At 43.6% G+C, this 576,716-nt stretch overlaps 17 protein-coding genes and 3 long non-coding RNA genes across 54 annotated transcripts; 16 read left to right on the top strand and 4 right to left on the bottom strand.

Annotated features, from left to right (window-relative positions):
- Positions 1 to 8,846: 8,846 nt before the first annotated feature.
- grid2 (glutamate receptor, ionotropic, delta 2) lies at positions 8,847 to 316,064 on the top strand. Of its 6 annotated transcripts, none has more exons than XR_003751238.1 (17): positions 8,847 to 9,153; positions 49,433 to 49,588; positions 177,701 to 177,985; positions 188,193 to 188,398; positions 207,495 to 207,548; positions 211,109 to 211,282; positions 220,878 to 221,039; positions 222,867 to 222,986; positions 245,893 to 245,994; positions 252,809 to 253,006; positions 259,603 to 259,915; positions 282,301 to 282,439; positions 287,802 to 287,997; positions 299,293 to 299,459; positions 308,677 to 308,917; positions 312,297 to 312,523; positions 313,922 to 314,055. XR_003751238.1 is itself a non-coding variant. In XM_028996105.1 (16 exons), the coding sequence occupies exons 1-16, from the start codon at positions 9,066 to 9,068 to the stop codon at positions 314,351 to 314,353; spliced, it is 3,045 nt and encodes a 1,014-aa protein (XP_028851938.1). In that variant the 5' UTR covers positions 8,853 to 9,065; the 3' UTR covers positions 314,354 to 316,064. The 6 variants fall into 6 exon arrangements, 2 of the variants coding, with proteins under 2 accessions (XP_028851938.1, XP_028851939.1); XR_003751237.1 differs by having other exon boundaries at positions 312,297 to 313,125; positions 313,922 to 314,034; XR_003751240.1 differs by lacking the exon at positions 312,297 to 312,523 and adding an exon at positions 311,990 to 312,067 and having other exon boundaries at positions 8,848 to 9,153; positions 313,922 to 313,998.
- Positions 316,065 to 318,358: 2,294 nt separating this feature from the next.
- atoh1a (atonal bHLH transcription factor 1a) lies at positions 318,359 to 319,472 on the top strand. The gene has a single exon (XM_028996815.1). It carries the CDS (start codon positions 318,360 to 318,362, stop codon positions 318,945 to 318,947), a length of 588 nt encoding a protein of 195 aa, XP_028852648.1. The 5' UTR covers position 318,359; the 3' UTR covers positions 318,948 to 319,472.
- A 26,047-nt stretch (positions 319,473 to 345,519) lies between these two features.
- smarcad1a (SNF2 related chromatin remodeling ATPase with DExD box 1a) lies at positions 345,520 to 356,150 on the top strand. Its single transcript, XM_028996302.1, has 23 exons — positions 345,520 to 345,725; positions 345,882 to 345,951; positions 346,510 to 346,603; positions 346,706 to 346,772; positions 346,881 to 346,987; positions 348,079 to 348,195; positions 348,282 to 348,354; positions 348,448 to 348,896; positions 350,000 to 350,196; positions 350,310 to 350,400; positions 351,007 to 351,106; positions 351,191 to 351,250; positions 351,338 to 351,413; positions 351,929 to 352,064; positions 352,659 to 352,790; positions 352,878 to 352,973; positions 353,083 to 353,200; positions 353,277 to 353,392; positions 353,944 to 354,132; positions 354,212 to 354,330; positions 355,328 to 355,510; positions 355,621 to 355,730; positions 355,864 to 356,150. Exons 1-23 carry the CDS (start codon positions 345,629 to 345,631, stop codon positions 355,923 to 355,925), a joined length of 2,859 nt encoding a protein of 952 aa, XP_028852135.1. The 5' UTR covers positions 345,520 to 345,628; the 3' UTR covers positions 355,926 to 356,150.
- An 893-nt stretch (positions 356,151 to 357,043) lies between these two features.
- Positions 357,044 to 358,807, top strand: LOC114799874 (eukaryotic translation initiation factor 4 gamma 3-like). Of its 2 annotated transcripts, XM_028996786.1 has the most exons (3): positions 357,044 to 358,233; positions 358,302 to 358,455; positions 358,544 to 358,807. In XM_028996786.1, the coding sequence occupies exon 1, from the start codon at positions 357,289 to 357,291 to the stop codon at positions 358,114 to 358,116; it is 828 nt and encodes a 275-aa protein (XP_028852619.1). In that variant the 5' UTR covers positions 357,044 to 357,288; the 3' UTR covers positions 358,117 to 358,233; positions 358,302 to 358,455; positions 358,544 to 358,807. The 2 variants fall into 2 exon arrangements, with proteins under 2 accessions (XP_028852619.1, XP_028852618.1); XM_028996785.1 differs by having other exon boundaries at positions 357,044 to 358,455.
- Positions 358,808 to 361,522: 2,715 nt separating this feature from the next.
- Positions 361,523 to 362,323, top strand: LOC114800184 (uncharacterized). Its single transcript, XR_003751345.1, has 3 exons — positions 361,523 to 361,673; positions 361,784 to 361,893; positions 362,027 to 362,323. It is a non-coding gene; the product is annotated as an uncharacterized LOC114800184 (long non-coding RNA).
- A 718-nt stretch (positions 362,324 to 363,041) lies between these two features.
- LOC114799798 (uncharacterized) lies at positions 363,042 to 369,228 on the top strand. Of its 4 annotated transcripts, none has more exons than XR_003751270.1 (8): positions 363,042 to 363,163; positions 363,877 to 364,098; positions 364,278 to 364,443; positions 365,327 to 365,498; positions 366,079 to 366,546; positions 366,639 to 366,709; positions 366,876 to 367,044; positions 368,133 to 369,228. It is a non-coding gene; the product is annotated as an uncharacterized LOC114799798 (long non-coding RNA). The 4 variants fall into 4 exon arrangements; XR_003751271.1 differs by lacking the exon at positions 363,042 to 363,163 and having other exon boundaries at positions 364,013 to 364,098; positions 364,348 to 364,443; positions 368,133 to 368,281; positions 368,437 to 369,228; XR_003751272.1 differs by lacking the exon at positions 363,042 to 363,163 and having other exon boundaries at positions 364,013 to 364,098; positions 364,348 to 364,443; positions 366,079 to 366,105; positions 366,202 to 366,546.
- A 1,575-nt stretch (positions 369,229 to 370,803) lies between these two features.
- On the top strand, positions 370,804 to 372,510 carry LOC114799878 (eukaryotic translation initiation factor 4 gamma 3-like). 2 transcript variants are annotated; one of them, XM_028996797.1, is made up of 3 exons: positions 370,804 to 371,993; positions 372,062 to 372,215; positions 372,304 to 372,510. In XM_028996797.1, the coding sequence occupies exon 1, from the start codon at positions 371,049 to 371,051 to the stop codon at positions 371,874 to 371,876; it is 828 nt and encodes a 275-aa protein (XP_028852630.1). In that variant the 5' UTR covers positions 370,804 to 371,048; the 3' UTR covers positions 371,877 to 371,993; positions 372,062 to 372,215; positions 372,304 to 372,510. The 2 variants fall into 2 exon arrangements, with proteins under 2 accessions (XP_028852630.1, XP_028852629.1); XM_028996796.1 differs by having other exon boundaries at positions 370,804 to 372,215.
- Positions 372,511 to 374,788: 2,278 nt separating this feature from the next.
- LOC114800183 (uncharacterized) lies at positions 374,789 to 375,581 on the top strand. Its single transcript, XR_003751344.1, has 3 exons — positions 374,789 to 374,939; positions 375,050 to 375,159; positions 375,295 to 375,581. It is a non-coding gene; the product is annotated as an uncharacterized LOC114800183 (long non-coding RNA).
- An 896-nt stretch (positions 375,582 to 376,477) lies between these two features.
- LOC114799877 (eukaryotic translation initiation factor 4 gamma 3-like) lies at positions 376,478 to 378,184 on the top strand. 2 transcript variants are annotated; one of them, XM_028996795.1, is made up of 3 exons: positions 376,478 to 377,667; positions 377,736 to 377,889; positions 377,978 to 378,184. In XM_028996795.1, exon 1 carries the CDS (start codon positions 376,723 to 376,725, stop codon positions 377,548 to 377,550), a length of 828 nt encoding a protein of 275 aa, XP_028852628.1. In that variant the 5' UTR covers positions 376,478 to 376,722; the 3' UTR covers positions 377,551 to 377,667; positions 377,736 to 377,889; positions 377,978 to 378,184. The 2 variants fall into 2 exon arrangements, with proteins under 2 accessions (XP_028852628.1, XP_028852627.1); XM_028996794.1 differs by having other exon boundaries at positions 376,478 to 377,889.
- Positions 378,185 to 392,392: 14,208 nt separating this feature from the next.
- LOC114799302 (endoplasmic reticulum aminopeptidase 1-like) lies at positions 392,393 to 398,876 on the bottom strand. Of its 3 annotated transcripts, XM_028995818.1 has the most exons (20): positions 398,836 to 398,876; positions 398,231 to 398,374; positions 397,357 to 397,811; positions 397,131 to 397,269; positions 396,925 to 397,059; positions 396,732 to 396,852; positions 396,427 to 396,581; positions 396,233 to 396,346; positions 396,005 to 396,136; positions 395,785 to 395,916; positions 395,574 to 395,657; positions 395,241 to 395,398; positions 394,906 to 394,985; positions 394,571 to 394,754; positions 394,319 to 394,475; positions 393,989 to 394,173; positions 393,761 to 393,922; positions 393,335 to 393,475; positions 393,180 to 393,261; positions 392,393 to 393,099 (listed from the first exon to the last, which is right to left on the bottom strand). In XM_028995818.1, exons 2-20 carry the CDS (start codon positions 398,270 to 398,272, stop codon positions 392,932 to 392,934), a joined length of 2,826 nt encoding a protein of 941 aa, XP_028851651.1. In that variant the 5' UTR covers positions 398,273 to 398,374; positions 398,836 to 398,876; the 3' UTR covers positions 392,393 to 392,931. The 3 variants fall into 3 exon arrangements, with proteins under 3 accessions (XP_028851651.1, XP_028851650.1, XP_028851653.1); XM_028995817.1 differs by lacking the exon at positions 398,836 to 398,876 and having other exon boundaries at positions 397,357 to 397,913; positions 398,231 to 398,370; XM_028995820.1 differs by lacking the exons at positions 392,393 to 393,099; positions 393,180 to 393,261; positions 393,335 to 393,475; positions 398,836 to 398,876 and having other exon boundaries at positions 393,834 to 393,922; positions 394,066 to 394,173; positions 397,357 to 397,913; positions 398,231 to 398,370.
- Positions 398,877 to 399,431: 555 nt separating this feature from the next.
- On the top strand, positions 399,432 to 405,223 carry naaladl1 (N-acetylated alpha-linked acidic dipeptidase like 1). Its single transcript, XM_028996809.1, has 19 exons — positions 399,432 to 399,631; positions 399,771 to 399,943; positions 400,268 to 400,386; positions 400,754 to 400,873; positions 401,085 to 401,277; positions 401,428 to 401,521; positions 401,592 to 401,696; positions 401,844 to 401,929; positions 402,014 to 402,133; positions 402,243 to 402,328; positions 402,418 to 402,481; positions 402,597 to 402,664; positions 402,744 to 402,835; positions 403,061 to 403,154; positions 403,269 to 403,350; positions 403,446 to 403,619; positions 403,870 to 403,957; positions 404,800 to 404,892; positions 405,046 to 405,223. Exons 1-19 carry the CDS (start codon positions 399,432 to 399,434, stop codon positions 405,221 to 405,223), a joined length of 2,229 nt encoding a protein of 742 aa, XP_028852642.1.
- A 2,050-nt stretch (positions 405,224 to 407,273) lies between these two features.
- On the bottom strand, positions 407,274 to 423,707 carry atosb (atos homolog b). 2 transcript variants are annotated; one of them, XM_028997287.1, is made up of 11 exons: positions 423,337 to 423,707; positions 417,672 to 417,868; positions 413,830 to 414,010; positions 413,589 to 413,728; positions 412,010 to 413,306; positions 409,741 to 409,799; positions 409,504 to 409,603; positions 409,101 to 409,259; positions 408,631 to 408,699; positions 408,345 to 408,544; positions 407,274 to 408,255 (listed from the first exon to the last, which is right to left on the bottom strand). In XM_028997287.1, exons 5-11 carry the CDS (start codon positions 413,105 to 413,107, stop codon positions 408,102 to 408,104), a joined length of 1,839 nt encoding a protein of 612 aa, XP_028853120.1. In that variant the 5' UTR covers positions 413,108 to 413,306; positions 413,589 to 413,728; positions 413,830 to 414,010; positions 417,672 to 417,868; positions 423,337 to 423,707; the 3' UTR covers positions 407,274 to 408,101. The 2 variants fall into 2 exon arrangements, with proteins under 2 accessions (XP_028853120.1, XP_028853121.1); XM_028997288.1 differs by lacking the exon at positions 423,337 to 423,707 and adding an exon at positions 417,970 to 418,062.
- Positions 423,708 to 425,907: 2,200 nt separating this feature from the next.
- On the top strand, positions 425,908 to 446,101 carry LOC114799599 (protein unc-13 homolog B-like). The gene is made up of 11 exons (XM_028996382.1): positions 425,908 to 426,132; positions 428,656 to 428,685; positions 437,152 to 437,251; positions 440,599 to 440,716; positions 441,565 to 441,688; positions 442,441 to 442,514; positions 443,010 to 443,067; positions 443,652 to 443,687; positions 444,147 to 444,366; positions 445,256 to 445,987; positions 446,089 to 446,101. The coding sequence occupies exons 1-11, from the start codon at positions 426,111 to 426,113 to the stop codon at positions 446,099 to 446,101; spliced, it is 1,527 nt and encodes a 508-aa protein (XP_028852215.1). The 5' UTR covers positions 425,908 to 426,110.
- Positions 446,102 to 446,122: 21 nt separating this feature from the next.
- Positions 446,123 to 498,893, top strand: LOC114799965 (protein unc-13 homolog B-like). 12 transcript variants are annotated; one of them, XM_028996977.1, is made up of 47 exons: positions 446,125 to 460,273; positions 460,555 to 460,818; positions 461,570 to 461,657; positions 471,667 to 471,710; positions 471,810 to 471,885; positions 472,082 to 472,087; positions 472,888 to 472,962; positions 473,769 to 473,988; positions 474,232 to 474,459; positions 474,732 to 474,873; positions 475,105 to 475,274; positions 476,715 to 476,830; positions 476,906 to 477,069; positions 477,342 to 477,492; positions 479,277 to 479,345; positions 479,692 to 479,781; positions 479,874 to 480,014; positions 480,831 to 481,039; positions 481,861 to 481,946; positions 482,131 to 482,166; positions 482,718 to 482,759; positions 483,694 to 483,820; positions 484,017 to 484,113; positions 486,182 to 486,325; positions 488,244 to 488,321; positions 488,429 to 488,506; positions 488,857 to 488,877; positions 489,362 to 489,400; positions 489,656 to 489,688; positions 489,843 to 489,863; positions 490,069 to 490,098; positions 490,712 to 490,738; positions 493,006 to 493,023; positions 493,244 to 493,270; positions 493,535 to 493,555; positions 494,184 to 494,204; positions 494,338 to 494,364; positions 495,131 to 495,219; positions 495,349 to 495,495; positions 495,901 to 496,024; positions 496,283 to 496,327; positions 496,404 to 496,475; positions 496,581 to 496,728; positions 496,823 to 496,879; positions 496,999 to 497,091; positions 497,220 to 497,379; positions 497,521 to 498,893. In XM_028996977.1, the coding sequence occupies exons 1-47, from the start codon at positions 446,253 to 446,255 to the stop codon at positions 497,804 to 497,806; spliced, it is 18,468 nt and encodes a 6,155-aa protein (XP_028852810.1). In that variant the 5' UTR covers positions 446,125 to 446,252; the 3' UTR covers positions 497,807 to 498,893. The 12 variants fall into 12 exon arrangements, 9 of the variants coding, with proteins under 9 accessions (XP_028852810.1, XP_028852813.1, XP_028852811.1 ...); XM_028996984.1 differs by lacking the exons at positions 446,125 to 460,273; positions 460,555 to 460,818; positions 461,570 to 461,657 and adding exons at positions 463,957 to 464,384; positions 468,103 to 470,717; positions 471,218 to 471,240; XM_028996980.1 differs by lacking the exon at positions 482,131 to 482,166.
- Positions 498,894 to 501,209: 2,316 nt separating this feature from the next.
- Positions 501,210 to 523,611, top strand: atp8b5a (ATPase phospholipid transporting 8B5a). 5 transcript variants are annotated; one of them, XM_028996788.1, is made up of 29 exons: positions 501,210 to 501,637; positions 501,827 to 502,023; positions 509,394 to 509,476; positions 509,560 to 509,618; positions 510,130 to 510,243; positions 510,934 to 511,032; positions 511,395 to 511,456; positions 512,106 to 512,178; positions 512,889 to 512,959; positions 513,700 to 513,782; positions 513,863 to 514,021; positions 514,720 to 514,808; positions 515,280 to 515,473; positions 515,574 to 515,782; positions 516,973 to 517,016; positions 517,092 to 517,257; positions 517,398 to 517,586; positions 518,033 to 518,148; positions 518,352 to 518,516; positions 518,710 to 518,821; positions 518,959 to 519,064; positions 519,149 to 519,287; positions 519,446 to 519,629; positions 520,491 to 520,714; positions 520,803 to 520,886; positions 521,366 to 521,611; positions 521,768 to 521,906; positions 522,065 to 522,195; positions 522,293 to 523,611. In XM_028996788.1, the coding sequence occupies exons 3-29, from the start codon at positions 509,434 to 509,436 to the stop codon at positions 522,611 to 522,613; spliced, it is 3,621 nt and encodes a 1,206-aa protein (XP_028852621.1). In that variant the 5' UTR covers positions 501,210 to 501,637; positions 501,827 to 502,023; positions 509,394 to 509,433; the 3' UTR covers positions 522,614 to 523,611. The 5 variants fall into 5 exon arrangements, with proteins under 5 accessions (XP_028852621.1, XP_028852623.1, XP_028852622.1 ...); XM_028996790.1 differs by lacking the exon at positions 501,827 to 502,023; XM_028996789.1 differs by lacking the exon at positions 501,210 to 501,637 and having other exon boundaries at positions 501,755 to 502,023.
- A 2,020-nt stretch (positions 523,612 to 525,631) lies between these two features.
- Positions 525,632 to 543,888, top strand: rusc2 (RUN and SH3 domain containing 2). Of its 5 annotated transcripts, none has more exons than XM_028995409.1 (13): positions 525,632 to 525,721; positions 533,824 to 535,517; positions 535,816 to 536,362; positions 537,341 to 538,006; positions 538,275 to 538,469; positions 538,623 to 538,769; positions 539,459 to 539,535; positions 539,688 to 539,862; positions 540,383 to 540,488; positions 541,394 to 541,440; positions 541,530 to 542,610; positions 542,881 to 543,039; positions 543,142 to 543,888. In XM_028995409.1, the coding sequence occupies exons 2-13, from the start codon at positions 533,958 to 533,960 to the stop codon at positions 543,335 to 543,337; spliced, it is 4,956 nt and encodes a 1,651-aa protein (XP_028851242.1). In that variant the 5' UTR covers positions 525,632 to 525,721; positions 533,824 to 533,957; the 3' UTR covers positions 543,338 to 543,888. The 5 variants fall into 5 exon arrangements, with proteins under 5 accessions (XP_028851242.1, XP_028851241.1, XP_028851244.1 ...); XM_028995408.1 differs by having other exon boundaries at positions 525,653 to 525,789; XM_028995411.1 differs by having other exon boundaries at positions 525,653 to 525,789; positions 535,819 to 536,362.
- A 3,626-nt stretch (positions 543,889 to 547,514) lies between these two features.
- Positions 547,515 to 550,832, bottom strand: LOC114799137 (C-C motif chemokine 20-like). Its single transcript, XM_028995413.1, has 4 exons — positions 550,637 to 550,832; positions 549,614 to 549,728; positions 548,894 to 549,008; positions 547,515 to 548,780 (listed from the first exon to the last, which is right to left on the bottom strand). Exons 1-4 carry the CDS (start codon positions 550,704 to 550,706, stop codon positions 548,748 to 548,750), a joined length of 333 nt encoding a protein of 110 aa, XP_028851246.1. The 5' UTR covers positions 550,707 to 550,832; the 3' UTR covers positions 547,515 to 548,747.
- A 10,660-nt stretch (positions 550,833 to 561,492) lies between these two features.
- Positions 561,493 to 565,596, top strand: ube2l3b (ubiquitin-conjugating enzyme E2L 3b). Its single transcript, XM_028996843.1, has 4 exons — positions 561,493 to 561,557; positions 562,475 to 562,570; positions 562,964 to 563,150; positions 564,462 to 565,596. Exons 1-4 carry the CDS (start codon positions 561,531 to 561,533, stop codon positions 564,614 to 564,616), a joined length of 465 nt encoding a protein of 154 aa, XP_028852676.1. The 5' UTR covers positions 561,493 to 561,530; the 3' UTR covers positions 564,617 to 565,596.
- A 614-nt stretch (positions 565,597 to 566,210) lies between these two features.
- On the bottom strand, positions 566,211 to 568,420 carry ydjc (YdjC chitooligosaccharide deacetylase homolog). Of its 2 annotated transcripts, XM_028996841.1 has the most exons (6): positions 568,340 to 568,420; positions 568,059 to 568,246; positions 567,818 to 567,974; positions 567,500 to 567,599; positions 566,879 to 567,056; positions 566,211 to 566,799 (listed from the first exon to the last, which is right to left on the bottom strand). In XM_028996841.1, exons 2-6 carry the CDS (start codon positions 568,220 to 568,222, stop codon positions 566,439 to 566,441), a joined length of 960 nt encoding a protein of 319 aa, XP_028852674.1. In that variant the 5' UTR covers positions 568,223 to 568,246; positions 568,340 to 568,420; the 3' UTR covers positions 566,211 to 566,438. The 2 variants fall into 2 exon arrangements, with proteins under 2 accessions (XP_028852674.1, XP_028852675.1); XM_028996842.1 differs by lacking the exon at positions 568,340 to 568,420 and having other exon boundaries at positions 568,059 to 568,333.
- A 4,361-nt stretch (positions 568,421 to 572,781) lies between these two features.
- On the top strand, positions 572,782 to 575,212 carry sdf2l1 (stromal cell-derived factor 2-like 1). Its single transcript, XM_028996408.1, has 3 exons — positions 572,782 to 573,073; positions 573,313 to 573,509; positions 574,532 to 575,212. Exons 1-3 carry the CDS (start codon positions 572,884 to 572,886, stop codon positions 574,808 to 574,810), a joined length of 666 nt encoding a protein of 221 aa, XP_028852241.1. The 5' UTR covers positions 572,782 to 572,883; the 3' UTR covers positions 574,811 to 575,212.
- The last annotated feature ends 1,504 nt before the right edge of the window (positions 575,213 to 576,716 follow it).

Consider the following 576,716-nt stretch of genomic DNA (forward strand, 5'->3'; position numbering starts at 1 on the left):
CTACAGGCAGGGACGCGTCTCTCTTTTCTTCTGATTTTCAGATGCGGTGCTTAGGTAAAATACACCAGGATTTAAATGAGCAGGTGATTGTTAAGTACTGCTTTGAAATACTATTAATATATTTCCAGCGATAGCGTTTTATTTAATCGTAACTGATGCAGTGAATGCCATGTCAGAAAAATGGACCTGGCATGAGTGGTTCATTTTCACCCGGTTTGGACCTTAACCCCATTCAGAATCTTTAGGATGTGCTGGAGAAGATTTTACAAAGATCAACCCTCCAATCCTCAACACCAAAGGTTGGTGCGAAATTAAAATAAGAAATGTATATTGAAACAATGGCATAACTGCATGAACTCCATTATTTTAGTACACTGCTCTTTGTTTTAATGGAGGCTTGATCAAGGCAGGCCTCTGGTTTCCAGGGACTCTTCCAGTCCTCGTCCCTTGTCCATCAGTTGTGCATTTTGCTGTGCAGGGTGTGACCAGACACAGCAGAATGAAGTCACTGGCCCTGCTGTGCAGACACCGTTGAGAGCAGAGAGGAAGGATTCTGCTCTGTGCTCCCCAGATTTATTGAAGTAAAAAGAAGCTAAGCTCCATGCGCCGTTACAGCGTCCCTTTTGCGGCGGGAAAGCACTTGTCTGGCCATTTAAACGGCATGTCAATTTATTGCATCAAGCTCATGCCTAAGCGCTTCCAACGAGCTGCAGAGGCTTTCGCACTCGGAGTCTGCTCCCCCCGTCCTGCCATTTTGGACCATGGCTCCCTGGCCCAATTCAGCTATCCTGGTTTCCGCCGCTTAGATCTCGATTCATCCCTTATCAAGTTTCCAGCCGGAAAGGAGGCCGGGGCCGAGCCTGAAAGAGGTCCGCAGGGGCGATCGCGAGAATTACGTCCCAGGATGAAGAGGGCACTTTGCTTTGACGCTCGGGTTGATGCCCATCCTTGTGTTTCTGTGAAATTGCATCTGTTATGTGAGACACCTTCATGAAAAATAAAAAAAAATACCTCTGTGTTCCGTTCGGCAGTGGCTGGGAACGATTTGCCACGGTCCCCATCTTTTTTAGAAAAAGGAATTTTTCATTCCATTTTTTAGTGTAGCTCTCGCTCTCTTTTTTTTTTCTTCTTTGACAAAACTGGTCATCCCGTCTCTATCTTTCTTCTCCGAGATGAATTGATTCTGCCCAGTGGGGTAGCACACACAGTGCGAACACAAACAGAGGATTTAATGGAACTCGGCTGCTTTCAAAGGAAAAGCTGGAGTACAGAAATGGGCGCCATAAATTTGGCGGGGGTGGGGTTTATGCCATGGTATTGAATGTTAGCAATATTTATCCTACCACGAGCTGAGAGTTATTTTCTTCTCTCATAAGAGAGACATGGGCAAGAAAGAAAGAAAAAAAACTGGACGATAGATGCCTCACCAATTCATCAGGTTTCTGAAATTCGTATAATGATGCAGATGGCCTATTAATAACTCTGCTGAGGAGTTATGGTGCCGCCGGGCCCATCGCTGGACCTTTCCTGCTGAGCCGCTGCCCCTCAAACTTGTGGGAAGGTCGGCGTTTGGCCCTCAACTCCTCCCGCCACCCGCGGCACCCCGCTGAGGTGGCCGTCTCCCGGTGAGGGGCTCAGCGGTGCCCTCTGACCTCCCCTCGGAGAGACACGCTGGCGTACAGAGTGGCTCTGGGATGCCAGGAGGACGTGAGCGTGCCAGTTTTCTCTCATCCCGCGGGGGTGGTCCACCGCCGGCCGCACTGATACTCCGACTCACGCCTCGCCGCCATCGTGACGATCTGTAGCCGCTGCCGTTTTCATGTCAGGTTTTTTCCGCGTTCCGTGGACATCCGGCGCGGCCGCGAGGCATCAGGCTGATGAAGATCTTATTCTCTCCAGGCAATATCCAAGAGATATGAGGCTTGGGCCCCGGCACAGCGGCCCTACCGTAATATCCTTGTTTCCCAGGCCCACAATCGAGCAGCAGCTAAACAGAGCCACGCTGTCTGTAATGGCAAATAAATTCGGTTATTATCTGCGGCGCGAAAGTGTGGGAGAGTTGCCTCCATTACCAAAACAGATTCTCTCGGCGACGCGGGATCGCTCCAATGTGTGTTCCTCAAATTGGAAATGAAATCCAGCGACGGCGAGGATAATCTCGGCCGCCCGTCCGCATCTGCCGCAGCCTCCGTCACGGCCGGGACGTTCGCACGTCCCCCAGCCGCGCTTCATTTCATGCCGCGGGCGCGGGGATTGATTACAAGCGCGAGTCGAACGGGAATCTCCGTCCTCGGTGACGCTGCATTGATGTCGGTGTTCGACGATGGTTGTATGGCGATACAACCGGCTGTAAACCTTCTGAACGCGTCCCCGGCCTGGGAACATTCCGGCCTCGGGACTATCTCTCCACGCCACCATCAGTCCAATATAACGCTCCCTGTAGGTCTCAAGGTCTCCTGTTCTCCAGCGTACGTCCTCGGGTGGTGAGACCAAACGGTTGCTGTTGCTATGCAGGATACCGTGATCCGGAGACTCTTTATCTGTCCTTGTGGGGTTATAGCACCTGAGATGGGTCCCCGGCGGGGAACAGTCGCGTCGTTGCATTAAATCTGCATCGCACCGCCGCCACGCTGGTGTCCCTCGCGGTCCCTACCTGCTGCTATTCATTTCTGCCCAAGTGGCTTTCTTAACATCTCCTAACACTTGTTTTGTCTGCGCCGCAGACGCCACTGGCCTCAGCGGTGGGGACAGCGAGGTAAAGAAAGGAACCCTGGGAGCTGAGGGACAGCTGCATGATTGAACACATTCGTTCCTGTGGCCTTCCCGCTACATGTGACCTTAGATTTTTATCCCACGTGTCATTCAACATTTATATCTGTGCATTCAGGGTCAGCTGGCTGCAAGATCAATAAAGGTCTCTGATCTGAAAGTAAGTGAAGTCGTGCGGTCAGCCGAAATGTGGCAACGCAAAATCTTCTATAAAAAAAAAAAAAAAAAAAGGCAACAATGCCCCCGCCCTTATCACAGGAGGCAAAATAAACACGCATGAGCGGTGCGGAGTGAAGGGGGGACTACACTATACGTTACCTTGCGGGGAAATGGAGCCGATTCCTTACTTGACTCTTTACTTTCAGAGACCTGCTGCGCTCAGCTAATATTTCAGCGCCCGTAGCGGCTGGTAAGAAAAATAAAAGACCTTGCAGTGTTACTTTGGCCTGCTCCGGCCGCCATCGCGAGACGCTGATTAGGCTCCCCGGCACTCCAGGCACCGCCGAAGATGGGAAGTCACCCCCACAGAAGGTGAGATATTAATCATGCAGAGGCGCTGCAGACAGGAAGGGCATTTCCCAGGAAGTGAACGGCGCCCGCTGCCCCCGACGTGGCGTGCCCGGGAGCCCCCCAGGGAGTCTGCGATGTCACCGAGGGTCGGGCGATGCCCAGTCTCAGCACTTACATCACCGCACGTCCTTCACCAGGCCGAAAAACTTCAACATGGAAATAAGAGTGGGGAACATCAAGCACTAAATCCCAACAGTACATTCAGCAGAATACTTAAAAAAGCCCAGAAATCCCATCTATTATTCATCCATTTAGCTTATCCAGAGCAAATTCCATTCAATAAATGCACATGCAATTTAAAGTGTGTTTGTTACAGATATTAAAAACTGGTTTGCTTCTGTTCCATTCCAGGGCTCCGAAGCCACGTATCCAATTGATATCTGGTAAGAATGAAATAAAAGAACGGTTTATAACATTATTTTAAAAATGATTTCCCCCCACATGGAGCCCACCAGGGGGGAAGCGGACGGGTTATACATGTAGGGATGGGGGATCTGCTGGCACGGAATACAAATTGGAGCACTGAGAGATTAAATAAATCACTTCCAGGTTGGTTTTTAAATTATCATCAACATCATCAAACATTTAAGTTAATTAAAGAGAGTTATGTAGTAATCATTTCATTTGAATTTGTTTATGATCATTTGTTCTTTTCCAGTTTGAAAGATTTTTATTCTTGGGTTGGCTAGCTCGAGGTAGTAGGAGTTTGAAAATGCCGGTCACTAGTAGCACTTATACCACAGTCTGGATGAATACTTGAGTCTGATTGGCCAGGAGGAAATCCCTGAAACTGTGAGATGTACAGGTAGTCCCTTAACATCCAGTAACAATGGTGTTCTCCATTTAAAGGACTAGTCTTAAATAAAGTAAAACGAATGATAAAGGATTCGTGGATTAAGTCTAATCCTAGGCAGAAAGCTTTTTTTTCATTTGAACGTCATTGAACTTTTCTTTTAGTCTAGACTTACACTGGGAAACTGAACCTCGCTGTCCTTTCATTCTTCTTCGTCTCTCTGTGTCTTTTCTGATAACGCTTCCTAGAGCACTGTGAAAGCGTGGCCTGTCTCTTGTGGGTCTTTTTGATTGCGTGACCACTACTCCTCGCCATACATATTATGAAATCATTAGAAGTTCAGTCGTGCTCTGACTGGGGCGGGGTGAACAAAATCTCTTCCCCTGGGGCTCGATTGCACCTGATTAGAAAAGCATTAGGGTTTGGTGGCAAGGAACCGGTACTGCCGATCAGCACTGGAGTCACATCCATGACCCTCCGACATTGCTGATGTGAGTCCTGTTGTGACAGCGGACAGTGGGACACGCCTTCCTGTACTGGACTGATGGATGCCGCGTCGGCGCTGTCACAGGCGCTTCCTCCACCGCTGCCCTCCTCGCAGGATCGAAGTGGCGTCTGATTCCCAGAGTAGAAGCTGTAAATAAGCTGCGGCTCATCTTTATTCAGTCTGCTCCACGGGCTTATTGACCCGAGGAAAAAAAAACACTTCATGAACCCAGGCTTCTCTGGGTTCGAGAGCAGAGACCGGTCACTGTATATCGGCAATAGCCCAATAGATCAGTGACATTTAAAAGTGAAGCCTGTTGTATTTGAGAAACGCTTACTCATGATCTGACGTTGTATATTTTGGCTGTACAGCAGCTTTCAGAGGCCAACACGCCGTAACTGAAATGTCAGTTGTTTTATCATGAAGACCGAAATCATAAAAAATCGTTCGGCCTGCGGTCAATTTTGCAAAAAAAAAATAATGATCATGGAATATCAGCATTTTTCATAAAAGGGATAAAACTAAGTTTATTAACCCTTAACTGAAGTGAATATGAGACATTGCAGCACAGCGCACGGTGACAAAATATGTCCTCTGCTTTTAACCATCACCCTTGGTGGGCAGCCATGACAGGCACCTGGGGAGCTGTGTGTGGGGACGGTGCTTCGCTCAGTGGCACCTTGGGGGTGCCTTCTGATTCCGGGGCCGCTTTCTTAACCGCTAGGCCACCCACTGCCCCTAACCCTCAGGGCCACATTTTAACTGTTGCCAATCACTGTGACATGTTTCAATAAGAAATGGCTTCCTCAGTACCTTTTCATGGCAATTTTGCCCAACAATTTCCTATTCCAAAGTGCTTGGTCTGTCAACATTGTCATTAATAATGTATACGCACAAATCCTAAACTGACTGATATTTCATTCTAATTCCACTAAAGTTACCTCTACAGAGAACAGTAGGTGACATAAATGAACTTCTGAAACTTCTGAGCTCTATGTGTCATGGGCCGCGGTGCAGGGAAAGACGCATACGCACGACTTCAGGGAACAGACAAGGGTTTAATAAAAAAAACATAACTTGACATGGATCGGGGACACATACATTTTTATCCAAATTATATTTCATCAGGGAACATGAAATACAGGGAAAATAGCAGGAAAAGTTTGGGTTATGTCTACATTTTAGCCCGGCTCATCATGCATCATGCATCTGATATATAGTCATGTATCGGTGTTTTTTTTAAATGACAAAACCATCACTAAACAATTCCACTTGACCTTCCAGAAAGGAACTTCTTACACTGTCAAGTCTCCTACCTGCTGATCAGTGGCCACTCCCTGGATTCACACTACCGTCCTACATAAAATGTCCCACTTCTCCTTAAATTCCTGTCTAGCGTACTGGTGCATGACGTCAATGTCCAGTCCTTCACACAAGATGAAAATTACATGGATGGAGTTCCTCCATCTCTGCACACGTATAATCCGACCTTTACCTCACCTGTCACCTGGTCACCTCCATCGACATCTCTTCTGTCCCCGGGACAGAAAGGGGGATGTGGAGAACAAGCCAGCCTTCCTTGTTCTTGTTGGAACCTTCCTTTCTTCACATTCCACCAAAACAAAATCTATTAAAATATATTCATTAGAAAGCGTTGTTTCTATTTTTGAATTTGATGGAACATGTCGTTCAAGAGAAACTGTTTGCTGCAATCACAGCTTTCGAGGGTGCACTTTCAGTTTATTTAGTTAGAATAAAATGATTACTGTATGATTTCTGACATGGGGAGTCCGACAGGCTGAAATACATTTATTTTCATTATTTCTTTGGCCATGCACCCGGGAAAAGGCCGGCTTTCTCCTGAGCTTTATGTCCACCCCAGAAAGGAAAGCGTGTTTTGCTTCATGTCATTTTATTTCCATTTCATCATTCTCGACCAGATGAAACAGCATAATAACCCCCACCAGTGTATGGGCAACAGTGGCTCAGTGCTTTTTAAACCAGGCCGGTCTGGGAAAGAGCTTTTTAAAAAAAGTCTGAAGCTTCAGTCAGACTTCTTGCAAAGTCCATGTATGTCAATACGGAAAATCAATACGAAGTAATAATGGTATTTAATGCTTTTTGGCAAAAAGCAGTGGTGCTGCTGAAACAAAAGAGTTAAGCAGATAAAAATGAAGGGAGACCTCTACCGTTTGACTCGAGGTACTGCAGTCACTGTTTTCCCATCTTTTTCATAAAAGTAACTCTGCCAGTCATGCACAAGCATTTCACCACAGACAGAGCAGGTTTTTTCCCCTGTTACCCGTGGTGAGTAAACAGTCTGTCACTTTTTTCCATTTCTTTTTCCGCCAGCTCTCCATGTCTGTAATAATTACATGCCTAGACGGTACACGGGCTGCGGGCCGCTCCGTCACTATCAATGCAATCTAGCAGCAGTGTCGGCGCAGCGATGACTACAGATGAATTTCCAGGCAGCAGGCACGCGCCAGACAGGCTCCCAGTGTCTCCCAGGGGCGAGAATGGAAGGGGGAGGCGAGATGTTTATGAAGCCCTGATCTGTATTTAGTCTCCGGTGGCTCTGCGTAAGACCACCGTCCTGTCATTTACCAGGATGGGGGGGGTTCCGCTCCCACTTCATTTGTCCTCCTTAGTAGCTCTGCTTTCAGGACCAGAACTGAAGCAAATAGTCAATTGAACGAAGCCGTGATTTGGATTAATTTCATCTAAAAACTCTCCTGGTTCGTGTATGTCAGTTTGTCTGATTTGAAAATGATAATATGACAGCTTTATTTTTGTAAAATACACACTACAGAATGACATGTCAACAGAACACAGTGAATCTGGTATCTTGACTGATTTGATATAATGTCTGAATTGGTTTTATACCCAGAGTGGATAATTTAACTCTCTGGGTGCATAATCGTGAACATAAACGGCTAAAATATGTATAAAAAAAGAGAGGTAACATTACAAAACGTAAAGAAAAGCCCGCCCCACAGCTCCGATATCACACGCCGGCCTCCAGGAACTTCACCCTGGCTGCGGCTGGACAGAAGAGAACGGTGGCAAAACTCCAGCAGGGATCTGCAGGCTGGACGCCCGGCCTCATTTCATTAGAGCTCCACTTAACTGGAAAACGAGCTCGTACCCGCCGTAAAGACGACGGACATTTTTATTTCAACGTTGAATATGATACACTGGCTGTCACTCGCCTTGCCCAGGGTGACGGCGGAAGGTGGGGGTGTCACTGCGCCCCACATCATGCACGGATGCAGACGTCTGGACCTTCCTGAGGGAGCGGTCCAGCACCCCGGACAGCTCCGCCTTCCTGGAGTGGGCCTCCGGAGCCCCACTGAGATGAAAACGGTGATTCTGGTGATTCGGGTTTGTTTCTGATGCCCCAGTGAAGCGTTCAGCTAAACCCGCAGCACAAGATGAGCTGAGATGGAGCAGCTTTCACATTTTAAAAGGACCTTCTGGTCCATCGTTGAAGCTGTAGATGGTGGGACAACTCCATTTCAAAGCCTGTGGTTAACAATGGGACGTCATGTTCGAAGTTCATCCTCGATCCAGTCCGAAAATCACCATTTTCAAATGTGTGAAGCCAATAAAAAAGCGTCTTTTCCCGAGGGACGCATGGTGACGCTTTGGACAATGTTCTCTCGGGGACTACTTTGGCCTGAGCCACCTCCCCAAATATGGCTGCTGTCCGAGCACAGTACTGCCCATCACAGGACAACGTACCCTGCCACAGTGCGAAAGCGCTTCAAGAAGGGTTCGAGGAGAGCGTCTGTGGGACCAGATACCCCAGCAGATACCTTCAGAGGTCCTAGTGAAGTCCACATTCCTCTTAACATTATGGCCGGTGGTGAGTATTGAAAAAAGAAGAAAAAAAAGCCCCATCACCTGGTCCTCCACAGCCCGACCGGAGACGTGACGTGACGCAAGACGCGCCGCGCCGCACGGGGGGAGGAGCTACCGGCTCACATTTCCATTTTCGATGATGCCGAGCCCCCTCCCCTCCTCCTCTCCCTCCATCTTCCTCCGAGGCGCCTCAGTCCGGCCGCGGCTGCGTCTCCGCTCGGGGTCTCCTCCCGGTCCGCAGCGGCTCCAGCGCGCGTCCGCAGCCGCGGGTTCGACGGCGAGCGAGAGAGAGAGAGAGAGAGAGAGAGAGAAAAGTAGATCCCGCCGGGCCGGCGGAGGAATTTATTAGTATAATTTTTTTTTTTTTTTTTTGCCGCACTAGTTGCCCGCGGCTGCGGTCGCGTCTCCCGAACCGGACCCGGACCCGGACCCGGCGCCACTCCGCTTCATGCCTCCGACCGAGAGGGAACCGGGAATCAGGATAATATAACGCAAAACCGGATTTTTTTTGCTATATAAATATATTTTCTTTTTTTTTGTTGTTGCGTGGACATCGGCGCTCGGGGATTTACCGCGGGAGAGATGAAAGTTTTCCCGGCAGCCACGCTGCTGCTCGCGGTGTGGAGTACGGCGTGGAGAGCCGCGCTGCCCGATTCCATCATACACATCGGTGAGTGTCTCTCTCCCTCCCTCTCTCTCTCTCTCTCTCTCTCTCCCCACGCAACTTTCTCCCGCCGGGAATAAAGCACAGAGCCCACTTTCGGCTGCTTTGGATGCAGGGAGACGTCGAGACTGTGTGTGTGTGTGTGTGTGTGTTTAGGATGCAACGCTGCATGCAGATGCTGGTGCCCATGTGGGTAGAACAGGTGGTCAGAGTCGGGGTGCTTCCTGCACCCCAAACTCCCCGAATCGGGCTGGAACCTGCAGCTGGAGAAGACCACGCTGTTCGTGTCTACAAATATATATTTATATCAAATATGAGAGAGAGAGAGAGAGAGAGAGAGAGACGGAGGGGACTCTGTTTTTATGACGGTGCACGGCCGGATGGGCGGAGGGGGCCGCAGGTATTAAAATGTGTCGCCCACGCACGCACCCACGCACCCACCCAGCTACAGCCAGAGGAGCAAGTGGGTGGCGCAGCTGGCAGACTGTCGCCGCCGTTTCCGCAGCTGGCGTGTCCCTTGCAGCAGGACGGTCGCCTCGATCTCTCGGGGTTTCGCGAAGCGACGTCCACGCGTCGCGCAGGCAGCAGAAAACGTGAAATGCTGCACGACGACGAAACTTTGCGCGTTATGGCGCTTCAGGGACAGGAAACGGGATGAAATAAACCCGGGTGGGGTATTAAAAAGTGTTCACCTCAGTACTGGACTCCACTCACGTGACGCGGCTTCCACGCAGGAAGCTGCAGCGACTGGTGATGGAGATGCTGATATTGCCGATGTTTGCTGCCACAGATGAACACTCGTGTCGTGCATTTTTTTTTTGGGTGGGGGGGGGTGAACGCGCGTGACCCGCTGATGGAAGCGCGCTCGCGTCTGCATGCCGGAGGAGGCGCGCGTCGGCGGCGCGCTTTAGAACAGAATATAACAGAACAGCTTAGAACAGAAGAGAATAGAATATAACAGAATAGAATATAACAGAACAGCTTAGAACAGAAGAGAATAGAATATAACAGAACAGAATATAACAGAACAGCTTAGAACAGAAGAGAATAGAATATAACAGAATAGAATATAACAGAACAGCCTAGAACAGAAGAGAATAGAATATAACAGAACAGCTTAGAACAGAAGAGAATAGAATATAACAGAACAGCCTAGAACAGAAGAGAATAGAATATAACAGAACAGCTTAGAACAGAAGAGAATAGAATATAACAGAAGAGAATAGAATATAACAGAACAGCCTAGAACAGAAGAGAATAGAATATAACAGAACAGCTTAGAACAGAAGAGAATAGAATATAACAGAAGAGAATAGAATATAACAGAACAGAATATAACAGAACAGCTTAGAACAGAATATAACAGAACAGCTTAGAACAGAAGAGAATAGAATATAACAGAACATCTTAGAACAGAAGAGAATAGAATATAACAGAACAGAATAACAGAACAGCTTAGAACAGAACAGAATATAACAGAACAGAACAGCTTAGAACAGAATATAACAGAACAGCTTAGAACATAACAGAATAGAACAGAACAAAATAGAACAGAACAGCTTAGAACACAATGTAATAGAACAGAACAACATAGAACGTAACAGAAAAGAATAGAATAGAACAAAACAGAACAGACCACAACAGCATAGAACATAACAGAACAGCACAGAACAGCATAGAACAGAACAGAAAAGAAAAAGAAATGAACAGAACAGAAGAGCATAGAACAGACAATAATCTATAATTATTTTATTGTGACTATCTGCATGTACACTGAGATTAAAAGCTGCTCCTTCGCTGCAGATATGAATGTAGAAAACACTCGCAACGTTGCCACATGACCCTCCGGATCAAGTAAAAAATTTTTTTTTTTACACCAAATACACAAACGTAAAAGCGTACAGGCACAATCAATAAATATCATCTGCATCAGATTTAGATGAGCAGACCAAAAAATAATAAACTTTATTCTGTGCTACCCCCCCAATCTCAGGTACATAAATGATGTCGTGTATGACAGATTCTGTAAAAAAACTGCTGTCAGTTTCATAACCTTCACCGTGTGTGGCGTCTAAATCCTCTCAAAATGAAATATTGCTCCGGACACGACTTCTGTCAATACTCACATGGTGCATAGTTACAATACGTGCGAGTATCGACATCCTGGGCCTGCTCTATAGTAGCTCAGGACCGGCCTAACGCTTTATTCCTCTCCGCCGGGTCCATTTTTTTCCCTTTTCATCTTTTTAAGAATATTGTACGGTGTCTGCCGTGACACCGGAGGTCTCCCATGTGCCACGAAGCCACGCCCTAAAAGCGTCAGGATGGGACATGCGGAGTGGAAGGAAAGTGCTGCGATTGGCTGAGCCCTTGGGGCTGGTGCGGGGTCAGTAACCTGACCAGCGGCGGCTGTGTGTTTGAACGTTGACGGTACTTGTGGCGCTGTTTCTTGCTGGAAGGTTCTGTTTTATGTGTGTGTGTGTGTGTGTGTGTGTGTGAGACGGCACAGATTCGAGGATTGGCCTCATTCCACTCAGATCCTTGACACAATGAGAACGCCGTCTTTCTTACCGGCCGTTAGTTTTCCGAAAAGATAAAAGATTTCGCTGTGCCCGTTTCCTGTGGCCCGCCAGCGGGTTTCTGAAGAGAGGTGCACCGTGGTCACCGCGCAGCGTCACAACGTCACCACCCCGTCCTTCTTTTCTTTTTTTTCTCTGTTTAGAGACTGCATGAGAAGTAAATTCCATTGTACGTAATCCGCAGGAAAGCTTGGCAGGTGGGCCAGATGGGAAATGCTATTTCAATATTCTATTTCTGGAAAACAGCAAGGGCCTCGATCCCGAGAACGTATGCGGCGGCGATGAAGCGCTGGCTTTATGAAACTCTTCGTCTGCTGGCCTTCAGGATCTGTGGGAAATTCTGATAAGACATTTTATTACGCCGCAAACGTTCGCTCCCTCAACACCCTGACACTGCGTAGGGCATGAAATGAATTTTTACATATTTACATGCATGTTATTGTACATGTATAACAGATGTATAGCCTGTTATAAATGGTGTACGTGCTCCACCGCTACTAAACTTGTGAAATCTTGTGTTCGGAAATGCTTGTCCTGATTGTTAACTGTCAGCCAGTAAGATTTTATTAAAAAAATAAAGCCTTTTCCCCCTCAAGCTAATGCGAATATGTATTTGCATATCTGTAGGTGTAGGACAAGGCGTATATTTTTAGATCAAGCGTTTGCGTTTCGGGACACGTTTATATTGCTTTTGTGCAGTGGAATAAATGTTATTTGCACTTATTTTGTTTCCTTGCCTGGGAGCGTCTTTTCTTGTGTGTGTGTGTGTGTGTGTGTGTGTGTGTGTGTGTGTCGTTGCTAAATAGCTCCGTTGTAATTACATTTACAACGCACACTCAGGCTTGGTTCTTACAGATCGACTTTCTAGATCATTTTTTTTAATCAGCCTGTTTTTTGCGCCGTGGTACTAGTTCATGGAACAGTTCGTGTTATTGAAGAACGGTAAAAAACAGGCGCTTCTCAACCCGTTACCGCATGTAACACCACACCATTGTCTTTCCAAGATTTGTTGTGTTCCACCCCTCCTCCAACACACACGCACTCTGATAGGCCTTTCGTTTCGGCGAGTTGGGGTGGCGGCGTATGTTCACGCAGATACGGAAGCCTGCGAGATCGCTGACTGATTCCTCTGCGCCCGAGGCGCTAAACTGTTCCTCTGAATGGACTCCAGAGCCCTTCGCGGGAAACTGGCCGCGTGTTTGATTTGGGCTTGTTAGCGCGACGTGTCCGAGTCGGGGCGGTAATGAGCGCGGTGCGGAGGCCAGCAAACCGAACAGCAGTGGATCTTTCAGTATTGATTCTCCGGCGTAATGAACAGACCTGTATGGATGTCTGCTGAATATGGATTATTGGCCGTGCAGGTGTTTGTGGGTCTGCACGGGCCGGGAGGTTCATTCTTCTCTGTGCACCACGGTAAATGAACCAGGTTACAGCAGGTTTGATTGGTTTATTTAGTTTATATCAATGCTAAAATATTAGGCGTGACAGATGAAATCTATTTTTTTGTGTGTGAAACAGGCTGCCCTGTTACGAGTATGCAGCGGGATCGGCCCATTGTCAGGTTATTAAGGGCTCTGGCTGCCTGTGTGAAGATGTTGTTGTGGTGTGGAGCTTCTGATGTTGGTTGGATCCACTGGTTGATTCACTGGTAACTAGAGGTATGAAAAGGTTGCCGGTTCGAATCCCGGTCCAGCAAGGTGCCAGTAAGGTGCCACTGAGCAAAGCAGCGTCCCCACACACTGCTCCCCGGGCGCCTGTCATGGCTGCCCACTGGCCACAGGGTGATGGTTAAATGCAGAGGACACATTTCAATGTGTCACCGTTTGCTGCGCTGATGTGTATCACAATGACAATCACTTCACTTTATTAAGATTATTAAGGAACATCCAGCTAGCGTTTCATTTCACAAAACTGGCTTACCAGGTGTCATCACTGCAGTTTAATATCGTCCTACACGCGGAACATGTCTGGATTTGGCCCTGGAAGGAACGATAATTAAAAAGAATCACGGTTACCTGTGTGCAGGTACAGTCGAAGTGACGCACCTATTAAATAACATTGGATGACCGCCGGAATTGCCTTTAGTCTTTTCTAGTCCTTTATGGGCATTATAAAACACACACAGAGGCCACAGACATTTAATCGGCAAAGTAATAAACATATAACATAATATGACCCTGCTATGGTCAGGGTTATTATGGCGAGTTGATCAGGCTGTAACCTGCTCCGCCCGCATGCAGCCACCTTCCTTTTCTATTCCCATCCCGCCGAAGTTCATCGTAGTTAAAAGTCGCCCGTCTGAGAATTCTCCTGGCTGGTTAATGTAAATATGGAGGATGCTGTTCACCTTACGCTTGTGAACGAGCCACATGATTAGTGCATAGCGCTGCGCTTTACTGCCAGTACAAAATGAGTGTCCACAGTCTGATTTCCCCGTGCTGAGCACACACACACACACACACACACACACACACACACACAGGGAAACAATATTTCTCAAGTAATGAAGGTTGCCTTAAAGGCATTGTGCTCCTGTGGGACGGCCTGTCTGAGAAGATTAGTCTTGGCGCTCATCTTGGTCCGTGGAGGGCTGCGCTGTTTAGGAATCGGTCCCTGCACTGGAACACCTGATTCCACTAACGAGGTTCCCCTTATTTACGTGGGCGTGGTTTATGAAGTCATGTGATCAGGGCCTACAGGGCTGGGAATAGTCTCTTCATACCTACTGAGCGCAGAACGCATCCCTTTGGGGTGCCTTCATTGAAGCCCGTTTTTTAATAAAGTGATAAAGTAAAGTGAAGTGATTGTCATTGTGATACACTGCAGCACAGCACACAGTGCACACAGTGAAATGTGTCCTCTGCATTTAACCATCACCCTGAGAGAGCAGTGGGCAGCCATGACAGGCGCCCGGGGAGCGGTGTGTGGGGACGGTGCTTTGCTCAGTGGCACCTCAGTGGTACCTTGGCAGATCGGGATTCGAACCTTCAACCTTCTGATTATGAGTCCATTTCCTTAACCGCTAGGCCATCACTTCCCCAGAAATTTATTCATTTATTCTTTTTTTTTTTCTTCCAGCAATGTTTTAAACTTGCTTAAACTTTTTTTTTTATTTATCTCGGCTTTGTTCTTGACATTGGCTCCTATCAGGACGGTCCTGCTCGGCACTTTCTTAGCTCGATATGCCGCCTGTGTCAACATTAGCCCTGATTTTGCATTCAAGGCCCTCAGTTAAGATAACACGCTGTGTATGGAATTTATTCATTTCTTTTTCTCCACTTCCAAAATGTTGCAATGTATCTCATCAATACAAACATTCTTACTAGGACCTTTAAATCCTTACTTTCACCCACACATCTTTGAAAAGGCCGCATCAAATGGTTATTGATTTTCTGAATTGCTTAAGTGGGGCATTTACATATCAGAGCATCAAAAAAGTGCTTTGTGCTTTAAAGATTTTCAGAGAATTTAGCAAAAACAAACACAGCAGGTGGCATAGACCCTATTTGTGCATAATGCGCATATTCAAATTGTGCAATTAAAATTTGACATGCATTAGAAGAGGTTTAATCTCTTACATGCATGAAATGTCATTCAGCGAGATACAAATGTTTTTTTTTCCAATATCGATCACATCAAAAATGTTTGACCCTCCAAGCCATCAGTGTTTGCAGAGAATCATGTTTTGCTAAGACTGCCAAATTAATCTACATATTCTAGATGACAATAATCTATAATTAATGAAAACCCGAAATTAGCCCGAAATCAGAATATTGCTGAATGACTGATGTCATGGTTTGGGGATGGTTTTTATTCATTTTAAAATAAGAAAGATAGACTGCAGTTCCATAGACAATACAGTTCATCCAAAAAGCAATCCAAAATGGCCACTTAATATTAATACATTTTAACAAAGAGCTCTCATTACTTTTGTTGACATCTGATCTGGATTCAACCTGATTTTTACCTGAAATAATGTGTTTGAAATATGTGCTTTTCAACATATTCATGTAAAGTACAATCTAGAACTAACTGTATGTATATTTTTATAGCATAAAGACATACTATTATTTATAATTTTTTTATTTTATGGTAATTTCTGGAAACTAAGCCATGCTTAAGTAAGTAATCTAAAACCCTTAATATTGTCCATTGACTGGAGTATTAAAGGTGATAATATTATTCCAGTGTCTTGGACTGGGCAGTGCACGCATTATCCATTTCCCACTTCTTCTACTGCAATGTTGCGGGTTATATTGAACACAATGCGCCTTTCATTAGAAATACATTTTTATATTAAATCAAATGAATTATAACTTGCACAGTAATCCTTATGCAAATACCTTATTCCATTACTGTCTGTCCTAAGCATAAGTCTTGTAAATCTTAAAAAGTTAATCTCTAAATCCTCTTTAGAAGAAGCCTTCTCTAATCGTGTGGATATTGTTGTTTTTGCCCCGCTAATTCCTTTGATTTCCTCTGACCCTGAAACGGGGCGGGGTATTGTGTTCCCAGGAAAAGTTCAAAAACTGATTTATGTCACTGTATGGTGCCGTTCTAAATTACAGATGGCATTTGTGACCAGAGGAAGGAGGTTGAAACACCTTTAGTTTGCCAGTAGGGCCTTAGGGTTAGAAATTATCGAGGTGATGGCAACGTTTCAGGGTAGGGCTGGATGATACAGCCTTACAGCAATGTAGTATTTTTCAGGAATTTTTCCCTTATATATTACCTTATTTATGAATAAAATTATAAATTAATAACGGCAAATATATCAGCAAAAAAGGCAAATGAATTATATCTTATAATTGATATAATTTAGATGAATGATGAGATATATTAATAGGATTATTGTCAAAATAATCAGATATTGAATAGATATAAAAAATGTAATGATGGGTATTGTATGATACAGATTCTTTACCCAATAATTTATTCCTGAGCTCATGCAACTTCTGTACAAGTAAAATCAGCCTCAAGACCTCCCTGAATAGTACATCCTACTACAGAAGTCATAGTAAAGTGAAGTTGAGTACAGTTCTTGTGTCTAGGTCTAGTACACTTCTTGTTTACTCAGGGTCAACAGGAAGTCAGAGGAAAGGTCACAGCCGCACTGGCTTATAGAAGCATACATATCTGTCTCTGAGCGAGGCCGCTGAATATGCTGGACTTTATTATGCATAGGTCACGACTGTGATAATGAAGACTGTCTGAGCTGTAAATTTTCGGTTGTTCGTGTAAATATGGCCATAAATCCGAAATGAACGGAGCATCAGCATGGGCCAAAAATAAACAGCAGATTGTGGATCCATCCCTGATTGAGCTTGATCTGACCTTCCTGATCTTCAGAAAGTTGTTGGATTCTGGGGAGTTGGTTAAGTGCGACGGTGTCAGGGCCGGGTGTGCATGCTGCGCAGGACTTGCGGCTAATCGATAGCTCCCTCTCGGCGGAGTGCACCGCTGACCTCCATCTCCCTCCCCTGTTCCTCGGAGAGCCCCAACGGTGGTCTGCATTCAGGACCGCAAACATCACCTTTCTCCCGCCTCAACATGCCTGGATGACCACTCTCATTTACACAGCCTAATGCAGCATGAAGATGCTGCCGTCCCAGCACGCCTCTTATAGTCCACCCATACTTCCCCGTGGGGGGGGGCGCGTCTCCGCCTGCTACTTTCATCGTCATAAATCGCAAAATCCATTTTAATGCCCCGGATGGTCTCTCGGGCTCTTCAGATGAAGATCAAAAATACAGAGAGAAGCTTTTTAAAGGCATCCGTGTGACTGGTGACATTATCAAGCGCCTCTTTTAAACAGGAATATTGGCTCCGAGGTTTAGTGTGTGGAATTTGTTCAGTATAATCTGCAGTCGTGGGGGAGGATGGAATACACAGGGCCAGAGTAATACCGCTTACCTGGAACCACTTGCACTCCATGTACAGCATGTATGTAGGAGTAAGCAGGGCAGGGAGATATGGCCTAAAACTAATATATATAATATGTATAGAAATAATTAAATAATGGCTATATCACAATTCGATTTCTTCTGTATACGTGCATAAAATGTACATGCACAGCGCTGAACGTTTTTTCTTAGGAACCAAGTCGTCGACCTAAACTTAAATCTTAATGTCTTTTAATTGCGTAAGCTTTCACTTCTTGGTGTTGATTCGCTTCTCTCAGCATACGCCAGGTGAGTTTTATGGAGGGGTGGGGGAGTGGAGCTGTCGGCATTGGTGGGTCGGAGAAGCGAACCTCAAAGTTCGTGCTGTCTGTCCAGCAATAACGAGGATCTATACTCGATGTACATGTTATAGTGATTTACTGCATCACACATGGGACAAGCTCAGATACACCACGAGGTGCAGGGAGTCTAACTGCATGGTTTAGGGTGGTAGTGGGGTGGTAGTAGCCTAGTGGGTAACACACTGGCCTATGAAGCAGAAGACCCAGGTTCAAATCCCACTTACTACCATTGTGCTCCTGAGCAAGACACTTAACCCTGAGTGTCTCCAGGGGGGGACTGTCCATGTCTTTCTGGATAAGGGCGGCTGATAAATACGTAAATATAAATGTAAATGAAATGGACCACGAGAGCAGGTGTGCCCACAGCACTGCTGATAATATGTATAATATAGCTCAGCGGTTAGGAGACAAAGAAAAAGTATGAAGGATTTTACCCATGAGCAAATGTTCAAATGTACTGTTATTACAGGGGTGGATGCTGGAAGCTCATAGGAAAAGTAACGGTTTGGTGTTGTTAAAAATAAAATGCTGCAGCTGCAAGCATGTGGGATTTCACCCAAAAGGGGTGTGTTGAATGGCTTTGGGTGGCTATATTATATTTATTCAAAATGTCATTCTCAGAAAACAAGGCTAGGCACATAAATCAATATAGATGCAATTATGGACGCTCACACACTCAGGCAGATTAAGGCTGCAGTGGACTAAGTCTGCAAAAAAAGGCAAAGTGAATAAACTTGGGATAAAAATCACAGAACACCAAGACAAAGGAAGGTCTAAAGCCTGGTGAGGAGCATCAACAACGGTGGAGCATGAGGAGTGAGCAGGATCCTCACGTTTGGCTTCTCTGCCCCTAACGCTGCAGGAGCGAGGGCATGGCGCCGTTCTTCGCCATCCTTTTGTCTGCTCCCTCCTTGGTGCCGTAATGCGGCTCAGGGCCGGTCAGCGGTCAGCCTTCGATGAGATGGGGTCGAACGGGGAGGCTTCGGAGGGGGCGGGCGGAGGGAGTAGGCTGGAAGGCACCCAGCATTAGCCGTGTTTTGCCATGTGTTTGATCTGCCAGCGCTGGCCTGTCAATCTGTCACCCAGCCAATCCGCTGTGGAATTCCGGCAGCCGCCTGGCCGCACAGCTCATTTAGGCCGTTTCAGGCGTACCTTCTGAATAGCGGCAGCAGCGCCATGCCATGAGAGGGGAAATTGCCTTTTCTTGTTATCGGATGTCGCTTTTTACGCCGAGCCAGCCATATATATATATATATATAAAAGTGGCCCTTTCATTTCATTCCAGCTTGTTTATCATGGTTGGCGTCCAGATCACAGAAGGTTTATTAGACCTGTTTGCTATAATTATAAAAAAACGGAGCAACTCGTTCTGTTCTGCCGAGAACAGACAAATTGTGGTCCTGCTTGCATGTCCATTCGAGGCAGATTCACATCAGCGATGACGAGGACATGCTGCGAGGACGATAGCGTTGTTGTTCACGGCGCCCTTATTTTTGACGCTGCAGGTGAGCAAAAGGCGATATGCGCAATGCTTGACAATTAAACGGTATGCACCGCTTTCAAGCCCACCGTCACGCTACCCTCTGGGGCGTCAATTGGCTTTTTGCTCAGAATTTGCATGAGGGCCCGGAATAGATAAAAAACAACAACAACAACAACAACAACACCACAAACTGCAGCAGTGCTGTCCCCGTCCCCCCGGGCTTCAGCTGCCCTTTACAAATCTGTGGCATTTAAACGGTCAGTTGTGGCCCGTGTTCGTCTGGCCAGTTGTTGGGTTTTTTTTTTCTGTTTATCTGTCCCGCTGCGTTTCTCTGATCTGCGTCGAGCTCCTCGGGGACGGCTTTTCGATTGCGGCCCTTGACGTTAACACGCAGGAATCAATACTTTAAAAAATCTGTGACCCTCGAGACTTTTCATTAGCCAATTGGTGGAGTGTTTGGTTGAAAAGGTTCGACTCAGATCCAGGCCGGATTGAAGTTTCCCTCTTATAAAAAGTGGTCCATAATAGTTTTGATGATATCCTTTGGTTATATTGCTTTGGTTTAAGCAAGATTTTGAGGTCGTTGATGGACTCTAAACGGAATCAACCGATGAAAAACGCTTATTGCCAATTGCTATTTGTGAATGTGGTCTTGAACTCATCGCCAACGGCGACCAGATATCGCCAACAAGCTACAGCCAATGAGAGCGATGGACATGGAATGAGGGAAAGGGGCGGGGACAAGCCATACTTCCCACATGTGCCACTACATATTATTCTTTGAATCAAACTTTTTCTCGGAGGTAATCAATTGAAGGACTTTGAAAGGCAAAGACCAAAGACCCAATAAACCACAGCAGTAGTCTCCTGTAGGACTATTGGGCTCAGAGGTGATTTTGATGTGTGGTGAGGGATGCTGCATCCCCATGAGGGATGCTGCATTGTATTTAGTTACGCTGCCCTGGATTATTTTGGATGGACATGCAAATATGAAAATGCCGCTTTCAGGTATGGGGAAACTTTATATAAAACAATAACCTTAGAAACTGTCCATTTTGTCTGTTGTTTTCTGGAAAGTCCGGTCTAGTGCCATATCCAATGATGTATTTGATGACCGTCCTAGTCAATGATGGTGTGCTTGGCTGATATTAATGTACCTATATGTATGATGTACTCTCTCTCTCTCTCTCTCTCTATATATATATATATATATATGCTATTCATTTTAAATGGATGTGGAAATTGATGCCGTTCTTAATTGGGGTTGAAGTGACAGGAGAATCATGATATACATTCAGCTAATGGTGCAGGCCTACTGTACAGCATGAGTAAGCGATGTGGAGCTCAGTCCGCTTGACTGAGCCATCGCTGATTATCACTTCCCATTCCGCCATCCTCTCTGTTTTACGTCTGTTTATGGAGCGGGCGCGCCCATGTCTACCCTCCCGCTGGTAATTGGCTCCTGGAAGGGCTCCAGTGAGATTCTGTCATGACGTCGTTTTCTGCATGTAGTGATGGGACTCCAGCCCTCTTCAATATTGCAGTGCCATGGTCTGCAAGTAAATGAAATATTCATAATGGAAAATGCTGTAATATGGGAACTTTATAGAAGTAAAGAGAAACCCAAATCGCTCTATAGCCTGGCTTCAAGTAGTCCGTGTCTGGGTGGGAATGTAGGCATAGAGGACATTCTTTAAAAAAAAAGTGAAGTGATTGTCACATGTGATACACAGCAGCACAGCACACGGTGCACACAGTGAAATTTGTCCTCTGCATTTATCCCATCACCCTGAGTGAGCAGTGGGCAGCCATGACCGGCGCCCGGGGAGCAGTGTGTGGGGACGGTGCTTTGCTCAGTGGCACCTCAGTGGTACCTTGGCGGGTCGGGATTCGAACCGGCAACCTTCTGATTACGGGGCCACTTCCTTAACCGCTAGGCCACCACTGCCCCACCACATTCCTGAATCCTGGGAGCACTGCCGCACCGCGACTCTGCAATTAATAAAGTGATCTGAAGGAGCGACAAGATCCCTTAGTCGACAGAATGGGCCCTCGCTGCCTAGTCGCTCGCTCACAGATCAAAAGACGGAATTGAGTTGCCCTTCGAGGTTCGGGTTCTCCACGCTGAATGCCAACAGAAGCCAGGCTTTTGCACAGAAAACTTTTATGTCCTCTGACTAAAGCGCACCTATGTCCAATCGCTGCTGAAACGCTCCCCTAGCCCCGCGCCGGGGGGAGCGTGCGCATCGCACTTCAAAGTCCACTTTAATTAAGCCCGCCAACCACCTCGCCCGGTGGCTTTTTTCCTGGATGCCACCCCCACCACTCTCCGTCTGCCCTTTCACTGTAGGAGCTGTGAGGCGCGAGAAGGAGCCCCTGTAAACACGGGATGTAATTAGGATGCCGCCTTCGCTCGGGTCTTGTAGTATCAAAGTCATAACAGGCATTAGAAAATGTGCCAGGGAGAAGGAGGGGAGGGATGAGCCGCCGTTCTTCACCACGTGCTGAACCCATTTATTCTCGGGCCACACCCCTTCACCAGCTTGTGGTGAAAGATGAAGGTTTTAAATATACATGCTTACACCTAATTTGCAAAATATGCAAAAAGTTGACCTTAAAAAATCATTTTGCCTGTAAACTATGGAGGATGCCTGCCGGTTCTACCATCTTTCTGGTAGATGCATGGGCTGATCTGATGGGGGTCATGAGTCAAACCAAAAATTTCTGGCCTCCATCGCTGGTGTCGAGAGACTGGCTCCATTTATCCCTTTCGTAGCTGCCAATTATTTTTATTCGCAGAATTATGGGAAATGAATTTATATTTTATTTTTCACTCACGTCTGCTTGGCGGTCCAACCTTTCTGGACTACATTACCCAGGACACCATACATAGTCATTAGAAATGTGAGAGGATGAAAGAGCATTGCTTGTAGTGGCTTTTGTAGTTATGAGGTTCTGCAGCTGCTGCGGCACAACCACAAACATGTTATCCTCCATTGTTGTATGGCGCGTTCGGGGTTGTAGGTCAGGTTGGAGGTTGGGCTGTACATTTTACGTCCAACGTACGCATGATCCGATTAGTCAACGATTCGCACAAACAACCGCTGACTAGTCGACTATCCAAAAAATCGCTTGTGGCAGCCATAGTTGTGGGAAGTTGCCTTCCCGGGCAGTCCCTCGATGAGTTAAGTGACACTAATATGTCAAGAAAATAACCCTTGAAATGCCATCTCCATGTGGTTTGCAGGACCAGATTGGATAGAAATGTTATCGTTTTAGAGAAAAACCAAAGGTGCCAACATTCTTTTGGGGTACAGGTAATATAGGTTGATACGGGCAAAGTTTTTTTCTTTATGACAAGCAATAACCACAACTGTCCCGGCAAAGTAAAGAGAGACACCCTCTATCATAAAAAGACAATGAGCTGCACAACATGATAAATGGAGAGAGAGAAATGTAACCCCCCCCCCCCCCCCCTCACCCCCAACACCACCACACCTCCCAAAATTCAATTTGAGAAACGTGGAAAGGCCAGCGTTGGAGCGCTTTGGGCTCCGGTAAGTGTTGGGTTGCTGCACAAATACAGCGTATTCTGAACGAGCGCGGGCGAGAAAACAAACAGGCTGATTTAATTAAGACGTTGCCTCTGGTGCACGGGCTGCAAATGGAGCGCCGCCGCGCTGATGTGCTTTTTCTTGTTCTTTTTTTTTTATTCTGCTCAGATGGACGTGTGATGGACGGATGTAAAGTGAGGCGTCCGTGCTCTCATTATTGCTTCTATAAATGTGCCGTGGATGATCTTGATGATGATTGTCGTTGTTTTGATGTCATTTTTCGCTTGAATGAATAGCCTTTCACTCGGCAACGCAGGGAGACCATCCTTCAGAGTTGACTCTTCCTTACTGGGCTTCACTTACCTTTTGTTGAAAAGGTTGATGAAACTACTCAGAAGTAAAACTGCTGAATCAATATTGGTATTTATTGCTCAATTCTGGATGATTAATAGGAGCAGGACATTTGACATTTGTTGGCAATATTTGGAGTAAATTGCATCATTTTACTCCAATTCCAAGGGTGTGTGTGTCCAATGTTGGCTTGTATCATGTATACTTTTTATTTAGATTCAGAAATAAAGAGATTTCTGTCACTCAGTCAAAGAAAATGAGTTAACGGCCTTAGGAAATGTGATTTTACATCTCAACGTGTACTTATCACTACTTTTGTCACATTTCCTTTTTTGGAGGCCAAAGTGTGTCGGATTGCTCAGCGTAGGCTGGTTGGTCCAGTTGCAGCACGCTATAATAAAGTACATCTTTGGCGAGTCAAGAAGAAGATGTCAAGAAACCCACACCAACTGGTGAAAAGAGATCAGTCATTTCATGGCAAGAACCACAAAACTGCTCACACTCAGTCTTTCATCTGTAATGGTCTGTTCCACTGATCACCGTCTTCTGTGCACTTTATTTGGCACCCGTGCCAGTCGTGCCAGAGTGATTATGAGGCTCCTCGCCTTGCCGTTTAGTTTGATGACAGCCGACTGGCCGGTGTTACGGGGCTGCGACGCAGTTTTCGGGGCGGAGGGAGAGTCTGTGCTGTGGAGGAGATTGCACATTAAAATAAATCCAGCCAAGCTGGGTGGCAATCACTGGTCTGGAATTGTGAAATTGCTGTATTTTCCCCCTTATCGCACCAGGCAATTGGAGGAAAGGCGACGAAAATGCGACCCCAGTGACAGACAGGGGGCCGTATGTTATGGGCAAGCGGACGGATGTGGCGCTCTTTCCCTTCATGCTTTATTGTTACACAGCCAGGCCCCGGAGTATCGTAAAGGCCTGTTGCTCGGATGGGATGGGCCTCTGTGAAGGCGCGGTGATGAAAGGATATTTTTTTTATTGATATTTTATATAAAGCAGCACAGGCCACTTTGGTACACGGACAGAGATGGAATTATTCTGCGCTCTGGGGACGGCACGGGAGTTGGGCTCGAGCAAATAAAGCGGAGCTGACTCGGGGACAGAGTAGCATGGGCCCGTGGTGAGAGAGGACCGGCTGCGCGCTAGGAGGGCGATCGAACACATCCGTGCTGCATTAGGCCCAACACGGCGCCACCGAGGAACAAACCAAACTCACTGGGCACACCTGACAGAGAGAGAAAGAGAGCGAGAGGTGACCCACCTGCTCGCTCAACCCTGGCAGACCTTGTGCTGCATCACCCACACACACACACACACAGACGGTCACTATACTGGCCTTTATTTGATTAGAGTCTTGGCAGCGAAATGTATTGATTATAGTGGATTTTAGATATGCACACACAGTTCAATGTACACAGAATTCTATTTTTTTCATAATTCCCTATCAGCTGTTTGTAGTGTTAATATAGAGAACAGTTTTTATTTACAGTTAAGTCACTATTACAATTTACATTTCTGTTCTTTAATGCCTGTAATAATTTTTTATGATAATCATTTTTATCTTTCATTTAGAAGTGTTTCATATTTTATGCATTCATATTAAACATCTGACTGCATATACTCACGGTTGATTGAGTACTTTTTTTATGATATAATTTACAATGTAAAAAGATGGCTGGCTTTATATAGAAACTATGAATTCACTGAATTCACAGAAAAATACTATAATGTTATATAAGTTGTTATTGGGGTATGAGACGATTTGTATAGTGATATGAGGTTTAGTGTTGGGGACTTGCTTGGTTTTGATGCTGTGCGCGTAGTTTTCTACCGTATGTGTGTGTGTGTGTGTGTGTGTTGCATGCTAAATAGAGATTTTCTGTGAACTTGCCGTGTGAAGGTGAGGCCGCTGTTTGCTCGTGAGAGCGCTGCATGGCCCTGGTGTCAGAGTCGTCGCTCGATTATCGAACGCCGCGCCGCACGTGTTCCTGACCGCACCCGCCCGGGGAGAGACGGCGGTTCGAAACAAACAGAGCCCACACTATCCAACCTTTGTCATGCAAATGGTCATAAGGAAGGCCTTCTTTTGTCTGGAGTGTATGCGCCGTTAAAACGCCTCTCAGGCTTTTCTCTTGCCACGGAACAATTTAGATCCATTTTGAGTGAATTACTGTACAGCGTGACCTTGATATGGATGATGCTCACAGTTCCTTAAATGCCACCGTCTTTCATCCATTCAGAAAGCAGACGCTGTTGTTCTCGGTGCTAAAAACGGATCTTCCTGAGATCTGTTGTGATGCAAGTCGTCCTGCACGTGTCATCTAAAGTGCGGATTCTGGCTTTCTGGTGACCAGCGTTTGGAGTTCCTCTCGAATGGCGGGATTTTAAGGACATTTCAGCGTGTAGTTTTTTCTCCACTATGCACAGCCGCTATAAACCTTTGATAATTTCCCCTGGTGAAATAAATCTAATGACATAAACGGTTGACTGTACAACAGCGTGGCCCACGTTGGTTCGACGGCGAGGCACTTTAATTTGCAAGGTGCGGTCCCTAGTCACCTACCCAACATTTCAGCGTAATTGCTTTACCCGCCATGTCAAGGGGCATAAAGAATAAAGAAATTATCTTGACAGGCTCAGTGTCAGCGACCGTGATTATGATTATGTGCGGTTATGCAGTTAACACCGCGTCCTGGACTATTTTATACTGCTTATTTTAACAAGACGGCCGTATTTGCCTACAATTGGCCATCTTTTATTCAGCGTGCAGCCAGACAACCTGTCATTTTTACTTACAGTGATTTGAGGTTCAATGGTGCTCTGATTATTGGTAAAAATCTCTTTTGGTTAGTGTGGGACTAGATTAGTTGGTGTGGTTCAGTTTCCAATAATGGCAACTAATGCACGGGCCTGAAAATGGTGGGGGGTTGAGAGCGAGATAGAGGGAGGGCTGGACAGGGAAACAGGCGAATGGAATATTGATGGGCCAAACTAAATAGCTTAATTAAACGGCGGTCACTTCCTGTCGGTTTATGGATTTAGGGTTTACACCGCGGCCCCTATCGCTACATGCAGATCAATTGGCTTCCCGGGCGGACCATAGGGAAGCTACCTGGGGTAACGTGCGGCGAGCAGTTGTGTAATTGCTGTACGCCCTCCTTGTTAAACTGAAGGCCGGCGTACGTTAGCCCGGAGCGAGATCGCAGTAAGTACAGGAAAGAATGGAAATAAAGGATGCCGGTGCCGGCTGTAAATCACGAACCCAATTCAGCAACCCAATTCGGCCGATGATGCCAGGGGTTCTCCAAGCCGTGGAAGAGGAAAAAAAACAGCGCCCTTGCTGCCTTCGTTTTATTCCTGTCGGTTCTTGGCGTGACTTGCTGTTTACGAGACGAAAATAGCAATGCTAGCAGCAAGGGGCGTTAACAATTTATTCAGCCGATTAACAGCAATTAAGCACATTCACATTAAATTAAGCTTTTAATTTCTTAAACAAGTCTTTTTCATGACTTTGAAACATAATTGTTATAATGTACTGTTCGTGTGAGTTGAGGGAAATACATCAGACCGCATCAGAATAATAACTTTAGGGCTACACAGTTACATGCACGTTAATTAAATATGCAATTGCTGTGGGATTCCAACGTCTACAAGGATTGCAATAGCTGTTTTTTCAGCATTATGTCAAAAAAGTGTGAGAAACGTATATCATGAAATCACAATTACAGTCTGAACAATCACAGTCATGATCGGACATGATCTAATGGACATCATCGCTGGCAGCGATCATCAGACAGACATTCGCCTGGATGAGTGGTGAAAAACATTCCTGATCCGAGGAAATTCAGCTGAGATGTTGGTTCCTTTTGGATATTTTACAAGATGCCATGTTCAGTAATTCTTTGTTTATCTAATTCATCTCTTCTGTCAGGTAATATTTTATTAATGCTGGCATTGGCTACATTGGAACGTCTGCATAGCAACGGCCAAATGCTGTAAATGTACGTGTAAATCAATAAAAAAAAACATGATGTGAAGAGTGTGCACATACATGAGGTGATGATGATGAAGTGGTTGTTTGCCGTAAGTCCTTAATGCAGTTGACACTCTTAGAATTCTGACTAAGGAATAATTATCATCATCACTGCAAGGACACTTCTGGCCAGTCTCATTTATTTAAAAAAAACCCTTATCATTTAAGCAAAGCAACCGTCCACAAATGGTTTGCTCCTTTTTCTTTTTATCTCCAGACTGGTAAAGATAACATTTATTCTTGTAAATCTGTCTTGAGAAGGATTCTGCATATTCTGTGCTGTGCTAATGAATTGATTTCTGAATTTGACTGTAAACTGGCCCTCTGGATATTACATTTAAAAAAAAATTTAAATAGAGAAAATAAAAGATGCAAAAATAGTAAGTGTATATACTGTGTACTGAGACATTTGTTCAATTTGGCATCAAATGGGTTTGGCTTTTTCTGATTTTCTTTCTCCTCTTTGTGGTGGACAGTTGTACATCTGCATTTTAATTCCCCTGTTGGTTCATTCACAGTCTGTCCACTCTTCCTTCACATACCAATGTGGGCCGTGCTCAATGAGGTCACTGGTCACAGTGAATAAGGGGAGCGGGAGTCTGAATGGACATTATGAAAAAATCTGAATTATTAATTTTCCAATGAGAAACACCACACCTGCTCTCACATCCAGGAAGTCAGACCAAATTTAGGATGAACTTCACATTCCGCCTCTAGCAGCACCTGCCCTCCCATGTAAATCCACCAGTAAAATGACATCGCTGCTTTTTCTGCGCTCTCTCTGTGTTTCAGTTTCCATGTAATATTTTTACATCTGATTGTTATGTAAATGACATGGGGCGCCTGAGAAAAAGTGCATATCCATAAATATATATTTATTCAGAGAAGCTGGTTACACTCAAGATGTCCTGCAGAGCTGCCGCTACACATTTCCCCCCCTCCATTATTTATTAACACTCAGTACACTTTTATTCATTTCATGAACTTTGACCTAACTAATATTTATTACCAACGATAATTATTCCGTCCTAAGAAGATTAAATTCATTAAGGTATATTATACATTGTAAAGATGCTTGAATTAAAGTTGGGGACAGTAAAAATGTCTGGATAAGGGACATAGCAGGTATGTATGTAATCAATATGGTGCGTGACAGCTGTCAGTCATCGCTTTATATACTTTGTTTGTCTTGTCTTCTGGGTTTCTGTAACTACTGGTTGTAAGTCGCTCTGGATAAGGGGTGTCTGAAAAATGCTTGTATGAATAACATACAAGCAAAACAGGGCAGGTTGGGCCATTAACAATCCAGAACTTTCTTCTTTATCTCTTTTCTTCTGGTTATCCAGACGTCACATGACTCCATTGTCAAAGTGGAGTTTAAAATGGGAGGAGCCCGATGACTGCATCGCTCACACTCATTTTTCTGTATGATTTAAACCCGCACCCATCAATGTGTTACAAAATGCAAAATTAATCAAAGATGGTCTTTCTGTCTAGTTTTACAATGTCGAGGAACCCACTGACCTTTCTCTAGCAAACAAGCCGTAAAATAATTCCGAACCGAATCACAGAACCAGGGCGTCAGCACCGACATGAACCAAACGGGGCAGAATCGGGCTTCTCGTGCTACATGTGGGTTTACTGGAGGACTGTGATTAAAATGTATGTGCATAGGAGCATCTTTGTTTACACCTTGCTTGTCTGATGCCTTTGCATGCGGTGGAACTAATTACTTATCACACCAAGACGGCGGAAGGCAGCTAATCGTTCTAAAGGTTCAAATGAACCCCGGTGAAACAACACTTGCTTACCTGTAATTATCAGTGGTGTGACAGATTGTAACTATATGGCCTGTGCATGCAGCCTGTGCATTAACAACATTTTTTGCTGCTGCACACTGACTGACAGCCCTAGACATCTTAGCAAAATGGATTTCGTACTTTATTATTTTATTTTTTATAACATTGTATTACTTTTATAGTCTTTTGATATTATTTTATTTTATTATTGCTTTACTTACTTTCATATTCATATTTGTTTCTTTTATTCATTGGCCTGTGTGTCATCATGTTTTATGTCTGCTTGTATTGCACACCACTTTGGTCAGCCTCGTAGTTTTTTTAGAAGTGCTTTATGAATAAAAATGGTATGTACGGTATGGAGAAGAAAAGTAAAAGAAAGTAAAGTTGAAAAGGAGAAGATCTAGGTGCACATGTAATTTTATTAAAACCGAGACTGAGATCACAGGCCGTGAAATCATCCATCAGCATTAATGATGCGCCTCTTAGATGATCGACCTTCTATAATTAGACAGGTAATACAAATGAACATCTGATAGGTTTGTGTGAGCATCAGAATTACGGTAGGAAGATTTGGCTTCTTAAGGACCCGATGGAATCTATGTGAGGATCGCTGGAGAAGGGGCTCAGTACAGAAGGAATAGATTTTAAAAACAATGTAACATTTACATTAGATTGGTTTGGATATTTAACACCGTATCCGTAAGAAATTATAATGCCATCAGCACAGACCAAAAAAAAAAAGAGGAGACGTTGTGATCCGTTTACAGATCTTTTTGCATGTAGCCTGAATTCTCAACAAGCGTTGAAATGAACATGAAACCATTCCGTTCTGATAACTTCAAGACCGTGAGAGAGAGATACGGGTCTAGAAATCTGTAGTAATAAATGTCCGCTGTCGTTATAGATCTGATAGCCTTGGCTCATTACTGATACACGTTAATTAGCCGTCAGGTTGCCATCTCCCTCTTTAATGACATCTCTGCTGTAAATCAGCTGTGTGCAAAGGACCATGGTCACGAGTAGGAGGGGCTTCGGAAGCATATTTCAAAACTATGATTATATTGTTCTGTTTGCCTTAATTTGCACTTTTTTGCATAGTTCCACTTGGGGTGTTGCAAAGATGCATAATTTTTTCATGCATCTTATGAGTTATGGAGCAGGTGGGAAAATACCAGTTACTTCCACTTCATTCATTACAGCAACTGTGTGCGTGTGTGTGTGTGTTTGTCAGAAGACAACGAATTTACCAGCATTGTGCAGGTTGGCCTGTGACGCATTAAAGATATCAATACTCATTTCACATCAAACGGCAGCAGTAATAATTGCGGTGAAGGTCCCAGAGTGGAGGTATGGATGGATCCAGTTACTGGGCTGCTAGTAATGAAAAACGTTAGGTCAGGCAGCCGACGGGTTCCCATTTGCGCTCTTTGTGAAAGGCCAAAGGATTCCAAAGCCTCCACGCCTTGTCCTACATAATGCATAACGTGCAATTTTTCACGTAAACGCTTGGTGAATTTTTCATCAGTGCCAGCTGACCAGCTTCCGCCGTGTTGGCAAACCAAAACCCGGTCAAGTGGACGTCCCAGCGAAAGAGTATGTTGCATGGCAGGACCAAAGCTTTCCGAGTGAGATACATAATTCACGCCATGCGCCATTCCTCGCTGTCTTGGGCGGGTTACAGTAAGTCAAAGCAAATTTAATTACATGCCAAGGAGGGAGACGTAAAGCTTGCAGCCTGTTGCAGAGCCGAATACGACAGCAAATATGTCTTCTTTTTTTTTTTTAAGAGACGCTGGAGTAGTAAAAGTGTCTCCTTTCATCTGAAAGATTGATTTTAGACGTGTTCTAGGTGATTGTGAGCTGGGAGGGGAACACACAGTGCTGGCACCCGCCTTGGCTCGTACACCTGTCATATTTGGCCAGTGTTTCGTGGAAGGAGAAAGATGCTGATGAGAAGATCTGCTCCCCTGTTCTGCTTTCTGGAAAATACCTATGGAAATGATCTTCTGGAATGCCGTTAGGGCAAAAACAAAAAATAAAATGTCTCCACATGTCATCATTCACCCTCTCTACAAGGTAAGAATGAAAACAGACGCAATCTTTAATGATGTCTGCGCATGTGACAAACTGACAGGCGCGGGTTCAATTCATCCAGAAGGAGGAAGTAGCATGTGTAAGAGCAGACAATCCTTCTGTTTTAAACTCTTTATAAAGATCATGTTCTGAGTCCCAGTAATAAGATACAGATAACTACCAAGCTCTTCTTTTATCTATTTGTGTACACTACTAACAATAAGTTAGGGATATTGTGAGAGACTTAGTGGATGTCATACATACGGTGTTTGTTTCACTTCAGACATATCTGGGATAGGGAGGTAATTGTATTGGGGTGATAGACACACCTCATTTATTGTTTTCCATGTAATGGTCTAATTGTGTACAGTTGTGCCTTATATTGGGGTCAATACCAAGGGACAACCTTCCTCAATGTGGCATCAATTTCAACATTCTCTGGGTATAAAAAGCTGGTTTTGTCAGAAAGTCATTCCAAGTTTATCATTTAAACAGCCATGAACACACGACGTCACTTAACGGATGAGCAGGGTCACCTGGACATACCGCGCCTTTGGGTTGGTGGCAGGCAGTCAGATGTTGCTTGTGAACTTAATGTGTCTCAAAGTGTCATCCACAGACTTGCATCAAGACACAGAACTACTGGCAGAGTTCATGACAGACCCAGGAGTGGAACCCCACGAGTGACAGACCGCAACGATGAGCAGTACATAAGGACCGATGTGCTCAGACGTCGTTATGCAACTGCCACACAGCTGCAGACCCGTGAAAAAAGTGAAGTTATTGTCATACACTGCAGCACAGCACACGGTGACACAACAAAATATGTCCTCTGTATTCAACCATCACCCTTGGTGAGCAGTGGGCAGCCATGACAGGCGCCAGGGGAGCAGCGTGTGGGGACGGTGCTTTGCTCAGTGGCACCTCAGTTGCTCTGGATTCGAACCGGCAACCTTCTGATTATGGTGTAACTTTCTTACCCACTAGGCCACCACAATTAGCAGAGGATGGTTTTGTTCCATTGACCTCTGGGTTATGATGGAGGAGGTGCAACAGTCAGCGCAAAACAGATTTGGTTATTGTACATGGCTCAGTCACTGCACGTTCTTACCTCAGAGACATCATAGAACCCATTATCACCCCCCAATTCCACCAGCACACCCCCAACTTTCTGTTCATGGATGGATGATAATGCTCCACCACAATGGCAGCTCGTCACAGCTCGACTTCAGGAAGTTGGAGTGCCTCATATGGTATGATCATCAATGTCCCCTGACCTGAACCCCATAGAGCATATCATGGACCAGTTGAAGCAGAGACTGAATGATCGTACCCCACCCCCACATGACCTGGCAGAACTTGTGGAAGAGTTACCTCAGAACACCATCATGACGATAGTGAGGAGCATGAGACGTCGCTGTCAAGCTGTCATTGCGGCAAATGGTGGAAATATTATTGTCTAAATTTTCGACAAATCATCACGACATTCATCACCCCACACTGGAAGTGGACAAAAATCTGCCTTGTTAATGGTGAACTGCAGGAGTGGGGTGGTGGTAACCTGCCCGCGTGTCATTCCACACGATCTTCTTCTCCTGAAACCGTAAACGAGGATGAGATTAAACCGCTGGTAACTTATCACGCCGCCAGCATCGCCGCGGAGGAGCTGCTGCTGCTCGCCTTTAAGCGAATTCCACTCGATTCCTCGCTACACCTGTCACCTGACGACGGGGGAGTTAAATACAAAGTGTCACCGCTCCCTAAAATATGTAGAGAACTTCAGTTCACGTCTGCCACCCCGTATTCTCTCTTTCAGTCCCCTGTCACTTCTGCCTTCCGCACGTCTCCCACTTCATTTCAGTGGAGACTGAGGCCTTTTATAGTGCGTATTATTTTGGAAGCGCAGGTCCCGTCTTGGTGTGTGAAAGCCACATTCAGGATGTTGTGATGAATGAATCGCGGGGAAAACACTCCGCTTGACCGGTACGGAAACAAGCCAACCTCGGCTCCGAACAGAGTGTGTGTTTGTGTGCGTAGCCGGCCGTCGGGTCTGGATTGGCATGACCTTCGCTCGCACGGCAGGAGCCGCTTGCAAATGAGAGGAATTCGAGGAGAAACGGAGACGTGGGTGAGAAAGCGAGGGCGCCGTGGGTGGGGGCTGGGATGGAGAGGTGGGCGGCAGCGTGGGGTCGTTGGGCCTGAAGTCTGGAATAAAGCATTAGGATAAATCAGCGCCTTTCGGTGCGAGAGGAGGACGGGTCTCTTAGGAAATGCCAAAAAAAAAAACCCCTCCGAAGATCTGGCCGGGATTTTTTCCATTTCGTAAAAAGTTTACATTTCGCCAACGACCCGCCGTAAAGGACTCCATCGCTGTGGGTTTATGATGGCTGTTGCTTTAATGCGCTCCCCCATATGGCTCTGCGGTAGGAAGCCAAGGGTAGGTGATAAAAGCCCAAGGACACCCAGTCACACGAGACAATAAGTAATGCCATTTAGTCGCGGTGCTCCTGCGTGTCCCTTCGGCCGCGGTTTCACTGGGGCGGAGTCGGTAACTGGTGCAACTGGTGCAACGCGAGGGAAATTTATGGCGCTGCCACTCCGTCCTGATGGGCGGGAGTTCATAACTCATCCCCGAGCGAAGGATCAGGGTCATGAGGCAAGCAGGGTACGAAAAAAAACGAAATTCTGTGATTTGTACCAAAATACTTCGTAATAACGGGACATTTTTTACATAAACATGCCACCCCCGCCATCACGGCTTTTAAAACCCAGGTAAACGTAGCGGTGTCATGAGTACTTTACATCACTGTGGGCAGGAGCGTTTTTATCCCCACGTTGTTGGTGCCACCGCTAGGCGCTGAATAGTTTGATGTGCTGGAAGGGTTGTGGGGTGTGGCTGTCGTTTTGACCAGCAGAACACCGCTTGCTCGTACAGTAGTTCGGGAACGGGACGTGGTGCGGTGTCAGGAATGCACACCTGCCCTGTGGCCCGGTTGTACGTATAGAAACCAGCACGGCGTGCGGGAGTCAGGGGTCGCCGTGAGGCCGGAGGGGCATTAAAGATGCAAGGCGCCTTAATGAAATGCGTCCTGCGGCTTGTAAACACGCGAGCGCGGCTCCCTCGCGCTCCGTACCGTGAACATATTTTTCGAGGGCGAACTTATTAACGTCTGCTACGCTCTGATTGAAGTAATTGGCCTTAAAAGAAAGACTGGTCAACAGTTGCCCATTAACACTAGCCTAACACAATTTTGCTCCGGATTTACATAATGTTCTGTCATAACAAAATGTGCGAAATTTTCCTCCGGAGTGTGAGACATGTTAGGAATTATCTGTTGTATAAAAAAAAAAAGAAGAAGGCAATATAACACAAGGTGATGGCATCGATTAGAGCGGCCGTGTGAAAACAGCACAGCTTTACGCAACATGAAGTTTGCTGACACGTTCTCTATGATTAGCTTTTAAAAATCCAGATCATTTTTATTAAAAACGTTTCACACAAAGTGTTATTGTTTTTGAGAGGGTAATATTGGAATATTATGCAAGCTGGGGTTTTGGAAATGGACTTTGTAACCTGTAGAATTGATCTAATGGGCTACACTTCATTCGTGTCATTCCTGTGAAAATTGTCTTCACAATTCATACCATTGGTGAGAATTTGACAGTTGCAGCAGATGTGTGAGTAGACTCAAGATTCAATTAATTTTTTCTTTAAAAAACCATAAAGTCGACCACACCTGTTCTTTTGAACAGGATATTTAGAGCTGCTTTTTTTTACTCACTCTCAGCTGGAGTTCGTCCCGGAGCGCAGGGCGGGGCACTGTCTTATTTTGGCCACATGAGAGGTGCTTGCTAACATGATTTCTCAGTGAATCTTTGCATTGTCTAAAACGAAAGCTGGTGAGAAATGTCTACTCCATTGGAACTCAGAAGTCGGAATGTCAAATTTCCCAGTATCCCAGGAATTTCCAAATTTGGGTTTACATTATAATATAATGATTTTATTAATGTTAAAATATTGTAATCTTAAAATTTCAAGCAATGAATCTTATATGTAAGTGCTTGACATTACAGAACAAGAATAATTGTTGACTTGGTACATGGGTTTGGTCGTCTAATTACACCTCCCCACAAGTTGCAGTCATACAGAAATGAATATCTCAAAATATATTTTGGTGAAATTATTTTTTTTATACACACTAAACATTGTATACATACACACTAAACTAAACTATACTAACTAAAACTAGTACTTAAATACTGTACAGATCTCTTTTCTGTACAATGAACAGGTCAAACAGGACAACATCATGTAGGATGCTTGTAAGTGGATTTTGTACTGTAGATTCCCATGTGACAACATTTTTTGTGCCACGGTGAATTAGGAGAAGTCGGCTTCACCGATTGGTCCGGAGCCACGCTGATTTTTGTAGGATTAATGGTGCAGGTCTATCTGGACATGCATAAAGCATAATCATACTTTCATCAGTGTCAGCATACTCTTACTGGACCCTGATTGAGACCACAGTTGATGCATGTGTAGAGAAGGGCAGACATGAGGGATAAATTTAGCTCATGTAACCACACTGTGAGAGATGTTAATATTTGAGAAGGCATCTGCTCCAATTAATATGCCCCTTCATATCAAGTCCCTATTTAAATTTCTTAACTGGGTCACAGTCTCTGCGGTGCAGTAGGATAAAGTGAATTGGCTTCTTTAACTCATTAAGTTTTTAGCAAGTGGGCTACAACACAGGAGAATCTGCAGAAAAAAACCATACTGCGTGCCTCTGGGAATGTGGCGGACAAATTGAGACCTTGGGAATATTTGGTGTTTCGCACTCCCGCTGTAGCCAAACTTTAGCAAGGACCATAGATTTTTTTGCAAATGTTGAGTGTTACAGAAGCAACCAACTGCAAACCCGACATTGAAGGGACATGCAGAATTTCACCCCAGTTTACTTTATGCATAACCCTAAAATCTAAAAACTTTCAGCCCGTTGATGAAATAAATACTTCTTGCAAACGTTATAAAATTCTACTTTCATAGCCCATCTGTTCAGAGTGAAAAAGCAAAGTGAGCGTCCCTGAATCATCTCGACCTCCAGTCTGTTTTTTAAAGGCTCGTAATGTCTTGGAACGTCTCCTTTTCTGAGGAGCTGTCAGTGATATGTCTGTTCTTGGATGCCCGGCTTGCATTTGACAGCCCCTCACCATCAGATATGCTTCCCTGTTGAGCGGTTTAATATGTAAAATGAGCATAAAAGAGATTATAAAAGTTACATTTGTAATTTGGTGTGACAAGTAAAAGTTATATTGATGAATAATTAAGTTTTAAATGGAAACTTCAGCATCCAGGGTATCTTAAACTTGAGTTACAATGGAAAAGACAGGAGAGCGTGTTACTATAGGTCATTTCACACAGAAGAACATAATAACAGGATGGAAAAAGATGGAGCCAACTATCAGCTGGGAGTGTCTACTACAGGGACGGCACTGTTTTAAATGCAGGACATAGCTGCTGCATTTCCATACATAACTGAGTACATAAACTGTCAGAGTGGAGAGCAGAAAATTGGCTGATGTCGTTAGAAGCTGGTGAGATACATTATGCCGCCCTAATGCTCTCCTAACCAGCCTACAACACACCCCTGCTGTTGTGCAGCATATGTATTTTTTTTTTTTTTCGGCCTACAGGTACATTCCCTCACATTACTAACTCAATTAGGCTGCCGCAGTCTGGCACTGGGAGTAAGGCGGTTGTTCTTTTTTTCTTGGTTATTTACACTCCTACACGCTCTCTCAGATCGGCAAACGAAAGGAGACTAAAAATTCCTTCTTCACGGGGTCTCCGATTCCAATCATGTCTGTTCTCCGTTGTTGTCCCTGGCTGGTGGAACAACCTACCCTCCTCCACACGACTAGCCGAGACTATCACCACTTTTAAGAAGAAGGTGAAAACCCTCTTATTCCAAAAATATTACAGACAAATTTAACACATACACATGCGTACACATTTAACAAACAAATACAAAATGTATAAATACATTATAATTTTTCTTAGTCTAGCACCCAACACTCTCCGAGCATGCTCTTCAATGACAAGTCTAAGCCTTATCAGGGCTCTTAGTTTGTATACTTGATATTCTATAGAAATCGAACGAGAATTGCTGGTGTCTTCCCATTGTAAGTCGCTTTGGCGTCTGCCAAATAAAGTAAAGCTTTATTGCAAATATTCATTTGAAATAAAAAATGACTGGTTGTTGTACAATTTTATTTTATGCCCCAATTTACACGACTGGTATAGTTACGTGGGAACAGATCTGGTTTCTTGGTTAAACGTGGCATCATAATAACAATCCACCATAGATCTTATAGCCTTGCTTTTTAAAGGTGACGTGAGGTGCCATTCTGATTGGTTTATTGGCTGATATATGACATAAAACAACAAAAAATGATATGCCCAGAAAAATCTTTTTAAGGGCGGATTTTAATGGTGGATTTTAAAATGAAAAGTGTGAGAATATACATTATATATGTACATATAAAGAATGGATGTAATGGTTCTGGTGGATATATTATACTTGTGTACTGTTTGGGTGGTAGTAGCCTAGTGGGTAACACACTTGCCTATGAACCAGAAGACCCGGGTTCGAATCCCACTTACTACCATTGTGTCCCTGAGCAAGACACTTAACCCTAAGTTGCTCCAGGGAGAGACTGTCCCTGTAAATACTGATTGTAAGTCGCTCTGGATAAGGGCGTCTGATATATGCTGTAAATGTAAATGTAAATGTTTGATTACCAGATCAAGCCCACCAATTTGCTCTTGCTTTATATTTTCAATGTGTTAAGTCAACTTTGTACGTTGACAAGTATAGACAAGTACATTGTCTGAGAACTTGATGAAGAGAAATATGAACTATGTACACAATGGGAAAACATTTTCAGGTCATCAGTGGGAGGGATCTGGAGGAACGTACAGCGGTTGCATTAGTCCGTATATTTCGAGGTACATTTATATCCTGAAGATGTATTTTCATAACCAGCCAGGTTATGTATGTTTTATGTAGGTTTTCACTGCCTGTGTAGGCTGTAAAACAAGGCCTTCTGTAGCTCTAGTAGTTCTTTTCTACCAAACTGGAGAGGAAAGACAGCAGGCTGACACTTTTTTTGGATGGGAGATATTTAACGGTGCTCTATTGGCGCTGCCAAGGGGGCAGATAAGCTTTTCATAACCCTGGCGGATCTTTCCCACCGTTGCTGAACTGGCACCTTCTGCTGTGATGATGATGAACTCAGAACATGATTTTATATCGCCTCGATTTTCTACGTTTGTGCTAGATTTATGACAACACATCAGTCTGCTGTTCAAGGAAACTTGTCATTTAGGCGACGTGACATTTTCTTCAACATGTTCAACATTATTTTGAAGGTCATCAAGCGTGGTTTCCTTTATAATTTGATATGCAAATATCCTTATCGTATCTTTATCCGAGAACCAAGTGGAATATTGACCTGACATTTATTAAATGAATTGAGTATTGACAGGTAGACACTGTGCACTGGTTCCAACTACACCGCAGTGCGAGCTGGCTGCAGGCTGTACTGAAGGGGGTGGGGGAGTCATGGGTGAGGTGAAAGGTGCAGTTTGGCTCTATCGGAGGGCCAAGCAGCAAGAACAACTCAGCATCCTCAGGACAGGCCTCCGTGGTGATGGACCTAATTCTGACTGACATGCCAATGAACAAATACACAACACCCAGGGGCGACTGACATGAACTAAAGGTGGAAACGGGAGAATCGGCAAAGCACAAGAAATGTCAAAGACCAGGCCAAGAGCCGTTGTTTGGTCTCAACGACACAGATTCACTTTACTTTGAAAGCCTCTCTCTCAGTTCTGCTACTGGCTCTTAATTAATGCTTCATTTGAAGTATGAAGGTGTGCATGTTGAAGAAAAAGCAATCGTTCCAAACAGATGGTGGTGTATAGAGTGGAAAAAAACCCACGACAGACACTTCAGAAGGAGGGTAGTCCTGCCCAGTGTCTTCAGAAGGCAGAACAATAGTAGAACTCTCAGCCTGGATGAGTACTCATCCCTGCATATTCACGTCTTTGTTATTGGATACTCTGGGTGGCGTTTTAATCGCTGACGGATTACATGTTCTTCTTCTAAGCAGCGCCATGTATACATTGGCGCGGAGAGACCCGCTCAGGAAGAGTCTCTGGAGATCCAGCTTTCTGTTGACAAATCTCTCCGCTTTGAAACTCACAGGAAGATGGAGGATCTAACCACGGCCATACCTGTTCTGCCAGGAGGGGTCCTGACAAACATCTGGGAGCAGCAGCTATTGCCGCTGCTCTTCAGAGCTGAGTTATTGACCCGATGATGTGAATGTCACAGAATATAGAAGTGAAAAGATAAAGAGATTCTTTATGTGAATGTTGCAGAGGACACATTTTGTGACATCACCTTCACAAATACTTTTTTTTAGTAAATGTGTCTAGAGCTTCTTGTATCTCTTTGGTTATCATCTTTCTAAATCTTATTGTGTAACATTCTCTTCTGATAAAAGTGCTTGCACAGAAGTCGTCTCAGAGCACAATCCACGATCCTTTTTCAATGAGATTGTTCCATCTTGTATAAGATTAAAAGCTTCATATTATTAAAACCACCAGACTACTGCAGTAATTAGGATGGACAAATCAATTTTGTAATAAAGGTGTAAAGATTTAAAATCTTTACTGGGATTAGTGCATGTGACATATTGACAGCCGTGGTTTTAAATTATCCAGAATGACAAAGGCCCTGCCCATTTAAACTATTTTGATAAAAAAAAATATTAATGATCATGTTCAATGAGTGATTCATATTCATCTTCATGGTTGAGACTGTGTGTTTAATTAATTCGTTTAATTTGTTAAATAATACATATTTATGTAAATATATGAACTGAGCTGAATTGGTTAATTGTATTAAACCAAATCAAATAAACCAAGGCAAAAACCAAATCTAAATACTGTAGCTAAATGCAAATGAAAATGGAACCCGCCGACTCTACCTCATCCTGCGTCTGTTCATTGATGCTACTGTTTGCATATAAAGCCGAGAATGTATTGTATCTGGCTACACAGCGCCCTGTCCTCCAGGCCACCCGATTTGCTGCAGTGATGAATAAAACAGCAGGCTTGGTTTGTTAACGTTGTGCTGACTCTATGTGTTTCAAATGAGCTGGCAGACATCTGGGCTGCGTTTCTAGACGCCAGAGTTCAGCAGCTTCGAAACGCTCACCGGGGTCTGGTTTATGGAAGGTCAGGCCCCTCTTGCACAGTGGGCTTATAGTGGGGGGACTCCAAAAGGCTAATAGGGCCCTCTGTAGAATTAATGTGTGTGATGAAACGCGTAACCTCCCTGTACCGCCAGTCCCACTGTGTCTGTGAAACCTATGGCTTAATTTTGGTTTTAAACTCTGATTCACCTTTTTTTTTTATTACTCTGTTTCTGTGGTGTTTGTTTCAAATACGTGGAGACTACAATCATCAGCGCCTCTATTTCATAAAAGCACCCCGCATTTTCCCATCTGGCCGCTTCTGACAGCCCCAAGTGATAAGGCTGAAATTCCCCCCGTACATGCGGCAGGTTAGTTTGGTTCAAATTGCATTAGTGTCAAACAGCCTAGCACTCAAGGCTAATTTGCGCGCCGAGATTGATGTCTGTAATAAATATAGTTACGTCAGCATATAAACAGTCATTAACAGGCTGACCTTGGTGTTGGGGAATATGCAAATTGCCATTACATAATCACATGTGATCATTTTAGTCTGTAATACTTCTCTGCCTTTCACTTTCAACTGCTTCGTTTCGGTCCTGAAATGACCTTAAATGTCAGTAAATACAGTAAAGTATAAGAATATACATTTAAACTATAAAGGATGGTCTAGTATAAGTTTAATAACACTATAAACAGTATAAAAACATAATACTGACTGTAATAGTCCAGACGAGTTAAGAGTGGGGTTTGTTCGCGCGTTTAAGAACAAAAGCTTTATAAAGATTTACATAAATGTGGCATATTGATGGGTGTGGGGTTTAATCGTAAGTTTATTTAAATCATAATCCTCCTGGAAATTTCAAAAGCGTAGCATGAGACGGTGCAAAAAATACTACAGTACCCTGTCAGCGGGCTGCCCAGCACTGAAGATGGCATGACGAGGCAGGTGAACAGAGAGGAGGACACAGAGGTGACGAGATGACGAGGAAGGAGGACGCAATCACACAACGTCACGATACAGGGCTTTAATGGTGCAGAACAGGACAGGGGAGACATCCGAGACGTTGGTGAACATGTAACATATCACAGACCCGACGGCGAACAGACACTAACGGGGCAGCTTTATACATTCTACACAGGTGAACACGATTAGGGAACATTACACAGGACGAACGTGAAACTCCGGTCCGGATCCCGGAGCGGAGTAACTCCTTTTGGACCGGATCATGACAGAAGGAGTATGTAATATCAATGTTCACACCATTCACAGAAAAAAAAACTCAGGCATGAAAGCTCTATCGAAACAACACACGGGTAATTACTGTACGTGCCGAAATGGAGAGGCAGCCAGAGCATTACCGATCCCATAACCTGTAATTACGGCACGCACGTGAACAAAAATTTTTAATTTACGACTCCACGCAGTGGAAAACTGGACACTCTTTTTATCTGTAATGGTCCCCCAGAGCTCTTCGCTGCGCCCTTTAAAGCTCCAGAGCTCCTCCAGCTCCTCCAGATCCGTGCGGCGTGTGACGGGCGGGAGGAAAAGAGATTACGTTACGGGGCCGTGGAAAGGTGAAAATAACCATCGCCCGCAACCCTCTGCTATCTGGACATCCTGATTCATGCCAGGAGCGCCTGTCTCTTAATGATGTCAGGAGGGTCCTCTCTAATGGGAAACGTGCCTCGGAAGGCCCATCCGTCTGCGCTTCCAGCGTCGCTATTTAAGCCACTTTTGATTAAATGTCAGAAGTAAGGCGCCTTTTGGAGGAAGGTGAAGGGCGTCGACACGTGCTGCAGATCTGGCTCCGAAACACAGGAGCCTTGCTGCATAAACCATGAGGGCGAAAATGTGGAAATAGCGCGCAGGGTTCTTTTCACCGTACGAAAGACGTCTTCTGGGAGCTCTTAAGTCATTTTGGCCAGGGCCGGTGCCAAGGTGTGATTCGCTCCTGCTCCTCCACCAATGATTATTGCAGGCCACATTACACCCCTTTACACCATCCTTTGCGTTGCCTAAACGTGCGGAATTCCCCCGCAGGCCTCGGCCACTTCCGGTCCGTGGTAGACACCGTACACCGCGCCTTTGTTTGCGTGCTGGCAGTGACGAGGCGCGACGTGGCACAGGCAGAGTTGAGAGTTATTAATGGGCGACAGCGTCTGATAAACACTCCGGCGCGCTTTTATATCGCGTGTTATATCGGCGCATTCCGCCGCTCGCCACGCCGCGGAGCTCATTAATCGGCCCTTGTCTTCGAGGTGTCGCCGCACACGTCCTTCCGAGTGATGCAGCGCGGCTGTAAATCTGGGGGCCGGCCTCTCGGGACCCCCGCAGGAGAGCGGGCTAATACATCATCATCATCATCATCATCGGACGCGGCTTTCATCATCATGCCGGGCCGGCCCGCGCTCCCCGTCGTCTCCGTGTCCGCTGTCACTCCACGGAACGCGCCGTGATGGCTGCCAGCTTTCTCCAAGGCCCCAGCAGTCCTTGCTCTTCCTGTCGTGGTCTTCGCCACCGAGCGCCATCAGCACCCGCGGCAGCTGGTATCTTATTGTCACCGGCGCCCGAGCAGGATTTCCTCCAATGGGAGGCCCAGGAGAGAAGGTCTGAGAGTGATCTACTGCCCGAAGGGTAACGAGTTTTCTTGGCTGCCTGCTTAATATCCATACAAATCCGCTCTCTCCCCGGGCACCGGTGCAGAGGTGACTTACCCAGCTGCAGCCTCTCAAATGGCACAGCCCACGGACAACCGGCCGGGGGGAAATATACACTGTGTGCTGCCCTGTGGAAAGTAGTGGGGCCGGAATAAAGAGCAGACAAGTGAATCGAGGCGGGGCGGGAATGCGAAGCTAAATGATGTTGTACATACAGGGATTACAGGCTGAGAACATATTGCTGAAATATTAGCGTTTATACTAGATAAGAATATAACCGTATCGGAGACAAAAATGCATATTACATATTACAAATGACAAATCACAAACGAAACGGCAAAAGGGAATTCACAGACTTTGTTCACATCTTCGGATCAAAGCATTTAAGGAATGATAGACGTGAATGTGAGTGACATTCACTCTCAAGCTGTGTTATGCTGTCAGTACCTGATCCATGCCTGTTGTCTGATCTGTTCCGCACATTCACACACTCGACACATATCTATAATGGATCAGCCAGGGCAGCATAAAAATGGACTCTGCGCCTGCAGTGAACTGTGGGCATGTTCAGTGTGTATCGGACAGCTGGCATGGACTGTGGCCGGTGGCGGTACATACGCTTCTTCTGAAGTCAGTTTGTTTGAGCATTGCAATGAGTTGCATGAACACAAGACTTATGGAATTCTGTGTTTGTTAACCCAAGTGTTACACTTTAAAAGCTTTGCTAATTAGCTTAAAGTTGTAGGCATTAAAGAATCAATAAAACTGGCCTTCTTCACACTAATGCATCTAGTGCATCAGCAGATGTGGGTTTCGAACTTTCATTAGTTTCATTATATAAGCTTTCTCAAGGTTTGTGTGTTCATGTTTACCATTTTCATTTCTTTCTCATGGAAAAAAGGACATTTATAATTGATATATAGTTTTTTTTAGATGTACACAGTTAAAAATATATGTAGGTATAATATGCTTATATGTATTATTGCACACACACATACACATATATAGTATAGTATAGTATAGTATAGTATAGTATAGTTTCTTTTTCCATTACTCAGGGTACAAGAAGCACTGTGAAAATACTTCATCAATATTCAGCCTTGGTTCCTGCTGTCCCTGGTAGTTAAATGAACAATTTGAGCCATTGATTAACCGAAGTGTCCACACACATGACTCACATGCCAAGAGACGGCGAAAAAACCCAGCAATATTCAGCCTTGTGTAGATTGTGATTTGAACAACCACGTCTCTTTACCAAAGAGTGAAACCATGTTTAGAGTCATTTGCCTTATAAGTGGGTGCTATTTGACCCTAAATGCTCTCAGGAGTGCACCCGTACTTTCTAGGATAGTGTTCACTGCCTTTTTTGCAGTTGCATGCTGTCATATCCAAGTTGGGTGAGTTTCAACTTGGATGCCATATTGTGTTTAAATCCACCCACTCTGTAACAAAAGCATAGTCTCTGTAGACAAGATCAGGAAGAATCCTCATTTTGAAATTCAGCACACATTTTTGTCAGTTTTGGCAGTCTGTTCAGGCTGTTTACTGGAGTGTGGTGTGAATGAGCTAAATAAGGACTAAATCAGTACCTTGGTGGACTGTGTTGTTAAAAACAGAAACAGCAGCAGTCATATATGTTCATCATGTCATATTTTTCAATCTCCTTTGTTACGTCTGTCATTGAACTAGGCTCAAAATGACAAAAACATGTTTTTAATCCTTGCAGATGTTACAAATTGTGGATTTCTCCATCAATACAGCACAATTATACAGTCTTTCTTATTATTTTTTAAATAAGGTCTACACTGTCTGCCATATTAATCTCCTGGTTATCCTCATAATGGGTATTTTTTTTAAGTTGGGGTCATATTGTGACCCACAATACATGTAATATCTAAGAAAACTGCAGAGATTGGTGGCTTTACAGTTTATGTGCATCGCGCTGACATGTATTGCTAGCGCTGCTAACTGGGTTTCTGTTTTCTGAAACCTTCAGCCTTCATATGCTAGTATTTATGGGTTAGGGGTTAATTATCCATTTTGAGTCTGTCATTATGCTTCTCTGTGAGCTGTCAACATGTTAATGAAGCTTTGAATTAATTTCATGTCACGATGCTAAGCTGGCCCTTTCCAGAAGATATATTTTTCTGACATTAACAAATGTGTGCTAGTCAAGTGTCATCCCTGCTCAAACAATACATAAATGAATAAAAACTGCTTGTTTGAGCAGTTTAGGACATGTTTTCGAGCTAGCCATGCTAGCTATGAACAGCTAAAACCAGCTACCAATGCTAAGTTGTTGTTGTTTTTTTCCTGCAAGGATATGTCAGCATTAAATATAATCTAAAATCTTTTAATGCATCGATCTAAGCCACAATCAGTAAACAACTAAAGCTCAAAGAGTGTCAGAGTTTAGGAATTTATCTCTCGGTGGTATTTGTAGCACTGATAACCTTGCTAAAATGGTGGAAGTGGAAAATCGCGTGTGACAGAATATTTTTTTTAAGCTGGAATCAAAGGGCTGCATCGTGATTGATGTTTGGAAGGACAGACATGGGGCATCTATAATGCAGGAGTCAACCTGACACTCTTTTACCTGACGGGATCGGTAATGATGAGAAATGTCTATTATTAGCGGCGACGCCCGTCTGCGGCCGCCTCTGGCTATGTCCTTGGAAGTGACCCGGCGTTCGTAAGGCACACCGCTGCCCCCGCTGCCCCGCGCCACTCCCGAGTGGAGCGACTGTCTCTGTGCCGTTATTCCCTGTGCTGATTTATGTTGTGGCGCTGGCCTTTTCCTCGCAGTCCAATTGGCGAAGAGGCCGGGCCGCGGTGGCGTTCGGGGCTAAAACGAGTCCGCCTGTAAATCAGCATTCAGGGCTGGACATCCGCCCTCGGGGAAGCAGAGTGGAATGATTAAGACGGAAAAAGAAATATAATTCTCACTTTTGTTTCCGTCGGAGGGCCCTCCTCGGGGATATTAGTCAGTGTTGGGTGCTGATGTGTGCTGCGGCGTCTTGCCGGCTCATTTATGCGTTACGAGAGTCTGGTGACAGCTTGTGTGTGGTTTTTTTTTTTCTCATTGTGCCATCGGTTGCAGCGATTACACAAAATAAGGTCCAAAGAGGCTCCGTGTCACTTGGGACATAGGACTTTAACATTAATGAACAGGGTAGACGGGCCTGTTTTCACACAGGCCAGTTGAACGTGAAGGCTGAAATGAGTTTAAGATTCGCAAAATGTCTTCCACGTCACAGGGCTTTCACAAGTTGAAAATAATTTGACGTAATATGAGTGTACAATTTTTGGACTGGTTGTGGTTGCTTCTCATCCAGTTGAATTAATTTGAAGATTCCATTCAGTCAGCCAGCTAAGTAAATCATGGCAAAAACAGTTGCGTGAGTTATTTGATACCTTATGAAACATTTAGGTTTGCGGTTGATTATTTTTTTGATTTACAGTAGTAGCAGTAGTAGGGGTGGTAGTAGCCTAATAAGTTAGACACTCACCTATGAACCAGAAGACCACAAAGTGACAGGTTCAAACCCAACTTACTGCATTTGTGTCCCTGAGTAAGACACTTAACCCCGAGTGTCTCCATGGGTACTGTCCCTGTAAGGCGCTCTGGATAAGGGTGTCCGTTAAATGCTATTAGTGTGACTATAGTATTAGTGCATTTTGAATGTCTGTGTTGATATACAAATCATATCACGGTCGCTCTGTCTCGTTTCTAGTTTCTGCAAATTTTCTCATGCAGAAAATTCTAAATGTTTCTTTGATTCCGAGTTACATTTGTAAACAACGCTAAGGCAATGAAGTTCAGAGCGAGAGGAGAAATAATTTCACCTTCACAACATTTCACACTGCCAAGGGTGCAATATGCAGCTTTAAAGTATGTTTGGAGGCCTCCACCTTGAGTTTGGTTTCTATGGCAACTCAATTTCAGCCCAAGATAAAAGACCTATTATGATGCTTCATTTTTTTTTCTCCTTCCCCTCAGAGGATTCCAGACAGAGTGAGCGTCTTTCTGGAGCTTTGGAGGGAGATTTGTCTTGTTAAATAACTCATAGTTTTCATGGGGCTTTAAAAGTATTGTTTTATCGCAGCCAATACAGCCACATAGTCCAGTACATTATAGTGCCCTGCATTAATAAAAATAAATAAATGATAAATGGTTAACATACGTGTTCAAACAAGTCTTGCTATCCTCTCAAATTTCCATAGGTTTTCCTGATACACTTTCCGGTGGACTGAAATAATAATATAAAAGGTAGCTGCTGCTCTACAGTTTCAGTGTTGTAAGCAAAAATTATACAAGGGCCTGTTAAAAAAAAATCACCCTTGTAAGAGTGATTGTATCTGATACCAAAAATAATTCCTGATGTTACACCTCTCTGAGAGTCAGCACTTCAGTGGCCCAGTCCAGCAAGAGCACAGACACTAAATAGACCACTATATATGGTAGAATTAGCTTGTATTTTGGCTGATTCCATATATACCGAATGAGTGGATGTCTCAGACGCAGGATGTCATATTGTTTATTTATGAAAACTAGTTGTTTTGAACCAGTTTTGTTCCTTGGTTTAACCCTATAGATAGCATGCATGTATCTACATAGCATGCATATTTACATTATCCTGCATATATCTATATATACAGTGAGGCAAGCCACCGATTGTGCAAGTTGTAATTTTCATCATAGGTACACAGCAAATTCATATTGTATTTATTTTATTTCTATAATGGTGCAGAAATGGTTCACCTCAATACTTTGTAATGTAACCTTGGTCGGAATTGACAAATACATCTTGTAGGTTTTCACCAGGTTTGTACCCACTGTAGCTGATATTTTGTCCCAATTGTTCCATGCAGATCTTCTCGAGAGCTGTGATGTTTTGGGGCTGTTGCTGGACACAGATTCTCTATTAGATTAACTCCAGAACTCCAGCCTCTCCTTTGTTGCCCTGGCAGTGTGTTTGAGATCATGGTCATGCTGGAAGATCCAGCCATGTTTCATCTTCAATGCTCTCACTGAAGGAAGGAGGTTTTACATGGCCCCATTTATCCTTTCCTTAATACAGATCAGTCGTCCTGTCCCCTTTGTAGAAAATGTTTCCAGCCCCATGCTTCACGGTGAGTATGGTGTTCTTGGGATGCAGCTCTTTCTGCATTCTTCCCCCTCCAAAGACAAGTTCTATTTTGGTCTCATCTGACCACATGACATTCTCTCAATCCTCCTCTAGATCATCCAGAGGGTCTCTAGCAAACTTTAGATTGGCATGGAGATGTGCTGGCTTAAGCAGGGTGGAACTTTCAAGGGCAATCCATGATGACGTAGAGTGTTACTAATAGTAACCTTTGTTACTGTGGTCACAACTCTCTTTAGGTCATTGACCAGTTCCCCCCATGTAGTTCTGGGCTGTTTCCTCACCGTTCAAGATTATTTGTACCACACAAGGGGAGATCTTGCATGATCCCCAGGTCCAGAAAGATTGTCAGTGATTTCTTTTTCTGAAAATAGCTCCAATAGTTGATCTCTTCTCACCAAGCTACTTGTCTGTTGTAGGGACAGTCAATCTTGTCTCTGGTGTCCTTAGACAGCTCTTGGCCATGGTGTCACATGGTCTGACTGTTGTGGTGAAGGCGTCTTTTACACAGACAACCAGTTCAAACAGGCTCCATTAATACAGGTAACGAGTGAAGGATAGAAGAGGGACAGAATCCTTGCCTTTTATAGGTGCTTTCTAATAAACTATTTAAAAAGTATCTATTCATCTTTTAAAGTCGGACAACTTGCATAATCGGTTGCTACCAATTTTTTTTTCCGCCCCACTGTGTGTGTGTGTGTGTGTGTGTGTGTGTGTGTGTATGTGTGTATATATAAAATTCAGCAGGTTTTAAATCAATAGTTGGCCAGATATATTTGCTAGAATGTCAAATGTGCTGTACATCCATTTCAGCTATTCAATTTTTATAGGATTTTGTAAATGTTAACTGTATTTATTTTTATGTCTGAGAAAAGAAATGATTTTCCTGTGAGGATACAGATATGTGTATGTACTATTCTGCGAAAGATTGTTTGCATAGATTTTTGGTAGAACATTATGATTCTACACTTGCAGATTATAGCATGCCTCATGTTTCTGCAGCACATTTTGTCCCTGGTTCATTTCACGCATCCCACTTTTTCTGTGTTACCTATCTAAACTATCATCCCTCTCCTCAGGGGCCATCTTTGATGAATCTGCCAAAAAGGATGACGAAGTGTTCCGCTTGGCGGTGGCGGACCTCAACCTCAACAATGAGATACTGGAGACAGAGAAGATTACCATTTCTGTGGAGTTTGTGGATGGGAACAACCCATTCCAGGCCGTCCAGGAAGGTAAGCTTGGACATCCCAGACCTGCTGATTGACTTACAATCTTTCATTCCTAGACATTACTTCCTAGGAATCACTTTCACTCTATGAATTTCATAGGAGTCAAAACTTGTGCATTTTGCAAAATTCTGTGCATTAAACAAGCCTATTAGAGTGGCTGGAAGTCCATTTTTGCTAAATTAGCACATTTAGTTTTTCTCATGTTTTCCATGGTTTGACGAACTGGTTAACTAATTTAGCATTAGATTAGTATTAGTATTTGCACTCATCTACATTACTTTTAATGGTGTATATTTTCCAATAGAATAATAGTATCCAGTTATTTCTTAAATATACCTTTCAACTCATCACTTGTGTTCATGCCAGATTATGGTCAGATCTGGACTCCTGGCTGAGTTATGATTGGATAAAAGTCCAATTAAAAGAAATGATTTTGTGTTTATACCTTTGACCTTAAGCCTGTTCGGCTGCTGTGAGGCTGATAAAAGCTACTCATGCAAACATTAACATAAAACCATTGCCTGAGTGGCCTTACAGATGTTCTGCAGAATCCCAAGCACAAGTGCATGCAGGTACATACACGGGTGGGTTACATAAGAAATAAATGAGAAGGCGTTAAACAACACAGTGGCAATAAAGGCATGAAAGGAGGTGTCAGTCAGGCCTGGGACAGCTATGGCCTTCAATTTATTAAGGTCTGCCTCTGTGCTGATCTTACTGCTTTGCCCGCAGACACGAGAGCTCCAATTCGGCCTCATCAAACCATATAATCTATTTCTGCTTGGTCTCTGAGTCTCCCGTACACCTTCTGGCAAACTCCAACAAGCATCTGGCTTATGATTTTGGCCTTATTTTGGCATTCTTCTTTTTTTTAACCATAAATTTGTCATTGTTGAGTAGAAACACACAGAATGCTGGGTGCTCATTTAGAGATGCCAGAATGTTCTTTGATCTTGCTGGAGAAAATATAACAGAACAGAGCTGGAGGACACCATTGCGAGGTGAGTACACAGACTCTATTTAAGCAAAGAAGTGAACAGAACAATGGGACAATGACCAAAAATGAAAACAAAACACAGAATGTGTGCCAGTAGCAGTGTGTGAGGAACCATGAAGGAATATTGAAGTGTGTGTGTTTCTAGTTTGTGTACCTCAGGAAGTCCAGCAAAGAAAAGGAAGTAACAGTTTGTTTTTTTTTTAAACAATTGACTTAGAAGAAATCAGACTTAATATTAATGACAGTTAATTGAATTCCAATAAACCACAAACATCACCTTCTTTCCTTCTTTTCGGCCCCGTACTGAATGTGAATGAACAGCGCGCTGTACATCACTCTTTTGTTCTTCCATTCTCGTCCCCTGATAAACCATAAAATGTCTTTTTTTGTCCGGTTTGGAGTCTCTAATTACAGATACATATGTTACGGTTGAGCTTGAGCGCCCATGGTGTGGCTTTGCACACTGATTCGGTTGCGGACCGCCGTATTTACACCCCTTCCTTTATCTACACATCTGCTTTTGTTTCCTTTCTTGTTAAAAACCAGCCAGCCAACCAAAAAAGAAAGGAATTTGTTGATGTCAGTTCATTATGCCTCTGCAGCTATGCGAGAATTTATTAAAATGTTTACTTTTTCTTTGATTTTTATTGAGTCTTGTAGTGTATAATGTATATTTAATATGAGATCAGAGCAATCCAAATCAATATAATGCAGATCTATGTCCACAGAACTTGAATTATCTTTGCGTTTGTGAATTGCTGACTTCGTAATTGCAAAAATAAGAAACGTAAACAATATTTTTGGTCTTGCAGAAATAACACAGCTTTGTCATTACCAATGCATTTGCTCATTTTACATACATTTTTACCACCGCTGTGAGAAATATTGCTGAACAGCTTGCTGAAGGTTACATAAGTAAGCATTTTTAAATATATATAATATTTAAAAATGCTTACTTATCACATACAAAGACATTAAGATCTTAACAAACTTAGCTCTGGAACTGGAACAACCAAAACAATTTCTCCTGAATGAAAGTGGTAACGCATGACCTTCCGGTTGACACCACTGCCCATAAAGATGCACCAGCATGGTGGAGGGCCAAAAAAAGGCAGTCCATGGAGATGTGTAGTCAGTGTCTCTTTTACACATTGACGTTGGCAGCTCTGCCTGACCTGACTGGCTTGGGTATTTTGAGACTCAGTTCTGTGGCTGTATTCAGCTGACAGGTCTTTGTTGTCTGAGTTTAAAGAGTTCAGCCTCTTCCTCTCACCTACTACCTGCTTTACAATGCTGGAGTAATTATGTCCCTTTGAAGGTACATCAGTGCTCTCCTTGTGGTTTACTTCTCTCCTTGAAAGTGTCCTCTCTCTGGATAATACACCGATGCCGACAGCAGAATCTTGACCAAAAGCTTTTTATGATGTATATACTGTAAGACATATAATTGTAGCACAACCAGTACAGATATGAGTATCTACTCAGCTATGTTTTGTGATTCTGGCATCCTGTCCAATACTGTGAAATAGTGAAAGTGAAATGACACTACAGCATAGCACATGGTGACACAAGAAAATTGGCATTTTGGGATTCGGGCTGGTAACCAACCAATTGAAATTACATTTGTGTTGGAAGAAAATATACAAATGCAGCCTTCTATGTCACAGGTCCTCTGACCCAGTATTGAAAAGGAATGAATTAGCGGGTGTCATCTGAACAGACACTTTCAAAATACCACAAATTCTTAATAGAATCTGAACAGGGGAATTGAAGAAAATCTTTAGAAGTGATGCGGTCACGTCTTAGGGTCATATGGGGAAGGAGGCGCAGAAGCAGGACATTTTCAAAAGAAGAATATTTAATGGGCAAAAATCAAACTTGGACAAAGGAAAGGAAATAAACATGAATGAACCCAAAGGCGTGTCATAAAGACAAGAACTGAAACACAAACACAAAGGTACGTTCTCAGAGTCCACATTTTTTAACAGGACCTGGTCACTCTTAATTGGTGTCAGTTTGGCGTGATCGGGACCCGTAAATCGGGTGCATGGGCGCCTGCTGTCTGAGCCCAGTGGCCTCTGGGTGTCACACGTTCCCTAATAACAAGATGCCATGATACTGTAAATAGGTAGATATGTTTGTCTGTCAAGATTAAAATATTAACATCAAGAAAATAGAATTACGCTATGCTTAAATTGTCATTCCGGCTCTCCTGTCCTCTACTGATGTCTGGTGTTATCTCAAAGATGCACAGATTCCCACTCAAATGCACAACGGCGATTCCCAAAGCTGACACTGTTTGGGTGCAGAGTTATGACTGAAGGCAGAGATAAAAAGAACAAGGACTGACTGCTGAGGCAAAGTGAAATGAAGGAGCTTGTGTTGACACGCCCGTATCTAACCAGTCAGGGGTCTCAGTCTTCTTATAATCCAGGATTTTCTCTGGATCTCTGTCTGATGGTGGGTTTTTGGGATAAACGTGCTCGGAGTGATACACAGCTATTGAAACACAATATAAAACTAACGAATTAGACTTTAAAAAGTGCCATTAGTCTGCAGTTTAAGATATTTTTTCCCCAATATCCATAAATGAAGTGCATCAGTTTTTATTGTTTTTATGTTTTATAACACTCAAAAGCAATGCACTTCATTATTCTCACCATTATTCTTATTTCCTCTTTGTGGGGGGCTGAGCTTTGGTTGACCTCTGGAGGATGTCGTTTAAAAAGAGATGATTTGCATGGTTTAGAGAAGATCTCAAGGTAAGTGTGCCTGTTGAGCGAACAGTTAATGTTCTTAAGATCCCCACCTGCTGTTCTGACTTTATTGCCGTCCTAGCCCCTCCTGCTCTGTTCCACGTGCGCGTCTTCACGTTCTCCCCATGCCGAGTCCGTCCTCATCTCCCACCACAGCGGCAGAATTCCTGAGGAATGGCCACAATCCAATTTTCTCAACTCCAATCAACGGGGGGGAGTAGTCTCCTGCCGAGAGGCTGACATTTGTAATAAAGCGTGGGTAGGATGGTATTTTCCCACTGACACTTGTGTAAAGCCCTTCTGCGGAGGCTTGATGGCTCCTCGACGAAACTTGGCTTTGCGACACGTCAGCTTGGCAACCCTTCAATGTGGAGCTGGCCCTTTCAAAAGTTTTCCCATGATGGATGAAAATTTCTTTGGTTATGCGTGTCCGGGAGCGGCCGACCCCCGAATATCTCTATTGGACGTCGCTGGAGGATGTTTGCTTCCTGCTCATGCAGCGCGGTACTGTACGCCTGAATCGCCTTTTGTCAGCTGGGCTCTTCCATTCAAAGAAACTTAAGCATTCATCTGTTTTTCAAAAAGCTTCAGCGCCCTGTGTGATTTAATGAAGACGTTTTCAATAGATGCAGGCAAACCGTGTGTTCGGGGCAGGGCGTGGGGAGACTTTCATTAGCCCTTAATACGAGGCCACTGTGGTTTTAGGAGCCTTGCTGGCTGTGTTGGGCTCTAACCAGAGCTTCTCATTCATTAGGGGTTTAAACAGCGCAAAGTTTTCCCAACCGACTCGTATTGTCAGGAGGAGAAAAAATACCAATCTGTCAGGCGTATGGCAGTCAATATAGAAATAAAATACATGGAAACAATATGGCCGAGGCCCCACCGAAATGGGCACACTTTCATGACTCTGTTTTATAGTGTCCATAAAATGCAGCGCTTCAATTGGCCAAAAAAGCTCTTTCTGTTTTAGTGTCCTCAACAGCAGAAAGTGCCTTGGTGGTCCGTATAGCACAGTAAGCTAATCGGGTTGCCAAAAACTGTATGAAGAATTATACAAATATTACCCAGTCTTCAAAATTCTGAAAAAAATCGTGCTGTTTGATATTACATATATGAAATAAGAACTACTTTAAAACTTTGAAACGTGCCCTTTCTCCCTGATAAGAATGATGAACTTTTAAGATATGCATTATTATGAAGATATGTTCTTACTACGCGATGCAATATTTTACATATGTATCATATAAAGCTTGCTATAATGAATCTTTTAAAACTATGACAGTGACAGGTATAGGAAATAGGCACAGACAGTGCCCATGAAGACCCTGAGAGGAAATAAAATGGGAAGTGAAACGAATTCACTGCATATTTCATTAGTTCATCACTTTTTTGCTGTGAGCTCCTCTGCAGTCCGGTCTCCGTTGGAAAATAATGTAAATGCACACGCAAAATGAATGTAAAAAGAAAGCAGCTGTGTTAATTTTGACAGCCCTGTAATGTATACACCACCAGCCAAAAGTTTGGAAGCACCTACTCTGTGGTTGTTATGGAGACTAAGATGGAGCCGTTTTTGAAGAATCCAAGGCAAGAAACATGTTTAGTACTTGTTGTATGAGGAGAAAGTGAAGTATGTTTGATGAATCTGTTTTTTACCTTCATGGCTGCTTTGTTCACACATCATCAGAAGCCGCTTCATGAGACGCTCATTAACGTGAGTGAACGATAAGAAGGCGTTCAGCATGAACCTTCAGGACTGTCTCCAGGTGGTGGAGAGAAGCCAAGAGTGTGAAATGCTGCCATCACAGTAAAAAAAAAAACAACCTTTTTTTTAGAGAAGCAAGACCCTTAAAAGAGTAGGAGCGGCCAAACTTTTGACTGGTAGTGTCTGTGTGTGCCCTGTCTGTCTCTAGCACAATATTTCTTTGTTTGAGTGATTTTTACCTCCCCTGTGGATATTGTCTACAGCACAGTCTTCTTTCATTGAATGGAGCGGTGCAATCACCGTGTGCCTCGCATTCTGCCTCCTGGTCTCCTTCTAGCACTTTCCCCCTCTCAATGCACAGCTAGACTGCAAATAAGAACTTTCATTTATTTTACAGATTTTCCTTCTTAACCTCAGTCTCAGTCTTAAAAAGAAAATCACGGCCAATGCATCCTGTCACAATAATGACACTTTTTTGCTCCAGCTCTCCTCTAACAGCCGCGAGGAGGAGAATGGCTCGCTCCCTCTGAGCCTGAGTTTATCTCCGGCAGGAATGAGATTGTGCAAACAGCCGCTGGCCTCCACCCCGGCACAGAAATTGAATACAAAGCAGGCAGCAGTATCATCATATTGATTCGAGTTGGTGTCAAGAATCATAATAATTCAAAAAAGAAAGTGGCTGCATGAAGAATCAAGGCCCGACTGTGTTCCTGCTGGCGTCTGAGTTGGTGACCTGCTGCGATGGCTCTGATTGGCAGGTGAGGATGTTAAGGTGAGGTGTTGAATTGGTGAGAATGTGACTCCACACTTTTAAGGAGATCTTGGCGAAAAAACCTGTCATGGTGTTGTGAATGGTTTGTCCTTTTCCCAGACCAGAAGCAATGACATAATGCGGTGAAGCGTGAACCGCAGAAGGTTGTAGCTGCTTTAATGATTAATTGATCATGCCGGTCTTTACTCAAATGTTAGACAAAGGACACTAAAGACTGGGATATGTAAGCCTTATAAGTAAGGCTGGGCGATTATATGATGCCGATCGATGAGCGTGATAAAATTCAGCTCAATCTTGGTTATTAACTTTTCACAATCACAATAAAATGGTCAGAATTTGCATATTTTGTGTGTATTTAACGATTGAGAGGATGCACAAGTTCTGGGTGGCAAGTTCCACAGAAGTTCTGGGAGGCGCCTGCATATTGGTAGCAGCTCTCTGATGCCCGTAAATTGAATAATTTTGTAACGTAATTTTTTTTTACTGAATAAAACGTAATTTTTTTTCAACTGAAAAAGCCAATTGGAGAGTATATTATGATTAAACAAATCATAATATACTCAATAATTTACAGCATTTATCAGACGCCCTTATCCAGAGTGACTTACTATCAGTAGTTACTGGGACAGTCCCCCCCTGGAGCAACTTAGGGTTAAGTGTCTTGCTCAGGGACACAATGGTAATAAGTGGGGTTTGAACCTGGGTCTTCTGGTTCATAGGCAAGTGTGTTACCCACTAGGCTACTACCACCTTAATTAGGCTCAGGTGGTACTTTTAATGGCCTAATAATGAGTGGGGCAGATTCTGAAGATGTGTAGTATGCTGCAGTGGATAAATGATTAAAGACAGCACGGCACATAAATTGTAAGAAGTCATTTAGTTTTTGAACACATCATATCAACATATCTCCCTTGTCTTTGTTTTCTTGGACTTGGCCCACAACTACCTTTTAGAGTTGTGTCTAAAATCAGGGTACGATATACCCTACTCCATGGTGTAGGTGGTGAATATGGAATATTGGAGGCAGAATCATTCATTCGCTTTTCAACTCTGTGGCTCCAGGGAGAAATTAACCTGCGATAAGTGAATGGAGATTCATGTAAACGTGGGTATGATTCTGACAAAAAACTCATGCAACACAACGGGCCCATGTTCACATTACAAAAATCTGGAAATACAAGAAAAAATACAATCAGTAGTTTAATGGTATGTCAACTCTAACACGATGCGCCAGTAAGTCATGTCAAATACATAAATAATTATACAGAAAAGAAATGGGGTAGTTGGTTGGTTCAAGATACAGATAACTACTAAGCGGTTCTTTTCTGTTTTACCCAATTGTGTAAATTCTGAGGACACCTTATCTTACACTAGAGAGCAAGCTTAGCGATTAATATTGAACATATCATGAACATTTCAGTCTTATCATGAACCCAGAGGATATTCATTTTACATGTTCTGTCATTTATTTTTGCATTTTCATGGTTTCTCATCCCTCCGTCACCATCATGGTGTCATTCATCACCCTGGCAGTGGCTACATTCCCCAGCTGTTGACTTCTGGGACAGGCTGTCAGTCAACCCATGATGCTGTTAAGATGATCTCGATGACACTGAATTAATGATCAAAGGTTCTTCCTTGCAACTTCTGCCGCCGTTGTCTTTACGCTGTGTATACTGTATTCATTCCCCTCGGCCCTCTTTCTGCATCCTGTTACTGTGTTGCTGCATAGAGCGTACAGGGTGGGTTTCAGTGGGACTTATTGTCACTGAGCAGAAATATTCTGTCAACAATGACAAAAATTGACAGAGCATGATTTATTCACAACACCTCCCCCGCCCCTGTCCAAATTATATTTATAGCTCTGTTTGTGTTTTGTCAATATTTATCATCATTGACACAATGGTTAATTGCGCATAAAGCAGAATGCAAATAGCGCTGGAGCATCTCATTAATGCAGGAAAAAAAAAAACTGATCATGGCTGAAGCATCATCAGCTGTGCAAATTACCCCAAATCATAGGAAATGGCGGCTGAACTGAAGCTAAATTGTAGGTTCAGTGTTTATTGTATTTATTCATTTATTTCTGTGTGCTGCACCCCTCCAGGACCTTTAGATTACATCCATAGCTGATCATTTTGAGTTGCAGTGACCAGATTGCTGGTGTTGTGTGGCTCTTCAAACTATTTAATGGTGTATCTTCACCCTGTCAATTGTTTTTTTATATCTAGGAGCTCGCAGCTCCCCCAAACCAGCAAAACATCCCTGAATATTATGCTGTCACCCCACTTGACAGTAGACACAGTGTTTTCAGGATGAGGCTGGTGCCAAACTCTGCAGCTTGGCCAAAAATGCTCAGTATAGGTCTCTTCAGGCCATATAATCTTCTCACACTGTTTCTGGCAAACTCGAGCTGAGATTCTTTCTTCTTTTCCAGCACCGTAAAGCCCAGATTTGTGATGCATTCAGCGTCATTGTTGTCCTGTATGCACAGCTTCTCCCATCTCAGCCATGAGAAGCTGAAATCTCCTGCCTCTTCCCCACCGAGGGCTCTTGTCGGTGGGATTGTTTGAAGACCCTCTTTTTGAGGTAGACTGACAGACAAAAAAAATCTAGTGAGTTCTCTGGTTCTTTCAGAGATATTGGGACACGCTGTCCCACCCCAGATTTCTCACTTGGAAATTTTTTGTTGAATACTTTCTTCCATTTTAAAAGTGAAAAAGAACATTACTGAGTTTTATATCCACACCATATCTGCCTTTTTATAACTTCTTAACCCTTCTTTACTAATTGTATTATATTCAGGTGTTTTTTTTTTTATAGAAAGTTAGAGCAATAATTTCAAACACAATAATTTGGTCGGTCACAATAATCATCTACCATTCCTTCTAAAATGTCAATAGTGTTAGACATTTAGATGCCCCTAATATGTAATAACATTCCAAACCATCCAAAATTTGGTCTCACCAAATCCCCTTTCCAAACCATCCAAAAATCTAACTTGTCTCTGTCCTTGGCAAATTACTTTTTTCAGTGCTTTAGAGCGCCTTTACTAAACTGGTGACTGTTCTTCTAATTTATTAGATTTTCCAGTGTAAATGAAATTTTCTCAAGACATTTTCAAGAAAGTCCTCCAATAAATTCTATTCCACACCTCTGCTATAAAGAGCATGGAAGTTTTTATCTTGAGCCTTTTAATTTTATGGCCTCTCAGTTGTTTCATAGACAATAAACTGTGCTAAGTGTTGTCATATTTCACATACAATATAAAAAAAATCCTATTATGTCATTAATTTCGATTCTTCAGAGTCTCATCATTCTCTTCCTTCCTGTACTGATTACTATTTCTAACGAAAGCAGGGAGTCATAAATTTTATAAAATACCATGACTCAAAAAATTCAGGCTGTTCTCAAGCCGACTCATTTCTGCAAGTTTCCTGCACTGTAGTAAGCAGTAATTGCACTTTTAAGATGCTGTGTCAAGTTCAAGTTATGTGACACAGAGCTTTTAGGTCACCTTTGCCATGAAATGATGCCTTCTGAGGGGGGGGAATCAAGCCATAAGCTTTTAACCTTGACTTACATCTTAAATTCCCATCAACCCTTTGTTTACGACTGCTGTACTTCCCATTGAAGCTTTCAGCGCAGGCGGTGGAGAGAAGTGCGGGGTCGGTGATGTGGAGGGGTCGGGGAGGAAGGTCGGGGCCTGATAAGGAAACGCTTCCTTGGGTAAACGCTTCCTTGGGGAAATGGCTAACTGCTCCGGGCAACACTTTTTTTTTATTTTTATCATTGATATCTACCTGACCCCCATTTGTTTAGTTGGCAGCCCCGCTCGTGCTTGGCCCATGGACCAGTTCTTTCCCTTAAACTCGCTCGAGTGAATTTCTCACCTGAACAACACAGATTTATTCTTGCATATTCAGCACCCCACCCATCAAAAAAAAAAAAAAAAAAAAAAAACACTCAATCTGTGCTGCCTGAATCCCTCCCAACCAAAACCCTCCATCTCCCCTCAATTGATTTGGTCATGAATGTGTTTCCAATCTGTCTTCTTGCCACATAGACTGCTTGCTCTGAAATTAATGAGGTGGCTTTTTAAAGGAGCGAATACCCACCGCCTTGGTTTATTTAATTAAAATCCCCAGCATTTTTCAAGCTGCCGCCACATAATGCTTTAAGTGCCAGTGTGCCAGAGACGTGAGGGAAGCCTCCCTGGAGAGGTATGATTGCTTTGTGAGTTTAATGTCAGGATGCTTTTTTTTATGTGGCGCTCTCGGTTCAAAACGCTTCTTTCAGCTCTCGCTGAGATGAGATGAGATGAACGATTTCATGGCAAGACAATAAAGACTGTCACCTTCACCTCTCTTAATTGAATTAACTCCCCCCCCCCCGTACTGCAAGGGAGGACCATGCTGTAGCCACCGGCTGGGAGTCCCAAATTTCCTTTCATGGCAGGGACCAGTCCAGCCGTTTGTGTCCCTTTGGCGCCGCGTCCTCCGGGGAGTTTTAATATAATCCGTCTTTTGTGGCGTCCACAATGCGCGGTTTCGATGCCCGGCATTACCTGCACCCTCCAGTTGACTTGGCAAACAGGGCCTGATGGCGGCGGTGAGCGTTAAGCTCTCGATCAGTGGGGGTTTAATCACAGGATCCGCCGTAATCAGCGCTTTAGCTGGAGTCCCGTCACCATGGCAATGTCATCGTTATTGTGCCGGTGTCACTGAGCATCGGCTTTGTCGTGCTCATCGGGGGGATGGATTTCCATGACCCAGTGGGCTTTTATCTGGGTCCGTTGCGGGCGTGTGTTGGTGAGAGTGTGTGTTTATTGATGTGGCCTTTTTGAAACCAAGGACTGAAAAACCGCTAATGACGTTCCTACCTCGACGCTCTCTTCCTGTCTGAAGTCACAGAGCCATGATGGGGTCTCCATCTTTGCATTTTTCGGCTGTTCCGCGCCTCCATTTTGTCGCCTGCACCTCCCGGCCTCGCTCCGTCCACCATCGACTGGCACTATATTTATTTTTGTTGTTGTGTTTGGGGACCCTGGGTGTGTGCGTCGGATATAAATATTACATTGTCCCGCCGCTCGGAGGGAGCCGTCCCCTCAGACCAAGTAATAAAGGTCCCAAATCAAATCAGAGAAGGAGTTTGATGAAATGTAAGTGAGGAGCTGTTATAAAAGGGGACTGTTTCTGATAACATTACACAGCGATGCCACACTCACCTCTTCTCTCCGCTCGCCACCTCTCCGTCTCCATTCCCCCACCCTGATGGAGTCCCCTCTTCCCTGCCCTTTCCCAAAATATAAGCCAGTTGTCCTCATGGGTCCACGAACGGCGACCATTAAACCGCATTTAAGTCCAGTCAGGTGTCGGTATGATGGGAGCTGGCTGGTGGGGTTTCTTTTCACCTCACCCCGTGTAAGAAATACACAGCCTGGCCTACTTACTCACTTTTTTTGTCTTTAAAACCCCTTTTGGGGTTCTGTACACTGTGCTGGCTCACGGCGCAGCCACTCTGACCTGAATTAGTGGCTTGAATGGGAAAATGGATGAATGCACATCATCCATCCAAAAAGAGAAACAATGTCCCATGCTGTAAGGTTCCTCGGTCGGGTTTTACAAAGCACTGATTTTGAGGTCACCGACCGCAAACCCTGATCTGATACAAATCGGCGTAGAACAGAATGAAGCAAAAAGTAAGCCTGTAACAGTAGAAAAGAAGAAGAAGACCCCCAGCAACTTTTGTCAATAAGCTGCTTTTAATTTGGAAGCTTTGATGCAGACTGACACGGTGTTAAAAAGTTATGCTAATTAAATAAACTGTACATTTAGTGGACTGTGTTAGGATGGGGCAAAATGGCTCCCCTTCTCCTCGGCTCCCACAATGCCCGGTGTAAACATTCCTGGAGGGTAATTTATTGCCCCATAGTGGAGAACCTTTCATGTCCTTCCTGCACATTTCTTTTGAGCGAACCCCTGCACATTTCCTTTCATGTGGTCCTTTGCTGCGGCTCCAGGTTCCCTTGCGGCCTGATGCCCTTGGGGGGGATGGCGCTGCTTTTATGGTCCTTCTGAGTCCCGATGGCAATAAGGCCAGGAGGTGTGAGCGATGTTCCAATAAGGAGGCCGTTTATTTCCGCTCCTGGCCATACTAGCAGGGGATGGGCTGGTCGCAGGTGGTCCCTTGCTGGTCCAGCCCAGGGTGCAGGTGATGGGGCGGAGAAAGCAAACTCTTGACCTTCCTCCCGACAGGGAGCGCCCTGGAAATGTGGAGCTGGAACTAGAGTGTCGCAGTGGGTGACGGTTTTGCCATTTAAATAATCACTGTGACCTTTTGAGGACATTAGTTACTCAAATTTTCTTCGTGTGAGAGAGCGAGAGACAGAGAGAGAGAAGCTGGAAGACATCTGCCTTCACTTGTGTGTCTGTTTCAGCCGTGCTTCACCACATTTTCCAGTCACAGCCGGCAAAGTGCTGGTCAAAGAAAGCTGCTTAGGATGGAAAAAGAAGGTGGATTTTTGTGAAAATAGCCCTGCAGGGCAACTTCCTGTAGGCGGGGCTCACTCCTCTTCTTGGAAAAGAGCGATGATGAGAACTGACTTGGAGCACATCACTCTCGCACCTTTGGGTCCTGACGCATTGATCACAATGGCTGTTGAATGAGTATTGATGACATTTATCTCAACCTGGTCTCACATGGCACCTAAGATCAACATGATGTGTGCCTTCCCACTTCAAATGAGCCTGATGGACCAGGTGAGCTTTCATTGTGGTGGAAGAAGGGACTCAACGTGGGAGGCTGAGAAAGAGGTGATGGGAGGAGTGGTCGAGTGGGACCTTGACTAGGGGTTTTGAAATTAATCTCATAATCGATGCACTGCAATGCAGATGTGGACAATTCTTCATCAGTGCAGTGCAGAACATTACTGACTATATCATAATGAAAATTATAAAGGCATAACAATTTTAGGTAGTGCCAGTAGTGACTATGGCAGAATAATGCCTGGTTCAGACTCTCATCTCACTGAAGCGTTTGAAAACAAAATGTGAAGGAATTAAAAAAAAAAAAAAAAAATTGCTACATTGATAATCACATTGTAATTTGCAATCAAATCGCGAAACCTCACTTGTCTTGATGTCACTAGACACTGGAGGGGAAGAGTGCTGTGTAGCATGTGTTCACATCTATTATGGAAGGTGCACTGAACCTGTGAACTTTGATTTGCATGGCCGAGGCTTTCTGTGCACAAGACCGTACCTGATATTGTCGTGCACATCTGAAGACTGGATTCGCGGCTTCGCTTTGTTGCTTCTGTTGAAGGACTCGCCCAGTACGCTACAGCTCATTAAAACCCTTCTTTTCATACCAGATGGCTGGGAATATGAAAAACCTCCTGTGTGATTGTACTTTGCAGAAGATCTCGCCATTAGTGACAGATTTCGATTTGCTTTGATTTGTCCAACTCCGCATTTCTGCTTTCATTAATTGAAGGCTTACAATTAGCAGGGTCTCTTGAAAAAAGGAGCAAAGTCAGCTCTGCATCACTGGGATTTTGAACTTGTTAATGAACTTTTTGCTGAGTTTTAATGCCATGGCAACACGCTGAGTGACAGCTGGAGCCGAGGCGGAAATCAGCATGGAACGTTCCGAGCTCCTTTTCCCAAAGATGGGAAAAGGTGTCTTCTGATGGACAGAACCCAACTTTACCTGCTCATAGCTAATAGCAATTAAAAAAGAACAGTGATAACTGGAGATGAAAGGAAAAGCAAAAAGAGAGACAGGTTGAAAGCAGCCAGCCAGAGTGCTCTGGGTTCTGCTGCTGTGCATTTTTGGGATTTCACAGCCCTCTGGGGACAGCACTGTGCCGGAACAGCACGCGCTCGCAGCTGCACTAGGCCTACCAAACGCCTGGGTTCCTTCGCCGGTGTTAAAACCGCGGCCGTTCTAGGTCAGCACGTTTGCGTCTTCAGGCGACATCAGCAGTCATTTACATGTGTGGCAGGAGCCGGCGCACAACAGCCAGCCACAGATCTCCGGCGAAATGTGTTCCGCGCTGCTGATTGATGATTTTTTGTTCAGCCGTGAAACAGACAGCACAATATCCAGACACCTGCAGAAAAAAAATGAAAGCTGTGCATAGCCCAGGGCACTTTTTATGAGCAGTGTTCAATTACTTTTGGGGGAGGAAGGGGAAAATAAATAAAAAAAATATGGTGGCACGACACTGATGTTGTCTGGGATGGGCGGGCGTGTGTATCTGACTGCTCATACGCACAAAATGTGGCAGGGATTCATTGTTTTGTTAGATTTCTCCTCAGACGTAAATCCATAAGTATGTAAACAGGTGTCACAAACACTTCAAATGTTATGTAAGATCTTCAGGCAGCTTCAGCTATAAATTCGCCTCATTAAGTCTCTCATTGACATATAGTGAAATTCTTGCTGTGGTCACGTGACTGAATTTTCCTATGAAAAATGTGGAAAAAAAAAATCAACATTTAAAGAAATTAATTAGTACAGCTGTGCTTCGTCTAGTTTCTCTGTGTGTATCAGACCTAAAAAAAACACCACATCATTGCCCTAAAAGCAGATTTTAGCACAGGCACGTATGGGTTAAAAATAAGCTCCCCCCCATTTTCTTAACTTACAGGCATAGAGATTTTGTCTCATGCTCACCCGGGTGGCAGTTCCAGCAGCGGCTCACCATAACACCTTCTACTTCATTAAGTTTGGTGTAACACTGCAGTGACATTGCCTATAGAAAAAAAAGAATGCTTTTCCTGCTGCTGGAATACATTACCGTTATACCGTAATTCTGCCAGCTCAAAAAGCATTGTCACAGCGCTCATTATATCATGCCTCTCCTGCGTGTTTTATTGATTTTTTTATTACTTTTTTAAAAAACGAGTTCTGTTATGACTATAAATATCCCAATTTGTGCATTAAGGTATTAAACAGAATCTTCACAACGCAGCTGTTTCCATGGGACGTAATTGTATTTGTGGCAGGAGAGTCGTTGTAAAAAGAATTTTTGTAAATTTGTCTCTTCAGAGGGAACCATCTGTCCAAAGTGTTTATTGGATAGAAGCAAACCACGACCACAAGCCTGTTCGGCCTGCAGGCTTTCCCGCCGCCTCTCTCTTACTCACAAAGGGGAAGGACTTGAACAGGGGGTGAGGTTTGTCGGAATACGCTGTGTTTCTTTTCCATTATGACTTGCAATTGGATCACTCCATGGCCTGGAGCGAGAGAGGGGAAGAAGCTGAACGGAGAATACAAAGTGTGTCTCCCTGGACCCTTGTGTCTTATTAGAACACTTGAAGAAAGCAAGAAAAAAAACTCTTTACTTCAACCTCTGCTACATCAGAGATGAGCGAGGGGAAACCAACTGGAAAACAAACATACGTTCCTGAGCAGTGTTTCTTCTTCTGTGTGTCACAGACACTGCTGAAAAAAACAGTGGCTGAGTCATTGAGGAGGTGGCCATTATATCTCAATTGTGGCAAAATGGTGGTTGCAGGGGGTGTAAGGAGTCACTGGTACGTGTTGCACATTGGTTGGACAGTGGTACATTTTGGACATTGGTTAGACATTGGTACGTTTGTCTCGTTGGTCTAGGGGTATGATTCTTGCTAAGAGTGCAAGAGGTCCCGGGTTCAAATGCCAGACAAGCCCATTACAAACAAGAGTGTGGCATGCTTTATTTTTATAATTTTTTTGGGGGGGGCAGTGGTGACCTAGTGGTTAAGGAAGCGCCCCCGTAATCAGAAGGTTGCCAGTTTAAATCAATCACGATCCGCCATGGTGCCACTGAGCAAAGCATCGTCCCCACAAACTGCTCCCTGGGCACCTGTCATGGCTGCCCACTGCTCACTAAGGGTGATGGTTAAAAGCAGAGGACACATTTTGTTGTGTGCATTGGTTGGACACTGATACATGCTGCACATTGGTTTGGACGCTGGTGTGTGTTGGAAATTGTTTGGACACTGGTATGTGTTGGTTGCATTTACATTTACAGCATTTACCAGACGCCCTTATCCAGAGCAACTTACAATCAGTAGTTACAGGGACAGTCCCCCCCTGGAGCAAGTTGCTCAGGGACACAATTGTAGTAAGTGGGATTTGAACCTGGGTCTTCTGGTTCATAGGCGAGTGTGTTACCCACTAGGCTACTACCGCCCCAATGGTTGGACACTGGTATGTGTTGGAAATTGTTTAAACACTGGTACCTGTTGGACATTGCTTGGACACTGGTATGTGTTGGACATTGCAATTCAATTAGCAACTCTTGGTAGACCTTTTAGGAACTGAAAATGTATCTAGACAGGAAAATGTGCACAACTACTGTGCAGACATCGTTGTGGATGTCCACAGAGTGAAGCCTTGGAATTAGTCTGGCAATCAAAATGTGTCCAGGATTCACCTTAGGCCATTCTTGTCATATCTGCAGTTGGCGTGTCTTAATTTGAGCTGTGCATGAGCGAGGGGAAAGGTTACGGAGGAGAAGAATTCGTGATGAGCACTTAATGAGGACTGTCCACCAAAAAAACCCTGACCACTTTCACTCGGAACTCAATATTGTCTTGACGCTCCAAGTAAAAAGTAATGGAGCTATCAATTTTATCCAGCCCACTGAGATATAAAAGGCTGAGCTTTTCACATTTAATGAGTTGAAAATGATTATTTTGTTCTTCCTTTTCTGTATGCCAGGTATTTTTGACCCTACTAGGCCCCTGCCTCCTGTATCCACCACCCTATCCGCCGGCGCTTCCTTTTTAATTGTCTTCTTGTCTAAGTTTAGTATTGTTTTCCTCACCCATGCCCTACTTCCCTTACCCTAACCTGCCTTTATCCTCCTCAACTCTGTGAGTCATGATAACCTCTCAGGCTTGTCCTCCTGCACCTCATCCTCATGGTATTATGCTGCCAGATTAAGGATCTGCACGGTTTCTATTATTTGGGAATTCACATTTTTTCTTTGGTACAATTAAGACCATGATTCTTCACCTCAATACTAATCTAAAATATGTAAAGCCTATTGACACCTCAATGATACCTCAATATAATTGCATTCATATTTATTTTCTGTTGGTGTCTACTTCCTTTGTTAAATACTTGTGTTATTGTGTAATGGAATTCATTTGCCAGATTGTGCACAATGTTCATGGTTCACGGGTGAAAAAGGGTAATGGGGCATTACTGAGGTGTTGGTTGTGTGTCAGTGCTTCAGAATATAGATTCAAATGTGAGTTATAATGTTGACTGAGACCTGCTTAGTCCTGTCAAGGTTACTCGGCAGCTGGAGCCCATTGCATGACAGATGGGCACAGGGCCACCCATATACACACACACCACTCATTCACACAGTCTCACCTACAGTCAGCCCACCTTGAGTTGCCTAGTGTACATGCCTTTGGACGGTGTGAGGAAACTGGAGAACCCAGAGGAAACCCACACCAACACGGGGAGAGAATGTACAAGGTTCGAGTCGGGATTCAAACTCACAACCTTGGAGTTGTTAGGTCACATAACTGTCACATCTCTTATAGTTGATTTATGAAAATTGTATTTGAAATGTGTATGGAACTAAAGTGAAGTCCTTATGAAATATCGAAAACAATTCAGAATAATTAGCCATTTGAATGTGTGCGGTTTTATTTGGGCACAACCAAATTATATGATTCATCCATGTGAAAATGTTGGTTAGACTAATTATGAAAACCATCTAAAGAACAAATATTTGGGGCAACAAAATTAATAATTCTCTCATAGAAAATACAATAAATCAATAAATAAACACATATTTATCTAAAACATGAATTGAATAAATAAAATTACACAAGTTCATTTATCAAAACAAACATATCTGTGTTTTTTTGTCAGTGTTTTATTAAGGTATTACATTATGAAGTGACAGCATGTTAGCTAATGCACATCACACAACAGCGGTTGCGCCGTCCGGTCAAGCTCCACCACTGCAACCCCACTTCTCTCCCCTTCTCTGATTGATTGATATTTCTGCTAGACAGCAGCCTTAGCTCCCCGATGGATTCTTGCAAACCCATGAGCTAATCCTGTGATCAATATCAATGAGACCACGCTGATTCCCACATTTCCCGTTATCAGACCTCCTTTGGTGTGTTGAGGAGATGCTGATTTAGCGGGAATATTGATCCTGCCATAGACCAGAATGTATGATGTGAAGGAATGCCCATGGGTTCATTTGTAAATGCCCTCCCTGAGCCGCTTGTGTGTTCGCCTCTGTTTAAAACCAGTTTGGAGGAAAGGGGCACATTAATGAACTTGGTGGATGCTGGAGCATGCAGGCTTTCAGCTTGTTCGGGACAAGAACATTACATTTTTTTCCCATCCTTGCAGCTTAAAAAAGTTTAGCCTTTCTGACCATTAGCTACCCATTGAACCAAAGTACCCCCATTTCAGCAAACACTTCATGAGGGAATGGCCTACTTTATATAATGGGAAACGAAACACATTATGGCTTGCAATAATTAAGCTCTAAGGTTCAAAAAGTGAATGTTGTGTTGCTGTAATCCCTGTAGCTGTCTGGTAGGAGAGGAAATGCACATATTTTATATAATATTAAAATCTATCAATGTAAACTGGCCCCATGCTGTCTTCACGCCTCCAAGGTCATGGGTTTGAATCCCATCTCTGAATTTGCATGCTCTTCCTATGATGGCATCTAAAATGCATACAGACTAGACTAGATGCACTGGCATTTCAGAATTGTCCATAGATATGTGTGTGTGTGTGTGTGTGTGTGTGTATGTGTGTGTGTGTGTGTGGGTTAATCACCAATCGTAAGATGCCACCTGTCTGTTTAGGAATGAGAAGTGAGTGAGGGAGAGAGGGAGTAAACTGCCATCCACATACTTAATGATGACTTGGGCACCCGTGGATGTTCCAAAGTCTTGTTTCCGAGCTAAATGATTGGCGGAGCTCACCTGTCTGTGAATGGTGTGCAGTCTTCGTATTGGTAGATACCGTAACTATACTGCCAGGTGTTAGGCGGAAATAAAAAATAGATATAAATAAGTTACCTACCAAAGTATTTCATAAATTTGATCTTGTAAACAGTGTTTAAAGTTACTAGATTATATGCCCATTGATCCTGAATTGTTATTAATTCAGAGCAAAATGTGCAATTAATTAGCTCAATTAAAAGCTCAAATGTAAATGCATTTTCACGGAGTATTTTGTGAGTGTATTTGGAGACTTCATACCGAAAGGAAATCTGTAAGGTCAGAATCTGTCTTCATGATTGTGGTTAAAAATTCAGCTGCAGTTAGATTATTTACATCATTCAGGTATAAATTGATTTCATTCTACATTATTTATTTAATTTGATCACCTTAACATTGTTTTGTTCTCTGAACACAGAATAAAAATGGACTTTTATGGTCTTTTTTTTTATTTTCTGAAAATTTGGTTTATGATTTGATTGACTTAATTCTAAGAATTGATATTTGGATACATTTAAATGTATCAGTGAATTTAATGGCAGTCGTAGTGCCGTAATGTAGAAGTTATGGCCTTTATGTCCACATGCTCATCATTGGCCTGGCGATGGACTCCCACTGGGTTTGATTAGGAAAGAGATGAAATGCAGCAGAACAGGTAATAATACAGCTTCCAGGCCAAATCAGGACAGGAAGTACCCATTTAATGAACATACATACAGACAGCGCGGCCATCATTAGAAGTGTTCTCTAATGCGTTAATTTCATTAATGCAGCCAATTATCTTGGGCTAGTTTACCGGCAGATTCCATTAGAACAGAGCGGCGCGTAGCTGCTAATTATCCTGATTGAATCGAGGCTGGTGTCTTTGTTGCTTTGACCGTTGGAGCAGGGGATTCCGTGCTGAGTACTGTAGTACTGCTGAAGGGATTAGCCAACACACACACACACACACACGTCACACACAGAGGGACCCAGGCAAACAGGTAGCATATTGGCTGGTGGCAGCTGACATCTCTGAGAGTGACAGGGCAGCAGTGTGACTCGTCGCTGTGAGACCTGGCAGTCTTGACGCAGCTCGGCCAGCTTTACAGGGACGCCGTGTGCTAGAGACTGCGGCTGAGCTCTGAAAAGCCCCTCCCTCCGCCTGGAGCCACCAAGTCATCCTGGCAGGCGGGGACATCGCCTCTGTCACCTGGATCCCCTCTCAGCTGGTGTCCCTTTAAAACCCTGGCAGTTCCCGCTCCTGGACAAGCCCGGAGCTGAGGGACGGGAGCCAAAGACGATGAGGTTCCTTCCCCATGACTCAGCCGGCTCCTGTTTTCTTCTCTCTCTCTCCATTCATTCTCCATTCATTTTCAAATATGTCAAAGCAATGATGAATATAAAGAATGAAGAGAAGGAGTCGATGGGTGGGGAGTTAAGGGAGAGTTAAGTTTATTCTTAATGTGCTTTTTCATGAAAATGTCCAGTCTCCAGCAGGAAATAACAAGCAGTGTCAATCTTTAATTAAAGACACACAAAGGAGCAGTGGTGGCTTGGTGGTTAAGGAAGCGGCCCCGTAATCAGAAGAATCCCGATCTGCCAGGGTGCCACTGAGCAAAGCACCGTCCCCCCACACACTGCTCCCTGGGCGCCTGTCATGGCTGCCCACTACTCACTCAGAGTGATTGTTAAAAGCAGAGGACACATTTCACTGTGTGCACCGTGTGCTGTGCTGCTGTGTATCACAATGACAGTCACTTCACTTCACTTAAAAATGCTTAATAATTAACGTTGTTGTTCTACCCCTGAAAAAAGAGCCCAAGGAGAAACTCCCATATCAGAAATGAGAGCTACTGTAGGTGTCCGACCTGCCGTGTTGACTGGTGACAATCTACATTGACGCGTTCATGGTCACAATACCACACGTCACAATAATACACTCTGCTTTGTGCTGTACTGAGATGTATTGTGATATTGTTTGATTTTAATATTGCATATAATGACACCAACATAATCATCATCATCATTATAAAATCATCAGTACTGAAGTAATTTGCAATTATAATTTGTAATTTGTACTCTAATACAATTTGGTTATGAGGGTGTTTTTTAAAACTTGCTGGGCTATGAATGATGAACAATATGTCAGCTGTTAATGGCTTTCCACTAATTGTAAAGTGCACCATATTTTTACGACACCCACACCCACACACTCATTCTCATACAAGGAGCATGTCTTTCCATATATCATTTAATGGCGGACTTATGTTTGCGAAGTGTCAAAATGATGAAGAGCCCGTGCTGTTCCCCTATTCTGGAGTAAACGAATGTGCACGTGGCCGAGGATCGGCAGAGCTTATGTAGCCTATTAAGCGGAGCAGTCATGCATTTCGGTAGAAAATGGTGGATGCGAAAAAAGATGACTCTCTGGGTGGTCTGGGCCACTTCGGGAATGTGCAGATTGATTACTTGGTGGTGTTTGGTGGTTGGCTGTCTATCTGACGTTGCCGGATGGGGGACTCGTGGCCGTGGGGTCCCACAGCCTGGGCTATAACAGAACTGAACGCAGTGTGGATTACACAGACGTCCTCCTCCTCCATCTCACATGGGTCCTTGGTGAAAGGGACTAATATTTAATGATCGTTTGTTGTGTGATGAGAAGCAGGCGCGTCTCCATTGTACCTCGCAAATGATCTGTCATCAGATCCTGATACAGTGTCATTTTCTGTTGCTGAGGATCTTTCCTGCAAGATAATTCTATAAGTCACAACATCCATAACACATTGTTGTTATTATTCTCCATTCAACCTCGGCTCAACGCGACATATGTCTACAGATTTTCCAAAAAGAGTGCAGGATTCAAATGAAAGGACTGAAGGAAAAGAGATTCCGCAGAAACGTTGAAGCTGGACCTCTGAACCGTGGCATATCAACATTACCGAACACCACAGGACCGTCCATCTCCACAATACTAAACAGTGATGGAGCAGTTCATCTGAGATTTCATGAGGATTTGACTTGAGTCCTTCTGAAGGAAGTGTCTCAAAACCAAACCCAGACAGCCAGGGGCTACTGAGAGGATTTACACACTGTTCGTGGTAGTGGAATGCAGGGATCAGAGAGTGAAAAAACCTCTGGTTTTTCAGGGAAAGTGGATTGTTCAGGGAAATAAGTTAAGAGCTTTATTGTCATCCCAACAATACATATACAGTGAGATGAAATATAATTTCAAAATAAAAAAAAAAATCACAATGAGGGTTAGAGGGGTAATAATTTACATTATATGAATGTGCATGTATTGAAAAAATAGCAGCTAAAATAGTGTTTTTGGAGTGATTTAAGTAGTAAATCATTGTAAAACAGCCTGAATAGACCTAGTACAATGAAATGGTACATACGTTCAGTATAAAATATGTGTGAATGTGCAGATGCACAGAATAAGTAGAAAGTGATCAAGTTATATTGTGCAAATTAAGGCAAGTTGTGTGCGAAAGTCCAAGTGTGCAAACAGGTTGACACTAATAGAATTGGAATGAATAAGTATAAAGCGTTACTGCGTGCAGAGAGGATGGCGGCTGCGTGCTGGCTGTTCGCGATCCGGGGGGATTGGGGTAAGAAGATCCTGCTCCTGATGCGGCAGAATCCACTTCCGGATGGAAGAGGGGAAAACAGGTTGTGGGTGGGACGGTACCGGCCAATCACAATGCTGCTGGCTTTACGGATGCAGGCTGGGGAGGGAACTGCACTGTCCTCGGTTGGAGGCGTGGCAGTTCCCACACAAGAATGTAATAGAGCTGGATGGAATGCTGTCATTGGTGCCTCTATGGAAGGTGGTGAGGATGGGTTTGGGCAGGTGCACCTTTTCCAGACTCCTCGGACAGGTCAGGTGAGGGAACCGGTGTTGCTGGTCCAGGAGAGGACATCTGGTGCTCTTCACTCGCTCCACTTTTGAGCAATCTAATAAGAATACATCTGAAGTGACTTCTAAAGTATGCAAATAATGAGCTTCAGAAGAGAGATACTTCAGTGCTTCCTCATGGTTCACAATGCAACCACGAGGACCAAAGCAAGAACGGCTCCCTTGATTAATCTGAAGTAATTGTCTATTTTACGGTTGGCTTCACTCGTTAACCGTTTGTGAATATTGCCCAAATGTATTACAAAGTGTAAGCATCCTAATTAAGGTTATTATTCAAATATGAGCTCGCGTCAACCTTTCAACCCCTGAAGTTTACAGCCTCATTGCTCTTTATTATTTTGTAAGGCTGTTGCTCAGAAAAGACATAATGAGATGCAAGATGTCCGTGCGGAGGTGGGCGGAGGGCTGCACTTTATTGCTTGGCCTTTTCTCATAGTGCAGGACGTGTTTGAACAATATCTAAATGGCAGCAGCACGACTATAGCACTCAGAGGAGACAGACAACTCTATAGCTATATTTTTTATTTTAAAGGGCAGGTTTGGGATGTGAGGAGGAGGAGGAGGAGTGGTCGTCAGCGTCCACCGAACTGGACCCAGAGCTCAATAAAGAAGTTCGCAGAAGTCCCTCCAAGAAAATGAGAAGTGAACAGAAAACTCATTTTATAGGCACTTCGTATTCAAGATGACCTTCTTTCCTTGGGAGAAATATCAGGCCTTGGTGCATTGTGGGACTTTTCAGCCTTCTGATGGAATCTGTCATGTCTTGTAATGGTTTAGAATGAGAACAAAATAATGCCTACAGGAAGGGGAGGGAGATGGGAAAGTGTCAAGTATATGCTGCCAGAAACAGTTACTTGTTTTCATTATCTATCTGTCCGTCTAGCTCTATTTCTGTCTGTCTAGATCTATCTGTCTAGAGTTTCACAATATAGTGGCTATCATGATCTGTCTACATTGTAATGTACAGTACACATACCACCGAGGCCACTGTGTTCCTGCAGACCGTCATCCAGTCTGCCGCCATGGCATCAGCTGGGTTTCAACATGTGAAATATGTGCAGTTTCCACTCAGCAGAGGGATATCTTATGGTTCAAAATGCCACTCCCCTGATGCAGCTAATGGAATTTCGGAGTAATTGTCTTTTTTAATGGTTGGCGTGGCTGTCGTTTGGCTTATGTTCTTAACACTGAGGAACATGGTTCAGTATTACATTTCAGCTACTGCTGACTCTCTTGATCTTGAGACGAGAACTAAAGCAACCTATACTTGATTACAAGATGATTACAAGATAGTTGTTGTTCTCACAATGTGATACCTGGATTAAAGTAAAAAGTATACGGTAAATGGATCTTCACAACTCGGCGTCTGATATGGTGACAAAAAAAAAATGACAGGTAGAGCGTGTGGTTCTGCAGCACAGCGTGGACAAAGCAGCTGCCATCCTGTCAATTTGTTGTGAAATCCAGGTGCTTCGCAGTTCGTGGGCGGGAATCGGTGAGGGTGTCCAATACGATTTGCCGCCACGTGTGATATTTCAACACCCTCAAAGCGCAGTATGAATTTGTCAAGAGCACGAGCCACTGCCTGTGACGCGTTGGAGCAGCGCTTTGCGTTTTTTGGTACCCGAGCAAGTCCTGTGTGTCTGCTGACAAGATGAGAAAATGTGACAAGATTAATTATATGGCTGCAGAGGCACCTCCCTGCCGTCCCGTCCCTTTCTGTCACACTGAGATGCGCTCGCGGGTTTACAAAAACGTTGGCAGTGTACTTTCCATAGGACACTTCACTTTTCATTCAAGGGATTGGATTCTCTTCCAGGGTTCACATGCATGGGCTACTAGTTTAGCTGGAGTAAACTGTTGATTTTATCTGATCCTAGTGGGTTAGTGAAAACCCTTGTTGGATGTATTGGCATAGCAACAAATCCTAAAACCTCCAACCTGCTCAGGGGGTTCTCTGTTAACAAGGCTTAAAATCTTTTCAGCCGTGGCTGCACCATTTATAGATGAGGAACACTCCCATAGCATGATTTTAAGTAATAAGTAATAATTAATGATGTCACGTTATATTAAAGAACATCACTTTTCTGCTTTTGCTGTTTCCTTTGGTACAAAGTTAGTACAGACTACTTCAGCTTTGTACACGTCTAGTTGAAGTTCTTATTGAAAATGTGCGCTCTTTCTTTTCTACCACCATCTTTTGTTAGTCTAAACCTCATGCACGTTTGATGAACCAACTTCCTGGATTAGTTTAATTAATTAAAACATTTTTTCCCCTTTTTTTTTCGTATAGCACAGATAGTTGCAGCATCATTCTGTCACCAACATGACCATGTCTGTGACCTACATATAGAAGGGAACTTTGCTGTATTTTTGTCTATATTTGGCATTGTACATGCTAGAAATGAACAACATAAGCAGATTCCTTAGTCTGCTTTAATCGTAACTCAATCATGATCAGCATTTTTAAAATGTCTTTCAGTCTGACATCGTTCTGTCTGACAGACAATGTGGATGGAGATCACATAATGTGATGTGACAATCTTTCAGGACTGTCGCCTTAGCACAGTGTATAAGGACAAACATCTTCTGCTTCTGAATGCTGACTGACGTTGCTTAGCAACAATGACAACAGCTGGATAGGTGGATGTGCTATTCAGCACTGAAGCTAAATCAAACATGCACTAATATGAACAGTGACAGCAGTAACAATGTATTTACAGTAATTAACTCTAATTGACCTTTGACCTCATGAAATCAACTACTGTATCTATCATCGCCTTGTAATATCCTTTAATTAAACTGCAATGATTTAGTTTAATGCTGTAGTTAAGCAGACGTACAGCAGCAGAGGGTTATATGGGCCTACATGGCTCTGCTGAGAATTCAATGTTTCAAACACCACAATCATCCCTTGACTATCTGTCTTGACCAACAAAGCTATATAGTTGCCTTGACAACGTGAATATGCTAGAGAACTGACTGATAACCAGTGGCTGTCCCCTCTCTCTATTGCATCCCACTGCACATGACGTAAATTGCCCAGCACGCTATGATGTAGAGACGCTGCTGGATATATGGCGTTTTTATAACAGTATATTTTGCCCGTAGCATCCACCGAACCATAATATTCTGCCAAAAAGTCCTCAGGGGATCACAAAGATCTTGTACGCTTATTCCGAACATATTTTTTCCCCAAGCTGGTCGTTTCATTAATACTGAGCGTTTTTTGATTCGATTTCTGACCGCACACCATTGTAATAGAACACTGCATTCCTGCCGGCACTAGCCTGTTCTTGTGCCAGATTTCATCAGGTTCCAGCAAGGCCAGTGGCTGCGAACCTCCTGCAGTTTTCTGAGTGAAGTGGACCCCGCCCTCCAGAGATCCCATTGCCAATTTTTCAGTGAGCGGCATATGGAAGTCTGTGATTTTAATGCTGTTTACATATTTTTTATGTTCTTTGGGGGCTGGAGTGAACTTGGGGATGATTCATTCTTGTAAGCTTTCTAGTGTTATAAAGTCGGCTGGTTTATCCATATACAATGTGTACAGTGGGGTGAAATAATGTTTCTCCCATGGACACGATGCTGTATGTACAAATAACATTGTATTCATGCCCCATGTTCTCCAGCACGTGATAGAAATGGGTACAATGGAGCCATATATATTGGGGAGAAAGACTGTATTAGTATCATTCATAATTTTGTATGACTAATGTGAAAAACATCATATATTAATATCACTTTTTGTTGGGAATATTTTCATACCATTTCCAGGAATACATGTGCCTTTGGTGCTGCAACAATTCATCATAATACCGCTCACTTGGTCTGTATTTTTGCCATTTAGCAATTTTTCATTTTGTTCAGATATGAGATCTGTAGAACCTTAGAACATTTTGAATGTCTACTGATGCGTTGCATAATATAATGGGTATTGTGATGAATATCAATATCAATATCATGATAAATCACGATTTCTCTCATACTGTAGGACATCCAGATTGCTGTATACCTGCAGTTTGTCCTGTTTGGATTGAAGAGGCTATGAAAGAAATATTGCCTCCGAACCTCCATCGCAGCACACAGGGACTGCAGGCCACTGAAAACACTTATCATGTCAACAGCCCTATAACTCAGGCTGACAACGGACGTTGGCCTGGATCGGTTGTTGTGTTGGACTCCTGTTATGAATGCTTTTGTGGATAGTAGCAATTTAAAAGATTAAAGCGAATATTACATTAGATAAAGGATCGAATGACGTGTGGGGTTCACTGAGAAATAAAGACAGTCGTGGAAAGCGTTTTGTGGTGGGAGAAATGATTTTGGCACCTGCTACACTCATTATTTTGCCACATTTTCCTTCCTCCTTCTGCCGGAGGGATGCAATACTCAAAAAAAAAAAAAAAACTGAGTGCAGGTGGGGAACACTTGTCAGCACAGTATAGGTTTTTTTCTCACAATGGAAGAAATGTGGCTATTGAACACTGGCGCCATTATTGATAGACTAGTAATGCTGTCGTGTAGCACAATCACATAGTCTATTCAACTGTGCAGATGCTAACAACTGAGAATTATTTAGGAGCGGGCCCTCTCCTTCATGCCTAGAGGGGAGGCACGATCCCACCATTCTGCTGGAAATATCGATTTGTTTCAAGTGACCGATCCATTTGGAGTCCAACAGCTCATTAGGCCCAAGAGCAACAATATAAGCTAATGAAGGCTTTTCGGCCTGTTTGCTGAAGTGTTGGAGGGAGAGGTCTGGCACAGACGTTTGGACCAAGATCTTGGACTGAGTCTGAAAATCCTCGTGGCTATATTACAAAATTAGAAGTAGTACAGTTTTGGGCACTATTTTCAAACTGTGGCAAAGCACAGCTTTTCGCGGCAAGCATGGTGCTGGTTTATATATATATATAAAAAAAAAGTGTTCTCATGATTGTACATAAATAAATAGATAAGTAATGATCTTTAAAGAGTTGAGAGTCAAGGTAAAGTGTTAGAAGTAGTTTTAGTGGAGCAACTCACAGGTAAGGAAGTGCAGTCTGCACTTCAGATTCACAGGCAAGTTTGTTTTGACGATTGAAGCTGAATGGCTGCTTGGTGTTTGCTAGTTTGATAATCAATTTGTTACCAAAGTTTTGTCATTTGAGTCATCTGGTTTTTCAACTCTAGACCTTGAAGCCAAATCCAGGCCTTGCTTTCAGTTTTCCCATTTAGTTACTGCTTCTGATTGGATCACAGGTAGAGGAAGAATGGAAAATCTGTGGTACCCAGACCATTATGCTATAGAAGCCAAACGGGGCTCACAAGGGGTCTACAATGACCTTCCTTCTTGGTGATTAGTGACTGGATTGCTATCCCTGTTTTAGGTGGTATTTAGTATCATAGATGGCAGATAAAAACAAAAACACGAAAATTCAAGATTCGCAAGTAGGAACATGAATTGGCTGGTTGCAATTAGGTGAAGGGGAATAGAAAAACTGAACAAGCCTTTTTTGATCTGATGAGGGATTCCCCTCTTTAGGCAGCTCCAGCATAGAGCCCTGCCAGAAGCAGCAGAGTTCACTCAGACTCTGCTGAATAAAAGATGACTTTTTTCCACCAGGGTAGATGATATAATGTCTTCCCCACCTCCCTATCTCTGGAAGTTCAGGTGTCTGTGCTTCTGCAAAATCTTCAAAATCAATGCTTCAAAACTTCAACTTTGAATATAATAGAAATATTGGTTTTTATTATGAACCACCAAGTATTCTGGGCATACACAAACATGAAAATAATAATACATTAATTAGAAACCGTCAAATAAAAGATAGATAAATAAAGTTGAAGTAAATGAAAGGGATTAATGTATTAAAGGGAAATCCTTGAAATGATCACCAGACCTTATAGATACCTCTGGGCGGAGCCTCAGGTTTTAGATGAGACACAACCTCCTCCAACCCATACCTATGAACTCACTTTCAGTAAAAATGTATTGTAGAGAATGCTATAGCCTTAACAACTATTGTTTTCAGTGGAATTACACTGAACAGTTGGGTTAGGCTCAATAACCACCATACAGTTATAAGAAAAGGTGTTAAATACAAGGGTGGTGGTTGTAACCTCAACTATTTTCCTTAATTAACCCAAATCAATATCTCTAACTTCATCCATCCTATAGAATCTTAACCACTTGTCCCCTGTGGCCTTCGTCATGAATAGTGAGACCAATTTATTTGTTTGTTTCCACCAAACAAATAAATTATTTCTCGTATTGTTCTATAACTATCTGGAAAAAAAAAAGAACTGTGAATGTATTGAGGCTTTTATTTTCTTTTGAGACTTCAGAACAGGAAACTCTCTGACCCAGGTTCCCACTGAGTTTCCAACCGGGCTCTGACACACGCTGCCGCCAGCCCGTCTATTAAGTCTGAGGTCAGTTCATTGAATTGGTGGAGCTAAAAACAGGGAATTGTCCTCATTGTTCAATGCAATGCAGGCTAATGCATGTGACCGGGGGAGGACTCTACTTCAGCATGCAGAGAAGACAGATGTGCCTGGTTGGCCAGTGACTGCAAGGTGTTGCATTAATCCAAAGAATTGACCGAAGCAGATGGCACAGCATGAAGGCTTTGTGCCTTTATTGGGACATTATTAGAGGTGCTTTTGCCGCTGTTGCCCGCCTTTGACCGGAGTCTGTCCCTGTGGTAATTTCTTCATTAGGAACCTCTGAGTCAGATTGTCTCTCCACCACGGTTAGAGGGAGGTTCATTGCCCCTAATTCGCTCTATACCCGGGACTCGGATCAGCACAATACGGACCAGCCAAGAAAATGGAGCCCAGAGGCTTTGCAAACAGCGGTGTGCGTACTTTAGCCCCATTCTGCTAGTTCTCCTTGATTACGGCCCCCATCAGGGACTGGAGTTTTGGTTATTGGGCAGACTTTTTAACGGGTGTGAAATAGGAGCAAGAGTCCAATCGCGTGCATGGGTAAGCTCCCGGGGAATCGATGTTCTGGAACCCTGCTGCTCCAAATCCACAGTTAAAAGCGATATTCCCTCTTGAGCTAAAAGCAGGGTGAGATGGGGTGAGGACTCGACAGCCCGTGGGCCATTTTGATTTGCTGGTGTCGGCATTAAAGAGGGGAGATATTTTTGGAAGTGGTTTTCCTCCTCCCTTTTGGCCTGGGTCCTTCAAGGATCAAATCTCTGCTGCTTTGAGAAGGTAAAGGGAGGGGGGGGGGGGGGGTGTAAAAATGTATATATGGTTTAAACTACTTCCAGTGAATCACTAGCACGTCAGCCTGACAACGCTAAATTAACAGCGACGAGCATGTGTGTCGAGTCTGCACCGTCACCATGGGCCACCACTGGAGATGAGCGAGAGGGACAAGAGGGCTGAACCTCACTGTCACCTGCTTCTGCAGCAGCCCTTAATTATTATTCTATTTTGGACGTGGTCATCTGCATGCTGACTCATGCGTGCGGCCGTTACTTAATGTTCGTTCGCCTTCTCGGGGACGTAATTGCGCATGCATTATTCAGGGCGGCTGGTTTGGGTTTGTGCTGGGAGAGTAATGCAGATGAATGGTTTTTGCCTTTCTGAATGTACACTCATAAATCAAAAGCAAACGACAGACACCGACTCAGACTGTTCGTCATCTCCGTGATTCCCTGAATGGCACGTATTAATGAGTGTTTAAGCTTCATTTAAGGCATTAAAGAAAATAAGTACAGAGCATTAGCCTCCTGATCCTCTTTTGCATTACTTCTCTTTTTCTACTGGCTACACACAATCAAATGAAATATTACATTGTCCACTTCTACAGGGATTATTTACAGCCTATACGTTATTTTGTCTTTTTTTTTTTTTTGTCCTTAGGGTATACGCTCCAATCAATCAGTCAGTAAAAACCTGGAGATTCACACAATTAATCAGAGTGCAGTCCGCTCCCGTTTAAAACGAACACCAAATGCAATCTGACTGTATTTGCATTGCTTCCTGTTGTTCAATCCATCAAAATAAGACAGTGAGCATTGGCCAGACTTGTCGATTGTGATTAATTTGCCCAAAGTGCTTTCATTTGAATCAGGGATTGCAGACAGGACGGATGCTTTGACCTCAGGCTGACAAATGTGTTTTGCTGAGGAGCCTGTCGCTGTGTTGGGAGGAAATTGAATCAGAGGTGGAAGAAGAGAAATGGCCAACCGCGAGCCCTCATAGTGCGCTCGGGAGCGTAACTACATTTGGTGTTTGGTGTCTGAAGAGCAAGACGTCAAACGGCTCTTAATCAAACATTCAAATTTGCAATCAGTCCGGACGTGTGATGCGCCTGTGGTGGATCTCTGTTCCACAAATTCTCCCGCACTGACGCTTTAGAATGCATTAGACATGCACATTGAAGAAACCATAAGCCACAATTTGTCTCCAGTGGGGCCTAAGTGATGGTGTGAGGTACTAAGGGTGTTCAGGGACAGGTTAGCAGTAAGTACTCTGGCACCTTTGCCCTTTGATTCCTTTTTGGTGAAATGAAAAGTATTTTTTAATCCCAAGAGAGAGCTGGAGACCTGTCTCTGAAGTTCTCCTTGGCTTATTGAAGACACTCACAGGTAGAGGGTTTGGTGACAGTCTTTATAGCCTCATATGGGATAGTTTTATAGCTCGAGAATGCATGGGTGGGTTTATAGCCATGTTTGATGTAGGACTGTAAAAGATGCCATTTTTATTCATTTATTAGTTAACGCTATTTGTGAAAACCGGCAGATTCGAAACTCGGGTTTTCCCAGATGGACGCTCAAGCTCGGTCTCGACAGTCAGACAGACGATGGGATGCTTCCAATCGCATCCCATTAACTGTATTGTTCAAGGCTATTTAATGCTGCATGATGGCAGGAACAAGTGGGTCTCAACTTCGGAGTGTATGTTAATATCCTAATACGCTTGATGCCGACAATGACTATCATTAATGTGAAATGTGCAGCTACACCGCCGACCCTCAGAGTTCCCCTGTCTTCCTTCAAATGAACGCTAATCGTCATTGTGTTTCACAGCGGGCTGCAGTCTGACAGACTCTCCCACTGCTGCGTTCAACCCTACTAACTCCACCAGCACTTAAGTGCTGCTCATCCGTGCTTCTGTACATATGCGGAGACAGAGCGGGGAGAGGGTTATTAGCAGCTAAACGCACCATGAGAACTGAGCTGGGCAAACTGACAGTAGCAGATTCAATATAAAAAAAAAGAATAGAAGGAATTTTCCAGAATCCGTTGGGTGTGTGCATTTTTTTATGTTTTTATTTTTAATCAAAACTTGTTCATGGGAAGAAATGTTGAGCTGCAAAACTTGATATTGTTTTAAAAATGCAAGAAATCTACAGTCACTGCGTATCTGTTGGAAGTTATTAACCCTTCGAACTAGCCAGGAATGATTCCATCTGTTATGTCCCCAGATGACTTGTGGGAAGTCATGCCAAGCACAATGACAGGAGCAATTGTCACCAATTCTGAGCCATTTTCAAGACAATTAATTCTGGGTGATCATCTCCAATCAACACTTTGGCTTTCTAGCCTGCACATTGTGACTGTCCATTGACATCACCCAGTTGGTGAAGTGAAGTGATTGTCATTGTGAAACACTGCAGTGCACACAACAAAATGTGTCCTCTGCATTTAATAATCACCCTTGGTGAGTGCCTGGGGCACCTCAGTGGCACCTTCGTACCAGCAACCTTGTCCTTGTCCGGCATACACTCCCCCCTCGGTCCCAGTCAGCTGGTTAAAATATTTATTGTGCTAGTTCCCAGCAGGCCAGGGCTCAATAGCTTTTGGTTACAGTACCAGAAGAAGAAGTTTTCAGAATAAGAACACAACAACAACAACAAAAAAATGGACCGGCTAGGTGGCCATGGGCACTGGAAATCCCCGCTGTACCAGAATAACTAGAGCTTGTAAAATACTCATTAACAAGGGTTAAGTACATACATCTTTGTTAGTTTTAGGCAGTTTACATGCATTGCATGGTTAAAAGGATTTTCGCTAGAACATATTTTTGTCCTACCCAGTTATGGAAGATACTGGGAAAGGAAGGCTGGGGAACAAAATGCATCAGCAGCAAACAAGACAAAAGAATAGATGGACACATAAACACGTGCTACACAATTGCAATGTGTTTGTTAAGGAAGACACTGAATGCCAAACTGTGCAATTTAGTTAGAAATGGATTGCACTAATTTGTTATAAAATACATGTTGTAATAATGCAGTAAATTGTGAAATGAATGCAGCAGTGTTTTGTTTACTTGGGCTCTGACCCTTGAGACACATTCATCCTAGACAATCGCTACATAAAGATGGAAACAGACAGTGAAGGAGCTTAACGGTCAATTCAAAAGATTAGAAAACACTGTGACATCACTGGACAAAAGGTGACAAATGCTATGATGATAATTTTAGGTTTTATATTGCCCACCCCATAGCATACAAGCACTATAGTATAAGCAAAAAAAGTTGTGTAGTTGTGAAATATGTAGCGTAATAGGGTCATTTAAAACGTTCAGCTGGAATTTGTATCAGGGTGCGACATCCTTTGACATCCACAGGATTGTGTCCGTTTGCCTCCCATTCGCTGCACTCTGCACTTTAATTAGTGTAATCTATCTGTCTTTGTGTTTAAAAACAACAATTAATTCTCCGACTCGTTTGACCCGAGAGCACCGACTGCTCGGGTTGGATCGATGGCCGCCTCTCTCGCGAGCCCGGCCAACAGCGTGGCATGGACTCCCTATCTGCGCTTTCTTTGCAACCGCTTGAAAAAAAGGTTGAGAAAGAAACATGCCAGTTCGATGAAGTGTCTGTAGAGGCCATCTGGCTTCGAGTTTATTGCAACACAGACAGGCAGACATGCAATTACGTGAACACATGCATGAATACACGGGCGAGTGGCGCTTGCATCATGGAAATACTTGTGTCCTTGTATGGGGGGGTGTGTGAGTGCATTTTCAGGGTCACATTGACTGAAGACTGTGGCAGGTCTGTACATCAGCTACTGCAGAGACAGATTAATTAAAACCCATTGTGGGAAGTAATAAAATGTCAGGTGGAGGCGTAGGCAAAGAGTTGCACTGTATAATGTGCTCGCTCTACCTAACTTATATCCACAGGATATCTGGACAAGGCCATGCCACATAATGCTGATGTAAACAGTCTCAGGCTGCACTCACTTACAAATACTAGCAAACTAGACCGAAATGTGTCGGGAGGCGGTCCACTGTGTCACTCGTTACTTAGGGCCCTATGAAATCTGTTTCGTTTTTTCTGTTTTAATTCTCCTCAATACCATGATTTCCGTTAAAAACATTTATTCACCTATGTGATTATTGAGTGGGTGGCGAAAATTAACCTGCAAAATGACAAATCACATTTAATCACTGTTCAACAAAGTGCTTGGGCATTTACTGTTTGCTTTTGTAAACCATTTCCATGTAAATAATATGCGTTAATTATGTGGAAATAATATGTGCATTTCACGGAAAGAACTATTTCACAATATTACACGTTCTTCCTTTCGTAAAATAAAAGTGCTTCTCGTTTGACCTCAACATAAAAAAATGTAGCAAATAAATAAACATGGCTGACCGAACATTTATATTGCGTTGGTGTGTGTCTGAAAGTCCCGCCTCGACCGGAAACACTAATTATACAGAATTCCACGTTTTATAGCGGATGCCATTTTAATTGTTGGATTCCGGGATTCTGTCCGTGTGTCCTTCATTGCGGAAATCATAATTACTGTGTGTTTCTCTGTTGAGCCAGTTATCTCATACAGTACAATCCAGGCACTTGCCACATGAATACCAGGTATAAATGGGGTCAGGGTTACTGTCACATCTTGGAGTTGGTGTTCACCCCTGTCACTCCATTGCTCCTGTGCTGTGAACCGAATATTCGGTTTATTCTACCTTGTCTATTCCTCTTCTTGTTACCTTAAGTGTGTACATGAGCTTCCCTCTGCAGGGAAGTCTTCCTAGTTTTCTATTTGCGCTATTCCCTTTGACTCGACCCTTGTGCCGTGTATTGTCTTTGTGTAAATAAATGATGTCAGGCACGAGATATCAAGCAGTAGTGGCTCAGCGCTTCATCCGACCAGTCACTATCAATCGGTGTGAGGCATGAACAACCTCTGGACAAGAGGTGCCAGTCTGTCACACAGTGAAGGATACACAGGCATGTCAGATACTTCAGACCTGATGATATGGATTAGACCATTGAATTTTAACAGTGAGGGCGGCAGGTTATAATCTGTCCACTTATACCATCCACAATGGTGTCTTGTCAAAAACAACAGTGTATTGAATACAGTACAATGCAAGATAGACCCCAAATCTAACATAATTTTGAAAATATGAATTACATTTATATTGAATTAATAAAAATTTCTTTAATACATGGAATTCTAATTGTTGAATTGAGGTTTTGGTCAGACCCATTGGCACTGTATAAAGTCAAGCGCTAAACCATGAACAGGTCACCATTTACAGACATTTGTGAATCATAATTTGTGAATCAAGTATGGCACTGTGATGGGAAGCTTTTACGAACAACAAGTATGGCCAAGCCTGGGTTTATCTGATTCTGGGAGAACGTTACCTGCCATCGTGACAACTGTGAGGTTTGGTGAAAGAGGGATAATGGTGTGCGTCTGGGTTTTGGAATCGTCCCTTAATTCCAGGAATGGGAATCTGTCATGATCCGGACTGGCAGGGGTTACTCCGGATCTGGACCGGAGTTTCATGTTCGTCTTGTGCAATGTTCCCTGATCGTGTTCACCTGGTGTCTATTTATATAATTGTATAAAACTATCCTGTTCGTGTCTGTTCGCCGTCAGGTCATTGTGCGTGTTCATGTTCCCTTGTCTCGTGAAGTTTGTATTAAACCCCTGTCCTGTGATCGTGCGAATGCGTCCTCCTTCATGCCGTGTCCAGCCCACCCGTGACAGAATCTTATGATGAACCATTGGTAGAACTTTGCATCGCTCAGGAAGAGCTGGAGTTATTTGATGGTTGATGGCTCTGAATTTGGCTAGGTCCATAAAAACTATGAGTTTGTTGTGAAAGTCCTGACCTGTGCCTTTGGGATGAAGTGGAATGAAGAATGTAAGCTCATCTAAAGTCTATGTATTTTGTCATGTAAAGTGCATGATAGTGTAATATTTTTGTTTCTGGATTTTATCTGCATGTGCTGGCAGAAAGAGGGGCAGAATAGGTCTTTATTTCTTTTCCCTAAGGTTCAATCTAAAAAGAATGTACTCTTGGGGCTTATTATAGGACCTCAAGGTACCCAAGTGTATCCTTGTTAAGGGCCAAAAGTACATAATTAGCTTTAATAGAGCAATATACTGTACATGCCCTTAGAAAATACTACTGAAAATGTGAAACATATCACTTTTATCTCATTTGGGAATACTATTTTCTGGTGGTGCGTGTTTTTATATCCCAGCAATTTATGAGACATTTCAGAATTTGGTAAGGTGTCTGTGGCAACACTAGTATTAAGGTGTTCTTCTCACAGTTCTAACTAAAGGACCTGTTTCTGCTGGTTTCTTCCACTTTCCCAGCAGAAATTACCCCACACATTGTCCAGGTGTCAAATGGTAAAAAGCCACCAATAATGAAATCAAATATTACTGGATTTATGGGCTGCTCACATCTGCTTGTATCTGTTCAGATTGTGTCTGATATAAAGCCTGTATCTTATAAAACATTGTAGCTTTAACATCCAGCTAGTTACACATGCAGCTCAGTTCTGCATGTTCCCTCAGTTTTAGGGAACATATAAACACTAAATTGTTATTGAGATGTGAATTATTTTGTGCTTCTTGTCTAGTTTTTATAGTTTCCTGATGCGTTGCATTTAAACAGTACACAATGCACAATGTTTGCATTGCGCTCAGTTTTGTGTGGGTGAGGAGCCATATTTGTGGTGTTCAGTAGCACAAGTATTTGTTTTAAATGATGTATTTTTTAGCTCACTGTTGTCAAATGACTCCGTGTTGAAAGGATGTACAGTGAGTCATTATGACTGATTCGTGGCGATTTAAATATGGCATAGATACAGTAACGCAGTTGTTCTCCGTGCTGTTCCTGGAGGCCCGGCTGCCAGAATGTTTTGGTTCCAGCCCTGGCTTAATGAGGATCAGGTGATCATTACCGGCCTAATGATGCATGCGGCAGATTCACGGTACAGACGGTTTGGAAGGGAAGGGATGTTGAATGGAACACCTCCAGGTCTCTCTAGTTACCACTGAACCTTGTTGTAGAGCACTGAACTACACCAGAGAGCACAGTTGCTCAGATGTTCCTCTTAAATATCTGCAAATTATTCATTCTTTTATTAATTGTATTAACAGTACAGTGATGGGTGTAATTTATGGTAATTTATGAGAACAAAAACAATATTCATTACTTATTTAGCCCCAAATCACACACAGTATGTCTCAATGAGCTGTAAGGTAAATAGTCCAACATGATGAATTTTTTTAAAAGACTGGACAATCCAGAGTAGGTTTTAACTAGTCCAGTGCCATGATCTTCAGTGTATGACTTTTTAGTATGACTGAAGATCCCTTTAGCTTTAGCAGTTATAGTGTTGGTGGTAAATTTCATGCTTTCATTAAGAGAGAGACAGAGGAAGACAGATTAGACTCAGATTAGATTTAGGTGGCTGGGACTGAGTGGTTATGGTAGATACTTGAGTACATGTCGAGGTCAACAATGGTCCAGTGTCTATTAGAGGTGTGAGCCTTTACAGGTCTCACGATTCGATTTGATTGTGATTAATCAAATGCCTCGACGTCACGATGCATCCCAAACATTTTCTACATGGTCACATGATGTTTTCAAATCCAAGAGTTAAGGTCTTGTGTGGACGCTTTGATTTGCTACAATGAGAAGAAAAATGATCTCTGTTCAGTGCGTGCTCACCTGATGCCTCAAACGGCAGAAAAATCCCTAGTTCAGACATCCGTGGCGTCAGGTGAGTGCGGACTAAACACAGACTGTTTTTCTGCTCAGAGAAAAACTAAAGCTGCTTTCAGATGAAAACTCGCCTGCCTGAATTCATGGTGCGCAGCGGTCAAAGTTCAACAAATTTCAATGTTGACCGCAGTGCGAGAACAAGGCTGCCAGGTGCACCACATAGCATGAAACTCTGACCCGGAGCGGCACTGTACTCAGATCAGGCCGCCACAGTCACTACCGGCACTACTTTTTAAAGAGAAATTTTATACCGCTGCCAGAAAATCCCCAAGCAATGTCATTATGATGAAATCGATTATGTTCTTCACTGCACTGATGCAATATCGTCCACGACCGCATCGCGATGCAGCGATTATACGATACATTTCAACACCCCTACTGTCTATCTAGGACAGCCAGGGTGTAATGATCTTCATACTGGATGTGTATTTAACTGCTGTGGAATGCCTGGCTAAAAAGATGTGTCTTTAGCCTGGAATTAAATATTGACACAGTTCTGAACATTAGCACGAACAAAGCATGGGAGCTCTGTAGCAGAAGTTCATGCATTTGCTGAGAAATTGTTGATTCTTTATTCCAGTGAGAACCCGGAGTCTTATGAGTGTAACTCAGTCAGAATGCAATCCAGTCAGAATATTATAGTTGCGAAAATTTACAGGTAGCTAGTGTAGTGAAGACAGAATCGGTTTGATGTGTTCAACTTTTCTTGTTCCAGTTAGGATTCTTGCAGGAGCATTTTGAACTTGAGGGGATGCCTGACATCCAATAAGTACAGCATTACATGACTTGGTGTTCGTACATATGGGGGTAAGAGCACCCTCAACCCGATCAACCATCAATTTTGATCAGAACACACACAGAATACAGAAGGAATATACCTTCCCAGTCAACACCGATGGTCTTAGAACATTTTTCACTTTATGCAGTGAATGTTTGAGTTTATAAAGAAGAATGCAGACATTGTTAAAAAAATAGCAGTCTAATAATCACCTTTAAAGGAATAACAACATTTGATATTCTATTTCAAATCAAAACATGAAAATATTATGTGTAGCGTTCCCAATGCATTTGTGTGTGTGGAAATAAAAACTATAATGAGGATTTTCAGCTTTTTTAAACACAACTGTATATAGAGAACAATATAGGTCCTAGAATGGAACCCTGGAGTGAGATCAAGTAGGATGAGTATTGAATTACCGTCATTGTCAGATGGCATAAGAAGATTATTTGTCACTCTGACATGGGCGGTTTCCGTGCTGTGGTGAGGTCTAAAACCTGACTGGAATGCATTTAAAATGCTGAGTGGTTATTGCTTTTTCTATGATTTTCCCAGTATATGGTAGATTAAAGATTGGGCTGTGATTCGAAATTGCAGATTTATAGTTGTTTGTTCAAGAAATGGAGGGACGTAGCCAGTGCTTGTGCATCCATTGATCAGAACACTGTTCATTGAAATTTTCCCACTACTTTTTTGATTTTTGAAATTGGTACTTTCATTTCAACTGCATATTGTGCTCAACAAAATACTAGACCACATTTTGCGTAAACAATGTTTCTCAAACAACCATTTGGTAGAGGTCTTTTTAGATGGAGAGTTTTTTTTTTTTTAGATGTTATGAGTTATTAACCTATTTTTGTGAGTTTAACTGGTGCTCATGTTGTATTGGGACTGTCATAATTGGAACGTGGATTGTTGATTGGTCAGTATCAGAATCTTGTTTGTTGGCCAATGTTAACACACACGATTATTTTGGTCCCTGCCGCCAGTGTCTCTCAAGCAAAGCAATACATACAATAAACAGTTATGATTGCATTTTACAGACATACATAATATATTGCTTATAAACAAGACCACATAATACACATAGAGTGCAATATATGATAAGGTGCAAGTATGACATTGGGCTGAGTTGTACTGGATATGGAACAGGGTGTATTAAGTTAGGTGTATTTGGGCTACTGGTTCTACAAGGCTTTTACACACTAGGCCACATATCGCTTCCTTTGAAGGTATAATTGTTCTTCTGTGTTTTTTGCCTAGACGTGTTCATCCAGTGATCTCATCTGCTCATTTAAAACAGTATGATTACTAACACAGATTTCCTACACACCCCTCCTCTGGGCAATATCATCACCTCCATCGCTCCATGCTTCAAAGCATGCACTGAAAATGTGGAGAGTTTTGCATGCGGCGTGTAAAACACGACGACACATTATGAGGTTAAAAAGCCTCCAAACCTTGCAGCCTTTTCCGAGAGGATGTCTGCACTCACTGTCCTTCCAGCTGAGCACCAAAATAGACTTGAAATGATACAGAAAATAGCCCTGGAAACGTTTACATCTGCAGCCTGACTGTGACATCTCATCCCCACCTCCCTTTGGCATTTCTTCCCCTCAGTCCGGCTCTCTCGCTCTATTTTTTTCCATTCCTTCCGCTTTGCCCTCCCACGTCTCGCTCGCTGTCTTTCTCTGCGTCTGTCACCATTAGCAATCCTACCAGCTCCAGTGTTGCCACACTCCCGTTTCGCTGGGTTCTTTCGCAGACTCAACATTGCTGAACACTCCATTAGCATCTCAAAGCCCGGATCCTCCCTCAACAGTGACCTGACCATTTTAGAGCTATCACAGCTGAACAGGAGCACAACAATGCCCTCAGGTCTGCATTAATATTGATGACACGGAAACATGGACGCTGCTCAGAACTGTAAAATAACCCAGTCAACAAGCTGAGTGAAGGAAGGAAAAGCAGGCCAATGCTGCCTGAGTTGGGCACATCTTGAAGGGATACGGTTATTTTTGGTTAATGTCAAACTGGCATTTAAACTGGCTTGAATCTGAACTGAATCCTTGAAACTTATGATGCGATGGCGGTTGGGTATTAGTTCCACTGCGCAGCTGGATTCAAGGTGCCACTGTTTTGGGCTTCTGGGGTAAGATTCCATGGCATATTGCACTGGTACAAGTGATTATACACTAATGAACCCATTTCTCATAATCTGACTAGTCTCACATGGTGCTCCCGCGTCTGAATTACTTTTAGGAAATGTTGTTTGTCTGCTTATGCAAATAGTATTGCATAAGTATTGGTCTGATAGATGTGGATTCTCCTGGCTACTGAAAATGTTTGATGAGAGAGAAAAAAATAGGTGATTAGTCATGTTTCTAATTTCCCCAGATAAGGCTCAAAAAACCATTTGGTGTAAAATGACATTTGTATTTCTTCCAACCTTTAAAATGCCTACAGAGCACTGCATTCCTTTTGTAGCCTCATCAAAACAATCTATTGGAAACAAAATTTTGTTCTTCAGTAAATCTCATGCATGAAGAGGTTCAAGACAGATTGCCAGATTGCACATTTTATATATATTCTCCCTAAAAGCTGACAATTGCACTGGCTGAGGGAGAGTCTTGTGCCGAACTGGGCAAATTCTCGGCATTCTGCAAAGTGCTTTCAACCTAATTTTTTAAAAAATGCCATGCTGCGTGGGTGAGTGACGAGGTGCTGAAGACCAGCATGTCAATAGAAATGATATTTAATAAGCAGAAAAGCAAAACAGCATGATAGCCAAACAATAAACACAAAGAAAGAATAAACACAAAATCCCAGGCAACTTGTGACTTGTTAAGGTTCACAGTAATGCGGGACCACTTGTGTGTCCTGCATGCACATTTATGTGTCATGATCCGGTCTGGAAGGGGTTACTCCGGTTCGGCATCCGGAGGGCTAGTTTCATGTTGGTCCTGTGTAGTGTTTCCTAATCGTGTTCAGCTGTGTCTGATGTATAAAGCTGCCCCGTTTGTGTCTGTTCACCATCGGGTCTTTGTTATGTTCCATGTTACCGGATGTCTCCCATGTCCTGTTCATAACAAATTAAACCCCTAAATTGTGACTTTATGCGAATGCGTCCTTCATCTTCGTCAAGTCTTGTCATCATATCCGATCATCTGCCTCGCCATGCCATGCGGCCGTGACACTATGTAGGGTTCCCATCACTCAAACCTAATAAGCAGGAGCTGAGAGTGATCAGGACCAATTATCAGGTTAATCGTTCCGGCCGGGTGCCCAGCGGCGCCTGGCTGTGACAAAAAGAAAGAAAGACAGTAAGAAACGAGCAGCCAGGCCATTGTCCCGTCTCCGAGCCTCTCCTGCTAGAGGAGGCTTGATGGAAGAGGTGGGTCAAGCAGCCACTTGAGCCGAGCGAACGGGCAAACCTGGATCAGTGATCTTTTAATAAAGACTCTGCGGCGGTGGATCTCTGCCTCCCTTGCCCTCCACTGTCCGTGTACTTCCCTCACTCCCCTTTCCACTCACTGCTAACACACACACACACACACACACACTCACACCGAGCGACCTTTAAACAGCTTGTTAGTTGTAGCTGTGATAATCTGTGTGACAATAATTAATACGCAGATGACTGGTGGTTTGGGGGAGAGTGAGCTCTGGCAGCGGGTGGGAGGGTGGTGGACGGCGGAGACACTCGCCAGGGTGGGTGGATAAATAAAAGCCACAGCACCGCTGTAAGACAACAGCTGCGAGTTCACAGATTCCTCTCATTAGCGTTTCGGCTGGAACTCACCTCCTGGTAGAGGTCGGGAGAGTTACAGTTCACGCTCAGCCAAAAGGTCCCTGTCTGTCTAGCACAGAGAAGCTGCCCGCGTCACCATGCAGGGTAAATGGGCCGTGTGTTCTGCGATCGTGACCAACAGACTGCCTCTGCATGACTCGGCATGTGAGTATTTGGGGCCTGAAGATAATTAAATGCTCTTTGCTACATCTTTTGTAATCCCGGAGATTTGCTGGGGGCGGCTCTTAGCGCTCATGCAGCCCAATCCTGGAAATTCTCATCAGCATGGTCGCATGATCTGCCGCCGGGCTGGGCTGAGACTGGGACAGCTGGTCTCGGATGCTCTCTGTGAGGTGTGCTGTAACATCTGCTCGGTACTGTATTAAACTATACCCATTCAAATAGAACAATATTGCTCTGTTCAGTTGCACATTTCCATATGGTCTACATCAAAATGCAACATTATTATATATAATATATATTAAATTACTTAAAAATATATATTACATATATTGTCACAGGGGGAATTCGATGACGCACTTGCAGACATACTTTGGGCGTGGGGATAAGCCGTCGTACCGGTAGAGGACGCTGGGCGAGCGGGGCAGGAGGACCGGGGGCGCCTGGCCAGCGAGGAATGAGGAAGTAATGGACGCGCTGCAACGCAGCGGGGAGTCAGTTCGGGATCTTTGGGAAGGACCGGGGCAGAGGAGAACCGGAAGACGGCGGGTTTCAGGATGGTTCGGTATCTTTGGGAGGACGGGAGTAGGTCTTGGGCGGCAGAAAGGTAGGGGAGCATGGAATCCCGTCCTAGCCGAGGGGTCAGGTAGGTTCAAGGTCAGGGGCAGGAAGAGGTTGGAGTCAGGAAGTTCCGGTCGGGGTTCCTTTCGTGGTTTCCAGGGGATCAGGCAATTCTCGAAGTCGTGGGCAGGCGAAGGTCGTATTACGGGAATCTCAATTATCGTAGGTCGTGGGTAAGAGAGCTAGCGTCTCTGGCGAGTAAACTCATACAACTCATTTAACTCATACAACTCATTTAACTCATACAAAGAGCGGGCGTGTCTCCTTGGTGTTACCTCCCTTTTATACTTGCCACCGCCCGCTTCCATTTCCTCTTCCGGGTTGCCATCTCCCAGGCTGGTGAGGTGCCCTCTAGCGGGCTGGAGGCGCGTTGGCCATGACATATATATTACTTTATTTTTAGCTGTTCATAACCTTGAGTATTGCACCTTAATGTAGTCTAAAATAATATTTGCACACGTAGATTGACATGTTCCCCCTGCTCAATATATTTCATGTTTGTCGGTTTTGATTTGGAATTTTATTATTTTCATGATACCTGTCAATCTACATGTGTAAATCTTATTTTATCTGCATTTAGGTTACTATTTCATGTGTATTCTACTGTACTCTAGATATAAATGTGTAAATTTTATTTAGCTCCATGCTCTGATTATGCCCACGAGATCGTGTAAATATAAAGTAGCTTATATCTGGTAAATGCAGCATGCAATCAGGAAGTGTAATCAGCGATACTACTCACGGTAATAGTAGAATAGGGGATAGAGCACTGCCTGTGTGTGCTCAGTCCACCGCATCTGCGGGAGCGTTGCAGAAGACAGGTCTCTTGGGGAACAAATTATTTACATGATTTATGCAAAAGTATTGACTTTTGCCTGATTAAATGAACACTTAGTCATTAAACATACATTTTGGATTAGACATTCATCTTTCACCTACAAATTCTCTGTGTATATATGAACAATTGGCACCGTGGCATCTAATTACGGCACCAGGTTGCGAAGCAGTCGCAAACCTTTCAATTTAGTATTCAAATTGCGTCAGAAGTTCACTTATCGGCACTCCGAGGTCCTCGCCAGCCAGCGCCAAGACTCACATGAAATGGAAATTACTGTTCAGCCTGTGCTCTGTAAAGGATCTGTGAAGAAGTTGGAAAAATCGCAACTTTGTGATTGAAGGACGGGGTGGATTTTTTTTCCGTCTTCTGGGTTGAAGAGTGTAAACAAATCTAAGTTCCCACTTTTGGAAAAACTCCACTGGGTATCTTTAGGGCTTTTAGATTAGAATTGGTCTTTACTGACATCAGCGCAAACAGCGCCAACAAACATTCTGACTAGCCTGCCTTCACACAACATTAGGCTTGTTTATTCTGGCCAGATACTTAGCTTGGCTGGTGGGAGGATGAAATGCGCTTCTGAAGGTTGATAACTTACTTTCTCAAGTTGCAGATGCCGTAATTTTCTCCACTGCGACGCTCGCGCCTTGCTAAATTGCTTTGATGTTGCGGCAACTTTGACTTTGGGCTGATTTTTATCTATTTTTGAAGCTGCTCTGGGGTTAGACCGTGCTCCATGAACAAATCTCCGCATTTTGGCATGCTTGAAATACAATTTGCTGTATGCTTGGTGCTATATGAATGGCTCACTGCCATATTAATTGGCAGCAGGCGTCCGTGTTTTGCCTAATCAGGACGTGTAAATATTGTTCAGCGTCTTCTACGCATCGGCCTCAGCATTAGATGATATTTCTGTTTAATCTCGCGTTTGAACCTGATGCACAGCTACTTGCATGATGAGCCCGGTAATAGCCCTTGTAATTAGCCTAATGCGTATGTGTTTATTTGTTTATGCAAATCGCCCAAGAGCAGACCGCCACACGCGGGGATAGGATGCTACGTGGGCCGCGGATCAGGAATGAATCAATCGGAGGTACAGCAGGGTTCAGCACGTAGCGGGGGTACGACCGCAGGCCTCGGGCGTCCTTCTAAATAGGAATGTATATATATATATACACATGCTGTGCAGGATAGCGATCCTGTTTTGCGTCCGCTGCCCTCGTTGGCTCATTTCATGCGTGCATGTGCTGGGAGGTGGCAGGTGGGGGTGTTGTGACATGGTGGAGTCAGTGCCAGCGGTGTAGCTCTTTATTCTTTCTGCTCCAGAGAAAAGCCTTTCTGTACAGCCGGAGGCTCCCTGTTGGTTAGACACCCTTTAGCCTGGGCAGGGGTTCTTTATGAAGACGCCCCCACCCACCCGAACGTCTTTTCCGGAGCTATGAAAATGTGTCAAAACCTGGCTGGTGCAGGAAAATCCTGGAACAGAGCAGAATTCTGCCAAAAAGCCGCTTGTTCTCTGAAACTGTGTGTGAATGAAGAAACCCCTTTAAACCCCTAATACCTCACAGATGCCGAGATCTTAAAAGCTTAAATGAACATAACCAGTCTTTAGTGAACTAATAGTCACTGTGTAACTTGAACTCATTAGGAGTCTGCAGTTCAATGTGCTGTCATAATTAATGTGCTAATCGTGGTGGTGAATTTAGAAATGGGTAACATGTTATCAGTCATTTGCACTTAATTGTATTTTCATTGCAGAAAGGACCATATAATTTTCTTCATCACTCCATTTCTGAGCCCCTGTCCCACACATCATAGTTGTATAAATGCAATTATAGCATTTTTTTTAAACGGTTGTCAGCTGCAACTAATATACTACTTATACTACTGCCACAAATAATGACAATAAATAAGCAACAATGAAAGAGAACAAATAAAAAAAACAATAGGAACGCTTGTTTGCAGCCATTAATTTTCTCGGCGCTTTTTCAGCCACTAGAGCTTGGCACCCGGTAAATTTACTGCGTATGACGGCATGTGGGCTGATGTGCCCCTGTTCCTGGAGCTGGGGGCTCTGCGCCAGCGTAAATGAATGGCACTGGCTACTTGTAACCCACCGGGCCTGGAAGGTTAAGCTTTTTACACAATCAGGAGTGCGAGAGCTTAGAGCGGGGCGCTGATGCCGTCTCAGGCCAAACAAGCGAGGGGCGGAGCAGCGGAGATTTATTTATTTATTTATTTATTTTTCTGTCCGCGTGTAACGTAGTCCGTTTGGCTAAACACGTCCAGGGATCTAAACCAATCAGCTATGCAGCTCTCCCTTGAAGAGGACGTGTGGCTGCGGTGACAGGAAGTAGGTCACGAGTCCATTAGATTTCATTATGAATGTTTTGATTATAAAAATTCATCTGCAAGGAGCGGCTGCCGTCAGACGTAAGCCCTTGTACATGTTTTTGCCCCCCAAACTAAGATGAACAGAACAAAAATCAGATGTTATGGATGACTGTGGATACAGTTCATGGTGTGACTGCTGAGTTTGCACTGTGACAGTTTCTAAAAATTAATACATCTGGTGCAATCCTCTCTTTACAATTAAAAATTAATCATTTATACTAGGAAATAAAAATGTTAATCGTAGAGCATTAGATCATATTACATCATATTACAGTGACTTAGGTTTGAACTCATCTGTTTCATATTAGGCTACTAACTATTGACCTGAACGGATTTTTTCTTGTACCCAATAAGCAAAGGACAACTGATTAGGCAAGTGAAGTGAAGTGAAGTGATCGTCATTGTGATACACAGCAGCACAGCACACGGTGCACACAGGGAAATTTTTCCTCTGGGCAGCCATGACAGGTGTCCGGGGAGCAGTGTGTGGGCATGGTGCTTTGCTCAGTAGCACCAAAGTGGCACCTTGGGATTGGGATTCAAACCGTCAACCTTCTGATTACGGGGCCTCTTCCTTATCTGTGGCAGTGGTGGCGTAGTGGTTAAGTAAGCGGCCCTGTAATCATGGTTAAATACAGAGGACACATCTTGTTGTGTTCACCGTGTGCTGTGCTGCAGTGTTTCACAATGACAATCACTTTCGCGCTTAACCAGGCATCATTTAGTTGGTGAAATTGAAGGCTGAAGCTGGACTATGACTTCTTGGTATTTCACTAACATCAGTATGATTATGGACCAGGTTTAAGTGCGGATGAGTACAGATCACCAATAAATAAATGTAAATGTTCTCTGCGTTCGTATTAAATGTTGAGAGACCTTCAGTAACATGCCATAAATCAGCAGATCAAGTAGGCACAAACGCTGCCTCTGAGTTGCTTCTGATTTACCGATTGGGTTGCTCCAAAGGTCAATGCTGAACCATATCTCATTCTAATTAGTGGCAATTAGTGGTAATTAGAGAAAAGCCAATGCAAAAAGGAGTCAGCTAAACGAATAAATGTGTTTAAAACATTTTATTCATCTCATTGTTACAGCTGTGAGTTGGTTGAGCATTGTTGAGTATTCACTGCTCAAAAAATAAAGGAAACACTTAAACAACACAATGTAACTCCAAGTCAATCTAAAACCAAACTGTCCAATAAGGCGTGGCCCTGCAGGTGGTGACCACAGAACACTTCTCACGTCTTTTTGGCTGATATTTTGGTCATGTTTGAATGCTGGGGGCACTTTCACTCTAGTGGTAGGGTGAGACGGAGTCTACAACCCACACAAGTGGCTCAGGTAGTGCAGCTCATCACTCAGGAGACCATCCACCACCTAATCAGGAACATGACCAGGCATTGTAGGGCGGTCATACAGGCACATGGGGGCAACACACACACTATTGAGCCTCATTTTGACTTGTCTTAAAGACAAGTTGTATCAGCCTGTATTTAAGTATTAGTATTTAATAAGATTTTTTTTCATTCATTCAGAAATGTCAACATCATTCACATACCACAATGTTTGGCGCAGACAGGAAGTAATGTCTGTGTTTTTCCAGAAGAAAATTAAATGAACCTACGGGTTCTTCAGAGTTTTGCATGACAGAACAAAAAAAAAATAATGACATATGTATTTACATCCAATCACCAAGCAACTGCAATGCTTTGCATTTTTTCAAGCCATAGCGGTCGGTGGAGATGATGTTTTACGGGAGGGGTGGGAAATTCTCTGGGTGGACAAAGCAAGAGAAACGGGAGGTAACCTTTCCCCTTACATAAGAGGACAAAATTCCAGATCCGACTGACTGAGCTGCCGCTCTCTGAACGGTGAAGCAGAACGACCAAAACACTCTTTACACCTATCACCATTTCTAGCCACTGCAGGACCATAGACAGGCTAGAGGAACTCGTATTAATGTTAAATCATCTCTCAAAGTGGCATTTTCATGATAGGGGACCTTTAATGATTTAAAAATACAATTTTAGTGTGCATTTGTATACGATCTCTTGACTGTGGGCATCACCAGTTGGTTCCTCTAGTCCCTGTTCTACTCTAGCTTTCCATGCCCTACTCCTTTCACTTTGTTCAGTTAAAAACACTTCCATTTTAATAAAATGTGGCCAGTGTTTATTTCAGTGAATATTTTATGGAATACAAAGCAAAGATGTCTGCTTTGATTCATAGACACAGATCATGTTGAAAACAGCCCAACAAATCCAGCTGCTGCGGCCAAAAAAATCATGGGCTTCTCTTGGACGCAGGCACATGGATGACAATGATGACTGGCTCAAAATCAAAAATCCCTCCTACTAATGCAGCTCGGAGACTGGGGGTTGGTCCAGTGGGTGTCAGATGCTCTCATGAAAGCGGAAAAACAGGCTAGAGTGGCTGAGAAAAGCCCCGTGGAGAACAGTCCCGCCACCCCGCATCAGGCGATTTAGCCTGCTAATGAATCTGAGAAGAGGCCGAGGTCATGCACTCTGGTGCCGGCTCCGCCTCGCGGCACCCTGCAGGTGGCACTGTTGAACACCGGCGACTGACTGTGGCCAGAGCTCACAAATTAGCCGGCACTCTCGGCTGTACACAACTGCCGCAATTATCGGCCCGGCAGAGCCTGACCGGGTCTAAACCCTTATTATCCTGCTAAGAGCGCACACGCGGTCAGCCTCTGAAATTCTTCCCCCCAAACGAGGGCATCAGAGGCTGTCAGGGAGCGGCGTTTCGGCGCGCCGCGTTGTTTCGTTAAGTGCGCTAATAATGCAAGGTGTCACTCTTCAATAGGCGGCTGCTTAAGGCCTCTGGGGTTCTCAAAGCCCTGTTTGATCCTGCACCATCTCAAGTGCCAATCTGTTTCCACGTTAATGACGTTTTCCGACAGCCGGCGGGATCGCACGTGGATTTGGGAATATTTGCACAACGCTTGTACACAAGCGGGCGTGGGACTGGCCACCGCAGCGGAGCTCGGGCGCGCGCTGTCCAGCCTGTCCTTAAATGGCCACCTTTCCTGCCGGTGACATTAAAAGGGCCGGACGCCCGGGATATCACCGTCCGAGACGGGCGGGATCAGTCGCTCGGCGCGTCCGCGTGATGGCGGCCGGGCGCTAATGATGTTTTCTCAGGCCTGGAAGCGGCTCGCGTCCAGCCGGCCCTAATGGTCCATGCGTGGCTGCCCGTCCGCCGGTCCAGCCGTGACTCATCTACTGAAAGGCTGAAAGGCCGAGATACACAATCAGCGGCAGATTAATACAAGCCCACGTTTAGTCGGGAAATAAGTGTATGAAAAAAATATGGAATTTTTCTGGTTCCTGTTGCCAAGAACAACGCAAACATCTGAAAATAAAGAAATAAGAGTGCCGAGCGAGAGAGAGAGAGAGAGAGAGAAATAAAAAGTGAGGGGAATAGAAAGAGAAAAGATAGCATGGTTATTGATCTTCTGGTCCCCGCAGAGTTGCGCCGTGCATACCTAATCCAGTCTGGAGTCGTGGAGCCGTGCATGCTGGGTAATGGCCGCGGGATAGTGATGAATGACCTGCGCTAATGTCTCATAAATGCATGGCGTTGGGGGGGGGGGTGGATATGCACATCGTTACGCTGTACGGCTGGGTCAGACACCCCGGAAGCCGCGGCGCGGACGCGAACATCCGCTCCGGCACCCCCGGCGAGCTCCGGGGTCGAGCGGGGTCTGCCCTCGCTCGCGGCACCGTGTTCTTGGCAGAGAACGGGTTTTTTTTTCCCGCTTACTTTGAAGCATGCGGTTTTTTTTTACGCTGCACGTAAGGTTGAGTGCAAGCAGTCCCCGGCATTCAAGACGCTCTCTGTTCTCTGGTTAAGATCTCCTTTCATGTTTTACACAGCCGTGTCCGTGACTTTTCCGACACTTCGACGTCTCATTATCCCGCAAACTCGGCTGCGAAGATGAAATCCGCGGTTGCCTCTGTTACCTGCACTGCCGGATGCTCCCTTGCATCCAATTAATCTTGTTCCTCTTTCGCGACGGCGTTCCTGCGCTGGCGAGGGTGGCGAAGGAGGAGCCCGACCTGCTCCCCCTAATGAAACCGGGGTGGATGACTGGCCAAATGAGATTTGGGCACGGCCGCAGTAAAAGGGAAAGTCCTGGCACCCCTGCCGGGGCGATCCGGTTAGGCCGGGCCTGCTCTCGGCTTGCTGTGACTAATCCGATGTGGGCCGGGCGGGGGCTGATTGTGGCTGAGCTGAGACAAAGCCCCGGCCTGTTCTCTCCGCGCCCCGGCATTGTGGAAACATTGCGGAGTAATACAATTAAGCCCAGTCGATAATCGACTTATCGGCGAGGCGCGGAGGAAAGGGAGACGGGGCAGGAAGGTGAAGAAACGAGAACGGCAGACAGATGCTCGTCACATCAGTCACGAAGAACGAAGATGAGTTTCAGGCCTTAATGGCCCGAGTGCCCCCAAGACAGCCCTCCATGAGGTGGCTTATTATATTTTCGAGGATCATCAGCTCCGGCGGAAAAGCACCTCTCGCCATGCAAACCGTGGATGAGTCACCCACAGACGCACCCATGGCTGTGCACACCTCAACAGTTACACACACACACACACACACACACACACACACTCCTCAGGAGACAGACAGTCAAACAGTACACGAGTCAATGAAACTGACTCACAGATCCCACCTGTTTGGACACAATACGTCTGCGCCCCCTAGTCTTCGGATTGGCTGCTTTTTTGAAGGCTTTTTATTTGTGTGTGTGTGTTTGTGTGTGTGTTTGTGTGTGTATGTGGGTGCAGACTTCAGTCAAGATGAAGTGAGCTTCGCCTTGCATCTGTACACTAAGCTCACTTGGCCGTTTAATTATAAACCCCCCATAGGTCTCCCTCTCTCCCTCAATGTTAATTAACCTTTATTGACTGCCTGCAGGTATTATATTCCTGTGTTATCTCCTGACATTTAAACGACTGATATAAAGTCAAGTTGAAGTGCCGGGGCTGAGGGGAACATGCCTTCTTCGTCAGCCGATTGTTTTTCACCCATTAGTTGTTTTTTTTTTACAGCCACCCTTTTCATTCAGCACTGGCACTTTTGTCACATTTGCCATATGGCCACATACCTTATTGTCATGTTGGTTTGACATGGCGAGGTGGTAGATCTGGAACGACAGCTGGACATGGCGAGGAAGAAGGATGCAAACGCACGACATCATGAAACAACTTCACACGACGGGAAAGATCACCAAACAATAACCCGACAACTTCAGGGCGCAGCCGACGGCGCCATCAAGTCCGGATTCCAGCTACACACCTCCAGTAATGGCAGTTTCCTGCCAAGGTCCATGCCATGATATAACATCTCTCCAGTCTTGACAGACACTCGGCGGCCAACGAAAGCTACCGTGGGATCGAGAAGATTGGTCACGCTATCCATGTTTCCCCTTGCGATTCCGGAGACGGAGAGCACCGCCGAATTCGTGTGGCTCGACCTTGACAGCCTACGAAAGCTACCGTGGGGTCGAGGAGCCACGTCGCACAGTTCAGGTGTTCCCGCCGATAACCGGGACGAGGAGAGCGGCGTGCCGGAGACTAACCGGAGCGACTGTGGGCGTCTTTGTTCCTCGTCATGTCCAGCCATCGTTCCAGACCTGCTGCCTCGCCATGTCAAACCAGCGTGACACTTATGTAATCGGCCAGCATAGACCCACAAGAGGTACCTTTTTTTTTCTTGCCACTGGATGCAGCGCCGCACAAGTGCGCTTGAATGACAATGGCAGCAACATGCCGAGAGACAGCAGTGGATCAGTGGGAATGGAGTGTTGGAATTGCCTTTTAAAATGAATAGCACCAATATGCACGAATGCATTTGCCTGAACATTTTTCTCACTCTCTCCCTTTATCACTCATGCACCCATTTTCTCTCTCTCTCTTACACACACACACACACACACACACACACGTGCCCATATACACATATAAGACTTTTCTGAGCATAAAACTAAAACTAAACTCTGTAGTTAAGTATTTTTCCAACAGAGGGGGACCAATAAATTGCACCATTGTTATTCTATTGTTGAACGATCTATATTTTGGGCACTCTTCTCCAACTGGCACTAAGCGTGGGGCTTGTTTGATAGTGTAAGTGTAGGGTAGTGTTTGCTAGGCATTCTCTGGAGTTAAATAGAAGAAAGAACTACTAGGCAGAAGCAACCAGCTACCCTTTTTGTTGGTGTGGAATTATTTCTGTCGCTCAGAACACGATCTTTAAAATCCATTTTCAGCTCTGTTTTTTTAGCCTGATGATTGACAGCAAATTCCTCATTCTGGACGACTTAAACCCACACCTATCAAAATGTTAAAATTCTTTCTTATTTTATAGATTTTTTATGTAAACCCTGAGGATACGTTTGACCGTACACTAGAAAACATGACTCTAAGCATGTAACACTGTACTAAAGTACTTACCATAGTCTTTTTTTTTTTTTTTTTTTCAAGACACACTTCTTGTGTCTTGTATGGACAACCAGAATGTCCCTACGGTTTCCTGTCTATGTGGGGACATTTGGGTCTAACTGAGATGGGAAAATATGTACATACACTTGCAGACTCAAACACACAGGCAAAAAAATCTTCTCCTCCGCTTCTCGCATATCTGCATGCAGTGTTTGTGTGTATTTGTTTGCGGGTCCCTCCAGGTCGTCCTCTCTTCAGTCTCTGCGGCCTCGGTTCTAAATGCCTGTGTAGGTGTGGCGTTCCCTGATGGGAATTGTGGCCCGGCGCGGTGCGCCGCATTGTCGACTTCTGAATATTTCAACAGCGCCACCAGATCGGCCTGCGTTGCAGGAATCACTTTGCTGAGAGCGAGAGCAGCAGAATATTATATTGTTTATGCAGATCAGGCCGGCCCGGCGCACTCCGGAATCATGGCAGGCGTTGAGCCGTTGAGGGGGGTAATTTGCCAGAGTTGCTTGGGGATTGCTTTTGTTTACCGGCTGAGTGATGCTGTAGGAAAATGGCACAGCAGGTGAGAGGGAATGGAAGGGTACGGGCCCACTTCTTCCTGCCCTGCTCGGCCAGCCCTGTGTGGTCGCCACATGCCAGGCCTACAGGATGCCACCCTGTTCTCCAGCAGAGCGGCGCTGTGGGGATAATCCGCTCTGTTTCCTTCTCACTAATTGGCTTGTGATCACCCGTCTCCACTGAGGTCACAAGTCTCCCCTTTAGCCAGTCATTGATCGGCTCATTGCCTCCTTGTCTCGGGATTATTAAACCAATGAGCCGTAGTACACAGCCAGGAGCACAGGGCATTCCTGCTGGGTCACAGACTCATACTGGGTTTTTTTTTTTAAACTATGGAAACTAGTCTGAATACTGTGCCAATACATTGATGATAATTGACAATAGCAGAACTGAGCAGGAGCAATGACTCCCTCTGATCAGTTCACATTTATTTGCTTTCCTAGGTTGAATCCAAAAACTGCATTGAAATAATCTGTTGCAGATGGATGTTAAATGAAACAAACCTCTGTATTCAGTAAAACCAATCACACTGTTAACCAGTTATGACACTGTTTTGTAAAAGGTACTTTTGTGACCTACAAAAGACGAATGTAAAATATCCATTGCACACAACCATTGGTCGTGTCTCTTCTACTCTACTAGATGGATGGACACCATTCCTCAGATGGTGTTTTGAGGATGATGGTCTACATGCACAACATTATACTGGAAGACAGAACCCCATATGGATTTTAATTGTGATAATAAGGTGATCACTCACAATCTCTATGTATTGATCTGCAGTGACCCTTATCTCTAAGGGGACAAATGGCAAGTCATGCATGCAAATGAGTCTCTCCAGTCATTTATTCAGGTTCCTGGGGGTTGTTCCTGTCCATGCCTATAGATAGAGGCCATCCTGCAGCCCTACAGAATTGGAGGAAATAGCTCTGGAAAAGTGATGGACTTGTTTATTCTGGGTCTTCCTTTAATATTTCACCACCCTTTGCTGTCGGATTCATCCATTGTGCATTTCAGCGTCATACATTTAAATGTTCCTCAGCCAAGAAAATAGATCAAATATCTGTTTAATCTGCTGTTTCATATCAGGGTCGAGAGCCCTTGTCCATAATGTGAGGGATTTGTGCTTGGATTATAGAGCCATTAAATGTGTAGGCGCTCAAAGGAAATAAATTCTTCCAGAAGTAGCATGAAATGGGTGGCTATATAGCTCTAAATATTTATAGCTGCCTTGCATAACTTATCCTTGAGGTGGGCTAAGCTAAAAGCACATTTTTTTTGCAGATGGACATTTTAATATGCAAAAATGGCACCAGAATAGATCCCCTCTCACTCTTCATTTCAATGTCAAATCAGCCTTCATTTCCTCCACTGTTTGTTCTTTCTCCGAGATATTTTGGTCCTATTGGTCTGTCGAGAGCTCTTAATGCTCTGTGTGGGTTTATCAAACACACTCCCAGTGGCTTACCTGCCAAGTGACCTGAACTTGGTTTCTCACTTCCCTGCCTGCATGCATTACATCTGTCATGCATTTTTAACCCCCTGTGCGCCGCCTCATCACTTTCAAAAAAGCCTCTTCCATTTGCTTTGTTTGATTTTTTCACTCCAAATGCATTAAATAAAATGCGCCCCTTTGATCCAGTGGAGTGAAGTGCATTTGCCGCTATTACTAACCCATGATGACAGGCAGGCAGGTCATCATTAGGCTGTCATGGTAACTGAATGGTGAGCTGTGGCAGGTTATGACTTCCAGTCACTTTCTTAAGCAGATGTGACACCTCATCATTTACCTGTTTTTTTTCTATGTGGCCCATAGCATGTCTGGTCTAACAAGTGCATTTCGGTTAATTCAGGAGGAGGGTGATTTCCAGCTCAGTGTGTACTCAAATTATGCATCAGGTAATTAATGGCTTTCTCTAGGTTATTTGCTTAACACCTTAAAGCTCCTAGGACCTAGAAGTGGGTCCAGACTAGGATATTATCACAAACGTGAACTTCGGCCAAGTCCCCTGGGAGAAGCCATGTGTTTGTGCTTTTGTTTGTAATTGATTCGCTCCACGATGGAAGACAGTCAGACATCTTATTTAACACGTAAAGATGTGGCGGTGTCAGCAACCTCTTCCAGTGGTGTGCGCAGCTAAACCCTGCCTCTCACAGAACTGAACTTGTCGCAGGCCATCGATCTGGATTATTATTCACCACGGTGATGTAGGCGGTGAGGAGGAAGGAGGAATGGTGACTGATGCAGTAAAATGGGATACACATTTCTTCCCTTTTCTTGCCAGTGTGGATTATGACGGCTGGTATTGTGTGACGTCAAGATGACATATCGACTGAACTTTGACTTTCGTCGTTAATGCCCTAGGCCAAATACATGTCTTTATTCCATGTAGTTACTGTATTAATGTAGCATATTATAAGCAGAGTCTTTATATGGTTTTGATTCCTAATATGTTAATACGTTAACTATCCCCCCATGGATTTAAGAAGCTCAGTGTAAGCAGAGGTCTGATTTAGGCTTATTTATAGAGTTTCACTGTGGCTGGTATCTACACTGCTTGGCCACTTTATTATCTTATAGCCCTGACCATAGAACCTAAGATGATTCTGACATGGCGGTGGGATTTCGATCCTCTGGTTTTGTGGTCACCACCTCACTGATGAAGGGCTCAAATTTGCCAAATGCAGTCTTGGTTAAACACCAGCCGTGCTGTATTCTCTATGGTGGACACATACTATCTAGACAGAGCTGCCGCTATTTTCAAACTGGAGCTAAGCTCTATGCTAAGCTTTTTTATAAGGTATGGGGCCTTCAGGATTTTTTCTGTTTAAAGTGTAGAACTGGCTACACTTAGAGCTAGTTCAAAGCCAGAGCCCCGTGTCTGTCAGTAGCCAGTCAGTGTAGCTTTTCCAGTTTTACAAAAATAGATGTCTTGCAAACCTTGCATAGACCAATCCTATTATGGCGCTCATATAAAATGGTGCTGTGGAACAATCCGAGCAGCACTCTATCAGTCACTGTGTTCAATTCTTGAGATGTACAATTACAGAAAAGCAGAATAAAGCACTAAGCCCAGTAGCTCTAATGAATAGTGCATTTGTTATGGCCTGGGATTCCCGAGAGGGAATATGCATGTAATAGTGACGGATTGCACTTACTGTACATTGCACCATCCATCACAAACAGTGTCTGTAGGTAACATGGCAACTAACAGCCTATAGCTCAAAACCACGGTGAGCTTTCCAAACAGTGTGTTGGTAACCTAGTTATAGAACAGAAGCAACAAGGAGTTACTTTGCTCTGATATAATTACGTCAGGAGTAGCCAGATATAGCAAACGGACTTAGCATTCTTGTGTCCAAGTGCCTGGAGACTGGGAGCACTCATTTAAAAGACTTTAAATAGAGAAAAAAAGGTCCATTAGGGTGATGCTGCTGTCATTTCATGTGTTTAAAGCAAATCACGTGCTTCCAGAAGCCTCTTACTCTCATTTTATAATGAAGAAAAGGACATTTTTCATGTGTCACATTTAGACATTTGGGGTTATTTGATGATAACCAGCTATATCACATTAAACACCTAGGATATATTAAAAAAAATGAAATAGCAACTCGTTGCATTGCATGTCATTGTCAATATGTTGTTTAATCGAAAAATTTCAATGCCTGCATTTTTTGAACACACATGAATTGACCGGCAAAACACTTGACCACATGTCTCACGTTTACATATTACTATCTGGTCATGCTTGATTTCCACTCTGTGTGTATGAATATAACCATTTCTTCTCTAACATCTGTTGCCACAAGTCCCCTGATGCCGGGACAATGCCTGTATTGTTTGTAAATTTCCAGGAGCCTCCTGGGGTCACCCATCCTGTATCTGGTACCAATGATACCTGTCCTTCCAACTGTCTCTGTCAGTCCCCGAGGTGCCCCTCTCGGTAATCCCCTTCTTCAGGTCGGTCCTTCGCCGGCTCGCCGATGGCCCGCCAGATGCCAGTACGCTTGTCCCTTTTGCCACAGAGCAGTAATGCAGACGGAGCCGTAGAAATGAGGCCCAATCACATTCGGTCTGCCCGCCGAGGCTGCAGAAGGACTGATTGGGGGAAATTGTCGCTCTCCGTGGTGCTGAAAGAGAAAAGGCTCCTGCATGTCTCCAAGTCTCAGGACCATTCTGCACTGAACATTATGACCATTGTTTGACAGGGAGACATTTGGGGGGGTTTGTAGGGTTTTGAGGTGAACCTTGCTCAGTGATATATTTGCCAAGCATTCACGTCTCCTGAATTTTTTAAAATCAGATTTTGTTGCAGATGGCATCAAAGTTTCTTTTGGAATTGAAACGAATGAATGCAGACACAAGAATGGCTGATTAAATAGCAATGGAGCAAACCGAGAAACGAGCCTGTTTTTTTAACCCATGATTGAGGAGAACGGGTCTTGCCAACACAGAAGCCCGGTGGAAGGAGCAGGGTGGGCGGTGGACACCCAATAAATAAATTAACTCAATAATAAGTGGTTCGTATGCATGAGCACTGTGGTGACATTTATTGCTGGCCTCAAAAAGCGGCCGGTGCTGTTGACTAGTAATAACTGTTCATTGAAATCTCATTACAAGAAAAATGACCCCTTCTTCCTGCCCCCCAAAAATCAATATGGAGCGTAATGAAGCGTGTTTTATTGCATGTACAAAATCCCACCGTGCAACTTTTTTTCTGCTTCCAGCCAGGTTTCTCCTTCTCCTGTGTCTGTTTTTACTTTTATTTTTAACCCCACCCCCTGCCCACGGGGAAACACTTGTCCTCCAGTGTAACCTAACCGCAGGATCCTCTTGTCTTTTTATTATTCAGTAGACTTTTTCTTTTAAAAAAAATGTACCCTCATTATTTGCTGCGCACGTTTGCGCGAAGACGAAAGCATGTGCTGGAAAAAGAAATTCTGCTGATGGAGACATAACAGCAAAATCAATAAAACTAAGGGGGAGGGTCCCAGAAGACATGGAACGAACAAGCTGACTTTCATTGTTCAGGATTCATTTTATTGTTTTTCTGCTTTTTTATTTCATAACCGTGGATTATGATTTCCATGGATTGCTTTTATGCTCGTGTTTAATGAAATGTTCTGAATAAAGCTTGCATATATTTAAATCATATTTTTAGCAAATCTTGTGACCAGCATGGCACAACTGATCCACTAGTTTTCTCTCTGCTGCTAATAATACCCGGTGTCCTATCCACATATATTGTAGGGCTTTCCCACTTTCCCATCCTACCTCATGCCAGTATGACTGGGTGACTAAAAATAAGTGAACATGTGAGAGTAAGAGAGAGTTGTAATTTATACTCTGGCCATTCACTGTACCCTTAACCCTGAATAATTACAGAAGGACTGTCCCATTAATTGTCGAATGGATGTTGTCAGGAGAAATGAATAAATAAAAAAAGTTAAAGTGCATCAGACTGATCAACAGCGACTTGAATAAGAAACCAGCTGAAGGCCTTTTTTTTTAACTTTGATGAAACCCAGACGGTGCTATTTTCTGTGCGTAGGCTGGCGCTTACACTTCCCTATTGATTCGTCACATATATTTCCCTCAAAAAAATGGCCATGAATTCAGGCTGCTTTGCTCTAGAATAAGGGCAGAAATTCGAAGACTAGTAATGCCACTAAGACTTACTTGTTAGATTATATGTGTAATGGACAACGATTTACATTTCCTTTCGTCCACGCTGTTATTCCGAGGTCTGCTACGTCGAATGGGCCCCGTTTCCGTAGAATGAACCTCCGCTGGCCGACTATCGACTCTGCCAGGGGGGACTGATGAAGTCAACGAGCAGACTGCACTGCACGCATACGTTTTTTCTCTTCTTCTCTCCTTTGAAGCTGAGCTGTGAGTCATTGGAGGATTTGAGCCCGACCCACCCACTGCAGTCACAACAGACGGTGACTCAAGCGGGCGAATTCCGATGGGGTTAAACTAGGCCGTTGCGGGATGGAATTAGTCTTGTACCGCAGTATGGAGATGCTCGCGTCACGTACTAATCACTTGACGTGTTCCACAGCGTCCCCTCGTTCTCGCTACTTTAAAGCGGGCAGAAAGGCCCGTGTGATAAAACGAGACATGACTTTCTCATAATTCACTCGGAGAGCCCAGGCCTCGCACCGCTATCAGGAGCTAACTTCAAGGTAGATTGTAAGTTAAATCCCTGGCTTAGAGGTTGTTCTGCTCTAGATGACTGTGTGCAGCACCTGCTGCTTCGGTAAGTGGCGACCTTTTTGCGCGCTACCAGCTCATTATGAGCCCGAAGCTCATCCATTGTGCTGCGTCATTAATGATGTTGAACTCCGGTGCCGGCGGCGAAATGGGCTTTGCTTTTGTTTGCAGAGATCATTTAAATTTACATTAATAGCAACGCTGCTCTGGGAAAATTGTCTCCTCTAAAAACCTTGCACACGGACACCCGCCGTCGGTTATTAATTTGGCACTAGTGCTCTCCAAACAAAGAAAATAAAGAGTGCGCCGGTCGGCGGGTGGCGGTGTCTGAACTTTCATTAGCATTAATAACATTTTGGATGTTTTTCATTGGATGGCCTGGTGAAGTGAGGTGACGGGGCCTTTGGTGTAATCCTTTATGCCACAGTTGCTTCCGTACTTGCGCTGTGATTGGCCGATACCCTTCTGTTACTCAGTACAGGTCTGAAACCAAGAACCCGTGACATCACAAAAGGCGCGGAGTGAAAGCTGCACTTCATTTAAACAAAGAGTATGACAGACCTTCATATGCGTGTGGAAAATGCGGGCCACAATGTTAAGTCACATGAATTTGCTTACTATCTGTTGCTAAGCAACAATACCATCAGCAGGGTGGTAAATCTCACTAAAGATCCACTCCAGTGTAAACTTGTGCCTTTACAGGTGTACATAAAATATGAAAAATTACACAGTGGTAAAATGTCATTAATACATTCATTATTTACTCTGTACTGACAATTGTATGCTGTTGTGTATTAGCACAGTTAAACAGGAACAAATAGCTACTGCACTATATATGGAAAGTGAAGGCTGCTTGATTTTTTTTTACAATAGATGCTTATGCTCCAGCCATACAGTGGATAAAAAGGTGTTCACACCCCTGTTAAAGTGCCAGTATTTTCCAATGTAAATGAGTCAAAATGCAATTAAATCAAAAGGTTCTTCAGCAAATCCACCATTTCACACTTATTCAACAGTCTTATTGCATGTTTGTGTGATTTTTTATTTCTCAGTTGAATTGTACAGGGTTTTAGATCACAATAACGTTGGCAAGCGTTTTGCATTGATTTGAGGATTTGCTCTGTAGCAGACTGTAAAGTTCATATGCTTTCTTTTTCATACACCGCACATGCAATATTAATTCCTGACTGAGTAAACAATTGGCTATTTTTAACATGTATAACATTGCCCCGCATTATCATTGGCTGCGTAGCTCGGGGCGCTGTGATGGTGGGGACACGGACACGTCGCGGAGATGAGCAGGGCGTGATGAGTTGGACAAGGTGACTTGACAAACGACGCAGGCCATCTTCAGACATCATTCATCTGGAAGAGACTGCCTTAATGGAACAACATAATTCAGCCTTCGCCGAATCCCCGACTGTCCGACTGCATAGTTGTACAAAGTAATGGGCTGCCGTGGGTGTAATGTACTGTGCAGCTAATAAAGCGAAATGCCAGTCTCCTACTAAAAAGTAAACTTGCGAAAGAGCTTTTGTTGCCCCATCTTCCCAGATGTGGCAGAGTGATTGGGGCGTGGTGATGTGGCGATGACAGAGCATCGTGCTCGTCGTCAGGAGGTGGACGGCGGCCTGGCACGTCTCCTGAAACGTTAATGCTGACTTCTCCTGGCGGTTGTGGAGGTGTGCGTTCTGCACTCTGTTTACTGCCATCTTGCTGCGTCTGTCACTCTCTGGAATATTTTTGCCTGTTGTCATCTCTGTTTACTCTACCCACGTCTCCTGGAGCATCTTTATGATTGCCTGACATTAAGAACAAATAGAAGCGAACGTGCGAGAAAAAGTGCAACCACTGTTGGGCATGAAATCTTAATAAATCAAACACTGGAGTGCTGTTGACAGTCAGCTGCAAAAGGGAACTTTCTTCTGTCTAACTTCCTCCTCAGTTTTGCATTCATCAGTACACAACTTCACACCTAATTCACTATATTTTCTTATTTACACAGGCTAGATATAATGGTAGGTGTCAAACCAACAAGGTATGGGTCACAGCAAACCAGTAGAAATCCATACGGACAAATATTGTGACTCATATCCCTGTGTTTTTTGATGTAACCGCACCATACTGGTGGCAGTGGTGTCTACCAGCATGAAGGTGTACTCAACATCAGCTCGTGGGGTTTTTTGAGTAACAGCTAAATGCTTTAAGCTAAAAGTTCATTTTCATTCATTCATAAATGAGGCACAAAAAATGTTTATGCACTGATTGGATAGAGTTCAGAAAGGGAGGTAGCTAAGAGAATTATTGTCATTGAGGATCGATGTAAAAAAAAAAAGGAAAAGGAGGAGGCGCATACGCTCAGCATCATGCAAACATATGTTGTTTAATAAATGGAACAGAAAATATGACTTGTAGCACATGGCCACCATGAACATGAACAATGCAGGACCACCTGGGTTCCCTGCGGGCCCGCTGGTTATTGGGTCCTGATCACTGGAGCCTAATGAGCGGCAGCTGTGAGTGATCAGGACCCAATAACCAGGTCAACAGGTGACAGCTGGCTGATCCCAGTGGCACCTGAGCGTCACCGAAAGGCAGTGGCTTATGATTTAATTTCTGCTTTTTTCATTTTGACATCTGTCCCACAACATATTAAGTGTTAATTCCAATGGAAATTTAGATGAATGAGGCAATGCAGCTGATCAGTTTTTTTTTTTTCCTTCTCCCACCCATCGCCCAAAATGATTTTTCATCACTCGTTATCTTGTGTGGCATGTTCACGCTGAGATGCGGCTTTTTTTGGGGAGAGAGCTTGTGGTTTGTCTCTGGAGTGGTTCCTGTTATTTGAGTATAATAGTTCGCCACCGGCTATTCTTTCGTCATTGCTGCCATTTCCCCTCCCCTTTCTCCCCTTTTATAACACGCAGTTAATTTATCTGTTCATTCAGATTCATCATGGATCACTTTTTTTCTAAAATGCAGTCTTTCGTGTGGTAAATGCTGGCGCATCTGTCCGCATGGATACCTGTTCTGTGCGCGAGCCTTTAGACACAACGAGCCGCAAATAACATTTGAGCAACGATAAAACCACCGTAACACCGCATGGAAGGCTGCAGTTGCTTTCAGCAAACAGCACATATACCCGTCTCTGCCACCCCGTCCACATAACGTTTTTGAGGCGTAAGCATTTCCTTTTAGGAATGAATTGCCTTTAAAGGACGCTATGTAACATAATACAGTTCAAAAGTAATTCGGTGGAGCGGCATTGCACGGCGTAAACAAAAAATGAAATATGAGATGTGGTCAGGAACCACATCTCATATTGTGATGCAGCGAAGACAAAAAGAAATGGTGATCCTAACCTCAGTATATAGAACATATTTATATTTTATAGCGTAAGCAGCATTGTTCTGTTAGGAAGAGACATGGTCTGCTGTTTATTGTTCCTGAAGTCGCCTTTCATTGCCTACGCTGATGTGTGACTATGGGGACAAGATTAAAGAGCCTGGGATACTGGGATTTTTTTCCTTTTTCTCCAGTGCTGCGGTATGCTGGACAAAGTGACAGCAGCAGCAGTAGCAGCATGAGCCAACATGCGCCTTTTCTTCTCTGGACAGCTGCGATTTTATTTTATTTTTTGCAGAAAAAAACGGCATTGAAGTCAAATCTCTACTATGATCATAGTTGTTCTCTCGCTGCTGTTTACACCATGTGTTTACTACCATCTTATTATCATCACTTCACAGTAAACAGCAGTGCCGCGCCCCTGATATCAGTGCAGCACTGGCTTCGCTGAACTTTTACCAAATGACCCCCTTTCTGAATATGTGCATTTTATTGTCTTGTTGCATAATTATGTGATTGTTTCAGGCCAGGGTCATGCGGTGGTACGTGGTAAGTGACGTTCTCACACCTCCAAGGTTTCGAGTCCCGGCTTGGAAATGTGTCTGCAGCATTTACAAGCTCTCCCCTTGTTGTTGTGGGTTTCACACAGGTTCTCCGGTTTCCTCCCACTGTCCAAAGGCACTTAGACTAGGTGGATTATTCGACCTAAATTGACCGCAGGTGTGAGTGAATGGTATGTTTGTTAGTGTGTGCCCTGTGGTCCCCACCCTGGTTGAGTCCTGTGCTCAGTGTCCTGGGATGGACTTGGGCAGCCTCCACCCTGAGTAACAGGACTAAGGGGTTAAGGACAGTGGGTGAGAGAGAGTTTCAGGACCAATCGTTCAATTTTCAGTTTTGAAATTTGATTTTAGAATATTAAAATTGTATGTTTTTAATGTTGTGCATATCATGAATATCAAAAATGTCTCAGCTCTACATATATGTATGTCCTTGGGTCAGTTTCATCTGCATTACTCATTCTGATGTAGAACTGAAATGTTTTCAGGTAACTTGTCTGTGCAGACCAGCAAACTTCAAATCATACACAGATGGCCTGAACACTAGCCTATAAAATTCCATTACAGCCCGCTGAATCAGGACTTTCCTGGCAACGGCGAGCTGACCAGGTCCTAATGACGCAGCCACAGAGCTTCCCACCGGTGCCGTTTCTGTCACAGCGTGATGCCCCTCTGTTGAGCGCAGTGTTGGGATTTTGACAGATATAATGTGGCCCAGGTCGCCCACAAAACCTTCCACTGTTTACTCATTTATCCACTTATTGTTACAGGACTAGACAGAGCTCAGATCCTCCTTTAACCTCACACACCGGTTTCTGCTTTACTGCACTCATCAATTCCTTTTTCTGACTGTGGAGTCAGAAATGTTCACCTTAGGCAAGACAGCTAGGTTCTCAGGATCCCTGCGTGCTTCTTTCAAGGAGAATTACAATTTTTATTACTACATTTCGTAGAGATTTTGGCCTGTGGTTCAAAGTAGGCCCAGGGAAGGAGCAGCCCTGTAGAATGTGACCTGAAGATTGGGATCTGTTACTGATGATAACCAGAATATTTCAGTACTTTGTAGAGCTCTGGAAAAAACACATTTACACATTCTTCATTGTATGTTCTTTTCATTTTGATCTTCAGCAATCCAAAAATTTGAAGTCAAATACAAAAAAACCCTCTAAAATGCTGTCCAATAATTTAATTTACTGGCAATTGTGTTCTAAAAATACAGATAACCAAGCTAAACATAAGCTTTAGGAAGGGTTATTCTCGCCTGCCATAATGTGTAAGTGTGTGTGTGTGTGTTGTATTTCAACATAGATTAAAGTTAAATTGAAGTGATTGTCATAGTGAAACACTGCAGCACAGCACACAGTGACACAACAAAATGTATCCTCTGCTTTTAACCCATCACCCTTGGTGAGCAGTGGGCAGCCATGACAGGCGCTTGGGGGGACGGTGCTTTGCTCAGTGGCACTTTGGCGGCTTGGGTTTCAAACCGGCAACCTTCTGATTACAGGGCCACTTCCTTAACTGCTAGGCCACCCTTGCCCCGATAACACACGGAATGGCTGAGCTCGACCTGAACTAAAGCCAATTGCTGATAGAATAGGAGTGTGTCTGTCAATAATATCATAAATATAATAAAGTAATATCATCTAAAAAGTCATCTTAAAGGTATTTATTAGTATTACTGTTACATACGGCTTCTAATGGCCTAATATAAAATTTTGATCATTAAAAGGGGAAGGGACGTTTCCAAGAGCGGTCCGCAGTAAATGCTTCAGGATAGGCTTGAGCGATGTGCCGGGGAATGTGTGTAATAGAACGTGCCTGACACCTCCGTTACCCTCATTACAGCGAGAAAAAAACTGATGAATAGCAGAGGCCGCCGCTGTCTTGTCTCGCCCTTGCATAAACAGCCATATGCATGAGCTTTTTTACCATTTGACTGGGTGTGTTGGTTTTTTTGGTTGCGTGAATGTGTGGGAGTCGGGATAAAAGATGTTAGGAACAATCTTCCCTTTCTTTGCTTTTTTTCAATAAAAAGTTGATCAAGCTGTTGGCCTAATGTCTGTTTCTGCTGCCTGAACCACTAAAGACTGGAAATCATTCCCCATCGCCGCTATGTATTTTAAGAAAACATCTGGATGCACTATTCTGTATTATTCCCGCCTTTCTTCTGTCTGTGCCACTCTGGAAAAATACGAATTAGCCCCAGACAAACTTCTACTCTTATATCTCCCAGTGTTGCCTTTCTGAGGATTTTGCAGTGCTTGGGCCAGTTCTGCATGTGGGTGGACACAGTGTGGGCTCAAGATATTCTGAATTTATCAGTTCTATCCCCCCAGGGTCAGGAACACTGTCACTATTTTCACAGTAATTACAGGGAATGACAAGTGTGTTAGGTCAGGTTTGTGTTAATTTTAGCTTTGCCAGATTATAGATTTTTTTTTAAAAAAAGGACCTCTGCTTCAGATTTCAACACCAGTCAGTTTTGACAAGTCACCACTGAAGTGTCGGCCTGGTCAGGGTTTTTAATTGGGGCCAATAGCTTCGGGCCTGAAATCCTTCTGAAAGCCGCTGCTCGAGCACAGCCTCCCTCATGAATATTAAAATGGGGCCGCTAAATAGAGCTCCCATTGGCCGTGCAGATTTTTCCGACTGAGCTGTCTAAAGCGTTTTTTCTTCCTGCTGAGCATCTGCAGCTCAGAAATAGAAAACCAGGGAGTTGGGGTGCCTGTGGAATTCTGATGAGTTACAGGGTTGTTTGTTGGGATTTGAGTAGGTGCAGGCACTCGGAAATTGTGGCCTAACAAATGGAGGTGTTGACGTGTTTTAAAGACACTGCATACTTACTTAGTTGCGTAGTGTCCTGTAGAATGGGCCATGGGGTTTTTTCTTTTCTTCTTGTGGTTGCTACTCTTCTTTCACTGACCCCACTGATCCAAATGGCTCCCAGCTCGACTGAAGTCAGCCTTCAGCGGTGAGCAGATCAGCTCAGCAGTCAGTCGGAACGTCTGCGATAGCTATGCAACAGTAGCTGTTGCCAGACAGGAACAGATTCACCAACTTCTTCTTAACAAAGCAGGGATTATCTTCCTCCATTGAATCCCAGTTCTATTAATACCCTTCAGATTTACACCGACTCACGGTGGAAATGAGCGTCAGTGTTCGCGCCCAAAGTCTCCACATCTGTTCCAGCAGCATTTTTGCTCTGATTACGCTAATAATGGCTTCTGAGTGTCTAACTCCCCATTCAAACATGCTTTAGGTCCAGGTCAGGAGCTTCCGGAGATGTTTGTTATTTTGTGCCACTTAGCACAACCGAATCTGTTTTTTTCTGCCGTGTGTAAAAGCCTATTTTCTTTTACCTCTACCTGGAATTCTATCTTCTGCAGGCCACGTAATTTCATCAGATAATGTTGTTTTGAAAACTACAAAGTCACCCAACCTTGAAAATGGTTTATAACCTGCAACGTAATTTGGCTCCGAAACAGAAGCACAAATGCTTCTGTGAATATGGACAGCTCATACTGCATAGGGGGCAAAAATGAACAATGCTTGGTTCTGAAGAATGAAAAAAAAAAAAAAAAAATCATTATGATGGAGAACATCTGTCAGTGGTGACACACCCCTGCTACATAAAACGCTGGTTGCTGAGGAAAAAAAAGAGCTGGTAGCATTTCACTAAGAATTACACTGCCAGCATACAGCTTCAGTGCATACAAAATAAATGTGATGTGTATACACCTGAGCTCTTTTTGGATGAATACAGTCATTTGTAATCTTTTACAATGATGATGACACCTGGTTTTTATCAGAGCGCTATCGGCCAGCTCATGGCGATTATATTACTGTTTTATTATCATCAATCATCATGTCTGATGGGGATCATTGTCTGATGACTGAACGTGGTGTGAAAGAAGATAATCCCTTTTGTGTGTTTTATAAATCACAATTAATCTCAGTATCACCAACAATTCTATGTAACCAATTAAGGAATTTGCTTAATTTGAATGAGTGGGTGTTGAACAGTAGAGAAGGAGCTGTGTAAGTTTGTGAGAGGTGCAGGAAGTGACTTTGATGGATGGCTGGAGACTGTTGGATTGTGCAGCGTGAATGAAAAGTGCTGAGTTGTCTGTGAGACGCCCTTGACGGGAAAAAATCATTTTATATGAAGACTTTGGCATGCAAGATATTGTATGCAACCTATACCTTTAGGGAACAGAGGGCTCTTTGATATACTAATGTTAATCTAACAGATTTTTTCTATGTATCTCATTTGTGAAGCATCAGAGGAAGACAACATTTCCCTCACAAATGTTCCATTGTTGTTTTGGGATCACTAAAACATTCAGTATTAGATATTCATGGGACTTCCTGATCCCGTGACACTCTAGGCAAATCCACAGCATAGCACTTTTAATGTAATAAAACATCAGTACCTCCTAAAAATCACCAGTGCTAATTTATTCATTACAATTAGCAGGTCCGTGCAAGGAATGACATTTCTGCACATCTTTAAAAGAAATTTTGTTCACTTGCATGTCTTTATAGTCTAAAATACAAAGCACTTGAAGGAGAAAAGCATCTTAAAATGCTTTGTATAGGCTGCTACATCATGTTAATTAATAAGGAAATCCAGAACACACTTACAATTCTGTTTTATGCTCTTTTAGTTTGTTTTGTTCGGACTCACATATTAGGATTCCCCATTCTTGAGGAACTGCATTGGACTTTGCACCAGTCTTCCAGTGGTGAAAATTCAGATAATGACTTTGTAGCACACTAGAGTCGGCCATGAGTTTCCCCTTCAATTACTCCAACAATTGTGGATGAATTTTCCACAACATACTCTCTGCACGCGTGGCTACTCTAGACTAGGGGTGTTAAAATTAATCTTAAAATGCATCGCGAAACATAATCGAAACATAAACCAAATGTTGATTGGCAATTTTCCGGCATAAAAATTCTAGTGCCGGTAATGACTCTGTGTACAACGCCGCGCACTGTACGTGCACCATGATCAAAGTTGAAATTTGTTGAACTTTGACCGCTGTGCGCTGTAATGGAATGGAGGAAAAGCTGATCTTATCCATCTATGAGTGTTCAGAGATATACAAGATGACATTGTTGTCTTTTCGGGAGTTTTGCCTATTTTTCTTAAACTGAACTTGGTGTTTTTTGTGCCGAGCGCAGCACATGACGTGTTTAGATTTGTTCCAATGAGCACAAAAAATTAATTAAATGTAGAAAAATTATCACAATGCAATTATAACTGAAGAATTGATAATCGTAATTGGATTGAATTGTCAGACCGGTGAAGGTTCACCCCTCTACTCTAGACCACGCCTAGAACACTGCTCTTTAATGTTCATTTAGTATTCATTTTATAAACGCGGGACTGTGCAAATCCATTAATATAAATGAACGCAAGGAAGCGAGTGCTGGCTGTTATGGTAAGAACATTGCATTCTGACTCTCTGGCCAGTATCTACACAATAATCACGTTGGTAGTTTGTTTCACTTCTTCAAGCTACAAATAACTGGTACACTAGTACACTAGTGAACAAGCCCTTTTGTGCATTACGCTGCCCTCGTCACCAATTCGACAACAGTGCCCCCTGTCTCTTCTCCAGTAACTGTACCATGACCCCGCGCTTACGAAACAGGGTGCATGTAAAAAGGACCCAGCCCCGAGTCTCAGCATCATATAACATCAATGTGAAGGGTGGTGTCTAATTTGGGAAAGGCCACGTTGACCTGGTGAGTTACCAATGATTACCAAAGCCGCCATTATTATTTAAAGCATGGACGGATGCGCCCATGGGCATCAGCTATGCACATAGGTACTAACTACATCTGACCAACATTTATTTTTTTCCATTTTCATCCCGTGGCCCGGTTATGTCAGAAACGACTGAAACGACTAAAAACCTCAAAGCACATAATTATCACCACACACATGTGAGCACGTAACCACCGCTTACGTGGTGTAATGGTGTTTACAGAGTGATTCAGCAGAATAGCTGGAAGGCATGAGCTGAAAAGTCAAACAGAAATATGCAAACCTGGAGATGAAATGGAAAAAACAATAATAATAATAATGCAGACATTCCAGTGTATATTATACACGGCACAGTACTTGTACAGTCACTTCCCCCTTCTCCTCTTACTCCTGTTACCAACTGTAACAAAAGTCACCTACCTGTGTGCTTCAAAAAAACTCCAGTGTGTCTGACCGCTCTTTCTGGAAAATTGCATTAGTTGACATGTGGTGTTGGATTTTTTTCTGGCTTTCCATCCTTCTCTAAGTCTCTTTCATTTGATACATTCAGTTTTTCAGACACTCAACGGCCCCGTAATCAGAAGGTTGCTGGTTCGAATCCCGATCTGTCAAGTTACCACTGAGGTGCCACTGAGCAAAGCACCGTCCCCACACACTGCTCCCCGGGCGCCTCTCATGGCTGCCCACTGCACACCAAGGGTGATGGGTTAAAAGCAGAGGACACATTTCACTGTGTGCACCGTGTGCTGTGCTGCTGTGTATCACAGTCACTTCACATAACCAGGAAATAGATAATTAGGCATTGGCGGAACTGTGTGCTGTGTCTCTGTGCACTTGGTTAGACCAGAACAGCTAAATGATGTTGTAACCGGAGTCAGATGAACAATGTTTACACCATGTCTGCTTCCCAGCCTTGTGGTTGGATATATTTCATCATTTGCAGTAGAAGGCCTCGTCTCCTGGGTGCTCGATGGTGCCGGCGCTCAGTCACTGAAATGGCGCTTTACTCGGCCAGTAGACATTTCCCCCATTGCATAAACAATGAGCCTTTTCTCCGAGCCAAATTCACTTCTAATGGACCCGGCTCAAATTGCCATGTGGTTATGTAGTTTTCACGCAGTTTTGCAATTTAATGACCTGAAAGCCACTTCAGGGGAAAAAAAATGGACATTAGCGTGTCTCGCTAGAGCATCTGGCGAATGCGGAGTGAAATAATGTGCCAGTCTGTGTGAAATAATAGCACGAACGGCGGTAAGAAGCAGGGTTGCTTAATTGTGGTGCCGCTACCTGGTTTTTGACTTGCAAATACTGGCAGAGGCATTTGCTTAAATGTCCTCCCTACATCATAATGAGTAGTTAAGGATGCCTGACAGGGGAGAGTAATGGCTGCAACCGGCTGGCGAACGTGTTCAATTCGCCTTGCACCACGCTCATTGGCTAATGTCTGTTTGGACCAGGGGTAATGAGTGCTTAAGTGTCTGGGCCACTGGTCCTGAAACCTCGGGAGGCCATGGGGAGACGTGGGGTCAGTGCCCAGCCATACTAATTAATTTTCTAAAACATTAATTAATTAATACAAATGTTGAGTTAATTAAAAAGATTTTGTGGAACCACATAAACAGCCTAAAATGCGGTCATTGCGCTCTGACTGGTTTGCCTATGCGACAGTTTGCTCAGTTAAGAGAGTATTGTCAACAAGACCACAGTTCAGTCAGGCAATAATGATGTTAAAAGTGGTTGATGTCTCATGTGTCTTTCGGCAAAATCGTCGGCTTGGCCACCCTCTCTCTAAGTGGAATTAAATGACCATCTTTTTTAAAAACATTTTTGACTATGCTGTCTCTACAACACCATTCTGTCCCACATGGTGTGGTGTGTGTCACAGTGGTAATCCAATCAGGGTTGTGTTAAACTAAACCTAACCTCCTCCCCAACCCTTAATGCCACACACTGGTGATGAAGTCAGTATCATTTAGCTCCATTATTAGAGAATTATGATGGCACTAGATTCCCAAGATGTCAAATTGGCATTACTTACCATCTAGTGCAGTCAGTCTGTGAAAGAAGACCTTATAATAAAATGCATCTTATGATGCTGCTCTATTGATTTAAAATACACAGGTGGACCTCAGGTGCTGTCAGGCACTAATCAATACTTGTAATTCAACATTCAACATTAAACACGCTTTGAGAACAGTTTTCACATATGCCACAGCTCAAATGGATGGAGCGAGAATATTTTTTGCTCACACACAGTTATACGCTATTTCTGAATTGTTTGTGGGAGGTTTAGAGCATGTTGGGGCGGTGACAATCATTGGGCTTGAAAAAATGCTCTTAGAAAAGGACACTCTCCGATTTTGACCTTGTTGTATAATTGAATCATTTAATAGGACGGTGACGGGTCCATGTATGGACAGGGGTTAAAATAAATTCATAGTTTTTTCCCCCTTTCTCCCTTGGAGTTGTGAGGAGGTGCAGTGCCACATTTCCTCTGATGACTACATACCACGTGATTTCACACAAACATGTGGTGGTCCACAACAGATGATCTACTTTCTGTATTTACTTTTGTGTTTCCCATGGCATGTATCTGACCAATCAGCAGAGAGAAGGAGGGATTTACTTGGATTCCTCCCTGTGAAAAGAAACTGATCAGAGAGGAAAATTATACAAAGTTACAAACCTAAAAATAGATTGAGACGATTGATTCATGTACAAAGGTGTGAAAGTGCAATATATATTAACAAAAATGTGGATTATGGTTTACAAAATTTTAATCTGTAACATATATATCACTACAGGACATATTTCTGGGCTGCGTAAATAGGTTTTTGGGGCAAAGTTTGATAGGGCATGCATATTTTGCTTTGTATACATGCTCACCAAGAGTGTGTGGGCCATGGCTTTGGGTCTTTCTGCTTTGCCATTCTTACCAGTACATTGGTGCTTGGTTTTGGTGTTTGACCATTATACACCCTTTGGTCAGCATAGTTGCCCTCAGCAGCATTGATCTGTCCGATCCCAACCCACACAATGTGGGATTCTGGTTAAAGCAAGAGGTTGCAAGGGCAGAGCATCTTAAGAGAGCTGGGTTGAAAGGGCTTGTGCTGGACGAAAATGAATTTCATTGTGATCTAGTCACATGTCCTTTTGTTTACAGGCTTCCTTTGACTTTGCACTTTTGATAAAAGATTGAATACCCTTTGGATTCATTCAGACAGAATGTATTGACCCCACTGTCAGATGACTCCAGTCGCGTGCCAGCTGAGAACACGGATGATTTTCACAGCTGATAGTTCAGTGCTCAGTCATTGCAGCTCACATAGGAAAGGACACATGGCTCACTTCGACTAACAGTAAGACTTATCCTTGTTCCTCTCCCAATCCCCTCGCCTCATCTGACCCTGCCTTACTTCCCTCCTCAACTTTCTTCAATGAGCTTCAACACCGGCGGTGTTGCAGCATCAGCTGTCAAAGGCTCGAATAGTAAAAAAAAAGTGAAAACTCACCTGCCTCTTTACCCCTATTTGCATTTGGGTTTACGGTTTATCGCCACATTCGCTTTCTTACTCTGCTCTCCTTTGATGACACCTACATAAGCAAAGATGTGGAGGTTGAAAGCATAGATATTTAATTATTGAACACAGTGGGCAGTGGTGGCCTAGCGGTGGGCAGTGGTGGGGCAGTGGTGGCCTAGCGGTGGGCAGTGGTGGCCTAGCGGTTAAGGAAGCGGCCCCATAAATAGAAGGCTGTCGGTTCGAATCCCGATCCGCCAAGGTGCAACTGAGGTGCGACTGAGCAATGCACCGTCCCCACACACTGCTCCCCGGGTGTCTGTAATGGCTGCCCACTGCTCACTCAGGGTGATGGGTCAAATGCAGAGGACAAATTTCACTCTGTTCACCGTGTGCTGTGCTGCTGTGCATCACAAGTGACAATCACTTCACTTCAGTAGAGTTTTTTTACTATAGATATGCAATTTAAAACTGCATGTTTTACAACTTATATTTATTAATACTCTTTCAATACTCTAGTAACATTACTTTGTGTGCCATCTAGACATCAAGGCCCTTTTCATCCTAATTGGACAGGGCTTATGAACACATAACACAAATACAGAAGAAAGTCCCATTTGTTTGTGTTACGACTGAGGTTGGAAGGAACGATGGACACCGAGGTTAGAGGAAAAAAAGGAACAGAATTTATTAGGGTAACAGAAGTAAAATGTGCATAAACAAGCCACCACACCTTGATGAGAAAGTCCCAGATAACTGGCACACAAACAGCCCAGGAAACTCCCATGTCTATGAACAATCCTGTATGCCACACATATTGAAAGACAGCACAAACCAGTCTGAGGGAACCAAGAAACACCAGGAACACCTCGGGATGCATGTTGGAGAACAGGTCTGTCCATCAAAGGCTGTTGAGTCCCGATCTCTCATGCATAATCATCTGCACAGGGGCTGCTGGGTGTCACAGTGTGTCCATCTTTCTGCATGACAGATGTGAAATGAGTGGAAATTGCAACTGTTTAAGTGGGATGAGTGTGACATTCATCATTTACATTAAAAACATGTTCATCAAGTGACTTGAGGTGCAGTTAGCCTTGCCCAAAATGGCTGCTTTCTGTTTAATATTTGTCCACCTGGTCATTTTATACATCAAATAAAATTCATTTTCACAATGGATCAGATAACTGGCACACAGGTACAGACATCATTTACTTTTCTGTGCACTGATAGATCATGCCCAGCATGTCAAGAACTGAGCAGTTGTACCTTCTGAAGTAAGTTAGACTGCAATTCTAAAAACAAAATACTACATCAATGGTGATACTTACATCACTAGTACACAGTTCTGCTGCTGGTTTGCCTGCAACACAATCCATGTACTCGACATATTTGTATTTGTCAATCTATCATTTCTTAACTGTATTTTAATAAAGACTGTAGCCCACCTGCTGTTAGAAACAGTTTAAACCACCACTACCCATTTCATCAAAAGTTAGATCCTGACTCAAGGACCCGCTGTTGTTTGGGTGTGTGACCCATTCTCAACGAAACGATGACACTGATATGGTACTGTGGTAATGGCCACCAGTGTACAACTCTACACAAACGGGGCTAACTACTGGGCAGAGGTCTTAATCAAGTGGGGTTTTTTTTATCTGTTACGCATAGTAATTGCTATTAAACCCATTTAAGGGGGGCGGTCCCTCTGTGCATATACGCAGTCATGTTTTACAATGGACATAATAAGGTTTGTCAACCTCGAATACAGACAAAGGTAGTGATGTTGTGGCCATTTTGCTCCTGTTATATACCAATGTTCTTGTTATTTCTGCTCTTGTTATTTTGTTTTGCTCTCTCACTTGGAAAGGACGTTGTGCACTCATTCACTCACTTGTTGGCACTTATTCACTCTCGGACATCTTTAAACTTGGTTTGCAGTGTCACCTCCAATAACCTGCACAGACAAATTAATTTCATGGAGGCTTCCTTTGGATATTGCCAATTATGGAAATAATCTAGCTGACTTTTTCTCTCTGAAATGGAAAAGTCAGCAGAGTGTGGCATTACCGTCAGTGGTGTGAGAAAATCAGTAAATACTGTACTATGTCACAAAGCAACCTCGGTAATGACTCAAGCCCTCCAAGTGACCATGATCCATATGGATAGGCTGCACATGTCTCACGAACATAAGACTAATTTAGATTTAGCCTTTTTAAGTCTTGAAAAAAATGGGTTTGAAAAAAATTGTGATTAGTGTTTTACCAATGTTCTGAAATGCTACTGGCTATTTACCAATTTAATAAAACTCCTATCGTAATTCATCTAAATGAATGGACATGAGGAACATGAGAAAAAGGTTGCAATGGTTCCCTGAAATGGTTCTATTTGTATTGGAAATGAGAGGTGTAATGTTTTTTTTGATAATTTATTTTGTCTGTGAAAAAACAATTTGTGAAAATATTATATTTATCTTATATTTTCTCTCTTTTCTCTCTTTTCATGCTTCTCCTCATCTATTGTTGATTCTACCAACAAAGGTAAGAGAGCTTCCATAATATCTCTTTCCTTTACATTAACCATCTTTGTGCCCAAATCATAAAAGATTATTATTTTGGTTTCTGGCTATTTGATTTGGCTACTTATTTTGTTCCCAAATGTGTAACATTGCAATGACAAATATAATGATTTCTGGACATGGAGTACAGTGACAGATGCTTTCATGCTTGGGGGGGGAACCGTGGATGACTGTAGGTTGTACTCGGGATGGGCAAAATGTCAGTACAAAAAAGCCAAAGCTGCGGTGAATGTTTGATCTTTTCGATCGTCGGCTGAACAGTGTGCTATGACTGAGTCAGGCACTTGAATGCCAGCTGCTCCTTCTTGTTGGCACTGACTGACAGTTTGAGGGTGATGCTGAAAATGCATCATTTGACAACTACATTTGAAAAAAATTATGGTGCAAACAAAACATCACTAATATGTAGTGTGGATTTTGTTGTTGGCAAAGAGAAGGCAATGTGCAGTAAATATCTTTCAGATCTTTTATTTGGCTGGAGAGAGAAATGATCTTCCAATGTAGGGCGCCCATAGAGACAGAGATTGGATGAGCCAGAGCCACAAGGTGATGCTTTAGCTGGAGTAAACTGATAAACCGAGTGTGAGGGTGTCCTGAGGGTGTGGAACACAGTCAATTGAAACAGGTTGCAGTGTGTGATGTGAATAACATATGAAGTGTGCGGGCTGCCAGAGGATGGGCGGGATAATATATCTTTTCACTTGTCCAAAATCTTCTTGACCAGATTAAATAAAACATGATAAAATAGTGACTAAGTGACTAAGAACTAGACCAGCCTTAGGGCATTGTTATGAAATCTAAAATATTTCAAATGAATACTCAGCGACAGATGAGTTCTCCAAAGGGGAATATATGGGATGTCTAGTTGCAACCTAAATTGAATACAATGGTTTAAGGCAGAAATATACTTGCTGTTACCTATGTATTTATATATGTACGTACAGCCTCAGTCCATATCTTTGCATCAGTTTTTGTGCATGTAGTTAAGGAGAGTGATGCAATACCTACGTAATTTTTATAGGGGGACTGATACGAGATCTGCACTCAACAGACAAGGATTTTAAGATACAGGTATTCATTAATTTATTTGATTTGCGGCCTTGACACTGACCCCTGGTGGAAAGGAGTGCACACTACAGATTCTGACGCACAGTGTGGATGCAAGTATATCAGCACAGAAAACAACTGTGTATGGATACACATACATAGCACACAGCAAGTATATTTCTGGCTATTCTAACAAATAATGTATGTAGATACCATGAAGGCATTGGCCGTTGGAATGTCACACCCATGTGTTTATCATAAAAGGGAACCCAGAAAATGGGAAATACGGTGTTGTCACGGCTGGGACACAGCTGTCACCAATCAGCTTGACAGCAGGGCTCCAGCCATGGACGGGCGCGGCTGATTAGGCCTACATGGCTGGACAAGTCTGCGACATTTATGTGGTTACTTTTTGTGGGGCAGTGGTGGTCTAGCGGTTAAGAAAGTGGCCCCATAATCAGAAGGTTGCCGGTTCGAATCTCTATCAGCCGAGGTGCCACTGAGCAAAGCACCGTCCCCACACACTGCTCCCCGGGCGCCTGTCATGGCTGCCCACTGCTCACCTGCCAATCGCCACACGTTTGCGGGTTAGTTTTTGTTCTCCCCTTAGTCTCCCCTGTTTTTGGCCCTTGTGCTGTTTTTGTGTTTAAATAAATGCCATTTGCAAGATGTCCCGTCTCTGCCCCCATCAGCCCACGAACATGACAGGTCTGTTTATTTCAAAGCAGCAGCTAATTTTTGTTGAATTATTTTCTGTTTTGTACAGTCTTTTCCTGTAGATCACTTAAAAATGACCAATAAGCCTTTCTCATAGCACAACACTCTAGTAGCAGAAAGCAGGTGTTTGGCAAAATAATACTAATAAAAAAGAGCCAGTTTGACATTTCCCAGTATTTTTTCACAATCCAATGCTTTCACCCACAATACTTTCACCCACAAGTGTGCATGTGAACTTTCTTCAGAGGGTGACAAGGGAGGCAGGTCTTTGCCAGCGGGCCCCACAGGAGCAGTTCAGCAATTCCCTTGTTAACCGCATGTGATATCCTCATGATGCCATTCAGGCTGGTACAATAAGACTTGTTATAATTCGCAGGGGCAGGGAGAGTGTCACAGTAATTCCAGGAGGAACAGATTGTGCTGAATTGGGCCTGTCCAACATATTGTAGCCACGTCCAGCATGTACATGATTCAAGTGTTCATTTTTATCTTGTAATAGGTCACAATGTTTGCAGATTTCAACTCCTCTGCAAGACTGAACTGAATAATGTTTGGTGGTAGCAATCCGAATGCCCGAAAAACTTACTGGATAATCGCCTGCTGCATCTACTGTCTTTTTTCGTAACAAATTGAATCCATTGTGGATGTAGTCGGCTCAGTTGCCAGTACATTGATGTTGTGAGAATAATTAATCAGCACATGCTGACATTTACATTTTAATAAGGTATTTGTTAGAAATGGACGAACTAGTCCATTAAGCAGTTCCAGCGCGGATGTTTTCCTTGTTTAAACATATCTGGTTTAACTCATTACTTTATTACCAAATGCAATTAATCTATAAGTATAAGCACATTCTTCAGTACTAATTTCAATTAGGCGTTTGCACAATAAAAGGTCTATCAAGACAGAATCAAACTTTGTTTCATTCTATTGGAGACAAACTTGGTCTGGGCTTTCCACTTGGTTTTCTCCACATGCTCTGGCCTCTTTCATCAGCTCTAGGTTAAGATGAACTTAGGAGTGTAGAGTGGCACTAGACTGTATGTTTCCGCATAATTTCAGTTTTTAATCAAGGAATCCTGCCTTGCATCTGAAAGGGGTCGTGAGGTCCTGGGTATACCCAGGTCGGGAAGGTTTGGGAAATTGCTGCATAGATTAATGTGACATGGTTTTTAATGCACTTATAAAGCATAAACTAATGGAGCAATAAAAGAGGCTAAAGATGTCTCAGGAGAAAGATCTAGACAAGCAGATTACAATCAGATATCCAAACTATAACCAAAAACCAATGCATCATGCAGCCTGGCTATAATGGCTCTCATGCTGCTTTTTTTGCACGCGGTCGTTCTGCTGTGCTGCTGAGCGTTCTCCTCCCCGGTGTAGAAACAATGGTAATTGTTTAGTTCTCTGCCAGCTGGACCGTACCACAGACTTGCAAGTGAAGTTTTAAAAAATTAATGGGATGACTACTACAAAGACATCTCTGGGGGGAGGTCCTCCATTTTTAGCAACCCCCCCCCAAAAAAAAGGGCATCTGAGCAGCATGGAGACTCTCATCCTCTAGACAAACACGTTCCAGCATTGAGCTGTGGGCCTTGTTAGTGATAGATCAATTGTTCGTAACACATCAGTTCTCTAGATCATTGTTTTCTGCAAGATCACACCCTACAGGACAGGTCTGGGGTGGGGGTTGTGACAGGAACGGATATTAATTTGGCCCCTGAGCTACAGGGGGTGGTAGTTATGTTGTTTTTTTTAATACAACATCCAGCTCGAATGGGCTGAGGAATTTGCACTTTGGAGGGCAACATATTGTTTGCAAGGTGGTATGATGTCTGGTGTGTCTATCCTGCAGTTCGATCAATCACAGGTTTCAATGGGACAGTGGAGGCCTAGCAAGTATTAAAACAGACCCGTAATTGGAAGGCTGCAGGTTCAAATCCCAAACTGCCAAGGTGCCATGAGCAAAGCAGCGTCCCCACACACTGCTCCCTGGGCACCTGTCATGGCTGCACACTGCTCACCAAGGGTGATGGTTAAAAGCAGAGGACACATTTTGTTGTGTCACCTTGTGCTGTGCTGCAGTGTTTCACTATGACAATCACTTCATTTTTTTTTTTACTCACTCACTCACACACATTAACCCTCAACAAATATCTAAAAACATGTTCATCTGAGCATCACACACAATACAGATATGTGTTTATATGTTGTGAATTTCATGGTTGATCATTTGATGCAATCACTAATGTGTTTTTAAAAGGCTTTTTCCATTTGTACCCTCTCAGTTATATTTGTGTGTTTTCAAGGATAGAAGCAATGACCGCCTACTTTTTCAATTTTCAGTGCATTCAAGACTTTCTTTGTGTTGTTTTGGGTCAAGTAATTGGTCATGTCAAGGGGTTTTCGACAAACTGCCTTCTGTAAAATTACAAACTGCATTCATATGCACACACACACACACAGACACACACACACAATGACAATAACATTTTAAATGAGATATTAAGCCACTCCTGGCATATCCCATTACACTGCTGCATTTATAAGTTGTATAATGTGCCTCACTGTTTAGTTGTTTTTCATAGACTGATTCTTCTTGTTATGCCTTTAGCTATATGTTGCTTTTTTATGCCAGTTGAACTGCATTGTCCCGAGTGCATCATGTTTTTTGACAGTAATGGCTAGTATAAAATCTAAAAGCCTGCAGGTTACAGCTGTTTTCCCTCAACCTTGGCTCAGACAGTGGTTGCCAGGTGCATCCAGATGTTTGCCAGGTCCGCGTGCCAATCCCTCAGCTGGGCTCAGCTAAATCTGAGTGAACCAGAACCATCAGTTACCTGGCAACGCTTTATATCCTGCACTCTGTATTCTCTGCAGAATGTTTGTGTGTAGGCTTTTAAAAAATGGTCGATTGTGCTTTCTGTGGGCTCTTAATGGCTGAAGTTAGCCGTGTACGGTGATTTTATCTAAGTCATTTTAGCTGGTCCATGGTGTACCACGCCAGATCTCCAGCGCACTGGAATAAAGCTGAAAGACCCTGTGGGCCATTAGGAAACATGCTCTTGACCTAGGTAGAGGTCTTCACTCTATTAAAGGTGTGTCTGTGTCAACCATGCTCGAATGAGATTGAGACCGGAAACTTTTCGATGTACAGCTCAATGTCACATAATGTCACCTAATGGATGTGTCAGTAGAGCTCTTATCCATGTGTTGGAAGGTGACTGTTAAACATGCGTCATGCAAACATCCTCGTTTCAGAAGTGTTTAATACACAAAGTAATACTTTTACTGTCTTATGCATTAGATGTAACCGTATTGAGACTTTCTGAGTCACTAACCTGTGCAATTACAACTTGCAGTATCAAAATCTATCTATTCCATATATAATCTATGCAATTTGCCATAGATTTATTACTGTGTTTTCATATGTATGTGACTTAAACACATAGAACAGATTTTGTTCTGTGCAGATCAGTAAAACATAAGATTTGAGGCGTCACGCTGAATAAAGTAAAACAAGAAAAGGAAAAAAAATGGTGAAAAATTGAGGGTGGAAAATTGTCCTTATTAATCATGGATGTGAACACTGGAAGTGCAGTCCTTACATGGACTGGACCTGACAATAACAGAGATCTGCGCTGTGAGGGTGACGTGGGGTTGAAGGCGACATGGTGCAGCAGTAGTCTGTCTCACACAGACCCGGAGAGACACAGAGAGAGAGAGGGAGACGTAGATATGAAAAGGCTGTAACCCTATTGATATTGCATGAGTGCAGTCAGAACGAGCGTCAGTGTCCTGCTATCTCGAGCACGTTTGATATGCAGATTCAAATTCAAATCTCTTGTTCCTTTGCCTCAGTGGAATCTTGCCTCAATCAGCCATTATGTTGGACTAGAGGCGCAGAGAATCTTAAAGCAGAGTGTTTTTTTTTTTTTTGCTCTGTCTTGAACGGGGGAGATGTACTACTTTCAGTGCCACTGCGCCACACAATGGCGGGTCCCAAGTGACCAAGAGACAGTCAGCGGCTTCTGTGATTTCTGGCCACAAACAGCTAGATTTTTATTTTATTTTTTTGTTTTTCAGGAGGGACCGTAAGTCAGAGACAAGATACGGACAGAGGACACAAAAATTGATAAATGGTGGCCTTGGGGTTGGGGCTGCAACACACCTGTGTCGGGTCCCTGGGCACAGCCTGGCAAATGACACTGCTGCGCCTGTCATAGCTAATCAGCGTGCGTGCGCCATTCAGCATCGTTCCGTGCAGGGGAGGGTGCCCACAGGGCCGGCCCATAATCCCCCTCCACCCGAATCACCTGTGACGTGGGCCAGCCAGAGGCACGGTGACGGAACAACGCATATGACCGAGCATTAGAGACGTTGCGGCCAGCTGGGGGACCGTGGGACAGGCCGAGTTCTACATTTTACAGCGGTGGTGTGACTGCGGCCTTACACCTCCAAGATTAATCGTGTACTGAAGGTCAATGAGCGAGTAATATATATAATGGTAAACACTGAGTGAATGAAAATATAATACAGAAATTTACTTTAATAATATTTGTTAAGAAAATAGTCTAAAACCCAGATTAACCCCATTCTGAAACAAATTTTTTCGAGCTCAGCCTGCAAAAAAAAAAAAAAAAAGATTCTACGAATTCATGGAACTGATGTAACAGTATTTCAGCCATTTTTTAAATGGAAAAGGCATACTTTTATTATATTACATGGGTGACGTGTTGACCAATGGGTTTCTGGGTTTTATATCCCACTCCTAGTCTGATAAATCTGTAAAGGTAAATGCGTAATCGTCCACGTCTGCATGGCGATGCATCGATTATGAGATTAATTTCAACACCTCTACTGATTACTCCTCTTGCACATGATCAGCAGGGCAAGATTTTATGTGTAACCCACTTAGAAAGTAAAGGCACATTGCATTGGTAAATTACAGCTAATGATCTTTGCCTGAACGTGATGGTGCTCATTTCACTCGGGCTTGGCCTTGCATGAACTTGGAGGTGCTCATTCTGGCTGGAATTAGAGCTTTTATATTTGTAACAGGGTAGGCGGAGCTGACATAATAATTTAATCGCAATCTTACTTACTACAATCTCAGTTCTGATAGTTCATGTAAAAGTCATGGAAATTCTTTTGGAAAAAGAACCCTGTCTGTAGCTCACTGGATTTCTACCAGATTTTCTGAAGAAGCTGATCTAAATAATTAACATTGACAGCAATAATTAATACTCCCCAGTTTTCTGCACATTTGATAGTGTAAGAGCGGCAGTTCAGTGGATGCTGAGCCGATTTCGACCCCACTCGTCGTACTGCACTTACCCCCTTACCCATGTCTACATCTCTCCCATTGTAGGCTTCATCTATATCTGTCTGTTCCTCATCTCTGTAACTATGTCAGCATGATCTTTTTCATTTGGCTAAGATTTAATGAGTGCCGGTTTTGTACAATTATTCATCCATTTGGCTTCTTGAACCATGAGAACATGCAAGCTATGTTAAGATGAAGGTGACGTGGTTGCTGTACTGTAGGAGACTCATAGTGGAATAGGGCTACTACATACTGGTGAGGTAAAGTATATGGTTCAGTACACCCTTAATTAACTTAATTTTCTTTTTCATATGTGAGGTAGAATCTTCTTGTTTTGATTGGTCCATCTTTACTTTGTCTTGTAGTTTTTCCACTGAATTTTGACCTTGCTGGTTTGGTGTTATTGTGAGATATCTTTTATCACCGTTTGGACGACAATATAATACAATGATCTGTCTCTTACATCCACAATATTAACCCACAAAATCCCCCACACTGGGAACTGAACCTGTAATTAATGAATGGAAGTGATTCTGAACAAGACAGCCAGTGAAGACATACACATGTCTCTGTTGAGAGTGTAGCAGTTTGCTTCTACTAAATCAGAGTGAGTATTTGTTTTTGCTGACCTTGCTGAAGGGTGAGGCTGAGCTCTCAGCTAGCCTGGGCTCGACAGAGCTTGGCTGGGTTGGGGTAGAGACCCCAGCTGAATTATACGCACCTTCTTCTGGGTGGATAGAATATTAACACTGTCCATAAAAGCCCACAGTGAAGGAAAGTAATGCCTCCACATACCAAAAATGACCCAAGGTCCCAGTAGACACATGCACAAATATCTTGTTCTTTCTTTTGTGAAGGAACCTATGTGTCAAATGCACCTTTTTATTTATTCATGTGCTGTGTTGCATTAGGATGTATTTTACTCTGCCTTGCTTTCCCAAGGGTTCCTAAATAAATGCATCTCCAGCTGTCTAAATCAACAGCTTATGATATCGAGCTGCAGAGAGGGAAAATGCAAAAAAATAAGAAAATTGAATAAAAATGCACACCTCACCACACCTCACCTCATTCTCTATAAATATGATGCCAGATGAATATCAGAAATGATGAGACTAAGGCAAGCAAACATTTATTTATACCCATAGATTAAACCCTGCCCTTTACATCTTGTAAAGCTGTCAATTAAAAGGGGATGCATTTTACATTTTTATTCAGCTTTGCCAAATCTAGTCTTGGCACTGTTGATGAAGAGAGGAAGAACACGGCTCCAGTGATTTTATGAAACTCTGTGGAATGTTAAGAAAGTAAGCAGAAGTAATCTGTCACAGTGGGCAAGTAAATATCTGACATCTGTGCTTCAGACATCTTCTGTATTATGAATTCAGGCTACATTACAAGTCCTTAGAAGGTCTTATGAAAGTCTATAATTCTACAATTTGAGTTTTAGGTACTACAGACCTAAATTTGGTCTTAAATTTTTAACCAGCAATTGCAGACTTACTTTTATTTATTTGCACAAACAAACAAACAATCATGGCTCTGAAATATCTGAAATTATCCAGCACACATTAAATACATGTATACCATACTGTCTATTCATAGTCATCTGGTTTTTGAATATAATGAAATTAATTTATTTAAATCTGCAGCTGGAGAGTCTTCCAATTTAACATTTTTCATATATACAAATGCAGTTGAAAGTGCATTACATAAAAGAGCATTTGAAAAGAAAAGAAATTGGGTTGATTAAGATGAATAAAAATGTAAACAATAAATAACTAACTGTAAAATAATAATAATAAATAAATAAAATGACCTTAGTGAAATGAATGCAAATAAAAATAAAACTCAGCTACTCTGCTGTCACACTTGAGTAAGTGATAAAAAAAAAAAAAAAAAAAAAAAAAAGCTAAATACAAAAACATTAACGGAAAACAAGCACGGGAACTGAAACAGAACTTAATTACTCTCGGGGATATCTGAATTGGAATTAGCACAGAGAGAACATAAGTGTGGTATATAATTGTGGTTAATTGGAACCACATGGGATTACTAATTTGGACTGAGACAAAGAGACAAAGAAATATGTGGCGCCACCCGGTGGGCCAGAGGCCCCAGGGTGCATTTGTGTTTGTGTACATCTGCTTTATGTTCAAAAAAATGTGTAAACATGTCCCATCGAAGAACTTAGATAGAAAGGTTCAGCTGATCCATTTTAAAATGTTAGGACCCAGAGCAGCCGGTCTTGTTGAAAAGCCAATTGTTGAACGTGGCTTTAATGAAATCACACTTGGAGGGATTCATTGTTTTCCATAAGCAGCTATTCATTTAGTTGATGCTCTTACCCAGAGCAGCCTCCATTCAGTAATTACTGGACCAGTCCCCATTGAGCAACACAGATTGCGCCATCTAAATACAGCTGTTGTGGCTGCCCTTGTCCTTTTTGTCCTTCATCGTTTGAAGAAAACAGTGGTTCTATATGATCGGTAGAGAAGGGACTAAACTTTGCTTGCGAGACTACAGCTATGTATTGTATTATTTATGCTGTTCAGGCAGTATACGACGCGCCATTTTCCATTCCGTATAGGCAAATGTGATTACTGAACAATGCAACTTGGTTTGACATTTTGGAAGTGTAGGATGTTGGTTCCTCCAACATTTCCAGCAGTCCTTGATGGACAACAGATTTCTACTTTCTTGTCATGTTTATTTCTTGTGCACCTGTGACCGTTCAGGGATTTTTGTAGTGTCTTGGCTTTGTTCTCGCCTGGCGCTGTTATTGTCACAGCCCTGGGCAATCATATTCAGTAATGAAATTTCCCCAACGGGAAACACCCGCTTTCAGGGTGAAAACATCCAGGACCAAGCCTGAACAATGAAGTCTAATTCAATTCAGGGTAAGTCTGGAAAATAATACTATGTCTTCATAAGTGAAGTCGTCTTTTCAGATCTTTAAGGAAAAGGACTATTTGAAAGCAGTATTTTAATCGCTCTACAGTACACAGTTAATGAGGCAAGGAGATATTTACTCAGTTTTATTTATTGTAAATGGTATTGAGTAAGGTAAATAACACATTTACTTCTCAGGGGTAATTATTAGCTCTTTTAGTCCTACTTAGGTTGCCACAGCTAATCTTGGGATACGGGGCTCGGGTGGGGACTCACCTCACCCAGGTCAGGGCACCAGCTCACTGCAGGGTGAAAATACACCACGACAACTCTTGTACAGCCCAAGCATCACATGGAGAAAGAGATTCATAGAGGGACTGATAGGATAGGGAGAGCATGTAATTGGATCACTGCAGTGTTAACACTTGGTTAAGAAGAGTCATGAGTATAAGACGTCCATACCGATGATACTCATGGGGTCATGGTGGGGCCGCACACACACCTGTACCTCTCTGGTGGGCTCTAGGGCCTAGAGTCATTGGGCTCTAGAGGTGGTCTGGGCGCTTGAATCAGTGCCTCGGCGAGAACACTCAATCATGGCGGTAGTTGCCTAGTGGGTAAGACACTCGCCTATGAAGACCCAGGTTCTCACCAGAAGACCCAGGTTCAAATCCCACTTGCTACCACTGTCTCCCTGAGCAAGACACTTAACCCTAAGTTGCTCCAGGGGGGGGGACTGTCCCTGTAACTACTGATTGTAAGTCGCTCTGGGTAAGGGCGTCTGGTAAATGCTGTAAATGTAACAAACAGCAGCAGACATGGTTTTGGTAGTAAATTATTGTAATAGTGGTCCGGTTCCCTAACTAGGACAGCCTAACTGAGGTGAACTGTACACTGTATATGCTTGACTTGGTGACTAAGTGAGTTTAATAATTGACAAGGTCACTCACACGCTCAACACCAACAAAATCCTTAGTTGCCAATTCACCTAGTGTGAATGTCTTTGAATTGTTGGAGGATGCAAGATCCATAGACACAAGGTTTGAGCCTGGTTTTGAACTCACAACCACAGAGTACAAAAAGGTCTAAGAAGAAATAAGAAAAGATATAAGGGAATAATTCAGAGAAATATATCAAATACATTTTTGTACCAGAAATTCACACAATTGTCACTCCCAAATTAAGTCAAACAATCCAGCATGCCTTGTGCTGGAAAAAAAACAAAACTCTGAACTTTTTCCTGCAGACTGGACACAATGTATGTATGGGACACATGAAGACTCACAATAACTATGGTCATGAACCAGTATGGATGGATAATTGCCATCATTGTGAGCTTGATGTGGTGTCAACCCCAGACATGGGACCACCTCAAGTTACATGTTGGATAACAGCTCTGTAGATCGCCGGATCAAAAAGGCTTAAATAGGGGAACAATTAGAGATAACAGGCCGCACCTTAAACACATTAGACAATGAGGTTCCCTCTCCCTGCCACAGGGCCCTGGGGAGGGAACGTGAACAGGAACCAATAACCTGGAAGTGAGAGAAGGATAGCGGCAAGTGCACAACATGGGATGAGGACTTGCCAGGATGTTGCAGCCAACCATGACACGACATGCAGACACAGACATAAACCAGTCAGGGGAAGGGGGCATGTTATGGGAGGTGGAGCCGGTACAGACGTGACAAGTATTTTAAAATAAAATGGAACGAATAAAATGGAACATGCAAACTACATACACTTAAAGCTGAAGCATGGAGTAGCAATTCTCTTTGCTTGTGCAGCTTTCCTTCCTCCCACTAAAAGTTCATGACAGTTAGCCAGGGAAATCATATGCAAGAATGTAAGAAGTTCATTAAGTTAAACAATAAAGTCCAATGGGTCAAAAAAAGGTAAGCAGATCATGGGTGAGGGAGAGAAAACAGTGTAACGATGGCACTTGATCAAAGGTGACTTTATTGCCTATAATGAGTGGATGATATTAGAAGTATGCACCCTGTTCGAGTTTCCTGTTCAGTTTGTCGTTAAGTGTATTTGACGTCTTTTTGTTTTGTCTGTGTTCACAGATGCACAGCAGTAATGTAAATGTAAAACGATGGATTGCGGAGTTGTTCCCAGTCGGACAGTGTCTTCAGTATGTAATATACGTGCAGGACTAATAAACTCACCTACTGAGGGAGTACAGGAAAGAACGCAGCCCTGAGACTCTTAAAAGTGGAAGTGAAGCCCACAAAGAGAACTTGTGATTCTCGATGCTGGAGGAGGGGATGCTGTTTACGGTTTGCCTTACAGGTCTGGCAACAGGCAGGAGATGTTGCTCCAGGCACTTCACAGTTGGCGAGTCCTACTGGTCCGTAGTTGGTAAGTTCTGAGGATATGTTGTTCTGTTGTACTGGTACAATTGCACATGTTTTTTAGAGGGTGAATATTATAACCATCCCATAAGATGGCCAGAATACGGGGTAGAAGATGGGAGGAAGCTCCACTGAGCAGAACTTGGGATGCCATCTGGCCCCGGTACTGCCTATACAGGTGGGGAAGAGGGAAAGTAGAGGATTGTGGAAGGACAGCCCTCGCACACGCTCTTCACACATCACAGAGTGAGTGTGGGTGTCAGAACTGAAGAAAAATCCAGTGTAGTTGGAGCTGATATTTGTCATCGCGTCTTTCATTTCATAACCAGCAAGGGTTTTGACCTTTTGGAACACCTGTTCCATGTTCCATATTCTGTATGTTGCTAAACACCGGTCTGTTCCAAGCTGTAGATCGTAGATCAAACATAGATTGAAATACTGAAGTGATGGTGAAATTGCTGACAGATCCTTTATTATTTGTCATCATTTAATGAAAAGCTTTAATAACACCTTTCCCCGCATCTGCTTTATTAATCGACCCATTAAAAAGGAAAAATATTTCAGGTCTGATGTTCACAAACTTGTCAAGAAAGTTTCGAACACAATTGAAATAAAGATGGGATGGTAGTAGCCTAGTGGGTAACACACTCGCCTATGAACCAGAAGACCCAGGTTCAAATCCCACTTACTACCATTGTGTCCCTGAGCAAGACACTTAACCCTAAGTTGCTCCAGGGGGGGGCTGTCCCTGTAACTACTGGATAAGTCGCTCTGGATAAGGGTGTCTGATAAATGCCTTAAATGTAAATGTAAATGTGTATCTGTAGCTGTATATCTATTGTGAATAGATGTGTTTTATACATGTGGTGTGCATATTGACTAGATATGAGCTCAATCAGTAACATGGGGCTAAATAATGGTAACGGAGTTCATGCGATGCAAAACAGATAAAACAAAAAAACCCAATCCAAGAACAGTGTCGAGACACGTTTGGACAGTAGATTCGGCAGGGAGGTGGTCTCCGGCGAGTCCTTATATACTGAGTGGTGATGCAGGGTGTTGCAGGGGCTGATGGGGTTGGACAGGCGATGAGGATGATGATGATGATGATGATGAAGCAGACAGGCCGAGGGAGTGTCAATGATGTCTATCATAAAACAGTCTGCAGCGTGATGGCAGCTGTATGTTTGAATGGTTTCGAAGTTGTTTGATGACGTCACCGCACGAGGAGCGTGCCGTCCTCTGGACTGGATGACTGCAGCTAGCGGAAGCACATTGTGCTGTTTGTGTGAGGTGTCTCTGCTGCCATGTCTCTCGACATGGTGGTGCTGTGTTTAGATTATCCTCCATGCCATTCCTTCTGCCCTTTTTATGATGTGACTATAGTAATTGGTCATCAGGTGAAGTTAGTGCATGTTAGTGTAGCCAAGCAGAGGCAGAGAGAGGGAAAAACACACGACTAGTCCACTTCCTTTTTCTGTTAGAAAAGTGAAAGTGAAGTGATTGTTATTGTGATACACAGGACAGCACACGGTGACACAATGAAATGTGTCCTCTGTTTTTAACCATCACCCTTGGTGAGCAGTGGGCAGCCATGACAGGCGCCCGGGGAGCAGTGTGTGGGGACGGTGCTTTGCTCAGTGGCACCTCAGTGGCACCGTGTCGGCTCGGGATTCGAACCGGCAAGCTTCTGGGCCGCTTCCTTAGCGGCTAGGCCACCACTGCCCCTAGTTTAAATTAAGTTAATGCCCTAGTTTAAATATAGGAGGCACGGAATCAATTCATATAGGAACCTACTATATTATTTCAGTAGCAGTTGTATGTAGGGCAGAAACATGGCTGCCACTTTCACACTCTTTTCACATCTCTACCACACCGGTTCGCTAAATATGATGACGATGCCATTGTCTTTTATAAAATATCCATTTGTCAGTGAGTGGGGCTTTTTCCTTGAATGACCTTCCTTTGGATCTATTCACAGAAAGGCTGTGAGATGCAGGTTCAGTTTTGGACACTTCTGTTTTATGAGACGCCTGCTTTATGACTATATCGTCTGATAGTTCTCCTCTCTGTCATTGAGGCTGTCATGGTGAACAGGGTGAGGGCAAGCCTCGAATTATTTCAGGTCTGGGCGTCCGTGCCTCACAAAGTCTTTGAAAAATGGAAAAGGTTGGGAGTGGAACCTGTCTCTGATATCTGTATTGCGACGTCAGGCATAACCACTTTTCCTGCAGATTGAGAGGAAGTTTCTGCCGTGTGTGTAGCAGCACAAGGCCTGGGAAGTTGCCTCCAGGTTTTGCTGAGAGGAGCCCTGTAAGTCCCTGAGTTTGCTGTAATCCTTGTTAGCGAGTCTGGGGAAGGCTTTTTTTTTTTTTTAAAGAACACCTTCCACAACCTCAGGCGATCCATAGCACTGCTTCAGCCTCTCCCAGATGAGCCTCAGACCCTCTGATGGTTGTGAGACATTAACTGCTCTGACACGTTGACGACAGCCACCTCACTAAAAGGTCAGTTTCTTCACCAGGAGACATGTTGGAAGCACACAATGCCAAGCACTGGTAGATACCACCATGCTTTCATTTTTAAGGCGTGTCTCTACCTGGTGTTATACCGATTTTTCATCAGTAACCACACATATTTTTAAGCCATTAGCAGTGGAGAAGCCATATTCATTCTCCAAAGATTGTGAATACTGCAACATGGGGTCTAGTAGGGGCTATAATTAGGACTTCTTCCATTGTTCCACAGGTCAGTTCTGATGCTCACATGCTGTGGACACAGGCCAACACTGACCAGTCAGCAGCTAAACAGGTTAGTGAGGTTGTGAGCTTGGTCATTGTCCAATGTCTTGTTGTTTAATAATTACACCTTGGGTCACTTGAACACAGCAATGTTCATATATGAATTTCAATTATATAACATTTACCTGAACTGGGCATTTTCATTGAAGGCTGCGATTGCACCTGCACCATCACATATTGAGGTGGCATTATGGATGTTGTTATTTATTAAAAATGAATCCTTTATCAGTATTATCAGGGTTTGCTCAATAAACATGGCTAAATAAAGCACATAACAGAGTGTGCAGATTACTGCAAAACAAACCCTGATAATACTGATAAAGGTCTAAATTTAGACACCCAAGGTCTAAACTTCACCTGATAAATTTAACATTTATCCAGTATATAACTTTGACATCAAACTAACGCTTTTCATGTACCGAAAATGCTGGGAAAAAATGTAGGATTCATTTTTTTATAAATAACAACATCCATAATGCCACCTCAATTTGTGATGGTGCAGGTGCAATCGCAGCCTTCAATGAAAATGCCCAGTTCAGGTAAATGTTATATAATTGAAATTCATATATGAACATTGCTGTGTTCAAGTGACCCAAGGTGTAATTATTAAACAGCAAGACATTGGACAATGACCAAGCTCACAACCTCACTAACCTGGTGCTGACTGGTCAGTGTTGGCCTGTGTCTACAGCATGTGAGCATCAGAACTGACCTGTGGAACAATGGAAGAAGTTGTTCTGCTCAAGCTTTATTTAAATAGATGTGTACTGCTTACCTGGAGAACACATATTTCACCAGAAGGCAAGCCGGTGGACCATGTATGGTGCCGTCGTGGCCAAGTACACCAAGTACTTCATGACAACAGCACTGTCTGATGAGGGTGACCTCATTCAGCAGCATAAATCGACACTCTATGATGCAAAAGAAAAAAATACAGCTTATGTGGGATGTGGTGGAAAAACAAATCTTATCCCTGGATGCAGCACCTTGCAACTTAATCATGACCATTAGGACAACACCAAGACCCTGTGTTACACCAGGTCAGACTTACAATGTGCGCACACACAGTGACCAGACCCGTAAGCAGGGGGCATGGCCTGTACTCATTTCCCCGGGACCAGTGATCATAGACATTTATTTTCTGCAACGTTGTAAAGAACATTTCTTCACAGCATGAAATAGTTAGCATGTAGGAAGTACAGTACAAAATTGATTTAGTAAATAGTCTGAAAAATATTGCAATGAATATAAGACATATTTCATGGCATATCAAATGTGATGCTTCTACGTTTGCTGCTCAAAGCAGCAAAAGTAATTTGAAAAATATTGACGTGGCATCATTAAGGAGGTGTCATTGTGATTGACGATTGGTCCCATTGCACGTCTCCATCATCTAGGAGTGATGAGTTTTGTATCCCAAGGCCATCAATGGATTCTTAATGGCCTTTGGTTTGTGGTCTTTTTTGTTCTCGTTCTGTGTCACTTATGTCAGTTGTGCTGAAGAAAAGATTATGGTGTTATTTCCATTTGTGCCATCAATCAATATTGTCATTAATATTTCCTGAACACTCCTGTGATTGTCAAATGTGCACCAAAAAACATCTCTTCATACCGTGTGATGTATCCTTTTTCTATCTTTAGTAATCTAGTAGTAATTCTGTCTTAATGGTGTTTGGCATTGGCAAGATATTTATTTTGAGGGTAGGGTAACCTTAACCTCCGTATTCTCATTGGACTCATACGTAGGAAAGGATCTAGGGCTGAGGAGAAGTAGTGATCTCTTTCAGCCTTGCTGGTAATTGGACTGAAATGGACTGGCCAGTGGGCCCTGGGGATTGGGTAATCTTTGCGACTTAACCAGGATGTAGCGCATGTATGCCATTTTTACAAACTCAATACAGCAATTGGGTTATTTTTCTTTGGTGGACTGTGGGTCAAGGTAGAAAGCAGAAATGTCATGGCCGTGCAACAATTAATCAGTAGCACGACGCATGCCAGTTAGCATTGTGTTGCTTGCAAGCTTTGCTGGCCAAAACGTGATAATGTGCTTCATTGTATTAAAGCAACACTTTGTCCGTTATCTGTTGACATGTACACACACCATCACACCATCACGTCTTGTGTTCTGAGACACAGCCAACTGGCTTCAGTGTACTTCTTGTAGTACGCGACGAACAGTTACCAGTAATGAAATCTTTATAATTGATTATAATCCTCTATGAAAATAATTTACTAATCGATTAGTGGTATATGCCATTATGGTGTCTCTGGCACCACATTTCCAATGCAAGAGCACTAAGCAAAGATTAAGAGAATTTTATTTTTTGCTTGAAGCATAATGTCAGTGTAGTATTTGTCATTTGATGTATAATAAAATGTAACAATATTATCACATTGTCTTTCATTTATTAAAGGTTTTATTTCATAATATTTGAACCAACTTATTGATTAATTAAAAGAATAAACAGACAATAAATATTAGCTTTAGCCCTAATATGTACATGCAAATTCAAGTTTTTCCTAGTTGCCGTGTGAAGATTTGGCCTTTTAACACCATGCATATTGTGCCAGCTTTTTTGTGAGACCACACCTAGATTTTTGGGAATTGCATCACATTCATTTTTGCTTTATTTCACCTCTGGTAACCTCTTTGGTTTCCTTCCAGTTTTTTGCAAGTGACTACCCAAAAAGTTTTACCCAAGATGAACCTATAGCGTGGAGTCGTGTGGCTCATGATTAGAAGTCATCTGTTAGAAAGTTTTCAGGCAGCGCTTTCTCTCTCTCTCTCTCTCTCTCTCTCTCTCTCCGTCTTTTCCTTCCTCCTTGCATCTTTGTGCATGTGCTGTGGCTGCAGGCTGCTGATGTTGGCATGACGAGACGGCGGGCGAGATGCTTGTTAGGGCTCCTGCGAGAGGAAGATGCTGGCGTGAGGGCTGAGACCCCCAGGAGAGAGATAATCACCAGCGTTATTAATGACATGGACGATGGGGGCCGTGGGGCGACCGCTCGGGGGGCTGCGGAACCGGCTTTAGCCTATTTGCTAGTCTCCGAGAGACGGGAATTACACAAACTCTCTGGCAGTACCAACAAACGCAAGATTTCACACTGCGGCGTGCATGTGTGTACGTACGCCTGCTGAGTCCAAAAATACACGTTTACGTAGGATATTCCCTTTCTGCACCCCATGCAAACACGTATCAATTGCGTGAAAAGGGACAGAAAATGACATTTAATCATCTCGGTACGGTACTACACTTTCAGATGATGTTGCGGTCGTTGCCGTGACTCTTTTCTTTCTTTTTTTAATTCATTGGCACACTAACATTGTCACTCAGACAGTAGAAAGCGGCCCAGGGAAAGGGGTGAGACGTAAAAAAGGCAGCCCACTCTCTGAAGGCTCAGTTCTGTTCAGAAACATTCGTTGCCAAGCCAGCTCATTAGTTTAATTAAGTAATTAGCAAGTGAGGTGGCGTGTTACTTGGCATTACCTCAAAGCGCGATTGTTGTTGTGTGGTGTGTCTGAGGGGCCTGGCAAAGCTGCTGAGGAATCTCCTGTCAGATCTCAGACGTGCGAGCAGCACCGAGAAGCACCTTCCGGGACCGAGGGGCCCCAAATGCTCCACCGGGGCGCGGGTGCGGGTGCAGGTAGTGGCCGGTAAAAGTTCTGCTGTGTGGTTGTGGAGAGAATACAGATCGCGGGATGGAAACAGACTGCCGGTGATAAACGATGCAGGGGGAGCAGCGCAGTGTCTGGGCTTTGAATGGTAATGATGACAGTCATAAGAGTGAAAATAAAAAGTGCAGATTCACACCACAGCCCTGATTTATGGGAGCAGGGGGGAGATACAGGGATAGAAAAAAGGCAGCATATTTTAGGGCGCGCGCACACACACACACACACACACACACACACACATTCTGCCTAATACATTTAAATTCAAGGATTTCAGAGCAGTCAGGTTTTCGTGCAAAAATTTGCATTAATAATCAACTGAACATATTTCATTTAAGTAATTGTTTCAGTGGCCAATAATTATTTTAATGAGTTACAGATTAGCCATCTATATGTGTGTACTGCAGCTGTAAACCAAATTGTCCTGTACAATTTTTGATAGAAGAATTTAAAAGAAATGACAAATCACTAAGGTATTTTACGAATTTTATGAAATGTCAATTAATTAAAAGGCTATTATGAATAACAACAACAATAATAATAGTGATAAATGATCTGCATGCTCTGATTAATAGAAATGCTGTACTTTACGGTGTATTTTGCTTGGCAGGTTGGAAAGGCAGTGGTGGCCCAGTGGTTAAAGAAGCGGCCCTGTAATCAAAATAGATTCGAATCCCGATCTACTGAGGTGCCACTGAGGAAAGCACCGTCCCCACTGCTCACCAAGGGTGATGGTTAAAAGCAGAGGACACATTTCGTTGTGTCACTGTGTGCTGTGCTTCACAATGACAATCACTTTACTTTCATGAACCCTAAATGGCTCAGGTTGTTCAATATAGGTCAAGCAATAGGATTGATCTATTAATTGGATTATCCACTAAGTTGTTTTTGTCATATTTTATCAGACATAGAATTGTATGTATACTGATTTGTAATACTGCTATGAGTTGGATCAGTGCACATATTATTTTGTGATGTTGATAGGTTATTTCAGGAAGTAGTGGCAGAGCAAATTGGACACTGTTTCCTTAATGTTCGTGTGAAGACGCAGATCTCATCATGGTTAGAACCCCTGTATTTCTCCGCTGCTGCGTTGCCTTCTATTCTTCTGTTCCTCACCTTTCATCAGAAGGCAGGATAAATTAGAGTATGCGATTACGAGAAGGAACTCACTGCGCCATTTGCAGAGAGAGTCTTGTTTTCCTCACACAGAAGTCGAGTGGGTTTTTTTTTTTTTCCCCACAGCCACCCACTGGCTGCTTCTCTACTAAGCGACATCAAACACATACTGAGTAAAATGAGCCGCGAACACACACACTGACTGCGTGAAAAATGTGAACACTAGTGACTCAGATGATGTCTGCGAAGATTCCTAATTAAACTGAGCAGCCTTCACTTGCATTATTCACTCATCTGACGTCGTTATACGGAGATTCCGCTTCCAGATTACAGGTGGATTTGGGCATTTTTCATCTTATTTCCTGTGCATGCCTGCCCTTTTTGTGGATGAAGTGTCTCTGATGATTATCGGCTGTACAGATAATTACCGTGGTTTTAAATCGAATTTGAGCCCGATGTTCAAGTTTTTTCTATTTTGCAGCATTCTCTGAGCCGGATAAGTATTCAAATGTTTGTGGAGAGTCTTAAGAGAAGGATTTCCAAACTAATTGTGAGTCTTTGCTTGGCATGCGAATAGAATTTGCTGTGAAGCGGGCGATGTCCGTGCATCGTTCAGCTGTCTGTCACGTCCAGTTTCGCCGTCGCTGGCCGCGACAGCTGGTGACCCGCCGCTCCCCGCCTGCCATTTATTTAATGGGATACCTGTACGCTAGGTAGCCGCCTCCAGGTCGTGACATTTTGTCAGAACAAATCTGAAGGATCTCAAAAGCAGCTGCCCTGCCGGCTTCGCCAACTTCAGTTGTTCTTTAATCAATCACGTGAAAAGAGCAAATCCTGAAACAATTATTGATAGCAAGGCATCCACTCCAAAATGGATATGTATTAGTGATGTTTTATGAGTTGATCGTGCATGAAATCAAAATTAATTTGGATTTATCTGAAGTAGTTCATGCTTATTTATGACTGTGGGGGCTCATAAATATCATCTGATTTCATTGCTGTGACCTTCAGTTTTAGATTGATGGGAAATAAGATTCATGAAATGATGAAGTGTTTACAGTCTTGGAACACAAACAAATCATTCACTATTTACCACATGAACGCGAAGCTTCCTGCAAACTCCCTTTATCTTTGCGGAATGGGAATATTGTTTACATTATGGGCACAGACGATGAAATAATAAATCATATATATCATGGTGTTTCAAACGCTTTCAAGATAATAAATTAAACACATTATCTGCTACACTATGAAATGCATATATGGTGCATTCTTTTCTGAATGTAACTGAATTGCAGCGTAATAACACAATATTGATCAAGCAAAATGGCCAAACATTTGATGGTGTGGGAGGACAACAGGGCAAAAACGGGATATTCATATGGCTGGAACTGGACTGTGTGTATGTGTGTGTGTGTGTGTGTGTGTATATAGATAGATAGATAGATAGATAGATAGATAGATAGCTGTGTTTGAGTGTGTATTGAGTCTCCCTGTTCCCCACACGAGGAACCTCGGCCCACTGACATGCAGGTGAGCTGAACCGCCGCAGCCCTGTGTGTGCTCACCTTGTGACGGGCTGGCACACTGTCCAAGTTTTCCTGGGATGGGCTCCAGCCCGACTGCGATCCAATCAATGGATGATTGGATGGATGAGTGTGTTTGAAATCTATGTTTCACCGCCCATTCATATTATTTGACACATATTTGCTACAATTCTATCAATTTAAATGAATACATTCCCAGCATACTGAACGGGGCTTTGGTCCCTGCATCTGGCACTGGCCATTTTCCAGCCTGCCACACCAGAAAGCCTGGTTCTTGAGAAGAGTGTTCCAGCAAACACCTGTTTTGAGGCAGGTAGCTTCTTGCCAAGAGGGGTTTCGGGCTCTTTTCCATCATATGAAGGTGAGCGTTGAGGTTAATTCGGTTTTGGCTGCGGAGCTTTAAGTGCTCGCACAAGCACACGGGCGACTCGCGAGCACTTCATTTGCCGAGCAATTATTCCGCAGGCGGCCATGAGCAAACCATCCCAGGCAAGATGCTGGATGGTCGCAGGCGGCTCAGATCGCCATCCCGCGGGCTTGCGTGAAGGCGGCATCCGCGTGTCATTGAAAGAAACGTGGGCTTCATTCAATTATCGGCAAAGGAAATTCAACTTGTTTACTGCGATTAGCGTAATGGGCCGCAGCCACGTCGGAAGCACGCGGGCCGCCATTTTGTTGCGCATCGGCCCGCCCGGTCGCGGTCTCCGTCGCCAGCCTTCCTATTGATTTGTTAATGTGGAGTGGCGGAAGTGGCGCACGCTGGCAGATGTTACAGAGCGCCGGGGCGGTAAAACTTGCATTATTCCTCTTTGTGTGCTCTTGACTCTTGAATTATTAAGCGCAGAAAAGTTCTCCCCGACTCGTTTATTTTAATTTGTCTGCTTATTGGATTTCAGTTGCCTCTAAATAGGGTTTAATTTATTATGTATGAACTTGAGTGAAGGTTTCAATGCTAGGGAAAATGTGTGTGTGTGTGTGTGTGCGTGCACCTTCTCTGCATGTGTTCGCGTTCAGGCCGGCTGCCAGGACGGCGAAATCCGTGCCAACGTTGTTCTCCAGTCGCGGCTTCGCACACCGAAACCCTCCACCGGCTCCCATGTGTGGGCCGCTCTGTCCGCAATTAGCGGCAATTTTGGAGGGAACACCTCGATTCCAGACGCGAGGCGGGGAGCCCCCCCCCCCCGTCTCTTTATCTGCACCGCGCAGGGCCTCTGGACCCCGTCCAACGCGTACAGGCAACAGGCAGCTACACGGGTCCTAAAGATACATGGCAGGTGACACCCCAGCTTATGTAGCAATTAGGTGACAAGCTAAGAAGTTTTTTTTTTTGGGGGGGGGGGTTTTTTTTTTGATTGGGTGCTAGAACTGTCATGCAGCCGTTGAAGGAGAACGTCCTCCTGGGACTGGAGATCAGGATTGTTGCCGACCCTGCCCGCACTTTCAAGTGTGGACCGATCCTGCCGGAGCTTTTGTCAGAGCATGAGAAACGTCAATAGTGCCAAGGCTGATGAAGAAGAAAGGGGACGCAGTGCGACTCACTGAAACATGAGCGTCTCCTGGACGTCAATTTTCTGCCACTTTGGCTTCGTGATCCAGTGGGGAACGCATGTAGACACAGTGGTGCAATGTTGGTTCTCCACTCTGACACACTCCAATATACTGGGTGGACACACACATGCACACACATACGTGCACAAAGGGTAGAAGGCTTCATGAAGGCTGCTCTCTGGCTGACTGAATGCATATATGCTCAAGGTTAACTACCTTCTGCATGCACAGATGACCAATTGATTTTGAGCCCTGGGATTGTTTTTTTTTTCAGGGACAGTTTTATTTTTAGACTGGGAGAAAGCTTCGAGGATCCTACAAAACCTGATCCTTCAAAGATCCTACAAAAAAATTGGTGCAAATCTCTTGTTCAGCTCTCGTGTGCAAAAGTCAATACAATACAAGTCAATACAAACACTGTTTATCTAAGCTGCAAGCATTTTTGTCAAACATGGATCAAACATTTATTTAATTCAACCATTTTGTTTTTACAAATTTCCTCATTTTCATGAAACAATGGCATTATGTGTGAGACTCGGCTACCCGCTTCTTCTCTGAGCTGCAATACAATATTGTTCTTTATCTGTAAATGTTTACTTGTAGGAGATCATTCATTAGTTTACAGAGTTGGGAGAGACCAACACACATTCTAACACATCTCTAGATACCAACAGGTCTTTCCTGATATCAAATTCAATTATTGAAAATGTCACTTTTTTAATATTTATTATTTGTGGGTTTTTTCCAGAACAATTTACTGTTATTGTTGGGAAGATGAATCTTTTTCATATTACTGTCACCCTTTCATGAGAATATCTTGAGAACCCCAACACTCTTTAATAACATTCACAATATGTTATTCAAACGGACGTGTCTCTGTTAGATGGCTGTCAACTCCAACATCAAGAAGTGACCTCTGTCAGATCATGTCTTATAGGTTTTATAGGTTTATAATGAATATAAACGTCTCAGTGGTACACATACTATCTGTACATATCTACAGAATTTGTAAGTGGACAAAATTATAATTTTTATTATATTTATTTATTTCCTGCATTAAAAAATATATCAAGTGGCAAAATCACATCAAAATATATCCTAGCCAGAGACAATTTCTACATAAAAACAGGTCAGGCATGACAGGAAGTAACTGTTATATAAATATTACATAAATCATTTACGAAAAAAAAAAAAACATGCCAATGTGTTTTATACAACCCTACTGTTCGTGTAACAAATGGTGGTGCATGTTACAAGATTATATAGGAATCCAGGCTCTTTTTTCTGAGCGCAGGGAGAGATCTGGTACAGTAATTTGATTGGACAGGGAGATTTTTTATGCAGAATAGAACTGCTTGCCATAGCTGTGTGTATCAGATACATTGCATTTCACTTGCAAACCAGTCAGCAAAGGTCAGCAAAGTGATGCTTGGCAGTACGTTCTGCAACTTGCTGGTAGAGCCAAACTAGGATAAAAAGAAAGCAGTACCTCGGGCAACCTCGCTTCCCTGTATTAAAGAGCTAAGAAGAACAGAATTTCACAAATGTGCTCATTTATACCTGAGTGATGTAAAAAAAAATGAAAATGGGAAATTTGTTGCTTTCAGATATCGTGCATACCTGGGCCAGGGGTTTCCGAATCTCCCACCAGGATTTGTGAATTTGAACCATTGCTTATAAATAGTATCGCATGAAAAAACGTGGTGGTGGGACCCTTCAGGGATGAGAAACCCATTGGTTTTACCCTGTGAGGGTCTGTGTTAAATAAGGTGGATTTTCTCGGCCTTCCGAACACTGATACTGGCTCAGCCAAACGTTGGAAATGAACACGGAAACCCTTGTAGTGCTGCTGGTCATTTTTTTTGCCAGTGCAGTTAAGACTTGTGTGATCAGGGAGAGAAATCAAGGTACTGCAGGCCATCAGTTTATATCACGAAAGCACCTCCTGGTGCAGTGGCAGTAATTGCTCAGCGAAGTCGATCTGCAATTGAAATGCTTGTGAAGATCAGCAAAAACAGAGCAATGCATGACAGCACCAGTGCAGCAGTCATTTACACAACCGGAAAGGCTGCAAAATGTCTTTGATGGAGATAATGCAAATTCAATAAACAGATTTATGATAACCGCATAATTACTGTGTGGCGCCTCAATGGTAATTTTCCAGCAATTCGATTAGTAAAGTGTGAAGAATCTGAAGCTGTGGAGGAAGCCCCGTCTCAGGCACGGGCTACAGACTCACAATTTAAAAATGGAAGTCGTCCTTGCCTCTTTTTAACATGTACTAGCTGGAGCTGAGAGAACAATGTTCTTCTCCAACTGCAGATCACAGTAAACACCACAAATTCCATTTTTTACACCAGTAATTTCCATTGAGCGCTATGCAGAGCAGCGATCGGGAGAAAATTGAAACCCACTTGTCGATTGATGGAGTGAAATATGTGGGTAAATCTTGAAAATCGACTTTCCCCCGGTTGGCTGTGCCGAGGCAGCCTGTGTGCTGGCTTGTCGCTTGTCTGAGTGACGGCGGCTGAAAGAGATTTATATCGCCAGAGTCCATTAGACGGGATGTTGGGCAGCGCTGCAGACGCTTTACAATAATGAGAGCCGGCGTCCAGCAGCATTGGGGTTATCAAGAAGGACCCAGGGCAGACTGTGCCACCAATAACACCACCGAGATCTATTATTGATCATTTACTTATTTATGTAGAGCACATAATGCTTGTACAGCTGACGTCCACATGCAGACAGAGGGCACTATTTTCAAACTGCCGCCAAGCACGTGGTCTTTTTTTTTTTTTTACATGGTCTTTATCCATACGTAGACGGATGGATAAAGCACGAAAGCAACACAGTCTTTAATTATGTTTGCAAATGCATTCCGCACGTTCCTGGGTTTTGCTCGCTAACTGATCCGTTTTGTTAAAACATCAATCTTGTTAGAATGAATGTATAGAGTTTGATTCCAGCAGTATTCTTGTACTGGCCACATGTCAAGCTGTTGTCTGGATATTCTGAGTGTCACCGCTTTCTGCCCAGCAGCCTCTGCTGCTATAGATGCTTTATCTGGCACGCCTTCCTATCCAGCCCTCTACCTTGTCAAAGCTGTGTTAATAACGGTGCTTAATTATCTTAAATCTTATTTGTTCTCTGGATGTATAGGGCAGCAGGTGTCTCATAAAATGTCATGAAACAGAATGATTATTTCATGCTTTCTGCAGGAGCATAGACAGGCTGGGGGAACTCATAGTAATGTTAAATAATCTCACAAATTGACATTTTCATAATAGCATTCTCACCTGTCAAAAGGTTCCATCTTGTGTTGCTGCTTTAAATGATTCAGATGAGCCTTCTTAGCATAGTTAGACTTTATCCAGATATTCATTATTGCTGCCAATCAATATATTGTTAGTAAAAAAAAAAAAAGTTATATTCATGAAAAAGGCACCAGTCTATTTTCTGCTCCTCATCCTCCAGAGTTGTATTTTAAGCAGTCGTTCTTTTTTTTCTGAAGCACTTGACCTATTTCAGAACTTTAGATAAACACAGTACTTCCTCTCCTTGGGTAGATATACCAGTGACAAATTTCACACAGATCATCATGTTATTGTGCCAAAACTCGTCCCATCTTGCATCAGGCCTCTCAGGCTGTATTCATTCCTCCTCCGTTTTTATAAATTGCAGTCTTTTCTGGTCTGTAGACGTTGGTGAACATCAATTCAGCAGACGTTTGTGAAGGTCTTTCTTCCTTCACTCCTGTCTTTTTGCTGTGGGATTCTGCCCCTTCCATTTAATGGTTCAGGCACCGCAAAGTTTCCCTGTCAGTCGTCTCCAGCCCCGCCTCTGACACTTCTCCCGCTTCCTGTCTCATAATGCGCCATTTGCCCAGATGACTGTCACCCACTAAGCTCCTTCATTTGATTTTGTTGAATGATAAAAGGCCGTAATAATGGCGCTCTGAATGGATCGCGTGAGGCAGATGCGGCCATGGAGTCTCTGAGCGTCGGGCGGAGCTGTAGATGTGAGTCGCTGAGACCTGGGTCAGAAAGAGTGAAAAGTCATTAGCTCCTTCAATAAGTGAAGCCGCTGTTCTTCATCAGCTTTCTTCTCTCTGTTAAAGACAGAGAGGACAATTTACTGGACACGTACGCTGTAATTATCTCCTCCGGTTTATCTTCTCCGGTTATGAAACACACACACAATCACTTGACACTTGTGTCTGTGTGTGTGTTTGTCCTTTGATTGACTGAAGGCATGTCAACAGGTCAAGGGGTGGACTGACGTCCCTGACATGGATGGATGGATGACAGAATGTACAGGAATTGACTGCAGAATACCTTGACCGCGGATGTAAATTACTTAGATGTTTTTTTCCACGGGTTTTAATCAGGGTTCAAATTGACCCCTCCTCAAAACAGGGATAAAATGAAACCTCTGGGCTCCTGTGCTGCTGAATTTCATATTTAATCCCCACACATGACACTTAATTACTTCCCAGCTTCTCTCATTATAATTAAATGCATGCACACCTACACACACAGTGCGTATGTGTGAACTAATTGTGTGTATGTGCGATCTGTATGTGATTGACTGGTGTCCTGTCCCTGCTTTGCTGGGATTGATTCTAGTGTCCCAGATGTAACCTGGACAAGTGGATGGATGGATGTTCACCCTGCCATCAGGGTTTAAACTAAGGTTGGATTATTGTTGTCCTGGACCCCAAAAAGTGAAACCAAATGGAACCTGAGTTCTGTCTAGTGCTTCATAATCACCTTTGTTCCTGTTCTGATCGAGAAAGACACACACACACACACACAAGTCTCTTTGTAAAAATTATAGTACAGATGTCTGCCTTGTGAAATAAACGTTCAGAAATTGGTCATCACACGATCCCACCAGCTGCTTCATGAAGAGGCAGATGCCTCCAGAAGGCCTAAAAAAATCTGGCAGCCATTTTGTGGACAACGAGAACGAGAAGGTGCAGGATGAGTGATATGTCTAAAATGAGCTCTAGCCTGTACCCCCTGTGCTCAGTGCAAAGCAAAATTGTAGCTTCGTCCGTCTGAGTAGCTCTGAATGGAGAAGGCTGTACTCTAATAATCAAACAGCACTAAACCTCGAGGACACATCCTCCTGCTTCGGCTGTTTGTGAATTCTGCCATGGCAAGCAGTGGCCACATTTGCATGAAATTGACTTGTTTAAATACCCATAAAACATTCATGTGCACCGCATCACCACTGTCGCCGCTGCCTCTTCTGGCTTGGTGGCCATTAAAATATGTGTCATTATTTCTGTGGCTTGGGAAGATGATCAGAGGGCCAGAAATAAATCAAATGGATGTAGGGAATGATGGGAATGGAGAGCAAAGTCAACATCTCACGATGATGAGGCCTGGCATTCACCCATATTCTTTTTATTACTTTTATTTTTACATCTGTCTATTATCGTCAAAGAAATTTCCTGTTTTGAGTTAGCTTTTTTTTCTTCCTGTGTATGTGTGTGTTCTTCAGGCTTTCCTTAACCAACCTGAGGCTTTGTTGAGTTGGCTGTAATACACCTGACCTTGTTTTGTATGTGTGTGTGTGTGTGTGTGTGTGATGGACTAGCAGGCAGTTCAGGGTTGTTTCTGCCTTGTGGCCATAGGCTCCTGGGATAAGGTCCAGCTTCCCAGAAAATGTCATGATGGATGGGTGACCATCCATGACCATCTATCTCTTATCATAGCTTTAACAGTGTACATACAGTACAGGCCAAAAGTTTGGACACACCTTCTCATTCAATGTGTTTCTTTTTTTTCATGACCATTTATGTTGGTAGATTCTCACTGAAGGCATCAAAACTACAAATGTTCACATGTGGAGTTATGTACTTAACAAAAAAAGGTGAAATAACTGAAAACATGTTTTATATTCTAGTTTCTTTGCTCTGATTACTGCTTTTCACACTCTTGGCTTTCTCTCGATGAGCTTCAAGAGGTCGTCACCTGAAATGGTTCTCCAACAGTCTTGAAGGAGTTCCCAGAGGTGTTTAGCACAGAGGTGTTGGCCTCTTTGCCTTCACTCCGCGGTCCTGCTCACCCCAAACCATCTTGATTGGGTTCAGGTCTGTGGAGACCAGGTCTCCACTTTTTGTTAAGTACACAACTCCACATGTGTTCATTCATAGTTTTGATGCCTTCATTGAGAATCTACCAACGTAAATGGTCATGAACATAAAGAAAACACATTGAATGAGAAGGTGTGTCCAAACTTTTGGCCTGTACTGTACTTAAATCTTGTGTTGAGTCTTATTCAGTTTAATTAAGGTTGACATACACTACAAATCAAAAGTTTTGAGGCACTAAACTCAATTATGGGTTACAATATAGAACTGAAGCCACAGGACTATGAAATAACACACATGTAATAAACAAAAAAATAGTAAACAATCAAAAGGTTTTTGACTTGAAGATATGCATGTCTCCACATCACGGAGCATTTGCTGTGATGGCAGCATTTCACACAACGGGGATGGTTTCCAACAGTCCTGAAGGTTTACACTGAACACTCATGAATCATCTCATGAATCAGCTTTTCATCATTTAACATAAATACGAGTTTCCCGAGCCTGTCTGTGGTCCGGCAGTGGCTAGAAATGGTAATAGGTGTAAAGAGTGCTTTGGTCATTCTGGTTCGTAGTTCAGAGAGCACCGGTTCTGGAATTTGTCCCTTCTTGTCGTCATAAGGGGAAAAGTTACCTCCCCTTCATGCTTTGTCCGCAAAGAGAATTTCCCACCCCTCCCCTAAAAAAGTAGCTCCACTGTCCATCATGGTTTGAAAATTTGGGAAGCATTGTAGTTGCTTTGTGATTGGATGTAAAAATGTCACGTGAGTTTAGTCATGCGAGACTCTGAAGAACTTAAAACAGCCACAGGACTTTCTTGTCTGCGCCAAACATTGTGGTTGGTGAATGGTGCTGATGTCATTTCAGCGAATGCCCCCTCAACTTCTTTAGGCTGCTCTCCGTGACCACTAAGACTTATATAAAAGCAAATTCAACTTTCTCCTGCTAAGTTTATTTCTTCAAAATGTCTCTATCTTAGTCTCCATAACTGCCACACAGTAGGTACGTCCAGACTTTTGACTGGCGGTGCAGTTTTTTCTTTACTGTACAACGTTTCATCCAAATGACAGGGATTTTCCGTCACAAGAACAGCAAAAAAGGTAATCTCATGTACACTCATTAACGTGTACGTCATGGTCTCCATGGCCTTCTTAGGCTTCATAGAGTTGTGTGTCTGTTTTTGATTGGTAGTGTACACCCGTCCGTTGAAATGAAAGCATGATAAAAGTGACAAGTGTACGCAATTTGAAGCTTGCTCAAATAAAGTATGCTACAGTCAATTACGTTTTTGGAATCCAACAGTCTTCTTCTCCCTCATTCACTGACACTAACATTGATTTTTTTTTTTTTCATTACTGTGTCACCTGTCATGAAGTTGATCTGAAGTTGAGTGTCAGTGACACTGGCCAAATTCTGATGCTAAGATCTCTGAAATTGCAGGTCTTCAGGGGAGCTTTCTGGTTTGCAATCAGCATTGCGTAGAAAAGGTGGTCCAGACCAAGGGCAACCAGTGAACCAGCGCTCCTGAAAATGCAAAGAAGGATAAAAACGACAGTGTCTGTGTGTATTAGTATTTCATCTACAATCTCATGTCATTAGAGGGCTGAAGCTGAAAAGGCGCCTGTGTTGTACACTGCGCATACGAGCCACAGTACAAAAGGACCACAAGAGCCACAATCTGTAGAGCTTTGCATTATTCATGAGACAATTGTCTGCCACCCCCTCGTTTGTGCAGTGGCTAAGCTATTTGCATGAACCTATTTAGTCATTTATTGATGCGAATTTCACATCGGCTTGATGGGATCACTTTCTACACTCACTGCATCTGAGGTGGATCCATCAGAAGGTCTCCTCTGTTGCAGAGACCTCCTGGGCGGTGCTAATGGGGCTGTTTTCAGGCCTGTTCTGGGGGGGGTCAGGGAGTGCATGCATCTAATTTATGCCTGGCCAGACTGAAGTGGCTCAACAGGTAAGAAAGAAACATGCTGAGATAGTGAGAGTATAGATGGAAATGTAGTAAAAGCAGGAGATGATTATATCTGCTCTTGCTGTAATTTTGAAGTCAAACAAAAGGCAACTTATGAAAGTCTGCTGAAACCTGATCGTCTCAGCAGGCCTGTGTTTGAAGAATAACTCACACATCAGTACATCAGATAGTGTCTGGGGGTCTGGGTTGGGTTGTGTCATCTGATAAAGAGCCACGAGGGAGCCCGTGGATGGGGCAATGCGTGAATGGAGAGAATGGGTGGCGCAGTGTCCCTGTGCTCAGAAGAATGACGACACTCGACAGAAATCAGCATTTGATTTGCAGGTTGTTACTGAAGTGGCACCATGAGCTGAATTTCCAGGCCTGTTTACGGGATTGTATGGTTCAGTTTTCACCCGCTTGTCCAGATGAGGGATGCGGAGGCAGCACGTCAGACCAGTCCAAATGGTCCTCGTGGATCCCAAGTCAATCGGGAGATGCAATCTCGTCAGCGGGTCTCTGTCCAGGGGGATGAACCTGAACCTCTCGAGGGGAATCCTAATAATATGACCAAACCACGAGCACCCGAATTCATCGTCCAATCAAGGAACTCCAGCATCCCTGCAAAGAAACACCATTTCTTCCTGCTTCCTGCTGAATCCCACGTTTGCCCACTACCAAAATAAACTTAATTCTGCTGATGTTTTTTGTGTTATGGTGGCCAATTTATAAGTCAATAATGCTGTGAGGACATAGTCTCACATAGTTTCTCTCATAATGAAAGTTTCATACTTTCGTTTGGAATTATTTTGAGTTTGTTAGTGATCTGATGATATCGTCTGATATGGGCAGATATGTTGAAAGGGAAAGTGATTTTTTTTTTTGTCACAGCACATGGTGCACACAAACAAAATGTGTCCTCTGCATTTAACCATCACCTTGAGCAGTGGGCAGCCATGAAAGGCACCTAGTAAGCAGTGTGTGGGGACGGTACTTTGATCAAGGGGACCTCAGTGGCACCTTGACAATTCGGGATTTGAGCCTGCAACCCTTTGGTTACGAGTCCATTCTTTACCTGCTGGACCACCAAAGTTGTTGACATTAATAATCGAGTTTCCAGTCATTATGCCCCTGTACAGCTCTGTCTGAACTCGAACGCTTTTAGCAGTAGACGCAGCAGCAGACAGCAGTAAATACAGTATTGAGTCCAAGGGCTTTATTTATCCTTCAGCAACGGGACATTTGTCAGCATAAAAAAAAACTACTGTATTTCTTGTAATCTATAACATAAAAATGTATTGCTTTTGTGCACTTAGTTTCATTTGTTTTGTTCTTGAAGTTCGAGCTCACCTCACGAGAGGCTGGGTCGGGCCCATACTTTGTCCAATGAAAGATAGAGATCCACACTCATTGTAGAAAATGGAGGAGAGGTTTATCTGCTCGATAGTGGGAAGCGATTGAGGACTGAGCTGTGGTAATCTTTAACAGCACTATTACTCAGCCAGGTCTGCCACCACCAACCTTATCTTCAGACAAGCAGCCTGATTTATTATCTGATGGTAGAAATGAGCAAAAGAATATATGCCGCTGCAGATTCACTATGAGCGTTTTGGTTAATGGTTCCGTCTGCTTCGTTGTTCTGGGAAAAACAGCACACCCTTATGGCGACAATGGGTAATGCAGCCTCTTCCATTTCACTAATTCTCTTTAGGCTCAAATAGTACTACTACTGTGAAATATAGAGTAATTAAAATGCTTTGTTATTCTTTAATATATATGCATTTTTTCATGTACCAGGCGTTTCTGCTCTTCTGCATTTTGATATCAGATTTGTGAAGCTGTTATTGACCCTTTTACTGCTTCGCAGATTTCAAGATGTAAAACTCCCAGTTCAAGCATGTTTTAAATAATGAGGTCTTATTTCGCTTGTTAATGAGTAACCCTGACTTTTTTTTTCTCGTCTTTCCCGCAAAATTTTATTAGATCATGTGTGTCGATACAATTCTCCAGCTTCGACCACCAAGCCGATCGAGTGGGCCTGGCTTGCTTACGTCGGCGTGTGAACATTGTGTTTTTCTGTGACGAGACAATGCTGCTATCATTACATGTAATTATGCAGCGGGGGCTTGATAATTATGCGCTGAAATGGACAACTAGAGTAACATCATTGCATTGGTGAATCACCAGGTGGTTATGTGAGTTGAAACAGCATTATATGCCAGACCATGTATATCACGGGATTGTGCCGTGTGCAGGGTCATTACAGTGTTTTAGTATGTGTGTGTGTGTGTTGGTGTCACAGGGATAATCCCCAGCTCATTTGACCTTTTACTTTGCTGCAGATATTGTTATAATAGGTCAATGAGACCTTTCCAGGGGCCATCTTAATGACAAGGGGCTGTTTAGAGCTATTTAACAGTCTGAACACAGTCCAGTCACTGAAGAAAATAAAGACCCTGTAGACCCCCTCACCACCCCCCACGCCTGCTGTTGTTTCATTTCCCCGTCACTTCCTACTCTTCTTTTACTCCATCTAGACATTGCTTGTTCACAAACACCAACTCCACCTCTTGCTCCCACCTCTTGTTCTCTCGCTGTCTCTCACCCCCTCATTCGTTCTCTCTCCCTCCATCCCTCCCTGCAGATCCTCCTCTGTCCCCAGTCGTCCTCCGCTCAGCTGCTTCTTCTTCTCTGCTCGCCATTATTTTCCATTTCACCCCTCTGAGAACAGCAGCTCTTCACCACGAATGAAAAAGACCCCGGATGGGTCTGCCGGGCGGAGCCCATCCCCTGTATCGGTCCCTGTGACCGGGAGCCCGGCGCCCCGCTTCAGTTCTACATGAACGGGCTTTATGTAGTTCAGCGCCACATAATGGACTAGTTATCCATATGCCCCGGAGGGTCTGGCTTAGCGCAGGCGTCAAGCCGAGTTGCTTGAGTGCTGACTGGCGTGCGCAGTGCACACACACACACACACACACACACACACACACAGACACTTCTGAAGATGCGAGGCGGTACCCACATGCCAGCCCCAATTACTGCACATGAAGAAAAGCCTGTGTGCATAGTGTGCGTGCGTGCGTGTGTGTCTGTGCTATTAATTATGAATATGCAGCTTTTCTAATCCTCTGATTCGCAGTCACCAGAACACAGCAAGGCCAATCAGTGACACTAATAACGAGTGTTTTAGTCTTCATTTTCTGCACGCACCAGAGTCCCCGTTTTAATGCACAGGACACATGCACCAGCGCTGTACTCTTCTGTGCAACCGCAATCCAGCTCATTTTCCTGGTTGCATGTCGTAAAAAGCAGAAGGTGCTGTGAGGTCGGTGAAAGCATCAGCAAAACACAAAGAGAGAGAGAGAGAGAGAGGTGGAGGGCAAATCATTGAGTTGTGGGTTTTTATCGGTGGGGGTAATAAACTCAGCATCACCTTTCATGAAAGCTGTCGGTTTAGAAGCCCGAAGAAGAAAAGTCAACAACGATAAGGCAGTGATAAGAAAAAAAAAAAAAAAAAAACGTGGCTGGTCTCAGAATTGAATTAGTGTTGCCACGGCAACTAAGGCATCCTCTCTTTCTCTCTCTCTCTCTTGCCTTTCTTTCTCTTTGTCTTCCTCCTCTCATGTCTTCCTCAGTCGGCCCACGTTCCATTGGATGAACATTTTTTTGCATTGCTTGTTTCATATGTTTCCAGGCCAGAACAGGAAGAGAGGTGGCAGAGGTGGGGGGGGGTGGTGGTGGTGGTGGGGGTCCTCTCCGAGTCGCCGCATTCGGCATTAATCGCGGCGCCGCTACGAGTGGGCCAGACGGCGCGGCGTGCCACACAATAACTGGCATTTTAAAGGTCATCCCCGTAAGGTGGTCCACCATTTGGCACAGGGGGCTGTATGGACGTGGCCTGTGTCCCTGTGTCCCTGCTTGAGTGTGGGCTCACACACCCGAGAGAGGGGGAGTCGAGGTGGGGGTGGCAGAGCGCCGTTGAGCGACATTTTCAGGGAGTCTGCAGCAGAAATGCTGCTTCATATTTTTTTTATATATATATTAGCTTGGTTACAAAGTCTCCGGAGAGCGTGTGGGATTGTGTGGAAATCACTGCAAGCTGTGTTTCATCAGCACGTCAGGAGGAGCACAACTGCCGAACAATGTATGCAATGATGCAAGTTCCCTCGAAAATGTGCCATATATAACACCCTCGGCCAAAACATTTCCATTACGTCTCAGCTCTAGCTTATAAAAGCGCACAACTTGTGATGCTCAGATGAGGCAGTTAAACGCTTGCTGAGTAAACCACCACGGATGTACGATTCCTCGTGCGCGATAACAAGACCTAATAGACCGAAATTCATACAATCACAGATAGTGAACGGTCAGAAAGACGTCTATCAAGAAATCATGGTAATGATGCCCAGAGGTCCCAGGGTTTGCCACAGCAGCTTTGTTTTTGGGATTTTTTTTTTTTTTGGACTGAAAGCAGCACACTTTACAACCCAGAACGTTCTGCAGTGTGGCTTCCTCCTCGTCCCACCGTTGTGCCCGAGTGCCGCACTTAACTGCAAATGTGACCTCTGCTGGTGCTTGTGTTTGCCGCACACGTGCCGTTCCGGTGTTCAGTGCCACCTGTTGCCTCTCTAGGTTCTCCGTGGAGCCCAGCTTGTCCGTGGTGGCCCGGAGATGACAGCTGGGAGGATGGCACGTCCGGGAGATTTAGCTCCCAGCTCTCCGCTTTCCTCGAGTGTGTAAATACGCAACGTATACGGGGCTTCTTTTTGCCTTAATTGCTAGTTAATTAAATAGCACCACGTGCACAGCCCCGGAGCACCATGCGGCACGTACTCTTGCATGGAAGCGCTCTCCACGCACTGGGAACCTGCCAGTATTCCAAATTGGATCACTGTCTCTCTTAAATTGGAATCAGTGTTGAAGTATGGAAGAGACTGGGACGAGGACAGAAAGAACAATTAAAGCATTAAACGCAGCATCTGGGCCAGAGGGAGGGACGGAGGAACCGATGAGGCCGGAGGACGAGGACCGTGTGTTGGCGCCAGCCACCAGATGGGCGCGGTGAGCGCCCCTCTACTAACCAGCCTTCATCGCGGCGCAGACGCCTCCACCGCTGGTCAGGCCGAGACTGAACGTGCTTATTAAGAGCCCGGGATTTGAATGACACATCGAGCTTGTGTAATGCGGAGCCCTTTTAAGTTTATTCGGACTGAACGGTCAACGTACAGGCTGGGTGACAAATTAAAGTCTGCGCTCCAAAGCCATTAGCGGGAAGAATCGTTTCAACTCAATACAAAGTGATTGAGAGTGATCTCTTACCGCAGAGAAACATTTATATCCTGACGTGAGGAAGACAGCGACCTTGTCTACTTGACACAACATCAATGGTTGATGAGTTTGAACGTTATGTGACAATCAGTCACAGACCTCAACACCTGTGGCATATGTTTGGTATACTAATAGCACGTAGTAACGCCATGTGACATGCAGTTTCCTTTGCTGCCATTGGTCCCAATTCCGATCAGTGGCAGCGGGAACGTTCAAAATGAATGCCCTCTGGACGCCATATGGTGGTAGAAACCTAGTGGGTCAGACACTCGCCTGTGAACCAGAAGACCCAGGTTCAAATCCCACTTACTACCATTGTGTCCCTGAGCAAGACACTTAACCTTAAGTTGCTCCAGGGGGACTGTCCCTGTAAATACTGATTGTAAGTCGCTCTGGATAAGGGCGTCTGATAAATGCTGTAAATGTAAATGCCATATGCGTTTTTTCACTGGCATGACCCTGTCACTGTTTAATGTTCGCCAAGATTTCGGCAGAAATTGGTGCCAAGAAAACATGGCATGCAGCATTTATTTGATGGCATCCGAACGTACAGCTGACTGAACACTGGTGCCGAACGCCCGTGTGGATGCTTTGATTTGCTGAAATGAGCAGAAAAACGTTCAGGCTGCGTGCCAGAAAAACGAGGCCTCGATTGTTATTGTGAACACTTTTCTGCTCTCTACGATTGGAGATACGCTGTCCACATCCACCAGAATCATTACAACTCTAAATGAGAATCTGTGACCATGACAATGAGCACTGAACCTGTTCTTGGTGCGCTTTAATGCGGTTTCAGATTTGTTTGTGAACACCTTACATAAACCTGGGCTTGTCGGTGCACTGGAGCCACTGCTTAACACGACCACGCCTCTAATGCTTCAACTATCACTCGAGAAGCTAAATTGCATTAGCATCAGCGGCTCTCCCAATCTGCCGTGAGTTCGAGCAGCTTACAGCCCGGGCAGATGACTTCATAAGAGATACGGGATCGTAATTGGTGATGGGTGCCACACTGGCTGTATTTGGCTCGGTTGTAGAGGAAAATATGCACTGCTCTGTCTCAGAGGGAAGTGTTGACCAGTGTAAGGTGAAAGGCAGTCATTAGGTTGAAAAGAAACGACGTGCACTGTGGGTATTCACACACTTGATGAAAGCGGAGAGCTGGGAGTTAAATCTCCTGGACGTGCCATCCTCCCAGCTGTCGCCCGCATATCGCCTGGTCTCTGCGAGACTCCCCGAAGAAGCCAGGCTCGACAGAAAACAAAAAGAAACAGGCGGCACTGAGGAGAAGTTTTATGGCCTGAGGGGGCGCAAGTGTGGGGCTTGTTTGCTGGTGTAGGGTCTGGTTTTCAGCCCAGTTGTAATGGATACTTGAGAAAGGGGCGTAGTCTCATACTCCATAGACACGCCCCCCGGGGTTTCAGCCCAGTTGTAATGGATACTTGAGAAAGGGGCGTGGTCTCACACTCCATAGACACGCCCCCCGGGGTTTCAGCCCAGTTGTAATGGATACGTGAGAAGGGCGTGGTCTCACACTCCGTAGACACGCCCCCCGGGATTTCAGGGAAGAGAACACTGCCTCTAATCATTCATTAAAAGTCATTTCAGAGGGTCACATGGTCTGTAATTTGCCACCTACGCTCATTTGCATACTCCATATTGTCGTGGTGTTGCTTACAACAGGGACAGGTTTGTACTGAACGATGTAAAACATCAAGACACGACTGCTCTGCAGTCAACTGACAAAGAACGTTTGCGTCAAATCGACGGAAGATTTTAGCTCCACTGCGGCTGCATGGTATCTCTCCTGGCAGAGCGGAGGCTTCTGCTACCATTCTGTGAAAACGCTAGTGCCCCACCCGCCCTGGTACCATGTGGTGGGCTGCCGGGTGGTGGCAGTGTGAGTTGGCATGCTCTCTGTTTCCTCCTGCCACCCAGAGGCCTGCGTGCTAGGTGTCTTGCAGTGGTCTGGCGCCCTGGCATGTTGACTCGGGCAGATCCATCCACTTCTATGGCACTGAATGTTGCGCTTGATTTAGGACTGAGACTTTTTTCCCATCTAGCTTTCCTCTTTCCGTATCCACCTTGAAAGAGAATAAAACACAGAGTCTATTTGTCTTGTTTAATGCAAAAAAATAAAAGCTGGGGTTTGTAGTGCGCGCTGCTCAGCCCGAGAATGGAGGGCAGCCACGAAATCAAAGGGTTCGATCAATAGAAGGTGCCAGATGCCGGTTGCATGTTTGTTTGCTGATGGGGAAACAGGGTTGAATGTGTTTCTTAGATCCTTGCTGTCTGAAGTTGTCTTGTTTTCATGCTACCTGCACACGTGTGACGGCGTAGGCGGCGCTGAGTGACTTGGTGCATTAGGCTCGCATCACTCCACGGTGTTTAGAGATTCCGGTGCTGGTTTTTGATGGGCCCTCGTTTCTCCGCGCTGCTTTATCTTAAAGCACACGCCGCTCGGGCTGCTTACCTCATTTAAATATCACACCATACGCACCGAGCCCGACCTTCAAATGAGACGTCCCCCCGACAGAGCTACTGAATCGGCACATTCCGTCTCCGCACCCATGGAGGAGCGACAGGATGCTGGGCAGGAAGCTCCGTGCCTGTATGTGGGCGGAGTCTGAAGGGTCCGATTTCACCAGGCCAGAAGGGGCCGGTCTGTTGCGGGCCTCGATGTTTCTGATTGCGTACCGTTAATGGCCCGTGGGAGGGAGGTGGGAGGGGATGAATGGAAAATAAGGAGAGAGAGAGCAAGAGAGCGAGATGAAGTAGAAAGTTTTGAAGGGAATGCTTATCAAGGCTGGGTGTGGTTTCGGTGTCAGAAACGAAACCAGGGTCTTTCTTACGGTATTTACATTAGTCCCCTGTGCTCCAGCAGGACAATGAAATTTACGCTGCCAGCTCGATCACATGAGAACAAAACAGTAATTTACATGAGCTAAATCATACTTTTTCCCTTTTTTATGTGCTGAGAGAGGCGAGGGAGTTATTTATATTCTGATTAAACATTTTCATCAAACGACAAGGAAATCGAGCAAAAGGAGAATCAATTGTTTTTCCTTTTCTGGAGGTTACAGAACATAAGCCTTTGTGGATTCATCAATACTTTTTCAGCAGTTCTCAACTACACTTCTCTAGTTCTGCATGTTATTTAATTATCGAGCTCACTTCTACTTGCAGGTTACAATAACAACAATGACCGATTATTGGTCTGATGCATCGATAAATGTGTATTAATCTTAGACCAGCAGGCCTCTGTGTTAGTGCTAAAGTCAACGCCAGTGTTAGCAAATTAACACTTGACATTAATCCAGAAAAGAATGATTTACTCTGGTCCCCAAATCCTCCCACAATTCCACCAGTAAGAGTGTGGTGTGGCAGGTTGCAGGGTTGGTTGCTAGGCAGTGGTGCTTGATGATCTGTGGCAGAAGATAAATGAAGATAACACTGCATATATTATTTTTACTTTTATGCTCTGTGTAAAACAACTTGGCTAGTGTGTTGCTTGTGAAATTTTATTTAAGCAAAGAAAATAGTTGCAGGGTGTGTGTGTGTGTGTGTGTGTGTGTGTGTGTGTGTGTGTGCGGATGGGTTGGGGGACTGAATGCTGCCAGAAAGCCGTTTTTTTACCAGCATAAATATGCATGTAGAACTGATGACATGATGAGTTGTTTTAATGACCCAGGAGAGTCTACAAACCCGGCCTGACATGTTCAGGGAAAAGAGGAGATTTGGTCGCCCTAGCTGACTCTACACAACTTACTTATCAATGTAAAGTCAACATATGCAAATCATTCAACACTAAATATCGCAAACAACCATTAACTCATGCCAAGAGGCATCGGATTTAGTAACGCTATCCTAATTGAACAAGCTGATTAACAGCTCTGGCTTGTACGATGCTTGTGTTGTTTCTGTGCCGTTGGCGGATCTCTTGACTATGTTCTCAGTGTCTTCTGGATCTTCTGCTGTTTGAGTGGCTTTTCTGTGGCTTGTAAGGCTCACTGGTCCTCGAAATGCTCACTGTGCTGTTTGTTAGTGTGTCTGTGGTGTTTTGTGTGGAGGTCTCTGATGCCATTTTGACTTTTCATGGGTCTCTGTAGGCCATTGATGGTTTTCTTGCATGATAAATGTTTCGGGTCACACATGCGTTATGTATCTCGGGGGTGTTGCTTTGGTCATCTGTGTTGTTTGTATGGCATATGCTGTAGTTGATCAGGACCCAAAATAATCTTTTGGGTCTTGTTTGGTGCTTGTGATGCTTTCTGAAGTGTTTTCAGCCCTGCTGTGAAATTTTGCATGGCGTTTTCACACTGAGTGGTTCACAACCCTGTTCTGTTTCCCCCCCCTAATCAAGTCCTAAGGATTATTAATGGGCTAATAATGAAAGTGACAGACTGTTGTGGCTTGGATGCGAAGTTATGGGAAATATATTGGTGACCATAGTTCAACAGATATTCACCATAGTTTTCAGTCATATTTTATCGTAACTTTGTTGTTACAAAACCCTTACATTTTAATGACTTCTGTCATAGTTGGTTTTGAACTTTTTCACAGGTGTCTTCCTTCAACTGCTAACATTCATTGGCTCACAGCTCAGTTCAGTGTGTCGAGTGCAGCAATCAGCAGCGTGTGGCATCATTAGATCAGCTCCTCTCCACGACTCCTCCCTCAGCGCAGAACTCCAGCGCATGCATTCAGGAGAAAGGAGAGGTCAGAGAGAAGGGGGAAAAAACCTGCCCAGAAGGCCTGTAAAGTGTACCGCATTTGTCATGCGGTGTTGCGATGGCGGCTGTGAGCAGTTGTGACGTTGCAGAGTCGCAGCTCTGACAGCAGCAGACAGTGTGTCCTGGTGCCGGTCACAGAGGTTATCTGATGAAGTGCAGTGTGGAACTCTCCAGCTGGAATCTGAATCCGCCACTTCCAGCAGGGCCTACTGAGGACCATTAACTGGCCTCAGTCTGAGTAGTTTATTCCTGATGGAAAGCCACCCGTTATCTCTATTGTTCCTCCTTTCACCCTTACAACTAAGGTGAAGTATGTAAAACCAGGCCATCTTAAACCAAGGCTCAAGGTTATCCTTTCATAAGGATGAATCAAGTGTTGTTCACAATAAATTGCGGACAAAGAGCAGACAAAAATCGCTGTTAACGTACAGCGAATAACTAAAACGTATAAGAATAACTTATTGTATAGAATAACTTAACTAAACTGTATACCTGAATAACCTCAATTTGAAAATACTTGGTTGAAGCACCTTTGGATGTAATTACAACATTTAATCTTGACCTTTGCCCATTGGAATGCATGCTTGGGGTCATTGTTGTGTTGAAAGGTTTTGGGCCAAATGAAAGTGAAAGTGAAGTGATTGGCACTTGTGATACACAGCACACGGTGCACACAGTGAAATTTGTCCTCTGCATTTAACCCATCATCACCCTGAGTGGGTGGGCATGACAGGCGCCTGTGGAGCAATGTGTGGGGACGGTGCTTTTGCTCAGTGGCACCTCAGTGGTACCTTGGCGGATCCGGATTCGAACCGGCAACCTTCTGATTACGGGGCCACTTCCTTAACCACTAGGCCACCACTGCCCCATGTGACCTGTATATAGAACTGTTCACAATTCCCTCCCCTTTAACTGAAGTCCAGTCGAAATGGAATTTTGGAATCGTGGCCAAAAAAAAGATCTACTGGCAGCATTTGTCTGTCAAAAAAAAGTAACAGTCGAGTTTCTAACGTTCTAAAATTAAAACATATGGTGTTGTAAACCTCCTCTTAGAAGTAAACCTTCTTTTTCAAAAAGTTACTCAAGTAAATGTACAGGAGTAAATATAACTCGTTACTAAGAAAAAACTTAGTGGGAGATTGTTGTCATGTGAAGTACAAAACCAGTACATGCCATTTTTTACAAGGGTGTGTACACTTTTTAAATACACTGCATATCTCTTGTGTTCATGGAGGTCTCAACATTGTGAAACTGGTTGCATTCTTTGGACACCAAATTGGTACTTTTTCTCTTCTTTCATGAAATGTTTTGTTTGTCTCTGTGATCATGCTGCTCCAACATTTGCTCACTGAATTATTAATCATGAAAACTAAGAGCAAAACAGTTTAAATACATTTTGTCACTACTTTCAAGACATCAATCCCAAGCCAGCCCTTCCATTCTTCTTAACATCTCACCATCTGTCAGGGATTCCAGTCTGCTGTATGCTTTCATATACTTTCTTCCTTTATTCTTCCCATTCTGTGCACCACACTTTTCTCTCTTCCCCTCATTCCCACTGCTGCACACACCTCATTTCCATTGTTTTTCTTTCTGGGCTCTGTTAGGCATTTGAGAAAATATCTTTTATAATATAATATAATTTTCTCTTACTCAATACCCTCAACCACTTAATCTTTTTACTCAGGGTGGCGGAGCTCATCCTGGGACACTGGGCACAGGGCACCAGCCCACCAGAGGGTGCACGGACACACACCCTATTAACTCACACACTCACACCTACAGTTAATTTAGAGTCACCAATCTACCTAGTGCACATGCCTTTAAACGCGGGAGGAAACCAGAGAACCTGAACCATCTCACGAGGAGAGCATGTAAACTCAAATTCACAACCTTGGATTGTATGCATTAGGTGCTGTGATTACTACAGCCTCTCACCTCCAAAGACATGCTAGGTGAATTGCCGACTGTTCAATGTCTGTAGAAAGGAGTGTGTGAGTGAATGGTGGGGGTGCATGCCCTATGGTGAGCTGGCGCCCCACCCTTTGTCCCAGGGATGGGCTCCATCAGCCTTCAGACTGTCTTCTGAGGACTAAGAAGACTGGAAAGAGATTAACTGAGTAAAATAAACGAACAGAATTAATGAAGCTTCACATGTGGATGCAAATGAACCTTTTCAAAACACATAAACAGGGCGGAGTCCATGATGTGCCTGCATCTGGAGTTGTTTTTTTCTGGACACGGAGACAGATTAAATGAAAAACTCAACAAGTGTGAAAGCAAAAGTAATATGGACTGTACATTTTTTATTTCAAAAATGAGTCTTTCCCTCACCTGTATATGTATAATAGCAAACTGAAATGTTAAGAATAAATTGTGATTATTTACAAAATAGGCTATTAATTATGCTGAAACTTTTGAATCACTTTAAATATTAATCGTGTTATATATCAGAAAGGATTTTGAAATTCATGCTCTAGTTGCAAACTGGACAAGTTTGCAAGAGCAAGTGAAGAAATGTCTTTAAAAGGTGGAGCAAAGGATGAAAAGGGAAAGGCGGAAAGCCAAAAACAAGGCACAGGTGCGATCAGAGAACGTTATGTCACAGATGTCACCTATTGTCCCAAATGTCCCATAGTTCCCCCGGTGGCAAGTATGCTACCGCTGAACACTGCCTGAAGAAGCATTTCAAATATGTAGTGCTAGATATTTATATTACATTCATTGTGCAGATGTGAGCAGGTTGCACATTTGGACGTACCTCACCACCATCTTACCTGCCCTGACCAATCATGGTTAAGAAAAATGACCAGCACTGACTGTAACAGTGAAAAGGTGTAAATTTACCCCTCAAAACGAACATGCCCTCTCAATTAACTGTGAGAGGAACTGTGAGGAAATAAGCCTGCAGAAATTCCATCTGTATACAGTCTATATAGTAATGATGAATGATAATAAGTAACATTAAGTATGATTAATGATAATAAGTAATAATGAGGTGTTACAGCACATGCCTCACATCTATCTTTATTTTATTTTTTGAAGACATTTAATTCCTTATTGACTCTCCATGTGGTTGCAGCAGCTTTTACAATATGGCAGATATTTGAGCACCCTGTGAAGAAGTGTCACGTCTCTGACCTGCTTTAACTGGTGACAGACATGTGACGATATTGTTTTGCCCTAAACATGATCCGTGCTTGTCACTTTTCTTAATTTATTTTATGTCCATTATACCCCGTACAACACTGTTCTTATTTTTGTTGTGTGTGTTTTCCAGCCTTAAAGTTTTGGCCTTGAACACAAGGGACGACATTCTGGAAACTTTAGCAGGGTAGGCGGGGCAAACGATCCCTATTCCACAATCACAGCACTGGGCTTCTCTGCTTCATTCCTCACCACCTTTCAGTTTAAATCGGTGGGCAAACACGGCCGCTGGAGCCCCTCCAGCATGTGAAGAATTCCTGTTCCTTCCCTTCCCTTTCTCACTCTCTCTCTTTTCTTCTTAAAAACAGAGTTTTTAGCCCACAGCAAAACCTTTTCAAACCTTCCCTTCTCCCCCATTTCAGTCACGGTCTTTTGCCTGATGAATTGCCCTTTTTATCCTTTTCTCAGCAGTTCCCTCTTGTTTGCATTTGAATTTAGTGGCATGATGCCATGCATCATAAAAAAAACCCTGATTAGATTAGAAAACCTACTATGATTTTTTAAAATCTGTAACTAGTTTACAACCACAAATAAATTAATAAAAAACAATATTCTACAATATTTCTAGATTTCATTTTTTTTCAACAAACGTCATCTTTACATGCTTCTGTTTTCAGGCGAGCCGATAGGCGCCGTGTTGCGATCTAATGATCGAACGGGGGCTGCTGTAATGGTGGAAAGTAATATTGCAGCTTTTGGGAGAAGTGATCTGGAGATGTTTACCTGAGTGAGCACTACCTTTTTCACTGCTTTTAGTGCAATTAAAAGCCATTGCAAACTCCATTAAACCACCCACAGTAATACGCAGTTTATTCATGTATATAGTTCGCATGGCACCGCTTTTCATCACCTTCCATAAATCCGATTGTTCGACCCCCATGTTGCGCAGTGCTCTCAGTTTGTCATGTTGTAAACAAGGCAAACATTATTGCCTTATAATTTGTAGGGGAGATGAGGAACATTTCCCCGTAACCTTTGTTTCCAGAGCTCTGAGTGCATTTGCATTGCTCGGCATCGAGTGTGTAGATTAATTCTCTACCTCTGTGCCGCGCCTGCATGCAAAGGTGCTGAGGCTGGGGGCCCTGGACGAGTGCAGATAAGCAATGCAGGGTGGATGGAGGGATGAGGGGAGAAGTGGAGCTGAGGAAGATGAATGGAAGGGTGAGATGAAAGAGGAGGAGATGGAACGATCCGGAGCCGCTGTGTCTTAATGACTCACACGGGTTCATTCCACCTGCACAGAGCTGGGAGATTTGCTAGTGATGAATAGCTCAATTTGATCTGCTTCAATTAGAGGGGAAACTGTGCATGCGGCTTCACAGGAGATGGGAGGAAAACACACTTGTTGTTCTGCCGAAAGTGAGCAATGTGTATGTTTGTGTCCTGCTTTAATCGTGGTATAAAAAAAGACCATCCCATATGCTCGTCGCATTATAATATCTATGATCAAATGACTTATTATGACTGACTTATGGCATGTTTCGTCCGGGAGAACCACCTGATTTCATAACCAGAGGCTATGGTAATGGTGCTATTTTGAACATCTTACATCATAAGTCTCATGCAGGGCAGCACACTGTTGCCAGATATACAGTTTTTTCAGCCCAGAATGATCAACAATGCACCAAAATACACACAACAATCTTATTTTTAACTGCCATAACTCACTGTAACCTATGTACATTTTAAAAAAGGTTTATCGCTTTATATTATGGAGGACATAAATATTATATATAATTTAAAATGTCACAATCTGGGGAGATTGGCGTTTAAACCTTTTTTGTATCAAAGAGATTAAAGCCATGTGGTCCAGGATTATGAAACGTGTTACGTATGAATATTGCTCATCACTGAATCTCTTGTGTTGATGCCCATCCCTGTATAAGATCAACTCCTACTTTACGCCTCTAGCACCCTGCAGGAGGGATGCACTTCTGATTCTGATGGTAAAATAGAAAATTGCATAACGCTGCATCTCAAGTTGAAATAGGGCCATACAAGTCATTTACACCTCATGTTAAGGTCATTTTCATATTCCACCAACCTGACGAAACCCCTCTCTAATAAACCCAGCCACAACATTGTGCCCTTGGGCCGAAGCTGAAACTGGTGAATTGGCCTTAGTTGCGAGTGTGAGATAAATTATAAATGGGTGTAGACAGGATGTGTATGTAGTGTGCATCGTTCTCGCGACACTTCACCGTCCGTTTTCCGTTGCTACGGTCAACTTGTGTGTCTTGATTATAATGTTGGCCTGTCTTTCCTGGGATCAGAGACAGTTTGCTCAGCAAATCCCGTCACTCAGCTCTGACATTTCGTCTCCTTGCCCATCTGGGAGTTTCTGATGTGTTGCCTGATGCTCAGGATTAAAATAAATAGATAAACCAAAGAAAGAACCACTCGTTCGTTATCTTGAAACAAACTACCCTTTTTGTTCATATGAATTATTTGTCACCCAGACTACGATCTTTAATTAGGAGGAGACCAATGATTGAGGCCTCTCACTCTGTTTCCTCATTCTTGATTATGTCTGTCAATATGTCTCATGCGCGGACATGACTAGAAATCCCGTTTCTTTCTGATTTTGATTATTACATTTCAAATCCTGAGCACCATACAGTAAACAAGCCCCACCCCTAGCGGCCAGCGCTTCATCATGCGCTAGTTGCAAGCCTGCGCCCTGAATAGGAACAGCTATGGGCTGTAATCTTTATGTTTCTGTACACAGATGATCAGTCACTAGCTCTTCTTTTTGACAACCTCTGACCAGATCTGTGCTGCTCCTGTGAATACAGTTGCAGGAACCCTGTCCATCACTTGGCTCAACAATCATACTCAGTCATGCAAATGCAAATGCATTCTTTTATTTACAGAAGAATATATCGAGCACTGAACAAGGAACCGACAATACCTGTTGTCATCTATTATGCTACTAGAACGCATCCATAATTATTAGGTTTGGAGTAAGAAAATCAATGTACTCTCAAGTAGTTGGGCTTTGCAAACAGGATTATGAGATATTAAGTCAATTATGAGAGTCTATCGTATATCATTCTTCTCTATGATCACATGAGTGGCGACAAGCTTCCATTTTATGGCTGTAACAGGGCTGGCGATAAACTTGGGCCCAGAACAGTGTGCGCCGAGCAGCGCTGCGCCTCATTTGGCGGTGATAACGCTTCTGAGCTGCGAGACCAGCAAAATGACGGAATGAGGGAGGAAAAATGGATCGCGGATGAGTTGCAGATTTTCCTCGTGAAAATGACAGCAGCGAAAGACTTGGGCATAAAGAGAAGGAGTGGGGATTCTCCCAGGAGACTTTTATCTCCTGCGCTGAACAGCTGCAGTTTTCGGGTGGGGGCAGAGAGTGTTAAGTGCCCCTTTTATAGAGGGATTTTGAGCTCTGTTCCTTCTCTGCTAAATGCCATAAATGTAAATGCTCCTGCAGTGTCAGCTTGATTTGATTGGTTTGTCTTTTTATTACACATTTATATGTCCACATATGTATATTGACATTCACCATAGTGCGGCTAATAATGATAGTTATTAGCACTACAAAATTATTTATAATACTGTACAGTACAGGCCAAAAGATTAGACACACCTTCTCATTCAATGTGTTTTCTTTATTTTCATGACCATTAGCATTGGTAGATTCTCACTGAAGGCATCAAAACTATGAATGAACACATGAGGAGTTATGTACTTAACAAAAAGTGGCCTCCAAAGTCACCGGACCTGAACCCAATCAAGATGGTTTGGGGTGAGCTGGACCACAGAGTGAAGGCAAAGGGGCCAACAAGTGCTAAACACCTCTGGGAACTCCTTCAAGACTGTTGGAAAACCATTTCAGGTGACGACCTCTTGAAGCTCATCGAGTACATAACTCCTCATGTGTTCATTCATAGTTTTGATGCCCTCAGTGAGAATCTACCAACGTAAATGGTCATGAAAATAAAGAAAACACGTTGAATGAGAAGGTGTGTCCAAACATTTGGCCTGTACTGTATCTTATCAAGACCATATTGTACAAAATATGCAACATATGTATAATATGTATAATATATGTATAATATATATTGTATGAGATTTAAATACATTTTTTGTAAAATAAAAATGTAACTGATTATCCCCATATTTTTTTGACCACTCTAGCACATGAATACATGCTGATGTTCTGACATACATGCACTTATGAACACATACAGAAGACAAATTCTTTTCCCCACAGAACACACAATTGTGCAAATATAGAGCATGGGTCTGTGGACAGGAAATGCATTGTGGGTCGTGCTGAACTGCGCTTGCAGCGGAGCGTGTTATTGGGCTCTCTCATGTTCACCTGTCAGGACGCAATGGGGCCTTTCTGCGGGCACTTTCCCAATTCAGCTGCGGCTGCCACATTAACTTCAGACTGTGAGGGCCACTCTCCTGCTCGCCTCAGAGAAAAAAGGCCCCCGTGCCGCACTCCCGGACTATTCTTCACCTGCCAAACGTGGCCTGGCCACGTTTCCCATCACAAAGGAATTTCAATCGAATGGCCCCATCAAAGGAGTAGCTAACATCCATGGTCAGTCCAATCCCATAAAATGTAATAACACTTGGGGTACTTTGGCCTTTGTGATTGGCTAATGCTGATCTCATGTGATAATAAGTGTGCTATCAAGTAAGGGTATACATTTTACATTATATAGCTCCATTTCATCATAGCAAAACCTCATTTACTCAAGCTCGTTTCATTTGGTTAAGAACCTAATCTGCTGGCTGCTAATGTACACGGCATCACTGAGAAATGAGTTATTCTATGTTGCTTTATGTGTTAAATTATTGTAATTGTAACACTCTGTTACAATTCTGTTTTGCATTGTGCATTCTCTCTGTTTTCCAGCTTTCGAAATCTAAAGTGAAATAGCATTCATAAATAAAAAAATTCTACATCTCAGTGTTTAATATTCTTCCAGTTGGTTTGTTCAGGGTTTTATTGTAGTAATTATTATTTGCCATTTATTTTTCATTGTATTGATTTTGGATGCAATGGTGTCTCTGTTTACATCGTTGTGAATTATTGAGTGTCATTGTAGTACACCAAGATCGTGTTCCTCCTGACTAAGATTCATGAATGGACATTTTCCTGCATTTGCTTTTTATTTTTTCCCCCTTCGGGTCATTAACGAGTCTCATGAGCATGCATGGTGCAGCATTGCATGAAAAATGTGCGTGGTAGTATGAGCACAGAATGTGTGCGACTTCAGCACGCTGGAGTGTCATATGAACTCTTGTGGCACATCACTTTTTATTCCCAGTTTTCCTGTTAGTTTTATTTATTTATTTCCCCCCAGTTTTCCATTCTGCCTCCTCAGCACCATTGTTCAGCCCTACTCCAGCTCTGCCCTCACTTGACACTTCTGTTTTTCTGCCACAGTTGGCAAATTGCTCTGTATCAGAGCACAGCTCCGGAGTCCATGCTTCGCCCTGCTAACTTCGCGACATGGAATAAAACAGGAGAAGTGAGATGAATGCTTGTCCCCGGCATCAGTGTGCACCGCGCGACTCGCGCTCCAACCACGGCCGCATTTGTTTAGCGAATGAGTGCCCTTCCCCAGCGCTGCTATACGATGCGACGGGATGCCAGGATGCGGGAACAACTGTGGCATGCCGGCTCGTGCTCGGAAGGGCGTGCTGAAATCAGCCTGGTCACCAATGATGCCCTGCTAATCGGAGGCGAAGGTTTTCTGGCAGTTTCGAGCACTTTGCCAGATTTTACAAGAGAAATAAGCAGCCAGGAATCTGCAAACGAGCCCAAAACATTAACAGGCCAACTCTCCGCAAGGAACCGTCTCGATCTCGATCTTCAGGTAACAATCGGACTGAAAAATGTGCAAACAACTCGTCCTCTGACAATACAAAAGAACTGATGTCACCTTTAACATATTCACCTTGTCAAATGTGTCTATGTATCGCTTTGAGGAGATATTTAGTGATATTTTGAGGAGATATTTAGTGATATTTTGAGGAGATATTTGCCACCGTCTACGGGTCGCTAGCGTATTTTGACGGGAGGGCGACGAGGGGGGCAACAAAAGCATTTTGTTTTCTCAGTCAGAAAAAAGTCTCTCAGACTTTTTGAGAACATAATAATAAAGTGACGTGATTGTCACTTGTGATACACAGCAGCACAGCAAACGGTGCACACAGTGAAATGTGTCCTCTGCATTTAACCCATCACCCTGAGTGAGCACTGGGCAGCCATGACAGGCGCCCGGGGAGCAGTGTGTTGGGACGGTGCTTTGCTCAGTGGCACCTCAATGGCACCTTGGCGGATCAGGATTCGAAAAACTTCTGAATATGGGCCCACTTCCTTAACCACTAGGCCATCACTGCCCCAAACTAAGCATAGTTAAACATAGAAATTCTTCTAAACAATAGAATGAAAACCAATATTTTGGCTTGGGGATCAGACACTAGCAAACCCACAAAACCTAGTACGTTTTAGAAACATGCGTACCCGAGACCTCTGAAGAGTCAACCTATGGAGAGTCAAGCCTAGAATTCCTCAAAATGATCCAACCTAGGCAGCAACTTAGGGCCAGTCCATCACTGTCAGCGCATGTGGGGTCGTATCCTGCTGTCAGTGCAGCAGAAACAGATGGACTCCTTGCCTCTGTACTGATTTAGCCGGTGTGAACTGTGCCTATCAGAGTATTTCTCCTTCAGCCTGCTGAATTTGTATCGACAGAAATCAAGTGAATGGAGCCACTGTGTTCTGTCACACAACAGAGTCCAGATTTTAAATCGAGTGGTCAGCTTCATTTCATCCATTCACGGGAGCAAAATTGACCGCAGATGAGTTAATTACACAGACCTGAGTTGAATCTCAATTACATTCACAGTGCAGACGAGAGAGGAGAAACAAAAAAATAACTGTTCATGGAAAGAACTGGCTCAGCCTTGCTGAAATGGCACAGTTCCCTCCATCCATCTGTGCACATTTCTGTGCTCAGCATGTTAAGGTTAAGGTCCCATTATGCACCAGTGCTGCAGTGACAGTATTCATTGGAGACCATCTTCAAAAAGTGCTGAATGTTCAGCGAAGGTCCAAATGGAGTGGAAACAATCATATTTGCCGAGTGTTCCGCAGCTGTAATTAAACAGATGAAAGAAGGCATTGATCTGTCTGTTTCAGCTCTACACTGGCCTTCAGGCCTCTATTGTACTCACGAACAGAAAAAGGAATCGGGTGAAGCACTGTGAAGCTCACTTAAGGATGAACTGAGCTCGCCATTTAATGCCTTTTCCTTCCTCTTCTCCCTGTCTTCCTGTCAATCTTTCAGTCATTCTCTCGGTCCATCTCTGTTGCGTTTTCTTTTTTTTTTTTGCTGATTATTGTCTCTTATAAGCATTGAAACATCTGGTTCAGCATGTGCAGTTGTAGGTGATGAGTTGTTGGTTCTGGAAAGGAGCTGGATCCCTTGACTAAAGTGTATGTGTATGTGTAGATGCGGGCGAGTTTGTATTTATAAATTGTTCTACACACTGTGGCATTTTTCCCCGGTAGTGGTTTGTATGTAATAAAGTGAAATAAAAGTCAAATTCTCTCTCAGTCTTACCCCGTTTTCTCAATTGTTCTCTCGTTTGTACTCTAATTTCAATGTCTTTCCTTTATCTTGCTCGGTCCCACTTTGTTCTCTCTTATTTTTTTATTTATTTTTTTTAAGTGACGATGATGTTTGAACATTTGACGGAATCATAATCCAGTATTACTAGTATGGGCAAGCTGCGAACACTGCTTTGATGAACAGGCTGTGAGGAACATTTTTAAAGGGTCTGCAAAGGGACTGGGGACACTATTTTCAAACTGGCGCTAGGCGCAGCACTAAGCATGAGGCTCGTTCACTGGTCTAAGGTAAACAAAGGGTTTTCTCATTGTCAGGATCTTATTGTCTGCATTCCTGTCCTTAATGTTTACACGTTTGTTAATATTCCTCCTTTCTTTCCGCAGCCTGTGAGCTGATGAACAGAGGTATCCTGGCGCTGGTGAGCTCCATCGGCTGCATGTCTGCCGGCTCGCTGCAGACCCTGGCCGACGCCATGCACATCCCGCACCTCTTCATCCAGCGCAGCCCGACCGGCACGCCTCGCTCCAGCTGCCCACCCACCAGCCGCGGCCGCGCCGATGACTACACGCTCTTCGTGCGCCCGCCCGTCTACCTGAACGACGTGATCTTCCAGGTGGTCAGCGAGTACAGCTGGCAGAAGTTCATCATCTTCTATGACACAGACTACGGTAAGAGCCCGGCGGCGTGGCACGGCGTTGGCCCGCGTTGGCTGTCTGACTGACTCTCCCAGGACTGTTAGGAGGTTAATGTTAGCTCTCGCTCGGGTGTTAGCACTCAAATGTTACATCTGCAGTCAGCCGACGTGCGCCTGGAGACCCAGTGTCAGCAGATTAGCACTGCAAAACTCCTCAGATGTCCTACCCTGCAATCAATGAGTCTTCATTATGTGTGTGAGAGAGCGAGTCGGAGTGTGAGAGAGTTGGAATTTGAGACATAAAGACAGAAATGGAATAAAAGATTAAGTGTGTGTGTATGTGTGAAGTGTGTGAAGCAGCCCGAAGAAAGAAAGAGGGGATAGATCTCCTCTGAAAGTGTCCCAGTGGAAAGCGTATCTCGCTGTGGTGAGCGCCCAGAGTGAGTAAGTAAGCAGACGGCCTGAAGTGAAGAGGGTGAGTCTTCAGCTGTTGTTCAGTGACTGACTTAATGAAGCCCCAGGGAGCAAACCAACCCCCATACCCTTATACCCCTTCCCACGACACACACACACACACATATTCATATACAAATGTGCAATACCACGTGGTTCACCATGTAATGGCTGAAAACGGAGCCAAGGAGGCCGATTTGCAGTTGTTTGGTTATGGCCGCAGTGTAAGACATGCCTTCAAACACAGGCAATCACAAAAAAAATACAACCGACATGTCTATTTTGTTTGGCCTTTATTTGTGTTAATTAACTGTTCATTTCTGGTGTCTTTGGTTTTATTCTGGCAATATCAGAAGAAAAATGGATAAAAATTAATCAAGTATTGTCATGATGGCTGGACATGGCGAGGAAGGAGGACACATACGCACGACGTCACAGGACAGGGGTTTAATACATAATACAAAGGACACTCACTACACAATGACCTGATGGCGAACAGACACGAACAGGATAGTTTTTTATAATTATATAATCATACAACAGGTGAACACGATCAGGGAACATTACACCAGACAAACATGAAACTCCGCTCCGAACTCCGGATCCGGAGTCACCCCTGCCGGTCCGGATCATGACAAGTATGGGAAAGTGCATGTGTGTCTGAGGAATTATACAATTTAGTGCTGCAACACTGGGGCAGTGGTGGCCTAGCAGTTCGAACCCCGAGCTGCCAAGTTACCACCGAGGTGCCACTGAGCAAAGCACCGTCCCCACACTCTGCCCCCCGGGCGCCTGTCATGGCTGCCCACTGCGCACCAAGGGTGATGGTTAAATACAGAGGACACATTTAGTTGTGTCACCGTGTGCTGTGCTGCAGTGTTTCACACTGACAGTCCCTTCACTTCACTTACTACTCAGTGCAAAGACACAGGGTCAGTTTCATTGAGTAAAACTATACTCATAGTTTAAAGGTTTTAAATGTGTGGTAAGTGTGAGTAGGAGTGTTTTGATATAATATTTACAGATATTTTTGGGATTATTAAGCACATTATTGATCTTAGTTTAGATACAGTTAAAATTGTATTATAAAACTGTGTTGTAACACTGGGAGCCAACTAGTTTAGGAGCTTTCCCCAGGTTCTCACCATCCAATGGCATTCACACAAGGTGAACTGGATGCAGGTGTGAGTGTGTAAGGGAATGGAGTATACGCCCTGTGATGAGTCCCTGCCCTAAAACCAGAACTGTATACTTAATTATATGTTGTAATTATCTTTTAATCTGTAATTTTATGTTGAATAATGCCTTCTTGACTTCCTACTATTCCATGACATAAACACTCATACAGAACAGGACTGAATACCAGCGAATTGAACATGTATTTGTACATTAAGAGACCCAGTAACCACCCAGCCTCTGCATTGTAGACGTGCACTATGTGGCTAGATGAGGCCTAGACTGTCCAGGGCTTTTATTCCTTAATGTCATGGGCCTTGGCAGCCATAATCCTTGATGAATAGAAATCTAGCTGCATGCATCAAACAGCAGTGATAGCTGGCAACATTTTTTCCACGTTCTCTCTGTATTCATCAAGCGTGCATGACAGCATATGAAACTATTGTTGCTGAAGAATTTCATTAAGAAATAAAAGTGTGAGTGATTTAATTGAATCAGGCAAACAACAATGGTTACTAATTTAAGCTCCTGCATAAGGTGCTGCTGAGGCTACAAACAGAACTGACTTAGAGATGAAAGGTTAAGGATGCTGGTCATGTCACGTCTGATTTCAAAAGAAGCAGGGCAATGGCTTCCCATCAGTGCCGCATTTTGACTCTATGTAGTGGTACAGTGAGATTTTTGTTTTATTTGATACTTTCCCGGAGACCAGGATGCTGTAAAACTCCTGTCAATCAGTTTTAAATAAATCAAGAATATGACTTAATATAACCAGCAACTGGCTGGTAGTGGGGAGTCTAATTTGATGCATTTCCCAAGAGCTTTTGCCTTCAGTACTGTGATGCTGAGGCCGCACTTCCTCGGGGGAAATATGCCGAAGAGCGGGTTTCAGCCCGTGCTGTGATTGATTTTCATTTTGAGAGTGCGTGGATGACCAAAAATATTGTCAGTCGTGGAACATGCAGCACAAGACATGTTAAGACATGGAGAGTGTTGTAAAGAAGGAGTTTGCTGGCTGGCTCACCAGAAACTACCACTTTTTCCCTGAAGAGTTCTTCCTCTGAAGTCAAATGAAAATGACTTGGGGAGAAATTCTGTCATGTTGAGCGCTAATGTAATTGAATTGTGCTTTTGATTCTGTTCTGAATATCGGAGTAGCATTCGCTTTAAGGCCATTCGACTAATGGGCTAGGGTCAGCAGGGGAACATTTTGCGGAAAAATGCCATGAAAGAAGTCAAACATCTCTCTCTCTCAAATGCATGCAAACAAAGAGAAAGAGTTCAAAATGTCCAAGGGCCTGAAATGTGTCATTGTCACCTTTTCACTGGGATTTCAAAGGCCAGCAGCAGCATTGAGGATCACGTACAACCACGAATAATCACTGGAATGAGCTTTTCCACTTCACACTAGATAACAATTTAATTAGGATTCTGCCAACAACAGACTCCTGAATGCATGCAAATTGTCCAAAGAGGGAAAATCAGACTTTGGAATGGTTACCTTGATATTTCTGTTGCAACCAATTAAGCAAAGCTAAAAGGACGTCCATTCATTACTAATAAAAATGAATTATAAAAATGACACTTTAATTATGTCTTAATAAGGCTGTTCATAGGTCTGTTGAGGAAATAAAAGTTGCACAATACTTCGTTTATTATGTCGTCCATCGAATTTTTTCTCTAAAAGGGGCTTATTGTTGCTGTGCAGTTTTAAATTACAGATACATTTTTTGCATACTGCTGGTATAAAACCGGTATAGTCCATTCGAAACTGCATGTCTTTGGACAGAAACCTGGAGCAACATGGACTGAGGGTTTGAGTACGTTCAGCAGGGACGTGTGCTTTTGTTTCCTTTTGCAGCGTTTCTGGGTTTAGCTAGTGAACAGACATCTGAACTGGCTCGGGATTTGCAGCAAATAAAAGAAAGAAGTGAAAACCTTTGCTCTGTGTATGTGACCGCAGCGGCACTACAGAGATGAATATAGGAGAGTGGCGCCATTCCACTCCAGAAGGGGATCCGTAATTCCACAGCCATCTTGCTGCAGTCACTTAGTGCAAGATTTATCTCAATGTTGGCCCAGCCCTCAGTGCCACTGCTGAGGTGGAGCCCAGCTCCCTTTGTTGGTTAAAAAGGCCCCAGACTCCCTGCTCGCCGTCTCTCAGATCCACCCAAGTTTTTCCTCATGAGGTCCCTCTGAAAGATTTATTGTGCCGCCAATTTTGTATTTGTCCTTTGTGGAGAGTTGCTGTGAAGCATGCTAAAAGCATTAGACACAGAAGAGCTGCTGCAGGTTCTTGGGGATTGATGGGAGTGGGAGATGCATGCAGACACACACACACACACACACACACACTCTCTCCTCTTTCTCTCTCTTTATCGCTCATTCTCATACACCCATCGTAACATTCAGATGTTCTTTCTCTCTCTCCCTCTCCCATATATACAATATATATATATATATATATACACACACACACACACACACACACACACACACACACCACAGCATATGGACATATGAACACACTCTCACTCTGACACATGTGAGCATGTACACACACACAGCCACTTGTAGACACCCTTATGTACATACTCACATACACACCCTGAACCTTCGAGCCCTCGGGCTTAATGGAATTGGGGATGGCTGAGCTGTGGCTGCAGACATTTCTATACGTGAGCAGAGAAGACAAACCAGGGTTCTATTCCCTTCTGCTCAGAATAATGTTGTAAGAGATGTTCCCTTATGATTTGTCAAGTAAGTTGAGGAATACCGATAAAGTCCAACCTTGAAAGGCCCTAAGATCATTCATTCATTGATTTGTTGGTTTATTGATGAGGGAGTTAAAAAGAATTTCACAAAAATAACAAAATCGTAATTGTTTTTGTATTGCAGTGCAGCACACTAAAATAGTCATAAAAAGTGTCCTTTATCACAGTAATTACCGCTCTTCTTCATTAACATTGTGATTGCCTCAGTCCAAAAACGCGGAGTAGGTCAGTTGTCTGCACCCGTGGAACGGGACTTACCCCTACATCATTCGGGATGCTGCTCAGTGTGCACCGCATCAAAAAAGGTTTCACACAGCATCACTCAGGAAATTTGATTTGATTTGGCACATTATTGTGTGCAGTGAATTGCATTAGTGCCATTTACGCCCAGTAATGAATATTGTTGGGCGGAGGAGCCTGTTTGAAAGCACATTCATACAGCTTGTTTCAAGAATGGCGTTTGCACACTGAAGACAGCAGACATGTCGGCCAACTGTCGGTCAAACTCAGATCAGTTGGAGTTGAGCGGTAAAGTCAAAAGGGTTCATGGGGTAGTGGGATGGCCTGAATTTGGATGATTCGCCAGGCCATCACAACTATGGCAATTGGCATCATTTATATTTACGATAAAACAAGAGATGTAACAAAGTAGACCAATTGAACGGCTATTGTCTGCGTGCTGCATATATTAAAAGATTTCTTTTGAAATGTATAAACACAGATGTCCACTTGGCATGCATTTGTCTGGATTGGAGAGGGTTAGGGTTACACAGACAATGGGGTTCATGGAAAATGCGCTCTGTTCATCAATCCTTTTTATGGGCAATATATCAAGCAGATATAGAACCGTTTTCATTTTCGTATGGAACCACGCGAATCCCAGGAGACCGTGAACACCATAGTGGGAAAAACGGGACACTACTTTTCAGATAACCCTGTGTCCTGGTGCCACCCTCGCATGAATAATCACTTTAAATCCTATAATTCTTAACAAGGCTTCCTGCAAACACAAATACATCCTGCAGCAGAAAATCACGTCTCACTCATTAAATGCTCGCCCATTCGTTAAAATTAGGACAGCTTTTTGAGACAGCGAGTCCTTGCACATTATGGCAGGATTAATACGTGCGAAACTTTAACGATCAAGATGCTTTGCTGCAGCTGGAGATTGGTGACAGAGGGATCCGCATTGAAGCTAATGATAATGGGGATGCAAATGCTAATTATAATTACATGTATGTTTGCCGACAGATTAAAGGCGGCCCATTTGTTAGTTAGTGCAAATTCTGCGTCTCTGCTTTAGCTCATCATCTTTAGATATGTACCCGATCTGACCCATTATGAGCCTAATGATGACTTAGCTTTATATCAGCGTCATTGTGAATTTATAGACCCGTAAAGAGTGTTCATGTTAATGAGCCGCACACATTAGCAAACTGTTTCCTTGCCCTCACCGTTCGGTTTTACCAGGCTGTAATATGCTGTCGGAGCTGTCATTGCATCCCTTGTAAACACTGTCTGCCAAGCTGCCATCCGTGCGCATAGACTGCCGGGGCTTCTTTCTCCGTGTCCTACAGTAAAAACACAGGCTGGTGTCTGCTTGGAGCCCTGCCCCTCCGCAGGAGCTGTGGGAGGGTAACCAGAGGCCTAACCGGCTTCACGTTTCCCTTTAAATCAGGGCCAGGGCACAGATGGAGGCTGCAACGGCGCAGTTGGCCACACACACACACACACACACACACACAACACACTGCACACTCGTCCTCCCCCAAACCTCTTTCCACCCCTCCTGGAGCTGAACATCCACTGGCGGACTGCTTAGTGGAGGCGCTGGAGGCGATGACCCAACTAATTAATCCTAGTGTGGGGGGAATTTTCCCTTCTTTCGCTCTCCTCTCTCACTCTGACATTCCCACTCGGAGTCCCGGAAGTGCAGCGAGAGCCCTGCCATGGTACAGGTGTGCAGCTACGGAACATGTTCATTCACTTATTGCTCATGCAAACAATGTGGTGGGATATTTGGACTAGTTCACTAATCTTAATTCTAGGGATGCACCAATTGACTGATTCTATTTTTCGGTTTGTTTTTTTGTGTAACCATTACTGATTTCCGCTGAAAATTAAATTTTCATAACCAAATTATTCTTGAACATAAAAAGAAATAAAAATACAAATAACTTTACAAAAATAATGGCTGCAGTACAGCTGAGTGAAATTCACAAGAACATAAAGATGAATCACTATGAAGATGATTCTTTGTGAATATTTTCTCTCTTTCATCATTTTAACATTATCTTATTGTCACTAGCTAGGTGTCACATCCAGGCGCTGCTGGACCCTTTATAAGTGTGTATGATGGAGACGATGGTGGTTCCTGCCTTGACGTGTGTTCACACGTTAATGTGTTTTCTGAGTGCTGAAGGGTTTTTGAGTTTGCCAAATTCACTTGATTCATTTTCCTTTTCAAGACCATTTGTGAATAAGGTCCTTTTTCCAGATGCATTCCAATGCATTTACCTCATGTCTCAAATCATGACTTCTCTTTATCATTCTAAATATTTCAAGCAACATTACCTCTTCCTCGATCCCTTTGACTGCTTGTGCACGCTAAGCTGCATAGAAACTGGGTCTCTCTCTCTTCATTCTTAAAATGCACTAGAGGTATTACAAGTGAGAGCAACAAAGGATATTATATTAACAATTTTACAGGATATAGTGAATAATCATCCAAAGTACATGAGAGCTATAATTCTTTTAAAAATGTGTTCGTAAATATAGCTTTATAGTACGTCTACTGGGTTTCAGTAATAATTACACACCAACAGGTCTGGGAAGTCCTCTCCAAAAAAAGCAAAACTATAGTAAAAAATGTAGCAAACAATACTACTTAAATTTTTAAAGGTCCCCTGATTTTTTTGTGTTTGTCATGTTTGTCCCCTAATACAGTATCTGACGTCTCTTTCCGAAATTCAGCCTTGGTGCAGAATTACAGGCACTTTGATCCAGTCCCACAATGAGATTTCCCAGGATGCGCCGTTTCGGTGTCTGTACCTTTAAATGAGGAGGAGAGAGGCGGGACGAGGAGGAGAGAGACCTATAGAAGTTGAGGTGGCATTTACGGAAATTACATCAACACTATTTACATACCACAATTTTTGGAAGGAAGTCATGTCACATTTTCCAGAAACTCTGGTTCTTCAGTCTCACGTGACAGAACAAATAAAAAATACATTTGTGCTCATTTTTACATTCAGTCACAGAGCAACTGCATTGGTTCGCAAGTTTTCAAGCTTTGACAGTCGGTGCAGCTACTTTTTTAGGGGAGTGGTAGGAAGTTCTCTGGGTTGACAAAGCATGAGAAACACAGGTAACCTTTCCCCTTAAGAGGACATAAGGGGCCAGATTCTAGATTCGACCTTCTGAGCTGCCGCTCTCTGAAAGGTGAAGAAGAATGACCAGAGCTCTCTTTACACCTATCACCATTTCTAGCCACTGCAGGACCATAGACAGGCAGGGGAACTAAAAATGAAAGATTCAAGATTGGTTTATTGACAGTACAACAGAATACACAGTATACCATGTATTGAAATCATGTTTCACACACACCCCCCTAAAGTGCAATAATAAAGGAAGAAATATATATGTTTATACACATATATTATACTGTATACATACACATACTAACTAAAACTTAAATACTGTACAAATCGCTATAAGAGAAAAGTAAAACTTTTCTGTACAATGAACTGGACAAACAGGACAACATCATGTAGGATGCTTGTAAGTGGATATATTGGATATTTCAATCAGGACAAGACAAACATGTGCAACTCATATTAATGTTAAATAATCTCACAAAGTGACATTTTTATAATAGGGGACCTTTAAATCCTTAAAATCCTACAACATCATATATACAGTATTCCCTGTAATATAGGATGTGTTACCAGAGGAAAATAGAATGTACATTTGTTGTATTGGTGGTGCCACTTTCCCCCCTTTTTTGTTCCTGTTATTTGTTATTTGGAGAGACACACACAGCGACAGGATGGAAGGGAAATGTTACCTTCCATTTCCTCACCCTCTATCCGTCCCATCTCTCTTTTTGATCCTGAGATCATCTGCTTGTCCGTGTGCAGAATTGGTTTGATAGAGGAGCGCCGTCCCTGCCCGCTAGGACAAGTGTGGAGTCAGCTCTGTGGCACTGATTCATGTTTTATTTACCTGAGCTTCGCACCAGCACCCTCCAGCACGCTGCAGTGACAAATGCACTACCTGGGGCCTGTCTGCCACCACTCCCACCACAAGAATGTCTCCCGTCTCCCAATGCAGCAAAATCACCATCAGTCCCCTTCCCCCCTGCCACCCCCAAATGGTCCTCTTTGTCAAGCTGAGCAGTTAATTACAGCGTCCAGCGGCACCTCCACAGATGAACTGATGGAGGAGAGGAAGGATCATTACAGTGCTTTACAATCTCCAACCTGCTCATAATGTTTAAAGTATGGCCTTTATTTCAGTGCACTAACAGAGCCTATTAGATCCCGTCCGTGCCGACTGCCCTTTCCACCACCCTGAACTCTGAAGGCCCTTTACTGCAGATTTGAATCAGGACTGGATCTTTCAGTGTATGATCACCCAACAACAGTCACTTCCTGTATTTTCTACCTGTAACTGACTTGCAACGCTAGTGAGCATTTCCCCCCTGTTTTATAACGTGATCTCTGCTACTGTCAGAAATATCATAATTCTGAGATCCATATTTACTAGTTGGATGAGTTGTTGAGTTATGATGTAGAAGCATAGCGCAGGTTATGACATCAGTCAGTATTAACATTATTTATACTATGTCACATATAATTTTGCTATTTATAATAATAATGCTAACAATACATCAAATGAATTGTGTATGAAATGCACAGTTAACCACATTAATGCGCAATAAGTTATGACTTTCTAAACTGGGAAGTAGGAACTTGTGTAGGAACGTGTAGGTGTGAGGTTGTGTTAACAGAAGGAAGCAAGTTCACAAACTAGAAACACAAATTGCACTGCATTACCATAATTTCTGAAAATACTTTGAAATATTGTTTTCTTCAGTACACTTAAGCGAATAAGTCTTCCTCCCATTAATGCACGTCTATACACATGCAGCCGAGGAAGAATACTTATTTTTTATTTATTTGGTAGCAAATTGGTATTATCATAAAGCATTGCAGTGCAATTATTTGCCTAAAATAGGAGATGACTGCAGAATTATTATTATTAAGGTTTGCTATTGCCACTTATCATCAAGAGTGTTCCAGTAGATCCATATTCCATGTTCCAGGTGCTGCATTACCTTCAGGTGATCCCATTTTTACTAGTTTTCCTTACTTCCTTACCCCCTGTGTGCATTTTTCAATGTTTAACTGTAGAAGCATCTCGTATTAATTACAAATTATGACAAAAAAGCAGGGTGAAGATTTTGTCACATGCCACCATTGTGCTGAAGGCTGATTTCATTGCATAGCATCTTGAACAGGACCCACATTGTTCCTTTATTGGTTGTAGCTTCCTGGGTGTGGCTGTAAACAGGGTGGAATTTTTAATTGAGCTTTTCAGTCCAGTGAATGTACAAGTGGAATGTAAAATTTGTTCGCTGCAACCACATCCACTCTTGGCATAATGCGAGATAATCTGCAACTAATTGTGTTGCTCTGATGTCCATGTTTTGTTTAATGCATAATTTTGTTTAATGTTATACTGAACAGGGCTTTTAGTTTTTGTTTCTTAATTATATTTGATATCCTATATGAGTTCACTTAAGCAGGTGTTCGTTCCTATTTCCTCTGTGTCCAGATATCCGAGGAATTCAGGACTTCCTGGATAAGACATCCCAGCAGGGCATGGACGTGTCCCTGCAGAAGGTGGAGACCAACATCAACATGATGATCACCGGCATGTTCCGCACTATGAGGGTGGAAGAGCTGCACCGATACAGAGACACTCTGCGCCGCGCCGTGCTGTTCATGAGCCCCACTACTGCTAAAGCTTTTATTACAGAGGTATGGACACACACTCATTTTACAGCATTGTAAGGATCACAGAGTGTATCAGCACTTTTTACAGATGAATGATTTGTGGTGGCCTTTAAGACAGTGGTGGCCTAGTGGGTGAGGAAGCACACTCATGATTGGAAGGTTGCAGGTTCAAACCTCGAACCTCGTCCCCACACACTGCTCCCTTTTCATGGGTGTGCTGTTCTGCAGTGTTTCACAATGACAATCACTTCACTTTCATAAATTGTGATTGGGGCTGATTAGTTGTGACCAGGCAAATGACTTGTCAATGTAGATTAAAATCGTATATACAGTACAGGCAAAAAGTTTGGACACACCTTCTCATTCAATGTGTTTTCTTTATTTTCATGACCATTTACGTTGGTAGATTCTCACTGAAGGCATCAAAACTATGAATGAACACATGTGGATTTATGGACTTAACAAAAAAAGGTGAAATAAGTGAAAACATGTTTTATATTCTAGTTTCTTTGCTCTGATTACTGCTTTGTACACTCTTGGCGTTCTCTCGATGAGCTTCAAGAGGTCGTCACCTGAAATGGTTCTCCAACAGTCTTGAAGGAGTTCCCAGAGGTGTTTAGCACTTGTTGGTCCCTTTGCCTTCACTCTGCTGTCCAGCTCACCTCAAACCATCTGGATTGGGTTCAGGTCCGGTGACTGTGGAGGCCAGGTCTCCACTTATTGTTAAGTACATAACTCCACATGTGTTCATTCATAGTTTTGATGCCTTCAATGAGAATCTACCAATGCAAATGGTGATGAAAATAAAGAAAACACATTGAAACAGAAGGTGAGTCCAAACTTTTGGCCTGTACTGTATATGATGCTCTTGTATTTTTAGTATTCCTGATTACATCGGTATGTCATACTACCTCAGAAACATATTGATAAAATAACATGCTGATCAATAATTAGTATTTATAATGAACGGGTGACCTGAATTTAACAAGAATTTTAAAAATAATTTCCTAAACCTCAGCTTACCTGATGACATTTGGCCCCTGTAAGATATAAGATCCACCTAAACATGATGTTTATGCGTACTGGCAAATTCTAGTGAAAAAGTATAAACTTAATACAATATTAAGCACACTCTGATTCTCTTATTGTTCTATGCACGGTAAGTCCTAGTTCCACCGCAGCAAACACACATACACAAACGCACAAAAACGTATTGTACTGGAATGCACCCACGAATACACACATTTTATGACCCCTTTTTTAATTTTACAGATGCGTAGACACAATGTGTACATCAACATCTGTAGCTTTAAATGAGAGAAGCGGGAGTTAACGGTGCTGTCTCCATCGATCTACTCTCATACCTGCGCAGCTCATTAGAAACATTTGTCACACACCGCAGCTCCGGGCTGCCTAAGGCTTCATTAATGTAAAGTAATGGCCGGAAGCATCTGTGGTATTAATGCAATGTGTTAGACTATATTATCTTATTATTTTTATATGTGCCACAGTTCTATGAATTTGTCCAGAGCAGAATTTTTAAAGCAAACAGTATCGCAAACAGAGCTGTAACTTCCGTTTTAATAAACGGAATTTTTCCCCACTGAAGGCTGTTTGATTGAACCCTGTTTTATTCTCTCACCTTGCAGTCAAGCCAAATGGGAGGCATCACTGTTTCATTTTAAAACGGAATGCATTATTAATACATAAATCATTATGCAATCTCATTCACACTTAATTAACAATGCCATCTGAAAAGCAATCAAAATCCAATTGTTAAGCAGGCGCAGGATGGAACCGGCCCATCTGGGAAAAATAATGTTCTGTGAGGATGTGCTAAATGACAGGGTCACAACAAGACCTTGGGTCCAACTGCTGTCCTAGCTAGGGCTCTTGCTCTGCCCAATGGATGGTGCTAGTGTATCTAGGTTAAAGCCAGTTTTAGTAGATTTAAAAACACACAGATCTATGCATATATTTTTGGTTCCATCACTTTATGTTTATTTATCAGCTAATAAGGTCCCTAACGGCAGAGCTTGATAAACTGGGAAAGATTGCCTGCCGTTAATCCGTGCACAAATATCTGAAAATGTCTTTTTTTTGTGTGTGTGTGCACTCAGTAAACAGTACAGCAGGCACAAATGTAGGATAAATGAAAGTGTTTCCATGGAAGCTTTTGTTGGCTCATTTCCGCCTGTCCCCTGCCTGCTCCCTGTTCATTTGTGTCAACACTCACGCAGTAGGAGAGACTATTAAACATCTGTCACCGCTACAAGCTGCAGATCTCAAGTTCACTCTTAAAAAAACTGGATACGACACATTAAGTCTGGCTTATTAGAATCTCTGAATTATTTAATCCTACCATTTGGCTGTTTGGTTTAGTTTACAAGGAGTGTGTGACTCCTGTTTGATTCAATTAAAGGTCCTATGACATGAAAATGTGACTTTGTGAGATTATGTAACATTAATACGAGTTCCCCTAGCCTGTCTACATTCTTGCAGTGGCTTCACCGTTCAGAGAGCAGCAGCTCAGACAGGCGGATCTTAAATTTGGCCCCTCATGTCATCATGAAAGGCTCCCTCATGCTTTTATGCTTTGTCCACCCAGAGAATTTTTGACCCCTCCCCTAAAAAGTAGCTCTACCCACCATTATGGCTTGCAAAAGTGCAAAGTATTGTAGTTACTAGAGGTCCAAATCACGATTCGATTTGATTGCGATTATCACGATGCAACCCATCCCGCACTCACCTTGTATCAGTCGTATATACAGGTAGTTCTCCTTTAAATGCACACCTTTGTCTGCATGCTCCGTGCAGAGTGAAACTCCAACCCAGACGCTGTACTCAGATCAGGCCTCCAGTGCACTCTAACAGCACTACTTTTAAGGAGAAAACTGCCACCAGAAAACCACCAAGCAATATCATTATGATATCAATTGTGTTCTGCACTGCATTGATGCAGAATCATCCACATCTGCATCGTGATGCATTGATTATACAATTCATTTTGACACCTCTAGAAGTTACTTTGTGATTATTATATGTAAAAATTAGCATAAAATAATTCTTTGTTGTAGGCCGCTCTCTTCCTCGTCCCGCCTCTCTCCTCCTCATTAGCATTTAAAGCTACAGACACTGAAAAGTGCATCATGGGGAAATCTGATTGTGGGACTGGATCAAAGTTGCTGTAATTCTGCACCACGGCTGAATTTTGAAAAGAGACTTCAGATACAGTATTTGGGGACCAACAAGACTGATGTAAACAATGGATATACCTACATTTTTAATGCCCTTTTCCATATTCTTGAAAATACTGCACTCAAATATAAACATCAAAGTATAAATGCTGTTTTTTTTTTTTCTTTAACTTGTATCATTCATCACAGGCAGTGGTGGCCTAGCGGTTAAGGAAGCGGCCCCATAATCAGAAGGTTGCTGGTTTGAATCCCGACCTGCCAAGGTGCCACTGACTGAGGACACATTTCATTGTGCTGTGCTGAAGTGTATCACAATGACAATCACTTCACTTTAATTTTTTTTACTGGTAAAAGGGACAAATTAGGCATGAAAACGTTTAAACGTATACATAAAGCAGGGAAGCTGTTAATGTGTTCTTCCACAACTTAAACTGGACACGTCATTATGCACAAGGCATTTGGTTTCAAACAAAGCATAATAGCCTTAAATCGTCCTGTCATCATGGAACAGTTATTTTAACAACTTTTAATGATGAGATATTAACAGCATGGAGCTATGAAAGGCTCTCAGCCCGTCACACTTACATGAAGTTGAGGACCAAAACAGGGGTTTAGGACCCCATGTATGACAAGCATGATGTGGTGTTATGCCACTGATCTGAATCCTTCTGTGGGGAGCTGTGTGATGAGGTGCAGGGTGGCGGTGATGAACTGGTTCTGTTGGGATTAGAAGGTGGTAACGGTGTGCCAGAGGTGTGACACAGAACTCCTGGTATACAGCAGCGTTTGATAAGAGGGCACACACACACACACACACACACACACACACACACACACACACATATATATATATATATCTCTTGTGTTGGCCACATCACTGTTTCTGTGAAATCGGTCTGGTGAGTGTTTACTGCACCACACCTCGAAGCTGGGTGTGTAAGGAATCCCTGGATATCTCTTCCATGCAGATTCTCACAGCGCTTTCCCAGTTTCCCCTTAAAGCCTTTTATTTTAAGCTCATGTCAGATAAATCAGCCATGAACCATTACGTGTTTTTGATGTCTGGCTCTGAGAAATCTGACGCTTACGATGTTCCTTAACCACAAGAGGCTTCACAAGACTTCTAGTTAAGAGTGGCGGAGCTGCGGAGTGGTGGGAAATGTCGGGCTCGGTCGGAGCTGTGAAATGGACACGGCGTCGGGTCACGGGAGAGGGCGAGGTCACCGAGCTCAAGCGGCACTGCCAGTGGAGTATGATGCATCCATCATGCCAAGTCCTCGCCAGCTTCCAAATATCTGTCTGTCCAAGTCAAGTGCACATCTCGGTGACACACGCCTGTCACTCAACAAAGTGATGGACATCATTTAAAAAATGATGTCATATGGGCATATGGGGGTGTATTTTAATATATCAGGGTGGAGGAAGTGATTGCAGGTAGAATAAATAGGATATTGACTGCATGATGAGCATATGTATCGAACAGGAGTAGATGTAGATGCTGGGTAGATGCTGGGTAGATGTGAGAACCTTCACTGGTCTCATGATTTGATCACAATTACGCGTATCAATGCATCATTATGCATCCCATCATTTCTTCTATATTACTTCACGTTATGTTTTCAAATACATCAGTGAAATGAGAATTAAAGCCTTATTCACATGGACGTCTGAACCAGTGCGGACTGAACGGCGACCGCTTTTTCCTCATCATCTGAGCAAATCAAAGCTTCCAAATGGTCATTCAGCACCAGCATCCGGTCGGCTGCGCGTTCATGCAACTTTTTTGGCCAAAATCCTGACAAATATTAAACAGCGATGAGTGAACATCGGTGAAACACAATTGAACGAAATGCAGCAAAAATGCGTTTGTGTTCAAAGGACATTCATTTCGAGGCAGCCGCAGTCACGTCCGGCACTACTTTTTAACTAGAATTTTTATGCTGCTGCCAGAAAATATAATCAATTATGTTCTGCACTGCATCGATGTAGAATCGTCTGTATCGCGATGACTCGATTTTTAGAGTAATTTCGACACCCCTATTGCTGGGAGATTTTACTTGTGTTGGACATTAACTCCCTAAAATGTATTAGAAAGTTATTTAATTCTTAATATTTAAATTCAGTAGTAACATGCGGTACATCCGTACCTTACACTGTCCCAGAGCCAGTGGGGGCCTGAAGAAGCACTTCTGGGACATTTGAACATGTGATCCCAGTTTACAGCTGCGCAGCTCTGACTGCGGGGATGCAGCTCGTCTCAAATTGCATCACAAGACGGTAAACGGCAAGTCTGGTGAATTTGGCCCATTGTTGCTGTGGAGTTGCAGTTCCGGGTGGTCTGTTTATGAGAGCGGTCAGGAAACGCTTGGTGCTCTCGCGCGGTGGTCCGGCTCATGGCTGTGTCTCTGGTCGCTTCTGCTCAAGGTAACCGCGGGACTGATGGGGCCATCTGCGGTCAGCGCGCCGCGCCGTTCCTCGCTCCCCGTGCAGAGCCTCGCGCCCGCCTGTCCCCTCCGCTCAAGGTCACCACAGCCGCATCTCGTGGCCGCCGAGGCCGAGATCTGAAATTCCCGCGCTCTAATCAGACCTGACGGCGGCCCGGACAGCTTGGCCGAGGTATGTGCAAGATGCAAATGGGGCTTCCATCAGAATGGGGGCGTCTTTGAGAAAGTGGTGGCAAAGTGAAAAGGGGGCGGGCAGGCGCGGGGATTACTGCTTGGATTGGCCGCTCACCTGTGATGCCGTAATCCCTCCCCGCCGATCGACGCGCACAGCGGGAAACTTTTCTGCTGCTCAGACAAAAATGGCTCTGCAGCCACGGAGGAAGCGGCGGTCCGGTTCTACATGCATTATTCAGCGGACTGGAGTGGAGATGATCTTCTCTCACCATCGCTTTTGGAGTGGTTGAATGCACGCCATCCCGCCTCAAGCAGAATGCAATTAAATGTGAAGAAAGACAAAAAGGGTGGGAATTATATACGTGTAGACTGAATATTTTGTAGAACTGTAGGTGAGTGGTAGGTCAAGGAAAAAGGTAAAGGGGTCACCAATGGATCCTCAACCCATCGCTGGGTGCTGGCATCCATTTTATTACTGAATTGATAAATACAAGTTGCATGTGCTGATGATTCTGGGATTTGTGGTGATGACAGAGTGGGTTCGATTCCTTCTCACCTCATAAAATATTGTACCTCTATGATTTCCATCATTAAAATACACTAACATAGACATATTTAACTATTTACACAGGAGGTAATGTTAATTATTATTGACTGCCATTCAATGTCAGTAGTGGAGGATTTTAACTGTACTACGCTGAGGATCTGCAATGCATTTCAACACACAGCAACATGAAATAATTATCCCAGAGTCGCCTGGTGTAATGCTAGACTGGGCAGGTATACTACCCATGGCATTCCGGCCACAGGTCAGTATGACCCTTCACATCTTGACACTCCAGGGTGACACTCTTTCATTGACACCAATGTCTTCCATTACATACCAGACAGAACGAACATCCAGCTCATGTACTGCCACAGTACTCAGTACTACTGGTGGCTCAAGCCTAAGCCACGCCCATTCCTCATCCCCTGGGCCTTTTTCCCTCACTACTCTAGGTCGTCATGTATGCAGTCTGTCTGTTCCTGTTCCGAGTCAGAGTCCTGTCCCCTGTCCAAATGTTCCTTGACTGCGTGCTATTTCTGGTTAGTGTCTTTGTTCCCAGTCTGGGTTTCTACTCGGGTCTCTGTCCGCCCTTTGTCTAGGTTGGTTTTTGGTTCCTCTGCCTGCCTCCTGTGTCATAGTCCAGTGCCTGTGTCGTAGTCCTGTGTCCCTCGTCTACCTTCCCCACTCCCCGTTTCCCACAGACCCTTTTCCCAATGTTCGAGCCCTGCAAGTCATGCTTGTGTTTAGTTTTTGGTCCCAGTTCCCTTGTTTGGTTCTGTTTTTAATGAAACCTCGGTCCTACATCTGGGCCTGGATCTCAGTTGTGACATCACCTGTTGAAATCTGAATCATGGAGATAATGCACCATCTATGTCCAAGAAATGCCTGCTGTTCTTGTCTTGGAAACACACACATGAGTACCATGCTGGGTTGGTTGTCACAGGGTGTGGACAACTGATCATGGCAGGGTGAGATGCCACCCTCCCTGTTAGGTGGATTGTTTTTGCACTGCAGGACCCTCCCTCACCATCATGCACCAGGTCCTCAGTGGCAGTTCCAGCATTACATGCTTGATATTGCCACTCTGGAGACACAGTCTGTTGTCTTGTTATTTTTTTTTTTATCCCTGAGAGATATATTACATTTGGGGATGGTGAAGGAAGAAGGTTGTTGGACGTTAAAAAGGATAACCCAATTTTGAGTGGCTTACAGCCTTATGAAAGAATTTCAATGTGTATTTTGTGCATGTTTGTCTGTTCTAACTTCACTTAAATGCAGCTTCTGCAGAATTGGGCACGTCTTGCTGGGGGGTGTGAAGGAGTGTAAACGCTCTTCTGTGTGGTGAATGCATTCACTCTCGTTACTTGGGAAGCATTGATACTGATTAAAACACTGCCATTTTCTTCCAGTCTCTTGTTCTCAGAGCGAATGTAATTTGCATGGACGAATTCAAAGGCCCATAATTGAAATCACAGGAATCAGTTTGACTATTTAATTTTTTTCAATGGGAAAATGCATGGTTTGTTAACTAAAGATTGCAGCCTTAAAACCACTGTCACTAGAAACACTGTGCATTTTACTGAATATGTCAGGATTGCCTGCAGCTGGGCTCCACACCGGAATGCAATCCTGACGCCCCATAAATGCCGGAAGTTTTCGCCCGTTCGGGGTCGCTGGCATTTTCGTGAACTCTCTGCACGAACTTGACCTGATTTAGTTTCATGTGTTTTGAGTTCTGGCAATCGCCACACGCCTACGGGTTAGTTTATGTTCGTAATTTAAGTTAAATTGTTTTCGGCCACCGCGCCAGTCTTTATTTGTGTTTCTTTATTGTTTATGAATAATAATAAAACCCCCTTCCCAGTATGTCAGACCTCTGCGCTTCCTTCCCCCGTAAGTCCGTAGTCGTGACAGAATGCCAGCGACCCACCCAAAAGCGCAGAGGTAAAAAACAGAGGAGAAGAAACGCCGCGAAGGACGCAGCCCGGCGCGGCGAACGCGGACGCCAGGGGAGAGACGCGCCGCCCGTTCTGGTGGAGCGTTTTCTCCCCGAGAAGCTGTGGTACGCGGCGCCGGGTGATGACGTCACCCCCGGGAAACTCCGCGAAACCCGGAAGCGACAACGTCGGCGGGTGAGTGGGCGGAGCGAGGACGTTGGCGTCGGCAGCAGCGAGGAAGTGACGTGGGCAGCGAGCGCAATAGATGCGACCCCCACGATCTTCGCCATGTCGAGCCAAGAACTCTGCGCTCTGCTGGCAAGGCTCCCCGTGGACTGGGACGACACGGACGACGACGAGAGCACGGGAGACGAGAGTTGGGCTCCGCCCATCGCACCAGTCTGCGATCGTCGCAAGGTCCGTGGGGACCCACGTCACTTCCAGGGGGGTGAGAAGCGACAACGGCGGCGTCCCTCCAGCGAGGAGGTGGGCAGGCTCCAGCCCGAATGGCCAGAGTACTGTCCCTGGGAGTTGATCGCACCCTGGGTCCAGGATGTCCGCAGGGTGGACGACCCTCGGAGTCACAGGTGGGAGGACACGGATGACGAAAGCGACAATGACGTGGATTTTCGTTGGGCAGTCGGGGCCGGGATGGCTCCACCCAGCGCGCGCGTCCGAGATTGTCGCGACATCCGTGAAGATCCACGTGACTTCCGAGGGTATGAGGTCGACACGGACCAACACGAGGATGACGCCGATTGGGCAGTCGGTGCCGGGATGGCTCCGCCCATCGTGCCCGTCCATGATCGTTGCGAGGTCCGTGGAAACCCACGTCAGTCCCAGAGGTGCGACAACAGTGAGGAGGAGGACAGCGATGCGGGGGTAAGCTGGTGGAACAGGGCAACAGGAGGTCGCCAGCCAGCAACTGCACTGCCGGAACTGCCTCACAGGGAAGATGCCCTCCCAGCTCCAGTCGCCGACCCGCCTTCCCTCTGCTCGGACGTTCCCCAGCTGAACTGCAGCGCATCACCAGCGCCCCCGCATGCTGGAGAAGACGTCTACCACCCCCCACGCTACAACACGCCCACCACCATCTCCAGCGACGTGCCCAGCCCCGTGTGGGACAGCCAAATGGTCCCAGGACCCTTCAGTGGGGCAGCAGACACTGATGAGACCACCACCATCCTCGCGTGTCTGCTTGGGTCAGCATGGGGCTGGAGCACAGCCCTCTGGCAGCAGGGAGAGACCGACAGGAGTTTTCGGGACTTCCAGCAGAGACTGAGGGCGGAGTTTGATCGGCCAGAGCCTGAGCCAGGGATCGAACTCTGCCCCTCCACCACATCCAGCGCCAGTCAGGATCCAGGGCAAGAAGACCAAGCACTGGCGGGCGACGAAAAGGTCGCACCTCCCGAGATCCTGGCTGTTTCCCCTGAGGAGGTCCCGGAGAGCCCAGAGAGGGAGCCAGACGACCCTCTCTTCTGTCTGTCTCTGTCTGTGTGTGTGTGCGTGGCATATGTGTCCGTATGTCGCCCCCACTTCCCCTCTTTGTGTCCACCAGATGGTGACCCAGCAGCAGAGCCGAACCCCAGGGAGGGAGTTCCCAACCTGACTGCACCGGTCCAAGGCGAGGTGGACGAGCCCCAAGGTACCCCTAAGTCCAGCCGGGGGGGGTGCTCCCCCAAAGAATTTTTTGGGGGGGTGCAGTTCGGGTTGGGGACTCCTCCTGAGGGGAGGGGAGGTGGGGAAGCGATGGAGCTGGGTCCTCCGGTAGCCAGTGAGGAGGGCGGGCCAGGCATGGGCCTGCGTCTGCCTCCAGAGGGGTGGAGCGCCATAGAGCCCCCGGGTAGGCATGAGGACCCAGCTGGGACAGGCAGGAAGAGGGCCTGCTTGTCCCAACGGACGCAGAAGGGGCTAGCCGGATGGTCTGGCAATGCCCCCCCCTTGGCACCAGGGCCGTGCAGCGAGAGGGGCTGCATAGTCCCAGAAGGCACCAGCCTGGGGTGCCTGGAACAGTCGCCGGAGGCTCTGGGACAATCTCCCTGCGCGGTGCAGGGGGTGACACAAGACGTGTCAGAGGGGACATGTGGAGACAGGGCCCACACGTACCCAGATGGATCGGCCCTGATTATTGTGTGCAGGTACGGGAGTCCGGGGCCACCATGCGGGACCACGCCGGGGAGCCAGGCCGAGGGTCCGGGGCCGCCATGCGGGACCACGCCGGGGAGCCAGGCCGAGGGTCCGGGGCCGCCATGCGGGACCACGCCGGGGAGCCAGGCCGAGGGTCCGGGGCCGCCATGCGGGACCAAGCCGGGGAGCCAGGCCGAGGGTCCGGGGCCGCCATGCGGGACCAAGCCGGGGAGCCAGGCCGAGGGTCCGGGGCCGCCATGCGGGACCATAGCCGGGGAGCCAGGCCGAGGGTCCGGGGCCGCCATTGCGGGACCACGCCGGGGAGCAGGGCTGCGAGAGTCCGGGGCCGCCATGCGGGACCACGCCCGGGGAGCCAGGCCGAGAGTCCGGGGCCGCCAAGCGGGACCACGCCGGGAGCCAGGCCGAGGGGTCCGGGGCCAGGCCACGCCTGGACCACGCCGGGGAGCCAGGCCGAGGGTTCGGGGGCCGCCACGCGGGACCACGCCGGGGAGCCAGGCCGGGGTCCGGGGCCCGCGACGCGGGACCAGCCGGGGAGCCAGGCCGAGGGTCCGGGGCCGCCACGCCTGACCACGCCGGGAGCCAGCCCGAGGACCGGACCGCCACGCCTGACCACGCCGGGGAGCCAGCCCGAGGGACCGGGCCTCCGCCACCTGACCACGCCGGGGAGCCGCCCGAGGGACCGGCCGCCACGCCTGACCACGCCGGGGAGCCAGCCCGAGGCACCGGGGGCCGCCACGCCTGACCACGGCCGGGGAGCCAGCCCGAGCAACGCGGGGCCGCCACGCCTGACCACGCCGGGGAGCCAGCCGAGGGACCGGGGCCGCCACGCCTGACCACGCCGGGGAGCCAGCCCGAGGGACCGGGGCCGCCACGGCTGACCACGCCGGGGAGCCAGCCCGAGGGACCGGGGCCGCCACGCCTGACCACGCCGGGGAGCCAGACCCGAGGGACCGGGGCCGCCACGCCTGACCACGCCGGGGAGCCAGCCCGAGTGACCGGGGCCGCCAACGCCTGACCACGCCGGGGAGCCAGCCCAGAGGGACCGGGGCCGCGCCACGACCTGACCACAGCCGGGGAGCCAGCCCGAGGGACGGAGCCAGCCCGAGGGACCGGGGCCGCCACGCCTGACCACGCCGGGGAGCCAGCCCGAGGGACCGGGTCCTCCAAGGGGAGTATACAGCAGGGCAGGAGCCCTGTGGTTGCCGCCGTCCGCCCCCGCCGCCTCCACTGATGGTACTGTTGGGGCTCCGAGGACGTAGCCCTTGGAGGGGGGGCTCTGTCAGGATTGCCTGCAGCTGGGCTCCACACCGGAATGCAATCCTGACGCCCCATAAATGCCGGAAGTTTTCGCCCGTTCGGGGTCGCTGGCATTTTCGTGAACTCTCTGCACGAACTTGACCTGATTTAGTTTCATGTGTTTTGAGTTCTGGCAATCGCCACACGCCTACGGGTTAGTTTATGTTCGTAATTTAAGTTAAATTGTTTTCGGCCACCGCGCCAGTCTTTATTTGTGTTTCTTTATTGTTTATGAATAATAATAAAACCCCCTTCCCAGTATGTCAGACCTCTGCGCTTCCTTCCCCCGTAAGTCCGTAGTCGTGACAGAATACTAATTCCACCCTGATTGTTCTAAGGAAACTGTTATCATACCGATCCGCCAAGGTGCCACTGAGGTGCCACTGAGCAAAGCACCGTCCCCACACACTGCTCCCCGGGCGCTTGTCATGGCTGCCCACTGCTCACTCAGGTGATGGGTTAATTTCACTGTGTGCACTGTGTGCTGTGCTGCTGTGTATCACATGTGACAATCACTTCACTTCAGTATTTTAGATGTCCCTCTGAATGAAGTGCCAATTGGATAAAGTCCTAATTATAGGCATATAGAATAATTTACTCCATGTGATTTAATCAATCTCTCCATTCAGGGGTTGATTCAGTGCCTTATCCATTCAAGTGACCTGATCACTTCAGTTGGTGTTTAATAAAAAAAATGTTTTTTCCTGTTGCACTTAGGAAGAATCAAATAAAAATGGAACACTTTAATGAAACAGTTTACCCATGAACCCCACTTCCCATCGAAGGTCTGTGTCCCTGGTGCTACCTGCTTTGATATGTGTTCAGATTCAAACTGGTGCTGGTAGTGATGGACTACTGAATAATGATTCATGGGCCACTGCTTTTTAAAATGGTAAAATGGCCAACCCCTTTTATTCAATCCCCACTATCCAATCACACAGGGCAAGGTGTGATACTGATGATGGATTCTGGCAGGGTTTGTAGCAGGGTTCACTATAAAGGGCATCAGGACCATCAACAGCTTCCACAATCTTGGTTGTTTTGGTACAAAATGGGTACATTCGGGGGAGCAGCTCACTGGAGCAGCCTCCTTCACCAATGTCCATCATGCTGAGAGTGTGTAGAGTGTGAATTAAACAGATCCAGTGTAACTAGGGTTAAGTTTAGGGTTACTTTACTTATAAGAAAGAAGCAGTTTTTTAATAGTTGAATACGAGTTGCAGTATAATTACCATTTAATGAGGCTCTGTAAAATAATGTTTGCTGAATACATTTCTGTATCTGGCCTGCGTGGATCAGCATAATTAGCTCCAACAAAACAGGTTTTAATAGCAGCAACGGAAAATGTCATGTAATTTAGGAAGTTGCCGTTGCGGTTAGCTGCTGATTGGCTGAGAGAAAGTGGCCTTTCACCTTCGTAGTGTGTTGTCGCAGTGTGCTGTGGCTCAATAGTGAGCCATATTAGCCACCTCTTGAAAGTAAGAGGCGGTGCAGACTTCATTATAATCAAAATGTGTAAGCTCTTTGGTTTTAGTGTGTATTTTTTTCATCATTATTTTACAAACGCTTCTGGATTCTGAGCTGGTCAGAAGTGACATGGATATGGCGTTGGCAGATAAGACTGCAGTGGGTGGATTACCCCACTAATCCTCTCTTGCTCTACTCCACCGTTACACACTAACACAGTCCCTGGCAGGATCCCACTCCCAGTTGCCCCAGTGTCGAACCTGAGGGAGGAAAAGACCACAAACAAGTTTCCCAGTACACCCCTCGTACCGAAAAATGATATTAGTAGAAGCATCAAATCACTTTGGAAAATCAAACCTTACTTGAAATAAATTATTTCAGAGAAAAATTGATCTGGTTTTCAACAATGCAGTTTTTAAAGAAATCTTTTTAAGGCATCCCAATAATTGTGGCAGGCATGCTAAATGTGTCTATATGTATATGATTCTTGACATATTCCTTTAAGCGTAAGGGTCAGTGGTGGTGTTATTCACCTCACTAAATTCTACAATTCAGAACTAATGAAACAGGAAGCGGAGCTCCGTAATGTAAAGCTCTGCTGAAAGAGCCAGGATGTAATGTTTCATCCCTGCCTGAAGGTCAGTCAAAAGCAGAGTCCCACAATCCACTAAAGGCAATTTCACAGTAGAGAGGAGCTGACACAATGGAACAGAGGTCAACCTTTTAATTCACTGCTGCATTACTTGAGCCATTGACATCGTACTGGTGCCCTGCATAACTGGGCCGGAGCCCGGGTTCGACAGAATGTAGCTGTTTCATGATCCGGAGTATCCTGGGTCTTACCCCAGAGACCTCAACCACAGGAGAACTGGAACTGTTCAGGAAGTGGTGGGCTCTTTTTCATACCAGCATTTTATTATTATTACTATCATTTTATTATCTGCTGAGGTTATTAGTCGAGTATTATATCCGAGTTGTCTAAATAGTTTTTCTTTACCATTTGTCATAGTCAGTAATACAATAAAACACATATAGAATTTAAATGTATGAGGTCCCTGTACTTACTGCTGTCTGCTGAAAATGTCCACTTCCTGTTAGCACCTGGGTCCCTCACTGCCATTGGCTGTAATTAGTGGCTGCGAGGGAGGAGAAAGTGGGGAATGGGAGGTGATACTGGAAGTGAAGGAAATGGCGAAACATCAATCCGACTCGTCTCGCACCGGACAGATGTGCTGCGTCAGCTGCTGTTTTTCTGCGAGGGTGACGCCAAGTGACTGCGCCCTGCTCATCTATCAAAACGGGAGGAATCGATGGCCTCGGAAGCCCCCCGAGACCGCGTTTTTAGCGCTTGCAGAGCTGGGTCGACAGAGTTAGTGTTGGTCTGAGATCAGGGTGGGTTCCAGCTGGCACGACAGGAGCTCCAGATGTTACGGTACAGAACGCGTCTCATCTGCTGCGCTGCCACTCAGAGGCCAGGGAGGTTACCATGGGGACACGGGCCCAGCAAGCCCCGCCACGCACGGCGGCCTGGCAGCTACTGTGCCCGCGTGTCGCACGCCACAGTACCACCGGAGACGTGGCGCGCCAGCCTCCGAGAAGGACGGGTGATAAGGGGCTCGACGTGTTGTGGCATCGGTGCGATGGCGGCGGAAGCCCCCTCTCCTGAATTAAACATGACCGGCGCCGAGCCATGACTGAGGTGGCTGACATTAAATCAAAATGGCAAATGTGACACGCGGCAGATATGATGTATTAAAACATCGGGACGAACAAGCGCCAAGTGAGTGCGCGACACGGGCAGCAACATGGCTGGGAAGTGGGCTGTGGTTTGGGGGTAAAGGTGAGGAGGTGGGGGAAATACTTACTGGGCTGTAAAGTAAATTCTCGGAGGTGTGTAAGTAAAAGTGTTTCTCTGTCGAGCACTCTGTACAGCGGTGTGTGTGTGTGTGTGTGTGTGTGTGTGTGTTTGCACACAGAGGTGCCCTTTTCCCGCTCATTGTAGCCCTTTCCGGGCCTTGGGGAGGGTTTGATGCTCTTCAAAGAAAATTGTATTCTTGAACAGTGTGGGTTTGGCTGGATGGCTGAACTCTTGGTTTCTGTCCCACACAGCTGATGTGCAGTGACTTAGATTTATTATTTTTCAAGTTTAAATATGCTCACTTTTAAATATCACAGTGGAATAGTTTGCAATATTTCCTTGATTAGAAAAAAAATGCTATAATTCTGATATTCGGATATTTGAAACTGGGTCCCCACCACCAATAAAAATGATAATAATAATTGCATCTCACTTGAATTTAGTTTTAGACACTTAACACATGTTCTCGTGAACGTGGTATCTCCTTAATGTGATTTTGCTCAGTTGACGACCTCTCGTTAACGCAGCGTATCTGAAATGTCTTGAGGGAATTTTTTTGCAACTTATTGATGGACTTGAATAGATTTTGGTAGTTGAAGCTGAAATGTCAAGGTCAATATTGGTTGTTTGCAATGCGGGGGATGGTTTAATTTGGCCTCCAACGATAAAAAAAAATAGCTTAAAAGGTGACAAATTATTGTTTTTTCAATATTTTTCAAAAACATTTGCATCTTCAGAAGGTCATGGATCTAATTCCTGCCGTGATGAGGATTTGCATCCATACCAACAGTAACTCAGATCTGTATGTTGATTTTAGTTATTAGATGAGTGAGTTCTTAATCGTGCGCATGAACAATTGCCCGCCTGCTGGCAGTTATTAGCAATGTGGACATGACTCAGCCAGGACACAATAGAAGTTACAGGAACTAACAGTTTCTAATTTATTGCCGCAGTTACACTACCATTGTGGTTACATGAAAATATTGCATGTGGAATGGCACCAAGATTACAGAAAAAAACAAATTAAACAGAGGAAAGGAGAGAAAAAGAGCCAAGAGTGCACGTCAGAGAGGGATCCTGGACCTTATAGAGGCTAGAAAAAGGGTAGTGTGCATGCGTTGTGCATGCGGGGACATGTCTAACAGAATGAATCATTTAATTAATGCGAGCGGCAGTGTTTGGAACAATAGGGCCCTTGTTGGCTCGCCGTTTTGTCCGGCGCCTGAAGAGCGCCAGAGAGCATCTCCATCTCCTGCCGCACACTGAGCACGCTCAACTGGAATCAGGCAGGTGGAACATCTGAGTTAATACAGCTGCAGCCGCCACGTTCGGCACATCACAGGAACAGCCCACATACATTGTAAATGTAAGCAGTGGGCGTTGTACCACGTGCTTCCTTTAATGTGTGCTGGGTGGACTGGAATAATAGTGCACTTTCATTTTGAGATTAATTGTAGTCTTAAAGGTCACGTAACACTGACCTCATGGACGTTCATTGTTTCAGACTGTCAAATGCCTGATCACCACACAGAACAGGAAGCAGAATTAAACTGGGAGGTCAGGTCTTTATCCAATGACTGAGAAGACTAATAACTCAGTACTCAGACTGGGAGAGTGTGCTGAGCAGGGCTGCGTAGATGAGAATGTCCAGTCCTTGTGTTGCTTGAAGTGAAGGTGATCAGCTTTAGGTTTGGTGAAATTGAGGTTGGTCTAGACTGCAGACTTCCAAGATGCCTTGTGTTCTCTTCCACTCGGAAAATAGTGAATAGCTAGTTGCAGCTGGTGTTCTTAGTGGAGCTAAGACTCTTCACTTCAAATAATCTCACCCCCCACCCCCCAATTCTCACCAGGATACCTCAACCTCTCCGGAGAGCCACTTGCTGCTTTGCAGGGTTTAGCGCAAAATCGCTCTTCAGACACGCAGTGCCAGGGAAAACAGTGAGATTCAGAGGAAAAGTTGGAGAACCACTGCCTTCCACAGGGAGTCAAGTGGTGGAGGAAGATGGCTGCTGTGCAGCAGCATCACATTGTAGGATCGTTTTGCCCCAAAACACCTCCATACAACACCTTCATCCACTGTATGTTTAAACGAAAGCCCATCAAAATGATGTGGCTTCAGATGAATGGTTATGCAATTATCATTATCAATTATAATCAATTAGGATGACAACTTCTCAGAATAATCTCTTTAAACCCTCTCACCCACCTCACTTGACATGATGTTGCCTTAGGAACAGCTGGACAGTTAGAAGATTAATATTGATTGTCACAGCTTGACGAATGATAAAGTTATAAATTGTGTGATATGAATGAAACTGAAGTTAGAACTGAAGTGAAAGTGAAGTGATTGTCATTGTGAAACACTGCAGCACAGCACACGGTGCACACAACAGAATATGTCCTCTGCTTTTATCCAACATCCTTGGTAAGCAGTGGGCAGCCATGAGAGGCGCCCGGGGAGCAGTGTGTGGGGACGGTGCTTTGCTCAGTGGCACCTCAGTGGCACCTTGGTGGACCAGGATTCGAACCGGCAACCTTCTGATTACAGGTCCGCTTCCTTAACCGCTAGGCCGCCACTGCCCCTTTATTGTATATCGCTGTTGTTTTATACTGTTGTACTTGACAGACACCATCGACACAGAAAAAAAATGAATCGTATATGTTCTCTCACATCCTTGGCCAATAAATGCAACTGTGATGTTTGTTTGCAACATATGTACCGCAATGTGGTCTAGCAATGAGGACGCTGACAGGAAGAGGACGAGCCCTGGACCTCTGATTAGCAGCCTTGGCCAGTGGCACATGGACACGGTGGTGACTTTGATCCGGTTGACAGTAAGACCTCAGCTGACCCCACCTGCTTGTCAGCTGCTATGCGAGCGGGTCCCACCCAGCGGTGCTTTCCAATCAGAGTGCGGTTCTAAGCCCTCGGTCTGGATTTTTTTCCCCTTCTATTGTTGAATCGTGGCTGAAACCAGTTTTCCTTTTGTCGCTGTTTGCTGGAGAGGAAACAACCCTGTTTATTTTTACCTGATTCTGTGGGGAAGCGGGTTTTTTTGGGTTTTTTTTTTGCTGTTCTCACACTATGATGTTGTTTACCGCATTTGTTTCCTTCTTCTCCTTGCTCTTCTTCTCCGGGTTTGGCATGCTGCTACAAGCACACGACACATATCGGTGTCAGCTAGACACAACACGTTGAATCTGTTTGGTGCAGATCTCCTCTGGCCCGGCTCTATAATTTAGGACTCCTACTTTCTGGCCACTGACTCCGCGTTAACAACCTTGAACTTCTCTTCCTCTTGGCAGCTTAAAAGGCCCCCGAGGTTTCGAATCTTCTGCTAGAATTGGGGGCCTTGCGCTAATTAAGCGGCAGCATCTGCCCTTGGTGGAGGCGGTGGGCGTGAGCGCGGTGCAGGGGCTCGTGCCGCCAGCCCCCCCCCCATCCATCCCGCGTCCGCCCTTTTCGGAGGTTGAACGTGGTTATGCCCCATGACCAACGACCACCCCCTCCTCCCCACGTTCGGATTAGAAAGGCCCGCGTCACGGATGAAAAGCACCCGAGCGAAGGCGAGGACGCCACGGAGACGACGGACCGGACCCTGTGGCCGTGTCCTATTCCAGCAGGGCTGTTCCCGGTAATGAGGGTAGTGAGGACAACAGGAAGTCCCCTTCGCCTCAGCTGGGCCGACTGGGTCCCCTCCCACCGTGGTGCCTCGCAGGCTCATCCGTGGCGTAATTATGAGGTTTTATCGCCTCTGTGAGGAAGATTAAAACACGATTAGTCCAGATGTTGTGCTTGCTGATGACCGGAGTGTTTTAGAACGCTCGCAGCAGTCACCTACACAATTACAGGCTAATGAAATACTATGCTGCCACACGGAGCAGCGGACGCGGCATAGACACAGGGGGAGGAGTGGCATTTGTTTATGGAAATGCGCAGACGCTCACATCCGCACTCTCCCGTAGGGATGCCGATGGACGTCTGCACATAAATATTTCAATTTCTGTTGCCATGTGGGTAATACGTTTTTCTGATTCTGTTTCTCCTGCAGGTTGTGGAGACGAATTTGGTCGCGTTCGACTGCCACTGGATCATCATCAACGAGGTTAGTCGTCTGAAGTCCCAGACGGTAGCAACACCTGCACCCTGGTAACAGGCCAGCAGCGATCAGGCAGCAGTGCCGCTATAAGGGGGATTAAAGCGATTTGATATGGATGCCGGAGAAACTCTTCTTGGCTCCTAGCTTTTCCGCTTTCGGTGGACATTCATAATTAATGACACCCCTGTCTCTGTGTGGGGAGAAGCCTCAGTAGCTCTCATATCTGAAACACACAAGCTAGTGAAGCATCCCCCACCTGCTGATTGCATGGCATACTTGTGAAGAATTAACACTGGCCTCATTATAAACGAAATTATTCGATTTTAGACGACAGCCTTTTGTAACTCTCTATAACTGTCCTATGACTTTAGTTGCTCCGTAAACGCAAAGTTATGCATACATAATTGGAAAAGGTCATGGTACAGATCAGGTACTGACAGCACTTACTTAATTACATGGGGCAGGACCTTCAGCAAGACTGACATGAGTTTAGAATACTCTGTCAGGAAAATAGGATTTATTTATGTTGATGTTACATGCGCTAGAGTCCAGAGTGTTTATAACCTTCTGGTTGAAGGTCATAAATCTGTATTTATTAAGAGAGAAAGCATTAAGAAAAACATTTTGCAATCTTACATAACCTCTCTTTAAAATTCTGCTTTTTTCATTAGGACAGTCTTGAAATAGCTATTCTGCCCCCATGATTTCTCAGTGGTATTGCAAGACAGGAAGGATCGGCTTGCAAACATAGTGCATAAACATCATTATTTCTTTAAAATGTTCTTGATAATGGTAATTAACTGACAGCCCTAAAAAAACTAAACAAACTGTATATGGATAGTGAGTACATTTTTCCATCAGTGTAGTACAAGGATTTGGGTCAAAGGCATAATATTTAAATTAAGTTCAGTGGTCTTGCATACTTGCATTTATTCTAAAAACATCAAATAACTAGATTTTAGATCTGAATATAAGCCTATTGGACTTTTTCAGAGCAGTTTTTTATGTTTGTAATATCTCTCAGTTAACAAGTTTCCAACCAAAAACATTTCATGTTAAATTAGGCTATGGGGTTGATATTTTTTTTTTATTCTGACTTTGCATATCTAATTCAACCTAAACTAATGGCCTTGTGCATATGTCGGCTGTAAACACTGACTGGGTTTATTTGTGTATAGGTTAGAGCACTTTGCTCCTGGACATCCTTATTTAACTGTTATAGGGGTGCTTTCATGTTTTCCAATTATTTTTTTTTGAAGAAAACACCTTTTAAAATTGCCTGTTATTATACTGTTTCACCAGCAAACACCCCTGTCATGGCTAATGACAAAAGGTAATTTTACCTTTATCTGAAGCAAAAGCACATTTCCTGTTGTCTGAACTTGGGGTGCGATATAGAATGGGTCTAGTTTATGGCTGTCAGACAGCAACCACCCCCAAAGCACCAGGGAAAATGTCCACCTCAGCAGCAGCTAAGGCCAAATAGAACAGCTTGGCCGCTTTAGTGCGTCCCTTCACTGGGGACGTCCCGCGTCTGCTCACATCTTGTCATCAGTTGGTTGGGAAAAGATGGCCGTGGGCTAAAATTAGCAGAGGTTCCTCCCTGGCTGCACAAGGACACAGATCTCAGACAGACGCGCATTTCCCCTGTCTGGCCGCTCCTCATTCCGGCCGCTGTGTTAAATGCGCCGCGGTGAGCAGGGCAGACATGCAGCCAAACTGCTCAGATACTGCAGGGCAATTTGGTTGAAGGGATGACCTTGGTTATAACAATGGGAGATCATCTCTGGAGAGCTGGGCTTGTGTGTGTGGATGAGCTGGTGTGTGTCTGTGTAATTGCAGGATCAAGGGACAAATGTGTGTGTGAATTAGTTAGTGTTTGTATATACTATGTGTGTGTGTGTGTGTGTGTGTGTGCATAGTCTAAGGACATTGCTCATTGAGGCTTGCTTTTTTTTTTTTTGCTTTTGGACCTGAATAATCAAAGTGTCTCGGCCGCCGCCCCACCATCGGCTTTCCCAGGGGGCATGTGACCCGGAAGCAAAGTAGGACAGGTCAACACATTGAATAAAAGCCGGGCAGCCATCTTTGAGTTTAATTCATTGACGCTAGGCTTATTCCGTTGATCTGAATTCTTGATTTACACCCCTTTACGAACCTGCCCATACAAACACGCCCCCATCACCCTACCACCCCAGCCCTGCAACTCCCCCTCGGTCCCGGACCATACTCAAGCCAGCCACGCTCCTTTCCTCTCCCTCCACTGCCGCCACGAGCTCCCCATACCCACCGCGCTCAGCAGCGTTCCCCAGCCGCCCCTCTCGCTCCGGCTTACCGACGGCCTCCCTCCGCCACGCCTCCTGCCAGTCAGCCACTGCCCCAGCGTCCACGGAGCTCACCTCCTTCCCACTCCCAGAATCCGAACCCGCAATATCTCTGGCAGTGTCACAAAGTCATGTTTTTCCTCTGATTTTGCCGTGCACCTTTATCTTGATGCTCATAGAAGTGGTGGTTTTAAAATGAGGTGGGACTGGGTGCTTTGTCGGCTTTGTCGGCACATTGCTATTTTAAGGCACCTTTTGATCAACGAAAAGTCACGTTTAAAATGCCTTATTAAAAATATAACGATGAGTTAAAAAAAACATGAAAGCTCACTAATAAGCACAGGTATACTTTATAAAGGGACCGTTTCCTCCGTCTGTTCTTCTCCACTCAGACTAGGCTGTGCATCCTCCTTTCTTTAGCAATTTGGAGTAAATATTTATTAAAATAAGTAGAATATACTTGACTGATTTATACTTTTTTTCATCCTCAAATTTAAATAAATTACATACATTTAATGCACCGTCGAGTGGTGCTGCTGTCTCTTTTTGAGCAGGTCCATTTCCTTGTCCAAAATCTGATCTAATTACCATAAATCTGGCATGTGTGTGTGTCTGTGTGACTGTGTGTCATGGTGCACGGGAGAAGAATGGATGAGGCACTGAAGCTCGACATTTGATTAACAAGTAAATTTATTAAACAGAAATTAAAAAAGCTTGATGGCCAAAGCAACAAAGGAGCAAAAAGCCCGGCAACATGTGACTGGCATCAGGAACCACATTATCGTACAAACACATTAACCTGGAGACATGTCAAAGCTGCAGCAACCATTGTCTCCTGCATACATGCTTCCCAAAGGTCCTAATAAACGCCGCTGTAAGTGGATCAGGACCCAATAACGGTCCTGATCCAATAAAGTGATTAGGATCCAAACTGGACATGACACCGTGTGTGTATTTAATTCAGTTTGGGGCTATTTTCTTAGTCCCTACTTGGAAAAAATGTTTATGTCCAAAAGACAATGTTGGAGCCAGAGAAAGAGAGGAAGAGAGAGAGCAAGACAGGGTGAGGGCATGCATGATTATGAAACCCTGCACGTGTTTGAGGTTTTCAGACTATGTTCATGTATGTATGTGTGTGTGTGTGTGTGTGTGTGTGTGGGGCAGAGGCTGATTATATATATTGGTATGAGGTTGGATGCTCAGTGATGCTGAAAGCGCCCCTGTGTCTCCGTGCCTCTGTAGGAGATCTCTGACCTGGACGTTCAGGAGCTGGTCATGAAGTCAATCGGTAGGCTGACTCTGATCCGGCAGACCTTCTTGATGCCACAAAACACCACACAGCGCTGCGTCCGCAGCAACCACCGCATCAACACCTCCCTCTGTGACCCCAAGGACCCCAAGGCCCAGACCCTTGAGGTAGGCTGTCCTTAAAATTTCATCTTCAATGGTTTTTAAGACAGTGTGTTTGTCATCTAACAAAGAATATTAAACTTTTTTTTTTGTATATATAATATTTTTTTACCCAGGAGCAAAATTTTTCTATTTAACGAAAATAAATAAATAAATAAACAAACATTCTTTGTTTACTTCTCTCATTAGAATGCAATGAAAAGTGAAATCAGAGTGTCATTTCTGTAATTTTTAATCCGCCCTGGGTTAAGACCTTGTACATTTTATGAATTGAATTTTGTCGACCCAAACTGCTGAAAGGGGAATCGATGCTGAAAGAAGAGTGAATCAGAAAGTGTGCAACCCCAGGGGCTGAGTTACATGCAAAATGCAAAATGTTTTTTTCATATTCATGGATAAATTCTTAAGACACAAGGGAAGGGTTTGCTTTCAGTTTAAAATATGTTTTGTTGGATGCTGGTTTTATGTCCTTCAGTCTAAAGGCATGCAAGCTACATCAGGCTCAGACCAAAATCATGTTCAGTTTATGGTCGCATCAGAAGTTCAGTTGTCTTTTCCCATAATAACCCCATAATAATTTTGCGTTTGACAAATAACATTCATTTGCCCAACCCATAGGAAATACATAGCTTCTGTTCTGACACCTCTATATATTGTGTCGTTAGTTAATTGTGTAGTTTCTTGACAAATCTATACAAAATGCCTCAGTGTATGGACCGGCCCTCTCTATAGATATTTTTCAAATAAGCAGGTAAATGGATATTCATCTTTTATATTAAATATAACAAAAAAAAAGTGACCTGCCTTCAGTCATCATGTCGACAGGCTGCTTTTATTGCCAAAAATCTGAAAACCTTGTCCACTTACAGTTTGTTTAAAAATCTGTTTTACCTAAAATAATGAATAATTGTGATTAATAGTCGGGATTATCATTTTGACCATAAACATGCAGCCCTAGTTTCTACTAATCTGTATTCTCCTAGATTACAGACTGTTGTCTTTCTTTTCTCAACTAAGTTTGACTGTAACTATTTGTGTGTACCGGACGAGCACTCATTAGAATGTTGCAACATGAATGTTAATGATCATTTTAAGATATTGGTTATATGAGGTATAAATGCAAGAGGTCAAGCTTTTGTGGTTTTCAGAAATGTTGAGAATTTTTCAGTATGACTTTAGGATGTGAGGTTTAGCTGCATGTTAGCTGCAAGGTTAACTTGATCAAGCATATCATTTTCAGCAACGTCATTATGTGTTCTGTTTTGTGTCTTATAGGACTTAAAAAACTGAAAAGCTTTAACAAAATAGACTTGAAATGTTTCTTTGGATACGTTGAAGATTTATTTTTTGAGGGAGCATTGGTAGGGAGATCAAAAGACCATCACAGAAGCACAGAACTTTTTTTGAGTTCATTATTTCTAGCACAACACTGAACACCTTTCTGGGTCCATTAGGTTTAAGATGCTATGCTAAATTAACCCTGGTTTATGTGGGTTTTCGGATCCTGTCGTCCTGTTCAGGGGTTGTTGTGCTTTTCACCTGAAGAGCAGATATGTAGACATTTTCACAGACGTATGGGGTAGACAACATGACCCTGAACTGGATAAGTGGGTTTAGGAGATGGATTGATGGATTCGGTCTGATTGGTTCTAATCACTGCGATTGGAAAGATTCTAAATCCCAGCTTTAAATCCTACCTCTAGACCTTCAGCGTGTCAACTGGCCAGGTCTCCATTTGTTGGCCAACAATAGGTCTTGTGATGAGGTGTCACGACTACGGACTTACGGGGGAAGGAAGCGCAGAGGTCTGACATTCTGGGAAGGGGGTTTTATTATAACAAACAATAAACACAAATAAAGACGGGCGCGGTGGCCGAAAACGATTTAACTTAAATAAAGAACATAAACTAACCCGTAGGCGTGTGGCGATTGCCAGAACTCAAAAACACATGAAACTAAACCAGGTCAAGTTCGTGCAGAGAGTCCACGAAAATGCCAGAGACCCAGAAAGGGCGGAAACTTCCGGCATTTATGGGGCGTCAGGATTTGAGTCAGGTGTGGAGCCCAGCTGCAGGCAATCCTGACAGAGCCCCCCCTCCAAGGGCTACGTCCTCGGAGCCCCAACAGTACCATCAGTGGAGGCGGCGGGGCGGACGGCGGCAACCACAGGGCTCCTGCCCTGCTGTATCCTCCCCTTGGAGGACCCGGTCCCTCGGGCTGGCTCCCCGGCGTGGTCAGGCGTGGCGGCCCCGGTCCCTCGGGCTGGCTCCCCGGCGTGGTCAGGCGTGGCGGCCCCGGTCCCTCGGGCTGGCTCCCCGGCGTGGTCAGGCGTGGCGGCCCCGGTCCCTCGGCCTGGCTCCCCGGCGTGGTCCCGCTTGGCGGCCCCGGACCCTCGGCCTGGCTCCCCGGCGTGGTCCTGCTTGGCGGCCCCGGACCCTCGGCCTGGCTCCCCGGCGTGGTCCCGCATGGCGGCCCCGGAACCTCGGCCCGGCTCCCCGGCGTGGTCCCGCATGGCGGCCCCGGAACCTCGGCCTGGCTCCCCGGCGTGGTCCCGCATGGCGGCCCCGGACCCTCGGCCTGGCTCCCCGGCGTGGTCCCGCATGGCGGCCCCGGACTCCCGTACCTGCACACAATAATCAGGGCCGATCCATCTGGGTACGTGTGGGCCCTGTCTCCACATGTCCCCTCTGACACTTCTTGTGTCACCCCCTGCACCGCGCAGGGAGATTGTCCCAGAGCCTCCGGCGACTGTTCCAGGCACCCCAGGCTGGTGCCTTCTGGGACTATGCAGCCCCTCTCGCTGCCCGGCCCTGGTGCCAAGGGGGGGGCATTGCCAGACCATCCGGCTAGCCCCTTCTGCGTCCGTTGGGACAAGCAGGCCCTCTTCCTGCCTGTCCCAGCTGGGTCCTCATGCCTACCCGGGGGCTCTATGGCGCTCCACCCCTCTGGAGGCAGACGCAGGCCCATGCCTGGCCCGCCCTCCTCACTGGCTACCGGAGGACCCAGCTCCATCGCTTCCCCACCTCCCCTCCCCTCAGGAGGAGTCCCCAACCCGAACTGCACCCCCCCAAAAAATTCTTTGGGGGAGCACCCCCCCCGGCTGGACTTAGGGGGTACCTTGGGGCTTGTCCACCTCGCCTTGGACCAGCACATTCGGGTCAGGAACCTCCTCCCTGGGGTTCGGCTCCGCGGCTGGGTCGCCATCTGGTGGACACAAAGAGGGGAAGTGGGGGCGACATACGGACACATATGCCACACAGACACACACAGACAGAGACAGACAGAAGAGAGGGTTGTCTGGCTCCCTCTCTGGGTTCTCCAGGACCTCCTCAGGGGGCACAGCCAGGATCTCGGGAGGTGCGACCTTCTCGTCGCCCGCCAGTGCTTGGTCTTCTTGCCCCGGATCCTGACTGGCGCTGGACGTGGTGGAGGGACAGAGTTCGATCCCTGGCTCAGGCTCTGGCCGATCAAACTCCGCCCTCAGTCTCTGCTGGAAGTCCCGAAAACTGCTGTCTGTCTCTCCCTGCTGCCAGAGGGCTGCGCTCCAGCCCCATGCTGACCCAAGCAGACACGAGAGGATGGTGGTGGTCTTATCAGTGTCTGCTGCCCCACTGAAGGGTCCCGGGACAATTGGGCTGTCCCACATGGGGCTGGGCACGTCGCTGGAGATGGTGGTAGGTGTGTGGTGTGGAGGGGGGCGGACGTCTTCTCCAGCAGGTGTGGACGCTGGTGCTGCGCTGCCATTTCGCTGGGGAACGTCCGGGCAGAGGGAAGGCGGGTCGGCGACTGGAGCAGGAATGGAGGATTCCCTGCGAGGCAGTCCCGGCAGCGCAGTTGCTGGCTGGCGACCTCCCGTCGCCCTCTTCCACCAGCTTTCCTCACACTGCTGGGAGGGACGTGGGTCTCCACGGACCTCGTGACGATCCTGGATGGGCGCGATGGGCGGAGCCATCCCGGCACCGACTGCCCAAACGGCGTCATCTTGGTCGTCGTCCGTGTCCACCTCGTACCCCCGGAAGTCACATGGGTCATCACGGACGCCGCGATGATCTCGGACGCGCACGCTGGGCGGAGCCATCCCGGCAACGACCGCCCACCGAAAATCCACGTCATCATCGCTTTCGTCATCCGTGTCCTCCCACCGGTGACTCCAAGGGTCGTCCACCCTGCGGACATCCTGGACCCATGGCGCGATAAGCTCCCATGGGCAGTACTCTGGCCATTCGGGCTGGAGGCTGCCCACCTCCTCGCTGGAGGAACGCCGCCGTTGTTGTTGCCGCTTCTCACCCCCCTGGAAGTGACGTGGGTCCCCACGGACCTGGCGACGATCGCAGACTGGTGCGATGGGCGGAGCCCAACTCTCGTCTCCCGTGCTCTCGTCGTCGTCCGTGTCGTCCACGGGGAGCCTTGCCAGCAGAGCGCAGAGTTCTTGGCTCGACATGGCGAAGATCGTGGGGGTCGCATCTTCTGTGCTCGCTGCCCACGTCACTTCCTCGCTGCTGCCGACGCCAACGTCCTCGCTCCGCCCACTCACCCGCCGACGTTGTCGCTTCCGGGTTTCGCGGAGTTTCCCGGGGGTGACGTCATCACGCGGCGCCGCGTACCACGGCTTCTCGGGGAGAAAACGCTCCACCAGAACGGGCGGCGCGTCTCTCCCCTGGCGTCCGCGTTCGCCGCGCCGGGCTGCGTCCTTCGCGGCGTTTCTTCTCCTCTGTTTTTTACCTCTGCGCTTTTGGGGAGGTCGCTGGCATTCTGTCACGACTACGGACTTACGGGGGAAGGAAGCGCAGAGGTCTGACATTCTGGGAAGGGGGTTTTATTATAACAAACAATAAACACAAATAAAGACGGGCGCGGTGGCCGAAAACGATTTAACTTAAATAAAGAACATAAACTAACCCGTAGGCGTGTGGCGATTGCCAGAACTCAAAAACACATGAAACTAAACCAGGTCAAGTTCGTGCAGAGAGTCCACGAAAATGCCAGAGACCCAGAAAGGGCGGAAACTTCCGGCATTTATGGGGCGTCAGGATTTGAGTCAGGTGTGGAGCCCAGCTGCAGGCAATCCTGACATGAGGGTACATTTAAAAATGTATTTTTGGGAGAAAGAACTGACTAGAATCACTAGAAGATTTGATCATAACCCCATGTGCATCCAAGTCCGCTGGTAATGTGTTGCAAGAAATCCACATACAGCTCTGGGAAAATGGGGTAAAAATGGAAATAAAAAAGCGTATTTTCTAGCATCATGTTCAAAGCCTAATAACACTCTGCACATAATCATGCAGAAATGTGAAATATAGCTATTTTTTCTCTCATTACAGGTACACTGTGCAAAATGGAAGGCATTTTTTATAAAGATTTCTGTCTAATTATGTAGGGAATGGATATAAACTGGCTGTTCCAACAGGCAACACAGAGCCATGTTTTACAGTCCTAATAAAAGCCTTAAAGCTGCTAATTAGGTGCTACGGTTAGGGTTATGTAATTATGGTATAGTTCTTTATTTATTTTGTTACAAAGTTGTCTATTCACTGCTTTGTGTAATTGTAAACAATGCAAAAATAAAGCTCTTGTTTTTGCAGGGTTTTTTCAAAAATATTGCTGATAACGAATGCATATGCATATGGGGGTGCATTTAGCCTTTTGGGGTTGGCATGGCCCATTCAGGCTCCTGGTGCTGGCACTTAGGGAGGTGGCCACTGATCAATAGATGGCAGACAGAGCAAATAATTCTTCCAGAATATTTAATTCAGTCAGAAGGTGAAGACAGGCAATTATCCAAAGTAACAGTGACAGTGATTGGAATAGTGAAGCTGATAACAGAGAACAGAACGAAAGGAAAAAAAGAAAGAGAAAAAATCTTATTGTCCAGATTGTGCACAGTGAGTGGCCTAGTGGGTAAGGAAGTGGCCCCGTAATCAGAAGGTTGCCGGTTTGAATCCTGATCGGCCAAGGTGCCACTGAGGTGCCACTGAGCAAAGCACCGTCCCCAAACACTGCTCCCCGGGCACCTGTCATGGCTGTCATCAGCTTTGTTTTTACATTTTCAGTAAATTTTAGAATATTGCAATATGTACAGTATCACAAAATATTGTGATATAATCGTATCGTGACCCATGTATAGTGATACGTATCATATCTTGAGATCCTTGCCAATACACATCCCTATAATAAATGTTTCTTTATTCTGTTAATAAACTCTTTATAGCGAGATTATTACAATGTAAATTGGCACAAGTAATGAGACCCAGAGCTCAAAGTCCCTAATGACCAAGTCCAAGGTAACAATGGAAAGCAGAAGCCTTTAGACAAACCAAGGCAACCTCTCCTTTCTAATTATTGACTTAGGTGCATACAAGATACCATGTAGGGCAATTGTATGGTTTTCTGGGTGAATTGAATGGCTGTTGAGAAGTCAAGCGTGATCCTGTGATATTTTCTAATTCCATCCAATACATGTAGAAACCGAGTGGTGCCTTCACCTGCATCATCTGCAAAGTGTTTCTTGCACTTCTCTTTCTTTTCTCTTGCTGCTTCTGCTGCTGTAAAGCAAAAACAATAGGAAGGAGTTTGCAATAAGAAAAGTACAGAGAAGTAGTAAGAAAAGTCTGAAATACAGTTAAACCAAAACCTACAGCATGTAAAACCGCAGTAAATCTGCCATTAAATGTCAAATATTTGTAATGTCACTCCCTCATTGAACAAACCCAGATGCCCAACAGGAGGTTCATATTACAAACTGGATGAAAATTGCATCACACGCAGCAACATGCAGCGGGGAATCGTGAAATTATGCTCAAGTTAATTAAAATTTTATCTCGACAGATTCATGGTTGCCTCTGACAAGGTGGAGCCCATTGCAGTCGCCTACCTTTGCTTAATGGATATGGCTCTGAACAGCTTCCATGCAAATGTTTATGAATTACACCCAGCAAGTAGCTTTTGAACTCGCCACTTCCCCCCGTAAGGGGAAATTAATTGCGCTAATGTGACGCATCTCATGTAGTGATGCCATGGTTTATGGCGGCTGTTAGGACATTACTTAAGTGCTGTTAGAGATGCTGGAAGGGCACGGGGGTCGTGCTCGGTGACAGATGCGATGGCTGATTGGCGTATAGCACAGATGCTAGTATTTGGGTTGGGTTTGGGTTGAAATGGGCAGAATGGGTGAATGGTGCATTTAGGCCAGGCTTGTTTGACAGTGTGGAAGCAGAACAGCTCAGCGGTTGGGAGAACAGCCCAGAAAAAGCCCAATTTCACACGGCACTGGAGCGGATCATCTTAGCTCGGCTGACCAAACACACACACACACACACTCACTTTACCTCCCTCTCACGCAAACAGGCGTTCTCTCGATTTCCTCCCTCCCTTTAGAGCACCAATCATTTGAGCTCTCCGGAGGGGAGTCTCTAACCTCGCCTCTCTGTCTTCACACTGAATTTCCTGGCTTTTCACTGGCCTTCGAAGGTTACCTCCAGTCTGCGTTTAACCCCCACCTCTCCCTGTCCAGGATTAATCCAGAGCCATCTGATGCTTCTCCATCTCCACCACTGAACCGTTTTCTTCTACAGCACACACAAATACAGAGCCGATCAGAGAAGGAAGTGCAAATAAAGCCCACACTGTCAGTTCAGTGTGTGTGTGAGTGTGTGTTCAAATAAGAAACCCATTGGAAAAAATCTTAAATAATAATGTACTATTGTTTCATGGACAGGAAGGCTTTTTATATTATTCCTTATCTGGATGGTTCTCCAAGAAGCAGATAGATTTGCAGCAGGTTTGTCATGTTTGTAGATAATTTTATTCTTCCCCCGAGAGCCCAAGCCGTGACCCTTTACAATTGATCTCGGCACGTCAGCTTTATCTGAGGAATGTTAATAAAGGTCAACGGTTATGTGTAGAACACATGTACTGGCCAAACTTTACAGAAAAAAATAGTTATCTTAAAGATAACTTAGAGGAAGATCTAACGACCCACCCAGCCCTTTAAGGTTGTGCATTATTAGGTTAAAAGCAGAGAACACATTTTGTTGAGTCACCATGTGCTGTGCTGCAGTGTATCACAATGAGAGTCACGTTACTTTCAGTTTATTGCAACTTTTTTATTGGGAGCTGGAGCTGGACCTATTGCTGTGTGAATTCCAAAGTAATTGTTGGGTGTAATCCTGCCATTAACACACTGCTCAATAGGACCTGTTGATCAGCCGTATGAGCGGTGCTGTTATAAAAATTGTCGTGCACCTTATTCAAAATGTCCTTCCTCATTCTATGTGTCTTTGGACACTTCACTCTCACTTTTCACCTTTACTTGCGCAATAACTATGTTTAATGTTTTTGTTTTTTTTAATAAATGAGAAAATTGGGCGGGGTTGATCTCACTCCAAACCTTTGATGAGACTTGAGAGCCATGCTAGCGACGTTCTTTTATCAATAATCATGAATAACGTCATCACGTTCAGTGGTTTTTCAGCACCGACGCACGTTCGCCGCGAGGCTGCCATTGGTTTTATGAGCGTCATCCTAGATAAAAGGCCCGTGTCGGGATGCACCTCTGCCCATTTGTCATCCCGGTTAGGACAGTGCTGCGTGCCGTAGCACTTAATATTGTGTCAAGCGTGGCAGAGTATTGCAGGTTAATAAACAACGGGAAACCTAATGGCCACTTCACTCTATTTATTACATTCTCATTAAAATGGAGACAACACTCCAACTAAATCACAGCACAATCGATCAGGGCAGAATTAGCTCTCCTCCTCCTCCTCCACCACTGCCGCACCGCCCCGTCAGGACAGTGGAAGAACGCCGCGGTGCCAGCCTCTGGGCAAAAGTAATGCTGCGTTCATTGTGAACTGGAACCTGGGAAAAATACATTTAAGGCTCAGTGTCTGCAGTTGCCCAAGCTGCATTGCATTCGGTTGACCCTGTCTTTGGTGTCTGCAGCGTTTGTGTCTGTCAAAGAAACCGCAACACTTTCCCAACTCGTGGAAATGTCACCTTCAACGTCATGAGTTCAATTCCAGGTTTTCATTTTGTCGTCGTGTTGCCATGGATTTCCTCCAGGTTCCTTGGGTTTTGTCCTGTTGCCCAAATGCATGTGCACTAGGTGGACTGGAGACTCTAAATTGACCATGTATGAACTTCAGCACACACAAGCCTGATATTGATTATGCAACGATGAACAGTCCCACACAAAGCCATTCGATGGCATCATTTACAGATGCAGTTGCCATCATGGCAGCATTGCTCTACGCAGCATCTTAGCTAATTGAGCTGTATTCGCCCTCCCCGCCACCACTGCTCTCCTCTCTAAAATGGTTCTGTTGAGAGATCAGCTACAATCTATTTTCATTTGTGGCTGTGAGCCGGTGGAATGATTTACGAGTGTCGCCTGAATGAGATGCCTGTGTGTTAATTTGTCGATTCTACTACCTTTGTAGATGTGCATTCTTGGGGTTACTTTCAAATTAACTCAGAAAATGTGGATGCCAGCGTTTAGGAAAAAGAAGGCCAGTTTTTAATACACCAAGTCTACCGTTTAGTTTTTGTCTAGAGCTGCATACGTTGCTGGGAAACTAACGTCTCTCCCCTCTGTCCCCAGATCACGAACCGCTACATCTACGACACAGTGCTGCTGCTGGCCAACACCTTCCACAGGAAGCTGGAGGACAGGAAGTGGCACAGCATGGCCAGCCTCACCTGCATCCGCAAGAACTCCAAACCCTGGCAGGGCGGACGCTCCATGCTGGACACCATCAAAAAGGTGCGCGTGTTATTGGATGTGCCTGTGTGTATGTGTGTTCCTCTTCGAGAGCACAGAGTGGGATGAGATGAGGTGGAAGGCCAGGCTACTGTCATGCCTGCCGCTGCTGGTGTTGAAGTGTCTGCTTTCCTGTCCCTACTGCACTGCAGAGTGAGAGAGAGAGAGAGAAAAAAAAGATAGATACTGTATATAGATGTATTGTCACAATCTGGACATATCCTGGATCTCCGGACCAGGTTTTTTCATGTTTGCCTTGTCTTGTGTTTCCAGATTGGCCCTGATTTTTTCCATCTGTTATGATTCCATATAAATGTACCCTAGCTGTGTCCCATCCTTGTTTTGTCATTTGTCTTTTACCATATTCTGTGTGTAGATGTCCATGTGTCCTGTTTTTAATAAACCCCCCTTGTGTGTGAGTCAAGCGATTGTTTCCTTCCTTCCCTGCATTGTGTTCCTGACATATAGATAGATAGATAGATAGATAGATAGATAGATAGATAGATAGATAGATAGATAGATAGATAGATAGATAGATAGATAGATAGATAGATAGATAGATAGATAGATAGATAGATAGATAGATAGATAGATAGATAGATAGATAGATACATAGATCTAGACAGAGGCGCCATCTTTTGGGATCTCAATCCGGGAAGTGCTAATTACCCTCATAGATCATATTAATGTGCCACTCTGACCTGTTATTTTACTGTACGAAAGCCAATGCAATAATGGGTTATGTTTTATTCCCTGGAGGGTCCTCGCCTGGAACACTGGTCTGTGTTTAATTAAAGGAAAGTTCGTGTTTATTGGCTATTCAGTACAGAGTGTGTTGGAGGAAAAAACCATCAGCTTTTATAATGGCCTGTCAAATTAATTCTGTCAGCGCTGTTCTGGTGCGGTATATTCACAACAATTATCTTTTTGTTAATTGCACCTGCTGTATGGGCTTCAGTCTGGAGGTGACACTGGGTGTGCAGGGGGAATCTTTTGTACAAATTACTGCTGTTGTTGGTGTTGTAATGGAAATGGTCCACTGCGACAAACAGCTTGATTAATGTGGGGCCTTCCCTGGCCAAAAATGTCAGGTACATACAATGGTTATTTTCACGAATGCACATGTTGTGCACTATTTTCAAAGGCGGCCTCAGGATTTGCATAAATAAGTAGATAAAACAGGAAGGAAACACAATATTTAAAGATGTTTGCGCATATTGTCATCATCAGTCACCTCCCATTTTAAAGATCCTGTTATGGGTGACAGAAATAATTTCACACACCAGTTTCTCTTCTTCAAAATACAGATAACTACAAAGTGGTTATATGATATATTTGGTAATTGAAGAGTATTCAGGTGTGTCTTAATAAAGCCTGCATTCAGTTAAGTAGATACATAAATAATATAAGTATAAAAAAGATGAATGTCTCTAAACCCCAGTTGACAGTTTATCTCTTTTCGCATTCTACCTATAGACTATGAATTTGATTGACTTTCATTTCTGCACTCACAGCACTATGCTCAGCCCTGCCTTTTTGTGCAAATATGCACTAGTGCTTAGCACTAGCAATCCTTTACATGCGCAACAAAAATAGGGCCCAATGTGATGATGTGAAGCACAGATGTCTCGTGTCACGATGCTTGGTGGATGCATCATTCAAAAATATGCTGTCCACAAAGTCCAGTCCTTCATAGGCTGAATCCTGCAAAGGTGCCTAGATGTAATGATCCCTGCCAAGCGTTAAAAAAAATAGCATGAAGAGGGTGCGTGTGAAAAATCCGAATCCTCATGGTTTGTTCGCTTGTCTGTGTGCTTCCCTCCTCTTCAGGGGGGTGTGAGCGGCCTCACCAGCCTGCTGGAGTTTAATGACAATGGAACCAATCCCAACATCCATTTCGAGATCCTGGGGACCAACTACGGGGAGGACCGCGGGCGTGGCGTGAGCAGGGTGAGTTCCTCACGTGGGGCGTCGGCTCCCTGGGCTCATTGCAGTGATTTCACGCCATTACTTTTTTGTTGGTTTTTCCCCACTAGAAATCATTTGCTCATCCGACTCCTTTAGGTGTGAGTGGTAATTACAATTTAAACAGCAAACCGGTTTTAATTGATAATCAAAGCTACCTAATGGGCTCCATCAGGCTCCATCAGCCTCCCTCAGCGACACGCCGTGCTACAACAAATATTGTGTTTTTTTCTTGTCATTGCTTATTTGTCTCATTTCGTTTGAGTTGCAACCATGTTTCAGGAACGACACCAGAGGACATGGTCCCTGAGCGCCTCTCTGTAATGACTCCATTCTTACTGCTCATTTTCTCTTAATTACTCCATTCCTATTGAAACAGGTTCACGCTGGTTGAGATACGGATCTCCGCCTGTCTCAGCCTCACAGATGGCAGATGCGTTAGTGTAGCATTCCACGCTGCATACCATAAACTCACTCCGTTCTGACCACTTACATGTTGGTCATCCTTCCTGTTCAGAAGCGGGAGGTGCCGTTGGACAGACTGCAAATGGAGTGGCCCATGGGGATGTTTTGATTGGTGGTGCATGGGAGATGAGAGCCATCAGTAGCCGACTGTTCTTCTGAATTTCATTCAATGCGGGCACACCTTAATGATACCACCGATTCGTATCCAGGGGGAACATGCCACAGATTACAAATTAAATTGTCGGATCTCATTAAAGCTAATGGTCTTGGACACAAACAGAACACACTACGCTTCCACAGATGAAATGAATCTTTAAGTGTGAAGTAATTACATTCATTTACTGGATTACAGGATTCCTTAACTAGCCCAGACGATTGGTACAGAAGCACTTTCATGATTGGTACAGTGCTGTATTGCTGTACGGCACACAAACAGTGCATATTCCCTTTATTTAATATAAGTGGTGATGCCAACATACTCACATACTTTTCCAAGTTAATTGCAAGCATTAACATGATAGTGACAGCACTAATAAAAGCATAAAATTGATGTAATGCTAATTCAATAGTCATCCTACATACACACAGAAGTGACAAAGGTGGGATGGAGGATTTAGTATCACTGAGTGGAACTGTGGAATTTCATTTATATGTTATCCTTTATCCTCATTTAATCTGATTCATTTACTGTTGTCCTTTACTGGTCTTATGTCACTATATTCATCTAACCAGCGTATAATCATATTGAACCGTCTGTCATATTTATTGTGTATGGTCAGTAGGACCGTGTATCATGGTAGAGAGACAGCGCTGAAGGTCTCTTGTAGATACAACTGAACTAGCTGGCAAACACTAACACCTTGAAGAAATGCTGACGTTCCACTCTCCCTCTGTACTAATACTGCCTTCTAATATCTAATATCGCCTGTTTCTCTTCAGACAATCAGACAAAAAACAGACTCTGATCCAATGAGTCAAAGGGATATTTCCTGTTATGGAGAAAATGTAAAAAATATATGAAAATTAACGTGAACAATAATTCAGCTCAATGTCTGTTGTGGATTTTGGAGACATGTGTTTCACAGTGTGTCTCCTCCACAACCATCTTAACACCAAACAAGAGAGAATCATCCAGTAGAGTAACAGCACTAAAGCACTAAAGTTGCTCTCATGTTACCCAGCAGCACCTTACTGCTGTTTTTTGTTTTAATTATAATTATCTGTCCATACATTCATACATACATACATGCTGCTGTGCATGATGGCTAATTCGAGTAGGTCATACAGTATGGATGACAGGTCCCCGTGCTAGTTTGCCAGTGTTGATAGTCATTGACTGTGAGGTGGGATCTCGCATAGCGAATGAGACTCTGGCCTGTTCAGTATGCCAGCCGTGTTTAAGTAAAAAGCAGGTTAATTGCTTTCATGTTATAATTCGTATATCCTTCAAAGAGAGCACGGGCAATCTTTTTTCATGGAAATGTTTCGGTCTCTGAGGCTGCGTGTATTCCCTGCACATCCCGTGGCTCATTGTTCTTTTCGTGTTGACAGAACGGCATGAAAATGCATGATCCATACTAATGACAGCAATTGGATTGTGGGACATTTGGAATTGGCAATTAATGAGAAGTAAACAGAATGGTGCTGTGTGCTGTCACTCGTGGTCAATTAATGGTTAACAAGTTATCAGGTGGTGGCGAAAAAGTCTTGTTGTGCATTCAATTTTGTCTTTGTATGTAATACAAGAATAAACATGACATGTTGTCCCCCTGTCCCCACTTGAAAAAAAAATACAAAATTGGAGATTTAATTAAAACAACCCACAACCTTTCTTTTGGCTATTGAGGTTCGTTTTAGGCCATAGGGTCATGTTCATGTTTAGTAAAATCTGGTAAATTACATACTTATATTGCTTATATATTGCTAGACCCTCAAAAAGTATGTGTGTAAATGCATGTATGAGTGTACAGTGCATCCGGAAAGTATTCACAGAGTGTCACTTTTTCCACATTTTGTTATGTTACAGCCTTATTCCAAAATGGATTAAAGGAATTGTTTCCCCCAGAATTCTACACACAACACCCCCAAAATGACAAAGTGAGAAAAGTTTATTAAAAATGATAAAGAGAGAAAGCACATAAGTACTCACCGGCTGTAACAAAGTGTGGAAAAAGTGATGTATACGTGAATATGTGTGTGTGTGTGTGTGTGTGTGTGTGTGTGGTTGCCTGTGTGTTCGCATCCATGGTGTGTGCATCGTGATCAACTGACAGTTAATCATCTTCGACTGCAGCCCCCCGAAGCCATCACATCCTCTGCGGCAGCAGCCAGCCTCCACCGCCCCTCACACGCTCCGTTATTGTCTTTTATAATTCTTAATCTGCTTTGGTGGAGCTTTTAAACGGCTTTGTTCTGAAATTATGCCCTGGCACAGGCGGGCTGTTAGAGTAATTGACACAAAGGTGACCTCAAAGCAGTAAGCGGCACTCAGAGCGGCAGCCCCGTCTCTTTTTGATGGGAGACGCACCACCCGCACTGGGAGGCACTCAGCTCTTTCCCTCCCTCTTTCTCTCCCCTTCTTCTCTTTTGCATAATTTGCACACCAGGAAGGAAGATGACGAAAAAAAAATAAAAAAGCGAATGAGACACTCTCCTGTTTCTGTATTGATAATAACAGGCAGAAGCAATCTGTCATAATTATTATTACCTCCATGCGAGAATTATTTTTCCAGGCCATTAATTCCTCGGGATACATGCTGCCGGCCACGCTATACGTTCACGTGTAAAAGCCTGGCCGTGCTCGGTAGGGGAGGGAGCTCTCTGCGCCTGATTGGCCACCGCGGGGTTTTAATAAATCCTGCTAGAATCAAATGAATTTGTGTTTTTTGGTACGGTAATCTGGAAAACGTATTAGCCCGTGACGCTTTGCTCACTAATTAGGTTTGGTGAAATAGAATTTACGGGGATCGGCACCTCGGGTTGCCACCGGAGACGGTGCATGATCGGTAGGGAAGACCGGGAGGGTGCCATCTTCATCTGGGTCCAATATGCAGGGCTGAATTATATTTTTAGCAGACATGCAAATATAACAAATCTTTCCATTGGTGGGTTGGTGTTGTCCAGATGTAAAGAAGGTTGTAAAGGTCGTACGTTTTACATATGCGAGAGCTGCACAGTTGGGAAAGGACATCCCCAAGGGTGACGGCGCCCATTTCCCCCAATTTTCCATCCCATTAGGTAAATTTTTTTTTATGGAAGACGTCTCTGCCTGTGGGGAAGGAGGGGTGGGGAGTTGGAAAGACTCATCGATTTGTCCTGCTTCAGAGCAGCTCATTCCATGTCTCTGTAGACGAATCCCTGCAGATCAGGCATGCGTCCCCGATACCTTCAGGGTCGAGGTTTTCTCGTACATTTCCTCAGTGTCATTATAAATGTTAAAAGAGTGGATGTGGGCACGCTGATATAAAGTGCGAATTTGAATGTACCCTTTTGTTCGGTCGCCTGGACATTTCTGGATTTCTTCCTGCCTGCCAACCTTTTTGTCCTTTCTATAAAGATCGGTGGTTATCCCCGTTGCCTAGTCCGCTGCAAAATTCACTCTTTCACTTTTATCTGCTGCGTACCATATGCCGGAGTGTGTGACTCATAAATGCGACCCTTAACCATCCAGCATTTTGCTCCTATGAAGGTACCTTACCAGATAATAGGTTTTCTACAATAAAAATGACAAAGACAACGAGATTTCTTCGTTTGCTGCAGTTTCGGATCCAGGCAGATTAAAGGGTAAGCTATTAAACTTGTTAATGGATCTACTCGCAAAACCTTATCCTCAGCCCATAACACTAATCAGACTTCCTCGCCTTTGTTCCATGTAGTTACTGCATTAATAAAACGAAGTTACAGGTTACTAAAGTGCTGGAGTGTCGCCGGCTGGGCAACGTCGATTGTGCAGTAGAATATCCGGTCACTCTGGCCAGATTTGTCACCGATGTGGTGTAAGGTTATTGTTATTAACAACAACAAAATTTGCAAAGCCAGCTAGATCATGATGGATGGTCTGCTGGTACGTTGCGGTTAATGTCTTGTTTTTGTGAATGGGTTTTGGAATTTATTTGGACATCATGAATTTATTTTTGTTACATAACGCTGAATTAATTAACAAACTATTTATATATGTATTTATGCTTATGTTTATAACATCCAAAACTGAACTCTAATTTGGTAGGATAGGATGTGTGTGTACCGCGTTGTTGAGGTAATTACTGCTGCCGTACCCGAGTTATTGTAGCTTCAGTCTGATGTTAGTCATGAACTGGAGATAAAGATATGCTCACGTGACCAAAACATCCTACATTTATCTCAACCTTCATGTAGGTAACAAACCTTCATGATTTTGTATTTCTTTGTATCGTTGTATCATTTATCAAGAGAAAGAGAAAGTGAAGTGATTGTGATGCACTGCAGCACAGCACACGATGCACACAGCAAAATGTGTCCACTGCTTTTAACCCATTGTGCTTGGTGACCAGCCTCGATGCTGCTGCAGCTATTCGCAAGATGTTAACTTGAGGCAGTGAGGTTCACTTTTCACTTACTTTACTTAATTACATTCTATAGCGCGGTGCAATATCATTCTGCTTCGGTTTTATTTTTCCGATAATCAAATAAGCTGAATTGAACATTTAATACAAAACAAATAACTTCTGCTATTTTTTTTTTTGAGAATCTGCTTCCAGTGACCCAGTAAGATACAATTTAACACATTACTGTGTTACATTTTTTACGAACATATTAGACAGAAACTCCATTCCTAGACATAAAGCCCTGTTTCCATAGCAGCTGTTCACCAAATATTTGAAAGGATAGACCTCAGCTGACTAAAATATGCACTAAATCACTCAAGCAGCTTCACAAAGCATCGAAGGTTAATTTTCATCATTAATGGTCTTTATCTTGTTTATTGATATGTCCTAACACAATGATATAACCTCACCAGAATCAATACAATATGCATACAATGAACATCTAATTTACTGTAGGCTAAATAATATACTGTAATATACAGACTAGAAGTATGAACTGTACAACATGTACAGTAATGAATTGTATTGTATGGAAGGATTTTGTAGATGTATGATGGTGTATTTTTTCCAACCTTGAAATAATGAATGATTAAATGGAAAAGAATTGAATGCTTATTATCTTAGAAGTGCATGTTGTGACCCCGACAGAAGGAAGTCTTCACACAGTCAGCAGCCCTCTCAGCTGAGACCGTGGCAAATCTCCTCTTTGACAACTCCAGAATGTCAGCTAATGTCACATTTATTTACATTTATTTCCAAGACATAAATTTCCATATATATTGCACATGGCAAAGTGACAAATATGACTTCCGTTGTGTCTTTTTTGGACAGTTGGACAGAAAGTCGATGTATAGAGGAGGGAGAGGGTGGAGAAGAAAAAAAAATATGGGAGAATGATAGGGAACAAACAAACATCAACCATCTGCTTCTGTACCTGCTTAAACAGCCAAAAAGAAACAGCAGAAAAAAACACAACAAGCAGCATCCGTAAATCATCCATAAAAATCACAGTAAATTATGAATATTAAACATTAAATAACAGCACATAGAACTAATAATACAAGACATGCTCAACTGCTCCAGACTTATGTGCACACCTGTGTGTGTGAATGTGCCCATGTCCACAAGGTTTCTCCATGTACAGACGGAGCCCCCCGGCCTGTAGAGTCGATGTGTAATCTCCCTGCTTGCTAAAGAGGTCCTCAGTTCCACCGGCGCACTGAAGGCCCCCACACCGGGACTGGGCTCCGATGTATACACCAGTCCACAACACATCAATCAGGCCCCAAACCCCCCAGATCCTGCCAGAACCCCGGTCTGGAGGCAGAGCACCCCCAGAGACCCAGGCCCCTAAGCCCACCCCAGATCCATGCCTGAGTGTCACAGGTGCCAGGCCGGCAACCTACGTCCACCGGTACGACCCCCAGGACCCCCCCACATGCCCCAAGCCAATACGCCCCCCACGTCAATGACAGTGACCCCACTATGTGATGGAGTTGATAAAAAAGGAGCCCAGAGAGATTGACCTGATGTGGTGGCAGAAACTGCATCAAGACTAATATAGTCCAGCAAATGATCTCTATACTGGCTGATATTCAAATTTCTCAGATTTCTAAGCAGTGCATAAGGCAGTGAAAATCCATGTGGAGTGTATTAATTTCTATGGTGACACCGTCTAGGACGCCCAACAAGCTGGCTGAAGGGGAGGCTGGAATGTGTTAGTAGACGCAGAATTTTATATTGTATTCATTGCAGATTAGTATTTCTAGTCAATTTTTGAGCTGACTGATCCTCCTCCAATTTAGGAAGGAAGACTGAGTCATCTATTTTGGAAAAGTCCTGGATATTTTAGTCAGTATTTTGGGAGTTTTTAGTTTAAGGAATTCTACCACACTTGGTGGTATTTGTAATTTGACTTGATTAGACTTGAATAACTTGTAGATATTCTAAGTCTATTCCTGTTAATACCATATTTCTTAACTAATATATATGTTTTAAATTTGAGATGTTTATCATATTACTGTTTTGTAGTATATCTGGGTGTACGTTTGCATGGGATAAGGTATACTCTCACCATGCTGTCAGAGATGAGCTGATACTGATGCTTTTAAAGCATCTTTTTCATTTGATAATTGAGCTAAGGATTGGTAGGTCTCTATATAATTGCATAGACACATTTCCGTTGTGTCTAAATGACTGCGATGCATTTCCATCCACGATCTGTTGAAGTTTCCATCAGTTTCTGAAGATTCACTTTATTTTTCCAGCATTTCCAGAAGAGACCTCAATGCAATGTTTGGATAGTGATGGGGGTGGCTGACAGGTCAAATGTGTGCTTTAGTCATTTATTTCTAGCTTTATTTCAGGGTGAAGGGCAGAGTAAAATTGGGCCCTGTGTAAACAGTAAGCAGCTCTCTCCAAGGCAACTGAACTTGGCCTTTTCACTTATTGATAAGAGTTCTAATGACGGCTGCTGTGGATTCCTTTGGGTTTTTTTGTCAGAGAGGAGTGGGCCGTGTCTTCCAGCTCACCAACGCTCACTTGGGGTGGGAGATGGAAGAGGTTTTGAAATGGGCAGAGTAAGGGCAGGCCGTGCTGATGTTAAACAGAAGGAGAAAAATTAGAAATAGTCCACCCTGCAGCAGGAAGGATGACGAACACCCCTGGTGAGGAGGCCAAGTGCTGTATTTCACTTTGACATATGGTGTTGACACTAACATGCTCAGCCTCTTGTGGAGAATGTAAATCGTTCCAAAGACTATTATTAAGCCAGATTTTCATCAGGGGTAGATGTGTTTTATTTTCTTCGTCCTTGAAGATATCTGACATGCCATCGATTCTCCACCAAAAGAATTAATTGCATTAAGAATGGTTTTGGATTTGCTTATTGATTTTTTTCTTTACATGACATATTATTGAATATGCTGGACAATGTGGAATCATGCTCATAAACAGGGGAACCAAGGCCAAGACCACTGCTGAAAGCCCACCATCGCTGGGCATGAATTTTCCCAGACAAAATCCAAAAATTCCTTAATCTATCTATATGAAATACATTCAAAGTGTGTCCTGACCCATTAATAGTTCAAAGAAATTCATCATGAAATCTGAGAAAGTTACAAAATAAAAATAAATAAATAAATAAAATAATAAATAAAAATAATAAAAATAAAATATGCAATTCACAAAGTTTTTGGAATTGCTAAGGTGATCCAACTTAAGAAAATGATGAGGACAGGATTACAGGGTCGGATGAAAGACATTTGCAAGCAGCATTCTTGAGTAAGTTTGGACTAGAGCTGTAAATCTTGTCCAGGTTCGGGCTCAATTTTAGTCAGGTTTTGGTCAGGTCGGTTCAAGCTCATGCCGGTAATCAATCGGTCAGCAAATATGAACTTCCGGTCTATAGTACCTATCCGTCCCATTTGATTTGTTGGTCTTAAAATGGTAAAAGTCTTTCACATGTTTTAAATTTGTTATATTAAAAGTAAATTGTTTAATTAAATGTTCATGTGCAATTCTAGGCCTCCATCGTCAGGTGATACATTTTTATTATCACGAGAAAGATGTGAAAATAGAGAAAAGGATGCTGAGGAGTTGAAATGGAGACAATGTTTTAAACCTGCTAATTTTAAACCCACACATTTCCTTTCCCTCTATGTCTAGTGCTCGTAGTGTGCATGCAAACAAGCTTTTAAATGGCTGTACTTGTTGGGTGGGCTTGGGCTTGGGCTTTTTGGCCCTATTTCAGCTCTAGTTCGGACACCTAGAACGGGCTGCTGTGATACCTGGACTGGTACCATCTATAGTTCTATCAGTTGCTCTATTGTTTTATTGTGGGACAAAAGTAGTAACAGCATTTGTAAGAGTGGGCCCTTACAAATCATTCACTCTAGTGGGTTTACTGGGTAAAGTGTTTTTGGCCACAGCCACCACAGCTCTCCACTGCATCACCTAACAAAACAAGACACAGATTTGCAGTGCCATCAAACCCACACCCGACATACCCCCCAACCCCGTGTCTTCTCCTGCGGGTCCGAGCAGAATTACAGGCTGTAAAGCCCCGGATTACTCAGCTGGACTCTGCAACCTCCATGGATCGGCGCAGCTCATTTCTCCCATGTTCCTCCAGTGAGAGGATTAGAATATCCCGCGTGTTCCCCCTCCCACGGCAACAAAAACATGGCTGAAGCAGGAACAGTTTCTGTCTCTCACCTACTTCATGGGAGTACAAGCTCGACGCGCCTCTCTCTCTCTCTCTCCCTCTTGCGATTATTTATTCATTTACCATCTCTTTTTTTAAAGGTCAAGAGAGGTGTAAATGCGACAAGTGTTTCTGAATAAATAGAACCGGGAGGCTTGCCGGAGGGATGGAGCCCCCCAATGACGTTTTGAGCTTTGAACTTGAGCTTCGATGCTTGAGGAGCATCGTTCCTCCTCGAGACAGACTCGTGTACAGGAAGCCTCGCAGTTCTCTGTGCTCACGGGGGTCCCTGGGGTCAGCCTGCGGAAAACGCGGCTGAACTGCGTCAGCGGCTCGGAACCACCGTGCCGCGCTGGCTTAACATCCTAATATTCTAATTAAACATTCTAATATTCGCCACGTTGCGATGAATTATTCATTTTTTTTTCAGGAGATTTACGAGGCTGTGATATTTTAAACGCTCGACCTGTGTGTAGAACTTTCCCTTAATTAAGAGGCCTCAGGTCTGGGTCGCTGGTCTTCCAGCACTGTGCATGTCCCTGAGTGCGCTGGAGAGCAAGCCACTGTTAAACATGATAAAGGATGGGGCCATGGATGGGGCCTATTCTAAAAATATGCTAAAAGGTATTTGTTAAAAATACACGGTGGCACTTGGCCTCAGGAGGGGAGTTTGAATCCCGGCTTGGACCTTGTGTGTGAGTGAAGTTTGTATGCGTGTTCGTGTGAGTTTCCTCCGGCCGTCCGCTAGGTGGATTGGCAACTCAGGATTGACCGTCGGTGTGACTATTGTGTGTGTGCGCCCTGTGGTGAGCTGGCACCCTGCCCATCTAAGCAGTTAAGGAGCGTGAGTGAGTGAGTGGTTCACCATGGTAAAAACAAAATGGTTTAGAATCGCCATTGTATATCAGCATTCCATCAGAGTCCTTTCATGCTGCCAAAACCTCCAAATATTTATACATTTCTGTCTTTATACATAGCTGGTATTGACAATGCTCATGTTCATCTGTATTTATAGCATTACTGGTTCATAGGCAGGTGTGTTACCCACTAGGCTACTACCACGCATACTACTCCTATGAACCAAAAGACTACAAAGTCACCGCATTATAATGCATATACTGCATTTGTCTGGCCGTGTGAAACAGAACAAAGGGTCGATCTGGTTCTGGAACTGTGGTAAATAGAGGGTGGATGAAGGAGACAAAAGGAACTCCAATCTTCAGGGCTGGAGTGGTGCCCAGCAGGCTCCTCTTTTTACTTTAGTTTACTTTACGTTACTTTATTTAGCAGACGCTTTTATCCAAAGCGACTTACAAGAGGAAGACACCAGCAGTTCTCGTTCGATTTCTATAGAATATTGAGTTTACAAACTAAGAGCCCTGATAAGGCTCAACTTGTCAGTGAAGAGCATGCTCAGAGATTGTTAGGTGCTAGACGGAAAAAAATTATAATGTATATATGCATTTTTGTATTGTTTTGTGCAATGTGTACGCATGTGCGTGTGTAAGTGTTAGATTTGTCTGTAATACTTTTTGAACAAGAGGGTTTTCACCTGCTTCTTAAAAGTGGTGATAGTCTCGGATAGTTGTGTGGAGGAGGGCAGGTTGTTCCACCAGCCAGGGACAACAACGGAGAACAGAGTTGATCAAGGATTTGAACTCAATGCGAGCAGCTACCGAATGCTGTAGAGAGTGAACCTGCAGGATCTGGAGATCGCAGCAACGTGATGATTCAAACTCAGTTTGTCATCTATCCAAACTCCAAGGCTTTTTGCAGATGTCATGGGTGTAACAGTAGCGAGCCAATTTGAATTGAGAGGTTTTGTTGAGGGGAATTGTTGCCCGGAAAGATCAGAATCTTGGTTTTGGATAGGTTGAGTTGGAGGTGTCGCTCAGACATCCATGCCGATATGTCTGAGAGTCAGGCCAAATTTTTTTTTGCTATAGTAGCATCTTCTGGTGGGAATGACAAATAGAGCTGGGTGTCATCAGCATAAGAGTGATAGGAGAAGCCATGTGATTGGATGATGTGACCAAGTGAGCAAGTGTAAATTGAGAATAGAAGGGGGCCAAGGACAGAGCCTTGTGGAATCCCTGTGGTTACCCTAGAGAGGACAGATGTCTCACCTCCCCATGATACCTTGAAAGTCCTGTCGTGAAGATAAGAGGTGAACCAATCCAATATGGACCCTGTTAAGTAGTAGGACCTGCAGGACCAGATATGGAAAGATGTGTCCTACCAAGGATGGATATTTGAGAGACTCCCTGAGGCAGTAGGCTAGGAACCCAGAGTGCTGGTCAAGAGCTGTGGAACTGACAACACAGTTTTTGTAATATCAAATGGCATTTCTTGTAGGTTTGCATTGCCTTTCTCAGATGTGAAAAAAGTATCTACTTTAACTGGTCATTATTGTTCAAGTAATGCATTACATCTAGACGAACTGCACTGCACTGCAAAAAGCATTATTAAAGAAAAATAAAAAGACAATGAAGGAAAGAGGTACAAGAACCAAGCATGTTTTTACTTGATATTCCAGACCTATTTTTATCTAGTCAAGGTCAGTTCAGTTGTTCTTAAAATGAATAACAAGATGTTGAGAGTTTCTGACATTTTTATTCCATAGCATTCTATAACACACACCTTTAAATCAGAAAATACACATCTCATTTTTCTCTCCAGAGATTTGGCTAGTTCCCTGACCTCATCAGCGAGGGGGAAGTGAGGTCATCAGCTCTGCACTTTTTAGTGATCATTACAGCGTGAACGCCCACAACCACACATCATCTTATCTTTATGCCTCTTCCTTCTGCTCAGCCATGTACCTTTTTTTTACATGAGTCCCGACTGAAAGACTACAAAAGCTTTAAAATATGTAACAGAGCAGTGTTTGAAGCCTTTAACCTCCTACGCAATCTTTTCTTCTCTCTGTCACACCCTTGTATCTTCTCTTTCATTGTCCCTCCCACCCTCCGTCCGTCCTTCCACTCACATCCAGAGATGTGTGGTTTAAGGCCAGGGAGGTCTCCCATGTCTCTGACATAACAGTCCACCCTCTACATGCTCCTGTGGAATGAAGGCACGCTTTTTAAACACGTGGTGGAAGGGCAAATTAAAAGGCGCTGATGGAGGAGTGCCGCTGCAGAGCTGGTGAAAACATCACCATGGGCAGGAATGCGGCTTTAATTAGTGCGCCCTAAAATACTGGAGCTTACTGTAATGCGCTGTGGGGGTCAGTTAATCTCAACCAACAAATTGAGCAAATGTCATATAATCGCTTTTCTTGTATAAATAGCTACACACCATTATAGAGTCTTTGCATGATGTTCTCGTTGTGACATCCAACGTGGATCGTCCCATTGTTGCACTGCAATTGTTTAGCTATACTCTGTATAGGATATTCTTATCTGTAAAAAAACGTCTTTAACATGGAATGAACTTCCATCCATTCATATTTTCTTAACAACTGATCTCTTCCAAGATCTCCTCTCCTGAACTTGAACGTGTTTTCACTTACTTTGCATACTTTGGTTTGAATATTGCTCCTGTAAGTCACATTGGCTAAATGTGTCAGTTTTTCTAAATGCCAGTAATGTCATGTCACGTCACATCATTTCACGTAATATAAAAGGTGTGTGGAGTTTGTAATACAGTGCAACAAAATGATGGATGCCCTGATCAGCACCTCGGCTACAAAATCACATGCATAGCTTATCTGAAGATGCAAACATCTAATTAATTGTATTTTAAACTATACATTCAGGTAAAATTCATGAAGACGTTCCAGGTGAATAGTGACTGCTTTCCGAAGAATGCCAACAGACTTTACCTTCAAATGATTCTCATGCTTAATGTCAGTGTATTGCAATGCTGAAAATACTCTGCAAATACGCCATTGCCAGTGTTGCAGACAGGAATCAGCAAATTAATAAGGAACGTTTTATTATATGTTCATATTGTTTATAAAAATTCATAGAAAAAAAACTATGTCGTATTTAATGGCATTACCCAATTAAAAATGAGATTGGACTTTTTTTCTTTTTTTTTTGTCATTGTTTTGGAGAAATGCTTTACCTGAGTGACTGTGCTACAGGATTCGGGCCTTTCATCAACCACCGCAGTGCAGATAAGTCCTAACCAGCGATGATGAACGTCCAGCGGCATCCCCCCCGTCAGCTAATGTGAACAGATTTACGCCTGCAGGTTCTGCAGTGGAACGTTCTCTCCGCTCTCTCTCCCTGTGAACATTTTCATTTGAAGCTTTAATCAACCCTACTGTTGCAGGTTAATGTAGTGATGGGAATCAACTGAGAAGCCTCCCTATTGTGGTCAAAGTCATTACTGACTATATAATGAATTTGGCTCTCCGACTGATAATAGTGTTTACAGGTAAATAGTGCTTCCAGTAATTAATTTCATTCCAGAATTGATTGTGCCGTTGACCACTGTTTCCAAACTTTTGCACATTTTGCCTTTAAAGTTGGTGACGATTGTGTGACAGGAAGGCATTTGTTGAAGGCACAATATTGTTTAAATACCTTGCTTTCAGAATTGAGAAATGAAATGAATAACATTATTATCCAACTATTTGCCACCATAAACAATCAATTATCCCGTTCGTGTGCGTGGGGTATGTAGTTTATTACGGAAGGGCCTTTCGATGTCACATCTGATTAACTGACCGACTGCGTCGATTCTGTGAGTGGAAAGTGAAAGCGCCACGCTCAGTGCCTTAACAAAGTAACCTGCCACTCAAACCCAGCGACTGAGCAGATACAGACAATTCCTCTTAATTGCGCTCGAAATGGAGCGGCATTGCATGCGTTCATTAGATCACTGCGTGTGTGTGTGTGTGTGTGTTTGCCCAGTCCCAATTCCATGACAATTATCATGTACCGCCCAGTGAGTCGCGGGGTCAGCAGCTGGATATATGTGCTGTCATGGCTGCAGCTTTAGTTAGAAAATGCCGTCAAGCGTGTTCATTTAACAAGCTCCCCGTTATGCTATAAAAAGAACTGCGAGAAAGTCTTCGTTTTTTCTTCCCGAGCCCAAAAAACAAAACCAACTGCTATTTTTCTAACTTCTTAATGAAGCTGCTGTGTACATATGTGCGTGGTCTTTTAATTTGTTGAATCTTATTTTCTGCAGTGCTGCATGCCTGCTTCTTGATGTTGAAACCGTTCTGCCGTAGGCCACGGGATGGGAAGAAAAAAAAAAAGCTCAATAATAAATGATGAGTTTCCAGTGGTGTTTCCAAGGATTGTTTGATGTTCTCCGCTTTCAGGAGCACAGTGTTCTATGGATTAACAACACTTTCGGAGACATGGATATTTGAGATGGTGTTGCCAGCGTTGTACTTATACGTACAGATTGTATTGCGACCGTGTGAGGATGTCATGTTGGATGTCATCGTGCTGAGCACATCATAACACGGCTCAGATATTCGTGCCTCAAGGTTTCCACCTGGACTGAAGAGTGGTAGCGGAACCCTAACGCCTGAAAGAATGCTCAACCAGCCCTCAGGCGGCGGCCCGGTGGGACTCGCCCCCCACTTCGTCAGCATGTCACTGTAACCGCCACTGGCTCCGCACTCCGTGTTTACAGGACACCGAGGGCAGGCAGCTATTGATGTGAACCTGCGGACCTGTTTGGAATGCAGCCTCGCTGCGCGATTATCCCGGTGGAATAATGATGCCGGAGTTATGGAAATGCAGACATAAATAAATCAAAGACGGTAACGCTCCTTGCAACATCTCGTGGCGGCATAATGGAGTCGGGTTGTCCTGGAATGCCACTTTACATCTTTAAACCAATTACGTGTGAACTGTGGCCAGGATGTGGTTAGATGCAATCATGGACGTTCGATAAGTAATCCTGCCCCTGGTGTTCCCGAGTCCGTGGGGCAGCTCGCATGCCACGGCTGAGCGGAGAGACAAAGCGGCAGGGCTATCGGCCGTTCCCATTATTATTTCTTTTGTTTTACTGCCGCATGTTTTGTGTGTCAGTAAACCAAGATAATCAATGCAGTAATGTTTAGTGGAGTGGGTTTGTTTCAGTAGTGGGAGCTCCAGAGTTCCGCACACCAGTCAGTAATAAGGGTGTCAGGATTTTGACGTCTGATTATAGATGTCACTAGGAATATGGCAAACAAAAGGAATACACAGGGGCATTATGGGATGCTAATCACACCACTCTCTCACAACAGTCGTTCGTTTCCGTGATGCGTGGGGGCGATGCGGCATTGTGGGCCCTTATATCCACTTCAGAAGATAAGAATGCACCTGCCCACATCCTCACGGTCGGGGGCTTGATTGACCGGCTTTTGAGAAGAGTTCACCTTTCCTGTTAGTGGATAATGACAGTGCAGGGCAATCTGAGATTCCGTCATGCAAAAACTGTACTTTTTCTTGTCTTATGAAGCGTTCAGATGTCATTCTATGCTCTATTTTTGAGCTAATTCCATTTTCCTCATTTGTTCATTTTATGTGGGTCCTTCAAAACTAATTTTTATTTCAAACTAGCACTGTCAAAATTAATGTGCTAATTGCTGTGATTAATTTAGCAAGTGCAGCTACATTTTGCTTAATCCTGATGACATTCCTCCTAGCAGAGACAATCCTTACATATAGATGGATATGAACAGTGAAGGAGTTTTAGGGCCACTTCAGATGACACATCGAGCGCATTTACATTATTTTCAAATGTTAACTCACAGCTCTCGAGGCACTCAAACACAGGAGCAACAATGTGCCAATGTGTTGGAATCAGACACAACCAGATGAAAATATACAAACTGACACATGCCATTTGACTCACATTGTCAAAAGTAATTTTCACAAACTTTTATTCCAATTTACAGTCAGAGTCTGCGGGGTGTTTTAATGTAAAGCAAATGATCAGATCATGGCTGCCAGCATGGATTTAGCAGTCATGTGTCAGTGTTATTCTTGTGGTGACAGCATTTTGGCAGTGTATGCTCAACAGGTCATGGAAAAATGTATTATCAGCACAATGGTCAAAACAAAAGCAAAACCAGTACTTATAAAGTATATAGAGTGCACACAGCAACAGTAGAGAGTGAAGACACAGGCTCATTATGGCATCAGCACAATGAGAAACATGATATACAAAATAACAAACTAAAACCTGAAAACAATACAGTATAAATACATTGTAACCCAAAATTATTCTAAAAAATATTTTACATGAAACAAAACAAACAATAATATAAAACAATAACAACAAAAAAGTAAAATAATTTACTGCTAGGTATCTTTACACAATGCTTGAAGGGGAGTGTTGGCACGCCCCTGATCTTAATGGGCCCTAATCACCCTGCTTCCTTCTCTGAAGCAGCTGAATGTGATACGGACCCAACACACGTGCAAATGGGTGCCACCTGGTGATCCAGGAATACCGCAACACAGGTGAACAGATTTCAAGATGTATTAACTACAGGCTTTCTTTCATTGACTTTTCATGAGCGAATTGGTCACATTGTAATGACAATACCAACTGAAAGCAAAGTGGAACCACATTAAAAATGGCAAACTGTGAACCTTTGTTAAAACTGAGTGAAGCTCACACAGTCAGCGTGTCATTAGGTTTATGGCGACTGCAGGAGCAGCTCTGAGTTCATCTCTGAGTTCTGTCAGTGGGTGACGTTGTTTTACTGGCATTACTGGCTCACCCAACCGTACTTGCAAATGGATAATTTTTTAATCGATCAGATAGTTTTTACAAGCACTTAAGCCCAGTGAGCTGTAAATTTCAGTTTTTATTTGTCTGTATGATCCCCGTTTTCCTCTCACTTCAGCAGCTTCGACCAGATCGGCGTGATGCACCCCACATCTTGGTGCCTATCTGCCTATGTCTTTTACATTAATCGATGTAAAACCCCTTGAAAGGCCTTTGGCAATTTTAGCCAGTTAAAAACAACGATCTTTGTTCAGTCAATCCACTGGATGCCTGAATTAAAAAAACAACAAAAGAAATCTATAAATAAGAGCCCCACTGAACAATTAGGGGGAAATGATGGTGATTATAGTCTCAGCAGTGCTGGTGACAGTGAAGGATGGCCTGGTGTGAATTGTTGCCTTGTAATGTAAACAGTATACAGCATAATAACCCAAAGAGTCTGAAGGGCTTGTGGTTAGAAATCATTGCTACAATTTACAACCTTTTACTCTTTATGGTTACTAGGTTCAATGGTTTCTCTGGTTTCTATGGTTCTCTGCTACCTACTCCAGGTATAAAGTGTGTGTGTGTGTGTGTGTGTCACAGGAAAACTGGAACTAGGAGTTTTTGGGCTAATGCAATTGATGGTTCCCAGTTTGGCAAATTGGCAACTCAAAGCAAATGAATAAAAGGTCTATTTCTCTATCAATCTGTCCGCCTGTGTGTAGTCTGTCTCCCATTGCAGCCCCTGAAATAGGTTTTCTTTGTGAAAACGCAAGGGTAAATGTATAGTGTAGATCCTGAGATCAGTCGTACCAAATAAAACTCACACACGACCCTCCACACCTTGGAATTTCCAGTGGATCTTGAGTGGTGAAAATTGACCTGCCAGTGATATGAAGCTGAGTGTGCTCCCGCAGCGTGGTAAAGTGCAGCGGGACGCCTGTCTAGAGCCGTCTCCTGTAATGGAGCTGAAGTGACTGTAGTATGTAAAGTGTAGAGTGATTATGGCTCGCGTAGCGGAAGACACTATTCAATTTATTGCATTTCACCTCTTATTCCAGCAGTGTTTCTTTCTCCCCTGTTGTCTATCTTATCTATAACATGACTGGAGATATTTCAATTTTCCCCTCTCTGTGCTTGCTGTATGTTCTTTAGCAGCAAAGCACACTGGTGTTGGGTATAGGCTGCCTGGTCCCGGCCCAGCATGATTATTCTAGCCAGTTCTTATTTTTCTGTCAGACCTGGCCGGCAATCCTGGCATGGAACCAAAATGGCACCACAACACTGGCTTAAGAATTTTTCTCCAAAACCACACTGCGGCCTATGCATTTGGAAGTTGTTACAGCAGCTGACTTTTTGATAGGAAATGCACGCGCACACACAAATAAAACTGTCCATTCGCAAAGAGTTTTGAAAGTCAAGCAGGAAAATGACTTTGTTTACACTTCCCTGCCCTGCTTCTCAATAATTCCTGTGTCTTTGAACATAAGTGGCTGAATCGCTCAGCGATGCGCTGCACATCACCAGGCAGGGGACCTTGTTCAGTTTGATCTTGGTTGGAGGAATTCTTAATAGAAAAGCAGATCCACTTCAGACAAGATTGTTACGGTAAATACATCCCCGCACACAGGGCCTTCGATTCCAACTGAGGAGGCATGCTGGGTAGCGGGTATGCAGTGCGCTTGAGCTTTGTGATTCAGGCAGTGCTCTTTAGATAGTAATAAATAGGGCCCAGTAAGGCCCATCTAGAGTCCAGTATCACCCCTTCATGTGGGTGTAATGTAACTTTGCTCTACCCCACTCTCTGTATTTATTATATATATTTGTTTATTAATGTAATTACATTATAGTACATCATGTGTTGCGTGAAGTGGACATTTGCAGGAACTGTTAGTGAATTTCCATCTGTGGCATGTTCTATAAATATATTTACAGCCTTTATCCAGAGCGACATACAGTCAGTAGTTGCAGGGACAGTCTCACTGGAGACACTCAGAGTTAAGGGTCTTGCTCAGGGACACAATGGTAGTAAGTGGGGTTTGATTTCGTGACTTTGTGGTCTTCTGGTTCGTCTGGTCTTCAGCCTTCTACTATCCTACAGTGTGTGTTGTTATGTAAAAGCTTGTCTTTGAATTGTACACACGGTTCTTTTAACATTCAAATGAGGGGTGCTTTGGCAGTGCCTTTGTGATCTGATGTGTCACAATACTGTCTGACTTTAGATTGGTGGCAGAGCCAAATTACGCTATTGTCTGAGGTAATTTTTACCTGCATTTATGTCTACAAATACAGACAACATGCTCTTTGTGACGTTAACAAACATTTTTATAGTGGTTAGTACTAGTTATATATTTTGACACACCTAATCATGTATGGGTTTGACTATTTTTGTATTGTACAGTGATGACAGCATTTCACACTCTCCACCACCAGATAAGATAAAATAAGATAAGAAAAACCTTTATTTATCCCGAGGGAAATTCTTTTATCCTAAAAGCATGCTCAAAGCATTAAGAGTATATAAGAACAGAACATTAGTAACAGACAAAGTGAAACTGAAACACAGCACAGCACACAGTGACACAACGAAATGTATCCTCTGCTTTTAACCTTCACCCTTGGTGAGCAGTGGGCAGCCATGACAGGCTGGGAGCCCCGGGGAGCAGTGTGTGGGGACGGTGCTTTGCTCAGTGGCACCTCAATGGCACCCTGGCGGCTCAGGAACTGGCCACCTTATAATTACGGGTCCATTTCCTTAACCGCTAGGCAAAATGATCTCCAAATGACCCTAACAAAGTAATACATAATAAATAACTATGACAGATATTGTATAGTGACATTAGATCGTGGTTATGAAAAAGCAATATAGTGATGTGCCCTAAATAGAGAGAGGTAGCTGCATGTTATGAGGGATGAAAAGCAACATTCTGTAGCCTAGAGACGAGTGTAACTGCACAGTCCCATGAGAAACCAGACATTAATGCTGATCCGGAGAAGATTACCTACAGAATGAGGAAGAGTTGTACAGTCGTATTGCCACGAGTAAGAAGGACTGCCTGTGGTGCTCAGTTCTGCATTTAGACACAATGAGTCTTTTGCTGTGTGCTCTGATGGTCCATCAGGGAGGCGTGCGTGGGGTGAAAGGGATTGTCTCCTCTCAAACACCTCTGCCAGGCTCTCCTGTCTGACACCCAGGACAGAACCAGCCTTTTTGTTCAGCTTGTTCAGCCTGCACTGCCCATAACAGGGGTGGTCTTCCAACAGTCCTGAGGCGGTTCCATATTTTACCAGCTTTATTCACTCATGTCTCATGAAGCAGCTTACAATAATGTAAAAGCATGTCTCGTGAAGTGACATGGACTCACACCTCCAAGGCTGTGAGTTTGAATCCTGGCTGATGACTTTGTGTGTATGAGTTTACACCCCTATGTTGGTGTGGTCTGCAGGTTCTCCAGTTTCCTCCCACCTTACTCCAGGTGGATTGGTGTCTCTAAATTGACCATAGGTGTGAGTGAATGGTGTGTGTGTGGGTGTGTGTGTGTCCTGCGGTGGGCTCCAGCAACCATGACCCTGAGTAACAGAACTGAGCGGTTAAGTGAGTGAGTGACTGTTTCCTGTATTATTGTGTCTCCAGTTTTAGAATTTTCAAAATAGTGCTGGTGTGTCCAAACATTTGTGGTGGTGGTGTACGTCCTGCATTAATAATATGAAGTTACTGAATAATATATTTTTGTTTTGTGTATGCTGCCGACGTTTTAAGAGTTAATGGTGCTGTCTCGAGTCCCACTGTGGATTCCCTGGTGTTGGGTTTCAATCGTCTTCCCATATTCACATGGTGCCTTCTCACAGTTGGGTTTATAAATCCTCTGACAGACTGGCACACGGTCCAGGGGTGCCGGAAGATTGCTTAGATATGTTTCACCTTCCCCCTGAGCCTGCATAAAATGCCTCAGACAATTGCCATATGGATGGATGCGCCTATATCATAAGCAGCTGTGGTAGCCAAGCATCTCATGACTATAGACAACGCTGAAGGGGGCATGGGGATTGTTTCCAGAAAGGCCCGTTTGCCACAGATTTCTGGGGTTGTCAGGGACAATGGAGGAGAATAGGCTGTGACTCACTGGGCATGCAGGGATGCACCACATTTCTCATTGAATCCTAATGCAATTGGATCTGGGATGGAGGCCCCCACACAGTGAGCGGGAGAAAAATGAGAGACTGATGGCTTAGTGTCAGCCAAGCAGCATTTCTAAACCCTGAGGGGAACATCTGACACTGGGCCATACATTAGTAAATCAGGCAACATATCTGCACATTTTGGAGGAATAAATTGTGAAATATTTATCAGTGGCTGAGATGCTTCTGAACTGTTTTGTCTGACAGCTTTCCATGTTACTGAAGCGCACACATTTACTTACTTTTAAATTAATTTGATTCATGAACCATCTGAATTAACATAAATCAGAGAAAATAATAAAATCATATACCAATTCAAGTTGCCAATTACAATGTTAACCCTGAACTTCACAAGACCTTTGAGGGTGTTTTTAAGCAGCATTAGCAGCAGATCCTTATAGTTCTACAACCTGTAAGGTAAAGGCATTTAAGGTGATATGGAGGTGGTGTGTGTAAATTTGCCACACAGAATGCATGACTAAGAAGAACATTATGACCAGTGCATCATATTTCCTCCACACCTGGCTATGATATGATGAATAATATAATTATTGTGGTATGCTTCTGACCTTTACCAGCTCTGACTAGAATTAAGAAAATTTATATACTGCAGTTGCTCTTTTAGCCAATCATTGTACATTCACTAAAAATCAACAGGTCCTCAATCAAAGGGATGAAAATGCACCTGCAAACAGGTATAATTTCTCTTTAATAAAACATTTTTAGCCAAAAATTCTAATATTAAATTTAATACTACAGTGTGTATTGTATGGCTGAGAATCATTGTATCAGTAAACTCATCAATAACAGCCATTCCAGATCGAGTGGGATTTGCTTATGATCATACATTCAGAGATGCAGTGTGAGCCTGGGTCATATTTCAGTCTCTGTGCTCACACCATATTATGGCCCAGTGGGTTTCAACCCTGCTCCTGGAGGGCAATCTATCTAGATTATATCTGTTCCAGCACTGCTGTAATAATGCTCTTTTGATAGCAAATTCACTTGCAAAGGCAACTTGTGTGAAAACATGGGTCTACATCAAAGTAAATTGGCCCAAACGAAACTGGCATAATTCAAAAGAACATGTACATAAACATGTTCACACCAGAAGCGATTATCTTGGCCAAATGGTTGCCACTGAACCACATCAGACTTCATTACCATTAAAGCTCATTTTGATGTCCAATTCTCCAAGTGAAAGTGAAGACCATCCTGCAGTTTTGATGCTCTTGCTGCTTCTGCTTTGACCTTATTTCAATCAATTTAATCACTTGTCACTGAGCATAAAAGACGACTCTGGATGAAAGCAGATTAAAAACAGATTAAAAACAGACAAACGGATTAAAACTGAATTCAGCACCATGGACAGCTCTTAAGAACTGAATCTACTGACGCTCAAAATTTGGCATTCCAGTACAGATATATGCTGCATTTGTTCATTGTAGAAGTTCCAAAAGGCTTAAAAACATTTAAAATGTGTAATGATAATGATTGCAACACATTCATTAACGGATTCATTAGAGACAGACCCTAAGTGCATGCATCTTGCTCTAATTAGATATTTAATAAATCTGTATTTTACAAAGAGGTGGGTGGCTGCTGATCTCTAATGTCAGTGGTTCAAACTGCACTCTTACAAATCCACTTAATGCCATTGTTCACCCCAATAAGACACATTACCATAAGTTGCTCTGGCTGAATTGACCCTGTAATTGGCATTTGGCAGAAGGAACTGGAGCGAGTGTTCACGTAAACTCATCGTCGTTCTGTTGTGTTTCAGCTGGCGACATGGGACCCCATCCACGGGCTGAACGGAACTCTGACAGACAGGAAGCTGGAGAACAATATGAGAGGGGTGGTCCTGAGGGTGGTGACTGTTCTGGTAAGTACCATGCCGCCGGATGATCGCTCCGCCCCTAGACCGTCACCTCAATTAACAATCACGTCCTTGACGCCTCCGCCCGTTCCTGATGAAGGAGGCTGGAGCACTTCGTCAGAAGCCTATCAGCTCATTATAGGCAATTTTCCAAACTGAATTGAGACCCGAAGAGCAGTGCTATATTGAGATTTGAGTTGTGCTGTCTTGCCTCCAGCACCGATTTGAGTGAGTCCCTGGAGTTTTTTAAAGATTCAGAGGTTTAAATTCTTCATATCCCTGCTTTGAAGTCTGAGCTAGAAGAAAGAGGCGATGCTACGACTCTGCACCGCTCCTTCTTTCTTGCTTTCTTTTTCTTTTGCACCCAGATTTTCAGGCCTGTCAGATTGAACAGTGAATACATTAGGAACGAGTTCGGCATGCTCTGGTACGCAGCTCCTCCCATAGGCAGTGTTAGTGGGCCACTGAAGCCTAGAATACACACACAGACACTTACATGCGATGTTGCACACGCATAAACTGTTCCTGTATACTACAAGTTCTAAAGGAATAGCTTTCTGAAAACTGCACTTGGCATGTGGGCTTCACCCTGTGATTGTAACCTTTTTTCAGCTTTTTTTTAATTGTCTTATTAATAAACTGATGATTCTGGAATGATTCTAGAAACAGTGTTACAAGCTGACTCACTGTTTCACATAAATGGATAATGCCATGTAGCACTCTTTTATTAAAGGGTGGGAATGCAGTTTCTCCTCCACTTGACTGCTGTCTGTACTTTAGTGTTTGTGCCTTAGTGGTTCTGCACCACCTCCAAAGTGCAGTCATGGGCCAGTCTAATCAAAAAAGAAAAAGATGCACGATTGGTAGACCTGCAGATAAAAAGCATGAGCTTATGTTCCATTAGAAGAAAGGAGTTGGAGGGATTAATGGGGAAATCAGATCGCTGATTAAATTAGCAGCACATGGTTTTATTTGAATCTGTGCATGAATGCTTTAACCCCAAATTATCCAAAATGAAGTACTTTAACTCAACTTGTGTTTTAAATTAGTTACTGTAGAATACAAAAATGAGCCATTTGAAAGCGCCCAATCTTGCAAAATTGACTTTGAACACACATTCATGACATCAATAGGAATTATTAATGAAATAGCGAGAATTCAAATCCAATCAAATCATGAACTTAGTGTCTTGTATCACATGCTACGAAACACGCTTATGCTTTCAGGTCGGGTTGGTGGAGCATTATCGGTCGGCTTTTGGAGAAGCTCCTATTACTCTGCTGGGTAATGTTATTTAAAGCACCAGGCTGCTGCATTTTAGGTTGACCATTGTGCATACTGGCGGTTTCCGGCTTCACTAACCACGCAAGATCTTTGGAAGGATGCTCCACTCCATCTTTTAGCATCAACTCAGTTCAAGGGAAGCTGAGCTTGTGTGGCATATGCTGAGGGAGCGAGCGGGATTCTCAGAACGGCAGGAAAGTGGGAGTGTCTCTGAAGCCCACTCGCCTCCGGCACCTGATGGAGCACGTCCCTCACGTCACCTCAGCAACCTCAGTGGCGCCGTGGAGTGCTGCACCGGCTGCCCCCTGGTGGTCGGAGTGTCGGGATACGGGCCGCAGCGCCGGCTCGGCGTCTCCGAGAGCCTGGACGTGGGCCAGGCACAAGCTGAACTGGCAGGAGTCACAGCGGTGGCAGCCGGCAAGTCACAGCGGTGCCAGGCTGCTCCTCAGCTCCTGGTCCTGGAGTCGCTGTCAGCGAGGGTAGCGCCAGTCTGTTTGAGTGCCTCCCGAACGTCCTCGAGGTGTCTGAATAAACACACACACACACACACACCGACATGTGTGCGCACAGCCTGCAAAGTGGAGATTATGTCAAAAGCGGTTTCGTGCGGGAGTGTCTGCAGCGATTTCCCACGCAGAGCATCGATTTTTGACAAAGCTTCCGGAATCTTAAGCAACTGCGCGTGCAGCGGCGCAGGAGCGAAGGCTATATAATGAGAAGGTAATCAATGCAGGACTCGGCCCCCGGCTGCGGGGACATACCCCCGCCAGCGCGCTCTTCAGGCTCAGCAAGCGCACTGCTATGGAAACGGGCGGACGGAGCCAGAGATGGGCAGAGCCGGAGAGGCGGCGACGCCGGTGTGCGGGTCGGCACCAACGGGTGGTCTGATGGATGGCCCCTCATGGCCATGGCGAGAGCCGGCATGCACGTCTGCTCTCACACTAATAGCTTATTGAACGACAGGGGCCGGCAAGGATTAGAAAGCGGCGGTTTAATGTGTGCGCCGCGCACAGTCAATAACCCCCCCCCTCCCCACTCTGTAATAAATCGGGCGTGGCATATTCCCAGAAACACCACTGTCTCCAGCACGGACCTGTGATTAAAGCCCACGAGGAGAGATTCCACCCAGTCAACGGCGCGGCCTGCGTTTCCAACAATTAAAGAGAGAGGGAGGGGGCAGTTGCGACGCCATAAATTCACCGTGGGGGTAAAGTGGCTCCTGCTCCAGCTCTCAGGAGGTCTGCTAGGGGTGTAAATAGTGTGCGAATACAATGTTTTGCAGTTCATGCTGTCAGAAGCACATGTTAAACAGCCCATTACCGCCGTACCCTGCTTCTACACACGTCCATTCCCGCCGGACGGCTTCCCTGCACGTGTTTATTGGTGGTGCGCAAGTGAATGCGCGGCCCGGCCCCCCGGAGGGGGTATGCAAATCATTCTGCTTGAGGGGAGGTGTTTTTTTTTAGGTTTTTTTATTCACTTTCTCTCGCTTTTCTTACGAGTCATGCGAGGAGACACTGGCTGATCAATACCACTAATTATTTCTCTATATGCACAGTGTGGGATCTCTCCCTAGCACTAAACATTACCACCACTATTGCCGATTTTTACTCTAGGAGAATATCAAATAGTGCGTCCCTCATAATTTTGAGGCTCACTTGAGATGTCAGTCAAACTAATGGCAGACTGTACTGTTTGCACACAGCAAAACACTTTTTTCAGACTAGCACTAGTGTAAAGTCAAAGTTGTCCTCAGAATATACATGGACAATCTTTCCCTCAGTGGGATGGTGTTATATTTTGGTTTAACGGCCACCTGAATCCATCAGCTGGACGATCATCTGACCCGGTCCTTGTTAGGAGGTTTGGAGGTGCACGATAATGGTCAGCAGAGCTGGTGGACAGGCGGTCTCACTGCGGTATGGTTGGGATTCAGGTAGAGCGCTGCCAGCGAGGGTACGGCCGACACTAAATCTTGAGCAGCTTGATGTAGTTTTGGCAGCACTCTCTTAGTGCGTAGACATTGTCCTGCCAAAGTCTCAACTTTAAGCCCTTGAAGGGTGTAGCATGGAAAGCCAAATATGCGGCACAGAGAGCACTGAAAAAACCAGAAGGCACTGGGTCTTACCTAATGTGACGTCATTTATGAGAATTATGCAGAGAGTAGTATGCAAAGGTTGCGTGTCACTTCCTTGTTCATAGGGTCGACTCCGCCATGACCACTTCTTCTGCAGGTAAACTCCACCCAGCCCGGAGGTCACAGGGTATATAAGCAGGGTGAGCTATATAATTAGGAGTCTCGAGAAGCTGCTGTAGCTTGCCAAGCTCTGCAGTTGCAGAAACTTTTGAACTGACAGCGCTCTTCCTGCACGTGTGATTTCTAGTTTGTAGATTGTGTTTATGTTCTAGGCTTTTCTTTACTACTGTTTGATTTGAAGTCTTTTGTTTGATCTTTTTTTTTGGTGGTGGATATTTTTTTCAATTTTTTTTATTCATATTTATTTAGGGAGTTTATATATAAAATACTTTGAATAAAAATATTCCTCCTTTTTTTGCAATCTTTCTGTGTCATTAGTTCATGTCCCATTTTACATTTGTGTTCCATCACCCCTTATGTGGTTAACTTATCTGTAGACGTTGTAGGGTAAATTGAGCCAATTTGTGAATTGATTCATAAGCATGTGATATTTACTAAACTATGAATAGTTCTCGTAATTTTAATTATAAATTTCTTATGGCGTGGACAAAAAGGGTGTCTCATGTACGTCCACAATCATTATAAATTAGATTAAATTAGAATGAGTCTGATCTTTATTAGTGTAGAGACCTAAGATTTTAATGCAGGAGAAATGCTCAGGAGAAATGCTTTTTTGGAATTTTGTTGTATACAAGTTCTAAAAGCTATTACAAACAACATAAAGGGAGGTTCATTTCATTTACACTCATGTTCATACACTTATCTTAATAAACGTAAGGGTGCCGGATTGCACCTTAATCAGATTATCAAGTACAAATTTAGAGGCTATGATGGTATAAATCACCTTGTCGGCTTCACGAGTACCACAGAGGTACAGTAGACTTATGCAATGTACCGTCAATGCTAATACGATGCACAATCCATAACGTGTTCTCTGTATGGCGGATGATAACACGGTATAATGCATGGAAGGTTCGTACATTAACCATGGTTCATAAGGCGGGCTCTTGTTGATCAGCTGTGCCGCTGGTCTCTCGTGTTGACCCGCGATGGCAGGGTGTTGGCGCGTTGTGCCTGGCCGAAGTCTTCTGAAGGTTGAAAGAGGTTGCAGGAAGAGGCCCCCTTGGTTCTGTTCTTCTCACTGCTAGCTTGTTCTGCTAACTGCTAGCCTCTTTCTAAGAAGGCGATTTAACACTTATGCGCTACACTTGTGCAATTCACTCATTCCATATTCATTCATGTTATAAAATGGTGATTATGAAGACATCAAACAGTACATGCATATTCATTTGCAACATGGAGTACCACGTTCCTATCGATAACTAGGAAACCTGAAGTTAACTAGTTGTGTCCTTTGACTATGGTGCATGGATGATGAAAATCTGTTGTGCCACTAAGTGACATTGTTCCAGGATCCAGGAAGGTTCTGTAGAATTAAAGAAAATGTTTTTCCTTTTTTCACCTGGACTTTTTTGCAGGAAGACTCCAGTTTCTATGGTTCTCTGGTCATCCTTGGGTCACGTAGGTTTTTATGGCCTGATTGGGCATACCTCAGGTTGCAGGCCAGAGTTCTGTACTTTTTATGGCCTTCTCTGTTGACTGTCCTGAATCAGGAAGATGCCATTGATCCCTAGAGTGGTCACTGCCCTGTCCTGGTTGGCTGTTATCTTTGAGGGAGTTTGTTAATAAAACTTAGAATGCAGCTCCAACTCTGTTTTCCTACTGTGTCTAGAGGAATTTTAATGAATAAAGAAGTAAAACAAGCTACTTATTTGTCATTGTGTAAGTGTGTCTGCCACCCAGATCATGATCTGGAATGTTTTTTTTTTTTACTTTTTAAAATTAGAGGAACCCAAAGATTGACAGATCGCAGGTTTTAGTGGCCTTGTGGATAAGACGCTTGCCTATGAACCAGAACATCACAAACCCCATTTACTACCATTGTGTCCCTGAGAAAGACTGTCCCTGTAAATACTGATTGGAAGTCATGCTGGATAAATGAAATTTAAATGTGATGCACACTGCTTCCTCATTCTGAATGATTTAAACGCACTCCAGTCATACATCTTTCACAAACATCTTAAAAGATTCTTTTTCTTTCTTTTTATGTATCACCTTTGACCTTACACCAGCAAACAAGTGCTTTGCACAGAGAACTGTAATCTACAACAGATTTCACAGGCTGCTTGTGTTAAAAGATCTTTGGCACGTGGTTCAGAGCCAATAGGTTTTATGGTCTCATAGCAGAAATAATGTTTTTTAGATTTTTTTTAATAATAAAATAAACAGACATCAATGAGAAATGTGACTCGGCTTCTCTGAAACCATTGCAAATCAGAATGAAATATTCACCCAGGTCATGGTTTATTATTTACCTAATACCAGACATATAATTTAATGCACATAATTTACTACCTGTCTATAAGGGACCGCCCCTTTTAGAACCAGCTAGGCTGAAAAAGCAATTAAATAATTTATGTCCTGAGAATTTGTCTTTCTGCTGGCACCTGCACACATCCTGTCAGGTCCTACAGATGACCTTCTAGGCCCATTGGAGGCGGAGGCGTGGCCTTTGGCGGTGTTTATGTAGCGGAGCCTCGGCCAAAAGGCTTTATCAGCTTCACAACATTTACTACAATCTGAGTAAACTGCGGCGAGCTCCAACTGCAGTGTATCATCTGAAGGCAGAGTGAAAGCCGACAGGAGGTCCACCCCCATCCCTAACCAGTACAGCCATGCTTTCTTTCCCTTAACTTACCCAGCTTTGTCTATGGACTTTTGGGGATACAGATAAAAATCCTTAAGTATGGTGACGGGTATTATTCAAATTCAGTAAGATCCTTTTTGTCAGAGCTTATTCTTCAATTTCTGAGATATGAGCACTGTGCTGAATTATTGCACTTTAGCAACTTAAAAAATTTAATATTTTAAGTTGTTAAAGATGTCCATTCTGTTTGTCACATTATATACATTATATACATTATGAATACCATAGCTGTGCTTCAAAATTCAGCAGTGACTGATCAGTGACTGATCATGTGTCTCTTTTTAGCATAATTGAGCCCATTCATCATCTTTTGTAGATAGATGGTGTCAGACATATGGACAATGCATTAGTATTACAGAAATGTTTTATGTTTTAATTCACTAATCCTGTGAGTTGTATGTAAAATCTGAAGATATGGCCAATTGCAGTCCATTTAATAGAACATTAATAGAGATGTCTTGGAGTTTTAGGATGGATCAATTTTATACCTCAAACTGGTTGTCATGTGATAACTTTATTAGCAGTGGTGGGAATGGTTTCCCCTTCATTGCTCTTTATTTGTTTGATTTCAGGAGGAGCCGTTTGTGATGGTATCAGAAAATGTCCTTGGAAAGCCAAAGAAATATCAGGGCTTCTCTATTGACGTGCTGGAAGCCCTCGCCACCTACCTGGGCTTCAAGTATGAGATCTACGTGGCCCCGGATCACAAGTACGGGAGCCAGCAGGCTGACGGGGTGTGGAATGGCCTGATTGGGGAGCTAGTTTCAAAGGTAAGGACATCTTAAAAATATGAGTCAAATGAGTTTCCTTTTCTTCTCTCCTTCTCTACTCCCATTCTCTTCTACTTGATTATTATTTATGGCCTTAGAGTCCACTTAGAGACTATTCTGAAAAAAGATTTTTTATAAGTGCTAGCATGCACGCATATACAATCCTACAAAATGCCGAATTAGCTAAAATACCATAGTATTAAACATTAAACACAATATCTCCAAGACGGAATTTTAAATAATATGTGTATTATTAAATTTGTACAACAATGTTGTACAAGATGGAAGTAAGCTACTGATTTCAGAAACTAAATGCAGTTTTCAAGATGTTGAAGTGCTGCACATGATGAGCAAAATCACGTCTATGTTGTCTGGATCAGTGAATTATGGTTCGAGCTTTTGGCACTTTAATATCAAAATCATGTCATTTAGAAACATGGCTCTAGAAACACAAATGTTAACAGGAATCTTGAAGAAACAAAATGATTTTTTTCCTAAATATGTTAAGAAGCCCTTGTGAGATTACAAATGAGCAAAATGTGATCTGGTCTCACATAAACCCAGCAATTTAAGTAACATGCTAAAATTTTACCCACAGCCAGACAAACAAAAGGAAAATCTTTAAACAGTTGGAGTCCAGCAAAGCATTTTCAGGGCCATTAGCCATGACCCCTTGCTGCTTTCTATTCCCATGATGCAGTTGTGTTACTGCCAGCGTCCACATTTTGATTCTAAATAATATGGCTGAAGGAAAATGCACAAGAGCTTATATTTCATCTTACCTGGGTCTACACAGTGGTCCTGAGCTGAGAAGGAACATTTTTTTATATTATATGTATAATGCCTAATATATTCTCTGAACCTGAGCTTCTTTTGTTTTCATCTGTCATCTTCTGTGATCCACCAGACCTTTGATGCTTCCAGCCTTGAAATTTTCATTCATTTTCTATGTGGAGTCCAGGCACATTATCTGCTTTCAAGGACAGGAAGAAGTTGGAGAATTTTGCCACAAATAAAGGCCTTCTTACGACCATGCATTCTGAGCATGTGAAAAATGCATTCAAAGTCATGCGTACAGTCACACATAAAATTTCCTTCCAACTCCACTTTTGTGGAGCACATTATGTCGCCGTTCAAAGAGTTTCCTTCCTGCCTTCAGCCTTACATCAGCTACCCATGGTTTTATTGATGTGATACCGCTGTAGCACTTTAATGTGTTATTGTGAGCACGTAACTGTAAGTAAGTCTTTTTTTTTATAAGTAAAAGTACCTCAGAGCAAAAGACAAATATTGAGACGTACTGTGTTCAGCATATGCCTCAATCAGCTGCAGCATTAAATTCACTACCTGGTAAAAGTGAATAATATTGAATATCTGGTTAGAAATAGGACCTTTAGGGGTTCTTCAAGCTGATGTGTAGGAGGCGGAACAGTTGGCGAGACGAAAGCCCTGAAGCACTCTGACCAGGGCCAGTATGTAACGCAGAGCATCAGAGCTAGGCTAGGGGAGACCTAGGGGGTTCCCAGTATACAGTGGCTATTAAGCGAAGTGATTTTCAACAATGCAGCACAGCACACGGTGACACAACGAAATGTGTCCTCTGCTTTTAACCATCAACCTTAGTGAACAGTGGGAACTATGAAAGGCACCCAGGGAACAGTGTGTGGGAACGGTACCCTGATCAAGAGGATCTCAGTGACACCTCAGTGGCACCTTGGCGGTTCGGGATTCAAACCGGCAACCTTCTGATTACGGGGCCGCTTCCTTACCGACTACGCCACCACTGCCTCGCTACTATCTGCTAATGATCCAAGGATGGACTGGTGACTAGTTCATGGATGCTTAATGCTCACAGATGCATGAGTGTAATAAAGGGAAGCCCATCTAGTCAGACTCCACAGAAGAGCTTCAGTTGCAGAAAGAGCTGATGGTCATGGCATTCCTCCGAAAAGTGAAGAATCATCACCGGAAGCAGCTCTGCTTTATTATTCAGCAATAATACATGTATTGTTTTTTATAATAATAATAGTAATAATAAAGGGTAACAATACTAAATTGAGTGTTGCAACAACTACTGTATGACAGTCTGATTGACTGGAAGTTGTCCATTAAGCCTGTGCAATGCACAGTTGCTTTTGGCAAAGATTAATCAATGTTCTGAATACATTCATTTGATAAGTTAAATTAATTTAAGTAACCATAGTAACCTGCTGAAATCCCCTCTGAGCCTTGAATAGCCTATATCATTTAATCAGAGACGGAGGATCAAATAAACAAGGTGTGTTGAGCTAAAAGTCAAGTGAGTGTACTTTTATGGATAATCTGTTTCTCGTATGCTACTTTAGCACACTTTTTATGGAGAAGTGCTGATGGCAGATAAATTATGTAAATGTTATAATATGATGAAATACTTGGCCACAGATGATGATGATGATGATGATGATAATCAGCAGAAGCAGCAAGTGTCAAGTGTTTTCTGTTCCTTGGCAGAGGGTGCACATTGTGTCAGAGGCTGAGACTGACAGTGGCAAAGAGTATACGTATCACAGCCAGAATCTACACAATTCTTCTGGCTGCTGGCTTAAACCTACATTCTGATTAGAGGGTTCTGTCTGTGTAGACTCATCATCAATTATTTTCAAGGAAGAATGAGATTGAGTTGGAAAGAAATGTTCATCAAAATGTGTTCATCAAAAGCTAAGACAAGGAAACAAGGAAATCCACTGATCCTCCTTGTCAGTGCCCAATCAGTTTAATCTGCCTGGTCCAAAAGGACTAGTGGCGGCTGTCCTGCACTGACAGATTCAGGCCCGGGCCAAAGCACGGCTCATCCGTGGGGGACCGGCATCCTGTCCGCCGTCCACAGGCGCCCGCAACTCCGTCAGTCTCCGGCTTGCCACGCTGAATGGCCTTCAACGCCACCAGACATGGGACTGTGGGGCAGGCGTCCTCAACCATCCGGAAAACTCATCGGGCGCACCAGGACCCTGCGGAACATGAAGCCAACGTTGGCCAGGGACAAGGGGGCTGGCGGCGTCCTCCCTGCGAGACGCGGCTCCTTGGTTCTCATCGGGCGCCGTTGGCTGCGTCCAAATGTGGTCGGGTCATTCTTTCACGATGGCTGGACATGGCAAGGAAGAAGGACGCATACGCACGACGTCACGAAACGGGTTTAATACTTGGTAGACAGGACAAGGGGAACATCACCAAACAATTTAATTCTGTGTCACATTCCAAACCTTCCAGGGTGGTAGCAGCCTAGTGGGTAACACACTCGCCTATGAACCAGAAGACCCAGGTTCAAATCCCACTTACTACCATTGTGTCCCTGAGCAAGACACTTAACCCTAAGTTGCTCCGGGGGGGGTCTGTCCCTGTAACTACTGATTGTAAGTCGCTCTGGATAAGGGCGTCTGATAAAATGCTGTAAATGTAAATGTAAATCTTATAAAAAGCACCCTGAAAAGTATGCAAAAAATTTCACCTTCATCATCTTACTTGTTGAATTGTTTCAAATCTTACTTTCAATCTTGTTTACAATCTAAACCTCTAATACTCCTGAGACACATTCCAGGTATTTATTCCATTTAGTTACTGCATTAATAAAATTGTAGGTACTGAATAATGAGGATGATCAGCATATGGTCCTGGTTCCTGGGGTGGTAAGGGGTTATCTTTTAACTGCAAAGTGAATGATTTTAATCTGCCAGTCTTCCTGATTTCATAATCTGCTATGACCAGAGACTGGTGAATCTGTGCAGACGAGCGCCTTACATTTTACTGAGACCATCGTCTTTCCCCATTCAATTGACACGATTGTAATGTAAAGTTTTCTGGAAGACTTTGCAGATAAAAGCAGGATTGTTACTGGTCTGTTATGTGCAGTACATCATGAATCAGAAAAGACTTCAACAAAAGAGGCTTTTCACAGTATGGGGAAAAAAAGCAACTAAAGCTAAATCATTTTATAACATTTTCCCAAGCATTGATAGAGAGCACACTGAAAGCTTAAACGATTTCTTTATTTTAAAGTGACGATTTGCACAATGACCCGAGTTAACATTGACAGTTTGATTGTATGCTGCAGTAATAATATGTGATATTGTATTTACCATAATCAGTATCACATTTTTAAATCTGTCGCTTCAAGTCTGAGCACAGGCAGCAGCTCTCTGGACATCATTATTTTTTTCATGAGCCAATTTATACACTAATGCTACACTGCCACCTGATGGTGTGGGGAAAAGTGATGTACTGTTAGGGAGCATGGATTTTGATGGCTTTTTTGGTGACAGAGGAAGTGATTCAGTGGAAGTGATTCAAATTTGGGGACAGCAGCATGAAATACATATTATATGGTAGCAGTGAAATATCTGTGAAGAGAAATTAGTGCAAGCAGAGGTGCATTGAGGGAGTGGTGATCTGTAATACTGTAATAATTCCTTGTAGAGTAGATCATTGGTTTTAGCTTTTAGCTGTCCAGCAACAGAATACTATGAGTAATCAGTCCACCCAAATGCCTGATTGGATAGTTTAATATCAACTGCTATAGTAAACAAAGGTTCCATAAAATTTAATTTAAAAAATCAATAATGCTGGGTAGAACATTGTCAATATACAACTATATATTTTTTCCAATGTTGGTATTTTTGTTACAGCCACAGACCTGAAAAATTTGTGTAGAGCTTCTTGATTTGGAGGGTGACTCTAAAATTCTTCTTCGTACGCACAAAATACCTGATGGTATACTTTTCATGAAAAAAACCAAACAAATCATTTGCCCATCTCCCCATGCTGTGAATGAAGGTGAGATTCAGCACCACTGACATATGGAGCTGCTATGAAACACATTACCAGCTCAATTCTACTAAAAGCTCGAACCACACCGGAAAGGTAAACGCCATTTCGGTGCGAATCACCTCCAGTGCATGCGGTTAGCAGGCAGGTGTGTTTACCCCCATCTGAGTATGATGTAGACTTTTGCTCTTCAAGCCTGTATTTGCATAGTAACAACACTTTGCCAACAGAGTGGTGTCAGATGCTGTTAGTTTCAATGGCTTGTCACCAATTGAAGGCCAAATCGGTGAGAAACGAAACATGCGTGCAGGTCAACTCTGGATAAAGCAGCATGAAGACATCTATGTCCTGGTTTTGTATGGTGAGGGAGACATGGAGACATGGAGTAACACCAGTTGATGCATCAGACTGTCCTTTGTTTCTTTAAAAGCCCCAAGCACCAATCCCAGTTCAAACTGTACAAAGAGCACAAATTTTTTCTCACACACATCACACGCTGCATAAATGTCTATTTCTGCCCATTTAAGCATTTTGTTTTCATTAACCAAGCATGAAATTAGCAGATTTAGTCAGCTGTGAATTAATTGTGAGGGTGGGCAATGTAACATTAGCTCGCACCACTTACACGATATTGGAACAAACCATTTTCCTTCCTTCTCCCTCCTTCTTTTCCCCTCAGTCATCTGTTAGTGATAGGTCTGAGCCACTTTATACATGTGTGCAGCTATACCTGAAACACCGTATATATATTAAATCTCACACACCTCACCGTGCTGTGTGTGTGTAACAACGCCAGTCACATACAGAGGTGAATTCAACCAGATTAAGAGGCGGATGTGAAACCTCTCTCGCTCACCGCGATGGTGGCCTCAGCATGGGTTCAGCTTCCCTTCAACCTCCCGGTCAGGGGTGCCAGGGCTGGCACTTCAGATATGGGAAGCCATTATCTCTGAGGCTCCAGCCGGATGCATCTCTGACCCCTATGCAAGCATTGGGGTCTTGCCGGGTCCCCCTCTACTCGGAGAGCACCCATTCAGATTAATAGGAGTCCGGCACGTGGGCCCTTAAATGTACCCTGTCATACGGGAAATGGAGACTAATTTCCTGCTGTAATTTAATTGCTTGTTGACAAAACTGCACAGCACTGATGACATTTATGATTTTTTTTTTGTGTTATTTTGATTATTATACCCACACATTCTGACAACAAGACACAAACAACTACTTTTAATTAGTTTATATCACCTTAAAACATATAAAATATAGCACATTTATATTTGCTGTGTCAATTTTTTCATGGATTAATGAAAACCCAATTCTATTGCCAGAATTTATTCTCCGGCAATACTGTACTTTTTCAATTTATAGATACTATTTTAAAAGACCTTTCTGTGACATCATATCATGTCATGTCTGAGGGCATCTTGGCACAAACATTTATTTATTTATCACAAAACACAAAGCAAACTGAAACCTGGCGCAAGGCCCCAACAGAACACAAAAGGACAAAGAACATAAAAACAAACCCGCAGGCGTGTGGCAAAAGGCCAGGAGCAAAACCAACATACAGTTGAGGGTGAGTCCACATTAATGCAGCAGCACCCACTGGGTACTGAGGAATCATGTTTACTCAGGACACCTTTCTCAGGTACCTCCACAGCTGTGTGCTCCCTTGCCGTGATAATAACCATGAAGAGTCATGGTGGCCACCGTCGCTTCCTTGTCATATTTCTTGTCTATGTGCTTTGTGGTGGACTCAGCATCTCTAAAAGTCCGGACGCTGTGGTTCTATTTTTCAGAGGGCAGACATGGGCCTGTCAGCCCTGACCATTACTCCGGAGCGTGAGAGCGTGGTGGACTTCACCACACGCTACATGGACTACTCGGTGGGCGTGCTGCTGAAGAAGGCCGAGCGCACGGTGGACATATTCGCCTGCCTGGCACCCTTTGACCTGTCGCTGTGGGCCTGCATTGCTGGCACCGTGCTGCTGGTGGGCATCCTGGTGTATCTGCTCAACTGGCTGAACCCGCCGCGGCTGCCCATGGGCTCTGTCTCCTCCACCACCCTCTACAACTCCATGTGGTTCGTCTACGGTTCATTCGTCCAACAAGGTGAGTGAGCGAGCAAGTGGGCGAGCGAGTGGGCGGAACAGAGAGAATGGAGTAAAAGGGATGACAGGAGATGGAGGGATAGGGGAGGATGAGAGAGTGGCTGAGATAAGGTGAAACTCAGAGATGGATCAAATCTGAAAAAAACGCTTTCATGTTTCAATAAGGTCAAAAGGGAGAAACGGATTTGGGAGGAGAGCCAATCGGAAGGTCGGGGTTTGGGAAGCATGCAGACAAAGTGCTGACAACCACAGGCCTGGGAGAGAATGAGAAAAAGGCAGACGGGCATGAAGACCGCTGAGCAGAAAGGGAAAATTACTCCATTAATATAACAATTTTTTATAAGTACAGTTCAGAAACAACTTTTAAGTCATGCTTATGCTCCCTGCATGCATCACGTCTGTATGCATAACGACAGTAATGAATGCAATGGTGCTAATTGCTGCAGAATTGTGTCATTTCTCTTGTTTGAGATAAAGTCGTTATTATGAAATATAAATCCATTAATGTGCCCTCATGCATCAATGGGAACAATGAAGCAAATTGCTTGATCTTTTTGCAAGGGAGATTCCATCAAACTTCATTGGAGAGTAATTACAGTGTGTGTTCCATTGCTCACAGAGCCATTAGCATGACGCTTTAGGTATCAGTACCCCCACCCAAGCCCAGAACAACCAGACTGTTGCTTTAAATGAAAGCAGTGAGGAGAAAATGGAGACTGAAACCCTATTGGTTTAGGTTTCACTGCAGACCATTCTGCGGTGATGTATTTGTGAATGACAAGGCAAATTTATAAGAAAATTTATATATATTGTACTCATGAACTGTCTCAGCATTTGATGTTTCATCAAAAGGTGACCCTACAAATTTGCTGAACAAGACTGTGAAGGTCATGACTGGTCATGCCTGGAGTTTCAGCTCCTCTCACTATTTTATTTTCTTGGTCAGTCATGGTTTTTTTACGCCGACTTGCAAAAGCAAGATAATGAGGCTACTTCAAAAGATAACTATGTAAGAGAAAATGAAAAATGCTAACAAATCATATGTTTATGTCTGGGGATGAAAATGTATATGAATATGCCATGTTTTACACTGCATTGAACAATTTAGTTTAAAAAGTTTAACTTTTCAAAACCCTTTATAGCATTTATTGCAAAATAAATGTGCTTGAAAAGCATTATGTTTCTGAGAGGAGAGACAGATTGTCCAGGAGAGACAGATTGACTGCTTTTGTTTTCCATCCAGGCAGCTCCACACAGCAGATGTGTGGAGCTGCAGCCTGAAAGTAACCGATAAACACAAGAGGGTTTCCTGAAGCCCCTCATGTCATCGTGTCACTGAAGCAAGAAAAGATTATTAAAGTGAAGTGATTGTCATTGTGAAACACTGCATCACAGCACATGGTGACACAGTGAAAAGTGTCCTCTGCTTTTAACCCATCACCTTGGTGAGTGGTGGGCAGCCATGACAGGCGTCCGGGGGGATGGTGCTTTGATTAAGGGGACCTCAGTGGCCCCTTGGCAGCTCAGTCTTCGAACCGGCAACCTTTTGATTAAGGGCATGTACCCTTACCCGCCTGGCCACCACAGCCCTCTTATTATGCGGTTAATCGAAACTCCCCTGACAGCGTAATATTTTTTCCTCCGGAGTTCATCCTGAATTAGCTGAGAAAAAGAATCATTTGTATTGTACTGAACAGCTGGGTCCCACTGAAGTCAAGCGGCGAGCCCGGCTCTGTTCATCTTCAGTCGGTTTAACATGTTTTCAGGGCTAACAGTTTTACGGAGAGTTTTATGCCCGTTTAATTAATGATGTTGTCATAGGGGGGTGTGGGAAGACGGCTGGTTAATGCGGGAAGACACAAAGGCGGGAGAGCGTGGTGTGAAGGGGAGACGGTGGGGGAGAGAAGAGACGCCACAGCCCGGGGGCTGCCTGTCAGCACACAGCCCCGTCTCACTATCTCTCTATTAGAGCACACGCTGTGGGACACCACTGCGAAAGAGTGGCCTTGCTGTAGCCGTCCACTCCCACTGGCCTGTGTGCACGTACATAGACGCCTTTACATTCATTACATTTACATTACATTTACAGTATTTATCAGACGCCCTTATCCAGAGCGACTTACAATCAGTATTTTACAGGGACAGTCTCCCTGGAGCAACTTAAGGTTAAGTGTCTTGCTCAGGGACACAATGGTAGTAAGTGGGATTTGAACCCGGGTCTTCTGGTTCACAGGCGAGTGTCTTACCCACTAGGCTACTACTACCTAAATACAGGTTGAGCATTCACTAAATACATTCACTAAATACAGGTTGAGCTTGAATGAATGATCTTCTGCTACCAGCAGGCAACATCATTAAGTGCGATACTTGCGTAGAGCCGCTCTTAGCACCAGTTTGAAAATAGGACTAATTAAGATGTACTTATTAAAATTAATAAATGACAGTTTACACGATTGTTTTGGTAGTGGCCGTGCTCCCGGAATGAAAATAAATGATTTGATGTTAACCGAAACACCCATGGACCAGACAGCTAGACATGTTTAAATGATCCAACATTTGCAAGTAGGATAGGTCGAGCAAAACGTAAATAATAAAATAATAAGATTCATTTCGTGATATAGAGTATTGTGAATTTTTGCTGTGATAAGTTCAGCAGTCCTGAAAGAGTTCGTGTGTTGAGGACTTTCATTCATGGTACTGATGTTCTCTTTATTAGTCAGATACTACTCTTAGTCTCCACAATCTCCATAGAGTAGGTGCATCTTCTGGGCTTGGAAACAAAACATAAAAAACAAGACATTCTAGAAAATGTCAGAAGATAGATTTAGTGCTTTAGTGCTCCACAAACCACTAAGAAAGCTGCAGTGCTTTGTACATGAAGGATATTAATTAATTCAATCAATTATTAATTGAAGGATAAATGGGATCACTGTGTTGCTTGGACCCAGATCATGTCAGGGAAATCCATACAAATATTGAGTAACACACACACACACACACACACACACACACACACTCCACAAACTGCACGCACACATACACACCAACACACAGGTAAATGCTCCCTCACATTCCGACTGTATAAGATATGTAGAGACTCTTGTCTATATCTGTCAATCTATGGCTTTCTTCCCATCCCTATATCTCTCTCTCACACTCGCATCATTCCAGTTACAGCACCGAGTAGCAGGTTCTGTTACAGTGGCTTCCCACGTCCTCTCAGACATGCACAGGTCGCTGAATGGAATAACAATGAGCGTCTGCGCCGCGCCTTCCATCGCTTCTTTCATCTTCACTTTCCGCCGCCTCGCTTTCATTCCCCAAATTTCCCTGAGAGGTCCTCCTCCACCAGGTAGGCCTGTCATGTTGGAGATCAGAGCGTCGCGCTGCCAACATCACCCTTTCTGAAGTCTCCAGGACTGCTGGCCAGGAGGGAGAGACCTTTCTTCTGCCTCTCAAGGCCCTTTTGTGGGATGCTTAGAGTGTCTGTGTGTGTGTGTTTTTAAAAAAGGACGGTTTTCTTGTGGCCTTTCCCCCTTATCACTGACACACAGAGCCTCGGCACTGGGGTCTCTCAGCAAGTCAAGGATTTACTCTGCTTGCCATTAGCCTTTAATCTGTTCAGCCACAGACAGACAGACCAACGCACACCGGCGCTCAGGGGGCCCGTCTCCTGAAGCAAACTCTACGGGCACCCACCATGGCCTGCTGGAGAAGGTTTCAGTAGGGCCTGCCACCACATAACAGCAATAAACATGAAGTTGGCCAGCACCAAGGTCAGCGAGGTCGCTGGAGGAGCAGATAGCGAGAGACGGAGCGGAGAGTGGCCCCTGCTGCGCTTCACACCGCCGCGAGGGAGAGAGAGGGGCGAAGCGGAAGCTCGAGATTGCTCGTTTCCAGCTTCACCTCGCCTTTCTCTTCCGATTAGCCACTTCTCGCCGGACGGGAGAGGGCGCGGCTTGCCTTGCCGATCTCCACGTCGCGGCGGGATGATGCAGAGGAAGGAGGGGGACACGTTGGCTCCGCCTGTCACGTTTCACGGACCCCAAGTCGCTCTCTGTAATGACAACTTACTTGTTTCGCGTAATGAGAGCAGACTGACACCTTGCTGTGCAGAAGGGGAAAATGAGCATAATTAGTCGATTTTTCCTCATCAGCGGACGGTGGAAAGCCAGTGGAATTTAGCATTTTGCGACACATCAGTCCAACTGCTGCTTATTGTCATTGTGGTGGTAATACCCTAGTGGGGAGGTGAGGTCCAGTATCGGTGTGTAACCTCACCTGTCTGTAGGTTTCAACTCGCATTAAGTTTATATTCCTCATTTACTTTGTTTCTTTCATTTTTGTTTATTGTGGATCCTCCAGTCATATCATGTTTTTTTTTAACATGCTCTATTTAAGCAGCAATTGCTGCTTCATAATCCAATTGTTTCAGCTTTTTATTCTTTGCTTAGAAAAAGGATTACGACTTGTCCATTTTTTTTAAACTAGCAATGATGAGCTGCGTTTAATTTAATCTGAAAAAAGAAATGAGCATTGACCACCAGGCCATGTCTGCTCCATTACAATTCAATACAGAAGCAGCACTCATCTAACAGTGTCCCAAATTGAATGAATGAATGAATTATGCTGAAAAATATGAATTGAATTATGTTGAAAAATAATGTCGAAATGACTTCAATGACTAATGTTCCACACATGAAATAGGCATGATCAAGATTCATTTCCTCAGTTGTAGAATGGAGAAAAATGGCATCACAGTGGCCCAGCCAAGACACAATCGCAAAAGCCACAACACAAGCACAAAGGCCTCAAAACTTACGTAAAGGCCTCAAAACTTACGTAAAAGCCACAACACGAATGCAATTATTAATGCCTGTCATAATAAGCAATGTTATTCACTGGGATGTGTTTATGTAAGAGATAATGGACACTGCATTCATCTATGAAATATTGTGTGCAATATAGGATATTTGATATATGAACGCAGTGTCCATAACTTTCAGTGTGTGTAACTTCCATTGCTGCTTTTTCATTCGTGTTGTCGCTTTTCATTCATGTTGACCCTTCTGTACTTTTCCACCACCGGCACCTTCATAAGTGTTATTTTACACAGAGGGGTGGGGTTCTGCAGTTCTGGAAAATTTCTGCCTATTACGAGTTCAAATGCTTTCCCGTAAAGATGCAGATGAACCAACAGGCCACTTTTTGTTTTCTTTAGAATTTGAGTTTTTTTGTCAGTTTTTGTCTGAGGAATTCAGCCCAGCTCTTCTTGTTTTAGCCATGTTCTACATCACTGAATAAATGTCCTGGAAAATGATCCCTTGAAAAGAGTGGGGACCCTGAGGGAGCTGCTTAAAGTTTTCTGAATTGTGGATGTTGGCTTGTTTGACTGCACAACCTCATAACCCACAGCTCTTGGATCTGCACGGATTTCAGTATAATTACATTCTACAAAACAGATGCTTTGTACGACAGTTTAAATAATTAGTGTCCCATCTGTTAGCAACTTGGATGGATGTTCTTAAAGAACATTCTTTTTTTTTTCTCTCCGTGTGAGTTGAACATATTCATCGGGAGTCACAACATTAAAAGATCCACTGCTGACATCCACCAAGTCATGGACACCACAAGATCACCAAGATGATTGCAAAAAAAACAGATAAAGTGTCAAATCACCTTTACTGTAAAAATGATTTTAAATGACATGCTTGGTGAATACAAGTCCATGAACCAGTAGGGTACTAGCACCCTTGAAATCCACCGTATCTTTCAGAGACAATGAGGCTGCAGGTGAAATTTTGCGGATTAACGAGACACATTGCAAAAAGGAGCCATTAAACTGGATTGTTTTGTGTGTGTGTGTGTGTGTGTGTGTGTGTGATTCTTTTGGTAATTGTGATACCCTGTAGCACAGCACACAGTAATACCACTAGACCCAGTGGGCAGCATTGACAGTACCTTGATCAAGGGTATCCCTTCAGTTACAAGTCCAGCCCCTTACCCGCTAGACCACCACTTCCCCAAGGTTTTCGAGGCTGATGCAAGCCTTTGACAGCTCCCATCAGGTCAGCACTGATAAACATACCTACATGTCACCCCACGCCAGCATTAAAAAGTGCCCTCATATCGCCATGCCAACCTGCACACAAGAGCCCCTTCAAAAGCAGCAATCACCACTATTACAGCTGAGTAGACAGAGGCCACAAGCACAAGGCAGAGCGTAAGTGTTTATGAGGGCACAGGTAGAGGCTTTCAGCTGAGGACACGCTGGAGCAGGGTGGCACTGAGCTGCACCCTCGGGTGCCGCTGCAGAAAGTCTACCATAACCTGCCTGGTTTCTGAACCGGAAAAAAAAGAATGTGTTGACAAGGTTCAACGTGTCACAGTACAAACAGGGACAAAAAAGAAGCCCACAAAAACGGAAGCGCTAGTAGCACAGTGTGGAGCAATTACAGACATGGGTGCTGCTATACAAAAAAAAGGATTTCTGGAACCATTGGAATGCCTAGTAAAGCAAGTTTCACAAAGCCGGTGGATGAACAAAAAAAATGAGTAATGCCGTCAGCTTTTGGCTTATGAGCCATTCCCTAACAACAGGAATTCATTCAGTGGTGCTTTTCTGATTCCATTTGGCCTAGACAAGTGCCAACTCTTTCTATTTGGGGTAAAGCTTAAGCTTGAATAAAATGAAACCTTAAAAAAAGAAGGGCTGATGGGTTTGTGAGTGACCTCCGATCCAAGCCACCAAGCTGTCACTGCGGATCGAGGATGCTGCCGGAAACAGCGTTACCGGATGTGCAGATGAAAAATCGAAGAGAGTCTGGTTTAAAACAACGCCCTGCCATCACAGCAGGGGACACCAGCAAAGCGCTCTCTTCTAATTAGTGGAACAGCAGGCAGTGGCGTTATCCGCATACGACAAGCACGCCCTCCCAGAAGCCATTCAGGCCACTTCAACACTGAGAGACAGTAAGTGGGTCGAGGTCATAGAATCACCTGGAAAGACTGTGATAGCCATGCGCCGAATAAACAGCCGTTTGAGGCCGGCGGCTGTATTAGGCACAGAGGACGCAGCAGAGCATCATGACGGGGGTAGCAAAGCTGTTGACAGAGTGAAGAAAAAGACCCGCGAGCCTCCGCGGGCCTCAGACAGCGTGGAAAAACATGTTCCCTCTCCAGGCTTGGGGAATGTGGAGGTGACACTTTCCACCTGGATGCTGGGTCACGCGGCTGTCCCACATACAGAAACTAGCAATGGTCCAACCTGACCTCTGAGTCTCTAGTTAAATTTGTCCAGGGAGGCACAAGAGTAGTCATCTTGCACCAAGGGCCGATGTCAGGGAGGACACTTTGAAGCACTTTAAGAAAGGACAGGATTTTTCAAACTTCCATTTCAGGGTAAAAGATCTGAGTTCTTCTGTTCTGGTCGACCTCTTCTGACCATCTCTGGCTTGTATGAATGAAACACTGGAATCTTTGAACAAGACAAGGAACCCTTTGCCATTTAAAAAAAAGCTTGTGGTGCTCAAAGTTGTATTGAACCAAATACACCTTGATTCCACCTTGATTGTCTCTTAAAGGTCTGTGGACATGCAATCAATGAAAACTGTATACATATGCAACACAAATACTGTACTGGCCCATATATAGGACTTTTTATTTATCAAAAAATTGTTGACGTCTTACATTCTGGGCCTAAACAAATATTAGTAGATTGCACCGAGTACAATATTTTGTAATTCATGTAGTCTTGAAAAATTTGGACCAATACAGTAATAGAACATGTAATGAATAGCAACAAATTACCAACAATACATTTAAACGATAGTGGAAATTGATGGGCTTGGATGGGTCGGTGGGAAGAAAAACTGTCAGTATAAGAGTTCCATAATGTTTTACTCCATGTATTGTGTGATATGAGACTTTCACTGGTCTCACAATCCGATTCGATTACGATTATCAATGCCGCGATATCAATGATTCACAATGCAATCAATACATTTTCTATATGGTCACTTGATGTTTTCAAATACAAGAGTTCAGGACTCGTACAGCGGTGTGGAGAGCAGAATGAGCAGAAAAATGGTCTTCTGTTCAGTTGGCACCCCCCTGATGCCACAAATGACATGATCGTCTTACCAAGAGTTCAGAGAAACATATACTTTCCTTGCTGCGCATTTGGTCTAAAAGCAGCTTTAGATGACTGTGGTGCGAGAACAAGGCCACCGGGTGCCGCGCCGTCCAGCATGAAACTCACTGAGATGTGAGCAGGCGTGTCAGATAACATTTAAAATAGTTGTAAATGCAAAATTAACTCTCTTGAATGTCTTCAAACCAAACATAGGTGGAAACAGTGATATACAATGTATTGAATGCAATATCAACATCATGTTATATATTATACAGAACTGTTTAATAGTTCTGTGGTGGCCAGCCGGGATGGACTCTGTGACTCTGTGGCTATGGAAATTGAGCGTGTTAATGGCTTATGTTAATGGATTATATTAGAGTCCTCATACGATGAAATACTATTTGAAAAACATAGTCAGGAAATGCATTGCCTGCACCAGTAAAGATTCAAGGATTCTACATAGGCAGATGTTTAGACCCAGGCCGGATCATTTACATGACATAACATACACAGCCAAAATACACTTGAGTGCAATAGCGACATCATGGAATTGCAGGTCACCCCCTGGTAATTGTCATTGTGGGTAGGCATTGACTTTCTAGAAGGTCAATATGGAGACTCATTCCAGCGGTCTTCCAATGGTTCGAACTGAGAATTTTCTCTCAAGGATAGGGATGGCAGGGTTCATTACTGCTCTTATATCCTTTGTAAAAGGAGTCTAACTGAGTAAATAATTTTCACCCCAAGTGGAGTTTGATGTACTCTGTCCCCTTGGCCTTTCTTGGTGATCTGACTGCAGAATACTGCAAAGTGCAGCTCTTCATCTAATATGAACTCCAATGATGTGTCGGTTGCAAATGAAATGGCTCTTGGAGTCGGCTCTTTGAAATGAAGGACCTGAGCCAGCTTTTTTCCTGTGAGTCTTTCTCGATTCTCTAAGAATTCTCTTTTTTTTTTCAAGCTGCACGTGATTGGTCAACTACACAACTACGTGCGTGTCTGTACTGAGAAGGAGGGGGATGGGTGGTGCTTTAAGTCGCCCGGCTCTCACAAGGTGGTTGTAGCATGTGGCATTTCAAGATTTTTTTTTTTTTTGTCATGTGCATATTTAGAAAAGTACAACACACAGTGTACTGCATCCTGAACCGATCTGTTTTGGCTGTGCATAGTTAAAAAAATAAAGTTATAAGAATAAATAAAATAGAATAAAGCTGTCATGTCCACGCCAGCTTGGCCCCCCATGACACACTCTCTCTCTCCAGAATACTAGATTTGCGTGTCGTGGTACTCCGCCCATTTTCCTCCGCCCTCCTCAGGTTAACCGGTATCACGTGTGGTTGACTGAGGCTAATGGTTCCCCTATAAATACCCGCCTGATCCGGAACTCTACACAGTCATCCACCTGTTCTCCCCAGTGACCCACGGACAGCTCACAGTCCCTGGAGGGGCGACTGCAGGTGGCAGGCTGAAGCCATCATGGGATGGGGCCTCTGCAAGCCGGCGGCAGCCATCAGAACATTTCAGTGCCAAGACTCAGTGGTTTTGTTGTACGTTTTTTTGGACATTGTAATTAAATACTCTTTTTTTTTTTTCTTTCTTTCTCAACCTTTGCCGTCCATCCTCCCTCACTCCACCCCATTTGTGACAGAAGTAGGAAATAAAATATATTAAAAGAGCAATAAAGCTAGTAAAAAAATAACCAAGATCAAATTCAAGCAAATGGTGACGGTTGGTGACATTCTGAGTACCAGCTGAAATAAATCATTTATAGTTTGTTTTAAGTTTATGTTGTTTAACTGTAAATTATTTAAAATAATTTACCAAATTGAGCTGGTTTTGTTTTTTGTGCCTTAAAATATATTATTCTGCAATGTTATAAGCCATATCATTAATAAACATTTGATAAAATGTATGTTTTGTATGTTAGTAATTCATTTCACCTAATAATTTAACATTATTTTTGGTAATAAATTCATTTAACCACCAAAAAAAATCTGAAGAGCCACTTGGGAGCTGAAAGAGCCAGCACTTTGAAGTTAGCCAAGCTATAAGAGTCTGCTCTGCTAAAAGAGCCCGAATTCCCATCATTAATAACTCCACACCTACCTTCACACCAACACCAAACCATATGAGTGCTGATGCTAGTCCAGATATTATATAACCAGTGGCAAACGTTTCCACTGAAGAATGTCAAGAAGAATGGTTTTACACTGAATGCTAATCTGAAAATGTAATTTTCTACCAGGTTGTAATGGTTGTCAGCGTAAAACAATATAACTTAAGAAAGTTTGTTCCTAGTATGAATATTTTGTATTATTACTGCCATCCTTTAGTCAGAATTATCCATGAATAATTTAGTCTAGTTATAGTCAACGAGAACTGATGACATTTTAGTCTAATGTTAGTCAAAGAAATTTGTATTTTAGTCTCTTATTTTAATACAATACTATTTAAACTATTCAATATAATACAAGTACCTAGTAGAACAGACAAAACCGATTTCATAATTAAAACAAGGCCTTATTATTATTACCTTAGTCAAAAATACACTACATCCAGGCCAGACATGGGTGGTAGTTGCCTAGTTGGTAACACACTCGCCTATGAACCAGACTACCCAGGTTCAAATCCCACTTACTTTGTGTCCCTGAACAAGACACTTAACCCTAAGTGTCTCCAGGGGGGGACTGTCCCTGTAAATACTGATTGTAAGTCGCTCTGGATAAGGGCATCTGGTAAATGCTGTAAATGTAAATGGAAGACACTCTGATTTCTTCCATGTTTTTCAACCAATTATTCTGTTTTCTTTTCCACTTTATTTGAAAGAAAATGTGTCCAAATATCGCTTCATCATTTTCTCCCACTTCTGCTCACCCCTCAGAAGTGTCCTGCAATCTAGTAAATGCCACAATTGCATGATTGCGGAAGTGACATTATCAGTGTGACCGGAAGGGAGAGACAGGAAACAGAATTAAATGAAAAGAAATAACGTCTCGTCTCATTTTTATTTTGTTAATTATGTTTTTTGTTTTATTTTTATTCATCAACAAATTACATTATATATTCTGTTATAGTTATCTTATCTTTCGTTGATGTAGATATTTCATCCTACATTTTGCTGATGAATGCAACACTACCGACATGAAAACAGTAGTGTCTTGTTTCCTTGGGCATCCTGAATTCGTTCTCCTTCTACTGGAAGGCTGATGAGGAGCGCTCTCCCTTTCACATAAACAGAGTTAAACAGACAGAGGCAGCTCTGCCTCTGGGAACTGGCATATTCTCTGGGGAGTGTTTCTCATGAAGCTGTGCTGCCTACAGTACACGTAGGGCGACAACGACAAGTCTGCACAAGGCGCGGGAGCGGCAGAAGCCAAAGGCCATGCCATGCAGTGTTGGCTGACAGATCGTCTTTAACATTTATATGAAGCATGACACAGAAGGTGCAGACAAGGATTTCTTGCTGATTTTGGAACGAGGGCAAGCGCTCTGAGTAGATATAGATGTGGCATTCGCACTGGCAGAGCTTAGCAAGTCTGGGTGCCTTCACAATCATTCTGGTGACATGTTGACACACACACACACACACACACACACACACATTTTTTAGGTGATTTGTTCTTCATTTATTTCGGATGTTTGGATTTTTCTTAATGTTATCTACCCCTCCTTGCTAATCTTTTAAAAGAATGTGAAGGGCACTGTAAATACGATTAGACATGTTAGTCAAGGAAAGCACATCTTGATTTATTGAGGAGGAGTGCTTTCTTTTTAATTGTATTGAAGGTCTAAAATAGTGTCTGGCTTCACCTCATGGATCTCTCGTTGTCTTTGCGCTCAAGTGACACTGAGTGCACAATTGACACAAATGACTCATCGTGATGAAATGATCCATGACTAAAAATAAACCCTTAATTGAATTAATGCTGATCATGTCTGATAAAAAGAACAAACGTGACAGCTCAGAAAGGAAATATTAACCGATTTCAGTAAATTGTGGCCTGACCACTGACAAATAGGTGAAGGGGGCAATGTGTGGTAGAATTTTTGGGGGTGATAAAGGCCTGTGACCTTGGCCATCTCCCATCAGGCCAGGTCCACAGGACTGGTGCAAAGGCACACTCGCAGACATTCTGGAACTGGATACAGTCTTTACTGAAGTAGCAGAAGAAGGCGCGGGAGTGTTTTAACTGGTGAGCGGTGGACAGAAGTGAGAGGGCGGTCGCGGGGTGGCTCCCAGAGGAGGAATGGAACAGAGAAGGCATTCGAGTTCTTTACTTTATCAAATGGGCACTGGAACCAGGCTGGCAATAGAGGCGTCTTCGGGTGGGTCATAATCGAGGTGGAAAATGTGTCTGTCAGAGTCTTGGCAGAATCGTTGTCAGTAGACGAGCAAAGGGTCGGGTTCATCAGGATCTAAACATACGGCAGACAAGGGTAATCCAGGAGAAGAGGCTGAAAAAAATTCAGGGGACAGGCAAAAATCACAGAAATAGAAAACGACTTACAACAACAAAGGACACGATGATGAGTTCGCAATGAGCAAGATGTTGGCCGGATGTTTATAAGTAATGCTGATTTTTGCCCTTTTCTGTCTCCTTGGTCGACCTTGCGCCCCCTGGTGGGCCAACAGGGGCCAAATCCCCATCATATCTCATATCTCTCAAATTAAACCTGACAAATCAGTACTGTTAATTACCCAGCTTGTTTAATGACATTTTATTTTAATGAACTCACTCACCATTTAGTACCTATATTTATGCATTATGGCTGTTTCAGGTGAGGCATCACATTGCAGGTTCTGATTGAACCCACAGTCAGTCACACCGGCCTTGGCTCACATGTTTTAAAAGGTTTAAAAGTCTGTCACTCACGGCACGTGGCAGGTGAAGTACAATACAGCAGAGTACCATCTGTTTGTCTTGCCAACTATCAGTGATTTCAATAAGAAAGAGGGCAATAAAAGGCAGAGGGTGAAATGCTTTGTTGGCCTGCTGCCTCACATAAAGACAAATGAACATTTCAGTACGGTGCTGAGCTGCCAGAACAGCTTCGGCGCTGCTTATGACTGATTATTCCAGCTTCTTCACTTGAGGGATGGACAGCATTCATCCAAAACATATTCCCTTATTAACTTTTTGGATGATGGTTGTAGATTATGCTCCAGAATCTCCCATATGTGTCCGGTTAGACTGAAATGTTGTAACTGTGAAGGCTATTTGGGATAAAAAATGTCTCTGTTCCAACAGCAGTTTGTTCGGTGTGTAAACCAAGGATCTATTTCTCAGACTCTCAATAAAGAGCAGCGTGCCTCATTTGCTGAAAAAAATCTAATAGTCGGGAGAAGAATAAATATATAGAAAAGACAAGTCTTCCCTAAGCTGTGGGAAGCAGGTGCAGATGTTGAGGATGGATTTATTCTTCTGTAGAGTAACTACTGAGAGCAGGAGGGTTCAATGCTGAAGTCTGGACTGCTTTTCAAGAGCCGGTCGAAGGTATAAACAAGGTCAGAGTCGGAGAACAAAGAGCCGTCTTTCACCGTCTGCTTTTCTAATAAATAATCGCTCCCGACCATCTCCATTAACAGAAATAATAACAGCCACGCTCTTGGGAAGCTCAGTATTCACTTTTTTTTTTCATTTGTGGCAATAGCCGTAATGTTTTATAAAGTTTTATTGATTCCCCGAAATGAGAAATAAACCAACAGTCTGCACTGAAAGGATTTGTGGGATGTGCTGACTCAGTAATTCTTGTCTTATTTTTAGATTTATTTCTTCTTTCTTTCTTTCAAAAGCAGAAGAATTCTGCTGAACTGTTCAGAAAAAGGAAATTAGTGTTTTCCATACAATTCAAGCTGGATTTAGTGGTTTATCTGCCACCACTGCATGAACAAGAAAGTGAAATCCTTCTGTGCCCCGACACAGAGCTATTCCCTTCAAATCTTTTTGGACGCAAATTAAAAGAAGGATGGAGAAGTGGGTCACAAGAACACTGTTCTGCCTTGCAGAGTGTATTCCTTTGAACGACCTCTCATTTTGTACTATTGCCACAATTCCCAAACTAAATGGTATCTACTATAGTACTAGATACACATCTGTGGTATCTACACTGCAGGCCAACCCTTGGATTACAAAAAGACATTAAGAATAGTTTGAAACAATTGTTACAGACTGCTTTTGAAGTGTCAGTTCAGGTCAGTGCATTTGAATGGATGTGGGTTGGGGAGGTAGTAGCCTAGTGTGTAACACACTCGCCTATGAACCCACTTACTACCATTGTGTCCCTGAGCAAGACGCTTAACCCTGAGTGTCTCCAGGGGGACTGTTCATGTAAAGTCATGTATGTGTAAATGTAAATAACCAAGTTTAAAAGCATGCAGAGCGAGTTTTCACCAGCCAATAGTCTGGGCCTTTGTGGCTAAATGTGAACAAGGGTCTTTTCTGCGCTGACTCTCCTTGCTCTCCCTCCCTTATATTCCCTGCTCGCTTCTCTTGTCCTGTCTACTTTATATGCTTCTCGAACCTAATGTGTACCCTTCTCTTGTTTCTGACCTTTTTCCCTATCTTCCTGACCTGTCCAACACCCCCTCCCCCCACTCCAATGTACTGTGTTGTGTCAACGTACGGTCGGGTCGATGGCCAGATTCAGTAGCACTTGTACTTTTGACATGGTTTGTTGCAACAGCGATAAAGGGTTTCGTCAATCAATCAATTAATCTGTGGCCATTCGGTCATCCAGAGTGATGAGCTACAATGTGCTGTACTGTTGTCATGGCAGACAATTGTGAAAGTTAACATTTCTGAAATGAGCAGAGGTTTACCGTTTTGACTGCATTTTAAACCCATTTGATCGTGGCTGATCCTTCTACGGTGTCAGAGGTCGCAGGTCACGTCAGGCCACAGAATCCCCACTGGAGCACAATTCTAATAGAATTGATTTTGCAGCCAAGTCTGGTCTCGTGGTCTCTGAAATACAAAGAAAACAATTTGACTCGGAGCAGAAAGAGAAAAGGGTAAAACCTCTCTTTCTCTTCTGACAGATAAACGCGGTGCACACGTGCCAGTGCGGTGTAAACAAACCGCCACCCGCTTGCCAATGTGATTTATTGGCGTGCAGGAAAGGATTTGCACTGATTTACTGGGTGTGTTGGAAATGTCTTTTTTTCTCGTGCAGAAAATCAGAATTTTGCCTCTTTGTTTGGCAGTCGTAAGATAGATATGTAAATTACTTTTTCGCTGATCCCAGCCAAGATCCGTGTTGGAAGTGTTTCATTAGAATAGCCTAAGATCACAGAGGCTCTGTGACAGCCTGCTTGGAAATCCATTTTAGGAGTTCATATTCCAATTATATCCATTGCTTTTGGAACTTTACTCACTTTTGAGTGTGCAAGAAGGAGACTAATATCTCTGTAGGCCGCCCTGCATTAATATCTCCAAATAGCCATGCTAGAAGTAATTATTGAATGGTTTGAATTTCAATCTAAATTGCTGGTCTCCATGCGAAACCCCATGCGAAACTTTCAGACCCTTGGGAGTCGCCCAGCTGCAGATATATTGCTCATTTTCGGCAGCGTAATGTCGGCGGAGGGGAGCATTATAAATAATAATCCCGTTTCCGGACGCACCTCCTCCAATATACCGTAAATGAACAACTACTGGTGCCCTCCCTCTGTGTGTGTGTGTGTGTGTGTGTGTGTGTATCACTATAGATGCGTGCTCTTGTTTTTTGAACATTGAGTAAAGGGACTCTGTTCCTCGCTCTCGTCCTCGCAGAAGCGGTGGTTTTCCAACTCTGAGAGTCTGGATTTGTTCTCAAATTGATTTGGCCATGATAGGATCTCCCAAAAGCTGTTATCTTTTAGAAATAATTTGTTCTACAGGGTGCCAAAATGGTTCTGTAGACGGAAGAGGCAGCGCGGCGGCATTCCCCGCCACAACTCGCAAAAACAGCGGCAACAACATTCATTTCCTTTATTTTGCACATTACTTCTTGGAGAGGGTGAGCCAGATGAAAGCAATAAGTCACATGGATGGGGACGGTGACACGTTTATCGGGAGGGATAGATTGCTTCCCTCGTGATCCCCCTCCTCACTGCTTCAACACCCTCATCTCTCAAGTCGGAACTCCAGACTGACGCGCGCCAAGCTGTTCATTTACTGAAACGAGGGTGAATGAATCCATTAGATGTTATCACGCTGTCCTATGAAGCCCCTTGGTTTTTTCGGTTTGGGGTGGGGCGCCCCACTTCCCCATCCTGCTTCCCGTCACGTGCGGAGCGCATCATGTAAACACTTGTGCGGCGTAATCCAGCGGCGTGGAAATCAAGCGGCTCGGCAAGCCGCTGTTTTTCCGCCTGTTTGTCCCCACAGGTCCCCAGTTTACAGTTTCCCCGCCCCGCCTGGGGCCAACACGCGCTTCTGCCTGGCAGCATTTCCCCGCCCCCTCCTCGTTCCCACTGATTTACAGCATTGAAAGTTCCTGGGTGGCTGCGTGGCGAGATAGCGGCTTGAGAGCGAGGCCTGAGCTTCAAAGCGTAAACTCTATGCAAATTTGTGCCGTGATTTGCCAGCTAGCCTTATAATGGGATAGTTGATGGCCGGAATAAATTGCAGCCGCAGAGAAACCTGGGCACTTGGTGCTGCGCCGGGGAAATAAAGGCGACGTGCCGAGGGAACCATGCACCCCGACACGGCCGACATGTTTTCCTTAAGTTATTTATCACCGGAATGCTCTGGGAAAGAAAGGAAATAAATAAATAAGTAGATGCGGCTAGCGCCGCTCATCAGGAGCTACAATCTCTGGTGCTCAAGGTGCCTGAGAGATTTAAAGCTTTCCAAGGTAGCTCCGTATAAACCTTTGAATGTTCTGCACCAGCGGCTTCAAAGGACTTATTTGAAGTTGCTGTAACTGCTGAGCGTCTGGGATTTCGGGAGTGGTGGAGTTTGGTGCGTCAGAAAGAGCCACCAGTGAGGGGACAGCCCACATTTACCAATATCTTGCCTAATCAGCACCTCTTTTTTTCCAGAGAATGAAAGGCACTTTTTAAAAAATATCACGGGGAATTGGGAATATATATGTCTTGTCAAGATGTAAACTGGTTAGTGACAAGACATGGAGTGAATTTGCTGGAATGAAAATTTGCTTTGGAGATTTAAAATAGCGACATTAAAACTGAACATTAAAAACTGGTCCTCCATCTTGTAATGGTGGCAATAGAGATGGGGCGGTGACACCACGGTAACTGTGGAAACATGGCTGAATACATGTTCCATGGCGCTTCTGTCTCATCTTATTTGCTTCCTGTGCATCACATGACATGCAAGCGGATTACAAACCCAGAAATATTACAAGCACAGAAATTTCATAAAGTAAAAGCTCAATTTCTGTAAATTTGATATCAGTTACCTCCTCCCTGTCCCCTTTTTTTAATAAAAAACATTACTAATTGTACACACATAGGTAGAGAAAGCTGTTGAGTAAATAATTGTTAAATAATTGTTGAGATCTTTACAAATTTACAACTATTAATGTGTATGTGAAATGACAAAAACTCTCTCTCTACACACAAAAGCACTGTATTAAAACCACTCCAACTTGATGTTTCCTGGCAGAAAGTGGCATGGCATATTAGAGGTTAAAAAGAATGACCAGTTTCTAATTTATTAACATCACTAAATTATTATTGCAGTTACATGTGAATATTCTATGTAAAAAAAGTACCAATGTTACAGAGAAAACCAAAATGAAAAGAAGGGGAAAAGAGAAAGAGAGAGAAAAGCCAGGAGAAAAACAGGTCAATAGAACAGACTCAAAGATTCCCCTCAGCTCCCGATGGAAAAGAAAATGGAAGCCCAGAAACCACAATTGAACATCCTTTTATACATTTGACTCACAGGAAGTTGTCACAGACCAATCAGAATTTGTTTCTTGCTTGGCACGCCCCCGGTGTCTCCCGTCTGGGGCAGACAAAGAGAGCAAAACAGCTGGCTGGCGCTTCACACCTTTTGTTCGGGGGAAGGCTGCTAAATGTTGTAATGCCGCACATGGGGACAACATGCATGGGGAGGTGTGAGGCCACGCAAACTGCTGCTCCACCCTCTGGCCCCATATTACATTCTATGTATTACATTGTACTGTATTGTCAGTACAATGTACTGACAAAAATCACTGAGCTACATAGGTATCCATAGGAAATACCGATATTTGTCAAGGTTTTTTTCATAAATTTGTTTTATAATCCAGTTAACAAAAATGGTTGCAGGTCCCTTTGATGAAAGGAGCACCTTGGTTTTGGTCCAAATAAGCAGTCAGCAGGAGGATGTTCACCACGCAGGCTGTTCAGCGTGTATCCTTGTAGCCGCCTGTGCGCTGCCAGGAACGTAACCTTGTTGATGATGAAGTGCAGGGATATGGGTTTTGCTTCGGAGCTATTCTTGTTGTTTTTTGCCATTAGGGACAGCCATCTTTCTTTGGATTGGGAATACATGACTTGAAGAGCAGTGATGGAGGAGGTGACACAGAAAGCTTGTCAGTTTGGTGTTGTGTTCTTCTGGGACTCTGGTGGGAATTTTGTCTGGGACTGTGACCCTGTTAGACCCGAGGCACTTTAGGAGGTTGCTGGTATTTTTAGGTTTTGAATGTGGAAGCCGGCAGTGTTTTATTTTGTGTTAGGGGGCGATGTGAGATTCCTGTGAACTGTGGGTGCCATCATTTATATTAAAAAGCTATTGTTCTTGTTTTTGTAATAACAGAGGTTGTTCAGAGTTCAGCAAAAATCTGGTTCATATTTAATACTTGCTGCATGTTCGTCCAAGTGCATCTTGTTTACCAGGGCATATGTACATGCGAGATTTTAAAAACGTGGAATTCCACAGATCCAAACCACTGGAAATATCTAACACTGGCTGATACTGTCTTGACAGCATTAGCAACGCAATTCTTGTGCAAATGTTGGTTTTGGGGGTTTGTAATTCCGTATTAAATACTCAGTATCAACCAAAACAGTTTTAAGGGAGAAGAACCAGCATCTCTACCTTTATTGCAGTGTTCTGATTGGCTGATGCTGTGGCTACATTTATTTCATGGCCATATGGGAATAAGGTGAAAGATTCATATTTTTTTTTTCTAAAAAAATAATATGCAGCATGCCGCACGCAGGCATAGGCCATTACAAGCATGACGACATTACTTCCACATGTGGGGCAGGTGACATTACAGCGAGATCGGCGTGACCGACTCGTGAAAGACTCACTGACCTTCAGCTAATTAGCCCCCCCCGCCCTATTCCTGGGTGCGCCGCGGCGGTCGAGGACAGCAGTCGTCCACGCAGTCATCCCGAGATGAATGCGCATTCGCAGCTGCGGTGTCCTTCCATCACCATGTCCTGCCACCGTCCCTTCCACCTGGGACTCCGCGGCCACTCTGTCCTTCTTCAGCGAGTGTGACAACCTATCAAGAATGGAACATGGCCAACTGTCACAAGTGGTTTATTAACTTGTTCTCCACTCCAGACTGTCATTTTTAATGCAGAATGAACTGATTCATGTAGATAAGGCACTGCAAAAACTGACAATAATATTAATTTCATCATATGCCTGAAAATGATTAGGGAACGTAATTAGAATAGATTGACGCTTGTGCCGCAGCTGCTACGCGTATGACAAACATGAATAACTTGGAATATAGCACGGAATATTGAGCTGTTTACTCCCAACTTTGATATTGCTTTTGATTTTTCACTCTGATAATGTCAACGAAGTTGACTGGCGAGTGTATGTGTGTCACATCATACTGAGGGCATGTGACAGGGTTTATGGGCACATCTTGCAGGTCCCCACTTGGACATATTCTTATGCAAGATGCAATATTGGCTGATGAGGATTAGGCTTACATAAGTTTACTAGGACTGTGAAAAATGACTTGTTAATCGCTGCAATTCATTAATAAATATTTGAGACTATTAAAATAATTAACACAGCCGTGTTTTGTTTACTTCCTGTATGGGGCTGACCTATGACATGGATGCCAAACGTTGTAGTACCAAATCCTTGTTTGTGTCCTTGTCTCCTTGTCCCATTAGTTATTCCAAGTATATCCGTATTTACGTAATTTTCCAATAATTCTTAATGTTTTGGGTGAACATTTACATTATTTTTGAGACTCGTGGTTGACATGGAGCAACATGTCTGCTTCTGAATGTGCATGGAGTGGAAAGCATGCATGACATTTGACTGTTATTGTATTCTGTGGCCATTTTGCTGGTCCCCATTTGCATGTGTGTGTGTGTGTGTGTGTTTGTGTGTGTGTGAGCAACTGATCAGGCTGCACATCACACGGATTTGAATTTCTTTTTAGAACACGCAGATTAAAGACATCACACCTTCTACCCCATTTCAGGAGATCAGCATCCTGCAGTCACAGAAATTAGATGCAATCAGCTCCTCTCACCCCCTGCCACACTTACAATCTCCTTAGCCATCAGATTCAAGCAACCTTGTGTCCCCAAACCACCTCTCCATACCCACATCTGATTTCCTGTTTTAATCCACACCAGCCCAGGGGATCTTTAGCTGAATAAATTGGGGTACAGTCAGTCTGCTGGAAATGTAGCCTGATTTTTCCTGCCTGGACTTTGAGAATAGATATCTTATGTGAGTTGCAGGTGGTTTTGTGGAGCCGTACTGCAGCATGTTGCACGGTGCGGGTTGTAACCAACTCCGCAGAGGCAGAACCTGCAGACACAAAGGCCAAGTGGTGGGGAAAGGCAGTCTTTTATATGGAAAAAAAGTATTTGATCACAAATACCCAACAGAAAGCGGCTTCTGGGAAATATCGCTTGCAATAACAGATTCAAAATGCATTCACTTCCAAGTCCAAACCAGACTACCTTAACTATATCCAACTTGCATATATTTCAGATTACATAAATGGCTCTGTGTTTTTTTATAATGGGGCGGAGAGTTTTGACTGTTCAATGGATCAACTCTAAAATCAAAGAAAGCAAATCTTTGACATTTCTGAAAATTTGTGGGGTAGGGTGTCTGTGTTAGTCTGTCATACTTCCATATTTGGGGAGGATTTTTTTATATTTAGTTTTCAATTTTGCAGGGAAAAAAATACATTTTAGAAGACCAAAGTCTATGCTATTAAACCTTGCAACTTTTCTTTTTGGCAAAATGTGCATTATTATCACATAAAGTCACTGACTTAGCAGCTGCCTGCCACTAGTGGCCACTATAACACAGGATTTTCGTACCTGGGTTTTCCCTTGTTACAGAATGTATTAATGAAGTACAAGTTATTTCAATGTATTTAATTAACTTTATAAAAATAATAATACACATTACACAAATAATTACACTTTATTTTAGTGAATTGACAGTTATGTCAACTCCTTCAGATCCTATGGCGTCGCCCGAGGGCTTTGGAGTCGATCTGTAATGGTACAAATGCACACCAGATTCAGTAATATTTCTTGACAGTTTGTTCTGGAGAAGTGTGCTAATGCTAATGTAACAAAATGGTGCAAAAAAAGCAACATGCTGAAAGAGTAGCCAGGTCACTTTATTTCATTAATGCAAGGGAGCACGTTCGACCATTTGGTGACTTTTGGTAAGCGTTCAGGGTACAAGCTAAATAATCCACTTCTGTGTCTGAACACAGCCTACAGAAGCAGCCAATTAACACGGGGGGTTTTAAACGGCTGATGGATCACGTTAACCTTTCGGTATAGCCCCCCACTGCCCCATCAGTAGTTTCACGGCACTGGCCCGGGATATTGAAACCCAGAACACGGCGACTGGCGTGCGGAAGGCAGCGCCTGAAGAGAAACCACCGCGGCCATGGAACATATGAGCTGGTGTCAGGCGAAAATTTCCTCCACAAGACAGATCGTCCCGGAGGACCGCGGCACATATAGAGGGTGTGTAGAGATGTTTTATTGAGTCTTGTGCTGAAGGGATTGTAATGGCCGCCACTTCCTACACACTAGACCGAGGTGACACGTGAGCTGCAAGGATAAATGAAGCTAATATTTTAACAGGCTTCACTAATGCAGGGGGGAGTTTACCGCAACACATCCATCACCGGCAAGGGACCGTTATCCCGGGGGGGAGAATTTTCCTCCCCGCAGTAGCAGTCATGCTAAGAACAGAGCAGATGTCTCTCCGCGCAGTCGCCGTTGTCGTTAGGATCATCTTTACCACGATCGGTTCTTTATGACGACACCTAACGCCATGTTTTTCTTGTTGCAGGAGGAGAAGTCCCTTACACCACCCTGGCCACGAGGATGATGATGGGGGTGTGGTGGCTCTTCGCTCTGATCGTGATATCCTCCTACACCGCCAACCTGGCAGCCTTCCTCACCATCACACGCATTGAGAACTCTATTCAGTATGTATGCGCCAAGCTCAGTGCAGTTCACACATATTCACAAGTTTAATATCTTTACAGTGTCTGTTACGGTCTTTAGGTTTGGCAGTGTGTTGAAAATAATAATAAATGTTGTAATTTTGAACAAAATAATATGAATTAAGCGAGTAAAAATTTGGAAATAGTGGCTCAGGTAACTCGGATGGGTTTCGGTGACACCGTGCCCGTCTGTGAAAGCAGTCTATTCACTTCAGTTTTCCAATGTTATTATACAGCATGCATCCTGCTCATGCACACTCCATTACATGCAAGCGGTAAGCGGTGTCACAGGAAACAATGTCCTGTGGATTTCCAATGTTTAAGATGGGTGGCAGCAGCACTGTTCAGATGCATGATGCCCCCTAGCGGGGGGCAGTGGTGGCCTAGCGGTTAAGGAAGTGGGCCCGTAATCAGAAGGTTGCCGGTTCGAATCCCGATCTGCCAAGGTGCCACTGAGGTGCCACTGAGGTGCCACTGAGCAAAGCACCGTCCCCACACACTGCTCCCCGGGTGCCTGTCATGGCTGCCCACTGTTCACTCAGGGTGATGGGTTAAATGCAGAGGACAAATTTCACTGTGTGCACCGTGTGCTGTGCTGCTGTGTATCACAAGTTACAATCACTTCACTTCAAACGACACGAGGAGGTCAGCAAAGCTGTGTATACAATTTGTCCAATTGTTAAATTGTCTTAATTGTCTCAAGTCTTACGTTTCCTTAATGTAACAGAGTAATCTGAGTCTGCTCCCCACATTAAGGCTGTTTATTAATTAAATAATCGTATCAGATGATGTTTGGGATGAGCCAATGTTCAAACACCAGGTATTAACACCAGGCATCCCTAAAAAAATTAGGAAACCTCTCACTAGTCATTGCATCTGTTATGTGCACCGTTAATATTGTCATACATACAATCTCGTGAGATAATATTATTGCAATATCATTCATGTGATTGTGATGCTGATTTTGGGATCTAAATGATATTGCATATCGGTGAAATATCCCGTAGAATCGTATACATGACATCCACCCACTGCCTGTGCACATCAGCAGACACGGACATGCACTCACACTGCTGACGGCTGCGGTGTAAATGAATACGCCGGAGGATAGGTGCCACGGCGGCTGTTGTTTTCGCAGCCCTGCTGTTTTTGAGGAGCGGGGCTCTGTGAGTGTGAAGCGCGGCGTGTCACACGCTGCCCTGCTCTCCAGGGCTTTCTCTGGCCTCTGCTTTAATTTCCTGTGTGGCGCAAATTAGATCTGACGCTTCACTCACTGTGACGTCAGCTGTCACCAAGCAGGTAATGAATCCAGGACGATGGCTCTACTGTAGCACAACAGAGAGAGAGAGAGAGAGAGAGAGAGAGAGAGAGAGAGAGAGAGAGAGAGAGAGAGAGGTTATAGACATAGAGGGCATTATTTCTGAACAGGCTAAGTGTGGCATTACATTTACCTTTATGCCATTTACCAGATGCCCTTACTAGAGCGACTTAAAATCAGTAGTTACAGGGACAGTCCCCCTGGAGACACTCAGGGACACAATGGTAGAAAGTGGGGTTTGAACCTGAAAGTAACATTACACATCCCATTTTTAAATCTGCTTATAACTGCCACATTAAAGACCATCTTCATGAGTGACAGAAGTAAATCCACGCCTATAAAATAGTAGTTCAATCACCAATCAGTCCTTTTGCGTAGTGCCAGTTCAGAAATACGGCCCCTAGATGCTATTACTACAACAAATACTATAACCAATAATACAACTACTACTACTGCTACTAACTGTTACTTATGTTGATAGTAGTTATAAGCTACAAGTACTATGGTTACATTTACTTTTACAGCATTTATCAGACTGCCGTTATCCATAGTCTCTTCCAATCAGTAGTTACAGGGACAATCCCCCCTGGAGACACTCAGGGTTAAGCGTCTTGCTGAGGGACACAATGGTAGTAAGTGGGATTTGAACCTGTGATTGGTTCATAGGCGAGTGTGTTACCCACTAGGCTACTACCACCCCTCCAGTTACCGTTACTGTTAGAGGGCTGGAAGGGGAATAAAATTCTAAAAGGAATAGCGGGACAAAGAGAGGGGGGAAAAATGAAGCGATTTGAGGATGATTGTAGCCTAGTGGTTGTGTCCCTGTGCAAGACAGTTAATCCTGAGTTGCTGCGGGGGACCAGGGCTCTAAATTAGCACCCGCCAAATCATTTTTGGCCCACATAAGAAATAAAATGACTGGCTCACTTGACTGGTTATGAATGAAGCAGCTCATTTTATGTCATGGCAGTGCTATCTGTACCATGAACACTCAGCCATGACGTGTCGTACATGTGGTGTGTGGTGTGTGCTACAAAGGGACGTGTGGAACAAAACATACAGGAAATATCGATATGTCTGTCTGTGACAGACAACTTTTATATCAGTATCCTTAACTGATAGCAGCGTTGGAAATCTAGGAAATAGCGATACCAAACCCTAAAAATATTAAAGTTGTGATTTTTTTTTGTTTTCTTGGGACAATAACTCATGATTTGTTGTGTTGAGAGAACTTCTATGGACTTCTGTAGAAAAGACTACTGTGGAAAAAATCTCATTGATTTTAATAGATTTAATTGATTAATTGTGGCTATTTGTACCACTGGTTATCCGAAAAGTTTATTTAGAGCCCTTTTAACTGCCAAATGCTGTAAGTGTTAATGAAAACTGTACACCAGTTTACATCTGTGTGATTGTTATGAGCCCTTTTTTGGGGTTACAGTCATTACTTGCTTTCTCTCCATGCGGAAATGCACACAAATCTGCTGCGGTGTTGAGATAATCAGATTCCGGTATGCCTAGCAGTGATATAGTTAATTGTGCTTGTAGAGCATCTCTCCTCAGTGCTCATCTGTCTGAAGAAGGTTACTAGGAAAATGGGAGGCGTGCTTTTTCTATTTTTTTAGTTCTGTTTTGCTATGCATTAGATGTCATTAACGAGTCCTCCTCGGATTGCTTGGTTTCATTTTCTATGCGGGCTAATTAGGATTTCCATAAATTTCAATGCATTAGCTTCAACGTGTAGACTACAGTGAGGTCATTACAGCAATAATTACAGCCTAAACTCCATGCCCAGGGGTCTGATATTTTAAAGAGGAGGGATGTGCCGCTTGACTCAGGAAACCCTGAAAGATTTATGAAAGGGTGGCTGTGGTGGGGGTGTGTGTCTCTTAATTAGACGCTCTGTGATCTGATTTGAGCTTGATTAGCTGCGTAGAAGCATATCTAAACCGGGATTCTTATGACGTTAACTGTGTAGCTTGTGTAGATTTATATAGCTTAACCTGTTCATGGACACTACCAGTCAAAGGTTTGGATGGACCTACTTGAATATTTTGTATTATAGATCAAAACTGAAGACATGGGACATGGAAATAACCCAACTGAGGTTATGTAATAAAGGAAAAGTCTCTCCGTTGAGCCTCCACAACTTTAAATTAGACATCGGGGACGGTTTCCAACAGTCCTGAAGGTTTATGCTGAACACTTTCTTATTATTCTCTCTCGTTAATGAGCATCTCATCGCAAGCCAACCCATTGTTCAAGTAAATCAATTCTTTGGCAGATAGGTAATGCCGCCAAGAAATACCCAGAAGGATGATTAGACCATTTGTACCACAGTAAATATTTTGTTGACCATGTTAATTTTAGCAAATGAGGTACGTTGCCGTTTAACCAAATACGGTCCTCTTTCGGCATGAAGTGATTAACCAGCATATTGGTTGCATCTACCGTGCCATAGGCGTGTATTTGTGAGGTAACAGCGTGTCTGTCAACCTGAGTTTCAGAAGGGAAAGAAATGGCTGATTTGGACTAATGGACACATTTCAACAGTCGCTTCTGGGAAATGATTTTGCGTTTTAGTGCCAGAGCCGATCTGGCTGTTTTCTACACCTCGACACCCGACAGGGCCTGGAGACGCGTCCATCTGTTGGAGTGAAATTGGCCCTAAAGGGAGATGCTGCAGGCTGGTGCTCAGCGAGTTTTCTGGTCAGGGGTACCAGTACCGTACAACGTTGCGCCCGCCGCTCCAGCAACAAAGAAACGATTAAAGGCGTTCTGTGATTGGCACGGCGGAGGACAGACCTGTTTGCTGTGGGATGCTGCTGGGCCGTGATGTTTGAAGCCAGGCTGGTACCAAAGCAGTTTTAATATGACAGATGCCTCCTGCCCAGGTAGAGCAGCGCACCCGCTGCGGCTCTGCTGTTGGGGAGCGACGCGCCAATGCCAGGCTCCGCGGAAACGGCACAACAACAAAAACACTGGGACACACCGATTAAAGGGGGAGTGACGCGTCCACAATGCACCGGTTCTCTCACAAAACAGGGGTGCATTCTGGGTCCACGGCTGTATTTTATTTATTTGATTGAATACCTTCACAGAGAAAGACATAAATTACAGTCGGGGAGGTCAGAAGATTAAAAGCAAAGATTAATTACGAGCATTTAAGATTAACATTTTGCAGCCAAGTTCATTATACCTTCAAAGGCAGTCGGAGAAGTTAAGTTGCAAAGTACGAGGCGGTGCTGAGGGGGTGATGGCCGCCGCCTGATCTAATGATATTAAATAAATTAGCCTTGGCTCCCATCAGAATGCGCTGGGCGATGTCTGCTTTTCCTGCATGCGGCCCGCAATGGAATGAAAGTCCGTTCTTTGCGTCTGGAGCAACTTGACAAACAAACAGTAATTAGTTTCAGTAATGGCTTTACGGTAGTGGCATTATTGTTTTTACATTGCATTGTAATTAAAATGGCCTAATTTCCCCGACGCTGGTGCGGCTTGGAGAATGCAAACCAAGCTTGTTATTACAAGTACAGAGTTGCTGTGACTTGGTTGACTGACCTTTAGTTTGTGAGTTTTTATTTCGCTATTTCGATGCGTTTTTCTGCATGTAGGAGTGCAGATTTGGTGCAACATTGTCATCATATAGCATGTTTTACATGTAACCTGTTTTGCTCATGAATAAAGTTGGAATTATTTTTATTCTACTTCACTGCACGGATTGTGCTGATTCAGTGAAAATGAAATATGAAAATCCTAATCAATACATGCACATATACCACATACACATACAGTTCTCTGTCCTGGCCACTCATCCACTTTGTCTTTATTAAGTGATATTGTGTGTGTGTGTGTACACATATACATGTAGTTGTTGGTTTTTATTTTTATTTTTTTTCTCACTCACTTGGATTCATTTGTCAAATGGACAGATTTGTGGTCGTTTCCTACAAATTTCGCTCCCAACAGCATCTGAAGGTGGCTGAAAAACGCAGGCAGTAACTGACGTTTCTCCTCTGTGTTCAGGTCTCTCCAGGACCTGTCAAAGCAGACCGAGCTGCCGTACGGCACCGTGCTGGACTCAGCCGTGTATGACCAGGTACGCAGCAAAGCCATGAACCCCTTCGAGCGAGACCCCATGTACGCTCAGATGTGGCGCATGATAAACCACACAGGAAGTGACGAGAACAACGTGGAGGAGTCCAAGGAGGGAATCCAAAAGGTACGGTGCACCATGCTCCCAATATCCTGCTGCGTTCCTTTCAAAAGCAACGACACACACACACACACACACACACACACACACACACACACACACACACACATATATATATATATATATATATATATATATATATATAAACACATTTTCAAATTAATATATTTGTGACTAACTATCCAGGGAAATAACGGTGCTTGTAAAGTCTGAGTAATTTGCCAACCAAACTTCCCAGGCTAATTATGCGTCATTATGTTCAACGTCAATGCCTTATTGGTCAAATATATATATGTTTTAATTTTTCTGCACCCAAAATGTTTTCGTTGGACTCTGACACAGCAATTAAAGCCCTCGTAGGTTTGTGAATTACGAAAGTAGAGTTTACGCCTTCAGTGCCTCACCGGAGGATTATTAGCTATGAATATCTAATTAGCATGTATTACACTCGTCAGCGTTTTTTCAGCCGCTGAGCTCTCTCCGGGGTGCTCAGATACATATTGCATGAAAAGGTGACACCTCTTGATTGATATGAACACATCGCCCTCCTTCTCTCTCCCTTTTTCCCTCTTCGTTTGGGTTTTTTGTATTCTGGTCGGGTGGTGGCTGTAGGGCTCCCTCTAGTGAACCCACCTCGTCTCCAAAATCCCTTTCAGGAGGGAAGCGGAGAGCGAGTGTCACTCCCTGAGCGACAGATGCGTCCGCGGTTAGGAGAGTTCTGAGCGTGGTGATAAATGGCTGGATAGGTTTGTGGTTTTGGAGGGAGGGGGGACTGTTGAGCGTCTGAGGAAGAACACCTGCTTTGAATTCCTGGCCTGTCATTTACATTTACAGCATTTACCAGACGCCCTTATCCAGAGCGACTTACAATCAGTATTTACAGGGACAGTCCCCCCCTGGAGACACTTAGGGTTAAGTGTCCTGCTCAGGGACACAATGGTAGTAAGTGGGATTTGAACCTGGGTCTTCTGGTTCATAGGCGGTGTCTAACCCACTAGGAAAGATTCACAGCCCGTTGGCAACCTTCGTATCTGAAGACGAGAGGGGAGTTCTGTTAAATTAGGATACACACAGAACAAGGAGCTCAGAAAGCGAGGTGGCCATGTCATTGTAAATGTTTGTGTTTCTTTCGAGATGCATTACGCAACTGTTGTGAATGTAATTTCTTTTTCATGAGTGTGAAAGTTTTTTTTTTTTTATTCCTTCCCCGTGGCGACCCACAGTGTGGCGCGCCGCTGACGAAAACGGAGGTTTCGCAGATATTTCATCAACACGGCTCATGAGAGTTCCCTGTTCACAAGGAACGCCATTCCGTACTGTGGCGCCGTAATAGGTTTTATTATGATGAACATGTCTCGAGGCGGGACTACCGCTGCACTGGCCTGACACCCTTTCGTCTGCCTTTCTTCCCTCCTTTCCTCTTTTTTTCCCCCCTTCACTGCCACTTATAAAGCAGAAGAATAATGACGTCCTGGTCATTCACATCCATCCCCGGTTTGGCTGCAGAGATCTAAATCCGCAGAGGAAAATCTATTAAGGGTCTTTAGCAGGCGGTCCTCTGTGTGACTGGACTGAAAATGACTGAGATGATGTGCGGGGAAAAACAATGATGAAATGAATTCGGCATTGCCGGATGAATATATCCAATCAGCTCTATTTGCCGGACGGCTCAATCTGATTGTCCTGAAACGGCTTAAGGAGGAGGGGGGAGCGATGAGCGAACGGAATGGAAAGAACCAGAGGGGCTCTATGCGTGGCTACAAATGAGACTTCCTATTCAGATGAATTCTAAAAAGATTTAAGTCATTTTTCACCGCAGACTTCATTACCAGCAGCTTACGCTGCAACGCAGTGGGCTGCTCCCCTCAGAGGGATGGCGAGGGAGCGAGAGAAGACAAAGAGGGACCTTGCTGGGATCTAATGGCTAAAAAAAAGTTTCCTGGGCTGCACAGATAAACTACTAATTCTACAGCATAAACAAATACTAATGATGCCATATGTGTTTCCCCATATGTCTTCTTCTGCCCAATCACGTCTGCTTTATTGCTGTCCACGGCAGAGCCTCCTGGAAGAAGCATACGTCTCTTCTGCATGGAACGGCAAGGGCTTCGGAAATCTCATGCCCGTTAACATGTTCATGCATGCGAAACATGCATTTAATCACGTCATAAATTTGGCATATCGTACCAATGTCAGCTGCTCACTGGATGCTACGATGCAAAAAAGATGAATGTTTATCTTTGATCATATACTAGGACTGCGCTTTAAAACAAACGCTAAACAGAAGTACATCCTACAGGACCAACAGAATGAGCAAAGGTGAAGAGTTCTGAAACGTTACAATAGAATCCAAAGTGAACGTTATCCCAACCCAAGGGGAATTTATGAAAAGGCCAGTAGCATGAATGAAGCGGTGAACAAGCCCCACACGACTGTCAGCATGATTATATTTGGTAGTTCAGGAAGCATGTTGGCTCATTGACCTGCAACCCTGCACGCTCTGCTGGCAGTGAGATCGCCTCCTTATATACAGATGTAAGGTCAATGGCCACCTCAGGATTCATAGAAATAAATCGAGAGAAACACGCAAGATGTGCACAGGTTTAAATCATCCAGAATGAGAAAGTAACGTGTGTGAGAACGATCAATCATTAAAGACCATTAAGCAGCTACATATCAACAAAAAGGAATAGTTCATTTCTCATCCTCAAGGTGCAGACAACTGTCAAGTGGTTCTATCTTGTCTGATCAGTTTATGTAAATCCTGAGGACACCCGGCCTTACATGAGTGAACAAGTCCCCCGTTTAGTGCACAGTGGTGCTCTTAGAACCCATAAATAGTTCCCACAATGTCACGTGATAAGTGCAAAATGGTTACTTTTGCATTGTAGAAAGAGATATTAGATCATTCCGGCACCACGTCGATCAGGACACAGTATTCACACATGGCCAGGCGGTTTTTATGAAACCTCTGGCTTTCCCTACTCCGCCCATCGTGACTGCTGTGCTCGGCTTCACCGTCAGGCACCCCCCTTCTCAGGGGGTTCGGTCGCTTCCTCAACCTGGATGATTGCTGTGCAAGTGCTGCAGTGAAGTATTCAGCATCTGACTTTGAAAGACTCGCTCGCTCGCTGCTTTTAAGCTCTCTCGTGTCAGTGTGCTGCGCTGGGAACTCTGGGAAGTTCGGTCGCCATTGGGTGCGATCCTCTTCAGTAACCCACATACGCCATTTTCCTTCAGTAAACACGAAGCGAGGAGCCCGCGGGTTCCCCGGCTTGGCGGAGACGGGGTGGCCAGACGAGGGCACAGAGCGAACGGAGGGTGTGGACGTATGGAAGGCAGAGGAAATCCACTCAGACGTGTCTTCTCCTCCGATTGATTCAGCGGCGACGTGTCGCTGGGTGTCGATGGGCTGGTTTTGAGAGGGGGAGATAGGGACTCGTTTGAGGTGAGATAGCCAGGCAGCGTAATGAAGAAGTGTGAGTTCCTCTGGACCTGCGGCGGCTTGCTCTCCCTTTTTTATCTCCTCGGCCGTCACGTCCTCCACATCCAGCCCGTCCAAGCAGGGTTTGTAATAGGAAAGTCAATGGAAAATGGAAATGGCGATTAGAGTTCTTCCAGAAGCCGTGTGATCTTTGTCAGTAACCAGGGGGAAAGCGCTGCTAATTGATGGCGTGTCGGACTGACGGCTGTGGGGGGGGGTTCCACATTCCTCTTCATCTTCCCCCTCGAGTCAGACCGGATCTCCAGGATCGACACGCGGGGTCGCGCAGTCAGGACAGGGACAAGAGAGGGGTGGGGTTAAAAGGGACCAGATGAGCCAGAGAGTGGAGGGGCAAGAGAAAGAAAAACACAGCGGCTTCTGAGTGGAAACCACACGAAAGAAAGAAAGAAAAAAATGCCATAAAGCAACTCAAACTGCGACTTGAACATGAAGTCGCTGTGTTTTAAGGAGTGGACACCGGTCCCTAATTCGGCGCTTGGACAATGGTGGTACAGACACTGTCAAAAGCATAGCTCCAAAATCTCCCACAAGCCCCATCTGGTCCCATCTGGTGAGTGGGGATCCTTCTTCCCGGAAGAGTAGTGCCACCGAGCCGTGGTACGAAAATGACCAGGATTTTACCAAATGATTTCAGCGATGTTCCATTTGTTAATGTGTATACATTTGTGTGTGGAAGTTGCCTACGTGCTTGTCGCTGTACAGTTGAGAAGGAGAGGAACCCGGTTACCACACTCGAACCCGGTTACCACGCTCTGCCCAAATGTTAATTGACTCCGGTGCAACAGAAGTGGTAATGAAAGCATAAGACTGTCCTTTATATATATAGTTATTGTGGCTTTATTGCGTTCATGAGGTGCGCTGGGTGTAGTTAAGTTGTCCGAGACCTTACACTTAATGAGGCTCTCGAAAGCCCAGATGTATTAAAGGAGGAAAAAAGAACGAAACGGAATTAAAACGCAGAGGTTTAAGAGGAAAAGAAAAAAAAACACAACGGCAAAGAAAGGGACAAGTTGCGAAAAGCGAACGGTGTAAAAAATATCAATGTGAGAGTGCAAAGACAAGCCTTTTAAAGGCAGTTTTAATCTTGGTCTGCTCTTCCCTGTGTCCCCGCCAGCAGTTTGGTCCAAATTGAATCATTAGATATCACATCTGTATTCCCGAGGAGAGCGGCGCGGAGAAAATGAATCGCAAAAACCCATCTTTGCTTTTGTTTTGTGCCGTAAGTGCAATTATTGTGCTGCAAATGATCAAGGTAACAAAAGAAAAGACAGAGAGGTCTGTATCTAAAAAATACGAGGCAGCTTATTAGACGTTGGGAGTTCGGTGACGGTGGCGGCGGCGGCAGGGGGGAGTTGTCTGTGCGCCACGGCAATGCGCTCATTCCCATTCCGCCCGGCCTCGGCCCCTTCCACGCGCCTTTATCATTGTCCGTGGGAATCAAGATGGCCCTCCGCCAGGACCTAATGGACTTTTTGGAACAACGGGAAAACGATACATCACCGACCTGGGCAGGAAAAATGCACCACAGAGACGGTACATTATAAACGCAAAATAAAACTTGTTTTGAAAGTAAAGTGATTGTCACTTGTGATACACAGCAGCACAGCACATGGTGCACACAGTGAAATTTGTCCTCTGCATTTAACCCATCACCCTTGGTGAGCAGTGGGCAGCCATGACAGGCGCCCGGGGAGCAGTGTGTGGGGACGGTGCTTTTGCTCAGTGGCACCTCAGTGGCACCTTGGCGGACCGGGATTCGAACCGGCAACCTTCTGATTACGGGGCCGCTTCCTTAACCGCTAGGCCACCGCTGCCCCCTGGGGATGGAGTGGGAACCAAGCACCGGGTTCCTTATCCCACCTGCTTGAACGGAAATATGCAAATAGCCCGTAAGGCGCTTATCGTGGGTGAACGGTGAATGGGACGGTTTTGATGTAGACGCTTAATGACGCCGGCAGCCTCTGAAGTCCCGTTTTATCCCGATGGCCCGATATGTCTGACATCGTTGGTCACGTCCCTCTCGATCTTTCTCTTTTTTGTTTTCCTGATGCCGAATAGAAAGTATTTTTGTGTCCCTGTTTTTCTTATCTGTTGTGGTACTAAAGTCTCCACAGGGCTTGTTGCTTTGTTCTGTTTGCGGAGTGGGAGCTCCAGATTGCCGTGAGTTGCGGGGGACGGGGGGACGCTGGCGTGGGGAGCGCAAAGACGGAAGGCCCCAGTGCAGAAGACACAGAGGTTTGTGAATAGACGGCGCCGCAGGGTGTGTGGGACATGGACCGGTGTGTCCTGAGGCGCCCGGCCGCTTCGGTTGCTCCTCCACTCCATTCCACTCCTACCATTCTGGCTTGGCGAGCGTGTGGCCACATGCCGGAACCATCTTTAGAGCGTTCCCGACGTCAGTGAATCAGACGTGGGATGAGTCCTTGGCTTCGCCGTGACTTTCTGTAGGTACACCTGCTCTGTCAGCGTTAAGCGATAAAAGATGACTTATGCTGTTTGAAGTCCCATCACTTCCGTAGAAGCAGCAAGTTCATAAGTGTTCGTTCTGTCTAATAATGTCGCTTCAAAGCCGGCCTTTTTATCCCCCTCACTGACACGAATGAAAAACATTATCGTTATGTAAGAACGCAAGAACTATTCACCTTTTGTGAAGTTCATAATCAATAAAAACTTTTTTTCCCCACTCCTCATCTCTTTTTCTTTTGGATATTAAATAGGTTCCCATCTGAACTGCGCTACTTGCTGCTTCTGGTTGGAATTATGCCATACAAATGCATTACAGGAGAGATCAAAGACAGACAGGGGCTCTGGCGCACAGTTACGTTTCTGAGGATTTATGAAATTAGAGGTTGGAAACAATTTATTTAGTGTTTTATTTTTAAATGCGCAGAAAAAAGAAAAAGGTTTTCCTTCTAAACTGCACATTGAATAGACGTACATGAACGGAAAAGTTAGAAGGTTTTTGAAGTTTGTCTCACGGGGCTACACGATTCACTGTGCAAAACAGGAGATCTCTGCCAGCCTGGTACAGCGCCGGTAAAACAGGAGCCGCTTTATCAACGGGACCTTAGACGTGGAGTCATGTGACACTGAACTTAGTGGAGTGATACTGGAGTAAATAACTGCATGCAGCCCACTTAAATGCACAATGTGTAAAGATTTTTTTAGTTGAAAATAATACCGCTGTAATTATACCAGTCGTTGCTCAATAGGCGATTGTCTGTTATTGTCTGTTTTTAATCTCCTGTCAGTCATGTTGAAGGTACCGTCACCAGGGTATTAAGAGGCAGAGAGTGAACGGAGCAGCACACACAGCGATGATCTTTCATTCCATGTCCTCTGCTCCTGTCATCGTTAGATCATCCCTGACTGTGACTGGGTGGGTGGGAGTAGCAGCCAGATGTCCACAAAGGCACAGGTTCAAACCTCACTTACTACCACTCTCCCTGTATCTAATAATTAGAAGAGGAACATCTTACATTTAAGTCTCTGTAGTGTCCCTGTAGTGTAGCGCCCTTATGTGTCTGCTGAATGAACGTAATGTAAAAATAGATGGCCGCCAGTGGCAAACCTACGTCAGAAATATGGACACCAACGCTGTTAAATAGAAATTGCCAGATAGTGGACTTTTTTGATATGCCCCTTTGGACGTGTTTAGTATAGCTTTGATCGAGACATTACTAGGACGAGTGGGAGGACTGGGCTAATTCATACGAAGCACCAGTCTGATAAGTGATCTCGTGCCACCTGGTCAGGCAAGGGCACCCTGGCATCACAATTTATTCTTTTACAAGAAAATGTATTTTTCGTCCTCTGAGAACACCGACCAGCAGTGAAGAATCGTGAACTAAATTCGAAACGGCTTCAAATGGACTCAAAAAGAATGCATTCCCACTTGTTAAATTCTTTGAAAGGTAAAAGCCTTGAACCCTAACCTTCTAACTCAGAATGAGCTGTTGACCACTTAGCTCAGCCGTGCATGTTTTTCCGCGTCAGAGCAACATTGACGTGCCATTTGAGCACGAAGGACGCTTTTATGATGAGGTCCCTCTAAGTTGCATTAATAACTCTTTTCGCCTTGTTAGTGAGGAGAAGAGGTCCTCGGCTCTTTTGAAATGTTGGCAGTCCGTCGGCACGCAGCAGAAATATTTGCTTGACAGGAGGGGATGAAAAGGCTCTTTCTAAGAATACAATTAGTCATGTTTTAAAAAACAAGTGAGCGGGGCTGAAAAAGGATGCCAAATCCTATTAGCACAGGCATTTTAGTTCTAGCTCGCTGAGTTGTCCTCCCGTGTTTCAGCAACATCTGGTTCTAATTATTCTGCTTTCTCTTATCAGATCCTCGCTCTGGAAATTGGTTCAGAGATTTGCATATGGTTTGTGATAGACTATTAATTGCTTTTTTACTTTAATGTTTTCTTTTTTTTCCAAGGAAACAAAGAATTAATGACAGCTCAAGGCCAATTAAGAACAACTAAGGATTGGGGAGGGGGGTGTTTCACAAAATGTAGAGATCATCATCCAACGTGTATCCAGCCATATTCACAGCAAAACCATTTTAAATGTATTTGAGGCTTCAATCGCGTATTTTTGGAGATCCAACAATGCTGTCATGCCAGAGATGAGGCACGAGGCACAAGTGCACGGCATAGTGAGCCTTTAATGAACAAAAGGGCTCGGTGGCCAAAACACAAAACAGAAATAACACTCTTAAGTGAGGTTGAAACGGAACAGGATGTAACAGACCACCGAGTTAGGAAGGCATAGGCTTTATTAATAATAATTATGTGTAATGGGATACATGTAAATAGGTGGATAAGCCACAACAGAGCCACGGCGCCACCTGTTGGACCAAGGACACCAGGACATTACAAATGCATCATGGGACTGTGTTCACACCTGATTTCCACTGTTCCACAATAAAAGATGCAGACACACAACAAGCATGTTGCTCCCATGATTGAATGCGTCGACACTAATACTGCTTCACTGTCCATCTTCATGTGCATTTAAGGCACTTGGACGTGTAAAGATCATGTAGGCATCATGTAGGGATCATCTCTAGCAAATTGTTATTTGTGTTTTAATTTAGTTTTTCTCCTGTTAAATATGTATTAATTAATCACAGCAATTAAAGCGCAGAAATACAATAGAATACAATATCTTTTTGATTTCTTATAATGTTTTATGTCTTTTGTGTATATATTTCCAGTTAATTAATTTGGCCTTCTTTTTAATGTAGTCTAGAATAGTAGCTTTTGGAGAGTAAAAGTAGGGTAAATTCAGAATATATTCAGAATATATGATACTGAATATCGATAAGCTTAGATGGGGTCCATCTATTTTTTACAGTCATCAATAATGATAATCATTGGTAATGAAAATGTCCTGTAATGTTGTCAGTGTAAATCTATTTTAAAAGTCATATTAATTAATCCCTACCTCTTCATTATTAATAACGTATGGGTTTGGCAGATTGTTGAATATTATTAAAATGAGCTGCATGGAATGTGAAGCGTCTTTGTAGTTCAGACTCTGACCTTAAAACTAGTTGAAAGTAAGTGGAGCAGTACTTTTTTTTTTTTTTTTTTTTTTCGGATGCACTGGGCCCTTGAGCCGTGGCGGTGGCATGGCACCGGTTCTCGAGCCGGTGCCGGCTTTGAAGAAATCCCAGCTGGTGCAAATCAATGGGTGCTGATTGGGCAGCCTGCAAACTCTTCTCCCAGCACGACTGACCTCCTTCATCAAATAAAAGTCTCCTCTCACTGGTTAATTTCTTGCAAAATCTCGAATTAGAGAATAATCCCTCACTGATGACCTTTCCAGATACAAGCGGCGGCGCCGCCGGCCTGAACATCGTAATTCGAGCCGCTTGTTTGCTACAACTTGTTGTCAGGCAGAATTTGACATTTTGTGTGAAGTGTTTGCACCCACCAGTCCCCCGTACCCCACCCACCTTCTCCGCCAGCCGATTTATCCACTGAAGCGCCGATGTTTTGTTCCTCGCCCTGTTTTCACCCCTAATGGCTCCACATCTTTGAACCGTGCAACCTTCTGCGGCGATAATGACTGCGAATGCATTTATGCCCCTATATCTAACCCATTTATGTTTTTTAATGAGAGGGCAGCCTGGCTGTGATCATCTCACATTCAGGACCAAAATGGCGAGGAACTCGCCAGCTTACAATAATGGGACCCTTTCATGCAAGTGCCCTACCTTTCTGCTTTTGGGGAAAAACAGCGCTAATTTTGTGATTAAGAATCGCACAAGGCGCGGCGTAATATTTACGGGAAAGCGGTGGGCTGATTAGGGCTTGTCCGGCCTTTGACGGAAAAGGCGTCTTTAACTAATTACCTCGGCACGAACAGAATCACAGCCCCGGTGATTGTCGCGGCCGCGGGCTGTGGCTCGGCTCGCTGGCCGCCGGTTAGCGTTCTCCCGCTCAAAGACTGGCGTGCGCACGTTTGTTTTGCGCTTCCGCTCCTGGCTTCTTTGGTGGAGATCTGCGTTTCTGTTTTCTACTATCTACAATTCAATTATAAATCTGCCCAGCTCGCTCAACAAGATCAATAACAATAGGGGAAAAAAAGCTTGCTCTGCCTGCTCCATGCATCATTATTATTCGTGGGACTGCATTTGTCAGTGGCATTTCGCGGCAGTGGCCATTCGTACATGCCACGTGTTTCTTCAATCCGTTCTACTTTGACCTTGGAACTCCGGACTGGATTTTTTAGAACAAAAGAAGAACGAAAGTAATAGGTTGCAATCCCCATCTGCCATCTGCCTGTACGGCGATGAACACCGCGTTGCACCGGGAGGGGCACTGGGGCGGGAGCAGCCTACAGCCATCTTGTAACAGAGATTGTGAAGTAAAGCATTTTAATAAATGAAATAAAACCGGCTCAATGGTCAGAAACGCATGGCACATTGGGTCAATACACATCAGGGCAGCGAGGAAAAGCACAACTTTGGTCATAATTCACACGTAACACAGGGCAGGTTTGGGTGATCAGGGACCACGATACCGCCCCGCCCCACACGCTGCTACTTATACATCATGGCAGCAAACTGCACACTTTAGTAATATTTCTCAGTGTGCAGTGTGTACTCCTTCCCCAAAGTTGACCGCTAGTAACTTTCACTCCCGTTAGAACCCGTAATTAGTGAACGGAGGTTTCCTTTCCTGGACCGTATTCCTGCATGTTCTCTGAATGTCACACTGCGGACCCCTGAAGAGGAAATGGCAGCAGGAAAGCCCTTAGCTAGTAAGCGTGGCAGAAGAAAGTGTGAATGTGCTTTACAGCCCTGTGGCAAAACCGTTAAATCACCGACGCTTTTCTTAGCGTTGGAAAGACTTCCAATTTCTCACATCCTGACTCTGAATATGGATGGCTGCTATGATAGGGAGGCGCAGAGCATCAGCAGTACCCTGGACAGGAGCACTCTCTCCCCCAAAATCCTATAAATGTACAGAACTTCCAGCCACCTGCCTCTGCACACATGAGTTACAGCTAATTGCAGCGCAGGAAATGAAGGTCACATATTTTTACAGCGCCGCAGCCTTGATTTGCGTGGGGGTTTCTGTGAAAGCCATTTAGTTCATGAGTCAGATGGAAATGTTGGGGTAGGCCCTGGCAGTTTGACACGACGGTCCGCACAGTCAGGAAATCCGGGGAACATCCCCACCACCGGCATATGAGAACTCTGAGGCTGGTGGTAATGATAATGCCTTCGAAACGCCATTTCCCTTTTCCCCCTTCCCTGACGGCCTCCCGCTGTACTGTGTGTTGTGCAGGTGAAGTACGGACGCTTTGCCTTCGTGTGGGATGCAGCCGTGCTGGAGTACGTGGCCATTAACGACGAGGACTGTTCCTTCTACACGGTGGGGAGCAACGCGGCGGACAGGGGCTATGGCATCGCAATGCAGCATGGGAGCCCCTACAGGGACGTCTTCTCCCAGAGGTACAGCTAATAGCTCATCTACACGCTCCAAACTGCACGCATTGTACCAAAATGGTACATTCAGCACATTTTACACAAGTTTCTGAAAGCTCTGTGTTTCTCGATGTTAATGACTGGGATATCTGCATGGATGTACAACAGAGAGATCCATTTATGCAACAAATAGTCTTGAGTTCCACTGGAATGCAGTGCTCATTAATGTAAACCTGTCACTTAGGCAGGTTAATTTTTCTTAGTTCAGTTGAAAACAGTTGCACTTATTAAAGAAGCAATAAAACCGGCAACAAAACTCAGCAGCTGAGTATCTGGTGCATCAGCAAATGTGGTTTTGACTACACCTTCATTTTTAACTTTGTCGGGGACTATCAGATACCTCCAAGGTCCTGGCTCTGGCTTTGTGTGAGAGTAGTGAGTGATGCTATGTGAATGGTGCGTGCGCTGTGGCATATTAAAAATACAATCTGTGTCCTTCAGTTTGCTCTTTGTGGACAGTTTTGTGGTCATTACGTCCCTGTTCTTCTCGGGTAAGGGTAGGAACTGCTCAGCTAAGATGAGACAGATGGTTACGGACCCTCACAGTCCAGGGGAAATGCGAATGAAAGCATCTCTGAAGTGCCAGACCTGCCCATAAACACTGTCGTGGTTAATAAAATAGTCCGAGACACCTGGAAGAGACACATTTACTGTTCCACTAGCCTGTGTTGTCCTCGTGCACCTTGAGGAAAGTTCTCATTAAGAAAAGCCAGTAGTCCTTGAGAATCCGAGTGTTCGGTCACATTCGCAGAGAGCTGGCTGTCAGATTCAATACTGTGGTTGTAATGTGGTTTTGTTCAGGGATTGAGGAAAGGATAGGAAATACAATGCATCTCCTTAAAAGCAAATTGTCCAAGACTGAAATTGTCCAGAACCCACGGCACTTTTAAGAACAATCGAGCTGACGGTCCTTGTCCTACAACGCACCGTTCGTGAAATTCTTTTGATGTATCTTGAACATTTTGAGGTCAGCGCGGTGGTGCGGTGGCTTAGACACGCTGCCCTATAACAAGGACACTTGAATCTAAAGACCGGCCCTGACAACCACACTCCATCACGTGCTGTTTTGATGAATTGGTGTGCATAAGTGGCCCTGGAGTGGCCAGTGTGTGTCTTCACGTCTTGATGGACTCCAAAAAGATGTGTGGGTTAGTCTCCTGCTTTCACCGTGACTCTGAATGGAATAACAGGTCATGGGAAATTGATCAGTGGACTTATATAGGACAATGTCATTGATTTTGTTGTAATTTTTGTCACAATGCTCTTTCATGACTCCCATCACAGAACTCACGAAACGTAGAACCGTACAAGATGTTCTTGGTCTGCATGGCCGTGCGACCAATCGTGTCTGTTCACTTCCAGTTTGACGTGCACCACATGCCCCACCAAGCGTTTCTCGTAATTCTCATTCTTATTGATGTAAATAAGCTATTAATTGACGGTCAGATTCAATTCCCGGTCATTATTGTCAGGACATTGTCAGGCTCAGAGGGAGCCATCACTGCTCATCAGTTCACAAAAAAAGGATTCTAAGCGGTTTCTTAAATAATGCTGTTTAAAGCAAACAAGACAGAAGAAAGGCGCTCTTCTCTGGCTTTTTAGATTAAACAAGTCAGTGGAGCATCAGGGCGAAATGACGGTGAAATTGTCTTCCCACCACAGTTAGAGGCCGATGATTTTGCTTGCTCTGAAGATGTCTTCTCATGCACGGCTTTGTATAGACTTTTTTCTAAACTGGATCGGTAATGTTCTTTCATATGCCAGCTCGGAGCTCAGATTATTATTTTGTCTGGTACGCCCCAACGCCGCCGTTTATGACGTTCGTGAGATCAGCTGAGAAAAAGAGGAAATTGGGACGGCTTAAGTCGTAAACACGGAGACGGAACTTAAAATGAAACCAATCGGGAAATGGAAAAGGAACACGGCATTCTGTCACCTTGCAGCCATGAATAAGGTGTCACTTCTGCAGGGCCGAGGTGTGAGTAATTTAACAGGATTTCAGGCGAGCCGCAGTTCGCTTGTCTTTTCGCCTCCACTCCCAAAGTGTGTTTTCCATGTGCCGCACCCCCAGGACCGGAGGAGAGATGAATAAGAATTGATCCCTTCTGACACCCCACCATGTGTTTGCACACACGCACAAACACACGTGGCTATTTTTTTGTGGTTCAGTGTGAAGTGGTGCATGAATACAGAACTACTAGAGGCCATGTCCTCAGAATATTATTCTTGTGTGTTACATATTATTCGTGTTTGCGGTGTTTGGGACATTAATGTATGGCATATTCACACAGACATGTCACACATAAACACACCCTGGCAGATGTTACGAAACAGCAATATGTTGTATGTGTGAGGGACCCGCTGTCAGATTAAATTAGGAGAGATGTTGTAATGAGTCACCAAGCATTAACGCATCTGTCATTACTGTCACACGATTCATGTCATTTAAGTTCAATCAACCTGTTCTGGCATATTATGTTTGTAGCTACAAGAATTAGGGACTTGTTTTAATATATAGTTACTCAGTTTGACATGGACATTTATTTGCAATCTTAATGACATAATTTAAGATAAAGGTTAGAAATGCCAAATTAGCAGAATTAGTGCATTGCATGTTATTGCATGCTCACATAGTATAATATGTGTGAATGATATTATAGTAGTGTGCTTTCAATATAAAATATTACCCTTAACTCCACAAATTATCCCCAAAAAAATGTTTTACACTTTTATTTGTGTGGGCCAAATATTTTGCAGGTATTTCAACCCAGGACTGCATTAAAGGTAACATGAATAATTCATTAAAGGAGGCCACATGCATTTTACATGGAGACTTGTAAGTTAATTCTCTTTGTTGGATGATGTAATCTGCGTTGGGGAGGTGTAGACTTTATAAAACGTATGAAGGAACCCACTGAGGACTCATGTGGTTTTTAACATCCTTACTTCAGACTCTGATCTGTCAAGTGCAACTTTTTTCCTGATCTTTGATCTTTGCATGATCTTTGTTTTTTTGCTTTTTGTTCTTTTTTGGATCCACATCCTGAACTCTCCATTTTATGTGAAGTTATTTTTGCACCTTTGTATACAATAAAAATGAGCAGTTTGCATTTCCATGGGAGGCAATGAGCAGAATATTAGTGCTGAAACTTCTGTTGCATCAGTTTTATTGAGTTTGAAATGTGAATGGGACTCAGTGGACAATACCAGCTTTTTAAAATTCTAAACTTTAACTACTGGCTGGGAAAAGTTGGGAATTAATGAGGCAGGTGAGCTGCAGCCAGCGCTTTAAAAAGCAGGGACTCTTGGCCCTTGACGGTCCGCGCTCGCTTCTTTAGAGAAGTCATCCATGCAGTCAGGACTGGGGGAGGCTGCTATTGTTCAGGCCACTGCAGCGCCAGGCTCCAGCGGGACTGTGTCCAGCTCACACTGTGATCTGTGATGCTGACAGAAATGGACAGACCCGCTTCGGACCACCCCTGGCTGTCCACGGGGACGCTGAGGACACTGCAGTCTTCATGTTTAACCTAAACGCTCTCTTTAAACCTGCAGCAGCTGAGTCCGGGTTTAAAAGGTTACAAAGCGACATTCGGGATGCGCCTGACACGTCTGAACGAAGCGGCGCCGCAGAGTCAATGAGGGATAATGTAAACAAAGTCGGCAACAGTGAAGGGAAGCAAACATCGGCATATGTTCTCCCGTGGTGTCGTTTCCTCTGCCTTCATCAAATTAGTCATGTGCTAAACGTAGACGAGTCTCTGGTAAAATCGTTCAGCATTTGCAATGGTTGGCCCGTGTCTTCAGATCTAAGATCAAATCATTTTCAATAGCAGATCTTTGCTTTGTTTTCCTGATTCAGAATCAAAAGCCTTGTTGAAATTCCAAAATAAATAATCATACGTCATATTTATTTTCATAGCACTGAGACCGATTCCCCGAAAAAGGCTTAAAGGTGTTATCATGGCACAAGCCGGAATTGTTTTTTGTCTTAACCATGGTTAAAAATGATATGTTTTTGTTTTTGCTTTATGATCAGTATGTAAATGAACATCCTCATCCATCCATCAGAAACAACTCAGGACGTGGTCATGTCGAACAATCTCTTGTACCAGTAGGTGGTGAGCATTTGCATGAGATTTGCCTGGAGTGGCAGACAGTTGACAGGCGGAGGGTGGGGTTCGAGCAGGCACCCTGCACATTTCATTGATTAGCCCACTGCAGCATCTCAGAGGGGATTCTGGCATCCCAGACCTGGCAACCCCTCTTCTCTTTTCCTGACCTCTTGATGTTAACGCTGATGTTGCTGGACTCTGGACTCTTGATGTTAACGCTGATGTTGCTGGATCTGCTGAGGAACCTTCCTGTGGAACCACCGAGTTCCTTCACCAATCGGAGAGTGTGGGAAGCCACAAATCCTGCCCTTCGCACTTTCATCACATTGACTTTGGTATTACAGCTATGCTATTTTGGGCCTGCTGTCAAAACTCATAACGTCCCCCGGGCAAGTCCTTCCATACAACTGTAAGGTCTGTGATGTAATGGTACAGAAGAAATGCATTACAAACTACATGGTTCCTTGACATTTTGTTAAAAATGTATATCTTCTGCATGGTGTTCCATTTATTCACAGTAAGGTCAAAGGTAGCAATAAATACACATTCATTTAGTATAATCATGCAGAATAGTGTACAATGCATGAAATATACATTCTTTTGTCCACTACCTGCTGTTGTAACAACAATTATGACTGGCTTGATAAAATGGCAGGGCTTTCTAGTTGAAGAGGATGAGTGTGGTAGTGAGTAATTCCAGCTCAGAGTGTGTCTTGTTCTCGAGAATCCACCTTGACATTTGTTATCAGCGTCCTTTTTTTCCGCTGGGTTAGCCGGGTATGAATGTGCAGTTGGAGGCCCTCCGACTGGGCGGAGAGATTTGGCAGTGGATGGAGTGAGGGCTGGATGAAATCCTCTCCCACCTCTCGCCAGTCGTGGAGTTGCTGTGGATAATTGGAGTGAATGTTGAGGAGTGCAGGATTTTATCTACGTGGGTGTGTGCATAGATGTGAGTGTAGGTGCATTAGCAACGTCCTAAAATGTAGATGTACTGATTATGGTTGGTAGATTATTTCACTGATACACTTTTATGCATTAAAATGAGATGCATTAGTTGCAAATTGCAAGCCACAGTTGGGCTGCTGGTCTAGTGGTGCTTGCTTGTTTGACTCTGAACACTGAGAGGTTGTCTGAGATGTTTCCTCACTTTGCTTTAACTAACATATAAAGTTTTCTGACTCTCAATGCGTCTCCGTGTTAAAGGAGGTGGGCATTACAGTGTTTGAGTGAATGAACGTGTGGTCGTGTGTGTTTATCACCAGTGGGATTGTGAAGCAGAGATACAGCCATCGCTCTGAATCAGGGCAACATTTTTCGCTGATTCTCTGATGTTATAATTTGTTTTGTCAGGCAAGAAAATACCAGCGTTTGTTTGCCCTCCCCTACCTCCCCGTCTCGTCCTTTCTCTGGTCTTATCAAGTAGTTTGTCTGCTGCTGTCAGAGACATCTAATAACATGTGATCGTTTCTGCTGCAGTTGGGTGCCATGGCAACAGCATCGGCAAGTCCACAGTACGCACAGAGCCCAGGAGGCAGACTCACCACGCTACGGGATGGCAGGCTGGAGATTTATCTCAATCATAATAGAATTTAAGGTTTGTTGGGTTCTTGCGACATGCAACAATTGTGCAGCCTTCCCACGCAGCGCCCTGCATTCGCATGAATATGTGGACACCCCCCACCCCCAATATATATTGCCAGGCACTGAAGGGACATGAGAAAATAAGAAATACATTTTTGTGGCACAAAATGACAGAAAGGTGTACGAACATGGGATCTGGACCACAGAGCAGTAGAAGGATGTGGCCTGGTCGCGTTTCCCTGCTGCCATGATGTTAGCATGTTAGAACCGGCCCTTTAATGGCCGTCAGCAGACACAACACGTCTTCAAAATGTACTCCCTTGTGCCTTAACGTGTGTTGCTCAAGCAAGATGGGGGTATAAAAGTCTACCGCAGTAAACCAGGTGCCCCAGATAGCGTGGGTCCGGCTTTAACGTCCATTCCGATGAGGGACAGTCACCAGACTGCATTCAGTTAAACATCTGGGCACCTCTCCTCTCAGTTTGGTTGCCATTACAAGTACATGAATGTGTTGGCTTGTCATTATTAAACTACACACTCCTCTGTAAAGATTAACGATTAAATGTGGATGATCTTCTTTTAACACCTTGTAACACACGTTAGATATGGAGACAGAAGTGGAGAGCAGAGCACCTTCTTGCATGGAAGTTCTTGTCCTGCTCGTGTTATTACTCCTGCTGAAGGAAGTCTATATGTGAGAGAGAAAGAAAAGGGCAAGAGCGAAAATGAGGAACGCAGGAACAAGGGAAGCCCTAAAGATCAGATAAATGGCAGGAATATTGAGGGGTGGGTGAGTGATGCGGCGATGCGGGGGGGTTATAGACCGAGGGGCGACCTTGAACCCTCGCTGCTTCCTCCGACTCCGGTCGGTGGCCTATCCGAGGAGGCGGGGCTACTCGACACACCCAGGGGAGCTCGTGGCTTCCTGATGTCTTCTGTCATCACTCTTCCGGAGCGTGGAGGACAGCGGGGCTCCGCGTTCCTCAAGGGCGAACTCCGGGTGCTGATTCCCGGCGGACGCCGCAGCGCTGACAGGTCGCGGCGGTCTCAATTTGTCGGGAACGCCGGGGCGTTAATTCACCAAACGCAAAGGGTGTTCATTTGCCGAGGACCAGCTGTTTGAACTATAAAGGTCATTAACGTGGATTCTTCAGAGCAGGGGTCCTCGGCAGCCATTAAAACCCCCCAAAAATGACTGGCACCCTCAGCTCGGGATTCATTTCCACATTCAGAAACGGACAATGATGCTGAGTGACAGGACTCTGTCGAGTGAGGTGGTCGATGGGCCTTCAAGGCCACCCACAACAAAAAAAAAAACCTTACAATGGAGCGTATTTTGTGAGCGGGCGGGTCATCGTGAAAGGACTCAAATGATTCGTTATCGCCTACGTGGCCGCACCGAATGGATTTCCACTTCGGCGGAAGCACCATCGGAGAAATGTGAGAGGCGTGTGTCTCCTTTTGTCCCGCATCCGTGATTTACAACCCCGGCTCCGCGTGAGGCGAGTCGGGTAAAGAATGAAATAAATAAATAAATGGAACGAAGGCAGCAAAGTGTCCGCATTTATCCTCCCCGCCGCTTCCCGCTCCTCCGTAGCTGAAAGCAGCGGGTTCCGGATCTTTCGCTGCTAACATAATGGATCCTTTAAAAAAAAAGGGGGGGGGGGGGGGGGGGGGGGGGGGGGGGGGGGGGGGGGGACTGGACGACCCGGAGCACGTTACTGAAAATGGCAACTCGTCTCCGCGCCACATGCAGACCCTGTGATCAGGGCACATCTGTAAGTGCACGGGGTCATCAGGGCGCTGACACTTACAACGGCAGAACGCCGGAAAGCGCGCGAATATTGGAGCCGACTGAATCAGGCGGTGAAAAGTGGCATTTATGAGAAAGCTCGTCCGGTAATAAAAGCGAAAGTTCATTCCCCGAGCATCTCAACATTTGCCTAAAAGAGAGATAGCTCCCGGCATTAAAGCTGCCTCTCGCGGCCTTCACCGCGGCAGCCGTCAATCACGCAGCAAAGAGCTGTTTTTGGACAACCCGCGGACCCTTCCACCGCACGTAATTACGTTTCACAGTGCGCCTGGCTGATCGGAGTGAAATGTGTCAGTCAGGGCCCGTGTTTGGGTTGCTAATAAAACTCGGTGTGTTTTTCCGTGCCCTGTTTTAAGATGGGTAATCCATACTTTTATCAAGCAGCCATTGTCAGAGTGGTTCCGGTTTGATGCCAATGTCACATCCTTTAATTATGTTTCTGGAATGATGTATGGTTATGGCAGTATAGTCACACTCTGATTATTTCCTCTTCTTTTTTTTTAAGTGACGGGACCAGTTTTGTTGAGCAGAATCCTCTTTTGCAGAAATAATGGATGATTTTTCCATTCATTTTTCTCTACTTTTCATTTTCGAGCCCTTTCAATCGTCTGTTATCTGTCCCAACTTCATTTATTTCTGAGAAGTCGTGTGAAAGAGTAACAGCAGGCGTGTCTGACTGCTTTATCCCTCTGCTGCACTGGCACAACATGGATTAAATTTGATTCTTTACAACATGTGTGGAAAAAATTAAAAGTTCTTCCTTTACTTACAGTTACACTGAACAGTATATTTAACTTTATGACAGTTTCAGGACACGTTACCAAGTGCAGGTACAAGTATATGTTTAACGTTTGATTGGCAGAATGTGCATGCTTATATTCATGCATGTATACACATATCAAGATACTACATAACAATATTACTATATTAAAAATAGAACCATTCAGTGTTCATCCTTCACTGGTAATTCTGCTCTTCATTTTGTTCATTGAAATATTTTGAATACACAGCCATCTTTCAGTGGACAAAAGAACTCAATAAAAAGCCCTTTCAGAGCCTCCGGTGCCTTGGATTAATGTGCATTTGGCTCCCAGGCCCTCAGCCAGCAGCAGTTAGTCAGTAAATTCACACGTTTTGGCCATTTTTGTCCGTCCTAATGGGCTCCGTAGCAGACTTGTTACATTCCGCCTTGCACGGCAAATACGGCAAAGCAGCGCACACTCGGTCAATGAAGGGGGCCGAACTGTGATGCCTAATCGTGCCATAATTCATCTGCCTTCGCCGGGTTATTACAGTTGTTACAAGCAACGTTCGGCGCAAGGGAACGCCGCGATTTCTGTGTGCCCGGAGTCGTGCGGAGATACTGCCCTCTAGTGTCCAGAGCCCGTATGGACAGTCGGTTTCAGTGGAAGCGGCCATATTTTTAGAAGGCCATTAACCACTCGAGCTGCGGTTGCAGATGGGAAATATCTGAGACGGGGCTTTTTCTCCCTTTTACGGCTGACTCCACTCATCAGCTGATTGCCACGGCCGAGGCTTCCTGAGATGCCGGAGCGGGGGTTGGAGCGAGGCAAACCCTCGATGTTCTTGTTGTTTCAGAAATGGGGGGCCGGAGGACTTTGCACAAATTGCCTCTTATGGTTTAACGACAGCGGGCTCTGGGCTGTTTGTTCGTCAGGATCCTGGAGCTGCAGCAGAACGGGGACATGGACGTCTTGAAGCTGAAGTGGTGGCCACGTGACAGCCCATGTGACATGTTCTCCTCAGTGAACAGCCGACAGCGCGGCAGCGCCCTGGACATCCACAGCTTCGCCGGCGTCTTTTGCGTCCTGGCGGCCGGTGTGGTCCTCTCCTGCCTTATTGCCATAGTGGAGACCTGGTGGACTCGGCGGAAGGGCTCCCGCGTGCCCTCCAAAGAGGTGAGTTCCAATGTGAGTGCGAAGCGTTACAGCGCCCCCTAGGCAGGGGACAGTGGGAATGCATGATTAATGTGCTTTACAATTTTGCACTTTAGGCCAAATCACCTTCTCCCGCCCTTTAAATTTAAATGGATAATTATTTTTTATATTTCATTGTCACAAAAAGACTCTCTGTTCTTTTAAGATGGACTATATTCACCATTAACCCAGTCATCAATTCCTTCAGAATGAGTTATAATCTAAATGTGAATGAACTTGGTCAGATGTGCATGGCGATGACATTTCTCATCCGTTGTTGTAAACTGTGTCTTGAAGCGTTTCTGCACTTTTATGAGACACTAGTTATGTCAGACTAGCAGGATCAATACGTAAAAATATTCACCCTAGACTGGGGCCAGTTAACAGTTAATCAAACATAAAACATTGGTTTTGTTTTCAGTGTGAAATACACTGTTTTATTTGTTCAATTATTTGTGTGTGTTGTCATTAAATCTATTTGCTCTCCCAACATTATGAACAGTAAAAAATAGTGTGTTTAGAGGAAAAAATACTAGTGTATGATAATGAGTTTTATATAAATAGCTACAGTAATTATGTTCCCAGTAAAAATTGATAAATTATTAGTTTATTAGTATATTAGTATATAGTATATATTAGTATAATTATTATTTCCTGTCTTAATAGTGGAACCTTCCCCAGCCTATCCATCATTCAGACAGTGAGCTTACACACACACACACACACACACACACACACACATTTCCCAGCACAGTTGGGGTTTGATCCCACTGGGCTGCTACACCACATGCACACACCAACTGAAAGTGCGTTTGATCAGAGAGCGAAGCTTTGTGTCGCGCACCCCCTGCCTTGTGCCCCCCCCTCCCTCTCACACACACACACACACACACACACACACACACACACACACAATCCCAGCAGCTTTCATCTGTCAGTGTGACCAAACCTGCAACAAAGAGTCACAAGCAGCACCCCGCCATCTTTATCACAGCGAGGTGAAGAGACGAGGGAGATTGAGGCGTGCAAGACACTGCAGACGCCGCGACACTCCAGACGTGTCACACCATCTACAGCTACAGAGTGGTGACACACTCGTCCCATTGGAAAAATCCCAGCGTTTCGTGTGGACGCCCACCTCCTTCGGTGGTTGGGTGGCTGCAGTCTAGAAGTCAGCTAACTCTGCAGTTGACCTGCTGACACACTAAGCCAAGGGTGTCAACCCCACACTTACCAATCCTACGTCACAGCCACCCATATCAGGGACAGGAATGTCATGTCATTTCACAGGGTTTCACCAATTTCCTTTGTGGGTCCATTTCTAAGATCTTCAGTTCAGACAGTTGAATATAAACCGGCTCCCAGTCATTGGGAAGCATTGCCGCTTTGCAAAGATTGTCACTTCACAGGCTATCATCAAGGTCTTGCAATGGCCTTCCAAAAACCCTCATCTCAACCCATTATTTTCATTGAACACCCATGATGGACGTTGATGTCCATGACGGAGGTATAATTCTGACTACAACTGTACCACCATGAGAGAATCAGGTTTGGATTCTTTGAAATGAACAAAGGTATCACTTCAACTCGTCTTGCCAAAAAACGATCCTGGTTAATGGTTATATTAGTGTAGGGGGGACTTGAAATGGATGAAGAACCCATTTCTCTCATCTTTTACTCGCCATCCCCAGGTGACATCCATGACAGCCATTTTTTTCAAGGCGTGGTCCATGTTCATGAATATTTTGTACCATTTCCAGGTTCCCTTGTTCTCAGCATCCTTGTAGTTAAATGTTTTAGTTATGAGCGACCAAGTGACAGCCCTCTTCCTGCCAAGGTTCCTTCAACAAAATTTAATGCATTTCAACCACCGCATTATATCAATTTAACATAGACTTCCCATTTGCAGAGCATGCAACATTCCAAAAACGAAACATGAGCGTTCGTCCATGGACAGTGTTCTTTTTTTATTCGTTTTATTTAGCCTTTTTGTCACCCCGCTGTTTTTTGCATTTCACATTCATTTTTCCATCGTTGCAATGACAGTGTTATACACTCTGGCATGGGCCAGAACTCCCATTTGCTGTGGCTGAGTCACACTGGGCTCAGAGGAGCCTGACCAGAGACTTCAGAGGTAGAGTTGAATGCATGGACACACACACACACACACACACACACACACACCTGAACACAGTAGATGGAAATGGGGTAAATCTCTTGTGTTGCCAGAAATATGATTAGCTGCTGGCAGCGATTACACTACACTCTTACTTGTTCTTTTTGGATTTTTTAATTTCTTCATCTGTCACCCATTCTTTTTTCATCTGCTGCTTCTCCAGCGTTTCTCAATCGCTGACATCTCTGAGTAATAGAAGTCCTGTTCTGCTGATGTTCTGGCCGATCTGGGAGTCTACATCTGTGTCATTTAAACTGTAACACACCCTACATGACGCACACACTGTATGTCGCCATGAGTCCTGTCTGTCCCCCTAACACGCTGTACGTTTGTCCACATGTGTGACACGTTGCTGCTTCTCTGTCATGTGACCTGGGACTGATATTACAGTCACTTTACGAAATTAAAAAACAAGTTCCTCCCCACGTCAAACGGTGCTTTTACAAAAATTAAAAAAAAAAAACACTTCCTACCCATGTCAACTCAAGTGCTATGATTTATTTAATATGAAATTTAGCTTTTTCCTATTAGTATTATTATTATTGTTATTATGGCATGCCACCGGTCAATCTTCAGATCCAGCCGGCTCAGAAATAAAACACCGCCATGCCGCCGGGTCAGGCTGCCGCTCTTGTTCCCATAAGGGCCGAACAAGAATTCCTCTTCTTCTTATTATTATTTTTTCTCGCAGATGTTTGCACTTTCATTCTGCTGCTGAGATTGTTTGGAGACCAGGTGGTCCTCACGATGCCCACCAGGAGAGACCACCGGGCTCCACACAACCTTCTCAGGCTGTTTGATCTGTCAGTCATGTCTGATTTCCTGTCACTGCCTGAACGATTTCGCTCCTTTTTTTCTGTTGTTGTTCTGTTTTGTAGATAAGTACTCTGTGTTGAGGGTAAAAGCAGGCGTGGGAGAGCAATGCAAAATGCCATTTTTACATCTCACCTTTCCAGGTATCTGGACAAACAAACAAACAAACAAACAAACAAACAAACAAACAACGCAACTGTGTACTGACTGTTGTCTTCTCTACTCATCCCTGCCTTCTCATCACTTCTCCTCCCCTCTCTCGTCCTCCCACCCGCCTGCTCCACCTCTGCTGTCTGTCTGTCCGTCCGTCTGTCTGTCTCTCACTGACTAACACACGCCCGCCCATCCTCGCCCATCTCCGCCCATCGCCAGATGCAGCCGGACGGGCCGCCGGCGCGGCGGGGCGAGAAACCGGCCGAGATCACGCTCGCGCTGCGGACCGCCCAGAACCACCTGTCCCCCGCGTGCTGCGCCGCCCCGCTGGACTCCTCCCTCAGACACACCTTCACGCTGCCGCCCCGCTCCATCTTCTGCCAGCAGTGACCCCGCCCCCTCACCTCACCACCCTTACACCGGGACAGATGCCAACATTCCCAGAGGTCCCGGACGTTGGACACGTTTTACTGATTTATTTCCTGGAAAATTAGTAGCAAGGAGATGAACCGCCTCGGAGGCAGGCCTTGACTGCTGAGGTCAAAGTTCAAGTTCATGGCTGATCGCTGGTCCCACCCACCTCCCTCATTCCTCCTTCTTTTTTTATGATGCAGACAGAAGTCTGAAGTGCCTGGTTTGCTTTTTACACGTCCTTCCCTCCCTCGGGCCCCCCTTTTTACTTCTCAGCAGACTTTATTCACCTTAAATGGAGATTTAATGTAAAAATGTTACCTCAGTGATTAGAAACGCTTGAATGAAATACAGTAGTACCTGTTGTCTTACCGTCGCTCAGGCCGGACGCAGCATGCGGAGTTCAGCCTCTCATCTCCCCTCGTGACCCGTGACCTTTCACACCGTCCCTCCCCACGCCCGTGTACAGGCCCCGCCCCCCAGAGAGAAATCCCTCCCCTGACCCCAGCCCTAACCACACCCCACCGCACCTACTGAGCTCTCGGGCCCTGAGCCGCCACCCAGCGCCCCGTCTGTGAGTGTAAATACATGAAGGTTCTCCTCAGACACGCCCCTTCTTAAAAAGGAACGTTTTAAGGTGCAATAAATTAAAACTGTTTTATTTTTTTACTGAATCATGCTAAATAATAGAATATATACAATAGAATGCATAGAATCGTTTTTATGTATCTAATTTACTTGTGATGAATGCATTGCTAGTCATTTGCCTTTATGCCACACTGAAGTATGTTCGTTTTTATGTTCAGTATATTATATTCATGCTTGTTGACAGAATCCACCATATTTAATTCAGCTGTGTGAAGTGTAGCCATTAACACACACACACACACACACACACAGACACACACACATTTCTTGTTAGTTTGCCTTTTGAGATCCTGTATCGATCAGGAAGACCCTCGAGGAATGAAAATCCCACCCTTGTAAATGCAAATCTCCTCTAGATCCCTTTACCTGCACCTCTCTGGAAATGTGTGTGTGTGTGTGTGTGTGTGTGTGTGTGTGTGTGTGTGTGTGTGTGTGTTCTCTCAACGAAGCTCAGTCTCTGCCTTTTCTGCCCCCCTCTGTCCTCCAACCCCACCCACGGCGCTCCTGTCACATTGCACCACCTCACCAACCTTTCCATCGTCCCCGTCGGCTTACATGAAACTAACCGGACCCACCGCGCCTCCAATCGCCAATCCCATCATCCCGTGCTCTACCATCCCCGTGTTCAAACCACACACCTTCTCACCTCACTATAAACCCCAAATTATTCTACCCTTTACTCCTGTAACAACCTTCACTCCCTTCCTCTTTTCTTTCTCTTCTCTCTTTTCGTCCTTTTCCCCTTCCCGCGCCACCTCTCTCCCTCCTGTCTCTTCCATTCACAGGACGACAAGGAAATCGACCTGGAGCACCTCCACCGCCGGGTTAACAGCCTGTGCACGGAGGACGAGAGTCCCCACAAGCAGTTCTCCACCTCCTCCATCGACCTGACCCCCCTGGACATGGACTCCATGCCGGCGGCGCGCCAGGCCCTGGAGCAGATCAGCGACTTCCGCAACACCCACATCACCACCACCACCTTCATCCCCGAGCAGATCCAGACCCTCAGCCGCAGCCTCTCGGCCAAAGCGGTCGCCGGCTTCGCGTACGGCTCGGTGCAGGACCACCGGACTGGCGGCGGGCCCTTCCGGCAGCGGGCCCCCAACGGCGGCTTCTTCCGCAGCCCCATTAAGACAATGTCCAGCATCCCGTACCAGCCCACCCCCGCGCCCAACTTCGGCTACGGCAACGACCCGGACAGGGGCACGTCCATATGAGCTCGGCGCCGGAACACAGACCACACGGACACACCAGATAGAAATGTACAGAACAGATTTTTACGGGGTTTTTTTTGTTGGCACCGCGAGGGAGAACTGGTCCTTCCCGACACCACCCGCCCACCCACCCACCGTTCGAGGGAGGCGTTGTAATGTCGTCGTCGTCGTTGTCCTTCTCGGGGGGTCGACTCGCCCCTTTCTCTTGGGTTTTTTTTTTTATATGAAGCATTTAAGGAGTCGCATTTTTAATGGGACTGGAGGAGGTCTCTCTCCAATTAAAGAACCGCACGTCCCGCAATAATCCCTGACTCCGCCACACGCAGCGTCCGAGCAGAGGGGTTCGGGAGACGTGTCCCCGTCACCACAGACTCTCTACAGGAGAGCAGGCGAAACGAAAAAAAGAACTCAGACGAGTGACAAGTGGCATCCACGCCAGTCAACAGTTCAGAGCTGTGGCTGTACGTGGTGTACGTGTCTTTTAATGACTTTCTTTTAAGTATAACAAATCTTATTGCGTGGAATGTGTTTGGTCAGAGAGTAAAACAAAAAAAATATATAATAATAATAATAATAATAATAATAATTGTTCTGAGCTGTCTGTTCTTCTTATTGTTTGTTTCCTTTTTTTTCAGTTCTGAAACTGCTTGAGTGCCATTGTAATTTTCTCTTCAGGTCACATCGTCAAGGTCCTTTTTCTCTCATTCCGTGTCATTGTCACACCAGGGCTCAATAAAACAAACGAAACAAGACAAGAGTCACAACATTTTTGTACAGTAGTTTCCATTTTAAGTGCCACCAGCTAGCTGCCGTACGTGACAGACGGATCCTCGGAATGGGGCGGCGCCCGCAGGGGCCAATTTTCTGTGGGGTCCCAGTACAGCACTTCTGCCCGGTGGGGGCGCCACTCCTCGCCACACTTTCTATTCCATTTCTTCTACGATAAGGGGTAATATTTAAATGTAATGTTTTATAAAAGTCTAATGGTTTAAACAGGGCTTCATGGTGCGGCGTTTTTATTGTTTCTTCCTTTTTGAGGGTGGGGCCTAAAAAGAGCAGAGAAAAAAAAAGACCTTTTTTCACTAACACTGTATTAATATTTACTAATGTTAGCTGTTTAGGACGAGCTTTGAGTTTGTTTACCTTCAGGAATAAAACTGCAAATTGTTTGTGAGTAGAGAACAGGAGCCGTGTTTGATGCAAGCCTAGATGTACTTTCTTCTCCAGCTATGGCTGCCGAGCGCTGATAGGAACTATTTTTATTTAGAATACATTTTTTTTATTTAGTCTAAATGAACAGATGTTTAAGAGAATTTAAGAAAAAGAAAAAGGGAATATTTTACATGTGAATGATATTATTTTTTTTTTACTGGAGATAAAAGTCGTATATCTTTAAGAGCCTAGCAAGTTAGCAGTCACATTCACCCGGCTGTCAGTCCCACCATGGCATTTTTATTTCGTCTTCATCTAAGAGGAGGCAAGTTGTTTCTGGTAAAAGACGCATGCAATACTTGCTATGCCTGTAACATTTTTAATTTCATACATAGTATGTACAGGATTACTTGATCATTTCCAGCTGATGATAATGTACAGTATTTAATATAGGCCTATTTTGTTGTATGTGTTGCATATTGTTCTGACGGGAAAAAAGGCCTCTGTTACAAGTGGCAAAGCTTTCTGTGTATAATTTGTCTAATAAACATGTTTTATAAAGTGCTATGTTCTTGTCATCTTTGTCATCGTGACAACCATCTTTCTTTTTGCCCGGAATCTCACAGCTACATGAAGAAAATAAGACGACTTTGAGAATGCAGCGGGTTGATGGAATGTGTATGTGTTCAGTTTACAGTTTACTGGCTTTACATTCAATTCACAATTTTCCACTTGTAGTTTTCACTCTCTGCCACAAGGTGGCTTCTCGCAGTTCATTTTTTATCATTTCCATTTACAGCATTTACATTTACAGCATTTATCAGACGCACTTATCCAGAGCGACTTACAATCAGTAGTTACAGGGACAGATTCCCCCCCCCCCCCCCCCGGAGCAACTTAGGGGTTAAGTGTCTTGCTCAGGGATACAATGGTAGTAAGTGGGATTTGAACCTGGGTCTTCTGGTTCATAGGCGAGTGTGTTACCCACTAGGCTACTACTACCCTTTTATCATGACATGAGCGGTTTTATCTATGTAATATATTTAGAATTAAAATTCAAAAAACAAATATAGATAGATAGATAGATAGATAGATAGATAGATAGATAGATAGATAGATAGATAGATAGATAGATAGATAGATAGATAGATAGATAGATAGATAGATAGATAGATAGATAGATCGATCTATCGGGGTAGTGGGGTGCAGTTGCTCTATAAGGTCACCAGGTGGCGCCCAGGCGAGCGACTGAATTGCGGCGCTGAGAAGCGGGGCTGAGTCTGCTGCTCAGACGGAAACTGTTCAGATACAAGTCCTGCCTTTTAACTCCTCCTTCAATAAAAAGTACAAAAGTGCTGGCCCTCATATTTAGTCTGATTTATTGGGAATGCTCGATCGTGAGTGTTGTTGCGACTCTTAATTCTTAATCCTGTTAATAGACAGTCATTAATTACTGTGATGTCTGTTATATTGTCATTAACCTGCTGTGAATGGACAAAAAAACGTCATTTTACAGCTTCACCTGCCCTGCACGAAAAAAAGAGAATAGAAGAAATGCTTCATTTTTTTAGAAACTGAAGATCCGGGTTCACAAACCCATTTTTCTGATTTACCCTGAACTTATTGTTTTAAATCTTTAGTTCTAGCTGTCTGCCTCTAGCCATATTTTTTTCTGCAGCTTGTATTAATTTAGGTAGATTTTTCAATAAAATCCGATATGTTATAATTATTATGACTGAATCGAAATGAATAGAAAGGTACAAAATAAACTGGCACGTTACAAAGTGTTTCCTTCTGCACTTCTGAAAATGAGAAATTTAACGAAGATGTAGATTTTATTTTTAATGAACCATTTACAACAAAAACGATCAAATGAAGAGTTCCGTGTAAAACGCACAGAAAGGAGGATGTGAGACGTCCCACGTCGTTCCGCCGGGAACGGATGAAGGTTCTGGTGGGATCACAAGGTTCGGCTCTCTGGAACCTGGCGGAAGATGCGTCGCGTTTTAATCTAGTGACGATGATGATGATGATTATTTATTGGCTTATGGAAACACGCCCGTTTCCCTGGCGACCGGAATGAAGCCCCGCCGCGCGGCGTTTTGTGACCCCCGAGCGTGTCCAATGCGACAGAGAGGGACTGTCCCGTCCGGCCCGCGGCTGCGCCTTCAGGAGCCGCTCAGAGTCGGCGCCGGTCCGCTCCGCCACTTCATGAATAAATGCAGGGGCTTCCTCCACAAATACATCTCACACACACACACACACACACACACACACACTTTCATACGCCGTCCGAAACAATGCAGGATTATTAATTTTAATAAACGAAATGACGTATGCCAGCTTTTCCAGCGACAGGGCGTTCCGTGCGCCCGATCAAAGGAGTGAAAGTGGAGAGGAAGGCGGGAGGAAGTTGTTTTTTTTTAAATAAAATTCATAATTTACTTTTTATTAATTATTTATTTGTATATTTTATACGTTTCTGTATCTGGCTAGTAATCTTGGGGGGGGGTTCGGATTGTGTGGAGAAAATAAAGGACTGAAAACACAAACCTACAAAAAAAAAAAAATCAAATTAGAAAAAACGAAAAAGACCTTTTTTTTTGCGTGGATTTTGTCACCCCCCCTAAAAAAACGCCTCTGAAGTCGCGTTCGTGCCGACTTTGTCCCGCGGGGACGCATTACCCCCCTCTCTCGGGCTCCACGGCCACTCGCGATTGGCCGCGTGCACGCGCCTGGCCCGAGCCTCGCGATTGGTCCGCGCGCCACGCGACCAGGCGCGCGGAGGGGGCGCGCCCGGCGCGTGCCGCTTTTTAAACGCGCCGCGGCGCCGCGAGACGGAAGAAGCACCCGCGACATGGACGCTCTGCACCTGCACGGGGACTCGAGGGGACCGGCGACGCCGGACTGGCTCGCCACCCGCGCGCCACGCGCCGACCGCTCGCCTGGCTCCGGCCCCGAGGGCGTGTCCTCGCCGCCCACACCCCCCTGCGCCGCCGCCGCGCCCGGCAAGCCCGCCAAGGCCGCCAACGGGGTGCAGAAGCAGCGGCGCATGGCCGCCAACGCGCGCGAGCGTCGCCGCATGCACGGCCTGAACCACGCGTTCGACGAGCTGCGCAGCGTCATCCCGGCGTTCGACAACGACAAGAAGCTGTCCAAGTACGAGACCCTGCAGATGGCGCAGATCTACATCAACGCGCTGTCCGACCTGCTGCAGGGGCCCGGGGCCCGAGCGGACTCGGCGCAGCCCTTCCCCGCCTTCCTGGACGCGGGCGCGCCGGGCGAGGGCTCGTCCCCGGGCGAGGGCTCGTCCCCGCGCTCGAACCGGAGCGACGGCGAGTTCTCCCCGCACTCGCACTTCAGCGACTCGGACGAGGCGCACACGGAGCCGCAGAGCGAGGACGAGCTGCCCGACCTGAAGCTGGCCAGGCCGCGGCCGTTCTGAAGCCTTTGCCAATATCTCGCTCAGAATCAGCGGACCTGGCAACCGCGCTGCCAATGTTTGGGGTGATTTATTTGCTGATTTGGCAACACCGGTCCCACGTTCCGCCCGCGGGACGAGCCGCGCCGTGTGACATTGACAGGACCCCTCTGCCATGACCACTGTCCTCCACAGCACTGCCATGGGCTCTCCGCCGTCTTCCAGCGACAAATATGCCGACGAATATGAAGGTTTATAGGAATATTGGGCTTGTGGCTCTAACGTTTTTGTCCCTGTTAGAATTTGCTTTGCGATTTCTAAAAAAACAAAAAAAAAAAGATAAAATACGTGCACTTTAAAGACGAGCCACAGGCTTGAGCGACATGCGTTTGTCGTGGACCAAATAGCATTTGTAATGTGAGTAGTAGATTATACTGCCAATCCGAGGAACATATTTAATGTAGCCATTAGACTTGTTTTGTACACTTGTTCAAAGATTTTTTTGAGGGGGATTTTCCGTGAAAAAAAAGTCTGTTTCTTTGACATGGAGGAGGTGAATGATGAATATTTATTTCTTTTGGTTCTTGCCTTTTTTTTCTACTGGAAATGATACACTTGCTGAACTAAAGCAGTCTGCCATTCGCTGATTTGAACGAATAAAACGAGCTGAACACAACATTTTTTCTGCCACTCTTTATTTCCTCAAATTCTATTTAAATACATTTTTTGGAATGTTATGGTAATTAGTGGAAAAAACATCCCCCACACATACACTCACACTCAGATTTATTACCTACAATATATATTAGAATTTATTATTAGGACAATTGCATGTAGGGGAGTCCTGTTGATCTCATTAAATTTGATTATTCTATTAGCATTTTACTAAAATAATGCATAATACTAATTCATAATGTGTGTGTGAAATAGTTAGTGTTGCACATATTTCTGGAAGAAATCGAACATCGATATCCAACATCGACATCAATGACCCAAAAGATAATGCTTTATTTAACACGCATAATATGAATTTATTTGGGGTCTCTCGGCTCTGTTTTCTCCAACGTGAGTTAAAGTAATAATTCTGCACGCATCCTGATTATCTGATTATATGCGCTGAAGTAAAGTGCATAGTTATAAAAAGTGTTTACGATTATAAAAGTGACGCGCGCAGGCCTGACAGCCAGTGTCGTGTGTCGATCAGTCTGAGATGTAAGATGTGTGTGTGTGTGTGTGTGTGTGTGCGTGTGCGTGCGTGATGGTAATCGGAGTGTTTATTAATTTGCGCGCCATTGTTGTCGGACCCGTGGCGCGGGGTGTCGGGTGTCCGCATTCAAGCACGCGCTGTCAGCTGGTGAGCGCGCGGTCCCTCAGGACGCGACTCCAGAAAGGGAGCCACTTGCTCGGTGCGTCTGTCGCGCGCACCGCTCGTGCGCAGGGCGACGCGCACGCGGACGAGCGGACTTCCAGAAAATAAACGGGGAACAGGTCACGTTCAGTGATTAATCGTGCAAATGTAACTTCAAAATATCCCAAGTAAGGGTACAGAACGCAGCGACAAATCCAGAATTTTGTACAGTGCCTAGAAAAGGCCGATATGTGGGCGGGGCTGGGGACTTTAGCTCCTCCCCTCCACGCATCAAATGTATTTATTTATTATATATATATATTTTTTAAAAAAAGTTTTCCTAAAGTTTGGCCTGCGTCCCTGCTCTGAACGGGTCCGCCCCGCCCACGACCCTGACCAATCACCCGCGGGGTCGCGCCGCTCGCCTCGCCAGATCAGCGCCGAGAATAAAGGACAATATCACGTACGCGCGCCGCGCGCTCAATTATTTACCGCGACCGTCCATACCTTTATCCCGGCCATCTGGCGACACCGGCGACCCTCCCAGACGCCCACGGGCTCGGATTTCCCGTTCATCTTGCGTGGGGACGCAGCCGAGGCCAGAAATGGTTGGGGTCGAATGAGAGTGTCACATTTGACGTGGTGGCTGGGATGGGGACACGGAGGACTCGAGTACAGATGCCAGAACGAATAATTCTGTTCAGATAAGGGACACGCCACACGCGACAACTTCTCTCCATTACGTGTGAATAATGTTTACTGTAGTAAATCGGAGGGCAGATAATGCGACATCTATTAAACCTGTCACCCGTCACCCACCAAACACCCCGCGGCATTTGTCATTGTCACGAACTCGCCGCTGGCGCGCTGCCCTCAACTTCCCCTTTCTGTCGCCGCGCAGCAACCGGTGGCATCGAGTCGCCTGGGCCGGACAGCTGCGAGGCTGCGACATCTCGAGTTGAGGTTTCACGTCTCATTAAAGATGGATGACGGGCGTTGAGGGAGGAAAAAAAAAAAAAAAAAAAAAAACCCGCGGCCACGCCCCCGACGGTGCACGCGCGCGCGCGCGCACGCTGGGTGGCTGCGTACGAGCGCGTGCGCCCGGTGTCGCGTTTCTCTCCACCGTCACCTTTTTTTTTTTTTTTTTTTTGCGTAACCGAAGAGGCAATTATTCGCCCCGACGGTGTGCGAGTTTATAACACGCGCATGCGCACTGTACTACATATATACTATACCATACTATACTATACTATACAATACTAAATATCAGGACGCAAACTGAAGTGCAAATATGTTATTTATTCATGCCTATCTATTGCAGACATTCATTACCGTTTATAATATATAGAAATGAGCCTCGTCCTCCTTGTTGATGTTGTACTTGACCCCGGTAGCTGGAAATCTGCACCCATGTAGAGAAGAACTATGCCAACAGCATACATTCTATTCCATTTTATTCCAATTGGAAATTCTATTCCATTTTATTTTCAAATTGAATACAGGATCTTCATCAGTGTGAATGAAGAAAACGGTTCCAGGCAAAGAATGTTGAGAGGACAGGACCTTCGCGCCCGACATTGGTCGGGCCAGATTTACGTCTTCAATAGCTGGTGCCTCACAACGATGAAGCCGCTATAAAGTTCCATTAGAGTGCTGTGTTTGTTAACCCAAGCCTGTCACTTCGTTCATTATTAGAAATTCTGATTATTTCAATTCATCTGAAATCAATCAAACTGGCCAAATCCACACTAGTACAGTATCCAACACACCAGCAGGTTCAACTGCATTATTATTCCAAACCTTCTCAATAACTATCTATCCATTTTAAAAAAATCTATCAAATGGATCCATATGCAGCCGGAAGACACACGGGTGTACGTTAAAGGGTACCGCCTCAGTGAAAAGCAACATACCACTAAATGTACAATAACGCACACATACACACACACACAATTCGGCCCACTAGTGTCTCCCACAAGCAAAAAATGAATGATGTGATCTGCAAAGAAGGTTTTATTTACTGAGAACACACATCTCAGAGATTGTTCAGCAGTAGTAGTGTGTGCACAGCGCGTGGACGTGTTTGTGGTGCAGTGATATGTTCCCGAATTACGCTGCATGCAGGGACATTCCAGGAGGCAGAGAATGGCAAATTTATTATAAAATATGAGCGTCCACTCCAATTCAGCCCAGCTCCACACATATGTTAATTCTGACACTTCTCAACATGAAGTAGTGTGTTCCCTCAACGTTTTATATACGATAAGGCCAGTTGTACAAAAAAAAACAAAGTCTGGGGCTCTCTGGGGACTTGAACAAAAGATAAAACTGGGCTGTACCTCCCATCTGCCGCGGGCCAGAGCAGCGGGCAGGGCGGGGCGGGGAGGGCTGTGGGGGGGTTACAGGGTGCAGGCGACAGCGAGGTATAATAGACCAGGGAAGCCCGACTATAACTCCTGCTCCACAGGTGACTTCTTCCTGTGGTGACTTCTTCCGCGTGTGTGTGTGTGTGTGTGTGTGTGTGTGTGTGTGCCTGGTAAATCAGAAAACGGTCATCACACTTAGCTGCACCTCTGTTGTTGTGCGGAGGTGCTCCTTGATTGTTGTTCCTCCAACCATAAGCACTTTGCCCGGAGAGCTGACCCGGGTCTACGTCGGACAGCTGTGCCCCGTGCAGCATATGTTAAAGGGTAATATATTGGAGCCGGAGTATGAAATATTAATGCCCACAACAGTAAGCGAGAAGTGGCTGCGTTGAAATGCACACACACACCTGTGGCTTTGTATGGAGATGTGGGTTTGCAAGCCTTGTTTCTCTCTAAAAAGATTGTTATCTAAGCGGGCATGGAAAATAATAGAAAATGTCACATGATCCAATGAATAAGAGGCATGAATAATGCATAAACTTCCTGTGAACACTCCGTTTGTTGACTCTGATGATACATATCAATGTATCCCAGATATTGTATCGTGTTTACCACGCCGACTTCTTGTTGAAAGTGAACTGGTGTATCAGGCCCCCAGTTCAGATGGCCGCTCAAATTACCACCATCAATTTTTAAGTAATAAACACAGCCCTCGAGTCTGTTTGGAGGCGTGTCTTAGCTCATGTTTACTTGCTGGTGGTATTAATCTGACTTTCATAAAAGTTCTGTGTTGTTATTAATTGCAGTTTTCTTTTGCATGTGTAGTGACCGCATGTGTAGTTTCCCAGTTGAAATCACTTGGATTTCACGCAATGACCGAAAAGAAAGTTCTCAGTTCAATTTTAGATCTGCAGCGTTTACTGTATGGTCCGTAATAAATCTAGGGTCCCTGCGCGAGCTCTTCGTGTGTCCATGAAGGCATTTGTTCTCACCACCGCCATCAAAGGGACATTTTAGTTTTACTTGCTCAGCAGTGTCGTCCACTCGCCTTTCAGCACGCCGTGAAAGATAAGGGCGAGGGCATCTGAGTCCCTAGGGCTTTGTTCATTGGCTGGCTGCTCTTTTGTGTCTGTAAATGTTCAAAGCAACAAAGTTACATAGACTAACATGAGGCTTCTTGGGTAACCGCTCCATTCAGAGGGGCACAATAAAGAGGGCAGCGCTCAATGCTTTTTGCGCATCACTTACACTCTGCATAAGTATGTGTATCTGTGTATATGTACACTACAGGTACTGGAAACACCTCAGCAGCATTGCTGTTTAATTCTTCTCCACTTCCAGAAAGGTAGGGTTACGCCCGGCGTGCTGCCCCCGCTCCGCAGGTACGAAGGCCTGAAGTCTGACAGTCCAAAAATAGAACGTCATAAATCCAAAGAAGACTTTGCTGCAGGCACCGTTTCTATGTCACACCCATGTACATGAGTTCTCTTTTCTTTTTTTTAGACAGGAAGTCAGTCATCTAGCCTGTATAGTTTACAAAGACAGAGGTGAGAATGAAATGTTTTTTGTGACCTGGCAACTCATGATATCTCATGATATCTCATATCTCATCTCACTGAATGAACACACAATGAACATTCTAGGAACAGAAATTGTGAGGACTCAGTACTGGGTCCTCTCCTTTTCTCCCTCTACACGAGATCACTTGGTGAGGTCATTTCGTACCACTGCTATGCCGACAACACACAACTCATCTTCTCTTTTCCTCCCTCAGATCTACATGCTGCTTCCAAAATCTCTAACCATGTCTAACCAACATCTCATCTGGTATGGCAGCCTATCACCTCAAACTCAATCCCACCAAAACTGAACTAATATTCATTCCATTCTTCACCTCATCAGGATCTTACCTGGACAACTCACAGCTCTCTCCTTCTTCAACAGCCCGCAAACAATTCTCCCACACCACCCCTCTGCTACGTTCCCTCCACTGGCTCCCAGTAGCTGCACGCATCAGATTCAAAATACTGATGCTGGCCTACAAAGCCAAACATGGGGCAGCACCATCCTACCTCACAGCCCTTATTACACCTCGCACTGCACCTCGTATACTCCGAGCCTCCAGTACTGCTCGCCTGGTCCCTCTATCTCTGAAGGTAAAAGGAAGACCCTCATCTAGACTCTTCTCCGTCTTGGCCCCTGGTGGTGGAATGAACTTCCCCTTGAGGTAATGACCCATTTTCAAAAGGCATATTTAGATGAACTTGTAACTTTCTTATTGTCTGACTTATGTATAGAAACTACAACAGAGTGAATAAAAAGATTGTATTCATAGTTGGGAGTCCTAGTGAACCAGAATTGATCACTCCATTGATTGTATGGAAGCAGGTTGTAAATTGCTCTGGATAAGGACATCTGCCAAATGCCTTAAATGTAAATGTAATAATACATTAATTAATCATAAAAAATAGTAATAGGTGAGTAAACTGTACAACAGAAGGATCATCTCACTTCAGGATGTATGTTTTTCATGCATTCAAACCTCTACATTCAAATGCCATCATCACCAATAAACGGCAATTACTATTATTTTGAAAATATGCAATAACAATGAATATAATAATAACACAGATAATTACTATTATTAAAAAAAATAACATTACTGTCATACTGCAGAAATTTTTATTTATCAATGTCTATGTCAGGAGTTCCGGATTTTACCAGGGGAACCTTAGGAATTACCGCAGGTTAAGAAAATCTTAAAAATTGAATCCAACATGTCTAGCGATTGACTCTACCTTTGTTTGGCAAACTAAACAATTATGGGCAGAAGTAACCTGTTCCTACAAACAAGCATTTTCTCTCTATAGCCTCCAAATGAATATATCACACCTCCTGACGTTTTTCATTGGTTGAGTGAGATACAATGAAAATTATTACCTAGCTGTGTCTGACTGTTGTGGCTAAGGTTGGGACAGTGAATTGGTTATCCTATATTGGTTTTCTAAGGTATTGGGAAGTTAGGACTATGAATGAACACACGTGGAGTTATGTACTTAACAAAAAAGGTGAAACAACTGAGAACATGTTTTATATTCTAGTTTCTTTGCTCTGATTACTGCTTTGTACACTCTTGGCATTCTCTCGATGAGCTTCAAGAGGTCGTCACCTGAAATGGTTTTCCAACAGTCTTGAAGGACTGAACCAGAGGTGTTTAGCACTTGTTGGCCCCTTTGCCATCACTCTGCAGTCCAGCTCACCCCAAACCATCTGGACTGGGTTCAGGTCCGGTGACTGTGGAGGCCAGGTCTCCACTTTTTGTTAAGTACATAACTCCACATGTGTTCATTCATAGTTTTGAAGCCTTCAGTGAGAATCTACCAATGTAAATGGTCATGAAAATAAAGAAAACACATTGAATGAGAAGGTGTGTCCAAACTTTTGGCCTGTACTGTACAGATGCAATACATTTTATGTTGTCTTGAGGATCAGTGATGATGCCAAAATCAGATTCTAACCCCAGTTACCATCGTTACGTAAGAGCAGAGCTTCACATTCAGTGTTCTGGTGGACCACCCATTAGAAAGTTACAAGATCTCCAACCCACTCTGGTTACAACTTTCAATATGAAGCTAAGAAACACCTATTAGCCTAATTAATTATCTAAAACTGAGAACACTGCTGTAGACTGAAAATAATTACTAATAAACATGTCTGCTGTAATGTATTTTACATTGTGAACTGTTTAGTGATGTCATGGATGTGCAAAGATGCCACTGATTCCTCAACTCCTGCTCTCCAGTTCTTTTAAAGCATTGGGGTTGGGAGAATTACCTGTCCCACCCACTCACCTGCGAAGCCTCACATCTATTAAGGATTCAGTCCCCATTGTACAGTGGCCACACAGATAATATTTCAGCAGCTAGCCTGGCTCTGGAGAAGGATACTGTATATTGTAGGAGTTTCTTGTATTTTATTCCACTCCTTTCATGGTGGCTGAAAGCCTCCCCTGGTCCTTTTCCCAGGGGACCCCCACTCTCAGGTATCAGGTGGGTGGAGCAGAAGGGAGTAGGGCAGGCAGCAACAGACAAGGATATCACTTTCAGCTCCGTGCATAGACAACCAGGCCCCCCGCCCATCACTTCCCTCCCATTCCCAATTAGGGATACATGTCTGCGGCCTCGCGTTCCCCCCTCAGAGAAGGTCCTGTTCGCCACGCATAGAGAAGCAGCCAACAATGCCGAGTTGTGGAAAGCAATTCTGTAAATGGAAGAGCTTGAGGACGGCGTCCTGAGTCACATGGGCGAGGAAACACAGGGCCACGGCCAGTTGAATGAAGCCTGTGAGTGGTTGGACGTCGGCTCCTGTTCAGGAAGGTTGACATGATACAAATCTTTCTAGCTCATGTAAACCTTGTAAGTAAAGGGGAAAGCAAAAAAAAAAGTTCCATTGTGTATGAAGTACAGGATGCACGCTGGGTAATAATGTACAAGATCCAATGACATACCTAATTGCATTACTTCCCTTTGGGCTACAACCAACCCACATGTGTAATAACAGCAAATAACACGCCTATACAATGAAACATGAAATGTATAAAGCGCTAAGCCATGTGGTTTGAAGAGTTACAGGGTTTTAATGTTATAGAATGAAAGTAATGCTTAAAAATGTGTTGCAGTTTTTCATAAATTATATCACATATACAATTAAACAGTCATTGCAAGTGATAAGTAGGCCTGACTTTTGCCTGTAGACACATAAGCAATTGCACATATATTAAGGTCATCAGTGTCTCAACTAGCCAGGTTCTCGAACCATAAGTAACTGTGACTTCTGAGACACAGAAGTCTCAGATTAATTGTTGTATTTGATATGGCAGATTAATTGTTGACATTTATGAGCTCCAAAAACCCAATTTCTCTTCTTCAATGAAAAGTAATTCCATGTTCAAACTAGTTTTTGGCTGGCATGTAATGGATGGCACCAAGATTGTTCCTCAGCCAAACCGTGTGAAGACAAAAATCGTCTCATTTGTGTCAATAAATAATTGCTTAGAACTTTGATTGTTAACATAAGAACCCAGTAGTGATGGCATAAACACAGTGCAACATGTTGCATGAGTCTCCATCTTGGAATGTAAGGATTTTCTCACAGAGGCCAAAAATCAACCCCTGGGGGAAGAGATGTTTGCCCCTAATGACTTCAGGCCCTTTTTAGAACAGAACCCCCCTTTTACTAAACCAGTGAATATGAAAACATTGGGGGGAAACTACTTCCTCACTGCATTATCTTAGCAGTGGTCCTCTGGGGGATACAGAGAAAGGCGAGTAATTAGTTAACCAGCCAACATGCCTCTCTGAAACCAATACTTCCCATTTAGCCCTGGACTGTTAAATGCATGCATACCATGTATTTTCAATCTCTCTCGAACTGAAAATGGGATTGGGCCATTCACCCAATTATCGAATTACTCAAATGTGGGACATTCCACGTATATGTAATTATTTTGTCATTTCCGCAGTGCCTTTAATCGAAAGTTCTTTTAAATCCGGCCTTTGCCCTCATATGGGAAAAAGCATGAAAAGGTTTCAAATTTAGGTGTTACATGTATTTGGGCAGTGGGCATTTGTGGGAAAGTTCTCCGCGTCGTTCCTGGATTTCACACCACCGAGCCCAATCCACACCCGTCTCCTCCTGAGGCAGACGCTCCAGCGATCAGCATTCTGCTCGCTCCCGCTCTGGATGTCGCCATGACTCTCGCGGCGTGTGCTCTGCCGACCCTCACATTTCTCCTCATCAGCCGCATTAAAAGAGCCACTGATTTCCAAGCGTTCACCAGACTGAATGGGCTTTGATGGGCAACAAGCCTGACCATTATGAGGAGATAAAATCAGACCCAATGTGCTGTAACATAATGTTTGGATAGTTTCAAGAGCAAGGAGATATGCGGGACTGTTGAGTTCAGTGGGTTCACAGAGTTCTCACCGTTTTTTTATAGGGGAAAAAGAACGTCCTTCTTTGGACAGTGATTACATAGGAAAATATATCAGTTATGTCTTCATTACTCAAAATGTGTAGTGGTTAAAAAAACACATTCAAATGTGTAATAAAAAGACTAATAATAAAGTCTCTTTCAAAATGTAAGAAGAGAGCGTCCTGCCATTTACCCGGGTGAACTTTAAAGGGACACAGGCTCAAGAAGGTAAAGACAAGCGCCACAAAAAAAGTCTTTGATCTTCTCAGTCCATACAAAGACACTCTTCGTGTAACCATCATGTGACACAGACATTACCCTGACCAAGGGGCCTCGCTGTCACCATGCAAAGACAAAGGCAGGGGCATTGGAGTATCTGCTCGGTGAAAATCTTACTTTTACACCAGGATGGACAGCAAAAGTTTAACAAACATTAACTGAAATAGTAGTCTAGACTGCATCTAACCCTAAAACCAACTCCTAAGCGACAAATAATCAGTAATCTATCAGGATCATTCTAAGCAGTCAAGCCACGGATTCCCAATAACCTTTCAGCAATTATGTTCCAATTTAACAAATTAATTCAAAAAAATATACCAGCAATGCTACTAATCTTAAATTTAAACCTAATCCTGATCCTAATAGAGCATTCATTACAATTTGTAAACCATCTCTACATAAACGCCCACTGAATTCTCTAACCTCGAGTGAACAGTTTTCATGTGTTATATATTCAATATTACACCTTAATTTCATTCAAATGTTGCACATTGATATTTAAAGAGTTACTAACTAATTCACAACAAAATGCACAGAAATAATTGTCTGTAAAATGCTGTTTGTATTAACCCCATTATCACAGTGCTCCACTGGGGCATGTTGTTATTTTGTTGTAAGCAAGTGATAAAGTAATTTAGATATTTTGGCATTCTAATGGCTCATTAGTTAGGCGTTATTAATCTTATTTCTCAAAAGAAAAACTTTTTAATTAAGGGTGTAGTGTAAAGGGTTAATATTTGCCTGACCAAATATGTAATTAAATATGAATTGAGTTTTTCACAACACATTCTTCTGTGGAGCTGGAGCAGCGTCAGGCTGTCAGGTCCATTGTTCCTGACAGACCCACGTCTGAGGTGGCACAGTTCTCATTGGATGGCTTCCAACAACAATTAAAACGCTATTTGTGTTCCTCCTGGAGCTTGCTGGAAATCGCTAGAACCCCACAAACAAATAGCGTTTAATCTCTGGGAGGAAAAGTGTTTATAGGGGGACACTGACGTCTGAAAGAACTTGGCTCCGTTCGCTCGCCACCAAGGCTCCACCTGAAACAAGGCTGAATGAAGGAATAAAATATCAAAAGGTCTAAATGCAGAAAAAGAAAAAGGTAAGCAGAGAATTTGCTTTGTGCCCAAAGTTCAAGCTGCCCCAGAGCCTTTACCAGGGGAGCTTTGTCTCGCGCACAGACACTCACTCGGCCTCTCCCTGCTTCACCCCACAGCCACCAGCGAGTAAGTGTGCACTTTGGGGGAAGAGTTTGCGATGCGAGGGGGGTTTAGCTGCCAGAGAGACAGGGCAACAAATGGCACAAATAACAAAAGGGGCTGTATCCAGGCCGGGGCTGCCCATTGTCCTCTGGAGGGCCTGCCGCCGAATGTGAGACGACCAGGTCCCCCTCCACAAGAGGAACCTAATAGGAAATCAAAGTTCTTTGGGAGAAAAGACCAGTCTCAGTGTTACCCTCCCTTGGGTCCCGCTGAAAGAGGAGTGCAGAAAGACTCTACAGGTTAATGTAGCAGATAGTCTTTCTGTGCCTTCGCTGCGGCCCCTGCATCTCTGTCTGTGAGCTCCCAGCGTGCACCCCGAGCCCCGACACCCGTAATGGCAAGTTCGACATCGCAGCCCAGCGCTCGCGCAGCGCCGGGCTGCGAGAGGCGGCCCGCGGGGCGAAATCCCTGCACTCCTGCCCGCATGTGCACAGAACCCCAGAAAGGCAGCAACGGGTCAAAGGTCAAGGGCCAGGCTGAGAAGAACATGCTGAAGCCACGGCTAAGCTCAGCATTAACCACAGCGGAGGTTTCTGATCCTGTTGTGTTAAGCCCCTTAAGCCGCTGGACAGCCCTATAGGGACAGGAGACCCAGGCGGGGGGGACGGGGGACGGCAGGCAAAGTCTTCGCTGATGCCCAACTCTGCGGCCGGCCCGCGGGCTGTTTCTGGGTTACCTGTGAGGGAACAAGAGCTTTTTACTGTTCAGAATTCTTGGAAGGTGTTGGATGTCTGCAGTGTCACAACTAACAAAACCATTTGAAAACAAAGTGCCCTGGTGAATGTGGCTGTGCAACTGGACCCCCCCGTCTTTGTGTTGCCGGAGAAAACGCTCCTCAGAATCAAGGAGAGAGAGACACAATTTAATTCCTTAGATTTTCCCTTTTAAGTGCATTCTTCAAAGGTGAACATGTTATCTGAAAAAGAGCCGTGTTACCTCCCTAAAACCGTACATTCTGATGCGTGTGTGGAATATACGTGAATGAGGAAGTTGCTGCACAGTGTACAGGCACGTGATAAGCTCTGCATTGATTGCCTCACACGCTGATTGTGCGTTAATGGAGACTAATTACTGCAGCAAATTTCATAAGTGAGCAACAGTGTTAAAAGTGTCAGGAACTATGAGTTCTAGGAACTGTCACATCTGAGTTTCACCATCAAATATAGGCAAAGATTGGTAATTACAGGCCTGAATATTGACATTTATTTCCGTCACTGGGCTGAAATGCATGTGTTTAAACTGAAATCCACTGACGCAAGATATGGGTGGTCTAGCGGGTAAGGAAGCAGATTCACAATCAAAAGGTTACGGGTTCAAATCCAAAACCGCCAAGGTGCCACTGAGGTCTCCCTGATCCGTGAAGGTAGCGTCCCCACACACTGCTCCCCGGGCGCCTTTCATGGCTGCCCACTGCTCACAAAATGGGGATGGTTAAAAGCAGAGGACCCATTTTGTTGTGTCACCGTGTGCTGTGCTTCACAATGACAATCACTTCACTTTCGCTTTCAAGATGAGGAATACAATCAGGGACCTATTAAAAGTCAAGAAACGAGGCTGTAGTCTGCACCATCACACCCATCCGAACAGCTGTCTGCACAGAAGGTCCACGGATGGACAGTGGTGGGGCAGTGGTGGCCTAGCGGTTAAGGAAGCGGCCCCGTAATCAGTAGGTTGCCGGTTCGAATCCCGATCCGCCGAGGTGCCACTGAGGTTCCACTGAGCAAAGCACCGTCCCCACACACTGCTCCCCGGGCGCCTGTCATGGCCGCCCACTGCTCACTCAGGGTGATGGGTTAAAAGCAGAGGACAAATTTCACTGTGTGCATCGTGTGCTGTGCTGCTGTGTATCACATGTGACAAACACTTCACTTTAGGACAAAGTGACTTCAGGTAGGTCAGAAAGACCAGAATGGCAGGCATGAGTAGATTAAGAGACGTCTGCCTTTTTGGTTCTTAAAAAAAAACCAGCCAACAAGGAACATGTTTCATTAAAAACATCATTGCACATGCCACAAACAGTGAACTGATAAGTTCGAAGCACTGAAACAATTACCTTATTCCATCTTATACATCTATGAACAAGATGAAACGCTGATATTCATGACCAAACATGGTAAATGTGCAATAAATTGTATTATTGTACATCAAAATGCAACACAGTGATGAGCAAAACAAATGGTATGATTGAATTTGTGTTAAGTTTACAATACACCTTTGTAAAATAAACACAAATTCAATCATATCATTTGTTTTGCTCATCACTGTGTTGCATTTTGATGTACAATAAAACAATGTATTGCACATTATTCTCTCATTATTCAAGGCAGAGTCCAGTTGCTGAAATTCTTTCTGGTTTATAAATTACAGTCAGAGAACCCCAGTGGGGCTCAGGCCTACCGTGGCCGAGATGTGCTGATGGGAAAGCCTTGTCCTTTCTCCATCTGGCCTGGAGAGCATGACAGAGGGGAGGACAGCTTACTCCCCTCGCCTGTTTCCCCGAAACCCCTGTCAATCAGCGTGTTAATTACCACCTTCCTCTGCCCTGTGAAAGCCTGTGTCGGGATCTTTGACCCGCGGGTTACCCTTTACCCCACTCTCCGAGGGGACACGTCCAGCCACTGACCACCTGACAGTCGGTGCTGTCCACCATCTCATCATACCTACAGCGGGTCTGCGTGCTCTGCATTAGACAATAACGATGATCAGACAGCACTGGTCAGTATTCTGGTGACCGGGTCTGTTGGCTGGATCTGAAATGATCAAGTAAAAGCCTTGGCCACTGTGAAACCCTGACGGATGGACCTGGAGAGGGGGCAACGCCCCCTGGGACTTGGCCTAATCCAGGAGTACAACAATGGGCACCATCGGCAGGAGGGCTTTCATGAGCCCTGGCTGAGGCAGGGGGCGGAAAATGACACACTGACATATTTCATTAGCTTGTTTAGGCTGTCTCTGGTCTGTCTCACTGCCTGCTCCCACTGTCCCCCCCACCTTCACAGGCCCCATAGACCCCATCCAGTCGCAATATATGGGCCTATTGGCCATTGGCCACTCTCCCACTATTGTTTGCTGTCACTTAAGATATGGTGACAATAACTGATGGTGTTAGGTGCCTGGGTTGGAGTTGCTTGGCCCTATTGTTGCTACAGCCCTGGTCAGGTTATAACAGGGACTCTAGGAGTCTACTATATACACCTCTAAGGCATTTTCTTGATTCTGAAGAACTAGGGGAAAACTCTTGTTCTGATGCAAACCTTGCAGTTAAAACAGCTGATTAAGACAAAAGAATGTAAAAAATCAGCATGAAATAATAGCAGTTAAGTAATTATTGTATTAAATTCATTTAGTGTTTGTGAATTTAGGAATAGCACATGCCTCTTTTCAACTTTATGTACCATTGAGGAAGCGCAGCACATTTCCTGCTGCTATTAGTCAACTGCTGCAAATAAGAGCCGCCGTTACAATGACATTTAATTAAAAATGAAGTAACAAAAAAAAAAATTCGTACCTCCCAGGAAGAAGCAATTATTGTTTCTAGAGATGGTCAGCAGTTAGACCCTGTGGTCGGCTTCTTTATGCTGTGGGGTATCTAACAGCCCACCCCACTATGCATTTTGGACCAGTGGCATGTATTTTGTACTGTGCTGGATAACCCACAGGGCTGGAAAATACCAGTATATGTTTTGAACTACTGAAATTATTTTAGTAGTAGTCACAGTCTTTAGCAGTGTGCCAGATATTGTGTCCTTTCTAAATTAGACTTTCAAATACTTTTTTTAGTCATGCTGTGTGTATTTTAGGTCAACCTGCATTTCAAACATCTAATCAAACCCATTTCCATAGAATTGCATTTGTTTAGTGTAGCTAATGCGAATACCAGGGATGGCCGATACATCTGGATACACACGGATGCACCAGTCATGAATGGACATTGTCCACCTACAACCACAGGAGGGATACCCATGGCCTTACAGATGGAAATAGTGCTGATGGCTTTGATTTTGCACAAAAGAAACACTTTGGTTTACGTTTATGTATGTTTTTATTCATAAGATGAGATACAGTAGCTTTATTTTGTAAAATTTCTTAATACTGTGAATGTACAGTCGTGGCCAAAGTTTTTGAGAATGACACAACTACTAAATTTCATGGTTTGCTACTTCATTGTTTTTAGTTGTCAGTGGTGTGTTGAGGTGAAATTACAAGCATTTTATAAGTTTCAAAGACTTATATCAAGTTTTTGCAAAAAAATCAATATTTGCTCTGTTGTCAATCAACTTCTGGGCCAAATCCTGACTGATGGCGACCCATTCCTTCACAATCAGTGCTTGGAGTTTGTCAGAATTTGGGGCTCTTCAATGTTTTGTTCCCCGAGATATTTAGTTATCACTTTGGTCTTATAGCATGGTGCTCCATCATGCAGGAAAAGGAATTGTTCTTCACCCAACTGTTCTCGGATGGTTGGGAGAAGTTGCTGTCGGAGGAGGTTTTGGTACCATCCTTTATTCATGGCTGTGTTCTCAGGCAAAACTGTGAGTGAGCCCACTCCCTTGGATGAGAAGCAGCCCCACACATGAATGTTCTCAGGATGCTGGCACAAGACAGGACTGACGGTAGCTCTCACCTTTTTTCTCCCGGTAATCCTTTTTCCCAATTCCCCAAACAATCCCAATCCCACTTTGTGCAGATTTTTCTTGGAGAGAAGTGGCTTCTTTGCTGCCCATCTTCCAGAAGTCTTGGCCACACTGTGCGTGCAGATGTGCTCACACCTGCCTGCTGCCATTCCTGAGCAAGCTCTGCACTGGTGGCGCCCCGATCCCACAGCTTTGCAATTCATCTGACGCCATCACTCTTCATAACGTTCTGGAGTATATGCAAATTGCCATAAAAAAAGTGTCAAAACCGGTATTTGTGTCATTCTCAAAACTTTAGGCCACGAATGTATATAACAACTGGTGTAAATTATAATTGTGCATCCACCATTTGGTGTAATTTAATGACATTTCTATTTTAGTTGTCAGTCAATTCTCCTTCATCTTCAAACAGTTTAAAATAAAAGCAAAAGGCTATAAGACCTCTTCAAGCACATGCTTCCTTTATTGGATACTTTTCCACAACCACTTCTGACATCACAAATGGAGTTATTACCAGCAGATTTACTCCACACTATCCACATTTTGACCCAAATAAAGTGCAAGATGGTCGCCTTTAACACAATCTAACACCAAAAGCCTAGCCCTTACAATTCCTCAGAGGGAAATAATGTCATTTCCAATGACCAAGGCCAACTATTTCTGAGTTCAAGGTACCAAAAGGCGCTTGGATAAATAAATAAAGCATAATGCAAGAATGAAAATTAAAATGCCATTGCTATGTTTTAGGATGAAAGACACAAAAATAAAAAAAGCCTTTGGAAATCTATTGGGTTACAACAACTCAAATCACATCACTAAAGACTTGCCTTCTCTCTGCAAATTCGATTCCGAGCAATAACTGTCGATTAAGAGCTCGCCTCAGAGGGTGAAAGCGAAATTCTTAAGTCCTCCGCGACTGTGGCTTTACCGAGATTGGATTAGGGCTGGTGAAGGCTGTAAACCTTTGGGACAGCATACTGATCAGGTCTGGAGCACTTCAGCATCAAACCAGCTCGCATTAAAGACACTTCAACAGCACAACGGGTACTCATGACAGGAGCGATGCACATTATCCAGACTTGCAGCAGAAGCACGATGTTGTATTGTGCATTGGCCCTTTGTTCATTATTATTTTTAACATTGCTTGGAAAATGTCAAGATGAGTCTGTGACTAATGAAAGGTGGAAGGTGGGTGTGATCTTTTTTCTTGAGATGGAACAGTAGGATTGGACTATGTGCCAGTAAAAGTGACTTTGTATAAAAATATTTCTCATTGCATGAATAAGTGAAAAAACGTTTAACAAATGTATTTTCTATATTTAAACACTCTGTTTAATTATAGTGTGAGACTGTACACTACTTACAATGTGATGTTCCCCAGATCCAATATTAACCACTAGAACACCTGAAGCCCTCAGTATTTTTAACAATTCCAGGACTTATCGAGCATAAGAAAATAAATATGAGACCCAACATTGACCCCACTGAGAACCCCGTTGAGGATGTTTCTCATTCGGACCTCAAATCTCACCCCAATTAAGCTTGTGACGGAAATAAATATGGTAATGTTATAAAACAATGGCATGGCAATGCATGCAGTAATAAAATTTAGAGGATCTACAGGCAAAATAATGCTTTTTATTTGGCAGGCCGGGTTATATAAATCACAGTAACATTATAACATTATGCCTTTTGGACACTGAAACCAGCCAGGAACCAGAGTGATTCCTGAACAGAGTAAACAGCTAATTCAGAGCCCCAAAACAGCCTGCCCCCAGTCACACCCCTCCACTCCCGTGCATCCCACACGGAACCCTAATGGCCACGGCCATCTCTGATTTCTTTCTGACAAATTGTCTTATCAGCTTGCGGCCGATTGGGCGAATAAAAACATGACCCTTGCCTAGATTTCCCCGACATTCACACAGACATCTCGGGTACGCCGATTGGGAGAGATAAGGAGGATCTGTGCAGTCAGTGGAGTGGCTAACAAGCTCCATTAGAGTTTCTTTCATGCATGCTGCTTGCTGCTGATGACTAGGAGAGGAGCCGGGGGGGCGGGCGCACTTGCACGGGGCCAGAGTAACCTTTCAGATCGCCATCATTGTCCTGCATTAAAAGCCGCAGCCATTATGCAAGCAGGAGCTGAGGGAGAGGGCTTTGGGCTGGGGGGGGGTGCAGTGGCGACTAGAGATAAGTGGCTCCTCCCCCCAGATTCACGCTCTGCTACTCCTGAAGAAGCCAAGGACAGGCCGGGCACACAGTGGGGACTTTGTGGCAGGTTACCGGGAGTGACGGCCGGGCGAAGAGAGGAGTGAGAAAAAGAGCAAGGGAGAGAGAAAGAGAGAGAGAGAGAGAGAGAGAGCATGGACGGAGAGGGCATGACAGAGGGACTGTTGAGATGAGTGAAAGGGGCAAAATGGTCCTAAAAGATCAAATTCCTCAAGTGAGTGCATGGGCATAAAGCAAGAGAAAGGAAGCAAAGGCTCTAAAAGCGAGAGCATGAGGAGTGGAGAAAGAAAGAGCGAGAAGGTCAGGGAGAGGGGCACTAAATATGCACTTGGGGGGTTGCCGACTGTCAGGACTTGAGTTACACAGGAGAAGCCTTGTCATGTCCATCGGCCTTTTCTGAGTTTGAGGGCCTGAAGTGCTTCCTGTTTGCTGGACCTGCACTCGGATATAAACAGCGTGGATCTCAGAGATGATAACGCTCGCAGAAATCATTTTTTCTGTCAAAATGTTGTGACACTCGGAGGTTTATTGCCACTTTATAAACAGATCAGAACTGGCTGGAACCTACAGCCTGCGACGACAACACAACAGCAAGCAAAAATGTACAGGACCTACAGTTCAAACTGGTTAGAATGGACAGCAATGAGCCTGGCTAATTAAAAAATGTGCCAGTTTCCACTGAACTGCTGCCAACATCTCACACACCATGTCTACCACCAAAACTACATTTTAAAATGGAGGAATTCTGGGACCCGGCAGCTGAAAAGCAGCCGCACCGTTTTTTTTTTTTACATCAATATCCGTCCTTCCTACTGTTTACAGTCTCCATGAAGAATGGGGGGAACGGCAAATGTGCACTTCATTTTCCAACATTGAACGCATTCATCACCTATTACAGGAGCTTTTGAGCTTTTTTAATATCTCTACCTCGGCTTGAGCATAATATGTGATAATATGTGTGATCTGACAGCATAATATGTGATAATATGTGTGATCTGAAACTGGCGAGACATTCGTCGGTGAATAAACATCTAAAGTCCAACGTCTGTGGAGCGTCCACTGGTGGTCTGGTTAACATTATAAAGAGCTTCGATTTATTAGGCAACAAAAGAGCTTCTCATAACTCAAACCACGCCGCTGTCCCACTGATCAGCGATGAACTCCCAGTTCCAGCAGCGCCCAGATTTCATCATGCGAATGCATGGCTTTTGATTTGTTTTTTAGCCGTGGTCATATAGAATGGTCGCCAAACGAACCGAGCCAGACTGCTGGCTGCATAGAAACCATGGCAACGTCCGCCACACCGTCCTGCCGCTGGCCCGCCACCTCCCTGCCGAGCCCACGCTGGGAGGGGTCATGTCAGACATCGGCCCCTGTCGCGCTGCTCCATCTCCTGCCTCTCCCCTGCCAGGGCTGTCACCACCCCCCCTCTGGGCCGTCCCAACGCAGACTTGGCCCCACCAGCCCGCAGCCGCGGGGGGCTGATCCCGCCTATTGTACCGCCGCACTGGCCATCTCAGCGGCTGCCCGACACATAAAGCCAGATCGTCTCTCCAGCTCTTCATCGCCTCCTTCCTTCCCGCCTCCGGTCTGGAAATACAGACATCGTTCACACGGAGTCCGGAGGACGACACTCTTCTACTCTCTGTGTCGCGGTATACGGAGTAATTAGGGTTATGGCTCTATCAGCGACCCCCCCCGCCAAATCCTGAATGTCAGTCTGAATGCTCATTCAGGTGAAATGCAGAATACCGCACAGCTCCTGGCACCAAATGAGAGCAAGGGCCCCGTCTGAGGGCCACGGAGCGAGAAAGCTGCTTCCAAACAAGCGACCGGAGGGGAGGAGCGTGGCGCCACTCAGCGCACGAGCCAAACCAAAGCTGGCAGCGGACCAGTGCGCCGCGACTCGCGTGATGTTGGCAAACACTGAGTCATCATGGGACTTTTTTTCTCAAAGAGCAATTTTCCCTCGGTCAATTCTCTTAATTTGCCTCTTTCAGTTTGAACGAGTTGTTCCCATTCAGCGCCATGCTGCAGGTGACCGTGCCATATTTCTTGCGGCATTATAGCGCTGCAGACCCGCCCTGTAGCTAAATGAGGAGGCTGTGTGTTTGGAAACCGAAGACAAAGAGCGAGCAATCTTTTGCCACATGATCACGACATGCAGTGACATAAGAAACGGAGACTTTATATCATGCAGTGAAATCAAGTCACCTTTTGGGATGGGCCTGCAATTATATTAGGGCTGGATGTGGCATGGCGCACAACAAACAACAAGTTAATGTGCCAAAAGATACGTTTACAGCCTACTCTTCCGGACCCTGCAGCTACAGTTCTGCAACACTATAGTTCAGAAGTTTCGGGTCATTCTGATGTTTCCTGGTTTGAATGGAAAATATAACAAAATGAATAAGATTTCTATGGCTTATAATCAATGAACCTTTCAATGTGGCAAACTTGCACAAGTGGACATGGGAACTCAAGACCAATTGTTGCTGACAGTCCATGCAGACATTTCACTAGGACATTTCCAGACACCGTAGTCAGTTTTAGGGTATTTTAATCAACAAAACAATCTTACAGTAAAAAATGTACGATCGATGAACGCGACAGTAAAACCGTAGCGTTATCAGGATGCTCGTGTCACATTGCCTTCTCACCTCAGAGATTCCCACAGTATATAAGAAGCCGCGTGACAACAAAGACGAGACACAGCAAGGAGATTCACATTCCCTTCCCACACAGCCTTTACCCTTGGAGATGGTCGGATCCCCCTCAGTGCCCCGTTGCCCCCTCCTCCTCCTCCATACCTTGCTCATTGTGGGCTGATTTAATTAAACTCCCAAGCCCCATCTCGCCAGGGTACGACCCCTTGCTGGGGTGCAGGGAGACGCTGGCCCTGTACTGCTGGGAAACGGGAGGGAAGGGATGCGCTGAGACCGGGACGCACCCTTGCCAGCCCACCGGCAAAAAACGTCACTATGGCAAGAACTGAGTGGGAGATGAGCTGAAAGGAACTTTTTTTTTTCTTGGCATAATTACCTTTCTACCACAGTTGACATTAAATGTTCTATTGTTGTATTTATTTAAGCATTTTTAATTGTTTAGATGATAAGCAATAAACTCTTTTGTAACTTTCTTAATTCATAATGAACTGTGACATGAGTAAAAACCAGCTCATTTTAAAAACACCACTTTCTTCCAACCTATCATAAATGTATGATAGATTTGAAAACGAGACAATAGCAATTAATTTTGCAATGCCACTGCCTCCTGAAGGGGTCGGGCGGTGGGGGCTAATGTGCATTTATAGAACAGGGATGGGTCAAATCCCAGACGTGTTGCCAGGGAGATAAGGTACTGCCTGCCGCCGTCGGGTCTCGCACATGCAGGGCGTCATGGCGACTGGATGGTGACAGACACAGTGACAAGTCCGCCAGGATATCGGGTCAACTTTGAGCCGGGGTTCCCAAACCAGCTACTCGTCCTCCCAAGCGATGGTGTGAACCAACCTCGAGATGCTCGCATTTACATGAGATTTGCATTTATTCATGCGCCCGTGTATCCACTGGGTACAGAGACGGTCCCCCTGGAGCGGCGCAGGGTTAAACGGCTCATTCATGGGAGTGCCAGGGTTTTGCAGGAGTGGGGTTCACACCTCAAGCGATGACAAGTTGATAGCTACGTCTTCTCTTCTATATTGCAAGAAATTACTCACTTTGGCAAAATGGGCTCTAAGATCCAGGAAGAAGACAGACTATTTTAAGTCGTCTACATCACTGTAACCATCAAAAGTGTGTGCAAATGTAACCCAGGAATTCCTGATGCACAGAATTACAAACAAAAGTACATGAACACTTGACCGGGACCTGCCAGGCGGACTCCCACTGTCAGGGGTCAAGACTCTGATCAGACTGAGTGTCAGAGTGCCCATTGTCCCGCTGGCAGTAGTGTAAGTTATAGGGGTCTCCATAGTGATGGCGAGGGGAGACAGGGTGGCGACGGAGGGAGACGGTGCTGACGGCGGGTCCAGAACTGTATGCTGTGTTAAATCCAGGGTGCACTCTCCCCAAGTTCACCCTGGCATGGGTGTGAAAACCATTTTAGTACAGTTAGCTGCCAGATTTATTGCCGGCTGCTCGATGAAGTCTGCTTAAGCATAGTACTGTAGCTAAAGCTGTAAAACTGTAAAAATACTGGAAGGTCTGACCTTCCCCAACATTATTAAATATTGAATATATTATATTGAAGTTTTTATGTAATTAATTCTGATGATGAAATTAATCAAATATTTCTTTAAAGAGATTAGTATGTATTACTGTGAAGACCGGATTAACATAAACAGCTTAGACTATAACATCACATGAAAGTTCATCTTGTCCTAAGAAGTAGTTATGTTTGTTCCACCCGTTTTGGGGCGGGTAAAAATGCTGTCCTCTGCAGGTCACAAAAAAAGCAGGATCCAGCAAAAGCAAGTGTGACTAAAGTGTGTCATCTAGTGGACAGAATTCGTTTTCCAGATCTAATTAATGGATCCAGCCCACATGAATTAAATATTGCAAAGGAAAAGTGTACACACACCTGTTAATATGCCAGGTTTGTGTCATGTAAAAATGAGACCACAATGAATCATTTCAAAACTTTTTCCACAGTTAATGTTACCTATGACCTGTATAATTCAATAGAAGAAAACTGATAGAGGCTTAAAAACATTTAAGCTGGTTACATAAGTGTGCACACCCTTAAGCTAATACTTTAAGCACCTTTTGATTTAATTGTAACGTTCTCTCTTCTTGAGACTGTCAGCATGGCACAACTCTTCTTTGTGAAAGTGTTCTTTTTTTGAGAACTGTGAATAATCAGCCTTGTTCAGCCTCGTGAACACACGTGGCTTTCTTTGTAAGAAAATGCATCCATCTTGCAACCCTAACCTGTAGGAATCTGGAACTCCAGATGTGGGGCAGCTGAACCTCAGGGGCAGTGGTGGCCTAGTGGTTAAAGAAAGCGGCCCCGTAATCAGAAGGTTGCCGTTTCTAATCCGGGTCCACCAAGGTGCCACTGAGCAAAGCACCGTCCCCACACACTGCTCCCCGGGCGCCCGTCATGGCTGCCCACTGCTCACCAAGGGAGATGGGTTAAATGCAGAGGACACATTTTGTTGTGTCACTGTGTACTGTGCTGCAGTGTTTCACAATTACAATCACTTTCACTTTCATTCGGCTTTAATCCGAGTCTTTAAATTGATGTCTGGTGTGAAAACGGAAATCCTCCTCTTTCCTTCGGCTGCTCCCATAAGGATCAGACGGTCTGGTTGTACGCACAATTGTCTCTGCAAAATATTTACTTTATGAAACAGCTATCAATTTTACATATACAAGCATAACTGTCCACTATGTTTGTGCATGCGAATGTGTTGTGTGTATGTATGCTTGTCTGGTTTTTGGGGTGCCTTCTTTATTACTATGGTCCCGTCCATCCAAGAACAATTTTCTCTACAATGGGTTGTCGGTTCGTAAAAAACCCACATCCGCAAGGGAGAATTATCTTAGATGTTATCATCCACACGGAGACGCAGAGAACGTCCTGAAACATAAGTGAGTAGGTTTGGTTCACAGAGCCCTAACCTCATCCTAGAGTACAACCTAGTAGAACTAGTAGAACAGTGGAGAGTACAAGCCCGACCTTTTCATCCAACATAAGTGCCTGACCTCACAAATGCTCTTCTAGAAAAATCCAATAAACACACAAAAATTAACTTTATAATGAAGTGAATGTCATTGTGAAGCACAGCACACTGGGACACAATGAAATGTGTCCTCTGCTTTTAACCATCACCCTTGGTGAGCAGTGGGCAGCCAGGACAGGCGCCCGGGGAGCAGTGTGTGGGGACAGTGCTTTGCTCAGTGTCACCTTGGTGGGTCGGGATTTGAACCGGCAACCTTCCAATTACGGGGCTGCCTCGTTAACCGCTAGGCCACCACTGCCCCTGTTTGTGGGTTGAGGCTGTTATAGCTTCAATTGGGTAGACCAATTCGATATGATTTTAGAATGGCATGTCATTAAAGTTCATGTGTGTAAGTTCTTGTCCAGGTGCATTCATTTCTTGCCAAATTCTTGTAAAAATGATAGGAGAGTCGGACTCAGGCACCCTAACAGTCCCTTTCCTGGATGGGCTCTGGCACCCATCATCCTAATATGTAATGAGCATTTACATTTACAGTATTTATCATTTACATTTACAGTATTTATCAGATGCCCTTATCCAGAGCGACTTACAATCAGTAGTTACAGGGACAGTCCCCCCCCCTGGAGCAACTTAGGGTTAAGTGTCTTGCTCAGGGACACAATGGTAGTGTCTTCTGGTTCATAGGTGAGTGTGTTACCCCAAGGCTACTACCACCCAACTCTTGAGCAATTTGCTCATATTTGAAATCAGCATGTATTTTATAATATATGTTAAAAATAAGATAAGATAAGAAGATCTTTATTTATCCAGAGGGAAATTCTTTTGTCAACAACATGCTCAATGCAGTAGGAAAAACAAGAGGAATAAATTATATTTACAAAAATTAGTACAATAGAGCAAATATCAGAAGTAGCTCAAGGCTCAATAACAATAATGATATTACTATATCCAGTGAAATGCCCGAGATAGTGCTAAGTGACATTATGCCATGGGTACAAGTGAGAGGGGGTAGCAGCGGCAGCATGTGCAGGGGGGTAAAAATTAACATTCAAAGACATCCAGGTGAGTGGTATTGCACATCTGAGTGAAAAAAACGTTTGTGTTTGAATAGCCCTGAAAAAATCACCTACAGAGCCAGGAAGAGTTATACAATCTGATAGCTCCAGGTAGGAAGGATTTCCTCTGCCGGTCGGTTCTGCATTTAGCGGCTATGGGTCTTTTTCTTCTTGTGCTCCGATGGGCCATTATGGAGGCATGCATGGGGTGAGAGGGGTTGTCCATGATACCAAGAAGCTTTTTCAGCATTCTTCTCTCATACACTTCCGTCAGGGTCTCCAGTCTGACACCCAGGACAGAACCAGCCTTTTTAAACAGCTTGTCCAGCCTATTTGCATCAGCTGTCCTCACCCCACTGCCCCAGCACAAAAAAAACAGAGTGCTGCAAAGAGCACTGCCCTTTCTTGAAGGCCGCATTGGTGTTTTTGGATCAGTCCAGTTTGCAGTCGATATGTACCCCCAGGTACCGGTAGTCTTTGACTACCTCCATGTCAGATCCTGTGATTGTGACAGGGGTGGAAGGAGGAGCATGCTTCCTAAAGTCCACGATCATCTCCTTTGTTTTTGTGATGTTAAGCTGTAGATGGTTTAGCTCACACCACTCAACAAAGCTGTCCACCACCTTCCTGTATTCCTCCTCCTGTCCATCTCTGATACAGCCCACAATGGCAGAATCGTCAGAGAATTCCTGCAGCTGACATGACTGAGACTTGTACCTGAAGTCAGACGTGTAGAGGGTAAAGAGGAAAGGTGATAGTACAGTCCCTTGCGGCGCCCCCGTGCTGCTCAAGATGTTGTCCGAGCGGCAGCTCTTCAGCTGGACATGCTGTGGTCCATTTGTTAAGTAGTCCATAATCCAAGCTGCCAGTGGGGCGCCTACCTGCATTTATGTGAGCTTATTCCCCAGCAGTGATGGTCTGATCGTGTTAAAAGCAATAGAGAAGTAAAAAAACAACAGCGTCCAAGTGAGAATGAGTCGGGTCCAGCAGGTAAATGATGGCATCCTCCATGCCAATACGAGGTCTATAAGCATGGCTCCACAGTCAGACGCAGCTGTTTCAGGATGAGTCTCTCCAGCGTCTTCATGACGTGTGAAGTCAGGGCCACTGGCCTGTAGTCACCAGTGGACGACGGGTTGGTCTTTTTGGGGACAGGAACTAAGCATGATGTCTTTCAGAGTGACGTGTTCTGGCCAACTTTGCTCATCTGTCATGAGTGCAGTCATGTTCTTGACTACAGCAGTGTAGTTCTCGACGTGAGGTGTCCTCCCAGATACGGACTTCTGCAGTCACTTCTGCCCGTAGTCGTGTACTCAATGGGCGTCTCCGACAAAACAGCGCCGCCTAGTGGTCAGAACTTGGATACAGAGATACAACAGCTCTGAACCTGAGCGTAAATTTCGGCCAAGTAGGTCAGCGAACACACACGAGGAATTCGAACAGTAAAGAACAACACACATTTCAAGAATAATACCACAAGTGTACATAGTGCAGTTGCAATGCTGCAGGTGTTTAGCAATTTAGCGGCTGTTTGCAGGGTTCTGAACACGAACAGAAACAAAATAAAACAGATATTAACGTAAAAAGAATTGTTTTTTTTTCCTCATTTATGTCCCTTCACCGAGACTAGCATTGGCCACAAGGCGCGCGTTGGTGTTGGTGACGGGCACGAGCTTTACGTCCTGCGTCACGACCACGTGCGTCCGCTGGCCAATAGGAGACGCCGCTGAAGCTCCCCCGTCTGATGGCGGGAAAACCGCGGCAGGTTCCGGGAGAGGAGGCTGCTGCTGGAGCTTTTAATCCGCCGCGCCGCTCCAGTCCGCAGTGACCGTGCCTCTGTCCGGGAAGCAGGGTGGGGACTCCGCGATGAGTCTGTTCAACCTGGAGCGGTTCCGCTTTCGGAAGGATGGGGGAGCTCCGCGTTCTCCCCCCGGCCCATGCTCGGATAAAGAGAATAAACCGGGTAAATTTAGCGCGCTGCCTCCTGATGGTGGTGAAGAAGCTAACCAGACGCTAGTGGGATTAAAATAACCGGGAAATTCATTATTTAAATTAAAGTGAGGCTGCATCAAGGTGAGAAAATGACGCCAGCGCTGTTCGCTTTTCTCCCCGCCGACAGTGAGCAGGAGAGCTGGCGGGGAGACCGAACCCAGGGGAGGCGGCGGTGTGCGCGACGGAGCGAAGGCCAGGTGAGCGTGGCAGCAGTGCGTCCCCGGTCCTTTAGAACGTTCGGGAATCACCAGAACCGTCACGGAATATGCCTGTTCCGGTGTTCTGTCGGCTTGTCCTACCTTGTCAGAATTTCCTACCGCAACATATTTTTATAGCGACTGTTCCTGCTAGCTGTACAAATGCGATGTACATAATAATTATACAATTATACTGTTGATAAACCAGTATGTTGTGATAGCTCAGAAACACCTATCACATTATCCCACCACCAGTGTTTTACCTGTTTGAATATAAATTTTGACAGTTCTGATAGCTAAGAAACACAAGTATTTGGTGCTATACTTACCGTTTTTTCCTTTAAGTACTCCAACTAAACTTTGAAGAAATGCGTTTATGGGCGTGCAGTTGCCATTGGTAGGATTTTTCGGTAAGGAGGAGGATGTATTGTATTCATCATCGCTGCTGCGGTCCAGACAGGGCTCTGGAGAGATGCCCAACATATGAACCAGGCTCATCATTCTTTAGCTGGAACATCGTTGTTTTTATTTTGTAATTTTTTTTTTTTTTTTTGACAGACCGAATGGATGCAGAGAGATGGATGAAGCGCAAGCAAAGCTGTCCAGACTGAAGGAGATGTTTCCACAGTGGAGCACAGCAGAGCTGCAACAGGTAAAACTCAGTTGTGTTCATACACTTCTTAACTATAATTTCACTTTAAATAGGATTTTTTTTATTTTTATTTTGAATCTAAATAGGATTTTTTTTGTATAGGTCATTGCTGATACAAGCACTTTGGATGGAGCAGTAGCACTTTGTCTGGTTCAGTTTGGTGATAAAGGTGCTCCTTGTTTAAGTTTTTGATAGGAATTTGAAGATATCGTGATTTATTTTGCAGTCAGTTTGTGTTATATGCTAAAATGCGGTTATTGTTCTATTACTTCTACAGATTTATCAAAATGCAGGAAGACTAAGGCTGTGTTAAGCGAAGATAAAGATGTGGTTCAGCCTAGCAAGAGGAGGAGAGCAGATTTGGTGAAGCACTTTTCAGATGAGGTCCATCTGGTCCCTATACTAAATGATTTGCCTTCAACCTCCATTCAATTTGGCTTTTTCTTCATAAAAAACTGATTCAGGAAAGTGCTACCGATGGGGCATGTTCTCTAGTGTTTGGTACGGAGCTGCTACCGTTCACGTGTAGTTTTCCAGCAGGCTACATCGAACATGTAGCAGATAACGCGGAGAAATTTATTGAAGTAGCTGACTAATATCTTGAATGGTTTCAGACCAATCAAATCGTCTCTAGAAGATCATGCATTAGTCCCGCCCACTTGTTCTGATTGGTCAGACTGACAGAGACGTAATTCATGATGCACGGAAATGCATTTAATTAATGAATGTTCGTGTTGAATTCAGGTTGTATTGAATTTATATTTTAATTTCCTATTTTAAACCAGTCATAGCATTACATTTTGTAAATGTATTTATCTAATTTATAAATTCGTTTGCATTATTTTACATTGCTCTTTCTACGATATGATAATTGCACATGGGCGCGTTACAATGGTTATGCTAAAATGATGTATTGTGCAGCATTAGTTGCACATGTTACAATGACGGGGATGCATCTAAACCAGCTAGAATGACAAAGTTATCGTGAGTGACCGCAATTATCGGGCTCATCCAATTTGTAAACATTAATGATCGTGTAGGGAAGCTATAAGACTCCAAGATAAAGAGTATTTAGTTTCTATTCAAGATAGAATCGCTGCTTTCTTCTTTTATATATTTATTTATGTACATTCGGAAGATGTCTGACCTTACACTAGCAAACATGCCCCATTCTTAGTGTGTACCACCTAAAATTGTTTTGAAAATGATTGCATTGTCATCAAATTATCATCCTTATATACAAGTTTTTTTGTTTGTTTAAAACAAGAAAAAAAAAATGTAGCCCTGAACGTTTGGTTTAAGTTTGAGTGGGAGGTGTATTATGATTATACTGACCTCCATTTTTTTACCTCGATTTTGATCAGTGTTTTACTTTTAAGAATCAGGATATTTATAGAAAAAAAAATCTAGCTATATGGTGTATGTGTGTGCAATATATAGATTGATGGGCTAATTAAAACTTTGATTAATTACAGTCTGAGGAATCGGATGGTTCTGATTCTTCTGATGATGACTGCACAGAGCCTAGCTTGGAAAAACAGAAGAGCCTCGTGAGGAGGTTGAAGCGAAAGCTGCCGGACCTGGAGAATGCAGTATGATGTTTCATTCCCAGTATTGCTGTGGTACCCAGAGAACTATGTTTTGCCATTTGTCATCTGCAATCTGGGTTTTCATCCAGGTGCTGAGGGATGTTCTTCGTGAACACGACTGGAACTATGAAGATGCTTTAGGGTCTCTCCGCATGTTTTCAGGTAAGTGTTTACTCTGGCATCAACCTTGAAGATGTCTGTATTTACTGTCTGCTTCATAACTTATATTTCTCCAATGTTTATAATCTCTCAAAGACTCCAGCTCCTCGGAAAGCAAGAAAACCAAACCAAAGCACTCCAGCAAAGTTGCAAAAGACTCCCAGGCTGAAGCAGTGAAGCAAGCCAACAAATCCAGTCTCTCCCAGTGGCTGTTAAAGGTCCCGAGCAGCGTGTCTCTCGAAGAGGCTCCAAACCCGAACGGCTCATTCAAAGCAACCAAGCCCACCAAAAGAAAGAGGGATGGCCATGCCTCACCACAGCAGGACAGTGCCTCTGATCCGCAGTCCAGCTGCAGTGAGGGCGAGGATTCGTCAGACGGGTTCGATTTGGACGACGAGGGCCGTATCAGACCTGAGCTAAAGAGCGATGTCCTACAGTTCCTCCAAGACGCCTCACTGGACGAGCTGACACTCATATCTGGTTGCTCGTTGAAGAGGGCCCAGAAGATCATTTCACTGAGGCCCTTCAATTCTTGGAAGGTCCTGGTGAGTTCACATTCTTTCATATGGCCCTGTTATCTTAAAAATAGTTAATCAGCCAGGCACCCAGTCAATGGTTTGTCGGTCTGGGTCAGTTATTCATTTAGTTTTTCCCTAAATGTCTTTCTTTATTACAATGTCAGATGCAGGTTTGTGTTATGCAAATACTGTGATGTAGTATTGTCACTTCAGAAAAATATTTTCAGTCTGATTGGTCATATCTGGGTATAGGTCTTTTCATTCTGTGTAATGTCTTTGATTTGAAATGTCACAGCATCTGGGGGGGTGCAGAATTGTATGTGCACTGAGGTTACCATGTTACTACCATGATCGTTAACAGCAACACACCCAAATGGATAATCAAATGACTCTACGTGATGCATGGGACATTTTGATGACACCAGGGTGGCAGTGGTGGCCAGCCATACAAGTTTGAAATCTTGCCATGTGATGCACGGGACACGGAAAACTAGTCTCACTTGTTAAATTCCACAATACAATTCTGCGAACTCTATAAACATTCAGACAAAACTATCGCACCAAATATTTTCATGTATAATGGGTGTTAAAACTCAATAAAAACCACTTTGAGATGACCAAGATGGTGTGATGCACGGGACAATAATGTCACTGGTATAAAAGCTACACAAGTGCTGTTACGTTTAACATATGATAGGCCGTATTAAGAGTTAAAATGTGGTGCATTGTATAAATATTTTAATTAAACCTGATGAACCATTCAATATAACATATATTAACTGAACCTTGAATGTCTGTGTTATGATAAATTGCTTTGAATTTCATTGAAATTAGTAAAACATTTTCCATTGTGAGAGGTAACTATTTAAAATGTCAGCAAAGCAGTCAGTGTTTTAAATGCATTGAAATGAAATGACGTGTCACACTACTTAAGTACCCATCTTACATCTTAGGACAAGTAAAAGTGCAAATCTAGATTTTTTTTTTTTTTTTTTTTTTTTTTTTTTTAGCATTTTAGTTTCATTTTTTTAGAGACTCTCTAGATTCAGGAGGGGAAGTTCTGGGACTACTGGTCTAGGGATTCTTAAGTGATTGCTGCCCTGTCTCGTCGCTCCACGTGTTGCCCTCAGGCGTCTGTGTTTGATAAGGAGAACGGCCTGTCCCTGGACCTGGTGTCAGGCTGTCAGGTGGTGCTGAAAGAGAGGCAGGTGGTGCGCCAGCTCATGGGAAAGTGTGAGGGAATCGCCCGGAAAATGCAGAAGGACGTCACTGGGGTCATCAAGAGGGGCGTGGGCTCAATGAAACAGCCTTCGGTCCTCAATCGCAGGTGTGAGTCCACCTGTGTCCTGCTGATGTCTGGTGAAGCAGATTACAGATGTGATCATTTCTAATCTAGACAGTGTGGCAAATTAAAAAAACATTTTTAAATAACTTTGCCAGCTTCAAGTTGCAGCCTTACCAGCTCATTGGTCTTAAGTGGCTCATTCTCCTGCATCAGCACAAGTTGAGTGGAATACTAGCAGATGAGATGGTGAGTTTTATTTTTTTATTCATTTATTTAATTATTTAAACTTGTACGAACATTTTACTCACTGATTTTGTTCAGATTCTTTCACTGTAGTGGATTGAAGGGGACATGGGTGATTGCACCATTCTTCTATTTAACAATGTATACCTTGAGTAACGCTGACACCGTCTACAGGTATCAGCTTTATTAGTATAGTCTGGTTCCACTGAGGTGTTTATTATGGCCTGTGTGTGTACAGTACAGGCCAAAGGTTTGGCCACAGAGCAAAGGTGGCTATTTTGAAGAAACTAGAAAAACATGTTTTCAGTAATTTCACCTTTTTTTGTTAAGTACGTAACTCCACATGTGTTCATTCATAGTTTTCATGCCTTCAGTGAGAATCTACCAACGTAAATGGTCATGAAAAATGGTCAATGTTTCTTACTATGAAAAGAACAAGACCGCATGAATTTACCTACATAGCAAAACCTACTAACTAGTGGTTATTATAATAATAATAATAATGATGATAATTCATAACTTTCCCATTAGGCCACTGCGACCTCACTCACTCTTTGTTTGCTTGGGCTTGGCAGAGAATATTAAGTTGACTGAAGAACTGTCTTCCAGGGTCTGGGGAAGACCATCCAGGCCATCGCGTTCCTGGCTCATCTTTACCAGCAGGGCGAAGAGGGTCCTCACCTCATTACCGTGCCCTCCTCCACTCTGGGTAAATATGACAAGAGCCAAATACTGTCCCTCTCATCACTCCAGCGCTGCCATGACCTTCATGTTCATCTCCACCTTTCTATAGATAACTGGGTTCGGGAACTGCAGCTGTGGTGCCCCAGTCTGAAAGTGCTTGTCTACTATGGTTGGTTATTTCATACTAGAAAAAGAAAAGCCCTTTTTTCCAAGTTTTTTTTTTTTTTAACTCTTTAATTTTTTATTGGTTTTATAGGATCTGTGGAGGACCGCAAGTACCTGCGCAGAGATATTCTGGACAAGCAGGTGGATTTCAATGTCATAGTGTCCACGTGAGTACAGACTCTGTCTCAAAGAACTATAGTGTCGCCCCGAGGAAAATGCTTTAAATTTACAGCTTAATTTTTACCTGCTTGTTTCATTTTGATGAATCCCAGTGGCTGATTGCTAAATTGGATTAATTCAGCTCTCTGTTAATGAAATTAGCAGTGTTGTATTTATTCTGATCATACTGGGGATGTTGATAAATCTTTCCCTGAGTCTTCTGATGAGGTCAATTCTTTCTGATGAAGCTGTTTTTTCAGATTTTGTCTATGATCCATTAAATAGAAGGATCAATAATTATATAACCACATCTTAATTCCAATTCGAGATCAGTAGGCAAAATTATTTAAAATGAATACAACATAATTCTGATTCAATGAATCATTTCATTATTATTTTGAAGGTCTTTATGACCTCTCTTCTGTTTTTGGGAATAATGCTACTCCCATTATTCCACTTTTTTGATTCTCCACTACACATTTATTACTTACAAACATGCAGGTATGTTACTTACTCTTTGCAGGTATAACCTCACCATCGGGAATGAAAGTGACCGTAGTCTCTTCCGCAAGCTCAAGCTGAGCTACGCCGTATTTGATGAAGGTCACATGCTGAAGAATATGAGCTCCTTGCGTTACCGCCACCTCATGGCCATCAATGTAAGTGCATGTGTGTGCAGGCAGAGCTACTGGACAATAAAAATGAATGATTTTACAGGCATAATGGGTTGCATTTTATCCATTTAGTTTAATTAATTTCTTTTAACACTACAAATCTAGTCCTAGGAATTATTAAATTAAGATTTGAATAGTGGGCTCTGCTGCATATCAAACCGAGCACTTTCTCAACCAGTAATCAGCCAAGCACCAGCGGGCGAAAGAATTACAGCTCTAGTCCCAAAGTCATTCAACCAGCTTCTCTGATGGTACGAGCAAAAATGCAGGAATTTTGCGCCACACGTGGCTGTAATAACGAGCAAAAGAAGATTCAATGCATAGAATTAAATCTTGTATGCTACGAAATTTATTTTGACAAATAACGTTATTCATGTTACAGACCAGAGGATCTGTCCTCGCTCTCTCTCTCGCTCTCTCTCTCTCTCGCTCTCATATATATATATTGTATATTTAGTTCATCGTCTATAGTTCTTGGTAAATCCTCAGTGTATGGACCTGCCTTCTTTTTATGATCTTTTCCAAATGAGCAGGTAAATGGACCTTCATACTAAATATAAAAGTGACGTCTGTCTGCAGGCACAGCACAGGCTGCTGTTGACAGGGACACCAATGCAGAACAATCTCCTGGAGCTCATGTCTCTGCTCAACTTTATCATGCCGTCCATGTTCTCCAGCAGCACCAGTCAGCTTGCTAAGATGTTCTCGTCGGTAAGAGAAGAGGTTTTCAGCAATCTGCCGAATATGACCCCATGAGGACTGCCCTGTAACTTCCTGTCAATGGTGCTTGTTTCTCAGAAATCTTCAGAGGAGGAAAGCAGCTTTCACAAGGACCGCATCACCCAGGCCAAGCTCATCATGAAGCCCTTCATCCTTAGGAGGGTAAAGAGCGAGGTAAGAGCCGGTCCTCATCCTCTTCTGTTCTCGTCCACCTGCTCGCTCTCATTTTTCACTCTGCTTCATTATATTTTATACCTCCTGTGCATTTTTATTATTCTGTCAGGTCCTGAAGCAGCTGCCACCAAAGGAGCAGAGAGTGGAATTGTGTGGTATGAGTGACAGACAGAAGCAGCTCTACACATCTTTGTACAGAAAGCTCAAATCCAGCAAGACTGAAGGAAGTATGTGTGTTCGGACTCTATTACAAAGTAGAAGCGGCTCTCCCTCTCATCCGGTTTACTTTTCCTCCACCTGCAGAGAAGGAGCTGTGTAATGTGATGATGCAGTTGAGGAAGATGGCCAACCACCCGCTGCTACACCGTCAGTATTATACTGCTGACAAGCTGGCTGCCATGAGTCGAGCCATGCTGAAGGTGTGGCCCTCATCTTCACGTCTATTATCTAGGGGTGTTGAAATTAATCCCATAATCGATGCACTGAGATCCAGACGTGGACTGTTCTGCCTCGATGTGGTGCAGAACATAATCCATTATATCGGAATGACGTGATTGGTGATTTTCTGGCGGCGGTATAAAAATTCTAGTTAAAAGTCGTGCCGGTAATGACTGTGGCGGCCGCTCCGGGTAGGAGTTCAGCCTCGTAAACACGGATATTAAACTCCAAATTAACGCCCTCTGAACGCCATTCCTCTGGATTTCGGCAGAAATTACCTGCTGAACACCATGTGGATGCTTTGATTTGCTCCAATCAGCGCCTGGTTCAGACATCCATTAGACAGCCTTAATATTTGAAAACATAATGGAGAAAAACTGATGGGATGCATCATGATCGATAATCGTAAACGAATCGTGAAACCAGTGAAGGGTCAAACTTCTACTATTATCCAACACTTACTATTACCCAGGGCACTTTCTGCTGACTGACAGGGATGTTGTGTTTTTTTTTTTTTTTTTTTTTTTCCTAGGAGCCGACACACTTTGATGCCAACCCTGCTCTGATCCAGGAGGACATGGAGATGCTCTCTGACTTCGAGCTGCACAGCCTTTGTCTGCAGTACCCCTCTCTTCAGAGCTACCAGCTGAGCACCGAGCTGCTGCTGGACTCGGGCAAGTTCTCTCTGCTCACGCGACTGCTGGCGTCCCTCAAAGAGAAGGTATGAAGGACTCCAGTTTTATCCGTATGTTCACGCTTTTTCCTGTTCGCTGGGGAACCTGAGAGAGTTTGATCCACAGGGAGACAGGGTGGTTCTCTTCAGCCAGTTTACAATGGTGCTGGACATCATAGAAATCTTCATGAAGCACTTGAATCACCAGTATGTCCGGCTGGATGGATCCACGCCCATGGCCGACAGGTGAGTAAAGATGCCTCAGTTCAATAAGCATTTATAAGCAATTTTTAATATCTTACTTTTTACTCCAATACATTCTGCAAAATGCCATTATTCTTAATAAAAATGGACATAAAAAACAGAATACAGAAATGTGGAAACAGATGACAGCAATATGTCTAAATATCTGTTTTTTGTTTTTGTTTTCTGAATTTATGCAAATGCGAGTTCTTATTAGTCAATCAGATTTATTCAGTTTGTGCACAGTCATACATATGCAGCATAGTAAAGTAAACTAATTTATTAACCAGTTTAATTCAATTTTTATTACAATGTTTTGACCTTCTGACCATTTTATTAAACATCAGTGTCTCTTTTGAAGTGATGAGCCATGATTGCCTGGTCTTTTCACATAAAGTTAAAGCAAGAAAAGTAATGAAAAGATGAGAGTGAAAGTGATTGTCACATGTGATACACAGCAGCACAGCACACGGTGCACACAGTGAAATTTGTCCTCTGCATTTATCCCATCGCCCTGAGTGAGCAGTGGGCAGCCATGACCGGCGCCCGGGGAGCAGTGTGTGGGGACGGTGCTTTGCTCAGTGGCACCTCAATGGTACCTTGGCGGGTCGGGATTCGAACCGGCAACCTTCTGATTACGGGGCCGCTTCCTTAACCACTAGGCCATCACTGCCCCAGATGATGCCAGATGTACATGCACTGATTTATTAGGTTATATCAACATATTTAAATGGGATATCAGTATCCTGAGCTCTTTATTATCATTAAGCAGCTGCCAATGTTCCAGAGCTCCCTGATTTAACCAAGCTCAGCCGTTCTGAAGGACTGGGAGGTTTTACAAGAAATCACAAGTCTTACATGAGTAAACATATCATGCCTTCAATTATGTGTAAGATTGCTCCCCAAACCAGCATACCATCTTTCATCAAAGCTTCATTTGCTGATGTGAGTTCAGATTGTTTGCACGGAAGCTTTTAAATGTCTCCACCTGTTTACCCAGGATTGGACTCATTGACAGCTTCAACAATGACAAGGAGATCTTTGTGTTCCTGCTGTCAACTCGTGCTGGTGGCCAGGGCATCAACCTGGCGACAGCCAACATTGTGATCCTGCACGACATCGACTGCAACCCGTACAATGACAAGCAGGCAGAGGATCGCTGCCACCGCATGGGCCAGACCAGGTTGGTGCTGGAGAACTTGCGACGTTTTCCATCGTGTGACATCATTTGATGGTTTTTAATGTTTTTAAAAATGTGTTCTGTATTTCACACTATACTGCTGTGTGTTTCAGAACAGTGCAGGTAATAAAGCTGGTGAGTAAGGATACGATTGAGGACTGCATGCTGCGCGTGGGCGAGGAGAAGCTGAAACTGGAACAGTGCATGACTGCTGCTGAGCAAGGTGAGTATGGGAATATATATATGGAAATATTGTCATGGAACATGAATTTGAGTCAATGAAGTAGATTTTTTTTTATTTACCAATCATTGGGAAATATAGATTTCTGTAAGAACACACAATATTCCTCTTTTAGGTGAGGAGGGATCCATGCCTGAAGATATGGCCTTACTGCTCAAGGTCTCTCTGGGTCTCTGACATCATGATCATCATTTGTTGGTTTCTGGACAGCCCAAGTATTACCCAGAATTCTACATGAGACTTGTATGTCTACCTCCGTGTCCTGCTGTATTGGAAAATGGTGCTAGTGTTCCTGCAGGTGATGGATTACTCCGCATCTCGGCTTTTCTGAAAGCACTTCGTCTCTGCAGAAGACCACGAACAAAAGTTTCATGATCGTTAGACGACCAAGGAAAGTCAGTGTGCTCTTGTTAGTGTGGATGTCTTACTGTACGTGTTCATGTTTTAATAAGGAAATAAACAATATATGTTACTGTTGCAGTTTGTGCCATCCTTTTATGTGGGTAACAAGAGGCAAATAAAATAGTGTTAAACCATTCTTCATACTGTTATAAAAAATATCTTGCCTACTGCAGTCTTTTAGTAAGACCCTATGAAATCAGTTTTGATTTTTTTTCTAAATTCAGTTTTTTTTTTTTTTTGCTAAATTTCTCCTGAATTCCATGTTTTCTGTCAAACATATTTATTCACCTAAAAACTGGTTATGGAGTGTGGGGAAAAATAACCTGCAATATGACAAATCACATTTAATCACTTCAAGGTGCTTGGGCCATTACAGTTTGCTTTTGTAAACATTTACATGTAAATAATATGTGCATTCATGCAAAGAATGATTTCACAATTTTACATGGTTACTTTTGTCAAATAAAAGTGCTTCACGCTTGTCCTCCACATAAAACCATAGCAAATAAATAAACATTGTGGAGAACCCTGCAGCCCAGCCAACTCAGGACCAGTATCTTCTCCCTCGCATCACCAAACCATCTGTAGCTGTTCATACGCTGCCATCCATCTAGAAGAATAAATACATCAACAAAACTGCACTTTCCTTCGCTCCTCTCCTTACAGCTCCGGCGATACGCAGCTCTGCAACATCGTGCGCGCGCTTTCGGGTGGGCGGGGCTTCAGAGTGACGTCAGTCCCGCCACGTTTCAAAATAAACATCCGGCACCACAGTGGATCTGCAGCCAGACGTGTTGACGCGTGTCAGGTTACCATGACTACTGTAAACAAAACACAGAGTCCTGATTGGCCGAGGAGCTCTTAATGAAACAATACAGACTTAAAAACTTTCAGTTGCTTGCCAACCACATGACTTGACTGCTTGCGGCTGCTCGCTTTCAAGACCCCAAAAGCCTTTAGCGATTATCACCACTTTCTCCACTGATCGTTTTTATTGCTAATTGTTGGTTTTATTCCTCCTGTTGGTTAAGTTAACTTTACTAATTTATTAGTGTTAGCTTCTTATCGTTTATTACAATTTTAACTTGCAGGATACTGTTGTCGTGTTATTGTGTATTAACACTTTTTTTTCAGCACCATGAGCGCTCCTCCCCGAGACGAACTCGGGCTCCACCGGGCTGAAGAGCCCTGGAGGCCGAGAAGGATGATGGCGACGCGCGGCCTTGTGAGCGGAACGCGGCGGCTGCTGCTCCACCTCCGCACGGCGCTGAACAAGATCACCGAGCGCAACTTCCACCGGCAGGTGGAGAAGGTGGCGGCGCTCAACATCACCACCAAGGAGCGGCTGCTGCTGGTGGTCGACGCTGTGCTGACCAAGGCCGTCACGGAGCCCACGTTCTCCGGGGTCTACGCCCGGCTGTGCGCCGACCTGCAGCGGCTCCGCGTCCCCGGAACCTCCGCGACCTTCGCCGGCCTCCTGCTGAGCCGCGTGTGGAGGGAGTTCCGCGGGGAGCCGGGACGGGCAGGCCGAGCCCCGCAGCGCCAACTGGGGCTCGTCAGGTTCATCGCGGAGCTCTTCCAGGTGGACCTGTTGGCGGAGACCATCGTCCACAGCGGCATCCAGCGGCTTCTCCAGGACCCCACCGCGGCGAGCCTGGAGTGCCTGTGCGGCCTGCTGCCGCGCGTCTGCCACGCCCTGGAGAGGTCTCGCGTGGAGCGCTACCTCCAGGAGGTGGAGGAGTTCGTGGGGCCGAGGAGGAGGAGGAGGACCTCGTTCCAGCTGCGCTTCAGGCTGCAGGACACGCTGGACGAGTGCAGCCTCCGGCTCCGCAGGCAGGACAAGGCGGTGAAGAGCAGGGGGCGTCCGGTGGAGGGAACGCGGCGGTGCGCCATGGATGAAGTGGAGATGGTGCGCAGGCCGGTACATGCGCGTCTGGGCCCGAGAACAGCGCCATGCTGCGTTTAAACGCTCCACCCCAACCCTGAGTGGGTCGAGGGATTATTCCGCCCTCATCTGTGGCCCACTCACTACCCTATTTCCACCAAATCATCGTGGTTACTGGGCAGGGTGAAGTGGAAATTGGTGAGTATCGCCCTGGTCCTCCAACTGCAATTAATGTGAGTGTAATGTTCTCTCATTTCTTTCTACAGGTGACTTGGGAGCAGCAGTCAGCTGGAGCGACATAGACAGAAGAAGCGAGCTCTTCCAGAGGACCAGGAGGAGGAGGAGAGGCAGATTGGGACTTGAGAACCACTCACCAGAACAACATGGGGTGGCATTTGGCCTGCTGACTAAAACGAACAGGTAAATTCCCTGTCATGTCCCGCCCCAAACACTTTCTGCCGTGATGTTTCTGATCAGGTCTGATTTTATTTCTGGCTGTGTGTTGCAGGATGTTTGTTCTTTTAACAGTTTCAACAAGAGGTTCCATCAGGGATGCATCAACTCTCCAGCCGGGGACAGAGAATAGCTCAAAGAAGTGTTCTCATTGTTTTTTTATTTCATTGTATTGAAATGCCCTTTTTTATACTTTCTTTATATTTTTGCTGTATGTTCAATTGATCGTATTAAAACTGTACATAGTTCTGTTTTGAATTACATTATTTTAATTATATTGCTGTTGCTTAATTGCTGTATAATAAATTTTTCAACTTTTTATATGGGTCAATATAATTTCCCCATTTATATTTTCAATTTAAATATGAATTCATAAGAATGTCTTTAAACACATGAAATGTTGATTTAGGTTTGAGATTTTTTTTAATGCTCAAAGATTCCTTATCTGACAATTATTTTACATTTTATGAAACACAATTTTATTTGACATAATATTCATCAGGATTTGTGTGTGTTTGGTTTATTTGAAATTGTGCAATAAATTGTCTCTCCACAGTTACACGCTGACTGGTTATTGTGTTTAAATGTGTCTCTGTTAAAGAGGAGGGGAATTTACTGTTTATTCAGGGGAGTTTATTCTGCAGATTTTAAAATGTAAAAGGGCAGTGGTGACCTAGCGGTTAAGCGGCCCCATAATCAGAAGGTTGCTGGTCGAATCCCGATCCGTCCCACACGCTGCTCCCCGGGTGCCTGTCGTGGCTGCCCACTGCTCACCAAGGGTGATGGTTAAAGCAGACACATTACATTGTGCCACCGTGTGCTGTGCTACAGTCTATCACAATGACAATCACTTCACTTTCACACAATAGTGCAAGCAAGTACAAGACGACAAAACACAAGAAAGTGTTCACGCAGTCGCGCACCATCATCTGCTGCTGTAGTTTCTCCACAAGCTGAGATTTGGTTCTTCTCATCATCCTACAGAGAAACTGGAAATGAAAAAATTGTAGATTGATTTAAATACATTTCAAAATAGTTTAATTCATTTGCATTTTCCTGAATAAAATAAGTATTTGATCCCCTGTCAATGATCAAGATTTCTGGCTCCCAGTTGTATTTTATACAGGTAATGAGCCGGAGTCCTTCGATCTAGCAAATCCTCAGTGATGCTTAAGTGTGGCTTCTTTTTTGCATTGACCGGCGTCTCTTGGTTGTCAGGGGTCCCAGGGACGGGTCCTCCTGCTGTGTTCTTCCTATCTCCCTCCCTCAGGTTAATCGGGATGCTGGTAACAATAATAATCTGGTTGGAAGAGGCAAAGCAGTCTAGCCGCATCCCACCAGCAACACAGAACGTGCGTTCCCCAAAATCAATATGTGCGCTGGATTTTGCAAAAAGTCCACATACAAAAAGTTTAGATCACGGTCCTTCAGAATCAAAATACAGCATGTTTAAGGTCGCCTAACTTAAACTGCAGTCCACCTGCACTGTCCCCATCACCAATGTTAATGACCGCTGATCTGCACGAGGACAGACAGTCCAAGATTCAGACCAGTGGATCTCTTTCCTGTTCTGGGGATGTCGGGTGGGGATGTCCAGACTTGGATTGGGCCTGGGAACAGGACCCATAATCTTTAAACCTGCTTTCATCCAGACCATCTGATCACACATGCACACAGTAAAAAAAGATTAATAAAATAGTATAACTAATTAATCGTCTTGTGTATAAAACGGAACCAGAATGAAATAATTAATTATCCAGGGTACAAAGACGTCCAAACTCACATTATTCAAGCTTTCCCACAGGTCACTGTTCACTGTGTGCTGGTAATTGTAATGTTTCAGGGAATTACTTTTTCCCTCATGGGAAATAAAGCAGAGTGATAAAATGGGGCATGTAGTGAAATAAAAGCACCTTTTCATTTGGGACATTATCAGACATCTCCTCAATCTGGGAAGGGTTTTCTACTGGGGTGGACACTGGGTGGGAAGAGCCCAGACAGTCCACCTCCATTGCCATGAAACACTTTCCTAGGAAATAGTCCTCCTGTTTAAGGCAGAACGCAAACGTTCATCTAAACTACACACAGTACCGTGTAAAACTCACTTTTTATAATGAATGGTGATGACTGAACTCACCACTTGCAGCTCAGGGTTGGTAATATGGACAGATACAAACTCCATAAACTTCTCTCAGCCAGAGATCATCCCACCATTTCATGGTCACCAGGTTACCGAACCACTTAGGCACACAAAACCATTTTTTAAAAGTGCTATTATTAATAATGATTCTTATTGTATCAAGCTTTTGATGAACCCCAACCTGGTGAGCTAAATCACGGGCAATGATCATGTTGATGACCAGCTTGTCAGATGCAGAAGAGTAACGCGGTCTCCCTGTATGTTGTTAAACCCCAGTTTTCCATGGCACCGGCCTGAAAGATATAAATAGAGAAGTTATCAAATAATTATATAATTTACCTGGATTAATAGCCGTTTAATCGCCATGACCCACTTACAGCAAACATAATGTAAATATATATGGTGATTAAACGGCTATTAATCCAGGTAATTTATATAATAAATTATATAGGTAAATTATATATATATAAAAAACACCATGTTGCGTTTTCCGTACCTGCAAATCCGCGTTTAAAAAGCTCCTCGTCGTTCACGTTGTGCGTCACCACGTGTCACGTCGTGCGTTGATTGGCTGTAAAGACACGTGACACGACTGCGCATAAACAAGCAAAGTATGTCTGGGCAGCCAGAAAAAACAGAGATCTGTACCTGGTCGTGCTAATTAATAAGCTCAGCCGTTCTGAAGGACTGGGAGGTTTTACAAGAAATCACAAGTCTTACATGAGTAAACATATCATGCCTTCAATTATGTGTAAGATTGCTCCCCAAACCAGCATACCATCTTTCATCAAAGCTTCATTTGCTGATGTGAGTTCAGATTGTTTGCACGGAAGCTTTTAAATGTCTCCACCTGTTTACCCAGGATTGGACTCATTGACCGCTTCAACAATGACAAGGAGATCTTTGTGTTCCTGCTGTCAACTCGTGCTGGTGGCCAGGGCATCAACCTGGCGACAGCCAACATTGTGATCCTGCACGACATCGACTGCAACCCGTACAATGACAAGCAGGCAGAGGATCGCTGCCACCGCATGGGCCAGACCAGGTTGGTGCTGGAGAACTTGCGACGTTTTCCATCGTGTGACATCATTTGATGGTTTTTAATGTTTTTAAAAATGTGTTCTGTATTTCACACTATACTGCTGTGTGTTTCAGAACAGTGCAGGTAATAAAGCTGGTGAGTAAGGATACGATTGAGGACTGCATGCTGCGCGTGGGCGAGGAGAAGCTGAAACTGGAACAGTGCATGACTGCTGCTGAGCAAGGTGAGTATGGGAATATATATATGGAAATATTGTCATGGAACATGAATTTGAGTCAATGAAGTAGATTTTTTTTTATTTACCAATCATTGGGAAATATAGATTTCTGTAAGAACACACAATATTCCTCTTTTAGGTGAGGAGGGATCCATGCCTGAAGATATGGCCTTACTGCTCAAGGTCTCTCTGGGTCTCTGACATCATGATCATCATTTGTTGGTTTCTGGACAGCCCAAGTATTACCCAGAATTCTACATGAGACTTGTATGTCTACCTCCGTGTCCTGCTGTATTGGAAAATGGTGCTAGTGTTCCTGCAGGTGATGGATTACTCCGCATCTCGGCTTTTCTGAAAGCACTTCGTCTCTGCAGAAGACCACGAACAAATGTTTCATGATCGTTAGACGACCAAGGAAAGTCACTGTGCTCTTGTTAGTGTGGATGCACTGTAAAAAATGTCCGTAAATTTAACAGTAAAATACCGTATAAATGCTACAGGATACAACCGTATTCCTGAAAACATGGGATAACCGTAGAATTTACAGTGCAAAACCGTAATCAGTTTTACAGAGTAAGACCTTACATTTAACAGTTAAAAACATACGAAAATACGGTTTATTGCAGGAAAATTAACAATATACTGTATTATCCATTACAGAAAAGACATGAATTTCATGTTTTTTACATGTGCAAAAATGTGTTTTTGGAACATTCTTGTGTGAAACTCATGGCATCACATGTGAAAACCCATGAGATAACATGATGTTATTAAACCTGCTTGTGTTGATTTCAGTCAATGCTCTCTAAAAAATGTCATGAAGAAAAGCGTTTCAACATATTCATGCCTTGTAATCTGTACACATTGGAAATGTATAAGTAGTTACTTTACTTTACTTTACTTTATTTAGCAGACGCTTTTATCCAAAGCGACTTACAAGAGGAAGACACCAGCAATTCTCGTTCGATTTCAATAGATTTCTATAGTAGTTGTTATCATAAAATATTGTATTGTAGTGTTTTAAAGAACCACTCCTCTGGACTGGAAACGTTCTAAGGGTGTACTCACACTAGGCACGGTTGCCGAGTACGAGTCTGGCCTGCACTCACATATGCTTTCAGCACGCTTACGTCATCAGGGTGGGCGGGGTTTCAGGAGAAACAGGAAGAGCGGCGCTCTCGCTGATCGCATTCGGTTGGCTAGATGGTTTGATGCCGTCGACAGCGTAATACCATTGGAATTTATCTTTTTCGTCTGCAGAGCTGCCAGATTTAAGGTGCATCCCACACCTTTAAATACTGTGCCTGCAGTATTTTAACCTTGTCTCGGCACTGTTCGGTGGTTCTTTGGTATCCCCGATGAAGAAGATAATCCCGTATTTTGCAAAACATATCGGAGTTTTTATGCGTTTTGTCCACCTGTTGTTGTATGCTCTCATCTGCCCAAATTTCCAACAAACATTGCACCTTTCCCTTTCCCCGCCATGTTGGTTTTGGAACGTCGCAAAAACGTGACATCACGCGTACTGTTCCGTGCTTCAGCACGGTTAGCGCTCACACTTCATGCAAACCGCGCCCGGGCACGGCTCGGAGCACTCACACTAGTCAAACGAGCCGCGCTTTGGTGGTCAAACGCACTCGGGCACGGTTCAAACTGCCTAGTGTGAGTACACCCTTGGTGTATGTGAAGAGCTCTCGTTTGAATTAAGTAAAGAAGTTATTTCTACAAGACGTTTCCTGCAAGCCGTCCTCCCTCTACACCCCGACATGACACATGCTTAAAGTACAAATCAGCCTTTAGTCAACATGCTAATAACCAGAAAAGATTGTAACTTTGTGCGCTATTCTTATGTTAAAATTGTGTGTTTTGATAGGTGTGTCCTGTCTGTGTCCAGTGTATTGTTTTGCTGTAATTAGCAGTGGTTTTACTTTTTAAGGGTGTGTGAAACGAAATCTGAAATTCTACGCTCTGTTTTGTCTCTGCTCTCAGGAATTAGTTGAAAGTATTTGAAAGATAACCGTTAAGCATCGTCCAATCATGATAAAATTGCGCCTTGGACAAAGAATTTGATTGGCTGAGCTCTCATTGGCGCGGAGCGTTTGCGTTTCAGCATGTCGGCAGTGGACAAGTGGCGAACGATTATTGCTTTGACTGAGCAGAACTACAAACTGGTGGGAATGTGAAGTAATATAAATGTGTCTGGGCAAATTGGTAAGTTGAATTAAATTGTTTGAAGAAGTGTGTGGTTTTAAACACGAGTAGCATGTACCCTGTTTGTGGCGCATTATTATATATCTTCGCAGCGCATGTAAAACTTAGTAAGATTTGCAAGCACGATGTGAAACAGCATTTAGGTTGTTAAGTTAAAGGGACTCTTTTGTGCATTGCAGGGGACAATTTGGGGTCTCATAATATCGGTGGATTCACAGAAAATTTCAGTTTTTCTGAATATTTCTGCAGGTATTGCCGGATAACACGAACAGATTTTCAAACAGATCCAAATGCATGTGGACCTCAGCGCACTCTTACAGTCTGAAGAACAACAAAACGCTGAAGGTATAATATTTGACTCAATTTTTAATTCATTAAATTACTTCAATGTTTGTGTGCCTGGCCTGCCACCTTGTTTAGGCCATGACATTTTTGAGGGTATCCTTTCCTATGATTTAGGCCTTTACCTGAAGTACTTCATAAAGTAGAAAAAGTGGTTCACTTATTCAATTCTGAATAGACTCATTAAGAAATTTAAGTACAGTGGCTCTGATGCATTGAGTAAGCTATGTGCAGTAAACTCCAATGGAGTAAAGCTTTCTGGTCAGGCTATTCAGAACTGGAATTTTCTAAGACTTCTTCCTGTGATCATGTGTGACAAGGTGAAAGAGCCCACAGATGATGTTTGGCAGTTGACCCTTCAGCTAAAAGACATTGTGGAGCTCATTTGTGCACAGAAAATTTCATTGCCAGAGGTTGCGTACCTTGACGTTCTTATCCAAGAATATCTTGCTTGTAGATTTTCTTTCTTTCCAGGACATAGGTTAAAGCCTAAGCATCACTACTTGCGACATTACCCTGCACTGATTTTAAAGTTTGGTCCTTTGATCAGGTTGTGGACAATGCGCTTTGAAAGTAAGCACAGTTACTTTAAAAGATGTGCTAGGAACTTAAAGAATTTCAAAAACCTGTGCTCCACTCTCTCTGAAAGGCATCAAATGTACCAGGCCTATCTGTCAGAAGGGTCAATGTGTGATCTAAGTTTGAGGGAAATGCACTGCATTTTACCCAGAGCTGTATGGTGATTCTGTTAAAGATGCAATAAGGCAGATTGGATTTACAGAGAATACCAAAGTCCCAGCAGAAGTAATGTACAGGGGTACGTTATACAAAACATTTTTTGGTTAATTTATAATTTATGTGAATTATTATTTTGGTTGTTTTTCAGAAATGGGTGATTCAGAGCTAAACACTTTAAACATCAGCAATGCCATTGATGCTGTATTACCTGAACTCTCAATCGCAACTAAAAAATCTCTTGAGGACACCTTAAAGTCACTTGGAGTGGAGTCCCCAGAAGATTCAAGCCAGGAAATTTATTTCTGTTCTAAAGGAGACCAGTAAGTCCAAGTATTTGTTTCCATTACAAAAAAGGGATGGTTTAATATTAAAATAAAAATTCTGATTGTTCCAAAATGTGTATACATTTCTTTTTCTGCTAAACACAAAGGAAGATATTTGGAAGAATGTCAGTAACCAAGCAGATCTCATTCCCATTTACTGCCTGTTTGGTTACTGGCTTTCTTACAAATATCTTCCTTTGTGTTTAGCAGAACAAATAAATGCATACACGTTTGGAACAATCTGGGAGTGAGAAAGGATGACAGAATTTTCATTTTTGGGTGAACTATCCCTGTAATGGTCAGACATAATTATTACTTTTGTTACCTAAAAGTAGCAGTTTTGTTTTTTTGTTGTTATTTTTGGTTATTTGTTCTGTTTAATACATTTTATTTTAACAGTGAGGCAAAATATTAGTATGTCTGTTAAAGTAACTGTACAACTGTAAAAAGTTTGTCTGTAATTTACTTACTATCTTGTCATTCTAAATGAACACCTGGTTTTGAATAACAATAGGGCAACAAACTATTCCTGGTCCAACTAAGTACGTACCTATGTCTTTTTTTTTTTTTTTTACAGCACAAATTTCTGAAAGAGGAAGTGAAGGTTCTCATGAAATCTACATACTAGAGTCAACGAAAAGATATCAACAAAGGAACAGACATGAAAACCCTTACTGAAGAGTGGCCATTTTTGTTTCAGGAAAGTGGAATGGAAGTGCACTTTAAAGACCTCACAGGGATACCACTTAAAGAGATCTTCCTAAACAGCATTGACACAAAGGGAAACAGGCTGTTGAACTTCATGAGGAATGTTTGTGCAACCAGGAACAAGCATGTCTTACGGGCTGTCACAAAACTTCAAGTTTTGAGAGGACAGACAAATGGTTGATTCTTCTACTTCTCAAAATTCTTGACTTGATTCTTCTACTTCTCTCCTATTTTGATGAGAAAGAGGCGCTCCTTCTTCATTATGTAGAAGAGACAAGCCTTGAAAAGGATGAAGAGTTGGGAAACTTGCCTGTGACCCCTTGCATCATTGTCTGTGGTAAGTTTAAGTTTTATTCATATACAGTAACACCCTCAAAGCTTTAATGATTAAATGTTTATCTATAAAGTTGAGTTTATATATTTTAACAGTGGTGGTCTGTGCCTCCTCTTCTGGAAAGACACCTGCTTAACCCTCAACTCTGATTTCACAATAATATTAAGTGAGTATCTAGCAAACACAAGTGTCTCTTTTATCATGAACCCTATGTGAAATAGTTTTTCAGTGCAGTACAAAATAAACTGCAATTTGTCTAACAGTCATATTTGCAAATACTCTATTACCTTGCTACATGTACATAACTTCATTGCATTGAAATGTATCCACAGGACCCTCCTGCTATGCTGCTGATCGATTCATGCTCAGTGTGGACCGCAAGATTGTGAATGATGACATCACTACATTCATCGCTGCTGTTAGCCTAATGTTCGGCAGTTATTACTGTTTCAACGTTCACCACCCTACTGAATTGGCATCAGTGCTTGAATTTTTGCAAAGGTATGTAGAGACACCTAGTACCTCACAAAAGTGAGAACATCCCTTACATTTCAGCAATTATTTTATCTTCTTAAGGGACAATACTATAAAAATAAAATATGGGTATATTTTAGAGTAGTCAGTGTGGTGTTTGTATTGCAGTATATATGTTCGGTCCACTGAAAATAACTTTACATACATACATTAATATCAAAATAGCTGGCAACAAAAGTGAGTACACCTTATGTTTTACCAGATTTATGTTGTTTAACCATGCAAAGCCACATGTCCTCTTTATCATGTTCATGTTTTTGTCTGCTTGACAGGACCATACAAGTTTGTGTATCTTGTTTTGGAGAAGTTAAAATTTGGTGCTTTTAGTACGATTTTCTCATACAATTGAATGTTCAACATGGCACCTTATAGCAAAGAACTCTCTGAGGATTTGAGAATTAAAATTGTTGTTCTCCACAAAGATGGCCTAGGCTGTGAGATTATTTTCAGGCTTCTGAGTGTAACCCACCTTGCAAAACCTCTGTATGACCCTGACAACTGTACTGTAAATCGGTGTCAGATTGTTACCAATATTATAGCCTATAGCCTTGCTCATCTTTGTGGAGAGCAACAATTGTAATTCTCAAATCATCAAAGAGTTCTTTGCTCTAAGGTGCCATGTTTAACATCCAGTGGTTGGTATGAGATAATTGGACTCAAATCACCAAATTTTAACTGCTCTAATACAAGATACACAAATTTGTATGGTCCTGTCAAGCAGGCAAAAACATGAACATGACGAATAGGACATGTGGCTTTGCATGGTTAAACAACATACATCTGGTAAAACATAAGGTGTACTCACATTTGTTGCCAGCTATTTTGACAATAATGGCTGTATGTTAAGTTATTTTCAGAGGGCAGGAAATCTATACTGCTATACAAACAGCACATTGACTGCTCTAAAAATATATCCATATTTCATTTCTATAGTATTGTCCCTTAAGAAAATATACTAAAATAATTGCTGAAATGTGAGGGGTGTACTCACTTTTGTGAGACTGTGTATGTGGCTCCATTTACAGAGGTTTTCAATGTTGTTTTTTCTTTTCAAGGTGTTTTTTCATCATCAATCCTGAAAAGGGCACAAAGGTGGTGGAAAAGAAGAACAAAAAACAACTCCCAGTGAACCCAAGAGTCTTCACCTTAATCTCTGACCTTTCGGATTACAAGTGGCGAGAGACATTGTAAATGGCCTGCAAAGGTGCCCAGCAACTTGTGTTGTTCCTTGTTCTGCTTTAGTAGTTATTAATGTAAATGTTCGACTTAAACTTTACCTATCTAACTAAAGTGTCAGTTAGATAGCGGAATCTAAATTTTAAATGCATAGTCTTGACCGATTTCTTGTCTGATTTTAAGACTGATCAGCAAATCCCGCCTCCATGTGAACCCGAGAGTTATTACACTTATACAAGACTTGTCTGACCATGAATGGTGCTCACAGTAAGACTGTTCGATGATCCACCCTCTCTCACTCATCCGCCCACAAACATACATACATACAGACACAAACATGCACAAAAACATGCATTGCACACACACACACATACATATACACACACACATGTTCAAGCATGCATACACATACACACTCTGTAGAATATGTACTCTCTCTCTCTCACATATACACACACACAGACACACACACACACACACACATATTAATGATCTATAGTATGGTTCATCTTTGATGATCCTCTCAAACACATACTCCCCTACATGCAGTCATATGCACACACACACACACACACACACACAGGGGGAGAGAGAGAGAGACTCACTCTTACACAGGCATATGTACTCTCTCACACACACACACGATTCTGATGCTCTTGTGAACCAATGTTCTTAAGATAATGTTAAGTTTGATGGTTCTGAGGTAGTCTTGTGATTACCGAAAGTTGGGCTTTGATTCTTCATTGTTTATGACAATGTCACACACACACAGAGAGAGAGAGAGACACTCACTCTAACACAGACATATACTCTCACACATGAAACATGTTTTATTCTGATGCTGTGTGAACATGTTTTATTCTGATGCTGTGAACCAATGTTCTTGAGATAATACGTTTGACGGTTCTGTGGCAGCCTTGTGGTTAACTAAAGTTGGGCTTTGTTTTTACAATAAAGTCTGTGTGGTTAACAGAATATCTGTGACATGCCTTTATTTCTGTTCCAATATAGTAGTCCTATAATAATGGTGATTTTGTAGTAAAATACTGTGTATGTTTTAGTGAAATCAAATGGGTTTTGATGTCCAATGTAAAAAAAAGTCCCGTAGTTTTTACGGAAAAAAACTGGCAGCTGGGGTTACCAGAACAATTCCGTAAAATATACAACAAAACAGTAATTGCTTTTACCAAATAACATGTACATTTTACAGTTTAAACCAGCATATAACACACTGGACTTCTGTTATATTTACTGGTTTATACTGTAAAATTGACATGTTGTTCAGAATAACATGTACATTTTACAGTTTAAACCAGCATATAACACACTGGACTTCTGTTATATTTACTGGTTTATACTGTAAAATTGACATGTTGTTCAGAATAACATGTACATTTTACAGTTTAAACCAGCATATAACACACTGGACTTCTGTTATATTTACTGGTTTATACTGTAAAATTGACATGTTGTTCAGAATAACACGTACATTTTACAGTTTAAACCAGTAAATATAACAGAAGACCAGTGTGTTATATGCTGGTTTAAACTGTAAAATGTACATGTTATTCAGTAAAAGCAATTACTGTTTTGTTGTATATTTTACGGAATTGTTCTGGTAACCCCAGCTGCCAGTTTTTTTCCGTAAAAACTACGGGATTTTTTTTACAGTGTGTCTTACTGTACGTGTTCATGTTTTAATAAGGAAATAAACAATATATGTTACTGTTGCAGTTTGTGCCATCCTTTTATGTGGGTAACAAGAGGCAAATAAAATAGTGTTAAACCATTCTTCATACTGTTATAAAAAATATCTTGCCTACTGCAGTCTTTTAGTAAGACCCTATGAAATCAGTTTTGATTTTTTTTCTAAATTCAGTTTTTTTTTTTTTTTGCTAAATTTCTCCTGAATTCCATGTTTTCTGTCAAACATATTTATTCACCTAAAAACTGGTTATGGAGTCTGTGGAGAAAAATAACCTGCAATATGACAAATCACATTTAATCACTTCAAGGTGCTTGGGCCATTACAGTTTGCTTTTGTAAACATTTACATGTAAATAATATGTGCATTCATGCAAAGAATGATTTCACAATTTTACATGGTTACTTTTGTCAAATAAAAGTGCTTCACGCTTGTCCTCCACATAAAACCATAGCAAATAAATAAACATTGTGGAGAACCCTGCAGCCCAGCCAACTCAGGACCAGTATCTTCTCCCTCGCATCACCAAACCATCTGTAGCTGTTCATACGCTGCCATCCATCTAGAAGAATAAATACATCAACAAAACTGCACTTTCCTTCGCTCCTCTCCTTACAGCTCCGGCGATACGCAGCTCTGCAACAACGTGCGCGCGCTTTCGGGTGGGCGGGGCTTCAGAGTGACGTCAGTCCCGCCACGTTTCAAAATAAACATCCGGCACCACAGTGGATCTGCAGCCAGACGTGTTGACGCGTGTCAGGTTACCATGACTACTGTAAACAAAACACAGAGTCCTGATTGGCCGAGGAGCTCTTAATGAAACAATACAGACTTAAAAACTTTCAGTTGCTTGCCAACCACATGACTTGACTGCTTGCGGCTGCTCGCTTTCAAGACCCCAAAAGCCTTTAGCGATTATCACCACTTTCTCCACTGATCGTTTTTATTGCTAATTGTTGGTTTTATTCCTCCTGTTGGTTAAGTTAACTTTACTAATTTATTAGTGTTAGCTTCTTATCGTTTATTACAATTTTAACTTGCAGGATACTGTTGTCGTGTTATTGTGTATTAACACTTTTTTTTCAGCACCATGAGCGCTCCTCCCCGAGACGAACTCGGGCTCCACCGGGCTGAAGAGCCCTGGAGGCCGAGAAGGATGATGGCGACGCGCGGCCTTGTGAGCGGAACGCGGCGGCTGCTGCTCCACCTCCGCACGGCGCTGAACAAGATCACCGAGCGCAACTTCCACCGGCAGGTGGAGAAGGTGGCGGCGCTCAACATCACCACCAAGGAGCGGCTGCTGCTGGTGGTCGACGCTGTGCTGACCAAGGCCGTCACGGAGCCCACGTTCTCCGGGGTCTACGCCCGGCTGTGCGCCGACCTGCAGCGGCTCCGCGTCCCCGGAACCTCCGCGACCTTCGCCGGCCTCCTGCTGAGCCGCGTGTGGAGGGAGTTCCGCGGGGAGCCGGGACGGGCAGGCCGAGCCCCGCAGCGCCAACTGGGGCTCGTCAGGTTCATCGCGGAGCTCTTCCAGGTGGACCTGTTGGCGGAGACCATCGTCCACAGCGGCATCCAGCGGCTTCTCCAGGACCCCACCGCGGCGAGCCTGGAGTGCCTGTGCGGCCTGCTGCCGCGCGTCTGCCACGCCCTGGAGAGGTCTCGCGTGGAGCGCTACCTCCAGGAGGTGGAGGAGTTCGTGGGGCCGAGGAGGAGGAGGAGGACCTCGTTCCAGCTGCGCTTCAGGCTGCAGGACACGCTGGACGAGTGCAGCCTCCGGCTCCGCAGGCAGGACAAGGCGGTGAAGAGCAGGGGGCGTCCGGTGGAGGGAACGCGGCGGTGCGCCATGGATGAAGTGGAGATGGTGCGCAGGCCGGTACATGCGCGTCTGGGCCCGAGAACAGCGCCATGCTGCGTTTAAACGCTCCACCCCAACCCTGAGTGGGTCGAGGGATTATTCCGCCCTCATCTGTGGCCCACTCACTACCCTATTTCCACCAAATCATCGTGGTTACTGGGCAGGGTGAAGTGGAAATTGGTGAGTATCGCCCTGGTCCTCCAACTGCAATTAATGTGAGTGTAATGTTCTCTCATTTCTTTCTACAGGTGACTTGGGAGCAGCAGTCAGCTGGAGCGACATAGACAGAAGAAGCGAGCTCTTCCAGAGGACCAGGAGGAGGAGGAGAGGCAGATTGGGACTTGAGAACCACTCACCAGAACAACATGGGGTGGCATTTGGCCTGCTGACTAAAACGAACAGGTAAATTCCCTGTCATGTCCCGCCCCAAACACTTTCTGCCGTGATGTTTCTGATCAGGTCTGATTTTATTTCTGGCTGTGTGTTGCAGGATGTTTGTTCTTTTAACAGTTTCAACAAGAGGTTCCATCAGGGATGCATCAACTCTCCAGCCGGGGACAGAGAATAGCTCAAAGAAGTGTTCTCATTGTTTTTTTATTTCATTGTATTGAAATGCCCTTTTTTATACTTTCTTTATATTTTTGCTGTATGTTCAATTGATCTTATTAAAACTGTACATAGTTCTGTTTTGAATTACATTATTTTAATTATATTGCTGTTGCTTAATTAATTGTTGTATAATAAAATTTAATTATAATTTCCCCATTTATATTTTCAATTTAAATATGAATTCTTTAAACACATGAAATGTTGATTTTGGTTTGAGATTTTTTTTAATGCTCATAGATTCCTTGTCTGACAATTATTTAACATTTTATGAAACACAATTTTAGTTGACATAATATTCATCAGGATTTGTGTGTGTTTGGTTTATTTGAAATTGTGCAATAAATTGTCTCTCCACTGTTACACGCTGACTGGTTATTGTGTTTAAATGTGTCTCTGTTAAAGAGGAATTTACTGTTTATTCAGGACAGTTTATTCTGCAGATTTGGTTGGGCCAGGGGTCCCAGGGACGGGTCCTCCTGCTGTGTTCTTCCTAACTCCCTCCCTCAGGTTAATCGGGATGCTGGTAACAATAATAATCTGGTTGGAAGGGGCAAAGCAGTCTAGCCGCATCCCACCAGCAACACAGAACGTGCGTTCCCCATAATCAATATGTGCGCTGGATTTTGCAAAAAGTCCACATACAAAAAGTTTAGATCACGGTCCTTCAGAATCAAAATACAGCATGTTTAAGGTCGCCTAACTTAAACTGCAGTCCACCCGCACTGTCCCCATCACCAATGTTAATGACCGCTGATCTGCACGGGGACAGACAGTCCAAGATTCGGACCAGTGGATCTCTTTCCTGTTCTGGGGATGTCGGGTGGGGATGTCCAGACTTGGATTGGGCCTGGGAACAGGACCCATAATCTTTAAATCTGCTTTCATCCAGACCATCTGATCACACATGCACACAGTAAAAAAAGATTAATAAAATAGTATAACTAATTAATCGTCTTGTGTATAAAACTGAACCAGAACGAAATAATTAATTATCCAGGGTACAAAGACGTCCAAACTCACATTATTCAAGCTTTCCCACAGGTCACTGTTCACTGTGTGCTGGTAATTGTAATGTTTCAGATAGCGGACAATGCCAAATGTAAAGGCCTCTGGGGTCAGGAAGTCTCTAAGCATATGCAAAATGCAAGCTCCCTAAAGAAAGAGGAAGAGGGAATTACTTTTTCCCTCATGGGAAATAAAGCAGAGTGATAAAATGGGGCATGTAGTGAAATAAAAGCACCTTTTCATTTGGGACATTATCAGACATCTCCTCAATCTGGGAAGGGTTTTCTACTGGGGTGGACACTGGGTGGGAAGAGCCCAGACAGTCCACCTCCATTGCCATGAAACACTTTCCTAGGAAATAGTCCTCCTGTTTAAGGCAGAACGCAAACGTTCATCTAAACTACACACAGTACCGTGTAAAACTCACTTTTTATAATGAATGGTGATGACTGAACTCACCACTTGCAGCTCAGGGTTGGTAATATGGACAGATACAAACTCCATAAACTTCTCTCAGCCAGAGATCATCCCACCATTTCATGGTCACCAGGTTACCGAACCACTTAGGCACACAAAACCATTTAAAAGTGCTATTATTAATAATGATTCTTATTGTATCAAGCTTTTGATGAACCCCAACCTGGTGAGCTAAATCACGGGCAATGATCATGTTGATGACCAGCTTGTCAGATGCAGAAGAGTAACTCGGTCTCCCTGTATGTTGTTAAACCCCAGTTTTCCATGGCACCGGCCTGAAAGATATAAATAGAAGATATAAATAGTTATCAAATAATTATATAATTTACCTGGATTAATAGCCGTTTAATCGCCATGACCCACTTACAGCAAACATAATGTAAATATATATGGTGATTAAACGGCTATTAATCCAGGTAATTTATATAATAAATTATATAGGTAAATTATATATATATAAAAAACACCATGTTGCGTTTTCCGTACCTGCAAATCCGCGTTTAAAAAGCTCCTCGTCGTTCACGTTGTGCGTCACCACGTGTCACGTCGTGCGTTGATTGGCTGTAAAGACACGTGACACGACTGCGCATAAACAAGCAAAGTATGTCTGGGCAGCCAGAAAAAACAGAGATCTGTACCTGGTCGTGCTAATTAATAAGCTCAGCCGTTCTGAAGGACTGGGAGGTTTTACAAGAAATCACAAGTCTTACATGAGTAAACATATCATGCCTTCAATTATGTGTAAGATTGCTCCCCAAACCAGCATACCATCTTTCATCAAAGCTTCATTTGCTGATGTGAGTTCAGATTGTTTGCACGGAAGCTTTTAAATGTCTCCACCTGTTTACCCAGGATTGGACTCATTGACCGCTTCAACAATGACAAGGAGATCTTTGTGTTCCTGCTGTCAACTCGTGCTGGTGGCCAGGGCATCAACCTGGCGACAGCCAACATTGTGATCCTGCACGACATCGACTGCAACCCGTACAATGACAAGCAGGCAGAGGATCGCTGCCACCGCATGGGCCAGACCAGGTTGGTGCTGGAGAACTTGCGACGTTTTCCATCGTGTGACATCATTTGATGGTTTTTAATGTTTTTAAAAATGTGTTCTGTATTTCACACTATACTGCTGTGTGTTTCAGAACAGTGCAGGTAATAAAGCTGGTGAGTAAGGATACGATTGAGGACTGCATGCTGCGCGTGGGCGAGGAGAAGCTGAAACTGGAACAGTGCATGACTGCTGCTGAGCAAGGTGAGTATGGGAATATATATATATGGAAATATTGTCATGGAACATGAATTTGAGTCAATGAAGTAGATTTTTTTTTATTTACCAATCATTGGGAAATATAGATTTCTGTAAGAACACACAATATTCCTCTTTTAGGTGAGGAGGGATCCATGCCTGAAGATATGGCCTTACTGCTCAAGGTCTCTCTGGGTCTCTGACATCATGATCATCATTTGTTGGTTTCTGGACAGCCCAAGTATTACCCAGAATTCTACATGAGACTTGTATGTCTACCTCCGTGTCCTGCTGTATTGGAAAATGGTGCTAGTGTTCCTGCAGGTGATGGATTACTCCGCATCTCGGCTTTTCTGAAAGCACTTCGTCTCTGCAGAAGACCACGAACAAAAGTTTCATGATCGTTAGACGACCAAGGAAAGTCAGTGTGCTCTTGTTAGTGTGGATGTCTTACTGTACGTGTTCATGTTTTAATAAGGAAATAAACAATATATGTTACTGTTGCAGTTTGTGCCATCCTTTTATGTGGGTAACAAGAGGCAAATAAAATAGTGTTAAACCATTCTTCATACTGTTATAAAAAATATCTTGCCTACTGCAGTCTTTTAGTAAGACCCTATGAAATCAGTTTTGATTTTTTTTCTAAATTCAGTTTTTTTTTTTTTTTGCTAAATTTCTCCTGAATTCCATGTTTTCTGTCAAACATATTTATTCACCTAAAAACTGGTTATGGAGTCTGTGGAGAAAAATAACCTGCAATATGACAAATCACATTTAATCACTTCAAGGTGCTTGGGCCATTACAGTTTGCTTTTGTAAACCATTTACATGTAAATAATATGTGCATTCATGCAAAGAATGATTTCACAATTTTACATGGTTACTTTTGTCAAATAAAAGTGCTTCACGCTTGTCCTCCACATAAAACCATAGCAAATAAATAAACATTGTGGAGAACCCTGCAGCCCAGCCAACTCAGGACCAGTATCTTCTCCCTCGCATCACCAAACCATCTGTAGCTGTTCATACGCTGCCATCCATCTAGAAGAATAAATACATCAACAAAACTGCACTTTCCTTCGCTCCTCTCCTTACAGCTCCGGCGATACGCAGCTCTGCAACAACGTGCGCGCGCTTTCGGGTGGGCGGGGCTTCAGAGTGACGTCAGTCCCGCCACGTTTCAAAATAAACATCCGGCACCACAGTGGATCTGCAGCCAGACGTGTTGACGCGTGTCAGGTTACCATGACTACTGTAAACAAAACACAGAGTCCTGATTGGCCGAGGAGCTCTTAATGAAACAACACAGACTTAAAAACTTTCAGTTGCTTGCCAACCACATGACTTGACTGCTTGCGGCTGCTCGCTTTCAAGACCCCAAAAGCCTTTAGCGATTATCACCACTTTCTCCACTGATCGTTTTTATTGCTAATTGTTGGTTTTATTCCTCCTGTTGGTTAAGTTAACTTTACTAATTTATTAGTGTTAGCTTCTTATCGTTTATTACAATTTTAACTTGCAGGATACTGTTGTCGTGTTATTGTGTATTAACACTTTTTTTTCAGCACCATGAGCGCTCCTCCCCGAGACGAACTCGGGCTCCACCGGGCTGAAGAGCCCTGGAGGCCGAGAAGGATGATGGCGACGCGCGGCCTTGTGAGCGGAACGCGGCGGCTGCTGCTCCACCTCCGCACGGCGCTGAACAAGATCACCGAGCGCAACTTCCACCGGCAGGTGGAGAAGGTGGTGGCGCTCAACATCACCACCAAGGAGCGGCTGCTGCTGGTGGTCGACGCCGTGCTGACCAAGGCCGTCACGGAGCCCACGTTCTCCGGGGTCTACGCCCGGCTGTGCGCCGACCTGCAGCGGCTCCGCGTCCCCGGAACCTCCGCGACCTTCGCCGGCCTCCTGCTGAGCCGCGTGTGGAGGGAGTTCCGCGGGGAGCCGGGACGGGCAGGCCGAGCCCCGCAGCGCCAACTGGGGCTCGTCAGGTTCATCGCGGAGCTCTTCCAGGTGGACCTGTTGGCGGAGACCATCGTCCACAGCGGCATCCAGCGGCTTCTCCAGGACCCCACCGCGGCGAGCCTGGAGTGCCTGTGCGGCCTGCTGCCGCGCGTCTGCCACGCCCTGGAGAGGTCTCGCGTGGAGCGCTACCTCCAGGAGGTGGAGGAGTTCGTGGGGCCGAGGAGGAGGAGGAGGACCTCGTTCCAGCTGCGCTTCAGGCTGCAGGACACGCTGGACGAGTGCAGCCTCCGGCTCCGCAGGCAGGACAAGGCGGTGAAGAGCAGGGGGCGTCCGGTGGAGGGAACGCGGCGGTGCGCCATGGATGAAGTGGAGATGGTGCGCAGGCCGGTACATGCGCGTCTGGGCCCGAGAACAGCGCCATGCTGCGTTTAAACGCTCCACCCCAACCCTGAGTGGGTCGAGGGATTATTCCGCCCTCATCTGTGGCCCACTCACTACCCTATTTCCACCAAATCATCGTGGTTACTGGGCAGGGTGAAGTGGAAATTGGTGAGTATCGCCCTGGTCCTCCAACTGCAATTAATGTGAGTGTAATGTTCTCTCATTTCTTTCTACAGGTGACTTGGGAGCAGCAGTCAGCTGGAGCGACATAGACAGAAGAAGCGAGCTCTTCCAGAGGACCAGGAGGAGGAGGAGAGGCAGATTGGGACTTGAGAACCACTCACCAGAACAACATGGGGTGGCATTTGGCCTGCTGACTAAAACGAACAGGTAAATTCCCTGTCATGTCCCGCCCCAAACACTTTCTGCCGTGATGTTTCTGATCAGGTCTGATTTTATTTCTGGCTGTGTGTTGCAGGATGTTTGTTCTTTTAACAGTTTCAACAAGAGGTTCCATCAGGGATGCATCAACTCTCCAGCCGGGGACAGAGAATAGCTCAAAGAAGTGTTCTCATTGTTTTTTTATTTCATTGTATTGAAATGCCCTTTTTTATACTTTCTTTATATTTTTGCTGTATGTTCAATTGATCTTATTAAAACTGTACATAGTTCTGTTTTGAATTACATTATTTTAATTATATTGCTGTTGCTTAATTAATTGTTGTATAATAAAATTTAATTATAATTTCCCCATTTATATTTTCAATTTAAATATGAATTCTTTAAACACATGAAATGTTGATTTTGGTTTGAGATTTTTTTTAATGCTCATAGATTCCTTGTCTGACAATTATTTAACATTTTATGAAACACAATTTTAGTTGACATAATATTCATCAGGATTTGTGTGTGTTTGGTTTATTTGAAATTGTGCAATAAATTGTCTCTCCACTGTTACACGCTGACTGGTTATTGTGTTTAAATGTGTCTCTGTTAAAGAGGAATTTACTGTTTATTCAGGACAGTTTATTCTGCAGATTTGGTTGGGCCAGGGGTCCCAGGGACGGGTCCTCCTGCTGTGTTCTTCCTAACTCCCTCCCTCAGGTTAATCGGGATGCTGGTAACAATAATAATCTGGTTGGAAGGGGCAAAGCAGTCTAGCCGCATCCCACCAGCAACACAGAACGTGCGTTCCCCAAAATCAATATGTGCGCTGGATTTTGCAAAAAGTCCACATACAAAAAGTTTAGATCACGGTCCTTCAGAATCAAAATACAGCATGTTTAAGGTCGCCTAACTTAAACTGCAGTCCACCCGCACTGTCCCCATCACCAATGTTAATGACCGCTGATCTGCACGGGGACAGACAGTCCAAGATTCGGACCAGTGGATCTCTTTCCTGTTCTGGGGATGTCGGGTGGGGATGTCCAGACTTGGATTGGGCCTGGGAACAGGACCCATAATCTTTAAATCTGCTTTCATCCAGACCATCTGATCACACATGCACACAGTAAAAAAAGATTAATAAAATAGTATAACTAATTAATCGTCTTGTGTATAAAACTGAACCAGAACGAAATAATTAATTATCCAGGGTACAAAGACGTCCAAACTCACATTATTCAAGCTTTCCCACAGGTCACTGTTCACTGTGTGCTGGTAATTGTAATGTTTCAGATAGCGGACAATGCCAAATGTAAAGGCCTCTGGGGTCAGGAAGTCTCTAAGCATATGCAAAATGCAAGCTCCCTAAAGAAAGAGGAAGAGGGAATTACTTTTTCCCTCATGGGAAATAAAGCAGAGTGATAAAATGGGGCATGTAGTGAAATAAAAGCACCTTTTCATTTGGGACATTATCAGACATCTCCTCAATCTGGGAAGGGTTTTCTACTGGGGTGGACACTGGGTGGGAAGAGCCCAGACAGTCCACCTCCATTGCCATGAAACACTTTCCTAGGAAATAGTCCTCCTGTTTAAGGCAGAACGCAAACGTTCATCTAAACTACACACAGTACCGTGTAAAACTCACTTTTTATAATGAATGGTGATGACTGAACTCACCACTTGCAGCTCAGGGTTGGTAATATGGACAGATACAAACTCCATAAACTTCTCTCAGCCAGAGATCATCCCACCATTTCATGGTCACCAGGTTACCGAACCACTTAGGCACACAAAACCATTTAAAAGTGCTATTATTAATAATGATTCTTATTGTATCAAGCTTTTGATGAACCCCAACCTGGTGAGCTAAATCATGGGCAATGATCATGTTGATGACCAGCTTGTCAGATGCAGAAGAGTAACTCGGTCTCCCTGTATGTTGTTAAACCCCAGTTTTCCATGGCACCGGCCTGAAAGATATAAATAGAAGATATAAATAGTTATCAAATAATTATATAATTTACCTGGATTAATAGCCGTTTAATCGCCATGACCCACTTACAGCAAACATAATGTAAATATATATGGTGATTAAACGGCTATTAATCCAGGTAATTTATATAATAAATTATATAGGTAAATTATATATATATAAAAAACACCATGTTGCGTTTTCCGTACCTGCAAATCCGCGTTTAAAAAGCTCCTCGTCGTTCACGTTGTGCGTCACCACGTGTCACGTCGTGCGTTGATTGGCTGTAAAGACACGTGACACGACTGCGCATAAACAAGCAAAGTATGTCTGGGCAGCCAGAAAAAACAGAGATCTGTACCTGGTCGTGCTAATTAATAACTTATAACATATAACCATAAAATGAAGGGGTAAAAGGATCGTACATGATGGGATTTTTGGAATTATCGATTGTACATCGTACAGAGAGAAAAATTCTGGTTCAAATACGTTAATTAGTGTAGATCTGGCAACACTGTGCCGCTCTGCCACGTGACTGCATGGCTACCAGTCAGGGCACGAAGAAGTGCAGGGTACACTGCTACTGCGAACAGGGCGTCTGTCCCATGTATTTCCTCACTTCTCTTCCTCAGCTGACCCACACCATCTTTAACACTCCCACTCCGACTGGAGCGCAAATTGGTGTCAGGAATGGGCGGAGTTTCTTTAATTACAGGCTCCTCCTACAAAATAGAAAACACAAACAAGACAGAGAGAACACAGATATGTTGATTCGAGGATTGTGATCAGTAAAAACAAGGAAGTGACATGGACCCAACATACCCTCAAAGAGCAGCAGAGCTAAAATCAGTGATAGAGCTTCTTGCTATATTGTACTACAGTTCAAATGGTGCTTGACCACACAGTTTGGAAAAGTTTCTATCAAATATCCCAAAGGTTTGACAACTTTGGGCATGTCCAAAACATATGAAGTAAAGTAGCTGGCAACTGTTTGCCTCTGTCACGTGTAGGATCAATATCCCCCTGAACTTTGATATTTTATCTCTAGACATATTAAGCTGATATAAAAGAGAAGAGTTGGAGGCTTCATATCTCCTCAGTTGTAAATATCTAAAAACACAACATTTCTTCACTATCTGCTCAAAAGATGCAAAACTGTCCTCCATATAAAGACCCCATAGTGAGTGAATGCCACATTTAGACCATACATCAAAACCTTCATCCATCATTGAAGGGGGAAATGTAAAATTTTTGTTGGTGTAAAAAGCAAAAAATTGTTAATTGCAAAATGGTGCATAAGCTGATTCCACATCTTTACAGTGTGTAATAAAATAGGATTGGACGTAACAGTAGATATAGATTGAAAAAGCGGTAGTTTGGCACATAGTAGCGTGATTTGGTATAGATGGACTTTCTGTTTTTATTCTACCATTACTAACCCAATATAAATTTGATTTCATATTGGCAGACCAGTAGTAATATAGAAAGTTGGGGAATGACATTCCCCCCAGTTTACAGGGTTCCTGTAATATTTTCAAGATTCAAGATTGTTTTGTTAGTTTTTTTTTTTTTTTCCAACTTTTTTTTTTATACTAACTTACACTAAAGCTTAATTCTGTACAGGTTTCTCTATAAGAGAAAAGTAAAACCTTTCTGTACAATGACTATTTTGAACAGGACATAACTGGACAACATCATATTGGACATCAACTGGACAACATATCTACTACAGGACCCTGGCAGTCTCTTTTTAGCTGGTCGCTACTATGCCTGTTTTAAACAGTGCCATCTAATTGTTTACAGCTGTGTCTCTGTGCCTGGCCATGCGCAGCTGTACCTAGTTATCTACTTACCGCTGCCCTGGGGCGGGTCCCTGGCTACACTCAGTTGCAGGATTATAATAATAACTGTGTGGTGTCAATCAAGTATTTTTGTGTTGCTGAAGGTATGCATCTGTCACGATCAGGTCCGAAAAGGGGTTACTCCGGTCCGGAGTTTCATTGTTGTCCTGTGTAATGTTCCCTAATCGTTTTCACCTGTGTCAATTGTATAAAGCTGCCCTGTTCATTTCTTTTCGCCGTCAGGTCTTTAACGTTATGTTCCGTGGTCACCCATGTCAACGTCTCGGATGTCTCCCCTGTCCTGTGATTCACCATTAAACCCCTGTTTCGTGATGTCAGGTGATAGCATCCTTCATCCCTCGTCACTCTTCGTCCTCCTCTCCGTACACCCGCCATCAGCATCTAGGCTTTAATTACTGTTTTGTAGCCTATTTGCAGGATTGTGTATTATTAACAATAGTTTTTTTTGTCAATTTAAGCTTAATATTGTGTTTGTGTAGTATTATCAATTTGAGTTCCCTGAAGTGTGAATTAGTGTGAAGGGCTTAGTGATCTTTTTTTGAAGGTGGAGTCAGATCAGTCTTCAGACTGCTTGAAATCCATACATTTTGTATTGATATCTCATGGCAAGGTATGAATTATGACTTTGTTTCATGTCTATATGCTCAGTTGCAAGATCGTGTAGTAGTAACAGGTATCTATCAATTGGAAAATTGTGTTTTGTGAAATACTGACAAAGTGGATGTGCAAAATTTCAGGTGACGAGGACAGACAAAACTAATCGATAAACTAGGTAAAGAAATCTTATTCATATTCGCACATGCGACGTCCAACCAGAATCAAACTTGATATGACTGATGAGGGTCCTGGGTCCCTATAAAAACTTTATAAGACTGGTAAGCATCCCGATTAACTGAGGGGAAAAAATCTTATAAACTTACAGCCAAACATTAACCATACAAAAGAACCTTGATTAAAAGGCCAGTTCTGGAAATAAAAAACATTTAATCAATATTTTTGGTTATTTAAATAAAAATATATTTCCAGTATTTTGATACAAGAATAGGATTATTAAAGGTTAGATGTCTCACACCTAAAACACTCCTTGTTAATTAAATTATTACAGATCAGGGGTTTGATGTGCCTGATTGTTATGTCCCAGGAGTTTCTGTGTGTTCTGTGTGGCTGGCTGTGTTTTTGTGTCTTGTCTCTTTTAGGTGGACTTTGTGAAACCTACGAGCTCCACCTACCATCTGCCTATTGGTCACCACCACCTAATATAAAGAGACTTCGGATGGTGTTTGGGAGGTCCCCAGAGTCCACGGACTTCGGATTTTAATGGTATGGTACCGCTGAGCACGTGCAAAGCCTCTTCGCACAATGTTAGTATTAACTCATTGAGATGTCTCTGTGATGGTTTAAACTGTTCTGAGATGAAACACATCAGGGGTGCTAGCCTCATAGTTGATCATGATGTAACCAAAGGGTTTTTCAGTTCCGTTTTTAAAATATTCCAGAAAATGTTTGGTGTTGCCAGAGTACATTTTGTTTGGCAGTTATCTGATTGTTGTCTCTAGGGTTTTTGAAAAGTATTAGATCATTGGTGTTTAAGCTGATTGTCCTGCTGTAAAAAACAAATTCCTGAAAAAACAAATTCTGAACCAGAATTGAGGTTGCGATGGTGCACATATTGTGTAAACACTTTTTCAACCTGTTTATTACCACTCGCAACATCCATTAAATAGTCAATAATCAATAGCAAGGCTTTGGTTGTTGGTCATAAGATAAGGTGTCTGGGATCCCTTCTATAAATTTTACGCTTCAGATTTTTAACAACTCATCATAAAGAGGTTGCCAGTAGTCGTAAATGTAGACGATGTTTTCAATCGGCGTAGAAATTATGTGGTCTGCATTGGCGATAAATGTTTTTCAAGGAAGTGTGTCTTGTACACAGTAATGCAGCATGAGGCCAGGGTGGTTTGACCAAAAGAGTCTGGCCCCATACATTCTATAAACTGAAACACCGCGGTATTTCAGACAGGCTTCTCTTAACACTACATCATTTTGGCCAAACACAAGTCAAAAACACCACCCGTAACCTCATTGTACCAATCATCAAATTCACGGCTGCATTTATTGGACATGGTGTCATAACCATAGAATGACTTGTCTGGATACAGACTTATGTAGTGGTTATTCTCGCTTGTGTTAAATTTAACTGTTTGTTTTCTAACTGATGTTCTGTCCATTTTTTGAGAGAATTTGCTACGAAAGCATTTGCTATTTCAGGCGCCGGACTTTGGAATAGTTAGATCAGCACAAACTATAGAGCATTTGAAATCTTTGTTAAAAACTTATGTATAAACTGGCATTTAGCACAGGTTGACCTGACAGGTTTGATCTCTTTACTTATTTTATTTATTTATTTTTTTTTTAACTATTTTTTTATAACTATCCTGTTTACTCTGAATGGTTTTTATCTTTACCCTCAACTTTAATGTTTTTGTTACTAGTTTGCTGTAATGTATTCTTCCTACATTTATATTGTGTGGTTGTGATTCATGTACACCACATTGTAAATGTTCTATATAAATAAATTTGATCTTGGGTTCTCGTGCTCTCATATTCTTTGTATAAAGGATCAACTGAACATGGGGTCCAGTGACAGCGTTTGTGCGTAGTGTCCGAGCGTGTTTTTCTGTGGCCGGGGGGCCTTGTAAGTGCCAGTAAGTGACCACATGGGTGACAGGTATTTTAGGGTGGGGTGGGGAGGTCCTTATGAGATTTTAAAGAGATTTTCCTGAGGTTCCCTTGGGTGGCGGAGCCGTGCTACTTTCCCCGCACTCCTTTTCAGTTCTGCCTTATGTGGTGGATCATTGCGAGGCCTGTTCTGAGTGGAACCTGTCCTGGTAAACTGTGCTGCAGCTCAGTTTCAAAGTGTTGCCAGTTTTCTTATAGCCAGTGACCAGTATGAGTGTGAAAGCGACAACACCGATTTTAAAACACCGGCTCCCCAGAATATCTCTGTTCAGTCCAAGTTTCAGAATTTGACCAAATAAGGAAGAATTAATGAAGGTTATTATTAGTTGATATTAATCAATTTTTATGTAACTAATATACCATTTAAATATTATAATTACTCAATCATTGTGGCTGTGGCGTCTTCGTTTCAAGTACCTTTGAACACTTATACTTCCCTTTCTGTAAAATTATTATTATTTTTTTTTTAATGAAGTAAACAACCTTGTTTACCAAATGAATAAAATATTCTACAATACAAATGTATAGTATAATAGCAGCCCTGTACCCCAGCATCCCATGAAGAATGGTTAAAAATGGTTATGAATATAATTTACCCATTTAAATATAGAATTAGTTTTAACAGTAATTTAAGTCACAGTACTGTTATATTTTAAATATAACTTGTGATTTTAACCATTTATATTTCCTAAGTAATTGTCCCAATTGTAGCCCCAGTTATACATTCACTATACATGTACTAATTAATACACATTGCATATCATCGTAACATGCAGACTAAAAGCATAAATAAAATCTACATAAAGAAAACAATTCAGAGTTTTCCAAGGTCATCAGTCCTTGAATGATCAGGTGTGCGTGTGTGGTAGGCATCACAAACATGCTGTACTATAGATTGCTTGAGGCTTCTAATTTCTAAAGCTTATTTCAGATGGCTGACTAAAGTAAAAATCTTTTTCTTTTTTTTTTTTTTGGCAGACATTAGATTTTTCACTTTCGTGTTCCATATTAATTTCTTCTGTCGCAGAGAATTAAATCCATCACTGTACTATGGAATTATTGCTAAAGAGATGAAGAGTGACTACCTGTTCGGCACCAAGCAGTATGCAGCAAGATTTACCTCAAACGAGGTTAAATGTGGCACAATAATGCTTGGTCTTTCAGCGTTTGAAACCAGGGATCGCTGTAACACAACAGAAATGAAAAAGACAGTCAGCTCAGTGTTAAAATGCATCTTTTAAGTCCTTTTATTTTACTACACTAATGTACATTTTGTGGCTACGTACCCAGTGAGTGCCTTGGATCAGCTTGGAGCCAGAACTAGCGGTTTAAGCCATCTCGAAGGTGTTGCAGGTCTCAATAGTTACAAGCAGGTTCCTGTGTCATTTATGTACTCTTGTAGAAGAAGCAGACAATTTTATCTCACCAATTTTATCCTTAAAGATTATAATTACTCGAACAATCATTGTGGCTGTGGTGTCCTGCAGATCTTCGTTTCAAGTGCCTTTGAACAATGATCCTGCCCTTCCTGTAATACCTCCGCCAATGTACACTGTGTTGGCCTTTCAGTCGTCCACGTCAATTTCAAAGTTTGTGTATCGAACACCTTCACCCTGTTGTATGTCAACACCTGCATAAAAAGTATGCATATAGCAATTCTGGAATGACCTTCAAGAAAGATCACCGTAAAGTGAATGGTGCTTTGCTCAGTGGCACCTTGGCAGATCAGGATCCAAACCGGCAACCTTCTGATTACGGGGCCGCTTCCTTAACCGCTAGGCAACCGCTGACCCAATATTACTTTTTCTTGATCTGCAGGCAAACGAGCTAGCTTAAAAGGTGGAAGGGGGAAGAACGGGAACGCGAGCGTCGACATTCCCACATCGCCTGCTTTCGATGTCGGTCGACACATTAGAATGGTACCTCCGAGAAGGAAGTGGAGAAATATTTTAACCATTTTGCGACCATATTGAAGTGGCCTGAGGAGGTCTGGATCTTGTTGCTGCAGTGCTGACTGTTTGGAAAAGCTCAGGAAGTTTATTCCTCTCTCACTGTGCAGCAAAGTTGTGATTATGCCCTGGTCAAAACTGCAATCATGAACGCATATGAACTCATGCCTGAGGTGTACAGGCAAAAGTTCAGAAGTTTTAGAAAAACTGATCAGCTTACATTTGTGGAATTTGCCAGAGAAAATTAAACTTTATTTGACCGATGGTGTACGTCTAGTAAAGTAACTACATTAGCTGTGGGAGTTACTGTTACTTGAGGAATTTAAGAATTGCATTCCTGAAGTAGTGGCAACCCATTTAAACGACCAGAAGGTTTCCATGTTAGCACAGGCTGCTGTGTGTGCGGACGAGTACTCTTTAACACATAAAACGTTGTTTTCACAGTCACGGAAAAAGGACATTTTAGAGGGTCTTTTACCATTCTCTGGGTCTAATGTTTTAGTACAGGGGATTTGAGTTGGGCATCATGAAGGCACCTCTGCACTTAGTAAAAAATGCGGTGTGATTTATTTACCGGCCTGTGTAAAGTAGCGGTTCGTCCTGAGCTGCCTGTTAAAGGAGTTGATTTTATCCATGGCAATCATTTAGTGGGTGGGAAGGTATTTCCTCTTCCGGAAGTAATAGACACTCCCACCAAGTCACCCAGTCCGGTTGAGGTGGACGCTGAGTTTGACAGTTTTTCCCGCTTGCACGGTAATGCGAACTCAGTCACGTATGCGAAGTGATGTTGATTTGGCCGACACTTTTGTGCTGTTGCATAACTTTCCCGGGCACAACAGAAAGATTCGATTCTGGTTAAGTGTCATTCTGTGGTTGTTCATAAGGAGGATCTAACAAGGAAGTCTGTGGCGTATTTCTGGGAAGAGGGAGTTTTGATGAGGAAGTGGACTTCTCCGGTCGCTGATGATTTGGTTTGGAATTCTGTTTTCAAAGTAGTGTTTCCACTTAAATTCAGGTCGCAGGTCTTAACATTGGGGCACGATAATGTCTTTGCGGGTCACCTGGGAGTAATCGGATTCTGCGGTACTTCTTTTGGCCTGGTTTAAAAGCAGGTGTAGCAAAGCACTGTCATTCATGCCGTGTCTGTCAGTTGGCTGGGAAGCCGAACCAGACAATGCCACATGTACCCCTTTACCCCATACCGGTTTTAACGGAACCTGTTAAGAAAATTATTTTAGATTGTGTTGGTCCACTCCCTTGTACTAAATCAGGAAATAAATACTTGCTCACTCTGTGTAGTGCCACCTGTACCCTTGTGCTCATTAAAAACTAAAGATGTGGTGAAAGCACTGACTCAGTTCTTTTCAATATTCGGGCTTCCAAAGGTGGTGCAGATGGACCAAGGGCCTAATTTTCTTGTCACGTCTGTTTAAGCAGGTGTTATCCCACCTTGGAATTAGGCATGGTATTTCTAGTGCCTATCACTCTGTCACAGGGGGCGCTAGAGAGGTTTCACCAAACCCTGAAAACCATGCTTCGTGCTTACTGCTTGGACACGGCTAAAGAGTGGAATGAAGGACTCCCTTTACTTTTACTCGCTGTTCGTGAGACTGTCCAAGAGTCCCTGGGATTTAGTCCTGCAAACTTAGTGTTTGGTGACACTGTGCGTGGTCCTCTTAGACAGAACTAATGTTTTAGATTACATCAGTGCATTTCAGATGCGTTAGCCTTGTTGTCTTCAGCGGGATGAAGTCTCATTATGAAAAAAAAAAAACAGTCTTCCAATCTTTTGAGCTTTGTGACCAGATTTTAGTTTTACTGCCTATTGTGGAATCTGCTTTGCAGGCCAAGTTTGTGGGTCCATATGTGGCGGATTCAAAGTTGAGTGAGACCGATTACGTCAGCCATAGACGATTCACCATGGAAGAGGACGTTTCTGTCATTTGCTCACACAGCACCCAGTGTGCACCAAACTTCACAAGACCGATAAGGTATCCCAATCTGAAAAACATAATGCATTATGTTTCCGGAATGTTCACAGCGTCACCACGTGGAAACAAGAAGTACCTTAAAATATGAAGAAAAACTTTTCTGAGGATTTGCAATGGAAGAGGAAGTTTGTGTCATTTGCCCACAACACCCAATCTGCACCAAACCTCCTAGGAATAATATGGGTGCAGGCCTTACAAAGTGGATGTGCAAAGTTTCCTGGAAACTTTCAGGATGAGTGGCCCAGAGGTAGACAGAGATAAAACAGTAGGTCAGGTGAAGAGGACAGAGACTTAAAAAAAAAATAGATAAACTGGGGTAAAAAAATCTTTCAGCCAAACATTAACCATACAAAAAACCTTGATTTAAAAGGCCAGTTCTAGAGATAAAAACATTTAATCAATATTTTTGGTAATTAAAATAAAAATGCAATTCTATAATATAGGCAGATAAACTTTAGTGTTTCTACTATTTATAATAAATTACCTTAATTAAAAGACCAGTTCTATAAAATAAACATCTTTTTAAGATGTATAATTTTTATGGATACCTTAATTAAAAGCCATGTTTTATAAGTTCAGAAGAAACACCTTTAGATTTATTGCCTCCTATTATTAAATACACTAATACTTCTCTTGTTTTTCTTTTTAGATCAGTTAGATCAGTCTTGAGAGTGCTTGATGTCCATTTTATTATTTTATAATGCCACAAACGTTTTAACAATGTAATTTAATAAATCGAAAGAAGTACAATTTAAGCCTTGACACAAGACAACAAAGCAGTCAGGCCACGAAAAAGCACATTGTAGACTACTGTGAACAGAGCATCTGTCTGGCGCATTTCCCCCCTTCTCCCCTCTTTTTTCAGTAAATTACAGGCCCCTCCTACAAAAAGTGAAACACAAACAAGACAGAGAACACAGACAGCACACCACATGACCACCGGACATAACACTGACATACGTAATGCATCACCTTTATCCTGCACTTGCTGCTTATTGAACTTCTGGTGAGACCTAAACTGCATTTCGTTGCCCTATACTTGTACACGTGTAATGACAATAAAGTTAAATCTAATCTATAATCAGCTAATCTAATTTTTTCCGGAATGGTTTCAGCGCCACCATGTGGAAACAAGAAGTAACTTAACACCCAAACTTCATAGTATTGATGAGGGTGCTGGCCTGACAAAAAATGGATGTGCAAAGATTCTTGGAATAATCAAAGCGCCTTATTCTGGTAACATTTGGATAAATTGTTCCACGTGGGCTGACATAATAGTCCTCAAAATTGATCTGGAGTTTTTAACGATTTCCAATTACATGTTGCAGAAAGCTGCCAGGTTTCTAGGTTTCGCACCTACAAAATCTAAACTCTGCAAACTAAGTATTTCAATCTGACAAACATAATGCATAATGGTTGCAGCATGTGTAAACAAAAAATAATTTCAGATATACACCAATGTTTTGAAGATTCACCATGGAAGAGGAAGGCTGTGTTATTTGCCCACAACACCCAATCTGCACCAACCCTCTTAGGATTGATGAGTGTGCTGGCCTGACAAAGTGCATGTGCAATGTTTCCCGGAAACTTTCTAGATGAACAGCCCACAGATGGACAGAGATAAAACATTAGTTCAGATGACGTGGACAGACATAAAAAAATAAATCAATAAACTAGGGGGAAAATCTTATAAAAGAGCTAATTACAATTACAATGTATTTTGCTAATTACAGCAGATAAACAGCTTTAATTTTTTTTCAACAGGTTTATGTAGTATCAAAAATATTATTTTGTTTTGTGAAGGTATAAATCATGACTTTACTGTCTGTTTATAAGCAGGATTTTGTACAAGTAATAATTGTCAATCAAGACCATTTTTATTTTTTGTGAAGGTATGAATCTAGACTTTGTAGTATTAACAATTGTGTGGTGTCAATTAAGTGTAATATTGTGTTTTGTGAAGGTTTGAGTCTAGATTTTGTTTACTCTCTATGTACAGTGCATCCGGAAAGTATTCACAGGGCTTCACTTTTTCCACATTTTGTTATGTTACAGCCTTATTCAAAAATAGATGAAATACATTTTTCCTCAAAATTCTACACACAACACCCCACAACGACAACATCAAAAAAGTTTACTTAAGTTTTAATAATTTTCTTAAAAGTCGCGTATTGTAATTTTTTTTCTTTGCTTTTATATAGGTCTTAGTGGTCCCCTAATGCAGCCACTTGTTTCTCTTTTCTCACTGTGTGAAAGTGTCCTCTTTTGAGGTTGTCAGTTCATGACATGGAGTGTCGTTTTGAATATATAATTTGTGAAACATATCATTTGAATTATATCTTGACTATTCGGAATATGTTTAATTTACTTTGACGCCATTTGCGTTCTAATTTCTGGGCGTTCTTCTTAAGCGAGCGCGTGTGATCATTATACCAAGGAATTAAGTTTTTATCTCTTACTATCTTCCTTTTGAGGGGAGCGACTATATCTAACGTACTACGCAGTGTTGATTCTAGACATTTGGTCGCTTGGTCAAGTTCAGCGGGGTCTGACGGTGAGTTTATCAGCGTTGATAAATCTGGTAAGGTATTAATAAACCTCTGTGCCGTACTTGATGTAATTGTCCATTTGTCTCTATAACGAGGGGGATTGAGTTTGTTGTGTCTGAGACATATTTTAAAAGCGATGAGGAAATGATCTGAGACCATTTCAGATTGCGGAAGAGTAACTATATCTTCTATATTTAAACCGAAGGTCAACACAAGATCGAGCGTGTGACCACCTTCGTGAGTAGGTCCTGTTATATGTTGGTTAACTCCAACTGAGTCTAATAAAGACAGGAATGCGGTTCTTAGTGAGTCTTCTAATTTATCACAGTGGATGTTAAAGTCACCGACAATTAGGGCTTTATCCACATATACAACTAAGTTGGAGACAAAATCTGTAAATTCACTAAGAAACTCAGAATAGGGTCCAGGGGGTCTATAAATAATAATCAATGGAATGAATTTAGGATTTTTATTTTGTGAGACTACATGAGTTATATTGGTATATAGAATCTCAAAAGAGTTAAATCCTTGTCCGGGTTTATGAGTAATACCGAGGTTATCCTTATAAATTACTGTGACGCCACCTCCTCTTCCAGTTAAGCGAGGTTGGTGTACATAGCTGTATCCAGGAGGACTAGACTCGTTCAATGCTACAAATTCGTTTTGTTTTAACCAAGTTTCGGTCAGGCACAGTACATCGAACCCCTGATCTGTAATCATTTCATTGACAATGAGCGTTTTAGGTGTGAGAGATCTAACATTTAATAATCCTATTCTTATATCGGGGGTGCTGGTGGTACGTTCAGAAGGAGTGATAGTAACGGGTAGTAAGTTGCTGAAACAGACACCCCGCCCAACCCGTGGAACAGACACAGTGTCAGCATATTTATGAGTTTTATTATTAATGTTTCTTTTAGAATCTCTTGTTTTAATAGAGCGAGGTACAGACACAGTGTCAATATTGTACACGCTGGGTGGCGGCTCTACGCAAATGGCAGACACTCGGTTTAGCCGGTCTGTCTGCTGCCTGGTCTCGGCTCTGGCGAGTCAGTTTTGTTTTTTGGTTCTAAGACTATGAGCTAAGTTTTTAGACAACTGAGTGGCGCCCGCCCAGTTGGGGTGGATGCCGTCTCGCCCAAATATTGGCCAGTTATTAATAAAGCCCACTTTATTTTTTGGACACCACTCCGACAACCAGCGATTTATGTCAAGGAGCAGCTACAGGTCTCGTCGCTACGCCGAAACTGCGGTAATGGGCCAGAGCAGATTACTGTATCCAACATCGTTTTAGCCAACATCGTTTTAACTACTTAACTGTAGTTTCTTCATGCTAAATCTAAAAGCCATAAAGTGTTCAGAATCAAAGGCCTTTTGACACGGTAGTTTTAGGATTATAAAATAACTCTGCAGTTATTTTAGTAGTCTAAAATCATGAAGACAAAACACAACAGCAAGACGTCTTTTAATGCTGAAAAACAGAACAGTAACCAAGGCACAATGGCTAAACAGAGCAACTCGATAAACATAAATCAACAGGCAAATGTAACAGAGAACCGACCCACACTGGAGACATGGCAGAGCTTATAAAGACAGAAAATCAGGATTAACAGAGTACATGTGATTGCATCCAGGCAGATGAGACGAGGACACGGCGCCTCCTGCTGGGCCAGGCTGATAGAATCAGTGTTTTGTAGGGTTCTAACACTACTATCTGAAACTCTGTAAACTGGTATGGTTCTTATGATTTGTGCACTTTACATACTGACCACAGCACATGAAATATATTATTTTAGACAGAAATACTTGAAAAACAAAGAAATATGACAAAATGTTACAAAACTACTCACAGCTTCTCTCAGAGAACCTCACTGATGTATGTCAAATGAAAAAGGATCACAGAAAAGTTTTCTGGATTGACGTGACATAAAATATGAGTGATGGTAAACAATCAGTGCAGCAAGGACGACATAATATTCAAGTTCCTGGTCATTTGGGCTTTTTGACTTGAGGAACGTGTCTGTTCAGCCAAGTTTGCAGTAAATGCTGGTTCTTGTTCATCCATCGAATGTTCTCCTCTATGTTCTCATACGCTTGCTGAATGCATCTCATCTCTGAGCCTGTCTCCACACTGAGAGAGCCAAAGAACCCACTTACCTGAAACATGACATTTCATGAGCTTCAAACAACTCAGCAATACATATTCTGCTCAGCACAACTGAATTATGTACACTGACCTCCTCCAACATTTCGCTGGTAGAATACAGACTGGTCACTCCAACCACCATTTTACAAAGCGAGAATGAGCCAAGATCAAACCTAGAGAAAAGCAGATGTCAATCAAGCAAGTATGTATGAAACAAATATAAAACAATATCACAGAGCCACTCACTTCTTTATCAGCATGGGCCAGTTGGCTCTGAGGAAGTCCCATGCGTATTTATAACCCTTAGCATTCTTGCTCACTAATAATACAATATGTGGCAAGTCCTGTGTCTTCAAAATGCCACCTTCCAGACCCTGTTCCAATAGCCTGAGAGCAACAAGCAGCATGAATAAGAATTAGAAAATAGCTCTAATGAGAAATATAGAACATTCATGTGTTTTGAAGTGCTACTGTCTCTCTAATTATCTGTTGTGTTAATGGTTGATGTAACTGCAACTGCGAGCAGCCACTCATGCAGGGAAAGTTGAACTTTTCTCAGGTAAGTACAGCAGTGGATCCACTATTCAGTTGAACAACGCATGATGTCACCGCACTGACAGTGAATGGGAAGCATCTGTTGATGGTCTATGATGGTAGACTTGGCAGACGTACCATTTCAGCTTGTGAGTTAGTGGGCTGATGGAGAGTGCTGACTTGATGCGACTCTTCTGCGACGTGAACAAGGTCTGTTTGTACTTCTCCCACAGGAAGTCCCACCCCTCTGCTGTCCGGCCTCCAACAGCAAACACCGCCAAGCTCACGTCGCTAGGCAGACTGTGACACAAACATTGAGGAAAATACCAAAAGAAAGTAGTAAGCTGATCAGATATGACCTCTGACCTCACGTTGCCATCAGAGTCCTTCCAGTTCTGGAAGAGGTCTCTGGCAGCGCTGACACAAGGTGGGTGGCCGCGTACACAGGCGAAGAGGAGGAGACTGCTCCTCATCATCCGCTGAGACACCGAGCCTTCATCACTCCACAACTGATGATCGATAAGCTCCCTGAACAACTGGACGATGAATTCCTAGAATCCAGTTGAGACAACAGTTGTTAACCTTGCAGAAACCTTGTCTGTACGCTGGTGCTCTTATAAGCAATGTGTAAAATTCTTTACATTTCATGTAAAATGTTTAACTTTTATGTATTTTACAATGGACTGGAACACAGACCTTCATCTGGTTCTCCAGTTCCTGCATGTCTCTCTTCTCCATGAGTTTGTAGAGAGGAACTAGCTCACTGAAGCCCTGGGTGACAGGCATGATCTCAGTCTCTCTGGAGAGGTAGAGGGACAGGTCCAGGGCCTTGTCTAGAGGAACCTTCCCAACACTGAAAACAAGGAAGACAAATCACTGAGGGACCTACTGGGCCTGTCCAACCGTTCCTCTGCAATGTCCATCAAATTAAAGATGTACGAGACCCACCTGACCAGCTGGAAGATGTTGTTGATGAGACTGGCTCGGTCGTTGCTGCTCAGGAGGGTGTGGCTGTGCTGCAGGAGCTTAATGAGGTTGTCCCATCCGGAGCCCTCATAATGCACAATGTAGTACCCACTCATGTCCACATTAAACTTGATCCACTCCACTTCCTCCGGCAGGTACAACACATCTGGAAAATTAAAAAACAATGAAGAAAACTGAGCTGATAGTATCATTAATTATGGATATAATTAAGTACGTGATTAAATGCATAAAATATACTTTTAAACATTGCTTCAGGGAAATTCTGGAACGTTCTTGTATTTGTATTTTGTCCTTACCTGTTGTGGTTTTCAGTAGAAAACGATGCACAGTTTTGGATTTGCTGGTAATGTAAGATAAGGGAACCTGCCAGAGGAACCTTTAACAAGACAAGAACAACTCCCAATCATTATCAATAAAACAGAACAATTTCTAAAAAGTTTCAATTTAAATGTCTAACATTGAAAAAGTCAGTTTCTCTGGTTCAATATTTAATTGTATTACATGCAGGAAATAACATTTAGTGCTGAACAAGATTTCATTACATTGATGTTGTTCTAGTTCAGAATGTTGTGCAGCTTAAGAGGTGTGAGGGGAGTTTAATATTTGAAAGGGAATCATTCACTCTACTCACTCTGAGTTTTGGGATGGATTGGCGCCCTTAAGGTAGCGCTTCTGACTCAGTCTGACCTCACGACCTCTGACCTCTACAGTGACCAGAGGAAAGCCTTCCTGCAGGGTCCAGGTATCCATCACAGCCTTCACATCAAGCTCATCCTTTGCATGCCATTTCTGTTTTTGAATAAGTAAATTTTTTACACGAATAAATACTCAAATACCCATGTTTCTTCATCCTCTTGGGGTTTTCATATGTGTACAGACCTTTCTAATGCATTTAAGAGTAATTATTAATGTAGATACATTTTTGTTAACAATTTATTAATAATCAAATCAATCAATAGCTCACAGAAGCTCCAGACTTGGATTGGGCCTGGGAACAGGACCCATAATCTTTAAATCTGCTTTCATCCAAACCATCTGATGGGCAGAGCTGTCGCACACATACACAGTAAAAAAGATTAATAAAAGAGCATAACTGATCAATAGTCTTGTGTATAAAACTGAACCAGAATGAAATAATTAATTATCTAGGGTGGTACAAAGACGTCCAAACTCACATTATTCAAGCTTTCCCACAGGTCACTGTTCACTGTGTGCTGGTAACTGTAATGTTTCAGATAGCGGACAATGCCAAATGTAAAAGCCTCTGGGGTCAGGAAGTCTCTAAGCATATGCAAAATGCAAGCTCCCTAAAGAAAGAGGAAGAGGGAATTATTTTTTCCCTCATGGAAAATAAAGCAGAGTGACAAAATGATGCATGTAGTGAAATAAAAGCACCTTGTCATATGAGACATCATCAAACATCTCCTCAATCTGGGAAGGGTTTTCTACCGGGGTGGACACTGGGTGGGAAGAGCCCAGACAGTCCACCTCCATTGCCATGAAACACTTTCCTAGGAAATAGTCCTCCTGTTTCAGGCAAAATGCAAACGTTCATCTAAACTACACACAGTACTGTGTAAAACTCACTTTTTATACTGAATGGTGATGAAGTGGTGAACTCACCACTTGCAGCTCGGGGTTGGTCATTTGGACAGATACAAACTCCATAAACTTGGCAAATCCTTCTTTCAGCCAGAGATCATCCCACCATTTCATGGTCACCAGGTTACCAAACCACTTAGGCACACAAAACTATTTTTAAAAGTGCTATTATTAATAATGCTTCTTGTTGTATCAAGCTTTTGATGAAACCCAACCTGGTGAGCTAATTCATGGGCAATGATCATGGTGATGCCCAGCTTGTCAGATGCAGAAGACATGTCATAGCTGAAGAGTAATGCTGTCTCCCTGTACGTTGTTAAACCCCAGTTTTCCATGGCACCGGCCTGAAAGTCTGGGATAGCCACAAGATCTAAATATGGAAGTTACAAATTAATTATATAATTTTCCTGGATTAAAGCCGTTTAATCACCATGAACCACTTCCATGGCTATGTTTTTGTTAATGTTGCAAAATAATAGCAGAAGTAATAGAATTTAAGAGTAATGCACATTTTCCTTACCCAGTTTGGGGAGAGGGTATGGTATGTCAAAAAAATCCTCATAAAAGTCAAGGAGCTTCGCAGCAGCATCAAGCGCATACTCTGCCTGACCAATCTTCTCAGGCACGGTGTAAACGGAAATCTGTAATAACCAGACAGGTCAGTGCTTGAAGCCATAAATTGATATGGCTCGTGAGTAAGAGTTGGTTCTAACCTTCACTCCATGCTGGCTGCTTTTGCTGATGGACAGAAAGTCAGACACAATGAAAGCCACCAAGTATGTGCTCATTTTAACACTGACATCAAATTGGTCCTCAAACAGGCCATCAGACAGGTTCAGCGTCCTCAGCTGCACAGAGAAATTGAGAATGTGTTGTACATAAATCTTATTAAAGATTATGTGCTAAATAGATGGCGTACCTTGGGCATGTTAGAAAGAGCGATATGCTGACCCTCCCTCCGAATCCGAATGGAAAAGTTTGACTTGAAAGCAGGTTCATCGAAACAAGGGAAGGCTGCACGGGCACTGGTTGGTTCAAACTGAGTACAGGCCAAATTCCTGACAACAGACAAACATTATCACAGCAATGAGCAGCCAATCATTGGGTGATGAAGAGAGAATGGATAAGACAGAGTGTTGGCTTACCTGACTTCCCCCTTGCTCGTACGATACATGCTTTTGTAGAAACCATGGAAGCTCTCTGAGAGATTGGCAGCAAATTCCATGTAAAGACTGTAGACATTTCCTGACTTCAGCACAGTGTGTTCAGTCAGGAGGGCAATCAGCTGGTACTCTGGATACTCCAGCAGCTGAAGGCTCCCGTTCACACTGCCATCTGGATTCAGGAGCGCGGTCTTGGAGATCTGGAGGTCTTTACTGTGCATGACAATGACTTTGGTGTCTTGCTGCACTGACAACTTGATGCTCACTGCTCCTTTAAAAGCCAGTCTGGTCAAGTTGGGGTGGATGAGGAGGTCATAGTGCAGAGGCAGGATTGTGTTAGGGAGTCTCATGCTGTTCCATGGAAAAGTCTGTCCATTAGTGGACACTGGAGGGAGGTTTCCTCCATCTGTCTGCTTGCCTGCTGTCAAACACGCATACTGGAGAACAAGCAGCAGCGCAATGATGGCTGTCAGTAGTGCCATAGTCCAGAAGTTTCAACCAGTGCTGTAAACTTTTAATGAGGCGCCTGGAACCTGCTCCTTAAACGAAACAACCATTTATTTATTATTTATTGCCCAAAACTGTATGTTCACGATATGAAATACCCATTTACATTTACAGCATTTATCAGACGCCCTTATCCAGAGCGACTTACAATCAGTATTTACAGGGACAGTCCCCCCCTGGAGCAACTTAGGGTTAAGTGTCCTGCTCAGGGACACAATGATAGTAAGTGGGATTTGAACCCGGGTATCCTGGTTCACAGGCGAGTGTCTTACCCACTAAGCTACTATACCCAAAAATATCCAACATAATACCGTGGTAGTCATGGTAGCAGAAAATAAATAATACACACCCACAATAAATAGTGGACATCTAAAATAATTAGGTGCTGCATTCAACATAAAAACCTCAACCATAATTTGACAACTGGGTTGGAGCCTTAATCGTTGGGGATAGATGGTCTGAGCAGCATCTAGATTCTGTGGAAGACCTGGACCTGGGATGTAGAATGGGAGACATAAAATATGTAAAAATCCTGTCGCATCATGAATCAGCATTGGCTGCATCATTTACATTTACAGCATTTATCAGACGCTCTTATCCAGAGCGACTTACAATCAGTAGTTACAGGTACAGTCTCCCTGGAGCAACGTAGGGTTAAGTGTTTTGCTCAGGGACACAATGGTAGTAAGTGGGATTTGAACCTGGGTCTTCTGGTTCATAGATGAGTGTGTCACCCACTAGGCTACTACCACCCAAATTCATCACAATGACTTTGCATAGTCAAATCCTCTCCTTAAAGACACTAAGTTTGGTGTCGGGTAACATGGGGTCAACAGCCAGGAACCCACAGCCTAGAAGCCTGTAACTACTGTAATGCTACTTTAACAGTATAAATACAGGAAAACATAAAAAAGGTTCATAAATAAGACAGCTTAACTTACTACCTGAACTCACCAGTGTATGAAGCAGATGTTGAACTGCCGTGTCAGGCTGCCAAAACCGAAAGTGAAAATACCTGGGCAGCTGTGCATGCTGGGACAGATTTTAAAGCTGTATGGTCAAATTTAAAATTTAGAGAAAACAGATAACAGTTTAGTAGATTTGTGTGACTGAGCTGACGTCCTTTACATACTGCCTGATATACCTAGTGCTGCAGGAGGATTGTATTTTGTCTATGCTGTGTGGACTATCATTGAATTATGCAATTATATATTTAGCAGGACTCCATGTTGCCAATAAATGGCATAAAAATAGTTTGGTGATACAGTATCTTAAGGCAAATGTAATCAACTCAAATTACATGGCACATGTTTCTGTGTGTGTGTGTGTGTGTGTGTTTAGAGGAGAAAAGAATAAAGTCCACCTAACAAATTCATTAATGAATAAACTTTATGGTGCTCCTGCCCCACGATAAACTTGACTAATTTGGACATCATAAACCATCACGTTCACAATCATATCTCACTGTCCTGCATGCCAGCACCATCCCTGTATCTTTATAGACAAGCTCTTGGGTGAGAAGACACTGTGATCTCATCGTCTGAAGCAGTATGAAGAAGCTGCTATTGTTTGGGCTTGGCGGGTGTGCACTGTTTACGGTGGGCATTCTGATCGGACACTTCGCCATCCAGCAAAGCGACACAGACACAAGTCCTGTCTGGGTTCCAGAAATTTCCCAGGATGTGGACGAAAGCTTTATTGAGAAGTTTATTGCTGAGGTGGACAACATGGAGATCGAAAGAAATCTCAAGTAAGTCAGGATTGGGTGCATGGTGGATTTTAAATGAATTTATATAACATTTTAACTAATTTAAATAGGCTTTACTGCATCATTGTGAAATGGTTTAAAGTAGAAAAGGACCGAAAAACTTGCTGTTTTTGAACCTCAGAGAGTTGACTAAAGTTCCCCACATGGCCACAACTAAAGGGGATGAAGAGACAGTTCAGTATGTGCTGAAGAGGTGGCAGGATCCCACCAGTGGCCTGGACCAAGCCTGGAGAGAAGAGTATTTGGTGCATCTGTCTTTCCCAGACAAAAACCAGAAAAACAGTGTCAAAGTGGGTAGGTACTGATTAAGAAACAACCCAGAAATGTAATGGTACAAACTATTTTTTAACGAAAAGCTAGACTTTCCCACCTGGAAAAACTGAATAGTGGATGCTGCATCATTCTTCTAGAATGATCATTATCTGTCATGCCCAATATATCTTTCATTATCTGTCATGCCCCATATTTATTATTGTGGTGTGTGTGTGTGTTTAACATGATTTACTTTTTTGGAAAAGTTTTTCAGTGTTGATTAGTTGTATGATTAGTTATTGTGCTTTATGTTTTTTCTGGAGATGCCTTAATTTGATCAATATTCAGTTTTTTTTATTCTGTTAGTCAATTTAGACGCCACCCTGTTATTGGTGACTGAAAGGGAAAAGAATTATACGTCAGACCAGAACGACCCAGAGGTGGTCCAGCCATATGCGGCGTACAGTCCTGCTGGTCATGCCAAGGTGCCCAGCTTTGCAACACAGATTTTCACAAATATTTATGAAGCCATAAGTATATTCACTTTGTAACCCACTTACTACTGTATTACCTGCCCTTGAAATGTTACTATCGGCAAAACGATATTGATAGAAGTACATTGATTACCAGAAAAGATGAGACTATGTGTTAAAAGTCTTATAAGACAGTGCCGTGACCTTTGAGGCCATGAAAGGCATCTTTAATCTTTAACATCTCTACAAAGCCGTAAAGTGTATTCCCACACAGATACAGATAGATAAACAGCTATGAAGATATCATCCTGGACGTTTAGACTTGGTTTGTCACAAACAATGAAAGTACAATCATTTGTGTTATTATCTCTGTTCACAGGGTAAACTCATTTATGCAAATCAGGGTAAAACTAGTGACTATGAGCACCTGAACAACACACTGAACCTCACAGGAACTATTGCTATTGTCCGATATGGTGGAGCTGGAAGAGGGGCCAAAGTAAGCTTCTTCGCATGAATACATGTACAGGTTGTAGTTATAGATTGCCGTCTTGATCCGCTAACTTGCAACAATGTGATGCGCGGACCAGTTTCAGGAAATGCATAGTGACCTTTACAACATGACAATGTTCTCTTCTTATGCTGTAACCATAAGCAACAATATCATTAATAGAAGTAAATATTCCATTTACCTTTCACCTGTCACACAGGCCATCAATGCCGCTCCATTTGGAGTCATTGGGGTTTTAGTCTACACAGATCCTGGAGACATCAACGATGGCTTGATGTCGGACCTGAACGAGACATACCCGCACTCGTGGTACCTCCCGCCTTCAGGAGTTGAGAGAGGGTCCTACAACTCGCAATTTGGAGACTTGTTAACACCCTACTTAGCAGCTAAACGTAAAATAAATAAATACTTTCATTAAGTGAAATATAATACAACTCACAGTGTATATTATAACCTTGATTGTATTGTTGCATCATATTACAAATGTTCTAAGGATATGTAGTGAGCAGGAAGTTACACTATTTTTATTTGCTTGTTTACAGAAGACACATACAGAATTCCAAAGGAAACCATTACAGGGCTTCCTCCGATTCCAACTCAACCAATAGGGTTTGAGGATGCTTTCAAGTTAATCTGGTCAGTTGTGTTGGTTGGGATTTGGGCTTCATGTCTGTGCTGGAAAAATAATGCCATGTATTTATGGTAGTGAGCTTGGAGGTGAACCATCTCCTGAATCCTGGCATGGAGGATTCAACTGTACATATAACGTGGGAGGTCCAGGGTTCAGGGCATCATCAATATTCAACAACAGGTTTGGACATACTATCTGCAGTTTCTTCAGACATGTAGATGTACAATGTTCAAATTAGATAAATAACTAAAATGCACACAATTTCAGAGCCTTAACTGCTATAGTACATTTTTTCATAATAAACCCTGACTGTCATCCTCCTTCCAGTGATGTCAAGATGGACATTTACAACAAGGAAGAGCTTAAAAATTCTTCAAATGTAATGGGCGTAATCCGGGGGAGTGTGGAACCAGGTGAGCAGAAGAGGAGTTACCGTGTATGTGGCTGTTTCAGAGGTGTCTTTTTGGTATTTATGTCTGAGTGAAGTATCGATCCAGACAGGTATGTCATCTATGGAAACCACCGGGACAGCTGGGTGCATGGAGCCATAGACCCCAGCAGTGGCACAGCGGTCATGCTGGAAATCACACGAGTTCTTGGAAAGATGGTGAAAGAGGGTGAGCAAAATGATAACCAGGAGTGTTTTTTTTTTTTTACTGTTTACTGAGGAGCAGATAAGTACATGGTTATCAATGGCTGTACTAACTGGTACTTCCTGTGCAAAAGGAAAATGGAGACCGCGCAGGTCCATCATCTTTGGAAGCTGGGGAGCTGAGGAGTTTGGGCTGATTGGATCTGCAGAATACACAGAGGTGATCATGAAGATTGGCACTACATCTATAACAAGTGGTGTCACTGGGATTTGAATTGATCCAAATATTTTTTGTGCTGATAATTCTAGGAGTACTATACCAAGCTGTTTGAACGCAGTGTGGCCTACATTAACGTAGACATCTCAGTATTTGGTAGGTATGCATTTCATTGTATTTCCCAATTTCTCTTACAAAATTTGTGTTTGAGATTGTAAGAAAAATAATGAAACGAGGCCAACTCAAAGACGTGTGTCTTTTTTTTCTACAGGAAATGCCACACTCCAGGCTTCTGGATCACCTTCGACCCAAAGTGTCCTTTTCACAGCTTCGAAACAGGTAAGTACAGAATAATCCCTTCTTCACAGTTTCAATAAAATATGCTGCCAAAGTAAATACGTTCTGTTTTTGTGCATAGGTAAAGACACCGGGACATAATTCAGCATCAGTCTATGACAACTGGCTGCAATATTTCAACAGAAGCAGTCCCACCTATGGTCTTATTCCAAAGTAGGTCCTGTGCTTGCTAAAATACACAGATTATTAGCATATAACCACCTTCTACCATTCTACCAAGAACACGATGGGAAGGTCAAAACACACTGCTGCCTGTGCAGAAGTTTCTAATAAAATTTCATCTTTATGATTTTTATTGCGCCTGTTCTGACTTTTTTGATTATTTATTTTGATGAACCATTGTGTCCTAATATAAATGTTTCCATTGCAAATTTACAGTGTAGGACACCTGACAGGGGCAGGAAGTGACTATGCTGCCTTTATTCACTTTCTGGGAATTACCTCAATGGACATATCGTATACTTACGACAGGGTATGAAACACCTTCACTGTTTTCTACAATCAGTACATTCAAGTTCAGAGTCGTTTCTAACCGATATCTAATATTTTTATGTTTTCATAATGTTCTAAATTTTTTATCGTGTAGAGCAAAACCAAAGCACGTATCTACCCAGCTTATCACACAGCTTATGACACGTTTGACTATGCATCGAAGTTCATTGATCCAGGTCAGACTATCAAATGCTGTGCCATCTCAATCTGACAGGCAGTTTTTAGATTTCCTTGTTTCTCAACCCTCTCTCTCTCTTATGCTTCCATCCAGGATTCACCAGCCATCAAACAGTGGCGAGGACAGCTGGAAATGTGCTGCTGCGCTTAGCTGATAGCCTTTTGCTGCCCTTTAACTGCAGCGATTATGCTGAGAGTCTTGAACAATATCTTCAAGTGGCACTGGACAATTTCCAAGAAGAGCTGTCTAAGCACGGCATCTCTATGGGTGAGCTGTGCCAGCAACAGCATATCACCTGCGTCAGACTTAATACGGCGTCACTCTCAGGAGAGCGGTGTAATTAAAATCGTTTGCACGGAGGAACAGCCACTGTAGTCAACGTTAAATTTTTAAAGACATCACTGAGCACATTAACCAACAAGGTTACATGTGGAGATGGTATCAGGTCAAAATAGGAAGCCATTGTAGAACCATAGCACAGCTTCTAAATAACTAAACAATTTTTTTTTTATTGCAGATCCCTTAAAGAGTGCTGTTTTAAAATTTCGATTAGCAGCGACTAATCTGGACCGTGTGATTCATCAGTCTGACTTTGCAAAAGAAACGTGAGTCAGAACAATTTGTCTGCAAAGGCTGTCAAAGCAGCAGTGGTATAACAAAAGACATAAAAACATGTGTCCCTTTGGCTGCATGCGCCCCTAGTGGCTGGGTGAATTATATTTCTATAAAACAATAAGAAGTATATACAGTACAGGCCAAAAGGTTGGACACACCTTCTCATTCAATGTGTTTTCTTTATTTTCATGACCATTTACGTTGGTAGATTCTCACTGAAGGCATCAAAACTATGAATGAACACATTGAATGAGAAGGTGTGTCCAAACTTTTGGCCTTTACTGAATACTATGCATATATGCAAATAACCAGACATAATGGGAGCAGTTGAAAGTAGACAACATACTGTGTGTATACACACACACACACACACACACACACACAAACACACATAATATATACCTTTTCAAATAAAAATTCTCATGCAAAATGTGGCAGGTGGCCTATCATCATTGGTCAGTGGTTCAACAGGGTAATCGCCTGGTGGAGGAGTGGATGTTGTGGTACCACCTGCCATGATGGTAGGAGCCTGAACAGTCTCTGTCTGGGATGTATGTGGTGATTTTGCTTCTTCACTCAGCCACCTCTTGGTATAGATGTCACCTCCAATGATCTTCCCGGAGCACCACACTTCACTTTGCAGAGCTTTGCGGCTGTAGGCGGTGCTGTTCCCATAGCAGGCTGTGATGCATCCTGTCAGTATGCTCTCAGGCTCATGACAAAACTTTTCAGTCTCCTGACAAAGATGCTGCTGGGCTTTTTTCACCATAATGTTTATGTCGCTTTATATATGTCACACCTGTTTAAAATCATTTTCATTATCTTTTAATAGGCCTTATAAGATTCGCAGGATTAATGACCAACTCATGCTTCTTGACCGCGCTTTCTTGGATCCTATGGCATTCCCAGACAAATATGCATACAGGTATTAAAGAGACGCTTTAATCTAAATAACATGATAACACACTTCTCCACAGCTCCACTCTTGCCATGAACACACAAGCCCAATAAACATAGGCCGAGCATTCAGCTTTCATGTCAACTTCTCCTTACACTTTGACTGCGTTTGATTTCATAGGCACGTGATTTGGGCATCAAGGTCCTCAGGACTGGCAACCTTCCCAGGGCTGGCAGATGCATTTGAGGGTGCCAAGAACTCTGGACTCAAACAAGACTGGAGTAAAGCACACAAGCACCTGTCCATTGTGGCACAAGCCATCGCTGGAGCTGCCAGCACTTTAGAAGAAGTCATTTAAGAGAAAGACGTTTAGATGCATTACATTACGGCCCTGACCTCTGTGAAGCTGGGGACTGCAGTAGCTCTGGCAGAGAGGGAACTTACTATATTAACTAGATCAGGGTGGCCACAGTTAATGATGAAAGGCCAGTGTGTGTGTGGTTTTTTTAAAATAAGTCAAGAACATTTTTCCCGTCTAAAGCAATAGGACTGAATCCCTACAATGATCCTATAATTAAATAATCAGATACTGATCATAACACTACACAGAAAAAAAGTGTTTTCTTTTTCTGACATATTTATTAGGGATATTACTGAAATGTGCTTGTACACGTGGCTTGCATTGAATTAAATGTAACTTCCCTGTCTCTTACCTGACTTTTAATGTCTGAATTAATAATTACTGATGTTATTATTATGATTAAAAATGCCATATTGCCAGAAAATGAATTTGCCATGTCCTTTTTAAAGCATATATTGACCTCTGATCTCTCATATTAGTGTTTACAGTAACACTGCTTAAATTAATCAATTACAAAATTAACGCTTAAATTAAAGAGTGAAATTCTCACCTACTTGTGTGTAACAAACAGTCAGTACACGGCACCTGCACTTACACGCCAGTCACCACAACATGGAAGGAGGTTGTGTACAGTCACGTTCCCGTCTAGTGGGAACTCCAGCTCCCTATAAGATAACACCACTCCAAACTCCTCCATGCGCACTAGGCCACCATCTTCCGGCCTCAGGCCTCAGACGGGCCACGGGACTGCGGAGGAGCCAGCAATCATGAAGCACCTCCTCCCTTCAGACCTAAAAGAAAAACACACATACACAGAACAATACACACACAAGCAGAGGGATCTAACACACTCCAATGGTGCTAAGCACCCAGGGACATAACAGTACGATGAGGCTTCTTTCAACGGTGAGTCATGTTTGAACTTGGACACTTTAACTGATCTATATAAAACAGAATGTGAGCATTACTCTGTCATCATGGTAAGCGTTTGTAAGGCACTTAATGTATTTGTACGATGAAAAAGAACAGAACAGTCTTGAATAAAAAATATATAAATCAGCACACCAACCAGAAATAGGATGAAATCTAACTTTATTCTGGTAATTAAATGAAATAAACAACTACTACTGCTACTAATAAGAAAGTATAAATAAATTATGCAAAGCTGAACAGATCATTATTATTGGTAAGTTTTATTTCCTATTTCAACAGCATACATACAGTATTACTGCTAATAGTAATATTAGGAATAAAAAGTGTTACTAGAGGCTAATTTCAAGACCCCTGGTCTATTTCATATTGTTTTTTACTGTTTTATGACCCATTTAATTATGCAGGTTATGTTTAGCATAGCTAAGTGGCTATTTCAGCACATTGTATTTAAATAGTCCTTTTATTCATTTTCCTAATGAACTGTATGAAATGAACTGTATGAAATGTATTCTTGTACATCTTGTACATGATTTTATTCAAACGAGTAAGTGCTGCTGTTGGCTGCAGAGATTTCAGGATGTATTTTGGCATGTGTGCCCATATCTGTATTTGCTTAGTGCATCATAAATTATTCATGCCTCCCTGTGTCGAGAGGACCTCTTGCTTTCTTTGCTTTTGGTCTCCTACCCCCTCGTTCCTCTTACGGAAACAACAGAAAAGCATTTGCCAGGGGACATTCACCACCCTCCTTGCAACCAGTTCTAAAGTTTATTGTCAGCTACATTATTTGGGCAGTCTTTGGCCCAGAACACACAAACTCCTCTGCATGTGCTGCATAATGCATGAGAGTGTTCAGACAGGGCCCACTGTGTTAAAGGCTTTCTGTTCAATCATCACACATTTTTCTTTCCACTGTAACACATACTTTTTCAGCGTTTAGAAAAAGAGCTAAAATGTTCTATAAAATGTCTATTATGCAAAGGAACCTTAGTTGCTAAAAATGGGAAATTTGATACACAGAGAAGTACACACACCTACAAGACTATTGTTTGCAAGTAACAGAGTTTATTTCTTTTTTTAAATATACATATACAGCTTTTTTCCATTTAAATAACATCCCACCCCACCCAGTTCCATCCATCTATCCTTCCCTTGCACATCCTCTCTATGATCACACACTGCACACAACCTTTAGCCCCATCAGCCTAGAGAGCGGCCACCCAGACCTTGAAAAAATAAAAAGAAATCACGCCTTCTATTGTGCAGTATATTGCTTTTTAAGACATCTGCAAACATAAAATAAATTACTACAGCTTGTTTTATGCTCCCACATTGGACTGTTAAGAATATAATTAAACTGAGAGCACACAGTCCTTCAGTCTGTCTACACTGGCGGAGATGGGACTACCGCTGGCATCCCAGTTTCCCATTTCTCTGGCCTGGAGGATGCACGCACTTTACAGTCAGGGTGGTGCTCTGTGAGTGAGTGTGTCAGGTGTAAATTTAGTCGGTCAGTGGAAGCTGATCACGGATGCCACAGCGCTAATGACACGACCCGCTGAAAAATAAAAATCTGGAGTGCAGCGGTGAGTCCTCTGCGACAGCATCATTAATGGCCTAGTTAGAGGTTCCAATATAACCAAAACCACAAGATCTGGCAAAGCAAGTGCACACAGACTGGAGGGCAATGCTTGTAAAACGGCACTAGAGGAAAACTTGGTTTAGTCACAAGGCATGCACAATAACACTGAACTCAAAGAGTCTTTCCATGAGCGAGTGCGTTATGAGTATTGGTGTGCGTTTCTATTCATTTCTGTGTGTGTGTGTGTGTGTTCCTATGTGGATTCAGTCTTTCAAGTTTACTTGGTTCTCGTCCCATCCTCATTGTCCTAAGCAGTCTTTATGTATGCTGTCCACTTTCGTGGCCAGCGCTGCTTCTGGGTCACACTCGTGGTGAGTACTTGGGGTTTCTTGGCACCTCGGTGAAAGATTTCAGCTCATAATGGATCCCAGTGTCCACCTCAATGGATTTTCGGGAGAATAGCAGCCGGATATCATTGTGCAAGTAGATTTTTCCAGATTTGGAACTCTGGAATCTTAAGAGAAAGGCAGAATAAAGATATTAATACATTTTCCCCACAATCAGTGAATTGTATTTTCTGGTACCGGGTAGGGTGTAAATCACCTGAGGTGTATCAAGTAGCAGAGAGTTTTCTTCCTGTCCACATTCCCGCCCTCTGGCATCTCTCCTGATCCCTCTCCTTCCTCTAACGGTACCAGGAAAATGCGCTGACGCAAGAAGGTCATGTGGTTGACAGGCATGTCCCCAAAGTTAAACGTCACCAGGAACATTTTCACCACAGTTTTGTTGGGGTTGAATAAGGTCTAGGGAGAGACAAGATGCATTTTGCATTCTGTTGCACTGACAAGTGTGCCTTAATCATCACTAGTGATCATCACTAGTCACTCACCACTTGAATGGTCCCTGCTTTGGGTACACTGTATCCTTTCTTTCCCAGTGGCTCCAGAGAGATCACACCCTGTGGAAAAAAAAAAAAAAAAGGCAGATCAACGGCAAGCATCGTGTGTATTACACACAAATTATTCAGTCAATGCTGTGCCGCATATTTTTTGTGAGGTTATTGCCAATCCAGAAACATTAAAAGCCAAAACAAAGTATTTGATAGGAGACTAATTAATTTATGGATGTCCCTCTATTTTCGTCAATGCAGACAAAAGCCTTGCCATATAATGGGGGGAAAATAGCATTTGTAGTCACCTCTGTTGCCCTCCTGATATGTACAACTCATTTTCCAATACTCATTACTCAGCCTTCAAGGATGGCTTGTTCAAAGTATGGCTCAAAATAAATCATGCCTTCATGTTCATGTGAGCAAACAGACACACAATTGTTCAATTAACACATAATGTAAGATAATACCAAGAAAGGTGATGGTGCGCTGTGCTCTGAGATATCGTAGTAGGTGACTTGAACAGGCAGGGTGGCGTGTTGTGGGCAGTAGGACCCACTGGCACCAATCTCAGCAGTGAAGCCATCGATCCTGCCCGACGGAGAGAAACGACCCTTCAGAATGGACTCCTGATCAGACAAACAGAAAAAGAACAGATTTATTCTTTTAATGATAAAAATGAAATACATTAAATGTAAAACCCTGGTACAGCAAGATAAACAAGTACTGTTCAAATTGGATTAATGAATGATGAATGACATTCAAATGATTCTGTATTTGAATATTTGAACAAGGTTCAAGTCTAACTGTGTGTGTGTGTGTGTGTGTGTGTGTGTGTGTGTGTGTGTGTGTGCGCGTGTGTGTGTATTATACCTCAAAGTTCCCAAGGAGAGAGTGACTGACAGAGGCAGAAGGCCAGCCTGTCCGAGTTGACTGGCAGGTATCAGTCCGTCGTCCACTGCGAAGCTGACGACTGAAGGGGGAAGCAATCAGCTTAATGCACATGCATTACAGCAGCCAGATTTAAGAGTCTCAGCAGAAATAATCTGTAATGACTGATAAATTAAATGAAGTATCAATACTTTCAGAATCAGGAAAAGAAAAACTCACGATTTGAGCCTGATCCCACTTTTAAGTCTTCTTCCAGATCGCGTACAGTCTGCTCCACCCTGTAAAAAATGTTTTACAGTTAAATACATAATATTACAGTATTTTCATTACACTAGATTAAAATTTTTTTTTTTAATATTATCAATAGTCAAATGTAGTGTATTATGTACAGTACAGGCCAAAAGTTTGGACACACCTTCTCATTCAATGTTTTTTTTTTTTTTTCATGACCATTTACGTTGGTAGATTCTCACTGAAGGCATCAAAACTATGAATGAACACATGTGGAGTTATGTACTTAACAAAAAGTGGAGACCTGACCTCCACAGTCACCGGACCTGAACCCAATCAAGATGGTTTGGGGTGAGCTGGACCAACAAGTACTAAACACCTCTGGGAACTCCTTCAAGACTGTTGGAGAAGCATTTCAGGTGACGAAGCTCATCGAGAGAACGCCAAGAGTGTGCAAAGCAGTAATCAGAGCAAAGAAACTAGAATATAAAACATGTTTTCAGTTATTTCACCTTTTTGTGTTAAGTACATAACTCCACGTGTGTTCATTCATAGTTTTGATGCCTTCAGTGAGAATCTACCAACGTAAATGGTCATGAAAATAAAGAAAACACGTTGAATGAGAAGGTGTGTCCAAACTTTTGGCCGGTACAGTATAAAATTATAAAACACCATAAAAATAGTAGAAATATGTTTACAGAAACATTATTGATATCTAGAAAGATGATACAATATCCCACTTATGATTTTTTTCTGTGTATGTTTTACATTAATTATAAAAAAACAACAGTTTTGGACATCGCTTTTCCTTTGTACTTGTCATAATTTTGACAAAGATGTGTGACAGTACTGCTTACAAGTGCACAATTCAACTTCGAGATGCTCACCAGTAGTACCACCTCACACCAAATTGTGGGGAGGGCCAAGACCCGCCAACTGCCTTAAACTACGGGATTAAATGTGCAGTACTCACAAACAGAGGAGTTCTGGGTCCAGGGTCACAAACACAGCTGTAGTCCCGGCTGCCCATGGCCACCCTGACCAGCTGCCTGTCAGCTTTTTCTCTCCCTCCTCTCTCCCTCTGCCATGCCCACGTTCCCCGTCAACTTCCTGGTCTCCGACTCACTCTCTTATTACCTCGCTTTCTTGCATTCTGTCCGTCTGTCTCCTCTGAGTCTGTACTGTCTGTTCCCTTTCCTCTTACCCATCGGTCGCTGTCTCTCTAGCACACATGTACCAAGCTAAATGTTAAAATGCTCATTATGTATGGACAGAGACATACAAGCCTCTTTGTGTCCCAGGGCATACCCCCCATGCCACACCAACAGAAAAAGCCTTTCTGGAACAGAAAATGATATATTCCAGCATTGACCCAGAAAGTCCTGCTGAGTTTTTTGTGAGGTGATGCAAAAGCACACCTAGTTGAACAATGGCGTTCTCTATGGGCTTTATTCTAGACCCGCTCTGCTCATTCCAGCGCAGGAGTAAAAAGAGAGAGCACACATACAAATTCAGTCTCTCTCTCTCCTGCGGTCCCTTTCACTCCATTCTCCACTAACGTACATCTCAGACCTACAGTATTACTAATCATACTCATAGCCTGATGAAGAACTCTTGGGACAAACTGACAGAAAGCAGAACCCAGAAAGGTTCGCCATTTTCAAACTGGTGCAAAGCACAGCACTATAAGGGGCTGGTAGTAGCCTACTGGATTAGAACCAGAGTTCCGAGTCTCTCCAGAGGGACCGTCCCAGTAACTACTGATAGTAAATTACTCAGCTAATTAGTTGGTAGTTAACTGTATCTTTGTAAGTTGCTCTGGATAAGGGCGTCTGCCAAATGCCGTAAATGTAAATGTAAATGTATCTTGAAGAGAAAGCAACTATCCATTTTGTAGGTGCGTTATTATTTCTGTCACCCAGAAGGTGAGCTTTAATATACAGAAGTTAAAATGGGAGGAGCCCAAATATTGACAGCTCTCGCACTACTTCCTTACACTGGGTTATTTAAACTCACAGGCATAAATAGGACACAATAATTAATGAACAAAAGAGAATTAAAGATCAAGTTTATTACTTGTATTATCCATTTCTTTATATAAATCCTATGTATACCTTTGACCTTACTCATGTAGTGCTACACTTAGCACCAGTTTGAAGATAGTGGCCATAGTTTGTTGCTGCATATGGAACCTGCGTGTTCTGTGCAATATTACCTTTGTTCCCTTAAGTTTTTATATACAACATACACTGCTTACCTTGTTCTGTTCTCGTGCTGAGGGCAACAGGTGGTTCCAGAAGGGTGCGGCCTTGGCATCGGTGCTACGGCAAGACGCCAAGCCCAGACCGGGTGCTAGCAAAGCCAGTCTGCTCTTCTTGGAGGTAGAAGGACCCTCGTCCTCAGAACATGAGTCCCCAGTGTCACTGGATGACAAGAGTCTCTTCTTGGTGGGACAGTGTCCTGAGGCGGACCCAAGGACTGGGACGTGGGGGTCAACAGGGGATTTCTCAGAGGAGGGAATGCCATAGTTGGGAGGTGGATGGGGGGACTTGCGCTCCGGCGGGGAAGATTCTAGATTTGTGACCCATTCCATAGCTGCCACGGGGTCCTTGGGGTCAGAGAGATAGTACAAACTTGGGCTCCCTGTAGTCCAAGAGGTCCCGTGGCCCACGGCCATCCCATTGCTGAAGCCCTCGGAATGCAGCTCCTGCACGGAGCAGACAGGGACATCGCCTGCTGGTGGAGGCTCAACACTAGGCATTGTCAAGAGAGGACCGGCATCACAAGCTCGGTGTGGGTGTAGTAACTGAAGGTCTACCATTGGCGGGGATTTTGGGGAGAGGGGGGCCCAGGCATCGGGGACCGGCCGATCGTGGTTGTGCTGAGCTGGTCGACGGGCTGGGACAGGGCTGTGGGTTGGGGACAGGGGAGGCTGCGGCGGCGTCTTGGCTGCTGAGTTTTCAGGGTCTTTCAAATTCAGCACAGAGTAGAGGGGTTCAGACCCGGGGATGCAAAGGAGCTCCCCTTCCAGCTCTTCATCCTTCTCTTCCTCAGACTCGTGAAGCCGTTTCTGGGCGACGGGGCTCAATGGATCATCCAGACTCCTCTTCATGGCCACTTTGGCCAGACGCTGACACTCTGAAGGCTCAGAGAACCCCCCTCGCTGAGAGAAGATAGACAGCTGATAGACTTTCTGCAACCTAATCTCCTCTTCCCCAAAGGGTCTCGGGACTCCCCTGTGCACTCCAGACTCTGGAACATCAGATGGGGTGCTCGTTGGTGGCAGGTCCCCTTCCTGTGCCGGGAGCTGAACAGATGGCTCCTTCCGGGCCAGCTCGACATGGATGTGACGCATTTTCGTTCAGCTCTAACAACTGATTGTTCAAATCAATGTTGTGCAGCAGGTACAGAAAAAAAAAATGCAACAAAAGTTCTTGAAAAGTGCAAAAAGCCTACGGAGCCAATGTGAACCCCTATTTCAAATAGAGGAACCTTAGAGACACTCCTGAAGGGTAAGCACACACAGTCTTAAACAGTGCCAGGCAGCTCTGCACCTAGGACAAGGCAAAGAGGTTTTAGCACAATGTACAAAACAAATTAACGGTGAGATATTTCCTTCAAATGCTTCGCTTCGTATAGCATCGCTCAACTGTTGCCACGATCTCCCTGTGTGACTGTACCAACTATAAAAGGCCCAGCAAGTCCATTTCACTTGGGACCCCCAAAGTACATCCCTGCTTGGGATTAGATGAATTTCCCATGAAAAATAAAGTTGTACTGAACAGGGTAATGGGCAACAGCAGATGAGCTACAGCCAGTCAGCAGTACAGACTCACCTTTCAGCCGAGTGTCGAGTTTGACTCTGCACATCCACGCTGGGGCAGTGCAGTCCTGACCCCCTCGCCCTAACCTCTGTGTTTGTCCATCCCCCAGGCAGCCCCCCGAAAACCAAAACCAGCATTCCCGGACAGGCAGACTAACAAAGGAATATGCATGGCCAATTTGAAGGTTAAAACATTTCAGATAACTTCAATTAAAAGTGAACGTACGAAGATGCTGAACCATTTGAATACTCACCCTAGGGCGGAGTGTCAATGGGGTGGCAGAGCTCGTGGGGGAAGCGCTGGGGAAAATGAAGTCTCTCTCCTAAAGCTCCTCTTGTATGAGGCCAGTGGCCTGACACGCCCCTCCTGGGCACTTGGTCGTGGTGCGCACCTCACTGACTGCATTGTGACTCCGGCATTCCAATGAGAGAGAACTGCAGGAAGAACATAGAGACAACTTCCTACAGCAACCATCACAGAGAAGCATCGAAGAGCAGTTCGAGATCAGTTTAACTCTCCTGAATGAAACATCAATCTCTTTGTGATATTCTGAACTTGGCACAGACATCAAAGTCCATGCCAAAGCAAAGTTCATTGACAAAAGAGTAGTAGTAGCAGAGACGTTTTTTAATGGATACAGATCAGAGAAGGTCAGATTTGAAATGTAAATTCCATAAAAGCGAGATCATGCGTTTTCACATGTAGAAGCTGAAAATCTTCTTTTAGTGAGTCCTTTAGCTAACTTTGACATAAAAAAAAGAGTTTCTTAGCTAAAATAACCTCAGTGCCTCTTTCATGTTTTACTAAATTATTTTTTGTCCATTTCATAACAGTGTTGAATATGAAAATACATATGTAACAAATCACAAGTAAAAAATCAGGTAATGAACGATCCAGTAGCCCCTTCCGGACCGGATCCTAACATTTACATACTTTGATACTAATCTACCACTTCAGTAGTGGCAGTGGTGGCCTAGCGGTTAAGGAAGCGTAATCAGAAGGTTGCCGGTTCGAATCCCGATCCGCCAGGGTGCCACTGAGCAAAGCACCGTCCCCACACACTGCTCCCCGGGCGCCTGTCATGGCTGCCCACTGCTCACCAAGGGTGAAGGTTAAAAGCAGAGGACACGTTTCGCTGTGTCACCGTGTGCTGTGCTGCTGTGTTTCACAATGACAATCACTTCACTTTCCCTTTCAGTAATATGATAAACTTTTCAATCTGGAATACAGCGCAGTACTAGAAACGTTTCAACATGAAGGTGATCAATCATTTTCCACTGGAGTCCTGTGACCCTTTCCCCTAAACGGACAAGTGGATGTAAACTGCACCAGCAAAATGCGACCCACAAATAAGTTTCTCCCTTCAAGTCATTACATGTTTGCACACAAAAAGAAGACTAACGAAGATCTGCTAAACCTAGCTCACCTGAACGTACAACATCAGTGGGAATCACACGCCGAAGAGGGCATCTGTATGGCTGCGGCATTCTTGCACCGATCAAGTTCTAATTGCCTATTGATTCAGGTCCTGACCATATTCTCTTGAAATGTGCAACTGTGATGCCTACCATGAATCACTGAAATCAGAAACCGTTGATTTCAGAAAGGAGAATGACGAGTGAATTATGTGAGATGGTGGTGTTGTGCCGTGGTGCTGTAAGTGGTTTATGTGCTGACCAACTTTGAAGTTCCTCAAAGTTCCTCTATAACAAACTGCCCTAAAAGTAAATGTCATTTCACACTACTGCCTTGTCATTTTTTGACATACCATTCAAAACACATAATAAAACATCCAAATTGCTGTGCAACATGCTCATGCACGCACGCACGTCCATCTTGAAAACCAAACCTGACATTTTTATTTTATCTCCTTTTTTCCAGCAATGCACAAAGATGGTAAATGAAATGGCCACAATAAAAACTACTAGTAGAGAGCAGGTCCTACAGATCTACTATAAAACACTGTACTCTGGATTGAAGTCAACATTTCAAAGACCGGCTCTGTGTCACCACTATTGAATTTTACAGAATTGTATAGAGATTTATGCAATAACAGGTTGCGCAGTCACAGATTCTGTCACTTCCTGAACTGTTGACCCCTACACAACACGGCATTATTTTTACAGCTCGCAGGAACTCACACATCCTCCAACAAAGCAAAGTGACTGACGTGACAAACAAAGAGCAGCACACTGAGACATGCACACACAGATGCAAACAACACACACGAGACGGGCCGGCCCTCGAGCCCCCAGAAATAGTTGGCAGATAGGGTCTCTGGTGCATTTACCTCCAAGCTGGGGGGGTGGGGAAAGGGAGGGGCTATTTTTAGTCTCCGATGGCCTAAACAGCTAATATAGCGTGAAGGGGATCATCTCACTGGTGAGCCTGAGATCATTTAAGCTGTGGGCTGCTTGATTAGTTTCTACTCGGCAAGGTTTTCACCTCCAAACTGGGTCTGTTCCTGAGAACATTGTCACAATGTTAATAAATGGCACTAAGCTCTGTATTCAAGGAGCAAGATGAGCTCATGCTGGACAAAACTCCCTGGGGTATGATCATATCAGCACGAAGGCCAGATATGTAATTGTTTAAAAAATGCATGGGAACGTGCACACAGACACATACGTTTCCCAGGTAATCAAATCCACTGCTGAGTGCAAGAGCCTGTCGTCTCTGTCCTCTTCTGTAAACGTCCAGTTCCTGTCCACTTAATAAAATTTGTTCATGGCGCCGTCAGCTGACATCACTACTACCACTGCGCAATTAAAACGCGCGGATGTGTTTTCGGCAGCTTTATTGAATAATTCTCTTTGTCAGACCAACAAATCCGGTGCGTCCGGTGACTTCTGTTTTGGTTCAGCGATGCCTGCGGCACCCCCCCCCCGTACTCATACGTGGAACTTAGGTCAGAGGGGCTCATTCATTTTCATGTGCTCGTCCCTGGACCGTCATGAGGGTTAGAGGTCCTCTGGAGAATACCAGGAAGGGTTCACCTCTGCCTGAAGCACTGAGAAGACAGAAGACCAAAAAACCCTCCAGCCATTTGTTATGATGAGAAGAGCAGTGTACGCTGTACTGAAGTCGCATATGAGGTAGCAATAAAAAAATTTAAAAAATCATTTATCAAACATGTGCAATGTGACTCTGATCCAATTCAATTACAGGATGTCAGCATTTTAGTCATAAACTAAATCATATTAAAAAAAAACTTTCTATAAACTATAAAAAAGTGAATCAGTCTTAAGGACTTTTTTTTTTTTTTTACTCTTCCACACACACACACACACACACACACACACACACAACTGGGTGTAACTACAACCCTGTGGCAACCTGAGAGATCACCTGCGAGATCAGAGTTCACTCTGAGTTCACAGCTGACCCCGAGGCCAGCACCAAGCTGTAAGAATAGTTCCCCCATCTGTTTTAACACTAACAACAGAGGAGTCATGGGATCAAACTAGCACATGGTCGTGGACTGGACCAAGCGGAAGCAGTAAAACTTGTGTAAAAGTTGACCAATGGGATGTACCTCAGCATTATGGCCATTCATGCTCTCTACATTCGTACTCTCTACAGATCAAAAATTCACAATGAACTCATACGCAGGTTGTAGGTAAAAGTTCAAAACAGAAAAAAAGACAAAGAACAAAACTGGAGCAAGAGACGAAAACTGCATTTAAATTCAAGCAGACTGTTGATCACCTGAAAGACACCCCTACTGCAGTGAACCAAAAATATGTTGAAGAGCTCAAAATGAAATAAATGAAGTGATTACAGTGATGACCAGACATCCCGCACTCTCCTGGAAAAGCGAATCGGGAGAGGTTAATCACATTACACACACACGGACCAAAAAAAAAAACCCCACCCGACCCCGCAGCCTGCAGCCTCCAGTGATCGGATCTGGCCGTCTGATGCAAAAGCGTGACATGCAGTCGGGGGGGAACTTCTGCCAAGAACTTCCTGTGCTGCCGCGCCCGGCTCGTCGGGGTTCACGCGGTCGCACTCCGGTTATCAGGGTTCTGGCTCCAGCTGATCGCTGCCCGTCTCCCGCATAAAGGGGACTTTACCGCGTACGTGCACACTCACCCTCTCCGAAGGCCCCCAAACACCTTGCTGGCCCCGGCGTCCCTCTGCTTGGCCCTGGGTGCAGCGGTATTTTGGGTTTTGGGGCGGTGATCGTGTCGCGGAGTCTTGCAGCCGGTTGCGTTCGGCAGGTTGCTCCTTCGCGCTGCTCTCTTGCACGCTCTCTCGCTCTCGCCGCTTCCTCCCCCTCGGAGCGCGTTCTGAAGAGAGACACAGTCCGGAGTTTATAAAAAGGCTCCCGCTCAGACGGGTTCGCCGTGCCGCGGCCGATCGGCCTGTTTATGCCCAACGCCCCGCTCACCCTCAATCATCCGCTCTCTCTCGCTCCCACTTTGGCAAAGACATACACACTCTGACACTCTCCCCACACACACAGTTCCCAGACCCCCCACCCAACCATCATACTTCATTCGGCCCCTTACCCTCACTCAACCCCCCCCTCCCCGCCTTAAAGAACTTGAATACAATGAAAGCAGTTCACGCTGCCTTCTTCTCACCCCCTCTCCCACCCTCTGTGCTCCCTCTCTCTCTCTCTCTCTCTCTCTCTCTCTCGGGCTTTTCAGCTCATTTCCTCCCAGCTGATACATTCAGCCGTGTTCAGTTGCTCAGTCAGCACTGAACGCATATAGAGAGGACGAGGGGGGGGTTAGGGCGGGGAAAACGCGAAGAGCTGGAGATCCCGTGATCCTGATTGGACGGGGGGGTCAGACACCAGGGCCATCCTCCGTCGGCCTGCCCCTGCAAGAGAAAGTTGAAGCTCCGCCCACCTGCTCGGGCCTGCTGAGCAGAAGCTGTGAGAGGAGCACCGGGAGTAAGATCTGCTGTCCTGTGACTGTGTGTGTGTGTGTGTGTGTGTGGGGCTATAAATGTGTTTGTTCATGAAGTTCAAATTGGAAGGCAAAACAGGAGGAGCACAGGCCAGAATTCCACAACAGGCTGCCTGTTGCCTAGGAGACGCAAATAAAAACCACCAGCTTTCTATTCCGCCATCAATCCCCCTTTCCTGACAAAAATCAGCTTCACAAACTATTCCAAACACACACACACACACACACCCCAGATCACGCCTATACACTGCTGTTTGCGGTGAGCCGATCAGCTGAGTGCGGCGTAAGTGCAGCGTTATCAGCACAGGAGCAGAAGCGCAGTAAACAGCTGGGTGGAGCTATGCACAATGTGTGTGTGTGTGTGTGTGTGTGTGTGTGTGGAACTGGGTGCCAGTCCACCAGAGCTATTTCAGTTTCTGACTACAACTTTGGAACTTTTGAAACACACAAAAACACACTCGGAGACGCAAGAGGCGTCTCTGAAGAACCGGATCCTGAAGCAGGACGCAAATGCCGTCATGTCAACTGTAACTAAGAGACGGCTGTAGTGACCGATACGCGTATCTGACACGGTCCAGGGACAGTCCGAGCCCGGTGACACTGGACCCGAGTTCAGCACGAGAACTGACTACTGAAATCGGAAAAATTCTAACCACTGACAAGAGGGCCAGAGGTGCCCGGGACCCTCTGCCGTACGCATACGATGTTTATTTAGCCACGAAGGTGTCAGTTACCGGTTACCGGTTTTAGGCCACTGCCGAGAAGGCGAGGAGGGGGTCCGTTACAGCCGTAATGGGACAGAATACGGGACACGACCAGAAACAAAGTCCGTTTGGTGCTGCTAGTTTGTTGCCAGATACAGCTAACTAGCTTTTACTTTACTTTACTGCGCAGACGCTTTTATCCAAAGAGACACCAGCAATTCTCCTTCGGTTTCTATAAATTCTGAGTTTACAAAACTAAGAGCCCTGATAAGGCCCAACTTGTCAGGAAAAGAACATGCTGGGAAAAGTTTTTACATGTGTGTAAGCAAACGTACCTTTTTTATTCAGTTTTATACACACACCCCTAGATATGGGCGTTTCGATATTTTATGCACTTTATGAACTGAAATGGCAGTTTGGTCGTTCACAAACAGAAGCACGAACGCTGTGTCACTTGTTGGTGCCAGAGCTCTATTGAAAACATTCCTCTCCACAGCCCAGACCCATTTTCCCCCTTTAAGGCTGCCCGCAGTCCTCCCCTACATGGGAATATGGGGGGGCGTGGCTTTACAAACACACTCCGGCAACTTGGTGGAAAGCGTGCTGGCCAGAAACACGCTCGCCGGAAAACCCGCTTTTTCACTCGGAACCCAAACAGCACGTCTAGTCAAACGGAATTCAGGCTTGCTCGCCGGGCTCCGTCGCACGACGGAAAAAATAAAACAGGCTGCGGCCAAGGCAGCCATTTCACCAAAAGAATTTCAACAAGTCTTGCTTGCCAGGGGGGCTTTTCGTGGTGAGGAAGAATTCTGCCGTGATCGGTCTTGTTCTGGCTTCACAGGTATACGAGTAAACAAGTTGGGGTCCAATTCGAACTCGGTGCCAGTGTGCATTATGACAGGCGATCCACCACAGCACTGACTGTGTGAACACGTGTAGTTGTGTAGTGTTGCGTAGTACGATAATGGGTTCACTGTGAAAAATACCCGCCTGACGTGTTAGTGTTCAAGCCGGGCAAAAGGGTTCTGTTCCGATTCGACTTCCTTGTAGAATCTGAATTTCACTTTGACTCCAACTCACTGGAACCTGAAATCAACATGTAATTTACTGACATAGTGGAGGAATATTACTGAATGTGTTCATAGATCGTGAAAATGACATTGTACTGCAAATTTAGGACCAATTGCACACGAGTGAGTGCGTAATAGTGACATTTACATTTACAGCATTTATCAGACGCCCTTATCCAGGGACTTCAGTATTTAATCAGTAGTTACAGGGACAGTCCCCCCCTGGAGCAACTTAGGGTTAAGTGTCTTGCTCAGGGACCCTATGGTAGTAAGTGGGATTTGAACCTGGGTCTTCTGGTGTCTAACCCACTAGGCCACTACCACCCCATATATCTGTGAATAATTCGCAAGTGAAAGTTGAAAGCACATTTGCTTGTGTGAAACTATTCCAAGCGGGCCACTTACACCAGCAGCAACAGATTCAATCCACCGGTTCTCTGACCTCTGACCTCTTACCAGATCCAATCCCTCGTCTCTTTGTTTCTGCTTACAGACTGTCCCATCCATTCATTACCTTTCTTCAGTGACGGACAGAAACGTGGACAGAATGGACAGTGGGAGGGAAATCCAACCCACCTCACAGCGTGCTCTTGTGTCATTCATAGGATGCAGCCCTGATGACAGTGAGCGTCAGCGATGAGGAATGGAATGTTCTAGAAGAACGTGTGCCCTATCACAGCGACTCGAGCTCAGGTGATTTCTGTTTTCACACATTTTCTTATGTACAGTCAGCGCCTACTTTACCACACACGTATATCAAATGGAATCTTTCGCATGAGTAAAATGTGCATTATGTGTTATGTGAATACATGAATCAAATGTCCAATATATACGCATGCATGAAATGAATATCTAAATCACGTCCAAGAAATTTCTGGAAACCACATCGAGGTTCCTGGTTGGTAATGCAGTAATCCCGGTTTTTCCATACGTGCAGTATTTTTTCAGCGCAACTTTCAAGGGCAAGCCCAGACACATGCGCATTCGTCAGTGTCAGATTGAAAGGAAACCTGCGGGGATCCGACGTCCGTAATCTCCGACGCTCGGCCCACATCGTGCCACCACAGTGCTGTTAGTATGAGCGCGCGTGCGAGTCGCACATCTGTTGTGCACTCCCTGCGCCCTCATAAAAGACTCGGGAAGGAGAATTTATGAGAGCTATAGGCTGCGTAAAGACTGGGCTCCGGGGCGACCAGAACCACGCCAAAGATTTTGTTGTATCGATACACAGGAACAATTACACCCAACAGCGACTAATCTATGTACAAAACACACACATCCACACACACACACACACACACACTTAGTCCAAGGACTCATCCTGAAGGCTTATCCAGGCCCAGGGGGAGGGTGCAGAGTGTGTTGATGTGGGAGGAGGAGGAGGAGGAGGTGGCTGCACCTTGTTAATCCCGCGCCCGGAAGGGAGAGCCGAGGGGTCGGAAGAGGGAAGAGGTAGCCTGCCGGACGGGAGGGAGGGACGGCAGGAGAGACCGAACAGAAATAAAGGGTCCAGGAGGAGGCCCTCACCCACAGACAGACAGACACGTGCAACGTGCATTCCCACAAAGACAATAAAGCTCACACCTCGCACACGCACATGTAATTAAGCCATCCGTCAAAATGACACACGTGCGACCGAAACGCTGCAAAAGCACCGGCTTCGCAAGAACGTCACCCGACGTGCCTCACGACAGATTCAAGCGGCTCTGCAAAATAAAAGGAGACGTTTACTTTGGACGCCATCGGTTTAGAGAACTGCCAGTCCGCCCGATCTGCGAAACCGCGGTTGGGGCGCCTCCTGTTCATTAGGAGAGGCGCGCAGCGGCCCGGGCCAAACCCGAGAAACCCCAACCCCGCTCGGCCACAGGCAGGATATAGCCGAGCCGTAGAGAGGAAAGCAAGGGAGGGGAATGGAAAGGGCGGCACGGACGAGGGAACGGCTCAATATTGTCATTATTCCATGCAGGCCGACGGCAGCGAGGTTCGGCCGGTCATCCCTGATATACACACGCCGGCTACTGATGTCACAAAACACTCCAGGGCCATTCTGACCCGGCTTTTTGTTTACCCCGCTTCTCGTAGGGTGAAAGCGGGACGGATCCCACAAGTGTCATTAAATGCTCACAACAATATGTTATTATTACAATCGTACCAGGCTTTTTCAATAGGCACATTACAGCTATTAAACGGTTAACAATTGGTTCCGGCTCTGCAGGAAGCTTCCAGGTGCTTCCATGGTCTGAGATACACCTCTGAGGGAGACGGTAAAGCCGCGTTTTCTGTGTCAGGGAGGAATCAGGGCTTTTCGGGGATCTGAGCATGGAGGTGCACGCCTGTAATAGAGTCCCCCCCGCTGCTTCTGGGGACAATAGGAAGTGTGGCATGCTTTGCATTCCGCATGCATGTCAAGCACCTCTGAGATCCTGCACTCCAACTTCAGCAATTCAACTACCAGCTGCTACACACACACACACACACACACACACATCATCTAAACATCAAGTCACAGATTATGATGAGACATTACAGTTTGGGGTTTCCAACAAAAGAAATCCTGTATTCAGCTCAAACCCCACAGGAGAAATCTTGCATACGCGTGTAAGTGTGTGTGGTTCTTATAAAATCCCCCCTCATTCCCTCTCTCTCGATCGCACACACACACCCTTCCTCAACCCCAGAATAAAGACGCGATTTGCTCACACAAAGCCATCAAAGCGTGTAACCGAAATAGAAACAAAAAAAAAACAAGATCTATTAAGGCTAGAAAGACGGCAACAGAGATGCGTGTAAGACAACAATGGTGTTCCAGGAAATTAGACAGTGTTCATCACAGACAAAGCGGAGGGCAGATCGCGTTGGGGAGACAAAGTAACATCCATTCTCGCGTTGTCCCGTCGACCTGTCATAACTGCAACACGAACAATGAAATGTCAGGTTGAAGTGACGCGGTTTTCATCTGCGACGCGGATTCCTGGACATTTCAGGACCACGAACTCGCCAAATCATTGCCACTGAGATGGGATGCAAGTATTTAGCATTGATCGTATAAAAGCATCGCGGCACTTACCAAACGTCCGGGTTTAAAACGCAGGCGGAAACAACGCGTCTGCTGAGAAAGAGTTAAAGGAGCTGCATTCCGTCGTCTGGAATAGTTTTGTCCTTATTGTGGCTCTGACAGCCTGGCCGCTGGTAATAACTGAAGTGTCAGTGTTAAAATTCCAGCTAGGCCAGCACAGCACCTACTTCCTGCTGTGGTTTGCAGGGGAGAGACGCCGAACGTGAACGAGCGGGGGGGGGGGGGCAACTGGTGCAGTTTTAACGCCCGTTGGTGTCTCGATCGCGTCCCCTTTTCTCGGACAGTGAAGGCGATTGTCCCCCTTCGCCGTTTCCCCTCGGTCCTTGGAGCCCTCGCCCATGAAACTACTCTGTCTCTTTAAAAAAGAAAAAAAAAACACACGACAGCGCTTCCGGGGTCTGCGAGAATATATAGGGAAGGCGGGGCTAAGGGCGGCCGCGAGGCGTGTCATTCATGCGATTGGCTGGCCGTGATGCCGCTGTCCAATCATGTCGCAGCTCTAGGACTGTGTTTCAGGAAATTACAATAACGAAAACGTATTCCTACGTTTCAAACGGTGGTTGGCTCACAGCTAAAGAAGGTTTCCCTGGCCACGCCCAGTACACGTGCTATTTGTCCTAGTCTATTCTTGAAAGAGGAACAGGCTGATACTGGTGAAGAGGAGGAGATCCGTTCCACGACAAACTTTTACTGTGACATCATTATGCGCGATGCGACAAATATGTCGTACTCCGTATACACGGAGTACGTGTTTTGCTGCAACCACTGACCCTCGGAAGCGTGTTTTTTTACAAAACATTTAAAACATCGCGGGTGCCTGTGTGTTTATGGATCTATACAGTCAGATCCATCTGTCACAAGAGTATGCAGCCGTCCGATAGCGCCCTGCCCTGCTGTGCTCCTGGGGATCCTGACGTGGTGGTCACGTGGCTCGTGTCAGGCCATGTCATATGTTATTGTTCCATGTTGTAAAGGGCTGCTGCTGCTGCATCGGGGCAGTTTTGTGAAAAGAAGGAAATCCCTGAATAGTGACAATGTTGTGCAACGCGTTTTGGTGGCGCATTACAGTGTTGCTGAAGCATTCAATTTCACCTGATGATGTCAAAGCACCGCATGGGTAAAAACGCTTGACCCTTGCAATACTCTTGCCACTTAACTGTGGCTCCCTGCTGTCAAAAATCCTCCAATAACGTTAAAAAAAGCTTTACAACAGACACTGAGAAAGCCATTGAGAAAGCGATTAGAGAGAGACTTTTGCATCCTTTCCTTCAGTGAAGCACTCAAGCAGGTCATCTCACACATTTGCAAAGCTGACAACGTTACAAGGTCAACGTTTAAAAGCTTTTAAAAATACACACAACTTCGTGCATTTGTGGTTATGCACTGCAGCGTGTACATAATACCCTGGGAAATTACACAAGTGTTACTGCAGAACACGGTTGCAACAGGAAGATTGTTCGGCTGTTTTGTCCCCTGCTTGAGTGAGAGTCGCTAGTGGCTCTCCGGTCAACAGTTTGTGACGCCACTCATGCACGACCTCACGCTTACATTGCACATTCACCCCAGGGTGAAAAAATCTGACTGTACTGTGCTTTCATGATAGTGGAGTATGAGAGCTATAAATGGCCATATGACACGGTTGCAACTCAAACCACATATCTCAGTAAACTGAGGGTTCAAATAAAAATATATATATATATGACAAGAGGGACATATTTTGGCTAATAACTACTCGCTTTTGGGCTATTTTGTGGTCAAGATATTTTTTGTGGTTTGATGTGCGAAAACCTTTATGACGTAATCTCACAAAATCTGGGATTTCAAAACTTCAGGTTTACATTGTATTTTTTAGAACAACACGAAATAAATTGTATTTATTTTTTTACATACGACCGAGCAGCATTTCACCAGTACATTGGTGAGACCTGGAAAATATCCACTAGATGGCCTCGTTCCTCTAAACAAGTTCGAGGTCGACAGTCATTGTCACAGTCCCATTAAAAAAAAATGAAATAAAATTGCCGACCTCAGTTTAAAGCTACTAAAAGCGTATTATGAGTGTGTAATCACAAAATGAACTAAGTGAGGTATTGGGTAGTATGTCATTTCAATGTTATACAGGGTTTTGAAGGTTGAAACTAATAAACACTATCCGATCTATTTATTTAACTAGTCAGATTTGTAAATAGATTTATTATTTATTGATTTATTGTTTATTTAGCCTTAAACAGTAATTACGGTTGTTTAATGAGGCTTAAAAAGTAAAAATCTAAAGAATGTAGTATAAGCAGAATTTCTTAAAAAGAACAACAACTCTGACACAAATACCATGTCAAATAAATATAACATTTTTTTTTTTCCCCCAAATTTAGCATTTAGTAAATTTTACTGAACAGGTGGCCGCGGGGTCGCTTATTCCCACCTGTTCGCTGTAGGTATAACTCGCCGCTCTGTCCTCATTGGCCCAGCTGTTTACAGTCCCGCCTTCTTTCACAATGTGCGGCGTTCTATTGGTCCTTATCACGTCAATCACGCCAAATCAAAGCCCCCCGTCCGCTGTGGGGCTGCCACCAGGTAAATCGCGGCATTCTCTCATCCCGGTCAACATGGCGTTATCGCCAGATGAACGCTCGGTTCAAGTCGCGCAATAAAATGACGGCAGGTTTGGTAAGCGGAGACCGTCCGCTGGGTGCGATGCGACTCTCGGCTGGAGCGAGTGTCTGTGGAAGCTGTCCCGTTTTGGACTCGTGAAGTGTTCTTCAGAGATGTCCCTCCTGTGCGTCCGAGGTGGGTAATCTGGGAACCGGCGTGTTGAATAATCTGCTCGTTTTCACTTATTTATGATATTAAGATGACTTCTTATTCACAAATGATGTGACCCATGTTGTACAAATCACAATAGTCTCAACAGGTCACTGCTAGATTCATTTATTTCAGAAAGTATTTTGTTTATTGGTCTGACTAGCTATAGAGGATATAATAGAGTAGAATAGAATAAGTCATTATTGTCCAGTAAAGACTGAAAATTATTTTTCAGTCAACACATAAACTATGCAGATGAACAAAATTCAAATAACAAAAGCATATAATACATTCCTCCTTCTAATTCCACTTAGAAATGTACTTGACATTCAGCCTGTCTGTAGTAAAATTAGTAGACAAGTTATAACAACATCACTAGGTGTATTCCTGCAGAATGATATCGATAAAAGTTGCTAAAATGGATGTGAAATTTGACTTTGAATGGAATCATGAAAGACAGCATTCAGCACCCACAGTTCCATGTGCTGAACAGTGCCTACTAAAAAACAGACATCTCAAAACTTTCCCATAACCCCGTTTATTTGGGGTTACGAAAAAAAAATCACATAATGCTTTTTTGAAAAGAAAAGCTCACCCACATACCCCCCCATACCCCCCCCCCCAATCTCAAAATTAGTTCTACTTTGTGGAAAATGCAAATGATGAATTAGTTTAATTAAGGCTGTCCGGATGGAAAGCCAGCGTTTTCTGCACTCCGCATGTTGGTACATTTGAGGAGGAAAAAGTTTCAGTTTCACTCTTGCCGAAGGAATATACATGCAGAAAAAAATAGAGCAAACTAACCGTAGAAAACAAATCTTATACACACACACAGAGAGAGAGAGAGAGAGAGAGAGAGAGAGACTTGCTTTTCCTTATACGGAAAGGAGTCCTGTGCCAGTTGATTGGCGTTCGTCACAAACCTCTTGATGAGGACTTCACTGCCCCTCTCAGCTAGATGCCAGTGTGGTTTTTAGAACCCCGCGGCCGCACTGCATCTGTGCTGTTACAGGTTTTGGCGTTGCTACAGGTTTCCCGTGCCGAAACACGTTACATGCATGTGCTCTGTACCAACGGTGTCTCCCTATGTTACATAGCCTCGGTTTTCAGCTTCACGTGCACCTTGTCACGCGTCTCTAAAGGGGTATTTTGGAATGGCAAACTTGTTACACCCCTTGTATCATGTGTGCAGCTGGATAAACTGAAAGAACATCCGCCGACACTTCCAACCATCACCAAGCTGGATCCTTCGTTCCGTGTTATATTGCTGTACTTGAAAGCATAATAAATATATGACCTGTTGTGTAATTATTATATTCATATTCAAGGGAAGAGACTCAGGTGGGTGGGGTTGGTGCGACTTGATGATTTAGTGAATGCATGTTGTTTAGGGCAGTATTCTTGTCTGCATATACATAATTTATAATTGATGTATATGTCAGAGAGTAAAAAGAAAGCTGCAGCGTCGCTCGGGATGTGTGTGAAAGTGGGATAGAGCTGAGAGAGATTCAGCTCCAGATCTGGGGGGGATGGGACGCCAGGAGAGTAATTCTCTGGCCATCTGCCGCTGTATGGGTGCTTAGTGAGCGTCCCGCGAGCCTGAACACACACTGGGAGCAGGGCCATCCCACTTCCTGTCTGTCCGAGCAATCACTCACGCACTTCAGCATCTGACTGGCATGCTCATTGAATTTGGGTAAAAACATTTGGATGAAGTATTTTTACACTGCTTTGGTTGGTACAATGCCCCTGTATGTTTAAAAAGACTTTAGCAGCTTTTCACTAAATGTCAGACATAAAATACAGAAGTGCTTGCAGTTATCTGATAACTGATCACTTGATTATCATGTTGCAAACTTCTAATGTGGTGCAAAGCTGGTCTTACACCTATCATCTCAGTTCTGTTAGCAGTCCTTATGAAATATCCTTAGGTGCCTTGATAAGTCTTGTGCAAGTCCAAAATGTCGAAGAGGAAGGTAGTGATAGTCTAGTGGGTAAAACACTCACCTATGAACAAGAAGGGCACAAAGTCACAGGTTCAAACCCGCGAGCAAGTATCTCCAGGGGGACTGTCCCTGTAACTACTGATTGTAAGTCTTTTTGGTTACAGATGTCTGATAAATATAGGAAGCCTTTAAAGCATGACATACATTAGCCTTGACTGGTCAGTTTAGTTTAGTTTAGTCTAGAGCAAGTGCACCATCTTTAGAAATCAGGAGAATCATAAAAGTGAGGTGTTTTTAGCCTCAGTTTTCCAGTATTCGGTCTCTGCTGTTTATATTAACTCTGATAGCAGCACTCTGCTCATGTGAGACAACATTGTGTTGCTCCATTGCTGCTAATGAGGGAACAGCTTTGCTCAGGGTCAGTGCCTGCCAGCCGTAAATGGTCCCCATGTATAATCATAATGCCAATCTATTAAAAAAACATACCATATTTTAACATTTTTGTCAGTCTTTGATTATATTGCATGCTTCTCAATTTCCTTTTTCTCCGCTCATTTTCCAGTAAAGAAAGCCAAGCTTCAAGGCCCTCCAGGTAAGGAAGATCTGATTCATGTGTCATTGCTGCTGTTGTTCATGTTTAATTAAGCAATAAGTTAAGCAACAGTCTGGTTAGGCATCACCAGTCAGCGCTAAACAGATTTGGTTATTGTACATGGCTCAGTCACTGCACGTTCTGACCTCAGAGACATCATAGAACCCATCATCATCCTCCAACTATGTATTGTAAGTCGCTCTGGATAAGGGCTTCTAATAAATGCTGTAAATGTTCAAAATGTACAATGTACAATCAATGTCCCCTGACCTGAACCCCATAGAGCATATCATGGACCAGTTGAAGCAGAGACTGAATGGTCATACCCCACCCTCACGTGACCTGGCAGAACTGCGTGTAGCACTTGTGAAAGAATGGAACGCATTGCCTCAGAACACCATCATGACACTAGTGAGGAGCATGAGACTTCGGTGACAAGCTGTCATTGCAGGAAATGGTGGAAACACCCATTACTGACATTGTCATATTTAGTTATTTGGGGCTATCTCTGTTATTGTAATGGGGTAATAAATATTAAACTAATGAAAATGCTGTTTCTTCTCATACATTATTAGTAATATCAAAGGCAACTTTTACTTATTTAATTAGAATTCCGAGCAATAGGAAACACACTTATGTAAATAACAACACCCCTAACTTATTGTAAGTAGTGTATTAGAAGGATGTATGGGAAGACATGCAAGTGTATTGGAGGATGTTCTAAAATGTGTTATTGTATGTTCAGACAGAGTGATTAGTGTAAAGTTGGGAATTGAAGGGGCAGTGGTGAATGTTATTAATACATATTTCCCACAGGTAGCCTGTGAAATGGGCGAGAAAGATGAGTTTTGCAGACGGTGAAACATGATGAGTGTAGATTTTGCAAAAAGGATGTAAATGACTGTGAACTCTTATTTTGAGAAGAGGGAGGAGAACGAGGTGACATATAAGAGAGGAGGAAGATGCACGCAGGTTGATTACGAGATTTGATTATGAAATTGAATTGAATATTTTTGAAACTGCACAAAGGGACTTACTACTGGATTGTAAAAAAAAAAAAAAGTTGGGAAAACTTAAAAACTTAAGCCGACCAGCTGTGTGGCAAATTTGTGGCGACAATTTCCTAACATCAAACAAAAATAAGACATCGAAATGTAAATAAAAAGAGGTTGAAATTTCACTTTTTTTTTTTTTTCGCTTGTGAGACTTTTGCTGCTAGTTTTTATGTTTACACTGCCTGAGGATTCGCTTGGACTTCTGTCACAATTCTCTTGTGTGAGTGGAGGCGTCACATGATTGGCCAGCAGGTATTTGAGTGACAGCTCCATTTCACTGAATTAGTGATGGAAAGTTTGACTTTTTTTAGAGAGCAAGCTTTTGTGGCACGGCTCTTATTTTATCATCTGTCGCCTCATATTTTAGTCTTACTTGTCAAATATGAATGCTTTGTGTGTTGATAAATCATATTTGCCAGGTAAAGCAAAATATGACGCACTCTGAAAAGAGCCGAACTTCCAATCACTACTCTATCACTGTGAGATGTTCACGTATGGCAGCAACTGCCATTTGCGATCATATATGGAATGAGATTTGTGTACATGATCAACGTCATGATATTGATTATAAGTATTGATTAACTATGCTGATTATGATGTGATCCATATGTGATGGCTAATAGCTGTTGCTGCTCTGCATGTTCTTCAAACCTACGTATCTTGCAGTGATAGAGTTCCGGGGAACAAAGCAGTCAATCAAATACCTGCTGGCCAATGAGGCGGAGCCCCGGCCACAAGAGAGAACTGAGAGGCAGCATAAAAGTAAAAGGGGGCAGAGCGACTCAAAAACTAGCAGTGAAACAGAAAAAACAAGCAACAAAATAGAAAGTCTCACAAAAAAGAGCGAGATTATCAAAGTTCCAAAATATTCGGAAAGTTTTGTTTTGGTTTCTTGGCACAAAGCATTTTAAAGTCCCTTAAACTTAAAAATGCTTTGCAGGCGGTTGCCCTAAGTTTTTGTGCAGAAGTGAGGAAGACAGCTAAAAAGGTGCTTGGTTTGATGTTGGAACAGAGGAACAATGAAACTTGGTGGTGGAATGAGGAAGTACAGGAGAGTTTGGCTGGACAGAGGGACAGAGCAGGGAAAGACATGCAGAAGGTTAGGGTGATACAAGATAACTGTGAAAATGTACTCACAATCAGGGAGGGTGTGTTCTGAAGATGGAAAGAGAAATTTGAAGGGCTGATGAATGAAGAAATTTAGACAGAGAACCACATGTGCACACTCGCCTATGAACCAGGTTTAAACCCCACTTACTACCATTATGTCCCCGAGCAAGGGACTTAACACTGCTTGTGTCCCTGTAACTACTGATTGTAAGTTGCTCAGCACAAGGTTGCCTGCTAAATGCCGTAAATGTAAATGAAGAATTGAAAGGCCTGATGACATACCTGTGGAAGCATGGCAATATTTAGGAGAGGTTGTAATCTCACGACTGGATTACTGCAACTCCCTTCTGGCTGGTCTACCTCTAAGGGAAGTGTCATTGTGATACACTGCAGCACAGCACAACGAAATGTGTCCTCTGCTTTTAACCCATCACCCTTGGTGAGCAGTGAGGAGCCATGACAGTGCTCAGTGGCACCTCAGTGGCACCTTGGCGGATCGGGATTCAAACCAGCAACCTTCTGATTACAGGGCCGCTTCTGGCCAGAGAGGATGCAGTAACTACAGCGGGATCATGTTGATGAGCCAAGCTATGGGAAAGTGTGGTTGAAAGATGACATTAACAGGAGACCCCATGGACTGTCATGTTTCCTGATGACATTGCGCTCTGTAGTGAGAGTAGGTGGAGCTGAAAGGGACTCTGGAGAGGTGGAAATATGCCCTAGAGAGGAGAGGAATGAAGGTCACTAGGGCTAAGGTAGAATGGATGTCTGTGAATGATATGGCGGACAGAAGGATGGGATGACAGAGAGCAGAGCTGCTGAGGGTGGAGGAGTTCAAACAGTCCACAGCAATGGGATGTGTGAAAGAGAGGTGAAGAAGAGAGGGCAGGGTGGGATGGTGGAGAAGAGTGGCAGGACAGAAGGTTTACAAGACAGTAGTGAGATCAGCGATGTAACATGGGTTTGAGATATTGGCATTGACAAAAAAGGCAGGAAGCTGGAGGTGGCAGCGTTAAATATGCTGAGATTTATATCGGGTGTGACAAAGATGGAAAAGATTAAGAATGAGTGCATTAGAGGAACAGTTACAGTGGGAAACTGAACGGAAACAACATTAGTCAACTAATGCAGGACAACCTGTGTGTCCCGCAGGGACACTTTTAAAGGGTCCCGATCAGCCTAATGAGCAGTAGCTGTGAGGGATCAGGACCCAATAGGTGGCAGCTGAGTGAGCATCACAAATACAGAATGACCAGATGTTTTTCTTTATAATATTTGTATTGGGTGAAATCTAATGACCTGGTTTGAATGTGGTATTAATAAAAAAACACCAGAATATTATATTTGTGGACACTTAAAATATGGAGTAGAGTAAAACACTGGAGTCAAACACTATGGTCAACACAACCCACGACTCACTGTCAAAAATACTCAGCAATTGGAGTTAAAAGCTAAACGTTTTTGTCAAAATATGAATACAACGGGACTGGCTCTTCACAGTCTAAACACAGTTTAAACACAGTTTAAACAGTTTAAAAGGCCTCATTGTCTTTAATTAATGGGGCAGTAGTGGCCTAGCAGTTAAGGAATACCGATCCACCAAGGTTCCACTGAGCAGAGCAGCGTCCCCATACACTGCTCCCCGGGCGCCTGTCATGGCTGCCCGCTGCTCACCAAGGGTGATGGTTAAAAGCAGCGGACGCAATTCATTGTGTACACCATGTGCTGTGCTGCAGTGTATCACAATGACAATCACTTCACTTTCACTTTAATTCACATTTGAATGGTTTATCTTTCACGGGATCAGGCCCTTTTATTCATTGATCCAGAATAAATGCTTCCACATAGTGATCACGTCAAATACTCACGTCAGTACCACTAACTAATCACCTGCTAAAAGCTGAAACTGGAGTAAAACAGGAACATCTGTCTTGCCCCAGTTAGGGCCTGAAACTGAACTGGTTTATCAAGGTGCCAGAAGGCTAATGTTGCCCTGTCACGGGATTTGGCTGATGCTATGGGTGGTGGCTCATCTCCCTGGTGGGTTTTTACTTCATAAAAGAAGCGGACTTTTACAAGATCCCCATAGGTACAATTATTAAGAACGTTTTGTGTCCATTTTTATATATATCCCAGTTTTCCTTCCAATACTAATATAATGACAAGTATTTTGCTAGACTCTTTGTCTCCTTACTGGGTCAAACAAACGTTCACCAGATGTGTACCTCTAAGGACAAAACTGTGCCACTGTTTAACCACTCTCCATCACTCTCCTTTCTCAGTCCCCCAACACCTCAAAATCTTTATTTCAATATTTTGCTAATACTTTGCTACTAAAGTATGAGTACTTTATTAGTAATTGCCTGGTTGTGATTACTTCAACTGATGACAGTGAGCCAGCAAGCTATATAAAGCATCACGAACAAAGCAAAACCATATTTTTTTATGAAGATGTTTCAGGGTTCAGTGGAATATGATGCAAGTGAAGGGCATTATTAAACTATGATTAAGCATACTCTAAGGTAAGGATGCGATGAACAGAAAGAAAGGCAATTAAATTATTAATTACATACAAATGTAATCCAGCAGATAACTGCTGGCATTTTACTCTGTGTATAGACATGTTCTTATTTGGACATTATGATCTGTGTGCTACATTCAGACTGACAGTTTTATTACTACATCATTATAGTAATAATAATGGCCATAAGCCATATTTGAGTCCTTCAAAATCAAAAAGACTGTGCCTAGCTCTATTTTTTCTTTGACAATTTCAACCTGTTTGGGAAGTGAAGGACGTTTATATAATGTTGCATTTCACTTACATTTACAGACGTTCATTTAGTATTAGACCAGTGTGTTTTTTGGTAGTAAGAAGGGTTTGAAGCTGTGATGTCTGAATCATATACAAGTGTGTTACCCACTAGGCTATGACCACCCACACCACTTATTTAGGACATGAGCAAACACACCTCCTCTTGTTTTGCTCTGTGCTTCTTAAGAGACTTTTGGCAAAAGTATCAACCAGAGGACCAGTTGCAAATGAAATTCTGTAGCTGACATTTTAATTCCAGACCTGAATATATAAATATAATTTTCCTCTAATAATCAGACTGTTTCAGATTATTAATAATGAATAAGATTGGACAGAAAATGAAAGCACCCAAAGCTTGTTATGCAGATTTGCAGATATGCAGATTTAATTCTCAATCCCAGAAATGAATGAAAAGAGTCAATACATTTTTGTTACAATATACATAATGTTTAAATGGTCTCTGTGCAGCTACACGATTATTGCAATGTACTCTTTTCTGGCCTACCCAAGAAGTTACAAATATCTGGCTTTAGAATACTGTCACTAGAATCATGACCAACTCGAATGAGGACTAGATTTTTTACATTTGAACCAAAGGCCTGACCACGTGTCACACGTTGCTTAAAGGCAATATATTGTAGCTAAATGTGTATAAAGACATAATCAATCATCATTTACAAAATGTATTAGGAGTACAGTACCATGATAATTATTGTACAGACTACAGACAACTTTGCAATTCTTCCCCATTTAGCTTCATGATCTTTAACTTCTGGGAGGGTGTTTGTGGCCTATTGAGTTAGACTGCCTATGAAACAAAAGAGAGTCACAGGTTCAAACACCACTTACTACCACTGTGTACCTGAGCAAGGCACTTGTCTCCAGGAGGACTGTCCCTGTAACTGCTGATTGTAAGTCACTCTGGATGAGGTTATCTGCTAAATGCCACAAATGTAAATGTGGGAGGTCCCATTCAGCTCTTTGAGAACATTCACACTTTTGATGAGACAGCGCTGACTGCAGCCGTCCAGTGTTCATTATGCATGACTGCCCTGAAATGTCAGGCTTGCCACCCAAGACGTGTCTTTAAATGACTTATTTATTTTCAAAAATAGATCAGCAATCAATTATGCATGAGGGTGAGCATCACTGGTAGACCCCTCAGTGCCTCTGGGCAGCATGTATGACCCAGTGTTTATAAAGGCTTATCCATCAAAAACACTGTCAGAAGATATAAATGTAATCCAGAAGATAACTACTGGCATTTTACTCTACAATTGTCTATATATAGACACGTTCTTATTTGGACATTAAGATCTGTGTGCTACGTTCAGAACACACTGTTGAGGTTGTCTCTGGGCTGTGGCTCTGTGGCTTCATCATGGGTAAACTGAGATATGCAGACAATAAGTAGTACAGTAATGTGCAGCAGTGATGGGATGTGCAAGAAACGTGAAGGTCCATCACCCTACATGTTGCTAATTATGATCCTTTAGTCTAGAACAGATTTATATGAATTTTTAATGGGACTCTTTGCCACTGCTCAGAACTGACAGAATGACTGATGAACTTTTTAGACGTTGACCTCGGGACCTGTTAGCTGTCCACATCATGACAGATTTCTCTGCCGATAAATGAACATGACTACATCACTGCTGCTATATCTGATGTGTAGATTATATAGGGTGACACAATAAATAGAAATGTGATAAATAATTACAATTATTAATACCAGAAAAAATTAAGACACATGTACCCAGAATCGTGGTAACTTCACTTTCAAACATGCCACAGACTTTAGCAGCTGAAGGGTACGTTTTGAAGGTGGTTAAGGAGTCATGGTGTGTAAAGCACACTTTGATTCACTTTGTGTGCTGTGTAAAAATGAAAGAATGACACATCTTTTATCAAAAAGTATTTTCAGCCATCCAACATTTTCCCTTTCTGTTATTTATGTCCATTAAAGATTTACCTTCTCCTGAGAAACAGCTGTGGAAGGGAGACCAAAAAATAACCAGCTCTGAAGAGGTGGACAGAAATATAATTATGAGGGTTGTATAATCTAGGGTCGAGATTTGACGTGGATGGGAAGTCTGTGGCAAATAGGGATCAGAGGCTTCTATTTCGCTTCCCTCATTATCCACACAGCCCTTGTAAGTCTATTGCAATGTCTGTTAGACATAGCTACCACGATTCCAGAGACAACTGTGAGTGGGTGCTGGAGTTAGGGCTGGGTCACAGGAGATGGGTGCTGTAGAGGAAGGTAATGAAACAGGGATTACATCTGCTCCTCAGGAAGTGCGCTTTATTCTGATAGAGCACGCACCCTCCACAAGGGCACAAACCTGCTCGTATGTGTACAGATTCGGTAAATAGAAAAGGCTGAAAGGAGATTGGAGTAGAAAGAGAGCAATATTGAGGGCAGTCAGATTGAGTAAATAAATTGAATGGAAAAGAGGGCAGAATGGATCCTCCACAAAGGACACTTGATGATACTTGATCTCTTTCCTTTTTTACATTTCTACTACATAACCTCCATCATTCCAAAGTATGTTGGTACATGGTTCTCAGAACACCTTTCCAGAGTGACAGAGAGCATTTTTAAAAATTACATTCACTGTGATTTTTATAAAACTGTGATTATAGAACATACGTGTGGTCAGGTACTATGGGCACTATTTTCAAACTGCTGCTAAGTGCCGTGCTAAGCATAGGACTTGTTGACCTAGTGTAATGCTGTACATAAATGGATAAAATCATTTCTATCACCAGGAACGCAATATTGAATGATGTTTAAAACGAGAGGAGCCTGTGCCAATCAATAGAAGTGGGCTGGTTTCTTTATTTATGTAGTACATTTCATTTTACATTTGTCACAAATGAGACTCCAGAGACTCTTACAACATGATTAGTACCAGTTTGAAAATATTGCCCAATATAGTACACTATAGTACAGATGTTGCCATAATCCACGAGACTTAAAAGAGTCCTCATGTGTTGATTCAAGTCCTATGACTAAGTTGCAAGTGGCAATAAATGAGAATGAAATAAGATCATCTGACAAAGATCGTATTGCAATTCTGATGCACATGAATGAACACTTTCAACATGGTCTCTCTGACTGCTCTACTCCTACACAGGCCCTTTTGCAGTATACTGTGATGTTGCTATTCACTTTGATAATGTTCTATCTGAATCAGCATTAATGGTTTCAGCAGTCTGTGCTTTCTGTCGGATCAGACTAGAAAGACTGGATTGCTTTATAAATGCTCATACTTTCACTCGCTCATAGTATCTGATCTGATTAGGAATGTGTTCAAATGTCCGTGGAGAGAACCTTCTGTTTTTTGACCAATATTTTCCACTGGAGGGACCTGAGCAGAAATAAAATAAAATGGCTGAGACATTGCAACAGATTAGCCTTTCACTGCTTGTGCACATTCTTCTATACTGTCTCCTAATGGCATGTTTGTTTATCTTTTCCAGATAAGTTTAACGTGTATGTAACACTGAAAGTCCAGAATGTTAAGAGCACAACCATCACGGTGCGTGGAGACCAACCATGCTGGGAACAGGACTTCATGTTGTGAGTGCTTCACAGTTCACACTCAAAAGCAACCGCGTTCTTTTATGGTGCTCATGGTGAACTATAATGTTAAACAAACTTTCTGTAGAATATGTTGGTGTACATGTTGTATTATAATGAACATACTGTATATTTTCAGGTGTGATTCTTTTCATGTTGTGTAGTTGTCTCTACATATTCTTAATTTGTCAGTGGTTTGTGACAAATACAGCTGAATGTATGTAGAGTGTAGGCACACTCTGAGATGAACCAAAAGACAAAAAGCATAATAAACCAATACAACTTTCTCTCCACCTTAGGTTGCTTGGGTAATGTTGGCCACTGCTTTGTGCAGTGAAATGGTTTAGGAATGTGCGACAATGGTCTGTTGCAAGACCGAAAATTTCATTTTCAGTCTAATAAGCCAGAAGACTACAAAATCACAGATTTAAAAAGGGATGCAAGGTGAATACTTTCCAGATGCACTGTATATGCGTGAAATGGGTGCCAACATGATATGTTTAGGGGTTAAGTAATAAAGGGGTTTATGGGTCTTATCTCGGTTTTCATTCACTTTTTGTGCTGAAAAATAACGTCCACATCCATAAACAATAAAAAAAACATTAAATGTCCTTATTTGGCAGATATATTAAAACATTCTCCAGCATATGTGTGATACCACTGACGTATTTGAACAAAAATCACATGGAAAAGTATGTGCATCCTTATGGATGGATAGATGAAAAATTTAGGTGTCATATAGACAACATACATACACATAGGCACACACACACCTGGCATCCACACACACACACACACACACATACTACAAAAAAAACAAAGCAAGGTAGGTAGCCATCCACATCTATAAACCCATAATAATCTGTGTTAATGTAGGATTTTAAACCATATGCTGCTATTGTGCTTGTTTTTATAATTAGATATTCATTTTGTTCGCACACATGTGTGTTCTCAATCTTTCTGTCTCTGTCTGACTGATGCGGTGATGGTGTCTCAGGCAGTAGAATAGTGTGCTAAACATTGTGGGCCACTGGCCCAGCAATCTGGCTGATGTGCTCTGCCTTTGGGTCACAAGGGTGTTTCTCAGTCGAAGGATTACAAACCTGCTGCTTTCTGCGCTGATCCATGTAAGCCAAAACACAGAAGGATTAAGTGAGCGAGAGGGAGAGGCATGAGACGAGCTGGTGAGGGTCACAGATAGGCGGAAACAGTTTCCTCTCATTTAGATTGCATCAGATAAGAGGACAGGGTGGATTTTTGCAGAGGCTTCCCTCCTTGTTTCTCAGTTAGCTCTCTCTGCTGTCACTCACTCTGCCAATGTCCAGTATGGCTGTCAGAACAGGTTTCCTGAAAACTGGCAGGGTAAATATGACCATCAATTTGTCAGGGCTGAAATCAGTGGATCCATTTATGATTTAGACACACACACACACACACATGAAGACATTTACCTCTTGCCAGTTTAATTCTTGCCTTGTTGTCGATAAGAAATAATCATCCACCCTCACAGTGTTGCCCTGAAAAAGTTGTGAATGTGACCCCACCAAGGCAATTTTGTCAGGAATGAACAGATATCATGTTTGGTCCATAACTGCTTGTTTGTTTGTTTGTTTGTTTGTTTGTTTGTTTGTTTGTTTTAGCTGCAGAATGCTCAGGTCTAGACAATGGATCAGATGTATAGATATCCTGTTTCTCAATTATTTAAGTTACCCTACTCATCCTTGTGTACTATGTATATCTGCATAAAGCCTATAAAATGGATAGAATGTCACATATGTCCAGCGGACCACCTGTGGCCATTGCTATGGAAATTTTCTTCTTTGTGGGAAATATCCAATTGGCTTGTTGGACCAGAGTTGGGAAAGCTCAGCACAGCAGTACAGGATTGTCTGAAGAGGATCAGGCGGCCTGTTCCTTTTAAACAGTAGATATTAAAGGCAGTATTAGGCAGTACAGAGACAGTGGATTGTTCCATTATGCGTTGGTTGCTCAACAAGTTCAGTTGTATCTACAAGAGACCTTCAGCATCGCCTGTCTGCAATGATACAGTCCTGAAATTTTCCTGAACGTTCAGACTGACCCAGATACGATTAATGTGACACTCATATATGAAAAGATGGTTAAATATGATTATATGCTGGTTAGTTGAATATAATGGAGTAAAATGAGTAAAGGACAACAGGAAATTGATATAAAAGAAAAAGGGATGAAATGAAATTCCTTAACACCACAAAAGAGCCTCTCTCTGAGGACAGTTGGCCCTGGTCCGGGTGTATGTTAGAAGGATCAGGAGATCAGGCCAGGGTTAAATGCTGGCACGTGCTGACTTTACACACATGGCAGGGACATGTAGAGCTATGCTGGGAGAGACAGGGGGAGAGAGGAGCTAAACGAGTGTGGCTGGAAGATTATTCTGAGGTGACACAGGTCACAGTTGCCAAAATGATTTGATGCATTTGTTCAGTATATACTTCAGCTACATTTTTATACTTGTACTAAATATTTGGATAAATATGATCAAATGAATTTTATATACAGCACACAGAGACAGACACACACACACACCTTATACTGTGAGATCAATTAACAAGCTCATTAACCTACATCCAGAAGTGCATCATGTTGAGTTGATAGATAGTGCCCCCCTTTGGTAGCGTTTTATGTTTAACATCACAAATGTGTCACTGTGGAATAACATCACATACAAACTATTTGTGCCTATGTTAATTTGTCATTTGTGATGCCTACAAACCTATCCTGCATTGGGAAAATAAAATCTTGTGATTAAGCAGCATGTTAACTGGCAGAGGACATAAAAATGGTGGTAGTAGCCTTGTGGGTAACACACTCGCCTATGAACCAGAAGACCCAGGTTCAAATCCCACTTACTACCATTGTGTCCCTGAGCAAGACACTTAACCCGAAGTTGCTCCAGGGGGGGACTGTCCCTGTAACTACAGATTGTAAGTCGCTCTGGATAAGGGCGTCTGATAAAATGCTGTAAAAGACAAAAAAAAAAGACAAATATGCATGTGATCCCCAGCCTGGGATCATTCATTTGACGCTGAATCTTGATGTATTTGCTCATCAGTTGGCCATCAGAGCCAACATTTTCTGCAGCTTTTCAATGTGAAACAATGGGCCATCCTGTGTATTAGTGCTGCCATCACTGCAGATTAGTGGGTGATGTAATAAGATTGAGGAAGTCACTGCATGCATTTTGATAATACGAGCGATATGACGGTAACAGCAGGATGGCGTTATCTGTGTTAAGAGTCTAATCAGTCACGTGCTCCATAGGTTACACCATTGCTTTACCTCTGGCCATTGCTCTTTTCTGAACACAGTGAGATCAGTCGCCTGGATTTGGGGCTGGTTGTGGAGCTGTGGAACAAAGGCCTAATCTGGGACACTTTGTTGGGGACAGCTTGGATGCCACTGGACACCATCCGGCAGTCAGATGAGGTATGGATATGCAGATTTTTGTGGTATTACAGGATAGCACAGTATAGTTATCATGAAAGGAATTATGGAATCATGGGAAGTACATTTTGTAAAATTTGCATTACATAGCAAAACTTTTTATACTGAATTTAATCTACTTTCAACCTGGTCCAGTCCATGCCAAGCGCAACATAATCACAATTGCATAGTGTACAGTAATCATTTTCCTATATAATTGTAAAGTCCTAAAGCAATAAACATATTACTAAATATGCTAAAAGTGTGCTATATGACCGTGGATCTCAGGGATGATGTTCTGTTGCCTGCATCTGAGATTAAATATAATAGTTTGACAAAGTTCTATAGATAGATTCAAATAGATTGACCAAATTCTGTGGATGCAGAATGAAACGTCTCTACATTAAAGAAAGAAAGTCCAGTTGCCATGACTCAACTTTCAGACAAATTGACCTGGATGACTGAGAATCTTCACAGACATGCTAAAAGTGTTGTCACATCCATTTTCAACATTTGATTCAGTACCACTGAACACCATGATTCACTACCACTGACATTACAGAAGCTTAGATGAAATGATGAGGTGGAAATAGTAGATAGTGGGTTATTAAAGCCCTTGTGGTATTTATGACTCCACATATCTGGTTATGCTGCAGTGTAGAAGTTGGAAGTGCCACACGATGAGAGACTTTTGTCTTTTGAAACCGCATGCACTTCTTGTATTCATGAATAATGCACCCGAATGTGTTTAAATCATCCTGAAATGCACTTTTCTCATTCTCGTGTCTCAGTCTCTCACTCGCCCACCTCTCAAATCTCCCTGTCTGAATCTCCCCTCTCCCTTGGTTCAGGAGGGACCAGGCGATTGGACCAGTTTGGACTCGGAGGTGCTGATGAAAGCTGACGAGATCTATGGTACTAAGACTCCCACGCCCCACCAAGTGCTGCTGGATGCACGCTTTGAGCTCCCATTCGGTAAGTCCACTCCACTTACCCTCTGAGGTCTTCCTTCTTACCAGTCCTGTTCCTTCTCTCATACGTGTATGTCACATCGGGGACGCTCAGAAATGCCTCATGTTGGCGATGACATAGTGCAGAGATCCTCTCGACCATGTTCTTCTCCTTCCATCTTGTGTGTAACAAGGTTAGGTCATTACTGCGCACTAAAATTGCTGACCTAATGCAATGAAGAATTTTTTGAAGGATGTCTGTTTGTTAATCGGTTTCTTTTATATGCGTTTGACTCGCGTACCACCATTTTCTCTCAGACTCTTTCTTTGCAAAGACCTTTTTTGACCTGCCTTTATGTTACCTTCAGTACAGGGGTAATTCCAGTGGCAACGCCCTGAATTTACAGCTGTGAATGGTTTCACATTATCGGGGAGTGTAAAGTATTAAAAAATAATGTTGTTGTTTTTAAGAGGGAGTTTATCAGTCAATTTATTTATTTAGTTAAAAAATTGATGCTCTTTCCATGCTACTGGAAGAGTTTATGAAGAGTGTAAAGACAGCTGGCGTATGAACACTGAATACAATTTTTTCAGGCTTTTACAGCAGTCTGAGGCATCTCATGCCATATTAAAGGGCATGAATATGTGATGTGTCTGCTGTGATGGAATATGTGATGGAATAGGATGGGGCAGGAAGGCTTATTGCATGGTAGGAGTGGAAAATGAAGTGGAAGAATGTGGTGTTGTCTCACATATTCTTTTTATCCAACCCTCCAGAGATTCCTGACGACGAGGCTCAGTACTGGACAAGAAAGCTGGAGCGAATCAATACTATGCGGATACATGATGAGGTACCAAGGTTTTTCTTTTGGCAAATTATGATAAAACAAACAATAGATCATGTGACCAGACCCTAAAATTGACATATTTCTGTATGTTGAGTCCTTTTGTTTTTTTTTAATCTAAAGTAACTGACTAATAACAGGGCCAGTTGTGATTTTATAGGCAGAGTAGTTGCAGTAGCATTTGTAACAATGAGGCTTCCAAAATGCTTAGTTTTTTATTCATGTTGAAAAATGAGCTAAAATTGCTAATGCTCAAACAAGCATGCATCCATTCATGCATCTATCTGCCTATAAATTCATCCATTGTATGAAAAATCTGTTCATAACTTCTAGGTGGTAAATGCGAGTGTAATCAACTGTGTTAGCATTTAGGCCAATTGTGAAATTGAAATTGGGACATTTTGCCCCACCCACTGGTGAAGTTTGGTAACTGATTGTATCAGATATAAATGCTGTATAAGTATAACTTCACATTCTTGATTTGTAATTTTCCATTCATAGTATCCACAGCAAGATGAAGCCCAGCGGAGACAGCTTCCGTCTGTACCGTCTCAATGCTGTGAGTAAAGCTGATGCATGTTCTGTGCTTGCCCATTGCTTGAAATAACAACTGAGATCCATTGCTTGAAATATTGCAATGAAATAACAACTGAGATCCATTGTTAAGGAACATTTCTTAAGATGATTTATGTATGATATGACAGGGCAGAGTACATCAGTTTTGTCTTTTTAAATGCTGTTTGATTAGCATTTAATTGTCTTATTTATGTGCTATTATGTGCCATTATATGGCTTTTTTTTTCCCTATACCCTCAGTTCTGTTTAATACACTTAGTACAATGCACAGTTTTCCTCTCCTTAAAAGTTGAAAAAAGTTTTATAACTATTTAGCTTTTGGCCTTTAGGTGGCGTTGTCTACCAATAATTTTTCTTTAATTGACTAGTCCAGTAGTCCATAGCTCTTCTGAAACAATGTCTGCATTATAAAATCTGTCCAGTTGTACAATATCATTAATTTTTTGCCCTTTCGAGGCTTATTTATATTGTATATTCAAAAGGAAGTTATCTCTGGTTTGATACCACACTCTGCTACACTCTGGTTGGAACTTTTCTTTTTTTGGTTATTTACTTCCCTGCCACCAGGCAGCTGGAGTTACTTTGGATGGAGTGATCAGCAAAGTATGTACCTTTCTTGCCTTTTTGGATGAATGATGTGCATATTGAGTGAAATGTTTTTTACACCCTGTTGGAACATTGTCTTTCTTTGCTCATCATTTTCACCTTCAAGTTCAGTGTCTCAGACGTGAATGTGCATTTGTATAATATATTGGTTGCTCCCTCCACATTCGTGTCCTATCTCTTGCATTTCTGTGCTTACAAGTGCCTGTTCATCTATGAAATCATTTCAATTTAGTTATGTTCAGGGGAAATGCTTCACCCTTTATTCGTCAATTTTTTTTACGGATTTGCATAATTGTCTACCGTTTTTTTTCTTCACACCATCCCTGATGAATATTCAGTATGATCAGTTTATACATTTGATGTATCACTGCTGTTAAACAGCAGTTTAATAGTGTTGGACTATTATAAATATAATCTTTTGTTAGTCCACTAATAAATATATTGTCTTATTTGTAGCTTTAGATGACCATGATAGTGCAGTAGATGAAAAGGACAGTGACTGTCGTAGCGAGACCACCTGCCGACCTCCACGGTACCACTCCACGGCACAGCCCAACTCTTCGGTGCATCAATACCCTATGGGTCGTCGTTTCCATCAACAGACTGTCTCAAAGGAGTCTGGGACAGATTTTATACAAAGCTATGAAACGGACTACAGAGAAACAAGGGAGACAAGGTACAGTATTTTATGTCAAATCAAATCAATTTTGTGTAATGTGGCATGTGAAGGATTATTAAAAATAATATACTGTTGCTGTGAATAAATAAGAGAGACTAAGATAATGTTATTACAAAAAGGTGTGGTGTTAAAGGTGGCAGATTTCATGAATGTAAGCAAGTTTACACTTCAGTTTCATCTGAAGCAAAAGCTCAGGACCTGTTTGTTTTTGCACAAGGTTTCTAATTCGTCAGGTTTCTTGAGTCTTCTTGCATGCACTACTCTTGTGAGATCTTTCAATAATGTTTAGGTTGGTGGATGAATCTGCTTCCAGATTCTGCTGGTATTTATTCTTGTTTATTTAAATTTGATCATCGTCATTCATGTTAATTCCCATTTTTTACTAACTTTATGAACAAGACAGCCATGGAATTTTTTTTTTGCCTTTCCTAGGAAATTCCCAGGACAATCAATGTAGAAAATCTGCAGCACTGGCATCAACAATGTTTATCAAGATGCAGCTCAGTAACCAAGTTACCTGAGAACTGAAATTTATGCAAGATTTCCATGGTCTTGCTTTTTTGTTTTACAAAAAGTAATATGTTAAACCTCCAATAGAAGTATATCTTCTTTAATTGTATGTCCTTGGTCTCTTCTGCTACTTGTTCACAGTAACAGACATATAAAAGGTGTCAAAACATTTTGCATGACACTATATGATGTTTCATAGTTTTGCATGTATCTCATCATATTTTTTCTTTAATTGTTTCACATTTAGTAATTTTTCCATACTACAAATTGTTGTCATTATGTTGCACAGTATTTTTGTTCATTTTTGTTTTCTTTCTTTTTCCCATTCCCTTCCTGCATGTTTTGTTTTTATTTATTCATAACTCAAATGCTATAGGCACTCAAATGCTAAAGAAGGGCTGCAAATAATTCCTGTAGATTCAGGCATGGGTGTGGACGACTGGGAGAGCAAATACAAAATTCCAGATGTGCTAGATGACTACTTGGAACCAGAGCAGAAACAGTGGGAGGATGACGAAGACACCAAAAACGAAATTTATCGCATCATCAGTGCCCCGGGTGATTTCAAGAGTAGTCGGTTCTACCAGACAGTCGAGTGTGACACAGTGTCCCCAGAAGAATGTGATGAAACAGGTCACTCCATCACAAGTAGTCATGACTTTGGCAGCGGAGAGATGCGTCTAGTTTATAGAGGAGCAGGAAGTTTTGAGGATGAAAATTCCCCTCCTGAAATATCAATAATTCCCTCCATGCAGCACTTAAGGGAGCAAAGGTTAGATCAGTGCTCACACACAGAAGGGCTATTGTACAAGACAAGGATGTGGGCCAAAAATGCATTGGAGGACACACTGGAAAATTATGCTGCTTTTAGGGAGGAAGAAGACTGCAGAATAAGAGCAAGAAATGATTTTGGCTCAGTGGGATCCGATGAAATGCAATTTTCTCTGGGATCGGAAGAAGAGTTTGAAGATATGACGTTTGCTGAGGAGGACGTCCACTATGAATATGATAGTTATTACAATCAAAGTAGTTATGTTTATTCATATGAGACTCACATGGACTGGTCGCAAGGCTACTATGAGAGAAAGAGCAGCAGTGGGAAGGTCGGGTTACATGGTCCAGATGGTGTATTGTCACCTGTGGAAGAACCAAGTGATGAATATGTGGATACAATAGATGAACTGCAGAATCTGGTTGATTCTGTGTCAGAGTATCTGGCTGAAAAAGAGGAGGAGATCAGTAAGTTTGATGCGTTGCCCAAGTCAAGTAAGAAAACCTCATCAACAATTGAATCCAAAGCAGCAGAACAGGAAAAAAGTCAGGATGTTGAAGCTACAACTGAAGCAAAAGTGGACAGTGCTGTTGATCAGGGAATGACTGGGGTGAAGAATGCTGTGAGCTCACTCTTTAGCTCAATCACAGGAACAAAATCACCAACTGATAATGCTACACCCTCAGAGACTACAGAGCCAGCCACAGCTCCAATAGGAACTGGTATTTCTAAACTCTTCTCCTTCATTCCCAAACCTTCTGGAAGCCCAACTCCTATTGCAATTGTACCTCCAGCCACTCAAGAGCCATCAAGTGCTAAAAATTTTTCCCTAAACTCTCTTTTGCCCTTTCAGTCTGCCCAGTCCACCCCCCAAAGTGGAGAAACTGCCTCAGAGGAACACGCAAACGCAAGCAGCAATAATCAAGCTCAGGAATCCACAGCCACTCAGCCAACCTCTGTGTTAGGAAGGCTGAATCCGTTGAGGCTTTTCTCAGACAAACCTGCTGCAGATGAGCCAGAAAAGCATGGAAGTGTTGAATCTAAAGAGGATTGTGTTGAAAAATCAACAACTTTATCAGTAGATACAACAGAAAGTAATCAAGCAGAGCATCAGTCCTCAGGTGAGAGGTCGCAGAGATCTGCAAGTGGTTCCCAGGAGCTGCTACCTGAGACAGAGTCTTCAGGAGAAATTCCAGATTCCCAACCAAGGGCACCAGTTAAGGCTGAAAGTGGTAAGCCTGAAATGAGGCCAGAGAGTCAGCAGGCTCCTGATGAAGCAGGGTTTTTCTCTCCTTTCAAAAAATCTTTAACATCTTTGATGTCAGCAGCTCCTGTCAAACCTGCTCAAACTGAAACGTCAAACGCACCTTCTATGTTCTCTTTATTCAAATCTCCTGAGAATGCCGCCACACCTAAGCCAGAAGACATAGCATCATCCATTGGAAGCAAAATTAAACTACCATTCTTTACCTCTGAAAATGCCCCTGCTCCACAGGCACCCAAGCAAGAGGGTGGTATGCTGTCAGAATTTCTCAAATTGGCCTCTGGTGACGAGTCTAATGCTCCTAAAAAGGATGCACCTCCAAGTTCAGCTAAACCACCGTTAAGTAATGCTTCTCTTCTTGAAAGTGTACCTAAGGTAAACACAGACACTGGATGGTTTTCTAATCTTTTTAAAGCAACAACAAATGAACCACCACCCCAAGCAAAGCCGCAAGCTATTCCAACCTCACAAAGCTCATCTGATGGTAAGTGTGACTATTCCGAAAAGCAAGAGACTACTCTGGATGATGGAAAGTGCTCAGAAGAAGGCACAACCAGAGGGCATGCTGAGAATGCAAACCATACTGAATCATTACAGCCAGATTCCAGTGTTCAGCCTACACCTTCAGACGTTAAAACAGAGCCTCAGCCACAGGGTTTGCTGTCTGGGCTACTTAAATTCACGTCCTCCGAGGATGCATCAGGAGGAAATAAAAACCAGACTGGTGTTAACCAGGCCCAACAAGGTGGGTTACTGTCTGGTCTTTTTTCGTCTGCTTCGCAAATAGTCAATGCCCCGCCTCAAAATCAGACTCAACACGGCACCACACCCCCTCAGACAGGAGGCCTGCTCTCTGGGCTTTTCAAACTGGCATCTCCTGATAACGTTTCTACAAGTGGCCCTCAGACGCAGCAGCAAGGAGGTCCGACACAGGAACTCAAGAATGATTCACAGATATCTGGATCTAAGCCGGCTACAGGACCCGCCCCATCAAGTCAGGCCGCTGGGCTGTTCTCTGGTCTTTTTAAAATGACGTCTGACACTTTGTCAAGCACTGAATCCGCACAGGTTAATGCAGGTCCTGCATCTGATGCAGCAAACACCAGCCAGGGGCCGAAATCTGAAGACAGTGTCCCTCCAGGCCAGTCAGGAGGTATTTTATCAGGATTCATGAAGTTAGCTTCCTCTGGTAACATACCGGTCCCAGGACAGTCAACAACGCATGTGGCTGAACCAGCTACCGCAAGTCAGCAACAGAACACGGGTTCCCAGACTCAGAAGTCTCCTCAGCAAAATCCATCTTCAAGTCAGTCTGGTGGCCTTTTGGGGGGGCTGCTCAAGCTAACCTCAACAGAAAACACGCAGGTACCTTCAAGTGATCCTACAAGCCAAGCGGGCGAACAACAGCCAGCTCCTAGCCAACCAGCCGGCATGCTCTCTGGCCTCTTTAATAAACTGACAGAGAGTATTCCTCAACAGTCACAGAATGCAGCTAGCAACCATCAGTCAACCCAAACCCAACCTCCATCTTCACAGCAGAGTGGCTTTCTTTCTAGTGTGCTGGGTATAAATACTCCAGTCAGTAATGCAACAAATCAGTCTTCCGCTGCCCAGCAACCTGAACCTCAGTCCACTCAGGCCAGTAGTAAAAATCAGCAGAAACCTCAGGTTCCTCCTCAGCCCCCACCACCTAGTGGACCAGGTGGAATGCTGTCTGGACTTTTTAACAAACTTGCAGCCGCAGATGCGACGCCTGTACAGCAACCACCCAGTAATCAGTCTGCACCGCAGATCAATAAATCAAATCAAAACCCGAGTGGACCACAACAGTCCTCTCAGCCAAGTGGGTTTTTTTCCGGTCTGTTTTCCACAAATCCGCCACCGGTACAAAAAAGCCAACCTAATCAACAACCACAGCAGCAAGGAAACCGACAGCCACTGCAGAGGCAAAATCAAATTTCTCCACAGCCAGCACCCGAGACCCAGCAAGGAGGGCTGTTTTCTGGATTTCTTAACAAGTTGGGTGCAGTGGAGACTCCTGCTCAGCAAGTACATCCCTCCACTGGAACCCAGTCTGGTCAGCAGGGAAATTGTGCAAGTGCTCCACCAAAAAATCTGCCCCCACCCAACCAATCTGGGGGTATCCTTCCAGGTTTATTGAAAATGGGTTCATCGGATGCAACCTCCAGTCAGTCTGCTAGTGTACAGCAGAAGATACCTTCTGGAAACCAGCCACCATTGAACAGACAGAATGAACGTGAAGCTCCCCAGACAGGGGCAACACAACAACAGAGTCAAACCACTGGTATCTTTTCTAGTATTTTTAAACTTGCTGCTAATAATGAACCTCAACAACAACCAAACAGTCAAATAAGTCAACCTCTCAGCAAGTCTCCACAGAATACTAATGCCCAGACATCAGAATCCAGTGGACTTTTATCTGGATTCTTAAATAAACTGACTGCTACCACAGAGGAACAGAAACCAAACGTCCAGACTCCTGCTCAGGAGTCACAACCCAAGCAGTTACATGAACAGCGCCCTGGCAGTAAACCTGGGCAAGGTCGTCCACAGATCCAGCGAAGTAAGCCTGTCGAATTTCATTCTTCTCAAGATAGTCTGGTGGAAAAAGATCAAAAGGCACCTGCTCAGAAAGGGTTTCTTTCTGGACTCTTTGGTGCTGTCACAGGTGATGATCCAGCCACCAGCCAGTCACAAGAGATGGCTGCTGCTCAGCATGTTGAGGATGCACCAAAAGTAACTAAAAGCAGCAACACTTCAAGTTTACTTTCCAACATTTTCAAATCAGGAACTAGTGAGACTGACAGTTGCAAGGACTCAGAGAAGAGTTCACCTGATCACCCAATCTCAAGACAAGGGAAAGACAAACCCCAAGGTGATGTTGTGCCAGATAGCTCAGAAAATGGGGTGCCAACTTTATCTGAAAGTAATTTCATGCAGTTTTGCCAACAAAACCAAAATCAACAAGCACCCCTGTCAGCCAGTCAGCGCTACGTGGATGAAGTTAATCGACTCTTATATGGAACCGCTGGAGAATATGGCTACCAAGATTTATTGTACTCTTTTGCAGTGCATGGCGTCATTCCTCCAGAGCTATATGAACACCAGTGTCAAATAGAAGCTCTCCTATGGCAACAACTAAATGAATATGCTTTGTCAGAGGCACTTACTCTGGGAGGTCAAGAATGTGGTTTTACAAATGAGGGATATGAACCATCAGGTGGTGAAACCATACACCAGACGCAGGGATGGTGGAAGCCTACAGACATTGATCCCAGGTATTTCCATATCCCTTCACATCCTTGGAAAGATATTACACAACCACCAGAGGAAGAGGATATAATACTTTTTGACATGACTTGCCGAAATAAGAAGCCATGGAGCAGTTGTGACAATCTGGATGACCTCTGTAATCAAAATACAAGAAAACCCTGGATTGTAAAAAGTGACGCTCTAAATCTTTCAACAGAACATAACACTGTCAAATTTAGCAGGCGCCATTCTCTCACTGATTTTAAACCTCACAATACATATTTTGAGGCAAATAAGCATGAAATTACTGAGTCCACAAAACACCACTTTGATTTAAAAGCAGCTTCTGAATTTTTGAAACGACTTAAAGACAAAAAAGGCCCTGTGGATTTGACCCATTGTGCCGTTGACCTCAGTAGCACTTGTGGAATCAACAGAGATTTGGAGGATACGTACTTGGAAGATTCTGAATGGTATCATCAATGGCTTTCACTTTTGGACCAAGGAATGTGGTGGCCAGCTGAAGCCGGTGACTGTGGTTACTACGTTTACACCGATGAGGAGTTCATATACTCACTATTGACTGACAGATCTGGAAAGCATCTTTATGCTTGTGCCTCTCCGGACAATGGATGTGTTTTTCAGCAAGTAACTGACAGCATGTCCAGCACCCAGCAACAGAAGGACAAAGGAAAGGTCACACTTTGTGGCTTCAAAATTCCGCTCTATGAAGATGACATTGTCTGGGCGTCAGGACAGCACAAGGACAACTCACAGCCCCTTACTGCTCCTGTGGATTTGACCCCAGCCCTCACAAAAGGGGATAAAATTATGAATTTGAATTTAGAATGTTTTTCTCAAATGTTTGAGGAGTCCATTGTTGCACAGACAGAACAAGCAGTGGATTTTACCATGTATAAACTAAAGAAAGTTAAAGTGGAAAGTAATCAGCCCAATTGCCATCTACGAGAGGAGCAGTTTGAAGCTGCCGATCTCTCAAGTAAAACAGATCGAGGTTGTCATGGAGGACCATACTGGAAGAACCAAGGAATCAATGATCTTTTTCCAAAGGTTGAATCCTCCAAGAAAGCTGCTCAATCTTCTTCATACAAACAAATCCCCTCACCAAAGCTACCAATACCAGAGATTAGAATAGGTCATGAAGATGATAAGCAACCAACACAATCTATATCGAAAAAACATTTAGAACCTTCAAAGATGCAAACCATGTCATCTTCTGCTACTAAAGTAATTTCAGGACAGAATGTTTCAAAAACATCTTCAGGTTCATTTGATCCTTTGAAAGATACAACCCAGACCAACTGTCGTGCATCCCCCACACCTCTTGGATCAACAACAATAACTTCAAAAGCAGGGACGCCTTCACAACGACCACAGCTTGGCAGACAGCCTTCTCTTTCAAATCAATCATCTTCACACACATCTCAGCCACATTCCCTGAAAGCTGGAGAGGTGAGAAAATCAGCAACATCTTCAAAAGAAAATGTGTCATCTTTTACTAGACGGGTATTACCCGCAGAAAGCCCTAAACCATCTTTACAGCTTCACTCATCACTAACTGAAAAATCTAAAATGGCAAACGACACATTTTCATCACACACAAGGGAGATTTGGACATTTCTCCAAACTTCAGTCAATAATAGTAAAGATCCTCAGCTTTCTGGCAAACCATTGGATTTTACTTCAAAATCAGATCAAACTGTTAAAACTCAACCAATAAAACAGAATGTGGTGGACTTCAGCAAATACAAAATGAAAAAGCTCAAACAACAGCAAGAAACAAATATGAATAATATTGATCTAGCAGCTATAGATCTAACTATTGTGGTTGAGAATGAGGATGTGAACCTAGATATTTGTAACCCTGACTTTGAGAAAACTCAAGTGTTTACAGAGCAAAAATCCTTTTACCGAAATGCTAGTTCTGTGAAATGTCCTGTTGATAAGTCTCCAAAACTGTATCAAAAAACAATGGCAAACTCAGATAAAACTGTGAGAGAGACATCCGAGGACGAAACTAGGTCTGTGATAAATAGTGAATATACATACGTTTCTGGCAACAATAAGAACAACACTGAATTCCCCGAAACATTAAAAGCTGTTATTAGTCCATGTGAAAAGAAGACTCAGAGATCACCTTCTCCATTTGTGTACCAAAAGACGAGCCCAGGCATACATAGTCAAAGGCATGTTGAAATGAAGAAGGCTGTTCTCTCACGTGAGTGGTCGTTGTCAAATGAGTCTGTGAGACCGTCCCAAACTCCTCAGCAGCCATGTCATGATGTTACTAGACCAGCAAATGCAATTAAATGTACTCTTGATATGTCTTTAAAGCCAGAGCCACAAATATTGCAGAATCTAACTGAGGAAACACATTCTTCTATTACTGAAGCTGTTCCTCTTTTGAGAAGTAAAGCAACCACTTCAGTTAAGGTCAAGGAATCTGCTGGTGTTCCCTTAATTGTGGACACTTCCTTCCCCCAAGAAAAATTGTCAGTAAGACGACGTCAGTCAGAGCCACATGCCACAACCAGTGATTTATTAAAGGACAAAATAGCTCCACAAAACAAGGTGGCTGATTCATCTCTTCGAACACATTTGCTAAACAGGACAGCAAGCCTTCCTATTGTATCCTATCAGTCTATTGGTGGACAGTCTTCCTTTCAGTATCGAGGACCCACGGCTCCTGCAAACTCTATTAAAAATACAATTGATATGTCATCAAATGCAAATACGTTTGTTAAAAAGCCATGTGAAAAAATACAAGAACATGCTGTCAATGAAGCTGTACCTTTAGTAAGAAGTCGACCTGTCATATATCAGAGAGATGATTCCTTTGGTGTACCACTAATTGTTGAAGTTCCTCAAGAACTCTACAATGCTCTACCATCCTCAGACAAGGCACGAGGACAGGCTGAAGTCCCCACAACAGACCCAAATCAGGTCATCAGGAATTTTAAAGTTATTCAGACGTGTCATTCACATACACATCAAACAGCTTCAGTACCAGCTAATTCTGTTAAAAACATTGTGGACATGTCTGCAAAGCATACAACAAAACCTTCTGAAAGAATGGACGAGATAACAGAAAGTTCACATTCCCAGCCCGTACCACTGGTGCAGAACAAGCCTTCAAGTCTCAGGCCTGGAGAAAATGTTGTTGGAATTCCATTAATTGTGCAACCAACTGTACCACAAGACCCTCAACTTCAGTCACAATCTAAACAATTTACTGGAACAAAACACCAGCCAAGAACGTTGTGTAATAGTTCGGGATTCCAAAATATAACAACATCTGTTTCTTTAGGACAGAATATATCTCAGCAACATAAGTCGGTTTCATCACCTGCAAATTCTGCCAAGGGTGCTATTGATATGTCTCCAAAATTAATCTCTAAACATGAAGAGGAGCTTGTTGTTAACATAAGTCAAGATGCAGTGCCATTGGTGAAGTTAAAGCCTGTGGATAAGATGGCCTGGGAGAATTCTGTTGGTATGCCATTGATAGTTGAAGCATCTTTGGTTCAACAGATACCACCAAATAAGACACAAGAGACAGGCACAAAATTAGAAGAAAACATGCAACCAACTCAAAGACTGGGAGGATGCCATACAACAGAGTCTGTTTTACATCAGGAAATACATGCTTACCACATGAACACAGTCTTTTCAGGAAAACAACATACAAACACTGAAACCCACAGCAGACCTATGGACTTCTCTGTGAAAAGAGTAATGGACAGCAGTCCCAAGTATTCTCTTCCTCTACAAGAGGGGCAGCCCATGGATTTTACCAAAAGCAAGGAAATAAATAAATCAACAACTGAAGGAAGGCAAAAATCCACCAGAAAGACATCAATTACTGGAGCTGTGGATATGACAGTTGTTAATGTGCATCATGTTTGCCTTGTCAAAAAAGAACATGAAGTCAGAGACCTTTCAGTCCAAATGGCTCAAACAACCTCCCCTCAGCAGCATGCATTTTCCACATCTTCCTGTAGCAATGAAGCTTTCAGGAGGCTTGACTTCTACCGAACAAAGCAAACCACACCTAAACATGGTGGAATACCCATGGCACCACTGCATCCAACAGCCCAGTCTATACAAAGATCTTTAATCACAGAAGATTCTCAAAAACAGCCAGTTCTTATGCCTGCTGTTCAGACCAACTCAGTGCTTAAAGAACGGTCACTCTATAGTGATGTAACATACAGGAATTCTGGGCAAACCATTGGGATCAAAGGGACAGAGACCTATGTGCAACAATCTTCCATGTCTCCTCAACATATAATACCTCCTATAACGAATCAAGAAATCGATGCCAGTACTCACGTAAATGCTAGTTGCCCAGATCCTCCTCTTTTAAGTCAGGCCTGTCATGGTTTTGCTGAGGAAACTTGCAATACAAAACCTGTTGGAGCCTCCAAGCCCAAAGGTCTTATTAAGCAATCAACTGTTGAAAGCCTTGTTGAAGAAAATCTAACTGTAACTGGTCCAAAGTTTTATCAATCAATTCCAATACCAGTGTCTAGTGCAAAAAGACTTCATGGGGGCATTGGTCAAACTGAACCAGAGAAATGTGCTCCAAATAATGCCTCAACAGCAACGTCTTCAGAAAATATTATAACGTCTGTAAATTCACAGAATGTCGCAGAACGTTCATTAAAAGTTAGTGAACAGACAGCCTTTTCTCAGCAAAAACCTCTCTCAAGAAAGTCTATGATCCAAGCTCAGTTGCATGAGGACGTCGGATTTCATTTCATCAAACATACGCATGATGTGCCTTGCACTACTACTTCAAAACTAGTGGAGCAGAAATCCAAACCGTTACATCATGTGCCTGAAATATTACCTGTCCCTGCAACTGCAAGTGATTCTGTTGATGTCCCCATGTTTGATGAAACCCAAAGACAATCTTCTGACAAAAAACTTACTTCAGAATTCAGTGGTAGTGTCTTCCAAACCCCTACTTTTTCATCAGCAACAACAGTCACAGACCCACCAGTCAGGATGTCAGCATCTGATTTACCTTGTCCCCTGGTGACCCAGAGTCAAACGCAAACAGTAACCCCAACTACAGAACCATCAGTTAAGCACCTAATCAATAAGTTCAATAATACAAGTTCTCAATTTACCACAATAGAAAAGGAAACATATAGTGCCCTGGCTTCATGCCGTACATCTACCAATGTTGAACAAATTGGATATGTGTCCAGAGACTGTAAGAACATTCCACATGACCCAGGAGCACATACTGACCCCGTTCCTGAACAATGTCCAATACCCACAGGATTAGACAAAAATAAACTTGAAAGTTCACACTCTCACACCCATGTTTCCATTCTCCAGGAGAATTCTCAACATAGTAATGGTCCAGACGGAGGTGTGCAACCACAAGGTATAACCACCCAACCATTGCTTGATAAGGCTGGATCAGTTATTGATTTTTCTCATAGTGATGTGGACTCCTCATTACAAGAATCAGTGCCTAGGAGAGATGTGTGCATTAGCGCTTTAGTAAATGAACCTGCCAGCACAACGCAATTTACAAATGTAAATGAGTCTAGCTCAGAATTGGCCACAACACAAAGGCCACAGTTTTCCCCTGTAACTTCACTAGATGCAGAGATACCAAACAAAGACATGCAGAGTATTGGAAATGCTGAAACCTCTGCTGCCTCTTCATCTGTTAGCATCAACACTGAAGATGCTACATTTTCTGCAACACCAGAAGAAACAGGGGGTATGCTTTCAATGTCAAATGGAAAAGCCTGTGTTGTGCTGTCCACTAAGATACCAGTCATGTCATCATCAGATGAAATATCTGAAGGACTGTTCATTATTCAGCCTGCTGCAACACAGTGCTCTTCAGATCTTACTGTTCCCGATAAGGAAACTCCAGAAAAACAGGATGGAGCTATGCCAACACAAGCAGAATCTACCCAACGTTTCAACGAGACACTATCAGAGTCAAAAGGCCCTGAAGAGAATATTATAGAGCCAGAAGGAGAATCAGAGCCCACTCTTCCGGAATGTGTGTCGAATAAAATATGTGAAGATACAGGTGTGCCAGTCTTACCAAGTGAACCTGTCCAGTCACACCTCATAGAACCTGACTCTGAAATTGTTACTCTGGAAGACAATAAAATATGTCATGCTAGGCAAGATGATATCACCTCTGATTATTTAACTGGAGAAGTCAAATCAAACCACGCATCTCTGGAAGTGGGTGAAGACAGAGCTTCAAGTCATTCCATGATCAAAAATGTAATTCCACAGATTGTCTTAACTGCAGCAAGTACACCTGAAGATGAATCTCCAGGTGAGACAGATCGTGAAGAGTCAGAACGTGAACTTTGTAAACTAGAACAATCGGCTTCAAATGAAGACAGTGTTTCAATTCTGTCTGATGCTGATCAGGTATGTACTTCTGAAGATTTCCATCACCAGCCCATCATCACACAGGTAGAAACAAGCACATGCCCTTCTCTTTTGAAAAGGTCTAAAGAGTTACTACATGGTGACAATTATGAGGAACAATTACATGCATCTGAAAGTCTGACATGTGTGACTACTTCAGAAATTTTTGAAGACAAAAAATTAGAGGATCATGGTCCAAATAAATATGACTCTTCTACTCTCGAACTTAGAGAAGATATCAAATCACTGGAGTTGTCTGCTAATCTTACGGAGGAACTGGCTGTCACTGAGAAAGTTCCTACATCACTTGAAGAAATGTCCTCTTCACCAAAATCCAGGTCTGTTGTGATGCCACAGGCAGATGTACCTGAAGAAGCTGGAATTTCTGAAGAAGCTGGAACTATTGTCGGTAACCAGCACAAACCACAGTCTGATGAACAGACATCACAAACTGAGTTCTCTACTTCAGACAAAGCTGAACCTCCACAAGAAGATTGTCTTTCACAAGTCTCAACTAAAGACATTTCAGGTCCTGATGAGCCTTCTGGGAAAGGTATATTTTCAATATTTAGTGGAAGCTCCCCTAGCTTGCCTCAAAGCGGGCCCTCTGTACTTGGTGGTATAATTCCTGGATCAACATCTAAAGAAATCCCAGGATCTGGATTTTTCTCAATGTTTGGTGGTTCTAGTGCTAACCCACCAGGTCCTGGGGGTGCAGCTCCAGCACAGCCAGTCCCAAAAGATTCACCTAGTAAAGGATTTTTCTCTATGTTTGGTGGACAACAACCTCAGTCAGCACCTTCCTCAAGAGGCCCAAGTGTTAGAGGTACATCACCAGGCCCTAGAGGTCCAATGACACCACCTGGAGCACCTGGTCCTAGAGGTCCTACTATGTGGAATGCTGCACCCAGAGGACCTCCATCCCAACAACAGCCAGGAAAGGGAGTGTTTTCTATGTTTGGTGGATCCAGTCCACAGCCACCTCTAGGCCCTAGAGGACCTGAGAATGGAGTGAATCTACCAAAATCTCCTGGATCTTCTCTGCTTGGCGGCATGCTGCCGAGTTCTTCTACAACCAAGGAGTCTACTGGCTCTAGCTTGTTTTCTATGTTTGGAGGATCTAATTCTCAGTCATCCCCAGCAACAACATCTCCAACATCTTTTTCCAAGGAACCACACAGCACAGGGTTATTTTCTATGTTTGGACAACCTACATCCCTGACCACATCCAGTGAACCTCAAACACCTACACCAGCAGCTACAGCTAAAGAGCCAGAAAGTGTGTTCAAGGTTTCTACCTTGTTTTCAATTGGTGGTGGTACCGAGCTAAACAAACCAAAGTCTGGTGGTTTTGGATTTCTGTCGTTCATGGATGAAAAGAAACCAGATATACCTAAATCTGAAGATTTAACCTCAGAAAAAGTTGAAGCAGAGCACCTGCAATCAACAATTACAAAAGATGTTGAAGAGGTAAAAATGGAGTCAAGTACTGAAAAGCTAGAAGATGTTAAAATAGATTTATGTGGCAATAATGAGCAGGTGTCAGACCATGAAGTAAAAACTGAAAACCAGGACAGTGCAAAGACCAGTGAGCTTGTAAGACCTGAAGAAACAGTGGTTTCACTCAAAGAGTCAGAGACACAATCTGAACTTGTTAACTCTATAGAGGAACGGCACATTTTATCAGCGGATGAACTAACAAATATTGAAACATCAATGAAGCATTCTCAAGTTCTTGATGTAGAACATCTTCAAATGGAACCTACCAATGATATAGAAAAAACTGATTTAGTGAGGGTTTTCGAATCAGTTGAACCAACAGACATTTCAGATTCAGAAAAAAACGTAGATTCTGAAAAAAGTATGGAACCAGAAAGACTTTTTGAATCAGAGAAATCTATAGAATCTGAGAAGCCATTAGAGCTTGACTCATCTTTGGAATCAGAATCATCGTTACTGCCTGGACTACATCTTAAACCTGAGCTGCAACCACCTGATCATTCAGAACAAAAAACTATTTTGGAATTTGATCCTGTTTTAGAAATAAGAAAAGATGAAAACGAACAGTCTGAACAGGTTTCTGAAAAGCAAATATTAGAAATAGAACAGACAACAGAAAAAGATATTGATACACCTGTGAATGAGAGACCAATTAAGACCGATGAGATAGTTGTAGCTGAACAACCTATGCCACCAGAAAAATCTGTTGCAACGATGCCATCTGCCATGAAAGATCAGCCAATTCTTTCTCCCTCCCAGCAACAACCACAACCTAGAATAGGGATAATGGGAGGTCCTAGAGGTCCAAGAATGGGAGGTCCTCCCAAACCACAAGAACCAACTTCATTTTCTGGATTTATGTCTATGTTTTCTGGGCCAAGTGCTCCCACCAAACCAACCCCAAGCAGCTTTTTTTCAGCACCCCAAACATCTTTTTTTAGATCATCACCAACCCCAACTCCAGCAGCCCAACAGCAACCTCATAAGAGTTCTTTCTTTAATTTGCCAAGCAGTCTGCCCACTGAATCTTTGACAAATGACCTTTTTGGCATCTTCAAAGGGTCTGAACCTGTTAAATCATCAGAAACAAAGCTTGCGGCTGGGGTGACACCACCTCCTGAAGAAAGTATACCAGAGCAAAATGAATCTGCTAAAAGAAGAGAAACTGAAAAACAAGAATTGGACAAGTCCATGCCTATCACAGAGGAATCAAAATCTGAAATGTTTGAGGATCAAAAAGCAGTGCCAAATGACAAAGATGGTGATTGTGACAGTACAATTGATTCTGGAATATTAGAAGATGGACCAAAAGAGAAACCATTAGGAGAGGAGAAATCAGATGTTCCTGTATCAAGTAAGACAGAAACTATTGCTGAAGCAGACGTAATGCCAAAAGAATCAAGCTCAAATGGAAATGTCCCAGATGGTTTATCAAAAGAAGGCACCGATAAAATACCTTCTTCGAAAGGCATTTTTGATTTACCTGGCTTGTCTGGTCCTACATTTGGCTTCATGTCAGGATCAACAGATGCTGCCAAACCTTTCGGTTCATTTTTCTCATCTGGACCTTCCCCTGTCCCAGCACCCAAAGCACCGTCCGAGCAAGGCGAGGGAGGTGGTCTGTTCTCGGGTTTCAAGAATCTGTCAGCTGGATTGTTCCAGGAGGAAAAGCCGACAGACAAAAAAGAAGATTCTGCTACATCCATGTTCGGAAAGAAAATTGGCTTCCCCTGGCAAACACCTGAATCTCCAAAACCGCCGAGTCCTCCCACAGTGACTTCCCAACCAAAGGCAAAGGAAGTTACATTTGCAGATGAAGAGGACGATGTGTTGAGTGAACCTGAAGCTGATAAAAGTGGTAGCGCAGATTCGGATGTAACTGGCAGTGCAGATGCAAGCGATACTGAGGGACCTAGTGACACTTCCTCAGACATGTCCCGTAGCATAGACAGGAGTCAGGAAAGCTCTGAAATGCTTAGAAAACATGCAACAGTAGAAACTGGGGAGAATGCGGTTGAACCTAACCAACAGCTCAGCTCAGTTCAGAAAGATTTAAGTAGTTTTTCCTCAGAACGCCATCCTTCTACAGATTCCAACACAGGACCAGCACCAGATAGCACCTTGAAGAAAAACATTGCAAAAAGGCTAGTAGGAGCATAATAAATGATAACCTAAGCATTTATTATGCTTTGAATCCTTTCTTACTTTCAATATCCATTTTTTTAAATCCTGTTCATTGTTTTTGTCTTATTCTTATTCAGGATATTTTGCTTGACAGATGATGAGAAATAATTATATACACTTAAAAAATAAGAAATGCTTACTGTAACAAAACTTCTGACCTTAAAAGTATAACTTACAGACTTGTTCATGGTGTTTTGACTTCCACTTCCATGCAATGACATCTTTAATTTCTCTTTTTCAGCCCAGTGGATAGTAGCCATTTTGGGTCATCCAGTAACCTCAGCCAGGCCAGTTCCCAGTTTAGTTCGGAGCTGGAGTTGCAAAGTGACCCAGATACCTCTCATCCCAAGCACACCTCCACCAACGAGCTGCTGAATGTCTGTCCACAGCCTTGCGTCTCAAATGATGTTAAGGAACAGGAAAGGCCTGTCCTGAAGCTGGGCATGAAAGAAGAACAGACAGAACCATCCAAACCACAAGAAAACATAGTGAAGAAACAGTTAAGGTATTGATACCAGAGCATTATTTTTATAATTCTACATTGCATTACAATTAGGGGTGTTGAAATTGTGAAACACTGCAGCACAGCACACGGTGACCCAACGAAATGTGTCCTCTGCTTTTAACCATCACCCTTAGTGAGCAGTGGGCGGGTATCGATTATCTTTTGATAATCGATGCATCGCGATGCAGATGTGGACGATTGTGCATCAATGCAGTGCAGAGCCCGGCAGCCATAACGTATTTTCGTGCAACCAATATAATCCAAGTGGCCGAGGTTTCTTTGTACCACTTTGAAACACACACATGAAGCAGGAAGATCTGCAACTCTGGTCAGAGTTCTGTCTGAAAGCGGCTTTAGATTTCCTCCATTGAGCAGAAAAACGGTCTGTGTTCAATCCGCCCCCACCTGACATCTGAACCAGGCATTTTTCTGGAGTTTGTGCCATCAGGGGAGCACGGACTGAACACAGACCATTTTTCTGCTCAGTGTAGCAAAACAAAGCATCCACACAGACGTACGAGACCTTAACTCTTGTATTTGAAAACATCATGTGACCATTTAGAAAATGTATGGCATGCATCGTGATGCATCAATGTCAAGGCTCTGATAATCGTAATCAAATCGAATTGTGAGACCAGTTCACACCTCTAATCACAATATTCTCAAGAAATGACTTCACATCAAGTCATGCTTTAAAGTTCTTATTTACTGTTCTTGTTTGTTTACTGTTTTCTCTCATATTTATTTGCAGTTTCTTCAAGGACAGTCCTCCTCTGTTCTCACCCTCCAGACTGCATTGGTTGAAAGCCATCAATAAAGTGAAATTGCAGCTTCATAAGGTAATGCGATTGTCCCTACTGTATGTTATTTGTTCTCTTTTTTTCTGTGATTGTCACTTTGACTGTGACGTATTATTCTAGCTTGTTTTTCAAGGTCCTTTGTGCTGCTGGTTGGTTGAGTTTCCCCTTTATGCCTCTTGGTTTATTTTTGCCATGTTTGGGCAGGTTTGGGAATATGAGAAACTCATTTTTGTGGAGATGTGCTGCCAAAAGAGACATTCTGTATGTCAGTTTGACCTCCAAAGCACATTATGTTTTGTATCATTGTGAAAACGTGTGCCTGGTGAAATTCTCACAGTGTTTCTCCAAATGAATTGTGAATCTTTTATTATCTGTATTCAGGCTATTCCTGGCATGCCCAAGTCAATGTTTTGTGGGATTTCTTCACAAGGGTTAGACATTAATTCACCTCAAAGCAAGCTACCCAACTGTTAAACAGGGAGCCACCCAGTTTTTTTTTATTACCACTATATGATTTCATTTGTACAAATCATTTCAATTGGTCTCCATTGCTGGGAATCAGGGATGTCCCTTGAAACAGACCTTCTGTGCCAGCTGACCTGAGGTGACCCCAGGGACTATACTGAAACTGTGTCCTAAGTAAAACAGTAAATTGAAAGAAGAGCAAATCTCAAATCTCAAAATCTCAACAAAAGCCATTATCTACAAGGGACTAACACAGATACACAGATAAAGGTATTTGTAAATGAATACAATATGGTTAAAAGTTTCTCATCGTCATGTAGAGGAATAAGCACATTTGAATACATATAACAGATGACTTATTCATTACTGTGTATATCCATTGCCTCTGAAATGTTGCCTTGTTTTATCAAGTATTTTACCATGGCAACCTAGGTGCATTACTATAGAAACAAAATGCTGCTTCGACAAGGTCTTGAAGGTGGAGGATGTTGTAATTTCACGTTACAGTATCTTCATTCTTTTAAAAGTGATGTACCATAACATTTCACTTTTTCTGCTTCCGTTTTGCTGTTTTTTAAAATGAAGTGCATGATGAGTCTTTCATAGTTGCTGATTTGAGCTGGTTTAGACTGCTTAATGTCCTTGAAGAGACAGAAAAGAACTGAACCCATCTGTTTAGTTGAATGTTGAATAGATAAGGATATGAAGTTGGTATTAGTCATGGCATTACTCATTAATTAAATCGAATTTTTCTGCCATTTAAGATTAAAACTTAATAATGAACTGAAATCCACATAATATAATAATAAGTGCTTGAAAATAAGGATAGGAAGGTTAAGCTTTCACATGGATGAGATGTAGTACAAATATTACTGCAGTCGAAAAGAAGAGGAAGCTAAATAATAGAGGTAGAACTTTTCACACTTGTGGAAAATCTGGGTTATTTCTAGAAGTGATCCCTGTAGAGGGTCCTCCAGGTTGAAAAACTGAGATTCCCAGTGGCACATTATTTATGAGTCTCTCAAACACACTACGCACCTTTGACATCACACCATTTCTCTCTGCCTCCGTTTATCTCACATTCCTTTTCCTTTCTTCTCTATTCTCAATCTGCTTTTCATATTTCGAGTTCTCTGGCCATAACCAATATCTCGTACTGTAATGCCTGAAGTTTATTTTACAGAGAGATCTGATGCAGAGGCACATTATAAGCAAAAAGAAATAATGGGACAGTGATAAGAACTGTCTCAGAGAGAAGATGATCCATGTCAACAGAGAATGTATGGCTAGAACTGTAATGTGTTGCTAGCTCTGGGCCGATATGGAAATAAATGTGTTAAATGGGGTACGGTTTAGGGATCAAAGGGCAATTAGGGAGACGCTGAAGGAGCAAACAAAGCATTTATCATATTTGTCAGGGAAATTTGAAGAGAGCTCCTCACAGTAAGCATGCACAAATGATCAAGATTCATCATGAAGTCCGCTTCTAGTGTGAAATTCAGAAATCTGGAGGCCAACAGGATCCTACTGAGCTGTCTGGTGGTCCATGGGGTTCTTGGTGAAGACTCCCCCACTACTTTTTAAAGAAATCTATTCAGTTATTTTGTGATAATAAGCATAATTGTTTTATCATCCAGCCCTACAAATGAATTATTTCTGAATATGACAATTTTTTTATAATGAATACATAGCTGGTAACATGATTGTTTAGGGACCGATCCACAATATGTAGCCTGTTTTCAAGTGAATTTTTAGTGTTTAAATCTGCTTCATATGACCTCTTTTCTGTAATGTGCTAAGATTTTACTGTACTGTACGTTTGTGAGAATTTGTAAATCGCAGTGTAGTAGGGGTGCATATGTGCGGCATGCGTCTGCGCTGGCTCGTGTGAATCTGGGTGGAGGGCAGTGAGAGCAAGCGAGTGAATGCGCCAGCATGCAACGGCGACATCGCGAAGGCTTCCCGAGCAACAAGCGACGGTGAATTTGCGCGAGAGTACGAGGTACAGTAAGCAACACATTTCTGGCTGCCGGAGACGCCGTTGGTGTGCAGGGATGCAGGAGTGCTCTGACGCTCAAGTCAAGCAGCGATGAATTGATTGTGCTGGATTCTGCCTCTCACTGTTTTCTGAGGAGGACTTGAGTGCTCATCCGCTCAGAATGTGGACTTTGAGCCACCCCCACTATCATTCTGCCGAGCGTGGAATATACTCTGAAGTGGCACGGCGTTCAACGGACCTCATCCTAAATCTGTTCTTTTTATAGCATACAGACTAAAATGATTTTTAAAAAGCTGCGGGAGGTAAGTTTGCCTTCATTGTAAGTTCTAATTTAGTGAAACCAATGAAATTTTTTTTATTAGTATGTGGGTGTGTGTTTTATGTTTATTAGTTTATGTTGGTGCGTGCACGAACCCCTTTGCATGTAGAGTGAAAGAGTGAGAAGAGTGGCTCACGGCTGCTTCTGTGAGGAACTGTTGGAATTCCACAGTGACTATAAAAATTATTCAACTGATGACTATTTTAATGGTCGACTAGTCGGATTATAAATTGCATAATTATAAAATGACTCTGATTTAGCTACCATCTTTTACATTTAGCATGAGGTTATTTAAATTATGACAAGAACTCAAAATATTATATATTATAAATAAAACTGTGTCCATTTCCCTAACAATATAAAAAATAGAACAGAGAATTAAACACAACTTGTGCAAAACAGATTAGCGCAAAGTCCTGGCTGGAGGTTTTGAAGTTCTGGCATCTAACCATCTTCACCATGTCACATGTCAGTTTCAAGCTTAAAGTGTGTAAAATTGTTTGAGAGACGAGCTTAATTTGAAGCAAACAGGACATTAGATCCCGTTAGACAGATTACATGATCGGAAACATGGAGAGGAAAGACGAGATTCTAATTGCTGCACATATCTGCTTGAAAATTTGTGCAAGTAGAGAGAATAAAAAAAGTAAAATCTGCCATTCCTGTTTTGTGAAATACGCTTGTAAGTTTTTGTATACATCATGATGGCCAAAGGGGCAGTGGTGGCCTAGCAGATAAGGAAACAGACCCGTAATCTAAAGGTTGCCGGTTCGAATCCCGAGCCACTGAGGTGCCACTGAGCAAGGCCCCGTCCCCACACGCTGCTCCCCAGGTGCCTTTCACGGCTGCCCACTGCTCACTAAGGGTGATGGTTAAAAGCAGAGGACACATTTCGTTGTGTCATCGTGTGCTGTGCTGCAGTGTTTCACAATGACAACCGCTTCACTTCACTTTTATTATAACAACTGACTACACAAAAAACCACACAGCACAAAAAAGTACATCTTACAACAATTATCGACAATTAAATATTGATAATTGTACATCTTACAACAATGTCAACTAATCGTTGCACCTTAGTTGACACCAGCCTTCAATTAAAGAGTTTTCTATTAAATTATTTGAGTAGAATAAAATAAGAGGAATGTCACCTTTCTTTATGACGATGACCTCAAACATACATCCAGATCAACAAAAGACTGACTTCACCAGAAGTAATTCAAGTTTAGCCCAGAACTAAACCCAGCAGAAAATCACTGATCTGAAGAAGGCTGCACGGAAGAAGGCTGACACTTTTGAAAAGAGCAATAGGCAAATATTGCCATGCTGATGTGTACTAAGATGTCGGTTGGAAAATGTAGATTTCCTTCTATTATTTTTCTTAAATTTCTAACTGCTGTGCTTATAATGACTGAGTGATTAAGGTAACCTTGATGATAAGTGTGTCTGCAACATGAACTGATGTGTATCTCATTGGTTTAAACAAAAGGACACATCTCTGTCAATCAAACAAACAAACAAACTGATTTGTTTTCAATTCAGTTGTCTAGGTTATGGGTCACGCTAAATCATTTCAAACGTTTTAGCGTCCACTGTATTTGAATGATGCATTATCTATGCCACATGTTGTTATATTTAAGTCGTATATATACAACGCAATTGAAATCATAAAAAGGCAAATTTCACAATATCGATTAATAATTGATTTGTACGTCATCTGTATGAAGACAGATCCTGGGACCTGGCAGTGTAGGAAGAAGATGAGAGTTGAAGTTCGCCCAGCTTATCCAATTTGTTTGTAAAAGAAAGGACTTAGCCAGCCTCCCTCAACACACACATCTAATTAACCACATCTTCTCACACACTGCTGGGTCCTCCCTTTTCACTTTTTCATCAAACACACACGCACACACACACACGCACACATGTGTGCTTCAGTTGTCACAGCATGTATAGTAGACACATTCACATCAGTGTGAAGTAGGTGTGTCTCTAGGGCAAAGCAGTTTATGGTCTATGGCTGCACAAACAAAATGACTTGAGACAGTGGGAGTGAAATGCAGGCCAGATCTCTCTCATGTCCTCACAGGCAAAAGCAGCCGAGAGGGAATGTTGGGAGCACGTGTCAGTTTGTGAGTCATCCGCTCAAATGGGAACTTTTATTTTCTTCTGATTCTTTCTTCTTTCCGTTTATACAGGTTTAGTTTATTTGCCGTCAGAAAACCAAGAGATATGTCTACTGAAATGCAGTGCACAAAAATACATACTGTATATAATATTCTACATATAGCATGAGGTTTAGCTTATTTTATGTCTGTTCTAGGTTTTAGATTTTACGGTGGCAGTTTTGCAAGTCATTAAAGTAAGGATATTGTTTACTTTATGCCACATCTGATCTTAGAAAAAGATTAACATAGATGCAAAACAGTGATTCAGAATTCCTATTCCAGTTGCCAGTTTTATTCATTACTGCTTTTCAGTCTCACGTCACTTAAATGTCATAGTGATTACAGGAAACCTGGGAATTTCACTGCACGTCTCCCCATTTAAACCAGCTGCCTGATGTGTCTCCTCCACAGCATGTCAGTCATTTGGATCTTAATAATGACGGTCACGTGCCATCGGTTTTCCGTCATTGTCGGGCACATCTGCTCAGAATAATGCAGACAACTACAGTGACAAACAAACTCGAAAGCATTGCTATGGCCACTGAAAGTTTGTAGTTTAATCGGGAATTTGTGCATCAGAAACGATGCACAGAAGTGATGGCATTCTGTGGTGTGATAATTGCTGACCTATGACAGGCTAAGGAATGGTTCAAGGGTGTTATGGGTAGTTCTGAAAAATCACAATGCCCAAGGGTGCTATCAGCCAGATGTCTTTTCTTCTCCAAAACCCCTAAATGTCCATTTGATATGCTTACTGCAGCTGACTTCCTGAAGGTCAAAGGTTGTTCAATACGTTGTTCACATTAAGCATCTCACAATAAATACAGGACTGAACAGTAAGATACCTATGCCAATACGGGTCGTGCTCAGTCACTGTTATTTGACAGATGATTTGTCCATGCCGAGGAGAAAGCTTATTCAAAGCTGGTGATGATTGTCAATGAAATGTTTTGTTTATTTCAACATGCCTTTGGAGACAAATAATACTGTTGTGCAGTTGCCATAGCTACCTCTGAAACGCTTCTTAGACTTGGTTCGCTGAGAAATGGCGAGGATGCCAGTATTAATTGCAGCATCAGGGGGAGTGTTTGGCCATGCCCCTGCAGCTGGGATGTGACTGCTTGGCTATGGCAACTGTGGAGCACACAATGGCATCCTCTGTGTTGCCATGGTGTCTACAGGCATGTTCAGATCTGATGGTTTACATTCGGTTTTCTCACTTGAGGCTTGTATGGGTTCTACTTTATACTGCACTGCCGGGGATTTGTCAGGTTCACACACACACACACACCCTTTTCCCCTTTGTCTGTCGTGAAAGTTTTGTCCTTGTAACTACTGATTGTAAGTCACTCTGGAAAAGGGCATCTGATAAAAGCTGTAAATTATTATACAGACACAGGTTTATTTATTTAGTTAGTTCATCCTGTAACAATAATTGTATAGGAATGTTTTGGGTACGGATATACAGGGAAAATCATTGTTATATAATATTTTTCCTCACTGGACTATTTAATTTGTTTTTTTCCTCCCCAGTATGTTTTAGGCCATGGACTCTGACTGCTAAGAAAGTCATACATAGCATTCTGAGTTACCCTGGTAGGATTTCTAGTTCACTTAGCAAAAGTACTTGAAAAAATGGGCAGTCCCATAGGGTGCCTAAGCTAGCACTTGCCCTACCGTTGTCAATACACCCTTTGGACCCACACTGAAGATGTTCTCCAAAAATCGTTTTAATGGAGAAGACTGGACTGGGGTTCCACAGTATGGACGAGTGAAGACCAAGTCAGTTACACCCAAGAAAAGGGCTTCTAACCCAAAAGTTGCTCTTGTAATCCGTGGCAAAATCCACAGATTGCTACAGGGAAGTGATCAGGCTGTCCACAACCCAAGTCTGTATTATGCAGGAATTTTGGAGGAAGATGAGGAGGAAGAAGAGGAAGAAAAGGAACAGGACTTCTGCCAGACACATGTGTCGAGTAAAGAGTCATTCTCTTCATCACAGGCTGTGAATGGTGAAGAACTTGGGGGTATTGCAGATGCAGCTTATGTAGGGGAGGTGGAGCTCAACAGAGAAGGGTGTGTCCGGATTCCATGCACCCTACAGCACAAAAAAAGCTTAGAGAACATGGAAAATTATAAACCGTCCCCAGCTAGCTTCAATGGGCCTGGTTTTTCTGGAATCATTGGGTGTGATAGTGGGACATCACTGGGCTTCAGTGCATCTCGGGTGGATAGTATTATTGAAGAAGATGAAGATGACCGAGAGGAAGAGTCAAGTGCTATCATTGAGCATATACTTAAGGAGCTAAAAGGGATCAATAAGATTCAGGAGGAAATCTCAGATCTGAGACAATATCTGTCATCTGTCCGAGGATCTGTAGATGAGGTGTCTAGCTGTGTCGATGCGGTGCTTATGGAGATTGAGGGCCTTCGGTCGGGATCTCGACCAGTTGCAGAGCCGTGGACTGAGGTTCTGGTTCATAAAGATGGACCTTCAATGTTCCAGGATGAAATATGTACCGGTGCATGTATGCAGGAGAGGAAAAAGTCCCATAAAACAAAATCAAGTAGGAATAGAGTGTCAGACTGTCAGGTGCAAGACAAACAGTACCAAATGACATTGAGTCAGGTGTCGGAGTGCAGGGGTGAGAAGCTTGAGTTCCGTAGATCTTCAAACACTAATCAAGATGGTAATGATGCACCTGGAATGGATCTCATCATTTCAGATGTTCCCCCCTTAACTGGGACAAGACGATTGAGCTTTGGATATCTGGAGCGACAGGATGGCCAGGACTGTCCCAGCACTAGCTCACTGTCATCAGGCCAGAGTTCAAAGTCAGAGTCTGACACTGACCAGTGTGGAACAGGATGCCAAGGTGCTGAACCTGAGAGCTTAAAGATTGGACTGCCACACATGACAAGTGCTGATTGGAGTGAAGAGGAGGGCTGCTGTAGGCAGGTGAACTTTAAAGATGGCAATGGCTGCACTGGAGAAGGGCAAATCTGGAACAATACCAGTACCACCTTACGACAATCATCTTCTGGGAGTCAAGAGCATCTTTCCATTGGTTCTAGTCGCCACTACAACTCCCCTGCAAGCACATCCAGCCGAGAGGATCGGCATGGCTGCAGACGCAAAACTGGATCCTTTGTGGCAGAAAGGGATGGAGACCTGAAGCACAGTGAGTGTGCTTCAGCTGATACAGGTGAATTTTTGGCCTCTGGAGTACAGAGGCAAAACATTACATCTCTACAGACTGAGTACGGTGGCAACCAGCAGACATACTGCAAGCCCAATATCAGGAGCCATCCAGCAAAAGCTCCAGATTCACACCACAGTGCCCCTAGCTGGGACCCAGACACAGCCGAGGGCATTAACACAGGTTTTACTGTCAGGAGGATTAGCCGAGCAGTGTTGGATTTCAAAAGTGCCCTACGAGGAGCATTGAAGAAACTCGAGGGAGCTCAGTCCCTCGAGGATAGGAATGAGGTTTCTGAGCCTGTCTCCCCCGCTAGGGAACACCAGCCAAACATATGTTCTGCAGGTAACCCTCAGTGGCAGGTGGAAGAAAACAATAGCGCTTCCACCCTCATAGATCCAGTTCTCATGGACGTACAACCTGGAGAAGTCAGTCAGGTGTCACAAGAACATGACAGCATTAAACTTATAGATGAACAATTTTCAGAATCACACCATCTATCCAGTAACGCACCAAATCTGCCTGATGCAGCTCTGTCACACGGCATCACCACAAGTTCGTTGTTGATCTTGGCTGAAGATCCTTTCATGGAGGAGGAAAAGAACGCTTTGCAGCCTCCTGACAAAACTATCATGGATGCTAATGTGCTATCATCCACAGAAAGGCCAGTTGACTCTTCAGCACATCCTGACACTGAAAATGTTGCAGAGGCTATCGCGAACACTGTCACAGACCCCAGTGCAGAAAGTAACGTGGACAGTCATGAAGACACTAGATCAGCGGTTGGGGAGGAGGGAACCGAGCAGACTGCTAAGCTTAGCCAGAGAGATGCCAGGCGACTAAAGTGCCTGAGAAGTTTTCAGCAGATACTCAGGGAGAAGAGAGAAACCCGACGTCACCTCTCCAGTATAACCATGTCATCCTTCTCAGAGGACTATTTCAGCCCAGGTAAAACAAGCTGTTTTCAGTTTCTTGTTAATATACATAACTGTTAGTGTCACATTGTTTAAAGAAATACATCTAGGCACAAAATCCTGATGGCATCTCCAGGACATCTCATCCTACAGTACAGTAGGCCTTTGAAACATGAAAAAGACATAAAAAGATTTTCAGCAGCAAAAAAAAAAATTTTGATTCAGATCGATGTTGTCCCTTCATTTACCGATGTATGGCGGTAAATTCATTTAGAGAACTGTCAGTATCAGATTTGCATTTCCCCTGATGTTACATCATCAGCATTTTTGATATAGCATTCCTAACATGCATGAAGAATCAAAGAAAATGTAAGGTCCATTTGCTAAGTGATGTATAGAACACGTTTAAATCAATGATTCTAAAGCCTCTGAGCTGAAATGTTTTTTCAGGCATACACACTTTGCTAGCTTGTTGCTTTTTTTTAATTAAAAATGCTGAATACTAATTCTAAATTTTCCCTTTCTTCATTGCAGAGGCGAGTCGCGAGGAAAATCAGGTTATTCTGGTGTTTTGTAAAAGGAATTTCCTGCTGCTTTTTTTCCACTCAAAGTTTTCTATCTATATTATTAATTTTGGTAAAATCCCACGTGCCATTTTACTGCTTCTGTTTTGTTTTATTTCTGATTCAATTATTTGTCTGTAAAGTGACCATTACACTGAATACAGGAATGCATTCATGTTTTTTTATTGGTCAATCCGATGAAAAAATGTGATGCAACGTTTTTTTCATCAAATTTCATGCATTGCCTGTTTTATAGATTTAACTGAGGGCAGACCTTCATCTTCAGTTTTTTCACTTTTGAAACTCAACCAACTCAGCAGCAAGTCTTTGTTGTCTTACCTAAATATGTCACATGTACCCTGTACTGAAAAAGCACTTTATTGATTCTTTCATTCGCTTGTTTTTTTGCTGCATCCACAGGACAATGATGGGGATCCAAACAAACAGGCATGGACAAAGTCTGGGTAAATGTCTCCTGTTGTTGTCTACCTACACAACAGCCTTTCTCTGTCTGTGCTTTGATGTGCAGCCTAATACATGACTTTATTGTTGCATCAAAACAGTGGTGAAGGTATCTTTGGCATTGACAGCATGCCAGATCTTCGCAAAAGAAAACATATTACCATGGTCAGCGACCTGGTGAGTAGTTATTAGTCAGTAAATATTTGAGAAAATGCTGATCCTAAGTGTTATTACTAAGTGATAACAAGTCACTAAACATTAAATTGTGTTATATTTTGCTGTGTGTGTATGTCAGTCAAATGCTTAATATATGCATGTATGACTAAACTCAGTGTTTTGACCTTTCACTAATGCCTTCCCATTTCAAATTCAGGCTATGGTAAGTTATTTTTGGCTTTTATTTCAAATCTGTGTTGATTGGATTTTTGGCTGTTTTTTTTACAGTGTCCTCTGTAGTGTTATAGCTAAAATCTTTTTGTTCTTCATCTTTACATTTACAATTGATTATGGCATAGTGTGTATAGTGTGTCTGATAGAATATCAGACAAACAAGCCTAAGGCAAAAGAACAAACAATTCTAAAATAACACATCTTCAAGTTCAGCATCTGACAAAAGTGCATTCTTTCCCTGGCAGTAACCAGTTGCTGTGTAAATGCACTTTACGGCTTAATTAAAGGATGGACATGACTCATAATGACTTAGCAAGTGGGTGTGCATTCTTAAACAACAGCCAAATGCCCACCATATATTAAGAAAATCAGGCAGAGCATCTTTCCATAGCACAGAAAACATTACCATACAATAAGGCTTTGTGTAATTTTTCCTCATGTTATTGTTCCACCTGAATAAGTTTTGGTCCTTGCCCTGCTTTACATAACATGCTTTTAAATAAAATGCAGCAGTCTTAAAACAAAAGAAATACGTGAACACTTGGGGTGCATTGTGATTTTAGCATCTGAATACCAGAAATGTATGCTTCCTAAGGGAACAGCACATATATTTAACAATTTAATGTATTCTCTACATACATTCACATTTTTTCAGTTATAAAATCTCTCCAAGGCACTACTGATAAAAGACGCTGTTTTGCCATGCATAGCTGGTCTTAGCTGTTGCCATTTATTTGACATGATTTGATGTTTTTTCCCCCCTTGTTCTCTTTTTTCTCATCTCTTCAGTCTTTGGTACAGTCCAGGAAGGCTGGGATCTCTCATACTCTTGCCTCACGTTCGTACTTGAAAGATGAGGAGCTGGTGAGATGACAGTTGTGGAAAAGGGACTATTCACATGCCAGAAAACCCTTTTGCTAACTGATCCTGGTTAATGTTATCGGATGCCCTATATGTCTTATGCAATCAGTTCTAAACCTGATCGCATGAATGCACGTAGACTCAGACCCGCCATTATCCTTGGTCTTACACTCTCTATATCATGTCATATTCTACACTCATGCACTCTCTTAATTTTTTTATATTCTTATATAAAAAACACTTTTTTGATTGACTGGTTGGTGTGTAAAAGTGCATAGAAATCAGGGCAAGTTTAACCGTTGCTCTGAATTCATGCCCTAAACTAGTAGCAATAAAACTGTAACCAAAGAAACATGCTGCAAGTCTCAGTAATCTAAACAACCAAATTCATGAAAAAAAACATGAAAAAAAAACTATCTTTAGCATAGGCTTCAGGTAGTGTGCTTTATTGCATATGCATTGTCTGCCTTTAAAACACCTTGTTAACTTTCTCACTGTAGTCTAAAAAATACCATTCAATTCCACTCTACCTACTACACTGAAAGAAAGAAAACACTGGCTCAAAACATTAATGTAAAGTAATCACATCTAATATTTTAGCATTGCCATAATGTGAATAATCCAAACAAACCTGCAGTCAGAAGCATTATACTAAATAAAAAAAAAAACTTTTTTCATATAAGCACAATTTAGACATCTTAGTTTTTGGTGCAGCACCTTTGACTTAGCAGCTCATCCTATGACCTGATCATGAGATTGTTCATTCCTTTTCTGTTCATTCTTTTTCCTTCTTCTCGCTGTATGTGCAGAAAAGTCATGTGTATAAGAAGACCCTGCAAGCTCTGATCTATCCCATCTCCTGCACCACGCCGCACAATTTCGAGGTGTGGACAGCCACCACACCCACCTACTGCTACGAGTGTGAGGGTCTGTTGTGGGGAATCGCCAGACAGGGGATGCGCTGCACCGAGTGTGGGGTGAAGTGCCACGAAAAGTGCCAGGAGCTTCTCAATGCGGACTGCCTGCAGCGTGAGTGCAGATGCAAGATTATGTTCTCACTATTAACCCTTATTTGGTAATCTGATGTATAGCAGATGTATGTAAAAGTGCATATACACCAGTCTAGTATCTTTTAATTGTTTATTGTAAATTAACGTTTAAAATAAAATAGTGTTTATATCCAACTATTATATTCTATATTGAGAAACAGAAGACCTTAGTCTATGGTTTCTAAAACAGTGTTTGTGCGTATGTGCATCTTGCTCTACTCAGGTGCAGCAGAAAAGAGTTCAAAAACAGGGGCAGAAGATCGCACCCAGCACATCATCAGTGCCATGAAGGACCGCATGAAAATCCGTGAGCGCAACAAACCTGAGATCTTTGAGGCCATACAGACCATTTTCAGTGTCAGCAAGCTCCTGCATGCGCAGCAGATGAAAACCATTAAGCAGACTGTGCTGGATGGAACCTCAAAGTGGTCGGCCAAGATCAGCATCACAGGTACTCTGCATGGAAAAGCTCACAGGTCAAGCAGATTTAATGGTAAAATAATAAGTATTGTTCAAGAATAAATTTTAATAACAAAAAATGTATAGTATCGTTAAGTAATATATGTGTTGAATGTATGATAACAAGCATGGTTTGTATGATTGCCTCCACAGTCTCTCTTTTTCTTTTTCTCTCCGAGTCATTCCTATATAAGGTTTGCTAGCATTCAGTTATATGTACCGATCATTGGAGTGACTTGTCATGCCCTGCTGATGTGTGTGCAGTGCTGAGTGCTCAGGGACTGCAGGCAAAGGACAGGACTGGATCCAGTGACCCCTACGTCACCGTGCAAGTGGGGAAGACGAAGAAGAGAACCAAAACCATCTACGGCAACCTGAACCCTGTGTGGGAAGAGAAGTTCAACTTGTGAGTGTGATACAAAATATTTATGTGCTGGAACGGGCCTATTTTATCTACTGCTATCTTCAGCTAATGGTATGTAAGAAAAACAGATAAAATAAGATATTATTATATACTGGTTATTTTTGCTGTCAAATTGGATTTTTGCTGATACAGGAAATAATAATCAGTCTGCCATCATTTTTTTTAAGTATAAAGAAGAAAATTAATCGATTTTATTGGTTTTGTTCTCTGCAGTGAGTGCCACAACTCTTCAGACAGGATAAAGGTGCGCGTGTGGGACGAGGATGACGACATCAAGTCTCGGGTGAAACAGCGATTGAAAAGGGAGTCAGATGACTTCCTGGGTCAGAGCATCATTGAGGTTCGCACTCTGAGCGGCGAGATGGACGTTTGGTACAACCTGGGTAAGTGCTGCTGTGCTTGTTTGTGTGCACTTGCATTCCCATTTAGTCAAGTACTCCTCACTCAGACTAAAGATTTGCAGTTATTTGCCCACTTAAAACAACATTTTTAATCATTATAATCCAGTAAATATAGCAAAATCATGCTTTTCTCTTATGTTTTTTCTATGCTTTTCTCTTATGTTTTTGAGGGGCAAAGAACCTTTAAAAATGATCATTTCTGGCAACCTTTAACCAGACTGTCAGGAAAATGTGGCAGGGATAAGATGGACGCAAATGAACAAAATAAATAATAAGCACATGAACACATGAAATATGGACGGGACACAGCAGGGACACATTTATTAAAATTTTCACAGATGAAAGCAATCAAGGCAAATCAGACAATCACGAGGCAAGGCAAAGACAGAACAGGGAACCGTTCAGAACGTGCCACAGCTGTGCTCTCCGGATACAAATTTGAAGGGGGCCATGAATATCTTGGAAATTCATTGTGGTGAAGACTCTGCACCATATATTACTGCACCATATATTACTGAACCAGAAGCCCCGGAAGTCAGCAGATCTCTGTACAAATCCCAGTCTTCACCAAGCACACATGGCTACGGTTGACTGTTTTTAGGGAATAAGGGTCATAATTCCCCTCATGGTCTTTTTTTGAAAGACCGTTTGTTTATTAGGAGCCTGTAGACAAGGGGAGAAAATGTGACGTTGCTTGTTTCATACCACACGGGTGCGTTGTTACAATAGAAGGACTTTCTAGTGATAATACTGCCCACTATAGGATGGAGTATAAATTATCCAGACGTATTACACCTAAGTACATAATTAGTACATAACTCATACATCCAGCCTGTGCATCACAAGAACTACAGAATGCACACTTTTGAAACTTGCTTCATGAAGAAATGTAACTTGATTGTGGACGATGTTTGTGTTCTTTGCATATTAAATCAATTTGGTAATCAGCGCCTTGGGGCATTTCACAACCAATCATTTTTCAATATGAAAAAAACATCTGTTGCCTCATTACACCACAATTTCTGCTGAAGTACACTACTATAATATCCATAGAGATCTCATAAATACTACTGTGGTTTAGCCTGCTGCTAAAGGCTGCTTTTTAATGTTTGGTTATGAAACTTTGGTTGACACGTGACCTCCAATATCGAACTGTGACCCCCATATCAACAAACACACCGTTACAGACCTAATCCCTGCATGAAGGTATAGATGAATGGTGAAGGAGTCAGATTCAGATCATGCACCTTTTCTAATGGAGACACGGCTGCCGAGGCGCTCAAACAGGGGAACAATTTATTAATTGCTAAATGTGCAATTTATCTGTCTTTTATAAATGTCTTCATTCATAAGTTGCCTGTTTTATGTTATTTTTGCTGGCTTTCTCTCAGACAGATGTACTGATGTTTGTCTCTTTTACAGAGAAAAGAACCGATAAGTCAGCTGTGTCTGGAGCCATCCGCCTGCAGATCAGTGTGGAGATCAAAGGCGAGGAGAAGGTGGCGCCGTACCATGTCCAGTACACATGTCTGCATGAGGTAAGTGCACAAATACAGCCTATACTGTGTCTCAAATGGTGCTCTGATCCCTTTCTCTCTCTGTTATTCTTGCAGAACATATTCCATTACTTTACAGACATTGAAGGCCAGGGTGTGGTGAAGATTCCAGCAGCCCGGGGAGATGATGCTTGGAAGGTGTACTTTGATGAGGTTGAGCAGGGCATTGTAGATGAGTTTGCCATACGCTATGGGATTGAGTCAATCTATCAAGCCATGACGTGAGTCTATAGGTTCTAAACTCCTTCAGAGTGTACATTTGTGAGTGTGTGTTTCACAAGTGTCAAAAATATATGAAGATATTCTTTGTTGCTTTGGCTAGACAACCATTAACTGTTAATATTTTGTGTGAAGCTATTTATTTTATTCCATATTTCTGTACTTGTTTTTGCTGCCGTCATCATTGAATCGCCAACTGCTTATTCCAAGTGGTTTATGATTTTAATTAAGAATGCACAGTAAATCATTAGAATTATTTGTTTTGTTTCTGCAGGCACTTTGCTTGCCTGTCATCCAAGTACATGCTGCCTGGCATACCTGCAGTTATGAGCACTCTCCTGGCAAATATAAATGCCTTCTACGCCCACCCCACCTCCATAACCAACGTCTCCGCATGTGACCGCTTTGCAGCTTCCAATTTCGGGGTACATGGATTGTTACTTTTGTCACATGTTGCTTTCCAACAACATCCACAACGATCTCACCCATCTGAGGTGCTGACTCTGCACTTTATTGTGGCCATTGGGCAAGAGCAAAAAATCAAGAAAAAAAACTTTTGTTCCAACAAATGTGTTGTGATATTTCAGGTTTAAAAAAATTAACAGGGCTACATTCTCAGATCGCTTCTCAGTTTTTTTTTTGGCTGTAGTTATTCGGTTAATTACATTTTGATTTATTTTCAGAATTACTGCTGATAGATGGCAGGACGGAGATGTGGTTTCACTGGTTTGTTTTGTGCACCCGACCAACCGTATTTCAATGCTATCAGCGTATCATTGATTTCCACAGCTTTCCGGTTGTTTCATAAATGGGATTGATCCAGGAGGCCTGGCTGTAATGGGAGTCTGCACCATTACAGCTCTAATATGCCCTTTGGCTCTCATAACATCAAAATGTGGTCTGGGCCTAGGATAGCCATTCATTTTGTTTGTTTCGAGTTTGGAAGAGGGATGGAAAGACTATTGGTTGGACTATTTAGCAGCATTATCCAGAATGACTTACAATCAGTAGGTACAGAGACAGTCCCCTTGGAGACGTCAGGGTTAAGTGTCAGGGACACTCAGGGACACAATGGTAGTAAGTGGGGTTTGAACCTGGGTCTTCTGGTTCATAGGCCAGTGTGTTAGACTGTGTGGGCGAAATCAAAAACCAAAATGCTATAAAGATTTCTGTGATCTTTTATTTCTGTAATCTAATATTTTACTACTGATGTGGATGATCACTTTTTAATTTCACCATATTTAAAAAACTGAAGGTTTTTTTGGGACATGGTTACCTCTCACAAATTTTTGTAATATCAATGAAACAAATTATTATCTCAACCCAGACATTCAAAGTTTAGTTTATACATGTTCTATTAAATAGTATTGAATCATACATTAAACATTAAAGCACTTATGTAGCTTTTAGACCAGTGACATTGTTTTCCTGTGCATCACGTTCATTCTTATAGGATTTTATTGCTTATAAGTGAGACTACTTTTCTGTGTCCTGTGCATAACATGGCATGGCTTTTTTTGTCATAATTTTACATTAAACTACCCAGTAATAAGGCAGTAATAAGTACTACATATATGTCACACTTGTTCATAGTTCTTACCTCTAGTTATAAAGGGACATTTGTGTTATCAAAATGTCCCATGCATCACATACAGAATCGTCCTAATGGTATTAACTGCACAATTACCCAGCTATTATTGTATTTAACAGGATGTTCTGGCAAGTTACAATGACAGCTAAGACAATGTTTATTTAACATTTTGAAAAAAGTTATAAATTGTTTCATAGTTTTTTTTCATAATATCTAAAAGGTGCATCCACAGATAACTGCATACATATTTAAATATTAGACCTAGATGTGTATATTTCACACAATTTTTCTTCATTTCTTTCTGCATAGAAAATTTTTTTTCGAATGACAGTTTTTGAACCTGCACCAATGCATTCAGAAAAAAAATCTATTTTTTCAATTGAATAGAATCATTCTTTGAATGATTTCTTATGTTACCACTATGTGCATTTCTCATTTTCTACTCTCTTGACTCTTTTCATTCTTTGGGTAAATTGCACTCTCTTTGCGCCTTTATTTATTTATTCTGTTTCCCCCTTTGTCTGACATGCACAATAACTGTGCCTTCAAGTTTTCTGTTTTTTCCTCCTCCTCACATTTAATAACTGCATGTTTTTCTCGCTTCATGTGCACAAACAGAGGGATCGCTTTGTGAAGCTCCTGGACCAGCTACACAACTCCTTGCGGATTGATCTGTCCACGTATCGGGTAGGCCTGTGCCCATTTGGATGCACAGCACATGATCACACATGAATTTCAATCCACTTTTATTTTGTTTTTTTGTCCCTTCTTCATCAGTTTTGTTTTATCGTGAACAGCGTTGGGTGCTTTCACTTTGGAGACACCTACTCGGCTGGTTCCACAGTTCATGTTGTGTCTGTTAAGTTAGAGACTTGGATGTCTAGACATATTTCAACACCACTCCTACTACCATGTTACACATGGATCACAATCATATACAAAAGCAGCCGATATCTGCACATATTTAAAATATGGTCATTATTCTTTGCTTCATTTCTGTTCTTACTGCCCAACCCCCATCTGTACCAAACAGAATAATTTCCCAGCCAGCAGTAAACCCCGTCTGCAGGACCTGAAGTCCACGGTAGACCTGCTGACCAGCATTACTTTCTTCAGGATGAAGGTAGAGGGCAGCGACTTATTAGGGCTGGGAACAACCTAACAATATAAAGCTATCAAGTCTCAAGTGAAACGAGCAAGACGATCTGCACACAGGTTCAAGAGCTCCAGAACCCACCGCGTGCCGCCCATGTGGTCCGGGACTGTGTCAAGGCCTGCCTGAATTCCACCTACGAGTACATTTTCAACAACTGCCAGCAGCTTTACAACCGGCAGTTCCAGCCTGCTGCCGAGCCCGTGCGTCTCTCCTCTTACATTCTCCTGTGAAAATTCGGTATTTATAGTGTGATTGGCCGCTCCATTTGGGGTGGAAAAGAAACCCCTTGCGTAAGACTCTGTCATCACATAAGGGACTCCTGGTGTGATTGGGACACCATATATAAGGGAGATGCCAGGGAAGCCAGCATGATGCTCCTACGCATTTTATTCATTTGGCAATATCTGCGGCTCGTAGCTGAAAAAGCACTCCGTTAGTGTCACATGTATCAAATCATTCCTGTGCTGGTTTTTGGTTGTTCTTGCAACATATGGAGATTTGTTAGCAATGATGCACTGAATATTCAGTCAGAGAATATTTTCACCAAATTTATACAGCAGCGGTCTAGGCCATTCACTGAGTCATGACCTCTGGTATAAATTATACATTTAATTCAAATATTTATTTGCCATTTCTTTTTCATTTAAGGCGAAATTTGTAGCATCTGGCCACCTCTCAAACTTTCCCCCATCATTAGAGAGCTACAGATTCTGAATAAACATCTTATACCAGAGAGGTGTTCCTTGGAATCATAGCATAGATTTTAATCATAGCATAGATTTTAAGATAAAGGCGATGAATCGATCGTATTAGAGGACAGGACAGGACAGTGCTCACGGTTTTGCTGGATATCTCTTCACATTACATAAACAGAAAAATCTTTTTGTGTTTTTTTTTTGTGTTCTTAACATATGTTTCTATTTAAATTATATTTTAAATTAAAATATCTTTAATGTCATGGTTTCATTAGTAATTTAATTAGTAAATTAGTAGTATTAACCTGTATCCATTCCTAGGAGAAGCCCAAAGAAGAGACGAAGGAGGGGAAGGAGGACCCTGATGAAGAGGGAGAGAAAGAGAAGGGGAATGAAAAAGAGACAGAGAACGTTCCTGCAGAGGAGTCAGGGCCCAGCATCCAGAACCTTGATTTCTGGCCCAGGCTCATCACTCTCATCGTGTCCATCATTGAGGAGGACAAGAGTTCCTACACTCCTGTTATTAACCAGTCAGTAAAGTACATTTTGATCCACAAACACACACTGTGACACACATACTGAGTTTGCCCTTCACGGGTGCAGAAAGTTCTGTGGCAGATTAAACTGTTCACTAAGCAATGTCTGCACTTTTTCATAGGATTATATTGAGAATGTTCCAATTTTTAGTTCTCCTCAGAATCACAATATCATCAACATTGTGCAAAGTGGAAACACAGCACACGGTGCACACAACAGCTTTTAACCATCACCTTTAGTGAGCAGTGGGCAGCCATGACAGGCGCCCGGGGAGCAGTGTGTGGGGACAGGAGCAGTGTGTGCTTTGCTCAGTGACACCTTGGCGGTTTGGGATTTAAACCAGCAACATTCTGATTACGAGTCCATTTCAGTCTCTGCTAGGCCAACCGCTGCCCCACTTTGTGTTTTACAGTCAGTAACAGTTTTGCAGTTTTGTATTATTTTTGTCATTTTTGCTGATACTGCTGTTTGGTCAACTCATGTTGCTTCCATAAATATCTGTTCCTTGTTAATGGAAATCATTGCCATACACGACTCTGTTCTGATATAACTGGCTATTGTGAAATGGTCACGAATTTTTCCATCAGTACCACTGTTAAACATTACTTAATTAATATCGGTATGCACAACCCATTATTTTATGCTGATAATGTGAAAATCTAAATGTAAGTGAAACAGGTTTTTGTCATTTTCCTCTGAACAGTGCATCATTGTGAGTTGATTTGTTCACATTGCAGTGGAATTGCAGTGAATTGAGGTGAACATCAAAAATACTAAAATAAACCCAATTCTGTACCTGTGACATTTGATTCAGATTTCCACAAGAACTGAATGTGGACAAGGTCAGTGCTGAGGTCATGTGGACACTCTTTGCACAGGATATGAAGTACGCTTTAGAAGGTAAGCCTCCGCACCAGTTCGCCCAGTTTTTGCTGCAAAAGGTTATTTGGTTGTGTTTATATGTACACCTTGAAGATAAAAGGATTATGCTCTGTGTGTGTGTGTGTGTGTGTGTGTGTGTGTGTGTGTGTACATGCATGATGCAAGTTTAATTTTACCCCTGGACACTTTTTTTCCTGCACAGTTCTTGATAAGATTGACCATTACCACTTGAAATATGGTAAGAATAAAAATGGAGATTGAGCCTCCAGCCAATCTGTAAATAATGTAGCATCCATTTAAAACACCTTTTTCTTTGTAATTGTGGTGTGGGTGAAAGCACACTAACACCTAGTTTTTACACAATAGTCGTTAGTTAACGTAGATAAAAAATATCTGCAGCTCATATCTGCTGTGCTGCTTCAAGCAGCTGTAGTTCTCAGCAGTGTTGGTGTGTCTCTGCTTAGTTTTTATTACGACTAGATATCTAGAACACAAGATCTGTTGAATTAATTTGATTTCTTACCGTACATTAAAATAAAATGGTAAATGTGTTTATCAAGCATGGCTTATTATGCATTGTTACTAATCAATATTTTATTATCTTTACCTAATAATCTATTGTTTTGTGTGTTCATATGTTGCTTGCTTTTAATTCGTTTTAAAAATTCAAGCGTAACTAATGATATGCAATATTTCATAATTACTGTACCCACTCATGCATTTTTATTTTTCATGCACTTTTTTTCTTTGTCTTTCTGTTCTGCTTTCATTGTTGTTTCATTGTCTCAGCACCATGCACATTTCACATTCGAAAAGTTGAATTTTATGCTGGTAAGCGACTGTGTGTGTGGGTGTGAGAGTGTGTGTCGTTTTTCAGTAGTTCTCTGGTGGTTGATATTAATATTTACTGACTGATGGAGTCTACATTGGAGTCTACATTGTGTAACATTACTCTAAATCAAAGTTTTATCCCACATAGTTAATATGAGCAAAGTGTGCAGTTTAGTGCATTTAAAGGTCCCCTGACACCAAAAATTCACTTTATTTCACATTAATACGAGTTCCCCTTGCTTGTATATGTTTTTGCAGTGGATAGAAATGACAATATGGAAAAAGAATGCTTTTGTGATTGTGCTTCGCCATTCAGAGAGCAACAATTTAGACGGTTGACTCTGGAATTTAATCTGTTATATCATCACAAGAGGATTTATTTTTTTCTGGAAAAACAACGACACAACTTCCTGTCTGCACCAAACATTGTCGTTGGTGAATGGTGTTGATGACGTAATTTCCGCAAATGCTCGCTCACTTCTTCAGGTCGCTCTCCTCCTCGTCTTGCCTCTCTCCTCCTCATTAGTATTTAAAGCTACAGGGACTGGCTAAAAGTAACTGAAATTCGGCAGCAAGGCTGAATTTCAGAAAGAGACTTCAGATACGGTATTAGGGGACCAATAACAACGATATAAAAGATGTCTGGGACCTTTAAACTATGATGCAGATGGAACAGATTCATTATGAAAACACAACATGATGATGATTCATTCACACAAATGTAGCCAGTTGATACTTTAACCCAACCCTACTTTCCATAATCTCATTCCCAGTGATACTTTAATCCCATTCCCAGGTGATGCTTTATCCCAGCCCTACTTCCCATTTGAAACATGTTTTGTGAATGGTGAAATCCAACTTTACCACCGTACCACAGTTCTTGTACCACACAGAAAACAAGGCGCACCTTTAAATGTCCGATTTCATCCCACAGAGCACGAGAAGCACAGACTCTGCAAGAGCGCAGAATACATGAATCTGCACTTCAAAGTCAAGTGGCTCTACAACGAGTATGTTAAGGACCTGCCGCCATTCAAAGACTCCATCCCAGAGTACCCAGCGTGAGTGACAGGCTACAGTTTAGCACTTTTCAATCAGAGCTCACTGTCTCGTTCTGCTCACATCTCCCTCATACAGCCCTCCTCCTGTTTGCTTTCAATCACATCCCTTCCAGGCCTCTGTTCTTTGTGTGGATTTCAGTCTTTCTGTCTTTCTGTCTTTCCTTCTTTCTTTCTTTTCTTTCTTCTTTGTGTGTAGGTGGTTTCTGCAGTTTGTTCTGCAGTGGCTGGCTGAGAATGAAGACGTGTCTATGGAGTTCATGCATGGTGCACTAGAGAGAGATAAGAGAGAGGGGGTATGTGCCTAACACCTCTTTTTCAGGAATTGTTTATCTGTGTAGAGTAGTGAAACTGTCAATAGATATGAGATGCTGATATGAGCTTTTAGCTTTCCTTTTAGCTCATTGGTCAGAGCACATCCCTAATGTAAACTGCTCTTGTACAGGTTCAGCTGCAGTGTGAAGATGTTCGGCAAGGCAACTGAAGCATTGCATTATGGGATCTGATGTTTCTATGTTATCAACCCTTCATTTTGCCGGGCCATTACAATAGATCTACAGCGGGTATGGAAAGTATTCAGACCCCCTTAATTTGTTCACTCTTTTATATTTCAGCCATTTGCTAAAATCATTTAAGTCAAGTTTTTTTCTCATTAATGTACACACAGCACCCATATTGAAAGAAAATAACAGAATTGTTGACATTTTTGCTGATTTATTAACAATTATTATTAGGTATCACATCCTAGGTATTTAAAAAAAGAACTTAATGATAAAAAAGAACTTAAATGGTTTCATCAAATGGCTTTAAGATAACAAAGAGTGAAACATTTAAGGTGGTCTGAATACTTTCTTCACCCACTGTATATAAAGTGATCTCACAGGATGTGGGCTGTTTGACACCCCTGAAACAGTCTAGAACTCATAGCAACATTCGCATGAGTTTTGCCATGCTTACAGTATTCTGCTATTGGCCAATGAGGCAGTGATTGGAAGATGGGACTGGAGCTGCCCCAGAAGGGACAAATCATTTACATTGACAGCATTTATCAGATGCCCTTATCCAGAGTGACTTACAATCAGTAGTTACAGGGACAGTCTGAAGCAACTTAGGGTGTCTTGCTCAGGGACACAATGGTAGTAAGTGGGATTTGATCCTGGGTCTCCTGGTTTATAGGCGAGCGTGTTACCCACTAGGCTACTACCACCCCCAAAAATCAGCCATATTCCCGCATGTCCTGGACAATACAAGTGAAATGCATTTTGTATTGGGACAGGAAGGGCTCTCCAGCTAAAATAAAATGCAAACCGCCTGGGGATACAGGGGTCGGGATGCATTTGACTACATGCTATAGTTGTTTTTTGGCAGCCTGTCTTCATTTTAGTTTTAGTTTAGTCTCTAGTCTCAAACTGTCATTTTAGTTTTTATTAGTATTTGTCACGTCCAAACTCCTTTTAGTACAGTTAAGTTTCAAATAAATGTTTTTGTGCGATCGGATGCAGCCACAGGAAACAAACACTACATAAATATAATAATATGATTAACATCTTGAGACATTTTAGTATAGTTTTTACTTTGTAAAACATATTTAGTCTAATCTTTATTGGTCAACAATATTACATGATATATTTTGTTATAGTTATCATTACATGACAAGCATTTACCTTGCATCTCATCTTGTCAAAAAAGGCTTGTTGACTAAGATGTTTTAATTTTAAGATATTGACATAAGCAACACTACTACAGGCCCAATCTTTAAATTTTTATAGCACTATTTTGAAACTGGCAGTGAGTGTAGTGCACTGCACAAACCGCAAGGGAAGGCGTCCTGAGGAATAACATTCATAAGTTAAAACTAAGGCAAGGTGGTTATTTTGTTGAAACATTTTTACATCAATTAAATTATACTTACAGTATTTGTATTTACAGTACTTTACACTTTAATCATTCATTGCTGATGTCCTTGTAATAGCATTTTGAAAGAGCAGCCCATTGTTTATTTATTATGGTGAAAATAGACTGTGTTGCATTGCTTTAATTGTTATTTATTTAGAATCATACACATTCCACCATTAAGTATTTAGCATTTAATTAAAATTGAGTGCATTGTTTCAAACTAGTTGTTGCTGGTATTGAAGCAAAATCACAACCTCATTTGTGGAAATCTGCTCACATTAGTCCTCATCATCATCCACTATAGGCTGTGGGAGGAGTCTGTTAATGAATGCACCCATGGGACCATCCTGAAAATGCAGTGTAGACAGACAGACAGGGAAATATCAAAACCACAGACGACAGCCTCAGTACCACTACAGGACGTTTGTACATTAAACTGATATAAACGGATCCTCCTGTTCTTTACAGTTCCAGCAGACATCAGAGCACGCTCTGTTCTCCAGTTCTGTGGTGGACATCTTCACCCAGCTCAACCAAAGCTTTGAGATCATCAAGAAGCTCGACTGCCCTGATCCCAAGGTCACTGCCCACTACAGCCGGCGCTTTGCCAAGGTAAGCTGCAGCCTGAGATTTTCATTCCTATGAATGGGTCTGTGGGCACTATTTTCTAAGTGGCACTGAGTGCAACGCGCAGTAAGGTCAGGTGTACTTTTTTAAATTAGTTCCTGTTGATGTGTCACAGTCACAATTGTGATGGTATTTTTTTCTGTTTCTTATTATTAAATCCTCAGGATACCTTTGACCTTACACTAGCTAAGAAGCCCCGTGTTTAGGGCATAGTGCTGCACTTATCACCAGTTTCCAGATATTGCCTTTGTTCAGCAGTTGAAAGTGAACAAGAAAAGTAAAGAAAGTAAATAAGAAGTCACTGTTTAGTCAAGAAACACTTTCAGCTCGAAGGCAATTTACAAGCATGAATTGCTGTTCCAGTTCCCACCAGATTGATCTGTTTGAGCATATATATGTTGACCATATGTAACAGGTCTGGCACATTGGTTTATGTGTCACTTCACAAAATGGTCCTTAAAATGTTTAGTGACAGAAGAGCAGGCTGCGGCTTTGGGTAAATCCCCACCTAACACTCACTTTTGCACATGGTATAAAAGTATTTTATTTCTTTAGCAGTGAGCACAAGCTATGCAGAGACTTGTTAAATATTCATGAGATAAGGAAACTCTTGCCTCGTTTATTTCCACAGCCTTATGGGGGCAATTTTTCTACCACACATTTATTTAAAGCCCATGAATTCAGTTGCCAATATGTAATTTTGTTTTGCATCCTGAGATTCGTAGCAGCCATCTAAGGAAATGGGATCTGAGACAGTTCCAGTTCAACAGGGTAACCTCACATAATTTATGACTGGCTGTTGACAGAAGAAATGTTTGTGTCATAAAGCAAAGCCTATCCAAAAAAAATTTGAATTTTGAACACTTTATTGTTGGTATGCAGACATGCCATGAAGAGCTTGATGCATGATCATGGGATACTACAGGACCAGCAGTATCATTCAAACTTAATTTAATCAACACAAATCTAATGAAACAGCTCAGTTTGGACAGTAATAAACGTGGCTCAGAATTATCCTTATGTGCCATACAAAAACACATGAAGTGCTCTTTGAAAAAGCACCCAGTGTGAACATTGTGAATAAACTGTTAAGTTTTTTTTCATGAAGGTATCAAGTGCAAATGCTGTGATGTGCAGTTAGCAGAAGATACAGACACGTATCTGAAATCGTAATACAGAAATGATTGTAGGCTGTTAGAAATAAGGATACAATAGCAGTAAGTTTCTGTCCCCTCATATACAATTACAGGTATGTACCAACTAAGGGTACATAAGGGAACCTGCAAAGTTTAGGTTTAAGGACCATGCTGTGGACTACTGAACTCTTCCTGAATTCTCATTTCATTATTTAATAGTGGGTATAAACTGGTTTTAGTCAGTTCTGTTGAAATAATATTGTATTATCCTTTTCAGCCATTTCTGCCCACAATTTTTTACTCAAATGCACACTCATCAATTGAGAAATAAATGAAAAACATTCCGGAGCTCTATAAGTAGCTGTCATGGTTCTGGCAAATGTGATTTGGACACATTTGCACGACATATATGCAATATATGCAATAACCCAAGGAAGACATCATACAAACAAGGCAAATATATACAAACAGGAACAGGTGCAGACAATCAGGAATCAGGGGAAGACAGTTCACGATAAACTGCTCACCAAGGGTGATGGGTTAAAAGCAGAGGACACATTATGGTGTTTGCACCGTGTGCTATGCTGTTTCACAATGACTTTCACTTTTCACTTTTACTAAAGGTTTTTATTAACATGTTTGTATATGGACATTGAATATGTTCATGAATACATACATATTGTTATTGGTATATGTATGCTCTATATAAATAGAATTTTTGCATATTACGAAGTCACTCATCACGCTGCTTTTTGTCTACCTGTCAGACTATCACCAAAGTGTTGCTGCAGTACTGTGCCATCCTGACCAAGAGCTTCCCCTCCTACTGTGAGAAAGAGAAGATAGTAGGTGTACCTAGAACCCAGTGCCCTCACATCTGTTTATATTACATCATACAGTTTATTAAGCTCTCATTCATTTTCTCTGTTACACCTTTTCCTCCTTATCCCAGCCGTGTGTGCTCATGAACAATGTCCAACAGATGCGTGTTCTCCTGGAGAAGATGTTTGAGTGCATGGGGGCCAAGCAAGTGAGTGGCAATGCCCTAATGAACTGTTCTGGAGTGTCTGTGAACTTTCCTGCTGTGTACAGCTTTATCACTCATGTTAGAGCTTTGGTGATTTGCTGAATGCCTCTGAAAGTGCTATATGTTGCTTGAGATATTTGAAAACGGGGGTCTAAACGTGTTATCAGTTTCGTCTGATTTCTTTGGATTTATATTTTGTTGCAATTGACAACTTCTGATTGATTTCACAGAATCAAAAAACATTGTCCTACCGGTGTCCTCTGTGGATTATGTAGTAATACATACCATGTATGTACAGTGCAGGCCGATGTTTTATCATGGTGTGTGTGTGTGTGTGTGTGTGGTCTCCACAGATGGCTGCTGAGGAGGAGCAGGTGGGTAGGATGTAGAACTCTCATAAGCCATTATTGTTCCTTTAGCGGCTCATTCTGACCCTCTCTGCTGTTAGGAAGCTGTAAATGAAGGATGAATAAACCCTTTCCTTGTCATCTGTCATACTGATCCCAGTAAATGCACTAACCTCCACCACAGATTTCGTACTTATTGATCGTTCTTAGTGATGTTCAAACCCCTCACCCCACATCTGATCAGATTCTAGAGTCCTACTGCTCCCCAACATTTAGTCTACATGTCCTCAAATAAACTGGAAAATGATCGAGCTTGAGTTGTAATGTATTTTATGACATATTATTTTAATGATGGTATGGTTCTACGAGAATATTTTAAAGATCATTTTAAGGATTATATTTTTTCATGGAATAGTCAGATTATTGCGCCAGTACTGAGACATGAATCATGGTAGAACATACCGCATAGTGCTAAATATAGTGAAAATGATGATGCAACTTTTCTTACAAGCTGGAAAATGAGGAAGAACCAGAGGATGGTGACGAAGAGGTGTGTGGTTTATTTATTTATTTTGCTTACTTTGCCAAAAGTAAAAGTGGAAATGAGAAGGTCATAGCTGGATGCATGTTAACCGCTGTATATCCTCTTCTTGTTGATTCTGGGCGTGATTAGCAGAGCTTTTCTGATGTGATGTAACGGATTAAGTCTGGCGTTTCTGGCTTGCAACGTCCCCTGTAAATAAATCAGTTGCAGTGTGTTTGTATGTATGCATTTGTTCATTTATCACTCCTCTGCGCTCACTAGGCCATCACTGATGATGAGGGCAATGATGACATGGTGGGTATCATTGCATTGACCCTCTGCGTGTGTGTTTAGTTTAAATTTGACTAATTCATACTTCTGAAGACAGTTGATGTGCGATAGACTTTGTTTTTTTATCAACTCCATGTGTTTCTGTTTTCACTTTTCACTCACTGGTGCGGGTCACCAGTCAGAGGACTCAGATGCCAAGGTGAGACAGGAGTCACTGACATTCTGTAACGCGTTATTAGCCATGGCACTAGCGTTCGCACCCTCATTTGCTTTCCATTCAGTATTTTATCCTGAACTTCACCTTCTGCAAGACACATGGGTTTATGTTAGCCAACTTCAACATACAGCAAACAAACATGACATTAATATTCATTGTACTGTTGTCTTCTCCACAATCTTTTCAGTCGGGATGCTCGGATTCAGGAGGCTCTGAGGTATGAAACCAGTAACGCAGGTTTTTTTTACACTCTGCAGTCACTCGATTTCCCAGGGGGATTCTTTTCAGGCAAACTTATGCGCAGTGACTGGCAGAAAACTGATGAGATGCACGTTGTATCTGCTCTAGAGAACATTTCGAGGCTGAGCTGCATTGTTCTTGCCGCGAGTTTTTTTGAGGTGTTGCTTAATTTGCCCAGACTTATTTAGGCCACTGCGAACTCTGTGGGATCTGAGTTCTGGTCCATTTCCTGTTAGGGTGTCGATGCTGCTCTGCGGGTTCCTTTTGTCCTGCTGTGTGTGGAATTAGATCAGAGCAAACGAAGGAAACTCCTGGTGGTATTAGCTTTAAAAAACAAATGTGTGTGTTTACCTCCAGCATGTGAGGTAATACGCTCACGTTACCTGCTTGTTTCAGAGGTGGCGTTATTAGTCACATCACATGCGGGTTCACTTTTGAATATGTAATTGTTACTTCATTTTGTGGCGGCCTTTCATTAGTGCTGCAAAAAAATTCTGAATAACTCTGTGGGGGTCTTTTATAGTCACATAAGGGCTTATTTAGACCCTCAGCAAGTAGCACACAATAACTTCTCTTCATTTTGCCCTCAGACTGACGAAAAACGGAAGGGAAAAAAGGTCAGTTGTCATTGTCGTGGTGGGAATACTTTTACTTGAACATGTTTTGTGCTCGTTATTCATGGACATGCAGTCAAACTCACATTCAGATTTTAATATTAGTTCAGGCCGTTAATGGCAAATTATCTTAAACCTCCATGGTTTGTTCTTTCATTCTGGATCTCTATCAGTTCTAAAATTGGTATTGATTTTATCGAAATTAGTAGCAGTAATATCTGTAGTTGTAGTATGAGTATGAATTATGTTTTATAATTCATTTTAAGTTGTAGTAATAGCTACTGAACTTTTGTTGGTTTATTTTTTTATTTTATTTTATTTTATTTTATTTATTTGTTTTGTGTATGTGTTTGGGAGTTGGTTGGGGTACCTGACGGTCCTGTCTGGTTGTGGTATAGATCTACCATGTCTGACTTCTCACAGGGGCTGAAGAGATTCTCAGACAGAAGTATGCATGCACCTCATGCTACACACTGAATCGATTTCTTTGTTCGTTTACTGCTTTCCCTGCCTCCATGTAACTATGGTAACAGGCGCTGCTGGTGACTCACGAACCAGAGGCGTGGTTAAAGCCCACGTATGCCCCTGTGCAGAGGTGCTGGGTACATGATCACTGACTGAGACTTTTCCACACATTATACAATTTTTATTACAATGTTTTTTCTTAACTTGCAAAAGTACAGGGTGGGCCATTTATATGGATACACCTTAATAAAATGGGAATGGTTGGTGACGGAGAACACATTTTATAAGTGGTCAGAAACTTGTAAATAACTCATGAAAGAATACAGTTACATTAAAACCAAGCACACCATTGTTCGTCTTGTGAAATTACAAATAAATTTGATGTGTCACATGACCCTCTTTCTATTGAAAAAACAAAAGTTGGATCCAAGATGACCAACTTCAAAATGGTAACTATGGTCAACACCCATCTTGAAAGGTTTGCCCCCTCACATATACTAATATGCCTCAAACAGGGCGTTAATATCACCAACCATTCCCATTTTATTAAGGTGTATCCATATTAATGGCCAACCCTGTACAGGTGGGTTCTGTGAGACAAATGACATTTAATTTTATGTTTGGCTCAAAATCACACACCATATTGTGCTTGAAGGTAGGATGAGCATATCAATACTGGTGTTGGGATTAGTCAGTGGGATTGAAGTACGTTTGGTGTACAGGATTTTATAGTGTGAGTAGCTGTTGTTCCATGCATGCAGGTGGTGATGTGGGATGAGTCTGTGGGTTGCAGCCCGGGGAATCCCTGTGGTGTTTCTGCTCCCAGTGGCAGGTCCCAGAGTAGCTTGAGAAAAGAGGTCTGGAGAGGTGACAGTATAAAAAATACTGGTTGCATTAGTGTTCACACCCTTAAACAATGAACTTTCACATACTTCTTCAAAGAACCTCATCAAGTGGAGTGGAGGAAGTAAAGAACCATGACATGAAATGATTTTTTGAAATGATTGTCTCATTTTTCTCGGCAGTTTAACAGGCGTGTTAACAAACGCAAACAGCTGTGTGCACTCTTGTGGCTCACCCCGCATCTAGGCTGTCATTGTGGCACTGTGACAGTCAGGCATGTGAACACCTAGACCCCAGGTGGTGCTCAAGTCTATTTAATTGCAATGACTTTAAATTTTAATTTCGAGCGTGACTTTGACATCAAGACATCGATTCCGTGTTAAAAGCATGTCTTGTCTGACAATCAAAACTGTATAGTTCTTGCATGCCCTTCTTCCACCGCTGCAGCTATTACAGTTAACACGGCAGTTTGCGAGAGTGTCACGTCTCTGACCTGGTTTCTATTGGCGACAGACAGGAAATGGTAGTGAAATAATTCAATAACATTATCCCAGTACTGCCAGCCAAACATAAACCACAATCAATCACCATCAAAAACATTATTAATCCCAGAGGAAATTGCTTTAAACAATTGCTTTTGTGGTTCAATGCTTATATTTGCAGTCAGCAATTATCTATATTACTGTCGAAAAGGGGTGCCCTTTCTTAAACGCCTGCACCCCAAAATGTCTGCACACATCTTAGATAAAGAGTGGCGCACAGTGTTATCTTTTGTGAAAGTCGATAATTGTAACAATAACTCATCAATGAGAGACGACCGGACTCCTGTGCCGATGCTTCAGAGGCATACAGGGTTAAATGCCATTGACACTGAAAGCATCATTTGAGACCCGCAGCCTGGGACTGAGGACATGTCTTTTTGTTTACATATTACTGAAATCCCGTGTCTCTTTCCCTTCCAGCCTGAAGGCCAGGAAAAGGTGTGTCTGAATATGTATCTGTCTCTGTGTGTGTTTGTCACTTTTTATACCTTCAGAGTTTGTGTGTGGGTGTGTTTGTCATTTGTCTCAGTGGATTTTTCACCCTAGTCTGTGTGTGTGTGTTTGTGCGTGACTTTGTGAGGTTTGCTGCGAGATCTGTAGTAAAGTTGCTCAGTAGAACTCACGGCTCTCATCTCTCCCCTGTCGTTGCTGCCATCAGGCTGAAAAGAAGGACCGGGAGAAAGAGGTTTGTTCAGGCACAGTGCGTCCCAGCTCAGCGTAGCCCTCTATAGGCACTCCAGAGGTGTTACTAGCAACTATATGTGTGTGTGTGTGGTTTTTATGCTCCCGTAAATCACACTTTGGTTGTCTATTAAACACTAGTGCCACTTCCACTGTTGTGTACATCTGGTTCCCCTGCCGTGTGAGTGATAGATTACTCCCTTTTCCTGATATTGGTGAGACTTGGTTTGCTGGAACTGAGAATTGTTTCTCTGTTCTCTTCTCAAAGGAGGAGATTCAAAGCAAAGAGGTAAGTTCCTCATAAGAGTGTGTGGCCAATATGGTGGCAGTTCTCAGCTCCAATTCAGGACACTTTGACACGAACATGGTCGTATTGACCTTTGCTTAACTATAGATCAACACTTCAAACAGGGATGCAATGGACGTCTGGTGACCTTCAGCTCAATAGGCTACTTAGCTTTCAAAGCCAACTGAAAGCATTTAGATGTGTAAGAATGTATGACATTTTAATACAAGCAGGCTTAATCTTTTTCAAAAGATTACATATTACACCGAAATATGTAAACTTGTCAAATTTGAATTTGAACACATTTAATCTGTTACGTGAACACTAGTGTACACAAAGGTCTATGTGAGGTGAGGGAGACTGGAGAGGATTGTGAAAGGAAGTCCTTTCTTTTATTTTGTTCAGTTTATAACTGCATCCATCAGGACTACATTGATTCGGTTATTTATGCCGACATTTCATCCATATCCCCACTGGCTCAGACTGGATGTTATTTTTTGCCCCAAATGTGGCATGTCCCTGGTGGTTCAGAATTCTTTTTCTCCCAATACCTTTTTTTTCTGAAGTGCTCTGCATAGCATCACTCTAACACAATTCTTCATTCATTCATATTCACTGCTCTCCTCCTTAGTTGAAGGATGAAGAAAACAAGGTGTGTGACACATTTACCATGTCTGTTTTAGACCATCATAGACCCTTCATTATTTTGAGGAAAGCCTTGTTATTCTGACCCACAATTTGCCTGTCTGTTTGTTTGTTCCTTTTTTATTTGCATCCTTAAAAAGAACAAGGCCACAGCCGACACGAAGAAGGTAGGCTTAGCAGATGATTGCCAGAGTGTTAAGTCATCCTCTGTAGTTAAAGACCATCTCTGTGGCATTGTGGGAATTTTTTCTGGTTGTTATTTTCTCTTCCCTCGCTTGGATGTTGGCGGGTGTCTGAGTCACAGTGTTGAGCTCTGCACCTGAACCCGTCCTACACAACACATACCTGAATAGAGCTGCACCTCCTGCCTCCAGCCATCAATAGTGTGGAACCACTGCAGAAGGCCGATCGAGGCCGTGTGTGTGTGTGCGCATGTGTGCAATATTTGATTCATTTTAAAACCAAAATTATATATGGCAATAAGAGCACATTTGGGGAGTAGTTCCATGTCTCAGTTCCATGTCACAGTCAACCTCGATGCCAGTCTTTCCTTGTGGTATTTTTTTCTGAAAAATTAGAAAGCATTGACGAGGATTCTTATTGCCAATAAATATTGATATCATGCCTCACCCAAAAATGATTGTACACGCACACCCACCCCTATAGCCAATTTTCGAGGCACCCATTCACCTAATGTACATGCCTCAGAATCAATTTTAATATATAATGTCAGTCACTGGCAGAACCATTTACCCAGCTATACTGGACCAAACAGCGCCATCGTATGTGACGTAAGAGAAGTGCTTCTTCAGCACCTGAAACGTTACATCAGTATCCCATCCCTGGGCACAGCTTCAGCTTCCTTGAAGGGGAATGGCTCATGTCAATTAAAAAGTCAGACACTGTGTCTTTTTATTTTCTGTTTTCCCTCAGCTTGACCCTGAAGCAGCAGACATCCTCAATGACCTTCAGGTGAAACTCAACAATGTATTGGACAACTTAAGCGCTACGTTTGGAAAGAGGTAGATGGTGTCTTATATAATATTGTAATTTGGCATAATTCACCCACGTCTGACTTTCAGCCATGACTTTTAGTTCTGTGTGTCTGTACACGGTTCTTTTGTCATGTATGTCCCTGGCTCTCCACACAGCTTCCAGAACAAGATCAATGGATGCATGCGTCAGGTTGCAGAGCTGCTCTATCAGATAAAGGGTCCACTCAATGCCAACGCCCGCAACTGCGCCGAGGCTGACGCCGACAATGTGCTCCGGCCCCTTATGGAGTTCTTGGATGGGAAGTGGGTGAAGTTTCCTGGTGTTTTAATGCCATCCTGAGCTCTGAGCACAAATAATTATGTTCATTCGATCAACTTAAATGCAGAAAGAGAGGGAATCTGTCATTTCTGTTCTTGTTTTGCATTTTATCTAACAAAGATTTGGCTGACTAAAATATTATTGAATCAGAATGGTGGAAAGGAATCAGTTGACCATCCTCAACACCTAGAAATGTTGTTGTTTCTGACCTTTTAAGTTCATATTATGAGAAATGTAGTTTTCCTTTCACAACCTGAAACTGTCAGCACCATTGGACAAGTGTTAAAAAAAATTTGATGACGCCCCCCCCCAAAAGTACACTAAGTTTAAACAGGTTTTGTGTTGTTTTGCACCCTTAAGATACAAAAGTATAATTTCATTGTCCATAGTCTGAGCATTTTTGCGGATGTGTGTGAGAAGACTGTGCTGAAGAGAGTCCTGAAGGACCTGTGGAAGATTGTTCTGATCGGAATGGAGAAGACGATCGTCCTGCCACAGAGCAATGACAGCTTAGTGAGTCTCCTCTGTGCGCTTCCTGTAAACTAGTCTAGTGGCGTCCTCTAGTGTCAGTAAGGTGCTTACTGTATTACCATAAAATACAGTATTACCATAGAGATTCATACACTTGATTCAGATGTAATATTTACTTCATTTAATACATTACCATATTTAAATAATTACCATAATTAAAAATGGCATTAATAATTGGTTATTATGCATAGTGATTTGTGTAAATTCTGTTGACCAGATTTGAGACTGTGTGTTTTGCAGGGTGCACAGATCCTCACAGCAGCAACACAGCTGTCCAAACTGAAGGTACTGGACCACTAGGCCACTTGTTTTTTCGTTTTTTTTTTTTTACTTAATTTGAAAGTCCTGCTTTTTTCCACAGGGTGGATCTGAAGCTAAAAACCTGACGCCAAGGCAGTGTGTCATTATGGAGGTGGCCCTGGAGACCATTAAGGTGAGGAAGGTGGCATTTTGGGCATAATCTAATTCACAGAATATCTCATTTAAGCCTCAAAAATCTCACCGTCCTATTGTTCTCTTGCTCTATTTGTTTCTTCAGCAATTCTTCCATGCAGGAGGAAATGGGCTGAAGAAGGCATTCCTGGAGAAGAGTACTGAACTCTCCTCTCTGCGTTATGCTCTCTCACTCTACACACAGACCACTGATGCCCTCATCAAAACTTTTGTGTCCACTCAGCATGCCCAGGGTACAAAGACACACTCACATATATGTTGACCTAACTGCATGACAATTGGTCATCCAACATTTGGGTGCTCATGGTTGCTACTCTTTCTGTGCAGTGCACAATGGTATGGGTCTACGAATAGTAGCCAATGAAAAAAATCGACCAGACAGGGGTAAGTCATTTTAATTTTTTTTTCTCACAATATAAAACTAAAAATAACCTTTTTACAATTACACATATAGTCTTATATGTAACAGGATTCTTTTTCACCAGCAGTACTTTTTTGTCCAGGGTCTGGTGTGGAGAACCCTGTTGGAGAGGCCATCATCCAAGTGGACATGTCGCCCCCTGCTGGCAATGGAGAGCAAAAAGTCAATGTAAAGGGTGAGCGCCAAACTACAAATGACGACTACTCCTCATCATCTTCCTACACCTACAGAGTTAGCAGTCATTTTATCTGAGCTAATCATGCAATTATACACACTGGTTCTCTCATTTGCTCTTCCCTCCAGTCATAGCAATAAATGACATGAAGTGGCAGACGTCCGGAATGTTCCGCCCGTTTGTGGAAGTGAACTTGGTCGGCCCCCAGATTGCTGAAAAGAAGCGCAAGTTTACAACAAAGTCCAAAAACAACAGCTGGTCTGCTAAGTACAACGAGGCCTTCCAATTGTGAGTGTGACAAATATGAAACGTATATTAGAATCCATTTGAGAGTATATGAGAAGACTTTCATCAGTCTCCCTCTTTTTTATATATATATATATATCCCTGTTTTTCACTTACTCCATCTTGGCCACCCTCGTTTTCTAGTGTTCTGGGTAAGGGTGTAGGTCCCGACTGTTTCGAGGTCCAGGTGACGGTGAAGGATTACTGCTTTGGCCGGGCAGACCGTGTGGTGGGCGTGGCCGTCCTGCAGCTCAGAGACGTAGCTGACCGCCGCAGCTGTGTGTGTTGGTGCCCGCTGGGTCCACGCATCAACACGGATGAGACGGGTGTCACCACGCTGCGCATCCTCTCCCAGCGTCCCAACGACGAGGTCGCCAAGGAGTTTGTGAAACTCAAGTCAGAGACGCGACCCATAGAGGAAGGCAGATGAGCAACAGGACAAAGCTCAGACCAATCAGTGACTCAGACCATAAGAAATGCTCCTGCCTGGGTCAGCCTGGTAGGATGAGTATCTGACTGTTCTCCAGACGGGCAACACAGGCCTGTCAGAAACGTCCGTGTCAGGAGGTCACTGACCAGGAAGCCCTGGTCTCCAGCCCTCCAATCTGTGCATGTAAAGACCTGAGTCTCTCATGTGAGTAAGTTCCTTAGTGGTGGTCACAGCAGCATTATGTTATCTGCACTACAACACTGAAGATGTCCTGCTGTGACTACATTTTAAAAACTTGTTATTAAGGCTGTAAAGTCAATATTTTTTGTGATGGTGTGATGGCTTGGAAGTTTTCTGCCTCGTGTGTGTGTATGTGTGTGTGTGTGTGTGTGTGTGTGTGTGTGTGTGTGTGTTTAGAGACTTGGGACCCAGATGAGACCTAGACAATAGAAGAAGTTTGTCAAACTGCAAGTAATTCTCCACTGTCTTGTTACACAGAGGCCTTAAAGAGGAGGGAAGCAGAAGATCAGTTTTATTTTACCTGCATTATGGATGTTAATTACTGTGCTATGTCAAATGTTTTCAGGATTCATTAACAGAAGTCTTTGTTCATAAATATTCATCTCCTTTCTTCAAAAAAGACCATAAATTTTTTTTTTATTTTCCCTATACATGTTTTTCTGTATTTATGTACTCTGTGTCTCTTCTGCTAAATACTTGGGTAGGGTAGTTCAGCCCCTTGTTGCTCTTGCTGTCAACACAATGTAAGGAGAGGCCAGGCTAGCCAATCACAGGCTGTCTGTAGTGCCACACAGACGGGTATATACACATATACTCTGTACACCCTGTGCCAAGTAGAAGTCACTTTCTAGCTCCACTGACTCATTTGTAACACGTGATGACCTTGTAAATATGAAAGTGCTATCAATGATTTACTGTAAACAATTACATCTGGACATGTATATGTTTTGTTCTATGTGGAGAAACTATATGAATATTTATCATAAAAAAGGAATATAAACATATTAAAATATACCACTTGGTTTTTGTATATAAAGTATTCATTAAATACATTATGACTTTAAAAGCTGGGGTCATGTTACATTTTACAAAAAAATTTAATGTTTGTATAATGTAATATTTCTTAACAGGTGTTTTAATTGGGTTTGATTTATATTTGTGCTGAAACAGTATTTTACAAATGAAGACCTTAAGTCTCTTTTAACATGATGGGCTCACAACCAAACTTATGAAGTTAGTAAAGCTCTGACGCACCTGCATTTTTTACTTCAAAACAGGACTATGTAATAACACATGTGATGTCATGTTATAAACAAAAAAGCAACCAAAGGTCGAGCATTTGCGTCTCTCCAAATCAGAGAGCTTTCGCTGTGATGGCAGCATTTCTCTCTATCACCTTAAGTTTGACACTTTCTTATCATTTACTCGTGTTAATGAGCATCTCATGTAACTACTTTTGATGACGACAATAGTGAACAAAGACAAAAAGAAGCGTCTCTAAAAAAACAGATTCATCAAACATGATACCACAAATCTCCTGATACAACAAATACTAAAAATCTTTCTTGCGTTGTATTCTTCAAAATGGCTCCATCATAGTCTCCATAACTGCCACAGAGTAGGTGGGTCGATATTTTTGACTGGTAGTGTATGTCTTTGTTTTAAATTTTAGACTTTTTGGTATAATGTGAGAAACCTAAACACAATGTGAATGTCAAGAAAAACTAAATAATCACCATTATTTTTAATAACTAGTCAGGATCTCTTTTAGAAATGTAAAATCCCCTTTACAACAGTTAAATGATCAGTCCGAAGGTACCCGGCCTACACTTGGGTTCTCTCAACACTTGGTTAATGTCGTATCCCCCATAAAAGGAGGAAGTTGGAAGAGAGCTAAACCACTGCAGATTAGAACGTATCAGTGTTTATGCTATTGGATGATAATAGACATTTTAACCACCCGTATGTAAACCTGTCTGGGGCGTATCACCATTCTACCCAACGTTACTCTACGTTTGCCAAGTGATTCATGTCCTGAAGTACGCTCGGACTGATCATTAACCAGGCAAGAGTAGGAAGCCAGCTGAAGTGTACATTCCAGTTTCACACTCTGCAAAGAGCAGTCAAGGCCGCTGTAACCGAGTTTCACCTTTTCATCTCCAGATCCACAACGACAGGGTCTCTTTGGATCGCTTCCAGCTGATAGGACTGTACACCAACATTCCATCCCTGAAGGTCCTGTCATATTTGCAACCTTGGCTGATTTCTCGTCTTGTTGTACATGGATATTTGAGTTCCACTTCCTAGGTTTTCTTTGCAGATGCTTGGGTTCAGCGCAGAAGGTAAGATGGCTACGCAGCTCCTCGTCAAGGCAATGGTCATCTCCAAACTCGACTACTGTAACTCTCTCCTGGCTGGAGCCTCTGCAGTCACCATAAAACCACTCCAGATGATCCAAAATATGGCAGCCCGTCTCATTTTCAATCAGCCAAAATACACCCATGTTACACCTCTTCTTACCTCCCTCCACTGGCTCCCGTTAGCTGCTCGCATTGAGTTCAAATCCTTGATGCTTGCCTACAGGGCTGTAAATGGAACTGCGCCCTCCTACATCAACACACTACTACCTAGCTACTCTCCTGCACAGAAGCTACAATACTACCTCCTACATCAACACACTACTACCTAGCTACTCTCCTGCACAGAAGCTACAATACTACCTCCTACATCAACACACTACTACCTAGCTACACTCCTGCACGCTCTCTCAGATCGGAAAACGAAAGGAGACTAAAAATTCCTTCACGGGGTCTCCGATTCCAATCATGTCTGTTCTCCGTTGTTGTCCCTGGCTGGTGGAACAACCTGCCCTCCTCCACACGACTAGCCGAGACCATCACCACTTTTAAGAAGAAGGTGAAAACCCTCTTATTCCAAATATATTACAGACAAATCTAACACTTACACACGCACATGCGTACACATTGCACAAACAAATACAAAATGTATAAATACATTATAATTTTTCTTAGTCTCGCACCCAACAATCTCCGAGCATGCTCTTCGCTGACAAGTCTAAGCCTTATCAGGGCTCTTAGTTTGTAAACTCGATATTCTATAGAAATCGAACGAGAATTGCTGGTGTCTTCCTATTGTAAGTCGCTTTGGATAAAAGCGTCTGCTAAATAAAGTAAAGTAAAGTAAAGTAAAGATGGTTTTAGGCGAGCACAGACCACACCCTCTGAGGAATGTCATTTGGTAAATTTTCGGGTAGAGGGGGAGGTCTGGTGGCTTTGTGCTTCACTGAGTCCCTCTCCTATCGTGGAGAGGTATGTTTGGTGGTGTTGGTGTTTTGGTGTATTGCCGAGCTCTATCCATTTTCCCCTTGCTTTCATGAGATCTGAGATGTTGCTGTTCATCCTGGAAAAAACATCAGTAGCTTTTAGGGGCGGGGTTATTTATTCCAGGATAAACTGGCAGATTTGGCTGATTGTGCTCATGAGTCTCTGTCAAAGAACCGAGAAGAAAACATTTGCAGAAATGTATCTCCACAATAACAAGATTGAGGGTTCTGCCTTGAGGCGCTTGTTCTCTTGTGGTGTGCGGTACTGTGCTCATTCTGAAAAAAAAAAAAAAAACGAGCTTTCCTTTTTTGGTGTGCAGGAAACTGATACTTTCGAAAGAGAAAGAGCGAGCGGGAGAGAAGCTGGCATGTGGAAGTCCGGTCGTCTGGAGGAGACGTGCAGACCACGGCAGGCGTGGAGCGAAAGTCGGGGGAAAGTTAGCTCATGGAAAACTGAGAGGTGAAAGGTAAGAGAGGTGTGGAAAGGACGAGTGAAAGAAAACAGTGTGCATGTGTGTTAGATGGGGGGTGGAGAGAGAGAGAGAGAGAGAGAGAGAGAGAGAGAGAGAGTCCCGCCCCTCTCTCCCTTGTTTATCTTGAGTGTGAGTGTTTGAATGAGTCCCATCTGGATGCCGAGCCCACCTCTCTCTCACCAGTTCTGCGCGAGGATGGACAGGAGCGGAGCGGGGGAGTGAGGGAACACGGCGAAGGCTAATTAAAAAAAAACAGAAAGAGACACAGAAAGTGTGTGGGATCAGAGAAGCGAGACCAGAGAATGAGAGAAGAGGCCAGGGACCAAGCAGAGAGGAGAAGTTGGTGATTTTTGCTTGGAGGAGGGTCCGACTGGCTGAGGGTAAGTGCCTCCTCACTCCTAGATCACATATCAGCGGGGAGGGGCTGTAGAGGGTTCCAGTTTGGGAAAAGCTAAGGAAGTACAATGCTCTAGTCCCCTGAAGGCTGTTTAAAAAGTTTTGGCTCGGGAAGAACGCCCGGAGGGTTCTGTTTCCACATGTCTACTCACACTGGAAAAGTTGACATTCCTCCTCCTGAATGTTATCTGACTCCCGGTTCTGTTGTCATCTGGGACTCTGTCATTACCTGCACATCAACTCTTTAAAGGCATGTAACCGCATATGTGAGTGGTTTGGAAATTTGGAGGTTTTCACCGAAAGTGTTTGGATCATTGCAAAATAAAGTAGTGTAGCCTTGTTAAACTAGGTAACACTGGAGGCAATTTTATTCCTAATATGAATATAATAATTTTTTTTCTGTCATCCACAACATCAAGTCTTAAGATTAATAACTACATTACATTTAAACTGAAGCAGTGATTATTAACAATATAATCCATTTGAAGGAACATGAGGATCGTGGTGTTACATGCACCACAGTTTGAGAACCAAGGACTCAGAACGCAAATCATGCCAAAAACTCTGTAGGTTGAATTTGATCGAATGGTCATGATGACTGTTGATGAAAAATCTGTGGGATATCAGCGGGACCTACCCAGGAAATTCTTCTTTTGACCTGAGGTCAGTTGTCTTCTTCTTTCTCCAGTTTCTCTCACTGTGTGCATGCAGCCGTGTGTCTGCGTAGGCATGGCAATAGTCCGCATGTTCATTCATACCTAAAATATTACCAGGGCAATTCCTCTTAGAGCAGTGCTAGTCATATCAAAAAGATTACAACCAGAACGGCATTATGACTCTAGTAACATCTGTAGAGCATCAGAATGACAGTCTAAGTAAAATGTCCCTTAAACTTTAACTGACCCGAGGTCAGATTGTCTTTTTTTTAAGAGCAGCTTCTACTCAGGAGCAGCCCCTCATTTCTTCAGCGGGAAGTTGTGGTCGGCCAGCGTTGTGACGGAACCCTATCAGCGTCCTTCTTTTAGCTTTGCTCCCTAACACTGGTTTCCTGTCGCTGCTCGTCAGGCTTTATTTTCCACCACGTGCCAGGTATTGTTCTGATGTCTTCACGCCGGCGCAGAGACATTGTGTGTGTCTGAATGCATCTCCTTTGTGGTGCAGCAGCCTCTGTCAGCGTTGTTCACAGCTTTGACATGCAGCTCTGTATTAATAAGTGACCTTTTATGTGAAATGAGGTGTCTTGCAGGCCACGCCATTATGACTCCATCTGACCCCCCACCCTGGCCTGTAAAACTGATCAGTGGTGTGATGGCTCTAAAGGGGGTCTTTTATCCATTTCAAATAATCCTGAGCTGTATTATTAAAAAGACGGCCATTATTTGCCCATAAATAATTCAGGGGCTGATCAAAATGACAGGTTTGGCTTTAGTAAAATGAGAGGGGACTTCTCACTCCTGTTTTGAGAGGTGGAGGGTGACTCAAAAGATCACCTTCATTATTCAGGGCTGGTTTGGTGAAGATGTCATTTTCATTGTCCTTTCGGACTGTTTCAGGCCATTTTTCCACTGACTCTCAGAAATCCAGAAAGTTAGCTGCACTTTTTCACTTTTGTCCTAAATTTGGACCATGGTAACATATTTAATTACATGCAAATAATTTCAAACAGTTAATGTTTTAAATAATATGCTACATAAAACAAAATGTAGTATTTTGTCTCTGATGGAATGTTTCGCAATGATATGACTATGAATAGATTCTAAGTTTTACCAGCTTAAATGTATTTGACCAGAAGTGAAATGAAAAAATCCAGAAATCTTTGATGAAATCCCCTTCTCACCCATAGACGACCACACCCTATCCGATGCAAGCTGGTGCAACCTTCTTATGTCAAACATTCATACTGTTGTTAAACCAAAAAGAAAGATATTTTTTGGTCACCCTACACCTTGACAGCACATAAACTCATGCTAATTAGTTGTCCATTACACCATCTCTATGCTACATCTAGTCGGTCACACATGGACATGACACACGTGGCCCTGCTGGGTTTGTTTTGCATCTGTCATATGTGTAGAATTAGTTTTGTAGGATGCGCACAGCTAGAATATTCAGTAATGAAATACATCACTGGTATATACAGTAGTGAAAACAGTGTTTGAGGGCGTGGTTTATGGTTTCTTCAGGTCAGAAGTCTTGCACGCCTGGCTGCTTTAGAAGGATGGCAGCTCTGGGTGTTTTCTTTGTCCCTGTTTGAAACCAAGACCATGGACCCTCAGCACAAGTCCACTTTTCAAATCCCGAGACCCACGCAGACCCACACGTTTCACTACGGGAACGGACATTCAGTTTGTCACAGCCCTTCACTGCGAAGATGCAATCTTTTTGCTATTTTCACAAAAAGGAACTTCCCAGGTTCTGTGCTGTTCACACAGAGTAATTGTTGCTCTCTTCCTCCACGCTGCAGCCACTCTTTTATAAATGCTTCCTTCTATTGTGGCTGCTATCAACAACTAATCTTGTTTTCACCAAATTTCAGCCGACTCAGAAGGACATGGTTTTCCTTTTTTTCAGACTACATTAAATACTGCTGCGTTCTGGCTCTTTTGCTAATGGGGTAAAAAAGGAACCACAACTCCCTCCATTTTACACCTTTCAGTCACCGATAGATCTTTTGTTTTCACTTCCTGCCTTCAGCTATGTCAGTAAAACACCACACTCAATAATAATAATACTACATTTTATTTGTAGAGTTCCTCAAAGTCACTAAAGGCATGAATTTCATACAACGGAACATGAACATAAAACCAGCTTACTTAAAACGTTCTGCCTTTTAAGCCTTAAAGCATTAATGTCTGTGGTGCAGAAACAGATGTTTGAGATACAATCGTCTTTTATGGATTTCATAATACACACCCATATTCAGAAATAGCCCTGGTGGTTCTGTTACACTGTGTAAGTCTGAAAGTCATGTCATTTCAGGGTGTGTGTGTGTGTGTGTGTGTGTGTGTGTGTGTGTGTGTGTGGGGTCTGTTTTGCTTTGTCTGGATGATGTACACGAAGCCTTATCATTCCTGTTCATTACAATAGGAGATGACCTCAGCATAGCCTTAGCCAGACCCTGCGGTAATGTGATTTTACTGTAAATTATAGCAAATCTCTTACACACCCTGCCACACGCTGACCAACTCCTGCTGATCTCCACTGCCGGTTGATTTTTATCTTAATTAAGGGTAAAATGACAGTTTTTTACAGCCTCTTTCTTTTATTTTCACAGTTTTTCTAAGTAGAGAAAATGCAAAACTAATTATAGCAAGCATACAGACATCAACCGCTGACCTGTCATCGGGCCACTGATGAATAATCAAGGCACAGGGAATGTTGGGAATTTGTGCAGGAATTCCTCCTTACACTTCTTACCTTTTCCTCTCAGATCCCGAGCAGCATAACATTCCTGTCCAGGAGCCCTCAGCCTGTCCCCCACTAGTGCCTGAGCACAACAGGAAAAGGGATTGTTTAGCTGATCTATCTGAGGGTCAATTTTTTTTTTAAAAGATAAAATACCAACTCACACATTCATGTAAAAGCGGCCATATATGATTTGTTTAGCTCTTTACCCTGACATGTGGGAATAGAATAAAGACAGTTATAGTCTTTCTGTGTTTAGTTAAGGAAAGGGTAGTGTGTGTTGGGGGGGATGTATATGTCTGTACTGTGTATATGATTCACTGAGTTTAGATCCATTTCTCATATCTGTTATATTTGTAATGAAAATATGAATTTAGTTTTGCAAAGTATAGCCCAGCTCAGATTTTCCTTGCTTTGTAAATTATTTTTCATTCACTAACATGTTTCTACAAGATAACAAATGGATTGCAAAGGCATCATCGCCGTGGGAGTGGGATGCATTAGCAGCTGGCTGTACTCATGGTGTTCGGGTTTGGGTGAGAGGAAGAGCAGAAATCTTGGTCGTGGGCTAACAGGCAAGGGTAATCGGCGAGGATGGTCAGGAACAAGGCTTACACAGACGCGATGGGAATCAACGAATGAGTTGAACCTGTTCTGGTTCTTCCTCTTTTATGCTTTCGTTGCCTTGTGGTGTCCTGCCGGTGTGACGGGGTCCAGTACGCCCCTGCGCCCCCTGTCGCCCAGGAGGGTGGACGGCAGCCATGACAAACAAGAACATCTTGCTGCAGAGGGTGTATTTGTATATCATTCTATAATTCATTAGGTATGAGTGGTAGTAGACCCAGGCTCAAACCCCACTTACTACCATTGTGTCCCTGAGCAAGACACTTAACACTGGAACTCCCATAGAGGGGCCATTTGGCCCTATCCCCCTAGCTCTACCAGAGAGGGACCATTTGGCCCGGTTGTTCTTACCTAATATCCTTAATCATGTGTGAACGGTTGCCTTTGTTCTGCAAATGTGGCAGAAATGTTTGGCTGATTGTGGCTGATTGTGGAAGCCATCATGCTCTTGACGTGCGAGATCCCCAATGTTGCCGACCATGCATCAACCAGCGACGGAATTCTGATCACCCCCCTCCAGAGAAGGATGGAGATGAACGCCATCAGTTCATAGACAGACATGTCCCAATCTGCTTCCATCTTGTGGCCATGCTCAACTGTAAATTTTCTTTTTTCTTCTCTTGGCATCTTTGCGGCTTGTTCGTACCCGTAAGTTCTTGAAGATTGTGAATGCATGTAGTAAACTATCCCTTTTATTCCCAAATTTAGCTTGTCATCAGTTAATACCCCTCTTAATACCCCACTTAGGGCTACCACTTACTGTCCCTGTCCCTGTCACTACTGACTGTAAGTCACTCTGAATAAGGGCGTCTGATAAATGCCATAAATGTAAAATGTAAGGTAATGTAATTGTCACAGTTTTGACCATGAGGGGGTGTGCCAGCCCAAACAAGTTGGCCGCCAGATGATTAGACACGATGGCCGAACCCGGCCTTGTCAGCCTCTGGGTGGTCGTCCCCGAGGGCGCCTGCGTGCCCCCTGCTGGCCCGACCGTGCTGCTGCGGCTGTGACAGAACCCTACAAAGGCATTCATAAATCATCATCAGAGAGATTTTGTGTGAATGAATGATCAAAAATACCTCCATCCAAAATCCAGACACTCATTAAAGGCTATAGGAATTGTCTAGATGTTGTTATAATTGCAAAAAATTGGCTCAACTAAGTGTTGATGTAAATTCTCTGTTAAGTACACAAATTTATACACTTGATTAATTTTTGTTATGGTGCATAGCGCATATTTTCTGTTAATCCAATAGCCTTTATGTCACTGCTGAAATTCAACAGTTTCCATAATGTATGACATATATTAAAAGGAAGTTTTTATTTTGAAAGCTCAGCTAGCGATAAACAAAAATCGAAAAACCGATGCGCACAGAACACAGAAGTGGATTTCCTTTCACCACTCTCCACATGAGCAAAAGTAACATGTTACTACTACTATAGTAATTAAGTTACCTTTATGTATTACTCTTTCATACACTAACAATTTGAGTTAAAACATAAATGTCAGTTGTATTTGTCAGGATTGGCTGCAGTTTGAGACACACCATGGCCCAATCAGGACAGTGGTTCTGTCCTGGCAACTGTTTGACAGCGTCTTGAGTTCTGGCTCCGCTGGCTAGTTTTGGTTCTCCCCTTTATTTCCCCTGTTTTCGGCCATCGAGCCTGGTTTTGTTTCTATTATTTGATCAATCTTGTTTCCCATTATGTCCCGCCTCTGCGCTTACTTCCCTCGTCAGCTCGCGGACGTGACAGAATTTCTCATTATGCTACAGTATTGCTACAGTATTGTTTACATTACATTATGTTACGGTCTCCCGCCGCTGAAAGAGTGATACAAATAGCTTCTTTTAAAAAATTCAAAGCCTATTAATTAGAGTCAGAGCCATTGTGTTTTTTCGTAAGTTTCATATTGCTGCTGTGCTGCCGACAGTGTGTTTTGTGTCTAGTTTTTGAAGTTATTCCCCACCCTCATCGTTCATTGTTGATGAGCCTTTTCTGTAGTACTTCCCTGACATGCACTGTGTACAGTAAAACTTTGGGAATGCAATATCATTGCTGTCATTACTATTTGGAATACTGTAATTGTATAGGTCACGTTTACTGGAGGTTACAGTGTAACATTGTTAGTAATGTGTTACTGCCACAGTCCAGCAGCCAGTTCATTAGGGTTCAGATAACAGACGATGCTGCTTTTGACCAAGTCAGGGTCCAGATTCTGTGAGTGGTTGCTGGGCCTGGCGTGTGTCTTCAAGCACATTCTTAAACGTAGACATGTGGTTTCTAAAAATGTCACAGGAGGTGACGTCACTTAGCACTGCCAGCCAGATGGGTGTAATATTTAAGCATTTTCCACATCCTGCAATTATCAGTACCGCCCTTATTGGAAAAAAAAACTGTGCTTGGTTTGGATTATTTTCTGATTTTCATGTGTGCAGATCCAAATGTTTTCCTCCCAAATGCCATATTAATTTTTTTTTCCAAAAATTAGATTTTTTGGATTATTGACATTTGCGTTTTCTTTTTGTAGCCTGTTAAGCAGAGCGTCAGTCAAAACGCAATGGGATTTTATGGGTTTGCCCTTTAAGTTGTGGCTCACAAGGCGTGCTGACTCTGTGACTAAATCTTCCCAAGGTGTCATAACTGTAGAGCGTGTCCCTGCACTCTCCACCCAGGCAGTTGTCAGTGCACGAGTGTCCCCTGAGGAAATAAAACGGTGACGCGGTTCAGGGTGGCACTCAGCGCCAAAGCGGTACTCGGTGTGTGTTTGGACTGGATCCTACTGAAGTATTCTCCCTTAAGCTGAAATATGACAAATCTTTCAACATAATTTCAGCTTCGTGTACGCTTGTAAGCAGTTAGTACTAATGGAACTTGCTCAGTCAGCACAGAAAATGTGTTCATTGTACAAGGGCTACGTGCTCAGTGAGTTAGAGTAGAAGGTAAAACTGGTGTCAGACATTGCAGTGAATGTTTTGATCTGCTTCCTGTCACGTTAAGACGTTTAACACAGTTTGCAGTATCAGATTCCAGACTTTGTGCTTTTTAAACAAATGGGCGCCTCTCCACTTCTCCCGCGTTTAACCTCGGGAAGCAGGGACAGGCAGCCACTTGTGGACCTGAGAACATGTCCTGATGTGTTTACTGTCTGCGTGCAAATGACTGTTACAGTTGTACAGTTCACCCATTACAGTTGTTATATCAGAAAACAATGTGTACATGGACATGGGTAGGTAGGCTTTGTGGTTAAAGACCCGTTTCCTGCACCTCGATTGTGGGAAGTCAAAGCCTGTGTCTGACATGTTAAACCACGTTTGATCCGCAGGAGATACAATGGAGAAATAGTGTGAAGAGGAGGCGTTACAATGTCGTTCTTCGGACTGGACTGCGTGAAGAAGAAAGAGAAGGGTAAACCGAGTCCAAATTTCACGTTGACATTGGAATTTTCTATTAAATGATGACAAATGACCAGATGTTGTCTCGTGTTCCAGAGGAGCAGAGGAAGCTGCGTGCAAACGACAGGGAGTTCAACCGTTCATTTAGATATGCGGTGAGTACTGCGAACGGGCCATCAAATTATAATCTGCAAAAATTCACACAAAAATTTAGATGTTCAGTGGCTCTTTTATACCTCAGTCTGTCCATGCTGGTGTTTAAAATCCTGTAATAGCAGGTAAATATTTAATAGGTCGGAGGGATGAAAACTATTAATCAGCAGGATGAGTTGTTTAAACATTCTGCATTATTTCACTCATTACACATTGTACTTTTTAATATTGTAAGGCCCTGTCGCCCCTAAACACTGTGAAGTGTACGGGGTCTGCTCAGAAGGTTGGAGGTCCTCATAATATATTAAAGATCACACTTTTTATGGAATTTGTTACAAGTGGACATTAAAGTGGAGTCTTAAATTTGGACGTGTTGTGTCACCCACTGTCTACTGAGGAGACAGGGTCAAATGTTCAATCTTGTTGCTTAATAAGGTCTAGTTCCCCTTGCCGTGCTTGGAAATGGTGTTTCTAGATTGAGGAGGATCCCTTGTGTCCCTTCCCTTTCCACAGACCAACTCCATCAAGACCTCCAAGTATAACCTCTTCACCTTCCTGCCCCTCAACCTTTTTGAGCAGTTTCAGAGGATTGCCAACGCCTACTTCTTAATCTTACTTGTGCTTCAGGTGGGTGTTCCTGTTCTCGCCTTATAAACATGAATAAACTTGACTCTTGGGGGTTATAATACAGAGGTTAATCAGGGAGAGAAGTAGGATCTTGTTATTGCAAAATCAAAAGTTTAAAACGTGGGGCCTCAGTTTTAAGGAACTCTTGATTTCTGTTTCTAAAAAGGGAAGTTGCTCCAGTTGCTTGTTGTTGAGTTCAGACATCATTGGGCTTTATTTCCTATAAAACAGCCCATGAGCCAATGACCTTGTACTTCTAGAAGATTCAAATCTTCAAACACTACTTGGTAATAATACTGGATTTTTTTTTCTTTAATGTGACAGTGTGGTTAGTGTTGGCACGCAGTACGGAGATCTCTGCATTTTAAAACCGTACAAAATCTGTGGAATTATAACAGGATGGCGGCATGGGGGAAAATATTCTGTTCTAAAAAGTCTTTGTTGCCCAAAGCTTGAACACGTTTAACTTCTGCTTTGATACACTGATGCTGGATACCAGTGTACCAGTTATGAATCATAATATATTGCTGTAAGGGTTTCATGTGGCAACCATACTGTCCCCATATCTCCGTCCCTCTATTCCTGCTGGAATAGGCTCTAGCTCCCCCAGTACTTTGACTTGAATATCCAGGTCTAAAGGATGGACAGATTAATGACTTAGTTTTACAAAGCTGCCGTTTGTTTTCACAGCTCATCCCTGACATCTCGTCTCTGTCCTGGTTCACCACGGTGGTCCCTCTGGTCCTTGTGCTGTCAGTGACTGCAGCTAAAGATGCTATTGATGACATTGTGAGTACATGTACACGTCATTTTTTTCTTTTATGAACTCATAGATAAATAATAGCTGCACTGGTTAAATTATTATGTTAATACCTCTGAAACAGACACAATACAAGGCCTGTGTGTGTGTGTGTGTGTGTGTGTGTGTGTTTTCACCATTGGGACAGGGCCAAACACTATTTTTTTTCATCCCCCTTGCACACGTCAGAGGAATTCAGTCTGTAAATACTCCCAGATGTGGTGACTCCTGCTATACAGAAAGAATGTTCACAGCGCCACAGCATGTTCCCTGCTACTGTGCGTGTGAGTGTTTGTGTGCATGTGTGTGGCTATAGATACAGCAGAGCTTGATTATTCCAATCATTTTACAGAATCGCCACAAAAGTGACAAAAAGGTGAACAACCGTAAAGTCAAAGTCCTCATCAATGGAGAGTGAGTCTCTTAAAATACTTCCTTTTTACTACAGTAATTTCCTTGCCAATATGTACTACATATACATACTTTTATACATAATCATTTAAAGAGAATAAGACAGATTCAAACTGTTATATCTGCATAAAGATGGGGTGGCACTAGCCTAGTGGGTTAGACACTCGTCTATGAGCCAGTATCGGCATTTGATGAATGCTGTAAATGTAAATGGTTTATTGGTATTTTCCTCCACTGGATTAGGTGAGGTGGTTGAGTTGAATAGGAGATTTCATCCATGTTTTAATAAAACACCATCTTAACAGCTGTAGATCAAGCTGTAGGGCTTGTGGGAAACATCTAGATTGTTCCCATAGTCGTTGTTCTTTTATGATGTGTGACCACAAGAGCAGTGCTTTTATAGTGACCCAGTTACGTTTTTACATCACAAAAATTAAAATATACAAATCTTTGAATGTCACTTTGTGTTTGTTTGGTAATAAGCAAATATAAGTTATGGCCAAAACTACTTGTTTTTACTCAATTAGTGTTGCTGAAGTCTGTTAGCATTATCACATCAAACCTGAGCCCTGAGGGGCTTATGTTATAATAATAAATGACAATAAATGATCAGTGGTTCACCTCTCCCTCCTCGCTCTTTTTATCATGTTAGACTCCGAAGTGAAAAGTGGATGGATGTGCAAGTCGGTGACATCATCAAACTTGAAAACAATCAGTTTGTTACGGTGAGAGACGTCTCTACGGAACATACCGTGCATCTGCATGGTGCATCCACAGCAGGAGCATCTCTCCATGCTGAACCACAACTCAGTCAACTCAAGAACTGCGGCACGAAGAGCCAACCAAAACTGGGACTGTGGTTTTTCTGCGCTGCTCTGTGGGACATGAATCACTAAAAGAAGAAAGTCCAGAAAACATAGAACAGATGTAGTTAGAAACAACACTATAAAATATCTAAAATACATATTGATTATTTGCCCGCAAGTGTGTATGATGAGATTGTTATTAAATAAAATGTTATTAGACCTCATGATTATCAAGTGGTAGCCTAGTGGCTAAAGAAGCAGACTTGCAACCTGCAGGTCCCAAACCACCAAGGTGCCGTCCCCACACACTGCTCCCCGGGCGCCTGTCATGGCTGCCCACTGCTCACCAAGGATGATGGGTTAAATACAGAGGACACATTTCACTGTGACACTGTGTGCTGTGCTGTGTTTCACAATGACAATCACTTTATTATATACATATTATTGTTTTGCAATGGGAAACAAATCTGCAATTTAAATACATTCATATAATATTAGTGGCAAGTTTTTAGGATACTATGTGTATGTTAATTAGGAGGAATTTGAGGCAGGCAAGTATTACAGAAACTGTGTTGTGTGTGTTTGTGTGGATGGAAAACATTGGTTCACTGACATTTACTCTGTTTCAGGCTGACCTTCTGCTCCTCTCTAGCAGTGAGCCACTCAACCTGGTCTACATCGAAACAGCAGAGCTAGATGGGTGTGTAGATGTGTGTATAGGTCTAGTAGTGTGAAAAAGTGTTTGTCCCCTCTCTGATTTCTTACTTTTTTCCATGTTAAATGTTTCAAAATTTAAATGTTTCAGATCATCAAATATTAGTCAAAGACAACCAATTGTGTTTTTAAGTGAAGGATTTTATTATTAAGGAAGAAAAAAATCTCCCAGATCTCCCTGTGTGCCGAAGTGATTGCCCCTCCCTTTTTAAACATAAAAGTGGCTCATCACACCTGAGGTCAATATTATCACCCAGGCATGATTACTGTTACAGTAATTCTTATACTGTACTTCATGAAGTACAGTATAAGTATATGTGTGTGTGTGTGTGTGTGTGTGTGTGTATATATATATATATATGTGTGTGTGTGTGTGTGTGTGTGTGTGTGTGTGTGTGTGTGTGTGTGTGTGTGTGTGTGTATATATGGGGTGTTATGTGTAGAATTCTGAGGAGAATTTTTTTCAATCCATTTTGGAATAAGGCTGTAACATATCAAAATGTGGGAAAAGTGGATGGGGGATTTATTCATAACAGGGACCGTGTTAAACATAGACAAACATTTAGTGACCTGACAATGACTAAACACAAGACGGCACACATACACACACACACATATATATATAGTGGGGGCAAACACTTTTTTCACACTGCAGTGTGTTGCATTCTTGTGTATGAAAGTATATAATGTGCATGTTTATGAATTATATTATGTTCTCTTTTACAGAGAAACCAACCTCAAGGTGAAACAGGCATTGACTGTCACTGGGGACATGGGGGACAGCATTAAGGACCTGGCTGCCTTCAATGGTGAGAGGAACCAATTGACAAACTAAAAAAGGAATTTGAATCAAAATTTGCAGCCTGAAGATACATTTTTTGAATCACAGGTGAAGTGTGCTGTGAGCCCCCAAACAACAGACTAGACCGCTTCACCGGCACACTGACCTTTACCGGGCAGAAGTATGCATTGGATAATGAAAGGATTCTACTCCGAGGATGTACGATTAGGAATACTGATTGGTGTTTTGGACTAGTCATCTTTGGAGGTCAGGCACTTTTTTACTGGCTACCAAACATGTTTGAAATAACAGGAATCCAATAATAATTATATTTCTAAATATCATAAAAATGTTATAATGAGGGCCCTATTTTGGTGTGTTGTTTTTTGCTAAGTTTATGTTGCATTTTTGCTTTTTTTTAAGATAGTAAATTAAAAAAAACATCTATCCATTATTTAACAATAATTAAGCCATGTATTATACTATCCTTTATAAGTATGATTTTATGGTATCCCTGTAATTGCAGTAATTGCCTACTGTGTACAGTTCACTGTTATGAGTAAGTGGAACAGTGGTACAGTTGTGCATTATAACTTCGAGAAGGTCTGTAAACCAGTTTCTACAGCATTATTGCAATCACCTTTTATCTGGCATCCCTGCCTTTTAAAGGTGGGAGCCACCCTGATGATCAACTTCTGTCCACTTTGCACTGTCCCAAAGTCAGGTTTTAATGCCTTCAAAATGGCTAAAATGGACTTGGACATGTCATAACCATTATTTCTGCTTTTCCCTGTCATATCATCAAATTGAGGCCATATATCATCCCTTATTAATGCATTGTGCGGAGTTCTTACACTAATAACTGAATGCTGTTGTTATCACCATGTCTGATCATGACAACTGTGAATCTTCCTTACAACGTTTCTCTGACATTGCTGAAGCCTCATTTCTATTCATCTCTACAGGGCAGGAGACCAAGCTGATGCAGAACTGTGGCAAAACAATTTTCAAGAGAACCAGCATTGACCATCTGATGAATGTTCTTGTTCTTTGTGTAGGTCAACCTGCCATTGTCAATAGTGTCCCAGTAAAGCTCTAATTGGAATAATGTTCATGTTGGTAGTAATATGCCAATTTCCAACTCCACTGTTTAAGCGGTATGCCCCATATTTTGGGCTAAATAGATTAGTTCCTTTTTGTTGACTTTACTATCACTTTTAATTAGTCATGAAACCCACATATTAATACTTTATTAATGTTGATTCTGATATACACAAAATATTATAAATTCCCAATCTATGCAGATGATTTCCAGAGATGTTTTTAGTGTACATTTCAAAAATGTATTTTATGTGGTATTCTATAAGTGTAAAATGCATAACATAACAAAGACATTTCTGGTAATATATTCAGTACTCAGTTCCCTTATATGCACTGTCATGAACAAGGCCTATGAATCAAAAATCTAGTAGAACAGTAAAAAGTATTTGCATTAACCCTAAAATCATGTATTTCATGGTTACAGATATTTGGATTCTTGGCCATTTCATGCTCAATTCTTGCTATTGGAAATAGAATTTGGGAGCAGCAAGAGGGGTCAACGTTCACAGCCTTCCTGCCCAGACAGGATGGAGTGAATGCACCCTTTTCAGCTTTCCTCACATTCTGGTCCTACGTCATCATCCTCAACACAGTGGTGCCAATATCACTTTATGTTAGGTTTGTATGATTGATCATGATTGGACATAACATACATAATTTACAGCAAAAGATGTTACATTTGTTGCATTAAATTTGATAATTTATTTGTGTGTGTCAGTGTGGAAATCATCCGACTAGGTAACAGCTACTACATTGACTGGGACAGGAAGATGTACCACGCTCGCAGTGACACTCCAGCCGAGGCTCGGACCACCACCCTAAATGAGGAGCTGGGCCAGATCAAATACATCTTCTCAGACAAGACGGGCACCCTCACACAGAACATCATGGTCTTCAACAAGTGCTCCATCAATGGAAAATGCTATGGTGAGACTGCAAGGTGCTTCCTGTTATCCAGATGACACAACACCCCATAATGACAACATGAACAGTTTACTTGAGGTTTTGGAAAAATTATTGACGATAAAAACACTGAGAAATCACATGTATATAAGTTTTCACAGCCTTTGCTCAATACTTTGTTGATGCACCTTTTACAGCCTCAAGTCTTTTTGAATATGATGCCACGAGCTTGGCACACCTATCCTTGGCCAGGTTCATCCATTCCTCTTGGCAGCACCTCTCAAGCTCCATCAGTTTGAATGGCAGACGTCAGTGCACAGATCTCTCAGAAGATGTTCAATCAAATTCACGTCTGGGCCCTGACTGGGTCAAGGACATTCACAGAGTTGTCCTGAAGCCACTCCTTTGATATCCTTGTGGTTTGCTTAGGGTCGTTGTTCTGCTGAAAGACTCACCCCAGTCTGAGTTCAAGAGTGCTCTGGAGCAGGTTTTCATCCAGGATGTCTCCTTTCATTGCTGCAGTCATCGATCTCTCTATCCTGACTAGTCTCCCAACTCCTGCAGCTGAAAAATATGCCCACAGCATGAGCTGCCACCACCATGCTTCACTGTAGGGATGGTATTGGCCTGGTGATGAGTGGTGCCTGGCTTCCTCCAAATGTGATGCCTGGCATTGACACCAAAGATTCTACCAGAGAATTTAGTTTCTCATGGCCTGAGAGTCCTTCAGGTGCTTTTTGCAAACTAAACTGAAGGATCTCCCCCGATCATTCAGTTTAGGTGGCCGGCCAGCCCTAGGAAGAGTCCTGGAGGTTTTGAACTCCATGGAGGCCACTGTGCTCATTGCTCATTGGGACCTTCAAAAGCAGCAGAAATGTTTCTGTAACCTTCCTCAGATTTGTGCCTCGAGACAATCCTGTCTCAAAGGTCTACAGACAATTCATTTGACTTCATGCTTGTTTTTTTTTGTTTTTTTTTTTCTAAATCAATTTTAATCAATTTTAGATTAAGGCTGTAACATAATAAAATGTGATGCGCTGTGAATACTTTCCGGATGCACTTTATTATTTATGTCATAATAAAATAATAGCCTTCTGGTAATGTAGCATTACTGCAATATTATTACTGTTCTGAACCTTGTAGTGCCTTAGTTAAAGTCCAGCACTGCATACTGCTCTGTGTCATGCGCATTTTCACACGTTTCCTTTCTGCAGGTGACGTGTTGGACTACACTGGACAGAGACTTGAGATCACTGAGGTACAGTTGCTTTGTACTAAATCTGCTGTTAACGTAATGTCGACACACATAACACGATCCTGGTTGATTTTCCAGCAAACGGACTCAGTGGACTTCTCCTTCAACCAACTTGCTGACCCCAAGTTCATGTTCTACGACCAAAGTCTTGTTGAGGCAGTGAAGCTGGAGAACACTGAGGTCCACGCCTTCTTCCGTCTGCTCGCCCTCTGTCACACTGTCATGGCCGAGGAGAAGAATGAGGGTAACGTTTCCAAAATTTGACATTCATTTGTTTTATTTCGAGTGACTCGTGTCACAGGTTAGAGGTTCAGTTGTCCTGGACCAGCACAGGGTTAATTCTGAGCACAGTTTCTCTGTTGTGTATGTTGTGTCCTTTGTTAGGTGATCTGCTGTACCAGGCACAGTCACCAGACGAGGGCGCTCTGGTCACGGCCGCACGCAACTTCGGCTTCGTGTTCCGCTCTCGCACTCCCGAGAGCGTCAGCATAGTGGAGATGGGAGTGCAGAGATGCTACCAGCTTCTGGCCATCTTGGACTTCAACAACGTGCGAAAAAGAATGTCTGTCATTGGTGAGGATTCAACATAGCAGCGTAAACATAATGAAATATTTTATTTCAGTTAATAATGATTTTTATGTTTTGCACAATCAAATAACAATAAAAAATTTAGGTTGATTGAAGAGATTTTAGGTGCATAAAGTTTTGCATTTCAATTGCAGTCACATATACCTTAAGTGTAATTTTGGTGCACCTATTCATTAACCACAAAAACTATTACAGTTACTATGAGATCATTGTTGTTGTATTGTTATTGATTGGGAGCTACAACTCCAAGGTTGTGAGTTCGAATCCCAGCTCGGACCTTGTGTGTGCGATTGAATGGTGTGTGTGTGGTGCGCCCCGCCCTCCAGCAGCCGCAACCATCGCTATTGTCTGTGCACATTGTGGTCATTTTAATAAATCAGTATAAATTGCAATAAATCTCTCCGATGTACGATTATCTCTGTCCTCATCAGTGAGAAGCCCTGATGGGAAGCTAACCCTGTATTGTAAAGGAGCCGACACAATCATTTATGAGAGACTACACCTTTCCTGCAGCAAGCTGATGGAGGTCACTACGGAGCACCTTAATGTGAGTGGTCACAAAGGGGGAGACATTAGCATTCGTGGTTTATTACATGTACATTTATGACATTTTTCAGATGCTCTTATCCAGAGTGAATTACATTAGTTACAGGGACAATCTCTCTGGAGACATACAGGGATAATTGTCTTGACCCAATGGTGGCAAGTGGGGTTTGACTTGTACATCATAATCCCTTCTGTGTTCTGTAGGAGTTTGCAGGTGATGGACTGAGAACCCTGGCGCTGGCCTATAAAAATCTCGATGAAGAATATTTTCGAGAGTGGAAAGAGCGCCACCATGAGGCCAGCACATCACTGGAGGATAGAGAGGAGAAGTTGGATCTGCTCTATGAGGAGATTGAGAAAGATCTGATGGTAAGTGTGAACAGCACTACATCATGCTTACCTAATAGTCATATGATCATTTTCCATCTCTTGAGTTTTCTTGGATACCTAATTGTTTCTTTGCTGTTTTTCCCTTATCTTTGTTAATAACTGTATCCATCTGTCTTCTACAAATTGTTTGATTCTTCAGACATGTTGGTCTCCTCATGTGTCTATTGTGTAGCTGTTAGGTGCTACAGCCATCGAGGACAAGCTTCAGGATGGAGTAGCTCACACTATAGAGCAACTAGCGAAGGCCGACATTAAAATCTGGGTCCTCACTGGGGACAAACAAGGTACAGACTAGCGGAAACACCAGCAAATGCAATTTGTCTAGACTGTCTCAGTGCGAAAGTTAATTGAGAGTATTTTTTTGTCATTTGAATGGTTAATTTGGTCTCTTGTTCCTTTTTTGATTCCCTCTCCACGGCAGAGACAGCGGAAAACATTGGTTACTCGTGCAACATGCTGAGGGAGGAGATGAACGATATCTTTATTGTGGCAGCGAACACACCAGAGGGTGTCAGGGAAAAACTGAGGTGAGAGAGAAGCAGCTCAGCAGACTTGTTGAAAGAAAGCTCTCGACATTTTCTTGAACACCCTATCACGTTTCTCCTCTCTAGGCATGCTAGGTCCACAATGAAACCCGACAGCGCGGAAGATGAGCTCCTCTGCAAGATGTTACAAGGTGACTCACCTAAGGTGGTCCCAGATGAAAGTGTCACTGGAGAATATGGCTTCGTTATCAATGGACAGAGTCTGGTAAGCCTGAAGGGGATTTTAATTCCTCTTCTATTCTGAGTTCTGTAAAATGTCGCTCATTTCTTGCTGTAGCCTCCTTATCTTAATCTCTAGTACACTTGTACTGAGGATCCTCTTACAATCAGCCTAATATTGTGTAACCCGGCTCTCCCTCTCAGGCTTATGCTCTGGAGCCCACCATGGAGCTGGAGTTCCTGCGTACGGCCTGCATGTGTAAAACTGTCATCTGCTGTCGGGTCACGCCCCTCCAGAAGGCCCAGGTGGTGGAGCTGGTCAAGAAGTACAAAAAGGCAGTAACCCTAGCTATAGGGGACGGAGCCAATGACGTTAGCATGATTAAAGGTAAGAAGCAGCCGTGGGCCAGTTTCAAAGTGCTGTGATACACACGTTTACTGGATCAAAGATCAAATTCATCCTTAGGATTTCCATGAATAAAGAATTGTGCTGGTTGTCTGTACCTTGACGAACAAACTAGCCCTTTTTTATGTGTAATTGTGTCTGTCATCCAGAACACAGTCTTTAAACCCATGCTTCCTCATTCTGGTTGATTCAATCCTGCACCCCTGACGGTTTTGTGCCCAAATCATCCAAAAATGTGGCAAAAACTTCACAAGCAAGATCTCTGTTGTAGTCATTTCGGCACCACCAAGCATGCAGATAGATAATTAGAAATACTTCTGATTGGCAAACACCTTAAATAATGTCTCGAATCTTAATATAAAATTAATATAAAAAAATATAGCATTTCAGATTGTTAATGATATGTCTGTATTATGGTAATTAAAGCTATAATTTAAAGGGTTTTTTTTTTAGACTGAACTCTTTTTGGTATTACAAGGGTACACTTCCTCATTCGCCAAACAATTCCCACAAACCCGGATTGATGCCTCTCTACCCATCAGCCTCTAGGGAGGCTAGTGTTACTCGGGTAGCTGTGCCTCAGATGAGATGACAGAGCCTGCTGCACTGAAACCACCGAGGCAGCTGATGTTTTCCCGCAAAACCTTGCACTGACACTCGCTTTCTCTCCATAGAGCCCACGTTCCTTCTCATGCATGTGCTTGCAAGCACGCTCAGACACACACACACACACACACACACACACACGGACCAGCTATATTTCAGCAAATAAAGCCTTTGTAATGATATATTAGTATTTATTAGTATGAATAGTGTATAATTAACCCCTCACTTTCTCTCCAGCGGCACACATTGGCGTGGGCATCAGTGGGCAGGAGGGCATGCAGGCAGTGCTCTCCAGCGACTACTCCTTCGCCCAGTTCCGCTTCCTGCAGCGCCTCCTGCTGGTGCACGGCCGCTGGTCCTACCTGCGCATGTGCAACTTCCTGCGCTACTTCTTCTACAAAAACTTCACCTTCACCTTCATGCATTTCTGGTACGCCTTCTTCTGCGGGTTCTCCGCACAGGTGAGGTGGCCCACCCAACATTCTGGAATCATGTGAAATTATGTTTCCTTTCATTGGTCCTATACGCTGTTTTCATTTTCATTTACAGACCGTTTATGACGAGTGGTTCATCACACTATATAATCTGGTGTACACAGCCCTGCCTGTGCTGGGAATGAGTTTATTTGACCAGGTAAAGGCTTCTGATAATGGTCATCACAACCACTGGCCTTACATGTCTTATATGTGATGGGCAGGTTCATCTAGTCATTTAAATTGGCTGAGTGATCCCCATTCACCAGGCTCACCCAGCGACCACAGTGTACTGAAAGGATTTATGTTCTGTGTTATATTTCATATTTCAGTTGTCATAATGTAGTGTACCAAATCATTTATCAGTGGCAGGTTAAACTAGACACATGATCATGTGAAACAAAATGTCTTCTAAGCACAGATGTCTCATATCCACCCACATTTCAAATACATTCTGTAGTTTACCAGGACAGGAGTTTTCTGGTCCCATGTCATTACATGAAGGTCACTTAAGATTACCTACTTAAACCATAGGACTTAGTGTTATAATCAGCTCTGCAGCCTCTACTCAATGTTTACATGGTTGTAGTAGAGTACCTGTAGGTAATAAGGCTATCCCTCTCCTACACCCGACTGCAGGATGTCAGTGACAGTTGGAGTTTTGAGTATCCCCAGCTGTACGTGCCCGGCCAGCTCAACCTGTACTTCAGTAAGACGGCCTTCATGAAGTGTGCCCTGCACAGCTGCTACAGTTCCCTGGTGCTCTTCTTCATCCCTTATGGTGCTATATATGACACGGTCAAAAACGACGGCAAGGATATCGCAGACTACCAGTCCTTCGCCCTATTGGTCCAAACCTGCCTTCTCGTCGCCGTCTGCATACAAGTATGCTGTGCTAATGAGTACTAATAATAATAACCAAAAAAAACATCATACTGTTTTGTAATAATATACATGTTAGAGATAATACTATTAGTCCTATGGATTGCTTCTGCATGAATAATATAATATAAAACCTTGATTTTCTCCTGATTTTACCAGTTGGGGCTGGACATGTCATACTGGACAGCTGTAAACCATGTGTTTGTCTGGGGGAGCTTGGCCATGTACTTTATAGTCACATTTACCATGCATAGCAATGGCATGTACCTCACCTTCACATCATCTTTCCCACATATAGGTGAGTAGAACCAAGCACAGTTTACTTTTATGGTTCAGGTACATAAAAATCTAGACCAACTGGTTCTACAAAATAGAATTCAGTATGGTGTTTCATTCATCTGGAATTAAATAGGTGAAATAATGAATGTGTCATTTTGTGGTCCATGTGGTGGACAGGTACAGCCAGGAATTCTCTAAGCCAACCCAACGTGTGGCTGACCATCTTACTGACCTCCATACTGTGTGTGCTTCCTGTGCTGACACACCGGTTCCTCCTCATCCAACTGCAGCCCACCGTAAACGATAAGGTAGTCATCATTATGAAATACAAAACCTTTATTTTTATTTTCATTTAACTAAACTGTATTACAGAGATTTATGCGGTCTGTAATAATTTGTCTTCAGGTGAGGTTGAAAGTCAGGCAGATGAAAGCTGCTCCACCCCCTCCTCCCCGCCGAATTCGGATGAGACGCACCAGCTCCCGACGCTCTGCCTATGCCTTCTCACATGCACAAGGCTACGGAGACTTGGTGACCTCCGGCAGGTTCCTGCACCGCCAAGTGAAGCCACGCTCCACAGGCTTCACTCCAACTGGCCGCACCTTGAACTTCAGTCCTGCGGGGCGCTCGGCGGGGTACAGCCCAACGGCCCAAAATCAGAACTCCAAGGGAGATTTGGAGCCTACCGCCCTCCAGATGTACCGCACAAAACAACCCTCCTACTGACTGAGGAACGTGCTGCAGATGTCATTTACAAGAATGGAACTATGCTGTACTCTAAACTCACAAGGCTTACTTTCAACAGACAGTTGTACAATATTACGTTACAATGCCATATGATGCATAATAATAACAACTAATAACATGTCTACATGTCATAAACAGGAAAGCTGATTGGGAAGGGAGTGTCCTTTCCTTCTCCTCCCATGATATGGACACTTCCCCAACTTTTTTCGTCTTGAGGGATCTCGTGAAAAAAATGTTGCACCATCACAGTGAGCACCATGGCCTGGAGCTTTGATTGAACACTAATTTCTGGCTATTTCAATTTAATGGAAAACCATGGACTCCTGGTCAATGAGTAAAACTCTATTCTTAATTTTTTAATTCATGTATGAGAATATCTTTAATAATGCAGACCAATATCTATTCAGCACAGACCAATATTATCATTATCATCAGATATTTTCAAAATTTTCAGATATCAGAATGTATTTTTTTTACATGAAGTAAATGTTTAAAATATATTTTATGTGCATGCCAGTGTTTTGAATATTATTATATGATATTCACTCTGCATAGAGTCTGTTGCACCCAAAAAACAACAGAATTTGTGGCACATGCTGATGAATTTGTTTATTACTTTTCGTTATGAATTATGGGGTTAGTATAAAAACTGTTTGAGTACATATAAAAAAAAACTATCACGCCAGTTATAAATTACACTCTTGTGGAATATACCAAAATGAATTTAGAGTCATAAAATGTCTAACTTATTTAAGTTTTTTTAGTAATGCACCACCAAATCTGACTACCGCCATTAACCAAAGAGAAATCTGTAATACAGTACTGGCAGTGCTGGGTGCTTGCTGTACAATAAAATGTTACACTAAATTTTCAGTTCCTCATCATCAAGCCTGTATAAACTGTTAAATGATCATTTGTGTTTGATATTTTTTTTTATAAAATTTCGAAATAAAATACTCATTGCCTTTTTAAATGTCTTACTGACAATCTGTATGTTAATGATTTATAGATTATTTAGATTTTTTTTTTTTTTTGCTTATGGCTACAATGTATACACTAACCCGCTTTGTTATGATGCTGTGTCACAAGTCTGACAGCATACTGAAGGCTACGTCAGCAAAACCACGAGCAGAAATCAGGAACTGATTAGATAATGGTGACAGAGTGGCCTATCATTTAAATCTTCTGTATGGTAATCAGACTATTTGAATTGGAATGTCGGATCATGGTAAACTGGGCTTTGGGTGTTTGGTCTAGATCTGTTAATCATGATAAAAGGTGTTGTTTCATTGGTCCATATGTTGTGGTTGATCACAGTATTGCAGTGTATGTAAAGTAATTTACTTCACTTTATTTTTGTGACAACTTTTGACTTTTACGTCATACATTTTAGAGATATTCACAATTCATTTTTTCCAAAACAAGTCTAAGTTTTGTGGTTGAGTCAAAGTCAAGGCTTGAGTGACAATTGTTACAGTGTTGTAGAAGTTATGAGCAAACACAGGGAGCCAAATTGTACAAAAATAGTGACAAATGTTTATTTACAATATATACAGGTGAAACCACCGTGGCAGGGACCCTGGACGGCACTAAAGCAAAGAAAGAAATAAGCTCTGCTCTGCTCCCCCTGCAGACAATCTCCAGATGTTTCCAGTTGTAATCGGCCTGGGGGAGGAGCCTGAGAACCAATCAAACCAATACGTGCCCATGACACTGCAGGTAACATAATGTCAAGTCTCAAATGACTGAAATGAACATTCTGCAGATAATGCTGCATTGGTGTATGACAAGCATATACTGTACTATATCATCTATTATTATACACAGTATCAAAATTGATCAGAGAATGCACTTCAGAGGACTATGAACATGTAAACTAGTCTACTTGCTTGTATGATAAAGCTAATAATGCTGGGCAGTGGTGGCCTAGTGGTTAAAGAAGCGGCCCCGTAATCAGAAGGTACGAATCCTGATCCGCCAAAGTGCCACTGAGGTGCCACTGAGCAAAGCACCGTCCCCACACACTGCTCCCTGTTCACTAAGGGTGATGGTTAAAAGCAGAGGACACATTTCCTTGTGTCACCTTGTGCTGTGCTGTGTATCACAATGACAATCACTTCTTTTCATAACATTGTCATTAATGTAAAATTATGTTGGGGAAAACGTTTTTGAACACCATGCTCAGTGAGTTTGCAATCCCTCAATCCTTTACAGCAGTTTTATTTTCTGAATGTGTTTCTGTTTCTTAGCTTTTTATTTTCCTTTCACTTGATTTTTTTTTTTGTACTTTAAATATGTTTTAGAGCCTGTAGTTTTTACGTTAACTCTAGTAAAAAGGGTGGTAGTAGCCTAGTGGTAACACACTCGCCTATGAAGACCCAGGTTCAAATCCCACCTTTGGGTCCCTGAGCAAGACACTTAACCCTAAGTTGCTCCATGGGGACTGTCCCTGAAACTACTAGTTGTAAGTTGCTCTGGATAAGGGTGTCTGAGAAATGCTGTAAATGTAAAAACGTTCAATACATCAACTTTAATTCAAGTCTTTTTAAACACAGTTATCTACACTGTACTTGAGTAAAGAATGTGTGTACTTTTGACACTTATTGTTCTGAACAATTTGGTGTGTAGAATTCCGTCATGGCAATGCAGTATTTTGGAATGTGCTATTTGATTAAGAAAAGTGTATGAGAAGAAGAACAGTAGAATACTGTTAAATATTTAAAACATTTAAAATACCTCTCCGGCTCAGGGACTTCATATCGTTTCGTTATTCTGATAAAGATATTTTGACTCTGATGTGTTTGCCATAAATGAATATATTTTCTATTTTCAATTTTATTTAATTTAATTCCCGGATAGAGGTTACCGTTTTCTACCGCACCGCTGCGCAGAGCAACACTAGAGGGAGGAGTGTTGTGTAACCCCGCCCATCCCGCCAAAACCACGCCCACAACACTACCAGTCCCGCCCACCGACCCACCCCCTACAGCCAGGTCCCGCCCACCGACCCACCCAGCCAGCCAGCGCAACACAGACGGCGGCGTTGCAGCAGCAGCCAGCAGCCGCTTCGCCGCCGTGATGTGAGCGGTGAGTAGCTGCGCGTTTTCTACGCATTATCCCGCACTGGCGCTCCGGTAACCTCGCCGTGGAGACAGGTAGCCGTTTTCGTTATTCTGACGCTTTTCGACCCTTTACGTTCTTTTCTTATTCAGCTTGCAGTAAATACTCGGCCAGAATTTGGCCGCGTAGGCCGATTCTGCCCAACCGCGCAACGCTGCGCCTTCCCGGCCGAATCCGTCGCGGTTTCTCCTTTTATTTCATCCGAGAGGTTCGCTGTCGACGCACAAAGGCGCCACGGCGGCCACACGGTTCCCATCCAGCGTCTCGCTCCTCTTCGTTATATTCGCTATAGTCCGAATCTGAACAAATGCGCGTGTGTGTGTATATATATAGAGTGAGAGAATGTGTATTACGTGTGTGTGTGTGTGTGGTGACGGGTGATGATCGCCATCATGGCCCAGCCTGCAGAGCTCCAGGCGTCGTGGTTCCATCCCTCCCGCATCCCTCCGGTCGCCATTAACGCGCTGCACCGCCGCCGCCCGCCGCTTTATTTTTATTCCAGGCGCTGAAAGCGGCGCGATCCGCGTTCATTCTCTTCCCCTTCGTTACGTAACCCGCATATTTTCCGCGGCCGTCTCCAGCTGGGAACTTTCCAGGCCGATTTCACCGCCATGTATGTGCCTGAACTTGCTAATAACTCATATCTCTCAAATACCTTCATATATATATATATATAGAGAGAGAGAGAGATTTTATATAATTAGCGTCATCACCATATTAGGATTTCAAACTCAATGCTCCATACATGGTACCGTAGGGGAAAAGAGGGAAATTTACTAATATTACAAAAAACCAGTCAGTAACATGAATTAATACAACATTTAAGGTCATCAAATACCCAAAAAACAAGTACCCCACAGCAACAATGACAGCTGTATTTTTTTTAGGTTCTTTGGAGTAATTCGTATAAAAAAATACCTGAAATATGAAGCTAGTGTTTGGTTTCGCCACAGCGTTAAGTATGATTTGTATTTGGCCGCATAGTGTCAGTCCTTCTGGTGGTTTGGCGCCGAATCTCCACTGTAAATCAAATTGAATTGGTGGGGATGTGCCGATCTGATACAAGTCAAATACATGTATTTGGGATCGGTCCAGGTAAACTGTACGTTTTTCTATGTTTTTATGCACACACACACGCACTAGGGCTGGCCGATTGTACAATCTCGGTCGAGGATTGCGATATAATTCTGTTTCGGGAATAACAATATGGCAGACAGGAGTATCTTTGTACATACATTTGAAATAGAGACACGTGGCTGCTGGGGTTCCGGATTACGGAACATGACATGGTTCTCTGCGTAAGGCTAGAAAAGAGCGACATGGCCGAGAATGGAGGATTCGATCCGTTATCGCAAGTGGTGGTGAATCTGTGTGTAAGAAGCTCAAAAACCCAGATGCAAAAAAACATGGATGCAATTTCCAATTCTCAAAAAGAGGACATGTCCCGGCAAAAAGAGGACATGTCCCGGCAAAAAGAGGATGTCTGGTCACCCTGGTTATGGCCAAAGCGACATGGGGCAAATGAAGCGGCCATGAAAGATAATTTTCAGTCTGGAAAAAAAGATCGGGAAGACGCATCATTCGATACCGTGATCCATTTTTTTTGCCATATCACCCCGCACTAACACACACACACACACACACACTCCAACGTGCTCGCCGTTACGCAGGTGGAATTTGCGCGGTTTGAGAAGCGATGGCTAACAGCATGGAGGGAGCTGACTATAAACTGTCCTCAGTTATGGAGGCATTGCGTGCTTGTTTCATGGCTGCTCGCGATTTCTCCGCCACCAGTGTGGATATAAGTAAAGAAGAGAGTATTTCATCGATACTCCGGACCGGCTGATGTCCGAACCCTGGCTGTCGGGATCATTGCATCCCTTCATACTGGTTGAATCATAAGATGGCGCATATAACGTAATTTTGAAACTGTGGAAGTAAACTGTTCCGCTGATTTGGAGATGAACGTTTTTGGCTGATATTGATAACCCACGTTTGGTCTGGACACGGCAAAAATCTTTATTTAATTTTTTTTTCTGGTGATAAGGGTGGAGTTAGGGTATAAACAGCATGCCATATAAATTTGCTCTACTGCAGAGAAATCCGCTCCTTGGGAAAAAAACTAAGTTGCACACGATAAATAAAATGAAACACGCCCTCATTCGGCTGCGCAGGCACGGAACCGATCGGGTGCTGACAGCGCGCATGGAAATGCTCTGTGCAAATACAAAAAATCCGAAAATTTTATATAATCACTCGCATCATACAAATACCTGGTATTTCACAGGCCTTATGGGTGTGACGTTCAGTAGATCTGTCCAGATACTGGGTTATCTGGTATGTGGTTATGCTCTATGTTGCTGTAACAAGTGATGTTAATTTGAGTTTGAAGTTCCTGCTGAAGTGCTTTTTCCATTCAAATTTACAGATCAAATTATACATTTACCAGACGCCCTTATCCAGAGCAACTTACAATCAGTAGTTACAGGGACAGTCCCCCCCTGGAGCAATTTAGGGTTAAGTGTCTTGCTCAGGGACACAATGGTGGTAAGCGGGATTTGAACCTGTGACTCTGTAGTCTTCTGGTTCATAGGCAAGTGTGTTACCCACTAGGCTACTACCATCCCCCACAATATATACCGTCTACCGTCTATGGTCCAGTTTCGTTCACAATATGAATGCTATGCCATATAAAGCAGCCCTAGGTTGAGTAATGAAGCGAGGGAGAGAATAAAAACATGAGCATGATGATGGATTTAATGATCGGTGGGCGTGGCTGATGGGTCGGTACGGCCACCAGAATAACTGTTTGCCTTATTAGAGCTGTTGCTTTCCATCTGAGGAGGGATTCGGTGAGAGGAAAACATTGCGGACAGTCTGCAAGACCTATTTTTCCTACGTTTTCAGCCATTTTTAGTTCCGTCTGGAAGGGCTAATTTAGTCGGTGCTAAAACGGGACTAAACCGGTGGCTGTTTGATTTGCTCTTCCTGCGAATCTCCTCACGAAGTGTCTGCGCATGTTCCTGAGGCCGCATGTGTTCATTGGTGTGCGTGGAACTGGCAGCGTACACGAGGGAGACGTTTGGTGTGCGTCTGTGCACCGAGTCTCGCTTTAACACACAGTAACTCACAGTAATTCTCTTGTGCGTGCTTTTCACTCGCAACCTGCTGACCTGGAGACTGCTGAGACAGCTGCTGGACTGTGAAGGTCTAGTCCCAGGCGCTGAGGGAGCACGTCATGCTATTGGGGTTGTAGAAGGTAGGATTAGGAACATTTTATAGATTCAGACAGGTTTGGGTGTACATGTAATGTTGCATTATTATAAGACTATAACAGCAGTGTTAACATGTTATGTAACATGTACATTAATCATATACCCTGATTCCAATATTTACTCAATTGCTTTCCAATGCCGTTTGGCACAGGGCGGGGCACCAGCCCACACTAGTACCTATGGCCGATTCAGAGTTTCCCGTTCACGTTGTGTGTATGACGTTGGATGGTGGCACAGGGGGAGCATGCAAGCACACACACAGACAAGACACACACACACACACACACACACAACGTCCTCAACTCACAGACTTGGAGGTGTGAGGCCACGTGGCATAACCGTCGTTCCAACATCCTCCCATAATTCCAGTGTGTTAACAAAAACAAAATGACTGACTGCTTCATGGCTCTTTTGGTCAACAAAATTCTATTAATTGCATTAATATGGACCTCACTATTGATTGCATTCTGTTTTTTTGCAATATGAAACATAAGTTGCCGTAATCATGTCGGCGGTATACATTTACATTTGTGGACAGTTCAGAACATCAGGCTCTGCATAATACGGCCTGTACTTGCCCTCAGAATGGCCTCAGCTGTGAAACGCCTTTTGAACGTTTCTGGAGTAATTTTGGTTGATGGACATCTAGAATTCTCCACATTGTACCAACGTGGCCCATTCACCCTCCTGTACGCCACCAGTGACGTGGCTGTCTCGAGCTTTAAAGTCCTTTAGCTCATTTGCTGCCCAAAGGGGATTTATCATCAGGTGAGATCAGCTGATTTTACCTGGACTGACCTTTCGAAGATATGCAGCCCTGGTGGAACTCAACCCCTTTTATGGTCATTGTGTGTTATATTTATTCATTTTGAATGTTTGAATGAACTTAATTATCAGTTCTGTCAAGCCTTGGGCGTGTTCATTAGATGCTGTGCTTCTTATGCAATGCAACTTCATCCAGATAGAGGGGATTGGATGTAATGCAATGGGGTCAGGTGTTGCTTTTAGTGGAAGAGCTTGGTGACGATTGTATAACCAGCTCGTCTTGTGTTTAAGGAACACGCACAGCTTCCACACACATGTAAACACCCAACATCCCCACGTCCCGAGCTGCTACCCAGACAGAACAGCTCCCTGTTCATGTTTTATCACTTTGTCATGGTCACTTTGAAGGTCCATGCATGGTTAATCTTTGACATTTACCCCACCGCAGCTTTTAATTACCTTTAATTGTCCTCAATTTATGCCAATAACCTCTGTTTCCCACCCTGGTGTTGAGTTTATAGAATTCTTTAATATATATCTTTTGCAGTTATGGATCCCTTGATCGTGGATTAGTCCTTAGCAGTTTTTGAATTGATCTGACCTGACGGTTTAATTTCTCACATACGTAAAATCATTGTAACAAAATTTATGCAAATAATCACATTCTACAATTAATAGTGTAAATAAGCAGTTTAGGTGGTTTTTGGCATGTGTACAGATCACAGAGTTGGGGGGGTGAATGCTTCCTGTCCCCATTCCTGAATGGGACAGACCCCCGCCTGCCTCCTGCTCATTGTCTCTTTCCCTTTCACACGCTCACATACGCACAGGGACTTGACCGCAGCCATTCTCTTCCACCCCGTTTCCCATCATTTCCCAGCAGCCTCCTCCTTCTGTGTCTGTGTGGAGGGAGGCAGCAGGGCGGACAGGGTGGGCTGGAAGAGAGTCCAGGCCCAGTTTGGGCGTTTCACTACGTATATACTACATACTGTAAGTTGCGTATGACAGTAGTGGGTGATTAGCAGATGAAAATATGAAAGTAGGCTTGATTTGAGAGTTTTTTTCTTGTGTGTCCTTGCCCGTTCACCCGAATTCATGTTTTGCTCTGAGGCTTTTTCTTCTTCGTGCCTCTCCTCCTCCTTCCTGCATTCTTGTCTCTCTCGCCAAGTAACCCCCCCCCCCCTCCATCTGAAGATAGTTGGTACATTCCATCTCAGTTGCAGTGGGTAGTTTGATGCAGTCAGCATAGCCTGAAGATCTGCAGAATGGTGGAGGGCATCTGATGTCCGATACCTGGGATTTTATGGGGGAGTTGAACATTTTTTTTTCATACAACATCCAGGGGGCACAATTTGATGATGGAATAAATGCTGTTGCCTAATTGTACAAATGTCATTTTCATAAGTGATTACTTCTAATGAAGAAACCGGGGGTATTATTCTAACTGTTGCTAGTTTGTTTGATGTGATCTAGCACTACGACACACTGGATCACCAGTGGACTGTATCCTCAGGATTAACAGATAAATAGATTTCTACAAGTCATTTTATGTTTTTGTTTTTTTTGTTTCCAATCAGGCATTGCATTTTTATATATGGCATTTGTCCCCTGGAGACACTCAGGGTGAAGTGTCTTGCTCATGGACACAATGGTAGTAAGTGGAGTTTGAACCTGGGACTTTGTGGCTGCTTGGCTCATAGACAGGTGTGTTTCCCACTAGGCTACTATCACCGTGAATTAGACAAATTGATATTAAAAGTGCTCAGACAATTGAACATGACATCATTTCTGAAGTTGTTATTTACTCCGGTTGCTGGTGGTTCGTAATCGACAGGCCTGTGGTTCATTTTCTAGCCTCCAGCCATTTCCACCACCGAGACGGGGGTGTTCCGGAAATGCGAGGACCTTGTGTTGGTTATTTTGTGGAAACGTTTCTAGACTGCGTGGTCCAGGAGACCTAACTCACCATGGAAGACCTGCACCGTTCAGTAGACGGGCTAGTGGGGCGGCCCAGGGGAAAAGGGTGAAGTCATGTTGTGGGCTGGGCTTCAGTTGCTCACAATAAGGTCCGGAAAGCATGTGGGGAGACTAAAGGGTCCTAAATGTCACTGTCTTGACTGTTAAAGTACAAATTCAACTATGCTAGTGAGAGCAGATAGTTATGTGGGATTTATTCTATTTTTGCAGCAGACAGGAAGACGGGGAGGACAGGTGGCAGGACAGGGATTTCTGTGTCTCTGAGCTGGAAGACTCCTTATGTAAGGAGCTCGTGTCCTCACCTCCTGTCTGACTCACAGTGGCACATACAGAGAAAACCGGCTGCCAGGATTCAGTGTGTCTGTGCTGAGGGGCCGATGCCAAGGCCAGGATCAGGACACGGCCATAATGAACACACACACACACACACACACACACACACACACATGGCCGCAGGGAAGGAAGGGAGGGGCAGAGACACACATCCAGGGCTAGAGCCTGGTTCCAAAAAAAAAAAAAGATCACGTGTTAGCACATTTAATTATCACTTTAGTTTACGTGACAATTCAGCAGCACAAAATACGATTTAATGTTTAATTTTAATTCTAATGCAGTTTCTTCACAGGTACGCCGGGTATGATGATTTAAGGTTTTCACATGTGCAGAAGTGTGGGGGGTGTCAACTGTAGGCCTGTCAAAGCCCATTGAGACATACTGTATGTGATTATGGGCTGTATAAGAAATACATGTTGTTGTTGTCAAAAAAAAGTTGGTTTCAGAGTAGCACAAAAACGACCTGCTTATTTTTTTTAGTACCGCAGGTAAATGGTGGGTCGCCCTCGGGTATCTCTGGTCCGCTTCTCTGGTAGTTTTAAAGGGAGCTGTTCTTCGTGGAGATTGCACTTTTAATGCTTGTTCTCCCTCACCTCTCTCTGTTAAAGTGCTGTTAATGGTGCATCACATACACACTCGTCCCAGGGCGCGGCTGCTCAGCGTTGGCGTTTATCTCCGATTACACTGATGCGGGGTCAGCAACCCTCTGACCCTTGGTTCGTACCCCCACCATGCAACTGGCTGGTGTTTAAAAAAGGAGCTGCTGTAATAGCCTTTTAGTTGCTATAGAACCCCAGGGTCCTGCCCTTGTGATTGGTGGCTTATTAGAACCAAATCCTACACATTCCTGCACAGTTGTACAGAAGTGTCTGGTAATATTAATATGTGTGAGATTATTTAACATTAATATGAGTTCAGAGAGAGCGGCAGCTCAGACGGTCGGATCTGGAATTTGTCCCCTCATGTCATCATAATGTCATTTCTCATGCTTTGTCCGCCCAGAGAATTTCTCCACCGACCGTCATTGCTTCCAAACTTGCAAAGCATTGGTTATTGGATATAATAATGAGGACCAATAATTAGACACAATTAGGAATAATAATTAGACACAACTTCCTGTCTATGCAAAACATTGTGGTTGGTGAATGATATTGATATTGATAACTTCCATAGGCTGCTCTCGTCCCGCCTCTCTCCTCCTCGTTAGCATTTAAAACTACAGACACTGAAACGAGGCGTCCTGGGAAATCTCACTGTGGGACTGTGTAAAAGTGGCTGTAATTCTGCACCAAACCCAATTTCGGAAAGAGACTTCAGATACAGTATTAGGGGACCAACAAGACCGATATAAAAAAAAATAATGTCGGGGCCTTTAATCTAATAACGGACGGGGCTTAGTTAGGTCCACTATGAGTTTTTACTCGGGGTGTAGAATGCAGGGTGTCTGAGCCAACAGGGTTTAAGCTAAATAGATTTCAATTCAATTCCTGTAAAGACATTTTTAGGCATATCAGGCTGACAAATCCTGGCAGTGAGTCTAGTTCAAGGTTTTTCCAACGGGTGAATTCATCGTAGTACAGGCTGTATACACAAGTGTAAGTAATCAGTAAAAAGCCCTTTTCCTGAGTTGACCTGGGAATTCACCTTTTACTGTATGTAACACAGTATATGAGCAAATATGTGCATGAGACTTACTTTGTTTTCTTTATCAATACACAGGTTTTCCCTCTGACCATGGAGATGCTTGCTCACGTCTTGCATGAGACTCTGAAAGGAGCCCCTGGACTGATGAACTAAAGCATTACTAGACTGTCCATCCCAGCTTGCAGCTCCCATACTCTCAAAAAAAAAGCATGAATAGCCCCCCTAAACTGTCCGGGGAGACCCTGATTGTCCACCACATCCCCCTCGTTCACTGCCAGGTATCTGGAAGCCGTCAGTGCTTCGGTTCCATGAAGCAGGGACACCCCTTCAGTCCTCCTGAGAACCTGGGTCTGAGTCGCACCACCTCCCTGCCCGAGCGTGACGTCCTGCCGAGAGAAGCCCTGGTCTACAGCAGCCTGATCCAGACCTCCAGCTGCAACCTGAGCTCCAGTGACGTGGCCGTCAGGGGTGGAGAAGAAGAAGAGCTCCAAGGGGGACGAGCTGAGTGTCGAGGACGAGAAGGATACGGGGGAAGCACTGCCAGTGACACGTCCTTTACCTCAAGCAACTCTGAAGACCACATTTCCACCACGACTGAAGCTCAGACTCTCAAACGAAGCTACCCGCTCCGCCACAACCCCTTCCTCCTGAACACAGAGGAGGATGAAGACGATGACGAAGAAGACCATGATGATGGTGACAACTTGCACAGGTACATGGAAGATTCCTCCTTCCATCTGCATGGGACCGGCAATGAAGTCGCGGTGCCACCGTTCCACCTGCATGACCTGGACTTCGCTCAAGAGCCTTTTCTCCTGCATGGCACCCTGGGAAAGCCCTGGTGCTCCTCCGAGTGCCGCCGGACCGGGACGGAGAGCAGCGAGGGCCTCAGCGAGGGCGCTTTTCACCTCTCCTCTGGCCTGGAGGGCCTGAGCCTCCTGGGACTGGACAGCCAGCGTCGCCACGGCAGCAGCGGCTCCACCCTGTCCATGGACTGCGGCGAGCAGGAGTGGGGCGAGGATGAGGAGGAGGAAGACCACCCGATGAGGTGCGGGAGGGCCAGTCGCCAGGGCAGCTCCAGCGGCTCCAGCTCGGCGGCGCCGCGATGCTCCTGCTTCCCCGACTGCCAGATGGGCTACGGCAGCGACTCGTCCTGCAACAGCTCCGACGGCGTGCTGGTCAACTTCAGCACCATCTACAACAAGATGAACAACGTGGTCCCCGCCAACCTCAACAGCTCCGCCGAGCCGCCCGGCACCGCCTCCGTGACGGAGCTGGCCGTGGGCGGGGGCGGCACCAGCGGAGGGGCGTTTTACCTGGACATGCACACCTCCCCCACGGAGGTGCCCCAGTCCACCTGCGCGGGGATCGCTCCCGCCTCACAGGAAACGCCCGACTCCGCCCCCAGCTGTGGCTGCCCCGCCCAGCAGCAGGGCATCATGGACCTGGACGCCAACTGCAACTCTTACTTGAGCAGCGAAGGTCTGCTGTCGGCCACCGCTTCGGCTAACGACCTCACTTCCTGTCTCCAGAGCCACGCCAGGATGGTGGTGGCCACACAGAACTACTATAAACTTGTGACCTGTGACCTGTCCTCCCAGTCGTCCCCAAGTCCCGCAGGGTCGTCCGTGACCAGCTGTTCCGACGAGCACAGCAAAGGCAGCCCCACCCAACCAACTGAGTACTACCTCTTCAGACAAACCAAGGAGGAAGAGGATGGGGAAGAAGACGAAGAAGATGGGGACGAGGATGACACGAGTCTGTCACAGGTAAACGCTCGGTTTCCATCATTCTGACAACCACGAAGATGGCCGTTAATGTATTTCCCTCTTCACACCGCTTATATGATTCAGAAGGTTTCCATATACGGTTGTGTCCTTGTGTTCTAGTTTTTTTACTTTGTTGCTACTTTTTCGCTCCTCCTCACACACAGACAAGTCGAGTAATGAGTATGCGAAATTCTGAGCGGATTCATTTCTGATCTGGTTCTTAATATCAGTCATTTATTATCCAGATCTTTCAGACTTTGAGATGTTTCTTAACTAACGTCTCTTGCTTTCCCATCAGCAGGACGAAGACGAGGAGAAGGCGAGGCACCAGACAAGCTCATCTGATCCAGAGGAGAATGTCCTTGAGGGTCAAGTGTATGTTAATATCTCCCCTCCCCTGCTGGGTCAGGTGATGGGCGGGGCCGCAGGACGGCCGCGCTCGCGCAGCTACGACCGGGACCTGGACAAGTCCCCGTCCCCTCGCCTCGGCTCCCTGGAGCGCATGCTCAGCTGCCCTGTCCGTCTGAGCGAGGGCGCCGCCCCCAGTCCTCCCCCCCCTGCCAGAGTCACCTCTTTTGCAGAGATTGCACGTAACAAGAGGAGGTGTGGAGCAGCGGGGGGCTCACCCTCCCTCAGGATGGGCAACGAGACCAGCTCCACCCAATCACAGTCCTCCACCGACTTCTCCCCCATCCTGGAGGACCATCAGGAGCGCCGGAGCCAAGGCCTGTCCCACATGACCCGATGCTACAGCCAGAGCGATGCAGCTCTTCACTCCCACCATAATGGAGCACTGAGGGACTCCCCAGGAGGACTGGGATGTGAGACACGCACCAAAGCAGAGGGTGAGAGAGCAGAGGAGCGCAGTGGAATGTTAGATGCTTCCGTAGTGGCTTCATATGTGATACCAACTTTTTCGGGCCGTTAGGAAGCATGTTTCATGAGACCGTAGTGACATATACTTCCATTGGCTGAGTGATATTTGAACCTGATGTTGTCATGTGAGTCTTTTTCATACCAAGGGAAGTGGTATTCCAGAGGTAGCTTGTCATAGGACTCCACTGAGAGCTAAATGTCTTTTTGCCGTTATATTATTGCCCATATCTTTAATACATACATATGTATATTTCATTGTTCAATATATTCTTCTGCTTGGGAAACGGTTTTGCCTTTATTTATTTGCCTAAATTCTATATTTGTTTTAGAATCCCAGGGGATTAAACATAATTTTATCTGACTTTATATTTGTTATTCTAATTCATTGATCTTATTTTATGTGTTTTTTTGTGAGACATTCATAAATAAGGTTCGATTAATTGGCCAGAAACAACCAGGATCTGTTCCTGCGTTGCTTGAGGACTTTGTCTATGACAGTCTGTGGTGGCCAAATGCTGCCCCTGCTGGTGTCATCATGCCACTGCACACTGAAGGCTGTGACATTTATAGGCCTGAGCACGTAAGACAAACAGCTTGCGCAACAGCTGTGACGTCACGGCTCGGTAGCTCGCTCGCCGTCTAAAGAGCACGCGGAGACGGGCCGGCCAGGAAGAGTGCTGTATTCCCTCTCCGCCGCCATTCCTCCTGCGGTGCCTGCAGCGCGTTAGTGACTCAGCATCCTCAGGTCTCTGTCTGTGACGAATGCTCTCTCTCTCGTTACGATCACTGCCTGTCTCTTGTAGCATGCCGGACGTGCTAAATCCATCTTTACCTTAGCTGTTGTTAAAGTTACATTATCATTATAGTGATATATGTAGCCCTTACAGACCTCTTTTTCAGAAAATATATTGACTATGTGTGTGTTTCTTGTATATTTGTACATCTAGGAGGTTTGTCATCCTCCTCTGAGGCGATCTCCTCAGTTGTGCGCTACAGTAAGGACCAGCGGCCCACCACCCTCCCGATCCAGCCCTTCACCTTCCAGCACCAGTTCTCCAGGCCCCAGAACAAGCCCCTGCTGCCCCTCCTCAACGAGTTCGTCAGCCACATGCAGGGCCGAGGCTCTGCGCCCCCCGAGGGCCGAGAGAACGAGGCCGCCGGAGAGCAGCAGCTCCACCAGCCCCTCGCAGATGCCCCCACCTCCGTCAGACCCTCCCCTCTGGGCAGCTACTCCCCGGTCCGCTTCCATGGAGCGCCCAGCTCGGGGTCGTGTTCCACCTGCTCGCCGAGCCCCCCGGAGCGCGGCGCCGGGAGCGGCCGACCCCCCCGCAGCTTCTCGTGCCCCATCTCCGCCGGCCTGCTGCCCGCTCAGACGCCACCCGAGGTCCAGGCCAGAGCGGCACCCCTCCCTCCAACCCCGCCCCCGCCACCCGGAATAAAGAAGAGCCCCAGACCCCTGGTCCTGCCCAGCAGGGCGGCCCCCTGCCTCCACATGCCGTCGCTGCCCACACTGCCCAGCTCTGGCCTGTGCAGCCTCGGACCCCTGCAGCCGGTCCATCACGAGGGGCTCAAGAACCTCATGCCTGCCTGTGGAGGAGTCCGTCCAGCCAATGGTAGGAGGGCACTTTGATCATGCGCCATATTTGTTTTTCTTGTCTTTCTGTCCTGCTTCTGTCCCCGCCTGTTTTGTTCATGACTTTTAATTCTATATTGCAAAAATAATAAAAAACTCAGAATTACAGCTGACACTCTCTTTCTTTCCAATGTCTTCATCTCTGATCTTGCATCATTCTCTCTCACTCCTCCACCCCTCCCTGTCTATGCATTCTTTGTTTTTACCCATCACCACCCTCTGCCGACCCCACACCACTCCTCCCGTAGTGCACCACCTCTCCCCCCAGGCGCTGAAGTGGCGGGAGTACCGACGTAGGAACCCGTTAGGGGTAGAGAGGGGGTCTTCCAGCTCGTCTGCCCCCCTGTCTGGCAGTCTAGACACCAGAAGGAGGGGCGGCCGTGTCACCAGGCGAAACGTCTTTGATTTTCCGTCGGCCGGCCACACCCTGGGCAGAATAAACGGTGCTCGCCAAGGCTCTTACAGGAGAAAATATTACAGGAAATATTTATGGCATAAATACACTGTGTGTGTCTGTGTGTGTGTGGATTTTTTTTTTCTCAAATCTGTTTTTAATTGTGTGTTTCTGTTTGTGACTCTGGTGTGTGTATTTACAGCCCAGTCGGTGAGGCAGCCTCCGCAGCACTACAGCGATTTCCTCCCTGACTACTTCTCTCAGACAGAGCGCCCCCCAGAGGAGTTCTGTCTGTCTCCTGATGCTTCTTCAGATGAATCTTTCTCTATCGACCTGCTGCAGAAAAGAGGTAAGGATTCTGCCTCTGTGTGTGTGTGTGCTATAAATTTGAAATATTCTGCCATATAAAACTATTATTGGGTAGGATTAAATTCAAGAGTTGTGGCTTTTATTACTCTTTTCTGTATTTATACGTTTGTCTATGAATAAAGGACCATTGGAAAGAAACAATCATCTGCAAAAAAAAAAAAAAAGTACATTTACAGCATTTATCAGACGCCCTTACCCAGAGGGACTTACAATCAGTAGTTACAGGGACAGTCCCCACCTGGAGACACTCAGGGTTAAGTGTCTTGCTCAGGGACACAGTGGGATTTGAACCTTGGTCTTCTGGTTCATAGGCGAGTGTTTTGCCCACTAGGCCACTACCACCCAAAATAATCAGTGTGCATTATTTATTAACAAATACATTTGATAATAAATAAATACAAATACTTTTGAACTTTTTAAATGCTGTGAGTACTGCAGAGCATGCAGACTCACACTCTCCTGACGGGAATGTTAAATGCACCCCCGGCACTGCAGAATTTTCCACAGCTTTGATGCCTTCGCACCAGAGGATCCTTCCTGACCCATTTTTGGTGATGGTGTGTGATTGACCGATGTAATGACAACTAGATGGACGTCATTGACATAGGAAGAGTCGGGTTTTGTCATTTGATTTTCCAGCGCCCTAATTCTTGCACACATTTTTCTCAGGTCTTGTCAAGGCCATCAACACTGCCGTGGATCTTATTGTGGCTCATTTTGGAACTAGCCGGGACCCTGGAGTGAAGGTCAACATCTGCTTTTGCATGAATTTTAATGTGTCTTGAGTTTATTGCTGCTAGACTAATATTTAAAAAAATAAGATTATACAATTGTAATTATGAATTCTAAATAATTATCCTCAGGTTCTTTGTTTAATGCCTTTCTCTCTCATGAACAGGCCAAACTAGGGAACAGTTCTGTCAGTCCCAATGTTGGTCACCTGATTCTGAAGTACCTGTGTCCAGCCATCCAGGACATTCTGCAGGATGGCCTGAAGGCCTACGTCCTGGACCTGATCATCGGGCAGCGCAGGAACCAGCCATGGAGCATAGTGGAGGCCTCTACTCAGCTAGGTGAGTGTATTATTAGGTTTTAAAGGTCCCCTATCATTGTCCCCTATATTGTGACATTATTATACGAGTTCATTTAGCTTGTCTATGGTCCTGCAGTGTCTAGAAATGCCCACAGGTGTAAAGCATGCTTTGGTCATTCTGCTTCACTGTTCAGAGAGCGGCAGCTCAGACAGTCGGATCTGGAAATTGTCCCATTTACAGCATTAACCAAACGCCCTTATCCAGAGCAACTTACAATCAGTAGTTACAGGGACAGTCCCCCCTGGAGCAATTTAGGGTTAAGCGTATTGCGAGACTCTGAAGAACCAGTGGATTTTTTTCCTTTGTGGTCCTGGGGAAATCTTATTGTGGGACTGGATCAAAGTGGCAGTAATATTGCACCAAGTCTGAATTTCGGAAAGAGACTTCAGATACAGTATTAGGGGAAAAGCAGGTTTTAGCAAATATAACAGTTTAAAACATGAGTCATAATGAATCTTCAGTGTTAATGAAAAATGTAAATGTGCTCATTTTATTTCAGGTCCGTCTACCCGAGTGCTCAACAGTCTGTTCTGTAAAGTGAACCAGTACTCTGAACTCAGCAGCCACAACATGAGGTTCAATGCCTTCATCTTCGGCCTCCTCAAGTAAGCCTGTCAGCACAGTATGTCGTTAAAAAGGGTGTGGAGAGAACGTCAGATACTTATTTTGTGCTAATATCTGCTAAGAAAATATTCTATTCAATTGCATATTCTATATATGATGCATATATCATATTTTTTGCATATATCATAATGCAGATCCTCTCACTGAACACAGATTCAGTATTACTGTCTTACACTTACATTAGCGCCACTGCAGCGCTCGTTAGGGGTTCTGAGATGAGCGTGAGACTCAGCATGCACTGCAGCATAGTTAACTCCTTCAATTCCAGCAGTCAGAGGTGTAACTCGGAGGTAGAGACCTTCGTGGTGTGTTGCATGATGATACTACAGTACTGCAACGTCATTAAAATGCAATGTCTGCTTTGGAGTCTATTTTACAAATAAATCATTTTTCCAGTTATGATATTCACCTCCATACTGAGTGTTTGAAATCATCTGAAGGCTTGGTGCTCTTTGAGGTCTGCTGCAGTGCATACAAATTGTCTGTGTGCACACTGAGCTTTGATCACAAGTTCCTGTTCAGAGTAAATGTTCTCAATTTATATCATCTAAACTTTATTTGAAGACAGCATTTCAAGGGCACTAACATATATTAATTATTAAATTGTGCTTCATTTAAACAATGCTCAAAAAATCTGTTGTACCAGATCCAGTGTGTGAGTAGGTGGCATCTTGTCGGGGACATCACAGGCACTTGGGGGTGGGGGGGTTAACTTTTGTTATAGTTGTGTGAAGCCGAAAAGTTGGTTTATTTATTAACTTAATAATAAAAATTTGTGTTCTTATGTTCTGGATTTTGTTGAAAACATATGTATTATGTCATGAAGAAATATTCTTCACTTTTCTAATGATTTGGGTTCTTCTGTCACTCTTATTTTGGCCCTCAGTCTGCGATCGTTAGAATTCTGGTTCAACCACATCTATACCCATGAAGGTAAGCAAAGAGGTAAATTTATCCCTTAGTGGTCTAATTCATGGTCTTAGCCCTGAGCCTAATGGGTCTCCATCTTTGCTTTTGTGTAGATATTGTAGCAGCACACTACCACCCGTGGGGCTTCCTGCCTCTGTCACAGGGTGTCTGCCAGCCGCTTTTTGAGGAGCTCCTCCTGCTCCTCCAGCCCCTGTCTCTCCTGCCCTTTGACCTGGACCTCCTGTTTGAGCCACACCTCCTGCAGAAGGGACAGGAGCATCTGCGTCGCAAAGAGCAGCTCTGCTCGTCCGGTCAGGTTCACAGCCAATCAGCTCGTTCCACCTTTCAGCTGATGAGAGGCTGGGGTATCACAGGGGTGGAATCCAAGATTGAAGGGGCGGGGACTAAACAGGACGTTAAAGGTGGTCTCAGGCATCCAGGGACATGGCAGAATGTGGAAGGAAGCAGGTCTTTGAAGAACATTCCGGAAAGGAGGAGACAGGGTGCAGGATGTGAGGCAGGAGGGGAGGAGACTAGTGTGACCGAGATAATAGAAGGTTCTAATGAGGATCTATGGAGGCACAGAGATGCGGGTCGAAAGGGAGGAGTGAAGGCAACAGAGAGGGCCAAGGGAGTGGGTGGGGAGTGGCATAGCAATGAAGAGGAGGGAAGCAGGGACAGGAGGAAGGAGAGGGAAAAGGACCGGGACTCAGGATCTACGGACCCGGCCAGGCAGAGGAACAGGCAGGCAGGCTGGTGGTACCAGCTCATGCAGAGCTCCCAGGTCTACATAGACAACTCAGTCGAGGGGTCAAAGTTTGTCAAGTGGGAGAAGAGGAAGAGGCCAGGTGGGGAGGGGCGCAGGCAGAGTCACCCTCCGCCCAGGGAAGGTGTGGTGGAGGGAGCCGAGGCCAGCCAGAAGCTAGAGGAGGCAGACACCAGGAGCGCCGCAGGCGCTGAAGCAAGCAAAGCAGCCAAAGGCAGACCGTCATGGATGGGCAGCCCCCCTGAGTCGGTGCTGAGCGAGCTGAAGAAGAGCGAGGAACGGGACCCAGAGGCCGTGTCTGGACCCCAAGCCGATGGCCCTGAGGAAAGCTCCCTCCACGGCATGCGCTGGGGGAGGCTGTTCGGAGCCGGAGCCCCTGCACGGGCCGAGAAGCCGGAGCACAGATCAGCCAGATGCCCGAAGAGCAGGTCGGTCCATGTGGCTTTATTATAACGACTATACACAGCCGTCACCTGCCTAGCAAGTGACTTCAATATTACTTTGTCCAGTTTATTGGTCTGTATCTGCATCCAGATGCAAAACAAAGGAGACTATGATCACCATCAAACTGTTAAAAAAATATCACCCAGCATTACCCCTGTCTGCATTTTCTTTGTTGACTGTTTTTTGTGTGTGTGTGTGTGTGTGTGTGTGTGTGTGTGTGTGTGTGTGTGTGTGTGTGTGTGTGTGTGTTGAAGGTTACCTTCGGGGTGGCTGAGTCTGGACAGGTCAGTGTTGGACCTTGTGGCCCAGACGGTTGGGGCAGGAAAGAGAAACGACCCGCTTCCTGTATCATCTCAGAGTGAAGCTCCTCCCACAACACAACAAGCTCTGGCTGCTCAGCAACAAGCTCCATGGTAACAGGCTAATGTCATCTGTTAATGGCAGCACATTAACCGCGGCCAAATGAGAGATACTGATGAACTCTCTCTCTCTCTCTCTCCCTCCCTCTCTCACAGTGAGGTACGAGCCTTGTGTCACCACATAGCCACTGAGCCAGGCCACCTCAGCTTTCATAAGGGGGATGTGTTGTGTGTCACAAGCAGAGCTGACCCCGACTGGCTCGTCTGCACCCTGGGGGAGAGCCAGGGCCTGGTGCCCATTATTTACGTCACACTGAATGAGGAGAACCGGGGTCTGCGAGGACCACACTGAACGTGTCCATCTCCCTCCCCAGGGGCCACTGTCATCCGGAGAGAGCCCTGGGAAGGGTCTGTACCCGTTACTGGACATGTGACATCGCTGAATCGGCACTCATAAGTAGATAACGAAGCACCAGCGCTACACTGAATCCACGCATGTAACCACGCATACGCTCAACAAAGAGAATATTAACACGGAGCAGTGGCGCAGCGGGGCTGTGGTTTGTTCTGAAGGGTCCCGTCTTCTGCTTCTTCACCTCGTCTCATTTGCGCGCCTGCTTTTTTTGCGCTTTTTCGGAGTGGAACATGCGACGGTTTTATAAAGACTGCTTACGTTTTTCAAACGGCGTATAGAAATTGAAGGTACGCCGGGGCAGATTAAAGCCTCTAATTTGTATTTATGAAGGGATTTATGACGGACACTGAACTCTGAACCTGGTCTTAAAGTGCATTGTTCTCCTCGTCCTATTTGATCTTCAGGGCCTGTATGATTAACAGCCCGGTTATTTCCAAATTCATATAAATCATAACAAAGGTGTAGAGCTTGGTGTAGAGCTTCCAAGTGCTGTCTCAGCAGGCAGGAGGAGCTACTGGACGGATTCTGGGCGGTTCACTAGATATTTCACCATCCACTGCTTTCACTGAGAAGCCAACCGACCATGTTCTCTGCCTTAAGAGGACCCCCTCCACGTTTCCAAGACTCCCACCGCGGCGGGCTGACTCGCGTATGGCTGAGCAGAGAGGAACAGACTCCGGCAACAACCAACAGCCAACACTGGACTTGATGCATGTAGCGTAACACTGATATTGTGTCTCTGGTACTAACTTCTGGTCCTGCAACCTCACAAGCCAGGAAATGTTCTACAAGGAGATCAGACAAATGGACACAAATATTAACAACAACACAAGAACGACGAAACCTAGAAAGTATGTGCTAGAACTCGTTTACTATGAAATTTCATTTATTTTCACTGGAGAGCTGTCTGGTCAGGTAAGGGTACCCTGCGTGTTGGATGCACCGAACCTCACTGGTTACGTTTTCAACACCCCAAGTGTCAACAGTGTGAAAGGAAAGCGAGGATGGGAGGGGCGGTGCCATATATGAAGGTTTTTTGTTAGGGTGGTTTGTCGCTTTGGGCTTTTCTGATTCAACTTCCTTCTCCGTATAAACGTTAACGTGTGTGCAGCATGTGGCCTTACAGTTGGACAGGGTTCTGTTAAAAAGAGCCTGAACCGTTTCTAATGATCAAAACAGCCACGTGGGATTTTGCGAACGGCAGCAAGGTTGGCCAAAAAAAAAGGGACGCATATATAATATAATAAAATTAAAACCATATTGAGTTGACAGTGTCAAGATAATTAATTTTATTTTATTGTACAGTTACATTATTTTTATATGGTTTTAGTTAGTACAAACATGATTTATTGTTTTTGATTTTCGCTACTGTAAATGAATTTGCATTTCTTCCTCATGTTTTTAGAGAGAAACACACCTCTGTGGATATATTAATATTATTAACATTTAATAAGAAGGCACTATTCCATGTGTTGCGTGTATCATGTTATGGTGCATCTAGAACAGGGTTCATCTAGAACGTCTAGATGAAGGTCCCTGCCGAGGGTTCCTGGCTATAAGAGTTTTAGAGAACCCCTGGTCTAGACCACGACTAAGGATAACAGATGGTTCTTCTGTGGAGCAGCCATCGAGGGCGTGCCTCACTTCCGGATCTGCTCCACACGGTCAGGTCTGGCTCGGCATATTTGATGGGTCAGGTGGTGAACTTGGTTGGCGTGTGTTTAAAACCTGGACAGGTTGGTCAGGAAGAACCGGTTATTTATTTATTTATTTTAATCCACAGTTTGTGAGGCTGCATCCTCATGTGAGGTTGGGTCCCGTTCGTCTTCCAGACACACTTTGCTGTTCATCCTAGGCTGACATGTGGCCCTGACAGTGTCGCTAACGTGGTAGTGGTATTTTTTTTTAGAGAGAGGCGAAAGAGGAGAGAGAGAATTAAGAGGAGATGGGGGTGAAATGATTAGAGAATTAAGAGGAGATGGGGGTGAAAGGTGAAATGGGAGGGGGGGGGGTGAGATTGAGTGGAAAATGCTTTAGTGCCTTTTTAAATAACATGGGCCCTGTTGTGACGCGTATTGGATCGAATGGGACACAATTTAGTCCACTTTGGTGTAAGAAAAGGCTCAGGTTTTAGGAGTAAAAAGTTTGTTTCCTCTCTCCTCTCCACCTTTTGACTGATTAGTTCCTGCTTGTGCATACCCTGTACCTCAAGTGGCAACTCCATTCTCCATGTGGCCATGCTGTATGATGTGTATGACATAATGAGCATAATATGGATATTAATAACAAAGTGTTCATGTGAAAAAAGCTGCAGCCTTGTTTTTTTATTTCAAATAATTGTGTCATTCCTCTGAAGTTCATAGATTCCTACAGCCTCATTATTTTGCATTGCGCTCATATCCGTCAGTCCATTTGAAATTAACTTTACATGTCATGCCAATGTAATAAATCATGAAAAGGCTGTGAATGAATCTTGGTTAAACCTGGGTTGGAAAATTTAACATGCTAACCAATATGGAAAAGGTTTAGAGTCTGGCTACTCTGCAACTTCTCAATATTTAATGCAGCATTATGTAAGCAAGATTACATAAAATATAATCTTCAATCTATAAATGCCTCTATAAATTCACGTTACTATAGCTTCTCTATAAATTCACGTTACTATAGCTTCTCACTAGACGTGGTGAAGAACAGAAGAACAGATGGCAACACAGTAAATTCTGTTTTTCCTCAATAAAAAACAGCCTATTTTTTTCTTTTTAAGTAATATTCAGAGTTGAAAAAAAATGTATTACAAATAACGTCTGACTGTATTTTCTGGTTATCATATTCATACAATCCTGCAAGTACAAGTATACCATGATCTATATCCACTGCTGAGCACCAGAGGTCAGTATCAGCAAGACTTTTTTCATTTTTAAACACAAACGTATGAAAATCTATAATGCAAGCAGTAGGCACACACAATTAAATAAGTACAAACAAAAATGTAAACATTACAAACAGACCGGTCTTAAGAATACTGAACAGTTTCAAAGCAAAAGTGTTTGTTTTTTGTAAAACTCAGCAGCACAGCACATGGTGCACACAGTGAAATGTGTCCTCTGCTTTTAACCATCACCCTTGGTGAGCAGTGGGCAGCCATGACAGGCGCCCGGGGAGCAGCGTGTGGGGACGGTACTTTACTCAGTGGCTCCTTGGTGATTTAGGATTTGAACCCACATCCCGTTCCTTACAAGCCCACTTCCTTACAAGCTAGGCCACCACTGCACCACAGCTCGCAAATAGCAGTTTTATTTTTGCTGTTTGTTTTAACAGACTGTAATGAGGAGCTCATTTATTCAAGCATCGTTGTCTTGGACTATTACTGTGGATCTTGACAGCTAAAAGTTCATTAGCACTACATTAGCTAATCAGGAACATCAAGCATTTTGATTCCAAAATGACCCCTGATTCAACCTATACTTAAAGTAATAATTGTCTTTTATAACCTTAAAGCCACAATTAATTATAAGAGAAGGTCTGTATTGCATTGCCTCTGCTGCTTAAGGTTCTGAATGGACACAATTGGTTCTGTGCCTAAATGTAGTTCATTCATGCACCACACCTCAAGAAGCATATGTGAAACGGAATTTAGTTTTATTCAGGTTTATACCTTTGTTCCATTCCATATTTTAGACTTCTACTTCTGAGTAATCACCAAATCAAATGCATGGTGGAAATTTCCAGGGTGACCCAGGACATTTATTTTCTTCCACTGGACAGGGGCTTCTTCTCATAATTCACACCCCATTTCTGAGCCCCAGCTGCTGTCTTTGGCTCTCTCATTCCTCCAAGCAGCCAGTGAACCCATAAAAAATGAATTCAGCAAAATCACTTCTAAAACAGAAGTCAGGGTTTCTGAAAGGAGCAAAGTGAGTAGATAAGGTGAAAAATGTTCATTTGTTTTTATAACAGAGGTAAACCATAATGAATTTGTTTTAATCTACAATCAATTAGTGAAGGATTGACCATACAGAAAAGTGCAGTGTACATTTACAAATACTTGACTGAGGATGAAGGTTTACCTTTTATCAAATAAACTGAAAATAAAATTCAAGAAAAGTGTATTATGTGTAATGTAATAATAGTGTAATCTTCCGCACAAAAAAAACGGGACATGGACACTCAATACACAAGACACAGCATAATACAACAACCAGACGTAGACTAGACACAGCAAGAATACATTTGATAACTACACATGATAACTGGTTCACACAATCAGGGAATGAGGAATGTACAATAGACATGAAACACGGAACTGGAGCACCCCAAAAGTCTGTTTTGCCGCTGATAGTGTATCAGATCATCTGGCAGGATCACTCCGTTTGTGATTAATCACAGATTTTGCAATGACTACTCCTTAAGACGTCTTCAGATCGATCTGGGCATTTTCTAAATAGAACAGCATGCTGACTCTGACAGTAATTTAAACAGAAATAAAACTACTTTGTTTTTCTCAATAGTCCATTCAGGCACAGTCCATTTAGTTTTAGAAATATCTGCCTAAGGGCTGAGTCAGATTTGTGAATAGTTCAAAAAAGAAATGTCCAATTTTTGGACTGGTGGTTTATGTGTTGACAAGAAAGAGGGGCATTTATACAAATGTGAACAAGTGCACACAATGGGCAATGAGAATATTCAAGCTACAGTTGGCTTCTGCAGATCATGCCAGACAACTATGTCAAAGTTTTAGTTATTTGATGGGCCCTGGGGCAAGACACTTGGCCTTTGCAATTATTCACAGTTTTTTGCAACCTTCACAGTTTTTTGTGTATGTAGTGTTTGTGGTGGTTTGACTTGTTTTCAGAACATTCATGCAGATGTCCAGATTCCACATACAATTTCAGAAATGCACAAATGAAACTAACAGATGCTGCCTGGACAGACAACGTCTCTGTGGTGCTGATTCCTGCTGGGATGTTCGCAGTGCCAGTCAAATGCAGCAATAATTTTTTTTAATCAACATCATTATTGACTATAAGATTACACAGTGATTTCATTTCATACAATTTGGATTATATCATTTGCTTTACTTAGACGTGGACTTAGAAAAACTGATATGTATTATCATTTTTAAGTAAGAGCTTATTGTGGTTACCAGGAGGGTCCGTTGGACCAAAGCTGCCTTTGATGAAAGTTGTTACAGTATTATAGTTCACTCAGCAGAGGAAACACGAAAAAAACGTAATAAAACAAAGACAACGGAGCTCATCACAATCATCTTCACCAGTACAACAGAACAGTTTCATTAACTTTGTATAGATTTTTCCCCAGTCTGTGTGGGTCATCCGTCTCGGAAAACTCACTGCCGCTTCACGTGTTTGCACTTTTGACCCTGCAGAACAAAAGAAACACAAAAGGAGGTCCTAAGAAGCTCAGCCATGGACCACAAAACAAGCAACACTCTTTCCTGTCCGACAGGAAAAGTACCCAAAAAGAATATTTTACCTCAAAGTTCTTTTCCTGGCACCTCTTCAGGAGCGTGTCCAGATACCTAATCCTCTCTTTCACCGCGTCAGAGTCCGTGGGGGCGCACAGACTACGGCCTTTAATGGTTCGGAAACTGCAAACAAGGAAAGTAGTGTCTTTTACCTGCTGTGAATGGCCAAAAAACTACAGATGATCTAACACTATCGAGGTTTCGTGAAGGATGGCCAAGGCTCTTCTCTGCTAAACTTAATAAAAGTCATCACCTTTAGGTTTACTGAAATGTCTTTGTATTTGATGGTGGTAATTGTATTGATATATAGTAGCTATTTAGTAGCTACCACTGGTGATTCCAGCGGTGTTACGAGGTTTAAGGAACCTGACTGATCGCCTCCAGCGTTTTATGTATTATTGTCAGTCAACGTCCGCGTAGCAAAGGTTAACGGATGGAAACATTCTTGTAAGTCGTTTACGCGGGGCATTCCAAAGGGAAGAACCGCCTCTGCCCACAACTGGAAAGAGGAGCCCAATTTCTGCTCAAGCCACACCCTCAGATCGTACCGTCACAGATAAGATCTGAGGCCCTTATCAAAAAAAAGACCTCCATTCACTGGTTCACTGTTTTTTTTTTTTTTTTGGTAACTGCTTACACTCATCATAAAACTGGGCAGACTGAGCAATGGCTCAGCCAGTTGTAGTTTGGACCTGGTTTGATGGGGTTTTATGGTTATGGCCACTCACATGACCGCGTCGATGTTGCAGCCCAGGCTTCTGTACTGCATGGTGTATTCAGCCAGGAGACGGTGTGGGATCTTGGTGTCTCTGGTCCTCAGGCAGCAGTCCAGGGCCAGTTCTCCTTCAGGAAAAATTGAATATGTGGGGAAAAGAAATACATTGAGTCTGACAATGTCCCTCTGTTGGGGAGGGATCTAGTCCCACTCCGTTCTGTTTAAAGAAAAACGAAACGCAGATCTGTGTCTTAACAGCTTGCTCTTGATAAGTTGTCAAACAGGAAATGCAATCTTATCTGTTCTCTCTTTCCCTCGGCACACAATATGATAAGGAAACACCTCAAATATTTATTTACTTGTTTATTTACAGACTAGTGCAAGACGTAGTGCTGACGGAAGAGAACAGTAGAAACGTTCTGAGGTTTAGTTCAACATTGTCTAGTTTCACAGGGAAGTAAGCGCATGTGTGTGTGTGTGTGTGTGTGTGGTTGGGAATCCCCTTGAATGAATGTGAAAGGTAGGTAAAGCATGCAAAGTGCTATAAATAGTGCAAAAGACGTAATGAAAGAAATGCAATTTTAGGACGATTTGAAAGTTACTAAAAATTAACATTTGTTGTAGTGTCTGCTACGTTGCTGGATGAACAGGCAGCAGCCTGCTGAGCTGATGCTCCTGTCCCGCCAACTCTTGAACTGTCAGACTCCCCTGTCTGGCGGATTACCTGATTATGTCCGTCTCTCCTCTATGTCTCTGTGTCTTTTGTCTGTAAATGTTTTTGTTTATCTCATTTTATAAATGAACAATATTTGTGCTTCCTACGTCTCTTACGTCCTTTAAAATATCCAGAACTGACATTTGGAAAAAATCTTTACAATTTGTTGTGAGGCAGCCAGAACCGGATTTTATTATGTATTTAACTATCGGCTCTCATTAATGATTTCAGAATAACACATATCATGCATTACTGGTGTGAAGTGTAGAGTGGCGTGCAGAGCGGCTGTGACGTGAGATGTAATAGCATGTCCAGTCTTACCAGAGCAGGAGCTGCAGAGCAGCAGGACGAGGGCGAGCGCGCTGAGGCTGCTGATGTAGGAGGCCGTCATCGTCACAGGGCGTCACTGCACTGATACGAGGAGGTGGACGAGGTGGCTGAAGCTGGTCTGTGTCATCTCAGAGGTCCCATTCGTGTCACTGGTCTTTTTATGCCCCGGGCTAGTCTTTCAGTTTCAGTTCTGTTCTACCCCTCCCCACCCCACCCCCACCTCCTGAATAGCCTTAGAGATTTCGTGTGTGTGGGCTGGAACAGCCCATCCCTTCAGAGAAGTGACTGAGAGTGTATATGGCTGTGTGTGTGTGTGTGTGTGTGTGCTGATTTTCTTGACCCAGTCCTTGTAACTATAGAGAACTATACTGCTGCTATACATGCACAAGTGTACAAGATGCTCATCCTCCACACAACAGTCACAATCATCTCAGAAGAGGCTTTACCACCATCACCTCCGCCTGTCATTGTCGTGTGGTTGTGTGGTGGTGTGATCGGTGTGTGTATGCTTGTTCCTTTTCATTTTCAAAGAAATGCTCATGTCATTGTCAGCCTATCTGGGGTGTCCTGGCAATTACCTCTCTGGTCTTATTTACTGTTTGCATGCGTGTAAATATGTGAGCAATCACGAGAAAATGAAGGTAAGGGAGAGGAATGGTACTTTCCACACTGGCCACTCGCTCTGCTAAATGTTCTGCTGAAAATGAACAATAAACTTAAAAGGGAATTTCATTGGCCTAAAGTGAACAAATGGTGCATGTTATCAATAACAACAGTGTGCCATAGATTTTACGATTTAAAGTTGGTTTTGGCTCTCAAAACTTAACAATTTTGCTGCCATAAAGCAAGAACCTAGTTTGGAATTTAAGAGCTAAACCAAGTACATTTTTGTTTGATAATCCCTCCGACATGTGAATCTCTTGAAAAATGAAAAATCCAGTGTGTCAAAATCATTATGCTACGTTTGTTCAAGTTTTCCAGGTTCAACGAGTTCCTGTAATTTAAAATGTCTGGAGAGGCGTTTCAAGGAACACTTCCTGCTTCCAAATATTTTCTCACGTCTTTGGAAAAAAACAAGATAATTAGTATTCAGAGCAGGTTGCAGTGACTGTTATGTAAGAGTTAGGGTTAAGTTTGTGTTGATGGTAAATTACATTAGAGCATAATTTGTTGAATTATGCTCACCCGACCCACAACCAGCTATCCACTAGCCACTGCTTTTTATTACGTCAATTATTGATAACGCTATATCATATCCTCTGGTCTGGTGACAGCAGTGTTGAAGAGAGCCAGGATCATTTGCATTCTGAAGAAACCCACATTAGATCCTTCAGACCCGCATCACTTCTCTTTCTTTCTTTCTTTCTTGTTCTGAAACGCAGTGTCTTCAACAAACCATCACAATATCTCATATAAATCAATCTCCAAACAAGTCTGTATTTCAAACAGCTGGTTGTCACTGAGAAGACACATGTGTCTAGGATGATCAAACTCTCACCAGTCCAAATCTTTTTTGACCTTTCAGTAGACTTTCCTGACTGTACAAAAGAGTCTTGGGAATAGCGTCTTAGCACATTATTGGCAGTCATGTCCTGTCCTACTTTCAAAATCAGTCATATCAGCCAATGCGAAGGGATTCTACTAACTTCATACAGACTCTCCATGGGTGTCCATCAGGGCTTGGTACTTGGTCCTCTTCTGTTCTCCCTTTATATCTCTTGGTAAGGTAATCTCCATATGGTTTCTAATACCATTCCTATGTAGATGATGACACTCAACTTACCTTCTCCTTGCATGTCCCTAATTCACATGTTTCCTGGTTATCTGCATGCCAATGATCAAATTCTCGATCATCTGAAACTGAAATAATTCGTCTCTACATCCTTCTTGTGATTTCTGTTCTCTTTGATCTCTAATCTCTCCTTAACTCACTGTATAAACATGGAAAATCATATCCTTTCCCAGGTTATTAATTATAATATAATTACAAAGAAATTGTTGATTTGTACAAATGTAGATCACATGTAACTTTTCCATTGACACTAATAAAGTATTATCTCATCTAGCTTATGCTGCCAGTTGTTTACACTTACAGTGAGCAGTCATTCCAATAGTGAAAGTCGACTGAACATTAGGAACAATTCAAACAACTCATTCAAATCAGTGTTCACTTGGGAATTTGTGGTTTTCCCCTAAAGTAGTAATGTCTGTCATGTGAGTATTATATTGTTATGGGATATTTTATGTCTTGTTCAGAACTGCATTGTATGCAAATTGAAGCATGTTACATTTAATAATTTTAATAATAACTATTACATAATAACGACATGCTTCCAAGCTGCAGCTTGCACAACACCTGCCTTTCAGGCAAGGAAATGTTGATGTGTCACATTGTGCCTGACCTCCAGGCAGTGACATCTCAGTTCCTCTGTATCTGCAGAACGAATGTCCCACAACTTCCACTCATCCATGGCAGGGGAAATGGGGAAGTGGCATTACTCCGTGGCAGAGGTTAAGAGCTTCATTAAAACATTTGGGTTTTGCGGTTGAAAATGTGGACTTGTGCTTTTCTCTAAACTGTGCTGCTTCTATTTATGACCACTGTTTATTACTATTTTTTTTATTATTATTACTGAAAAGGAGGTACAAATTCATCATTGGAAATAGCTTTATTCACAATTTAATTCAGGGAACAGGATTAAAGTACATTTTCAACACCATACAAAATCCATATAAAGGTAGAAACACCATTTGGCGATAGAGTAGATATGAACACACATGTTCAGAAATACTACAGCAGTTTAGAATTAAAATTTGCAAGAAAGATCAGAAATGAGTCCCGTCCAGGAGATGAGACATTCAGTCAAGGTGCAATGTCCTCACAACCCCAGTGATGTCATGGATACTGAGCAAGGAAAATCATACAAGACAACTATAACAACTACATTGTATATATCATAAACACACATTTTCTAAATAGTTCTCTATAACACATTCTCAATAATGATCCATTTCACGGCTCATTTCCACCCCTCCACCAGAACATTTAGCAAGAGATCTCCTCAGATCATGAGTTCGACGTGGGCCATTGCCAAGAGGGTGGAACTGGGGCAAATCCAAAAAATTCAAATTTATGGATGTAGTTTAAAGTGCCCTGGAGCTAAGTTCTTTCAGGGTACCCTGAGTATAACATTCGGTGACATTTAAGTCGCACGCATGCAATCACAGTTGGAAAAAAACCCGACACAGAGCATTTACTATTTAATTCAGTTACTGACCTCATTGGTCAAGGGAAGCAATAAGTTTGGCAACCCAGTGACTGTTCTCTGGTGGAGGAGCACAGAGACGCCTGCCTTTCCATGTGGTGAATCTGCAGGGAGGGGGTGGTACACAGTCAAACACTGGAGATGTCACACATTGTCACACATCTTTTTCAGCAAAAGCCGTGAAATGCATGCACTCTGGTAATTAAAGTTTTCTTACACAGTGGCTCTAATGTGGCAGCCTGAGTCGACCGTTTGTAGGTAGTAGCTCTCCACGAGGCGGCGTGGGATGCGGCCATTGTGTGTGGACAGGCAGCAGTCTTGTGCAATGTCAGAGTAGACTTTAGAGGAAAAAACACATTTAAAAAAAAAAAAACTTACCCAGATCACAAACACTTTTCACTAGAATACTTGCTGTTCTGTTTTCTTTAACGCGCACCCAGCAAAATACAATGATTTTTTTTGTCAGTGACCTTTACAGAGAAGTCCAGTTGACCCCATGGAGATTAAGACCATTGGCTGCAGCCCGCGTATGAGCCAGAATTTCACCTCATTTGCAGTAGCACCAACGTGCATCACCTTTACCTGGGCTGCAGCTCCAGCAAAGCACAGCGGCCAGGAGAAGAAGAGCAGTGTGGGTCTCCATGCTGCCCAGGGTGGTCTGGCTGTGATTCCTCCTGCAGTGCGGGGCTCTCAGCAGACAAGGTGTACGGCGCATGCTGCTCGCATTGCCCGCTTTATATAGACACCTTTTGGGGCGGCTTTCACTTTCATTCTGATTTCATCACCCCCACAACACTCCTTTTTTTTCTCTATGTCAGATAACACCCTCAAAAAACAAGTCGCAGTCCCAATCCACTGAATCTAGATAGATACATACAAAACCGTTCAACGTTGTTTTTTTTAGCAAGACTAACCCTGGCCTTGGGGTTACCTGGCTGGGTTACACGAAGTGTAGACACACGCCATAAATTGAACAAGTTATAATTACTACTTAAGTGTTATTAATAATCCTGCAAAGAATTATAGCTGTAACTATAGCTAATCATAGCTGTTACCATATTGAATGTGCCAGCTTGGATTTCTGAATGAAATATTTCTATATGTAAGATGGGTAGTTTTTACCAATTATGACATTTTTAATGAATTAAAGGACAGCAGTGTCACCTGCATTAGGATAGATAAAGGTCATCGGTTTCATTTCTGAGAACCAAATCAAAACAGTTCGTCATTAAGATGAAAAGAGAACCATGTCCATTCCACACATCCTGTCCAAACAGATACCCACAGTCTGCTGTTGTATACAATTCAAATGCACAAATTTCATATTTTGCATTTGGGACGGGATATCCAAACATGCCTACAGTCCAGACATCAGCAAAGGTGATTTTTCTGACTATATTTTGGCCGTAATTACTGTGATGACCCCATAAAAACAAAAACTTCCTGTCCAGCACAGATGCTGGAAAGTCCCCCTTTTCCAGTAAACTCTGCGCAATGCAGAGAGAAGGCCAGGACGCCGGGGTCTGTACCCCAGCCGAGAATAAAACTCTCTCAGTTCTCGCCTCACACAGACCTCAGCTGTGGAGGAGGAAGAGCATAAATCATTACGATTATAGCAAGTGAAAGTCAGCAACACAGGGGTCACGCCGTACACTGTCAGCATGCCAGAATGATGCACAGAGATGCAATGTTTCACAGACGATGCTCCGCCCAGCTTGGAACAGAAGCAGGACTGGAACAATCCAGAAAACAAAACTCTTTACACATACTCATAATATTTCATCAGAATATTCCCACTGATTCCTGCTATGATGTGATGTCCTCGCTCGCTCACTTCCCGTAATCGCTCGGTCCTACTCTGGGCCACAGCTGCCGGACTCCATCCTGGGACACTGGGAGCAGAGAGGTGGGGCGGGGCAGGGCGGGGCGCCAGCAAGCAAGGTCCGAGCTGGGATTTGAATCCTTGGAGATGTGAAGCCACGTTGTGTAACCGCCACACCAGTGTCGTATTCCATTCTGTATAATTAAAGTAATTATGTTGGAGGTGATGTATTTGATGTAACACTTTCCCATAAACTGCCAGTAAAAAAAATCAATTTGCAGAAAAAGTAATAATTGTTGCGCATGTGCCTTAAGCAGCATGACTCAGAATCAGGGAATTTTTTCCACCAGAAGACAATTGTTAATTACAACGTAATAATAACGAAAACAACTCGGCTGTGACAGCCACTCATTAGTGTTGCATTTCCTTGTGGTGGGATATTGTAATCGGTGAGCACTGCTGTCCCTGTTAGGCTCCCCTACGGTCTGAATGATGGTGGTGAGTAACACTGTGGCCTATGAACCAGAAGACCCAGGTTCAAATCCCACTTACTACCAAGACACTTAACCCTAAGTTGCTCCAGGGGGGACTGTCCCTGTAAGTACTGATTGTAAGTCGCTCTGTATAAGGGCGTCTGATAAATCCCATAAATATAAATGATGTAAATGAATGAGGACTTCATGTCGGATATTATGAATATTCATCCATTAACTGACAGACTATTGCAAATGTCAATATCTATTTTAAAGCATGTGTGGAAGTCATATAAGACAAGATGGCCAAAAATGAATAAGGCTTTTCACTGGACTGCAGCGTCTCAGAGGAAGAGGAATTCCATCATGTGTGGGCTGTAGCCCTTTGTGATGGTCACCAGGAATTGAAAGTGAAGTGATTGTGAAGAGAATTGTGCTTGCTTGTACTTGCACACCAACTTTTGCTAAGTACTCAAATATGCCTAAATGTTTTTAATTTTATTCTAATTTTTATGTGTCTATTTTAAAATGAAAATGACCACAATAATCACAGAGGATGATTAGTTGTTGTTGTGTAGCGATTCCTTATCTTACCAGTGCCTGTCTGATCCAAGTCTGGTGAAACCTACTTTGCTACTTCTAGATTCTTGGAGGCTTTTGCATGTACCTGCCCTGGGAATTTACCTGCAATTTTACATGCAGACCACAACCCTCACTGACTGCCATTTTTCCATTTCGGGTTATCTGGTCCTACAAGTCTACCCAGTGCACAGAAAAAAAATGTTTCATAGGATTACAAGATGTACAAGAATAATAGAGCATGATCTTCTCGACCCTTTTCAGTCTGGTTTCAGGAAAGGGCATTCAACTGAAACCTCCCTCCTGGCAATGATGGACGACCTTCGTGCTGCAAGAGCTGCCCGCAGATCATCTGTCCTTGTCCTACTTGATCTATCTGCTGCCTTCGATACAGTTAACCACGAAATTCTTCTCACCACACCCTCTGATTTAGGAGTTACAGGAACCGTACTAGATTGGTTCACCTCTTATCTTCACGACAGGTCCTTCAAGGTATCATGGGGAGGTGAGACATCTGTCCTCTCTAGGGTAACCACAGGGGTTCCACAAGGCTCTGTCCTTGGCCCCATTCTATTCTCAATTTACACTCGCTCACATGGTCACATCATCCAATCACATGGCTTCTCCTATCACTCTTATGCTGATGACACCCAGCTCTATCTGTCATTCCCACCAGAAGATGCTACTATAGCAACAAAAATTTCGGCCTGCCTCTCAGACATATCGGCATGGATGTCTGAGCGACACCTCCTACTCAACCTATCCAAAACCGAGATTCTGATCTTTCCGGGCAACAATTCTCCTCAGCAAAACCTTTCAATTCAAATTGGATCGCTACTGTTACACCCATGACATCTGCAAAAAGCCTTGGAGTTTGGATAGATGATACTGAGTTTGAACCATCATGTTGCTGCGATCTCCAGATCCTGCAGGTTCACTCTCTACAACATTCGCAAGATTCGGCCGTTTCTCTCACAACAGGCTACGCAGCTCCTCGTCCAGGCAATGGTCATCTCCAAACTCGACTACTGTAACTCTCTCCTGGCTGGAGCCTCTGCAGTCACCATAAAACCACTCCAGATGATCCAAAATATGGCAGCCCGTCTCATTTTCAATCAGCCAAAATACACCCATGTTACACCTCTTCTTACCTCCCTCCACTGGCTCCCGGTAGCTGCTCGCATTGAGTTCAATTCCTTTTTTCAAATCCGCTGTAAATGAAACTGCGCCCTCCTACAACACAATACTACCTAGCTACACTCCTGCACGCTCTCTCAGATCCAATCATCTCTGTTCTCCGTTGTTGTCCCTGGCTGGTGGAACAACCTGCCCTCCTCCACACGACTAGCCGAGACTATCACCACTTTTAAGAAGAAGGTGAAAACCCTCTTGTTCAAAAAATATTACAGACAAATCTTACACTTACACACGCCCATGCGTACACATTGCACAGACAATACAAAAATGTATAAATACATTATAATTTTTCTTCGTCTAGCACCCAACAATCTCCGAGCATGCTCTTCACTGACAAGTTGAGCCTTATCAGGGCTCTTAGTTTGTAAACTCAATATTCTATAGAAATCGAACGAGAATTGCTGGTGTCTTCCTCTGCTAAATAAAGTAAAGTAAAGTAAAGTAATAGTTTTGTTGTAGTGACAATATGAATTTATTGATAAAATGAATAGAATAAAAAAATGCAGAATGACTCGTTTGATCAGATAGGAGATCAGATGAAATTCAGCATATCCTTGTATGAACTTGTAACATTTACTATCTCAGTCTCACTAAGTCCTTATTCATAATCTGTATTTTGTGCATGCCTGTAAATAAGATCCTGATTGTACATTGTATAAATTGCTCTCTACTGTTTATTTTATTATATTGTACTGACACCAATGACCAGAAACCAAATTCCTTGTGTGTGTGTCAACATAATTTGCCAAGAACCACAATTCTGATTCTGAATGCGATTTAAGGATTTATTGACTTTGGGCAAGTGATTTTTCACATGATTTTAAAAGGGTGTGTGCTTCACTATTTTCATTTTTTTTTTTCAGTCGCTCTATAGTAAAATTAACTTTCCCTTTCTATTAAAAATGTCTGAACAGGGTGAGGGTGGACAGACATGCCCCAGTAAAGATGAAAAGGAGCAGTTCAGATGAACTATCGAACATGAATAGGTCGTTCATCAGGTGATTATTATATGACACAGAAAAGATAGATTCAGATCAGATTCAATCAAATGAGATGAGTTTTCTGTCAAGCTGCATGTGAGCCAAACTGTATGGCACAAACATATACAAGTATGTAAATTATGAACAAATTAAATCAATTCTGTTCAATCGAATTGCTTTCAAACAGCGTTTAGCTGAGTATTAAAAGAAGTATTCACTTAAACATACATTTAAACAAAGGCCAAGGATTTTCATTTCACCACAAATTGTGAGCGTAAAAAAATCTGATCATTAATTTGTATATTGTCAGTTTATAATAAAAGGAAATAGATCTTAGTTCTAATTGGTACGCAGATACTTTGATTATACTTTGAATAACACTTTATAACTCATGAATAGTGCATGTATAGGGCACCATTCATCTAGGAGATGGATTTTTTCCCCACCCCTGCTGAGAACCTGGAGTTTGTTATCAGGGCGAGGTGAGAGAGTTTTATCAGCACGGGTTCCTTTCAGATAAAGCACGGTAAACAAGGTCATTTGAGCCGTGGGATTTAGCGGAAACCCTGTGTCTTTGTTGTGCTGTTTCTCAATGCAGTGTGACGCCAAAGTTCCTTTCAATCTAATCCCCCCATCCACCCCTACTGGAAAGAAAAGTTTCTTAAACAAACTGGTGTCACAAACAAAGAGTTGTGACAGTTGTGAAAACACAACTGTCCCATATAGAAGTGACTCCGATGGAACTGTAAATATGTCAAACTTGGCTTCAGGCTACAGCGATGAATAACGACAGGAAAAAAAACACGTACGAATGACGGGATGCAGTGAGGCTCCGGTGCAAGAATCGAAACCTAAAGCACATTGGAAGTTGCGCAGTCTACACCGTTGGTATTCGCCAGTTGTTTTGTAGACTCGGTTGAAGGGCCCTGCTTAATCTGCGTTTGTGTGGCTCGACTGCAGAGAGAAGCACAGCACACATTGACATTTACAGCATTTATCAGACGCCCTTATCCAGAGCGACTTACAATCAGTAGTTACAGGGACAGTCCCCCTGGTGCAACTTAGGGTTAAGTGTCTTGCTCACGGACACAATGGTAGCAGGTGGGATTCGAACCCGGGTCTTCTGGTTCATAGGCGAGTGTGTTACCCACTAGGTTACTAGCGCCACACGCTGGCACTTTTTTTACATTCACGTATTAATACGTTGCGTGACTCGCCTGCAGCCAGCAAAACGTAGTGGAGAAAAGGGTCAGAAGGTTGCCGGTTCGAATCCCAGGACGCCTGTCATGGCAGTGTCCACTGGTGACCACCGCTGTGTTGTGCATCACTATGACAATCACGTCACTTTCACTCACACCATGGCCCACCGTGACCTGTCAGGCCACCTTCTTTCATCCCTCCATAGCCCTGATTCGGACACTCTCACGCTGTACTGGCTACAAGTCCGGATGCGCTTCGGTAGCTTCACATGTCACAATTTGGCCCTTTTCAAAGCTTGCCCAAGTTCCTGTTAATAATATATCTCCCTCGTTCACTTGTCATTTTACGGTTGTTTTAATGTTGAGGTTTGGTTTCTTCATACACAGTGGTATGCTAAAGTTTGGGCTTGAAATCTCTGTTTGAGTTGACAGATTCCATAGGAAGCTACCAGAAAGGTCTTCTCCTGTTTGTGAGCATCTGAGGTTTAATTCTTCAATTCTGATGTTTAACGTCAATTCACGCATCTTGAAATGAAATGTGCATTGGGGCAACCCACCTTTTTCATGTGTCTTTCACCCGATAATTCACTCCACAGACATGTCTACAAATAAATAATAGACAGATGCGGAATTAACTGCTGAACCCAAACACTTTTTAAAGCAGCGATGCCCAGTGGCACTGAATATTGCACGATGTGCACATGCTAAATTCACACTTTAATCTGCTCTTGGTCCCGATCTATTCCGTATTCGCGTGGAAAAGCCGGAACTAAAGCGACCTCGTGGACCTTCCCTTCTGCACATGCGATGCCCGATCGCGACACCTCGTGGGATTTCTGCAGTACTGAAGCGTCCCGTGTCACAGCACAGCATCGAGAGAAATTCGGGCAACAACAACAAAAAAGAAAGAAAATCGTGAACATTTCTATTTTCCACAGATTTAAATATGAAACCACGTGTCCCAGCAGTCGGGAAGTGCTCATTAGTGCGTGTGCTGTGTATCCCAAATTAAATTAAGATTTAATTTACGTGACCCTCCCATGGCTTTAAATATTGTTGACCCAAAATAATCACAGAATGTGCAATAATTCCAGAAGTCTCGTGATTCAGCTTTTGAAAATAGCATGTTTTGGTTTTATTTGTTGTTTGTGTTGTTTTTACTCGTCATGCGTGATAATGCTTCTGCTCACATTAATCGATGAGCCATTTTTAAAGTTCGTCTGAAAGTGGCCGCGGGGTGTGCGGGTGTTGGCGGACAGGTAAAATGTGGGGGGGAATGGTAATGAACCCCTGTAATATCCGCCCAGTCGCAGTTTCAGGGGTTGCCGTGCTGCCGCTGGGCACTCTGGGAACAGCCGAGAGAGCCAAGATGGCGGCGAGCAGGAGACTGCACAAGGTACAAATCTCAACTCTTCCCTTTATTTTCTCGCTCCGGCGCCGTTCGCGTCGAGCCCGAATTCGGCGCGGGCCGCTCTCGCGTTCTGCCCCCGGCGGTTTTATTCGAGCCGCGGCGCCGCGGTCCTCGTTTCTGGGCGCGATTGTGCGGCGACAGGGCGACGGAACACTAGCCAGTTAGCTGGCTAACTCGCGAGCTAAACGCAATTCGCCGAACTGGGGAGGAAGAGGGGCGCGCCGGGGTGGAGGACCCGGGCTCGGGGCTTTTTTAGCTCGTTGTTGTGAATCGAAGCGCCGGGTCGCTCCGTTCCCCCCGCCCGACCTGGGCGTAATAAAACCGTGGCGGCGTGTTGACGCGCTTTCGCCGGCGCGGGGTGTCTCGCTGGCCGCCTGGTTCGCTCTCTTTTCTCGCCTCGGTTCGGGGCCAGAAACGAAACCGCCGCCGGCCAGGAGCTCGTTTAACAAACTGCTCGACCCGCTTCTGTTTCAGTGTCATGTCTCCTCTCAACTCGGGGACAAAATACTATCTATAGAATCCGAAATGTTTTTTATTACTTTTTTTTTTTTTTCTTCAACCAAAGTAAAATCCGAAAGTGTAATGTCTCTGTCTCGGTGTGTGTGGTTTTTTTTCTGGTCTGCTTCCTTATTCCTTGTTCAAATTGGGTGTGTCCCGTAACTTGACACACGGTGCGCGTCTCGTCGAGGGATCCCAGGCCGCTTTTTTTCTTTCATTTTTTGTTAACGTTTGTGGGCGACCAAGTTACGCGATGCGCGTCTCGGGGTGCAGCGCCGGGGCGCGTTGCGTCACTTCCTGGTTTGAAGACTAAAGTGGACGTCATTGGGTGTTCCTGTCTGAATCAGCACGGTGAATAATCTCCCTCACCGATCTCACCCAAATCCGTGTTTTTCTCCTCAAAGGAACTCGAAGAAATCCGCAAATCTGGGATGAAAAACTTCCGTAACATTCAAGTCGATGAATCAAACATATTGACCTGGCAAGGGCTTATTGTTCCAGTAAGTACTGTTTTTTTTCCCCTCCCTCTCCTCATGGCCAGGGTGCTTCTCACGGTTTCTAATGCAACTGGAGTCAGTATCCACTGATTATTTTTAATGCTAACAAGATTACGAGCGTTGGAAGCTGTAGTTGAGGAAGTGGATCATCACAAACATAAAGTGCGTTGTTGCTATGGTACTTCAGTTCACTCCTGTTTCTTTATGGCTGAGGACTTTGTAGCGATAGATTCTGTGATGCAATACTTTGTTCTCTGTCCCAGCAGTGACGCAGACACTGTAAATGTCATGAATTCTTGTCATTATTCCTCCAATCCAATCAAAATGGCCGTGGTAGAATGTTCCATGATGATCACAGTGCAGGTGAAACATCTACTTTTTCCATTTTTATCACAGGATAACCCCCCTTATGACAAAGGAGCATTCAGGATTGAGATCATCTTTCCCGCCGAGTATCCATTCAAGCCGCCCAAGATAACGTTCAAAACGAAGATCTATCACCCGAACATCGACGAGAAGGGACAGGTCTGTCTGCCGGTCATAAGCGCAGAAAACTGGAAACCAGCCACCAAAACTGACCAAGGTGAATGCATTGAAACACGAGTCTCAAAAGCATTTCGTTCTGCATTCACCGGGGTTTCTTAGTGATATTTTTATAACTCGACTGTTACACACTGAACTTTTTACATGTAAAGATTCTGGGAAAATGCAGACTACAGTCAATGATTGATTGTATTCCCACAGCAAACCATTGGGTCCAGGATCTCAGTGTGGTGCCACTGAAACACGTTATACGTAAATTGTACACGTTGTTTTTCAGAACTTCATAAAGTCCAGTATAAGTGGTAGTAGCCTAGTGGGTAACACTCACCTATGAACCTGAAGACCCACTTAAGCCCGAGTGTCTCCAGTCGATCTGGATACGGACGGAAATTTGAATGTGTTTCATGCAGTCTTCTTTGAGGGGTCAGTGCTCATAAACTGCCTGATGGTGACTGCTGCGTGTGTTAAATAATGGGATCATCACTGCCTTTACTGTGATTACACACAACACAACACGCCTCTTTCAGATGATAAAGCGGACGGGTGGTTTGCCGGATCACTGTGCTCGAGCTGAGAAGCGTCACCATCAGGACGCGTTACAGCTCCATACAAAAGGAAGCATTCCAGCCTGATATGACTAATAAGTTAACATATTAAATAATACGTGGACATGTCAGACCCTCCAGGATTTACAAATCTACATATTGACATTTTCAACTCATATTTTGGTGTAATTCGCCTTTCATGGCTGCCCACTGGGTGATGCTTAAATGCAGAGGACGCATTTCATTGAGGCTCCGTGTGCTGTGCTGCAGTGTTTCACAATTACAGTTGCTTCACTTTCAACTGGTTCCATTGAGACTAAAAAAAAAAGAGGGGGGGGGGTGTGATGTCCTTCAGTGTGGGACAGGGTGCTTTGCTCAGTGGCACCTTGGTGGATCGGGATTTGAACTGGCAATCTTCTGAGTACGGGGCCGCTTCCTTAACCGCTGGGCCACCACTGCCATTGGTGAAAGTAGCTTAGCGGGTAACACGCTCGCCTATGAACCAGAAGACCCAGGTTCAAACCCCACTTACTACCATCGTGTCCCTGAGCAAGACACTTAACCCTGAGTGTCTCCGGGGGGGGGACTGTCCCTGTAAATACTGATTGGAAGTCGTTCTGGATAAGGGTGTCTGGTAGATGCTGTAAATGTAAACTCACGAGATACAAAACACTGTGCAGCTTGCATGTATTTATTGTTGGCATCCTGGAGGACGTGTTATATTCATTTTTGTTCAACCTTTTGCATGTGTGGCCTAGTTACATGTTGTCAACTTAAGAAGTGTCTTTCTTTTTTCTTTTTTATAGTAATTCAGTCACTCATCGCTCTGGTGAACGACCCCCAGCCTGAACACCCACTGAGGGCTGACCTAGCAGAAGAATACTCAAAGGACCGTAAAAAATTCTTTAAGAACGCAGAAGAGTTCACAAAGAAACATGGCGAAAAGCGGCCAGTGGACTAATACCTGACAAGTGTGTAGTCCCCCCTCCTCCACATCCCATACAGTTCCACTTCCCTCTCTACCCTGAACCTGATTCGCCCGATGCTGCCCCCTCCTCGCCCCGCCCCGCCCTCCCCTTTCCGAGCTCCGTCTCCCCTCCCCCTACACACGTCATTCTAGTAGAGCTGGAGAAGCGCGGTTGCAAGCTCCATCTCGAAGCAGGACTCTGTGTGGATCAGACGGGATTCTTTGCCTGATGTTAGCTTGAGGCCATTACTAACTTTATACTGTTTTTCTTAAGTTTGACAAAGGAAAAAAAATTGGTTATTCAAGTTACTGAGGCAGAGAATCATAAGGAGGGATAGGGTGGGGTTGGATCCGCAAAAGGATTTAAAAGCAGTTCAGGAGAGGCAAAATTATGTGCTTTGTCGTTTACCCTCTAACTCGCATTCTTTCACTCCTGGGATGATTTTTTTTTTTTTTTTTTAAGGTGGAAAAAGGGGTTGTGATAACACAACTTGAGCCGGGAAGTGTGGCTGAGACGTATACCTTTTACTTCTTTCTGCGCTTACTGAATTGCACTGTATTCTCTGGAACACCTCCTCCTCCCCCCCAAACCTCTTCTTTTAATTTGTATTCCACCGATTTGACAGTAAAATAGACACCATTGTTGTTTTCGTTAACATTTGTTTCCACAAAATGAAAGGAAGGATAAAAAAAAGGCTTTTGTGTGAGTAAATACTGTTGCCACGAGTAATGCAAATTTTTAAAACGTACGACTTTTTCTTTTTAGATGTACCGTATGCAGTTGTACTTTATTACTTTTCTTCCTTTTTTGGCTCAGGGTGTTTCCGAAAATAACATCACCAAATGAAATGTTTAATGAATGAGATGTTGGTTAGATACTTCTTGCCAGAAACTTTCCCTCTTTGACCAAAATAAACGTAGTGGAATATGGCACTTACTAAAAGACATTAAAACTTACCTGTGCTTACACTGAACACGTAATGCCATTAGATGTCATTGAACGATTATGAGCAATGCTTCAGCTGAAATGATCTCTCTAGAACGTGCCTCTGGGTGTTTGGGTTTTTTTTTTTTTTATGATATATATAAAATCATAGTTTTCCAACATGCCCCCACCTCAAACTCTACCCATTTTAAGAAAGTGGTGGCGGCGGCGGCGGCGTCCCCCGTCTCATTTTCCCACCACAGACAGAGATTCAGATGCTGTGACGTTTTGAAAATTCAGCACGCCGGCGTTATGAAGAGGGCCATGTTGGTTTATTAAGACTTAATTTGCATCATGAGCGGTGAAGGAAGTTCGTAATCCTGTCGTTCGGACTGTCTAGCGGGATTGGTTGAAATACGGTATTAACAGGACGTGTTTCGGCATGGCAGGTGGAATCAGTGCTAAAAAGAGGACGGTAAGCATGCTTGACACATATATAGATTTTGGGGTATTTTGTTTCCCACTCCGTGATTTCATGGCACCACAAGGGGGCAGTATCCGAGTATCCGAGCTGGTTGTGTCGGCAATAAATTCATCTTGAAAACCTTGAAGTTTGTTGAAATTCCGCCATTTTTTCGTGTAAATAACTGAGGCTCAAACAAATTTTCATACAGAATTTATTATGTTAGATTAAAACCATATAAATAACAGTAGGAAAACGGTTCTTTTAAAATAGACTTCATACATCTCCGCATTCTGTTATTGGCAACAATTTTTTTATTTCTTCTAACTAGTACGCTGTGCGTGGCTAGTGTTACTCGTTATTTGTACTCCGCGTTTTCGACGCACCGTAGTGTCGGATGCTTGGCATCCTGCAGCAGTAAATAAGCGTTAGAGGTCGCTGAAGGTGCACAGATGAATACCTCGCTGCTTGTAAAAGTCGAGCAAGTCGGGATCCTTCAGGGTCTCCAGTTCGTGTTGGCGGTCTTCAGACTGGGAGAAGTCATCGGGGCCTTGGCCACACCCGCCCTGCCCAGGACGACTCGGGTACCCAGGATGCACCATCAGCTCGGCGGTGGTCGGCCTGTCCGTGTCCGGAGTGGCGATTCCGGTCCGGGAGTTCCGGGGCGGGGCGGTCAAACGTTCGCCCGGGGGCAGCTTTGCTTCCAGGGCGTATCCCAACGCCCGCTTGAGGCTGGTGAGAGACATGTTCCCGCCCATAGTCGTCAGGCCCAGGTACACATCCGGCCACCTGAGAGAGAAGCCAGCCTCCTGTGACATCACGTCCACACGCAGTACGATGCGATCGTTGTGGAATCTAGTCAAAGTACCTGATGCCGTGGCGACGGAAGACCTCTACAGATGCCAGGGCATCCTTTTCTACCTGAGAGTAGAATTCGTGCAGGTGAGGAGGCACAGACGGGCACGCGTGAAGCCCGGGTTCCACTGGCACACGCGTGAAGGGGATGCCGAAATCGGACAGGACCTGAGCGAACACGTCCCGTACCTCTGTCACAAAGATTCAAGAGAGGTTCACCGTCAGTACAACCGTACACCGTGTATCGGAAAGGTGCTTCATGAGAGAGGTTCACCGTCGGTACAACCGTACACCATGTATCGGAATACATGTATATACACACTAAACTATACTAACTAAAACCTTAAATACTGTACAGCTTATGAAAGAAAAGTAGAAGTTTTCTGTACAATGAAGGACAAACGGGACAGCATCATGTAGGAAGCTTGTAAGTGGATATTTCCAACTGGACAAGACAAACGTGCAAAATGGGCGTAGGGCTGGAAGTGTACTGTTGTGGAGTTTAAGTGTTTTGGCGAGAGTTCTGACTGCTTGGGAGAAGAAGGAAGCAGGAAGTGTTATAAACGCAGAGGAAATGTCTCGTCCCTCGTGATGTTGCGAGGTGGACTTTGCGTCTGGAGTAAAGGTACATCACCTGGTAGCACGTGGACATGCTGGTGACCGTCCATATGGCTCGGCAGGTGACCCGTCAGTTCACAGAAGCGCTTGACCTGGGCTCGAAGCTCCGCCTCCACCTGGGTCAGAGGTCAACTGAATTAATCTGTTATACAACATGAGAGAGCGGTCTGATCACGGTCTAAACACTTCGACCCCACAATAAAACGAATCCAGTTACGCTTCCCGGTGATTCTGATCCAGATTATTCAACAAGTGGAGAGTCTTAAGATGACGTCACTGACTGAGACCTGAGCCCAGGTCTGTGGAACCCCGCTGACTGAGCACACGACTCTACCTCAGCGAGGTTGAGCTGTCCACTCTGTAAAACCCTCCTGAAGCCCATCTTCCCGTGGAAAAAGCCGTCCTTGTTCAGGAGGGTCGAGGCTCCCGGCTGCTGGGACACGGGGACACCTTCCGACAGGTTCGCGTGGAGTCCGATGGGAATGCGGTGGCTTTGGGGTAGAAAAAGAAAATGTAAAAAAAAAAAAAAGCTGCCCTGTCAGATGGGGTGAAAGATCCGGGGTTTTTTAACTCACCGTCGGGCGAGATCCGCCGCGTCCCCCGCCGCGGCGCCGTTAACCAGCAGGGACACGTTGGACACCGCGCCGGCCAGGAAGCAGTCCGCCACGCCGCGGTTCCTGCGCGGGCAGTAGCCGAAATCATCTCCGGTCACCACCAGCCTGACTCTGGGCTGAGGCATCCTTCTCCCGCCGCGACACGGCGTCTGCAAGCGGCGGCGGCGACACGACACGACACGTGACCGGTGGCCGCGACCGCGCGCGCCCGCCCGCCGCGATTCGGGTCGCCGACTACTCACCCATCTCAGCGGCCGAGTTCCATTAAGTCGCCACGGAGCCCGAGAAGTCGCGGGGGCTGGATGGGACTTCCTTTTCCGGGGTTGCCCCGCCCAGAATATCCGGCTGACGTAGCCTGCTTCCCTGTCACCATGGAAACCCACCGTGCGTGGGCCTGGTGGCCTGATGCGCCCATTTATGGGGCACCTTTAAAAAAAATCTATTCAGGCTGGCAATTCGGAAGCAGCGGTGATCATTTTACAAACTTCCAACCCACCTACCCCAACTCAGGGTCATGGGCATTAAAGGACCTTTTTATCAAATTTACATTTACAGCATTTACCAGACACCCTTATCCAGAGCGGCTTACAGTCAGTAGTTACAGGGACAGTCCCCCCCTGGAGACACTCAGGGTTAAGTGTCTTGCTCAGGGACACGATGGTAGTAAGTAGGCGAGCGTGTTTAATAAATCAGTGGTGGCCTAACAGGAAACAAACCCGTAATCACTTTCACTTTCACTTGAATTCACCGGGCCGCATGGTGGCACAGCGGTTAACAGCATGGCCTCGCACCTCCCGGCTCAGATATTGAGTCAGTGTGGCATTTACATGCTCTCCCCTTGCTGATGTATGGCATCCACCAGGTTCTAGGTTGGTAGTAGCCTAGTGGGTAACACACTCGCCTATGAACCAGAAGACCCAGGTTCAAATCCCGCTTACTACCCGCTTACTGAGCAAGACACTTAACCCTAAATTGCTCCAGGGGGACTGTCCCTTGTAACTACTGATTGTAAGTCGCTCTGGATAAGGCCGTCTGATAAATGCCATAAATGTAAATGTAAATGTAAATGTTCTGTGGTTTCCTCCCGCCATCCACGGACATGTAGACTGGGCGGATTCTAAACTGACTGTAGGTCTGAATGTGTGTGTGTGTGTGTGTGTGCATGCGCCCTGTGGTGGACTGGTGCCCTGCCCTGGGTGATTCCCAACCCTGTCTGGGATGGGACCCTGGGTAATAGAACTAAGTGGTTCAGGATAGTGAGTGAGACACACACACACATCAAAGGAAACAAAATACACAAATAAATAAATAAAAATGTGCAATCGTGACATTGTGTGATATGTTGACAAAGCAGTTGTAACCTATTTAAATTCCACTGTATTCATTATCCCACCCAGGGAGTGTGTATCTTTGTTCCATTTTGATTTCTCAACTGTTCACTACATCCTTAAAAAGGAAAAAAAAAATCCCCAGTCTGAAGCAGTATAAATAAAAGAACATCATAAAAAAGTGAGAGTGTGGGGCGGAACAGATATATCTCCTTACTCTTTATTGAATATGCCCATTGGCGATTGTATTACGGGTGTGGTTTTCCCGAACAATATGTCTAGAATTAGAATAGAGTTGAAGAAAATGGTTCATTGTTTTCGTATTGGGACACAGCAGGGGCATAGTTTCAAAGACGTGAATGGACAGAGGCATAAACTGATACGTAAGTTACCTGCAGGCTTTAGGCGTCTTCTTCTTAGTTTACAACTGGTGCAATTGGTTCACAATTTTGCACTCAAAGCTCCAATGAACACTTGTATAACGTCTGGCTATTGGAACGGCAAGGGTGAATGTAAATATCGCAGATCATGTGTCAGGCTGCTAGTTCATTGACCATAAAAATGTTTCCTAAGGTGTGCCTGAACTAGCTCTGGTTTCACTAAATGGATATGAACAGTGGAGAGACAAGGCAGCTCAACGGCACCCAGTAGAAGCAGTAGCTCCGTTGTTATCTTAGATTTGGAGAGTGATTCGAACAGTCAAGTATTCAGTGGAAGAGCCCTCCGGTTTTGGAATGGTATGCAAGACCTGAAGTCTTAGGTCTAAACTTCAACCGTTTCTATCCAACAACTGCTGTTCCTGCCACTGTTTCACACACAAATGCACCAGCATGCACTTGCGTTTCAAATGTCTGTTTTTTTGCAAGGATTGGGAGTGTAGCTGCACCCTCACACGCTGAGAACATTCCGACCAGCTGCACCACTGTCTGGTTTTGGGAACCGCGCCGTGTCGGACCCCAAGACCCGACAGCGGACAGTGAGGAGAGCTGAGATGATCGTCTGAGTCTCTTTTCCCTCCAACGCAGACATTAAGAAAGCCACCAGCATTGTGAAGGACCCTACACACCCCTCACATGCGCTCTTCACCCTCCTACCATCCGGAAAAAAGGTACCGAAGCATTCGGGCCCTCACTGCCAGACTCTGCAACAGCTTCATCCCACAGGCCTTCAGACACCGGAACACTCAGGGACTTTCCACTCTGGACTGTCACACACTACCTCATGTGTACAGTGCATATCTCTATTCTATTTCTACCACAGCAGTATTTGCACATTTTGTACTCGTCATTCCTTTCACTCTTTTTTAAGTGCTGTCTACCTTCTTTCTTGTCTACTTTTTTGGCTTCTTTTTTGTTTGATTTAAATTACACGTGCACTACGTGTGTAACTCTTGCGCTGCCTGCGTCCCATGTTTTAGCACTTTACGTACACTTTATACCAGCATATAACTTTGTTTAAATGTTACATGCAGAACCAGGTTGTTTGGTTTCACTGTGTACTGTACATTTCAGAACATGTATGTAGCTGAAATGACAATAAACTGAACTTGACAGTATAAATATTTACTCTACGTGTAACCGTTACTCTGGGCTAAACACTAAACTAATCTTCACATTTCTTGTGTTTGGAGATCTACATTAAGACCAGGATGTGGAATCGGCTCAGTGTGTTTGTGCAGAAAAAAGGGGCTGAATGTGGCACCTTGTTCACACTTTTATTTTCCATTACAGAACAGAAACAGAAAATCAGAATGTGAAAAGTCAATGAATACAAAAAATAATATATAGAAAATAAACAATAAAATAGATTGTTATGAATATTTGTAAATTTGAATATTTAAATTCACATTATGCTTGCATTTACAATTCTCTAAGCACTATGGGACTGAAATAAACAAAATCCCTTGTGCAATTCCCCCTCGCTAGCCCCCTCTTCCCTCCGGCGTGGAGAGGTGTGGTGTGGGTGTGACATCCACAGGTTCTTGGAGAAAGAATTCATTTGAACTCAGCTGACAGTTGATAAAGAACAGCAACAGACACAGCAAAGTCGAGAGACGTTGTGATGGCCGCCACCATGCAGGGTAATCGTGCACCAACACCCTCCCTGGCATAATTTATTATTTTCAGGTTATTAAAATAAAAATAACTCCATACATGCGGGGGTTCTAAAGCGGGGCAGTGGTGACCTAGCGGTTAAGGAAGGGGCCCCGTCATCAGAAGGTTGCCGGTTTGAATGCCAAGGTGCCACTGAGGTGCCACTGAGCAAAGCACCGTCCCCACACGCTGCTCCCCGGGCACCTGCCATGGCTGTCCACTGCTCACCAAGGGTGATGGGTTAAATGCAGAGGACAAATTTCACTGTGTGCACTGTGTATCACAAGTGACAATCACTTCACTTTCACTTCACTAAAGGGGGTTTTGTTATCTGTCTATAATATATTTTGTAGTTGGTGTTTATTGCGTAATTTGCTTTGGCCGAGCCACTTTAAACGTTCCCTTTGTCTCTTTGTGTGGAAGGTCAGGCCGGTTATGTTTAGACGATATCCTAGGGTTTGTGATTTTGATTTCATTATGTTCAGTATGTACCGTCCCCACACTTGGGGCTTGTAATGGCTGCCCACTGCTCACCAAGGGTGATGGTTAAAAGCAGAGGACACATTTCATTGTGTCACCGTGTGCTGTGCATCACAATCACTTCACTTTCACTGTAATTATTGTTATAGAATTATTCTAATGTGAAGAATTGGTCTTTCTGAGTATTATCCTTTTCATCAAAACTTAGAATAAGTATTAAAAAAATGTACACTGCTGGCGTTTTAAACATATCGCAAGAATATAAATATATACCAATGTCAGGAAAACATCAGATGCACATATAAAATGTAACAGTTATCATAGGTCAAATTTGTTTATAATCAAATTACATATAATTTGCAATTATGTATTTTAAGTAAAATTGTGATTAATATGTGATGTGTTCATCTTAAAAATAAATCAGGTAATTATATAGCAAGACTGTATAAGTGCCGCATATCAGCATCATTCATATTTGAATGTCGTTTTATTTATTATTTTAAAGTTTTAACGAGAGTGACTTGAAGTCTGCAGTGTAAACACTGACTTCTTACTCGGTTTACATTTCTGCCAAAACCTGCAAAATAAAACACACACAGGTCATACTCATATAAATGCACATCAATATATATTAAATAGGTTTTGATTGACAATAACTTAAGTGATAATTCCATCAACCACCAAAATGACCCTACGGAAACAGTTCATGCGCGCTGCGTGACGTGTTTCCGGGAGGTCTGTTACGTCACCAATCTCTTGCCCAATGGCTGAGCTCCGTGTGTGTTCTCCGCTTCCGCCTGGTCGGACTTGTCATGCCGTGATTGGTCGGCGGCCTGGGCGCCGTGTGGTGATGCCGCCGACGCTCCGGCTGCGTGGTGTACGGCGATGGATCCCCGGTCCGCGGCCCGCGTCCTGCTGCGCTGCGCCTGGCTGCTGCTGCTGCCGCTGCTCCGCCTGCCCGGCTGCGACGGCCGCGACGCGGAGCTCAGCTACGTGACGTGCGGCTCTCTGGTCAAGCTGCTGAACACGCGGCACAACGTCCGCCTCCACTCCCACGACGTCAAGTACGGCTCAGGTACACGCTGCGTGGGCTCGCACGGATGCTGGGTTACGTTTAATAGAGGGATATTATATATTCTGACCAGTTACATCTTTTAAAGTGAAGTGATTGTCATTGTGGAGCGCAGCACACGGTGACACAGCGAAATGTGTTCTCTGTTTTTAACCATCACCCTTGTTGAACAGCGTGTGGGGACGGTGGCACCTCCAGATTCGAACCGGCGACCTTCTGGTTTTTTTTTTTTTTTCCTGCAGGAAGCGGCCAACAGTCTGTGACTGGCGTGGACAGTGCAGACGACTCCAACAGCTACTGGCAGATTCGTGGCAAGCCCAGTGCCACCTGCCAACGTGGGCTGCCCATTCGCTGTGGACAGGCCATCCGCATCACACACATGACGACGGGGCGCAACCTCCACACCCACCACTTCAGCTCGCCTCTGTCCAACAATCAGGTCCGGCCGCACAGCAGCGCGCTCGCGTTCTTCTTAAAACTTTAGACGCCCATTTCCAGGCCTGGTTAACCATCTCGATTCTGAGATGTTTCAAGCCTAGGGGTGGTAGTAGCCTAGTGGGTAAAACACTCGCCTATGAACCAGAAGACCCAGGTTCAAATCCCACTTACTACCATTGTGTCCCTGAGCAAGACACTTAACCCTAAGTTGCTCTAGGGGGGGACTGTCCCTCTAACTACTGATTGGAAGTCGCTCTAGATAAGGCCGTCTGATAAATGCTGTAAATGTAAATTTGATAAAAAGGTCCTTTAATGCCCTGTATCACAGGATTTATTATCAATAAATGTATCAATATAATTTGAAAAGAATTCGGCAAAAATCTGAGTTCTGGAAAAGCAGCACTCGAGAGGATGGAATGTTGATATACCTACTGAAGGTCTCCTCAAACACAGAGGAGATCATCAGGAAGTGTCATCAGCGGCAATACCTCCTCAGGAAGCTCAGGTCCTTTTACAACTCCTTCATAGAGAGTGTAATATCATTCTCCATCATCTGCTGGTCCCATTCCACCAGAAATCGGTTACAGAGCACCGTAACCAAGATTATTGGACTGCCTGTGGGCTCCTTATCACACGTCTGTGAGCAGCAGACATGCAGGCTGCCACTCACACCCTCCGAACTCTGCCTTTGAGTGTCTCCCTTCCAGACGCCGGCTCCGATGCCCCGGCTTCAGGACACAGAGGAGGGACGTCCCCTTTGTTCCTAAAGCTGTCCTTCTATTGAACTCTGGACATCCGCCCAAAACAACCATTATCACCTCACACACTTTTTAAAGCTCCTTACTGCTCCTATTATGTAAAGTTATTTATCGTTGTTCATAGTACGATACAAGGAAAATTTTTTATTGTGCGTCATGTGTTGTGTCTTGCAACAAGTGTTATACATGAGCAGCTCCACTGCGCCATTTAAATTGCCCCTCGGGGACAAATACAGTTCTTTGAAATTGATATCTGTGACTGCAGGAGGTGAGTGCATTCGGGGAGAACGGCGAGGGAGATGATCTGGACGTGTGGACCGTTCAGTGTGGAGGCACCTTCTGGGATCGGGACGACGCGGTACGCTTCAAGCACGTGGGCACAGACGTGTTCCTCAGCGTGACTGGAGAGCAGTACGGCCACCCCATCAGAGGACAGAGGGAGGTGCACGGCATGCCATCTCCCAGCCACCACAACTACTGGAAGGCCATGGAGGGGGTTTTCATTCAGCCCAGCAGTGATCCCCTCCGCCACGACGAGCTTTAATGCCATCCTCACTGACTGGCCGTTCCCACCAAAACAGGAGAATGTACTGTTTTTCTCTTTTGTTTCTTCCGTTCTTTTCCTTGTGTGTGTGTGGGGAGTGAGAGGGTGTGTGTTTTATTCTTAGTTCACAGTCATGAGGGGAAAAGTTATGTATGTATGCTCTAGTCCGAACAACCTTCAAAATTATTTGTCTGGAGCTGGTCATGATACATCTGTGATTTGAATAATTATTTATGCGTTGGAACTGTTTACCTTTTTTCCCCAAAATGGGCTGTGAAGGATTAAAGTGAAGAAACAGTTTTTTTGTTTTTTTTTCTTGTTCCTTGTTTAAGTAGAATTAGTAAAAGGTTTAAGCATTTTTGATGAGTTACATGTCGCGTATTAAACACTTGTGGAAACAGATTACATTGGGGCGTGTTCGTTGTGTCACCGTGTGCTGTTTCACAATGACAATCACTTCACTTTCTTCTTTCTTGCATTTCTGAAAACATGAAATGAAGCTGTAGAAGCCACAAATGAGTCTTTATTTTCAGAGTACAAACATACCACATGATAAGTAAAATTACTACATTACATTCATTGCATTAAATGAAAAGTGATTCTGTTTTAGAATCCTATGCATTAACGTTCTGGTGAGCAATAATAAGAGGCCTATGAACCGGAAGACCCAGGTTTAAACCCCACTTACTACCATTGTGTCCCTGAGCAAGACACTTAACCCCGAGTGTTTCCAGGGGGGGGACTGTCCCTGTAACTACTGATTGTAAGTCGCTCTGCATAAGGGCGTCTGATAAATGCTGTAACTAAGAGCGCACGTCGCGTCTGCCGAGGCCTGCACTGCCACTCCCGGCACTGGCCGCACGGTGGCGACAGAGCGCTTCAAATCCACGCGAGGTCCCGCCTAATTGATGATCTGCTCGGCACGATGGCTTATAAAGCCACAGCTGCGTTACATTTAAAGCGCTTCATGTGGCGTCACGGGTCTGCGCTGCCATATTTTCTCATTATTTTAATCCTGTTAACAGTTCATTACATCTGTAGGCTCAAGTGTAATGAGAGGGAAGGCGAGAGTTTTGCGGTTGTCCGCTAATAAAATCCACAGTCCGGCGTCCCCGTCGCGGAATCTCGCCTGTTCAATTCAACACGTTTTCTTTTCAAAGTACAAACAAATGTCTTTAGAAATCGATATTCCTTTTGTGACAGAAGATCCTACAAATGACCACCTTAACGATTCTACACGTCCGTGGGCCTTTCGATACCAAATATGTCATTTGGCGAATAGCATTGATTTGTTTAAATGTGTTGTTGTTGTTTTTAGTATTAAAATCCGGGATGCGCCCGGGAACCGTGGGGTTTTGGTTTATTCTCCACCTTCTGCCAACCCGCTTCAGCAGAAACCCTCCAGCTGCCGTGTGCAGCGTTAGCACCGAGCTAGCACTGCTAACTTACCGAAGTCAAAGGGTCAAAACGACGCAGCGCTTACTATATTTTTCCACAAGACAGCACATGATCCTCTTCATTTTTACACACACACACACACATATATATATATTATTTACGTGGCAGCGTGGCCTGGTTGACTGATGCCCTTTCATTATTGCACTGCTAGCTGCTGCTCCCACAGTAGTGCAACAGGGAAAGAGTGTCAGGCAAGAGGTCTCCTGTCTCACCATAATCTCTGCAAAGGCCACGGAGCACCAGACTAATCACGTTCTTACGTTTCCTGAAAGGCTGAGGCCGGTGACGGCCGCTAATCATAGCGCTCTTGTGTACAATTGCGATCTGACAAGAAATCACTCTTCAAATCTCGGTCTGATTGCTTTCGTGGTGGCCCAATGGCGATGAATTGATCATATTGCAGCTCTCTGATCGAGACCGACTGATCCTCGGAACCAAATCAATCCAG

Source organism: Denticeps clupeoides, chromosome 11 (genome assembly GCF_900700375.1).
Source record: "Denticeps clupeoides chromosome 11, fDenClu1.1, whole genome shotgun sequence".
Lineage (NCBI taxonomy): Eukaryota > Metazoa > Chordata > Actinopteri > Clupeiformes > Denticipitidae > Denticeps > Denticeps clupeoides.

Coding starts and splice junctions, on each gene's coding strand:
- grid2 (XM_028996105.1), top strand. CDS start 9,066: ATGAAAGTTTTCCCGGCAGCCACGCTGCTGCTCGCGGTGTGGAGTACG. Junction 207,549..211,108: donor ACTGGATCATCATCAACGAG/GTTAGTCGTCTG, acceptor GTGCCTCTGTAG/GAGATCTCTGACCTGGACGT. Junction 221,040..222,866: donor TGCTGGACACCATCAAAAAG/GTGCGCGTGTTA, acceptor CCTCCTCTTCAG/GGGGGTGTGAGCGGCCTCAC.
- atoh1a (XM_028996815.1), top strand. CDS start 318,360: ATGGACGCTCTGCACCTGCACGGGGACTCGAGGGGACCGGCGACGCCG.
- smarcad1a (XM_028996302.1), top strand. CDS start 345,629: ATGAGTCTGTTCAACCTGGAGCGGTTCCGCTTTCGGAAGGATGGGGGA. Junction 353,393..353,943: donor TGAGTCGAGCCATGCTGAAG/GTGTGGCCCTCA, acceptor TTTTTTTCCTAG/GAGCCGACACACTTTGATGC. Junction 354,133..354,211: donor TGGCGTCCCTCAAAGAGAAG/GTATGAAGGACT, acceptor TTTGATCCACAG/GGAGACAGGGTGGTTCTCTT.
- LOC114799874 (XM_028996785.1), top strand. CDS start 357,289: ATGAGCGCTCCTCCCCGAGACGAACTCGGGCTCCACCGGGCTGAAGAG.
- LOC114799878 (XM_028996796.1), top strand. CDS start 371,049: ATGAGCGCTCCTCCCCGAGACGAACTCGGGCTCCACCGGGCTGAAGAG.
- LOC114799877 (XM_028996794.1), top strand. CDS start 376,723: ATGAGCGCTCCTCCCCGAGACGAACTCGGGCTCCACCGGGCTGAAGAG.
- LOC114799302 (XM_028995817.1), bottom strand. CDS start 397,856: ATGGCACTACTGACAGCCATCATTGCGCTGCTGCTTGTTCTCCAGTAT. Junction 397,060..397,130: donor CTCTTTCTAACATGCCCAAG/GTACGCCATCTA, acceptor TTCTCTGTGCAG/CTGAGGACGCTGAACCTGTC. Junction 393,923..393,988: donor GACTCTGATGGCAACGTGAG/GTCAGAGGTCAT, acceptor TTTGTGTCACAG/TCTGCCTAGCGACGTGAGCT.
- naaladl1 (XM_028996809.1), top strand. CDS start 399,432: ATGAAGAAGCTGCTATTGTTTGGGCTTGGCGGGTGTGCACTGTTTACG. Junction 400,874..401,084: donor GAGCTGGAAGAGGGGCCAAA/GTAAGCTTCTTC, acceptor CCTGTCACACAG/GCCATCAATGCCGCTCCATT. Junction 401,930..402,013: donor CCGGGGGAGTGTGGAACCAG/GTGAGCAGAAGA, acceptor GTATCGATCCAG/ACAGGTATGTCATCTATGGA.
- atosb (XM_028997287.1), bottom strand. CDS start 413,107: ATGCGTCACATCCATGTCGAGCTGGCCCGGAAGGAGCCATCTGTTCAG. Junction 409,260..409,503: donor CTCTCCTTGGGAACTTTGAG/GTATAATACACA, acceptor TTGTCTGATCAG/GAGTCCATTCTGAAGGGTCG. Junction 408,256..408,344: donor TGCTACTTGATACACCTCAG/GTGATTTACACC, acceptor CTTTCTCTTAAG/ATTCCAGAGTTCCAAATCTG.
- LOC114799599 (XM_028996382.1), top strand. CDS start 426,111: ATGTCCCTCCTGTGCGTCCGAG. Junction 440,717..441,564: donor CCATCCGGCAGTCAGATGAG/GTATGGATATGC, acceptor CCCTTGGTTCAG/GAGGGACCAGGCGATTGGAC. Junction 442,515..443,009: donor CTATGCGGATACATGATGAG/GTACCAAGGTTT, acceptor TTCCATTCATAG/TATCCACAGCAAGATGAAGC.
- LOC114799965 (XM_028996977.1), top strand. CDS start 446,253: ATGACTGGGGTGAAGAATGCTGTGAGCTCACTCTTTAGCTCAATCACA. Junction 461,658..471,666: donor TGAAATTGCAGCTTCATAAG/GTAATGCGATTG, acceptor CTGCATCCACAG/GACAATGATGGGGATCCAAA. Junction 476,831..476,905: donor AGTACACATGTCTGCATGAG/GTAAGTGCACAA, acceptor TTATTCTTGCAG/AACATATTCCATTACTTTAC.
- atp8b5a (XM_028996788.1), top strand. CDS start 509,434: ATGTCGTTCTTCGGACTGGACTGCGTGAAGAAGAAAGAGAAGG. Junction 515,474..515,573: donor CCAATATCACTTTATGTTAG/GTTTGTATGATT, acceptor TGTGTGTGTCAG/TGTGGAAATCATCCGACTAG. Junction 521,612..521,767: donor TCGTCGCCGTCTGCATACAA/GTATGCTGTGCT, acceptor TGATTTTACCAG/TTGGGGCTGGACATGTCATA.
- rusc2 (XM_028995409.1), top strand. CDS start 533,958: ATGAATAGCCCCCCTAAACTGTCCGGGGAGACCCTGATTGTCCACCAC. Junction 538,770..539,458: donor CGACCTGCTGCAGAAAAGAG/GTAAGGATTCTG, acceptor CATTTTTCTCAG/GTCTTGTCAAGGCCATCAAC. Junction 540,489..541,393: donor TTCATCTTCGGCCTCCTCAA/GTAAGCCTGTCA, acceptor TTTGGCCCTCAG/TCTGCGATCGTTAGAATTCT.
- LOC114799137 (XM_028995413.1), bottom strand. CDS start 550,706: ATGACGGCCTCCTACATCAGCAGCCTCAGCGCGCTCGCCCTCGTCCTG. Junction 549,729..550,636: donor GCTCTGCAGCTCCTGCTCTG/GTAAGACTGGAC, acceptor TTTTTCCTGAAG/GAGAACTGGCCCTGGACTGC. Junction 549,009..549,613: donor TGCAACATCGACGCGGTCAT/GTGAGTGGCCAT, acceptor CCTTGTTTGCAG/TTTCCGAACCATTAAAGGCC.
- ube2l3b (XM_028996843.1), top strand. CDS start 561,531: ATGGCGGCGAGCAGGAGACTGCACAAG. Junction 562,571..562,963: donor GGCAAGGGCTTATTGTTCCA/GTAAGTACTGTT, acceptor TTTTTATCACAG/GATAACCCCCCTTATGACAA. Junction 563,151..564,461: donor AGCCACCAAAACTGACCAAG/GTGAATGCATTG, acceptor TCTTTTTTATAG/TAATTCAGTCACTCATCGCT.
- ydjc (XM_028996841.1), bottom strand. CDS start 568,222: ATGCCTCAGCCCAGAGTCAGGCTGGTGGTGACCGGAGATGATTTCGGC. Junction 567,600..567,817: donor GACAGCTCAACCTCGCTGAG/GTAGAGTCGTGT, acceptor CCTCTGACCCAG/GTGGAGGCGGAGCTTCGAGC. Junction 566,800..566,878: donor TTCCGTCGCCACGGCATCAG/GTACTTTGACTA, acceptor CTTCTCTCTCAG/GTGGCCGGATGTGTACCTGG.
- sdf2l1 (XM_028996408.1), top strand. CDS start 572,884: ATGGATCCCCGGTCCGCGGCCCGCGTCCTGCTGCGCTGCGCCTGGCTG. Junction 573,074..573,312: donor CGACGTCAAGTACGGCTCAG/GTACACGCTGCG, acceptor TTTTTCCTGCAG/GAAGCGGCCAACAGTCTGTG. Junction 573,510..574,531: donor CGCCTCTGTCCAACAATCAG/GTCCGGCCGCAC, acceptor CTGTGACTGCAG/GAGGTGAGTGCATTCGGGGA.